The sequence below is a fragment of the Astyanax mexicanus genome, chromosome 2, assembly GCF_023375975.1.
Source record: "Astyanax mexicanus isolate ESR-SI-001 chromosome 2, AstMex3_surface, whole genome shotgun sequence".
Classification (NCBI taxonomy): domain Eukaryota; kingdom Metazoa; phylum Chordata; class Actinopteri; order Characiformes; family Acestrorhamphidae; genus Astyanax; species Astyanax mexicanus.
The window spans coordinates 24,379,077-24,955,792 of record NC_064409.1 but is presented as its reverse complement, the minus strand read 5'-3'; the positions used below and the strand labels follow the sequence as shown (position 1 = coordinate 24,955,792).

The 576,716-nt window shown below is 39.3% G+C and overlaps 9 protein-coding genes and 3 long non-coding RNA genes across 44 annotated transcripts; 7 read left to right on the top strand and 5 right to left on the bottom strand.

Moving 5' to 3' along the window:
• The first annotated feature begins 32,570 nt into the window (after nt 1-32,570).
• myf6 (myogenic factor 6) lies at nt 32,571-36,096 on the top strand. Its single transcript, XM_007232806.4, has 4 exons — nt 32,571-32,761; nt 34,150-34,529; nt 35,225-35,315; nt 35,720-36,096. The coding sequence occupies exons 1-4, from the start codon at nt 32,617-32,619 to the stop codon at nt 35,830-35,832; spliced, it is 729 nt and encodes a 242-aa protein (XP_007232868.2). The 5' UTR covers nt 32,571-32,616; the 3' UTR covers nt 35,833-36,096.
• A 10,102-nt stretch (nt 36,097-46,198) lies between these two features.
• Nucleotides 46,199-52,928, top strand: myf5 (myogenic factor 5). Its single transcript, XM_007232807.4, has 3 exons — nt 46,199-46,790; nt 51,131-51,206; nt 52,321-52,928. The coding sequence occupies exons 1-3, from the start codon at nt 46,347-46,349 to the stop codon at nt 52,512-52,514; spliced, it is 714 nt and encodes a 237-aa protein (XP_007232869.2). The 5' UTR covers nt 46,199-46,346; the 3' UTR covers nt 52,515-52,928.
• Nucleotides 52,929-60,830: 7,902 nt separating this feature from the next.
• Nucleotides 60,831-131,648, bottom strand: lin7a (lin-7 homolog A (C. elegans)). The gene is made up of 6 exons (XM_049473910.1): nt 131,516-131,648; nt 97,494-97,612; nt 82,150-82,221; nt 73,069-73,278; nt 68,834-69,049; nt 60,831-64,027 (listed from the first exon to the last, which is right to left on the bottom strand). The coding sequence occupies exons 1-5, from the start codon at nt 131,550-131,552 to the stop codon at nt 68,834-68,836; spliced, it is 654 nt and encodes a 217-aa protein (XP_049329867.1). The 5' UTR covers nt 131,553-131,648; the 3' UTR covers nt 60,831-64,027.
• LOC125797130 (uncharacterized) lies at nt 84,393-93,915 on the bottom strand. Of its 20 annotated transcripts, none has more exons than XR_007435973.1 (5): nt 88,682-93,915; nt 87,566-88,639; nt 86,525-87,313; nt 85,700-86,395; nt 84,393-85,657 (listed from the first exon to the last, which is right to left on the bottom strand). It is a non-coding gene; the product is annotated as an uncharacterized LOC125797130 (long non-coding RNA). The 20 variants fall into 20 exon arrangements; XR_007436021.1 differs by having other exon boundaries at nt 84,393-86,395; nt 87,566-88,282; nt 88,328-88,639; nt 88,682-92,254; XR_007436015.1 differs by having other exon boundaries at nt 84,393-86,395; nt 87,566-87,649; nt 87,695-88,639; nt 88,682-92,251.
• Nucleotides 131,649-160,438: 28,790 nt separating the features above from the next.
• acss3 (acyl-CoA synthetase short chain family member 3) lies at nt 160,439-191,224 on the top strand. Its single transcript, XM_049473909.1, has 16 exons — nt 160,439-161,021; nt 163,299-163,443; nt 164,473-164,661; nt 164,799-164,933; nt 167,961-168,101; nt 170,178-170,258; nt 171,452-171,547; nt 177,487-177,638; nt 181,788-181,891; nt 184,451-184,546; nt 184,668-184,731; nt 186,426-186,507; nt 188,517-188,639; nt 188,732-188,831; nt 189,365-189,540; nt 191,050-191,224. Exons 1-16 carry the CDS (start codon nt 160,672-160,674, stop codon nt 191,116-191,118), a joined length of 2,103 nt encoding a protein of 700 aa, XP_049329866.1. The 5' UTR covers nt 160,439-160,671; the 3' UTR covers nt 191,119-191,224.
• A 1,090-nt stretch (nt 191,225-192,314) lies between these two features.
• Nucleotides 192,315-420,173, bottom strand: ppfia2 (PTPRF interacting protein alpha 2). Of its 12 annotated transcripts, XM_049473904.1 has the most exons (34): nt 419,956-420,173; nt 417,971-418,334; nt 410,662-410,850; nt 400,756-401,010; nt 269,909-270,010; nt 261,003-261,167; nt 257,944-258,018; nt 247,425-247,526; nt 232,518-232,739; nt 231,683-231,829; nt 230,059-230,193; nt 229,197-229,280; nt 228,839-228,970; nt 227,997-228,059; nt 227,293-227,384; nt 227,067-227,205; nt 226,702-226,919; nt 223,430-223,670; nt 221,004-221,033; nt 220,729-220,856; nt 219,618-219,796; nt 219,137-219,227; nt 211,479-211,560; nt 208,712-208,912; nt 205,240-205,302; nt 204,660-204,692; nt 204,185-204,360; nt 203,259-203,356; nt 202,247-202,422; nt 202,073-202,141; nt 201,181-201,325; nt 200,196-200,252; nt 196,376-196,460; nt 192,315-194,751 (listed from the first exon to the last, which is right to left on the bottom strand). In XM_049473904.1, exons 4-33 carry the CDS (start codon nt 401,002-401,004, stop codon nt 196,402-196,404), a joined length of 3,753 nt encoding a protein of 1,250 aa, XP_049329861.1. In that variant the 5' UTR covers nt 401,005-401,010; nt 410,662-410,850; nt 417,971-418,334; nt 419,956-420,173; the 3' UTR covers nt 192,315-194,751; nt 196,376-196,401. The 12 variants fall into 12 exon arrangements, with proteins under 12 accessions (XP_049329861.1, XP_049329860.1, XP_049329859.1 ...); XM_049473903.1 differs by lacking the exon at nt 410,662-410,850 and having other exon boundaries at nt 417,971-418,337; XM_049473902.1 differs by lacking the exon at nt 410,662-410,850.
• Nucleotides 312,939-317,063, top strand: LOC111197411 (uncharacterized). Its single transcript, XR_007435935.1, has 2 exons — nt 312,939-313,828; nt 315,461-317,063. It is a non-coding gene; the product is annotated as an uncharacterized LOC111197411 (long non-coding RNA).
• A 33,710-nt stretch (nt 420,174-453,883) lies between the features above and the next one.
• llph (LLP homolog, long-term synaptic facilitation factor) lies at nt 453,884-458,603 on the top strand. The gene is made up of 3 exons (XM_015601150.3): nt 453,884-453,987; nt 455,437-455,669; nt 457,606-458,603. The coding sequence occupies exons 2-3, from the start codon at nt 455,456-455,458 to the stop codon at nt 457,770-457,772; spliced, it is 381 nt and encodes a 126-aa protein (XP_015456636.1). The 5' UTR covers nt 453,884-453,987; nt 455,437-455,455; the 3' UTR covers nt 457,773-458,603.
• A 497-nt stretch (nt 458,604-459,100) lies between these two features.
• hcls1 (hematopoietic cell-specific Lyn substrate 1) lies at nt 459,101-472,803 on the bottom strand. Of its 2 annotated transcripts, XM_015601151.3 has the most exons (16): nt 472,683-472,803; nt 471,428-471,511; nt 468,775-468,848; nt 467,856-467,985; nt 467,441-467,551; nt 467,281-467,335; nt 466,488-466,598; nt 466,201-466,311; nt 465,584-465,694; nt 464,258-464,313; nt 464,108-464,177; nt 463,176-463,324; nt 461,770-461,904; nt 460,479-460,695; nt 460,326-460,394; nt 459,101-459,874 (listed from the first exon to the last, which is right to left on the bottom strand). In XM_015601151.3, the coding sequence occupies exons 2-16, from the start codon at nt 471,509-471,511 to the stop codon at nt 459,738-459,740; spliced, it is 1,620 nt and encodes a 539-aa protein (XP_015456637.1). In that variant the 5' UTR covers nt 472,683-472,803; the 3' UTR covers nt 459,101-459,737. The 2 variants fall into 2 exon arrangements, with proteins under 2 accessions (XP_015456637.1, XP_049329858.1); XM_049473901.1 differs by lacking the exon at nt 466,201-466,311.
• Nucleotides 472,804-473,990: 1,187 nt separating this feature from the next.
• On the bottom strand, nt 473,991-561,981 carry golgb1 (golgin B1). 2 transcript variants are annotated; one of them, XM_022671465.2, is made up of 20 exons: nt 561,883-561,981; nt 558,602-558,689; nt 557,705-557,878; nt 557,249-557,371; nt 556,054-556,215; nt 495,624-495,746; nt 494,956-495,069; nt 493,539-494,292; nt 492,695-492,777; nt 491,320-491,389; nt 485,419-490,489; nt 484,892-485,315; nt 483,608-483,841; nt 481,494-482,309; nt 480,472-480,656; nt 479,513-479,672; nt 479,104-479,189; nt 477,818-477,889; nt 477,396-477,486; nt 473,991-476,559 (listed from the first exon to the last, which is right to left on the bottom strand). In XM_022671465.2, the coding sequence occupies exons 2-20, from the start codon at nt 558,680-558,682 to the stop codon at nt 476,422-476,424; spliced, it is 8,961 nt and encodes a 2,986-aa protein (XP_022527186.2). In that variant the 5' UTR covers nt 558,683-558,689; nt 561,883-561,981; the 3' UTR covers nt 473,991-476,421. The 2 variants fall into 2 exon arrangements, with proteins under 2 accessions (XP_022527186.2, XP_022527187.2); XM_022671466.2 differs by having other exon boundaries at nt 557,705-557,875.
• A 41-nt stretch (nt 561,982-562,022) lies between these two features.
• On the top strand, nt 562,023-568,069 carry LOC125796914 (uncharacterized). Its single transcript, XR_007435825.1, has 2 exons — nt 562,023-562,151; nt 563,984-568,069. It is a non-coding gene; the product is annotated as an uncharacterized LOC125796914 (long non-coding RNA).
• A 3,131-nt stretch (nt 568,070-571,200) lies between these two features.
• guca1a (guanylate cyclase activator 1A) lies at nt 571,201-576,006 on the top strand. The gene is made up of 4 exons (XM_007232707.4): nt 571,201-571,570; nt 574,684-574,833; nt 575,029-575,122; nt 575,689-576,006. The coding sequence occupies exons 1-4, from the start codon at nt 571,373-571,375 to the stop codon at nt 575,814-575,816; spliced, it is 570 nt and encodes a 189-aa protein (XP_007232769.1). The 5' UTR covers nt 571,201-571,372; the 3' UTR covers nt 575,817-576,006.
• Nucleotides 576,007-576,716: the final 710 nt, after the last annotated feature.

Sequence of the window (576,716 nt, the reverse complement as noted above, 5' to 3'; positions counted from 1 at the left end):
TAATACCACTCACAACTTTACTGTACAGAACACAAGCTCTACAATACAGAGTTACTATATTCACTAATACCACTCACAACTTTACTGTACAGAACACAAACTCTACAATACAGAGTCACTATATTCACTAATACCACTCACAACTTTACTGTACAGAACAGAAGTCTTATGTTCACCATGCACCAAGCACCATCCAGACCTACAAACTTTATGGGGTTTCTGACAGAAATACGGATCAACCAAGTGATGTCACAAGTGTTTTGGTTAAAGGTTAACTCATTAAAATCCCCAGAGAAGGACTGTCGCTGGTAATGAAATCAGAGATGCTGTTCATTTTCCACAAGAACTACATGAGATCCAATAACACTGCTGATGTTTTCAGTGAATATTTTCATGAAGAGGAATTTGTGACTATTTTTTATGTGCTCAGGTGATGTATGGCACCCTAACCATGGGATAGGGCACATTCCGAAGATAGCTGGTTATAGTGTTGCCATAAATATTAGTTTTAAACAAATGCGTCAGGTTTCTGGAGCTGAATTTATGTCGTGCCAGCTCCGGTATTTGTCCTTCTTGGCCCAGCTGTTTTCCTCAGCGAGGTAAATTCCTATTAATCACAGAGAGTTAATCTGCTGAGAGAAGTGGCCGCGGGGCCAGCAAGGGCCAAACGTCACCTCCATTGGTTACAGAGCATGAATCAAACTCTCAACTGAAGATCACCGCGGGCACAGTTTCAGACAACTGCTTGTCTGAGTACTGTAGTCTGTAGCGACTAAACTATGTTCCAGAGTATCATAATAAGTTTAATGACAATAAAGGTAGTTACAGGCCGAGGCTAAGGCTAAGGCTAAACATAAATGTGTTTCCAGGGGTTTAATTTAGCCATAGTTGACGATTGTATAAAATATCTGTAGACACCAGACAAACCAAGTCTCCCTGAAGCTGCGGGAGTCTCCTGCATTTCGGTAGTAGCTCCCTGATGCCTGCGAGTAACATATAATCTCCCGGAATTCAGAACGAGTGCCCCAAGAGTGCACTGCACACAAACGCCAACAATAGCTATCCCGAAAACTGGCATAATTTCTGCCCTGCTAGAGCTGCCCCAGACAACAGTAAATGCTGTCACAGCCTGGCCACTATTAGGCAGATGGCTGTAATGTTATGGCTGATACAAGATAATAGATTGATTTAACATTTTATTTTCCAACACTTTTTTTTAGGAATACAGCTTAAAGGTATATTATATAACAACATGTACAAATGTTTTAGAACACCACTTTTATCCCTCTTTTGTTGGACCCAGGGAGTATTAAGATTAGACTCAGAAGCAATGAAAGAAAGTAATGTGGTCCGATGAGTCATGATTTACCCTTTTCCAGAGTGATGGAGCATCAGGGTAAGAAGAGAGGCAGGTGAAGTGATTCACTCATCATGCCTAGAGTCTACTGTACGAGCCTGTGGGGGCGGAGCTATGATCTGGGGTTGCTGCAATTGGTCCGGTCAGCTGACTACCTGAATATACTGAATATAGACCAGGTTATTCCATCAATGGATTTTTCTTTCACTACCATATTTCAAGCAATCCCAGGATTCATGGGGCTGGAATTGTGAAAGAGGGATTCAGGCAGCATGAGATCATCATCATCTTCACACATGGATGTTCACCACAGAGTTCAGACCTAAACCGCATTGAGAATCTTTAGGAGTTCTGGAGAAGACATTGCACAGTGGTCCAGATCTTCCATTATCAATACAAGATCTCGGGGTAAAATGAGTACTCTGTAAAGCACTAAATGTTGGGAGATTGTATAAGCTTGTGTGTGCAATGCCACAGCAAATGACCTTATTTGGGGCAGGCAGTGTATTAAAAAAATACAATCTGAAAGTGACCACAAACTTTCGGTTACCAGTCTGTTCTCATTCCCCTGACAGCATATATCATGGTCAGTATCGGCGGGTTGGTGAAATGTTGATATGGATTTGACCTTGTGGGACTGCCCCGGCCATTTGATAGCCCGGCGGGGTCAGTGTGGGGTGTGTGGGGAGCTTTGAGAGGGGGTGGGGGGTTGTAGGTGACTGCAGGAGTTAGCCGAAGGTTCCAGAGACTGACCTCACCATGACCTCTGTTTATTTACACAGATTGGTGAGACTCTCTTTGAAAATGACCCACCCAGACCCCTCCACCCCCCACCCCCTCTTCAGGCCACTCAGAAACCCACTGTGACTCAAATATGGGTCAAGCGCCGGGGCAAGGGCCGCCACGACCTGGGATATTCCAGATGATCTACGTAGAAAAACAGCTACATTTCACTATGTTGTCCAAGTGTTTGTAATGAATGCTACATATTCAGCTACTTTAAGTTGCACCCACTGCTGATTAAGGTGTGTAAACAAATAAACATACAGAGCTTTTCTAGTTTCTGTAGAAGAGAAGCACTGTCATTAGAATACGACTCTCTGAAGCATGTAAATAGATAAAAATGAAGCTGTTTCCTCCATGGCTAGAGCCAGGAATGGACTAGAGGGGTATAAAGCCTTCATCATTTAGCTGCGGAGCAGTGGAACTGGTTTGGCATAAAACATTGGGCCATTGCAGTAGCAATGTTGGAGGAGGCTGGTAGCTGGCATGCTAACACTGCAGTAGCCACGTAGGACCAGTATGGTAGTGATATGGGGCGAGGCCCAAAGTCAGCAGGTGAACACTTTGATAGTGATATTGATAGTGTACCCTTCTTCCCAACACCACATCAGCAAAGTGGCCAAAATACTAACACTGTGGTATTGATGTATAATGAGGCCTGTAGCCGTCTTCCTAACACCACATTAGCAAAGTAGCCAGAATACTAACACTGTTTTGGTGATGTATGATGAGGCCTGTAGCCATTTTCCTTAACGCTGTGACCGTCATGCTAACACTGTTGTTTTGTTTTAGCATGAGGCCTGTAGCTGACTTCCAAACACCACATTTGGGAAGTGTCCAGCATGTCAACACTGTGGTAGTGAAATAGGACGATGCTTATAGCAGGCTTTCTAAGAACACCACATTAACTATGTGGCCGCCATGTCAACACTGTGGTAGTAATATAAGATGAGGCCTAAAGCAATCTTCCCAACACCACATTAAAGATGTGACTGTCATGCTAACACATTGGTAGTGATGTAGGATGAGGCCTGTAGATGTTTTTTAACAACAACTCATTAAAAAGTGGCCAGCATGCTACCACTGTGGTAATGACGTAGGATGAGGCTTGTAGCCTTCTTTCTAACATCACATTAGCAAAGTAGCCAGAATACTAACACTGTGGTAGTGATGTAGGATAAGGCTTGTAGCCTTTTTCCTAACACCATATTAACGCTGTGACGTGCATGCTAATACTGTGGTTTTGATGTAGATGAGGGCTGTAGCTGACTTCCAAACACATTTGGGAAGTGGCCAGCATGTCAATACTGTGGTAGTAATATAGGATGAGGCCTGTAGCAGGCATCCTAACAACACCACATTTACGATGTGGCCAGCATGCTAACATCATGATAGTAAGGAGTAGGAGGAGGCCTGTAGCTGACTTCCTAACACCACGTTAGAAAAATCGCTAGCATGTTACTGTGGCAATGATGACAAGTAGGCCAGGGCTGGTGTGCAAACACCATGTAAGAGATGTGACCAGCATACTATCACTGAGGTAGGAATGGCTACACTTGTTTCTGACCGTGCTAACACTGTAGTAGTGATGTCAGATAAGGCCCATAGCCAGTTTGCTAACACTGCATTCAGTAATGTAGGACAAGGCAGTGGCAATGTTAGACAAGGCCCTTAGCCTAGCCATGTAGCCAGTGTTCAAACGTCACAGTAACACAGTATGGTATGACACAGCATCAGTAACCATTTAGGCATACCATGGAAAAGAGGCCTGTAATCTCTGGAATGATGAAGCTCCAAACAATACCTTTGGGATGAATTGGTCAGTTGGGGATGAGTTAGGGTTGTAATCATGAAACATCCTTTGATCTTGACCTCATTGATACACTTGTTAATTGATGAAGGCATCTAATCCTTAAGGTAATGCTCCAAAACCTAAATAATAGTCTTATCTGGGCAGTTATTCCAACAAAAGTCAGATAAACTCTTTTTAATATTATAATACTAAATACTAATACTAATACTATACATAAGCAGGTGTGCCAATACTTTTGTCCACACACTATATGTTTTAAACACACAGATCAGTGTGTGATTGTTTCTTTAAGGTCTGGTTATTTGGCGTCGTCTTCTCAAAGGCCTGTCCTCCTGACCGCAGTAATAATATGAGCTGTTTCACGGGTCATGCATCACCAGTAAATAAAGTTGCAGAAAGGTGAGTTGGGCTCCCTGAGCTCCGCCCCTGCTGTGTGTCTCCTCTGACCTGGATCAGTATCAGACTCCACTCAGACACGACCCCACAGGGCAAGAGGGCACAGAGGGGGCACAGCTCCATTATACCAAAGGAGAGAGAGAGACTTCAGTTATAATCTATTTATCTGTCTGTGTGTCTATATCTTTGTCTGCCTATAGATAGATAGATAGAGTATGCATTGCAATATATAATCAATTTGAACAAATTTGCACATGTATCAGGATAATGATCACACTATACTACTATAATGAACTGTGTTTATATATGTATACATATGTGTTAATTTAAGTTAGTTAAATTGTCTGTCAGTAATCAGGCCTGTTGTGGTTAGTAAAACTGAACTCAGCTTTCTAAAAAGTGTATTCATTTAATTTATGTTTTATGATATTAAAGTTTGTTTGATAATATGAAAAAAAATCTGTAGTGGGCAAATACATTTTCACATATATAATCCAGTAACTGTTTATCAGTCCTGCACACTGGTTTGGAGGAATTTTAGCCCATTCAACTTCAACGCTGGAATGTTGGTAGGTTTCCTCACATTAGCTGCTCGCTTTGACTTGGCCAAACCAAAACATTAACTTTATTGTTCTTTAACCATTTTGGTAGAATGACTCAGGTGCTTAGGGTCATTGTCTTGATGAATCATCCACCTTCTCTTCAATTCAGTGACATTTTCTTATGCCGCAGTCCTATTCTGGAATGCAGCATTTTTCTTTCTTCAAACATATATTTTCATTCAAATATGGGGGCGGGGGTGGGGGTGGGGGTGGGGGGTTATGTGTGTGTGTGTGATCAGGCAGAAGTAGCACACTGATTCCTGGGTGTTAAAGCAACAGAAAGGCTCTGCTAATCACTGTGGGTGGGACAAGGATAAAATACTACAGACTGTGGGGCTTGTTTTTGCTGCTACTGGTTTACACACACACACACACACACACACACACACACACACACACTGGTTTTGATGGAAGACATAAAAAATTGTATTTGTTTTTTTACGTGAAAATTTTTTGTAAGTGAGGTTGACTAAACACTGCTCAGTTTGCTCAAGCGAGGTAAATGAACCTCTTGCACAATGCAGCATGATGTATATCCACCTTCCAAACGACATGTCTGATTACTTCTGTCCTGCACCTCCCTTCTATTCTTCTACTCTCATCTCCGCTCAACTGTTCAACTACATGTTTTAGTTTTGTATATAGTGTTATTTATATTTATTGCTCAGTTATTGTTTGCATAGCACTGGTTGTTTTATATAGTGCTAGTGATTTTGTTGTTCGATTGTTCACTTGTATGTTTTATCCTCTTAAGCTATGTTAGCCAAGAGTCTATTATGGGAGTTGGAGTGAGGTCTGATAGTGGGAGCAGGTGAATTATGGGAGTTGGAGTGAGGTCTGATAGTGGGTGCAGGTGAATTATGGGAGTTGGAGTGAGGTCTGATAGTGGGTGCAGGTGAATTATGGGAGTTGGAGTGAGGTCTGATAGTGGGTGCAGTTGAATTATGGGAGTTGGAGTGAGGTCTGATAGTGGGTGCAGGTGAATTATGGGAGTTGGAGTGAGGTCTGATAGTGGGTGCAGGTGAATTATGGGAGTTGGAGTGAGGTCTGATAGTGGGAGCAGGTGAATTATGGGAGTTGGAGTGAGGTCTGATAGTGGGAGCAGGTGAATTATGGGAGTTGGAGTGAGGTCTGATAGTGGGAGCAGGTGAATTATGGGAGTTGGAGTAAGGTCTGATAATGGGAGCAGGTGAATTATGGGAGTTGGAGTGAGGTCTGATAGTGGGAGCAGGTGAATTATGGGAGTTGGAGTGAGATCTGATAGTGGAAGCAGGTGAATTATGGGAGTTGGAGTGAGGTCTGATAGTGGGAGCAGGTGAATTATGGGAGTTGGAGTGAGGTCTGATAGTGGGTGCAGGTGAATTATGGGAGTTGGAGTGAGGTTTGATAGTGGAAGCAGGTGAATTATGGGAGTTGGAGAGAGGTCTGATAGTGGGTGCAGGCGAATTATGGGAGTTGGAGTGAGGTCTGATAGTGGGAGCAGGTGAATTATGGGAGTTGGGGTGAGGTCTGATAGTGGGTGCAGGTGAATTATGGGAGTTGGAGTGAGAGCTGATAGTGGGTGCAGGTGAATTATGGGAGTTGGAGTGAGGTCTGATAGTGGGTGCAGGTGAATTATGGGAGTTGGAGTGAGAGCTGATAGTGGGTGCAGGTGAATTATGGGAGTTGGAGTGAGGTTTGATAGTGGGTGCAGGTGAATTATGGGAGTTGGAGTGAGGTTTGATAGTGGGTGCAGGTGAATTATGGGAGTTGGAGTGAGGTCTGATAGTGGGAGCAGGTGAATTATGGGAGTTGGAGTGAGGTCCGATAGTGGGAACAGGTGAATTATGGGAGTTGGAGTGAGGTCCGATAGTGGGTGCAGGTGAATTATGGGAGTTGGAGTAAGGTCTGATAGTGGGAGCAGGTGAATTATAGGAGTTGGAATGAGGTCTGATAGTGGGAGCAGGTGAATTATAGGAGTTGGAGTGAGGTCTGACAGTGGGTGCAGGTGAATTATGGGAGTTGGAGTGAGGTCTGACAGTGGGTGCAGGTGAATTATGGGAGTTGGAGATGTTTGAGGTGTGTTCCAGCTAACAATTATAGGTTAGTAGAATGCTTTCTGAATCTTACAGTTATGTTCTTCGAATGATCTAGTTTTCTGGATATTTTTAGATTTTTTAAATTTAATATTTTTATACGTTTGGGTAACATTGCTGCAATGCTGGAATGTTACCTTTAACGTTGCATAACATTTGTGATGCAAACCATTATTATGTCACAGATTTTCAGAACATTCCTGGAACATTATTTCTGTAATGTTGCTGGCTAACCGTTCTGGAAGATTTTCAAAACATTGCTAAATGTTTTTCTAATGTTCTCCGTTAGCGTGTGTGATTGTGTATTTGTATGTTTTACAGAATCATCCATGTCTTCGTGTGTGGCGTGGTGCCACCTGTCTGGTTGCCCTGAGCAGAGAGGGTCAGAGGAGGTCCAGTAGGAGGCCAGTGCTGTCCACACACTCACACACACCCACCCACACACACCGTTACACACAGTGTGAAACAACAAATTAACCAGTTACCCTCCAAATGACACCCAAAACCCCAAAACCTGCCGGCGCTCTCTGTGTGGTCTGCTGGTAAAGACCAGAGCATGGTGGGTCAGAGTGGGCACACCATCACACACACTGCCACACCATCAGCCCCACAGAACACAGGCAAAATACCAGGACATTTGTTGGTAATTTGTTGCCTTAAATTTTTAAGTAATTAGACTTGAAACTTTTATTGTAATTAATAATAATGTTGGTAATATGAGTTTCTTTGCACAGTTACTCTACTTTGAATGTTATAGTCTGGTTATGAAACAGATTTGCCTTTAGTCTTTTTTTGATTTATATAAGCAAAACATAAACTTAAAATACTTATAGAAAATTAGGAGAAAGGAAGAAAATGCTATAGAGTGAACAGTATAGAGCACACAGCCAATACAGAGTTAGCAGCTCAAAAAAGGATGCTTGCTCTTATAGTCTACAACACCAAGATCAGACAGTTAACCATAATGTATTAAATACATGCATTAGTATGTATTTGGATCATTTAGATCTGTATATATTTACAGGTTTGAAAAAAATATGAGACCGCCTAAAAATTATGAGTTTCTTTCATTTTACCAAATTAAAAACCTCTGGAATATAATCAAGAGAAAGATGGATGATCACAAGCCATCAAACCAAACTGAACTGCTTGAATTTTTGCACCAGGAGTGGCATAAATTTATCCAAAAGCAGTGTGTAAGACTGGTGGAGGAGAACATGCCAAGATGTATGAAAACTTTGACAAAAATCAGGGTTATTCCACCCAATATTGATTTCTGAACTCTTAAAACATTATGAATATAAATTTGTTTTCTTTGCATTATTTGAGGTCTGAAAGCTCTGCATCTTATTTGTTATGTAAGCCATTTCTCATTTTCTGCAACAAATAAATGATCTAAAAATGTACACATATTGTATGTAATACATTTGAGATATATTATCATGTATAGGCAGTAGCATTTTCCTTTTCCTTTGGGGAGATTTTATTATTACATATAGATTGTTATATATAAATATATAATACACTTGGGGCATATTACTATTACATAAAGTTGTGTATATACTGTACGGGACTATCATTAGATACAGGTGCTTACTCACAGTATATATATATATATATATATATATATATATATATATATATTACATATGAAGCATATGGACATGTGTTAGAGTCACATCCTGAGGTATAACACTATTGTGTGTGTGTGTGTGTGTGTGTGTGTGTTGCTACTCTTCCCCACATAAATCAATGTAGCATGACTAAACTCTCCGGTAACAGGAGCCCCCCAGAGCCCCCAGAGCCCCCAGAGCCCGCTGAGCGAATCAGTGTGTCAACACACTACACTCCCAACCCAACACACACACACACTGTTAACACAAACACCAGGGTCTCTCTCTCTCACACACACACACACACACTGAGACCAATGGCCTACTGGAGCTGAGAGTAAGACATTAGTGTAATTAGAGACACACATCTTCTGAAGTCCACACTCGGGACGCAGCACAACAACCAGAACCATGGGTTTCATCATCTTCTGTTCAAAAAGCCTCATATATACACCAAGCAAGCATAACATTATGAACACTTCCTGGTTTGTATATCAATCATCCATTTTTTATAGATCATATAGGACACTTTGTAGCTCTATAATTACGTATTGATGTAGCTCTATAATTACAGATTGTGCTGAGAATAATGACCCACCACCTAAATAATTATATCTTCTCTGTCCAAGTAAACTAACAGTTTTCTAACATTTCTGCACCTGACTGATAATATAAGGTCATTCCAGCAGCTGGAAGAGTTTCAGAGGGCTTATATCATAGAGTACAGGAAACAGAATTGCCTTATTGGTGTATTGCACTCCATACTAATCTTGCAGAGTGAACCAACAGCCATGGTTGCAGACATTTATCAAGCAGTGATGCCCTCTATGAGTCATCCTTTTAGTGCCAGTACCATTGGCAGACGGCTGCAGTATGCAGAACTACATGCACAAAGACTATGTCAACATCGCCAAAGCCTGCAATCATGTTGTGTCCCTATTGGGTGTGTTGTCTTTTGTCACACATCCAGAAAGACTGGTCTCATGGTGTGGGATGCAATTTTGTACAATGGCAGATCACCTTTGTTTTTCATTTCAGGCACTTTAACAGCCCAACGTCACATTAATGACTGCAATCAGTCCCTACCTTTTCTGCATACACACTTCAGTGCTCTATTTTAACATAACAATGCTCGTCTACACACTGCTGCCATCTCAGGAGCTTGTCTTGAAGACATTACAGATACTACACCATGTTCAGCTGCATCTCCAGACCTATCACTGATTGGAATCTTTGTGGAATTCTATTGAATGCGATATTCACAATGCACCTCCACCGTAAAATCTGCAAGAACTGTGTTAAAATATTGGAGCTGCATGGGATGGATTATTACAAGACTCCATTAGGAATCTCTACAACTTTTTACATGCTGAGTCGTCTGAAATGTTGCAGCTTTACCCATGCCTTACACATTACTTCTGTATGTATAGCTAAATAAAGTATGGTTCCTGGTGGCTTCCTTATGAATATCATTTCAATCACACACTTGTAAGGAGAGTAAACAGCAGAAATGAGAAAGAGTTTGATAGCTAGTAGACTTGAGAAGAAGGTTCAGACCAACAACAGCCAGCGGATTCTTGTCTGAGCAGGGCAATGCAGCTGGAACATGGCCCACCAAGGAGGACCCTCGTAAACACACAGAAAACACATAGTAAATGTGGGACTAGTCAAACGTGATCAGCTGTTACTGCTTTCACTCACACACACATACACATGCGCTTGAAGTGTCCTTTAAGGGTTTTTAAGAAAATGGCAGTGGTTCTGAACAGAGATCACACATATTGAACTGTAATATACAGTATATAATACATGAGATATATTATAGAAACCTACACATGAACAGATTCAGCTCTACTAATCATGTAGGACACTTTGTAGTTCTATAATAACAGACTGTAGTCCTGTATCTGTTTCTCTGTTATCCTCCCTTCACCCTGTTCTTTAGCGCTCAGGACCCCACAGGATAGACCACTACAAAGCAGCTGTTATTTTTTGGATGGTGGGTCATTATTCTCAGCATTGCAGTGATTAGCATTGAGGTGGTGGTGTATAAGCTGTTAGTGTGTGTTGTGCTGGTACAGCAGTGCTGCTGGAGTTCTTGAACACCTCAGTGTCACTGCTGACCTGAGAATAATCCACCAACAACACCATGTGACCACTGATGAGCAACAGATGAGCTTCCAGCTTTGACTTTATATCTACAAGGTGGAGCATTTACAGTAGGTAGGAGTGTCTAATATAGTGAACATTGAGTGAACAGTGTTTAGAAACTCCAGCAGCACTGCTGTATCTGATTCACTCATCATTTATAGTAATAATGTAATGCTTGCCCATCAGAATATACATGCACATAATACATATGCATTTTATTATATGTAGGACATGCTGTTTTATTGTTGCATATAAAAAACACCAGGTTGTGAAGTGCAGAGTTATACAGGGGTTTAAGTTTAGTTCTCCAGCAAAGAGACTTGAGACAGAAGCAGTATTATCATTGGCCACTAGCCCCGCTAAGCTCTTTCGCTGTTCTTAGGGAGTATTATCAGCCTGTTGCCTGCTGCTAACCCCAGCTAGCACTGCTGGAGCAGCATTAACGTTCCTTGTTAACCGTGCTAAACTCAAGCTTTCGCCGTTCAGAGGTGAGTATATCAGACTGTACCCTGCTCGTTTACAAGCTAGGTGGGACGAACTGCTCGATATTGCTCAATATTGCTCTGGCTTATCGGAACACTCAGGGTTCCTCAGTATATCGTTATTGGGCGGCAATTAGCCATTAACCACGGCTAGCTTTAGTGGAAATCTAAGCTTACTGTAAACAAACAGAAGCTTTACTACCTCAAATAAACAGTTTTCAGGGGAGAAATCTGTGTAGATTAACATCCAGTGCTCATTTGACTTTAAAAGAAAATGTTTCTTTTTAAGATTTACAGTTTTGTTTACTTAACTTAGCATAGCTTTACATGTCTCGCCGCTGGGTGGGTTAGAATTTAGAGAAAACTGAGTTATAAGAAAAAAAGACAGCAGCCTTGTTCCTTACTAGTGTCACATAATCTGCCTTGTATTCCAGTGCACTTTACGTATAAAAGTAGACAATTATTGATAGTGTGCCTTTTGTTCTGTTGCGAAAAATACAGTATAAATAACAAGTCGAGCGTCACAAAATAATTTGAGCCATTAAAATTAAAAATGCACTTAAAACTATAACATTAGGGTTACTTTAATAAACTACCATTTGAAGAAACTCCGTCACACAAACACACACACATCATCATCACTATCCTCCTGCCCTGTCCTGTGATAGTAAAATTAATTCCTAAAGCTCTTCAGGGTAATAAAACTGTTTAAAATAATTCACTGAATGTCAGACTAAAGCCCTGGATACTCTTCCACTCCAGGATCCTCCACAGGCTGGATGAGGTTTACGAACGCTGCTATCTGTCACCATTATAAAGATCTGCTGTAACTCAGATTTCATTTATTGCCTCAGCCAGACTCATCCATTCCTGCAGAGAGAGAGAGACGCAACACAATACCAGACACTACCAGCGTCCATCAAAACATCAGAGCTCACTGCAGACAACAGTCCATCTGCAACAGCACCCACAGACCCAATAGACCACCTCACTTCATTCAAATAGAAAATATTAAAATAAATATTATATTTACATAATTTTTCACTCTATTGAGTCAGCTATAACTGACTGTAATACAACAGAGCTAACAGCCTAATGTAGCTCACAAGGATGTGTATAGACCTTTTTCACACATAAAATAGCAATGTTTCCAGTTGTTGTTTAATCAATAAAGCTACTGCCCATTCCTAAATACACCAATAATAAGTTTAATTTAAACAGGAAACCAATAAAATCTGAATAAAACTAAACTGAAATGACAGACCATTTAGCCAAGTATTCACTCTGGATCTGTTTAGAATTGAACTAAAATTAAAATAGTGAATAAAAATCCAAAATTCATCATCAACATTAATTCATTTAGCATTTATTCAGACTATTATCAGTGAGGACTGAGTAAACGTTATTATTTACAGACGTATGAAAAAGTTTGGGCACCCCTAATCATTTTCATGATTTTCCTTCATAAATTATTGGTTGTTCAGATCAGCAATTTCAGTTAAATATATCATATAGCAGATGAACACAGTGATATTTGAGAAGTGAAATTAAGTTTTGAAGGATGAAAGAATTACAGAAAGTGTGCAAATTTTTTTACAACTAAATTAGGCAGGTGCATAATTTGGGCACCCTTGTCGTTTTATTGATTTGAATACCTAAATATTAAAACAATTTTTTTTTTTTTGCTAAACTTATTGACCCTTGACCCACATACACAAGTGAATCCAGTACTGAGAAAGGGTTAAGTTGACTAATTGCAAATTTTTCTTCACTTTGCATCTTTTCTGAAGAGTGGCAACATGGAAGCCTCAAAACACAACTAACTATAAAATGACCTGAACAGAAAGATTTTTCAACATCATGGTTTAGGGGAAGGATATAAAAAGCTATCAGAGATTTTAGCTTTCAGTTTTCACTCTGAGGAACATAGTGAGAAAATGGAAGTACACAGACACAGTTCTAGTTAAGAGCTGAAGTGGCAGAACAAGAAAAATCTCAGATAATCAGAGGAGAAGAATGGTGAGAACAGTCATAGTTAACCTACAGACCAGCTCCAAAGACCTACAACATTATCTTACTGCTGATGAAGTCACTGTGCATCATTCAACTATTCAGCGCACTTTACACAAGGACAGGCTGTATGTGAGAGAAATGCAGAAGAAGCCTGTTCTGAGCACACGCCACAAACAGAGTCGCTTGAGGTATGCTAAAGCTAAAGCACATTTGGACAAGCCAGCTTCATTTTGGAATAAGGTTCTGTGGACTGATGAAACTAAAATTGAGTTATTTGGAGGGCGGTATTCATGGTGTAAAACGCATCTAACACAGACAAACTGTCACGTGGTCCCTGTCTGTTCTCGTGTTTCTGTGGTTATTTACCTTTTCTGTGCCCCTCTCTGCTTGTACCTGTGAGTGTGTCTCCCACGTGATCCGTGTTCCTCAGTGTTTCTTGCCCTCACCTGTGTTCATTTGTTACTCCGCTCCTTAGCCCCAGGTGTTTTCTGTTTCCCGTGTGTGTGTTCCACTATTTATAGTCTGTGCTCCCTTTCCCTCGTGTCGGTTCTTGTGCTTTGTTAGCCTGTTATGGTTGCGTCTCTGTTCCCTGTGTTTCTTGTTTTCAGTTTCGTTCCAATTTATTTGTTTATTTTTGTCTTTTGTTTATTGTTTAATAAAAACCCTCGCATTTGCGTCTGCTCTCCTCGTCCTTCCGTCCCGCACCCTGACACAAACACTCACAGTAAAATTTTTGGTGGTTCCATCATGCTGTGGTGCTGTGTGATCAGTGCAGGTACTGGGAATCTTGTTAAAGTTTAGGGGCGCACGGATTTCAGTCAATATCAGCATATTTATAAGAACAATGTTTAAGAATCAGTGAGAAAGTTGAAGTTGAGCCAGGGCTGGATACTTTAACAAGACAACAACCATAAATACTAAACACCGGTCAACATCTACTAAAGCTTTCATGCAGAGGAACAAGTACAACATTCTGTAATAATCATCTCAGTCCCCAGACCTGAATATTATTGAAAATCTGTGGTGTGATTTAAAGCAGGCTGTTCATGATCAGAAACCACCAAACCTGACTGAACTGGAGATGTTTTGTAAAGAAGAATGGTCCAAAATACCTTCAACCAGAAGCCAGACTCTCATTGGAAGCTATAGGAAGAGTTTAGAGGCTGGTATTTCTGCAAAAGGAGGATCTACTAAATATTGATGTAATTTTTCTGTTGAGGTGCCCAAATTTATGCACCTGCCTAATTTTGAATTATTGCACACTTTCTGTAAATCCTATAAACTTTATTTCACTTCTTAAATATCACTGTGTTCATCTGCTATATGATATATTTAACTGAAATGGCTGATCCAAACAACCAATTATTTATAAAGGAAAATCATGAAAATTATCAGGGGTGCCCAAACTTTTTCATACCACTGTATTTTATTTGTACTAGCTCCTACACAGTAGTTACACCATAAGTAGAAGGAACTTATACTTAAACGTGGGCTGTGTTACAAAGTGTTTCTGATTTTTCAGGCAGTAAACAAAAGAAAGCAGCTGTAAATCAGATCCAGCAGCAGATCTGAGTGTTGTTGTTTCTGTTCTGTAGTCTTTAAAGCGATTTCTCTCAGTGTGACTGTGACATAATGAGAACTCATCGTCCCTCTCTGCAGATCAAACCCCGGCCTTGTGTTTTTATTCAATTTTCACACTGCATGTTTTAGCCAGCACTGTTTCTCTACCCACTGGGGCTTTATGGAGATCACATTCTCCTCAGAGCGTCAGAACTTCATCTGTGTTGTCTTTAAAGCTGCGTAAAGCAGACAGACATAATTATGCACGCCGATGGTGGCTAATGCAGCGCTGCTAACACCCACATTCATCAATATCCTGTTAGTTTCTTTTGGAAGAGATCAATGAAGCTCTGAGAGGCTGCTGTTGTTTCTTTTTTGTTCTTTGAATCTGTTAATGGTTATTATAACACAGGTTTAATGTGTCAGCTTGTGCCCACTCTGCTAATACAGGCAGTTCGGCTCTCGCTTTGTTGGTATAGTAACTGTGGCACAGCGCTGTGTTCAGGCTTTAATGGGGTTTATTGTGTGCTATCAGTGGCTGAATCACGACTTCCCCTGGGAGAAGGGTATTAATAACACAATCATCGCAATGACTCACCACACACTGGCCACTTTATTAGAAACACTAAATCACAGATCTGCTTCATTGGTGCACAGTGCAAGATACAGCAGTTAGAGTTGAGCATCTCATTTTTTAATGTACAGTTGCTAATCCTGATAAATGGACGTCATTAGAACTTCATTCTGGATCATTAAATGATTAAATGATAAGGTCATTTCATTATTTTTTTATTGCCAACATCTTTAAATCCAAAAAAGTGGAGAAGCAGTGTAAAATGTGAATAAATCTAAACTAAAAACAGAATGCAATCATTTGCAAAACTCATAGACACATATTATTTCCAATGAAACATACATCAACATATGTCAACATATATGTAAAAAATTAAACATTTGACCATTTTATGAAAAACATTAACTGATGGCTGGAAAACATTTTAAAATATCTAAATGACCTTTTCATTCCATTATGCTGCAATTTTTTCCTCAGTTGTTATATGCATTTTTGACAGATTTGTGAATCTTTGCACACTTTTTCTTTTGAGAGACTCTGTATTTCTTCATACTAATCAAGTTTTTTTCAAACAACATTTGACTTGACTCAAGTATTGTGGGTACAATACTGCTCTTAAAGCCAACAACTGCATACAACCTGGCAGCTGGACAATATATATAAAATACTAATACTCTTCCAGGTGTCCTTTGGGCAGCAGACAACAAACTGGTGGTGAGCAAAGGGGAGGACATGCCCAATATGCGTATATATGAGCAGAATAGCACAAGTTTTTGTTGAGTTGTACTGGCTGGTAAGTTCACTCAACTTGATTATGTTAGTTCATCTGACTAAAACATCAAATCACGTTTTAGAATGTGCAAATTGTTCCTATTGTAACTGTTTTTTATTGATAACTTTTGTTTGGTTTATTGCATGTTACACCCAAAACACACCCATGATTAATTAAAAGAATTAGTATATCGTCGCTGTCCAATGAAAAACACTTATCTCCATTTTGGTCGATTTTTAGTTTACTACATAATTTGAACAGATAAACTGTTCATTACAGTGTGCCAAAATTTCTTGATGAATGGACCAATAGAAACTCTCTAAAATTACCTTAAATAAACTATTTTTACATTGACTTTCATTGAAAGTTTACAAGGTTTTTTCTCTCTCCTGTAAAGTTCCTGTTTTGGAGATGAGTGTTTTTCATTGGACAGCGACGATATGTTTTTGCGTGATTTAAGAAGCACAAAAGGACATGCCCTTATTTAAGCTGCATGGTGCGTGGTAGACCAATTGTGTAAAGGTTACTAAAATAAGGTCCAATGTTTTTTTATTAAATTGTAAAAATGTGTCACTTTCAAAAATCTAATATGTGTTCTATGTTCTGTCATGAATAAATATGTGTCCATGAGATTTACAAATCATGGAATTCTCCTTTTATTAACATTTTACAGAGCAGACTGAGATTGTATTTGTATGGAAACTGTGTTGAGTAGCAGTAGTACAACATGTCCAGACTGTGTGTCGGTCAGAAGTAGTGTAACAGTGCCCTCAGATAATGTTTCTGTAGAGGGTATCAGAGGGCAGCCCGGGCTTTCAGTCTGACCCGTCTGCCTCTGCTCCCCTCTAAAGCCTAAGCTACACAAACACGGCCCTGCTGCCCTCGCCAGAACCCGAGCCCCCGGCCTGTTCCCCGGCTCCAGCTCCCTGTGTGATAGCATCTCAGCTCTAACACGCTTTATTAACATGACCAGATTACATTACAACACAGCCTCACAAAACTTCTAACCCTGTTTATCACACTGTTTATTCTGTCAACACTCTGCCAGGCCTGCTCAGGCTGTTCAAACTGGTTGCCAGTTTAGCTCTTGACCAGTATGGGCTATGTTTGTATTGAACAAACCTGACCAAGCTAAATAACCAGTATGACCTAGCTTGAGCATACTAGTTCACCAGCAAGACTTGATTAAGCTAATGATAATGACCAGTCAGACCAACCCAGGTAACAATTGTTGGTTAGTAGAACATTTTCTTAATGTTACAATGAATGTTCTTAGAACATTTAATCGGTCCAGTTTTTAGAGTTTGTTTGTAGAAGTTTTTTTTTATGTTTATAAAATGTTCTGGTCACTTGTGTAATGTTTCCATGATGTTTGTGTTTGTCTAGCTGGGAACGTAATGTGAGAAACGTTCTAATAATTTTATGATGCAAATTACTATGTCACAGATTTTCATACATATTATTAAAATAATGTAGAGATATACGATACAGGGTGTAGTACAGCGAAATATTGTGCCTAAAACTGTATTAGTTTAGATGTTCCAGTATTTTACCATAATTATCACTATCATTATCTTCATCATCATCATCATTATCTCACTCTGAATAAATTAATTTCAAGCATTGTAAAATAAGCTAGGAATATAAACTATAGGGACAAAAGTATTGGGAGACCTGCTTATTCATTCATTCATTACGTTTTTCTTTAATCTAGGGTATTAAAAACAGCAACTTTCTCTACTGCCCAGAAAGGACATTTTACCAGATTCTGGAACATGACTGTGAGGATTTGATTGCAACCTGCTCAACTCCTCATTCCATCTGTGGGAAATCTTACGAAGAAACCCTGTTTTACCTTGAATGTATTGACAAACATCTCACAATCATGATTACTTATCTTGGTATCTAAAATTACATAATCATCGTGTGAAACCTTGTATTTTATATGCATTAACCAATACTTACACCATATTTGATCATTTTATTACTCACAATGTATTTTACACGCATTTATATAAAAGATTAATCAATAATCACAATATATCCTTTACACATATAGTAAAACATTGTTTGATCAGACCTTATTATGACAAATTAACCAACATGATATATAAGGCGTATATTAACACATAGGATCTATTATATGGCGGACTAACCACACGCTGCTAACACAGTAACAAATAACATATAGAACCAATTGTTGGGCACATACAGCTTATGCCTGAAGCATTTAGTTTACTGCATGTTTCTGACTGACAATCAATCATCAGCCAAGTTAATATACGCCTTATATATCATGTTGGTTAATTTGTCATAATAAGGTCTGTGTTAGTCACATGCCAGATCAAACAATGTTTTACTATATGTGTAAAGGATATATTGTGATTATTGATTAATCTTTTATATAAATGCGTGTAAAATACATTGTGAGTAATAAAATGATCAAATATGGTGTAAGTATTGGTTAATGCATATAAAATACAAGGTTTCACACGATGATTATGTAATTTTAGATACCAAGATAAGTAATCATGATTGTGAGATGTTTGTCAATACATTCAAGGTAAAACAGGGTTTCTTCGTAAGATTTCCCACACATCCAAAAGTTTTGGATGGAGCCCCATCATTGTAGAGAACACAGTTCCATTGATACTTAAAGAAGTCGAATCTCACATTAAAAAGGTTGACTGCAAACATTTGGATACTGTAGGGAAGCTTTGATAATAAACAGCATAAAGGCACACAGTGATCAGGACCATTGAGGTTCCTTATGCTTTCTTGTGTGTTTGACCACATGACCTTAATGTTGTTCAGACCCACAATTATACTCTTTTAAGGGCATTTTTGTACACCTGTAGTTGGTATATTGGATAATTGGGTCTGATCAAGGTCGGATCACATTGTCACCACAATCGGAACTGCTCCAGAGTTTGTTTGTATTTTAACTTTACAGTTTTCCTGGTTATGCTTTAAAAATAATGAGGTGAGAAAGGGAGCAAATTTGTCAAAACTGAGTTGATTTAATAAAAAGTAATACAAATCACTTGAGAGGGCCTGGAGCACCTCTCCGGCTCGTTCAATGGTACTGAAGTGTGGATTTTAGCATAACTAGCTAACTCTCCTGCTGCCCCTCTCTCCCCCTTCTCCGCCCTCCTCCAGCTGTTGATAGTAGGCGGTCCGTCACAAACCCTGGAGATATCAGCCAATAGCATTCTCTAATGGAGGTGACCCAGAGCCCACGCCCAAACTGTCAAAACCACCCCTTTAAACACTCGCATGCAAAAGCATCATTCGAGCGAAAAGAGCAGCCGGGGGTAATTCGTACAGAGTGTAAGGATGACTGAATTCAAGAAGGAAAAAACACAAGAGAGGGAGAAAAATAAAGCTTGAGAGCAATATTTTGTTAAGTATATTTACACACACAAAATGGTAAAACATGCAGTTTAATTTTTTTGCACCTGGTATTTTTTTGCGCCCCTGACTTTTGACATTGATGTGACATCATACATTCTGGCTGTAAGGCAGAATTCAGCACAACATCCAGAAAATTGTAAACTGGCAACATGCTAAAAAAAATTCAGTGTGAAGTATGGGGAGACTCCACCCACCAGTGATGTAGTATAAATACAGAAAATTGTTTACTGCATTTAGTCACTAAATAAGCTACAGTGTGAAACTGAAACTGGACTAAAAACAGTACAGAATATAATTTAACTCACATGAGACTCTGGCCCTTAGTCTACAGTACTGTTATAATTTCTTATAATAAAAAAGCAAGTATGCAGTCAGTGCATATTTCAATTCTTGATAGTTTGCTCTTACAAGGTAACTTGTTAAGAATGTTCTTTCCAAGGACACAAGAACATTCTTTGTGTTTTGGTATTGAGAAACATCACAGATACTTTCAGTTCTGCAAGAACCAGTGCACTAATGCTAAGCAAACAGATGCCATCTCTCGCTGTCATCACGGGTTAGCCGTTAGCCGCGGATCAAAGACAAAGCCAGTTTGAGTTTCAAAGCCAATGGGGGGAAATGATGATGGCATCGCCGTTCTCCTGGGTGCTCTGCAAATGTGTGTGTGTGTGTGTGTTTAAGGGGCAGATTCAAAGGCCCAGCGGCTGAGCCATATCATTTAGCACTGGCACGAGGTTAGCGCTCGCTAGCCAGCTAATAATGACCTCAGCTCTGATTAAACAGGCAGGAATGGGCCAGATCAGGCTCAGATTTGCGCAGCAGGGAAAGATCAGGGGTTATTGATGGGTCATTTCCTTCCAGTCAGTAATTAGGAATCTGAGTATTGAGGTTATTGAAAGGCTAATTCCACACGCTTTCTGTACGATCTAGCGTAGATTAATTTAGCGTGTCATTTCAGTCAATTCTCTTCACTCTGATAGACTGTCCACTCAATAGAAGTGGCAATTTTCTAATGCCATCGTTAGTCACTGTCTTGTAGTCATTCACATTAAGTAGATTGATCATATTTGTAAGTATCTCTGAGTTTCCATACTTTATTATGTATCTCCAAAATTACAAATATATCAATTAACATTAATTCAAGAACAATTACTAATTTATGAAAAGTAATAAATAATATTAATAGCCTAGATGGGTAAATAACACCCTTTCATTCCAACTCAAGTTTTTCACAAACAAAATGATTAAATAAGCAGATCCAGATGATAAAATCAAACTGATTGATGTTTCTTTACATTTACATTGAGGCATTCTTACAATCTTTGACTGGTTAGTATACTGATGCAGGTACAGCTACAGGATACATAATTATAGTCTGATTAGTTAAAGGCTAATCAATTACAGAATAATCTATTGAGTCAGACACATTTTTATTAAAATTTTATCACCATTACTTTACTGTTTTCCAAACAAAATAGACAGAAATACTTGGTTCATACCACAGGTAAAGTGGACCAAATCCAGTCATGCACTAAAGAGCAGCGCTTCACGTGAAGTTTCGGTTTCATCTTCTCCAGCATCACAGGAGCTATCAAACAGTTCCAGTGTCTGCAGCTTATCATGGAGAATGTGTTTGGTTATTCAGCCACACCCACTTCTTTTGTTTGGGTGTCTAGTTTCTTTAAACTTAGAGTTTTTTAAGCTTTTTATTTTTCTTTGATGCTGGAGCAGAGCCTCTCATATAAGACATGTTCAGCCATTCATTTAGAAACATGGTTCAGTAGTGATGTGAGCCTTTTAATTTAGTTTTACACATTCAGTGTGTTTTTGCCGTTTACATTTCCACACAGATAACAGGTCATATATGTCTGAAGAGATCGGATTTTGATAATTTTTCATCAGGTGTGGAAAGACTTTGTTTAGCTATTTTTGTCTTTTGTTGCTTAGCGACATCTGTTGCTTGGTAATTTTGTTTCCCCAGCTACACTTGTTTCCAGTTGCCGTAGCGTTTTCTTTAGATGCCAAAGCTTATAGACCTCAGTTTTAGGGTGGTGGTTTGTTTCCAGCATAGCAGTGACGATAAGATGGTAATTTTGATGGTAGTGTGTGTGGTGCTGGTACCAGCATGTCAGGTACAGTGGTGCTTCTTGGTTAAGAGTGGATGCACCACTAATTTTAGGCCCCCAAAAAAAAACAGGCAAAAGTGGCACAAACACAAACAGCTGAGCTAAAATCTTTAAACACCAGCAATATGGAGATATACAACCTCCAGCCTTCTATAGAATTTATTAAGTCTTTTAGTATGTAAAATAAAAATGCATATAATATAAACTCAGTTGGGAAGCTACCAGCTACACTGTTATTCTGGATATGTTGAACTTACTTAATAATTTAAGATCAGTTCATTGTTTTTTAAAGTAATGTTTCTTGAGTTAATTAGACTTAAAACCTTTACTTATGATGCCTACATTGTAAGTTGATTAATTTATTTTTTTGTGTTATATTAATTGCTTTGCACAATAACTTTACTTAAAATGTGTATGGTCAGGTAATCAAATAGATTTGAATAGTATCCTTTTTGATTTATTTAAGTAAAATATAGCTTTAAAATTGTCAGGAAGTGCAGGCAGGAGGTGGACATAAATGCAGGTTTGATGTATGTATTCATATATAAAATAAAAATATTTGGTTCCCAGATTGTTCTAAAACCATTATTTTTAAGTTTTTTAAAGCAAACAGATTACCTTTAGTAAATCTTTAAGTAATGTTCTTTGTTAGTTCTCATAAAGCCAGAATGTAATGTTACAGAAATTAAATAGAATGTTGCTAAAACGTTATATTCTCCGTAACTTTAACAGGCTATTCATTATTACAAAAAACAAGGGAAGCCAACAACACCATGGGCTCTATTTTTTCAATATATTGGCGAGCTTCACAGCTTAATTTTAGTGAGTGTGGCTTTGCTATCTTAACGACAGGAAAAGTATGCCTTGAAATGTGCAATGGACCTTATAAAAGGACCTACCTGCCTTCACCTATAAAGGTTGGGTGCACTCTGACTTTGGAGGATTGCTATTATAACAGAGGAAACTGACCTGTACATTCAAGCTGTGAAGGTGTGTGAGCAGGTTAGTCACGGTTACAGCAATGCTATTCTATGCTGATTTCTGTGTATTGCTGATGTAAACGTTGGGTGTGTGCACTGCTGCATGTCCTTGTGTGTGTATAATAAGTTGAGGTGTACGTGCACTGAGCCCATACGGTGTACGTGCATATTCAAATTAGCAATAAACATCTGACTGTTCACTGTTGTCAGAGCTGAGCACATTTGTTTTAAATTTGCTATGACACCAGAATCTGAACACACCTAAACATTCATGTTTAGTTTCGGTTTCACCTTCTCCAGCATCACAGGAGCTATCAAGCAGTATCAGTGTCTGCAGCTGGACTTATCATGGAGAATGCGTTTCAGCTCACTGTGAAACGTCAGTTTTATTCAGCCATGCCCACTTCTTTGGTTTGGGTCATTGGTTTCTTCATTTTTACTTTTATATACTTTTTTACTGTTTAAAGGAGAACTTGTCAGGGCCAGAGAAGGATGAGACTTGTGCAGATACACATCAACAGTTTTATTAAATAAGCTAGATCTTACAGGGATAGTCAAGACGAATAGGTTCAGTACCAGCGAGACGTAGCAGAGAGAAACCATATCATAAACAGGTAACAGTCCAGAGTTCATACATGGGCAGGCAGTATCACAGAGAAGGCAAAAATCCAAAAACTAATACACAGTCCAGGTCATACACAGTAATCCAATACACAGTTGCAGGCAAAAATACACAAAAACAAGATCATATACAGGATATCAAACAGAATAGAACTAGAAACGCTTTGGAATGCAGGATAAACCAAACAGATACTCGGCGAAGTGTGAGCGTGAGCATGGTCCTTATATAGTGAGGGGAATCAGAACTGGGGACTTCCTGGAGGTGCCATGTGGTGTGTCATGTGATCGGGAGTAAGCGTGATGTCGTGGTCTGGTGCGTTGTGGGTATTGTAGTTGGAAGCTTGGAAATCACAGATAGAGCTGGGTATGGGAGACAGCGCTTTCAGCGCCTGACATGCCAGTACTCTAATGTAGAAACATTATAATGAGTATTTTTGTCAAACAGCTCACCTCTGTTTTCCCTCAGCATTGCAAAATACAACACTTTTTCCCAAAAAGCTTACAATGCTAGTGATTAGGGCATAACATGATGCATTAAAAAAAGTCACTATTTTTATACCATAGCTTAAAGTATATTCACACTTCATTGGTGAATTCTGAGGGCCCTGACATTTAAAACACAGTACCTTCAGGTAGTTTAATAAAAACACTCTTTATACACACAGTACCTTCCAGTAGTCCTCCAGGCGATGCTATCTTAAAATTAAGTCACGATAATTTGACTGATTAACACAAATGATTAGGTGGGACAGGGGATAAAATGTTTGTTGGGTTTGTGACGCTGTTTCAGATAAGTAGCCTGGTGACTAACACTGTTTCCACTACATCTCAGTAGACCACCTGACCTCTGACCTTAACGTGTGAGGAGTTTACCCCCAGGTGGGGCGCTCTGATTATGGCTGCCCGCCCTCCTGCAGGCGGAGTGGAAATCCAGGTGTGGAGTGAGATATACGGCATGTCCGTCATGCTGAAAGGAGCTTCCTCCCAGCCGGGACGATGATGTTGTAGATTTGAGGAAGGTACTGGGATTGACCTTGGGGGTCACGCTGCTGAGTGTGAACAGGGTTCAGAGTTCAGGTTCTCTCAAAGCCTGTTTATTAAGCGTGTAAACGAGCAAAACGCCATCAATCTGAAAGATGTCATTCATTCACACTCACTGAGTTTGGAACACTGTATTAAGTCCTTTTCTCATAATTGATCTTGATCATAGATTCTGTATAAACATGCATAGTGGTGTAAAAACGTACTTTCCCCGTACAGATTATTAAACAAACTTAAATATCAGAAAAAAAATTAAATGAGTTTTAAATGATAATTTTATTTATTAAAGAAAAATATAATTAAAGAAAGTGTTTGCCCCTAAACCTAATAACTTTTGCTACCCTTGGCGGCGACAACTGCAATCAAGCTTAACCAATAACTGGCAATGAGTGTTTCACATGGTCCTTTTGGAATAGATTCTGTTGGCTGACCACTATGAAGGTTCACCAGTGTTCCATGTTTTCTTCATTTGTGAATATTAGATCTCACTGTGGTCCACTGGAGTCCCAAAACCTCAAAAATTAATCTGTAACCTTTTCCAGACTGATAGATGATCAATGACTTTGTTTTCTGATCTGTTTTTTTTTTATTTCTTCATAATGTGTTGCTTTTTGAGATCTTTTATCTGCTTCATGTTGTCAGACAGGTTATATTGAAGTGATTTCTTGATTGTACAGGTCTTGCAGTAATTAGACCTGTTTGTGGGTAGTGAAACTGAACTCAGCTTTCCAAAAAGTCCACTTCACTGAATACTTAATAGAATGAGGCATAATGAATCATCACACAGTGGAAACACAGTGTATTGTGGTTAGACCAATCAGTATTCCTGAACTAGAAATGGATGCTGTGAGCTCTGGACAAAAGACAAAAATGAAGAGGCAGGACCTGTCATGGTATGAGGGAATGTCAGTATACTTCTGTGATGCCGTTTTAGTGGAGAAATTATATTGATATCTTATAAATCTCAAATGCTGCATGTCCACATTTTTTACAGGGATGTTCATGCATTTTTCAACAAGACAATGGTGAACCACAAGCTGCACACAAGTAAAAGTACTGGATTGACCTGCTTGCAGTCCTGACCTGTCTCCAGTAGACATTAACATGCTAGAAAAACCCTGTACTGTTACTCCTTAAGAGGTGTTTGTAGGAAGAATGGGACAAAATGTATTTTTAGTGTTGTGAATAGGAATTGCAACATTACGTGGGAAAGAAAGTGGTAAATGCTTTCCGTCCAAACTTTGTTTGGAATGTGCAGCAGGTCTGAATTTAAGAACGGACGTAATTAATTAATGAAAGTTGAAGCAGATAAAACATGAAATCATACTATATGCAATCAAATAACAATCAAAGTTATATGTATAATAATATAGGAAACTATGTGTTGATTTTATTTCTTTTTAAGTTATTTTAACACTGTCCTAAGCTTTTGGAAGGGCCCCTAAGAAAGAGAAAGTGAGAGAAATAGAGAGAGAGAGAGAAAGAAAGAGAGAGAGGATGGAAAAGTGGGCTGCTGACCTCTCTGTAGATTCCTCGTAAATTTCCACATTAGTGTGAGTGTGTGTTGCCCTTGCCGTGGTATTGTTGTGTATATTTATAACTCCATGTAATCTCCAGTGTAAGGGGGCGGAGGGGGCGTGGCCAAGCAGAGCACTAGCGCTTAGCTAATGAACTGAGTTACATAAACTCAGGTCAGCAGGAGGGTAATCTTTCCACCACTGACCACAATCAGATCCCTCCTCTGACCACCGGTCACTGAAGAGAAACCCACCGTCTCTGATTTCTCTACACTGGTGGTGAATTGAAGAAGGCGTGTGTCACATGACTGAACACCAATATAGTCAATACTTTATTTACTGTCTAAATCCTGCAGTGACCCTACTCCAGTCTTCTGAGTTTATACAGAAGGATGATGATGATGATGATGATGATGATGATGATGATAATGATGATGGTTAAATTGTTGGACATCTTAACTAATACAGTTCTCTATAGGGACTGTTTTTGCCAAACAACACTCTGCATATTTAATACATATCCCACCAATTTTAATGACGTATGTTGTTATAAAACATGTTTTAGAGCTGAAACCTTCTCAAAATTCTTCTATTGAAACTTTGGCCAGTTTCAGTCTTTTACATCGTCCTCATCTAGCTTGAATTTTTAGTTTTGAATGTTTCATTTGGGTGGTGGGAGGTGTTACTGTGTGTTGTGCTGGAGTCTAATACAGCAGTGCTGCTGAAGTTTTTAAACACTGTATTACTGTTCACTCTATTGCACCATGTTCCAAATTATTATACAAGTAATATTTTTCTCTCGATTTTCCTTAATGCAATGCAAATGTCATGACCGGTTAAGTATAAATTCAATTGTATTAAACTTAGTTTCCAGTAATAACAGTAATTGTTTTTTTACATAAAAAATGCACTGTTCCGCATTATTAAGCAGGCCACAGGTTTCAAGCTATATGGGAAGAAAACTGATGTCTCTTCTGAAAAGTCTTAAAAACGCAATGCCTTGGACAAGGTATGACAACATTAAATATTTCACGAAAACTTAAGTGTGATCATCGTACTGTGAAGAGATTTGTGACTGATTCAGGGCAGACGGGTTTGACCAGATTAAGGCAAAATTAGGAAAATTTCTGTTGGAAAAATAATTGGATTAAGAGAGCAGCTGCTAAAATGCCATTACAAACCAGCAAACAGGTATTTGAAGCTGCTGTTGCCTCTGGAGTCCCGTAAACCTCAAGGTGTAGGATCCTTCAATGGCTTGCTGTGGTGCATAAGCCTACTAATCGACCACCCCTAACCAGAGCTCACAAGCAGAAACAATTGCAGACATACATGAAAACTAATTTCCAAACAATCTTGTTTACTTATGAATGCTGTGCAACTCTGCATGGTCCAGATGGATGGAGTAGTGGATGGTTGGTAGATGGCCACTATGTCCCAACAAGGTTGTGACATCAGGAAAGAGGGGGCGGAGTCATGTTTAGGGCCGAAATCATGGGGTCAATGCACCATCTAATGCTGCAAAGAATACCTCTTTGTCATTGGCTGCTATAGGCATAAAAGTAGAGAAACTCATGGTGTGACCACCATTCTCCCCTGACCTTAACCCTATAGAGAACCTTTGGGAGGCTATTCTGACATCCTGCAAAGTATTGTGCAGGTGATATTAAAGAAGGGTTCCTATGTTAACATGTAACTTTGCCTGTTAAGAAGTTTTTATTTAAAATAGCTTTTGATTTTATTAATTATGACACTGAATGCTGCAAATGAAAAAAAATAGCATTTGCAGATTTAGGAAAATCTGAAAAAAATTCACTTACATAATAAATTGGAACACGGTGTACTAAATGTACATTTATTTTCTATATTTTTTATTTGATTTCTGAATGTTACAGTGGAACTCATGCTACAGGCTGAGCAACATTGAAGCTCACCAGACAGAACTGGACAGGATATTGCAAAATACTGAATCTCCTCCCCCCAGACACGTGATCCATTACCGGAGATCCCCATTTCAACTATTGCCAGGGCCTGAACTTAAAGAGCAGAAAACATGTCAGCAGGAACATCACATGACAGTAAACAAACAGAGCAATTTCACTGAAGAGCATTTCACAACTACATGTGCAACATGCGCAACATACAGTGTTTACACCACTTGGCCTGTTTATGATTAATAAACATGATTATTATTATTATTATTATTATTATTATTATTAATTTTTACTGATACAGTGCAAGTTTATCTTCAATCTTGGAATTGATTTATTTTTGTACATCAGTATTTTACTGAGTTGATTCAGCGTTATGGTTTCATATGAATGTTCGAATTAGACTTCATTAAATATTTAAATGAATACTGAAGTCATGCAGACTATAAATAAATACAAAAGCAATCATGTAGTAACTTAAAAGTGTTTAACAAACCAAAACACTCACAATAGAGCATTTAGGTGATATTATCTGGGGTGCTGTTAACTTGTGGTTTCTGAGGCTGGTAACTCTGATGAACCTATCCTGTGCAACAGAGGGAACTCTTGCTCTTCCTTTCCTGGGATGGTGCTGATCAGGGCCAGTTTCATCATAACGATTTTGATCGTCTCTGCGACTGCACTTGAAGCAAAGTTCTAAAAAATTTTCAGCTTAAATAATCTTCATTTTTTAAAATATATATATTTTTTACTTGATTGAGTAGTTCTATAATATGTATTAGAACATTACTCAAATAGAGCTATTCACTGTTTACTGACTCTACCTTTTCACCACACAACTGACTGAGAAAATGCCAAGATGTGCAAAGCTGTCCTCTAAGCAAGAAGTGCTACTTTGAAGAATCTAAAATATAAAATATATTGTGGTTTAACATTTTTTAAATAAATAATTCCATATGATTTTCTTCATAGTTTTGAAGAAAATATTGAAAAAACACAGATTTTTAGGTGTGTCCAAACATTTGACTGGTACTGTATATCTTGTTTGTATTCTTTTCTGATTGCCTGTACCTTTAAATGAATGTCAATTCAATGTTACAATTTAAACATTAACCAATGCCTATTAGGCAATATTGAATAAAGGTTGTTTTATGGTTGTTTTTCTATCATCAACATTAAAATATGTATGCAACCAAAGAATTAACTTTTAATCAATGGATGATAAAAACATTCAGGCTAAAACAGTTAAATAAAGCACTGTCCTTTATGTAGAAGTTTGCATATCATATGCTTTATCATACTGTAACTTTTTTTATATCAATCTTACTGTAATATATACTCATATTGTAAAATATACTCATATTTTGTTTTAATTAAAAAAATCATAAGTGATTTTTATCTGTTTATACAACTGTTAGTTCGAACCTCACAATCTGATTGGTTGAGAAGTGTTCTAGCCATTCTGATGTTTGTGATAACAGCACAGCCTTCTCAAACTAAGTCTGTATCACCCCGTTCCGAGTAACGGCATATATACACACAGGACATTTTTTAATCATCACCTCCACCAGCAGCAGCAGCAGCATCATTATCTTAGCACAGGCTAGCACCCAGCCAAGGCACGCTTCCCCACAGCCCACAGTTCGGGCTCACCTTTGTGGAAAAAAGAAAAAGAAAATCCATCAGTCACCTCGGCCGCAGTCTAACCAGCCAGGCTAGGCTAAGCTAATGCTAAGCTAAAGCAAGCTATGGTAATCTAAGCACAGTCCTTCAGGCACAGCTAGCCTGCTGGCTAGCTAAACAACAACACCCAGCAAACAGGCAGAAATGCTCACAAACACGCAGCTTTCACATGAAGACGACTCCACGGAGTCAACCCCCTTTACCCCCAATTTTGATTTCAAGCTAATGTATAAACCATACACTGTTTTTTTGTTACAGTTTACTTGTTGTGGAACTACTTTTGGTGGAAGGCACAGTCCGTATTAAAGCATATTCATTATAATTTTTAAGGGTCTTTTATTTTCTTGATTCATTTTGTTAAAAAAAACTGTTCAAAATCAATAGAACACAAGAGGGAATGTGTTTCTTGTGAATAACATAACGACTGTGATGATCTACATCAGTCGCCTTCTGCTCTTGCCTACAACCAACTCACAACTAACAGTTATTCACAAAAACATTCTATTGCTTAATAATGTTCTATTGCTTAAATAATGATTTTTTTTATTTTGCTATTAAAATAAAACAAAAAATACAAATTTGAGTCTGTCTTTTGTAGACCAACAGTAAATATTTTTATTTTTAAAATGTAATTTTAGAGTAGAGTATTATTTTTTAGTAAATTAAACAAAAATGTGTATTTTTGCAAATGGTACATTTTCCATTATTTACAACTCAGATACTAGTTTTTATATCATGCAGACCTAATCTTTATATCCTCCATAATTTAGGAAAAGTGGAAAGTGTTAAAAGTGGAGTCAAAAGCTTTATTTTGTTCTGCTTATGAGAGTAGAGTTTATAAATGAACTGTAATTTGGTGTTTATGGCTCCCTGCTGTGTTTCTGTTGTACTGCTCTGTTAGCTATATGGCTAATGCTAGCTACACTGCTGTGGGAGAGAGAAATGCTGGAGAGGAAAAAACTTCCTTAGCTGGTAACAAATCATTACCAAAATAAACTATCTGTACAGTATTTATAAAAGATTTTGTTATCTGGTGACATTTAGTTGATACTGTGAACAGTTTGGTGTAGAAGAAACATTACTGAGTAAAGTGTTTGTGTGTGTGTTTGTGTGTGAAACTGGTTATATTGCTTATGTAGCTTTAGCTCTGTTTGATGAAACTCAACTCATTTTAATCTTGCTTTACAAAATATAAAAGGTTTACAAAAAAACACGTATGCATTTGTACTAAAATGCCAAAAACCATGGGATGCCAGTTTGTAATAAGAAGTATGAATAAGTGATTTTTTTATTTGTTCCAGCATAACCACAATCAAACACTGATTCTGCAAATGTATCATGTATATTTGAATAAACTTAACTTTTCCATTTTTATCTATGCTACACACTGCACACTTTATCTATCTACGGACACACTATAACACTATTTTATTAGTTCTACCCTATTTTGCACTATCTATCTATCTATCTATCTATCTATCTATCTATCTATCTATCTATCTATCTATCTATCTATCTATCTATCTATCTATCTATCTATCTATCTATCTATCTATCTATCTATCTATCTATCTATCTATCTATCTACCCCTTGTATTGTGTATATTGATCCGGTAGCGATTAGCAGCAGGCTGTAGTTAAGCTATTTCTACTCTTAGTGTTTTTAACAGGTCTTTACTCTGTTCTATTTCTGAGCAGGTATGCCTAAACAAAACACTGGCCTCAGTTCTCTTCAACATGGGTATTTACCAGCTTTTCAACAACAAGTATGACTTTACTTTAAAGTATTTTTAACAGCTATAAACCACTGCTGAAAATCCACTGTGAATTATTTAGCATTTACTACAAGTTATTCAGTTTCTACTGTGGAATTACTCTGTGTCTTTTGCAAATTGCGCTTTCACTATGAATTATTCTGTATTCAGTCTGTAAGTTACTAGGTTTTCCTACAAACGGCTCTGTATCCACTATGACTTATTTAAAATAATGAAAATAATATCAATAATAATATATATTATGATTTAGTATCCACTGTCACTTTTCTAATATCCACTATGATTTGTTCAGTACATACTTTGCAGGTTTCAGTTTCCATTTTAAACTACTCAGTATGAATATTTAAAATAAATATCTAAAAAAGTAAATGTTTGTTTAGTATCCCTTATAGATGATTCAGTTAGTATTATTAATTATTCAGTATCTGTAATGAATAAATCAGTATCCACTATGTATTGTTTAGTTTCCACTCTCAATTATTTAGTACCCACCATGCCTTTCAGTATTAATTATTATTTAGTAACTGCTATGCGTTATTCAGTTTTCACTAGTAATTATGAATATACTGTGAATTATTCAAAATCTAGTGCTTTTGAAGTTAATAAGTTAAGTGCTTTTGAAAAACAATTAAAGGAGCTGTATCATTAGTTTGTGTTTAAATTTAAACTTGTAGTAAATGTCAGTGTCACAATTTGTACAATTTTAACAATAACAAACAGTGTTTTTTAACTACAAGTGTGACTTTACTTTAAAGTATTTTAAACAACTATAAACCACTGCTGAATTATTCAGTATCTGTTGTAAATAAATCAGTATCCACTATGTATTGTTTATTATCCACTCTCAATTATTTAGTACCCACCATGCATTTCAGTATTAATTATTATGTACTAACTGCTATAGATTTTTAATTTTCTCTATTAATTTTGAATATACTATGAATTATTCAATATCCATTATGAGGATTCCCACATGGCCTGCACACTGGACGGCTATACACTGGTCAGTCGTGCAGTCTGAGATAACAGCAGTGGTATATAAAGTGAATGTTGGATGGTGGAGCCGATATTTACAGCAGCTGTCAGAAGTCTGAGGTGACGTTTCAGCTTTCATCGAGAGGCGTGAAGGCGTATGTATTTTTTCACAGATCCGCTGCTGTAGCTGCTAGTAAAGACCCATTGAACAGTGTGTGATGCTCTGCGACAGCTAGCCGAGCGGGTCGAGTTTCAGATGCTATATTTAAGTGGGTAACTTGTGTCACTGCGCTATTTAAATACCAAAGACAAAGTCTTACTAACTCTCAGTCAGCGGGACAGTTCAGAGCCCAGCCAAGCCCAACATGATGGACCTGTTTGAGACCAGCACTTATTTCTTTAATGATCTGCGCTACATAGAGGCGGACCAGAACTCACTGCAGAACCTGGATATAGCAGAAGTGTCTCCACTGTACCAAAGCAGCGAGAGCCCATTGTCTCCTGCCAGAGGTAGGGAGCAACTGGTCCCAGTTAGGACTGTACTTCGCTTAGTGCTTTAGTAAAACGTACTGTAACTTTAATTAACTCACTATTACTATACCTGTATCTAAACTAATATGGTTATATTTAAAGAGGTATATCATTATTTTGTGTTTAATTTGAAACCTGTAGTGCATGTCAGTGTCACAATTTTAGCCATTTTGTCTGTTTTGAACATAAGTAAAATTGTTAAAAATGAGTTACAAATGTTTAATTTAACACCAACAAACCAACAAGTATATTTCTAATCAAGATGTTCCTCAACTAAATTCTAGTTATTAACAATATAGAGCTTGATTCTCTTCTCTGGGTTTGATGGTGTTATGTTGGTTCAGCTCCTGGAGTACTTTACTGTAGATCACTCCTCTTACTCTGGAGCAAATGTGTTTTGTTTGACACCAAAGGAGAGAGAAGAAGTAATCAGATAAGCATACACACTTCACATTAACATACTAAAAGTCTCCACCTCGCACCATAATTCTTCATCAAACACCATTATTCTCCACCAAACGCCATCATTCTCCATCATTCTTAAATGAACATACACCATCATTTTTCCTTAAACACCATCATTGTCCAATAATCACCATCATTCTCTATCAAACACCATCATTCTTCAATTAACAATCATTCTCCACCAAACACCATCATTCTCAACAAAAAACACTCTCATTCTTTAATGAACATACACCATCATTCTTCCTCAAACACCATTATTGTCCAATAATCACCATCATTCTCCATAAAACACCATCATTCTCCATAAAACACCATCATTCTCCATCACAGGTACACCGCTGACATAATGAACCTAGACAACAGTCAATCGTCAGACGTCCACCCCTGCTCATTAAACACACACACAGACGTGCTGCAGAGCACAAACGCAACTTTTAACTCAACAATAAAGAATAAAATAGCATTGCTGTTTTGTTAAATAAGCTGCTGGTGCACCTTCACAGTGTGAACACGCAGGCCAGTACCCTCTATTGAGATGCACAAAGAGCTGCACTGATAAGATACAAACGTACCAAAGTCAGAACACGTCTGGCTCTTAAAGAATGCCAAGTGACACACTGATTTATTGGTTTATTTCACATTCCGGCCAAAATACACCCATGAATAATTAAGAGAATTAGTAGATGCCTTTTGCGTGCTGACAAAACCAAAAACACACTGACACTGCCTAAATCAAGCTGCATGATCCGCAATTAAATGGTGATAAAATAGGGCCCAATAATTCTCCACCAGAGAGCATTATATTCAAGTTCCAAATTTGTTACTAGGTTATTACTTAGTTTTTTTTTTACTATTTTACTGAAAATTGAAATATTTGTTTGCCCATCTCTGTTTTTTAGGCCAAGATCCCATTCCCAGTGAGCCGGGCTGTGATAGCAGCGGAGAAGAGCATGTTCCCGCCCCTCCTGGTCTCCAAGCACACTGTGAAGGCCACTGCCTGATCTGGGCCTGTAAAATCTGCAAAAGAAAGTGCGCCCCTAATGACCGGAGAAAGGCTGCCACGCTACGGGAGCGACGGCGGCTCAAAAAAATTAACGAAGCTTTTGAGGCTCTGAAGAAGAAAACTGTTCCAAATCCCAACCAGCGGCTGCCCAAGGTGGAGATCTTACGCAGTGCTATTAACTACATTGAGAAGCTTCAGGACCTGCTGCACAGCCTGGACGAGCAGGACAAACTGTCCGACAGGACCACTTACAGCTACAGTGGCAAAGATCACAATGTAAGAACCTGAGGAGCTGAGAAGATCCATCATAACATATTCAGTATTAACTACATATTGCTATTATTGAATGAATTATTTAGTATTTATCATGAATTACTCAGTATGAATTACTGCATTCAGTATGTTCAATAAATTATTTAGTATCTACTATCAATTACTCACTATGAACATTTTAGTACTTTTACTATGAATTAGTACTATGAATAATTCAGTACACAATACTTACTGTCTATAAATCATTTAGTATGTACTGCATATCCACGAATTACTCATTACTCACTAACCATTATTTGTTATTCTATATAAATTATTTACAATATACTGCATATCCATCAGTATGAATTACTCATTACTCACTATCCATTATTTATTATTCAGTATGAATTATTTACAATGTACTGCATATCCGTCAGTATGAATTACTCATTACTCACTATCCATTATTAATTATTCAATTTGAATTATTTAGTATGTACTGCATATTCATCAGTATGAATTACTCATTACTTACTATCCATTATTTATAATTATTCAGTATCTACTATTAAGTACTCAGTATTGGTTACGTAGCATCTACTATGATTTACTCAGTATAAATTATTCTGTATAATTTAAGTACAATACGTATGACACAGAGCAGTAATCATTTGAACTTAATGGATATATGATGAGGTGTTATCATGTGTCTGTAGGTTAACGGTGGATATCAGTGGAAGAAATCGTGTCAGAGCTGGCAGGAAAATGTGGATCATTCCAACGACAGTCCATCTCATCCTAGAGAAGGTGTGTAGAATATGCTTTCAGTATCCACCATGATTTATACTGTGATTGCTATGTATTATACAGTATCTACTTATTACAGCATCTATTTATTACAGTATCTACTTATTACAGTATCTACTGATAGTTATTTATTATCTTCATAAGAAATACTTGTTTATTATGTAATACTATTACTAGGAATTACTTTTACCAATTATTTACTATTAACTTTTAATGAATATTTAATTATTCAGAATCTACAGTGTCTTCTATGAATTACTTTGCATCTACTGTGGATTATATAGTATTTATTATTAACTATGTAGTAAATCAAATGCATCTATTATGTGTTATTCTAATAAGAATAAAAAATGATTCTGCTGTCCGGTCGCTGAACCTGACGTGTGGAATATTCTGGTATTTAGAGTGTCCCGTGGAGTCGTCAGCGTCCAGCCTGCGACACCTGTCTTCCATCGTTAACAGCATTTCCACAGAGGACACTAAAGCGCCCTGTCCCGAGGAGAGCGCAGAGAAATGAAGAGCGATAAACCAGAAGAAATCCCACAATTCCACAGTTCTGTCGCATCTCAGTTCTGCTGTTTTATATTCATATTTATGTACATTTATTTGTGAATTTAAGGCCAGTATACTGTAGAACTGCACGTGATTCCAACTTTCTAACAGTCATAATAATCGACAGAGTGATTCCGGGCAATTCTTTATAATGTGTACATAGATTTTAATATTTATTATTACTTATTAACTTATTTTGTATTTATGAATAAAAGAGAATGGAAACACATTTAGTGTAAGAGCAGTCCATTACACACTAAAAAAAGACCACTAAAAAATAAATACAAATAACTATTGTAAATTCATTACAGTAAACTTGGGGAATGTGAGATAATACATACCTGTCAAGTCTCCCGTTTTGGCAGGGAAACTACCGTATTTTACCCCTCTTTCCCGCTGTCCTCCCGTATTAGTATTTTCCCGTAAATTTCGTGTATTATAAAAAAAATAAAAAAACGTATTAATGAGAGGTTATTAAATCTCATAAGGCCAATCATGGTGCCAGTTGAAGGAGAAAGTCCCGCCTTTCAGGAGAAATCAGCTTGCTGGTTTTGCGGAGCGCAGAGGAGGGTCAGTGTGGGGAAGCCCTGCCCCCCTCCTCATTGTTCAGGCAGCGAGTCGGAGCAGCTGACGTTAAAACAGATCTGGATATACAGCGATTTTTCTAAAAGAAAGATAACAGAGCTAACCATGTAAACTGTGAATACACTGTTTCTGGAGCTCTTTCTGCAGGTTAAAAAGACTCATCTCCCAATCAAAACAGACAGATCAAACCCATATATATAATGTTTAAACTGCCCTGATGTACCTGATCAGCCAGTAACTAATTATTTGTTTCTATTTGTATTTACTAATTTAGGTTTGCAGGACTTACTGTAAGCTATAATAAACGAAAATTCATTTATCTAACTAGTTTGTTAGAAGTTGGATGTAGAGGATGGTGGATCTCAGGTAGTTATTTTAGATTTCTTGTAAACCTGTCTTAAAATGTAAGGGATACTGAACCTCAGTTCGGCGGGTGGGACGGCTCAAAGCGGGTGGCGGAAAATTTCCCTTATTTTTTAATTCAAAACTTGACAGGTATGGGATAATATCAGATTTGTTGTGTTGGCAAATCATTTTATAAATCAGTTATTGACTGTTGAAACATATTGATGACTTGCAGAATGATGGTCTCTGGGTGACGAAGCCATTTGATGGAGAATGATGGTGTTTGATGTAGAGAATGATTCTTTTTGGTGGAGAATGGTGGTGTTTGATGTAGAGAATGATTCTTTTTGGTGGAGTATGATGGCGTTTGATGTAGAGAATGATTCTTTTTGGTGGAGAATGGTGGTGTTTGATGTAGAGAATGATTCTTTTTGGTGGAGAATGGTGGTGTTTGATGTAGAGAATGATTCTTTTTGGTGGAGTATGGTGGTGTTTGATGTAGAGAATGATTCTTTTTGGTGGAGTATGGTGGTGTTTGATGTAGAGAATGATTCTTTTTGGTGGAGAATGGTGGTGTTTGATGTAGAGAATGATTCTTTTTGGTGGAGTATGGTGGTGTTTGATGTAGAGAATGATTCTTTTTGGTGGAGTATGATGGTGCTTGATGTAGAGAATTATTCTTTTGGTGGAGAATGATGGTGCTTGATGTAGAGAATGATTCTTTTTGGTGGAGAATGGTGGTGTTTGATGTAGAGAATTATTCTTTTTGGTGGAGATTGACGGTGTTTGATGTGGAGAATGATTCTTTTGGGTGGAGTATGATGGTGTTTGATGTAGAGAATTATTCTTTTTGGTGGAGAATGATGGTGTTTGATGTGGAGAATGATGCTTTTTGATTTAGAGAATGATGGTTTTTGATTTAGAGAATGATGGTTTTTGATGTAGAGAATGCTGGTTTTTGATGTAGAGAATGATTGGTTTTGATGAAGAAAGATGGTGCTTGATGGAGGATGATTATGTTTGGTGGAGAATGATTGTGTTTGTTTCAGAAAATGATGGTGTTTGATGGTGAATTATGGTGTTTGATGGGAAGTTGCGGTGTTGGACAGAGAATTGTGGAGTTTGTTAAAGAATGATTGAGACGTTTAATACATAGTATTGAGTGTGATTTGCAGTTATATTTATAGTCATAATGTTGTCAAGCCTTATTATATTTGTTAACTAATTAGCACAAAAATGACCAAATGAATATGTTTTTCAATAATCAATGTTAGTAAGCTTAACAAATGTCCTCATTAACTCCTGAATAAATGGCCTTCAGCATGTTGTTACCAGAGCTATATGCCCTTACCCCTGAGATTTACGAGTATCAGAGCAGTGCCCATCACCACTGGCCCTGAAATCCAGCTGGCAGGATTGAACTCCGGCTCTGTGAGCTACATTTAGTAACAGGGTTGAGTTTAGTGCATGATGTGCTCACAGGAAAACGTTGCAAAGCCTCGGGCAACTGTTAATTTTATTTAGTGTACAATTAGAGAGTGTAATTACTTTCCATGTGGGGAACGCTGGCATGTCTAATAGTGAAGACATTAAATCTGTAAAGTAATAGAACAGGAATTACATAAAAGAATGTATAAGGTAATGACAGCAAGCACTGGCATCAATTTTTATATTAATATTTGTTTTCTTAACAAATTTCAAGCATTTAAAGGGTAATTTAACTGGTTTTACTGTATAAAATGAAGTCACCTTGACCTAACTACTTAAACTACCTAACTTATCACCCATCCACTTCACTGGTTCAGTGAGATTTGATTCAGTTGACTCCTATCCACTTTACATTACTTAGACTGGCTCTACTTGTTTTAATTTGTTTTGACTTAACTTGACTCCACTACACTCTACTGTTTTTGATTTGGCTTGATTTGAGTGTCTCAGCTCAACTCTACTTAACTACTCCACTTAACTTAACCTGACTTGCCTTAAGTCCACTTAACTTGTTTGAAGGTTAACTTCTTGACTTAACTCGATTTGCCCTGAGTCCACTTTACTTGACTAATGCCAAGCTCAGACTACACAATTTTTTTGTCCCTCACAATGTTCACTATGTCAGATTAAGCAGTTATCTTTGTTTTGTTTCGTTCCTGGGGGAATGGCAAAACTATACCTTGGTCACCGACCAATCATCGTCCGCGTACTCATAGGTGAGTTCATAGGTCATCGCGGGGGGGAAGCATAGAATCTGACTATCACGGCTACAGAAGCTCTTTGCATGATGGAAGCGCTTTTGTGCTGAAGAAACTAAAAAAAGGGGGAAAAACAAAAAAAACGCAACTGTGGGCTCATTCCTGGGTGACCCAAATGGACATTACATGCTTTTTGTACTCCAGAGAGAACTTAAGGTATGGTAAAGATACTTTCAGTTTCAGTTAATGTAAACTGAATATTTCATGCATGAATTATTAGATGATTATTATATTATTCTTCTGTTTCTCTGGTCCAGTGAACTGCAGGAGCACCGTCCTGCTTTCTCTCCCATGTTAACATCTGAGCGCTACAGAAAGCTCTGTCTTCCTATTGGTCAGAGTCAGGGAACAGGTCGTGGAGCATGTCAAACTAGGCGATAAAATAAAAAAAATCTAACATGCTAGTCTTTCCGTCGGACGCTCCGACGGCATCGCTCACGTCAAATTACTGATTTTTGACTGTGTCACACTACGCCGATCTTTGTGTCGGCGCCGACAAAATCAGGTCAAAATCGGGCTAAAATCGCGTAGTCTGATCAGGGCATAAACTTGACTATTCTTGAATCAATTTGACTTGACTTAACACAATTTGAATTATCTTAAATTGATTCAGCTCAACCCATTTTTGATTTAACTTGACTCTACTTATTTGTCTAAGGCAAGGATGAGCAATACATTTTACCAGGGGCCACATATAACACTGGGAGTATTTTGGAGGGCCAGTCTAACAGATTCTGTTCAGTGTTAATACTGTTAAAAAGGCAATAAAAATGTGAAGCAGGTATAGTAAATAACACCACTATTATATCAGTATACTGTATCATCAACTATCACATAAACAATTACAAACAAAATATATTTGCAGTAAAAAACAGTGTTTATGGATACACTGCCTGTTTTATGATTAAAATGGTGGAAGGATACATATGCAATATGCAGGTTGTTGTCAGTCAGAAAGTAGTTTCTGAAAAAGATGACTTCAGATTTTCCACTTTTTTTTTAAACTTGATGGTGATGGTGATGCATGTCTAAAGGTAGAAAGTCACGACTCTTTTAATACACTGTTTCCTTCTTTAGCAATGGCATTGTGAGTACTTGTATGGAGTTGAAAGAGTGGGCTGATTATATTTTGATTGGTGGAATAACATTTGCTGATAGCTGGTGTCAGATGGTATAACATTGTCAACTGATGGTCAAAGTAGATGAAAAGTTGGTCTTTCAGGCAAAATCATACCCTATACTGATAAAACTGATGTTGATCGTTAGCTCTCAATTTATGACAAGCATTATGTGTTTTCACCACTTCAGCTGCATTTACACAGCATTTAAATGTAGCCCAAATCCGATCTTTTACATTACAAGTGATACAGGTGTGTAGAAAAATGCATTAAATCAGATATTTTCCATTACGATTGGGCCCACTTCAATATGTGTTGAAACTGAAACTTCATGAGAAGCATTGTTGGTGTGTGCATGCGTGTCATTTACACAGTGCAAACCATTCAGACAGATGTCCAATATAGGTCACATTAAAAATATTGTGTGCACAGCCTGAAATAAATATTGGATTTGGGCCACTTTTACCTGCTGAGTTGAATGGACTGGTTGTCCTATCATTATAACCAACTTGACCAAGCTATTTAACCATTTTAAAATAGCTTAGCTCTTGACCAGCATAGTGTATGTTTGAGTTTGATAGAGTGGCTGGTCTATCAGCATCATCAAGTTGGCCAAGCTGGTTGGCAGGTTGGTCATACTGAACAAACATGTTCATAATTGTCATGGTGGTGCTCTAACTTGAAACATCCTGGTCAATTAGCTTGAATCATGGTGGTCAACCAAAGCAGTTCGAATTCTGCTGGCCGTGTTTGTACAACTCAACTCTTGCTTAACCACTGATCATTGAGCTTTTTTAGGTGACTCATTTAAGGTGGAATGGTAAATTTGAACATCTAACATCTTCATGTGAGTGATTTACTGAAGGCAATAAAGTCTAATAAAGGAAGCTAGATAGCAGGTACACAGGTTGTTCAGGTGCTACGTTAATGAAGACACAAAGCATGTGACTAATAAGAGGTTCTGTCTGTCTAACTATTCATTTATCAGTCTCATCTAGTCTCATCTAGACTGAATAGCTAGACATTGGCCGGTTTAAATTATCCATGGTGAAATGAATCTGGGGCTGGCTGAAATTTTTGAGTGTAGTGTAGCAAATGGTCATGGTGATTGGAGTAAATTGTTGGCTAATAAAATCTCCATAGTCTCATAAACTTTTCTTTTCTGCCAGGTTTCAGTTTTAGTCATTGTGTGAGCTTAGAAAATAGATCAAAATGCTCCAAAATGACTTGGAATAAAAAAATAAAAAAATAAATTTACACTGATTTCCATTCAAAAGGAAGAAAATAACAAATGGCCCAACTCTCACTAGTGGCAGATCTCTGCACATCTCTTGATATAGTGTCTCGAGACTTTTGAAGAAAGTGACTGGGCCATATGAAGAAATCGTCAGGCTGATGCTTGATAAGCTAGACCAGATTCAGGCTGCAGAACTTCAAAGCAAGCTCTGATCTGTGTGTTGTGATGGTGGAGCTGGAGATCAGACTGTAATCAGATAGCACTCTCTGTGCAGGGATGAGGGGGTGGGGTTTAATGGGCTGGGTGTGATTTTATGGAGCAGGATCTCAGTCACAAATACCACGATTCCAGACGCTTTGCAGGGTGTAGATATACTCAGGCGGGGGAGAAACACTTTCTTTACAGGCCTGGAGAGTAACACTGGTCTTCAGTACTGGATTTGTTCTGTACTAGAACACCAGACTGAAACCTGCTAACAATGTTTAGTTAGTAGAACATGTTCTGAATGTTATAAAGAACTGGATGTGCTTATAATGGTTTTATTTAATGTTTTTAAATATTCTTTTATTGTCGCTGCAACATCAGAACCACATATCATACTGTATATATACCATAGGTCATTCTTTAGCTTCCACGGGAAATAGGACCATGTTTGTACATTCAAGTCTTGAACATTAACTTGCATTATGTCCCCCTGACATTTAAAATGCAAATGTACAAACATGGTTCTTTTGGGTTTAGAGCAAATGTTATCTTGAAAAGAGTAGCATTATTATTAGCATGTTTTATTAAGAAAAAGGTTCAATGCTAATTAAAGATGTTTCCAGGAACTGTTTTCTGGAATGGTTCTAATGATTTAGAACCATTAGGAACCTACTATTTTAAAGACTGAGACATAAATTCTGGCAAGGTTTAGTATATTAATCTGACTGATAACTGGAACTGATCTCTGACTGGTGTAATCACTAATGGTTCAGTAATGAGGTTCTGTAATCAGGTGGAACCGAGGTCAGATAGTGTAGAACCAGCCTGATGAATAGGAATAGGAACAGGAATAGAAAAAAGCTGAACTCTTACACTCTATAACTTAAAGTGTGTGTGTGTGTGTTTGAGTGTGAGGTGATTCTTTGCTGAACTGTAGTTGGCAGGACGATTCCTCTCTGTGCCAGACAAATGCTGCTGCCAATCATCCAATCAGGTCACGTGATCTAATATGATCCTGTTATTGCAGAGAGAAAAATGCAGCCAATAGCAGCTCTTATTGAGAAGAAGCTTTAGAGATATAGATAGAAAGCCTTAAGAAGTGAGAAGTTGTGAACATTAAAGAGGCCCCTGCTGCCCTGCACTTAACCCAGTTCCTGACCCCTAACTGCGGTTCTCCAGCGTCCAGCGAGAAAACCCACCCCCCGCCGCTCCCAGGAGACCCCAGCTCCCCTCCCCGGGCCGGCCCGAGCCCCAGAGGAACGGAGTTCCCCCACATGTGCTTATCCACTCTCGGCTAGACCCGCTCGTCCGCCTGCCAGGTTTTCTCGTTGTGCGTGTCGTCGGCAGTCGGCGGCCTTTGATCCTGGTCTGAGTTAAAGAGTGCTATCCCCCATCCACGTCTTCTTCAGCGCTGGACTCGGCCTTTGTTTGTTTAGCTGCACAGCACAAACGTTTTTACCACACCGGGAGAACCAACAGCCACACTGTATCCTTATTAGCTGTCATCACCGCTCACCAGCACTGACCTCCAGTGCAGACATTAACTCACACCAGATTCACATCTCATCAATAATGTCTTCTGTACCAGTATTTATAGAGATACCATTAAAATTCCTCCACCTTAAATACTCCACAGCTGTCTGTTACACTGTTAGCTCAGATTTTATATCTAACCACACATTCAAAATTATTTCATAAAAAATGCTAACACTTCCTATGAATCCTGTATGCATAAGGCATTATGGTCATGAATGCATTTATATTAAATTATGCAAAATACCCTATAATGATTGCCATGAGCTTGTACAATAACATGTACTAACAGCACAAATACACAACATGCTATCACAAATATAAGTATATGACTTTAGAGTTTTAGGTTTATAGACTTTATAGAAGTTTAATAATGTGTTTATAGATACAATACCAGTTTGGCACATTTTAAATAAGTACTGAACTTATCCAGACTATAAAGGAACACATAAGGGATCATGTAGTAATTTAAAAGTGTTAAACAAACCCAAAAAATATAATACTCAGTGAAGCACTTAGGTTAACTTGTGGTTACTGAGGCTGGCAACTCTGATTAACTTATTCTGTGAAACAGAGGTAACTCTTGTTCTTCCTTTTCTGGGGCAGTCCTGATGAGAGCCAGTTTCATCATATCGTTTTAATGGTCTTTGCAGCTGCACTTATGGATCCTTGAATTTTTCCGGATTGACTAAACTTGCATTCTACAGTATTTCTTAAAGTATTAAAGTAAGTATTAATGTAAAACATTAAAGTATTAAAGTAACATATTTTAGTCATTTACTGGATAAGGATTAGCAAAGTAAGAATTTTATTGTATAGTGTAACTGCCTGTTTACTGCACACATGACAATAAATATCCTGAATGCTGACTAATGGAAAAGACAAATATCAGTATCCAAAAAGATCTGAGGTTTGACATTATAAATTAATATGGCACTTTCAATGGATTTGTTATACCTGTTTATTTATGGATTTTGAAATATTTACAACCTTTTTAATAACTATAAATAAAGCCATGTTTTAACTACTTATAAACCTTTTATAAATAAGCCTTATTTTAACGTGGCACCAACAAATATTTTGAAAACATTTCTATAGAAATTTAAAAAGAACCAAAAACGCTATAAAAAAAAAAGCTGTAATACTCTGTCATCTTTTAACAGTAAATAACTATTTTTATTATACAGTAATTTTGTTCCACTGTGATTTACTATAATTTAATAATTCCTTTATTGGCAGCTTGTTTGCTGTTAACTTTGTACAGTGTATGTATAACAAAATGAATACGTTAATTTTAAAATTCTAATGTCAGTATGATCTATTACTATCCTTGTCCTTTTACTATGTGTTATGTTCTTGTTTATTCACCTTAAAATTTGTCAAACCACAGATGTTTCTTTTTTGTAATAACATGGTCACACATCACACAGGACTGTTAATTACCTGTTACATAACCTTACTGAGCTTTCAGTAACACCCCATTGTCATTCAATCTGAATAACCACTTGGAATTAAATCTAACTTAAAATCATTTTTGTTATGCACAAATGTAATAGTATTATTTTTTAATGGAAAAAATGATCCATGATGCATTGTACCAGTCTTCCTACTTCTTCAAGTTTTCCCAGTGTTTCCAGTGTTCCCAGAGCTCCACAGCTGCTTGTGTACTCAGCAGTGTTTTATGTCACACATGATTGTTAATGGTCTATTAAGGGTTTAATGAGGTTTCAGTAACAGTGCTACAGACACTCTCTACACACCTCCAGCTCAGCTCAGCTCCTCCAGCCCTGCAGCTCTATAGCGCCACCCTGCAGCCGGGCCCGCCTCTACAGCACTGCGGCCTGACACATTACAGGCATCAGGCAGGGTATTCATAATCATATAGTGTAATAACTGTCTGTGGTCGGCTGGGCCTAGAGTTTCAGACATACTATCTCCATTCACCATCACTGTACACTATTCTTACTGGGTAAGACTATCTAGAACACAGTGATCAACACCAAACCAAGCCTTTAATTAGACAGAAATCAGAAAATATGTGTAAATATCTGTAAATGTCCCTTTTAAGATATTGTTCCAAATTCCACTAATCGTTTTTTCAGAACTTTGATGTGCAGACAATTTATCCAGTCAGTTATTAAAACTTTTTTAATACAAAAATACTTGTGATTTATTATACAAAAAAAATGAAAAATGAGATGAGCAAAGGATAATAAAAAAAATATATTTTTAATCTACTTTTGGAATATTAAACATAGATAAACACTGGACAGTCTGACCTGGGAACATTGTTAATGTTTCTTACAGCTGAATGTAAAAGGAGTGTTAAAATAAGCTAAAACTAAAAATATACTAAATTTCACATTTAAAACATCATGTTAATAGTGTTAATTGAGTTTTTAAAATGTGAATATTCCAATTTTTCCAATATTCTGATGTTCAGACTGTCGCTGTCCAATGAAACACAAATTTCTTCATTTTTGTAAATGTTTTGTTCACTACACAGTTTGAACACATAAACTATCCTTTGCATTGTGTTCAAATATCTTGATTAATAGACCAACAACGATTCTCCAAAATGACCTGAAATAACTTTTTTTTTACATTGACTTTTATTAAAAGTTAAGAAGTTTCTCTCCTGTAAAGTTGCTGTTTTAGAGATACCTGTTTTATAATCAGACAGCAGCGAATGGTCTGTAATTGTATATAATTTGGTCAAATTTGAACTTTACAATTAATAAATATGTAAAAACACATCAGAAAACAAGCATCTCTCCAGTTTTTACTGGTATGGCTGGTAATTCGCTGTGGCGAGACCCGTCACACCAGCAGCAGGCAGCTTGAGCTGAACGAGAAACCACCCCTTCATACAGATGTGGGAAACTCTGCAGGGTGTAGAGGGGCTGGGGGGTGATGTGGGTGGGGTGGAGGAGTGTTGGTGTTGGTGAGGGGGGTGCTGTGAGTGCTGATTTCACCCTTTGCTCTGGGCCAATGGGCTCTGGTCATCCCAGCTGGCCAATGTGGTCCCGGGCCTGCGGGACAGGCGGCTATAAGAAGAGGTCGAGTGGCAGCAGCCACTACACATCACTCTGAGGCTGCCAGCTGCCAGCTACCACAGCCACGTCTCGTTTCCTCCCATCAGCCCGAGTTTCACCACCTTCACTCACCCACCGGTCTTCAGTCCAGACACTTACCAGCCCAAAGCCAAAGCATGGAGATGTTCTGTCCGACCCAAGCCTTCTGCACCTCCTCCCCCGAGGACCTGGACTTCGGGCCCTCAGGAGAACTCACCGGGTCAGAGGAGGACGAGCACATCCGGGCCCCTGACGGCCTCCACCAGCCCGGCCACTGCCTCCAGTGGGCCTGCAAGGCCTGCAAGCGCAAAGCCAGCACTGTGGACCGGCGGAGGGCCGCCACCATGCGGGAGCGGCGCCGGCTCAAGAAGGTCAACCACGCCTTTGAAGCGCTACGAAGATGCACCTCGGCCAACCCCAGCCAGCGGCTGCCCAAGGTGGAGATCCTGAGGAACGCCATCCAGTACATCGAAAGCCTGCAGGATCTGCTGAGGGAACAGGTGGAGGAATACTACAGCCTGCCCACAGAGAGCAGCTCCGAACCTGCAAGCCCATCATCATCCACCTGCTCAGACAGCATGGTAAATATGTCCTCCTTTACCACTTTCAGTAGGGTATCACTACTAGTGTCCTTTCACTACTGTTGGCTGTGCATAAAGAATGTGGTGAATAAAGAATAAAAATGGTGGTCTGCTTTGTGTAAATCTGACCAGACACACTATATTTCCAAACACTTGGTCTATACGGTTGGCTTATCAAATGGTCTTGAAGTTAAGTGTCCACTGGTTTCTGAACCCTGCAGAGATGCATAACTGGTCTGTAGGCCATGCTTTCTCATGCTTACACAATATTAAGCATTAGCGTTCTGCGCAAATGACACTGCATTTTCAGAGTACAAAAACTTTGTGGAACAATAAGTTGTGTTTCACCTGACTGTAAACAAGTGCAAATTAGTGAATAAATCCTGTATAGGATACAATCTAATCAAGAACTATCTATTTACTTAATATTTACATTTTACATATTTATCATGTGCCATTGCTTTTGCACACAGTAAATTTTGTGTTTTTCATATTTACAGTTTACAGTCTGTTGAAATAAGTACATAATCAGTAATTGTGTATTATAAAGTGTCTCTATGGAGGAAGTTTTAGGATAGCCCATCTATGTCAGGAAGCTAGTTTACTGTGATCGGCTGTCTAGATGAATATAACCCCCCCCCCCCCCCCCCCCCCCCAGCATTGAGTGTAGAGCGATATGGTTGGGGACTTTGAGATAATTGTAATCACTAATACTCTTGTTGGTTTTTGAATGCAATCAAAGCTTTACAGCAATGCTCCTATTCCTAAATCTAGTAGAAAGCCATCTGTCTTGGACAGTAGAGAGAGTTAATGCAACAAAATCCAGATAAACTCTTTTCTATATCCTTGATTTTATTATTTTAAAATAAATAACAAATGAGAAGGTGTCCCAATACTTTTTGCCATATAGTGTACGTAAGACACACATCACTCAGCCTTTTTTCTTTTGTTGATTGACTAAATCAATAATAAGCTCTTACTGATTTGCACTTTGATGCAGTAAGGGCAAAAATACAGCGCATCCAACAAGACAATTGGTTACTGTATGTAGGACTGTAGGATATAGGATCTAAAAAACGTTTTAGTGTCCACTAATTTCTAAACCCTGCAGAGATGCCTTTAAGGTGATCTGCAGGCCAGGCTTTTACACTTTATTTACCCTCCTAAACCTAATCTAAATACTGTACAGTATACAGTGAAAACTTTTTTTATTTTATTCAGACCTTCTCCTGAATGCCTTTATAAATGTTTGGATGCAGAGTTTGAGTGTTAGAGCCAGCATTTTGAAGATACATGTTTTTAATTTGACAGAAACTATATAAAATATACTGTAATTTTTTGCAGGTTTGAATGGAGTGAACAAATACTCAACTGTAAACTTAAACAGGATATTTTTTTGTACATTTAACATTTTAATTCTATTTATTTTTAAACAGGAAATGTGCCATAAAATGTGCCAAAACTTTAGGAATTAACATAGCAATAAATTATATTTTATAGAAATGAACAATGTTTTTGCATATTTCTAAACCATATAGTCATATTTTAAGGAAAGGGTTGAACAACTCTGCTCAAATGTTATTTACTGAGTGTAAATATGTTGACATATCTTCTTGAGGAAACAAACTTTATGCAGACAACTTAATTACAATAAATGTTAAAAATCCTTTTAAACATGTATTTATTATTGTGTTATTTTATTTGCACACAATTTTTTTGTTTGCAATATGTTAATAAGCTCTTATGTAATAAAACAGAAGTTGCAGAGGTTGAAATTTGTAGTATTTACCCATACATCATCTATACGTGAAGTTACCGTGAACACGGTTATCCAAACCTCTGCATAAGACTGTGTAGGTTATTGGCTTTTAAACATTATTTGCTCCAATGAAAACATATTTTGACCCAAAATACATATTATATTAATGTAATATACATTAATAAGACTGTGTGGGTTATTGGCTTTTACACATTATTTACTGCAATGAAAACATATTTAAACGCAAAATACTATATTATATTAATGTAATAGACCTGGTTTCTTTGAAAATGTTTGAATCAGTAAAATTTCAGGACTGCAATTAGGGACCTTTTAACTTTACATTTAGAAACATCATAATACAAAAACTCTCTTTCTCTCTCTCTCTCTATCTCTCAGTATAATAAATCAGGGGAAACATCTGTGTGGTTGTATCCGGGGTGTATTATCTTACTGCTCTGTCTCTAAGGGCTGAGGTGGGTTTATTAGCGTGACGGCCAAATTGTCTTTATTCCTGCAATTTTTCTTTACGGGGGTGGGAGAGCGTCCAGAGCCTGCCCAACCTTTTGATCACTAGCCAACATGTAATATAGATGATTACATTTATAGAAACGTTCTTATTATTTATTTTATCATAAGAATAATTGCAGTCAATTACAGGCTCAGTAGCCAGCATTAGTAAAACTCTCTACTGTTATTATAATATAATGTAATATAATATTATATACTTGATGGCATTAGTCAGTAATAACAAATACATTCCATAGTTTATATATGGAATATTTTTGATTATTTAGATTTTCATGCTTGAAAGAAATTATAATAAATCTTGTTCTTGACTTTTAGTGCTAGAATGTTTTCACGTGCAACTTTATATTACATTAATTTGACTGTAATAGTTATATTTTTAATGTTAATACAATAGCTAGATAACAATTAGCAATAATTCATAGTAGAAACAAAACAATTCTTCTTCATAAAAAAAGCTTATAAAGTTTCTTTATAGTTCTTAGTAGACGCATGATAATTCATGACGGATACTGAATATGTCATGTGGTTACTAAATAACACACAGTAGATACTGAATAACTCATAGAAGTTACTGAATAATTAAATGCAGACAATGAGTAATTTATAATATATATATTTTTTAAGATGTAATAATTCTTAGTGGATACCCGGTAATTCATAGTATTGTCTGAATAATAAGTAAACATCAGAAAATGGAAAGTGCATGCTAAGTAATTCATAGCGGATACTGAATAATTCATAGTGAATAGAACTCAGTATGCCTGCACTTTACAGTGTTAAAAGTGTTCTCTTTGTGTTGGTTTCTGGATACACTGGATCATGGTTTAGTCCTAATCTGACTAATTTAGGCGTGTATTGGCTCCGGCGCTCTCCAACATGTAGCCTTTGGGGATGTTAGTGATTTAAGATGTTTTGAGACGAGGGACGACGGCTGGCTTTTCCCACTCAGCTCTTTACGGCCTAATAAAGCCCGGGCTAATCCGGGCCGGGCAGCCGGATCGGACCTGCATTCCTCCGTGAGCTCACTGGCCGAGTTTTGTTCCTGCCAGGATTTTCTGCACATTTACTGCAGCCAGAACGTCGTCTCGCCCGGGCCGGTGTCCGTTTCACTCGCCCGATCGATTCGGCACGCCTGGAGCCCAGCGTAGCGTGGGAGTTCCTTACGAGGGGCGGGGGGGCACATGAAACAGAGAACCCAACAACCCATCCCATGAGGAACATAAGAAATGGGCCAGTGACTGTAGAGCAGCATAGAATCAGACATGGGTTTGGGTCAGCCTGATTAAGCATGTTTCAGACTCAAAACTTTCAGTAAATAAAAAAAAAATACTATTGTTTATATATAAGCTCATTTAAAAACAACAGTTAAGAAATGTTTGGAAAAGTTTATAATTGCTGCATTACATTTCCCTGGCAAGTTGTGTGTTGGAGCTGGGAATCTGACACAAATTGACAGCATTAAACAATAATTTTACAATACAATTTAGAATAAATTATTATTACAAAACATTTCCACAAAACTTACTGACTGACAATCATTTACTAGTGATTTATGGCAAATCCAACCAAAATATGTCCCGCTTTTCACGTCCTAGATTTTTATTACTAATAGTATATTCCCAGGTTATTATTGTTAGCAACTGAAACCACTTGATAACAACTCATAACACAGTATTTTATGATCTATACAACATAAAAAACCCACATCACCACAGATACAGGTTGGACAATATTGTGTACAGATGATTTAATTAGTTCAATTAATTTATACTTTTATTTCAAAACATTTTTAAAGTACACTTAGCCAAAGAGTTGCCAAAGCTGTGCCAAAATTATGCCAAATCTAATCTATTTTTTGCCATGTTTTATGTACCAATTTAGCATAAGCTAGCATAGGCTAGCATACTTAAACTTGTTAGCAATACAAGTTAATAACAATGTATTGTACACTATATTTTTATCTTCCAAATAGCATGTAAACATGTCCACAGTCCTCAGTATTGTTGAAAAATTAAAAACTGACCGATATGTTTTATTGTTTTCTCCACAGACAGACTGCAGCAGTCCCGCTTGGTCTCAGATGACATTAACCCCCAGCAGCTCCTACAGCTACAACCTCCAGACTGGTAAGTTTAATAAAGTTTGCTTTAAAAGTAAAACACAGCACATATTGATACAATTTCACACCTTACCTAAGTTTTGTTTCCTTAGTAATAGTAGTAGTAGCTAGTACACTTTTAGTACACTGTAGCTAAAAAGCTAATTTAGCAGGCAATGGAAGCAAGGGCACTGTAGCCAGTCTCAAATCACATTCAGTTATTATGATATCTTAGCTAGCTAATGCTTCCATAGCTCACGTTTCACAAAGTGAATAGCATTCCAAACATTAACAGTCTGTTTTAGATTGTACTGTAGATATCTTACTGCTGATAATGCTAATAATGCCTCGTAAAGCTGCATTAGCATTCTCTTTACCATTAGATTCAGCTACAAGTGTTTACAAAAATAGATATGAGTTGAACAAATATCAGAACATTATATACTTTACTATTATATACTGCTGCTTTTTAGTTTTGTGTGTGTCTTGTGTCTTAAACAGTAACAAGTAAAAACAAATAAATAAATAAAATAAAATAAAATAAAATAATAATAATAATAATAATAATAATAATAATAATAATAATAATCTGATAAATAATGAGCTGATGTGATTGTTAGTATATATTTTTTTATAATTAAGAAAATACCCAGTAGTATAATATAGCACTGCTAGCAGTAAAAAAAAGGTCCAATATAATGTAAATATAATGTATAGTATAGTATACCACATATTTACTATTTATCGCAGTTCATAATTATAACTCATACTAAATAATAATAAATAATTTAAAGGAGGTATTGAATAATTAGTAGTAGATGAAAACAAAATAGTGATTAGTAGTAACTAAACAATTCATAGTGAATATTGATAATACATGCTGAATACCAAATACAGCAGTGCACAAAATATATTAAATATCTTAAAGTAGATACTGAATAATTCATAGTAGATAGGGTCTGTCTGTCTGGTTCATAGTGGATACTGAATCATAACTATTGAATATTAAATAATACATTGTGAATGTTGAATAATTCATAATATGTAATGAAACATAGCATATAGTGGATGTAGATTTTCTTGCATATATTATGTCTCTTTTCCCGCTGACCTTTGACCTCTTTTCTCTCTTGATTCTCCAGTTAGCGGAGTGGACAGGGCTGTGGGAGCATCCAGTCTGCAGTGCTTGTCCAGTATTGTGGACAGGCTGTCCTCGGTGGACGCTGGGATTACTGTGGGGAGGAGGAACATGGAGGCTCTGTCACCGGCACACAGCGACTCCCAGTCCAGCACTCCGGACAGTCCCGGCAACCGGCCCATCTATCACATCCTGTGAGGAGGGGGGCACTCCGGACCTCCAGGACACTTGGTCACATGATCCGAACAACCAGCATGCTAATCAAGCTAAATCTCAGCTTCCATGTTATGTACACATTTTCTGTACCGGCTTTTCACCGACAGATCCTTTCTGTGTCATTACCTTTTATGTTCCAGTGATATTTTATATTAATTAAGTATTCAAACAATAACATGAACTTTGTTCTGTGCTGGTGGTAACTCCTGTACTTCCTTTTTATTGTAAATATGATTTGTAAATACTGTATGTATTTTAAATTGCCATTACTGTACGCAGTTAATGCCGTTGTATTGTATTTAAATGCTTTCTTATGTCAAGTATGAGTAGTCAACTTATTGTATTTAATAATCAACTTAAATAATGAATAAATAAATAAATGATTTTTTTTTTAAACCTGTTTCTCGTCTTTCATGATTGGGTGGGTCCAAGCTCAACTCACCAGCTTCTGCAGTCACATGCCATTTGTCATCACCTGGTAGCTGTGTAAGTGTGTGTGTCCGTGTGTGTGTGTGTGTAAGGGGGTGTAAGGTGATGGGGTGATGAGTTGGGGTGTTGAAGGGAAAGCGAGGGAGGAAATGAGGTGTGTATGAGAGAGAGGGTAATGTAACAAATGCTGAGCTTCATTCACACCTCTTTAAATCCATTGTCATGACCAAATGGCTGTGTGCTGACACTTCAAGGTGCTGTGTGTGTGTGTGTGTTTGTGTGTGTCTCTTGCACTGGGTTAAATCTCAGAGGTACAGCAGTACAACATCAGCTGTTCGATTGTATCAGTTAGTTGTCCTGCTCTAACCCCGCCCCCTGCCCCACCCCAGCCCCCAAGTGTATTAGATGGATTTCAGACAGTAAATAAAGGCACTGCAGTGAAGGCTGTCTTTAATTAGATGCATACAGTTAAACTAGTACAAATGAATGAGAGGAATGAGATAAAAGTGACCCATTTGACTTAAATAAAAAATATACTTTGTCCTATTAGTTAGCTTTTGCTTCATAATTGTCTCAAAATCTATAAAATATCAGCACTATTACAGCAACATACACTGTAGGTTTGGTTGTACTATAGATACTGAATATAGCACCACTTTCTTGTAGAACATCCTGCCATATGTAGGCCATTGTGATGTCATTTATGGGCCACTGTGTTGTCACCAGAACTGACTGTTATTCATGGGCCATGGGGCATAGAGTAGTCAGTCCCTATTGGGCTATTGTGATGTCATTAGAGTGGTCTGTCACGACTGGGCTCATGGCACTTTTTACAATAGCCTTTTTTTCCACACCCGGGTGCATTTTCTCCAAGGGTTTGATACTTTTGGTGTGAAAGCTGCTTTCCAGAGTACTGATTCCAGGTCCTCCTGAAATCTGTGATCTCCGGTTCGCTTCAAGCAGACTCGCATGTGCTGGACTGCATGGAGATAAATCTTCTCATATGCGAACTGTTCCTTACCGCTTGGGAATTGATTGCAATAAAAATATTAAAAAGCAACCACCAGTCAAACCGTTTATGAAACTACACACAGAGAAAAGTGACATGTAGGATTCCGCAATAGATCCACTGTTCGTTAAAGGTCTCATTCCATTGTTTTTTAATTCATTTTAAAATGTCTAGTGGTGCTCTCTAGTATTAATGAATGAATGCCATGTGAGCATTTTTTGGTGAAAAAAATGCATATGTGTTTCTATTTAGCCCTGTTTTAGATCACTGAATTACTGGTCTCTGAAGAAAGACAGGATTTGGGCTCTTACTGATGAATATTCATACAAGCACTGCGGCAGAAAACGTACCTTCCCCACACAGTACATTTTACAGCTCTAAAACTCAAAATGTTTTCAGAGATACAGCCTTAGTTAAAGATATAGCACTATAACGCTCAGTCACGGACGAGAAATGTTATCGATGCCACAGGGTGAGTGGGTGCTGCCAGCCACGGTGCCACTCTCCCCGCAATCAGTTTCATGTGCAGCATGCATATACAACTCAGAGACCTTAACTGTATTTAACAAAGAACATGAAAATGGGATTTTAGCAGAAGGAGACCCATTAAATGTCTTTTGTAAAAGTGTGAAAACACTAATGTGGAAACAAGTGTGAAAACGCTGGTCAGTTTTGATGTAAACAGCAAGCCTGTGTTATTCAAGGACTACTATGATGTCACCAAAGCAGTCACTACCTGGTCATTGTGATGTTATTAGTGTGGTCTGCTGCATACAGGGTATTGTGATATTACCAGCACAGTCTGACTATTTTGTTATGATATCACCAGAGTAGTCCATCAATGATCGTCCTTTGATATATTAGAGGTGCAGCTTCTAAGTTATGAGTGGTTGTAATGTCACCAGAGCAGTCTGTCACTTATGGGCTATTGTGACATCACCAGAGCAGTCTGTCACTAATAAGCTATTATGATGACACCAGGGTAGTTGTATGCTAATGGACTTTTGTAACATCACCAGGGTAGTGTGTAAATGTTGGGCTATTGTGACATCACCAGGGCAGTGTGTCAATGTTGGGCTATTGTGACATCACCAGGGCAGTGTGTCAATGTTGGGCTATTGTGACATCACTAGGGCAGTGTGTCCATGTTGGGCTATTGTGACATCACTAGGGCAGTGTGTCCATGTTGGGCTATTGTGATGTCACCAGGGCAGTGTGTCAATGTTGGGGTATTGTGATGTCACCAGGGCAGTGTGTCCATGTTGGGCTATTGTGATGTCATCAGGGCAGTGTGTCCATGTTGGTCTATTGTGATGTCACCAGGGCAGTGTGTCCATGTTGGTCTATTGTGATGTCACCAGGGCAGTGTGTCCATGTTGGTCTATTGTGATGTCACCAGGGCAGTGTGTCCATTGTGGTCTATTGTGACATCACCAGGGCAGTGTGTCCATGTCGGGCTATTGTGATGTCACCAGGGCAGTGTGTCCATGTTGGTCTATTGTGATGTCACCAGGGCAGTGTGTCCATGTTGGTCTATTGTGATGTCACCAGGGCAGTGTGTCCATTGTGGTCTATTGTGACATCACCAGGGCAGTGTGTCCATGTCGGGCTATTGTGATGTCACCAGGGCAGTGTGTCCATTGTAGTCTATTGTGATGTCACCAGGGCAGTGTGTCAATGTTGGGCTATTTTGACGTCACCAGGGCAGTGTGTCCATGTTGGGCTATTGTGATGTCACTAGGGCGGTCTGACACTAATGGGTGAAGCACTTCTGGGGCATTGTGATTTTCAGCATGCCTCTGTATATGCCTCTTACCCTTTAATTCACACTCTTCTGCCTTTCTGAATTACACTCATCCAGCCTGGTTGAGAATTTAACTGCTCACTGAAGGTTCACAATTGCAGTTCATCCACTACTTTCACATCATTACCTATCTGTCCTTTAGCGTAGCGCTACGTCAGCAACAGCCATTATTGCTTTCAGGCTCTGAAACACACTGGCTGCGTAAGTGGAAACGGTCTTAATTACACACTTTCATGCTTAGTCAAGTTACCTAATTGCTACTGACAGCAGCCGACACATTATTCACTACACACATCTGCAGTGATAGAGTTCAGCCACCAGGGGGACTCAGCCTGTCCTTCTACTGTATACACACTGATCACTCACCTCACTGAACTTTACCTGTGTTCATCCAACCTGATAACGAACATGAGAGGAATTATTAGGGTTAGACCAATAATAAACAAACTGAGCTGAACCGGGTTCATCTGAGAAGTTTAGAACAGTCTTACTGTTTTAATTTCTTTATTTTCAGTGTGAGTAAAGATCCAGAACTGATATGAGTGCTGCAGTTAGATCATTAGATCAAATGAAATTGGATTGAAATGGCCTCTGCACTGTAATGCCTACTGGGATGTTCAGCTCATATCAGAAAATGAATCAAGAGGAAGAATAATGAACACTGATTCTTCTGATAGCAAAGCTGTGGGACTGGATCTGTAAAGGGCTGTATTTTTCAGAGAACACCTAAACGAAGACCAGGAACTCCTGGAACACTGTGCTTTTGTCTCTTTCTGATTTTCAATGCTTTACTTTATTATCAGCTGTGGACGGAGCTAAATGTAGGTCCTGTGATGATATATTAGGATTATTGGAGACTCTGTTCACATCTTTATGGTCTGATCTTTGGCTAAAATTGTTATCACGGTCAGATCTGGTCATGATGGTCAGTCTTTTTTCTAGTAAAGAACTTTACTACATCCTGTCATCATTATCTATGATGGTGGAGTCTCCCTATACTCAACAGTGAATTTCATCATGGAACCGTGATAGGATACCACCTGTGCAAGTCCCGTTGTGAAATTTCCTCACTACTACATATTCCACAGCAACTCACTCTATCAGCGTGAAATAAAAGAACAGGGTCAGCGAAAGCTAAGAAGCATACATCTATAACTATAAGGCCAGTCTGTCGTGATTTTGAGTTTGGTGATCATAAAATCTTTCTGAAGATATTCAGGGTTTTCCTGCGTGTTCTTGAAGATTTTGGAGAAAACCATATTGTCTCTAATGCTTTGTGTTGGTAAATCCAGGATTGGAGAATTAAACTGATTTTATAATCTTTCTGATGAGGGCTCTGAATTTTCTCCACAAAGTCAAACTAAAACACTAACTAAACACTACAGAGTTCAGTTCAACTTTATAGCTCCTGGGCATGCTATTAGCTACAAAATGTGTACAAAAAAACATGTTATACAGTCTCATAAATCCAGAATTATTAAAGCAGATAATGATTTAGGCTTGCATTTGAACCATGCTAATTGCTCTACATAAGCTTCAATTACTTCTTACCTAACTATTGCTATAATATATGAGCTAAACATAACACATTTTCAAAATAGGCCTTAGTGTCCACTTTATTACTGCTACATTGTGCATCCACTCACTAACTACTTTAATAGAAAAAAAACTACTTCAGGCTAACCATTTCATTAACACCCATCTTCTACTTTTCTTTATTAGAAACATTCACCACCTCCTGCCTCAACTTAACTGGTCTCTTTCTTAGAAACACCGACCTTGAGCTTCTATTTTCTAGCCACTTTTTAGAAACACCTACCTCAAACTGGCTCTTTATTAGAAACACCTACCTCAAACTGGCTCTTTATTAGAAACACCTACCTCAAACTGGCCCTTTATTAGAAACACCTACCTCAAACTGGCCCTTTATTAGAAACACATTTCTCAAACAGGGCCTTTATTATGAACACCTACCTCAAACTGGCCCATTATTATGAACACCTACTACAAACTGGGCCTTTATTAGAAACATCTACCTCAAATTGGCCCATTATTAGAAACACCTACTTCAAACTGGCCCTTTATTAGAAACACCTACCTCAAACTGGGCCTTTATTAGAAATACCTACCTCAAACTGGCTCTTTATTAGAAACACCTACCTCAAACTGGGCCTTTATTAGAAATACCTACCTCAAACTGGCTCTTTATTAAAAAACACCTACCTCAAACTGTGCCTTTATTAGAAACACCTACCTCAAACTGTCCCTTTATTAGAAACACCTATCTCACACTGGCTCTTTATTAGAAACATCTACCTCAAACTGGCCCATTAATAATAATATCTAACTCAAACTGGCTCTTTATTAGAAACATCTACCTCAAACTGGCCATTTAATAATAATATCTAACTCAAACTGGCTCTTTATTAGAAACATCTACACTACCGTTCAAAAGTTTGGGGTCACTCAAACAATTTTGTGTTTTCCATGAAAAGTCACACTTATTCACCACCATACGTTGTGAAATGAATAGAAAATCAAGACATTGTCAAAGTCAAGACATTGACAAGGTTAGAAATAATGATTTGTATTTGAAATAACATTGTTTTTACATCAAACTTTGCTTTCATCAAAGAATCCTCCATTTGCAGCAATTATAACATTGCACACCTTTGGCATTCTAGCTGTTAATTTGTTGAGGTAAGCTGGAGAAATTGCACCCCACGCTTCTAGAAGCAGCTCCCACAAGTTGGATTGGTTGGATGGGCACTTCTGGTGTACCATACGGTCAAGCTGCTCCCACAACAGCTCAATGGGGTTCAGATCTGGTGACTGCGCTGGCCACTCCATTACCAATAGAATACCAGCTGCCTGCCTCTGCTGTAAATAGTTCTTGCACAATTTGGAGGTGTGTTTAGGGTCATTGTCCTGTTGTAGGACGAAATTGGCTCCGGTCAGGCACTGTCCACTGGGTATGGCATGGCGTTGCAAAATGGAGTGATAGCCTTCCTTATTCAGAATCCCTTTTACCCTGTACAAATCTCCCACCTTACCAGCACCAAAGCAACCCCAGACCATCACATTACCTCCACCATGCTTAACAGATGGCGTCAGGCATTCTTCCAGCATCTTTTCATTTGTTCTGCGTCTCACAAACGTTCTTCTTTGTGATCCAAACACCTCAAACTTGGATTCATCCGTCCACAACACTTTTTTCCAGTCTTCCTCTGTCCAATGTCTGTGTTCTTTTGCCCATCTTAATCTTTTTCTTTTATTAGCCAGTCTCAGATATGGCTTTTTCTTTGCCACTCTGCCCTGAAGCCCAAAATCCCGCAGCCACCTCTTCACTGTAGATGTTGACACTGGTGTTTTGCGGGTACTATTTAATGAAGATGCCAGTTGGGGACCTGTGAAGCGTCTGTTTCTCAAACTAGAGACTCTAATGTACTTATATTCTTGCTTAGTTGTGCAACGCGGCCTCCCACTTCTTTTTCTACTCTGGTTAGAGCCTGTTTGTGCTGTCCTCTGAAGGGAGTAGTACACACCGTTGTAGGAAATCTTCAATTTCTTAGCAATTTCTAAGAACAAGAATAGACTGTCGAGTTTCAGATGAAAGTTCTCTTTTTCTGGCCATTTTGAGCGTTTAATTGACCCCACAAATGTGATGCTCCAGAAACTCAATCTGCTCAAAGGAAGGTCAGTTTTGTAGCTTCTGTAATGAGCTAGACTGTTTTCAGGTGTGTGAACATGATTGCACAAGGGTTTTCTAATCATCAATTAGCCTTCTGAGCCAATGAGCAAACACATTGTACCATTAGAACACTGGAGTGATAGTTGCTGGAAATGGGCCTCTATACACCTATGTAGATATTGCACCAAAACCAGACATTTGCAGCTAGAATAGTCATTTACCACATTAGCAATGTACAGAGTGTATTTGTTTAAAGTTAGGACTAGTTTAAAGTTATCTTCATTGAAAAGTACAGTGCTTTTCCTTCAAAAATAAGGACGTTTCAATGTGACCCCAAACTTTTGAACGGCAGTGTATCTCAAACTGGCCCTTTATTAGAAACATCTACCTCAAACTGGCTCTTTATTAAAAACACCTACCTCAAACTCGCCCTTTATTAGAAACACCTACCTCAAACTGGCCCTTTATTAGAAACACCTACCTCAAACTGGCTCTTTATTAAAAACACCTACCTCAAACTCGCCCTTTATTAGAAACACCTACCTCAAACTGGCCCTTTATTAGAAACACCTACCTCAAACTGGGCCTTTATTAGAAACACCTACCTCAAACTGGCCCTTTATTAGAAACACCTACCTCAAACTGGGCCTTTATTAGAAACACCTACCTCAAACTGGGCCTTTATTAGAAACATCTACCTCAAACTCGCCCTTTATTAGAAACACCTACCTCAAACTGGGCCTTTATTAGAAACATCTACCTCAAACTCGCCCTTTATTAGAAACACCTACCTCAAACTGGGCCTTTATTAGAAACATCTACCTCAAACTGGTCCTTTATTAGAAATACCTACCTCAAACTGGCCCTTTATTAGAAACAACTACCTCAAACTGGCCCTTTATTAGAAACAACTACCTCAAACTGGCTCTTTATTAAAAACACTTACCTCAAACTGGCCCTTTATTAGAAACATCTACCTCAAACTCGCCCTTTATTAGAAACACCTACCTCAAACTGGGCCTTTATTAGAAATACCTACCTCAAACTGGCCCTTTATTAGAAACAACTACCTCAAACTCGCCCTTTATTAGAAACACCTACCTCAAACTGGGCCTTTATTAGAAATACCTACCTCAAACTGGTCCTTTATTAGAAACATCTACCTCAAACTCGCCCTTTATTAGAAACACCTACCTCAAACTGGCCCTTTATTAGAAACACCTACCTCAAACTGGCCCTTTATTAAAAACATCTACCTCAAACTGGCCCTTTATTAGAAACCTCTACATTAAACTGGCCCTTTATTAAAATACCTACCTCAAACTGGCGAACTTACAAATAATAAAAAAAACACAACAAAGGGTAGACACGGACATATATATTTATTTATACAAATATAATATGTATAACAATTGCATATCACTGGTATTTGTTTTTGTCTCTCTGTAGAACTACAGTTTAACCAGTCTTGAAAATGCAAGTCGTCTGTAAGAAAAAGAGTATAAGTGAACATATAAAACGGGAGAACGGTCAGTAGATGTACGGCAGATCAAAGAAGGGACAAAAACAAAACGCCACAGCATCGCCTGCTTCCACACAGCACACCTGCACCTACTGCACTACCAGCTCTTTCAGGAACGATATCGAAACTCTCCCGGAAATCCAGATCCAGGAAACTAAACAAACGGAATAACAGGAATATAGATACAACACTACCTTCCACTACCACAGTTGGTCATTAACTGGTTAACTCATTGATCTGTGGGGCTGTCTGTTATATTGGACTTAGTATAGATGTACAGACCCTGATAGCAACATTATTGTGGCCTGAGGTGGTATGTGGGCCACAATTTACCTTTACACATACCAGAAGTGGGCCAGATGCTGTTATAGAAACCCATATGTGTTTTTTCATCCCTTTGATTACTAAAAACACAGTTGTGAGAAATATTATTTATCAGCAAACTTGTGTTTTTGGGTCAGCAATAATATCACTTTATGACACTGCCACCCAGTGGATATCATTAAACACCTCTTACTCAATGAGGGCAGAAAGATCAATCAGCCGAAGATGGGATTTGCCAAGATTTTAATCCAACACTTAGCCACTAGTTTAACAAAGTAAGAGCTAGTTTAACATTTCTGGCAACCACATCTGGCTCAGTATTAGTAAATGTTTAATGTAGATTAGAGCTGCACAATATAAAAAAATATATTAAAAACATAGGAATTAAGACCAACTTTAGCTAGAAGTCAATCATAACATGTTATGATTTTAATATACCAGCTTACACCTGATATACAGATACCATCTGTACATATTGTTAGAAAACATGAACATTATTAATCAATTTTTCATTGTGTCAAGCAGCAAATCAGCCTATATTGTGCAGCCCTACTCAGGACCAGGGGCCACACTCATATTGCTATGAGGACAGTGACAGGCTGTCTATCACTGTGTCTAATTTAGCGGTTTGTAATAATTGTTATAATTATAATAATAATTAAAATGAAAAGAAATCACTCTTATAAACTCCAATGATTGTCAAAAGTGGACGGCATACAGAAGGCGGCGATCTGGATTAGATGAAATGGTCAGATATTAGCTGCGGTTATGTTTAATACAGAAACACAATAATAGCCTGTTTAAAACTCTACAAAATCTAACTTTTTTATAAATAACAAAAATAGTATGTTATGACCCCCCAACACCACTTAAACCACAGTATATCATTTCTGTATATCTGTATTTGACATTCTGCTTGTCCTCAAATAAATAACTTTTTTACTTTTTTTATATTATATCTTAACATTAGCATAAATAGAACATATTTTTATTATATTTATTGGTTTGTTGTGTAAAACTGCCTCAGAACTGTGGCAAAAAACAATGTTTATACAATGTAATTAACTTTTTTACACCAGTACATCTAATCGCTTCAGCTGATTAGCTGATGTTGTAGCTAGTTCATACATTAAGGACATTCTGTGCAAATGGAAGAATTTAACAGCTTGGCTAAAAATGATAACATGGCTAACAACAAGTGAAATATGACAGAGCAAGAGAGCTAGATGTTAGCTAGCACCTACATAAATAACGCCTAGCTGCTACCATGTTTTTTTCTACTAGCTTCGCTAACATCCATCAGCTATCACGTACACAGCTAATATTCTAGCTACTGCCCTCTGTTCTTCTTTGTGTTAGCTTGGTTTAAAATGTTAACATAGATAACAGCAAGTGAAATCTATTGGAGCACAGCAGCGAGACATTAGCTCTCACATATATATCTAGCATGCTAGGTAATGCCATTTAATCTCCTTTAATGATTAAAATGCTAACATGGATAACAACAATTAAAATCTACCAATATTAGTGTAACTAGCTTTGGCGCTGCTTTCTGATACCTCTAAAAATGTTAGCATGGCTAACAACACGTGAAATTAATGTTAGCTAGCACATACATTACCAGCATTGTAGCTGCTGTCCTTTGTTCCTCTTTGTGTTAGCTTGGTCAAAATTGCTAATATGGCTAACAACTTATTAAATCACGCAAAAGTAGTGTAACTAGCATTTGCTCTCTTTTTGTTTGAATATATTTTTAACATGGCAAACAACAAATTAAATATAGCAGAGTACAGGAGATAGACATTAGCATTTATAACTAGATGGCTAGCTACTGCTTTTTTCACTCTTCTTACTGTTAGCTTAAGAAAATGCTAACATGGCTAACAACAACTGAAATCTAGCAAAGCTAGATTTAGATGTGCTGTCCTTTCTGCTAGCTCCTCTCTGCTGTTAAGCGTGCTAGCTAGCTCTAGTTAGCATTTCTAGACAAGCGGCCCTTCAAAGCGCACTGCTGTTATAATCTTCCATATAGGTACGTAATATTCCTTTAACTGTTCTCCAAAAATTTGACAATGACAATGCAAAACCAACAAAAGTGTGTTATTGCTAAATCTACCTGTTTATACAAAATATTCCTTGCTACAATATGGTATAAAATACCTCACTTTATCCGATCGAGGACACATTTGACACTGAAAAAGAGCGAGTTTTCTTTCACACGGACACAAAGCACCAGAAGAATCCGTTGAGAGGTTATTGTACAAAGCTGTGGAGAAACCGAACAAACGAACAAAAGGGAGTAAAAAGACCAGTCAACACATTCAGCTTCAGAACGCGTCAGTATTACAAGTAAATACGGAACCACAAACTACGAGAACGGGACTTTCTTTGGAGAGGGTCACAACTTGCAACTGGTTGAGGCGGACAACTAAAAGATCAACAACGAAAAAGTATTAAAACAACTGCTTTCTCTCTCTCTTCTTATCGTCTTTTCTGCAGCCATTCGATTCCCAAGCACAGAAGTTAACGTTCCAGGACAGATCATAGAGGTTGGTGGGCCGTGTAAAGCTGTAGGTAGTACACTGAACGAGGGGTGGTGTTCGTTGAAAAACAGCCAGGCCCTCCTTTCGCGTCTGCTGGATGGCTGCAGGTCGCCGGATTAGAGTTCTAGCAGAGCTCGCTCCCGATCCTCTATTTCTTCTTCTTCTGGAACAACCTAAAAAACAGTGAAAGAACAAATGCTGAGAGGCTACACAGAAACCCGATTCCATCAGTGCGTTTGTACATAGTATAAGGAGTGTAGGCCCTTTTACACATGCATGGTAAACGCAAATGTCTGTGTCAGTTGCACCGAACAATACCTGGACTTTATCCCCAATTAAACGTCCAGGTAATGTTAAAGTGAGCCTAGTGAACAGATGTGCTCTGCAGGCACGTAACAGTATTAGACATTATTATCACATAAATTTTTTGTCAACATACCAACATTCAACCTGAAATGAATGTCTATTGACATAAACATGGCACAAACATTTTTTATATGTTGGTTTATATTCTTTTTATATTTTGGTTTATATTTCTTTATATTTTGGTTTATATTTCTTTATATTTTGGTTTATATTAGGGTTTATATTTTATTATATTTGGGTTACATTGAATTTCTTTTTGTGTGTGGCCTTGATACGCAGTATATAGATGCACCAATCTGATAGCATTAGGCTGCTTTCCATCAGCAGTTGAGGGTTTAGTCAGTGAGAGAGGGTTCTCCTGATTACCTTCAGCATCGCTTCCCCTCAGCTGGATGTGACTGAGAGGAGCAGTATCTGCACTCATCACACACACACACACACACACAAACGGAGGCTGTGGTTATGCAGAGGTGTACGAGTGTGCTTCTGTTTGAGTGATCTGAAGTAAGAGGCGTGTGTTGTTCTCTGTATGAGTGTGTGTGTGTGTGTGTGTGTTCTATATTCTCAGTGTGTTATATAATCTCTCCCAACCGGCAGTGTGTGAGTGTGTGTGTGTGGATCAGCCTGTAGCAGTATCAGAGGATTACAGCTCACACTGAGAGAGGCCGAGCCGCCCGGGGCCCAGCGTCTACTGGGAGATACTGCTGAAACTGGGAATCCCTCACACACACACACACCCACACACACACTCTCTCTCTCTCTGAAGCTGCAGGGGAGGACAGTGTTGTTGTTTGTGTTTGGAGAGTAGAAGTTCTAAATTGTAGGTGATGCACATTATATACAGCAGAATCTGCTTTCTATATTAACTGTAACTTTCCCACAGTGTTGAGTTCAGCATCTCAGTCGTCTGTCTTTTACACCATCTCTACAGCCCTCATCTTAATGATTTGTTTATGGTTACTGTAGAATAATCATTCTGGAATAGGGTCAATTTAGAATTAGGAGTACATATCAGCAGAGACCTTATTAATACAGTGACAGGCCACTGAACACATGACTGTATCAATGGGGGTTCTTTTAATGCTAATCATGGCTCCCATTCCAGATAAAGTCACGCCCTTGCTGCTTGCGCCGAGTGTGAAAACAAAATATCATGTTACTAAGGAAGCCCCCAACCCCCTCCCCCCTCCCCATTCACAGTGGAGATGTGCGCAGGTGCAGTAGAGATAACAATAATTAAAATCACGTGATTGTGGTGTTTTTAAATCGAACACTATAAACTGTTCATGATATTTTTTTTTTTATCAGATTATATCAGTGATTCAAAATATGTTGATAAAATGGCAATTAAATGTTTGGTTTTCAGTATTTTGGTCTCTCCCTTCAAACACATTGAAGGCTGATCTTACATGATTGGAAATGAATGCTGTATTGCAATGATGGCCACCAAGTGAACTGACTTTCCTATAAGGACTTTGATATTGATCCTCTGAGATAAACCTTCTGTTATTTTATCTGTTTTAAGTAAGTGTTTATTAGGATGCCAGTTTCTAATAATTAGTATGCATGAAATTATTACCAATTAATATAATTACTAAAACAGAAAAGCAAAAATCTCATCTACATTTAGTGCAGGAGGCCCCACACATATATCCCACAGGTCAGTGTAACATCATTTAGCTTACACCTGATGTGGCAAAACGGAACAGGAAATAGGTATTATTTGGCTTCTCATTGTAGGTCCTCTCTAAACTCCCCTGTTTAAGTCACAGGTGTTGTTGATGTTGATAAGTATCTAATTTCAATTTATTTACTGAATTGAACAGATTGATAAAATATATAAAAAAAACTATCCATGACTTTTGCATGTGACATCTTTTTTCTGTAATTCTGTTTTATATCTGTTATTTATAATAAATAAGATGTAATCATCTAGCTCATTTTAATTAACTGTAATTGTGACTTATGTACACGTGCAAAATCAACAATTCATAAACAAGTATGGCACATATTATTTATTTGCTATATTTGTTGCAAATTTATTACATATTTGACCTATATTTAGTGTTGAGTTTGCCTTTGAGAATTGAACTTTCTTAATATACAATAACACAACTACTGTAAGGCTGAGTTGTCTAACCATGATCATCATCATCATTATCATCTTAATAATAGTTTAAATACAGTAAAATTTTCATCTGCTATGTTATCAATACCACAATGCTGAGTACACCCTACAATTCAGCCATTATTATAAAGTGTGAAGTACAAACTCTACACTGAACACAACCATGGTCTGTTTTCTAGACACTGTCCCCTCACATCACGCCAGTAACAGGCAGCGTCACTCCAGCACTCTGTTGCCCTCTCCTGGCAATGAGAAGAAGGGCTCAGGGGGGGGTATTAAAGCAATAGTTTAGCCAAAAAAAAATCTCATTTACACAACCCTCACCCTCTTATACCTCACCAACAGTGATGTCAGTAACGCGTTACTTTAATCTGACCCTTTTTTCAGTAACGAGTAATCTAACGCGTTACTATTTACATTCCAGTAATCAGATTAAAGTTACTTATTTAAGTCACTGTGCGTTACTCTCTCTCTCTCTCCACCTCATCTCCTCCACACACACACAAACACACACACACACTCACCGCTCCCTTACCCATTACCCCTCCGCTCTTCCCCAATCACACGCGTCTCGCTTTCTCCCCTGCCTCTGTCTCTCGCGCTCGGCGTGTCTTTAGTTTCCGCCCGTTTTCGTTTTTCGCCAGTTCTCGACGCCCTTTTTATCTCTTTATTAAAGCGTTTTTTTGCGGCCGCGTCCCAATTCACTAGCCAGGGCAGCGGTCTGCCACAAATTTGATTGGCAGAGGAGAGCGTTTAAAGATTTTACACCACACGTGATTGGAAGTTCACTGTGGGGCAGAGCGCACATACCGTAAAGACAAGAAAAGTTCCGGTGCTTTAAATGAACACTGTCAGAATTAAATCCTTCTCAGTAGTTGGGTCCGGTTTGGGTCCGTATTGGACAACGTCTGGGTCCGGACCCGGATCGCAGTCTGCAAATATGTGATCCCTGGTCTAGACCATATACACGGTTCTGTTTTATAAAACCACTCCCTGCTGCCCTGCAGAGAACAACAGGTTCAATGTTCAGTTTTACAGTGTTAAATATGTCAGGTCAAGAAAGACTTTCTTTATTTTATATATTTTTTATAAAAACAAGTATTTATGTTTAGTAAAATCAAGAAAGACCCTATTTTATTTTTTATTAAAAAAATATTATGTTAAGTTAATTTTTTTATTTTTATAAAAAAAAAACTTATTTTTTTAGGAAATAGTTCGACTTAATAGAGATAAATTGTTGCTGTTAAAAATGCATTTTCCAATAAAGGGAGTATTGGCAAAACTGGTTATAATGTTTATGTTAAGGCGGCGGGAGGTGGTGTCTGAAGCTGCTGAAAGTAACTAATAAAGTAACTTGTAAAGTAACTAAGTTACTTTTAAAATCAAGTAATCCATAAAGTAACTAAGTTACTTTTTAAAGGAGTAATCAGTAATCGGATTACTTTTTCAAAGTAACTATACCATCACTGCTCACCAACTAGCATGATGCTAATTGCAAACCAACTCTCCTTACACTGTGCGATGTTGGAGCTCTTCTGCACCTGATAATGCAAGTTTCATAGTATAACCAACAATAAATCATTTTAAAAATGTAACAGTTATTTGGCTATAAACAACAATTTAAACATGTAACAACACATTTAAGCATATTTAAGTCAATAAGTAAAGGTTCATCTGCTCCAGAGAGTCCAATTCTATTGGTACTTCTTCTCTACAGGCACAAGACAAGCTGTGCATTTGCACATCTGTTTCAACAATGGTGTGTGAGACCAGTGTTTGAGTTGAATCAGTGTTTAAAGTGAGACTGGTGTTTGATGTAAGGCAAGTGTTTGAGGTGAGGCTAGTGTATGAGATAAGGCTGAAGTTTGAAATACGGTTGGTGTTTGAGGTAAGGTCAGTGTTTGATGTAAGGTTGGTGTTTGAGGTAAGGTCAGTGTTTGAGGTAAGGTCAGGGCTTGACGTAAGGTTGATGTATGAGGTGAGGCTGGTGTTTGATGTAAGGTTGGTGTTTGTTGTAAGACTTGTGTTTGTTCTAAGGCTGGTGTTTGAGCTGGACTAGTGTTTGAGATAAGGCTTGTGTCTGAGGTAAGGTCACTGTTTGAGGTAAGGCTGGTGTTTGAGGTGAGGCTAGTGTTTGAGGTAAGGTCAGTGTTTGATGTAAGGTTGGTGCATGAGGTAAGGCAGGTGTTTGAGGTAAGGCTGGTGTTTGGAGTAAGGCTAGTGTTTGATGTAAGGCAAGTGTTTGAGGTGAGGCTAGTGTATGAGGTAAGGCTGGTGTTTGAAATAAGGTTGGTGTTTGAGGTAAGGTCAGTGATTGACGTAAGGTTGATGTATGAGGTAAGGCTGGTGTTTGAGGTTAGGCTGGTGTTTGAGGTAAGGTCAGTGTTTGAGGGTAAGATCAGTGTTTGAGGTAAGATCGGTGGGCTTGGCTTTGTAAACGTGCCATTTGGCTGAACTATTGCTTTAAAGCAGTGAAAAGCCTCACCTACGACATGTGGTTCTGCTGAGCGTTGAGGTTCTGCTGCTGTTGCTGCTGCATCAGTAGCTGCTGCTGTTGGCGCCGGCGGGCTGTGCGGAGCTTTTCAAAGCGAGCCTCCATCTCCTCCAGAACCTTCGGCGTGTAGCGGACCACCAGCTTCACGCTGTCCTTTGCTGCTTTCAGAAGCTCTACTGCCTTCTCATGGTGCTCCCCCTCCACACTCTGCAGCAGACAGAAAGAATGTTAAACAATTAACAGACACAATAAAACTAACATTCAAATTACAAAATCGTTCTAAGAACATCCAAAAAAACGTTTTAAGTAACTATAACCTCATTTGCACATTAACCCTGTGGGTCTGTAGGTTCATTGGGTGAAGGTGGTTGAAGCTGTATTAGTTCTGTAGTTAAACTGGAACAAGATGAACGTCCAATTAAATTCAGCAACAAAAGGTCATTAATTACTACTTAACTCAGAATCCAGTGGATGTTTGGCTTAATGACAACTTCCTCCTCAAATATAATGAGACGTTTTCTCATTACGAACACTGTGAGTGAGGGAATCGGTGCTGTGTGCCAGGGCCGGCGGCAGCGTTTGATCAGCGAGTGTGAACAGGATTATATTCTGAAGTGTGTGACACAGTGGCTGACGATTTCTGATGGCAAAATAAAGCAGAGTCTGAAGGTCTGGAGGTCTGGTGGAGAGTGACAGTCAGAACCTGGTTCTCTCACAGTGACTAGACAGCTTTTACAGCTCCAGCCTGAGAATGTGCTCTCGCGCATTTTAAACAGGCAGGCTGGATTTACAGTCTTCTGCTTGAGTTTAAATTCACACACTGTGGCAGCGAACCTAGTAGACTAACCTGTTAATATAGGTAGCATGGACAAAGCAATGAACCTGTATATATTGGACTATATGAACTATGGCTAAAGGAACCAAACTGTAAATATAATACTACCTGTACTATTGGCAAACTTGTAAGACTATATATACTATAGGAAACATGACTAACCTGTCCTTTAAGACAATAATTAGGGCTGTGTGATATATCATTTAAGCATCATGACTGTGATGTGCGCATGTGCACTAGTCACATTGCAGTACGTGCAATGTCACCTAGGGCAATTAAATTAAGCACGTCATGTTGCAATGTTTTGATTTTTGACACAAGAAGTAGATACACAGCGTTGTAATTTTCTGAGTGAGCAGGAATGTCTCTGCAGTTTTTCTGAGAAGGGTAATGCTGCAGACCAGAGCCCCAGTGGGCGTGGCTAAAGGGCGGAGCATGTGTCAATCATTTTCGACTGCAGCCAATCAGATGCTACACTTTCGTTGTCAATCACTTTTTATTAAGCCAATCAACAGACAGATCAAGCTGTCCATCATTTTTTACTGCAGCCAATCACCTTAACAGATATGTCAAAAGAAGGCGGAAACTTCGGTGCTACTGGTTAAACGTAGCGCGATTGCGTGTTTTTTTTCCCTTTATTGCAATAATTGCATTAAATCGTGTATAATGCAATTACTGCAATAAAGGAAAAAAAAAACACGAAAGTGCCATTCCAGAAAAACAAGTATTTTAATCTTTGATATAAAAATATCTAAAGTCAGGGCTTTTCTAAAGTTTTCATTCAGTTACTTCTGTTTAAGAGCGGCATATAGGCAGGCCTAACTACAATAGCACATACATGTGTTTAAACTGTTAATGTAGTATTTTGTTAAATACTTATACACATTCAGCTTCACCGCTGTTCAGAAGTTTAAATCGCGCTACGTTTAACCGGTAGCAACGCAGTTTCCGCCTTCTTTAGACAGATCTGTTAAGGTGATTGGCTGCAGTAAAAAATGATGGACAGCTTGGTCTGTCTGATGATTGGCTTAATAAAAAGTGATTGACAACGAAAGTGTAGTATCTGATTGGCTGCAGTCGAAAATGATTGTTACATGCTCCGCCCTTTAGCCACGCCCACTGGGGGGCTCAGGTCTGCAGCATTACATAGATGGTTTTCCTTGGGTTTAGAGTGCTCGGCTGACTCTGAAGAACGGACTCAGCTCCTGTTGGTCTGTATCTCTGATGTGTGCACGGGCAGGGGCGGGGCTGGTGACATCACGGGTCATGCATTGTTTAATATTGCAATATATATTGTCAGAAAAAATATTGCAATATGATTTTTTTTCAATATCAGGCAGTCCTAGTAATAATACCACTTTTTTTCTTATCTAAAAACACCAAATGAATGTGTGAAAACTTTTAAGGTCTTTTCATGAATTTAATTTACAAGCATTCTAATAAACTTAATGTTTAGCTAAAGATAAATAGAAGAAAAACTTTTGTGAATCTGGCTCAAGGTGTATAAACAGCTAATACCCAAAAGAGCTTCACTCAGATCATAATAAAGAAGATGAAGACACTCTGATGAAGCTGAGAGTTGAAGATCAATAAACCCGAAACATCAAAACACAGCAGCTCTATCAGCGATACACCACCACAGGGAGTCAATTGTGTCTCGTACAGCTTGATGTAGGGCGAGTCTTTGGTATAGTGAGGGTGCATAAATATGCCTTGCTCAGCTCAAAATGAGCAAAAGGCATGGACAAATTCTCTTAATTATTCATGGTTGTGTTTTGGAAAAATGTGAATAAAAACACGCCAGATATTTACCTGAACACATTTCACTTCCAGACCACCTCACCCATCAGTGTAGATACATTCCTTAACCTTGATGCTATTTTAATGATGCAGATACAAGGTATACAGGGTGTTGACAGGGAGTAAGATAGCAACATGCATTGCCACGCGCCTTGCGCAGGGTGTACAATAGGGCCCTTACAGTATCAGTATATATATATATATCAGTTACAGTAACAATCAGACACGCTAACAGATACCAAACGACCCTGTGATCATTCCCGTATCTCTTCTTCACCTCATTCACCTGCAGATTTATATATTAATAACATAGACAGATCTGCTGGAATGATTTGTTCCGTGTTATCTCTGTAACAGTGCAGTAAAGTTGCTAAGAAATGTTTACACACTGAAATCAATGTGAAATTACTCTGTAGACGATGATCCGGCGCTGCGTCAGGGCCGGACCGGGCTGATCCGTATTGATTACGCTGTCAGAGCGGGCCAGATCACGGACGGCGAGAGGGCAATACTGTGACACATCGAGGTAAACAGCGAATTAAACGCCTGAGCACACCTGCAATCTGTCTCTCAGCTCAACCTAGAATTGCTCCTGATCACCACGCAGGCCCTCGTCCACTTCTGTACAGATTCAATCAAAAGCCCTTCAGACTAACCAATCGTTCACACCAAACAACAGAGCAAATGCACTGACAAGTACATACAAGCAAATATATCCAATAATGTGCATTCCAGATTAAAATCTTCACACAACTTCACCACCAACCAGAATAAGTCATAGTACATATTAAGAATAATTTATAGAAGATATATATGGTATATAACTTAGAAGAGTTAAAGGACAATTTATAAACTGTAATCAATACAGTTACTAAATTGTACATATTGGTTCTAAATTATTTTTTATTCATGAGTTAATTAATAATTAATAGTAAACACAGAAAAAATCATAGTGAACACCGAATATTTTATAATAGGTATTGGGTAATAAATAATTGATAGGAAACAACTCTGTAGACACTGATTAATACATACTGGCTATTGAACAATGCATTCCTGATTATTGTACTTTTATACTAATTTCCAATGATAACCATTATACTACTTACTAAGTAATACTTAATGATAACCAAATAGTTCATAGTGGATACTTTACAGGTATTTGGTGTTACTGAACAAATCACAGTATATACAGCACTATCTAATTTATTGCAGATACTGAATAATTTTATAATACATACTGAAACTTTTATTATATATATTGGTAGTACATCGTGGATACTAAAAAAGTCACATTAGTTATTTAGTAAAATAATTGTATAGTGTGTAACAGATATTTAACAAATCATAATAGTTACTGAACAATGCATAGTGGACACTGAATAATTTATAGTGTATTCTACTACTTTTACATTAGATACCTAATAATTACTTAACTTATTCTTAATTTATAGTCGTTCCTAAATACTGAGAAATAGAATAGAGTTATAAACATGTTAATATAATTTATAAATAAGCTGTGTTATAATAAGTTACTAATAAATCCCTCATCTGTTTAATGGAAGTGTACAGTATCAGTACTGGTACTCACCACACCGTTGACAGACAGGAGCTGGTCTCCTCGCTTCAGTCCACCGTGTCGCTCGGCCACGCCCCCGGGGATGATGCGGGAGATGTAGATGGGTGAGTTTTGCTCTTTCCCGCCCATCACGTTAAAGCCCAGCCCTTCGTCTGTCTTCGGCAGCTCCACCACCCGCGGGTGGGAGTGACCTTCGCTGGCCGCGAAGGCCGCCACTGTGGCCTGATGGGAAACAGCGGGGGTGGAGGAGGAAAAAGGAACGGAATGAAGGTTAAGAACTCGCTGAGAACAACACAGGAAACTAGCAGAGCTTAAAAACATTATTTATTTAACTACATTTTGGAAATGGAGTCTATCAGAATTAACAGTGTTTACCAATGAGAGTAACCAAAGATACTCTGCTCCAGTTTAACCCCATAATTGCTTCGAGAGAGTCAGCACACATCGATGACCATTAAAGTGGCAGTCTATATTATTTTTATTTCTAAACTGAATGTAGAAGCATTTCTGAGTGGAGAAGGGACAAAATATTGTGTTTGATGGTACCAGTGTGCTGGAACGACCATCCCTGCTAAGCCTAATATATTCATTAAAAAAATGGGGTGTCGGGTCGCTTTTCATGGGACTTCCTCTGGCCACATTACGCGTCTTTACGTACTAACGTCACACATGTACAGCCTCTAAAAGAGGATCCGGATCAGTTTTACTGAACGCGAGCGGCTGGTGGAGCTATGGAGACTTCAGAAGGAGGACCTCAGACCTCAGTAGCTTATTTATTTACACTGACAAAACTGACAACTGTATATAATAACTCTCTTACATCCTCTGAAGACATTACCCTTAGCATTTACTGACTGAGCGCCCTCTCTTTCTCTCTGTATGAAAACATGGAATAGGATTCATCCGCTCTGAAAGGAGACCGCATCACACCCGCCCAGTTTAAAATGATTCTTCCACATGCTCGGTGCAATTACCCATTCTCACCAGAGAGGGCCCTCAAAACTTACAGAAATCAGCTTTAAAAGAAGATTAATGTTTTAAACCTGCTGTGACATGCAGTGTGTTAGTGTTTTTATGTATATGTTTTATATTTCAGACCAATCAGAACAAGGTCTTTTTCATTTCAATCTAAGCTAACTGTACTTAGATGATACTTAGGGGTTAATTTAGCAGTCTGGGTTGAGGTCAGTACTTTCACTATAGGTAACTCTAGCTAAAGTTCTGGGTTTATCTGTGGATCGTCCAAATGTGCTTGTCTGTCTTGCACAAATGGACTGAAGTTTCAGGTAGTTGCTGTATTTTGTTAACAGTCGAGTAGTAATGATGGTGACTGGTGGTGTCTGGCTAAAACTGTCTATATGAACAGACAAGCAAGTCAATCCAGATATCAAGATATCACATTAACATTCAATGAAGAAGACTCCACCCACAAATCCCACAGCTTAGTATGAAATCCTTTACCTCACTGACATGGCAAAAGTCATAGGACACTAGTATAAAATTCTGTGTAGTGTATTCGCTCATGAAAGTCAATGAAGACGTTCTCCTCAGTCTGTAACAGTCCCTGTATGAGGCCTGTTCTTGGCCTAAACTTGGCTAAAATTGAAATCTGCAGCTACTGGAGCTCATTATTCCATCCAAAGCCTCAAGCAGCAGAAACAGTGAAAAATAGTGAGGAGACCAAAGCTGAACTTCATCTGCTCTGGCTCCAGCCACAGGTACTCTCTGTCAGGTACAGTTGGTGATGAATGAGTTCATGCTGAGGGTTCTCACAGCCGTTAGATTCTGCAGATCCCCGCCAGCCAAAGACCTGAGTTGCTCTGATCTCTCAGATTCAGAACGTCTCAGTGCAGCTGCATCACAGCGCGCAGTAAAGCTGACGGAGTGAGTGGTGTATGTGTGAGGCAGATCCACACACTCCCAGCAGATCTTCACCACTATCTTCACAGCTTTGTCGACTCACTTGCGTGGAAGGCGACAACAGGAAGCATATAGTAACAATGTTCCTAATGCCAGTGATCCTCTCACAGCTTCAGCAATGCCCTAAAAACCTTCAGTACAAAGTATTAATGAACCATACGGCTGGAAAAGGATGGGTAGAAATTGATGGAAAAAGGAATGGAAGGGGATTGGTAAGAATGCAAAGGGTGGATTGGGTATTACTGGGATGGATAGGTGTGGATGGGTACTGATCGGGATACATATTTATGGAAATTGATGTGCTGTCTGGGATATATAGGTGTGGATGGGTACTGATCGGGATATATATATATAGGTGTGGATGGCTACTGATCGGGATATATATATATAGGGGTGGATAGCTACTGATCAGGATGTATATGGGGATTGGTGGGAATGATCAGTTTTTTTGGATAGAATGCAGAATAATTGCTGTGAATATAGATGTGGATGTATGGGGATGAATGGGTATGAACTGGTATTGGTGGGGATGGATAGATATTTATTGGAATTTAAATTAATGCAGATTTATGAGTATGAGTAAAAAGACATATAGGGAAGGGTGAAGATGGACTGGGATTGGTAAAAAGACATATAGGGAAGGGTGAAGATGGACTGGGATTGGTTGGAGATAAAAATGTATGAATATTGATGGGTGTGGATAAGTATTAATAGGGATTGATTGGGATGGTGGAGATTGGTAGTAATAAATAGGTATGAGATTGATGTGGATTTAAGAGCTATGATTGGTATGTATAGGGGTGGGTAGGGTTTGGGGATTGGGGTTGATGTGGATTTGTAGGTGAAGATGAGTATGAATGGGCATTGATGGAGTTTGATTTGTATGCATGAATATAGGTATAGTTTGTGAATGGAGGAGTACTGATTGGCATGTATAGGGATGGGTGGGGATTTGTGGTAATAGACAGACATGGATAGAAATTGATTGGTGGACATGAATGGTTGAATATTGTTTGGCATTGATGGGTATTAATGGGGATTGATAGGGCTGCATAGGGAAAGGTGTGAATGGGTGTGAATTTAACAGTAATGATGGGTATTGATTGGAATGTATAGGGATGGATGGGAACTGAATGGGGTTAATATGAATTTGTTGGTGTTAAAAGGTGGGTATTGATGGAGATTACTTTCTATGCAATAATATAAGTATAAATTGGGGATAAAGTGGCATTGATTGGGATGGATGGGTATGGATGTGGATGTATAATAATTGAGGCGCATGGATAATATGATGATGGTATTGACTAATGTTGAATATGGGTATAGATTGGGAATGGATGGGTATTGATTGGGATAGATGGGTATGGGTATGGATGTGGATGTATGAGATTATTGACTGACATGGATGAATATGGGTAAAGTCTGGGAATGGATGGGTATTGATTGGGATGCACAGGGAGAGGTCGTAATTGGGTTTAGGTATGGAAGTGATGATGTAATGATGGGTATAGCATGGACGAATATGGGAATAGATTGAGGATAAGTGGGGATTAGTAGATCTAAATACACATGGAAAGGGGATGACTGGGATTAATAGGGAGTGGTTGAGTATGTATGAATTGTGGTTATATATGAGTATAGGGAATGATAAAAATGTATTAAAATGTAGGGGATTGGATTGATGGGTGTGGAAAGGTATGGACATGTTAGGGGGCTGATATAAGTGGAAAATTCTTGATGGTATCTCAAATATGTCCTGGGTTTCTATCACTTCTTTTATTGTTGGATGCACATGAACACAGAATCGAGAAGTCTCACATTCACAGCACTGATGTCAGAGACCAGTCTGAGCTCAGTAATGAATTGTGATACAGTTTAAATGCAGTGATACGTGCGGATGATGAGCTCTATCAGAGAGCAGTGCAGTTCAATAGCAGTCTCAAGCTGGGTTCCCACAGGACTATGAAATCCTTTTAAAGCGACGCTCCAGTCCGGTTCTGTGCTATCGACTGAAAGCGGTCTCTGAGGTGCGCTGGCTGCGTCTTCTCCATGTTAATTACCCCACACTGCCGCCAGTGCTGTTTATGTTACAGCACTGAACTAATACTAATGCAGAAACTGATGTTTCTTCTTTAAGAACAACAACGCTTTGAAGTGAGCTTTTCTTACTGGATGTTTTTGTCTTACAATTATCTTTTTAAAGTAGGGTCTCATGCTACAACATTACACAAGAAATCTCACAGCAAGAAACACACAGTTAATTATATAAAATCATACAGATAAGTTACATTATCCAATCCAGAATTTGATTGACCAATCAATCCCTATACACCAATACCTGTCTAAACATTCCCATCAACACCCATCCTTTCATATACATCAACAAAAATCCAGAATCTACACCAGTTTATTCTTATTAATACCCATAATCCACATCAATGCCCATTAGTTTCCATCCATAACTATTTATACCCGTTAATCCCACCAACTTTTTAGACAGACTGACCTTCTAACATTTCTCAAAGTTTTTTTTCTTCACTTAGTTGAGTAGTTCTCTCAATATATGGATTAGAACATTACTCATGTAGAGCTATTCACTGTATAATAACTCTGCCTCTTCACAACTTTACAACTGATGCTCTCAAACACATTAAGAGACAAGAAATTCAAGTAATTAACTCTTTAAAAGTTCAGCACAGCTGTTAACTGAGAGCTATTCCAGGTGACTCTACCTCATAAAGCTGACTAATGATTACATTGTAATCAGTTCTAATTGAGTCCTATCATTCACACCAATCTCTACATAACCAGATCTATCCTTACCAACCTTTATTCACACCAATTCCTATGTATCCCAATCAATCGTCATCAATACAAAACCTATCCACATATATACCCTCCAATGTCATTCCCATTTAATTCCCCTGCATATATCCCAATCAGTATCAGCAATTCCTGTCCATTTCCATCAATGCCTATAAGTCCACATTTCCCATTCAATTCCATCCATCCCAATCAATTCCTCTTCATACCCATGCATTCCTGTAAATCCATACCCATATCCATCCATTCTGTCACCACCCTCAGTGCCCCCTCATGCCCATAAATCCCAATCAATCCCCAACACAATATATACTTATGTGTTTCCCATATATCCCAACACATCCCAATTCAAGATCCTTCCCATCCAAATCTTTAAATCCACATTAATCTCAATTCAGACTCATTCATAGATTCTCATATGTTTCAATACCCATCCATAAACATCAGTCCATAAATTGTTCATATAATTGCTTTAAATTATTGAGCTCACCATTAAAACAGTATAGATTTTTTGTATTAGCCAAGTAAACACACAACAGCAACAAAGCTTAGTGACTGCAGATTGCTTTGAATTAGACACACTGCTGATACATAAACACTGTAAATTATTGTGCTCAAACCCACCTAAATCAGCATTACAAAATAGGCTCATTTTATAATAATAATAACCATTTTCTGCTGGTAATAGTGGTAACTGATGCCTTTTGTTCAGCTCTTTGATATGTAAATATGAAAAGAGCATGATCTAACAAAGCTGAACATTCATTAACTTATATATTGTTATGTATGTAGAATGAATTAAATGAAGTGCGAAGATTTAGCTTTGGGTCTAAATGCAGATTTGGCTGGACGATGGTGTGAAAGGAGCTGTAATTATTGCCCTTTCTCTGGACGGGGCGACAAGGACACTGCCTCATCAAAATTCAAACAGCGCCTCGCCTAAACGAATTACTGCCTTATCCTGAATACATGAGACAGCGCATCCTCAGCTACCTCCAAATACACCCTACACACTGTCTTCACTACACAGAGTCACTGGATATTTCTGTACTAGACGCTTATATGCACATTATAATCCACTATACAGTGCCTGTGTACAGCGTATGTACACTATATACAGCTCTGGAAAAAAAATAAGAGACCATTTAAAAATTATGAGTTTCTTTAATTTTACCCATAGACTGTATATAAAGATGGACGCCGTGTCGCCGTTCCCATTCATTCAATGAAAATGAAGCCAAAATCTTCCGCCATTATGGCGATTCAGAGACCAGAGTCTGCGCAGTAGAGACCAGAGGAGGGAGAAAGGCTGTGGAGAGACCGCCTACTCATTTAAATAACCCCGCCCCTGAGGGCTGCCTCGCGGTCACAGACTGCAGAGCGGGGCGGAGCGCAGCTGACAGTCTGTTATTGGTCCCGCCCATAAGCAGCCCTTTTACCATAACCACACCTTTTTTGAATAGAGCCAAATAAAGTTTTAAAAACCGAATTCTGTGGGGATATAAAAATTTGACAATATAAGCAGAGGTTATACTAGCTGCTGCATTTAAATAATAGAGGTAGAATTACAGTATATTAGAAGAAAACGTGATTGAAAGTTGTCTGTTTTGCCATTGAAACCTATGGGGATGGGTGGGGTTACACAGCTTTCTGCAGCCGAACAGCAGGGGGCGCCCGACCTGTGGTGGCTTCACTTTTAAGAGACGATGCTCTGTCCAGCTATATACAGTCTATGATTTTACCAAACTGAAAACCTCTGGATTGTAATCAAAAAGCCACAAAAACAAACTGAATTGCTTGAACTTTTGCACCAGGAGTGGCATAACATTATCCAAAAGCAGTGTGTAAGACTGGTGGAGGAGAACATGCCAAGATGCATGAAAACAAACATAAACTAATTATTGGCACCAAACGAGCCCAGTACATGCTAACACCACAGTAGTGATGTTGAATGAGGTCGGTAGCCAGCATGCTAATGCTACTGTTTTGATGTGCGACAAAGCAGTTACAGGCCTATACCCATAAAGTATTAGAATACTGGCTACTAGATACGATCTGCATGTGGTACCTGGCTCTCCAGACTATCAAACATTAATCTAGATAAAATGTATATATTATTTTTACGATTGCATTATAATGTTATTGTCGCTGAATGCAATTGCATCCTCACAGCAATATTCTCTAAACTTTACTAGAAAACCTTCCCAGGACAGTAGAGACAGTTATTCAACAAAAGCAGGATTTACTATTTTTGCTCTTGATTTGTGAAGAAACTGTTAATATACATTGTGTCCCAAAACTTTTGAGCAGGGGTCCCAATATATTTGTTGATACAATGTATGAACACAAAATACCTCTGTCCTGTATAGTCCTGGCCACCGTGTAGAGAATGCCCTTCGCCTGTTAACACCTCCTGTTTTCCCCAGTCGTTCTATTGTTAATGGGCTATTACACAGAGCTGCAGTATAATTGAGTTCAAAAGCACAATCAGTCCAAAACCCGGCAGACCCCGCCTTTCAACAGCGCCGGCGGTACTAGAGGACACAGCCCTGTACGCTCTGTTCAGGCCGCTGCTGCTTTGTGTCGGTCCTCTTTCAGTCTGCTCACGTCCTCTATCTGAGTACTGGCTTCTTTACATAGTACGCCAAAAGTCACGGGCCATCTAAAGCCCTCAAACACACCTGTAATACGTCTGAACGGGTGAAATCTGTAGACACTAAGAAACCTAGCACTTCTGTTCTGCAGTAACAAACTATTGTTCTAGCAAAACATTACCCTAGATGTTGGAACATTGCTTTTAGGAGGATTTGATTGCATTCAGCCTCACAAAAATAAGAGTGTCAGTGAGATCAGGCTCTCAACTCATCCCATAGATAATGAATGGGCCAAGTATAATTAACTGATGGTATTTGGTGGATAACTATGGTATTTGGTGGAGAATTATGTTTTTAAGAGGAAAATGATGGTGTTTAGTGGAGAAAGGTGGTGCTTGGTTCTTGGTGGAAAATATTGGTGTTGGTGAAGAAATATGGTGTTTGCTGGAGAATGTTGGTGTTTAGTGGAGAATGTTGGCGTTTGCTGGAGAATGATGGTGTTTGGTGGAGAAATATGGTGTTTGCTGAAGAATAATGGTGTTTGGTGGAGAAATATGGTGTTTGCTGGAGAAGGATGGTGTTTGGTGGAGAATTTTGGTGTTTGGTGGAGAATTATATTGTTTGCTGGAGAATGTTGGTGTTTGCTGAAGAATAATGGTGTTTGGTGGAGAAATATGGTGTTTGCTGGAGAAGGATGGTGTTTGCTGGAGAATGTTGGTGTTTTGTGGAGAATTATGGTGTTTGCTGGAGAATGAGGGTGTTTGCTGGAGAATAATGGTGTTTGGTGGAGAATTTTGGTGTTTGGTGGAGAATTATATTGTTTGCTGGAGAATGTTGGTGTTTGCTGGATAATGTTGGTGTTTGGTTGAGAATGTTGGTGTTTGGTGGAGAATTATGGCGTTTGGTGGAGAATTATATTGTTTGCTGGAGAATGTTGGTATTGGTGGAGAAATATGGTGTTTGCTGGAGAAATATGGTGTTTGCTGGAGAATGATGGTGTTTGCTGGAGAATGTTGTTGTTTAGTACAGAATGATGGTGTTTGCTGGAGAATGTTGGTGTTTGGTGGAGAATGTTAGTGTTTGGTGGAGAATTATGGTGTTTGTCAAGAAAAAAAATTGTAGCACAACACTGATAATGGTAATGGTGATCATTTCTATCAGAATTAGGTTCTCTAATTTTAGGAACAGTTCAATTAAAATATAGTTATCTATTTGAGAACACTGTCATTGTTGGGGATTGTTTTGTACAGTATTAAAATTAAAGAATTCAGATTTTAAAGAGTGAAAGGAGTCAGCGATCTTTCGGCAGGGAGTGTATTTGAGCAGCAGCAGAGCGAGATGTGGGAAATCGACTCTTATATCAGGAGCGTCACCTCCACTCATCCCACCTGTCCTTCACTGTCATCACCAACCAGCATCCTTCCCTATGTCTCTCTCTCTCTGTCTGTCTGTCTCTCTCTTTCTCTCTTTTATCTCAACCTCCAGCTCCCTCTTTTCCCCTCAGCAGGTGAAGTGGAGGAGTGGAGGAGTGTTTCGAGTCAGTGCTAGGCAGGCTAATTACTGCTGGAACTGTTTGTAAAATCAGCTCACGCTCCTGCTGGATTCAGGTGGGGAATAAAAGCTCATTTAAAAGTATAATTCAGTTTATTTTCACCTGAATATCGAACACAGCTACAGTTAAAACAGTGGAGGAGCAGAACACAACAAACACACACAGACAGGAAAACAGACCAGTACACTATGAGGATTGTCTTACTTTCGCTGTGGCACGAGCCTGGTACTCCGGACAGCCATTCACTGTTATTGTCTCATGCATGTACTGGTAGACCTGAGAAACAAAAGAGAGACAAAGTAAACTAGTCTTAAATTTAGGATACACAGACAAATCATCAAATCCAAACCCTGATAAAATGGAGATAATAAATGATGGTGTTGAATCAGGAGAATATGATGGAGATTAATGTAAATGAAAGGTGTGGAATTATTGTGTTTAATAAAGAATGATGGTGTTTGCTGAAGAAGCTTCATTTTTTTATAATGATCAAATGATGTAATAAGTATGTGTTTGATGGTGAACGATGGTGTTTTGTTGAAAATTACGCTGTTTGTTGTAGAAAGACTGACTGGTGGAGAATTGATCTTGAGAGTTGATATTTGATGAAGAGAATTAACATTTATTAGTTTTATTGGAAAAACAGTGTTTGTTGAAGGAAGACGGTGTTTGTTGGACAATAATGGTGTTTGTTTGAAGGAAAATGGTGGTGACTGCTAGAGAAATAATTATTTTATGGCTGTGTTTATGTAGAAGGATGAAATTGTGAGAAATCATTTTATGTTTGTTAAAGATAAATGGTGTTCGATTGAGAAAGATGGTGTTTGTAGGAGAAAGGCAGTGATTGGTAAGGACATTGATCATTAATGATATTATTATTTTTTTACAATAATGGTGTTTGTTTACAAAAAAGATGGTGCTAAATGAAGGTGTTTAAGGAAGAGATTGATGGCCTATAGTGGAAAATATTGCTTATCTACTGAGAGGGTTAAGAGTTCACTGGAAAATGTTTGTGAATATGGAGGAATGTTGGAAAATGTTGGACATATTATAAGTCTAAGGACAGCAATGGTAATCATTACAGTACATCAGAAGTGGGTTATATCGAGGGTCCCTCAAATGATCATTTTAAAATGAGGGTATTAAAATCTCTTATCAACAGTTCAATTAAAAAGAAAATATCTGTTTGACCGCAGTGTCCTCCAGACTGCTCATCTGCCACCGCTGGGCTGTTTGAAGGACTGGCAGCGTGGATCTCATTAGCTGAAGTCGGTGAGCCGGCTGGCGACGGCAGCACTTTCCCTGCTTTGATCTGTGATCCAGCTCCAATCAAACACAGCAGATCTGGAGCATCCGCTCAGACTGGCCATCAGCCAAAACAACACACATACCCATCTTCACCCAGAATAAGAGGTAATAACTGGTAATAACTGACTGGTGCTGTATCTATTAACCTGTAATAGCTTTATTCAACAACATACATTAAATAGACAACAAGTATTGGGACAGCAACTCATTAATTCATAGTTTCATCTGAAATTCAGGGTTTTAAAAATAGTTCATCCAGTTTTTTTTTGAGTAACTGTCTCTACTCAGATTGCTGTGAGGATTTGATTGCATTCAAAAACAAAAAAAACTTGTCAGTGAGATCAGGATGCTGAGTAAACATCACCCCACCTCATCCCCAACTCCCATACTCATCCCATCCAGAAGTATTGGATGGAGCTCCATCATTACAGAGAACACAGTTCCACTGCTCCACAGCTCAATACTGTTGCTTTATACCCTCTCTAGTTCTGCCCTTAGACATGGTGTCAACTGTAAGCTGTGTATTGACAAGAACTTGGAAATATGATATGTATAAAACACTATAGAATTTATAATATCTAAAAGGATTACTTTTTAACCACTCAGAACAGAAGGATTTAACAAGTGCTACACTGCTATCTAGTGAGTGGGGTTTAAACACTAAATGAATCACGTCTGCCAGTCTCCAATAACTATTATGTGACTTCTACTGCTTGTTGCTAGTCGCTGTTCACATAGACAATTATGGCCAGATGTAAACAGTCACCATCATTACCCTCACTGCACTGTCCACTGTGAGTGGTAATTTTAGTTCCTCTATGTTCTACACATTTGACACTGTGCATGGAGGAATGTTAAATACCCACAAAAATTAAACATACCATCTATCAGACCTCACTACAACTCCCATAATTCACCTGCTCCCACTATCAAACCTCACTATAACTCCCACATCTAATAATTAAACATCAATACTATGTTGTTTGTTAATATTAATATTTTGATAGTTTGATACTTCAATATCACACTCCTAATGTTGACTGTTTCTGTTTTTTTATGTTAATTTTATTTTTGCACATGTAAACATGTTTGATTACTCCATTCAACTTGCTAGTCTTAAATATTAATTGTTTGTCTTATTAAGCTATTAAAATAATGTTATATCAGTGATACAAAATTGAAAAATACTACAGTTTATCACAATAAGTGTCACGGTGCAGCAAGGAAGGATGTGCAGAGCGGACGCACATGCAAGTAGGATTTATTAAATACAAGAAACAAGGAAACAATAAACCATAAACAAGAAAACTAGAACAAACAGAAACAGACACGCAGCTAAAACAGACGCAAACACGTAAAAGAACCGAAAAACTAACACTGAAGACACAGGAAATTAAATACACACCCAAGGCGGGAAAGGGAACAGGTAACACCTGGAGACTGATAATGAGGGGGCAGAGCTACAAATGATCACAGGTAAAAACAGTTAAAGGAAAACAACAGGGAAACAAGGCAAGGACGTGACAATAAGGTCTGGAAAAATATACTGTCCAGTCAATTGCTTCCCATAAGAGACTTATCCTCAAGCACGGTTTAGACGTGGCTGTACGAACTAAACATTCAGTCAAAACATGAACAGGCTGGATAAATGAGGGTTTAGGTGCACAAGTGTGTGTGTTTATGTGGGAGAGTGTGTACGTGAGAGAGAGTGTGTGTAATTGTGTCCAGGAAATACATGAATATAAATAAAGGTCAGGCTATTTTGGTTGGAAATGTTTTTGTAAGAGAAGTGTCTAAAGGCTCAGGCTGGATTTATGTCCTGCTGTTCAAACACCAATAAACAACATCGCTCAGGCTTTTACAGCAATACACCCATATTCTACATTTATCTTAGGTTTTATTTCTCCTTAGAGGTCTACACAGAATTCCACTAAAATGCCAAAAGTTATAGGAACTAGTATCATGTCCCAAAGCGTTTGGCATGCCCCATGGAAGCTAAAGAACGTTGCACTGACTTGTGGAATGTGTGCTCCTACTATAAGACCTCACTCCAACTCCCATGATTCACCTGCACCCACTATCAGACCTCACTCCAACTCCCATAATTAACCTGTTCCCACTATCAGACCTCACTACAACTCCCATAATTCACCTGCTCCCACTATCAGACCTCACTCCAACTCCCATAATTCATCTGCTCCCACTATCAGACCTCACTCCAACTCCCATAATTCACCTGCACTCACTATCAGACCTCACTCCAACTCCCATAATTCACCTGCACCTACTATCAGACCTCACCCCAACTCCCATAATTCACCTGCACCCACTATCAGACCTCACTCCAACTCCCATAATTCACCTGCACCCACTATCAGACCACACTCCAACTCCCATAATTCACCTGCACCCACTATCAGACCTCACTCCAACTCCCATAATTCACCTGCACCTACTATCAGACCTCACTCCAACTCCCATAATTCACCTGTTCCCACTATCAGACCTCACTACAACTCCCCTAATTCACCTGTTCCCACTATCAGACCTCACTACAACTCCCATAATTCACCTGCACCCACACGGGAAATTTGGCAATGTTAAATCAACACTGTTAGTGTTAAATCAATACTGTTAGTGTTAAATCAATACTGTTAGTGTTAAATTAACACTTATTAGTGTTAAACTTTACACTATCAGTGTTAATTTAACACTAATTCTGTTGATTTAACACTGCCAAATTTCCTGTGCACTATCAGACCTCACTCCAACTCCCATAATTCACCTGCACCCCCTATCAGACCTCACTCCAACTCCCATAATACACCTGCACCTACTATCAGACCTCACTCCAACTCCCATAATTCACCTGCACCCACTATCAGACCACACTCCAACTCCCATGATTCACCTGCACCCACTATCAGACCTCACTTCAACTCCCATAATTCACCTGCTCCCACTATCAGACCTCACTCCAACTCCCATAATTCACCTGCTCCCACTATCAGACCTCACTCCAACTCCCATAAATCACCTGCTCCCACTATCAGACCTCACTCCAACTCCCATAATTCACCTGCACCCACTATCAGACCACACTCCAACTCCCATAATTCACCTGCACCCACTACTATCAGACCTCACTCCAACTCCCATGACTCACCTGCACCCACTATCAGACCTCACTTCAACTCCCATAATTCACCTGCACCCACTACTATCAGACCTCACTCCAACTCCCATAATTCACCTGCACCCACTATCAGACCTCACTCCAACTCCCATGATTCACCTGCACCCACTATCAGACCTCACTTCAACTCCCATAATTCACCTGCACCCACTATCAGACCACACTCCAACTCCCATAATTCACCTGCACCCACTACTATCAGACCTCACTCCAACTCCCATGATTCACCTGCACCCACTATCAGACCTCACTTCAACTCCCATAATTCACCTGCACCCACTATCAGACCACACTCCAACTCCCATAATTCACCTGCACCCACTATCAGACCTCACTCCAACTCCCATGATTCACCTGCACCCACTATCAGACCTCACTTCAACTCCCATAATTCACCTGCACCCACTACTATCAGACCTCACTCCAACTCCCATAATTCACCTGCACCCACTATCAGCCCTCACTCCAACTCCCATAATTCACCTGCACCCACTATCAGCACTCACTCCAACTCCCATAATTCACCTGCTCCCACTATCAGACCTCACTCCAACTCCCATAATTCACCTGCACCCACTATCAGACCTCACTCCAACTCCCATAATTCACTTGCACCCACTATCAGACCTCACTCCAACTCCCATAATTCACCTGCACCCACTATCAGCCCTCACTCCAACTCTCATAATTCACCTGCACCCACTACCAGACCTCACTCCAACTCCCATAATTCACCTGCACCCACTACTATCAGACCTCACTCCAACTCCCATAATTCACCTGCACCCACTATCAGCCCTCACTCCAACTCCCATAATTCACCTGCACCCACTATCAGCCCTCACTCCAACTCCCATAATTCACCTGCTCCCACTATCAGACCTCACTCCAACTCCCATAATTCACCTGCACCCACTATCAGACCTCACTCCAACTCCCATAATTCACCTGCACCTATTATCAGACCTCCCCCCAACTCCCATAATTCACCTGCACCCACTATCAGACCACACTCCAACTCCCATAATTCACCTGCACCCACTATCAGACCTCACTCCAACTCCCATAATTCACCTGCACCCACTATCAGACCTCACTCCAACTCCCATAATTCACCTGCACCCACTATCAGCCCTCACTCCAACTCTCATAATTCACCTGCACCCACTACCAGACCTCACTCCAACTCCCATAATTCACCTGCACCCACTACTATCAGACCTCACTCCAACTCCCATAATTCACCTGCACCCACTATCAGCCCTCACTCCAACTCCCATAATTCACCTGCACCCACTATCAGCCCTCACTCCAACTCCCATAATTCACCTGCTCCCACTATCAGACCTCACTCCAACTCCCATAATTCACCTGCACCCACTATCAGACCTCACTCCAACTCCCATAATTCACCTGCACCTACTATCAGACCTCCCCCCAACTCCCATAATTCACCTGCACCCACTATCAGACCACACTCCAACTCCCATAATTCACCTGCACCCACTATCAGACCTCACTCCAACTCCCATAATTCACCTGCACCCACTATCAGACCTCACTCCAACTCCCATAATTCACCTGCACCCACTATCAGACCTCAATCCAACTCCCATAATTCACCTGCACCCACTATCAGACCACACTCCAACTCCCATAATTCACCTGCACCCACTATCAGACCTCACTCCAACTCCCATAATTCACCTGCACCCACTATCAGACCTCACTCCAACTCCCATAATTCACCTGCACCCACTATCAGCCCTCACTCCAACTCTCATAATTCACCTGCACCCACTACCAGACCTCACTCCAACTCCCATAATTCACCTGCACCCACTACTATCAGACCTCACTCCAACTCCCATAATTCACCTGCACCCACTATCAGCCCTCACTCCAACTCCCATAATTCACCTGCACCCACTATCAGCCCTCACTCCAACTCCCATAATTCACCTGCTCCCACTATCAGACCTCACTCCAACTCCCATAATTCACCTGCACCCACTATCAGACCTCACTCCAACTCCCATAATTCACCTGCACCTACTATCAGACCTCCCCCCAACTCCCATAATTCACCTGCACCCACTATCAGACCACACTCCAACTCCCATAATTCACCTGCACCCACTATCAGACCTCACTCCAACTCCCATAATTCACCTGCACCCACTATCAGACCTCACTCCAACTACCATAATTCACCTGCACCCACTATCAGACCTCAATCCAACTCCCATAATTCACCTGCACCCACTATCAGACCACACTCCAACTCCCATAATTCACCTGCACCCACTATCAGACCTCACTCCAACTCCCATAATTCACCTGCACCCACTATCAGACCTCACTTCAACTCCCATAATTCACCTGCTCCCACTATCAGACCTCACTCCAACTCCCATAATTCACCTGCTCCCACTATCAGACCTCACTCCAACTCCCATAAATCACCTGCTCCCACTATCAGACCTCACTCCAACTCCCATAATTCACCTGCACTCACTATCAGACCTCACTACAACTCCCATAATTCACCTGCACCCACTATCAGACCTCACGCCAACTCCCATAATTCACCTGCACCCACTATCAGACCTCACTCCAACTACCATAATTCACCTGCACTCACTATCAGACCTCACTACAACTCCCATAATTCACCTGCTCCCACTATCAGACCTCACTCCAACTCCCATAAATCACCTGCACCCACTATCAGCCCTCACTCCAACTCTCATAATTCACCTGCACCCACTATCAGCCCTCACTCCAACTCCCATAATTCACCTGCACCCACTATCAGACCTCATTCCAACTCCCATAATTCACCTGTTCCCACTATCAGACCTCACTACGACTCCCATAATTCACCTGTTCCCACTATCAGACCTCACTACAACTCCCATAATTCACCTGTTCCCACTATCAGACCTCACTACAACTCCCATAATTCACCTGCACCCACACAGGAAATTTGGCAGTGTTAAATCAATACTGTTAGTGTTAAATTAACACTTATTAGTGTTAAACTTTACACTATCAGTGTTAATTCAACACTAATTCTGTTGATTTAACACTGCCAAATTTCCTGTGCACTATCAGACCTCACTCCAACTCCCATAATTCACCTGCACCCACTATCAGACCTCACTCCAACTCCCATAATTCACCTGCACCCACTATCAGATCTTACGGTTAGGTTGAGCACCTCATCACTTTCCACTACTTGTTAAAGTGATTGTGGACTTGCCTTGTAATAGATGCTACTTTCAGTTACTTTAAGATGTGCAAATCCACACAGACAGCTAGTTCCTGATTTCAATAAGAAAGAATGAATGAGAAGCTGTCCCAATAATTTTTGTCCATATAGTGTAATAAACACTTTCAGCTGTCACTCTGAGTAACAGCGTCAGTAGAGCAGTGGAGTGATGCCAGCTGAGCAGCTGTTGTTTAGAGCGATGTGAGGGATTAGATAAATCGCAGGTTGTGTCGTGGGGTGTGATAACTCTGTACTGAAACCTTCAATCTCAGTTAATTACAATTAATAAGCACAATCAGAACAACAGCCTGATCACGTCACGGCACTGCTGGCTCCTGTCCCACTGCTGCACAGATCATACTGCGATTTAAACCCACTATAAATCACACAGCATCAGATATAATCCTGCTGTGATTTAATATTAAGTGTTTCTCACTAAAACTAGAGCAGAAGTAACTTATTTATTTCTCATTTTACCACTTTTTGTGCTATGATTAAATATTAAATATTGTTATGAGCAGACACTTTACCCTGTTCATACAAAATTTAAACCTGATGTAAAGGTAATTTATTTAGTTGCATAATGAGTATTCAAGCCCTAGTAACATCCAATCACATCGGGTATCACAGAAGTACCACTTTTCTTGGCATCTCCCTAGCACCCTTAACCCATTAAAATAACTTGTCCTGTATACAGGCTACAGATGTAAGTGATACAAAACCCTAATTTTCTGAGGTAAAATAACTTCTGAAAACTACATTCTGAAAATTTGAGGGCTTTGAAATCTCCTACAGGACTGCCTGTTTACTCTCTACTCCACTTCATAATTTCAGATCAGTAACAGGAATCAACCCAAATTCTGCATGCTTGAAAATAGATGTAAAAACTAGACAAACACAATGAAACTAAAGGTTTGGAGGACATGAACTGTTTGATTTGTATTCTGGAAAATAGTAATTTTAAAATGAAGTTCAGAAAATAGCTAGTTTTACGATTTTATTCATTATATTTTAACATTAGCAGATTTACTTAAATATATTGTATTTTATTTTCTATTACAATTACAATTATGCTTTTTAGTAAAGTTCCTTATCAAACAGAAAAGCTTTTTATGTAATGCTTAAATATAAATTCTCAAGATTTAGTGGTTTAATGTCAGGCAGAAAATTTACAAAAATCCTAGCCTGTGCAACACCATCGCAAATACCCTAATATTTTGCAACACTCATCCATTAACTACTGCTTTGGTTACCACATCAACCACATGGCAAGACCCGAGGAACCCTCTGAGTCACCACAACGACCACCTGACTAACTACAGCAACCAGTAAGCAACATCATATGGCATCCATTAAGAACGCCATGGCAACCACCTACCAAGGCCATAGCAAAACCATCATCACTAAAACAGCATCATACACTCCTAGCATCACCACAGCAATTACATGTGACACAACAGCAACCACCCAACATTTCAAATTATTTTTGAATTTCAGGTAAATGTATTTCTCATACTGACGTGTTATAGGTGGTGAGGTTTTATCACCTTTAGTCTAAAATATTTATTTTTAACACATTTTTGTCCTGTTCTCTCAGTTTGAATCTGTCTGTAGATGTTCTGTTTTTCTCTGTTTCTTCACTACGCTGGATCTCTGCCTCGGCCTGGTTTCACTAACCCAGATCTGTTTCTCATATGTGGGAATATGCCTACACACACATACACACACACACACACACACACACACACACACACATATACACGTACACACAGAAGGGACAGACTGGCAATTGGGACTAGCAGGGGAATTACCAGTGGGCTCCTCTGTAGGTGCACCTGCTAGCATCTGCGCGGGTAACTGGAGTTACAGAACCAACCAGAATCTTTATTTCAGCTAGGGGTGTGGCAACACTCGGCTTATTTATTAATGTAGTAATAATGCCCACATTTCAGTCCAGACAATTTGGGATTGTGGATTTTTGCAATAAAGCAACCACCCACCAATGCCACTGTACAACCATAGAAGCTACCTGTACCACAGAAGATACCGCAGAAGGATCCTATATACCACATATACATCACATACTGCAACACAATAAGAAGAATGAGTGAAAACAAAACAACCACCTACTAATGCCAAAGCAAAACCGTAGCAACCCCCTATGAGTCCCAGAGCAAAACTGTAACAACTACCTGCAATGTCAATAAAATAATAAATAATAATAAAACCGTAGCAGGCACCTACCAATACCATAGCAAAACCTTAGCAACTACCTATGATACAGAAGAAATACAATTGTAACCACATAACAATGCCATAGCAAACACCTTAAATGCAACCACATAGTAACACCACAGCAACCGCCTGAAGTCCAATAGTAAGCACATATCTAAACACATTTCAGAGATAGCAAGAGACAGAGTTAAGAGTTAAGTACAAAGAGAGAGAGGTAGAGAGAGAGATAGGGTGAGAGAAAGAAAGAAAGAGAGAGACAGAGAGAGGTACAGAGAGAAAGACAGAGAGAGGGAATAAGTAAAAGGGAGTGAGGAAGACAGAGAGAGGGAATAAGTAAAAGGGAGTGAGGAAGACAGAGAGAGGGAATAAGTGAAAGGGTGTAAGAGGTAGAAAGAGAACAGAGAGTTACAGAGAGAGAGACAGAGAGAAAGAGAGAATGTGAGAGAGAAGAGAGAGAGAAAAAGAGAGGTTGCTATGTCCACACACTCTCAAACACAGAAACAAAGGCACTCTGTCTTACAGTATCTGCCCTTGAGCAGGAGTGATGTGTGTGTGTGTGTGTGTGTGTGTGGACATAAGGTTGAGGGGCCTTCAGTTCTCTTATGGAGGGCTCTCTCTCTCTGGTACGGACTGTGAGACAGGGCTGTATTACCCTCCCTCATACAAAGAGTCTGGCACAATCCTCCTATTATACACACACACACACCATACTTAAACAATACACAATACGGGATTCATGCCTGCCCTCAGTGGCTGACATGGTGCTGACCAGTCTGAGAGTCTGTAATAACCAGGCCGCTCTGTGTGGGCGCTGCCAGTCAGAGTTCTGCTGACTGACCCGGCGCAGATCCAGTCCGACCCACCAGGGCTTCACTTGTTGTGGAATAAAATGCCAGAATTCTGAGCAAAATGTCTACATATTTTTATTAATATAGGCGGTGTTAACAGAAATATCTGATACACTGTACACTATTTGATAACTGTGTTCTCTGGATGAGTGTTACTTCCATGTACAGAGTTGTTACAGAGTTTCACTGTTCCACAGCTCAATACTGGGGGCTTTATACACCTCTAGCCCACGTCTGGCATGATGCCAATAGATTAGTGTTTATTATCTGCTTTAGTTGTGTTCTATTGGTAGTGCTTCTCTATTACAGGGACTTGACAAGCTGTGTGTGTATATCTGCGTCATCACTTTAACTGGTTTAATGGTGATTCTGGTGTTTCTCCTGCCGAACTGGACTGCCTATTGTCCCATCTTTAGCTAAAATGAAGATTCAGTTTGGTTATGCCACTAAATTGGCCTGCCTGTTGTTTTGCCCCCTGATGAAATGCAGATTCTGACTGGATATACTTTTAGTTTGACAATCTTCTGTTCACACCTAGCTGTAATTAACATTCTCATCACACTGTGTCTTGGCTTTTCTAGACTAATGTCCCCAGGGCCAGGACAAGGTGAGACAAGTGCTGATTATAAAACATAGTTTTTTTTATTATATTTAAAGAACCAGGGACAACAATGTACAACTAGTGAACAACAGGCAGCAATAAATAACAACATACCAGAACGTAGTGAGCCAGAAGCAGGGTCGGTACACGGTAAAACAGTCAGGAGTACAGGAATAAGTGAAGAGCAACAGCAGGACAAAAGGGTTAAACAAGAGAGTAAACAAAAAGCAGAAAAGGGTCGGTAACAATAAGGCAAGAAAACAAGGAAAACGCATTGTAACAGAGCTAGAAAACTAGATAATACTCGGCAGAGAACCAAGGGAACAAAGGGATATTTATACAAACACAAACAGGTGTGGGAAATGAGCAATCAGAAGGAGGGAGAAGCTGAACGCTGCAGTCACATGTTTAGCCTAGTCATTGTAGTTCATGGGCTGAGGATACTGGGAAATGGAGTTTGTTTGTGAGCAGGCACACTGACAGTGTCAGGTCTGACAACTAATATATCTCCAAACAAACCAACAGCTATTTTCACTAGCTAGCCGAAGCTAATGAAGGTTTGTTAGTTAGATAACTGCTGCTGCTCTCTCACAGAAACCTCTGTAGGTGCTGATTAAACTGATTAAAATATATAAACTATAAAATACAGTGCACTTCCAGCTCTCAGCACACTGGCTTTACTCGCATTACAAGTAACTGTCTTTCTTTTCTGCGTTTCTACACTAAAATATCTCCAAACAAACAACTTTTTAGTCAAAGGAACGGCTACAGTAGTTATGCTGTAGGAACTGTGGAACTGGAATCTGAATTGGTGATGAGTCTGAAGTGTATGTTATGGTGGGTTTATGGTCCAGAGCAAACTGTGGACTGGATTCTGGATGAGCAAGAAGATCGACCTGGTCTGTCTGATATCTGATAAGTTAATTACATCAATATCGGTCTCATAACTAATGTTGGATGGAATCAGGGCCATCTCTAACTAACATGAATTTTAACGTAGGCTGTAAAGCTCCAGAGATTCACTGATTCAGTAGAACTAGGGTCCTCAGGATAAAGAATGGTTGGGGTAAAAATTAGTAACGCGAGAGGGTACAGTACTTTATCACAGCACTCTGTCCCTAAGCCACCATAGTTCTTCTTCAGCGCCAAGTACTCCTGATTTACCAGCTCAGCAGAAACTGTACCCACTGTACCAACACTTACCCCCAGAGGATACAGACTGAACACAGGCTGAACCCAGCAGCTGCTGTGATACTGAACGAATCTACACTTCCTTCATTTGTTTCAATATATGTCCAAATATTTCTGAACACATTGCAGACACAGATGTGCAAATGCACATACACACATCTTGTCTGGGCTTGTCTAGTCCCTGCAGAAATAAAATATCTGACAATAGAATCTGTTCTCTAAAAAGAGATAAACTAGTAAATCTTTACTTGGATGGTCCATTTGATGATGCTCAACTGACGTTCAACTAACGTTCAACTGCATGGCTATTAAATGCAATTAAACTGAAAGGTGAAAATAAAAGATTCTCTATTGAATGTAACCCTACATCCAACTCTAACCCAAACTCCAATCTTAACATAGCATTGGGGTTAGGATTAGATTTAAAGTTTAGATTAGGGTTAGAGTTATCTTTAAGTGTAGGGTTAGATTTTAGGGTTGATTAAGGGTTAAGGTTAGGGTTAAGTGTAGGGTTAGATTTTAGGGTTGATTAAGGGTTAAGGTTAGGGTTAAGTGTAGGGTTAGATTTTAGGGTTGATTAAGGGTTAAGGTTAGGGTTAGGTGTAGGGTTAGATTTTAGGGTTGATTAAGGGTTAAGGTTAGGTGTAGGGTTAGATTTTAGGGTTGATTAAGGGATAAGGTTAAGGTAAGATGTAGGGTTGGATTTAAGGATTGATTAACCCTTGTGTGGTGTTCGGGTCTGTGGGACCCGTTTTTTATTTTTCATCAAATGATACTAAAAAAATATTTTTTCTAACTCAAACTCATTGGCATTGGCTCATTTTTTGTGAAAAACATATATCAAAACACATTTTCGATAAACACACACTGTACACCCCCCCCCCCCTCTTTTACATTTTATTAAAAAACTAATATAAAACAGAGTAGCACTTTTTGAAAGAAATGTGTAGGGTTAGATTTTAGGATTGATAAATGATTAGGGTTAGGTGTAGGGTTAGATTTTAGGGTTGATTAAGGGTTAAGGTTAGGGTTAGGTGTAGGGTCATGTTCTATTTTGAATCATTTACATTCAACATATGGTTGAATGTAAATGATTCAAACATATGGCATATTACTGTCTGTTTTGTGGTCTAGCTGTGGTCTAGAGAGGTATAAAGCCCCCAGTATTGAGCTGTGGAGCATTAGAACTGTGTTCTCTGGAATAATTAAGCTCCATGCAACATTTTTGGATGGGATGAGTTGGGGAGTTGGGGGTGGTGACCTGACATGACTAATGGGCTTGTTTCTGAATGCAATGTCCCACAATCTAGTGAAACGTCTTTTCTGGAAAGTAGAGACATTTATTTAAAAACACAAATGATAAAATATTGTTATACCTTTGATTTCAGAAAAAAATAAATAAGGTAATTAACAAATTAAGAAGAAACAAATGAGCAAGTGTCCCAATACTTTTGTCCACGTAGTGCCACACTGCCCACCCTGTCTGTAAGTGAAGCTGGCACGCTGTCAGTGACCCGCTGGTAATTGGAATACAAGTGATATGATAGTGTGTGTGTTCACTGGAGCATGAAATAAGAAGTCACAGCCAAATGAGACTGCAACACACACACACACACACATACACACACACACATATATACACACACACATACACACACATATTTATACACACACAGGTGTGAATTAAGATCCACGCCTTACTGAGAACATCAACAAGAGAAAAGAGCCTGCAGCAAAAATGTGAGTATATTTTGATCTCCAGCATATTCACACACACACACACACACACACACAAACACAGCAGGCACAACAATAACAAAATCTCTTGTTGAGTGTCCTGTTATCTCTCAAATAAACAGCCTCTCCAGTGTTGGGTCAGCAGAATAGTGACACAGATGTGTCAGCAGAGTACACACACAACTCCTTACTAACAGCATAATAATACAAAAGTGTTGGGACAGCTGCTCATTCATAGTTTTCAACGGTCTTAAAAAAAGTTTGTCCAGCTTTTGATGGAGTAACTGTCTTTACTGTCCAGAGAATAAATGTACTATATTTTGGAACATTGCATTCTGCCACAAGGGTGTTTAGGGTCCAAAAAATGCGGAAATTGATTACCATCCCACCTCGTTATTATTTAACGTTTTAAACGTTTGGGTAACATCCCTGCAACGTAGTGCTGGTCAGTATACCGGTTCATATGGTATACCGTGGGGGAAAATCAAACCGTTATGCGTCACATGGGATTAGACACCAACCCCCTATTAACTCCACGTCAACCACCTGAGATAACATAGCATTAGCAACATCCCAGTAGCCAACTTAGATGCCACTCCAACAACCTATCACCTATAGCAACCCTCTGGGATACTATAGCAACCACTTAGCATCCACCTAGAAATACCATAGTGCCTGAGATAATGTTACAACTACCTTTGATGCCACAGCAACTGCCTTGCAACTACCTAGCAACATCATAGCCAGCACATGGGACAAAGGAAAAGCAATCAGATGTCAGACACCTAGCTATGACTAGTTACACCATTACATCCAGCTAGCTACACCATGGAAAACACCTGGAACACTATTGCAACCACATGACAACAGTTTAAAAACTGCCTTTGTATTGGAATCTATATTAGCTATGCAACCATTCAGTGATTCACCAAAAGACTATGCAGTTATTAAAACCAATGTCAGTAATGGAGTTCCTCAGGGCTCAGTTCTATGGCCTCTACTATTTGGCTTATACAAGCTTCCATCTGGACTTCAGTTTAACTCTGCTGGTGTTCAAATTTACAAATGTACTGTATAGAGTCTGATATTCCCACTAATATACTGTTTTTACAGGTTAAATATGTTCATTTCTGACTTTTGGGGGTGGAGATAACTGACCTCTCTGATGGCCGTGCAGAACTCACTCTGAAGAACCTTCTTCAGGGACTGGAGCTTGTGGCCAGGAACATCTCCTGACTCCTGCAGCTTCTCCAGTAGCTCTATCGCCCGCGCCACATCTGAAAAAGAGGAAGAGAGAGGACTGGTTGTAAGATCACATTATTACAGGACACAATCAATTACAATAATCTTTATTAATAACAAAATAAAACAACTACAATTGATTCATATTTATTAAATCATTCCCTAATTAACTGTTATTAAATCACAGAGAGAGCAAAGCATACCTAATTGGACTGAGAGAAGCAGGCTGGTTATTTTGAACACGTGCCTGCCAGCTAGGCCATCCGTCAGTCAGCCAACATCACCACTGTATGCAGTGGTGTTATTAATAAAAGAAATCTTTTAACGTCTTTAGTTACAAATCCAGGACGTATGGAGGTCTTGTGGTGAGCACTTCAATCCTTTTCTGTGAAACAGCACACTGCCCCAACTGCAAGTGTGTCTTGCAATCTTGTGATCTTGGGAGCATCACATACGACAGTCAATCACCCATAGTGATATGAGGGTGATATGAGCAACTGGTATTTTTTAGCATGACTATGTTCACCCACACACAGCAAGGGTTTCCCAGGGATGTTTCTGAATTACAACACCTCCTTGTTCTGCCAGGTTCTCAGATTTATCAAAGCATAATTCTTAAGTTCAAAGCTAAAGGTAGAAATGCTACCGGGGTGTAGCAAAAAGGAGGAGGATGCTGTCGGAGACTGCTGTCCAGTACCTGAGGAAAAGCTGGAAAAAAATCGCCGACTGACAGCTGAGGAACTGTGACAGGACTTGTCAGAAAGAGGTACTTAGGTCTAGGCTCAGACAATAAGGCGCACACTGGGAGATAAAGGCCTCTATGCTACAACTCCCAGGCGCACTCTCCTGCTGACTCCAAAATATAAGTAGAGCTGACTTTATATGCCAAAAATACATGTGAACAAACCCAGCAAGGTTTAGGGATACCGTTCTCTGGAGTGACGAGACATAATTGGAACTTGTTGTGCCTATAGCTCAGCAATATGTCAGAAGGAAGAAAAATGAGGCTCATACAAAGAAGAACACCTTGCCTACTATGAAGCATGGTGATGGGTCAGTCATGCCCTGGGGCTGTTTCGCTAATTCAGGTACAGGGAATCTCCAATGTGTGGAAAATACCATAAATTCATTTAATTAGCAAGAGATCTTGGATGGGAGTGGCATGCAGTCAGTGACAAAGCTAAAGCTTAGGAGACGTTAGACCTTCCAACAGGAGAACCATTCCAAGTATACCTTCAGTACTACCATGGCTTGGTTGCGGAGGAAGAGCAGAAAGATTCTGGAGTGGCCATTGCAGTTGCACAAATTAAATCCCATAGGAAATCTCTGGTGGGACTTGAAGAAGGCAGCTGCAACATGCAAGCCTATATGTATCAAAAAACTGAAGGACTTTGCTCATGAGGAATGGACTAAGATACCTGTTGTTCGCTGAAAGAAACTTGTGTCAAGCTATTTTTCATGTCTGAAGGATGTTATTACTGCCAAAGGGAGTTGTACTAAGTACTAATGTTTTATGTGACTAAGGGGTTTAATAATTTTGTTAATAAGGAAATCACAAATAGGACATTTGTTGGTAAATTAGAAAAAATATTGTTGTCATTTATTTAAGATGCATTTGTCTATTATACAAGTCTGTATTCAATTTGGTTGCAATAAAAGATAAAAAATAAAAAAGAAAGAGAGAAATAGAGAGGGTAAATCACAGTAAAACCCTTCAGCACTTCCATACTATAAGAGTTCGCTTCATTAATCCACCAGCGCTCCCTGACCCAACACACTAAATCAGATACAGCCCTGCACCACTCTGTGTGTGTGCATGAGGCCCTGAAGCCTCTATTTACAGTCCCTCAGTGTGGCCTTAAAACCCACTGCAGTGCTTAAAACCATCAGTGTTACAGATCTGACTGAGAGATGATTCACTGAACAACACACACACACACACACAAATGTACTAAAAACAATACAGCTGCACAACGTGACTCACACCAAACCCGAGGACACAGTGAGTGACTTTGTGGACACAGTGTATTGTGGTCAGAAAGCTCAGTATTGCAAATCTTATTCAGAAGAAGTGAACACAGTGAGCACCTGACAAAAGACAAAAAGGAACATCTAAACAATCCAAAAAAAACAAGGGGGTGTGTTAGTACATGTCTGTGAATGAGATCTTAAGGCAACAAGACAATGCAAAACCACACGCTGCTGTCCTGTGGTGCTGGATCAGATACAGCAGTGCTGCTGGAGTTTTTAAACACTGTTTAATCATCACTGTCCTCCACTCTATTAGACACTCCTACCTCTAGCTGCTCCACCTTGTAGAAGTAAGGTCAGAGACAGAAGCTCTAAATCTGTTGCTGCACAGTTTGTGTTGGTGATGCTCTAGTTCTTCATGAGAGGACACAGGATGCTGCCACAAGACATTGTGCACACAGGATGCTGCACAGTACGCTTCTGGTGAACTAGCCTCTAAGTCCAGCATTGAGAAATGGGGTGTTTAAAAACTCCAGCAGCACTGCTGTATCTGATCCACTCATACCAGCAAAACACACACTAACACCTCATACACCACCACCATGATAATCAGAGTCACTACAGTGCTGAGAATAATGACCCACCACCCAAATAATATTAGCTGCTCTGTGGTGATCTATCCTGTGGGGTCTTGAGCACTAAAGAACAAGGAAAAATGTAAATAATTTTCTAAGTGCAAAGAAGCAGATACAGGACTAGAGACTGTACTTATATAACTACACAGTGACCTATATGATTAGTGTAGCTGATAAAATATGGATAATGGGTGTCATAATGTTGTGCTTGATCTGTGTGTATGTAGTTAGTATAACGCATTAGTGCGTAATTGGGACGCACGTTTAAACACTTTGATGGTTAAGTTGCACTAAAGCTCTGTTATTATTAATAGTCTCTAATGGCTGCAGTCGCAAACTGCCGCTATCGCTAACGAGCGCTGGGTTTGTCTTGTATATGGCAGCGATGATCTGCACTAATAAGGTGCTTTAATGTTCCGGTATGAATCAGCCTGTACAGGTACCAGCCTGGAGCCTCGGTCCACTTTTAGCTCTCATTATCGAGAGGTCGGGCGAGGAGGGTTTGAGCTCGCTCTCTATTTTTTGCTCTCTCTCTTTTAATGCCTCTCTCGCATTCTCCCTCTTTCAACAGATCTCCCTTTGTGACTCATTTCCTCCCTCCCGCCTCACTTCCCTCATTTTCCTCACTTTCCCATTCCCTTGCTCTCTCCGCTGCTTAGCATAACAGCGCTAGTTTCCAGCAGGCCCGCGGTGAAGGCTAACTAAGCAAGCTATTTCAGACATCAGCTCTGAGCTTCAAAGTCTGCGACAGAGACCGAGTTGTAACGTAGCAGCTCTTTGTTCCACCATGAAACACTGGCAGCCCCCAGGCCTGCACTTTTACTCTGAGTTACTCAGAGTAAGCATGCTAGCAGCAGCGGAGAACGTTAAACTCACGCTAACTTTTTAGTCTGAGGCTCCATTAGCGTTCAGAAGATGTTAGGAAATTGCCTTTATCAAGATAATTGATTAACTTCAGTTGGATGGAGAGGCTTCTAAGAAAATACTAATCAATGGGGGTGTAACAGTATAGAAAATTCACGGCTCGGTTCACACCTCGTAATAAACCCTGCGGTTCAGTACGTTTTTAGTATGTTTTCGGTATGGTTGGTGGAAAAAAATAAAGAGGCTTGGCATTATATATATAGCCTTTCCTTTATTCACTTCATAATAACAATGAATCTTCATTATAATCATGTTTTGATTTTTGGGATGAAATGTTGTAACAGTACTCGAGTTCTTTTCTTAAATGCTTGAAACCAGGGTTCTCTCTTACTGTCATCATGAGAGGCTCCATCTTTTGGATCTTGTTAGAACAAACAACCAATGAGCCTCATTGTAGTGTTTTATCAAGAACAAAAACAACATTATTTTAACTGCTTAAACCACACATATGTTTTCCTAAACATATTACTAGATACATTCAGTTTGAGTTCTTTTTAAGAAACATCAGCATTAGATCATCAAAATTATATATATATTATGGTGGGATAGTGTAGTGTGGTTTAGGTCTGGCAGACTAGATCAATTTGTGCTGTATTATAATATGACAGAGAGAGAGAGAGAAAAAAAGAGAGAGCATGCGAGTGAGTGAGCGAGAGAGAGACAGTATGAGCGCAAAAGAGAGAAAAAGTACGAGTGAATTTCCAGTCAGAGCTAAACTTCTCAGGGCGGACTATGGGCTAAGACAGCAGCAAGTTGCTAATAGCAACAGTGCTACAGCTACACTTTACGGGTGCAACACTCCATTAGTTCTACAAGTCTCCTACAGACTCCCTGTACCTGTGTATTTTAGCGTGCATGACCCCCATACCGTGGCGGTTCAAAAAGAATACATGTACCGTTACACCCCTACTAATCAATGTATTATTTGTATTATTTTGCTAAAATGACTATTCTTAAATTTAACATAAAAACAGAAGTACCTTGAGGAGAACTGTAGCAATAACAGCACTTGATATGTACACTTTATGTCTAAATGTTTGTGGACAACACAAACGAATGACAACACAAACAACCACACTAATGAATGCATTCACACACACAGCTTGCCTATAATAAAGAAGGCATTATTGGCAAAAGAAAAAAATCTCTGGAGCATATATATCTTAAACTCTTATACTGTTTGTGGTGTATGCAAACGTAGTATCTTGTACGTTGTCAAATTCTCAGCTGTGCCCACCGCGCTCCGCAAAACCAGCAAGCTGATTGGCTGTTTCTCCTGAAAGGAAATGTTTTGGGGCTTTGATTTGGTGCCCCCTCTAGTGCAGTTCCCCTATGTGTTGCATAGGCTGCATATCCCCCTTTTTGCTCCACTGCATGCACCTATTGTAACCATGACTATTTCCAGGCATAGGCTAGAGGGGTATACAGCTATTAAAACTGTTCTAGTCTGAATAAGTGGCCCAAATTGTAACCTGAGTAGGTTTGGCTAAGCTACTGTAGGCTGAATCTAAATGGGTGGGACTAAGCTGCTGTAGGCTGAATCTGAATGGGTGGGACTTAACTGCTGTAGGCTGAATTTGAATGGGTGGGGCTAAACTGCTGTAGACTGAATGGGTGGGTTAAACTTCTCCAAGGTCAATGGGTAGGATTAAACTGCTGTAGGCTGAATCTGAATGGGTGGAACTAAGCTGCTGAAGTCTCAGTGGGTAGGGCTAAACTGCTGTAGGCTGAATGGGTGGGGTTAAACTTCTCTAAGCTGAATGACTGTGGCTAAACCACTGTAGGCTGAATGGGTGTGGCTAAGCTGCTGTAGGTTAAATCAGTGGGGCTAAACTCAGCCTGAAGTGGATATAGTGCCAGAAGTCTGACTACAAAATTTGCAGCGTTATTACAGATATGATGATAATGATGATGAGGATGACCCAGATGAATATGTCAGAGCTGTCCTGCTATACAAAGCTCATCCCCTCGTCCCCTCTGTCCTGGCATTATTGCACAGGAAATGAGCCACAGTCAGACACAGACTGATGCATCTACTCAGAGTGTTTACTCAACACGGTTTCAATTTGTTTCTAAAGCCTCCCACCTGCTGACACACACACACACACAAACTGTGCGGTGAGATATAAGGCATATGAACCATATTTGCATGCAAGAATGCAGTATATTTACTCTTCGATAAAATAAACAACGCACCCTGAATTGCTGCAAAACTAGGTATCTGTTTCAGGCAGATATGCAAATGATTACAAGTATGCTCTGATGGTGCTGGGTCTTACCAAAGAGGACATAAAAGTGCTGCCCTGCCCTATAAAAATATACTTAGAGACTACTTTTGAATAATGTACTTCCAGGACTTTTGCCCACTGGTCAGACTTTAAGAGGGGGGGCATCATTGGACTGAGAGAAGCAGAATGGTTGTTTCGACAAATGGCCCACCATATAGATGTATATAGGGTTGCAACGGTATGAGATTTTCACGGTATGATAACCGTCTCAGAAAATACCGCGGTATCACGGTTATCACGGTATCACAGTTTGTTACATATATTATTAAACTGACCCTTAAAGAAATTACAACAAAGGTTTTTTGTTCAATTAACTATTTATTGTAGAAACCTGGAACAATTATATAGATAATGTCTCCTTAAAAAAAATAAACTGTACACCATTAGGTGAAGGAAACCAGATTTTTCCACTACTCTTAAGGTCATTAAGGGTGTATATAATTATATATATATATATATATATATATATATATATATATATATATATATATATACACACACACACACACACACACACACACACACACACACACGTGTCACACATTACATGTCCTCTAAGAAGTAAAGATCCTGTGTTTAAACTATTCAGTACAATTATTTAAGTTTAAATTATTTAATATCTGATAAACTGAGCCTGGGTCAGTGTCTGATCAACAACTGTTGTAAACGTCCGTTTTACTGCCAAGTTGGTATATAACCAGATAGAGGGGATTTATTTCTGAGTCTGGTTTTAACACATGAAAAACAGGCACGTCAGAATTTGAAAATTAACGCATGTAAATGAATGGCGTCTTTCACATCCAGTCCGGCGAGCACCTTTACACGGACACGTGAATCCATCGTAGCACGCACTTCACGCCTGTACCTGCGTGCCCAAATTTCGGATAACTCGGCGCTTTTGCGGGCGCTTACCGCATGGGTTGTGCACGACTACAAAGAGGTTTTATTTATGTTCAGATTAAAATTATAAACTAAACACATACTTTGCGCTGCACGGCGGGGTGGTGTTCTTGGAGATGGGGGAACAGGTTTGACGTATGTCCACCTTTAGCTGTGACTTTACGGCCACATTGATTATAAATCGGATAACCATCCTCGAGTGCGTTCGGCGGGTCTCTGAAATAGTCCCACACTGCTGATTTTAGTTTAGCCTTTTTTTAGGCGGACGGAGATTTGTTTATTCTGATGCACTTTCTGCTGTTCTCACCGCTGTGTGCTGAGCAGCTGAAGCGGAGCAGAGTTGCGCATGCGCGGGTGAGTTTCTCCGCTGGCTTGCGTTTTACCGGTAATAAGCAAACACACACGGTATGATAACCGTGCATTTTAATACCATGGTATACCGTGAAACCGGTTACCGCTGCAACCCTAGATGTATAGATGGGTTATAAACCCTCCACCTTAATTTCTGCTTGCAGTGGTGTCATAAACAAGAAACCTGGACTGCTACAAAAATATCATCTTTAACAACAAATCCAGGTATAGATTATTTTTAGCACTATAAGGCTAAAATTGATAGTGCGCCTTTTAATCTGGTGTGTCTTACGTATGAATTTTACCAGTCAGGTTGTAAGGAACAGTAGTAATTAAGTCACTTTGCTGAAGCACAGCGTTATACAGGGTTTTCAGTTTAGTTCTCCAGAACCAGGGCTGGAGTGGCATTAGCATTACCCGATAATTCAATCCGGGTTAGCACCCGAACATCCCTTTCCACAGTTAATCCTGTTGGATGTGGTTGGTCCTTCTTGGTGGTATGCTGGCATTACCCTGGATACCGTGGCTCTTGATGCATCACAAAGACTTGATGTCTTGGTCACAGATGCTCCAGCAAGACGTGCACCAACAATTTGTCCTCTTTTGAACTGTGTCACCCATAATGTTGTGTGCATTGCAATATTTTGAGCAAAATTGTGCTCTTACCCTAATTGAACCTTCACACTCTGCTCTTACTGCTGCAATGTGCAATTAATGAAGATTGGCCACCAGGCTGCTCCAATTTAGCCATGAAACCTCCCACACTAAAATGACAGGTGTTTCAGTTTCATTATCCAAACCCTGTATATATATATACTGTAAATATATGTATACATAATGCTAAATTCGGTAATCTAAGCTTACTGTAAATAAACAGAAGCGCTTTACTCACCCAAATAAATAGTTATCAGGAGAGAAATCCGTGTAGATTAGCATCCAGAGTATGTTTTACTTATTTATCAACAATCTAGAAGTTATGGGAGAAGCTGGGACTGCTGTTTTAGCAACCTTTAGGTGTAGAGCAGGACCTAAATTTTTCCAAAATAAATGAATCCTTTCACTCTGCTGTGAGGAAATTCTCCTGCATTTAGCCAAACCTAAGTGAGAGCATGTTCAGTAAGGACATTTACATACAAGCTGAACAGCCTAATTCAGCCAATATCAGCCATTAAACCTGAAGGCCTGTCTGAATACCTTTGGACATAGTAGAGTTTAGGCAAGTTAATGATGAATTCAGGCCCAGGAAAGAGTAGCTAGATCAGCATGCAGTTACATCACCACCACCACTGCCACTCACATATAGGACACATGCCTCATTCCCAGTCCACATTACTAACTGCTACATTAAACACGTCACCATGGAAACCAGTTAGAAGCTCCACGGCCATTATCTCTTTCAAAATATCAGAATATAAACAGGAACTGTGGGTCAAACGGGATTATATAATCTCTTATCTCACCATAAACACAAACAGCCCACACAGAGTTACCTGCCAGCATAGTGGTACCTGCCTACACACTACACAGAGAGAGAGGGAGAGAGAATCAGTTAATCAATAATTAAAAATAAAAGCCTGAATGAAAGTATTAATTTTAAATAGAACAGAGGGACCTAAATAATGCAGTATGTCTTTATGTTTTATTTTTGTTATACATAAACTGGTAGGTAAACTAAAATGAAATGTTTTATTATGTATGTAGCAGCATCAGAAGTCTGGGTCACAGGGCGGGGTCATTCATGCTACAGCACCCCCTTTGAACTTGTGAAATTCTCTTGGTATTTGGCTGTAGGGGTGGGCGATATGGCCCTAAAATAATATCACGATAGTTCATGGTATATTTGCGATAAAGATACTCTTGGCGATATGACAAAACATACACTATACACTGCAAGAAAATAAAAAATACTTTATTATTACATACAATTCAATATTGCACACCCTAAGTGAGATATTAAAAAATACAATAATTTTACCTGATTTCTAACAGAAGTCAATGATCCAGAATGTCATGATACTTATATTAATGCTAATAATGCACTCCAAATATCTCCATATATCCAGGATTAAAGTAAAATAATACTGGATATATATAATCTGTCTCTAGTAGATATATAATGGAAAATGGGATAGGTGATATGGCACAATATTGTTGGGCATAATATCGTTCACGATATTTAAAATTTTTAACAATATTAACGTGTATGATACGATATGGCACACCCCTATTTGGCAGCAATAATCTTCAAACATATGTGATGGAATAGTCACTACCTTGAATGAAGGTGGCGGACAGTTGATTTGTTGGAGATGCCACATCAAAACAGGAAGTGAACACATCTTGGTGGTGAGATGTGTTTTGAGGAGGTTAGAATGGATTAAACTCATGAAACTTGAAACATGCATGAGTTCAAGGACATCCTTTGGTCTGACATCAAAATTCTGTATTGAGGTTTAACAGTGGCTCTATAGCACCACCTATACTTAAAATGTAAATTTGATGCCTACATGTTGTATATGATTTAAACACTGTTTGTCATTGCCCTCGTCCAATGCTTACTAATTGTGGTAAAAACATTGTCTTCACCCAGACAACCCATTGGGTTGTACTAAATCCACCCTACATGAAATCACAAAGTGGCATTTGTGCCTTATATAAAGTTGTTTACTTCATAATGAGAAATGCATTACATGAGTTTTTGCGTTTGTTAAAAGGTAAATGTGATTAACTTCATGTTTCATTTAAAAATACATCTGGTCCAACTTTCACCAGTTTTTATGATTTGGTACAAAAGCAGTATACTCCCTCTACAGCACATATTATAATTAAACCATTTAAGAAATCAGGAGGAATTTCAGTGTGTAAAGAGTAAGAGCGCAAGCCTAAGCTAAGCACCTGTGATCTCCGGTCCCTCAGACACACTGCATCAAGAACCATCATTTAACAACATCTGATAGAACCACTTGAACCACAGATTACTTTATTAACATTTATCAATAACAAGCTCTTACAACTTTACTGTACAGAACAGAAGCCTTCTTTTCACCATGTCCAGAAGCAGCTCAACCTCTCTGAAGAAATCTGGGATAATGAAGCATTACACAGTGGAAACGACGCAGAACTCTGGAGCAGATAACTCTCCCATCACTAAACTCTATTTTCTCTGTCTCTGACTGACTCTACTTGTCTCAGCCGACCGGCCCCAGTCCCGTGCCATCTCCGCCGGGACTACAGCATCCAGATGTGTCCAACATCTGTTCTGACTTGTCACAGGGCGACCCTGGAGCTTCTCTAAAGCCTCAGGAGCTGTGCACTAACTACAAACTAAAAACTCTTCATATCTCAGACTTTCCCCACTGACCGGAGTTTCTATCAGAACTGCCGAACCACGGCAGAATTAAAGCGATACAATGGATTTTTATAATACAATCAATCACGGACTACACAGCATTTTAAATGCAGATTTTCCATTAAAAGGAAAATATAGTCTAGGACTAGTTATAATCCCTGTCCAGAAAACTGGCTGACACAGTTTACCCCAATTAAACCACAAGTGTAGACGTCTGAATGTAGGACTGGCTAAAAATAGTAGCAATGGCCAACCCTGAGGCTGAACTTTCCATTCATGCAGTAGAGTATGTTATGATTAAGCCAGGCAGTTAGCACCATGGTCATTAGTTTGCATTATTTTTTAGCTAAAGTAGCCTCATAATTACAGTATAACACTGTAGAAGTAAACTTTACAGCCCAACTTTACAAGAACAAGTTCCTACAACCAGTGGTCCTACCTTTTTTTGATCAATGCTTGTTCACATACTGCTGTTCACTATACTGTGTCCAGCATCTCCAGATCTATGCCTGATTCGAACTGCATGGAATGCTATTGGACGTGCTATCCACCCCTACCTCACAATCTGCAGGAACTGTTTAAAAATATTGGTGCTGGGATGGATTTTCACAGGACTCCATTAGGAACCTCTACAACTCCATGCTGATTCATTTGGCATGTTGCAGCATTACACATGCATTACACACTACTTCTGTGTGTGTAGCTCAATTAATATTACCCATATCAGTCTAAATGTATTACCATTTAGTCTTTCTTCTCAATAGCATTACAATCCCACATTTTCCTCTGGGTGCATATACAGCTATACAGCTCTGGAAAAAAAAACAAAGAGACCACTTTATAATGATAAGTTTGTTTGATTTTATCAAATTGAAAACTTCAGGAATAAATTAAAGAGGAAGATGGATGATTACAAGCCATCAAAACAAGCTGAACTGCTTGAATTTTTATACCAGGAGTGGCATAAAGTTATCCAAAAGAAGTGTGTAAGACTGGTGGAGGAGAACATTCCAAGATGCATGAAAACTGTAATTGAAAAACTTTTAAAACAAACTTTTAAAATATGAATTTGTTTTCTTTGCATTATTTGAGGTCTGAAAGCTCTGCATCTTTTTTGTTATTTCAGACGTTTATATTTTTCTGCAAATAAATGCTCTAAATGACAATATTTTTATTTGGAATTTTGGAGAATGTTGTCTGTAGTTTATTGAATTAAACAACAATGTTCATTTTACTCAAACATAAACCTATAAATAGCAAAATCAGAGAAACTGATTCAGAAACTGAAGTGGTCTCTTCATTTTTTTCAGAGCTGTACATTTTGATGATAAAGTTCTGAGTTTATACTGGTAATAAAGCTAGTGAAACTGTTCACAGGCGTTGAACATCCAACACGCTCTCACTCAAGTCACTGCAAGCATCTTTAGAAAAAAAGCACACCAGCAGACACAATACAGAAATACAGCATCAAATATTTACAGCAGTGTGAAGTCTGACAGAGCTCCTCAAAGGTGGCAAGGACATCCATCGTCTGAGTGTGTTTAAACAGTGGTGCATTTATTATTGATAAGGTGTGATTAATTACGCAGCATTCGCTGCAGATAGGTGTCTAACCGAGCCGCTTGACTCTGCAGCTCCTTCTGCTTCATTAAATACAATATCTCATCCCAAAGAACTCAGCCGAGAGAACCTCGCTTAACCTTGTAAATGGCCAGAACACGCCAGCAGGATCAGACATGCAGTTTTTTTATTAAATAAGATTTTGGAAGAGCTAAGACTGGAAAATAATCAGAAAGCAACCTACAGAGCTTCTTAGTCAATAAAAAAAAAATAGTGAAAATTTTCATTTTCTGTTAATTTCAGAATTATGCTGTATTTAGCTTTTTTTGAGTGCTGTAGTAATGTGCTCATTTTACTGTTAAAGTTTTAGTTGGATAGAAAATGGAAAATGTCTTGAAATGTAAATGATCCAATCAGGATTTCCCCTCACAGTATCCAGGCAGAAGCAACCAAGCAAGCTCTCTTACTGACCAGTCCTCCACTTATAATTTACTTATCATTCACTCATCAAAACAGTTTTGAAACATGTTTAACATTCCAGCACATACATTACCAACAATGCACACAATTACTTAAATTACTTACATTTCGAATTGTTCAGTATAAACTACATTGTACTACATTGACTTAATGTCATATTGAGACCACAGTAAACCAGAATGCTAAGGCTAATTTAGCTCAGCTAACATTACTATTCTAGACCTGTACAGCTTGTATCTTTCAGGTCGAAAGATAAGTGTGATAAGTGATGCTGACTGCTTTAATTCTTTTAATTTATCCAAATAGAGAGTAAAAACAAACTAGCACTTCTTAGGGTTGCCAGATTGCTACAGTGTTTTCTAGCCATAATGTTTTCTAGCTATAGCCATGTGGGCCTGCCACCTTTGCTGAAATTAATCCCAGAGGAATCTATGGATGAACTCATAGAGTCCAGACTCCATTCATCTCAATCAGACAGAGAAGAGCCGATGTTTACAGAAGGCTGATGGTGACTGAGCTTCATCCAAACCCCTGAAAAAGGAAAACTCAGGAACTGCAGATAAACACAAACTACCACAGGTCAGAGACAGACAAAATTGAATCCAAAGCCTGGTAAAGCCAGGGGAACCAGCGCTCAGGGTTAGTGTGGGTGAGGATGTGCCCGCTGTGGCGTACCAGTCCCTCTACATTACTGAGCAGATTGGAAATCACATCCCGCAGCTCCATTTCACACAGATTTAATAACAACCACATCACTCAGAGACAAGTGTCAGAACTGAGCAGCTACACACACTTTCACACACACACACACACACACACACAACCGTTTCACTAGCGTAGCCTGTATTAGGGAAAACTGAACAATTGAAAGGAAGCTCTAGTTCCCTGTTGAAGCCTCTAGCCTAGATATAGGATGAGATACGGTTAGATATGGAGGTATACAGGTTCAATATGACATCCTGCAGCACATTTACCCACAGATGTTGCAGCTGGACCTGTAGATCCTGCCCTACACTTGTAGGTTGAAGCTGAAGCTGCCATCCCAGCTGCTCCCATAAATGATAGATTGATGATAAATCTTGAGATCGAGCAGAACAAGGAAGTATTGGCACCTGGTGGAGACATTCCTGAGCAATCCTTGCGGCAGGATGTCCTGCACATATCACTGGGCAGTTAGTGTCCTTGTATCACTACTAGGGGTGACTGACAGTCGCATGCAATCCTCCCCAGATCATCACAACAGCAGTTGGGGCAGTGTGTCGCTCCACAGCAAAGGCAGGATTGAAGCTCTCACCATGAGACCCCTATACTTTAACCAGACTTTCGTTATGTACCAAACTGAACCTGGCTTCATCGCTAAAGACTTTACAGTTCTAATCTGTAGCAGTTCAGGTTTCTCATTCAAGTGGCTAACTTGATTTAGCAGCTTAGATTGCGCCAGTCTGTAGAGTTTAAAAGTTGTTTAATGCTTTTGTACATTAGATTAAGCATGTCTCAAACAATATCGCTATGATCTCTACATAAGCAAGACAAAGCTGAAATAAGCCAGCCGGTTTGTGCCAAGCCTCTCCCGGAGCTGAGGTTGATCTGTGATTTGGAGAAAGCCGGGTTAGTTCAGACACAGGCAGAGTCAATAGTGCACCACCCGCATCAAACAGCAAAATTCAGAGGATGATACAGTGAGCAGAGATAAGGGAATTACAGCACAGCAACAATACAGCTTTAATACTTCATCCTAACAGCAGTACAGACAGCCTCAGTGTTTATATACCCATCCGCTAAAGAACAGAATATATCTGTCCCCAGTCGCGTCCTCTAAACTCAGAACATGCTCAGAATGAGGAGTTACTGCTACAGCAGAGATGCAGGGAAAACTGTTTTAAACATATAGTGGTGTGAAAAAGTATTTTCCCCCTTACAGATTTTTTATTTTTTTTGCACTTTTGTAATACTTACATTTTTTAGATTATCAAACAAACTTTAATATCAGCCAAATATAACCTGAGTAAAAAAAAAATCCATACCAATCTAGCTCTTTGTTTGCCAGAATTTCCAAGTACAACATTTTAACTGGAGCACTCCTACAGGTCTTATTTCATAGTAGGACAGTCGGGAGTGCCTCACCAAACTCTGGGTTCGAATAAAAGCAGTAGTATTATACAGTTTATTAACACTTTTATCTATTAGTCTCATTAAATGTGTCCTACACACAGTACTGTCCCACTTCTATCTGTGGAAATGTTTCCATGCTGTATTTTGTGTGTGCAAAATACTGTACAATGTGTTATCAACTGATATCGCTAGCATTGATAGCCTAGGACAATGATAACAATGTCAGTCTGTATCTGTTAGTAAATTAGGTGTCAAGACATTACCTGCTCTGATATCATTTAAGAGAAATAGAGGAAACTATAAGCTACTGTGTTGAAAACACTAATTAAACTAATTAAATATAAGCAAATTAAAGGCTAGTGCACTAAATTGTATAAGCTAAATAACTAGCTAACTGTGAGCTAGTGGAGTAAACATGAATTAAAGAGCTAACCATTAGCTAATGTGGTATACTGTATGCAATTTTACTTGCTAACCATACTTACTAATACATCCTTCATTAATAAATGGATAAAAGTAATGAGACACATGCTAATTATGTCTTCCCTGATAGATTTTGGAGCATTGCTATGAGGATTTAATTGTATTCAGTGATTTAACCCATCCAGAAGTATTAAATGGAGCTCCATCATTCCAGAGAATACAGTTCCACTGCTCCACAGCTCAATACTGGCAGCTTTATACCCCTTTAGCCAACACCTGTGTTAGACATGGTGCCAATAGCTTTATGCTTATCTGCATTTGCACATCTGTGTCGGCTATTGGTACATTGATTAGAAAGGATTTTGGACAGAAGAGTGTATGTAAGGAGCTAAAACTGTGAGATGAGAGGAGGAAGCTAAGAGGTTTACATAAAGCTTTACATAAAGTTTACATCGCTGACCTTATCATGGACCAGAGCAGCGTGAGGTCATCAGTGTAGCGCTCCCACGGATCCTGGCGGGAGTCTTTTGATTTATCGGTGTAGTGTGTGCCCTCTGCTGTTCCGAATGTCACGACTGGACCAATTAGCAGCAATTGGGGATTTGATAAAGTGGGCTGGCATGGGTTTAAAAGAAACCCCCTGAGGTAAACTTGGCCTGGGCATTCTTGGCGAGCCTGAGGTCTACAAAAAAGGTGTTTTTTTGGAAGCGCACAAACCATTACAGAAAAAAAAATGACAGCGCGTATGGCAGATGGTTCATTCCCCCATCTTTCTCTCTCCACGGCGATTCGCTCGAGTGTGAGAAATTCTGGGGAGACAATGAATTCTGAAGTACTATTTCTTCTGCTCCAGAAGACCTCACTCTAAAGTAGGCTGACACAGTATGGACGAAGTGAAGGGTAGGCGATAGGACAGAAATACATCACGTCTTAAGGTTTCTATTTCTTCTGAAGTCAAGCGTATTAGCCTGCAGTCTGTTTCGCCTATACTGTTCTGAAAAGGCTACAGAGTAAACACTGATACTGGGAATGTAATGATTTTATATGATGATGATATTAGATGACTCTATTAAGTATGTGTGTATGTAAGGATAATATTTCTACTGTAAGTGATTACATTCAGTATTTAATTTAAAGGACAATGTTTATTGGTGAAACTGTACAATTAAAAGGAGGCTCTAGTACCTTGTTGGAGCCTCTAACCTGGAAACAAGATGAAATACTGTTAAGCCTGGACGAATACAGGTTCCATATGGCCTTTAGTCATTTCTCCACAGATGTTGCAGCTAGGCATGTAGACCCTGCACTGCTGTCTCAGCTGCTCCCATAAATGCTGGAGTAGTGATACATGGGGTCATTGGACAGAACAAGGAAGTGAGAATTTCTGGGAAACCTTGCTGTGCGTGGGTGAGCATTATCCTGCTGAAAAATGCCAGTTGGAAATCCTGCCATGAGAAACACCAACACGTGTGTCTGTAGGATGTTCTTCACATATCTCTGAGCTGTCCCTCGTATTACTACTAGGGGTGACTGACTGTCAAATGTGATGCACCCCACATTATTCATCACACCAGCAGAACTGATACCAAACAGAACTAGGATTTGTCGCTGAAGACGATTGAGATGATACAGACACTTTTTCTGTAGGTACTGACCACCTTATACTGGGAACACCCCACAAGACCTGCCTGATATTCTGGAGATGTTCTGACTGAGTAATAGTCTAAAACATAACAGTTTGGTTCTTGTCAAAGATGTTTCGAATCGAATCGAATCGAATCGCCTTTATTGTCATTATAATTTGCATTACAATGAAATTGGATTTGCTTCTCCAAAATGCCTTTGTTGTATAAATTAAACAGAAAAATAATTTAAGTTAAAAGCAACAAATTTAAAATAGACAGAAATTAAATGTAATAAAAACAAGATATACACTGTACAATCTATCCACAAAATATTGCACTTCAAATATATTGCACACGTTATATTACTCCTGGGGTTTAAAATTGTACGTTTTTGTTTGCCATTGTTTTTTTATTGTTCAGTGCAGTGATGGCTCTTGGGAAAAAACTGTCCCTGAGCCTACTTGTCCGAATTTTATGTGACCTGTACCGCCGGCCTGAGGGTAGCAGGTCAAACAAATAGTTGCTGGGGTGGGATGTATCCTTGGTGATACTGTCAGCTCTGCTAATGTAACGAGAGGTAGCAATATCCTCAAGGCTGGGCAGGGAACAGCCAGTGATCCTTTGGGCCGTGCTGATCACCCTCTGCAGCGCCCTTTTGTCTGCTGCTGAGCACCCCCCGTACCATGCCGTGATGCCGTATGCAAGGATGCTCTCAATGGTAGCTCTATAGAACAGCACCAGCAGCTTCTCCTCCAGCTTGTTCCTCTTTAAGACCCTCAGGAAGTGGAGTCTCTGCAGAGCTTTCTTCACCACTATATTTGTATTTGCAGACCAGGAGAGGCTATCGGTGATCTGCACACCCAGGAACCTGATAGAACTGACCCTTTCCACACAGACCCCATTTATGTGAAGCGGGGCTGGATCAGCCCTGCCCTTTCTGAAGTCCAGAATTATTTCTTTTGTTTTTGTAATGTTCAGTGGCAAGTTGTTTGCAGAGCACCACCCTGTCAGCCGATCTATCTCATCTCTGTAATCAGACTCATCTACCCCTGAGATGAGCCCAACCACAGTGGTGTCATCTGCAAACTTTATGATGGTGTTTGAGAGATGGATCGGGGAGCAGTCATAGGTGTAGAGGGTGAACAGGAGAGGGCTCAGTACACAACCTTGAGGGGAGCCTGTGCTAAGTGTGATAGTGGAAGAAAGATGGGGACCCAATTTCACAGACTGTGGGCGGTCTGTGAGGAAGTTCTGTATCCACTGGCAGATGGATGTGGAGATGCCCAGAATTTTAAGTTTCTGTACCAAAATCTCCGGAATAATGTTATTGAACGCTGAGCTGAAGTCTAAGAAGAGCATTCTTACGTAACTCCCCCTGTGCTCCAAATGACTCAGCGCTGTATGAAGTGCAATGTTGATGGCATCTTCTGTGGAGCGGTTTGCCCTGTAAGCAAACTGGTGGGGGTCCAAAGTGGGAGGTAGACAGACTTTGAGATGTTGGAAGACCAATCTTTCGAAGCACTTCATGATCACTGGCGTTAGTGCAACAGGCCTGTAGTCATTTATGCTCTCCACTGCAGACTTTTTTGGGACTGGAATGATGGTGGAAGATTTGAGGCAGGATGGAATAATGGCCTGTGACAGGGACAGATTAAATATACAGGTGAAGACCCCTGCCAATTGATCAGCACACACTTTTAGTACTTTACCAGGTACTCCGTCGGGGCCTGCTGCCTTCCTGGGATTCACCGCCTTCAAAACACGTCTCACTTCATGTTCCTGAAGCGTTAACGTGCTAGTACTAGAAGGTGGTGGATATGGAGTTGTTTTTGTTCCGTCTGCTTCAAAACGGGCAAAGAAGCGGTTTAGCTCCTCTGCCAGTGAAGCATCAGAACTGACATTGTCCGAATTTCTGCATCTATAGTTTGTAATATGGTTTATACCCTGCCACATCCTTCTGGGGTCGTTCACAGCGAAATGGTCCTCTATCTTTCTTTTATACGCTGCCTTGGCCTCCCTGATGCCTCTTCTCAGGTCAGCTCTGGCTGCGCTGTACCCGGCCCTGTCCCCTAATTTAAAGGCCATGTTGCGGCTTTTTAACAGGGACTGGACTTCGCTGGTCATCCAGGGCTTCTGGTTAGGAAACACCCTGACCTTTTTGCAGATAGTGACAGTGTCAATGCAGTATTTAATATAACAGAGTACAGTGTCCGTGTACTCCTGCAGATTATGGCTGAAAAATAGATCCCAATTAGTATGAGAGAAGCAGGCCTGTAACTGTGTAAGGGCTCCCTCGGGCCAGGTCTGTATGGTTTTCTGATGTGGTTTTATCTGTCTCAAGAGGGGGGTGTAGGTGGGGGTAAGAAACAGGCAGAGGTGGTCAGATCCAGCAAGGTGGGGGAGTGGGGTAACCCTGTACGCATGTTTTAGATTTGAATAAACATGGTCCAAGGTATTTTGCCCTCTGGTTGCACACCTCACAGATTTGTATACATGTTAATTTATCCTGCTTCAACATGTCAACTTTAAGGACCGACTACAGGTGCCACTGGAAGCCGATCATCAGTGTTGGTTACTTTACGTGGTAGTAGTTTCAATGCTATGGTTGATTGGTTGGTGTGTAATAAATTCTGTGTTTATCAGTATAAGCTTAATACCAGTGAATATATCATTCAGTCCCGGTGCTGCTCTGCGTTCAGCATTCCCGGGAGACTCCCTGTCAGTTCTGACTGAGTTTCTGACTAGGGTTCTGTCACAGCGTTGTATTGATTAATGCCTGGAGAATATCTGCTGTCTGTATGTGTGCTACATCTCCATTAGCTCTTATTAGAAAAGACTCAGAGCCATATTTCCCCACTCGCTGAGCGCTGGGAGAATGATAAAGGTCAGAGGTTAATTTGAAGTGATTATGATATCTGAAATAATGAAGAAGAGCGCTTTTATTCATCTCTTTTTATTCAACTCTTTTTAATGGACAATAAATTATCCCAGGATTCATCGCACTAAACGTATATATATATATATATATATATATATATATATATTGTGGTAGGCCCCTGGGGTTAGGGGCGTGACCACTGTGACCCAGAAGGAGGAAGCACACAGAGAACACAGACACGGTAAATTAACTCAAATCATACCTTTATTAGCTCGACAATGCCCTCCACCACACCCAGAATAAACTTAAACAAACATAGCTCGCCCAATGGGGCTCTAGAGTCTGTAGAATTACTTAGTTTCACTTTAAAGGCTAAATACGAGTCCGTCCAGCCTCAGCCCTCAGCTCCCCAGTCAAAGTCCACCCAAATGATGGCGGAGGCTGAGTATATATGCCTGTCTCAACTGGCGGCTCAATCAGCCCTCATGCGGGCCAGCTGAGACAGGCATGGCCATAGGCGTAGGAACCGGGGGGGAATATTAGAAACAGGTGGATTTGTCCCCCCCAAAAATGACATCTTTTCGCTCAGATCAGGTGTACTATTAATGAGAAGACAGACCGGACCAATCACGAAGCCGGTTCAGGTATTAAGTCCCGCCTCTCAGTAGAAACAGCCAATCAGCTTGCTGGTTTTGCGGCGCGCGGAGCAGAGGCAGTTTGCTGTTTGGAAGCCCCTCCCCCTCGCTGTGAGATTTAGATCGGGACGCAGCAGCTTTAGCTGATTTTAAAACAGATCTGGATATACGGAGATTTTTCTAAAAGAAAGGTAACGATAGGCTAACCACTTCAACTGTGATGATATGTTTCTGATAGCTGGTTAAAAATACACGTCTCTGAATTAGCCCACAGATTAAACACACTGTGATTAATAAACTGCAGCTGTGTTAGTGAATTAGCTTAACTTTGGAATGAGCTAGATTGGGAGTCAAGGTTAAAGAAAAAAAAACTATATATGTAATGTTCAACTTGCCCTGTACCTGATCAGCTAATCACTGTTTCATTTTCAATTAATTTAGGATTACAGGACTTACTGTGAGCTATAATGAACGAATATTCATTTAGCTAACTAGTTATCTAGAAGCCAGATGTAGTGGATAGCCAGAATTTAGTACAGTACTTTGTGTTTGTAGTTTAAAGCAGTTTCTTAACCCCGATCACTGCCCCAAAAATTTTCCACCTGATCCAGCTGATCAGCTAATAAACAGTAATTTACTGAGTTTACCTGTAAACTCAAGTCAAACTTTTAAACTGTAAACTTTTAAGTCAAAGTCAAAGTGTTTTTTATTGTCATTTCAGCTATATACAGAGTACACAGTGAAACGAAACAACGTTCCTCCAGGGACCATGGTGCACATAAACACAGTGTAGACAGAACAATAGTGCAACAGTACAAAAGTGCAGACAGACAATACAACACAATACAGACAAAAAATTATAAATAACAAGACAGTGTGCAAATTTAGCCCCCTATGGAGCCTAAATTAATCATTATGTATATCCAGCAGTGTATTAGACACATCATACCACCACTTACTTTATTAAATGCCTTTAAACAGAGGAAGCTGTAGAATATGCAGAACAGTGTTAATATGCAGTAGAATATGTAAGAACAGGATTGATAAACACTGCTGTAACGTGACTTCTGTTCATTAGTTCACAGTAAGACCACATGTCCTGATGTTTATAAAAATCTCTATGAAACTTAAAGTTACATTCTTTTACAAAAAAGGACACCATCTTAAGAAGAGCTCTCAGTAAAAAAAAAAAGAGCAGGAGAAAATGTAAATATACAACAGAATTGACATAATAATAATAATAATAATAATAATAAACAAATCTGTTATATTATTTTAAATATTAGGTGATAACTGATTATTTTTGTCGTATGTATATTATTCAGACATTGCATGCATAATTTTTTCTAACAACAGTAAATGTAACGTGGAGTAACATGTTTAGGTTGTTAAATCACCTTATAATAATAATTTTGTTTTAGAGTGGGCTTGGGTTCATATTGGCAAATGTGTCCCCCCCAATATCAAGTCCGCTCCTACGCCCTTGGGCATGGCTTTGCGCTCTGGCATGGGGCGGACCCACAACTCCCCCGCCTCCTCACGCCACAGTCCCTCCCCCTAAGCTTCCAGCCACCAGGGTCGAAGGTGAGGCGTGACCTGTTGACTGGAGCGAACAAAGAGAAGCGGGGTGAGGAGAGCGGGGGATGCAGTTCGTTCGCTTGGGCCCTCCCCTCCAGAGAGAGACCTGTGGAGATGGCAGCCCACCTCCCAGCCTCCGTCCCCCAGCCTCGCGCAGCGGCGGCTCTCAGTAGCGCCGTGGCGGCTCTCGGCAGCGCCGTGGCGGGAGGTGCGGCGGCCCTCGGCACCGGGTGCTCGGGGCACCGGGACAGGTGGAGCGGCTGCTCGGGGCACCGGGACAGGTGGAGCGGCTGCTCTCGGCACCGGGATAGGTGGAGCGGCTGCTCTCGGCACCGGGATAGGTGGAGCGGCTGCTCTCAGCACCGGGACAGGAAAAAAAAAAGGCAAAACGAAACTGAGGTGTGGCTTTGGGCAGCCAAACAAAGGCACGATTTGAGTCCGCCACAGCCCCATATATATATATCAAATCAAGTCAAGAGGCTTTTATTGTCATTACATCTGAATACAGGTACACAGTGTAATGAAATTACGTTCCTCCGGAACCATGGTGCAACATAGAACAACAAGCAATAGACAACATAAAGTGCAGGAGTGACGACAGTGCAACATAAAATTATAAAATTATAACACTAAATAACAATAAATACAATAAATACAAAGGACGAGACAATTTAAAGACAGTGACAGGACAGTGCAGTACCAATACGGTATAATAAAGTGTGTAGTGGGGATAAGGTGCAGAGATGTGTGACATACTGTGACATATAGAACATATATAATCACAGCAGTTACTGAGGTAGAGTTTATAGTTTTTAAGAGTACAGCAAATATTGCTGAAGGGAATAAAGTCATGTCAGCCTCTGTGTGCTGACTGGGTGTGTGTGTGTGGGTGAAGTTCAGTTCTTTGTGTGTTAAAGGGGGGGGGGGGGAGGGGGGTAAAGTAGTTTTGTGTGAGTGTGTTGGGTGAGTGGTGGGTGGGGTGGGGGTTCAGTTCTGTCTCTGTGCGTTGAGAAGTCTGACTGCCTGGTGGATGAAGCTGTTGCAGAGTCTAGTAGTGGAGGCTCGGATGCTCCTGTATCTTCTGCCGGACGGCATCAGAGCGAAGAGTCCGTGTGAGGGATGGGTGGGGTCATTCACAAAGCTGGTGGCTTTGCGGATGCAGCGTGTGGTGTAGATCTCAGTGATGGAGGGAAGAGAGACTCCGATGATTTTCTCAGCTGTCCGCACTATCCGCTGTAGGGTCTTGCGGTCTGAGGTGTTGCAGTTCCCAAACCAGACTGTAATGCAGGTGCTCAGGATGCTTTCTACAGTGCCTCTGTAGAACATGGTGAGGATGGGAGGTGGGAGATGTGCTTTCCTCAGTCTCCGCAGGAAGTAGACGCGCTGCTGGGCTTTCTTGGTTATGGAGCTGGTGTTGAGGGACCAGGTAAGGTTCTCTGCAATGTGAACACCGAGGAACTTGGTGTTTTCCACAATTTCCACAGCAGAGCCGTTGATGTTCAGCGGGTGGTGGACACCTGGAGCTCTCCTGAAGTCAACAACCATCTCCTTGGTTTTATCCACATTAAGAGATTGTTGGTTCTGCACCAGTCCCTCAGCCACTGCACCTCCTCTCTATATGCTGACTCGTCGTTCTTGCTGATGAGGCCAACTACAGTTGTGTCATCAGCGAACTTGATGATGTGGTTTGAGCTGTACTTTGCAGTACAGTCATGAGTCAGCAGAGTGAACAGCAGTGGGCTGAGCACACAGCCCTGGGGGGCACCGGTGCTCAGTATGGTGGTACTGGAGGTGTTGTTTCCAATCCTGACTGATTGTGGTCTCTCAGTCAGGAAGTCTAAAACCCAGTTGCAGAGGGAGGAGTTCAGGCCTAGCAAGCTCAGTTTTCCGATCAGATGCTGAGGGATGATGGTGTTGAATGCTGAACTGAAGTCGATGAACAGCATTCGAACATAGCAGTCTTTGTTGTCCAGGTGGGTGAGAGCCAGGTGGAGCGCAGTAGAGATGGCATCGTCCGTTGATCTGTTTGGACGATACGCAAACTGCAGAGGGTCCAGTGAGGACGGGAGCTGGTTTTTGATGTGCCTCATGACCAGTTTCTCAAAGCACTTCATGATGATGGGAGTAAGTGCAATGGGACAGTAGTCATTAAGGCAGGACACTTGAGACTTCTTCGGCACAGGGACGATGGTGGTCATCTTGAAGCACGTCGGAACGATTGCAGTACTCAAGAGAGATGTTGAAAATGTCCGTGAGAACATCCGTGAGTTGTTCTGCACATCCTCTGAGCACTCTGCCAGGTATGCTGTCTGGTCCTGGGGCTTTCCGTGGGTTGACTCTGAGTAGAGTTTTCCGCACATCAGCTGAGGACAGGCACAGTACCTGATCGTTTGGAAGAGGTGTGGTCTTCCTTGCTGTCGTGTAGTTCTGTGCTTCGAACCTTGCGTAGAAGGAGTTCAGTGCATCTGGAAGGGAGGCATCACTGTTACAAGCAGGGGGAGGTGACTTGTAGTTGGTGATGGTCTGGATGCCCTGCCACATTTGCCGAGTGTCAGTAGTGTCCTGAAAGTGGGCGTGGATTTTCTTTGCGTAGGTGCGCTTTGCCTCTCTGATCCCCCGGGAGAGCTTGGCTCTAGCTGTTCGGAGGCCAGCCTTGTCCCCTGACTTGTAGGCCTTGTCTCGGGGTCTCAGCAGCATACGCACCTCTGCAGTCATCCACGGCTTCTGGTTGGGGCGGGTTGTGATGGTTTTGGAGACAGTAACATCCTCAATGCACTTGCTGATGTAGCCAGTCACTGAGTCTGTGTACTCCTCCAGGTTGATGGAGTCATCAGAAGTAGCAGCTTCTCTGAACATGTCCCAGTCAGTGTGCTCAAAACAGTCCTGAAGAGCAGAGATGGCTCCTGGAGGTCAGGTTGTTACTTGCTTCTTCTCTGATTTGGCACGTCTGATGAGCTGTCTGTATGCTGGGATGAGCATGACAGAGATATGATCAGAGTAGCCGTAGTGGGGGCGGGGCTCTGCTCTGTACGCACCGGGAATGTTAGTATACACACAATCGAGCAGGTTAGCTCCACGGGTTGGAAAATCCACATGTTGGTGAAAGCTGGGCAGCAGAGCCTTCAGATTACTGTGATTGAAATCACCAGCAACAATAAACAGTCCGTCGGGGTGTGAGTTCTGGAGTTTGGAGATAACAGTGTACAGTTCTTGCAGAGCGTTAGCATTAGCACCGTTAGCATTAGCATTAGCACTGGGTGCTACATACACTGCTATTATGTACACCCTGCTAAGCTCTCTGGGCAGGTAGAATGGCCTGCCTCTGACTACAGCAAACTCCACCAGCGGCGAGCAGTAGCTGGAGATCAGCGCAGCGTTGTTACACCATGCTGTGTTGATGTAAACACACACTCCACCTCCACGAACCTGCCTGAGAGGCCGAGTTCAGTTTTTTGTTGATTTTGCAGGTCTAGCAGGGTCTGTCAGTCGTAAGTTGTTCCCATAGCGAACTTTTGCATGATTGCGAGTTCAGATCGGATTATTTACACAGAAAAACAAACAAAAGCACCGTGTTTTGCCTCCGGAGTAGCCGCTGCGACTGCTCGCGCCGCCGACAGGAAGAACTCCTATATATATAAATATATATATATATATATATATATATATATATATATATATATATATATATATATTAGGGGTGTCACGATTCTCTAAATCCTCGATTCGATTTCATTTTCGATTTGAGGGTCACGATTCGATTCGATTCTCGATTTTCTTGTTTTTTTTTCTTGTTATTATTTTATGCCTCATAAAATTTAAATAATATATTTATTATTATTATTATTATTATAAATATTATAAATATTATTATTATTATTTATTAAGATATATATGGTAATGCCATCTAGTGACTTTTTTGGTAGCAACAGTGTGCACTATTAAAACAAGCAGTTTATCAGAGCTGTGTGTGGATGGCTGGTGAAACTGCTCATTACATGAAGCTACAGTTCTTCATCCAACCACTAGCAGCAGCAGCACAAGCCCCGCTCTCTTCACTCAGTCACTACTTCAGTACAGCCCAGCCACGGGCTACAGAGCTCAGCCAGTCCGTTTTTACTGTTTCTGTAAACAAATAAAGGTTTTAACCCCACTAACCGGATAATACAGCTCACTACAGTTCATCTTTCAGCCCAAGCAGCTAACAGCAGCAGGTTAGAACAGCCGACACGGAGGCACTGCTCGGATTACATTATAAACAGGTCAGTTAGCGCGCTGCTAACCTCAGGATGTTTATAACTACGGAGTTTAGTGGACACACCACGGCCGCCAGGTAAGTCTTTTAAAGGCTACTGAAGACTATTAAAGGCTATTAGAGTGTAACCCCTGGCTCCCAGGGGTTACAAGAGGTTATTGAAAGCATTATTGGGGGGCAGAAATCAGTACAGGCTGGTTAGATAAGTGATGTGGGTATTGTCTTATAAATATTTACACATAACTTATATCTCTCCTGAAAAGCTTTTATTTTAGTCAGAAACACGCTTGTGTTTACTTTATCTGAGAGAAAGATGTTTTTTTAATTCAATGGAAAGCAACAGGTGTAGTCAATTATAAGTTTAAGATTTTTAATCCACCTCACTGTGATCTATAGTCAGTGTTCTCAAGTCACACTGACACACGCATTTCAGCGAGTTCACACGCTCTCACCTGCGCGCACCCACCCCTCCGTTAGATACAGATACAAAACCTGCGCGCCCAACCCCCGCCCCCCCTCCCCCGTTGGACAGATAAAAACAGTGATCACACTCCCGCCGACTGCGCTCATGCAGTGGCTATCTCTATTTAAATGAATAGGATGCGCTGTGTTGGTGCCGCGCCATTTGCGTAGCGCGCTGCGCTATTTGCGTAGCGCGCGCGGGAGGGATCGTCGATCCTCTTTTTGACTTCGATACTCGAGATCGTGACCTCATTTCGATTCGATTTCGATAAAATATCGAGATCGTGACACCCCTAATATATATATATATATATATACATATATATATACAGTCTAGTTTTTATGTCTAGTTTTTATGTCTATCAAAGTTTTCAGAACTGCAATCAAGCTTCACCGATAACTGGCAACAGTCTTTCACATCTCTATGGAGAATTTTTTTCCACTCTTCTTCCAAATTGTTTTAATTTAGACACATTAGAGGGTTTTCCAGCATGTTTCTCCTGTTTAAGATCATCCACAGCATCTCAATCAGACTTTGACTAGGCCACTCCAAAACCTTAGCTTTGTTTTTTTTAAGCCATTTAGAGGTGGACTTGTTTGTCTGCTTTGGAGCATTGTCCTGCTGCAGAACCCAAGTACATCTGAAATTGAGGTCATGAACAGATGGCTGGACAAGTTAGTTTAACTTCAGATGTAACGGGACACACACCTCCCAAAAAGTTCCACATCAGGTCACATCAGTCCAAAGAACATTTACCCAAAGTCCTGGGAATCATCAAGATGTTTTTTTGGTAAATGTCAGACGGGCCGTTGTGTTCTGTTGTGTTTTGTTCAGCAGTGTTTTTGCCTTGGAACTCTTGGAGACCATTTTTACCAGTCTCTTTCTTATTATTAAATCATTAACACTGACCTTAACTGAGGCGAGTGAGACCTGCAGTTCTTTAAACATTGTTCTGGGTTCTTTGTAACCTCCTGGATGAGTTGTTCTTACCCTTTTGGAATCATTTTGGTAGGCCGATCACTCCTGGGAATGTTCTCCAGTGTTCCATGTTTTCTCCATTTGTAAATAATAGCTCTCACTGTGGTCTGCTGCAGTCCCAAAGCCTTAGAAATGATTTTGTAACCTTTTTCAGTCTGATAGATGATCAATGAGATGTTTTTGAATTTTTTAAGTCAGGGCATGATATGTTGCTTTTTGAGATCTTTTAGCTGTTACAGACAGGCTCTACTTAAGTGATTTCTTGATTCTACATGTTTGGTAGTAATCAGGCCTGGTTTGTAATTAGTAGTGAATTTGAACTCACAGTTTATTTATGGGGGAAAACACTTTTTCACATAGGGCTAGAGCAGTTTGCATGTTTTTTTCGCTTAAGAAATGAAATCTTTTGAAAAGTGCTTTTTTATATTTAGTCAGGTTATAATTGTTTAATAATACAATTTGTTTAATAATATGAAAATAGCACTACAAAAATGCAAAAACATTAGAAATCTGTAAGGGGCAAATACTTCTTCACCCCACTGTATATGCGAGTATGTGCATGTAAATAAGCAAAGGCAAGCACAATGGAAATATCAAGGCCTCAGACACTATTAAACTACTAACACTATTATACATTCTCATATATGCTCATATAGACAAAATAACTACATTTACATAGGCTGATGAACGACCCATACAAATTACAGCCAGTTTAGCAGCACAATGAGGGCCTACACAAATTTACATCATCATAGGTCATAATGTTATGGCTGAAATTCTGAAAACAGAATTTTCAGATTATTAAACAAAAAGTAAAATATGACCAACACATTTACTGCCAAATAATGAAATGTAAAGTTAACATTTGTGCTGATATAATAATTCAGAGTGCATTTAGTGTTAAAATGTGTTTTACAGTGTTATTTATTAACAGCAGCGAGTCTCCACTCAGATCTAACACACTATATCACCCAATGCGAGCTTTATTAGATTACTTATTTTATTACAGAGTGCCAACAGAGAAATCTATAGCCCACTCCTGTGCTACAGCTTTAATATCACACTGATCTACACCACAAATTACCACAATTTGCTCATTTAACAGTATTTACATGAAACATTCAAAATATTTAATCACTTAAATATTTAGTTGGAGAGTACTATCCAAAGCTGATTCAACTAACCAGTTTATTTCCAGCTTAAACGCAATATCTCAGTCCAATCAGGGCTGAACAATTGTTAAATAATGATATATATAACAATAAAAAAATTCCAATAGTTCAATATACAGGGGTTGCAAAATGAAACTGAAACACCTGGTTTTAGATCACAATAATTTATTGTCCAGACGGACAGTTCTGGTGGAAACAGGAGAGTTGAGGATCACATTGAATTCTGCTGTGATTTGGGCAGCCGTGATTTTATGTTTTTGGATACAATCCGGGTTAGCACCCGAACATCCCTTTCAGACAGCTTTTCTTGCGTCCACAGTTAATCCTGTTGGATATGGTTCGTCCTTCTTGGTGGTATGCTGACATTACCCTGGATACCGTGGCCTCTTTTGAACTCTGGTATGTCACCCATACTGTTGTGTAGATTGCAATATTTTGAGCAAAACTGTGCTCTTACCCAGCTAATTGAAACTTCACACTCTGCTCTTACAGGTGCAATAATGTGCAATTAATGAAGATTGGCCACCAGGCTGCTCCAATTTAGCCATAAAACCTCCCACACTAAAATGACAGGTGTTTCAGTTTCATTGTCCAACCCCTGTATATTATTCTGTGTTTATATCTGTATTATAATATTTCAGCCAATCAAGTATATTGTTATTTAAATGTATCATAGATTTCATAGCCTAAACGTACCAATAGCTACAGTCCAGTGTAACCCCCTGAGATGCAGCACAAACCAATGATGAGTAGAATCAAAATTAATCTTAGAAAAAATGTCTTTGAGTGTATCATAGAAGCATATCTAGAAGTAAATGATCTTTCACCAGGAGGGACACTACCCAAAAGTATTTACAATATCCAAGTATTTACAGTATTTATAATACTGTTTAAAAAGTAATTAGATCACTTTAGACATTCTGTACTAACATCAATCCGATCTGTACAGAGTGTACAAAGTAACTGGTAATGCAATCACACCACATGATCATAATACTGTTAGCGATTAAGTAGCTACTCAGCTATCTGACAGCTAGACTATAACTCAGCTACTCCACATAATGCAGACAGTCTGTTCCAGGCATGACTGCCTGTTAAAACTAACTGTAGAAATTGTAGACACTGGAGATGGAAAGACAGTTTAGCTGAGAAAATGAGATGGAAAATGGGCGGGGCTGTTTTGTAATTTAAACATACAGAGATAGGTGGTGCTACACGTCATACTGCAACCAGTCAGCAGAGGCATTGCACCTGTGGTAGCTTCACTATGAAAGACATTATGCTGTCCATGTTTTTATATACTCAGTGATTAGACACTCAATTAGCATCATGCTGACTGCTGTACACAAGGTACCTCAGATTTGTTAGCTACATTAGCCTCGTAGCTCCGGTGTAAAACTAGAGAAGCTAACCTTCTGACACTGAACATATATTACTGTATGGAATGGACTACACTTGGAGTAAAGTAGAATCAGTTTAAACATGTAAAAGCTTTTAAAACTCAATTCAAGCTAAATCACGGTGCTGTTCATCCCTGCGCCGTCCTATTAGCACCTCTGCAGCCCTGATTTACATTCTCTTCATTTACACAAAACTCTGACCCTCGCTAATGCATCCATTAGCCCCGCTGGGATGCTAATGCTCAAAACTAGCCACACTTTACACATAATAACCATAATTCATTTTAAACTGTACATTCAGAAACAGCAATCTACATTTATTATTAAAGGACCTGTAGCATTAGAAATAGCAACAACACTGTCCTAAACAGCTGGTTTCAGATAGTCTCTTGATGGTCAAGGTAGTTGAAAAACTGGTCATCCAGGTAAAAACATACTTTGTACAATCTATAAATCAGCTAACTAAATTGGTTTCCAATCTGAAGACGCCAGAAAAAAACACATATGTATTTATATACAGTATCGCACAAAAGTGAGTACACCTTTCACATTTTTGTAAATACTGTTTTATATCTTTTCATTGGACAACACTGAAGATATGACACATTGATACAATGTAACTTAGTCAGTATACAACAGTGTACATTTTCTGTACCCTCAAAAAACTTAACACAATCCATTATTGTCTAAACCACTGGCAAAAATATGAGTACACCTCTAAGTTAAAATGGGCAAATTGTGCCCAAATACACATATTCCGTTCCTCGTATCATGTGACTCCTTAGTATTACAAGGATGTAAATGGGCAGCAGGCCATTTAAACGTGGACATTTATTATGGCACTTCATAGCGTAGGCTAAAAGACGTTTGGTAACACCCTAAAACTGAGATACAGCATGATGGCCAAGGTCATAAAGCAGTTTTCCAGGACCGGTTCCACCCAAGCCCCCCAGGGTTGACCAAAGAAGTTGAGTCCACATGTACAGCATTATATCCAGAGGTTGGCTTTAAAAAAAGTGGCATATACTGCATGAACTCAGTCTGCATGGCACTGACCTAGAAGGACATCTCTTCTAAAGCTGATGCACAAGAAAGCCAACAAACAGTTTGCTGAAGACAAGCAGTCCAAGAACATGGGATACATGCATGGCCTGGTGCTGCCAACACTGGAAAGCTGAATTCAATGTACTGTGACATTCTGAAGCAGAGCATGATTTCCTCCCTTTGAAAACTGGGCCACATGGCAGATTTCCAACACAATAACAATCTCAAACACAACTCCAAGATGACAACTGTCTCGCTGAGGAAGCTGAAGAAAAAGGTAATGGACTGGCCAAGTATGTCTCAAGACCTAAACTCAATTGAGCACATCTGGGGCATCCTTAAATTAAAGGTGGAGGATTGCAAGGTCTCTAAAGGCTAGATTTATGATTTCGTCATGGAGGAGTGGAAGAGGATTGCAGTGGCGATCTGGGAAGCTCTGAGGAATGCGATGACCAAGAGGATTAAGGAGGTGCTGGGAAATATTGGTGGCCACATAAAATGTTGGTGCTTTAGGCACAATTTTGCTATTTTGACTTAGAGATATACTCACTTTTGTTTCTAGTGGTTCAGACTATTGAATTAAGTTACAGCAAATTTACACTGTTATACACAGTGTTCTCAAGTCTCACGCTTTGAGCACCTCAGCGAGTTCACACGCTCACACACCACACATGGTATTTCTCACGCTTACCAATCCATCGGCTGTATATTATAATGTACTCTTGTTGAGCCAATCAGAATAAAAATCACTCTGTTGTTTGGCAGACCTAGTCAAAGAGGGTGGTGCGAAGAACTGTCCAATTCAAAAGTTCTGAAACACTCGGTGAACAACTGAAGGAGAACGGCGGCAAACCTGCCCACACTTGCACATCCACCAATCCCACCCAGCTCCCCCCGTTGTACAACTGAAGAAGAACAGCGCGCATCCACAACTTCGTACAACTGAAGAAGACCTGCGAACACTACCACCACTTTAAAACTTGAGAGCCCTGGTTATACAAGCTGTACACTGACTACTTTACATTGTTTTAAAATATCATATCTTCAGTGTTGTCCCATAAAAAATATAAGAAAATATCTACTAAAATGTGAGGGGTGTACTGTACTGTATAATTGTAAAGCCTATATTAGCTTTATGCAGTTTTTTCAAAAAAATAATACAGCTTCAGTGTCATATTTGATATTTTTGCCCTATATTAAATTCAGTAAATTGTGTAAAGTCTTCACATAAACATAAAGTCTGTGTGTTGTGTAAATGTGAATTGTGACTGAGTACATGTTATAAAAAGATCAGAAATACTCAAGTAGAGAAATGTAGGGTACAGGCCATTAAAGCAGTATAATAAAATCAGGGCTGCAGCACTCTAACCTACTGAGCCACTCACTTCAGTGTGTGCTAACAGCACATTATACCATCCATCACTAACCCAGACAGCCTTAAAACACCATAACCCAGCATACCTCTCATACCAGGGCAAGGGCTACTGCCATACCAGTTATACCATGGGCCAGTGCTATCCCATTACTCTATTAATATCCCAGCCTTGCTCAGCCTAGCCTGCTGACCACATCACTACCACCAGTTACACAGTATACACTAGGAATGGACAATAATTGAATATCAATATTTATTATTATATGAATTATTATAAAATAACAGTCAAATAATTTTTACCCGTCTGAGGCCCGCATTAAGCCCCAAACTTATAACCTATTAACTTATTAAGCTTCATAACTGAACAACCGTGCATCATACAGATATAATCTACATATCAGATATCCATCAAATCAGTGAATAATCCAGCTCAGAATAACAATGAGAATCACCAGTTAGCCGGGACACTACAATAACTACAATTAGCATGAACTATAGCCATAATCAGTGTGACCGTCTTCTACTAATTATCAATAATTTTTAGTTGAATAAAGGTAAATCAAAATATAAAATACTGGTCTAGGATTGTGAGAGACATACAGTATTTTACATCTGTCTCTGACTGATGTCCATAACAGGGAGCTGCTGTCAGTTCACTGAATTCAAGCTGAGCACAAAGGGCAGAACACTACAGAGTACTGTAGCCTGGCAGTGTCACTGAGTGATGAGCACCACAGGTGGAGGCTTTTTACTGTTCATATTCATATAATAATTATATCATATCGACCGGAATTAATCGTGGAAGATTTTGACTACACACTATTATGGCCATTTAAAGATTATGGCAATTAGAGATCGGCCTGAGGAACACCAGTACAACCAGAAACACAGCACACTCACACCATCGTACCCATTCTGGCTTAACTCCCAGTTAGGGGCTATAGTGCATGCACAGTGCACACACACACAAAACACACAAACACACACGCGCGCGCGCGCATCCCATAATACTCCACTGAAACACATAGTCAGCAGCCCCTTTAGAGAATTGTACGCAAAACAACATAAAACATAAAACAGAAGCACGAGCTCAGATCTCATCATTACTCCAGTGATGCTGTGCAACGTCTGCGTGCACGCGCAGCTCGCGCATGATGACAGGGGGGTCTGGGAGCTCGTGCGCGGCAGAAGCACCTGCCTGTACCCCCCTCCCTCCATTGTTTGGACCCGAACTTCAGGTACAGGAGTAAACAGAAACAGCGGAGAGTAAAGGACGCGCGTGCACGCGAGTAAAGCGCGCGCGGGTGTGTGCACAGGTGGGAGTAATTCAGCCTGGTTTACTGACAGATAGACTACACACACCACACCGAGCGAGCGAGCGAGCGCGAGCACGGCGGCTCGAGCCGGAGCGCGCGGCGCAACACACTCCATAAAAAACGCCGTTCATACGAACTATACGGGAATTAAAGCGTTTACACGGGAGATAAAATAAACCGAATCTAAGCGAATTAGAGCCCGGATCTAGCGGATCCATCGCGCGCTTACCTCGCTCCAGAGTCAGCGGCTGGACCACCGTCGCCATGTCTGCCTTCTATTACTGCACACACTGAGAGAGAGAGAGAGAGAGAGAGAGAGAGAGAGAGAGAGAGAGAGAGAGAGAGAGAGAGAGAGAGAGTAAGGGGATGGGAGGGGGAGTGAAGAGAGTGAGAGAAGGATAAACAGAGCGAGGAGTAGTGAGTGAGAGGAAGAGTAGGAGAAGAGAGGGGTTATTATAGAGAGAGAGAGCAAGGAAGAATGAACTGAAGAGAGAGAGATGAAGAGAGAGAGAGAGAGATAGGAAGAATGAACTAAAGAGAGAGAGGTGAGAAATAGAAAGAATGAACTGAAGAGAGAGTGATGAGAGAGAGATAGTGAGAATTAACTGAAGATAGAGAGAGAGAGTGATGGAGAGAACAAGTAGCAGAGAGATAGTGTGAGGAAGGGGTGAGGGGAAAAAGAGGTACAGAGTGAGAGAGAGTGATAGTGAGAGACGGGTGTACAAAAACAGTGGGAAATATAGACGGAAGAGGAGAGAGAATGGGAGAGAGATTAATAAAGAGTTAAAAGATGGAGATAGGGAGGAGAGAGTAAGTGAGAGAGACTAAGAAAGAGAATAAGCAGTAAAAAAAACAAGAGCGAGGCAGGGAGGTACAGAAAAAGAGTGAGAGACAGAGGGGATGAGTGGGAGAGTTAGTGAGAGAGTGCGTTAGGAATTAAGAGATGTATGAGAAAGAGATAGGAATAAGTGAAATGGAATACACAAGAAAGTGTGAGGGGTGCAGAATGAGAGAGAAAGGGAGAGAAATAAGGATGAGAGATAGGAAGAAAGCGTTAAGAGAGCGATAGTAATGATGATTATAGAGTGAGAGGGAAGCGATGAGAAAGAGGTAATAAGATAAAAGAGAATGAAATGATAGTAAGAAAGGGGTGTAGAGAAAGAAAAAATAGTGTGAGAATGTGCGAGAGTGAGAGAACACCAGAAAGGTAGTGTGAGATAGGGAGAGATTATGTGAGAGAGGGAGAGTTGACTGAGAGAGAGATAGATAGAGAGAGAGAGAGAGAGAGAGAGAGATAGCAATTATGAGTAAAAGAGAGAAAGGTTGATGAGAAAAAGGCAGTAAGAGAAAAAGAAAAATAGGGATGAGTGATAGGAAGAAAGAATTGATTAGAGAGGTACTGTTTATAGGAATAAAGAGAATAAAAGAGGCTGTGAGAAAAGGATTATGAAGAATAGAGAATTAAGATAAAAATAAGAGAATTAATGAGAATAGTGGATTAAGGATAGTGATTAAGAGAGAAAGTGGGAGAGAGAAATATTGTAAGGTTAAGAGAGAAAGGGTAAAGGAGAGATGGGGATCATAAAGAGAAAGAAAAATAGATATAGTATGAGAGAGTAAAAGAGTAAAGGTGTAAAAGAGATGGAGAAAGTAAGAAAAAGAGAGAGGGGTGGAAGAGACAAGATGGGGATAACAAGAAAAGGGAGAATAAAATAGTAAAAGAGAAAGAGATGGGGTTAATGAGAAAAAGAGGTATAGACAGAGAAGGGGTAGTATGAGAGATAAATGTAATGATAGAGAGAATGGGTACAGTAGTACAGTAATACAGAAGTACAATATATATGAGTGGGATAAAGGTTGAGAAAAAGACAGAATAATTAAAGAGAGTGGGCAACTGCCCCTTTGGTGACCCCATGGTAAAAAAGTGTCACTAAAGTGCCATCTAAAGTGGAAAAGGAGACAAATAACCCTATTGTCTGCCCATCTAGTCGGGACAAACAGTGATTGAGTGCCCATTAGGTGCCCCTTCTTAGAATAAATGATGTTGCTGTGCTGTTAGATCAAGAAATGTTAATAATTTGTCTTAAAGAGTGCCATCTGTGAGTGCCCGTCTGCCGTTTCAGTAGTAGTAGGGGTGCCATTATAACGTGTCCCAAAGAGTGCCCTTTCCAGTAGAGTGAATGAATGGTGTTCTCCTACAGTTGAAAGAACATGATGATGTGCTCAGTTAGGTGCCCCTCTAATTGAGAAGTGCCACCAGTGTATTAAATGTGATGTGGTGCCATACAGGTGCCTTCACAATTTCATAAACTGTATTTAATGGTACTAGACTAGAAAGTACAGGCCCTATGTCATGCAGTCATCCAGAGTGAATAAATGAGAGAGAGAGCTCAAGAAAGAGAAAGAGATAGGGATGATGAGGAAGAGAACGAGAAAGAAAGAGGGTGTGTAAGACAGAGAGATATATGGATGATGCATTTATTGTGAGGCTGTTGGTTTATATTGACTGTTAATGATCTGAGGATGTCCACTGCTCCTGTTCAGTATGAGTGATGGTTTTGGCAATTCTTGTCCAGGCAGTCCTGGTGTAATCTGTGGGTTTATATGGAGTGGAACAGCAGCAGCCCCAGAGCAGGGTTCTGTTTGGGACATCCAGCTGAGGTTTAATGGGCTGGAGCACTGCAGGTAAGCTGGAAGAGGATAAAATGCTGCTATCTACGAGCCCAGCTATTTACAAGTTCTTCATGGGTCACTTGCTGGATGTAATGTACAGCCAAAACAGTGCAGACTGCTAAAACAGCCTGGCCAGCTTAACCAATTTGGTTAAACTGGTTGACTAACTTACAATATATTGCCAAAAATATTTGCTCTTTTTTAACCCATAGAGGTTTGAATGATGTGAGCTTACCCTCTGCAGCTATAACACTTTTATTTCTTCTGGAAAGGCTTTCCACAAGGTTTGGGAGTGTGTTTATAAGTTTTTTTTGACACATTTGTGAGGCCAGGTACTGATAATGGATGAGAAAGCCTGGCTCTTGTCTCCACTCTAATTCATTCCAAAGGTGTTCTATTGGGTTTGAGGTCAAAACAGTCAAGTTCTTCCAAAACAGACATGCTTATCCATGTTTTTAAATACTTTTTTTGAGCACTGGTGTGCAGACAGGTTGGATTAGGAAAGGGCATCCCCAAACTGTTGCTGCAGAGTTAGGAGCATGACATTTTCCAAAGTCTCTTGGTGTGCTGAAACATGAGGAGTCTCTTTCACTGGAAGTGGCCAAGCCCAACTCCTGGAAAAAAAACCTTAATCCCCCTCCACCAAACTTTACACTTGGCACAATGCAGCCAGACAAAATTAGCATGATTGGTCTCTCCAGAGAACATGTCACAACTGTTCTACAGTCCAGTGGCCGCTGGTAATGAGAACACCTGAAGTAAATTTTTTTTTGAATGGGTGAATTAATATATTTGGCAATAAAGCTCTATATATAGTTCTTGACCAGTATAAGCTATTTGTTTTATCTGGGTTTGACAGTTTAGCCCAACCAGTCAGGTCAACCAGTATAAACAAATTTGCTATACAGTACTGATTGTAACATTAAAATCAATGCCATGTGAAATGAACAGCATTGGTGATCTAGGTCTAATGGCACCTGTGTAAGGGGTGGATTCATAGACCTGCCACATGTTTTGGTCGAGCTAGTCGCCATCTCGGTCAGGCATTGTCATGGAACCAATTTGGTGGTGATTTTTATGCCTATTATATCTGGGGCCAAGTGTCACAGTTTTCTCCATAGGACACATTAGTCCATGTTTGGCCCAAATACAGTCACTTTGGTGCATTTCTCAAATCTGAATTAATATTTGCAACACAGTGTGGGCACTTCTCAGAACAGCTTGTACAAACAGCATCACATAAATTATCAGCAGCAAATGCACACACTGCAATCAAATTCCTTTACCCATGACCCAAACGTATGTATACATGTAAGTGAACATGTCAGTCACCAGAATAAAAAGTTATTTATTCATCGATTATGAACAAGACAGTCAAAATGATTAGTCATGTGGTCATGTATCAGTATACTCAGTGAGGAATTTCATAATGCATAATTTATCTTTATGATTTTACTGTTTGTATAAATGGCAGATCATGTTGTTGTACCACAGAACAGACAAGAATATCAGTAATACAGTATTTTCATCAGGTTAAAGCCAGCTACATCCAGGTGTATGATTTACTTTATTCCAGTTCCATTAGGTTACATTCCAGAATATGCAACATGACTTATGAATTACATTCATTGTTATTTTGTACTGTATATATTATACACCTATCAAGCATAACATTGTGACTAACTACTTGTTTCTACATCCATAATCTATGTTTTAGCTCCACTGTGCATATAGGAGCACTTTATAGTTATATAATAGTTGATTGTTGTTTAATATGCGGTGGGATTTAAACACTTTGTCCACTCTATTAGACACTTTTAACTAGTTTCTCTACATTGTAGATGTGAAGTCATCTGTGGCACGTTTTGTGTTGGTCATCCTCTAGACCTTCATCAATGCCCACAGGATGCTGCCCATGAGATGCTGGTTGGTGGACTACTCTCAGTCCAGCAGTGACACTGAGGTGTTTAAAAAATCCAGCAGCACTGCTGTACCAGCACTACACACACTAACACCTCATACACCACCACCACCATGATAATCAAAGCTGATCACTGCAGTGCTGAGAATAATGACCCACCACCCAAACAATAATCCCAGCTCTGTGGTGGTCCTGTGGTGCATGTAATACAGTACATCTGTGTCATTCTCAGCTGGAACATTTTCGGCACCCTGTCAGTGATTAAAATATATAAAATCTGCTTTACAGGCTCTGATAACTAATTTAAATAATTTGAATGTAAGGACATGTGCAGTGAACTAATAGCTAGCTGTATCTGTCAGTTCTGCAGCGTAACAAATAATATATTGTGATCTGCATGATAGGAGCAATTGATAATTTGGGAAACAGCAGACAGTTGTATGAAATAATTGGCTGCTTCTTTAAAATGAAAGAGAAATGATTTCTGTGATCTGCATAAGTGATGAGATGATGTGCAGACCGAACAACTGGTTTTGAGAAATTCAATTCTGATGTGAAAAATGCTCCAAAGCGAAAAATGTAAATCCTGGTCCGATTCCAGCTTGAATCATAAACCCACAGTTTGAACTGCAATCAATGAAAACACCCAGAAATCCACACACAGCACACACTCTGGAGCTGCACTCAATCACGCTGCTGTGGAATAAAGCAGCTAAAACAGCATCGGCCGCTCTTTCCCCGTTAGCTGTGGAGTGGAGATTTGATTGATTACGGGCCGGTATGGTGGGTACATAGCTGCTTAGCCTCAGGACAAGCTGCATCAATACTGTTCTCTCTCTTTCTTTCTCTTTCTCTCTCTCTCTCTCTTTCTCTCTCTCTCTTAGTTTTGCAGACAGATGTGGAGTGCTGGAGTAGAGCGAGGGATGAAGGGGGCCGGGCCTAAAGCCTGATAGAACGAGGCCACAGGGAGATTATGTTCTCGCGACCATATGGGGCACAGTGCAAGCCTCTGGAAAACATTTCAGCTTTCAGTAAAATGGAGTGGGATTAAAGAGAGAAGAGAGCAGGCTTAATGGATGCGTGGCTTAGAGAGAGAGAAAGAGTGAGCTAGAGAGAAAAAAAGAAAGGAAGAGAGCGCTTAAAGAGCATATACTGTATGTCCAAATATTTGTGGACACATCTTCTAATGAATGCATTATTCAGCTACTTTAGGTTGCACCCATGGCTGCAAAGGCAAACATTAACATCTAGTCTAGTCCAATATAATAGGACTCTCTGGAGCAGCTAAATAAAAATAAGCCTATTGGCTTCATGCCTAATGCCAGGCATGGACTAGAGGGGTATAAAGCCCCCAGTATTGAGCTGTGGAGCAGTGAAACTGGAATGATGGAGCTCCATCCAATATTTTTGGTTTGGATGAGTTTGGGAGTTGGGGATGAGGTGGGTTGATGATCATCCAGCATCCTTTCATCATGACCTCAATAATACACTTGTTGCCGAATGCAAACAAATCCTCACACCAATGCTTTCAGTGAAAATCTTGTGGAAAGTCTACAAAAACAGCTGCTCCAACAGAAGCAGGATAAAAGGACTTCCAGAATGACTCTCGAGACAAAAGGTCGAAAGATGTTTTGAACTCAATAAAATTATGCTGGTGCCTCAGGTCTGGTCGTATCTGAACCCATACAGATCCTACTACGCTTCAAATGCAGGGGGCGGATCCTCCCCCCTTGGAAACGCAATGTCACATTTGAAAGCAGCAAAAGAGAAGGAGTGAACGAGCTGGTAACTGGTAATTGGTTGAGAGATGAATTGTAGCATGACATAGCATTCTACTGGTAGAACTTTTGCGAACTTTCATTTCTGACCTGTCGGGGTCTGGACTCCACAAGACCTCTGAAGATGTTCTCTGGTATCTAGCACCAGGGCCGTGCAGAGACCTTTGGAGGGGCAGGTGCTCAAAGTCTAAAGGGGGCACATCGAGCACAAATTTGAAACACTATACAGAAACATTCACAGAATGAACGGAAGTCAGGTTAGAGCAGTGTTTCTTAATCCTGGTCCTGCATATTCCCACTGTTCTGCATATTCTACAGCTTTCTCTGCTTAAAAAAGGCACTTAATGAAGTAAGTGGTGGTATGATGTGTCTAATACACTGCTGGATATACATAGTGATTGATTTATGATCCATAGGGGGCTAAGAGATTTTAACAGGTAAACTCAGTAAAAGACTGTTAATCAGTTGGATCTGGTGGAAGGTGACAAGTGTTAAGAAACTGCTTTAAACTACCAACAGTACGCTTTTGGTAGGTATTGACCACTGCATACAAGCAACACCCCACAAGACCTGCCTGATGTTCTGATCCAGTCATTATCTAGAACATCACAGTTTAGTTTTGGTTAAAGTGCCTCTGATTCTTACACTTGTGTATTTTACTGGTTCAGCACATCATCTTCAATAACTTAATGTTCACTTGCTGCCTGACATATTAATATTCCACCCCATTACAGGAGGCACTGGAAACACATCTTCAATGGTTTTAATGTTATGGCTGATTGGTATAAATTGTGATATAATTTACATAACAATGTTTGTTATTAACTCAGAACGGCAGAGGATGAATATGAGCTCCAAAGTGGTCAATATGTCCGTATTCCAGACCACAGGACCAAAGCAAGAGGACCCTGAGGATCATATCCGTCACCGTCCAATCGCATCTCACAGCAGCAGCAGGAGGTTGAGCCTGCAGGCCGGTTTACAGACCATTCATCACTGTCATCCTTTAGCAGCTCCTTGCTTCAATGCTGACTGCAGACCTGCTGCACTCACCCTGCTAACTGCAAAATGTGATTGAGCTGTTCATCAGGGCTGACTGCCTGCTGAGAACCACGGTTCCACCAATAAACCACATTCACTGATCTCACTATCACCCTGTACACATGTGCAGTGCTTTTTAAGCTTTACATTGGAGCTAACAGGCTATTTTAGCAACCAAACAATGGAAAATAAAGCCGCTTTTTCACTGCAGGGCCGAGCTGTTCTGAGCATGGAGGGTAATCATTCTGATGGCTGTTCACAAGTCTGGTCAGTGGCATTGCTAACGTGGCATTAGTGACGTAATGTAGGATGAGGCTGGTAACTGCAAAAAACATGCTGTTAACGCTGATTAAGCAGTGTTCCCACATAGAACAGTTTGAAACCACTATAGTAACCATTTGGTCCCTACATTAAAAAAACAATTGGGACAAAATTATTTAAGGCCCAATTTTTTAAGTCATTTGCTGTTTTTGGATAATTGGTCAGAGCCAATTTTTTGTTCGTTTACATGTGTAGCCAGGTGGTGAATTGAGAATACACATTTAAAATGTGTGTCTGTAACTTTAAGAAACACAATCAGAAGTGTTGTCACCCTGAGAGAGGAAAGGGAGGAGCTAAGAGCATGGTAGAGAAGGAGGCTCAAGCTGCAGTGAATGGTGGTGCTCCATTTTAGGATCCATCCAGAGCCATCCTAATGAAATAAGAGGTAAAAATCAGGAAATACTGAACAATATAAGGTTTAGTTGGCCTATAACAGTAGTAGATGCCTATATTGCCTTTCTAAACATGTATTTTGAATTAATCACAACCAGATGCGGGCAGATGGCATTGTTTTAGTGGGGTAGTGTGCTCCTCGTGTTCAAGCCTTGTATTTTTCTGGGTTACAGAAGCTGTTTGTCCAAGTTCCCTTGATGAAATGCTCAAATCTTGTTGAGTAAAGCTGAGTAAATCGAGGTGAGCTTAAAAACAAATATAAAAAGAGCTCTGTTAATGGTATTAAGGTGGTATTAATGTTATTTATCTATTTTCTGTAATTAGTGCCACTACCAAATACTGTACTGTGTTCTAAGTTGGGGTTTTTACAGTGTATTCATTTTTATTTTTATTGTTTTATATTTCAATTTAATTCAGAATAAAATACCCGGAAAAAAAGAAGTTCTTTTGTCATTTGGTGTGCGTCCTTTCCCCGGTGACACATGCCATTGGATTAGGAACTTTGTATGAATTGCCAAACTTCACAGTACTCACAATACTTTACATTGATTTGTTTGTAGAATGTTGTCAGTGAGTTGCCATTCCAGGTGTTGTGCCGAATTCTGCCTCCCTGCAAGAATGCAACTTCCTTCGGGTGCAGGAGCGCCCTGCAGCAGAACGAGCGTAACAGATTTTATTTCTGTTTATGAATAAGGGTAAATCTACAGTTACAGTTATAGGAATCACCATTTGGCACAATCACTGCTACTACCTTTAATTGGTCTGAACTCCATGGTTCCGTAGAACAGAAAAATTTTCTGTTCTTTGGTTTGTGGGTAATCTGTAGGTAATCTTATATGTTCTAGCTGGTAGCTGTGCTGCTCTATTGATGTCCTTTACAACGAGTGAGGTAAAACTCTCTGTGGATTTGGGTATTAATTTATAAAATACAAAACAATTATGTAAGTTGAAAAATATAATGTGTGGCGTGAGGAGGCGGGGGAGCTGTGGGTCCGCCCCATGCCAGAACGCCCAGCCCTGTTTGTCCCAGCTGAATGACATCAGGACTGTTTAAGCCACCAGCTGGGACAGGCATAAATGAGATAACCTGAGAGACAAACTTTAAGTTATATATTGAACTCTAGAGCCCCACTGGGCCGTATTTATGTTCATTTAAGTTCTTTTGGGTATGGTGGAGGGCATTTAAAAGCCAATAAAGGTACGTTTTGAGTTCATTTACTCCCCGTGTCTGTGTATCTCTGTACTTCTTACTACCGGGTCACAGTGGCCACGCCACTATCCCCAGGGGCCAGTCACAAATGTAAAAAAAACAGTACATATTTTCATTTCACATGTTTATGGAGCCAAAATAACCAAAAGGGTGACATAAAAAAAAATTGATTTTATGTTGTTTTTTGTGACGCTAATGTATTGGGTCAATTAATGTGTAAATGTTTGGTTGCAGCTGAGGTTGCTTTTGAGAGTGACTGTGTTTTGGTACTACCTCTGAATGAAATACATTTTTGCAAGGTCTGAAAAATGAAAATGTTTAAGATTTAAAGCAGCTGAATGCACTAATTAGAGGCCTATCTGGATAGTTTTGGGCAGGGTACAGTATGTCTCTGCTACCTGGACGGTGTGATGAAGTTGTTTATGAACCTGGGCCGGCTGCTGGAGGCTGATGTGATTTGCAAATTGCCGGAGCGCTGTTTTCCATTACTGAGCGATCAATGCAGTGCCTCGTTCCACGAGTGCAGCCCAACTCAGCCTCTTCTGAGAGTGAGCTGCTTCATGTTTAATGGGGCTGAATAAGATAAATACATCTTCAGGCATGGCATGCTTTGGTGGGTAGGTACTGTTCCCTGCTTTGCTTGTGAAAGTGCTGCTGTAATCAATTTCATGTAGCATCACAAACAGCCTCAGGCACTGATGTTATACACTCTACACTGACTGTTCTACTGTCTGATACCTGGATTTTGTGTTAAATTGGACAAATTAAACAGAAATGACAGACTGGCACATTTGTTTCTTGTTATTAAATAATGCCTGAGGAATCTTGATAGAAAACATTTAGAATTCTACAAAGTCAGAGAGTCTGAAGCTACTCTCAGAAAGTTATTACTCTAAGACATTTATTAGGTGACTGCCTTAAGCCTGACTCACTCAGAGTCCTGAGAACAGTTAGTCTCTGTTTTTAGAATTGTATATTATTAACAGTGAGGAGAAATACATATGCAGTATGCAGGGCAATGTGCGACAAAAAAATCACCAACATTCCACGTACAATCACTGATTGTTAGAGGCTCTAGCCTGGATACAAGATGAGATATGGTTGGGTATGGAGGAATACTGGTTTAGTACAGCATCCTGCAGCACATTTACCCACATACAGTTGAGGACGATATTATTAGCCCCCTTACAAAATAGTCCTTGTTTTCTAAGGATTTTCCAAGTGATATTAACCAGAGCAAAATAAACTAAACACAGCTTTTTTAGACATCGTAGTTTTATTTTGGATGCTTACACTATATTGTATTCCACTCAGAAATGAAGATATTACACAAAACACAAAAACTATCAGGGTCAAAATTATTAGCCCCCCACATCCTAATAGTTAATTGTGTATCCTTTTTGCTGGATTACTTCCTGCAGACGTTTGTTGTAGTTTACAACAAGTCTCTCACACTTCATTTGAGGAATCCTGGCCCATTCTTCTTTGGCAAATCTCTCAAGTTCCTCTAGATTCGATGGTTGTCTTGCATGGACATTTTTCTTTAGGTCACCCCACAGATTTTCTATTGGATTTAAGTCAGGGCTTTGTGCAGGCCATTCAATGACATTCACTTTGGTCATCTGGAGATAGTTCTTCACCAGGAGGGATGTGTGTTTAGGATCATTGTCATGTTGGAAAATGAAGTGACGTCTCAGACCCAGTTTCACAGCTGACTGCTTAAGGTTCTCTTTCAAAACAGTCACATATTTTTCTTTATTCATGATTCCATCCACCTTGATAAGATTTCCAGTTCCAGATGCACTGAAGCATCCCCATAGCATAATACTCCCACCACCATGCTTCACTGTGGGGATGGTGTTCTTTGGGTTGAATGCCTGTCCTTTTTTTCTCCAAACATAAGCAGTGTCCCTGTGGCCAAAGAGCTCTAGTTTAGTCTCATCAGACCATAAGACACGCTTCCAGTATGAATAATGTTTCTCCAGGTTGTCCCGAGCATACTTAAGTCTTGCTTGAAGGTGCCTCTTCCTCAAAAGTGGAGTTTTTCTTGGTCTGCACGCTCGCAGGTCATTCCTGTGCAGAGCTCTAGTGATGGTCTTCTTAGAGACTATGATTCCCGATGTGGCCAAGTCATTTGCCAGTGCCTTGGAAGTTAATCTGGGGTCTCTAGACACATTTCTCACTAGTATTCTTTCCAGTCTCTCTGAAATCTTTCTCTTTCTACCTCTGCCAGGCTTGTTCTGCACTGTGTTGCTGTCTTTGAATCTCTGAATGATGCCTCTCACTCCAGTTCTTGACACTTGGAAACGCTTGGATATCTGTGTTTATCCCTCTCCTGCTTTGTGTGCATCAATAATTCTTTTTCTCAGGTCCAAACTGATTTCCTTTGTTTTTGGCATGTTGCTTCCTCAACTGCCAGCTCCATAATGAGGCTTTATACCATGTTTTAACTTAAATGAGTTAATTAACTTAACTTAATTGAGTGCAGTCATCTGTTTCACCTGATCACCTTTATGCACATCACCTGAGAAGGTAAAGCACATCACTGCACAAAAGTGGCTTGTGTGATGACTTAATAAATGTTAATTTCTTAAAGGGGGCTAATAATAATGTCCCTGGTCATTTTGGCTTATTCTTACATAATAATATTTTGGTGCACAAATATAAATATTTTGGTCCTTCTAATGAAAAATTGTATGTTCAGAAATGCTCTGTTAGAACTGCCTTGCTCTGCTAAAAAGGATCTTGCCAGAATCTTGAGGAGACTTAAAATTTCATAGGGGGGCTAATAATATCGTCCTCAACTGTATGTTGCAGCTGGACCTGTAGATCCTGCTCTACACTCGTAGGTTTCTGAAGCTGCCGTTCCAGCTGCTCCCATAAATGCTGGATTGGTGATATGTTGAATGTTTTACGCAATGCACCCCAGATCATCACACCAGCAGTTGGGGCAGTGTGTTGTTCCACAGCAAAAGCAGGACTGAGGAGGTCACCATGAGACCTCAATACATGAAACAGGGCTTTGTCGATCCAACCCGGAGATCCTGGGTTTATTGCTAAAGAAATAAAAATTTCAGTCCAGATTAGTCCAGGTTTCTCCTTTATGACAATACTGCCAATGAAGGCAGCCGTGGTTAGCTGACAGACGGCCTAGATGGTGAACAACTGTCAAAACAACAGTCTCATAATGTAACCCATCTCAAAGTAAAAAAAAAAAACAACTGGGCAAAATGTAGGTTTTTGAGTGCATCATTGTAGCGACATGTCTAGCAGTCAACAATGTTTTACCAAGAGGTACACTACCCAAAAGGAGGCTATGGGATCCTTTTATAGGGTATCAGGGGAAGCAGTTTTGCACCGTCTTGTGGTAAGACTCTTCTGGAATCATGTAAATTTCTATCTGAGACAGATCTAAAAAGTGAATATTGCAACAATCTGGGTGGTGCCTTATTTGTTCCATGATTTAAAACGAAAAAAGAGAAGTTAAGAAAATCTCTCTCTTTCTGTCTCTCTCTCTCTCTCTCTCTCTCTCTCTCGCTCTTTCTCTTCCTCTCCCTCTCTCTCCCCTGTAGTTGCTGATTTGATGAGAGGGAATTAAAGCTGCAGTGGAAGCTGATAGACTCTCAATTAAACTCAGTGTGGAGCTGAAACAGAGAGAGAGGGAGGGAGAATCAGATTAATGATTAATGGGGAGATGATTATGGGGGGAATAAATACACTCTGGATCCTGCGGGGGGCTCTGCGTTAATTCTATTGATAAGTGCATCATCACCAGGTTTTACACTTTAATACAAAATCCCACCAGCTGTTTACCCAGGCGCCTACAGAGCAGCGGACCGCTCAATGGCCACCTACTACAACTTGTGCTATCACTTACAGGCCACTTTATTAGAAACACCTACCTACTTTGTGCTTCCACTTACTGTACTGTCCACTTTATAAGGTAAGTGGTTCTGATAAAGTGGCCATGCAGTGAGTGTAGTATGTAAGGTGTAGGTGTAGTATGTGAGATGCAGTAAGGTGTAATAGGTTGGTGTTTCTATAGTCGGGGGGCCAAAACTGACATTGTAACTGATGCGGACATCTCAGGGTACAAGCTGACAACCTATATAATATTATTATTTGACCCCTAGGGATGTAATCTAGTCTGGTTGTCAGAGATTTTGTCCATTTTATGACTGTATCTTTAAAAGTGGCAAAATCGGAATTTTTTCCTAAGTGTTTCCTCTTCTTCTTAACCCCTGCTGTACTCTTGAACATACTTCCAATATAATCCATCTTATGTGCAAATATAACCTTTGATAAAATTAATAATAAGCATGCCAAAGGAGTATTGCTCCACAGGGGCACTGTTTTGTTATCACATCTGTGCTATGAAGCTTGAAGAAAAAGATTTCATGGAGATCATCGCAGAAGGTGTTTTCACAAGAATTCATTGATTAGTTTCACTCATTTCTAATTGTCTACAACAACAACATCTCACTTATTTCCAATTGTCTACAACAATTGGGTGGATTTCATGTGCAGATGATCTCAAAGCTTATTGGTCAGCACCTCTCCGAATCATGAAGTGGAAAGGATGGAATCGTGTAGCCTGTGCACACAAACAAGCCCTTTGGAGAATGCTGTGGCCAACTTTTCTGCAATCTCAAAACACATACAATGTGATGAAATTAAAACTGCTGCAGTATGCTATGAAGAGCTTGTGCTGAAAGCAGAAAAGGTTCAAGATCTCCTTGCAGAGTTTGACAAAACAATTGAGCACAATGAGTGTTAACCATGTGGTATCCATGGACAACGGTAAAGAGGTCAACATTAATTAGCTCCTTCAAAAAGAACTGTGTGCAGTACCTCTCTCTCTTGCCACAGCAGATCTGTTGCTCAGACCAACCAGCAAAGCTGACCTTGCCACCATACTACAAGCTGGTGCAATGGTAACCGACCATACTTCATCTCCTGTGAGCACGTGCACTATAATTGATGGGATGGCCCTGGTGAGAGCATTAGGAAAACTTCCTGATGCATCAACATTTGGAGAGTACGTTGACATTTTCATGCATAAAGTCAGTGGTCATCTACATGGTGGGATCACAAGAGTTGACCTATTGTTCGATCAATACAAACAAAACTCAATAAAGAATAGAGCTAGAGCAAAACGCAGCATGACACAACTAAAGATTTGGACCATTGTCAGAAGGAATGTGAAGGTACCTGCTGACTGGAATACTTTTATTGACCTGGATGAAAACAAAGCCAACCTGACCCATTTCCTGTCAGAGGAGCTTGAGATTCATCAGTATGGTTGGGAAATTGTGATTAGTGGGGGATTTCCTGACCCTAAAAAAGTGGCATCTACAGCTGACTTTGATGTTTCCCAACTGCAGGCTGTTCATGAGGAAGCAGATACACGCATTCTGCTACATGCAGTTGATGCAAAAGTCAAGGGGATTAGCGGCTCATCGATCAGTGCAGAGACACAGATGTTCTGGTGTTCCTGCTTGCCTTTGCGCAACATTTGAGTCCTGAGGTTTGGATGAAGGCAGGAACAGCCAAGAAACCCTGCTTCATTAAAGTGCATGACATCAAATTACCACATAATATTAGTAATGGTTTATTGGCATTTTATGCCATCACCGGATGTGATACAACTAGCCAGTTCACTGGTATAGGAAAGTGTTCCAGCAGTATCCTCATCTTCTTCAAAACTTTGGTGAGGAAGAAATGCCAAATCCAGACACTCCAGGCATGGCAGAACAATTTGTATGCAAATTGTATGACCCAAAATCAAGCAGTGAATCAATCCATGAGGTTCGATGTGCCCTGTTTCGGAAGGTGAAAGCCAATGTGGATACTTTACCTCCAACAAAGGATGCCTTGTCTCTGCACCTCATGAAGGCACACTATCAAACAAAGATTTGGAAACAATCACTAGTGTCTCATCCACAGCTTCCCTCACCAACTAGTTGTTGGCATATGTGTGCTGGTACTCAAGCTTTTAACCAAAGAACCATTACAGGTAAGATCTTTGGAGCTGTCAACCTGTGCATGCAAGGAGAGTGGAACGCAGTGCAGCACTAGGCAGTGCTGATGTTGAAGAGGTGGGATGTTTTGCTGTGGGGCATGTGGTTGTGGTTCAGCAGCTTGGTGCAAGAATACTCAGGTAACCACATCACATTATCATATGTATCATATTATGTTCAAAATAATAATTTTCCTGTTCATGTGATGCATCTTTTAACAAAATTAAACCACAAACTCCTCTGTTAAATCCCTGTTCAGGACTTTGACTGAAAATGTGGACAATGCTTGTAGGTGTTTTCTGATGGCAATATTCAATTTCTACTTTATTCGGAGTACAAGAAATCAATGTAATTCTACCAGCAGGCTTTGATGGACATTACTATACATCATCTTGCTGCAGAAGGTGTCACTGTGCATCGGTCAACAATACAGCGCACTTTACACAAGGAGAAGCTGTATGGGAGAGTGATGCAAAAGAAGCCATTTCTGCAAACAGAGTCGCCTGAGGTATGCAAAAGCACAGTTCTTTCGCATCACTCTCCCATACAGTTTCTCCTTGTGCAAAGTGCGCTGTATTGTTGACCGATGCGCAGTGACACCATCTGCAGCAAGATGATGCTGCAGCTCTTTGGAGGTGGTCTGTGGATTGTCCTTGACTGTTCTCACCATTCTTCTTCTCTGCCTTTCTGATATTTTTCTTGGCCTGCAACTTCTGGGCTTAACAAGAACTGTCCCTGTGCTCTTCCATTTCCTTACTATGTTCCTCACAGTGGAAACTGACAGGTTAAATCTCTGAGACAACTTTGTATCCTTCCCCTGAACAACTATGTTGAACAATCTTTGTTTTTGTAAGGGGCCGCCCGCAACGTGGTCTTCCCACCACTAGAGGGAGGCCACGCTCTAAGCCAGGTGGTAATCAGCGCGATTAACAACAGCTGGTGTCACTACCTTATAAGGGCTTCCTTCCGGTTCCTCGGCGCAGAGTCTTGAGTATTCCCATCAGAAAGCAAGACCACGCCGGTTTTTCTTACGATCTCTTCAGAGTTGCCAAGTGGCTCTCTATCTTTAACCTCTATGGGAACAGTGTATACTGGGCTCAGTTCAGAGAGGTTCTCTTTCATTCTTCTAGAGCTACCTGTGTCGCTCTAACCCCTTCACCTCGCTGGTCGTGTCACCACGAGGCTGTCTGTCTCTCTTTCTTTTTGCACTTTCGTCAAAAAAAAAAAAAAAAAAAAAACTTTCTTTCGTTTCTAGCGACCAGAGGGGGATACTTCTTCCCTTCTAACTTCGCTTACTTTTTCTCTCTAGTCCTTATTGTTTTTTCCCACAGTTTCCAAATCACTATTCCTGCTTGGATTATTTTTATTTCGATTCGTTTATTTAGCTCTCCTTCTCCCGCTTGCAAGCCACTTAGTTCTTCCTTGCGCTGACGTCATCGGCTCGTCCCCGGTGGCGCAGCGTGTAGGTTGCATTCACTCCGCTTCAGAGCCTGTGCTCGCGGATGTTCAAACCCCGCTCCGAGCGATTTTTATTTTATTATTATTATTTTTTTTAAATATCTTTCCACTGCTCTATATCTGTATTCCTTTCATTTCTCAGCAGTAAAGTGGTCCTTTCTACACTTCCACACTCAATTTTGTGTATTTCTTTCAGTGTTCTAAACCCTGCCCCCAGTGTTAAAACACCTACAGTCACCAATCACTCACACTCCCCAATAGTGTTGTGGTCTATTCATTGGCCTTTCACTCCAACACTCTTGGTTCGAACCCAGCTCACTGCAATTCCCTTATATCTGCTTTTGAGTTCGTCCTGGTGCTTTATTCCACTAGGATAAATAAAAATTCTGAGACAGCTCTCTGGATCTTCCCTTCGGGGCAGCTGTCTCATTACAGCAAGACTCTGCCAAATATGGACTCAGCAGATAAGGCAGCAATGCAGCAAGCCATAACATCTCAGGGTGCTCGTCTGGGCAAGCATGAGGAGGCATTAAATCAGCTAGCTCAGCGTATGCAGGAGTTAACCATGGCTGTCCAACAGTTAACTGTTCCACCCAAGGAGGAAGCCCCACCTGCTGCTGAGCAGGCCCCGTCTCTCACTGCGTCCTCTGCAGATATAATGCTACCAGCCCCCATGAGATTTAGTGGTGAGCCAGGAGGATGTCGGGGCTTCCTGCTCCAATGCTCTTTGGCTTTTAAGCAGGCCCCTAATCGGTTCCCCACTGAGGAGGCGGACATTTGATAGCTCCGGCAGGGGCAGTGATGCTGCTACTGCCCTCCTTAATGCACGTCAGGGTACTCGGTCTATTGCAGATTATAACATTGCTTTCCGAACCCTGGCTGCTGAGAGTGGGTGGGACTCACTGGCCCTGATGGCTGTTTACCAACAAGGCCTTAATGACGAGCTAAAAGATCTAATGTCAGTCCGTGATCCTCCTAATTCCTTGGAGGACCTGTATGACCTGACTCTTAGGCTTGACAACCGTCTCTGTGAACGTCGTCGGTCCAGCAAAAAGGGGTCTCGCACTTCTCAACCTCGAGAACTTTCTCCTCATTCCCGGCCACAGTCTAGGGCTGATGGTACCGAACCCATGCAACTCGGTCGCACCCACCTCACCCCCTGAAACACGTCGCCGTCAGGGCAGATGTATGTATTGTGGTGGAGATGATCACAAAATTGAAAAATGCCCTGTTAGGCCAGTAAAAGGCCAAGCCTACCCCCGGTAGGGGACCCCAGGGTAGGCTCTCTCCTCAGTCCCCAGTCAAGTGGGCTGTTTCTCCCAGTCACTCTGATATGGGAACACCATCTAAGGAGGGACGCCTGACTGCCTTTGTTGACTCCGGGGCAGCAGGCGATTTCATGGACATCTCCACAGCTAGCCAACTAGGTTTACCCCTGGAGTCCCTTACCACTCCTTTACCAGTGTCGGCTATTGATGGCTCCCCATTAAGATCAGGAGCAATTAACCAACAGACCAAACCCATCATTATGAAAGTGGGCCAACATACTGAACGTATGTCTTTTTTTTTGACTCGGGCACCAAACCTACCTGTCATCCTGGGGTATTCTTGGCTGCAAAGACACAACCCCCATATAGACTGGCTCTCAAAAAGCATTCGACAGTGGGGGTCCCATTGTAGGGCTTCATGTTTACGCCCTGGTCTCCTGGAGAGTCATAATACACCTTACCAAAAGCCTGTTGACCTGAGTAAAGTACCTAAAGGTTACCATGACCTTAAGGAGGTCTTCAGCAAGCAGAAGACTGAGGTCCTACCACCCCATCGCACCTTCGATTGTGCCATTGAACTAATGCCGGGCACTGTTCCTCCTAGGGGGCGCCTCTTTTCTCTATCAGGGCCTGAGAAAGAGTCTATGGAGGAATATATCCAAGACGCCCTGGCACAGGGGTTCATCCGTCCTTCAACATCTCCAGCTGGGGCAGGTTTTTTCTTTGTTGGCAAGAAGGACGGGGGTCTGCGGCCGTGTATTGACTACAGAGGCCTCAACAAAATCACGGTCAAAGACCGCTACCCTTTGCCTTTAATGACAACAGCCTTTGAGGCACTCCAACAGGCCTCTGTTTTTACTAAATTGGACCTTCGGAGTGCCTACAACCTGGTACGGATCCGCCCAGGGGATGAATGGAAGACAGCTTTTGTCACCCCTACAGGCCACTACGAATACCTAGTAATGCTGTTTGGGCTTATGAACGCACCAGCTGTCTTTCAAAGGCTTATCCACGAGGTCTTGCATGAGACCCTCGGCCTCTATGCTTTCGTTTACCTGGACGACATCCTCATATTCAGCAAAGATCTGAAGGAGCACATTGTTCATGTCCGCCGGGTGTTACAGCTGCTCCTTGAGAACCACCTGTTTGTAAAACTGGAGAAGTCCGAATTCCATGTTGCTACGGTGCGTTTCCTGGGCTTTGTGGTTTCCAAGGGTAGTTTGGCTATGGATCCAGTAAAACTGAAAGCAGTGGCCGAGTGGCCTCGCCCCACCTCCCTCCGCCTGGTCCAACGTTTTTTGGGCTTCGCCAACTTTTACCGCCGGTTTGTCAGGAACTTTGGCTCGGTCGCTGCACCACTCACTGCTCTGACCCGCAAGCAACCAGGCCCATTCCAATGGACCGACGAGGCCCAGAAAGCATTTGAGGAGCTCAAACATCGTTTGATCAGCGCCCCTGTCTTACGCCTCCCAGATCCTGACCTCCCATTTTTAGTGGAAGTTGATGCCTTGGACATTGGGGTTGGTGCTGTACTTTCCCAGCGCTCAGGTGAAAACAACAAGCTCCATCCGTGTGCGTATTTCTCTCACCGTTTGACTCCCACTGAAAGAAATTATGACGTGGGAGACCGGGAACTCTTGGCCGTTAAGATGGCCCTTGAAGAATGGAGACACTGGTTAGAGGGTTCCAAACACCCGTTCTTGGTCTGGACGGATCACAAAAACCTCTCATACATCCAGAGCGCCAAGCGGCTGAATCCTAGACAGGCACGTTGGGCCCTGTTTTTCAGCCGCTTTGCCTTCACTCTGTCTTACCGTCCAGGATCCAAAAACATTAAGCCTGATGCTCTATCCAGGCAGTGGGAGGAACCCTCTGTACCACAGCTCTCGCCCATTCTTCCCCCAGAATGCATACTTGCACCCCTGCAGTGGGAAATTGAGGGAGTGGTCCGGACAGCCTTGCAAACAGAGCCAGATCCAGGTGGAGGCCCCACCAACAGGCTGTATGTCCCCACATCTGCTCGGGCTCAGGTTATGCACTGGGGACACACCAGTCCAGTTTCAGGCCATCCAGGGGTTAAACGCACACTGGAATTCCTGAGCAGGCGGTTCTGGTGGCCTAGGATGGCAAGAGAGGTTCGGCAGTTTGTGGCTTCCTGCGATGTATGTGCTCGCAACAAGGAGCCCAGGGCTAAGCCCTCTGGACTGCTACACCCTTTACCGGTTCCACATCGCCCCTGGTCCCATCTGTCCCTGGATTTTATCACCGGATTACCCAAATCCAGAGGCAACACGGTCATTTTGGCGATTGTGGACAGGTTTTCAAAAGCAGCTCGGTTTGTCGCCCTGCCAAAACTCCCATCATCGCAAGAGACAGCTCAACTCATTCTGCACCAAGTAGTACGGTACCACGGGATCCCTGTTGACCTGGTATCGGATAGGGGCCCCCAGTTTTCCAGTCGGTTCTGGAAAGCCTTCTGTACTTCTCTAGGGGCTTCCGTTAGTCTGTCCTCAGGGTACCACCCCCAGTCTAACGGGCAGACCGAGAGGGTGAACCAGGACCTTGAGCAGTCTCTCCGGTGTCTGGCGTCCACCTGCCCTTCCACCTGGGCGGATCACTTGTTGTGGGCTGAATACGCTCACAACACTCTTTGGCACTCCTCATTGGGAATGTCTCCCTTTGAGTGCCAGTTTGGTTATCCGCCCCCCTTGTTCTCAGCGCAGGAAGCCAATACGGCCATTCCCTCTGCAGCCAGTATGGTGAGGCGTTGCAAAAAAGCGTGGCGACGCGCGCGTGCCACTTTGCTAGCACAGACCGCATCGCGCAAAGCCACTGCAGATCGAAGGCGTATGCTGGGGCCGTCTCTACGTCCCGGTCAGCGTGTGTGGTTGGCAGCCAAAGACCTTCCGCTCAAAGTGGTTAACAAAAAATTGGCGCCTCGTTACATCGGGCCCTTCAAAGTCGTCCGCCGAGTCAACCCTGTGTCATACAGGTTGCAACTGCCTCTGTCTCTTAGGATCAATCCCACGTTCCACGTTTCGCATCTTAAACCCTACCTGTGTTCAACTGGGGCCGAGCCGGTGGACCCGCCGCTCCCTCGCATGGTGGCTGGCTCACCGGCCTATACAGTGAATAAAATACTCGATTCCCGTAGGGTAAGGGGCCAGTATCTGGTGGATTGGGAAGGTTATGGTCCTGAAGAGCGTTCTTGGGTTCCAGCTGCTCGGATTCTTGATCCGGATCTCATTCTAGCCTTTCGGCGTGATCAGGCGGCCGGTCTTGGGACTTCTGGAGCCGCCCCTCGGGGAGGGGGTCCTGTAAGGGGCCGCCCGCAACGTGGTCTTCCCACCACTAGAGGGAGGCCACGCTCTAAGCCAGGTGGTAATCAGCGCGATTAACAACAGCTGGTGTCACTACCTTATAAGGGCTTCCTTCCGGTTCCTCGGCGCAGAGTCTTGAGTATTCCCGTCAGAAAGCAAGACCACGCCGGTTTTTCTTACGATCTCTTCAGAGTTGCCAAGTGGCTCTCTATCTTTAACCTCTATGGGAACAGTGTATACTGGGCTCAGTTCAGAGAGGTTCTCTTTCATTCTTCTAGAGCTACCTGTGTCGCTCTAACCCCTTCACCTCGCTGGTCGTGTCACCACGAGGCTGTCTGTCTCTCTTTCTTTTTGCACTTTCGTCAAAAAAAAAAAAAAAAAAAAAAAAAACTTTCTTTCGTTTCTAGCGACCAGAGGGGGATACTTCTTCCCTTCTAACTTCGCTTACTTTTTCTCTCTAGTCCTTATTGTTTTTTCCCACAGTTTCCAAATCACTATTCCTGCTTGGATTATTTTTATTTCGATTCGTTTATTTAGCTCTCCTTCTCCCGCTTGCAAGCCACTTAGTTCTTCCTTGCGCTGACGTCATCGGCTCGTCCCCGGTGGCGCAGCGTGTAGGTTGCATTCACTCCGCTTCAGAGCCTGTGCTCGCGGATGTTCAAACCCCGCTCCGAGCGATTTTTATTTCATTATTATTTTTTTTAAATATCTTTCCACTGCTCTATATCTGTATTCCTTTCATTTCTCAGCAGTAAAGTGGTCCTTTCTACACTTCCACACTCAATTTTGTGTATTTCTTTCAGTGTTCTAAACCCTGCCCCCAGTGTTAAAACACCTACAGTCACCAATCACTCACACTCCCCAATGGCCGTACCTTCCAGTAAACGGACAGCTTTAACAAGTCCTAACAAAGACCTAACAAAGTCCTAACAAGACCTAACAAAGTCCTAACGAGACCCAGCAAAGTCCTAACGAGACCCAGCAAAGTCCTAACAACTCCTAACAAAGTCCTAACAACTCCTAACAAAAGTCCTAACAACTCCTAACAGCTTCTAATTAAGTCCTAACAAATTCTACCAGAATCCTAACAACTCCTAACAACAGCAGGGGCAAAAGAACCAATCACATGCTTTGAAACAGTGGCCGCTCCCAGGGGCAAAGGAACCAATCAAGATTGAGTGTTTTGCCTGCGAGGTGATACCGTTTATCAGTCTATTTATCTGTGGCAAATTTCTCTTGTCATTACAAGTCATTCTTACAAGTAAAACTTACTAAAATTAATTAAATCACTAAGTGAAAGTTATGAAAAATTATGTGGTGTGTTTGTAAACACTTCTGCTTTGGCATAGGCTACATTGAATGTGTTTCGTGAAGTTTGACGTTACGTTTCTTTTGTTGCTGGTAATATCGTCATTTGTCTAAATTGAGCATGTATTACTACGTATTCATATTAATACCCATAATTATTTATAGCCATTCTGTACACACTCAAACTGTGCTTTTGAATATGATCACTAAGGTATGTTGAGGCTGCCTAGGTTGTGGTGTGTAGACTTCAGCCGGAGAGCTTCAAATAACAGCGTTCGGTTGCCATGGCGATGATTCCAGAAAAAAAGAGAAAAATATAGTAAAATACTGTATGATAGTTTCCCCAGCTCCAGCTCACACTGAAGGCTGGTTCACCTGTCAGGCACCCCTGGCACACTCCCATGTTTGGTCCTCCACCCACTCACCACCCTCAGCATCCTCATTAGAAAATTTGCAACGAAAAAAAAAAAAAAAAAGAAAAATTTGCTGTTGCAAAGAAAAAAAATGTTGTTGCAACTATTTGCATTAAAACTTGGGAAAAAAACAAACAAACAACAAAAACACAACTCTCATGGTGTAATAGTAACATGTCCATCCATTGGTTGGGAGATTTCAGGTGCAAATCCTGGCAAGAGTGTGCATACAAATACACAGCAAACAACACACTAATACACAATAAATAGTGTATAAATTAGGCAGGTATAGGTATCCTATATCCATAATTGGCTGATTGAGGAAAAACACTGTTGGGCTAGTACATTAAAAGACATGGTGGTGGGATAGAAAAAAGCGAGTAATGAGGAAAAAAGACAGTAAAAGGTCATGAGGGCAGCAGGTAAAAAAGGTAAGATGCAGAGTGGGAGCTGTCCTTTACTGAGGCCCTGCACAGGCAGAAAGAGGTGTAAATATGTGTCAGGGGAGAGGAGAGGGCCGCCTTGACCACTTTTTGGAACATCTTGTTGGTCAAAACAATAAATCACTCAAAAACAGCAATTATTAGCGTTATCCTAATGTCAATCATTTTCCCTTTTTTCCTTTCTCTTCTTCCCTCTTTCCCCCTTTCCTCTTTCCTCATTTTTTTTCTTTCCCCCTTCAAGCTGGCCCTTTTGCCCCTTTTCTAGTGTTGTGGTCTATTCATTGGCCTTTCACTCCAACACTCTTGGTTCGAACCCAGCTCACTGCAATTCCCTTATATCTGCTTTTGAGTTCGTCCTGGTGCTTTATTCCACTAGGATAAATAAAAATTCTGAGACAGCTCTCTGGATCTTCCCTTCGGGGCAGCTGTCTCATTACAGTTTTTAGATCATTTGAGAGTTGTTTTGATGAGCCCATGATGCCACTCTTCAGAGGAGATTCAAATAGGAGAACAACTTGCAATTGGCCACCTTAAATACCTTTTCTCATGATTGGATACACCTGGCTATGAAGTTCAAAGCTCAATGAGGTTACTAAACCAATTTTGTGCTTCAGTAAGTCAGTAAAAAGTAGTTAGGAGTATTCAAATCAATAAAATGATAAGGGTGCCCATACTTTTGGTTTAATGCATATTGCACATTTTCTGTTAGTACAATAAACCTCATTTCAATCCTGAAATATTACTGTGTCCATCAGTTGTTAGATGTATCAAACTGAAATGGCTGTTGCAAACACCCAAATATTTAGAACTACAAATTATTAAGATTAATATGGGTGCCCAAACCTTTTCATATGACTGTATATGAATTAAGTCAAATAGGACCAAATTGTATGGGTTTAATTAGAATTCTAAATTTCCGCCTAGTCATTGGATGTTAAAAACCTATGCAATGTTGTCCCATTTCACAATACATGCCTTACACTTGGCACACCTCTTTCCCCCAGATGGGGGTATTGATTTGTAGAGGTTTTTAATTTGTATCTTGTGTTTTCAAGCTGATATTAACTTTATAAAGTGGTACACTTTAGGCGGATATTGATTTTTACATGTTCAAGCTCCATTATCTCCCAGAGTGTAATAGGTATGTACATGGTTCATACTTCTACTGACATCCCAGAAGTGTCAGCTTTCATTTAGTACCAAGTTTTTGTCTGTGGTCCTTGCGGTTCCTGAGATAATCACCATTTTCTGTAGTTATGTTGTGTTACACAAAATAATTTTTTCCCACATAAAATAGCTCATAAAAGTCATACAAATATTTTTTCAGCCTGACAACCACTGTAGAATTTTACCTGTGTGTCCCTTCTGACTAAAAAAATAGGTTGTCATCTTGTACCCTGACATGTCCGCAAAAGTCTTAACGGAAGCACTTTTCAGAAATGGCCCCCTGACTACTAATAAAGTGGCCAGTGAGTGGATGCACATGGTATAATAGGTGTTTCTAATATAGTAGACACTATGTGTAATGGGTGGGTGGAGTTGAAGCACAAAGTGAAAAGGTGGGTGTTTCTAATAAAGTGTCTGTGATAGGGTTAGCGAGTCTACCCATCACCAGGACTGTGTAAAGACACTGGGACTTGTAAAGTTGTGTAAAAGCCTAGGAACAGAGGTATTGGTAATTGGTGCATATGTGTACTTACCTGTGGGTGTGATCTTTGTGCTGATTCTATGGGGAATGGGGAAAATGGGGAAAGTCCCGGAACCTGTGGAGAAGACAAAGAAAAGGGTTAGTGGTGGAAAAACATTGTATATACTTACCGGTAAATTAACTAGTGTATTGTATGTGTTATGTGTTTATTGTCTATTGAGTTAATGTTTTGTTTGTTTGTTTGGTTCTTATGTAGCCCTACCCGCCAGAAGATTAGTCTGGTCTGACTGATTGGGGCGGGGCTTGGTGTATAAATCTGCAGGGGGGATTCATTGAGGGGTCTCTCATTGAATGTGGGTGGTGTCTATGCGGCCCTGCGGCCTCAGACACTCGCTGGCAGATGCAATGCCAGAATAGGGACTGAGTAATCTGGGCAGAGAATGTATGATAGTCCCTAAATATTTTCATTGCGTTTATTTTCTCTTTTTACAGTTTTTCTTTTCTCTTTTTCTATTCACTTGTATAATACGAAATAAACAATCACTGAAAGTGTGCAACTTACATCTGGAGTCAGACCTGATCCATGCGGGGAAAAATCTACCCCTCTTTCCGTTTTCCAAACCTGAGCACTTCGTCACATCTTCACAGTGTCCAATAACGTAAGCACAAGATTTAATGGCCTCACAATGCTTTAGGTATTTCTAATGAGTGGATAGTGGAAGTAGTACCAGTAAGTGTTCCTAATGAAGTGGCTATGCAGTAAGTAGAAGCACATAATGTAATAGGATAGTGTTTCTAATGAAGTGCCTCTAGCCACCTTCAGACAGCCTGCCACTGTTTTAGCTGATTTTAGTTTTTTTTTTTTTTGTTAGTTTTATTATCTTTGATTTTTTTAACATATGATTTTATGGTTCCTTTCCTTAAATTCTTTTTTACCTTATCTGTTTTATAACTTTTTTATAATAACTATAAATAATATAAATATAATATAAATATTAATCTAATTAAAATGCTGTTTTTTATTATTTATTTATTTTATAAAAAAAAAAAAAATGTCAATCCATCCCTATGAAATTGCTCGGCTACATTGTAAATGAGGGCCACCCTCAATGTACTCAGAGTTTAAATAAAGGTGGATTGATTGATTGATTGATTGATTGATGTGGCCATGCAGTGAGTGTAAACACAAGGTGCAGTAAGTGTTTCTAATAAAGTGGCCAGTTAGTGGTAGCACTAGGTATAATATCAGTGGTGTTAGGTGTAGTTTATAATGTATGTGTTTCTAAAGCCTGCCTGGAGGGAAGCGCACACCTGTACCACTGTGCCCTCAGGGCAGAGTGTAGGTGTAGAGGCTGACTCCAGGCCTCAAAGGCTTCACATCAATGCCAGACAATCCACACAGCCTGTCCAACATCCTGCTTCAGCACTTTTCTCTTTTCAGACATAAAAATCCTTCCGATTTTACATCCCAGCTCATCAGGTATGAGAATCCCGTCAGTTTTGAACCCTGAGGAAGCTCCTGCGGCGGTGTGCAGTACACTCAGAGCGCTCTGCAGGGGATCAGCTGAGCAGGAATGAGATTGTAATTGGTTTCTTTTGCACGCTCTACTTCGAGGCCTCGATTTATAATAACCTTGTCCACACCGCCGGGTCCTGCAAGCTTTTGGGACAGAGCGAATGCATCCGGCCCAATAGAACCACCGGATGAGGCTAGTTAGTATTGTAGACCACAGCTCTCTCACTCAGGGGACTGAGATACTAAAGTGGAGTACAATCATTATCCTTTATAAGTCGTTTTTTCCCTTAACCTTAAAATGGAAAATACAGATTAGATTCAAACTTAGATTTCAGGCAACAGCTACTACACTATATAGACAAAAGTCCTTGATTTCTCCAATATCAAATCTTTGGAGTAGACACTAGGTCTTGCCACAAGGGGGCTTAAAGTGCTCCCCCCACTGCTCTATAAGAAACCTCTAAAAAGCTACCTTTGTAATGTGGTAGTGTACCTGGTGAGAGATCATTGACTGCTAGACATGCCTCTACAATGCACTCGAAACTTTGCTCAATTCACAGACTTTGAGAGGAGAAGTATCACTGAACAAAGAGCAGCAGATGAGCTGTAAGAATACTGACCAGCATTCAGCAACAAGAATGTTAGTGAGGTCACGATCAAAGTGTGTTGGAGGATGACCACCACCCTACTTCATCCCCAACCTCCCAACACACAGTACGTGTCTGATCAGAAGAACCTCAACTAACCGTGTTATTATCATGGTGGATCAACAGCAGTGTGTGTGTGTGTGTGTAGTACAATAAGTGTGTGGAATGAAGAGAGTGTGGCTGAAAGCTATGAGACTCACAGTGAGTGATGAAAGAGTGTGAGAGATGGAGGAAGACTGTTAGAGAGAGAGAGTGTGTGTGTGTATGTGTGTGTGTATGTCAGTGAATGACAACCTGCTTTTGTTATTCTCTCTACCACACAACACACACACATACACACAGAATAACATTGTAATATTCTAATACACTATATGGCCAAAAGTAATGGGACAGCACCTCATTTATAGTTTTTTTTCTGAAATCAAGTTTATTAAAAGAGTTTACCCTTCTTTTTCTGGAGTAACAACTGTCTCTACTGTCGAGACAGTAAATCCTGTAAGGAATCCTGTAAGAATTTGCGTGAACATTTGCGGAGAATTTGCATTCAGCAACAAATGTGTTTTTGAGGTCAGGGTCAAATGATGTTGAATGATTCCCCCAAATTAGTCCCATTTAAAAGTATTGGATGGAGCTCCATAATTTCAGAAAACACAGTTGCACTGCTTCACAGCTCAATACTGCAGGATTTATACCCCTCTAGCCCATGCCTGGCATTAGGCATGGTGCCCGCAGCGTCATTTATATTTATCAATCTGCTTAAGAGAGCCCTAATCTATTGGCAGTACCTGTTTATCTACAGGGCCTAGACAAGCTGCATGTGTACATTTGGACATCTGTGTCAATGGGAGCAACTATTTTAAGTAGCTGAATGTAGCCTTCATTAAAGGTGGTATTCACAATCACTTAGACAAATAGTGTAATGTTTTAATGATGCTGCTGGTGTTTCTGATAAAGGGGCCACACAGTGTTGTATGCATTTCTAATAAAGTGGCCAGTACAAGGGGTAATCAATGTTTCTAATAAAATGGCCATGCATTGTTGTAGGTATTTCTAATAAAGTGGCCAGTGAATGGAAGCACAAGGTGTAGCAGGTTTTCAATAAATTGGCCATGCAGTGTTGTAGGTGTTTCTGATAAAGTGTCCATGCAGTGTTGAAGGTGTTTCTAATAAAGTGGCCAGTGAATGTAAGCACAAGGTGTAGCAGGTTTTCAATAAATTGGCCATGCAGTGTTGTAGGTGTTTCTGATAAAGTGTCCATGCAGTGTTGAAGGTGTTTCTAATAAAGTGGCCAGTACAAGGGGTGATCAATGTTTCTAATAAAGTGGCCAGTACAAGGGGTGATCAATGTTTCTGATAAAGTGGCCATGCAGTGTTGTAGGTCTTTCTAATAAAGTGGCCAGTACAAGGGGTAATCAATGTTTCTGATAAAATGGCCATGCAGTGTTGTAGGTGTTTCTATTAAAATGGCCATGCAGTGTTGTAGGTGTTTCTAATAAAGGTGCCATGTAGTGTTATGTGTTTCTAATAAAATGGCCAGTACAAGGGGTGATCAATGTTTCTGATAAAGTGGCCGTGTTGTAGGTGTTTCTATTAAAATGGCCATGCAGTGTTGTAGGTGTTTCTAATAATGGGGCCAGGCAGTGTTGTATTGTAGGTGTTTCTAATAAAGTGGCCAGTGTGCGTGGAAGTGCAAGGTGTAGCAGGCCAGTTCAAGGGTAATCAGTGTTTCTGATGAAGTGGCCGCTGAAGGTCTACAGGCCGTGTGAAACTGACCCAGGGTCCAGAGTCCTGGGCTGTGATCAGCACAGGTCTGCAACAGTGGCCTCTGGCTGTGTTCTCGGGAACTGTAGATCAGACTGTGTTTTTGAGGAAACTCTGGAGTTGGAGGAACCGCCTCCTAAAGTGTTGGGACAGCCGCTCGCGCGCTCCAGCTGCTCTAAAGTTCTGAACAGAACCGGACCCTGGCCTGCAGGACTGCTGTGTGCAGAGCGCGGGATCAGCGCGAGGATGTATAAAGCGCGCGTGCTCAGAACTTTGCTCAGCAGAGCCGCAGCGCGCGCGGGTACTAACAGTACTAACTATGCTACTGCGTGCCTGTGTGTGCGCCCGCTGCAGGACTGCAGGTCACGTGACTGGGGGCAGTTTGGGGTAACAGTGCGGGACGGGGGCAGATGGACGCGAGCTGGGGACAGGAGGTGGGGCAGCTCGGGGGCAGCGCGAGCCCAGGTGTATGAGGGGGCGTTCCGGGGGGCGCGAGACGAGCCGGAGCGGTTCTGGGGGGAGGCGGCGCGCGGGGTCAGCTGGTTCACGAGCTGGGAGAAGACCCTGGACTGCTCACACCCCGCGTTCCCCAGATGGTAAGATAGAGAGAGAGAGTAGAGCTCACTGTCGCTTCTAAACAAGACGAGCACAACCTAGAGCCGAGCGTGTGTGAAACCATAGACATGCATACATGTGTATGTGAGAAACCTATTAAATGTTTAATATATACATTAGCGCCCCCCAGCGGCGTGGTGCCAATAACCAGCGTCTTGTTGGTTGCTTGGGTGGTTGCCAAGGTATTTAAATATTTCGCTAATATGTTTTCTGGTGGTTCTTAAGGTATTTAAGTTCTTTGCTAAAGTGTTTCTTGTTGGCTGTTAGGGTGATTGCTAGAGCATTTAGGTTCTTTGCTAAGAAGTCTCTTGGTAGTTGCTTGGACATTGAATTTCTTTGAAAATGTGTTTTATTGGTGATTGCTAGGGTATTTAAGTTCTTTGTAAGACGATTCTTGGTGGTTGCTAGGGTAGTTGCTAAGGTATTTAAGTTTTTTGCTAAGGTGCTCCAGGTTATTGTTTTGGCAGTTGCGTGTTTGCTAAGATGTTCTGAGTGGCTGCAAAGATGTTTTACCTGGTTGCTATGGCATTTGCCTTGTGGTTGCTGTGGTACCCCATGTTGTTGTTAGTCTTACTAGTGTATTTGTATCAGCATGATATTTGGGATCTATATGGTCTGCTCTGATTGGCTACTTTATATTTTTTATATTATACTTTATATAAATATGATTTATATCACAATTCAGGAGTTACAACACAAGATACAGTGGCTAACAAAAGATTCATACCCCTTGAACCTTTCCATATTTTGTCACATTACAACCACAAATATAAATATATTTAATTAAAACCTGTTGGAGTCTGCAAAAGACATGAGACTGAGGTGGGACAACAACCCTGAACATACAGCCAGGGCACAGTGGAATGGTTTAAAACAAAACATATTCATGTGTTAGAATGGCCCAGTCAAAGTCCAGACCAATCGAGGACTTGTGGCAAGATTTGAAAACTGCTGTTCACAAACGCTCTCCAACTAATCCGACTGAGCTTGAGCTGTTTTGTAAAGAATGTGCAAAGTTGGTAAAGACATACCCTAAAAGACTTGCAGCTGTAATTGGAGTAGAACTTAGATTGGGCCCAAAAAAATCCAGCCCAACCTGGCCCGAGGATTAAAACTAAGCTTTTTCTAATTATTTTTGGGCTGTTTAAATGAGCAAAATCTATTCAGAATTATGTTAATTAACAATGCAACACTGAAAAAGCATAGACCTATTATATAAGAACCATGTTTATTAACTTAACCGATCTCCCCAACTACTCTAATATAATTAACAATGTTTAAGAATATAAAAAAACTTTTTGAACAAACAAATCTTTTAAAAACATATAGCCTATAGCAAAACACAAAAAACAACAATGGCTATGCACTGCACAATCATTAAACTTAAACAGATCAAGAACAATAACATAATTTACAATTAATTTCGTCTACTCTAATGTAATTTTTTTTAAATATAAAATACGTTCTGAACACATTTTTTTTTATTTTAAGAATACAGCCTATGCGGAGAACATGAAATCAGCAATACGGCTACGCGCCTTCTTTTTGCTGTGGAATGCTAGGAGTGTGCTGAATCAACACACTCTACAAAGCCGACACACGTGTTGTTACTATCAACAACTAACTTGAAGTAGCTCCATACCTCTGACTTTTCTTCACATTGGGCCAAAATTAGCTCACCTGATATAATTTTTCTCCTCACCTCAGAAGACTCCATTTTGTTAGCCTGGCTATACAAAGCGCTGCAAGTCAAGTGCATAATGCGGTCCAGCTGATGTGTGCGCAGTACTCGCTGCAGTTCCAGAGCTGCGTGATTATAAAAGTCTAACCTGGCCCTGACTGGGGCCTCGGGTCGGGTTCACCAAGAGAATGTAAGCTTTAAAATGCAGCAAAAGGTGGTTCCATAAAGTTTTGACTCAGGGGTTCAAATACTTTTGCACACAACACTTTTCAGTTTTTGTATTTGGAAAAAATGTTTTTAATCATGCATAATTTCCTTTCCACTTTACAATTGTATACCTCTTTGTGTCGGTCTTTCACATTAAACTCCAGTGAAATATATTTATGTTTATGGTTGTAATGTGACAAAATATGGAAAAGGTCAAGGGGTATGAATACTATGTGTTGGTATAAATTGTATTTTAAATTATTCTAAATGTTGTAATGGGATACAATGTCAATATTTTCTTACACCCCCATCACTGGTATCACTGCTCTGTGTACACACTATTCTTTACCGGTTCTGTGTTCTGTTGCAGGTTTGTCGGGGGAGAACTGAACATGTGCTATAATGCTGTGGACCGTCACGTGGAGTCCGGTCGAGGGGAGCAGCCGGCCATCATCCACGACAGCCCCGTTACTGGATCCAAACAGATCTTCACCTACAGAGAGGTTCAGGATGAGGTAATATTAAAACATATTTTTATACCAAAAATTGAATAAAGGATGCCTTTTTTTCATCTGTGCAGTTCAAAGCAGATTATAGCAACTACATAGCAATACTATTCTAGCAACCAAGGAGTATTTCAGTGCAAGACCTTAGCAACCACCTAGCAACAACTTAACATCACTATTACAACATCGCAGCAACCACTTGTTATACAACTTGTTAAACTAGCAATTAGTTATCAACACTATAACAACCACATAGCAACCAATTAGAGACACTATAGAAACCACCTGGTATACTAGAGCAACCACCTAGAAGCACCATAACCCTTGCAACCATTTAACAGCTCCACAGCAATCACCTTGCAACATCATATCAACACTTAACATATGCCTAGGAACACTATATCAACCACCTGGGATACCAGAGCGACCACCATAGCAGCTGCCTAGCAGCCACTAAATGACACCGTTGGCAATAGCAACCACTTAGCAGACTCATAAGCAATTTCATAGCAATCTACACTACACCACAGAAACTTCACAGAATACATCATTTCAACCAACTGATACATCATTAAAACCACCTAGAACATCAGTGCAACCTCCTGGAACATCTTTGCAACTACCAGAACATCATCGCAACCACCTAAAATATCATTGAAACCATCTAGAATACCATAGCAACCACCTAGAATACCAGAGCATCCACATTTAATGCATTTCCTCTGCATTCTGGTTCCTTCTTGCATCTTTGCAAACCCGTCTCATTTAGCTCTTAGTAAGTTGTAGGACCTGCAACCTGTGATATTGCTTGCTGTACCTGTTGGCTGCTCACCTGTTATGACTGTAGCACAGCAAATTTAATCTTGCCTGCTGAGGATTTTGCAGATCACACCTCTACACCACACTGATAACTCCCTCTACAGGTCTTGTATTAAAAAAAAATTCAGTTGAAGTTTGACACGCCCATATTTAATCAAAACCACACCCAATGCTCATCCTGGGTCTTCTGTTTGTGTGTGTGTGTGTGTGTGTGTGTAGGTTTCAAGGCTGGCGTGGGTGCTGGTGAAGCATGGGGTGAGGAAAGGTGACCTTGTGGTGATCTACATGCCCATGGTACCCCAGGCCATGTTCACCATGCTGGCTTGCGCCCGCATCGGAGCCCCCCACAGCCTGATCTTCGGGGGCTTTGCTTCCAAAGAGCTGTCCGTCCGAATTGACCACGCCAAGGTCAGCACCACCTCACAACAACACAGGAAACACCGGACCTGTGTTAAACTCAGTTTATAACAGTGTAAATGTAATGTAACAGTGTAATATTTTGTTCACCTCTGATGGTATTCTGATGTTGATGTTTTGTTGTGCAGCCCAAGCTGCTGGTTACAGCATCGTTTGGCGTAGAGCCAGGCCGGAGGGTGGAGTATATCCCTCTAGTGGAGAAAGCTCTGGAGCTCAGCAGCCACAAACCTCACAAAGTCCTCATCTACAACCGACCTGGCATGGTGAGACCTTGCCAACACTTCATCTCTTATAATTATGTGTATTTATAGTCATTTTATTTTATTTTAGATGCTAAAAAAAGAAATAATAGTAAATAAATAAATAAATAAATAAATATATATATATATATATATATATATATATATATATATATATATCATATGTGTTGTGAATAATTATAAATAATAAGTATTAGGAAATACTGAATAACCCGCTGTAGATTCTGAACTTTTAGTACAATAAATATTAATAGATAATTATTTGTTATATCAATAATTTGAAGTAGATAAGGAATACGTCATAGTAGATACAGAATATTTATTTTATACTTGATATTGAAAGATTCATTGTAAATACTGGAGAATGTATATTAGACACTGAATAATTAGTTGTAAGTAGATTGACAGTTTCTCTTAGATTACAGAGTAGTTAGTATTCAGTTCGAAATAACTTGCTGCAGATACTGAATATATATAAATACTAGTAGAGACTCATTAATTGGTAGCAGATAAGGAATGATTCATGGTTGATACTAAATAATTCGCATTAGATATTGAATAATTTACAGAAAATCCTGAATAGTTAGCTGTAGATACTGAGTAGATTAATTTTTTTGTAGATTACTGATTAATTGTGAGAGATTTCTGAATTACTTTCTGTAAATCCCGCATAGTCAATGTTAGATATTAAATATTATTTTATAAATACTAAATAATTAGTAGAGTACTTGCGTAGTAAGTAATAATGAATAGCTTGCAATATATACTGAATAACTTGCAGTAGATAATGACTGTGTAATTGTACTTTTAGTAATTAGAAAACTTCAAGTTTATACAAAAGAATACATACTATTTAGTTATCCTAGTAATTTATAGTATTTATTATTAGTACTGATTATTGACACATATGTACTGAATAATTAATAGTGGAGAGTATGCTGTACTGATACAGTGAGGGAACTGGAGTGTGTGTATTATTTTCTGGGTCTGGTGGTTAAGTGCTGGATCTGAGGCTGACAAACACATATCTGGTATGAAGGGGACATTCAGTTTCCCCTGCCCGGCCCACCAATTACCTTAATAACCCTGCACTTCACCCTGACACAGCTTTACCCACTCAACTGCCACTAATACACTTCTCTAAAACACACACACACACACACAAACACACTGCTATTCTCAGTTAATTAGGCAAACTACATAAATCTATAAATCTAATATCTATTTATATACATGTATAGGGACCTGTATCTTATGTTATAAATGTTTATAAATATATATTCTTATTTATTGTGCATTGCCTTGCACTGTCTCTGCATCCCTCTGACTACCTGTCCATCTATTCATTTATTCATGTATCTATCTGCCTGTCTATCTATCCATCCCACTATCTACCTGTGTGTCTGCCAGTCTGTCTGCCTGCCTGCCTATCCTTCCAACGATCTGCCTGCTGTCTAACTGTCTGTCTAACCATCTGCCTCCAATACCAAGGCATGTGTATTTTTCTGTCTGTATGTCTGCCTGTCTTATCTATTGCAGCTATAGAGTAAAAGAAGCATATGTACACCAAGCATGATGCTAACTGCATGTCTGCTTAATCCTCTCACACTCTGCTCAGACTGTATGTTCAGTACTGTCTAATACACTGATTTTATGGTTTCTCCAATACTGTATCATTCTGTTATTTAGAGCAGGACCTAAAGAACAGACCTGTTGTAGTTGTACAGTTAACTGAGTTTAGGTCGTAACACTTTAATTCGGTTAATTAACTGGAGCCGCTGTGTGCTTTTGTTACAAAGGTTACGCAATTCGGGAGAAAATAACACAGATACAGCTGTTTCCTGTGTTGTCATGGAAACTATTGGCAAGAAATTCTGTAAAGAGGACACTGGGGAAAAGTGTGTGTATGTGTGAAAAGAACATCACTATATTGCAATATGTTGCACTTTAGTTATTATTTTTAACTAGTGTGAGTGCAGTATGCAGGTAAACTGTTGTTCTTATATTCGATGACTGTTCACACAGACAATTGTAACCAGATGCCATCGATCACCATCACAACCCCCCATTGCTCTGTCCACTGTAGGTGGTTATATTTGTCTTCTATGGTGTATTTGCCAGTACATACGTTACACTGTGGTTGGAGTAATGTTAAATACCTATACAATTTAAGAAATAGAATGTCCCATCCATTTACACCTGGATCCCACTTTACCTGCCCCCATTATCATACCTCACTCCAACTCCCATAATTCACCTGTTACCACTATCAGACCTCACTCCAACTCCCATAATTCACCTGTTACCATTATCATACCTCACTCCAACTCCCATAATTCACCTGTTACCACTATCAGACCTCACTCCAACTCCCATAATTCACCTGTTACCACTATCAGACCTCACTCCAACTCCCATAATTCACCTTCCCCCCCTTATCAGACCTCACTCCAACTCCCATAATTCACCTGTTACCACTATCAGACCTCACTCCAACTCCCATAATTCACCTGTTACCACTATCAGACCTCACTCCAACTCCCATAATTCACCTGTTACCACTATCAGACCTCAGTCCAACTCCCATAATTCACCTGCACCCACTATCAGACCTCAGTCCAACACTCATAATTCACCTGCTCCCACTATCAGACCTCACTCCAACTCCCATAATTCACCTGCACCCACTATCAGACCTCACTCCAACTCCCATAATTCACCTGTTACCAATATCAGACCTCACTCCAACTCCCATAATTCACCTGCACCCACTATCAGACCTCACTCCAACTCCCATAATTCACCTGCTCCCACTATCAGACCTCACGTCAGCTCCCATAATTCACCTGGCTTTACCATTAGCACACTGACAAGTTTGCTAACCTCCAACTTCACTTACAAGATAGCACCTCACAACGTATACAATGTGGACAGGTTTTCCTAAGTTGTACACTACTTCAAGTTCAGTGTACATTCTGTCTTGTGACCTTTGGCGTTTGTCGTTCGTGTGTGTGTGTGCGTGTTATTTAGGAGAGGGTTGCCATGTCCTCAGGTTTAGGACTGGACTGGGATGAGGAGATGGCCACGGCTCGTCCTCAGGACTGTGTGGGTGTTCCATCTGATCACCCTTTGTACGTGCTCTACACCTCCGGCACCACCGGTACACCTAAGGTACACACACACACACACACACTCACACTCACACTCACACACACACATACACACACACACACACACACACGTCAAACGTGGTCAAAGCAAATAGAACACACATGAACATAAAACACACATCACATCAGAGAGATCAATCTGTGTACCACATAAACAAACTCAGAAACCCAATAAACTCTACAGATTTCACTCATTTTCACCAAAATTATCATGAAGGAGTGAGTGAGTGAGTGAGTGAGTGAGGGAGGGAGGGAGGGAGGGAGGGAGGGAGAGAGAGAGAGAGATTTATCAGTTCATCCTCCCGCGTGGGGTGTTCTGGTGCATGAGTAACACAGCTGTGTGGAGATTATTTCACTGTATCTCCTGTTTCACTACAAACACATTCTGTCATTATTTTGCTGCTAGTGTGAGCACTGTAAACAAGAAGTTACATCCTTGACCGCGAGGTGTTGTGCGCTGCATTATTGTGCCTAAATCCGACTCCCCGCAGAATCCGACTCCCCTTTGCGAGCAGGATATCGGCACAACACCGCCCACTTTAAAACTGCTTGAGTTGAAACATATTGCTTATAAATAAAGGGTATTCTATCAGTAATTTCAGTTCGTTTTAGTTAGTTTTATAAACACACAATACAGTTCCAGTTAGTTACCTTTTTTCTTTTAATTAACAGTTTTTTTTTGTTTCAGTTAACAAAAGTTTTTTTCACTTTCCGTTTTCATTATTTAACTTTTTTTTTCGTTAACGATAATACTTGGTTACTTAGCTATATTGTGATTATCACACCACAGCTTTTATATAGGCCTGGTGCAATAACTATGTTATCGACTTATCGTAATCGCGATCGCTTTTTTTAATCGCGATCATTTTTTTTTGAGCCGGTATGTTTAATTTGTTTCACAAGAGTGGCAACAAAAGCTGGCAGTACTACCTGAGATCTTATTCAAAGCACAGCCATCCAGCCCAATTCATCCAGCTGAATATTAAATATGAATATTGTTACCCCAGAGAGATCCTGCCTGAAGTCCCACCCAGTAAACATGCTTGTGTTTCTTGCTCAGAATATGTCTGACAGTTACATTAAAAAAATACATTTATAGAAAGAGCTCTGGCCTGCTGAGCTATCTGTGTCTTCAATCATATGGACACTTGTGTTTTGAGCTAATGAGTGTTTACCGCATATACATATATAATCAGAAAAAGGAATCTGCAAGTGCCTTTGTGTCCAGAGTTTAAAAAAATAAGTAATGCAAATGTTACTTTAATCTATTTGTTGTTACTTTATTTTTTATATAAAGGTCTGTTTAATATTTAGTGCAGATTCCTCAGAACCCACAGAGTCCCAGCCCTGCAGGCACTGAACAATATTAGACATTATCCTGGTGTAAAACCTTTGTCATTTGACGTCATGACCACCATTTAACCTGGTTGGTGGTTGTACTTTATTTGTTTTAGTTATTTAGGATATTAAAATATTTGTATATTGGAAGCCCAATGTATGTTCTTAATAATAAAAAGTTACTGTAAAATGGTGTAATAGTATTATTATGCTAGTATATTATTACTGTGGCACATTGTCTTAAAGCACCTTTGGGAGCCCAGAAGCAGGAAAAAGCTTTTTCTATAGTGGTGCTTTAAAATGACAATATTATTGTTTATTGCAATAATTTCTGTGACAATATATTGTCCTGAAAATTTTATCTTGACAGGCCTAGCTTTGTGTATGATAAAAATTGCATTAAAAACAGATCACTACATCTACTATTTTCTGGAGTTCCAAATCTTTTTTGAGTTCAGGTTGAGTCTCGGGTTGGGTCAGGTTCGGGCAGAGAATCTAAGCTCTAACACAAACACACACACACACACAGCAACTACAATATAAATTGCCAAATATTTACGCACAGTCCTTAGAATATATTCATTATTCAGCTGGAGTAGATAAACAGAGGAACATAAAGCTATTGGCACCATGTCAAATGCCAGGCATGAGCTACAGGGTTATATAGCCCCCAGTAGTCAGCCCCCTCCACTGTTCTCTCTCTTTCTCTTTCTTTCTTTCTCTCTCTCTCTCTGTGCAGGGGGTGGTGAGGGATACAGGTGGGTATGCGGTGATATTGAACTGGACGATGAATAGCGTGTATGGACTAAATCCTGGTGAGGTGAGTGCATCTGTTTGATCTAATTTACCTGACCCATCTTTGTGCCCACACCTCTGCTGTATTGCATTACTATACCTCACAAATCACCAGTTATTTTTATTTCCCTTCATGCAATGCAATGCACCCTGTTATGGCAAGCTGCACAGGTGGACAGTGACTGTGTTGAAAGTGACTGGGTGGACACTGACAGGGTGGACACTGACAGGGTAGACAGTGACGGGGTGGACCGTGACGGGGTGGACAATGATGGGATAGACAGTGACGGGGTGGACACTGACAGGGTAGATAGTGACTGGATGGACAATGATGGGGTAGACAGTGATGGGGTGGACCGTGACGGGGTGGACAATGATGGGATGGACAGTGACGGGGTGGACCGTGACGGGGTGGACAATGATGGGGTGGACCGTGATGGGGTGGACCGTGACGGGGTGGACACTGATGGGGTGGACAGTGATGGGGTGGACAGTGATGGGGTGGACAGTGACGGGGTGGACAGGGATGGGGTGGACAGGGATGGGGTGGACAGTGACGGGGTGGACAGTGATGGGGTGGACCGTGACGGGGTGGACAGTGACGGGGTGGACCGTGACGGGGTGGACAATGATGGGGTGGACAGTGATGGGGTGGACAGTAACGGGGTGGACAATGATGGGGTGGACAGTGACGGGGTGGACAATGATGGGGTGGACAGTGATGGGGTGGACAGTAACGGGGTGGACAATGATGGGGTGGACAGTGACGGGATGGACCGTGACGGGGTGGACAGTTTTATCAAAACATGGTTGACCTAGGGTTTCAGGCATGTTGAATTGTTCACAATAACATTGTTTTGTTTCAAACATTTACTTAGATTTTCTACAATTATTTTATTGACCATGATCTGTAAGGATGGACAGATTACACTTTAGAAACAATAAGTGAAATAATGTTAATATTTGCTGAACATACAGCAATAAGTGTCTTCAGTCCTTGAAAATAAAACACTGTGAATGTTGTGGTGTCACTGATTAATAATGTCAAAGGTTACTTTCTCAAAGGGACGGGATCCCAAGTTGACAGGGTGGGCAGATAATTCTTGCACACCTTTAAATAGCTTGATATTTTTTTTTATAAAAATAGGTAAATGAATGAATTATGTAAAAATCTTGTAAATGTTAAAATCAGTCTCTCTCTCTCTCTCTCTCTCTCAGGTGTGGTGGGCAGCATCTGATCTGGGTTGGGTTGTTGGACACTCCTACATCTGTTACGCTCCCCTGCTCCATGGCAACACCACGGTGCTGTACGAGGTGTGTGTGTGTGTGTGGTTGAGGTGTGTGTGACTGAGCTTGAGGTGTGTGTGACTGAGCTTGAGGTGTGTGTCTGTGTGTGGATATGTGGTTAAGATTGAGGTATGTGTGTGTGTGTGTGAGGTGTTAATATGCCAGGTGGTCATGTTATCAGTGGATCATGTGATGTATTGGCGAGCTGGGTGCCCTCAGGGTGACCTTCACTCTCCTGTACTGAGGGAGTCTGGACAGTCTGTCCACTCACACCTACAGCACGGCCTCTGCTGTACTCAGACTGTAATAAAAATTAACTACAGCTGTTAAATTAGATTAAATTTGTTTATAACATATGATTAAAAAATGCTACACAAAAATGTGATTATGCTGTATGCTGTATACAATATAGAGTACTACACTTTGAAATAAAAACAAAATAATACTTATATATAAAATGTAGGTTTCTAGGTTTCCCACACTCAGTCACTCCCAAAAATGATTTTTACTCATTGTGTAATTGTGTAATGTAAAAATTTCCTTAAAAATGCAGTAGTAATCTACTGTGGTTGGCAAAGGCAGACGGTATTGTGCTTGTTTAGTGGTTGCTATTGTGTTTTTATGGTGGTTGCTATGGTAATTAAAGTTGAAGTAGCATTTTTTGAAGTAGTATTTTTTATGTAAAACACCAATTCCAGTGATGATGATGTAACATTTAAATAAATGTGATTTTTTCCTTAATGTAAAAATTGTGAATACTTAGGATATCCTACCATATACAACCCATACTAACAAGACTCCTCCTCTCTCTTCCCTGTTCATTTTATTCCCAGTCATGTGTGTTAGAAATATAAACACTCCTACTTGCCTAATAAATATTATTTTAATCTGCTCTCGTGTAGAAGATAAAATTGAATAAAACAGGAGTACTGCATGCTCTCTGGTCTGACTCGTGATTACTGCAGCCTCTTAGACCAGGAGGAGAATTCTCTGTGTGAAGAATTTAGATTATTTGCTCTCGGTGGGAGATGATTTGGTTCGACCTTTGTCTTCAGTCATAGAGAAACTACCGGCGGCTTCTTCTCATTAAAGCCTCTCTCTCTCTTGCGGGCTCTCTCTCTCTTTTTTTTCTCTCTCTCTCACTCTGTAGGGTGGAGCAGCAGGTATTGGTAGAATTTATTAGCTGTTGGTTAATCTAAGGCGTTCTCTCAGGAAGTCTCAGCTCATCACTCCTGGCTAACGTTGCTGCTGCTGCTTGAGTTTGTTTACACCAATGATTTATAATAAACCTGATCATGTGTTTTTTTTTTGACACTGTATGACGAATTATTATCTATTAACATGAGCTGTCTATTAACATAGCAAACAACTAACATAGCAAACACCTTGGGACATAATTTGTATCATATGAATACCATTACTAACTAAATAAATACCATAGCAACCACTATCGAAATAACATTGCAACCCTACAGCAACTACTATAACCAACTCCCTGAATTATCATAGTATCATAGTATAGAATTATCATATCTTCTAGCTACAATATCATCTAGCTACAATAGCAACCACCTTGCAACACCATTGCTACCTCTAAACTTTAGCAACCAACTAAATACCCTTAACATCTACCATTATAAACCATCTAGCACAGGGGTGTCCAAACTTTTTTTGTTGGGGTCCAGAAGGAGAAATATATTTGAAGTCACCAGCCACACTCTGTAATAAAACAAATAATGAAACATACCACTTTAAATATTACATTTTTCCTGATTATTTCATTTACACACCATTTTACTTGACTATTTTATCCTCTTTATCTTTGACAGTGTTGTGTAAACTAAGATTTTTCAAATTGATGTTTAATTTCATGATGTCCCTTAATATTAAACTCCTTAATTATGGCAACTTTTAGACTCTTTGGCCCGTTTTTCTGCGCTAAAAATGCGCACCCGCTCCGCTTTTAGACTCTTTGGCCCATTTTACTGCGCTAGAAATGCGCACCCTCTCCGCTTTTAGACTCTTTGGCCCATTTTTCTGCGCTAGAAATGGGCACCCTCTCCGCTTTTAGACTCTTTGCCCCATTTTCTGCGCTAGAAATGCGCACCCTCTCCGCTTTTAGACTCTTTTGCCCCGATTTTCTGCGCTAGAAATGCGCAATCTCTGCGCTTTTAGACTCTTTGCCCCATTTTCTGCGCTAGAAATGCGCACCCTCTCCGCTTTTAGACTCTTTGGCCGTTTTTTTCTGCGCTAGAAATGCGCACTCCCTCTCTGCTTTTAGACTCTTTTGACCTGTTTTTCTGCTCTAGAAATGCGCACCCGCTCCGCTTTTAGACTCTTTGGCCCATTTTACTGCGCTAGAAATGCGCACCCTCTCCGCTTTTAGACTCTTTGGCCCGTTTTTCTGCGCTAGAAATGCGCACCCTCTCCGCTTTTAGACTCTTTGCCCCATTTTCTGCGCTAGAAATGCGCACCCTCTCCGCTTTTAGACTCTTTGCCTCATTTTCTGCGCTAGAAATGCGCACCCTCTCCGCTTTTAGACTCTTTGCCTCATTTTCTGCGCTAGAAATGCGCACCCTCTCCGCTTTTAGACTCTTTGCCCCATTTTCTGCGCTAGAAATGCACACCCTCTCCGCTTTTAGACTCTTTTGCCCCGATTTTCTGCGCTAGAAATGCGCAATCTCTGCGCTTTTAGACTCTTTGCCCCATTTTCTGCGCTAGAAATGCGCACCCTCTCCGCTTTTAGACTCTTTGGCCCGTTTTTCTGCGCTAGAAATGCGCACCCGCTCCGCTTTTAGACTCTTTGGCCCATTTTACTGCGCTAGAAATGCGCACCCTCTCCGCTTTTAGACTCTTTGGCCCATTTTTCTGCGCTAGAAATGGGCACCCTCTCCGCTTTTAGACTCTTTGCCCCATTTTCTGCGCTAGAAATGCGCACCCTCTCCGCTTTTAGACTCTTTTGCCCCGATTTTCTGCGCTAGAAATGCGCAATCTCTGCGCTTTTAGACTCTTTGCCCCATTTTCTGCGCTAGAAATGCGCACCCTCTCCGCTTTTAGACTCTTTGGCCGTTTTTTTCTGCGCTAGAAATGCGCACTCCCTCTCTGCTTTTAGACTCTTTTGACCCGTTTTTCTGCTCTAGAAATGCGCACCCGCTCCGCTTTTAGACTCTTTGGCCCATTTTACTGCGCTAGAAATGCGCACCCTCTCCGCTTTTAGACTCTTTGGCCCGTTTTTCTGCGCTAGAAATGCGCACCCTCTCCGCTTTTAGACTCTTTGCCCCATTTTCTGCGCTAGAAATGCGCACCCTCTCCGCTTTTAGACTCTTTGCCTCATTTTCTGCGCTAGAAATGCGCACCCTCTCCGCTTTTAGACTCTTTGCCTCATTTTCTGCGCTAGAAATGCGCACCCTCTCCGCTTTTAGACTCTTTGCCCCATTTTCTGCGCTAGAAATGCGCACCCTCTCCGCTTTTAGACTCTTTTGCCCCGATTTTCTGCGCTAGAAATGCGCAATCTCTGCGCTTTTAGACTCTTTGCCCCATTTTCTGCGCTAGAAATGCGCACCCTCTCCGCTTTTAGACTCTTTGGCCGTTTTTTTCTGCGCTAGAAATGCGCACTCCCTCTCTGCTTTTAGACTCTTTTGACCCGTTTTTCTGCTCTAGAAATGCGCACCCGCTCCGCTTTTAGACTCTTTGGCCCATTTTACTGCGCTAGAAATGCGCACCCTCTCCGCTTTTAGACTCTTTGGCCCGTTTTTCTGCGCTAGAAATGCGCACCCTCTCCGCTTTTAGACTCTTTGCCCCATTTTCTGCGCTAGAAATGCGCACCCTCTCCGCTTTTAGACTCTTTGCCTCATTTTCTGCGCTAGAAATGCGCACCCTCTCCGCTTTTAGACTCTTTGCCTCATTTTCTGCGCTAGAAATGCGCACCCTCTCCGCTTTTAGACTCTTTGCCTCATTTTCTGCGCTAGAAATGCGCACCCTCTCCGCTTTTAGACTCTTTGGCCCGTTTTTCTGCGCTAGAAATGCGCACTCCCTCTCTGCTTTTAGACTCTTTGGCCGGTTTTTCTGCGCTAGAAATGCGCACTCCCTCTCTGCTTTTAGACTCTTTTGACCCGTTTTTCTGCACTAGAAATGCGCACCCGCTCCGCTTTTAGACTCTTTGGCCCATTTTACTGCGCTAGAAATGTGCACCCTCTCCGCTTTTAGACTCTTTGGCCCGTTTTTCTGCGCTAGAAATGCGCACCCTCTCCGCTTTTAGACTCTTTGCCCCATTTTCTGCGCTAGAAATGCGCACCCTCTCAGCTTTTAGACTCTTTGCCCCATTTTCTGCGCTAGAAATGCGCACCCTCTCTGCTTTTAGACTCTTTTGCCCCGATTTTCTGCGCTAGAAATGCGCAATCTCTACGCTTTTAGACTCTTTGCCCCATTTTCTGTGCTAGAAATGCGCACCCTCTCCACTTTTAGACTCTTTGGCCGGTTTTTCTGCGCTAGAAATGCGCACTCCCTCTCTGCTTTTAGACTCTTTTGACCCATTTTTCTGCGCTAGAAATGCGCACCCTCTCCGCTTTTAGACTCTTTGGCCGGTTTTTCTGCGCTAGAAATGTGCACTCCCTCTCTGCTTTTAGACTCTTTTGCCCCGATTTTCTGCGCTAGAAATGCGCACTCTCTCCGACTCTTTGGCCCGTTTCTGACACCTAGCGTTCAAACTTTGAATGTCACATTATAAAAACCTGCTTAACAGCGGGCCAACTTTCATTCCATTTCTAAAATACCTCGTGGGCCGCTCCAAAAAAGGAAACGGGCCTCAAATGGCCCGCGGGCCGTAGTTTGGACACCCCTGATCTAGCAGCAGCATAACAAAACAACTACCTCAAACACACTGGTAACCACCTAAATGATCCTACTTTTTATCATCACCTGCTTTGCAGTTTAGCTCAGCTGTTTGCGTGGTATCTTCAGGAGATGCTCAGTTGTGCTCAGTGAGGTGTAAATCTGGAGATTCAGTATCAGTCCCATCAACTCACAAACATTCAGCCCACATCAATTAACACATCAATCCACATTCATCCATATTCAACCAACCAGCCAGCCTGACACCTCCACCAGAACCTCTCTCCGCCAGCCCAACCCAGGTTCACTCTGTTCTGAATGAATAATGCAGGAGGATATGCTGAAAATCTGCTGTTTACTTTACTGTCGGTGACAGAAGTTTCATATTATACCTGCAAAATATATATTCCAAGTGAGAAAACATTAATAATTAATAATTCATTCAGATTTTAAATTTTATTAAATTACTATTACTATATTATTTGACACTTTTTCATATGTATTTGGATACACAATGTTAACCATTATATAAATATAAAATATAAATGATACATTTATAGTTGATAATAATTATAATTAAAAATGAATAATACAATAAAATAATAAAGGGAAAAAAAGTACTAAACAAGAGTGATTGTGCGAAATGGATGAAGAAGCCTAATTTCTAACACTGGGCAGAGTTGTCTGCCATCCCACCCCTTTGAGGATGAAAACTCCCTAAATGCACACGCACACAGATTTCCTGACTGACACAAAGTGGCTTGGTTAACAAACCTTACTTAGTGATTCAGGAGAAAAAGGAGCCAGTTTGCTCATTTGCATGTCTGCAGCACTCTGTTTTCCTGCTACTGTGTTTAATACTAGGCAACCCGGGGTGTGAAATTGAGTCTACAACCTATTAATATCCGATGATGTATCCTGATCATGTTATGAGTTCGAATAATTATAATATTGCTGTAATATTTTTTTGTTTAGTTTTTTTACAAAAATTACTGTGATTTTTTTTGACACATTATTTCAGCAGAGAGTGAGCTAATAACGACCTCATGACCTCTTCTGTCCCACGTGGATTGCCATTGTGAGTGTGTGTCCACGTATGTGTTTTTTCAGCAGTGTGTGTGTGTTTGTCTCTGTAGGGAAAGCCCGTGGGGACTCCGGATCCTGGAGCTTTTTTTCGTGTGATGTCTGAACACGGAACAGCCTCTGTGTTTACGGGTCCCTCTGCCATCAGAGCCATCCGCCAACAGGACCCGCAGGCAACCCACGGGAAACGCTTCCCACTCAACAGGTAAACACACACCTGCTGTCACCAGGTAACCCATTCCCCAACCTACCCTCACCAGGTAACCCCTCCCCCACCGCAACTTACCAGGTAACCCCTCCTCCACTTGCCCTGACCTGTAGAGCATGTTCACATGATTCCCACAGTTATTCTGACACAGTTAAATCATATTTTTTTGAAATACCATGTTAATACATCATACTTCTCCATTCAGTTATTATACACCTTTATGTTCTCATTACATCAATCTACTTTTCACCATTTCACCATTCCTTATCCTGTATAAACACTATCAAACGCCATCATTTTTCATATAAACACCATCATTCTTCATACAAACACCATCATTCTCCATATCAAACAGCATCATGCTCCGTACCAAACACTATCATGCTCCTTATCAAACACCATCATTCTACAAACTGTCTACAACTGTCAAAACACATTAAAACACCACCATTCTGCACCTAATACTATAATTTATACACCAAACACCATCATCTTATTCTTCCTAAAAAGACCATAATCTTCCACCAAACAATAATTCTTCCACAAACTCCACAAATCTCCTGTAAAAACACTATTATTATTCTGCAACACCTTAATAGACCATAATCATCAAAGACCATTACTGCCCAGTAAACACCACCCAACATCAAATCAAATCACATTAATTCTGCAATAAACACCATCAAACTCCAAAATTCTAGTTCCGCCATCTCATTAGCTCAGTAGGGGTGGCAGTGATTTACTGCATGTTAAAATGAATATTAATTAAATTGTCATGGTTATAAAGTGAGGTAAAATCAGAGGTTTCTGTATTTAATTCTGTATTGTTAATTGGACTATTTTTTTACAGTGTCAGTGTAATTAAAGCAGTTAAAGTGCGACATGTTCAGAGTGTGTCTGGGTTACAGTGATTGGTTTTAGATAATTGGGCGAGCACAGAGAGGAAATTACGCCTCACCTCCGCTGCCTGCCGTTTAAAATCATCTCAATAACGCTGCTCCTGAAACCGGAGATTGCGGTCAGCGGGAGGCCGATGCTTTTCTTGCTCAAATAAGAAAAATGTCAGGTTGATTCAGTGTGACTTTTGTTTTGCTTTTGCCCCTAAAAGGCCTTTATATCAACCTATCCCATAATTGCGCCATGAATAAATGGAGTTTAGCTGCTGGGAGAAAGGTCAAAGGTCATGATATAAAACCCAGAAGCTGCTGCTGTTGTGAAATTAGGTAATCTGTCTGCAACAGCTTTGACATGCAACAGCTTCTGAGTGAGTAAGCAGTTCTATTCATTACCAGTTAAAAGTTTGGACACACCCTAAATTCAATGCTTTCTCATTATTTTAAAAAGTCTTCCAAAATATGAAGCAAAAAAAAAAACAGAAATTATTTAGGAAACAAATAGGTATTAAACAAACCATGATTTTTTTTATTTTAGATTATTTAGAATAATAACTCTTGATAACAGTTTTGCACATCTTGGCTTTCAGTTAACAGCTGTTCTGAACTTGTTAAGAGTTAATTACTTAAATTTCTTGTCTCTTAATGTGTTTGAGAGCATCAGTTGTAAAGTTGTGAAGAGGTAGAGTTTATATACAGTGAATAGTCCTAAGTTCATTCGAGTTACCAGCCTTAGAAACAGCAAGTATCCCAGCACAACACCTCAGAAAAGGGCCACCTAAATACTTCACAGAGTATTTTAGTTTGTTTGACATTTTTAAGTTACTACATGATTTCTTATGTGATCCTTTATATTCTGGATGACTTCAGTATTCATTTACAATTTAGAAAAAAAAGAAAAAAACACTGAATGAGAAGGTGTGGCCAAACTTTTAACTGGTACTGTATTTACAATCGCGTGAGTAAAAGTAAAAAAATTTCAGTCAAGCAAGCTTCAAAAAAATCCAGATTAAAGTTCTAATACCAATATTATCTACTTTCAATCTCAGCTAAATCATCAAAATCATCAAAAGGTCAGTGTTTTGTGGTCACATGTTACATGTCCAGAAGGGGTGGTGTCATGGTGTGGGGTGTAATTTGGTTTGATGCCAGATCTTCAGCTTTAGTCTTCATCACAGGAACTTTAACACCCCAATGTTCAATAAAGCTCTATCTTTACTGAACACACACTCTGGTGCTATATTCCAGCAGGACAATGCTCGTCCACACACTGCTGCTGTCTGAAGAGCTTGTATTAAAGACTGTATAGATACTACTTACTGGAAATGTGTGGGAAGCTACTGGACGCTCTATTAACACTCCACCACTACCACAGCAAAATCTGCAGAAACTGTGTGAGAACTTTGGAGCTACATAGAATTTTGGATTAATACAAGACTCCATTAGGAACCTCTACAGCTGGAACGTCTGGCATGTTGCAGCATTACCCATGCATTACACACTTTTTTGTTGTCTGTGTAACTCAATAAATATTGCCCATATCAGTCTAAATGCAGTCAGTCAGAACCTGATCTCTGCTCACTTATTCCCCTAAAGTACATTATAATACTCTGTATCACCGCCTTCTTCACTAACCGGAGTAATAACTCCACAGTCTGGGAACAGGCAGGGGAATAAAGTCAAGCAGGGTGGGAGAGGGATGTGAAATAAAGCCACAGGAGGCGAGAGGAGCGTGACTGTACCACAAAAGAGCCGGACCGAGCCAAGCCGACGCCCCCCGGCTGTCCTGGCTTTTAGGTCACATTTAAATGGGAACAGGAGGTCGCAACCTCACTCAGCCCAGCTCTCCAGTTGAGCCCGGGGAGCCGGACACTGAGCGAGTGGACCGGGTAACGGGAATGATTTGATGGAAAAATCTAATTTACACATTTTTCACTTTTACGCTTGGTGTACACTATACAGCCAAAAGAACAGGAACACCTGCTCATTCATTGATGCTTCTGATAACAAATTGCTGTGAGGACTTGATTGTATGTGCAGGTCAAGAGCAGTGTTCTTATAAAATGGTATCTCATAAAAAATTTAACTTTAAAGAGTAATACAATTAAAATTCCCTAGTCCCACCCTGATTACTTCAAAAGTATTTTTGGCCAGTATGGACGTTTTAGGTGTTTTAAGTTTTGTGTTGTTAGTTTCAAGGCTAATGTAGCTTATACATAATAAAAGCCTTACTATCACTATTTAGACTCCATTAAAAGTTAAGATTTGTTTGAGGTTGATTTGAAGAGTCTACACTACTGTATATTGACAAAAGTATTGGAACACCTGCTCTTTGTTTCTATTTGACTGCATTTTACCACAAAAGCATTAGTTTAGCTGAAATGTGTGAGATTACTTTCTCCCTGTTTCTCTCACTCTTTACTAACAATGTGCTATATCACTACTTGTTTACTATTTATTTGCTGTTTTATTACTGTCAGCCTATGTGCAAAAGGTAGACACACTGAGGAACCATGCTTATATATATATGTTTTTATATATAAAAAAAATCAGAGGCCACTTAAAATGATGAGTTTCTTTGATTTTACCAAATTAAAAACCTCTGGAATCAAAAGGAAAATGGATGATCACAAGCCATCAAATCAAGCTGAACTTCTTGAATTTTTGGCATAAAGTTATCCAAAAGCAGTGTGTAAGACTGGTGGAGGATGCCAAGATGCATAAAACTGTGATTAAAAACCAGGGTTATTCCGCCAAATATTGATTTCTGAACTCTTTATGAATATGAACTTTATGAATATAAACTTGTTTTATTTGCATTATTTGAGGACTGAAAGCTCTGCATCTTTTTTGTTATTTCAGTAATTTCTAATTTTCTGCAACTAAATTCTTTAAATTACAATATTTTTGTTTGGAATTTGGGGTAAATGTCATGTGTACTTTATGAAAAAAACAACAATGTTCATTTTACTCAAACATATACCTATAAATAGTAAAATTAGAGAAAAGGATTCAGAAAATGAAGGGGTCTTTTAATTTTTTTCAGGGCTGTATATATAGATGTATATTTTCCAGAGCTATATATATCTAGATATTAAAATATTTTAATATTGTTCTCTGTTTGTTCTTGTATATATTTTGACTTTTATTTTGATCTTATATTGTTTGTATATTTCCTGACACTTTTATTTTGTGTGTCATCCTGCACTGATGTAACAATGCAAATGAATGAAGGCTTATCTTTGTATCTCAGTCTGAGGACGCTGTTCGTGGCTGGGGAACGGTGTGATGCGGAGACGCTGGAATGGGCCAAAAAGAACTTCAGAGTTCCAGTTTTGGATCACTGGTGGCAGACTGGTGAGCGAGAGACACTCACATTTTATCTGTGTAAATTTTAGCTACGAGACAACTGTGAGAGTGTGTGTCTGTGTGTGTGGGTGTCTGTGTGTGTGTGTGTGTGTGTGTGTGTCGAGGCTGATCAGCAGTAAAGAAAGCTGATGAAATGTTCTGTAATCAGGCTGTGCTGATGAGAAGAGGGTTCACAGGGTTCATAGTTTAGAGGGTTTACATAGAAATGTATAAATGTTTAAATGCTGGTTTAAATAGGTTTAGATGAGTTCAGAGATTGGAGCTGGTTTAGAGGATTTACATGGTTTTGCTGGTTTGGATGTTTTGGGTGGTTTATGTGGACTAGATGATGTAGAAGATTTAGACTCTTTAGATGGATTTAGATGGTTTCTGTTTTCCCAGTGGTTGAGTTGTGGTTAATTGTCCCTATATTCGTAAACACTTACACAGTTTTTATATTACTCACAGTACCCCTACACACACATACATTGCCATATACAGATACTTACACATCAGTCTCCCAGTATGCCCTCTTGATCACTCATATTTACAGTGTATTTACACACATACAGCGTGGCTGAGCGAGTGTTAGATGGTTGATGTTTTGAAGCTGATAATAATCTGTTGGCTATTTTAAGCTGTGAGGAGATGAGGGGGTGATGCTGATGTCATCACTGTTCCCTAGCAACTGCCGTGTTTCCATCCGGGAGCGTGTGTATCCACAAAGCAGCTGCACCAGTGACCTCGCTGCATGTATGTGTGTGTGCGCATATTTCTGTAGCAATAGTTATAAAGTAGTAAACATACGCATTATCTGTGATAATTTAAGTAAGTGGTGTATATAAGCATCCTCTGGCATACTGTGTAGCATATTCATAGCAAAAGCATATCAACCACATAACATTTACATAGAGTTCCATAGTGCAGAAGCAGCGTTCCTGCATGGAGTGGGACTGCATCAAAGCTGAGCACAAAGAGCAGAACATTATAGATTGCTGTAACCAGGAAGTGTCAGTGTGTGATGATATACACCACAGATAGGGTCTTTTATCATTTTCATACCCAAATCAGAATTATATGTTACCAACTGGAATTAAAAAATATATTGGGATATAAATTTGGCCAATATCGTTCATCACTAACACAAAACTGATAGAGAAAGATGACAGTACTTCTCACTCCTGCACACCTGAAGTGTGTACTGGGTTTGTGTGTGTGTGTGTGTAGTGTGATTTATTCAGTCTCCTGTGTGTCTCCCATATGGCGGCTCGGCAGTCTAATTAAAGTGTCTGCTCTCTCTTTCTCTCTCTTTTTCTCTCTTTTTTTTCTTTTTTCTCTTTGATGTAACTTAGAGCAATCAGTGTGTAGCACTGTAGATCTACGACTGGATGTATTTGTCTTGGTCTTCAGTTTCAGGGTGTTAATAGTCATCTCTATTCCTCGTTACCAACAATTCCTCTATTCCTCACATCCGCAGAAAGTTCTTTGACATGAGGTGCCATGTTGAATATCCAGTGTACAGTATGAGAAAATTGAGCCAAAAACAATTTAACAACATTTAACAGCCTGCTTGCCTTTCACACCTGGAACCATGTAACTCTAATGAGGAGCAACAACACATTTGGGCACAATTTGGTCATGTTCTCTGTAAGGTTTACTAATTGCTGTGTGTTGTGTTATTATCAGAAAATATTAAATCTTTACTGTTATCTGGCTGAACACTGACTATTTTAAGTTATCATCTCATTGTCAACCGCTTAATCCGTGAAGGGTCGCGGGGGGCGCTGGAGCCTATCCCAGCAGGCATCGGGCAGAAGGCAGGATACACCCTGGATAGGCCGCCAATCCATCGCAGGGCAGACGGACACAGACAGACAAACAGACACATTCACTCACACACTCACACCTAAGGGGCAATTTCAATCAAGTTCCAATTAGCCTGAACGTGCCGTCTTTGGACTGTGGGAGGAAACCGGAGGAACCTGGAGGAAACCCACGCAGACACAGGGAGAACGTGCAAACTCCACACAGAAAGACCCGGGTTGCCCCAGCCGGGAATCGAACCCAGGCCGTCTTGCTGTGAGGCGGAAGTGCTACCCACTGCGCCACTGTGTACTATTTGTACTATTAAATATGTACTATTTTAAGTTATATTCAAGTTTAATTTTATAATGGTGTCCCACCAAAAGAAATAATAAAATATGTACTAAAACGTGAGGCATGTGCTCACATTTGGGAGATACTGTATATATGTAAAATGTAATGATCTTAAAGTCAATGAAAGGAATAAGACATAATAATAGTACTGTAAATGGTGTGGGTGGGGTAAAGGTGTAATTTTATAGGGGTGGGTGAGGTTTAGCTGTGTTTCTCACTGTGTCGAGCTGCTTTCACTGGGGAAACATTTGTAATAGTTAAACTTGGGTGAGAAACTATAGATCTAGGTGAAATGGTTTTGTGCTTCATCACTGTGCCCTTTATTACTTATCTTATTTTCTTCACTGTGAGTGTGTGTAAGTGTGTGTGAGAGTTTGTGTGTTTTGTAACTTTTACTTGTTTGTTCTCCAGAAACCGGTTCTCCTATAACTGCCTCCTGCATCGGTCTGGGAAACTCGTTGGCGCCCCCTGTTGGAACTACAGGGAAACCTGTCCCAGGATATAATAGTAAATGGCCATTTTATTAAAAACAGCTACCACCTTGTGGTTCCTTTCACTGGCCAGATTATTGGAAACCCCTTTTACACCTTGTGCTTCCACTCAATGTGTGTTTGTGTTGTTTGTACAGTTACTGTGATTGATGATGAAATGCAGCCTGTGAAGCCGAGGTCTTTGGGAAATATTGTGGTAAAGTAAGGTTCACACACACACACACACACACACATTAGACTGCCTAAAAGTTTAATGCTTAGTTCAAATGGAATTCAACATAAGGGACCCATACCCATGGAAATGCCCACACTGAAGTTTTTAGGTGTGTTTCAGCACACTGCTTATTGAATGATGCACACATTAGTATTACTTATTAGTTTTTCTAATTTTACTCTTTTTTAAAGTAAAATGAACATTGTTCTTTTATTCTATAAACTGCTGACAACATGTCTTTGAAATTCCCAACAAAAAGCATTTATTTGCAGAAAATAAGAAATGATCAAAATAATAAAAAAAGATGCAGAGCTTTCAAACCTTAAACATTGCAAAGAAAACAAGTTCATATTCATTTGGAAACAACAGTCCTTTTATAACTCAGGAATAGTTCAGAAATCAATAATTGGTGCAATAACCCATATTTTTAATCAGTTTTCATGCATCTTGGCATGTTTTAATCCATCAGTCTTATACACTGTTTTTGGGTGACCTTTTGCCACTCCTGGCTTGTGACCATACATCATCCTCTTGATTACATTCAATAGGTTTTCAATGAGGTGCAGGTCTGGAGATTGTGCTGGCCATGACACTGTCTTGATCCGGTGGTCTTTCATCCACACATTGATTGATCTAGCTGTGTGGAATTGAGCATTGTCCTGCTGAAAAAAAAAAACTGTTCTCAGAGTTGGGGGAACATTTCCAGTGCAGAAGGAAGCAAGTGTTTTTCCAGGATATCCTCGTATGCAGCTTGATTTATACGTCATTCACAAATATCAAACTGCCCAATTCCAGCCTTGCTGAAGCATCCCCAAATCATCACCACTCCTCCACCAAATTTCACAGTGGGTGCAGTCTCTGTCTAACCATTAGTCGACCAGGTGTTGGGAGAAGCTGAAAAAATGGAATCATCAGAGAAGATGACCTTACTCCAGTCCTCCATGGTCCAATTCTTATGGTCTTTTGCAAACTTCAGCCTGGCTCTTCTTTGCTTCTCATTGATAAAAGGCTTTTTTCTAGATTTACATGACTTGAGCTCTGTCTCTAGGAGTCTGTTATGAACTGTTATTGCTGTGCACTTCACCCCAGCTGCCATTTGCCATTTCTTTTGTAGGTCACTTGAAGTCACATTTGAATAAGATGACGGTCATCCCAGTCAGTAGATAGTCAATTTCGCTCTCTGCCGGTCTGTAGCTTCGCTGTCCCCAATGTCTGCTCCTTGTTGTAATGAACTGCCGTCTTAAAGATTTGAAGGATGGAAGCAACATGATGCTTAGAACTGAGCCCTTCTTTTCCTCACTCAAGACTTTTCTTCTCAACTCCTTTGGCGTGGTTAAAAGTTATTTTTTTATTCCAATTACTTTTCAGCAATTCCTAGTGCTTGTTTTGCCATCCAGCTTGTCCTGTTGCAAGAAGATTCAGGGTCAGGTTATCACTTAATCAGAAGCACAATAAGTAGAATGAGGTGTACTTGGGTTGCAATTCAAATGAAACTGAAATTAAATGACTGTCATACATATAGAGATGCTGATTTAAAAAAAATTGCAGTAGTCTCTTAATTTTTATATATAAATATAGGTTGGAAAACAGAACAAAAATAGGCTTTCTTTTTCTCTCCCTCCCTCTACCTTTTTCTCTCTATGTCTCTCTTTCAATCTCTCTCTCTCTCTCTCTCTCTCAGGCTCCCTCTCCCTCCTGGTAATGCACTCTCTCTTTGGCAGAACCCAGAGCTGTTTGAGGAACTATACTTCACTAAGTTTCCTGTAAGTTATAAACATGATTGGCCTGTTCATGCTCCGCCCACAGATGTGCTAGATAGCTACATAGCTACATAGCTAGAAGGTGTTTCTATTTAAAACCAAGTGTACTTCATTACACTTTTGATTATTTGTGTTGATTATGATATTGTTTTATTGTCATATACTATATATTGTAACCCCATACAGGCCACATACATGTTAGTGGCTAGAGCAACAAGTTACCAATTAAAGGGTTGTGTGTTGGGCCTGCTCTGATGCTTGTGTTGTATAGTCCCCTCCTAAATTATTGGAACAGTGAGGTCAATCTATTAATTTCTACTTTAGACTGAAAACATTTGGGCTTGATATTTCAAGACTATATGGGTCAAAAGATCAGCATTTATTTCCAGGTATTTACATCTGGATCTAAAGATGCACCTTCTGACTTACTAATTTTTTTTATGAACAAAAGTATTGAAACATGTGACTGTAAGGTGTTTTTGTCCAGGTTTGTCCTGTTCTATTGTTTAACAATAAATAGCAGATATGGGTTTTATCTGTGCAGACTGTGCATTTAACATGACAAACCAGAAAGCTGACTATGGGTATCAGAGTCAATCAGAGCCATTGCTCAAATATTGTCCGCAGCCAGTACAACCGTATGGAATGTTCTGAAGAAGAAAGTCGTCACTGGTGTACTAAATAACAGATATTAAACAGGTAGACCAAGGGAAACCACAGCAGATGATGGCAGAAACATTGTGAATGCTGTAAGAAAAACCCTAAAATAACTGTTAATGTCATCAGCAACAACCTCTACAGCAACATTTTATCTGTGAATTTAAAGAAAGATTCAACCAAAATAATTAGGAGATCCTTCATTTTGCAGCAAGATAATGACCCAAAACCCACTACCTGGAAAACATCACATGCAGAAGAAGAATGCAGATGTTTAGTGATGTCAGTGACTTACAGATCTAATGCAGTTATTACAAGTAAAGCATCTGCAACTAAAGATTAGGTCTTATTCACTTTAATCTAAGTTTATCTGTTCCAATACGTTTGCTTACAGAAAAATGGTTGGGTTCAGATAAAAGATTCTACCTTCTGAACTTCTGAACATGTTTTAATGTCAACCCCAAATGTTTTCAGTCTACTGCAGAAATACAAGTATCAGCCTCACTGTTCCAATAGTTTTGCAGGGAAATCTATATACACTAGTCAAACTTAACATTACCTGCTTGTTTCTAAACCCATTATACATCTTTTTAGTCCCACTGATCATATAGGAGACGTTGTAGTTCTATAATTACAGACTGTAGTCCTGTATCTGTTTCTCTGTATACTTTATTATTATCCTCCTTCTTTCACCCTGTTCTTCAATACTCAGGACCCCACAGGAGAGAACACCACAGAGCAGCTTTATAATATTTGGGTGGTGGGTGATTATTCTCAGCACTGCAGTGATTAGCACTGATTATCATGGTGGTGGTGTATGGGGTGTTAGTGTGTGTTGTACTGAAGGTATGAGTGGGTCAGATACAGCAGTGCTGCTGCAGTTTTTAAACACTGTTTAATCACTTACTGTCCTCCACTCTATTACACACTCCTGACTCTAGCTGCTCCACCTTTGGAGATAAAGTAAAGTCAGAGACAGAAGCTCTTAATCTGTTGCTGCACAGTTTATGTCTAGAGTCATCCTCATAGTTCTTTATAAGTGTCTACAAGATGCTGATCACAGGACGCTGTTGGTGGTCTATTCTCAGTCCGGCAGTGACTTGATGAGATGTTTAAAAACTCCAGCAGCACTGCTGTATCTGATCCACTCATACCAGCAGAGCTCACACCAACACCTCATACACCCCCACTATGATAATGTCTCTGCAGGAGGTGCTAATAATAATTGTATGTTTGATCTGTATATGTACATGTCTATATGTCACAATATGTGTGTGGAGGCCATCCGTGTCCAACACAATTATGGTGAATATGGTTGTCCTAAAGTTTAATAACTGCATCTCTTTCTGGTTAAGGGATACTACGATACTATGGATGCTGGTTACATTGATGAGGAGGGATTTGTGTACATCATGTCGCGCTCTGATGATGTCATCAACGTGTCCGGCCACAGGTTGTCATCTGGAGCTCTAGAAGAGGTGGGAAAAGATGAGCGAGAACTCAAAATAAAATCAGTTTATTAAGGAACATGTGTTTTAATAAGTGTGTGTGTGTGTGTGTGTGTCTGCAGTCAGTGTTGCAGCACCCCGTGGTGGTGGACTGTGCCGTCGTGGGTCTGGAGGACTCTCTGAAAGGACACGTCCCGCTCGCCCTGTGTGTGCTCCGAAACGGTGAGAGAGAAAGACACACTACATATTCAAATATTTGCGGACATCCCTTCAAATTAAGGCCTTATTCAGCTTCTTTAAGTTGCACCAATTAGAGATATATAAACATGAATCTGCACCATGCAGATCATGCACCATCACGCAACATGAACTGTGTTCTCTGAAGTGATGGAGCTCCGTCCAATATTATTGGTTTTCCGGATGAATTGGGGATAAGGTGTGGTGGTGATTATCAACATCCTGTGATCCTAACATCACTAAGGGACTTGTTGAATACTGAATGCAATCAATTCCTCACAGCAGTGTGAGTCCAGAATCTAGCAGAAAGTCTTCTGTGGACAGTAGAAACAGTTACTCCAAAAAAAGCAGGACAAACTCTTTAGAACAGCCTTGATTTCAGAGGAAACAAACAGAAACAAGTGAACTTATGTCCCAATACATTTCTTCGTAAAATATATCGTATGTTTGTTTGAACTGCATGTTATCGTTAGTTGTGTTTTGCTCTTTGTGTGTGTGTTTGTGTGTGTGTGTGTTAGACTGTCAGCAGAGTAAGGATGTAGTGGTGAAGGAGCTGGTCGGTCTGGTGAGGGACAGTATTGGACCTGTTGCTGCTTTCCGGAAGGTTCTGTTTGTCAGAGCTCTTCCCAAAACCCGCTCTGGAAAAATCCCTCGCTCCACTCTCGCCAAACTGGTCAACGGCAAATCTTACAAGGTACCAAGTTTCACATTAACTTAATCCCTTAGCATGGGAAAACCTAGCTGTACAATATATTTTTCCCTTTAATAGAAAATCTATTAAATTTAAATTTCTGTGTAGCACAATATTAGGCTTAATCCCCTTTTGGGAAACTTGTCATGGGTGATTATTGTGTTGTCTTGTGAAATTGGCCTTATAAGATTGATGTATACACTCTTGACCATGTTTATTAACCCTCTGTGGTCCATAAACTGAGTGTGACATGAATGTCACACTCAGATTAGATTGTAATTTGTAATCAAATAAAAAAAAACATTCAGCCCCCTTAACCTAAATAAAATCCAGTGCAATCTTTGCAATAATACTTATATGGGAAATAACAATTATATGCATATTTGACACCATGTACTGATAATGTATTGCAAATCAGTAAATTTGTCCCACCCCAGTAAAGGTCAAGATTTTCACCAAAACACCTGATTCGCCTATTGTTTTAGAAAATGTTTAACTGGATTTCCTAAGTGATTTACAGAGTGCCTATGGGTCATTTTCAGACAAAACAAATACAAATGCACGAATCCACCAATTGCAGTGGCTTTGAAATGTATTAATAAACCTTTTCACATTTTGTCACCTTACAACTGCAAACTTAAATGTATTTTATTGAGATTTAAAGTGATAGACCAACACAAAATAGCACATGAGTGTGATTTGTAATCAAATAAAAAAAGTAATTATTGTTCAAAAAGTAAAAGTAATCATTGTTGAATGAAAGACATTTCATATAGGGGACACAGCATATGTGGAAGAAGGTGCCGTGGTCAGATGGCCTAAATGCATACTGCTGTGTGTGGCAAAAAAGTAACAATGCTCATCACCCTGAAATTATCATCCCCACTGTGAATCATGGTGGTGGTAACATATTGCTGTGGAGATACTTATCTTCAGTAGAGACAGGGAAGCTGGTCAGAGTTAAAAGAAATATGGATGGAGCTAAATACAGGGCAATCCAGGAAAAAAAAAACATGTTGGAGGCTGCAAAAGACTTGAGATTGGGAAAGCGATTCACCTTCCAGCAAGACAATGATTTTAAACATACAGCCGGAGCTACAGTAGATTAGTTTAGATCAAAGAATATTCATGTGTTAGAATGGATCAGTCAAAGTCCTGACCTAAGTCCCATTGATCATCTGTGGCAAGACATGAAAATTGCTGTTCACAGACGCTCTCCATCCAACTTGGCTGAGCTTTAGCTGTCTTACAAAGAAGAATGGGGCAAAAATCTCAGTCTCTAGATGCACAAAGCTGGTAGAGACAAACCCCAAAAGACTTTAAGGTGCTTTACTAAGTATTAATTAAGCAGGGCTGAATAGTTTTGCACATCACACTTTTCAGATTTTATTTGATTAAATACTTCTACTTTGTGTTGATCTATCAATACATCGAGAAAGAAACATTACATTTGAAGCATCGCCATGTTTATTAATGCCAAAGGGTTAATGATTCATTTTCACTGTTTTACAGATCACTCCAACTATTGAGGATCCTGCAGTGTTTAAGGAAATTGAGAAGACTGTGAACGAGAATCTATGAAAAACTGTCTAATCTCACACACACACACACTAGTGGGTGGGTTACAGATGCTTGATGCTTGTCATTCCTGTAAATAACTTTAATGCAATCAATTACCAGAAAGTTATTAAGGTTTTTCTTGTTTCACTCATATCTCAATGTCCTATTCCTATATGCCAACCAGCCAGAACATTAAATCACACACCTAATATTGCATAGATCCTCCTTATTCTGCCAAAACTGCCATTTTTGCTACTTTAACACATCAACCTAATGAACTGACTGTTAATTAAGTCTTGATCACCAGTGTTATTCACTTCCCTATGGCAGTGGTTTTAATTTTATGGCTGATTGGAGTATGTTATTGTATTGTTAGAAGCACAACACAGCAAATACAGAGTAAAAGATATAAATCTGTCCTGAAGTTACCAGTCAGCAGTATTTTATCATCACTGTCAAGCAAAAACCTCTGTTTGAGACATTCCAGGAAAACCCTTGCTGTGTGTGTGGGTGAGCATTATCCTGCTGAAAAATGCCAGTTGTATCACGTGTCTGCAGGATGTTCTGCACAAATCAAAGAACTGTTGGTGCCCCTCTTATCACTACTAGGGGTAACAGACTGTTGTATGTGATGCTCCACAGATCATCACACTTCCAGAAGATAACAGTGCAAGTTTCTTGTTCATCACAACAGTGAAAATGTAGACAACGATGGCTGGCTGAGGGATGGCCTAGATTCAATTAATTAAATTGACCATCCTGCTTCTCTCAGTACAGTGATGCTCCCCCTTTCAGAGTTTGACAACTGGGATAAATGTCTTTAAGACATGCCCCTATGATGTACTTCATGGTCTTTCACCAAGAAGTTCTCTAAGCTCTCTGGGCAGTGGAGGGAGCACACAAGTTTTGCAGCTATTTAGGGTCAATTTCATTTTTGCAAATGAGTGTATTTTGGAGCATTTGTATTGGTTAATTCTTTATAAAATTCTAATATATAGAAGGCTGCCAGATTCACATTTTGATAAAGAAGTGAAAACATGAAAATTGGTGATACAAGGTTTTTGTCTGACAGTGCTGATATTCTGTATCTGTATATTTAGGATGGGTTTAAAAATGTATGTTCAGTTGAACATCCCTGCAGTGTATCCATTCCAGTCAAAAGTGTGTGTTACAGATGCATTCCTGCAAAGAGAAGATGGACGTTTTTTAGGCAAATGTTTGACGTTACTTTTTATTGACAATGAAAATTCTCTTTGATCACCACATAGTTTTGACCAAAATACAATCAGTAATAAATAAAAAAAATGGACACAAAATAAAATGATTTCTCTGTACGTGCAAAACGAGGATGTATAAACTCTGCAGATCCGCATTGCGGCAGAAATAACTCGAAGACAGGAAGGAGGTTCTGTACAAGAGGTTACCCCGCAACTTCTACAGAAAATAGTTCAACAGTTTTACACCAAAATAAGTCACAGAAAGCAACAGGTTCGTCTTTTAAAAGTTTAGTCTGGACTTCGACAATTGATATACACTCTACGTTCACTAGGAGCTACGCCTGTCTTGTAGTTATTTCTCCTACCAGTGTTGAAGAGGGGGTGTGGCTGTTATCGAGGTGAAGCCGGTGGGGTGGTTGGTGGTGGTCTGCGGTGCTGTTTGTAGAGTAATGAGTTTCTGAAACTGAAATTGAGTTCAGTCTTATATCGAATAACCCCATATTTGGCAAAACCTGTGCACTACATAGGGCACTAGCCTTTGTATTGGTTCTTAGGGAGGTTCTTTGGCAGAGTTTCCTGTGCGACCTTGTGATGTCAAACCAAAATGTACAATACAAAGAAATGTACACATATATTTTATCTTTTGTTTAGTAGATTTATTCATTATTCATTCTGCAATGTTTAATCAGATATACTTCTATATACGTTAAGTTTAGTAAAATAACGTTCAGTAAAGATGGTGGGGTATAGTTTTTTTTTTATCATCGTTTTAACTGCACTCTGATGAGCTTTAAGAGTTCCAGTCACATACAGCGTGCAGCATCACCCTCACCATCCCCCAGGGAGGGTGTCACATCCCCAGGTTAAGAACCCCTGCATTTAACCAATTTGTCCATGTTCAGATTGCAGTGGGTCCAGAGCTTACCTGGAATAATTGGGCTCAAGGAATTCTGCCAGTCCATCACAGGGTACACACAAGCATTCACTCATGCCTAGGGGCATTTAATCATAGCTAATTTGCTGAGAACACACCCAACTGAAGACAATGACCTGTGTGGGAATTAACCCCACAACTGCAGGCCCTTGGACTTTTTAAACCCTATATTTAATAGTTGGTTATTATATCCCCTTGCTGGAACCGAAAATGATTTGTAAGCTGTTTTATGTTAGCATATTATGTGGCATCCCACAAGACCTTAAGAGCAATGAAGTAAAGAAATTATACATATTTGTGCACTGCATTGTTTAGAGTTCCAAAGGGTTTGGAAAATGTTTAATTGTTAAAATAAAGGCATTCTCACTAGGTCCCTATATAGTGCCAAACGAACCATTCAGAACAGTGCCCATCTTGAACCTGTAAATTGCTTGCAATAGCGTTGAAGTACAGGGAGAACAGTGGTGTAGGCCACTTGTAGCAGCGCCAAACCCTGGCTCAAATATTTAACCCTTTCATCAGTGACACGACTGTCGTGCCAGACGACGGGAATGTTGCATCAAGAGAGTCTCTATGTATGATGTCACAATGGCATCTAAGACGAAGTTCTACCACATTCTACATTCTAGAACCACTTTCAAAATTCTTGAACTGCACAATCCCAACAAAAACAGTCTGAAACAGCCTTCAGAGGGTTTCACTCCGGAGTGTGTGATGGGTAAGGTGTTTGCCTGTGTTCGACGGGAACCAGCAGAGCATGAAGGACCTCAACACACTCGTCCACACGATGGCGAGAAAACCAAAGAAAAACGAAACGAAAAAACAAAACGAAACAGCATGTAGTCCTCTCTCCGTTTAAAGAGCAGCACTGTTTAAACCAGTGGTTCTCCACTCCAGTCCTGCGATGCCTTTACTGTACCGTTCATGTTTCCCCTCCTCCAACATCCACTCCATACTGAAGCTTACGGCTAATTAGACGCCGGGTCGGTCGTGTCGGAGCAGAAGGAAGCTCTAACTGTACGGCGCAGGCTTCCCGCCAAACCAGAGGTGAATTACAAATTACATTAAGGGACAAAATCTGCACAAAGTTTGAATATATTCTCATATTATTATTTTTTCTTTTTCTTCTTCTTTTATACAGACATGTTTTATAGATATATATTTATATAAAAAACAGCGTATTTATAGTCATTTACAGCTAAACCTGCACGTCCCATGTAGAATAGTGGCACTGCAGGTGCACGGAGGGACGAGGGTCGTGTAAAAGGTAGAAAGGGCAGGAGTGAATTAGCACCTCGACAAGGTGCCTGGGTTGTGGCCTTGGCTTATTTTTACGTAGACATTGGGGGGCAGGAGGGGAAACTGGCAATCCCCTGCCCCCTTCTGCCCCTCTCCCTTGGAGCAACATTTGTTCTCTTGGCAGTGTGACTCTGAAGAATTCTCCGTCCAGGCCCGGGGACCTTTTCCCACAACAATACGATAAGACTCATCTAGAAAATACATCTGAAACACAGAGAAATGTTCAAGTTAAAGCAAGAGCTTGAGCAAATATCAGATTTAAAGTTCTCTCCTACCCCAAATGTGTTAAACAACAAAAGTATGTCTAATAAATATGGCTGATTTAGGTACATAGTTAACACTAGAGGTCTGCACTGGTATGCAACTGAAGCTCAACCAGACCCATACCTGTGAGTTTGAGAACAAATCACATCAGGCCTGACAATACCTGCACGTTTTAGAACCTGCTCGATCATGCTCAACACTTACCTGGACCTTACCTTCTTTGTAGAGTACTATTGCATACTGAAAGGTCTAAAACAATCTGGTGCAAAAATGTGCATAAACACTCCAAATGCGGCGAGCGTGCGAGGTAAACGTTAGGGCTGCCTTGCGTTAACCCGCACCGTGTCTCACTAACTTGCGCTTTCTTTCTCTTACTCGCTCTCACGTCGCTGCCCCCCGCTCTCTGCTGAGATATTATAATACAGTAAAAAAAGCTCTAGTCTGTCTGATCTAAACCACACTACACTATTATTACTACCTCCTTCTCAAAAATCTGGGGAACTAGCAGGATAAAAAAATACTGATTATAATTTATTTTTAAGTAATTAACAATACTATAATTTAATTGAATTCTGTCAAATATAATGATGATATTTTTTAAAAAGCATGCATTACGCAATATGAGTAGGAAAAATATTTATAGCTTATGCGCAAGCAATGATTTTTATTTTTAATCATGTGCCACAAACATTCTCAATGTTTATTCCAACAAGATCCAGACAGATGAAGTCTCTCATGGTGACAGTATGTCGGCTGTTAAATAAATACACTGTGTGAGAATAATTTATTGTTTTTTTGTATTTTTTTGGTTACAATTTATAAAAAAGGTATCAAAAATATGTATCTGTCATGGTATCAAAAAATAAAAATAATACCCAGCCCTACTTACCTGCAAGTTTAAGAAAAACAACCTGATCAGGTCCAAACTGTGTCCACAGGTTTGGGACTTATTTAGATTAGGCCTGACCCGTACCTGCAAGTTGACTAGAGACTGGTACATGCAAGGTTAAGACCCAACCTAATTAGATCCCACTGGTGCAGATTTGCAACGCAAAGTTTGAGAACCCTACCTGATCAATGCCTGCAAGTTTCAGACCCAAACCCTACCTAAAATCAAATGTTATGTTGAGCCCAGTCAAGTTATTGTGGGGTAGCAGACCTCTAGTTACGTCTACTTACACTGCGCCGATTGGTGTGGCACGGATCAGATCAGAACAGCTGTAAAACATAAAGTCTTTTGTTCCAGGTGGATATAATATGTAGAAAAAAAGACTAAACAAAAATTTAACAATACTGATACAATGAATTATTTAACCAAATAAAAGTTGTAATTAAATTGTTTTGGATGATGTCAAATGCAATCATTTTACAGGTTATTTAGCTTAGTAAAAAAAAAAATTAAAGTTATTATTATTATCCACCTGGAAACAGGTTCTTTCCTCGGCTGATCCACTATGCATGTTTGGGGTAAGAGGTAAACTGGGTAAACCAGGGAAACTGGGACATTTGGATTTGATGGAGCTACCAGTTTAGGTGTGGGTGGGTGTGAGAGAGAGAGACTCACAGTTCAGTGAGTGGGTCCTCCCTCTCTCAGCAGGAGTAGGTCCTCACAGTGGAACTGTCCAGCCGCTGCACTGCTGATGGCCCAACTGCAGGGGGCGACAGAGACACACACTGAGTATCCACTCGCTGCACCACAGGAGCAGGGATGGGTGGGCTTATTCGAATATATAGGGGTTTAAACTCATCCACAGCTGTGTAGCTTCAATAAAATAAAATTCATTTTCTTTCATAATTGTCATGATAAGCCATGTCTGGAAATACATGAAACAAAAAAGATAAAATCACTCACTCTAAAAACACAAACAATGCTAAAAACCAGCCTGAGTGATCAGGTACGGGTCAGCTCTTACACCAATCTGCCATTACATTAAAATCACTCTGACAAGAACTAGACTGTGATTTTTTTAGATGACTGGGTCAGAACATCAGGAAAGTCTTGTGGGTCCTCGGTTATACAGTGTAATGGGCGTAAACACGAAGTAACCGCATGACCTCCACATGGCTGATTTAAACGCAGCACAGACAGCCTGTCCAAAGCTGTGCACCTCAGTTCCGCACAGTTTTGCACAGATATTTCTAGTTACAGCTGAATTCACGCTTTTAATCCCAGAAAAATGCTTATAATTACCTTTTTAAAAGGCAATTTAAATGCTTGATTATGGTTGTTTTGCTGGTTTCCTTGGGTTTTGAGTGCTTGACTGACTGTAAAGCACTGACTCAGCTCTTGGTTGGTCTGAAGTGAGTCTGTCGTGAGACAGCGTGCGCGTGGGGGCAGGGTGGTGCTGCCACAGGTCCTGCATTGTTTAATATCGCGATATATTGGCGAAAACAAAAACAATGTGCTGTAAAATTTTTCCGATATCATCCAGCCTCAGTACAGAGAACCCATCACATCTGCTATTATGGTTCAGATCGAACGAGGTTGGTAAAAAAGCAGTTTTGGTGTGGACCGGGCACAGTGGTGACCTACACAATATTAGGCATGTGGTTTTAATGTTATGGCTGATAAATAAGAAACAATAAACAAATAAAAAGTTGGACCATTTTACTCTTTAAAATATGGGATGCTAGTTAAAGAAATGTACAGATATTCGAATAGGATACATGGTTAAAATGCCCATCCCTACTTTGGGGTCAGATATAGGGACGGCATCTGTCATTATGTCACTCTGAAGAAAACAGACACACACACACACACGTTTTTGTAGAGTGAGCACACAAACACGTGGTTAGTCCGAACATCACGAAACCAGTAAAAACCAGTAAAAGCAGAGAGACGTGATTCTTCAGTCAGAATCCAGAGACACTGGGGCGTCCTGCTGACGGACACCAGTCTCCAAACAGGGGCTACAGAATCAGCACAGGAGGTCTAGTTTCACTGGGGTCAACATTAAAGGGGAACACTGGATAAGACCTGCCTGCTTATACAGTATACACTGACCATCAGGAGTTTGGAGACACCAGGGTTCTCAAAGATTTTTAATATACATATTTTTGTTGGGTTTTAATCCTTACCCTATTAAAGATTGATTAAATATGAAATATCAAAGTGACAGGATTGAGTCCAAATGATTGATTAAAGCACAGATTGATGCCTTTTTCAATGTTTTTTTGTGTGCCAATGGATGTGAACATCAAATGAGATAAAATGACTCCAAAGCAAACAATGTTTTTTCTACTAAATATTGATGTAATTTTTCTTTAGGGGTGACCAAATTTATGCTCCTGCTTCTGTAAATCCTATAAACTTCATTTCACTCGTCAAATATCACTGTGTTTCATCTGCTGTATAATATATTTAACTGAAATTACTGATCCAAACAACCAATGATTTATAAAGACAAAATCATGGAAATTATCAGGGGTGGCCAAACTTTTTCGTACCAGTGTACAACAGAAAACGCTTAGCAACACCATAACACTGACCTAAGATACCACAGGAACCATTTAGCAACATTAGAGTGTCCAGTTAAAAAAACACACATCATACCAATTACCCATTTGTGAGTCTAATTTTTCAACTGAACATGATGTTAGCACTCATCATAATTCAGTTTAAATGATTAAAAACTTTACAAACATCTGTGCTTTTAACAATAGTTGAAACTATAATTTTAAAGATCAACATAAACAAATCATCAAAACCCAGAGTTTTTAGATGTGCATGATTCTCCACAAGGGGGCGCTATTAGTACTGAAACAGATTTTGGTGCTTCGTTGCAGAAACACTGCATAGTTTCTTAATTAATAAGTAATAGTGACGTGAATTCGTCATTGATGGCAAAGTGTCCCCAAACTTTTGATAGGTGGTGCATTTATATAACGTATATTTAACAAAGCTGCTTCTGTTTAAGAAATAAACAATTCTCTCTCTGCTAGTGGCAGGTTTTACCCAGAGTACTCTTTTAACGTGGGAAAGGGGGCACGCTTATGTCACGTGACATCACATATAAACACATGTAGTTTAGTTTAGATTATATACAGTATCTCCAACCTGGTTCCTCAGAGAGCAGGAGGGAATGGCTGTGTCCCATTTGTCTACTACACACTAGTACTGTAAGGTGTATAATATACTGTACTGTACTGTATACAATAATATACAGTAACTATTAAAGGTTTGGACACACCCCTTTTTTTCTCATTCAATGTGTTTTCTCTTTATTTTTATGATTTTTTACATTGTAAATTTATTATTGACTACATTAAAGCTATACAGGAACATAATGTGGAATTATTCTGTAAACAAAATGTTAAACAATCCAGAATATCATTAAGTACCAAATTTATCTTTGAGGACAGATCTGCACAGTCTTGTTATTTTAATATCAGTGTCTTCATCAGGTAGAATCACCTGGAATAGTTTTCTCAGAGTCTTGAGCTGCTTTTTCTTCATTCTGTGCTCTTGCTCATCCCAAATCACCTTAAATCACCACCTCAGATGGGTTGAAGTTAGGGAATTGTGAAGGACAAACACATTTTTTTACTGTTTACTACATAATTCCACATATGTCCCTTAATCGTTTTCATGTCTTTAATAAAAACCTACAATGTAGAAAATACATTAAATAAAAAATAAAGAAAAACACTAAATGAAAAAGTGTGTCCAAATTTTTGACTGGTACTGTACAGTCTTACCTACATATATTGATCCAAACAACCTGTCTAAAATATTTACTTGTCTAACATGTATTTACTTATTTTTGTTTGCACGTTGGAGTCTGGAAAACACTATGCACTCCTTGCTGTATAGTCTAAATGACAATAAAGTTCACTTTGACTTTTTGACTTTGATTACTAATAAATATCCACAGTACTAATTAACACGCTAACACAATATTAACTGTACTGCAGGCTAAGCTCTCTATAGGAGCCGTGTTGGAGATTAAGTCTGGTTTAGGCTGATTTGAGAACAGCACTGTCTCAGAGTCATATCTGTTGCGGTTGTGTACAGTATGCTGGTAAGGCCTCTGTTTATGGACTAATACCTAACATTAGCTGGATAAGTGTTGGGGAGATACTGTACTCTGTCCAATCCGTTAATTTAAGTTATATGTTATAGTAACTACAGACTTTATTTAAAATCTTAAAAGCTTATTGTAATCAATGCACTACTTTAGCTATTACTGGGGTTAGACTTTTTTTGTGATTTAACATCTGGATTTTACAATAACGTTTTACTAAAGTAATTGAAATGTGCAGAATCTGATTGGACAGGCTTAGTCTGACGGTCAGTGTGGACAGTGAGACTGGGTAACGGGGGGATTTACAGTATGGGGGGTTCAGAAATGCCACACGGTTCTGAGGGCTGCGTTATAGCTGACCTTGAAACCAGTCCAAATACATGTCGTCTGGACTGTCATCCGTCACTTCATACAGAACTACAGAGCAGCGGCCCAGAGAGAACAGAAACACTGTCAGCCCTGTGAGTGTGTGTTTTCTTGTGTGTAGATGAGTGTATGTTCATGTAGATGTGTGTGTTTGTTTCCAATAAGATATTTGCAATTGTGTGTGTGTGAGTGTATAGATATATGTGTATGTATATGCACAAGTGTATGTGTGTCCAGTTAGACATTTCAAATTGTATGGTTGTATGTGTGTTTATTACACTCCTGAAAAAAAAATAGTGCTACAAAAGGTTCCATAAAGATTAGTTAAAGTGTTAGCTCAATTGGCTGATTGATAACAATCAAGAATGTGGCTAGATGCCACACTATTCTTTCCAGGTAAACCTATTAGTAGGTTTATACTGATGCAGGGCTTTTATTACATACAGTATTTTAGCTTTTGCACATTAAAAACGCTGTGTAACTCTGGCTGAGCTTCAGCTGAGAGAGCTGTGAATTCCTGTACTGTGTAGTTCTGAGTGGAAACAGCTGCTGCTGTGCTTATGGTGGTCATTTAATGTGGTTAATCTGCAGTGTTCTCGGGTTTGCAAGGTTAGTGATGTTTGTTAGCTCTGATGTGTTGCTATGCTAATAGCAACTCACTGTATGGGCTAAAAGATGCACTTTAGAGAGGCATCAGAGTGCTCAGAAAAAAATGATCACATATTTTGGCTGAAAATCAGCCAATCCTGATATATAGCTTATTGGTCATTCAATGTATAGGGACCATACTTATCTAAAAGAGAATTTATGTAAAGGTTCCTTACACTAAAAGAAACAAGAGATGTTCTTCTTTGGCGTTACTCAAAGAACCCTTTATAGCACTTCTATTTTTAAAAGTGTACCCGTGTTTGCAGGACTATGTGTGTATGTGGTATTCCTTAAGAGTGGTCTGTGTGTGTGGTCTGTGTGTGTGTAGTACCCTCTGGTGGTAGTCTGCGGGAGTGTGCTGATGTGGCTGTAAGGCGGAATCCTGCTGGCAGCGTCTCGGCTGATCCGGGCATCATGCTGATCCCGTGGATGTCCCGGGGAGGAAACTGCCGTCTCCACGAGGGTCCCCGAAACTCCTGATTATGAAAAGGACAAACCCACACATACACACTTAAATAACTACATTGTTTAACAGCTACACACAATCCACACAATGGATCCAGATATTTGCGGACACCCGTCTTGACTTGACTTGATTGACTTTCTTACAAATGAATGTATTTACCTACTAAAGTTACTTTATGTTGCACCCACACACACACACACAACTTGTTCAAAAGAGAAGTACTACCAACAGAATAGGACTGGATATAAATCCCCCAGTATTGAGCTGAGAAGCAGTGAAACTATGTTCTCTGGAATGACAGAGCTCCATACAGTGCATTTCGATAGGATGAGCTGGGGTGATGAACTTTGTTTGATCCTGACCTCTAATTAACGGTCTTGTTGCTGAATGCAATTATACAAATTATCTTAGATGAAATGGCTTAAAGCACTCTGGAGAGGGGTATCTGCTCTGTACAGCTAAACTCTTTGTTTTCTTTCCTCCACCAGAAGTGCTAATCTTACCCATTCTACACAGATATAAGTTTACATAAAAAATATTGTCTGATCACCATTCATGTATTTTGGTTGATCGGCCTATCCTGATATATAGCCGATTGCTCATTCAATGTATAAGGGCCATTCCTATCTAAATGAGAATTCATTTAAAAGGTTCTTCACACCTACACTAATAAGAGTCAGGCAAGAGGGGAAAGTGCATGCCATTATGTGGCAAATCATAATCAGATTAACATACATGAGAATACGGATAAACGCACCTCATCTAGACGTCTCTCAGTTCCCAGCGCCAACAGGTTATTATACTCTCTCTCTAGGATCTGACGGGCCTGTAGAGAAAGACGGTTTATTGCTTTTGATATCTGATTAATCTGGAAACTTTAATGTGTTAAACGCATGGTGCTTCACAGCTGGAACTGTGTGTGTGTAGGTACCTGAGTGTTTTGGTTGGGGATCTGCAGCAGCAGTGCCAGGCTGCTGTAGTCGAAGTTGTCGTCGAGGGCTATCAGCGCTCCGTGCACACCGCTCTCCAGGAGGATGTTTGCGTAGTCCCGAAGACCAATGCTCTGAACCCAGCGAATCACCCGCTCATTACTCCACACCAGAACATCTGTACACACACACACACACACACACACACACAGACAAGCATCTTAGAGGCACATCTTATGCCAATCTGAGACTACACAACATTTTTGTCTCTCACAATGTTCACTATGTCAGATTAAGCAGTTATTTTCGCTTTGTGTTGTTCTCGGGGGACTGGCAACAATACACGTTAGTCACTGACCAATCATCGTCCACGTCCTTGCGTGAGTGCATAGGTCATTGCGTGGGAGAAGCACAGAATCTGAGAATCATGGCTACAGAAGCCGTTCGTGCAATGGTAGTGCTTTTGTGCTCAGAAAATCTGTGGGTCACTGGGTGACCCAGATGGACATTACATGCTTTTTGTACTCCAGAGAGAACTTGAGGTATGGTAAATATGTAACTACTTAGGTTTCAGTGAATGTAAACAGAATATTTCATGGATGAAGTAGATTATTAGATTATTTTTCTGTTTCTTTGGTCCAGAGAACTGTGCCACTTTCTTTTCCCATTTTTACATCTGTGCGCCACAGAACGCTCTGTCTTCCTATTGGTCAACATCAGGGAGCATGTTGCGGAGCATGTCAAACTAGGCGATAAAATACCAAAAATTCTAACTGCTAGTTTTTCGTCCTCACGTCAAACAACTGCTTTTTGACTGTGTCACACTACACGGACCTTTGACCGTTTGGAGTTTGGTGGCGCCGACAAAATCGGGCTAAAAGCGTGTAGTCTGGTCCGGGCATTAAAGACACTACCCAAAACTAGCCTCTCAGAGTCTTTTCATCGAGCAGCGGGGGAAGCATTTTACGCCCACTTGTAGCCAGTTTACTATACATATAATAGAAACACACCCACCTCTCATCTCGTGTTGGCTGGTCTCTCTCCGTCTCTCCAGCTCCTTGCGGTCGTAGTTCAACTTCTTTAGACACATTATTCCATACTGTAGACTGGTTCTGTTTAAACAGCCCATAATCAATCGATAACACAATGAAACACTGAAAACCATCATACACACTCACTGCTGTACAAACACGACGTGTTTAAGTCATAATATAATATTTAGGGTGGTGGTTCAGACAAAAACTTAAATATCTCTATTAAACATTCCCCTTAGGTCATTATGGTATGCAGATTTAAAAATATATATTTATAATTTAAATAAGTTTATCCCATTTTCTCCCCAATTTGGAAGGCCAACACTACCACCCATTCATTAGGACTCCTCCTATCACTAGTAATGCTCCTGACACTAAGAGGGTGAGGAAAAGTAAAACTTCGCCTCTTTTCCAGCTGCCACCAATCAATGCAGCATCACTAGCCAGCATCACAGTGTACTCAAAAGAAAGCGCCAGATCACCAGCTCTGATACATCAGCTGACAGACACATATACAGACCAGCATCACAATGTAAGTGATGAGGGGAGAGAGTGACACCTATTATAACCACACAGGGAGAAACAGAATGACCTACTGTATTCTCTCGGACTCCGGCTGCTGACGGAGAAGCAGTATGACCTTGGAATTGATGTTCATATAACTATGGTCATCTACAATTATTTCTTTAGCTTTTGGATGATTTTGTTAAAGCTGGTATTTAGAACTGTATCTAGTTCACCAGTTCAGATGTGGAATTATTTAGTTTTGGGCAGATTGTGGGATTTACCTGTTGCAATGCTTTACAATATGTAATGTTCTACCGTTATGTTATATGTAATGTTCTACCATTTCTACCATGTTTAAAATAACTTTCAACTAAAAAGGCCTGGAAATCAGCTGTGTACCTGTGAAAACTGTCCACCATCTTCAGGTGCACTCTGAGGTCCTTCTTGGTCAGGTGATCGAGCATACGCGCATCCACCAGGCATTCCATGAAGTAGCTGCGATACTGAGGTAGGCCGAGACTGGGCAACCACTCGTTTCCAATCCACTCATGATTCATATCCCCATATGCCAGAGTCTGCCACATACAGAATATAATTTATTTTACATTAAATATATATATATATATATATATATATATATATATATATATATATATATATATATATATATATATATATATATATATATAGAAACATGACAAAAATGTATAGAATATTTCATAGAATATACACTATTTCAAGGCAATTTGAAAACATCTTTTTTAATACAAATATTAAACTGCAATTATCTATTGATATTAACAGGTATGTCCAGTTCTTTTACACAAATATAGGATAAGCAATACACATATATATATATATACATATATCTTACTTGAGCCCAGCTTCCCTCCTCTGACTCGGATTTCTGTGAGGATCAACAACAATCCCAGAATTACAACACGACCCAGCACATATACTCTCAGATAACACGAATCTACTACTAAAAAGATGTTTCTTTAACTCATATCGATAATAATGTGTTTCATTATGATTTCAGTTTGATCAAAAATGCTTGAATTGTATCACATTGTGGAATGTAATAACAAAGGAAAGAATATGACAGTAAATGCAGAAAAAAAGAATCTGGAGAAGAATCTTCAAAAGCTCCAGATTTCTGAAAAGTAAAATCTTCCTCACAAAATTCCATCCATCTATGCATCTATGCATCTACCCATCCATTCATCCATCCATCCATCTCTTTATCCATACTGTATGTACATTCAACCATGTCTGTATGTGTCTGTGTCAACCATGTCCAGAACTGTAAAATGTACTAAATATAGATGGAAATGAAAGACAGACAGTGAAGATGAGTTTATATTTGTGCAGTTAAATGTGAAAAAGACGGATGGAGAGAGAGTAAGTGGAAGAGTGATTGACGGAGACGTAAGAGAGTTAAAGGAAGAACTGACCGTTTTAGAGGGGGCTGCAAGCGTCTCCATTTCCTCGTGGGTCACCCACACATTGCCTGAAGGCTGTGTGGGCAGAGCCCAGAGAGAGAAGCCATCCAATGGGAAGGGCAAGCAGTGTTAAAGAAGAAGAGCAGCACCACTGTAAGCCAATAGTGTTACAGCAACACGGTCAGATAACGAGCAAAGCCCCGCCCGGTGTGGCAAAGAGCCCAGATCGTACATGCTCGGGGTGAGCGATTTGGCAAACTTGTAACATTGTAATAGTTTCTATTTATTTTCTATGCAAAATGACAAAGAAAATAATATGCATGTTCATATTAAAAAGATAAGTTTACCATACATACATACACTCAGAAAAGTATATGATATGTACACTCTTTGACAAAACAATTTAGCAACTGGGCATGCCTATATATTACAGTATGTTAGATATCTCTGCAGTTTATCCTCACCACACATTTAGACTGTACCATGTCGGTACTGCACTGTCCTGTCTGTTAAACTGTCTCATATCTGCTGTATTTATTGTATTTATTGCTGTGTTCTAGTTCTATGTTGCACAATATGTTGCATTTTTGCACTTTATGCTGTCTATTGTATTTTTGTTGCATGTTGCACCATGGATCCAGAGGAATGTAATTTCTTTACAATATGTACTTGTATGTACACTACCCAAAGGTTAATATTAAGAACCGATTTAAAGGGTAGTGGGGAAAGTACTTTTACAACCACACCTGTAATTATTTATATCTGTCTGTTGTGCAACAATCTGAATAGGATATGTTTTGTCAGTGAGTGTATATAAGCATTCCCTTTATATCTAAACCATATAGACATTATTCATCATATCATACAGTGGTATGAAAAAGTTTAGGCTCCCCTGATTAATTTTATGTTTTTCCTTTATAAATCATTGGTTGTTTTGATCAGCAATATAACAGATGAACACAGAGATATTTGAGAGGTGTATAAATGTGGGCACCCAACAAAAATGACATTAATTTTCAGGAGATCCTCCTTTTGCAGAAATAATAGCCTATAAATGCTTCTGGCTTCTGGATGAAGTTATTTTGGTTCAGTCAGGTTTGATGGTTTCTGATCATGAACAACCTGCTTTAAATCACACCACAAATTTTCAATAATATTCAGGTTTGGGGACTGAGATGATCATTCCAGAATGTTGTACTTGTTCCTCTACATAATAATGATTTAGTAGATTTTGAGCAGAGTTTAGGGTTGTTGTCTTGTTGAAGTGTCCAGCCCCGACGCAACTTCAACTTTTGTCACTGATTCTTGATGTTGTAGGTTTTTGGAGATGGTCTGTGGGTTGAGTATGACTGTTCTCACCATCCTTCTCCTCTGCTTATCTAAGATTTTTCTTGTTCTGCCACTTCGAGCCTTAACTAGAACTGTTCCTGTGGTCTTCCATTTCCTCACCATGTTTCTCACAGAATTTTCCATCCTTCCCATAAACCATGATGTTGAACAATCTTTGTTTTCAGGTCATTTGAGAGTAGTTTTGAGGCTCTAACTTTGCTGCTCTTCAGAGAAGATGCAAAGAGAAGAAAAAACTTGCAATTGGCGCCTTAACCCTTTCTCATAATTGGATTTACCTGTGTCTGTAGATCAAGGGTCAATGAACTTATTAAACTAGTTTTGTGTTCCAATAATTAGTGCTAAAATTATTTCAATTAATAAAACGACAAGAGTGCCCAAATGTATGCACATGCTTTATTTAGTTTAAATAATTATTGCACACTTTCTATTAATCCTATAAACTTCATTTTACTTCTCAAATATTAGTGTTCCTCTGCTATATGATATATTTAACTGAAATTGTTGATCTGACCAATTAATGATTTATAAAGGAAAATCACACAAATTACCAACTGTTCCTAAACCTTTTCATACCACTGTATATATTATTGCTCACCCCAAAACACAAACAGGTTAAGTACAAACATTAAACATTAAACTCATACTGTAAAACAGCTGTTATGGGGAAGAACTGGACATGCATGTATAAGCAGGTTAGTGATCCATATTAATATAAATTATAGCTCTTACACAACATTAAGTATGTGTGTGTCTGTGTGTCTGTGTGTGTGTGTGTGGCGTGTATGCAGATTGAATTTGAGTGTACCAAAATATTGGTCATGGCTCAGCTGTCACTGTGAAGGCAACACAGTGTTACCATGGCAACAGAATGTACTGGGAGGGGTGGAAACTGCTGTAAGGGAACGAAGAGTTGATGCATGCATGCACACACACACACACACACGCACACACACGTACACACATGCACTCATGGTTCTGCTTGTGGACGGGGCTGAGGGGCTCATGTGTTAATGTTAGTGTGTGTACTCATAGTTCTGGATGTGGGCGGAGCTGAAGGACTCATGTGTTAATGTAAGTGTGTGTGTTTACTCAGAGTTCTGGTTGTGGCCAGAGCTAAGAATCTGGTGTGTTAATGTTAGTGTGTGTGTACTCACGGTTCTAGTTGTGGGCGGAGCTGAAGGGCTCATGTGTGATCCTGTGTGTGTGTGTGTGTGTGAGCGTGTACTGACGGTTCTGATTGTGGGCGGAGCTGAGGGGCTCATGTGTGATTGTGTGCGTGTGTGTGTACTCACGGTTCTGTTTGTGGGCGGAGCTGAGTGGCTCATGTGTGATTGTGTGTGTGTGTGTACTCACGGTTCTGGTTGTTGGTGGAGCTGAAGGGCTCATGTGTGATTGTGTGTGTGTACGTGTACTGACGGTTCTGGTTGTGGGCGGAGCTGAGGGGCTCATGTGTGATTGAGTGTGTGTGTGTGTACTCATGGTTTTGGTTGTGGGCGGAGCTGAAGGGCTGGTGTGTTAATGTAAGTGTGCGTGTGTATGTACTCATGGTTTTGGGTGGAGCTGAGGATCTGGTGTGTTAATGTTAGTGTTTGTGTGTGTACTCATGGTTCTGGTAGTGGGCAGTGCTAAGGGGCTGGTGTGTTAATGTTAGTGTGTGTGTGTACTCATGGTTCTGGTAGTGGGCAGTGCTAAGGGGCTGGTGTGTTAATGTTAGTGTGTGTGTGTGTGTACTTATGGTTCTGGTAGTGGGCAGTGCTAAGGGGCTGGTGAGTTAATGTTAGTGTGTGTGTGTGTGTACTCATGGTTCTGGTTGTGAGCAGGGCTACGGGGCTGGTGTATTACTGTTAGTGTGTGTGTGATCAAGGTTCTAGTTGTGAGAGGAGCTGAGGGGCTCGTGTATGAGTGTGTGTGTGTAATCAAGGTTTAATTGTGAGCAGAGCCGAGGGGCTAATGTGTGAACTTATGTTTATATGTGTGTGTGCATACTCACGGTTCTGGTTGTGGGTGGGGCTGAGTGGCTCATGTGTGATTGTGTGTGTGTGTGGTATGTGTGTGTACTTACGGTTCTGGTTGTGGGTGGGGCTGAGTGGCTCATGTGTGATTGTGTGTGTGTGTGGTATGTGTGTGTACTTACGGTTCTGGTTGTGGGTGGGGCTGAGGGGCTGGTCAGTGAGACCATCTCCTGAATGGCCAGTCTGAGTTTGAGGCGATGCAGGGGGTTACTGATCCCGATCTCTCGCTGGATCTCCGTGTCCGACAGTGCTGACATGATCGCCCCGCTCTTCACGTTTGCACGACACGCTGCCACATACCACGCTGGCATCCCCAACCACAGCTGCAACACACACATATAAAATATTCTAAACTAGAAAATGTATAAAATATGCTTGTGAACAGTGAAAAGTTCCTGCTAGTGGTGACTGTGGTATTTATACGGGATGCTGTGATATTCCTTGTCAAGAGGTTGCTAGACCAGTGTTGAAAGAGTTTGCTGGACAGGTGATTTAGTGTTATATGATACGATATTTCAGGTGGAAACTAGTTTTCTTCAGCCTGAAGTCATGAGGCTTTCATACCACTAGATGGCACCAGTGCATAGCTTGTGTGTGAAAGCCTGACAGACTGTAATGTGAAAGTGACTGTACTGCACTGTGACTTGACGAACAATTACTTCTAATCAAAGGCTGATTCATCATGTCATTTATAAACAGTGATGTCAATCATAACTTATGAATCATAACAGATAATTAATTAACTTAGCTTGATCTGTACCATCTAGTAAGTAAACATTCTCAAAACATAGCAGAAAAAAATACATTTAAGAAGTACTTATTGCATTCCCTATGTACTGTACTGCACTAGACTGCAATGTACTGTACTGCACTGGTCTGTATTGTACTGGACTGTACTGCACTCTATAGTACAGTACTATATTACACATTACTGTATTGCACTTTATTTCGTTGGACTGTATTTTAAAGTATTGGTCTTCACTGTATTGTACTGACCTGTACTGCCTTGCACTCTTGTACTGTACTGACCTTTACTGCACTACATTGTAAAGTACTGGTCTGTACTGTATTGTATTGTACTATATCGTAGTAAACTGCTCCATATTGTATCTTACTATACTGCACAGCATTGCACTGCACTGAACTGTATAATACAGTATCGTATTGTACTGTACCCTTCAACATACTATACTGCACGGTATTGTACTGCACTTCACTATTATTTACGTGAGCATTCAGCGCGCACTCCTAACACACACACACACTCATAAAACACCCATGAGTGCTATAATGGAGAATTGATTAGCGCAGATGGCTGAAAGAACGGTTTAGGGTTTGTGTGTGTGTATGAATGTGTTTGTGTGTTTCAGAAGTACAGTAATGTGCTGATCTATACACATCTGTCATGAACGTGCTGCTGTATGATTATGCAAGCACACACTGTTTCTGACACATGCTAACTGTTAGCTAGCGTGTGCAGAAAGTGCCAGGCTGGCGTTTCACAGCGGCGCGGGTGAAAGGCAGGGCTTGATTCGGTGCCAGGAGAGCTGGATCTGACTCAGCATGATTTATTTTAAAAATTTATGGAACAAACTGTTCTAAGAGATCTGAACAGTTGATGAGTCTATACTTCAGCCTCATTATGTACCAGTTTTTAGAGATGAGAATGGCTGTGTTCTGCAGTCCCAGAACATTTGCTCCAATGATTGTCTCTATCCAGAAGGTCAGGAGGTCAGTGTGGACTTCCATAGAGCTCATTATTTCATGTTTTACAATTTAAATACATAATTGCAATTATTTTGTTTCTAAACTGAAAGCAGAATCATTTCTGAGTGGAGAAGGGATAAAATATTGTGTTTAATGGTATCAGTGTGCTGGAACACCATCCCTGCTAAGCCTTATATATTCATTCTAAAAACTGGGGTGTCGGTCGCTTTTCGCGAGAGTTCTTCTGGCCACGTCAAGCATCTTTACGTACTTTCGTCACAGCTCTAAAAAAAGGAAATGGCTTAGTTTTACCAAATGCAAGTGGCTGGTGGGGCAATGGAGACTTCAGAAGGACTCATTTACCCATAGTAAAAACAAATAAAGGAAGAAGTGAAGCAAGCTCTGAAGCCAAAAAGGAACGCGATAGAGTCCGCACTAAAACCAGGATTAATATTAATGGTGGAGAGCTCTATGACAGCGCTCTCTCTCTGATTGAACATAAACTGGAATAGGATTCATCCACTCTCAAAGGAGACTGCATCACACCTGCCGAGTTTAAAATGATTCTCCCGCATGCTCGGTGCAATTACCCATTCTCACCAGAGAGGGCCCTCAATCCTCCAAACTCCAAAACTTATGGACATCAGCTTTAAAGGGGGTTGTTATACTGTTACTAAATATTTACACAGTTTTCTAGGCAGCTGCTATGCTTTTCTGAATTATTGCTGTGTTGTTGCTAGGCAGCTGAAACTGCAGTTCCTAGGTACAGTAGCTATGTTTTTTCAGGTGGTTGCTACATTGTTGCAAGGGTTTTGCTTGAATGTCCGTGTCTATATTGCTATACTGTATATTGCAAATAGTCACTATGCTGAGCTAAGTTGATTCTGTGGGTTTTCTTTGTTGCTTTGGGTGTTCTCACGTGGTTGTGGTGCTGTGGCTAAGTGGCCAATTATGTTGCTAAACAGATGCTGGGAGGTTGTTAGGGTGTTGCTATAAGGATACTGGTGGTTGTAATGTTCCACGTGTTTGCTATACTGTTGCTAGGCAGATCCTTTATAGTACAAGGTGTTTATTATCCCAGGGGTATGCAAGGCACTTGCTATTGTGTTCAAAGTAGTTGAGACCTGGTGAGGATACCACCGATACCACCTTTAGAGATCTTGCAGAAAGATGTGTACCCACCTCCAGCCAAGCTACTACAGTTGGGCCGTCCCACTGAGCGAAGGGCAGCCCTTTCCTCCTTGCCTCCTCCAGCAACTCGTGCCTGCAGAGTGAGTGAGAGAGAGAAAGAATACAGAGAGGCAAAGAGTGAAAAAGACAGAGAGAGAGGGAGAGAGAGAGAGAGAGGAAAATAAGGAGAGAAAGGAAAAGAGAGAGGGAGTGAAAGAGACAGAGACATACAGTCAGAATAGGCCTACATCAAATAGACTCAGCTGGACAGATTGAGAGAGAGAGAGAAAGAGAAAAAGAGAAAGAGAGGGAGTGTCAGAGAGATGTAGACAGAGAGAGGAAGCAGTTTATCTGTGTGGGAGGAGCCAGTTTGTCCCTTCCCTTCATGTGCACTCGGCCGGAGTGTGAGATAAGAGAGAGCACATCTTTCATCTTAGCACGTTTTACAGTTTATTTTCTAAATGCCTCTCATTCGACTCCTGATAACATTTCCCAGGGTGCTTTAGTTCTGCTGTTTCCACTCTGAATGTATTAAATCCCTGAGAGCGTGAGGATATGCCGCTATCTACACTGTCCTGTATCATCTTATCATGTGACACAGCCTCGCTCTCTCACAAATAGCTCTCGATTCTCTCTCATAGCTCTATCAGACTTTTGCAACTGTATCTGTGTCCAGGTACTTTTGGTGTGTGGTGTTAAACGGTGCCACATGTTGGGAAAAAAGGCCCGCAACTAAACTTGGAACTAATATGTTAAGACTTCGAAAAATTCCTGTATTTATGTCATTATTCTAAATGTTTTATTGGCATGTCACACGTCCAGAAGCCCTGGTGTCATGGTGTGGGGTGTAATTTGGTACGATGCCAGATCAACCTTTCGTCTTCATTAAAGGAACTTACAGCCCGATGTTTTCTTAACAAGTCCTTGCAACTGCTGGTTCTACCTTTACTGATCACACAATCCAGTGCACTATTCCAGCACTGCTGCTGCTGTCTCAAGAGCTTGCCTTGAAGAAACAAACACTATACCCTGTCGGCTGCATCTCGAGACCTATCTTTGAAAATGCGAGGGAAGTAAGCCTATTACTTCATGAGTTGCATTTTACTATATATGATCTCAGAGTGCCACATTGTTATCATTTACTGTATGCATTTCAGCGATACCGATTCTTAATCAGATTAATATTTAGCAGTAATTATGTTTAGGGGAAGTGTGGTAGGAATGAGAATGGCCGTGTTCTGCTGTTACCAGAACATTTGCTCCAGTGACTGTCTATGTCCAGAAGGTCAGGAGTTCAGTGTGGACTCCCGCAGAGCTCAGTCTGTAGTGGGGCAGTACCGGGCCATGATCAGACCTTCTGTGCCTCCACTGAGCAGCCTGTGACATTTCTGACTGAGCTTGGTTCTGGCCAGTACGACCCGTCTCAGCTTCTGGAGGCTTTGTTTTACTGGTTGAATTGTTTCAAAAGTTTTATACTGGTATCATTATTTTTTAAATAACTGCTATCAACTTTCTCCATGTCATATATATTAAAATTTCCAAATGAGTTCAGTCAAATGAGCCTAAATTAAAATCTAATAAAGAAAACTCTTGCCTGTGTTTATTATTATTAATTAGACAATCTTGATTTTTAAATAGCATAAAGTAAGTAAAAATATTTTTGGTAATTACCTAATTTATTATAATTAAAATTTGGCCTAATCTTTTATATCCAAGTGTACAACAATATTACTGTATTATCCACATCATTGTGATAATTTAATCTAAAACATAATGACAAGAGTATGTACTTAATTCAATAAACAATAAATAATCTACATATACATCTATATTTTAGATCTACATTTTATCTGTGTATCAGAATACATGGTAAAGTATTATTTTTTTAATAATACATAAATATATTTTTAAGCAAATGGTAAGAATTTCCAATAAACTGTGCTGTTTTAAAGAATTTTATTTTCATTTTTTTTTATTACATTTTTTGCAAGTATTGTTTACAGTATTTTTTGCATTTTCTACTTTAATAACTCTAATAACTGGTTACATTGATCATTTTGACCTTTCAGAATACCATATTGTTCGAAATATTGATTAGCATAAATAATAGATAGAAATATTATATATATATATTTCCAGCAAAAGATGGAATTCATGCATTAATTAATTTCAAAATCTGTTACCCTATCCTACCTACTCAGTGCATCGTTTTAATTGTCTGGGCCTTCGGAAGCTACTTTGTGCTTGTAAATGGTGTTAGAACAGCAATTTATTTGCATGGCCAAAGCTATGCCCCTATCACTATCATTCAAAGCCTGTTTTGTCCAAAATTTCACACTGGATATTCTCCTTTTAGATGTCTGAGATAAATGATGACACGCTACAGATGCAGCAGTCTGAGATTAGGCTAAAAAAATAAAGAGATTTTCTATAATGAGAGCTATTTGTTTTTAAATGAATGCCAATTCTGAGCTAGCACTGTATATATAGCACTGTTAGCGAGGCAGCTGTGTTACCTATATGAATCCTGATCAAAGTTCTCAGGAGCTCCTGTTTCAGTACTGTGTTTCTAAATGCTGACTCCACAAGGCGCCTGAGAGACTGATATTTAGCAGAGAAAAGGGCAGAAATTACTGAAAATTGAGCTTAATATCACATTAGCACTCTCATAAACTCACTCTCATAAATGCACATTCTGAAACTGAGGAAACGCCACCCCTAAAATCTGATTACACAACCCACGAGTTAGCCAAACAACACAGATCTGACAATGGAAAACTGGTGGAGCATCTGCAGGCACTTGGCTAATGAACAAATAACACACATTAAAATACAGTCCTTAAAGGGATAGTAAAGGAAAAATGCTATTGTGGATAACAATGCATAGAGGCTAGTCATGACAGCAGGTAGCATGGTAGCATGATTAAAGCCCCATTTTGATGGGGTGAGTTTTACCTGGGCATGTGGAATAAAGTTAATTAATATTATCTCACATCCTCAGTGGGTTTACCTTTGAACAAGTGCGCTATATCAGTCATTTGTACAAACTGATATCATTAAAGGCTCCATGTTTTTTTCTGTTAAAATGAGCTGTATATTAATTTATACTAGTGTATACTAACCTGTAAAGTACTGTGGAAAAAAGGCTAAAGCACATTTCACAGCAGCAGGGCTTCTGCAGCTTATGCTGAATAAGTCATTATGTAGCGTAGCCTATCATCCATGTTTGTTTAATTTGTGTTGGATCTTCTGCAGCAGCGGATCACTGATACAGGTTACACCCACAGAGATAATAAACATACAAAATAAGTAATATAATATACTCAGTTAGCTACAGGGTGACACACTAATTAAAAAATGGGGAGAATTTAGCTTGAACAACAATATTCTGTAGTTGACAGGGCTTAATTTCACATATTCAACCAAACACCCATACATCTGCTCATACTATACACATAGAGGAATGTTGAGAGCAGACATGTGAAAGTTTGAGTGGATGTGCTAAATATAGCTCCTTTAACCTCAGATGCAGCTCCTCTTCTCTGGAAGGCAGTGAATATAAGTAAGCTAGGCTAGCTAGTGAGCTAGCTCCGCACAGAACTCTTATGTTTCTGTGTGTTGTTTTTGAAAGCTGGTTATGCTGTAAATAGCTATAAATAAGGTTAAATAGTCTGTTGGAATGCTGAGTTAGCATAGCAAGCTGCTTTATGATATTGTCCACAGCAGACAACATTTACTTTAAACCAAAAAAATGCACAAATGCTGAAGAAACATACACTTGAGAGTGGGTGTTGCAGAATAAGGTGGATAGCCTACATACATTTTATATACGTAGCTGCTAAAATTTAATTACTATCACACACATAGGTTATACACTGCAAAAAAAGAATATGCAGTATTGCAGTGTAATATCATTTTGGTGGTGACGTAATTGTGTAAATCAAGCAGCTATTCTCACCTGAGCCATTTATCCTCCTGAGTTCTTGTGAACTGGCCATAAATTGTACAGACATCCTGTAGTAAAATTACATTACTCCACTTTCCCAAGTAAAACAAATCCCGTCCAAATAAGGCATGCTAATTTTGCCCTGCTTGCTTCTATACACAGTTAGCTACGTTAGCATTTCTGCCTGACTAGCCCAGTAAGTGTTGTGTGGTACAGTAAGGCAGCATTAGGTGGACAGTGATAGTGTGCTGGATGTTCCTCCCTCAGAAGATGAGTTAATAATGCAGAAACACATTTCAGTGCAAAGTAAGGATACTTGAATACAGTGCTGGATGCTACCTGTAGCCAGATTTACTACCGAATTTGAAAACAAATGCAGTAATGTGAGGAAAACAACACTTCATCAGCCATTGTTTGGTTCTAGAAGAGATTATTCACTGGTATAGGCTAATTTAAGATGGTCACAACACTGCAGAGTTTTTAAAAATAGATTTAAACATTTTTAAAACCAACACTAATTGGGTTTACTTACATATACAAAATAATAGCATGAGACAATAGACAATCGATGTGAACATTATACAGTTAAATATTGATATGTATGTAAAAAATATTATTGTTTATAAATTGTTCATTATTGTTTATTTCAATTTACTACATCTGTATAACTGTGGTACCTCAATAAAGTAAAAAAATGGTGTTCTTAGAAATCTTGTGTCTGTAGATAACTTGAATGATCATTCTGACTAGACAAAGAGCAACAGATTTACATAGCACAAACCATCTTTGCCTGCATATCTTTGCCAGTTTAACTTAGCTTAGCCAGGGTTTATTTCTACTAACCAAGCTAAGCTTTCCATTCAGAGCTGTGCCCAGTTTGTGTTAGTGCTAACTAACTAGCTAGCCAGTCCATAATTAGGTCCTCAAAATAGCAGGGACTATATATTATGATCATGTGAAACTCAAGAACACACTCTAAACATAAAGTGTCATATTCTGCTGTATTAAACTATAACATTATGCAAATAGCCATTCACAATAGGTTTTCCTTGTATGTATTTATAATATTAATGATTAAAGCATTTACAGGCTGTTTGGGCACTGTCAGGGTTCTGTAACTGCCTAAAGCATTGCCTTTACTTTGCCAACACCCTTTTTAAGAGTGTATATTAACGGTATGGTAATTTTGCTGTTAAAGAAGCAAACTTGACTGGATGTTCTGAGTGGAAAAACACCAAACACTGCAGTGCTGTAACCCGCCAGGACCAGCATTAGCAGATCCAGAACTTGGCTAATTGGGCCCCTGAGGTGTATTCAAGTGCAGTGGTGCTGTCACCTGCTCCTTATCTTTACATGGTGATGTGATATATGTTCAGGTTGACTGTAATATGCATGACTGACATCCTCTGAACATACTGACGCTGGGAGGGAGAGAACCGATTATGACCATTAAAAAAAGAAAGAAACAGAGAACAAAACGAATCCGAAGAGCTGACCATCCATAACCAGAGATCGGACCTGGTTATTGCAGTACAGAACACAATGCACTGACAGAAACACACATAAACACATAAACAAACACACACACACAAATACATAAACACAGGGCTGCCACTATAAATTTGTTTTTTGTTTTTTATATTTTTTTTTTCTGAGGTAAAAATATGACTAAAATTACACTACTGAGGTGAATCTATAATTAAAATGGCACTACTGAGGTTATTGTATGACAAATGGCACTTCTGAGGTAAATCTACGACTAAAATTTGCACAACTTAGATATGTTTATGAATAGAATGACACTAATAATCTATCACTAAAATTACACTGTTAAGGTACATTTATAATTAAAATGGGACTGCGGAGGTAAATATATGACTAAAATTGCAATGCCGTTGGAAATTTATGATTGGAATAGCACTACTGAGGTAAGGCTTAATAATCTTTGCTGGTTTGTACATAAAATGTGTTAAAATATATTTAATTTATTCAACCGTGAAAATTTGGCTTTGTCTACTTATTGTTGCAGCCCACACCCACACCCACACCCAGACACACCCACACACCCAGAAACACACACCAGGAGAAAGGCCTCAACAGAGCAGTTAAAGAGCAGGCAGTTTTGAAGGCACACACAGAGCTCTGTCTCTGTTCCAGGCAGAGATGCTCCCTCTACAGAACTGCAGAAGGGAAGAGTCACACCGACACTCGAGCGAAAGAGGAGACGGAGGGGAGGGATGAAGAGATAGAAAACACTTCTAACCCTTAGAAATAGACACACAAACACACAATGACAGAGCAAACAGACACACACACACACTCACACACATACACAAAAACATGTACATGAACATGGCGTCAACAATGTGGAAAAATGCAGCAAGTCGCAGCAACACAAACCAAACTTACCCGCTGATACAGAATCAGATGAGGAAAGGAGAGGTAAAGTGAGGTAGAGAGAGGTAGAGGGAGAGAGAAAGAGGGAGAGAGAAAAAGATAAAAAGAAAGAAATGATGGGAGACAAAAATTAAACGTTTGTTATTGAGCATACTGTATGTACAGTCTTTTTAATTCAAATCTTTCATTTACTGTAATCCACTAAACGTGCACTATAGCATCTCAAAGCCCTGCGTTATTAAAGGCACTTGGGTGCAGATCTCTGGCTCTGTTTCTGTTATTACGTCTGATATATCCATAGCCCTCAGTTTACATGGCAGTAGTTCTGATCATACAGCATGCAGAAACGATGGATATGCAATGGCACAGTGGAGACAGGTCTTCCGCCAGCAAACAGCACCATACAACGAAACACAAACCCAGAACAGCAAGTCATTTCACTCCATTACACACACACACAAACACACACCAACACACACTGAACACCACGCAGGTCATCAGGCAGATCAGAACACATGCTCTGAAGGCATCAACACTGCAACCCATGAAGCAACAAGCACTCAGGCTGTTCTTCTGCTGTGGAGAGAAAACAAATCTCCAGGGTTATTACAGCATTCACGCAACATTCACAAACCAACACCTTGCAGTGTAAAGTGTAAAATGGCACCAGATAGACAGATCTAGAACAATGCAGCATATAGATACATTTGTACAACTAATGCAAATGTAGATGCTCCTCACCATAATCTGCTACTACTACACGCAAATGTACATGCCTTGAAATATGCAGTTACATGTAAGATTAAGAATAAGCTGGTATCTGTTTTTTTGTTTTGTTTAGCCCTTTTCAAATTAAAAAAATAAATGTGATGCAAATATTCATTAAAACATTTAATATGAAATTAAATTATATATGTATGTAATGTATTAAATTATATATATATATATATATATATATATATATATATATATATATATATATATATATATATATATATAGGTTTGCTGTTGATTATCCACATTTCTCAATTAATTGCCTGGTGTGTGGTAAGCTTCTTTGGAATTCCACAGTTAAAAATAGAGGTGCACCAGCTTGAGGTTTTCCCTGATTCATTTAGATTGGATCTTGAGTTAGGCTGGGTATGCAGATCTGATTTAATGGGGGGATGGGGAACGTACTGAAAGTAGGTTTAGTTTCCTCCAGGCTAAACGTTTTACTGCACTGTGTACACTGTAACTGCACTTGGTAACTGTATGTGTATTAAACATTCGTTCTTCGTGTGTCAGAGATGTGTGTTATTTGTAGTGTTTGTTGAGTAGAACTCACTTTTTCTTCAGCCTGCGGTCTTTCTCTGCCTGAGTGCCCAGTTTACTCACACCGATCTCCTGACCCAGTAACTCCGGGTCAGACACGTTTCCTAAAGGAACAGGGGAATCAACACTTAGTACACAATCAAACGCAACATCAGGATGAACCAAATCCACCTAAATAAACTTAGCTAGACAATAAATGAATAGTCATTATCAGACAAAGAGTAAAAATCATTTTACATTGGAAGGCAATGTAAAATGATCCACTTATTTTGGAACATTTCTATTGGTCAATCATTAAATTCTGACATAATATAAAGATCAAGTGCCAGACTCACATCATGTATAAAAGTAAGGAAAAAGTTATTTGTCCAATAGTTATAAGATACTGTAGATATAGTGTGTACACTGTTTTATTTATTTACTCAAACTTTGTATTACCCAAATTGCATAAGTAAATGTCAGAGAGAGAGAGATAAGGATGTGTAGAACTGTACCTTGTCCTGGTCCCATTATATCTTTTCCCAGCTGTCCCAGTCTGCCTTTCTCTTTTTTCCCAAACAGCCGGCCGATAGAGGACTTTATTCCTTTTTTCTTCGGCTGTTTGTGGAGCGAGTCCTGGCTGCTAGCTACACTGCTCAGCGCACTGGCTTCTGTCTCTAATGTAGCAGCCAGCCTGCACACACACAAATACACAAAAGTACAGAGAATATTCAGGCTTCAATCCATTTCCCATCCATTGGTGCCATAGTTAGATTTGGTGCAAACTGCATACTGTCCAAACCATCACACACTTTCCTTAAACTGTAAGTAAGTACAGATGATGTGGGTTCTGACACTGTATAACTTACTGTTATCTAGAACATGGATTGGATTATTGAGAATTATGTAAGAACCTGTATGTTTAGCACCTCTGCTTCCTTGCAGGATCCCTTTTTTTCACTGCAGTAAATACAGATCAGGCTTTGAGCGCCAACTCACAGACAGATGTACAGAAGAGGTCGAGTAATATTACAGTGTTTTAAACTAATATGACTGATGTTATGCAGCGTTACACAGTTCTCTAGAGAGGAATTGTGTAGCTTCATCAAATTTTCATAGCACAGTAGCAGCATCAGCATCCCCATCCTCCCACAAAAATCAAGATAATCAGTGCACCATGGTGCATCTCTACTTTTTAAACTGTGGATGAAGAGCAGCATCAAGTGTCAACATCAGTCAATAAATAGAGAAATGTAGCTTCCCAACTAATAAAGTGCTAATAAAAATAGCACTGTTGAATCCTTGTAAACATGTATGTGATCCTTTCCAGCGAAGACAACGCAGACTGACACACATACAGTAAGTCAACTCATCATTTGATTTTTTTATTTTCTTATTGAAATTAGTGCTAACATCATAAAAAATAATAATTTAAACTACTTACATTACACAACACCAATCGTATACATTTTTTGGAAACAATTTTTAAATATTCAAAATGTTTAAGACAAATTATCATCCTTTTAGAAAGACACAGGAAATAGTTGTACTGTACAACCCTGTATCAATATAATTACAATAAAGTGAAACGCTAAGTGAATGTAATGGTGCCGGTGTGTAACTCACCGTGCGTCATTGTGTGAGGATGCTGGGAGTGTGTGTGTCATGCGGACTTGGCGTGGCGTGGGTGGAGGAGATGTTTCACACTTTATAGTGGCTTTATCCTCCCGACCGTCCTCATCTACTGCTGCAATCTACACACACAAACACACACACAAACACACACACACACACACACACACACACACACACACACACAAGCACACACACATATAGACCAGTCACATGCAGGTCGCTCTGCAGTGCAGTGATATGAACTCCGTGCCGTGGAGCTGCTGTACCTTTCTCCTGTGCTTCCTCAGGTCACTGGGCTGAAACACACACAACAGTGAGGTTTATATATTACAGAGAGATTTCATTAAATAACACATCATATATCCATTATAAATCATCGGAATTGTCTTATGAGGTACAGCAGCAGATCTGTGACCAGCTGGCAATTATACTGAAACTAACAGCGTGATCTCATGATAGATTTTACATATATACAGTATTGTACAGACGTTTTTTAAATACATAATCACATAACTGAAAACAGCAGTCATTAAGGCCTTTGTTTTATTTGACATCAATAATAACTTCTATGAGACAGTGCTCAAAGTGTAATTTGCTCCAAACAAGCATGACATTATGACCATTATGATGATCCATTGTTTTAGCACTACTGAACATAGGATACTAGTTCTATAGTTCTTTCATTTCAGACTGTACTATCTGTTTTTCTACGTACTTTATTGTTATCCTTCTTTCACCCTGTTCTTCAATACTCAGGACCCCATAGGAGAGACCACCACAGAGAAGCTATTATTATTTGGGAGGGTCATTATCTGCTGCTGGAGAGGAATTATTGAACTACAAAGTGTCCTAAATGATCAGTGGAGCTTAACAAAATGTAGTCTAGAGACAAAGAGTGGTGTAGAAACAAGAAGGTGGTCATAATATTATGTTTGATCAGGGCAAATCACCCTAATTCTGCTATAAGCTTGATAAATACAATTCCAGATTGTAAAATTCTGCACACAGGCTGAGGAGAGGTATCTAATGCTTGCACAGTACTGTATATATACAAATGTTTAGACACCCACATCTTATACACAAATACTGATACACTAACACTGTTTATTTACAGAATTTAACACATTGGGAAAAATAAAACATAAAATGTGAAGTGCGCAAAGATTATAGCTCATTTTATGTTGTCTTATTTATTTCCAGTCTGTTAAATTCAGAAAAGTACATTTTATTTATTTTTCTTCATCCTGTAGAGGATCTGTTCAATTTGAACGAGGTGTCTTAACAATTGCATAAGACTGTATCTATAAAAAGCAGAAATATCATAGGATATGATATATAGAATTATAAAAAAAAGAAATAATAATAAAAAAAAACTAGACAGCAGCAATGAGCTATTTTTGAAGCTGTGTCCACACTTTGGGTCAAAGTGTGTGTTTGGTTTGAGTCCTTCTGTATCAGAGCCTGACCGATACCAAGGAATTGACAATATTGATCAATAATGATTTTTGGCATCAGTATATTATGTGCAGTATTTAAAGTCACAATCTATACTCCCAACTTCAGATACCCTAAATATATCGAAATATATCCTAATTCAACTGATATCCTGTTTTATATAATTATAATTATATGATGGTAATATATTAATAAAACTGGTGAAAAATAAATCATACTTTATAAAATAATCTTACTTTAAACATCCGAATAACAAATTTATAAACAGGTCACTCTGTCTATGATAAAATAAAAGATAATAAAAATAAACCAATGTTTTCTAAATTTCAAAAAATTCTGGTGTTCTGGTGTGACCCACGAAAACAGACCATAAAATCAGCCAGTAAAAAGAAACTAAACTAAAACTACCAGAGCATTAAATTAAATAATAAAATAAAATATATTACATTTTTATAGTACCTGACTAGTCTTCTTCCTGCATGCTACAGCTGTGTATAAATATAGTATAGGATGTATAATATATACTATATCTAAAAGGTGTAGATTTGGTAGGTTAGTGCACTAAATATGCATGTAGGTGCAAAAAGCCAGTATTAGCATCAGTCACAGAATGATTATCAGTCAGGCTCTACTGTATACTGTGTATTTGTGTAAGCTTTAGTGTGTATATTGGCCTGTCTCAATGATTATGTTATTAACTTATTGTACAATGTTTCAACATAATCTCAATCAAGTCCTTAAATGCAAGTCAGTTCACTTGGTGGACATGTTTGCAACACCACCAGTCAGTTACATTTACAGTACATGCTACACCTGCTTCCTATCTGTTTGAATAGGGAGAGACTAAAATACTCGAAAGTAAAGGTTGGCTTACTGTTTCAGAAACATGTTTTACATCACTTATAAAATCTGATATAAACCTCATAAACAGTTTGTAGCATTTCTGCAAGTAATGCACAAAAATAGTGCTTTTTTTGGCTTGTTCTAGCTACTGCACCTGCTCAGATCTCCACAGCATGGGTGTTTGGGGGGGGTGACAGGTGTGGATTGGGTAGGCTGGGGTTTCCAGACTAGCAAGCTGACACTTCTCTGCAAGCTGATCTTTGCACTAATTACTTAGACCAAATATAAGAACTAAAAAACAGTCATTGTGACAGGCCTATGTGTATGAGTCTGTATTGTATATGTGTGTACGTGTGTTTATTGTATATGTGTACATATGTGTGTGAGCGTGTACCAAGGTCATGACCCCCATGCGCTCCATGTCGCGTGCGGGGCTGCGGGGGGTGAGTTTGGGGGTAGAATGGCCGCTGGGTGGTGATGAGGAGGCCAGTGATGAAGCTGTAGCAGAGGCGGTGATGGAGGCTGCGGGGTGATGAGCTCGAGCCAGGTTTAATCCCTCCAAACTCACACTGGCTACACGGTTCTCGATCTCCTCCGCCCGCAGCTCCGTTGACTCCTTCTCCTCCTGGATCAGCCTGGATACACACACAACACCCACACCCACACAGAACATACGCATCACAACTAACTTCATAAGTTCGAGTTTAAAGTATGAGATTATAATAGCTGTTCTTTATAAACATGTAACATGCAGCAAAGAAAAAATAGTTCATGAAAACACAGGCAGAAAATGAGCTGGGAAAATACATATAAAGAAAATATGAAAGGAGAATATGATAAAATAGAAAAGAAAAGAAAAAAATCTTAATAATTACAATGTACAAAAAATAATTATTATTAAAAAAAAAAAAATTACGAGGCATCCTCTGTATTCCTGTGAATCTGCAGGTTAAATGCTGTAGTTTTATTTATTAAACTCAGACTGAGCCCCAGGCTCCCTCACAATAATCTGTGAGGTATGAAGGGTACGCTAACATCCATTGATGAAGATTAATGTAAAACCTCTGACAGGTGATTTTAATATGAAGTGCAAAGGCATCTATTTTTCATTAATCTGTAAAAGAAAATCACTTTCAGACAAAAGTTAGAGGACACCTTGCATTTCTGTTCCTACACCCACCCTTTACTTGCTTTACTATGCAGATCTGCTTATTCTAATGATAGATAGATAGATAGATAGATAGATAGATAGATAGATAGATAGATAGATAGATAGATAGATAGATAATAATAATAATAATAATAATAATAAATACATATTTAATTGAATAAATATATGTAAATAAACACATTACTATTAAACTATTATTACTATTATTATTTTTCTTATCACAATAAACTGCAACATTTACCTTTTTGCAATAGAGACCAAAGCGGAGCCAGTCTCACCTAATCGTTTGTGAGGCCCGTCCTCTCTCTCTGACCAGGTCAAATAGTTTTAAACACTATTTGGATTCGGTCCAGAGCAGAAAATAAATATTACAGTCCAGCATATCTATCTACACTAATGTTAACTGACTGGCTAACTACTAATTAACTAGATCACATATCGTCAATTGATTTACCAAATGAAACTTTAAAAAAAAGCTAAAATATGCGTATAGTTATGCATTGTCTACAGAAATGTATCTGTACACAATTTTTAGGTAAGTTACACATACAGACAGTTACACAATTGACAGTTTAGGTGAGATAAATGAGACGGAAACCTGGTTGGGCTGTTTTTTACTGAAACATACAGAGATGAGTGGAGTTATCCATATATATATATATATTAGGGGTGTCACGATCTCGATATTTTATCGAAATCGAATCGAAATGAGGTCACGATCTCGAGTATCGAAGTCAAAAAGAGGATCGACGATCCCTCCCGCGCGCGCTACGCAAATAGCGCAGCGCGCTACGCAAATGGCGCGGCACCAACACAGCGCATCCTATTCATTTAAATAGAGATAGCCACTGCATGAGCGCAGTCGGCGGGAGTGTGATCACTGTTTTTATCTGTCCAACGGGGGAGGGGGGGCGGGCGTTGGGCGCGCAGGTTTTGTATCTGTATCTGACGGAGGGGTGGGTGCGCGCAGGTGAGAGCGTGTGAACTCGCTGAAATGCGTGTGTCAGTGTGACTTGAGAACACTGACTATAGATCACAGTGAGGTGGATTAAAAATCTTAAACTTATAATTGACTACACCTGTTGCTTTCCATTGAATTAAAAAAACATCTTTCTCTCAGATAAAGTAAACACAAGCGTGTTTCTGACTAAAATAAAAGCTTTTCAGGAGAGATATAAGTTATGTGTAAATATTTATAAGACAATACCCACATCACTTATCTAACCAGCCTGTACTGATTTCTGCCCCCCAATAATGCTTTCAATAACCTCTTGTAACCCCTGGGAGCCAGGGGTTACACTCTAATAGCCTTTAATAGTCTTCAGTAGCCTTTAAAAGACTTACCTGGCGGCCGTGGTGTGTCCACTAAACTCCGTAGTGCCTCCGTGTCGGCTGTTCTAACCTGCTGCTGTTAGCTGCTTGGGCTGAAAGATGAACTGTAGTGAGCTGTATTACCCGGTTAGTGGGGTTAAAACCTTTATTTGTTTACAGAAACAGTAAAAACGGACTGGCTGAGCTCTGTAGCCCGTGGCTGGGCTGTACTGAAGTAGTGACTGAGTGAAGAGAGCGGGGCTTGTGCTGCTGCAGCTCCGACTAGTGGTTTGATGAAGAACTGCAGCTTCATGTAATGAGCAGTTTCACCAGCCATCCACACACAGCTCTGATAAACTGCTTGTTTTAATAGTGCACACTGTTGCTACCAAAAAAAGTCACTAGATGGCATTACCATATATATCTTAATAAATAATAATAATAATATTTATAATATTTATAATAATAATAATAATAATAATAATAATAAATATATTATTTAAATTTTATGAGGCATAAAATAATAACAAGAAAAAAAAACAAGAAAATCGAGAATCGAATCGAATCGTGACCCTCAAATCGAAAATGAAATCGAATCGAGGATTTAGAGAATCGTGACACCCCTAATATATATATATATATATATATATATATATATATATATATATATATAAAACCCATCACTGCTGGTAATGCCACAACACCAGGAGGGTGAAGACTAGCGCATGCCTCCTCCAATACATGTGAAGTCAGCCACCGACTCTTTTTCAACTGCTGCTAATGTAGCATTGCCTGTGTTCTGATACATCAGCTCACAGACGCCTTGTGCTAATCGATATCACCCTAAGAATGCTGAAGAAAAAAAAGAGATCCATCTACCCACCCAGACAGAGCAAGGCCAATTGTGCTCTCTCAGGGCTCCAGCAGCTGATGGCAAGTTGCATGACTGAGTTTCAAACCAGCGATCTCCCGATCATAACTGCTGGATCACTCTGCGCCACCTCAGGGAAGTTTTAATGCTTTTAAATTCATAATATTTTAATGTGTTGAGTTACTGATTAGAACTGAGAACTTTAATGGAGGAAATAAACACTAGTCAATTTTCCACACTCAATAACCTGGAATGTGTCAGAGAGAGAAAAGTGCAATATGAAGGCTTTATGCAGAATGGCCATAGCACTGACCGTATTTCCTTGTTAATGGCATCTAGCTGTTCCTGCAGCATCATGGCGAGTGTCTGAGCATCCGAGTGACCACCGGGGGACAGGAGGTCCATCGAGCTGAAAAGTGTCTCCCTGTCGTCGTCATCTATGTCCGACATTTCTGTATCACTTTCAAATGGATGGCCACCCAGTATGCCCAGCTGCTGCGACCTCCATTCCTGCTCACCCAGAGACTTTGCCTGCAGAGAAAGACCACATAGCATTATCACACCATTATAAGGCATCATACAGCACCCCCTACACTCCCTGTAGTGTATTACAGTCTGTCAGAAGGAGATTGTGGATCATATGAACATTATAGAGCATTATAGAGTGCCGTTGCTGACCTTCTGCTCGTCTCTCCGGAGCCCCAGGCGGCCTCTTCGCGGTCGGCGGATGACCTTGGCTGAGCGGTAGTGGTCAGACTGAGTCTCTGCCAGAGAGCCCAGAGAGTAACGCAGCTCTGTTGATGCATCCAGATGAGACCTGCGATACACACACACACACTCAAGTGTATTAACAGAAATGTTTTTTCTTTATTTCTTTCTATTTCACTCTCTCTCTCTCTCTTACCGTGATAGCGTTGGCTCCGTTAGTGACCCTGCCCTCAGGCGGAATTGGTCGAGCTCTGACCTGAGCTTTTCAATTTCCTCCGCCAGTTGACCCTTATAGAGGTCAAACACAAACATGCTTAATATTCTAATTAATCTAGAATTGATAAAATTTAACCCATTCAACCCTCAAATTCATTTAGTTACAATTTAATTAGTCTTGCACCTATAGGGCACCACATCACATTTAATCCACTGGAGGAACCTTCTCAATAAGAGAAGCAGGTACCTAACTGGGAACTTCATCATGTTCTCTCACTTTTTGGACAGTACTGCATCTCTCTGCATTTACTACACTGGAAGGGCACATATGACATCATAATAATTTATTGCAGTTAAGGGCACCCTATGGGGACTTGAGTTTTTTCACAATAATTGTTGCCAATAGAGAACTTTGTCTCTTTTTGCCACTCTAAAAGGTACTTTAGTAACACCTATTTCACCACGGGGCACCAGGGGGGTGGTTGCCCCCCCTTTCAGTCTACCAGTGATGATTCACTCTCAATCAGGCATCGCAAAACACAGCTCAGTATTTCTCAAATTTACACATTTTATTTTTTGATCTCTCATTAGGCACATATTTGATATTTTTAATTGTTCTGCAGACTGACATAAGGAAATATATACCAATCAGAGGACTAATGGAATACAACCAAAATCTGTTACCTTTTCATGAATGGAGTCCTCCAGCTGTTTTCTGTAACTATCTGAGTCCTGTATTAAAACATTCTGTGCACAGAAAGAAACACAAAATAAACTTAAAGAAAGGTTACTTTGATATCTCATTATTAAAACTGTAGGGTCGTCATTATTACAGACATAAATAATAGATAAGGCAGCTCTAACACGGTATGATGCAAGAGTAAGAATTCTACAATTGTGTCCTTCTTGTCTGAAACTAATATAAAGGACACTCAGTTAAGAACCAGCACAGAATTAAAAAGATATTTTCACCATGACAGTGAGTGTCCTTGAGAATACTGGGTATGCAACTGCACTTTAGGACACTTTTAAAGTTCTTGACATTATTTTGGATTGACTGACCTTCATTTTTTAAAGTCATTTTTTTCTTTATTTAGTTGAGTAATTCTTGTCATAATATGGATTAAAACATTACGCAGATAGAGCTATTCACTGTACACCAACTCTACCTCTTCACAACTTTACAACTGATGCCCTCAAACACATTAAAGGGCAAGAAATTCAAGTAATTAACTCTTGATAAGCCACAGCTGATGATTTTAGTATTAACCAACATTTTAAAATAAAGAAAAAACTATGAATTTTGACTGTAAGTTGGGTGAAAGGTTTTTCAAATAAAGGTAGGTTGTGTCTGTGTACCTCTGTTGCTTCCTGACAGCTAGAGTGCCTTTCCCCAGGGACGTGGCACAATATGTAATTTATCTGCAATCTAAAAGTACTATAATTTTATAAAAAAAAATATTTGGATAATTCAGCATTTATCATTATTGTTTTATCAGCCGGGTGTTTTTTGAGTTTGACCATACCTTCTCCTCTAGTGCTGCCATCCTTTCCTTCAGATGTAGCTGGAGCCGCTCATTAGACTCTGTTAGCAGGCGGTCCACTGTATCCGACAAACGCTTATTGTGCTCCTCATTCATCTTCTCCCTCTGACGAGCCTGAATACAACACACATGTTAACTTTAAAATACATAGTGGATACTGAATAATTCCAAGTATAAAATGAATAATTCATATTGAACACTGAATAATTCAAAGTAGTTACTGAAAAAATCATATTTAAATTTAAATTATTTATAGTAGATACAATTCTTACTATATACTAAATAATTAAAAATGGATACTGAAAAAAAGTAGTGAAATAATTGAAATAATTGGTATTACCCTCAAAAGTTCCTGATTCTTCTCCTCCAGCTGCCCTTCTAACTGTCGCATTCGCTCCTCAATACTGCCATGCCTTTCCTCTGCCTGCAGGACACACACACAAATACACACACACACACACCATTTAATACAGATTAATACGTTATTTGTGTATCCTATTTAATAATGATTTACCATAATAATTAAATGCACTCATTGTCAAAAATACTTGCGACCAACAGGAATGAAACTTGGTGGATGGTCGTTCCAGACTAAAGTGCCTCAAAATGACAGTGGGTCATCTTCAATGACAAATCTTGCTTTTGTATTGTTGGAGATGACCAACAAATCCCTGTCTTAAGGCACCATGTTCAACAACAAGATTAATGGGCTGACCACCATGACCAGAAGGTCTGGTGTCATGGTGTGGGGTGTAATTTGGTACAATGCCAGATCTTCATTACAGGCACTTTAACAGCCCAACATTACATTAATGAGGTTCTGCAACCAGTGGCTCTACCTTTACGGAACACACACTTCGGTGCTCTATTCCAGCAGGAGCTTGTCTTGAATAGACTACAGCTACTATACCATGTCCAGTTACATTTCCAGACCCATCACTGATTAAAAATGTCTGTGGGATGCTATTGGACGCTCTTGGAACAACACTTCACCTCCAGCGCAAAATCTGCAGGAACTGCATGGGGTGGCATGTTGCAGTGTTACACATGTGTCATAGATGTGTTAAACACCACTTCTGTATGTGTAGCTCAATATATTACATTTATATATGTCTAAATTTATAGTAATTTATTGTTCCTAGTAAGTTTTATCTTCATTCTGAATAGAATAGGGTTAAACCTGTTAGGGATGTGAACGTTACCTTAGTAAGAGCAGCTATCCTCTGAGCGAGTTCAGCCTCCACCTCCGGCAGCGTCTCTGCTTTCCTTATAGTCTGCTGCAGCTTCTGCTCAGCTAACTCCAACCGCTCCTGCAGCTGCCTGTTCTTCTCCTCCATCTAATACACACACACATTCATATTCCAGGTGGTTGTTATAGGGTTGCTCATAGGGTTGAATATTGTTGCTCCTCAAAGAAAAAAAATGTTAACTCAAAATAGTCATTACAAAGGAAAACAAATAACTTTCTTAGATGTTAATGCTAATCAATGTTAAAGATTTATTCTTAGACATTCTGGATAATTTCCATTGTTCTATTCATATATAAAACAATATAAAATATATACAATTCTAAAGAGGAATTAGACCAGCTGTTTGTGTGCATTTGCATATATGTGTCAGCAGCAATAAGTGGAACTTGAGGACGCTGAATGCTGCATTCATTAGAAGGGGTGTCTACAAATATTTGGATATTTAGTTATTTATTTTTATGGTATTATTTATTGTGGGTTCCAGCTGGTTTAATGATGTGGTTGGACAGGGACCAATCTGTTTGATTGTATGGGTTAAAAAAACTGCACTCATAGTTAATGCAGGTTTAATCTGAACTTCCTTCCTGCTCCAGGTAAACACAGGAAAATGGGAACATTCCAGTCAGATCATCAGAACACTCATTATTTGGGCAGTTTATGTCATTTTAACTAATATGTAAGCGGAAAACATCATTATCTACTTGCCAACAAATACAAAATAACAGTAATAATCAAAATGCTGTGCTGGGGAGTGTTTGACATTTAAGGCAGAGAACAGAAAGCCCAATAATAAAAATATGCTAAAGGTAAAGTTGCCCATGAGCACAGCAGAACTTATATTGCTAAGCACTAAATAATCTAATCAAAACCTTAAATGAAAGCATTTATGAGAAACTTTTCCAGCCTGCCAATGACAAGAGAATCAACATAGATGTGGGCAATGTATTGTAAATGTTTTGTAAATATCTATATATTCGAAACTGTTTTTAAAAAGATTTAAAAAATGACCATATCTTGTTATCACAGGTTTCTATCTGTGTGTAATTTACAGTATTTCCTAAAAAGATTGTACAGGGCTTGTTTGTATGTAAATGGTTTGGTTTCTGGAGGGACACTAAACACAAGTATAGTACTGTGTACATTATGCATAGAAACACTAATTAAATCATGAGGGATTTATTTCACTATTCCATATGCCATAATCCAGTGCAATTCACTGAGCCAGAGAAACATCACCAAATGTGATGAATGTTTTTTTTAATTATTACAATCATAAGTATGTACAATTCTTAAAAACAGATAATTTATTTTCAAATATCCAGCATGCTATATCTGATGTGTTTCTGTTGTAATAAATATACTTTATTAAGGTTTTATGCACACCATATCTGTATATCTGTAGCTTGTCATCCTTTTCTGTGAAAAGCAAGTACTTTACTAAAGATTCAAAGAGTAGTTTCTTTTCCAATTGTAAGGGAGCCTGAGAGCAGCTGAAAGAAATTTCTTGGTACTTAAAGAGAAGACCTACTGATTTCTAAAGACTAAAAGGTAAAAAAAAAAAAATCAGTGGACTGACCTGTCTGAGGAAAGCTTCCTTATTGGCCAGTTCGTTCTCCAGTTTATCGCTGATGTCGTGCAGTGAGGTGGACTCTCGCTGGGCACTGAGGTAACGTTTCTCCAGAGTTACAATCCGCTCCTCCATATCCTCCTTCTGACACATGGCCTACATACACACACATCATTATCACCATCATAATCATAACTATGATTATTAAGACTATGGCAAATGTTAGTAAATGGTCCTATACACCTGTAAATAGCAATGTAAATGTGTCAATGTGTAAAGCATAGGTTGAGTGTATATTCTCTATTTTTATTTTACTGGGATCATGCACTCAGGTTTTTCACTCCCCTGTACACCTGTACTTGTGATGTGATGGGACAGTAAACCTCATTTGATTTTAATTGTTAGATTTCTGACTGATTCAATCCAATATCTGTATTGGGACTGATAATGACGTAATCAACATATTGTATAAAGATTGAACGCAGCCGATCTAGATTCCAGTTCACAGGTTGTGATGGTGCATTAGAGGTTGATTTGAGTACTGTTTGTTTGGAGATATTTTAGTGTAGAAATGCCAAAGTGCAGTTACAGGTAGGGTAAGTAAAGCCAGTGTGCTAAGAGATGGTAATACATCCACATCATTAAGTTTAATCAATTTAATTCATTTTCTTAAACATATGCAGAGGATTCACGTGCACCAGGATGCTAGCCAGCAAGCTAGCCTGCTGCATTCTCAGGCTGTCACAGTGTCAGTGAATAAGCGTTATTGGTTTGCTTGTTTGAAGATATTTTAGATTTAAAACGCTTTACATTAATTCTTTAACACACACACACACACACAGACCTCTTTGATGTCTCTCTGGTACTTGTTGTTCATCTCCTCGCTCTTGATTAGGTCTTTGCGGGCTGTCTCTAGCTCCTGCTCCACCTCACACACTCTGGAGGACAGTGAGGACATCCGGTCCTTCATCTGGGCCAGCTCAAAGTTCTGCTTCTCCAGCAGCTCTTGCAGCTCCACCACCTGACCCGCTTCATCCCCGGACTCCAGAGAGCCGTTCGACATACGCTGCAATACATATACACAGCATGTATCAATACACTGAATTTCGTAACATTTTTGATAATATTTTTTTTTTCTCTGTGTATATATATAAATATATATATATATATATATATATATATATATATATATATATATAGATAGATAGATATGTATATGTGTGTAAATATACATACATGAGTAATTACCTGGATGTAACTAAGCAAATAGATAAGAGCCTCCTATTGCATAATTACTGCATGGGTGATTATGTTTCAACTGGCAACAAGTTCTTTAACTATAACTGATGCAATGAATAGCTTCTCATTTGTTAAACATGGAGAGACTCATCCTAAGATTGTGGAAATTCTGTTTTAGAGGGTCACGTTATTGGAATGCATCAAGCAGAGAAAACATCAAAGGAGATTAATGAAATTATAAACAACACTAGAACTTAAGGGAAATGTTTAATAGTGAAAGTAAGAACATTTCCATACACACACAGTGAAGAGAACTCAAGGGATTATGACTAAACAGTAAGAAATTTACACTAACTGCTAAAAACAGCTTTCATTTGCTAGGGAGCATAAAGATTGGACTCTGGAACAATGGAACAAGGTCATGTGGTCTGGTGAGTCCAGTTTTACCCTGTTCCAGAGTGATGGAACATCAGGGTAAGAAGGTTGCAGCTGAAGTGATGCATCCATCATGCCTAGTGTCTACATTACATTACATTTGGCAGACACTTTTGTAGAAAAAAGCGACTTACAATAGTGAAGTACAAAAGTAATAGAAGTTAAAGGTAAAAACCAGGTTATTCCATCAATGGATTTTTTTTCCTTTAATGCACAGACATTTTTGCAATTCCAGTATTTATGGGGTTCAGATTTTGAAAGAGCGGTTCAGAGAGCATGAGATCATCATTTTCACATATGAATTGTCCACCTCAAAGTCCAGACCTCAACTCTATTGAGAATATTTAGGATGCTTCAAATCAGCCATTATTTTCTTGGGAATTATGAAATAAATGAAAGTTGTCACAGTGCAGAAGCTTATGGGAATTATGCTATAGCTAAAAGAACCTCAACCAAATATTAGAGTGTGCATATTTTAGATGGGCAGTTTATATACATAACATATAGGAGGAGAAATCCTTTCGTTTATTATGAAGTATATGATTGTTTACCCTTTTAGACCTTGCGTCCATTACAATGGACAGCATGTATTTTTGTTAATTGAGACCTGTTGTCCCTTAGAATAGAACATGAGCCATTAGCCACGCCCACTGCAGGTCAGACATTAGGACATGAGGCAAAGTAATAAGAGCTCATTTTTACTATACTTTATGTGATTTAGACACTTTAATCTAAAAATGTTTATTTTACTGTTTAGGAATGGTTTGTAAAGTGAAAAAGCCAAACTAAATCCAAACTTGCATTTGAAAAATATACATTAAAAAAAATATTTTAGCTAATTGGATATAAATTTATATAGGGTTTATATTTGAAAAAAAGGGTTTATATTAGAATATTATATTCTTCTTTTGTGTGTATTACAGATGGATTACAGCATTTTTTGCCGTCATTTCCCAATGCCCTCTCTGATCCTTTGCTGAAAATTGCTTCAACACAGTTTTGAACACAGTTGGGTGTTACCACTACATATAAACTCACATGATCATGCCTCAGTTCTTTTATAGGCTTTATAAGCTAAACAGTCTATCACTATTAATATCTGCAATCAGACATATACTCGTTTATGCAGTTCTGATCACGACGCATATTCAGACTGCAGATCTAACAGCAGTGTTCCAGCTGCAGATCTGTTCTTCACACCCTCACACTGAAAACATCAGCACATCAACACAGCGCTAAAATTAGCCCTTCTCTCCAGCCAGCTTCACAACAGCAGAACACTGAGCTAAAAAAACTTCCCCAACTGTGGCATACAGATTACTGTACTGGAGAATTATAATATTTAATGGTGCATTATGGGATTTTATAGGGAATAATTAAGTGTGAAGGAGAATCAAAGATTTCAAAGTAAATGTATGGTGTTTGCAGAAAAATGGTGGAATTTGAGGGAGAATGATGGTGTTTATTGGAGAATGATGCTGTTTGAAGGAAAATGTTGGTGTTTAGAGGAGAGTGATGGCGTTTGGTGGAGAATGATGTTTGGTGAAGAATGAAGATATTTGGTGAAGAATGATGGTGTTTGGTGAATAATGATGGTATTTGCTGGAGATTGGTAGAGTTTGATAATGTTTGGAGGAGAATAATGGTGTTTAGAAGAGAGTGGTGGTTTTTGGAGGAAAATGCTGGTGTTTGGAGGAGTATAATGGTGTTTAGAGGAGGGCGATGGTGTTTGGGGGAGAATGAAGATGTTTGGTGAAGAATGAAGATATTTGGTGGAAAATGATGGTGTTTGGTGAAGAATGATGGTGTTTGGTGGAGATTGGTGTAGTTTGATGGAAAACGATAATGTTTGGAGGAGAATAATGATGTTTAGAGGAGAGTGATGGTGTTTGGGGGAGAATGCTAGTGTTTGGAGGAGTATAATGGTGTTTAGAGGAGGGCGATGGTGTTTGGGGGAGAATGAAGATGTTTGGTGAAGAATAAAGATATTTGGTGGAACATGATGGTGTTTGGTGAAGAATGATGGTGTTTGGTGAAGAATGATGGAGTTTGATGGACATTGATAATGTTTGGAGGAGAATAATGGTGTTTAGAGGAGCGTGATGGTGTTTAGAGGAGAATGCTGGTGTTTGGTGGCTGATATGTCTTTGGAGTAAAATTACATGTTTGATAGAAAATGTTATTTGGTAAAGAATAATAGTATCTAAAGTGAGTGACTGGAAAATTAATTGTTAATAGTTAATTAAAGAAAAGCAGAAGCAGAAGAACGTGTAAATGTGTCTAAAGCACACTCGTTCTTTGCTCGCTCGTTCTCTCTTTTTATTTTCGGAGTGTGAGGGCAGATGCTCATCCATAGCAACCATCTGTGTAGACTGCACTAATTGCTTGTCTCTCTCTCTTCTTCTTCATATCTTCTCTTAACTCCACTCAACTTTTGATCTTTTGAAGTCCCTTAAGAAAACTTTACAAACACAAACATCCTCACTCACAAGATAACACCACACATCTTATACTGCTGTGTGGGGAACTTATTTTGGAATTCTACATTTGGTATTAACATTATTTTTTTTCAGAATCTGCTACAGTACAATCCCCAGCATGCACTAAAACATAATGTGTGCTCTGACTCCAGCGGTTTCATGCAGCGTTGCCAACTTAGTGATTTTGTTGCTAAATTTATTGATTTTTTCAGAGCCCTTTAGAGAACAATTTCTAAACGTAACAACACATGTACTGTACAAATCTACAGCTAGACCCCATAGAGGAGAATCACCCAAACTGCCCAGTGCTCTCTCTCCCCACAGAAATTGTTCCATTAAATTAACGAACTTGCAGCAAAGAAAAGTTAGTTAAAATACCTCCTGAGTAGATTTTAACATGTTTCTGTAGCTTCAAGCATATTGTAATACTATTAATATGCATTTTGTAATTGTTATTAAAAATTATATTAATGTACAGTATTGTGCAAAAGTTTTAGGCACCTGTAGGAATTTCAGTAAAAAAAGGTTCTTATCTGTGAAGTAAGTGTTTATTAGCTCAGTAAAACACTAACATTACCATAAATACAAACAGCAATTTTACAAAAAGCAGAGCTTTTACAGCCCTGTTTTTACAGCTTTTACATCTCCTAATCTCTCCTCATCTGAGTTTAATAGAGTTATTTCTAGTTCTCATCATATCAACACCTGGTTTGGTAAATTGGTAAATGTGGTAAATCAGGTAAGCTGCTGACGGAACTGAACATAGACACAGACTTAGACATAATGTTCAAAGTCTATTGCATGTGTCTATAATTTGCCATTTAAATTTTGGGAGATTTTAGTTTATGTAGCAAAAATGTACACACTTTTAAATGTTATAATATATAACATATAAAATTAAGTCTGCAGGCCTGCTCGAGAAGGCAGTAGGAGGGTTCAGTAGCCAGTTCCCACTGAGTTCTGCAGTATATCAGTGCAGAGGGCAGAGTCTGAGTGCAAACTCAGTCCCCTCTCTTGCCCAGAACTTTCGCCTCACTATCGCTAGATTTGCTCCTAATCTCTTCTGAGAGAAACCTCTTCCTTCAGCTAAAGATAAAGCCAGATAATGCTGTCGTCTCCTCTTGCTCTTTATCTGCAGAGGAAAAGAGCGAGGGATTATTTAGCTAGCCTGGCATTACTGAGGACTTATCCAGCATCACTTACTCTATCACCAGAGACAGAGAGGGAGAAAAAGGGAGAGAGAGAGAGAGAGAGAGAGTTTTTAGACAGAGTGGAATAGGTGGATGTCAGTGTTTCAGGGTGAGTTTGTGTCTATGTTACCTTCTGGCTCTGTCCCTTTAGTTAGACTGTTATAGTCAGATCTGCGGGAGTCATCAGCCACACTCCTACAGTCTGCTTACGGTCCAGCTTTTGCCACCTGTCTTAAATTAGCTCCCCACCTTCCACTACCAACTATATAGACGTTTACATAAACTCTAACTAGTAATTTTGTAATTGCTGTTATTGTTGCTGTTGCTATAATTATTAATATTACTTTAATCACTGTTAACCATTTTAACGTTTAAAAAACTTGTTCTCTATGATCAGGAGATAACGGTTCGAATTCTGTTCATGCAGCTTGCCATCAGCTAACGGAGCCCTGAAAGAGCACATTTGTTCAGGTGGGTAGATGGCGCTCTCTCTCCCCATATCACTCCAAAGGGTGATGTCACTCAGCAGAAGGCATCTGTGAGCTGATGTATCGGAACCGAGTCGCTGCGTGCTGCGCGCTATGCTGTGATGCTACTCAGCAATGCTGCATCAGCAGCAGTAAAAAAAAAAAGAAGCAGTGGCTGACTTCACATGTATTGGAGGAAGCATGTGTTAGTCTTCACCCTCCTGGTGTGTTGGGGCATCACTAGTGATAGGGGGAGTCCTAATTTGGGGAGAAAATAGGAAAAAAAATAGAAATAAAATGATAAAAAATGTATTCTAACCATCACTATTACAATTAGTTCAGTACAAAAGAATATATTAGATCTAAGATGCTTTGCGACAACATCAGTTGTAAAAAGTCCTATGTCAATAAATTATTTGATGATTTGTGCAAAAGTATTGGGACACCAGCTCATTCTTCATATATATATATATATCTCACATTGTGCTTTTTTAAATTAAATTATATTGACCATGCATGACTATGAACAATAAACCTTTGCGATTTTATTTAATTATCATTTGCGTAAAAAAAAACAAAAAAACAGAGTGTTCAGCTACTAATGATCCACACTGTTAAATTTCCATTTTTTTCACTTAGAAATAAGCTGAGGATAAACTGTACAGCCTTTAACCTTCTGCACAGAATCAATTCCAGCCTGACTACCACATTTTCAGAAGCTCTGCTACTCCTCTGTTCTGGATCTGAAGACGAAGTGAGGAATCGGCAGCTGCTGGTGAGGCCTGGTACTCAGTATGTGGGTGTTCAACTCTCAGGAGCAGCAGTTATTATTTCTCACTTACAGCTTTTAAAGAAGTGGAGAAACTGTGTGGAGATGATTATCTTTTATTACTGTCTGCACAAAGTATATATAGAATAGATATTTCATTAATTTATTAGATATTTTATATGTTTGCATTTGTATTATCCATTTTGACATTGAAATTATGATAAAACTGTTGAATATGGACCATCATAACAAATACAATTCATTATGTACTGATGTAATTCTGTAATTGCAATAATTAGTGGTATAGATGTGGTAAGAACTACATAATATGGACAAAAAGTGTTGAGACTAGGAGTGTTTGATATTGGGAAAAAAATAGATACCGATATCTTCTATAATTTTGCCGATACCAATATTAAACAATATTTTGCATTAGTTATAAATGTGTTTGTAAAAAGCCTTATATTGTACTAGCTTGAACTAAAATTATATTAAAATAATTATTTACACATTATATTATTGTAAACAATTTATTTACCTGACACAAATAAAAAAATAAAATATAGAATCTGACTATTTAAATCGTAATAAACTTATCAATGTGTTTGCTGTTTGGTGATTTCTGCAGCATACATAGATAAACTATAAACAATAGGTATTGCACATTCACAAAAAATATAAAATTTTATTGCATTTGTCAATAACCCACAATATGAATTGTGTAATTTGTGACTGCATTATCTCTAGCAATCTGCTGCCTTTTTTGTCGTACTGCACTTTTCTATTGAGTGACTCCATTAAAGTTTGCGGAGTTTGTTTTGAGTACCTTAGGTGGCTGTCTTGGGCAGCGGGCTCCGAAAGCTTTTCATACTCCTCATACTCTGTGCGCTGTTTTGATGAAACAGGTTAGTTGTCGAGCTATCTTTAATGACAACCGCCTTCTTACAGAGTTTACATAGTTGTTTGAGTAATGTCCGCCCTTTCGAATCCAAACCACCTCCACGCGAGTGAAGATTATCCTTGTCTGGGAAATTAAAGCCAGGGTAGTAGACTGAGAGGCTGGCGGTGTCTGAACTTTTTCCTCTAAGACAGCGTATTTGCTCATTTTCAGCGTTGTTTTAGCCAGCTAAACTAGCGCTAGCTTTAGCCTATGCTAGTACAATGTATGGGCACACTCAATGCGCACGCGCAGCAAGCTATTCTAAAGCTAGACGCGTGGAGTCAATGTGCTCTGACTGATTTTTTTCCTCAGTGATTAACATTCTAGCTTTCTAACTTTCTAGAAAACAACTGTCAATAGAATATAATTACCATAAAGCTACTGACACCATGCCGAATGCAGGTACTGGGGTATAAAGCCCAAGTATTGAGCCGTGGAGCCATGGAACTGTGCTCTCTCTGTCCAATACTATTGGGGTGATGATCATCCAACATCCTTTGATCCTGACCTCACTAACACTTATCACTGAATGCAATCAAATCCTCACAGCAATGCTCCAAAATTTGGTAAAAGTCACACAAAGATGTTTAGTATATTTGAAAACGGAAGTATGTTTACATGGGATGTCCTAAATTTAGTTACCTGACTGTAGCATTTTAAATGTTTGGAGGAGGTGTTCGGTGTGAATTACAGGATTACGCCTTTTAGTCTAGATGGAAACAGGGGTCCACGAGCACATAGTGGATTTTTTTTCGCCACCTGTTTTTTCTTAATCTTTAAAGTGTCTATTTTAAGATTCTGACAGGTAACAGGATGAAATAATGTCCCATGATATTTATTTTTAACCCTTTAATGCATCTATGCTAATTCCGAACCGGAAAAAAAAATATGAAGAAAATGGCATAGCTCCTTGAGTTAACAACCTATACAGACAAATGAGCACACTTTTCCATACAATTCTGGGCCAAGGAATTTAACTGAATGGTTATTTTTAAGTTTTTTACACATTTTGACTTGATTTTGGGACAAAAATATAAAAAAAATAGCAAAAAATGTAAATTTGCCTGTATGTTTTCACATTACACTAAAATCATGTGCATTAAATAAAAACATCTTGGGGGTTTTCTTAAACGTTGAAGTGTCTACTTTAAGATTATGACAAGTAATAGGACAAAAAATGTCCTGTGGGGCTTATTTTTAACCCTTTACTTCACCTATCCCAATTTCGAACCTGAAAAAAATATTTAATTATTTGCCATAGCTCTTTAAGTTAACAGCCTATACAGACAAATGAGCACACTTTTCCATACAATTCTGGACCAAGGAATTTAACGGAATGGTTATTTTTAAGTTTTTTACACATTTTGACTTAATTCTGGGACAAAAATATCAAAAATTAGCAGAAAATGTTAATTTGCCTGTATGTTTTCACATTATACTAAATTCCTGCGCACTAAATAAAAACATCCTGAGATTTTTCTTAATCCTTGAAGTGTCTACTTTAAGATTCTGACAGGTAACAGGACAAAAAATGTCCTGTGGGGCTTATTTTTAACCCTTTACTACACCTATCCCAAATCCGAACCTAAAAAAAAAAGTAGAAATTGGCATAGCTCCTTCAGTTAAAAACCTATACAGTCAAATGAGCACACTTTTCCATACAATTCTGGGCCAATGAATTCCATAGAATGGTTATTTTGAAGTTTTTGACACACTTTGACTCAATTTTGGGACAAAAAGATAAAAAAATTGCAGAAAATGTTATGGTCGCTTGTATGTTTTTTACATTATACATTATATTCACATTATGAAAAGTCTACTTTTAGATCCTGACAGGTACTAGGATGAAAAATGTAATAAGCTGCAGAACTAATTGATGATAAAAATCCAACAATGTACTAAAATAAAGTTTTAGTATAGTGTGGTACTAATAATTTTAATCCTCATTATCACCATTGAAGAGATCATCAAAGTCTATCTTTTAAATCTCTGTCCCTTCCTCCTGATCATCTGTCCCCTCTCCAATCAATCCTGTCTCTTCTGCTCTTGCAAAAATGTCAAGAGAAAGAGGGAAGATGGGGCAAACTGACCAGACCGGCTCCAACACCCCCTCCTCCATTGTCTTCTCCCTACCTATACCCTGATCGTAAGGGTTTGGCCTTTCAGATTTTGGCTGATCTGTCCTTTTTTAGCAGGAAACCCTGTAGTTTACTCTGTCTACTTTAAAACTTGCATCCAGGGCTCTGTTAACACCCACCATCTTTTGCAGCATCTTGGTTCTCACAGCATCAATGAAGGTCAGTTGGCCAATGGACATACATAACATCATCTCCTGTTGGAGCTCATTGCTGTCCTGCCACAATGTACCAAGCTGCAGCTTCTTCAAGGGAGCTACTTCGCCTTTGCTCTTAAAAGAACACTGGTGCAGCGTAGTATCCCAGAAGCGTGCTCCAGTGTTTAGATCCCAGAGATTCAGCTAGCTCAGACACATTAACTAGCTTACTATGCAAGCCAGTTCCGTGGTCAAGAAACATGGTTGGCACTGCTGACATGGTAAAGGAGGTTCAGTAATATGTTGATGTTCGGGGTCCTCATCACACTGGACTTGTACCACCACTTTACAGCTTGGTGGAGGTACAGGACAACACAGTTGTCTGTCTCCTCCTGGTTTGACTGCAGGGCGTGGATCTCTGAACCCTTAACAAAATGTACAATTTTTAACACATACCTGTATATTAAAGACTCTACAATTCTAGCATTCCATTCAAATGTTTTTATAGCATTGGATATGTGATGAAAGCTAATGTTAAGCACCGATAACTATGGTCTGAGCCTTTTTCAACTTACTTGGACATTTGTTGAAGTTAGGCAATTGGATCTCATATACCCATACCACTGCCCTCACTTCTCTAGCCCAGATGCTGCCTTAATGGTGGCCTTGATTGCTTAGTGCCAGAAGACTTCACAAACTTCATGAAAGTTTCCAGCATCAAAGGAGGTCAGTTGACCATGGACATAAATAATATTATCTCCTGTTGGAGCTCATTGCTGACCTGCCACTATGTAAAGCTGGCTTAAAGCCATATCCATACAGATGGTTTGCGGCATTTCTTGCCAACATTGACCTCTCCCACCTACATCAAGCTAGGGGCTATCTTTAATTCCAGGGGCTCCAGGGGCTCTCTCAGTACTGGACAAGATCATGGAGGAAACTTTCATGAAGTTTTCTGAAGTATTTTGGCACTAATGTGTGCGCACAAAGCAATCAAGGCCACTGTCTCCTTCAAGATAGAGATGAGGAGGTCACCTACCCTAAGGATTACTTACTCTTCATACTAGATGTCAATGTTCTTTTACATATGATGACTAACCTTCAACCAACCTGTGGAGAGATTTGTATGGAGCTCTTAAACCATTTGATTCTCAAGCAGGACTTAATCTCCACGGATTGCTACCAGCCAGACTCTGTTAAAGCCCAGGAGAGGGTCAGATGAGGCGCCACTGAGAAAGTCATAATTGGTGGCCCATACACCCACACATCTTGTGACTTTAAATGCTTTCTTAATAATGAGGTAAATAAGAAGCAGCTATGTGATCTGCTTCTCAAGGTCTGGGGGGAGCAATGAGGCAGCATCTGGGCTAGAGAAGTGAGGGCAGTGGTATGGGTATATGAGATCCAATTGCCTAACTTTAACAAATGTCCAAGTAAGTTGACTATATTTATCTGTGCTTAACATTAGTCATCACATATCCAATGCTATAAAAACATTTGAATGGAGCGCTAGAATTGTAGAGTCTTTAATATACAGGTATGTGTTAAAAATTGTACATTTTGTTAAGGGTTCAGGGTTCAGAGATCCACGCCCTGCAGTCAAACCAGGAGGAGACAGACACCCGTGTTGTCCTGTACCTCCACCAAGCTCGTGGTACAAGGGGTACAAGTCCAGTGTGATGAGGACCCCGAACATCAACATATTACTGAACCTCCTTTACCATGTCAGCAGTGTCAACCTTACCATGTTTCTTGACCACGGAACTGGCTTGCATAGTAAGCTAGTGAATGTGTCTGAGCTAGCTGGAGCTCCGGGATCTAAACACTGGAGCACGCTTCTGGGATACTATGCTGCACCAGTGTTCTTTTAAGAGCAAAGTAGCTCCCTTGAAGAAGCTGCAGCTTGGTACATTGTGGCAGGACAGCAATGAGCTCCAACAGGAGATGATGTTATGTATGTCCATTGGCCAACTGACCTCCATTGATGCTGTGAGAACCAAGATGCTGCAAAAGATGGTGGGTGTTAACAGAGTCCTGGATGCAAGTTTTAAAGTAGACAGAGTAAACTACAGGGTTTCCTGCTAAAAAAGGACAGATCAGCCAAAATCTGAAAGGCCAAACCCTTACGATCAGGGTATAGGTTGGGAGAAGACAATGGAGGAGGGGGTGTTGGAGCCGGTCTGGTCAGTTTGCCCCATCTTCCCTCTTTCTCTTGACATTTTTGCAAGAGCAGAAGAGACAGGATTGATTGGAGAGGGGACAGATGATCAGGAGGAAGGGACAGAGATTTAAAAGATAGACTTTGATGATCTCTTCAATGGTGATAATGAGGATTAAAATTATTAGTACCACACTATACTAAAACTTTATTTTAGTACATTGTTGGATTTTTATCATCAATTAGTTCTGCAGCTTATTACATTTTTCATCCTAGTACCTGTCAGGATCTAAAAGTAGACTTTTCATAATGTGAATATAATGTATAATGTAAAAAACATACAAGCGACCATAACATTTTCTGCTATTTTTTTTATCTTTTTGTCCCAGAATTGAGTCAAAGTGTGTCAAAAACTTCAAAATAACCATTCTATGGAATTCATTGTATTGTATGGAAAAGTGTGCTCATTTGTCTTTATAGGTTTTAACTGAAGGATCTATGCCAATTTCTACATATTTTTTTAGGTTCGGATTTGGGATAGGTGTAGTAAAGGGTTACAAATAAGCCCCACAGGACATTTTTTGTCCTGTTACCTGTCAGAATCTTAAAGTAGACACTTCAAGGATTAAGAAAAATCTCAAGATGTTTTTATCCAGTGCACAGAATTTTAGTATAATGTGAAAACATACAGGCGACCTTAACATTTTCTGCTATTTTTTAAAATCTCTTTGTCCATGAATTATGTCAAAATGTGTCAAAAACTTAAAAAATAACCATTTTATTGAATTCCTTGGCCCAGAATTGTATGGAAAAGTGTGCTCATTTATCTGTATAGGTTTTTAACTGAAGGAGCTATGCCAATTTCTTGATTATTTTTCAGGTTCGGCATTGGGATAGATGTAGTAAAAAGTTAAAAATAAGCCCCACAGGACATTTTTTTTGTCCTGTTACCTGTCCGAATCTTAAAGAAGACACTTTAAGGATTAAGAAAAATCTTTAGTGTGCAGGAATTTAGTATAATGTGAAAACATACAGGCAAATTAACATTTTCTGCTAATTTTTGATATTTTTGTCCCAGAATTAAGTCAAAATGTGTAAAAAAATTAAAAATAACCATTCCGTTAAATTCCTTGGTCCAGAATTGTATGGAAAAGTGTGCTCATTTGTCTGTATAGGTTGTTAACTTAAAGAGCTATGGCAAATAATAAATTTTTTTTTCAGGTTCGAAATTGGGATAGGTGAAGTAAAGGGTTAAAAATAAGCCTCACAGGACATTTTTTGTCCTATTACTTGTCATAATCTTAAAGTAGACACTTCAACGTTTAAGAAAACCCCCAAGATGTTTTTATTTAATGCACATGATTTTAGTGTAATGTGAAAACATACAGGCAAATTTACATTTTTTGCTATTTTTTTATATTTTTGTCCCAAAATCAAGTCAAAATGTGTAAAAAACTTAAAAATAACCATTCAGTTAAATTCCTTGGCCCAGAATTGTATGGAAAAGTGTGCTCATTTGTCTGTATAGGCTGTTAACTTAAAGAGCTATGGCAAATAATTAAATATTTTTTTCAGGTTCGAAATTGGGATAGGTGAAGTAAAGGGTTAAAAATAAGCCCCACAGGACATTTTTTGTCCTATTACTTGTCATAATCTTAAAGTAGACACTTCAACGTTTAAGAAAACCCCCAAGATGTTTTTATTTAATGCACATGATTTTAGTGTAATGTGAAAACATACAGGCAAATTTACATTTTTTGCTATTTTTTTTATATTTTTGTCCCAAAATCAAGTCAAAATGTGTAAAAAACTTAAAAATAACCATTCAGTTAAATTCCTTGGCCCAGAATTGTATGGAAAAGTGTGCTCATTTGTCTGTATAGGTTGTTAACTCAAGGAGCTATGCCATTTTCTTCATATTTTTTTTTCCGGTTCGGAATTAGCATAGATGCATTAAAGGGTTAAAAATAAATATCATGGGACATTATTTCATCCTGTTACCTGTCAGAATCTTAAAATAGACACTTTAAAGATTAAGAAAAAACAGGTGGCGAAAAAAAATCCACTATGTGCTCGTGGACCCCTGTTTCCATCTAGACTATTTATCTTCAGATAAGACACACCCACACCATTCCCAACACCACCGTCACCATGCCAACAGAGCCTCAGTGCACTGAGCTCTGTGTGTGTGTGTGAATAGTTTAATGTACCCACAGTAGCAGTAAAATGGAAACTCTGGTTTTGCAGCTATGTATTATGAGGGTAAAGCAGTATTTATCTGCAATCTGCAGTAAAAGCAACAGCAGCATTTATACACTGTGTGTGTAAGAATGTGGTAAATAGGTCACACATATATACAAAAATACATGTGATGCTAAATGCTAAGTCACCCAAAAGTTCAGCAAACTACAGTAAATGTTTATTTTTCACTGTATCATTACTATTATTTAACACTACTGTGAACACATATGCTTACTAAAGTTAGGTTAGCACACAGCGTAATTTTAAAACTAACTTAACTTTAAATGTATATGTCAGTGTGTGTGTGATAACAGACCTTTTCCACAATTCATTCTTCAATACACACTAGCCTTTAATCTGTGCTAGAGGAACGTACAAACATGTTAGCTGTGCTGCTGTTAGCTGTGCTGAAGCTCAGTAAGGATGATTGATGGAATGTGAAAACCAGCAAGCGCTCTGCTAGTCAGAAGTGGACGTGACGACACAGCCACTGTGAAAAAGGCTAAACCAGTAAAGTGGATATTATGGTTTTGCAGCTATGTAGTAACATGTGAGTGAAGCAATTTAACTGCTAAAGCAATATTTACAGCCTATGCAAATAGTTTGTATACATATGTATATTTATATGTATATATACAATACCAGTCAAAAGGTTAAACACACCTCTTCAGATTTTAAACATTGTAAATGTAATACTGCAAAGTTCACCTAAATTGTGGTGACCCCTCACATGTGGGTGACATCTACTGACTAAACACTGAAACAGCATATCTCTACATTCAGCAGAAAGGGTGGTCCTAACATGTTTGGCTCAGTTTCCAGGTCTTCACTTCGGGGCCAACTCAAGAATATGTGAGAATACAGTTATTATATTACTGAGAGGACTGTTGGGGGTCTCTGGATATAGAAGTGTGAGAAGGGTTATAATTAGAGCTGTGAGAGTGTGCTAATTAAGCCTGTTTAATCACAGAGCTGGACACGATAATTAATAATAGTATTTAATGCACTTGTCTAGCACTTACACTCTAACACTTTTGATTGGCTGTTTTTATTGGATCCCTTTTGTAAGTTGTGTGTTGGTATTTGATGGAGAATAAGGATCATTTTGGTGTTGAGTGTATTTAATGGAAAATAATGACCATTCTGTTGTTGAGTGATGGTGTTTGATAGAGAATAATGATCATTTTGGTGTTGAGTGATGGTATTTGAGGGAGAATAATTATCATTCTGGTGTTGAATGATAGTGTATAATGAAGAATAATTATCATTTTGGTGGAGAATGATGGTATTTGATTGAGAATAATGATCATTCTGGTGTCGAATGACAGTGTTTAATGAATAATAATGATAATTTTGGTGTTGAATGATGGTATTTGAGGGAGAATAATGATCATTCTCGTGTTGAATGTATTTTATGGAGAATAATAATGATTATTGTGGTGGAGAAAGATGGTATTTGATAGGTAATAATGTTCATTTTGGTGTTGAGTGATAGTGTTGAATGAAGAATAATGATAATTTTGGTGCTGAATGATGGTGTTCAGTGATGTAGTAGACTACCTTGCCATGGACTTTCTGATCAGCAGTCTCCAGAAGGTCCTCTCCCTCTCCTGATGCCACCTTCCTCTGAATGTGGGCATTCTGTTCCCGTAAGGCAACAATCTGTACAAAGGGAAATAAAAGGACATGAATTATTCTTATAGTTATTTGACAGATTTTTGGTACTTTCATTTATAATTAAGCACATGGACATATAAAAAATGATGGACATGTGCTGCTCCAGTATTTCCTTTGAAATGAAGGCTATATCTTCTGAAAACGTTTTACAGTAGATGTTAGAACTACATCTTACAAAAATAACAACAACCAGTTCTAGATTCCATATTGTAATACTAGTGTTCCTGAAATTAAAATAGTAGAATTTAAAGAATTTCAAGAACAGAAATCTTACTGCAGTTTTATGTGTATTGCTATGATTGCAGAATTCTCACAATTTTTTTTCTGGCTATTACTGTTCTATAATCTTAACTTTAGTTCTAGATCTCCTCTCATTACATTTCCTGTGGCTCTGAAATACAGACTGTACTAGAATAAAGAAAAATAATCCTGTATTAGCACTGTGGTTCTAAAATGTGTATTGTAGTACCATAATTTCTTATGCAGTTCTTTGTGCCTTGCTGTAGTTACAGAACAGAAAGGACAAGTGAGTGTGAATTATTGTAGCTCTTTCACAGATGTACAGTCAAAACTGTCAAAAATGTGGACACACCTCTTCTCACTAAAAGTGTTTTTTACTTGTAGATTTAATATTGAAGACTATATTAAAGCTATACAGGAACATATGTTTTTTTTTTTTTTTGTAAACAACAAGAGAGAACCAGAATATATTTTATACTTTGGATTATTTTAAGTACCACATTTAGCTTTGAGGACAGATCTGCACAGGCTTGTGTTTTTATCTCATTGTCTTCATGAGGTAGAGTCACCTGACATAGTTTTCTCAGCATCTTCACTTTAATATTTATATACAATGTAATAAATAAATTAAATAAAAAATAAGACAAACATTGCATGGGTGAAGAGGTGTCCAAATGTTTGACTGGTACTATATATATATTTTTTTACTGCTGTTTTTAGTGCTAGTTCTCCACTCCTCATACCCTCCATCCACTACTTTCTAAGACTCCACTGGACTGCAGAGGTTGGAACATAGCTGTAAGGACGGTTTAATAGAAAAAACAAAAACAGCTCTAGAGTGGGAATTGGACCAACTGCCACTTTCACTTATAATAACAACAAACTATTCCCCCTCCCCTACAATCCTGCTGGAGTGTTGGGGTTTCCCCTCCTCAGAAGCGAGTATGCTGCATGTCAGACACATTGCTGCTGCTGTTGTTGTTGATTGAACGCGTGCCGGCGTTTGAGTGATTTCAGTAATTACACAGTTTAGTGAAGGCCCTATCACCTGCAGCTCGGCGGTACCGGCGCCGTGGCCACGGGCTACACACTGACTGTAATTAGAGTGTGAAGACGACAGCGACGCGCTATTATCCTTTTCATCCACAGACCAAAAAAGCAGCCCATTGCTATAATCACAGCAGAGGAAGCCCGGACTTCCCCGCTTCCTGCCGAGTGGGTGGGTTCTGTTACTGCGTGCTGCTGCTGCTGTTTTCCTTGAAGGCCCGTCGGTTCTGAGTGCTGTTGGCTCTGCGATCGGCGCGGGATCGTTACGCTGTAAATGAGTTTCTCCAGAGTTTACACTCAGCACTGATTGCGTTTTCCCTCCGAGTCTCGCATTAAACCCGCCGGCAGAGACTGTAGAGACTGAGCGGCACCACAGTAATAATTCAGCAGGTTCTTCAGAAAAAAAACGACGGGGTGGAAAAACCAGCAACTCCATAAATCAACATCAGAGAGAGAGAATTAGAGGAACACAAACACTGCATTAGCAGCTTAGCGCAATTTACTGCACACTTTCCAACTAAAAAATGCTCAGAGATAACTCAGAGAACAAAAAAGATGATGAATATTTGTGTTCAGATTGGAAAATGAGTTTCTTCCCTGCACTGAGACTTCTCTACTACAATAAACTACAGTAGCCAAAAAAATACAAATAAACAAACATAAAACTAGGAAAGAAGCAAACAAGCAAACAAAAGCCACGGTGAAACCTTTAAATGCACATACAGTCCAGCATTGTAGCACTGCTCTCAGATATAAATGATCAATTTGTCATTCTTCAACTTTTATTATGGTTATGGAATCCTTTTTAGACTTCTGAATAAATAAATAAAAAAATAAAATGTTTACTGTAAAGAATACATTCCGAGACTGTTGTTCAAATATCATGCATAAAAGGGTCCAGAAAAAATACGAGTACGAGTACCAGTACCAGTACGAGAACAACAGATACTGGTGCTTCCTGTATTTACTGTAACTGTAGACCCTTTAACTGTAGAAACTTTAACCCTTATTTATACACAGAAATAAAAAGAATCTGTTAAGCTGCAGGATGCACCAGCACTTGAAAGGAGGAAAAATTCACCACAAAACCTGGAAAAGGCAACTTTCCAAGTTCCACAAAAAAGTGATTGTACAATACTGAATACTGAAGTCTTATAATTTTTTTTTAGAATTCTTGAAAAAGGTCCACAAGTCTTATTATAGTTCTAGAATTTGTGAAGTAGTTCTAGAATTCTGGAAGAGTTGTGGAAGTACTAGTTCTAGAATGTTGAAAATAATTCTAGAAGTATTTAGTTCTGGTCATTCGGTTCTAGAATTTGTGAAATGGCTCTAAAAGTCTTACAAAGTGCTTACATTCTTTGAATGATTGGAATGGATCAATTAGCCTTATTATAGTTGTAGAAGTCTGAGAAGTTGTATTCTAATTGTAAAATCTTGTCAATAGTTAGAGAAGTTTTAAGTAGTTCTGGAATTCTAGAAATGGAACTGGAATTCTAATTCTAGAAATCTGGAAATAGTTCTAGACATCTTCCAGAAATCTTGGTAGTAATCTTACGGTCCCACAATTCTGAAAAATCCTAGCAGTCTTATTCTAGTTCTAGAATTCTTGAAATGGCACTAGTTCTAGTTATGGGCGACCCAAGACTTATTGATGCTTGTGGAAGCTCTGCTGACCTCCCAATTTACAGGACTGTAATGTTAGTCTTGGTACAGAAACCACGGAGTCTCAATGTGTGGTGGCTGTTCTGGTGTCATGACTGGGATGTCCACAGTATTAGGCAGGTGGTTTTAATGTTAAGGCTGAGTACTGTAGTGTACTGAAGCTCACAGTGGCAGGTCTGTTCTCTTATTGGAGACTTTACTTGTTTCTAAAAATACTACCCATGACTTCTGACCAGTAAAGCCGTGCTAAATACAGCCCAGTCTGAGACAGCACAGATGGACAGCAGTGGACTGGAACACAAACACACACACACACACACACACACACTAGAAGACACTTACACACAGTGCTGAGAATGCCAGTGCGAGTGTTATAAGTGGGCTCAAGACTGGCAGGACTGGCATTCAGCAGGGGGTGGGATATGGTGATGTAATCAGGCAGTGGTGTGGGGCATTAAAGTGCCCAGTGTGTGTTTCTGCATGAATCCCCCCACGATTCCAGACGACACACCGCCTCATCATCCGTCTGCAGATACTGACTGATCCACCCTCCCAGACTAACAGGTAGGAATCTGTGAGTCATGCTTCCTGCCAGGCCGGAGGAGGAACTGAGCTGTGGCTATTTAGGGAAAAGTATGTTTTATAATCTCAGATTAAACTGGCTGTTAAATATTACAATTAACTGCATTTTAAAATAGAGAAAGGAAAAAAAATCCTCCCACAAATGGAGCTTATAGACACTGACAACCTTCAATGCATGGCCAAGGATTATTTTTTTACAAATGCTGTCTGGCCGAAGATACAGGAACTTCAAGGCCAATATTGACAAATTCTGCAATACCCCGCACAAGCAGTTGTGTTGTGATGTGTTGCACAATGTTGCACCATGATGCTGGAGAAACATCATTAATCATTGTTACACCTATAAAGTAACAATTTCTATGAATGTCACATCCATAGGGTTCTATGAACACATTCATAAAATGTTATAATGCATTCATAACACATTATAAACAACCATATCGTCCCTGTCCACTTTTTACAATGTCTTCCATTGAAAGTTAGGACGTTTTTTCTTTCTCCTGTAAAGTTGCTGTATTGAAGATACTTGTTTTTTTTATTGGACAGCAACAATATTTATTATTTATTAAAAAGAAAAACACATTACAGCCATGTTCACTATGCATTTTGAATGTTGATCATACTGCATCATAAGCTGTGTTTATAACATGAAATCTATGATTAAGAAGACATTCTCATAAAGAAAGTCTGTCATTTTACAAAGACGTAGAGCTAAACGACTATAAGCTATTATAATTTCCAGGATAAGTATAATTCATGTGTGGTTAAAAGTAATTATAGTATTGCTCAGTGTGTGTTCATAAGCTGGCAACTGTGTATTGACAAACAGTTCTGGAAAAAAATAAGAGACCACTTACAATGATGATTCTTTAATTTTACCAAATGTAAAACCTCTGGAATATAATCAAGAGGAAGATGGATGATCACAAGCCATCAAACCAAACTGAACTGCTTGCATTTTTGCACCAGTAGTGGCAGAAAGTTATCCAAAAGCAGTGTGTAAGACTGGTGGAGGAGAACATGCCAAGATGCATAAAAACTGTGGTTTTAAAAACCAGGGCTATTCCACCAAATATTGATATCTGAACTCTTAAAACTTTATGAATATGAACTTGTTTTCCTTGCATTATTTGAGCTCTCCATCTTTTTTGATATTTCAACTGTTTCTGACTTTCTGCAAATAAATGCTCTAAAAGACAATATTTTTATTTGGAATCTGGGAGAAATGTTGTTTGTTGTTCTGTAGTTTATAGAATAAAAGAACAATGCCTATTTTAGTCAAACATATACCTATAAATAGCTAAATCAGAAGCTATTTTAGAACTTAATTTTTTTCAGAACTGTATATCGAATTATAAGCCCAGCTAATGATGCATTATTACAACAATCAACAATGCTTAATAAATGAGAGTTTGATGTGTATAATGTACCTCCTTATGAATATTTATTGCCATATTTATAATACCTTATGACTGCATTATAGTGTGTTACAAATGTGTTCATAAATTCTGGCATTTAAAGTGTTCACATACATAACTTTTATTAGCTTCACTGATCCTACAGGACAATGTGTAGTTGTATAATTACAGACTGTAGTTCTGTATCTGTTTTTTTTACATACTTTATTATTATCCTCCTTATTTCACTCTGTTCTTTAATACTCAGGACCCCACAGGATAGAAAACCACCACAGAGTAGCTAATATTATTTGGGTGGGTGATTATTCTCAGCACTGCAGTGACAGTGATTATCATGGTGGTGGTGTATGAGGTGTTAGCAGTTACAGCAGTGCTGCTAAAGTTTTTAAACACTGTTCACTCTGTTGGACACTCATTTCTAAAAAGAGAACCTTGTAAAATAAAGATGAGAAAACTATGACATTGCAGTCAATTCCAGTTCATAAGACTGAATTTTTTTCAAATAATTCTAGCATGCAGGACACACACACACAGACACACTGCATCCTCTCTCCAGGCTAAAGGGCAGGGAGGGATTATTCTGATGCCATGTTGAGTCTCACTGTCCAACGAGCTCAGGTACAACATCAGATAGAGGACAGAGAGGAGAATGAGAAGCAAAAAATGCGGGAGAGGGATGGTGACATCTCTTCAATTTGGCCACACGATTAATAAGGGGGCAAGAATAAATATTGTCAGACTGTTATATCCCATGGAAGAGAGACATTTGTTTACTTTGTGTTGGAATGTAAAAGTAAAGTGCATTTGAGTATATTTCTAAAAAGTATACTTAACATGGAACCTTTTAAAATTAAAATATGTACATAAATACATACTAAATGTACTATTTTGGAACAACTTATGGTAACTTATGTATATTTCAATTGTAAATAAGCTATATTTAAACACAATATCAAAGCATTTAATTGTGCTTTTGAGTGTTTTTTTGGTACAACTTCCGCAAACTTGAGTAGATTTAAGTATGTGCTTTAAAACACCTTTTTTAATATACATGAAGTAAATTGTCAATATCTTACTTTGCATATTGATGCACATATTGTGTACATCTTAATGCTATTGGAAATAAAAAAAAAAACTCTTTTAGCAGTTTTAATGCCACTATATATAATTTTTTCTCTCAACATGCAATGTATTATGTAAAGCATACTGCTTAAAAATACATTTTATGGAAATACAGAATAAGTATATTTAATGTGTATTTTCATAAAATATATAACATTGAAAATGCAATTTTAGTATACTTTACCTAATCTGAACATACTTTTAATGCCCTTAAGTATACTTCCTTTTCACAAGGGACAGGTCACACCAACAGTGACAATAAACATACAGAGTGAGTAGTAAAAGATACTCATTGCTATCTTACACCCAGCAAACAGTCTATTGTCAAGTCTTTCACCTGCACCTTCTACCTGAATATATCTACGCTGATGGGCATGGCAATCTGGAATTGGGTGTGCTCAGCTAAATTTTCGTCAAAAAAAAGTACATGTGGGTCTTAAAGGGAATGGTAAGTGACATGCTGACTGATTTATTGCACATTACGCCCAAAACACACCCATGATTAATAAAACAAAATGAGTACATGGATTTTGCATGTTTTGAGTCAAGCAAGGTGTACTTTTCTCACTCTATATCAAGCTACAGTCCTATTCTATTGTAAGTATTTCTTTTTTACCGGGACTAGATATGCACATCTAGCGCATGAGATTCAATGGATACAATTTACAGTAGCTGAATTCAATGCATTCATTAGAAGGGGTGTTCACAAACTTTTGGACATATATTGATTGTATTTCTGTGCTTTATCTCAATGCATTCCTTTAATGAGGCTGCAATTAAGCTGCTTTCCGTTTCTGAAAGCAGGGAAAGAGGATTGTGGGTGATATTTTCTGGATCAGAGATCAAACAACGCCTGCACACCTCCTGACTCCACAAAGAGCCGGGATGCCCCGCCCACTCTCAAATCAGGAGCTTCTAGCAGCCCAAATGAAGGTAAAGCGTGTCTCCCTTTGATGTTGTTCACTTTGCCTCATCAAAGTGGAGCTGAGAGCTGGAGTGTGTGTGTGTGTGTGTGCGCATGCTGCTCTTAATGGAAAGTGCCTGGCTATGAGAATGAATAAACTTATTTATTTCACTAAGAATGAAGAGGATGCTTACACACTCATATACTATATGTCCATATATTTATGCACACCCCTTTAATTACATTACATTTAGCTACTTTAAGTTGCACCCATTGCTGACACAGATGCAGTGAAAAAGCACACAGAGCTTGTCTACTCCCTGCAGAAGTAGAAGTACTGCCAATAGAATCGGACTCATTGTATCAGTTGAATAAAAATAAACCTACTGACACCATGTCTAATGCCTTGCGGCTGGATGCAATCAAATCCTCATAGTGATTCCTCAAAATATGGACAGTAGAGACAACAAGAGTGCCTCATACATCATCATAATTTATTCAGCCGCCAATTTGTGGACCAATTAAGGGACTGGTTAGCTAGCTAGTTAACACTATCACAACCTGTGCACAGTTCTGAAAGGAAAGCTTGGCTTAGAATCCCTCCTTAACAATTAGCTTGAGGTAGCTAAGCTACCCATCCTACACATTAGTGCCAGTTCCACCAGGAAAAAACTATATAGAAAAGAATAGAATACTATATAGAATATACTGATTAGTAGATTAGTAAATATGATGCTTTATGACTATTCATCTATCTACTAGGGGTGTGACAAGATCTCGTGGCACGAGATCTCGCAATATTAATACGTGATTTCTCGTCAAGCTTTAACCTGTCTCACGGGAAAAAAAATAGTTTAGTGTGGACTTTTTAAAGCTCACCTTCCGTCGTTTTTTCTTTCATTTTAAAATGTCTAGTTGTGGTCTCTAGTATGAATGAATGACATGTGAGCCGTTTTTGTAAAAAAAAGTGCTCAGGTGTCTCTGTATAGCTCTTTTTTAATGGACTGTTTTAGGGGTGTGTCCAAAATGACCGGATTCCAGCTTTGCTCATGAATATTCATACATGCAAACAGCATGCAAATATCTCTCCTCTGATTGGCTAGGAGCACTGCGACGCCCCTCCACCGCTCTGCCGCTCACTGCCTCCCACCTCCTAACTGATGAGCGGTGATGTTGCGTCGCTTCAGCTCCGCCTCTGGGAGTTTCTCGAGCCAAGGTGGGCTGGTCTGTGAGTTTCTGCCTACGTAGGCAGAAAGATAATTCAAAATTCACCCGTTTTTCGGAGGGGGGGAGGGGGGATTTCTTTGCTTAGCTCCTGCAGACAATGGGGGCTGCAAAACAGTTTAATGTGCAGGTGTACACATTCAACTCGGAGAGACCTACTGTATTCCACAAAAAACAAGAAAAATCGGATTTTCGCGGAAGGTGAGCTTTAAGCGGGATCTGGCAACACAGCAGGAGTGCAACTAGTATTAGCGCCCCCGTGGGGGAGGGGGTGGAGGAGATCCACCGCGCTAGTAATGACAGAACCAGCAAGCTGATTGGCTGTTTCTCCTGCGAGAAAATTTATTTATGGCTTTCATTTGGCGCCCCCTTTAGTGCAGCGCCCCTATGCATTGTAGGCAGTTGTACTAATCCCTTAGCTCTGTACTGTTTTTAAAAAAAAAAAAAGTTCTGTCACTTTTTGCACTTCAAGCATAGTCTTAATATGACTGGTTATGGTTACGCATAGTTAAATTAAGTTAAATAGTTAAAGAGATTTAGGAGAAAAAAACACAAACCATAGGCTTAATATGACTGGTTATATATATATATATATATATATATATATATATATATATATATATATATATATATATATATATATATATATATATATATCTTTTTCTTATTTCTATTTCTTATAGAATCAATGTGTGAGAGAAAGCAGACTGTTAAGTTTGCGTTATATGATTGTCAAATAAAAGCCATTTTTCATTTTTGACATTTTCTTTACATTTTTTTTTAAATATCGGCTCGTCTCGTTATCGTGAACCCAGTATCGTGTCTTGTCTCGTGATATTAGTGTCTCGTCACACCCCTACTATCTACCAACACAAGATATCCACACACACTTATTTATGGACTTTCTCCAGGTACTGGAGTTTTTCTTCTAAAGATAAATGGACAATTTTAGTCATCTTTCACCACTCACCACTTGCAAAGCCAGAAATTAGGCCCCAAAAATAGGCGGACACAACAAAACGCATGATGTGACTGAAACCTTAAAATAGTGTAACTGCACTCATGCACTGCAGAACCTTTTTAATACAAACAGCAGCTTTATCTGCTTCTCCAGCGAGACTGCAGAGCACAAGACTGCCCTGAAGGAGGCTGGTACACACACACACACACACACACACGCTACAAAACCAAATATCCTGCAGCTGAATCATCCTTCCTCACTAGAGAGAATCAAAACACACACTAACACATGCTTCCATCTGCATTCCAAGTGTGTGTGTTTGTACAAGCTGTCCTATACTGCCCTGGGGTTGTCTGGAGTTCAGCAGGCTGTGATTGACACCTCAGTGGGCTGCAGTGTTTAACACACCATCACACCCAGCACACTGCACACCAGTGACAGAGAGTGTGACCTTGACTGAGATTTTCTCTCTCTTAGTCTGTCTGTCTCTCTCTCCCTCTATGTCTCTCTCTCTCTCTTCCGTGTTTAGTATTTCTGAGCAGTTCTAATAGGTCCTGAAAGATCTAGTACCATGTTGGAGGTACCTAGTCTGGATACAAGATGAGATACAGCTGAACATAGGTAAGTATGCAGGTTCTGTATGGAACCCTGCAGCACATTTACCCACAGATATTGCAGCTGTACCTGTAGATCCTGCTCTACACTCCTCTTCACGGCTGCTGAAGCTACAGCCCCAGCTGCTCCTATAAATGCTGGACTGGTGATAAATCTGAAGACCGGACAGGACAAGAATGTCTTACCATATCTGGCGGACATATTCTTACACAGCCCTTGCTGTGTGTGGGTGAGCATGAAAGCTGGAAGTCTTTCCATAAGAGGCAGCAACACATGTGTCTTAGCTGAGCTGTTAGCTGTTACCACTACTAGAGGTAACCGACTCGCACGTGATGATCCCTAGGTCATCAAAAACACCATTAGTTGGGACAGTGTGTCGCTCCACAGCAAAGACAGGATTGAAGAACTCACCTTAAGACCTCTATACTCAAACCTCACTGTCACCAGATCCAAAACAAAACCTGAATTGTGAGTGCAAAGTTTATATCAGTCAGCAATCTCTCAACAAGAGGTACCCCCATTCTTATAGTTAATGTGAATGTTAGCGGACGATGCTGATCCATATATGTATGATTTTTTGCATTGCACTGCTGTCATATATTTGGCTTAATAGATAGCGTTATTTACCTCCTGATTGGCAGCAGTCAGCTCCTCCTCCAAGGCGGATACTCTTTCTAGTGAAACACGCAGTCTCTCCCTCACCTGTAAAAAGCAGATGAACCTTATTACCTAAAATACAACAATAATGAACTCTTATAGAGTTGCATTTAACAGTGACCCACTCACTACAGTGTCAAAAAATATATTTTAGAATTAATTTAAAACTGTTTGGAAAATTATTAAATAAAATAAAAAGGCAGATACAAGAGGCATATGTGAAAAATGTAGAACAGGAGAGACCCAAACAAGCAGTGGTTCTCTAATAAAATGTCAACTCTCTGATGGAGACCCTTATCCACCCACCAATCCAACACCAGCAGGGTAAATAACATCCTACCTGTTGAATCATCACACTAGATAAAATCCCAGTAATCTAAACACACAGCTAACCCCCACAAACAACAAAAAATGCATGAATAAAGGCGGCCATAGAGAATGTTGGGAGCACAGCAAAATCAGGAGGCGGAGCCTGTGAGAGAGAATACACTGTGTGGAGTTTTAATGTAACTGAGAAATAGGCCCAACTGTGTGGACTGTTGAGCACTGAATGTAGTTTACACTGTAATTTTAATACTGAGGATTTTACTGTGCACTCCATGTCTGATACTCACCAGTCTCCCTTATTTTATCTTCCTCTCTTTTCTCTCCATCTCTCTTTAGCTCTATCTTTCTTTCTATTGTCGTAACCTCTCTCTCTCTCTCTCTCTCTCTCTCTCACTAACTTTCCTTTTTTTTTACCTCTTTTTTAAGCCTTTTCTGTCATATCTCATCACTCATTCCTTCTCTCGCTCCTTTCTTACTTTTCCCTTCTTGTTCTGTGTTTTGTGACTCATTCTCCCTCGACACTGTTCTCTCACTAATCCTCAACATGTCATTCAGAAGACTGAATATCAATCACACTGTACCTGTTTCTCTCCATCCCTTGCTCACTCTCTTGCCCTATCTGTGTCTGTCTCTCTCTCACCCTTCCTCTCACTCTCTTATTGTATCTTTCTCACTCTGTCTGTCTCACTTTCTCTCTGTCTGTCTCTTTAACTCTCACTGTCTCCCTGTATCTCTCTCTCTCTCTCTCTTTCTCTCTCTCTTTATCTCTCTCTCTAGGTGTGAAGCTGATGGATCCAGAGAATTGAACTCCCTGTCTGTTGGTAATTCGCTGCTGGGTGGCTGATAGCTGAACCCCTGCCGCTATGAATCATGGGGCTTTTATTTGCACCTCCGTTCCCAACACACTCGCCTCATAAACGTCCCTGTCTGCAGATCGCTGCAGAATGGATTACTGCTGGAGTAATGGCCTCCGAGGGACCGCGGCTATCAATCTGCTGGCCAGAGCAAGAACGACAGACTGTGGGACAAAAGACCTCACATAGAGACCTATTAAACACTGACCATCTTAAACACTGACCTGCTTAAACAATAACCAACTTAAACACTGACCGGCTTAAACACTGACCAGATTAAACACTGACCATCTTAAACACTGACCATCTTAAACACTGACCAGATTAAACACTGACCAGCTTAAACAATTACCAGCTTAAACACTGACCATCTTAAACAACAAGGAGACACTTAAACACTGACCATTTTAAACAATGAGAGACTTAAACACTGACCATCTTAAACACTGACCAGCTTAAACACTTATTTTATTTTTAAACACATTATTTTAAACACTTAGTAATTTAAGACACTAAGTAACTTAAAGACTGACCATCTTAAACACTGACCAGCTTACACCATGACAACTTAAACACTGACCAGCTTACACCCTGACAACTTAAACACTGACCAGCTTAAACAATGAGAGACTTACACACTGACCAGCTTAAACAATGAGAGACTTACACACTGACCAGCTTACACCCTGACAACTTAAACACTGACCAGCTTACACCCTGACCATCTTACAACCTGATCAGCTTAAACACTGGCCATCTTAAACAATGAGAGACTTACACACTGACCTGCTTACACATTGACCAGCTTAAACAATGACCACATTACACACTGACCAGCTTAAATACTGACCAGCTTAAACAACGAGAGACCTACACACTGACCACCTTACACACTGACCAGCTTAAACAATGACCACATTACACACTGACCAGCTTAAACACTGACCAGCTTAAACAATGACCACATTACACACTGACCAGCTTAAACACTGACCAGCTTACACCCTGACCAGCTTAAACACTGACCAGTTTACACACTGACCAGCTTACACACTGACCACCTTACACACTGACTAGCTTACACCCTGACCAGTTTACACACTGACCAGCTTACACACTGACCAGCTTAAACACTGACCAGCTTACACACTGACCACCTTACACACTGACCAGCTTAAACACTGACCATCTTAAACACTGACCAGCTTAAACACCAACCAGCTTACACACTGACCAGCTTACACACTGACTGACAAACACCGACCAGCTTACACACTGACCAGCTTACACACTGACTGACAAACACTGACCAACTCAAACACTGACCAACTCAAACACTGACCAACTCAAACACTGACCAACTTAAACACTGACCAGCTTAAACACTGACTGACTTAAACACTGACCAGCTTACAACCTTTCAACTCTCTATTTTTAACTTTTAACTTTTTTTTTTTCAAAGATTTTTTTACACTGTCCATTTAATATTAAAGACATTAAAGATATACAGTAACATATGAAATTTTGCTTTTATGATAGAGTGTCATTATGAGTTAGTGTCATCTGGAATAGTTTTCTCAGAATCTTGAAGGATGTCCTGGAGGTTGTGAACAATAGCTGCTGTTTTTCTTTCATGCTGTGAAGCTCCAGCTCATCTCAAATCACTATCTCTGTTGGGTTTATGCCAGTAATTTCATAATTGTCCTTTAATTGTTTTCATGTCTTTAATATCAATCTACAATATAAAAAATAAAATAAAATAAATAAATAAATAAAAATGCTGTATGAGGCGTGTTTTGACGGGTACTGTATGTGTGCAGCATATTATTTCTGTATCACAGGACTCACCTTCTCGTCCAGGGCCTTGTGGTGCTCGAACAGTGACTTTAAGGCCTTAAGGACCTCCACCTCACTGGACACTCCTGAGGGGGACTGGGCCTGACGTTTCACCACCGTCATACGGAGCGATCGCTCGTGCCTCGACACCAAACACTCCAGATGCTCCAGTAGCAGCTGAGGAACACAGACACAAAACACAGTTAATGCACACTGTATGTCCAAATGTTTGTGGACACCCCTTCTAATAAATGCATTCAGCTATTTAGCTAAATATCCTAAACATATATTCTGTACCTTTAAACACTAAATATATGTTCACACAATATAAAAGGGTGGAAAAGTTTGATCTGAGAAGAAAGTTCTATTAATACTCTCTATAATATAAATATTCCCTAAATGCCGATACTGCTCTAGGTCATTGTGAAACCATCCAGGTTATTAAATTATTAACTGCGGTAATGCATCAGAGTGTCAGCTTCCTCCAGGAATGACATCAGATCAGCTCTGATTAAGGGGAGAGATGAATGAAAATGAAGGAGGTACTTCATACTCATTCTCTTTAGATGTGTCTCATTCTGGGAAAGACGTGTTAAATATAACTACATTAGACTTGAGCAAATCTATTACATAACCATAAACAATACTAGGAACTGGGAACCCATTGAAAGCTGCTGGACAGAGAGAATTTGGGAGATAATGGTAATGTGGTTACTGCTGGGGATGGGTCACAGCATACCAGACCATTTCACCCCAGAGTTTAATGAAAGGAGACAGGAAACTACAGGAACCTCTAGCACAAGGTTCGAAACACAATTCAGAGCAGAAACTATCTGAGAGTGTCTCTGGATTTTTCTTATTATTTCGAAATTGTTTGAATGTAGTCAAACATTAAAAACATTCAAAACAATCTTAGACGACTGGGTCAGAACATCTCTTAACCATTAGTAGAGTATTGTGGGGTGTTCCTGATATGCAGTAGTTAGTACTGACCAAAAGTGTCTAAACAGTGTTGGACAATTTATAATCAATATAATTCTGATATGGATATGAACAGTATAAAGCCACAGCCTGTGGTGTTCATCATCACACACTGACACTGCCACTCTACAGTAGTCTATAGTGTTCTGCCCTTTTGTGCTTAGCACATGCCGGAGATTCTAGGCTACTCAAATAAGTCTTGTGTAAATACACTATTTTGTAACCCTAATAGCTGATATATGTTGCTCTGTATAAATAAAATATATAATATATTTATACCCTGCTCAAAATGCTTAAAAATGAGATGGGAATGTTACCAGATTTTAGATTAATGATGTAGGGTCTGGCTTAAATAATTAAATTCAGCTTGTTCTGTCTCCACATAGAGGGACTCTCCTTTGCTCTTTGCACAAGCTGCAATCTGATTGGCTCTTTGTGAATGGGAAATCCCATTCCTACAGTGGTCAGTGGCCTGTCTACACATTAATAGGATCTATGGCACAATTTTACATGTGTTTATGAACAAAATCACTGTTATTTAAATATTTTCTATTATGATAAATGTCAATATCAAATTATTGTCCAGACAAGACAACTGATCAGGCTCTCTGATGCTCTTGGAGGTCCACCCACCTCAAAACTATATACTGGACGTACCAGACACCCCAAAACACCATTGATGGTCTTGTAAAATCATGAAGGTGGTTTTAATGTTATGACTGACTAGAATAAATGTATAATATAGAGTACTAAGGGCGTTTCCACACCTGCACTGTTTGTTTGGTCTGGTTAAAACGGACTCTGGTTCGTTTGTACCTTTAGTGCGGTTTGATTGAGCAGGTGTGAAAACAGTAATCGCAATCGGATGTGGAACAAAACAACCGGACCGAGACCTGCTAAAGGAGGTGGTCTCGGTCTGGTCCAAGCTATCAAATATAGGCCTTTTATTTGAGCTAAACTGCTGATAAGGCGCAGTTTAATCTAATATATTAACCAGATAACGCTGATAACCACAGCTATGAACAAATGCTGTGTTCATGCACACATGGTCTGTGCTGTGTTCACTACTCGCAGCCGTGGAATTCCGTTTACTATGTGTACATCTGCGCTGCATGTAAAACACTGTGTTTAGGAGCACAGCATTTCAGCATTCAGTTTTGTGTTAAACAAGGATATTCATGCTGGAACACAGAATCTTCTCGCTGGATTTACTTTCTTGTATATTTATATTAACTCCCACGCCAGAGAGCTCTAACCAATTAGAGGTCACAGCCTGCTTGCCTGGTTTATTGGTGCGCATTTTGGTGCGTTTAGTTTTATGCCTGTGTGAATTTAAACCAAACAGAGGGAGAAAACGCTCCAACTAAACAAACTTATCAACTGATCTGGACCAAAGAAACGAACTACAGGTGTGGAAATTTCCTATGACAGCCTTAATAGGACACATGTGTAAGTGTTTCATGTTGTGTAAAGAATTAAATAAAGGCACTAATGTACAGTATAAGCCAAATCAGAATAAACCTGAAGCAGGGAGTCAGGCTCCCTGCCCAGACCATAAACAAAGCAGAGTCTGAGTCAGTGCCGAGTCACAGTCTGATCTAGTAGGTTTTATAACAGCCATATGCCCCCACGCCACTGCTAACACTCTTCAGCATTACTGTACTGTGTGCTCCCTTCTACATTATTATTGATATTCTGGGAAAGTAATGTCAATAGGCTGCATTTTATTAGGCATGCTGACTGTAATTAAGGGAAGCTCTGTGTAAACTGTACCTGCATACATTCCTTATCTGTGAAAAACAGATCAATAGTTCGTATCTGCCCAAAACATATTCGTATATTGATATTCATATAGTGTGTAGAGTCCAACCAGTTCCAGTTAGATGACAGATATGCAAGGTAGCAAAATTTGACTTTATGTGAAGGGCCCATATAAAAGTAGACTGAAACATGTGCTAAACCAGTGGTCTTATTGAATGCTGGAAGGGAGAGCCAATATACAGCAGTTTATGTGGTTCTGTGAAACAAAACAAACTGTTCACCATCACTTATCACACTCTCTCTGTTCACTTCCTTTCATTAACCTGCTGTTTTCCAGCTGAAAGATACCATCTGTACAGAACCATGATAGTATCTTAGTTAACTTGGGCCCAATCCCATTTCACCCCTTGTCCCTACCCCTTTCTTTTGTGCATGCATGCCAAGGGGTAGGGGTTAGGGTAAGGGATAGAACTGGTTAGCCCTTTATACAGAGATTTTTCAGAGGCACACTTCAAACTGAAGTGAGAATCATTGGTTAGATGGCTACACAAAGTGATGCTTAGCAGTTTTTTTTTACATTTTACCAGAGTTTAATGTGTAGTTTCATTGTTTTATGGTCAAGTTCTTCATAGCAAGCATAAAAAGGTCGCTAATAGTTTGTCTCAGTAGCTAGCTAGCTAACTAACTTTCCCATTCCACCTTAAATGGTGCAACAGGTGGCAGAATCTTTAGCATTTAAGGCAGATAATTTCAGCTCCCCTTCACAGAGGAATTAAGGAATGGACAATAATAATTCATTTCTACACCATCTCCCCCCTTTCTGAAGACATACAATAAAGCCCTAAAGTTAACTAGCTAACCAGCAGCAGCTAGATTACTGAACTTTAGCACTCTGATGACGTATCGGGCGCTTGAAGGGTTGTCCCAATTCTTAGGGTGGAGGATTTCACCCCTTCCCATTGTAACTCTGTTCCAAGGGGAAGGATTTCACTCAAAAAAGAAAAGGGCAGGGGTAAGTGGTAGGGCCAAGGGGTAAAATGGGATTGGGCCATGTTTATCATATGTCTGGCTGCATTTCTATGTGTAAACTTGTTAATTTGACTAAAACATGACCTACTGTGGCTATGTCTCTTTGTAAAAATGTAACAAAACAATGATCCCGTATCTGTGAGAAAGTAGAAGTTACAAGACCTGGTGCAATGTCCAACTGCAATACTGAGATTGACATTAAAAGATGAATATGAGATAAAATTTACATCTGGATCTGATAAACAGTTTAGAAGATATCACCTTTTGTCTGAACCCACCCATCGGTCTTATGAGCAAAAGTACTGGAACAAATCCTCAAGCCTGTGACCCACTGATATTACTATACTTCTACTTCCTTTGTCTTGTGAGTTTTTTTCAGGCAGTGTGTTTTGGGTCATCATTTTGCTGGTGAAGCCTCTGTACTTTTGCTCATGGAGTGAGGAGTAGATTGTGACATCTTCAGTTTTGTCCTCTGGGGGTTGTTGCTGATGTTACTAACAGTATGTTAGTTTTCTTTACAGCACTCACAATGCTCCTGTTACTGTACTTTTGCTCATGAGACAAATGGGTGGGTTCAGACAAAACTGTTTAAATGATCCAGATGTAAACACCTGAAAAAAAACTAAAATGTTGATATGTTGTCTCATATTCTTTTTTAAATATTAAACACAAATTTAGAAGTTAAACATTGCACTGGGTCTTGTTACATCTACGCTGAGTTATTAATCAGAGGATTTGAGTATGATCGCTTGTTTAGCAGTGATTAGCGTGCTTGCTGTATTATCTTGTTCTAGAAGATTCCTTTCATCATTATTGTGCTCCATCTTTAATAACATCCACCGTTCTGCTCTTATTAAAGCTGTGGATAATGATGCTGGATTACATCTGTTAATGAGCAAACAGCTTAATTAGATCGACTGGATGGAAGTGCTTTAATGATTAGAAAAACAGAGATCAATGTGCAATAAAAAAGTGTAAGACATATTTTCCTCCTACACAATATGTTCCAATTTACTTTAACATTGTAGCTTAGTGCTAAACTGTAGATCCTAAATTTAAACTTGGCTGCATACTTGTACTACACACTATAATGCTATAATAATAATTCATGACCAATGGTGATTAATTCTTTATTTATCGAAACCTGCTGACTCTAGACTTTTACAATAAAACTTTATGAGCAAAGGTATTGAGACATGTTTTCATTGTTGGAGTAACTGCCTCTACTGTCTGGGGAAACCTTTCTACTAAATTTTGAAACATTACTGTGAGGATTTTACTGCATTCAACGTTTAATAAGACTGTTGATCATTTCAGAGAACACACTTTCACTGCTCCACAGCTCAGTAGCAGGGGCTTTATACTCCTCTATCTCTAGATATTATTGTAACTGTGTGAACCGTAGGTCATGCTGCTTCTCCATCAGCAGCCAGAGTCTGAGAGAGTGCAGTAGGGTCTGGCATTTTATGCTGAGAACGTTGTAATGCCGCCAAATGCTCAACTCTCTTCCCAAACGAGTCCTGAATGAGTCAGTAATATGAATACGTAATGGGAATCGACCCAAATCACATGTGCTAACACCCCGGTTGCTGAGTATACTATGGGAATTGGCCCCGAGCGGACGCGGAGGCTGCGTGTGACGTCATACATGCGACCATCGCTAGGCTCCAGACACAACACCCGGATGCTTTTGTCGCTCTCTCTGGTGACTTCAACCACATCACGCTGGACTCCACACTGACTTCTTTTACCCAGTATGTGGACTGTCCCACCAGAAAAAACAGGACAATTGACCTCCTGTATGCTAACATCAGTGATGCGTACACCGCCATCCCACTGCCCCCACTTGGAAAATCTGATCACAACCTGGTTTTCCTGAAGCCTCATTACAAACCCTGTGTGATGAGGCAACCAACCACAACACGCTCCTTCAGGAAGTGGTCTCAGGAGGCAGAGGAGACCCTGAAGGACTGCTTTGCATCCACAGACTGGAGTGTGCTTCAGGACTCTCACGGTGAGGACATTGAGGGGGTAGCAGACTGCACAACTGACTATCTGAACTTTTGCATGGACATTGTGGTTCCTGTAAGAACTGTTCGCTGCTTTGCCAACAACAAGCCCTGGATTACAAGCGACGTAAAGGACCTCTTAAACAAAAAGAAGAGGGCCTTTAAAGACAAGAACCAGGAGGAGTTGAAGAATATTCAGCGTGAACTCAAGTCCTGCTTAAAGGAGGCTAAGGAGACCTACAGGAAGAAGGTTGAGCAGAAGTTACAAGTTAACAACATGAAGGAAGTTTGGGACGGTATGAGGACAATCACAGGGTGCAAGCCAAAGAGTGAACTCAATCTCTTCTATAACCGGTTTGATTGCCCTGTTTCATCCTCACCTGCTTCTGTCTGTCCTGCTATCTCAGCAACCTCAGCCTCTGCCACACTGGACACCTCCCTACCTCTTCTGAGTGCTGCTCAGGTCTCCCTCTCACAGACTGTCAGCACATCCAGTCCACCCCCCTCACCTCCCCCCTCCACCTCTCTGCAGACCAGGTCACAGGGGCGCTGAGGAGACTCCGCTCAAGGAAATCAGCTGGACCTGACGAGGTGAGCCCGAGACTTCTTAAGGCTTGCGCCTTTGAACTTGGGTTACCCTTGTCGAATATCTTCAACATGAGCCTGCAGTTGGGGAGGGTTCCTACGCTGTGGAAAACGTCATGCCTGGTCCCTGTTCCCAAGAAACCTCGCCCCAGTGAGCTCAATGACTTCAGGCCGGTAGCTTTGACCTCGCACATTATGAAGACCATGGAACGACTGCTTCTCCCACTCCTCAGACCCCAGGTACAGCATGCACTGGACCCTCTCCAGTTTGCATATCGCGAGAAGATTGGTGTTGAGGATGCAGTCATCTACCTCCTCCACCGAACCTACTCTCATCTTGACAAGGGGAGTAGTGCTGTGAGAATCATGTTTTTTGATTTCTCCAGTGCTTTTAACACCATCCAGCCTCCACTTCTCAGAGACAAGCTGGTGAAGATGAATGTGGATCCTCACCTGGTGTCCTGGATCACAGACTACCTCACCTGCAGACCACAGTACGTGAGGCTCACTGACGGCACATCGGAGACTGTGGTCAGTAGCACTGGAGCACCACAGGGGACTGTGCTCTCCCCCTTCCTCTTCACTCTCTACACATCAGACTTCCAGTACAACTCTGAGATGTGCCACCTGCAGAAATTCTCGGATGACACTGCCATCGTTGGGTGTGTGAAGGGTGGTCAGGAGGAGGAGTACAAGAGACAGGTGGATGACTTTGTTGATTGGTGCCGACTGAACCAACTGCAGTTGAACATATCCAAGACCAAGGAGATGGTGGTGGACTTCCGTAGGTCTGGAATACCCTTGCAGCCAGTCTCCATCGAGGGGGTTGATGTGGAGACAGTAAAGACCTACAAGTACCTTGGTCTGCAGCTGGACAACAAACTGGATTGGTCAACAAATACAGACACCCTGTACAGGAAGGGACAGAGCCGGCTCTATTTCTTGAGGAGACTGTGGTCCTTTAACATCTGTAAGAAGCTTCTGCAGATGTTCTACCAATCAATCGTGGCCAGCACTCTCTTCTACGCTGTGGTGTGCTGGGGAGGCAACATGAAGAGGAGAGATGCATCACGGCTGGACAAGCTGGTCAGGAGGGCCGGGGCAGTGGTTGGAATGGAGCTGGACTCTCTGGTTACAATAGCTGAGAGAAGGACTTTGGATAAACTGCTTTCTATCATGAACAATGATAGTCACCCACTTCACACCACCATCATGAAGCAGAGGAGTGTGTTCAGTGGCAGACTGCTGTCACAGAGCTGCACAACAGACAGACTCAGAAAATCCTTCATTCCGAGAGCCATCAGACTCTTTAACTCCTCCCATCGGGGACGGGATGCTGCTGACGACTGAGTTTAATCCAGGCACACCACTTGGACATTATTCAACAACTTAATTATCTATATTAACACTTCCCCAACCTCGCTTACATTTAAGTATACCTTACTCATGATTGGGTATTCACATTTTCACATTCTCTTTTTAGAACTGTCTTGTAACGTATGCATACTTATATTATATTATATTTCTATGTCACATCAGTCACTTTCGTAATCGATGTCATTGCACTTTACTCTGTTAATTATTTTTTAATAAATCACTGTAAGGTGTATAGATCCTCTTGTCCAAAGTTTCTTCTTTCAACTCCATGTACCACAACCCTCTGCTGCACTGATTCTCGCTGAAGGTTAAACACTTTTGGCTCGTTAAACCAGCGCTTTGCGCTGATCCTCCTCCTCCTCCGCTAGCTCTCTCTCGTCTCATTAAAGTCTGCAGCTTTGATATCGCCAGCATTCTTCAAATATGTAGCTCCAATATCCTCCGTTTCATCACGGCCCTCAGAGCACTCGGCCGGGGAATCGCTGCTTAATTGAATTGTTGTGGAAAGGTTATGGTGCTGTGTTCCATCAGCCACCCGACTCACCAGGGCCCTGACGGGAACGCTGCGGTCCTGGAGGTGAAAATGATGTGAGAATCTCTCTCTCACTGTTCCTCTCTGTGAATGTCTCTCTCTTTTTCTTTCTCTCTATCTCTCCTGAGACGGAGGTGAGAACCCTCGATCAGCCCTGACAGACAGCGTGGCGTCCGATGTGCGTCCAGGCATTTCTGATTCTGTGAAAAAGTGCCACCTGTCATCAGACTGTCCGCATATTTTTAGCACGTACTTTGTCCAGTCAGCCATGATTGATTACATTACTGATTACTCATCCACCAAAGAGTGCATATATATAACCTTCTTGGAACAAGATGTGTCATCTTGGAGGATCTGGACAAGCTGCACAATACGTGATAATAAAAGGTAATAATAAGGATAAGAGAGAGTATTTGTATGTGGCTCCACCTACTAAAATATTCCCTTTTTTGGGTTGTGTTGCTGTTGCCTCTACAGTTAACCTGTTCTCACTTTTATTTGCACCAAAGCAGGTGAATGCATGCAAAGCATCTGTTTTTCTGAGCTGGATTCCCCACTGATAGTTGGTGACAGTTTCATCACAAAAGTCATCTTCATGTAAATGCCTGTATAAAGTGTATTGTATGAGAGAAGCTTCAACTCACCCTGGTGTTGTTCCTCTCGGCCTTCAGCTCTGAAATCTCCTCCTCTTTCTCCAGCAGCTGCTCCCGGCAGGCGTTCAGCTCCTTCGTCAGGGCTGCAAATTCCTGCAAAAATAACAGAACAAAATCTTTAGCAACAAACTAACACTCAGCTGGGTTATCTTTACCAAACGCCACCATTCTAAATCAAACACCACTACTTTAAAACAAATACTGCCATTTTAAATCAGACTTAATAATTTCTGATCAAATATAGCCATAAATCAAAAAGACTATTCTAGATCAAATACCTACGTTTTGAATCAAACACCAAAACTGTGATCGAATACTGGCTGGTTAACATTTAGTGAATCCCTAGTTAGCATGTTTTTCTTCACTATGAAAACAGACGTTCAAGACTGCACGCTGCATTGTCTGAGGCATCACTGCCTGAGCTAAAATAAAAACTAGCTTTCTCCTCATTCTTCATCCATGTTCTTTGCCTGCTAATATCTGTTGCATCAAAACTTGCAGAACAGAGAAGCTGATTGGCTGAGAGAATACAGAGCCTGGAACAAATTGTGGAGTCGATTCACTATTCAGTCACTAAACTGCCCAACACATGCACACAGCCACACTCACACACACATATATACACTCAAATCCACACACACATATACTCACACACACACCCCCACACACACACACGCTCTGCTCGGTCTCTCAGCAGATGGGTAATTGATAGAAGCTGATCTAAATGCCACAGAGTCACAGTCAGGCCAATTACAGCAGCAGGCTGGTTGTGGACGATCCGTACGGTGCGGCGTGTTCCGCTCTGAGCCCTGGGGTCGGCAGATCGGCCTTACTGTGCATTCTACAGTCTTATCAATCCACACACACACACATACACTTTGGCAGTGCTCATTTAGCTTTGCGCGTGTTAGCGCTGGCCTTCATTAATCCAAGTACAGTGTTCGATTGTAAAAAGGTCAGATCCGAGCAGATTTACCAAATCACACTATAGTACACATGAACTTATTCAAAAATACACATACAGAGAAAGTGTGATTCAGCTTTGGTGGTGAGAAAGTGCATGAGCAGAAAGGTCAGCACACCTGAGAGTGAAGAACAGATGTAATAGTGCTAAATTCAATATGTTAAACATTAAGCAGTAAACAGCTTATTTTTGTGTACAGATGTAGAGAAGTTAATGCCCCCAGTGCAGAGAATGAAGCCATGCCCCCTCTGTGCATGTGTGAGTGAAAGATGAATAGTTCAGGTAAAAGCAATTATCCTAATATTTTTCACCACAAAATGTAGAAATTTCATAATATGTTAACACAATAAACTGTTTTAAAAACTTTGGAAGTCTGCAGTAGGATAGATGTGATGTTTGAGGGGAGTTAGCTATGATGCTAACAGCTCTGCTTAACAGGGTTGGAGCTGTGATGCTAACAGACACAGCAGCTGGGTTTGCCTAAGGTTAGCCACAATGCAAATTTTGTAGGCCTAGCAGTGTTAGAACTGCAATGTTACAAATTATCTGTGATGCCAGGCCAGGCATGGTTGAGGTGGGTTATCCACAGTGCTAACATCTGGGCTCATCAATGTTGGAGGTACGATGCTACAGCCAGTCTCAGCAGCAATGCTAACAGTCAGGCTTGAAATGCTTGAAGTTGATATGCTAACAAACACAACAGCCAAGAACAGAGGGCAATAGTCTGGAATGCTAACAGTAAGGTCTGAAATGGGAGAAGCTGCAATGCTAACAGTCAGGCTTGAAAGGGTTGAAGCTGCTATGCTAACAAACACAACAGCCAAGCTCAGTGGGGTCAGAGCACATTATCTGAAACAGCCAGCATGGTTAAGATGGGTTATTTCATTGTTTTACAGTCTTCGTTGTTGTATATAGTGTTAGTTAGGGAATTTTAGAAATTTAAAATTGAAACAATTAGTCTTGTCAGGTGTTATTAGATAAAATATATCTTTATTAGATGTTCAGACACACCCAAACCCTGTACATCAGATAATGACGTGGCCTTTAAGTGACAGGTCAAATCAGAACAGGGCTTTTATACAGCAGGAGAAGAACTTAATCAGAACCAGCTGCTGGTCTCTCCATGGGTAAACACGTTTCTGGCTGCAGGCGGGACACTCTCTCCCCGAGGAGGAACCAGGATCAGGTACAGCTCCCAGCGACAGACCGATCCCTGCAATAACACACATATTGATCCCAGCCTCGCCAGCCTGCCTTAATTAGAGCCAGTAATTGGACAGAGATCTCAGCAGCTGAACACCCTGCAGCCCACAACCATGATGGATCTGGAGCAGAGATGACACGGCACTGGTGTTACTGGGCAGGGCTTGGCTGTTTTCCCCTGCTGTAACATGAAATACCAACCTTCATTCTCCAATAAACACCATCATTTTCCACCAACCAAAATAATTCTCCATTAAACACCAAAATTCTCCACCAAACATCATCATTCTCCACTAAACACCAAAATTCTCCACCAAACATCATCATTCTTCACCGAACACCATAATTCCCCATCAAACACCACTATTCTCCACCAAGCACCATTATTACCCATCAAACACCACTATTCTCCACCAAGCACCATTATTACCCATCAAACACCAACATTCTCTGCCAAGAACCATCATTCTTCACCAAACACCATCTTGCTACACCAAATACCATAATTCCCAATCAAACACCACCATTCTCCACCAAGCACCATCATTCTTTATCGAACACCATTATTCTCCAAACATCATCATTCTCCATCAAACACCATCATTCTCTATCAAACATCATCATTCTCTACCAAACACCATCATTTTCCAACAACACCAAAAACCATTGTTTTTCAGTAAACACCATCATTGTCTATCAAACATCATCATTATCCACCAAACACCATCATTATCCACTTACCACCATCATTCTCTGTCAAACATCATTTTCCACTTAACACCATCATTCTCCAGGTAACATCATTCTCCACCAAACACCATCATTCTCCACTTAACACCATCATTCTCTTTCAAACACCATCATTCTTTATCAAACACCGTCATTTTCTATTAAACACCATCATTTTCTATCAAACACCTTAATTCTCCACCAAACACCTTCCTTCTCCATCAAACACCATTATTCCCCATCAAACATCATCATTCTCCACTAAACACCATCATTCTCCATCAAACACCATCATTATCCACTTACCACCATCATTCTCTGTCAAACATCATTATTTTCCACTTAACACCATCATTCTCCAGGTAACATCATTCTCCACCAAACACCATCATTCTCCACTTAACACCATCATTCTCTGTCAAACACCATCATTCTTTATCAAACACCGTCATTTTCTATTAAACACCATTTTCTATCAAACACCTTAATTCTCCATCAAACACCTTCCTTCTCCATCAAACACCATTATTCCCCATCAAACATCATCATTTACCATCAAACATCATCATTCTCCACTAAATACCATCATTTTCTACTAAACACCATCATTTTCTATCAAACATCATCATTCTCCACTAAACACCATCATTCTCCACTATACACCATCATTCTCCAGGTAACAACATCATTCTCCACCGAACAGGAGCAAGATTATGGATAATGGTGATACAATGAGAAGCACAATCATACCATAGACCCCTGCAACACAAACAACACCCCACCAGCACCAGCAGTACCAGCAGCAGTGCTTCTCCAGCAATGTGCTAAAGCACTCAGTGTTTCACACTGCTTCCTCTCTGCAGGTTATCGCAGGTCAAAGGTCTAACACCCTATCATACTACATCACAGCGTTGTGACTCCGCCCTCCCCAGGAGTGCTGTAGTGAAGGTGGGAGGCGGCTGCAGGCTTGTGGATCATCATTAGTGTATTTCTGTGTGTAGGAGCATCTCCCTGTTTTTTCTCCTGCAGGCCTGAGCTTATTATCACCACACTGCCTGAGGCCTGCAGCCGCCTGACACACCACCAGGATGCACACACACACACTCTGAACTGCAGTATGCCGGCATGGTGAAGGAAGAGTTGTGTAGTTGTGCAGTGAATATGGAGACAGACGGGTCAGTTTTGAGATTATGTAACTGGTTCTGATTTTAGGATCTAAAAGCAGCTATCAGTTCTCAGTTCAGAGGATGCTGTATGTGGGATGGAACCGACCCGAGCCAGCAGAACCAGAGCCAAAAAACTTCTAAACATTCCAAAACAAGTCCTAAAGTTATGGCATCCACAAGCTTCACACAGCCCTGCATCAGTACCAGCACTCTACTGCAACCGCCTACGTATCAAATAGTTCTCTAAATCATATGGTTTTACAATTATTCAAATAATCTTCTTATAATCTTATAATAATGTTGTTCTAAAAGTCTTATTACTGTTGCCCTACAATTCCTATGCTGGTTCTTGGATTCCTTTAGTTTTAGTTGTTTTAAAATGCCTTCTGCTCAGGAAAGCCCACTGCTGTACTAGAATTATTAAATTAGTTATATAAGTCTTATTGTTGCTAGTCTTCTCTCTGTATTTCTAGAATTTGTACTTGTTCTAGAAATATTCCTGCAGTTCTAGAATTATTGCTTCTGTTGCAGAATTTCTACTAGTTCTAGAATTACTGCAGATGATCTAAATTCCCTACTGTAGAAACCCTACAACCCCACATTGTTCTAGAGTTCCTAATCTAGTTTCTAGATGTCCTACTGTAGTTCTAGATTTTTGTAGTTCTAGAGTTCCTGCTATAGTTCAAGAATCTCTATGTGTTCTAGAATTCTAAAAGGTTGTGGTTCTACTGGTGTTCCAGAATTTGTACCATTGTTCTTCATTTTGTTGTTCTAGAACTTCTGTGGTATTTTAAGTCTTATGGGGGACCCAAAATTCTTACGTTGATTCAGAAAATCACCAATCTAAAAGTCTTAATGATGTTCTGTTCAGTGGTTTAAAAGCCTCATTGTTGCACTCCAATGCTGTTCTAAAATGTATTTTCTAAAATTCCTACAGTTGTCCTAGACTGATTGTGTTCGATCTAGAAGTCTTACAGTTGTTGTAGAATTATTACTATTATTTTAGAAGCATTCTGTGGTCCTAGAAATATTATTGTGCATCTTATATTTCTTATTGTAGATCTTGAACCCCTTCCTCTGATTTTGGAGTGACTATTATGGTTTAGAAATAGAATTATTTAGCCTTATCACAATTAAAATGAGTGTTTCTGTCAGGAATACCCAGGCAGGGTGACGAGGAAAGCGGACACAAGTGCAGGTAGGGTGAAATCAATAAATAATAATTTAATAAATAAATAACAAGTAACAAAGAAACAAGAAACAAGTAAACACTTAAATACGGAACAGGGAGATATATACAAGGAACAAGGGAGTGAACCAAATAAATGAAACTAGATAAACAAATAACCAATAACCAAAACAAACCAGTAAGACTAGAGAACATAAACTAAGTAAAACAAGAAGTACTAATGAATAAACAAACAGGGAGTAAATAAACAAAGAAACAAACGAGGTAAGAACACAAAGAAACTAGAAACTACCAAGAATAACCAAGAAGATAAACAAAACTAAACAGGGCAGGGATATATATTTACAAGGGAAAACAAACAAGAAGCTAATACTAGACAGGGAAAAACTAGGCTAGACAATAATAAATAAACTAAGCAGAAAGGAACTAAACACTAAGCAGGGAACTGGGGAAACGAGGAAGAAACAAGAAACTAGAAAACTAAACAAGAAATAAACACGGAGCAAGAACTAGGGCTATGAAACGCAGAGAAACACAGAGAGACAAAACAACAGGGGAAGGTGCAAAGACCAACAGAGACAAAGTGGCAGTGGAGGGCTATTTAAAGAAACAGGAAACGCACTATAATTGGAAACACCTGGGGAAGGGGTGGAGCTACAAATGAGACAAGTGGTGGAAAGGTACTGAGAAGGGAGACACAGGGGAGCATAGGTCACGTGGGGAAGACACACAGAGACACGAGACGAGACCAGGATGTGACAGTTTCTGGAATTCACAGTGAGGTTCCAGAACACATGCTGTGATTGTAGAGATCTTTTTTGTTAATAAAAAATATATATATAATAGAAATAATACATTACATAAAATTCCTGATAAAACTAATACGAAATATACAGCAAAGTTGTAGGTAAAAGAAATAGGTGTGATCTGGGACAGAGGATTTTTTTAGTTCTTGGAAGGAGCGCATGTCATTATAATCAAACAGAACACCAAGGGTTCTTACACCCTTGGAAAACCAGACACCATTCCACAAGGACTGACTCCCCAATAACAGTTCTGAGTTGTGCCATAAAGGAGAGGATGAGGTAAATGAAGTAACTTTAATATATTTAGATCTAATTTTCTGCCAGACCCATAAAAAGTGGCTAATAATATGGTCAAATTTTATAGATGCTAATCTAAAATCCTTAAAGGAAAACGGAATAGATATTGGTAAACCTTCAATAGTGCACAAAGGAATTTTAGACTCTTTACATAACCAAATTTGAATAGCTTGCATTTGAAAGGATAGATAAGAAAGTTTAAAATCCGGTAGTGCTGGGTGGCCTAATTTCTTAGGACTTTGCCATGTAGAAAAACGAATACTGTGTCCAAATAAAATGCCAGTCCAAAACAAAGTTGTGAGAATAGATGAAAGGGATTTTAAAAAGTCTGAAGGGGGGAACTAGGGGATTACTGTAAATAAAAAATGAACATGGGGGATAGATATGGATATTTGTTCTTGGAGTGAGTGATTGTAAAGAATCTGCTGTTGTTCATTAGTCTCACTATGATTCCAGAACCTGTGAGTAGTGAGAACTGAAACACTGCTGGCTGTGATCTGCAGGGGGCAGTCAGAGCTGTTAGTGAGGGGTGTTGTGAGGAGAGATTGGTTGGGGGTGTGACTCCCTCTCTCTGTTTACGATGTTTTCTTTGATATATCCCTGTATTCCAATACAATTGGTGCAATCTCAGTCTGGTTAAGCTGCACTCATTGCTTCAGACACAGATGTGCAAGTGAACACACGCAGCTTGTCTAGTCCCTGTAGAAGAGAAGTACTGCCAAAAGAATAGGACTCTTTGGAGCAGATAAATAAACATGAACCTATTGTCTCTATGCCCAATGCTAGGTGTAGGCTAGTGGGGTATAAAGCTCCCAGTATTGAGCTGTGAAGCAGTGGGACTGTGGTCTTTGGAATGATGGAGCTTCACCCAATACTTTTGCATGGCATGAGGAGTTGGTGATAAGTCGGGGTGCTAATAATTGATCATGCTTTGATCCTGACTTAAAATAATGATCTTACTGAACACTGAATGCAAATAAATTCCGAAATTCTACAATCCAAAGTCTTCTATTCTGGACAGTAAAGACAGTTGCTCCAACAAAAACAGAATAAACAATATTTATTACTCTTGATTTCAGAAGAAACAAATAATAATGTCCCAAAATGTTTGTCTATATATTGTAAAATTATGTATATAGTGTTTTCCTCTCCTCAAAACATGTAGAAGTGTTCATTAGTCTCTAATTTGCTATGGCCTGAGTTTTTGGTCCTGCTTGGTGCAGAACATTTGCCATCTTTCTTCCTTCATAATATTCAAACCAGGTGCATGTGGTTTTATTGACTGTATAATGCATAATAATGCCCATAAACCTAAATCCCACAGGTGAGTCTGACACAAATACCAAGGAAAAAACTGAAAAATCTACTATATTTTAATATGAGAGTCTCAGTTTGACAGATTTGCACTGTTGAGTAGAAGCTCAGAGACAGTCTCACTGCCTCTTGTGAATTCTGCAAATCACAGACTAGAGAAGAGAGGAAATACAGCAGACTGAGCACTGAAATCTCACAGAGGAAGCTGAGGAACTGCAGCTTAGGCCAAGCTGAGTGGGATTCAGGCTTTTCACATGTGACAAACAGAGTGTAATAAAGGGCATTGTCTAAATGTGAGACAAATACAATTTTAGATACATTTTATTGTCATTTTTCTTCATTTTCAGTATTTTAGATACTAATCCAGGCCAAATATATTTCAAATTCATCTGACCACAGAACAATTTTCCTATTTGCCTCAGCCCATTTTAAATTAGTTTGGCCCAGAGAAGACAGCAGACTCCCTGGATAGTGTGGACATAAAGCTTATTCTGTGAATGATCCAGCTTTAATCTGCATGTATGGAGCAATGTGCATTATGTTCACAGACAGTGATTTCTGGAGTGTTCCTAAACAGATTCCAGTACAGCCTTTTTTTTAATATAGTGCTGCCTGAGGGCCCAAAGATCCCTAGCACTGAGGACTGACTGTCTGCCACAGGGATTTTTCCAGATGGTAGGATATACAGTGTCTATACAATTTTCATCTTTTTTTTTTAAGATTCCACCTCTATAAAATCTATTTTTATACCCAATTATGTACAATAAGTAACTTTTAAATAGCTTCCATAGCAGATGTTTTTAATAGTAACACTAATAAAATACCCACCCCAACTTGTTTTAGTATAATTAGTTTTTTGGTGGTTGAGTTGTATTAAATTATTCAATTTCCCTGGTAAAGCAGCATAATTACAGTAATTCAATTGATGGAAAATACATATTGTGAACCTCAAACACTGCTGTTCCTGCTTGGCTCTCATCTGTATTAAACACTGAATCCCAGGGGTCCCCAAACTTTTGCAGTGTATGACCACTCACATACCACTGCAGCATCAAACACACACACACACACACACACACACACACATACACACTGATAAGTGTAGGAGAGTGTAGCGTGAAGGAGGATGGAGAATCAGCACATCTCATTTCCTCAGCTTTAAATATTCAAGAAGGTCATCTCTAAACGTCCCAACATTTCCGAAATGTCCCACTGTGGACAGGAAGCGGGAAACAGAGCGTGTGCAGAGGGTCCACATGTTTGACTTACTTTAACACATATACAGCAGATACAAAACAATAGTGGAACCTAAATAATGTATTTTAGATAGAGGTGGGCGATATGACCCTAAAATAATATCACAATATTTTGTGGTATTTTTGCGCTAACGATACTCTTGACAAAACACAGAATTACAAAAATTATTTTAAGAATACACTAATGCAGGTCAATTAATATGTTATTATTGCCTACAATTTAATATGGCACACCCCTAACTGAAAAATTAAAAATGACAAGAATTTTGTCAGATTTGTAACAGAAGTTAATGATCCAGAATGTCATGATATAATAATGCACTCCATATATCTCCTAATATTCAGGATTAAAATAAACAAATGAAACTGGACAGATATAATCTGTATCTAGTAGATATATAATGGGAAACAGTGTGAATTTTGTTAAAAACAGCAACAATATAGTACCCTAATGTGATAATTAGGGGTGGAGGATATAGCATAATACTTTAGGGTATAATGTCGTTCAGGATATTTAATTTTTTTTTAATTGAAAGCACTAGTATTTCTGAGTTGGGAGGGAAGGTTTGTTGGATGTAATTACCCCCTACATTGTGACAGTAGGGGTGGGCACTATAATATCGTATACAATATATCGTGATACAGAAATATTGTGATATTAAAAATCCATATTGTTATAATAGAGATGTTCTGTCTTAAAAGTAGTCTATTATTTGCTGTGAAGCTTTAGGTGTATTTATTGTATAATTGTTTTAGTTTGCAGTTTATATGCATGCACTAAATATTCTGCAATATTTTTTGCTGCATTATATTATTTTATGCTATATTATTTATTTTGCCACATTATGGTCATGCTGTTAAACTCTTATACTACATTCCTGAAATTAATTTATTATTTTTCTCTTTTCCTATATCGGCAAGAATATCGTTATCGCAAAAATACCCTGAAATATCATGATATTATTTTAGAGCCATATCGCCCACCCCTATGTGACAGCATTTCATATATTAACAAAATAAATGAAAATATACTCAAAAACATAGAATTTCACACACCAATGTGTTTACATAAACTTGCTTCAAAACAAAAAACTAAAAAATCACCAAATTCCCAAAACCACAAAAATGACGGACCTTCGCTTTAATAAAGCAATGAAATACTTCTATGGCAAACTGATGGTGTTGTAAATGCCTGAATACATAAAACCTGTAGTTATAAATTATTCTATCATTATATAATTGTGAATAATGAACAGGTCTAATATGACTCAATGTCATTAATAAAACACACACGTGCAGAAATGCAGCCTGATATCACTGATACTCTCTCTCTCTCTCTCTCTGTTTGTGGGTCAGTGTGTGAGTGGGGTAGAGCCGGGTGTGTGATTTAGTCTGACCCCGGTCGGCTGCAGTGAGAGGGGTCAGTACTCGTCCCCGAGGGAGTGTAAAGCTCTACACACTGAGAGTAAAACAGTCTGTACACTAGAACTCTACAGCTCAGCCCAACCCGATACCTCAGAACCACACACCAGAACAACTCAGAACAACACAGCTCCTCCAGTCCCACTGAACACACCATCACTCACACTCACCGCTCACATCATTACACACACCATACCTCATCTGACCACAGCTCAGGTCAGTCTTCATCTCAGAGATGATTCATGTTCTGCACTGCTGGCACTGGGAAGCAGTCCAGCCAATAATTGTCTATATAACAGGGTTCATATTCTTTTTAACCATTACATTTCTATGAATTTGCCATGAGTTTTTCATGCTTTTAAGGCACATTTTCATGACCATACAATTTTTAAAACAGCGCAGACATGGACAATAAAACCAAAAATCTACTAAAAATATAATAGAAATTAATTATCATAGGCCTAACATGAACCTGACACACAATCGTTAATAATAAGATGCGTCAGATACTGAGAGCTTCTTTGTGTAGGACTAAATTACTGAATTAACTCTGAGCTGTCTTATTTGTAGCTCAAAATAGATTTCCTCCATCAATAAACATAAACACAATAATTAGTACACCAAATTTCCATAACTTTTCCAAAACATTCCCTGTATTTTTATTTTTCCAAAGCTTATCCAAGCCCAAAAATTTCTATTTTTAAATTCCATAACTTTTCCAGATTTTTCATGACCGTATAAACCCCGATATAAGCATTGACACTGTTGTGCCATTACCTAATACCATTCTATAAAAATTAAGCCAAACTTGCTCGCCATGTTGTCAAATTTAAAACCACAGTCTGCTGAATAGAGACCAGTGGTAGAGCCAAAATCATATAGAAACTCATATAGTAGATCCACCCTTTTCTCCTAGATCAAGCAAGTGTCTCAGACTGCCTTCACTGAGTTTACAGTGCAACTTAAGAACTACAAGTAGAGCAGATTTTTTCCCCCAGTACACTTACTCAGTCTATCCAGTAAGTGTAATGTCCCAAAAGTAATGGTGCAGTTTGTGTATTTTATTACCAAACCATTTACATTTACATCTAATTACAGTACGGTACAGCTAAGCTCTGATTGCTCTGTTTAGCTCTGAGACTAGCCAAAGCTACTACGCTCCAGTTTAACTCCAGAGATTCAGCACACACCGGTGAACATTAAAATAACATAAAATAATGTTATAAATGCTATTTGGACCTGATCCAGAGCAGAATATTAATGAGTCAAGAGAACACCAGCTCAACAAGCCATTCCATGTAATCAATTTGTTCCAACCAAGACTGCCTGTCAATCACTTAATTCCTAAGTGTAGCCCCATCAGCTTACAACAGAACAAAATAAAAAAAATGTATTAACTGACTTCTAGGAGAAAATAAAACCATGTCATCATTAGCATATGGAAAACTAGCTGTTGAAACATATTGTGAAGGTCAGAGATACACGTTATACTTCAACCAGCCAGATGGCACTGTACTTTTTGATGTTGCACCATCCATGCTTGTATAAAATCATGTACAGACAATATACACACATTGGGCCCACTCCAGTCCAACTGATACCATGTGTTGATACTTTATAAATGTCAAGTCAAGCCAAGAGGCTTAGTGGTTTATACTGTATTGGCAAATGAAAGTGAAGATAATTGACGTCTATTTGGTTGCTGAAGATGCACACTCAGAATCAGCTGATAATGAAGCAAACACTTAAACAGCTGAGTCACTGTCACTAACTAATCAGGAGGATTTGTGTTGCTAGCTCTGCCGTAAGTGCTGCAATGTGAGCAGCATACACTGACATGCCACATTTTATAGGACAGGAACAAGTATCGTGTCCCTTGACTTTTGTCTTGTCCAACGGAAGCTAAAGAACGCAGCGCTGACCTATGGAATATGTGGGAGGGGTCTCCTGCATTAAATGTGGAGTCGCTCGTCTGTTCTCACAGACAATTCAATCCAGACCCTGTGATGGATGTAAAACTAAGCTCTTCATCTTTCTCTCCGTTCCTCTGTCCAGCCAACTGTCCCTTTCTGAGTGATTGGAAAATGATTGGAGAGGTTGACCTCTGATCTTTCATTATTCCATCTCTCAGAGGGTTTCTTCAACGGTCACTCACATTATTGTGGTCCAGTTTGCATGACCAGTCAAAGACGTATTAAACTGCAATTTGGAACTAAACACAATTTAAAAAAGACAGCAGAAGACCCGGGACATAAGAATCTTTTGACATAAGAATAGGCAGAATGTCAGTCCAGCTCTGATATTATTCCAAAATAACCTATATAAACATTCCTATAAACTAAAATAGAGATATTAGTCTACAGACACAATAAACACTCCTATACACTAAAATATTAGATATTAGTTCATAAACACCATCAATAACCACTCCTATAAACGACAATAGGAGATAAACACACTCAATAAACACATTCACCAAACACTGCTACAGAATAAAATTGGAGATGTTCGTCAATAAACAGTGCTAATAAACACTCTTAGACATAATAATAGGAGATATTAGACCATAACCCAACAAATACTCTGTACACTAGAATAAAGATTTTATTCCCTAACCATTCTCAATAAACACTCCTATACACTACAATAAGAGATAGTCCTGTAGCTAGAATTGGAGGTATTAGTCCATAAACACCCCCAATAATCACTCATATACATTAGAATAAGAGATATTAGTCAATAAACATATCCATAAACACTCCTATACACTAGAATGGGAGACATCAATCCATAAAAACCCTAATAATCATTCTTATACAATAGAATAGGAGATATTAGTCCATAAACACCCTCAAAAACACTCTTATACACTAGAATGGGAGATATGAGTCTATAAACATTCTCCATAAACACTGATATACACTAGAATGTGAAATATTAGTCCATAAACACCCTTAAAATCACTCCTATACACTAGAATGGAAGATATTAGTCCATAAACATTCTCCATAAACACTGATATACACTAGAATAGGGGATATTAGTCCATAAACACTCAATAATCACTCCTATAAACTAGAATAGGAGGTATCAGTCCATAAACACCCTCAATAAACACTGCTATACACAATAATGGGGAATGGGGATTGGCGGGCGCGGTGGCGGGAGGGCGCTCTTAAAATGACAAGCAGACATTCAAGTGGGCTGATGTGGGTGAAATCTGTGGACTGACCATTGGGGGCGCTATTAATGATATACCTGTTTGTTAAATAAAAAAAAAATAAACGAATAAAAAAAAAAATAACAGAATAAAGAAGCTAGCAGTTATCTAACAGCCCGTGGCTCTATCAAAAAATCTTTAATAAATTTTTCTGTTTTGGAAAATTAAGTTTCTAAATAAAGAGCATTTTTGAGACGGACAGTCCGATTTTTTTTTTCATTATAGTTCAACCTCACGGGTTCAGCCGCATCTGGCCCGCGGGCCGCCTATTGCCGACCTATGCACTAGAATATTAGATATGAACAAATAAACACCTTCAATAAACACTCCTATACAATACAATAGGAGATAATGTTTTGCAAACACTATCCAAAAACACTCCTATACTCTGGAATAGGAGCAATTAGGGCAAAAACAGTTAATCCAGCTGATTCATTGAAGCTATGGGACAGAACTGGTTTAGCACAGTGTAAGATGCTAAATGGTATGGTGAAAGTAACAGGGCTAATACGTTTATAATTTATGATGAAATGTTATGTTGTCAGACAGTGAAGGCTGCAGGAGGACGGGCTGGGGGAAGCCGATAAGACCCTCAGGGGATGGGGGCTGTTTGTAGTGGTGAATAAAGATGGAAAGAGAGAGAGAGAAATGCAGATATCAGAGCGTAAGCGTCCTAGTGCTCATCTGTGTCTAATATCTGCATTAACTCGCTTCACACAGACTTATCAAATATATCAAAACAACAGAGACACCACACCTGAAAAAAAAAGAAAAAAGAAATCTCCTCTTGATCATTCTTTATGGAACTAAATTGAGAAACACTTTCATAGTACTATCTATAGTATGAAAATCAGTAAAAATGTAATGTAACTTGTATTTGATTGTAGTAAAAGTATTGAATATAGTAACTCTGTATTGTAGAGCTTGTGTTCTGTACAGTAAAGTTGTGAGTGGTATTAGTGAATATAGTAACTCTATATTGTAGAGCTTGTGTTCTGTACAGTAAAGTTGTGAGTGGTATTAGTGAATATAGTGACTCTGTATTGTAGAGCTTGTGTTCTGTACAGTAAAGTTGTGAGTGGTATTAGTGAATATAGTAACTCTGTATTGTAGAGCTTGTGTTCTGTACAGTAAAGTTGTGAGTGGTATTAGTGAATATAGTAACTCTGTATTGTAGAGCTTGTGTTCTGTACAGTAAAGTTGTGAGTGGTATTAGTGAATATAGTAACTCTGTATTGTAGAGCTTGTTGTTAATAAAGGTTAGTACAGTAATCTCTTGTTCATGTGGTTCTATCAGCTATTGTTAAATGAGTGTGTCAAATGCAGGAACATCGTTATACTGTCTGCACTCAAATAAAAGTAAAAGGAAAGGTAAGAAACACTGTGCTCTTTATTTTTCCCAATTTCCACACCGTCATAACTTGTTTTGGTTCCCTGTGCATTTCTGCTGCTTGTCTTTTAGATCTGACAGCAAATAAAGAAAATGCCTTTGTTCTACTGAACAATCCACAGTCAGTCAGTGTTTAAAGGTCAGTGTGGACAGGCCAAATGCCAAACAGAGTTACTGCTGTTATTACAGAAAGTATTGCTGTGCTACATCAGACAGAAGAGAACAGAAACACACACATACACACACACACACACACACACTAAAATTCTAAAATATAGTACATCTGAAAATGTATATGCATATGTATTTTACTTCATTTATAGAACTTTGTACAGAGTGTCTGTTAATGTAGTCAAAAGTAAAATAACACCACATGATCAATAGTAGTATGATTATCTAGCTACACTATATTGGACAAATAGTTAACTTACCCATCCAAATTAATGCTGCCTGTAAATCCCTTCATTCCTAAGTGTAGCCATGACTTCTCATGATATAGTAGAATAATCTTTATACAAGTTCTTGGGGAAAATAAAATTGTTAAAAAAAATATGCATGGGGAAAACTAACTATAGGGATGGGCGGAGCTACAGATCATAAAATCATACTGCAACCAGCCAGCGGAGGCGCTAGAACTGAGGTGAATTCTCTTTTGAGAGACGTTAACAGTGTCCATTATTTCTACAGTAACTGGTTTTGACAGACAGCACTCCTAAAAACACCCACCCCCGAATCATGTACACATGCACATACACCAAGGAAAACAAAGGACAGACACACCCAAACACACACACACACACACACACACACACACACACACACACAGGCATCAGTAACAGTGTGCCCGGCAGCTCTGTTCAGATTGCATTAGTGTAAGGAGTCTGAATCTCTGGCATTTTCCTAAAGGTCTTCAGATCAGAACATGAAGCCACACACACACACACACTACAGCCTGGCAATCCACACAATATGAACAAAATATGTGATGTGTCATAATGCTGTTGGCTATCCTGATATCAATCTCAAACACATAAAATTACATTTGTAAATTACTTTAATCTTCTTCAAGGTTTTCAGCAGTTTTTTGGCTTGGCTAAAGTCGTTTTTCCCAGAATAAAAGTAGATTGGTTGATCACTGTGGACTGCTACCTCACTATAACTCACTCTACCTCACACTACCTCACTCTACCACACTGTACATCTCTCTACCACACTCTACCCTCACACTACCTAACTGTACCACACAATCTACCTCACTCTACCACACTCTACTATACTCTACCTTACTTAACCCTCACTTAACCTCGCCTTATCTTCACTCTACCACATTCTACCTTACTCTACCCTCACTCTTCATAACTCATATCTACCTCACCCTATCCTCACTCTACCACACTCACCATACCTCACCATACTCTCTACCATAATCTACCACATTCTACCACACAATCTACCTCACTCTACCACACACTACTATACTCTCCTTTAACCTTCAATTAACCTCCCCCTATCTTCACTCTACCACATTCTACCTCATTCTACTCTCACTTTTTATAACTCTATTCACACTAACTCACCTCTGACTTGCTCTACTGCACTCTACCCTCATCTCTACCTCACCCTATCCTCACTCTACCATACTCTACCTTACTTGACCCTCACCTCAACCATGCTATACCTTATTCTACTCTCACTCTTTAACACTATCCACACTCTACCTCACCTCTACCATGCTCTACCTCACCCTATCCTCACTCTACCATACTCTACCATACTTACTTGACCCTCACTTCTCCTTATCCTCACTCTACCACATTCTACCTCACTCTAATGTCACTCTTCATTACACTATCCACACTCTACCTCAACTCTGCCATGCTCTACCTCACTCTACCCTCACCTCAACCATGCTATACCTTATTCTACTCTCACTCTTTAACACTATCTACACTCTACCTCACTTCTGCCATGCTCTGCCTCAGTCTACCCTCACCTCTGCCATGCTCTACCTCACCTCTACAGTGCTGTACCTTATTCTACCCTCAGTCTATTACTCCATCTACACTCTACCTCACCTCTACCATGCTCTACCTCACTCTAGCCTCACCTCCACCGTGCTATACTGAACTCTACCCTCACTTTTTATAACTCTATCCACACTCTACCTCACCTCTGCCATGCTCTACCTCACCCTACCCCCACCTCTACAGTGCTGTATCTCATTCTACCCTCACTTTAACCCTCTATCCACATTCTACCTTACCTCTGCCATGCTCTACCTCACCCTGTCCTCACTCTACCACATTTTACCTCACTCTACCTCCCTTTTCCTTTTTGCGTGCTCTTTATCTCCGCCCATTATTTCACAAAAGTTTGGACAGGAAGACTGCATGGATGGAGGCTAAATTTTATACACCTAAGGCAAATCCCAAATTTCAATAATTAAGATGTTTGACAATACATTTGTTAATATATGGGTGTGCATATGTTGAATATAAAAAACTTTATCCTGTATCTGACTGCTGCTCACAGCAGTAATAAATTTGTAGCATCAGTGCTTATTGTTTTAATAATGGCTAAATAATAACTTGGCATGGCTGTAATGTTGGTGAATATGAGTGGGCGCTCGTAAACTGTGTACGGTAATGAACACTGTACAAGAACGCTGCGCTCAGAGGAACAGCTGTTCATTAAAACCATCCACACACACACACACACACACACACAAACACGGTGCAGCACCAGAATGATAAGAGCATTTTAGTTCCACTGTGAGTCTGTAGGAAGTTCCTCAGTAGGGGCTCAGTTCTTTTCCTGTCTCCCATCAAACCAAACCAAAAGGAATTTCTGCTTTCTGATTTTGGATTTAAACTGTGAGAAAAATCCCTTCGGCTGATTTCATGGACACAGTCGACCGCATGTAGTGAAACACGATCAAATACAGTCTGATGCAGCGTTGCACAGAAACCCCATCCAGCCTGAACCTCTGACCCAACCATGACCGGCTCTGTGACGGTTAGGAAAAATCCAATGTAATTGAATTTAGTGTAGCGACGAAGCTAATGTAGCTAACGTGTAATAGATTAGCATGAGGCTATGGTGCTAACTGTGAGCCTAGGTCTTCACACACTCTCCTTACACTGTGTGGAGGGGTTTAATAATCTCTATTACTACACCTAACCTAGAGTAACCCCCTAAACCTAATAACTTTGTTGTGCCATTCTCGGCGACAACAACTGCAATCAAGCTTTACCGATAACTGGCAATGAGTCTTTCACATCTCTGTGGAGGAATTTTGGCCTACTCTTCTTTACCACATTGTACTGCTCCTCAGCTCAATACTGGAGGCTTTATGCTCCTCCAGCACACACCTGTCATTTGTCATTTTGCCAATATGTTCATCTTTATTTATGTACAGCATTACTTCTTTATCTACAGGAGACAAGCTGTGTGCATGCAATTACACATCAGTAAAGCAATGGGTGCAACCAAAAGTAGCTGAGTGCTGCATTCATTAGAAGAGGTGATAACAAGCATATAGACATACAGTGAATGTCTTAATGTCTGATACTTATAAGGTATCAAAAGAAGAGCAATACTAAAAATATCTTAAAACCACAATAGAGGATTTCAGGAAGGGCACAAATAAGAGTTAGCAGAGGGGAGGGGTTTAGAGCTATTGTTTGGCAGTAAACAGAGGACTATATGGGTGATGTAATATCTTGTAATATGAGAAATAAACATGTAACAGTATGTTTTTTTATATATTTTTGAATTTATTTGCAATAATTTGCTACTTTAAGTTGCACTCATTGCTGATACAGATGTGCAACTGTACACACACAGCTTGTCAAATCTCTGCCCCTCTGGAGCAGATAAACAGCTGGCCGGAGGAATACCATGCTTAATACGTGGTGTGGGCTAAAGGGGTAATGATCAATCAACATCTTGATTCCACCAATGCTTTATGCAATCAAATCCTCAAAGCAATTGTTTTTCAAAATCAAGTAGAAAGAGACAGTTACTTCAGGATAAAAGCAGGAAAAACTCTTTTTATTACCTCAGATTCCAGAGGAAACGAATGAGCAGGTGTCCCAAAACTTCTGTCCATATAGTGTACTACAATTGTATCGTCTTTACAAACAGCTTTAACCTGTTCTGACCTGTTCTGTGGTATCTGTACCAAAACTAATATTACAGTCGATCCTTTAAATCCCATTAATTTTGAGATGTGCGGAGCCTCTAGGAGCATAAGAATTAGAATCTTGGGCACACATGCTTCTGTTGTCATCGGTTAATAGGTCATCCTTTCTTGGGCACTTTTTGTACAGTAGATACTAAGCACAATACCTGTCTGATGTTTTGGAGATGTTCTGACCCAGTCATTGTCTAGAATATAATAGTTTGTTTATGGTTAAAGTGCCTCAGATTCTTACACTTGTACTTTTATCTTACTTTAACACATTAGCTTTAAAAACTGACTGTTCACTTCCTGCCTAATATACAGTAGCAATCAAATATTTGGACACACATTCTCCTTCAATGTTTTTCTATATTTCTTTATTTAATTTCTTTTCTACAATGTTGATTAATGTTGTGGAGCTTCACAGCTTGAAGAAAAAGCAGCAACTATTATTCAGTACCTCCAGGAACGCCTTCAAGATGCTGAGAAAACTATTCCAGGTGACTCTCCCTCATAAAGACATTGAGAAAAGGTCAAGAGTGTTCAGATCTGTCCTCAAAACTGAATGTGCTACTTAGAAGAATCTAAAGTATAAAACATATTCTATATGTTTAACACTTTTTGTTTATAAAATAATCATGCATGTGTTCCTGTACAGCTTTAATATCTTAAATATTAAATTAACAATGTAAAAAATCATAAAAGAAAGAAAACCCATTGAATGAGAAAAATTGTGTCCACACTTCTGACTGGTACTATATATGCCAACACAGTGATGATCAGTCAATAGCTGATATAAGAAGGTAGTGTGGGCTTAAATTGTTGCCTGCGTGTGTTAGTGTGTGTGTGTGTTGATGACAGGAGTGTGTGTGGGTGAGGGAATCTGTCAAGGCCAATTTGGAGAGAAGTGAGACAGATCTGGTTGATGGGACACGTGGTGCTCATGTTCAAACATGACGACGGTCATTTCTGATTAAGCTTCAGCCTGCAGTCTGAGCGTGAGGTAATTACTGTTTTTTGACTACAGCAGGAGAGGGAACGCTGTGGCAGATGATAAAAAAGATGCCGTTTTTCAAAGTCAAAGAACTCACAAATACTCCTAAATATCAGAAAAACAGATTTTCCTAGTGTTTAACCATAAAATATTTGTGTAAGCTTTATAACACAGGGAGGAAAAGAGAGATGATATTGATATTGATTTGTTAAAGTATTTCAGCAAGATTAATACTATAACTTTTAAGCACATAAGTATCTGTACTAGGGCTGAACCAAAATTGATGTAACTCTAAATTGTTGACTTAAAATTTCTGTCTTTAAAAGGGCATGTTATACCACTGCTTAAATAGCCATCTCTCAACTATGTCCAGGTTGATAAAAACAGACTGGTCTCACTACTACCTTTTCTTTCTAAAACTACAGAAAGAGCAGCCTTCAATCAGGTCTCTGGTTTCCTCTCCCAGAATGACCTCCTGGAACAGAACCAATCCGGTTTAAAAAAGGACACTCCAATGAGACAGCATTGTTACCTGTGACAAGCACTAAAAACTGCCAGAGCTGCAGGACAGTCCTCAGTACTTATTTTGCTGGACCTTTTAGTCGTCTTCGACAAAGTCAACTATGACTTTCTCCTATCTATACTCTCAATATCTCGCACAGTGCGCTATCATGGTTTAAATCATACCTCACTTGGCGTTCATTTAAAGTGTCATGGCTTGGACAGCTTTCCTCAGTTCACTTGCTATCTGCTGGGGTTCCCCAAGGCTCAGTACTGGGACCCATTCTCTTCTCCATATACACACCTCTCAGTCAGGTTATCCACTCACATGGCTTCTCTTACCATTGCTTTGTTGATGACACCCAGCTCTATTAGTCATTTCCGCCTGATGACTCTTTGATCTCTTTCTGGTATCACAGTGCCTCTCAGGCATATCCGCATGGATGAAGGAACACCACATTTAACTAAACATTTCCAAGACTGAGAACTACTAGTTCTACCAGCAAAACAAGCATCGATCTTCATACCTATCAATTATATTCATCCCCAACCATACCTGCCAATCCCCGTCAATTTCCAACCATATCTGTCAATCCAGTCAACACAACACCACCATAACCATAGACTTATTATCCCTCTCCCCGACAACGGTTGCCAGGAACCTGGGTGTTATGGTTGATAACCAACTTTCTTTTACACACCATGTGGCCTCAGTTAATCAGTCTTGAAAGAGCAGGCTCCCTCAAACTAGCACTTTCTCCTAAAGTCCACCACTAAATGCAATGTAATGTAATGTAATTTTTTTTAAGATGAAACTACCTCCACCATGTTTGGAAGCTGTACTTTATTCTGGCTAGCTCTCACTGTGATTTGTACATGAAACTACCCCCACCATGTATGGTAGCTGTGATTTATCCTGGCAAGCTCTAACTGTGAGGTACAGTTGATCTGCTTTAAAACAGTGCTTTATTACACTGTCAAATGAAGATTCTAAGAATACAGGAGGGAATTCTTGGACTACAACACACACTGTACCTTACTATGAATTCAACACAATTGTGATGTCACTGATCTGCCAGGCCTACGCACTTTGCTGCATTTGAAAGATTTATGCATGCTCCCTATGAGAGAAACTGTGTAAAAGGGAAAGATGACCCAGTTTCAGTTTCAGTGATTGGTGGCATGATTTATACCTGTACAGCTCTATATATGATTTATATGCTGCACTTTACCACGGTCGCTGTATTCCTGTGAGGTTGTGCTGTTTTAAGAGCTTTTCTACTGAACACGGTCTGATCTCTGCTTTAGAGGTCAGAGAAAGCCTGAGCTCAGCTCTTATATACACTATATACAGTATATATGCAGTTTACTGCAGTGACTCCAACTCATAGTAGCCTGCTTTTGTGTAAAGGCCACCGCAAACTAAGAGGTAAACATTGGCCAAAACATTAAAACCACCTGCCTAACAGTGTTTAGGTCCTCTTGTGTCATATATAGGGGTATAAGATCCCCATTATTGAGGTTTTGAGCTGTGGAACAGTAGATATGTGTTCACTAGAATGATGGAGCTCCATCCAATACTTTAGATAGAATGAGTTGGGAAGTTGACATCACTATCGCTCTTGTTGAATGCTGAATGCAATCAAATCCTTAGAGAAATGCTTACAAATGTACAGTACAGGCAGTTACTCCAACAAAAGCAGAATAAACAAAGAGCAGGTATCCCAATGCTTTTGTCGAAATAATAAGTAGTGCCCACAATGTAAATAATTATTTATTGTCTCAACTTAACTCAATCAAGTCATAATTTTGCTTTGACCCAATTATAACATTTTAGGTTCATTCAACTTAGCTGAGCCAAAGCTAGATGATAACTTGAATCAGTTAAGTTTATTCAACTCAACTGATTTTTTATCACACAACAGTTTATATTTAATATATATTTAATGTATACTCAAAATATTTAGCATATTTTTATAGAACTGCCAATACTGACAGTATAACACTGGGGCAGTATAAGAGGGAACTCTGTAAAGTTGGTAAAGATAAAAATGGTGCCAGAAGCCTTATGGGAAAGCTGTATGATTCAACACTGTGGAAAGAGCATTGACATGTGCAGTATACTAAAAGTTGGTTCAAATCACATTTTTTCATTGGCTTAAAAAGCATTTTTCACTCAACTTGATAATATTAGTTCTCCTGACTAAAACACAAAATCACTTTTTAAAGTACAATTATTGGCATTAAAATTAAAGCCAAGCTATTAACCAGTATTAAAACAGCCTATATAATATCAGTGTATAATTGTGTTATACATTGTATTCTGTACATTTAGTCCTGTTAGTTCTGGTTTCATACTGCAGTTTAGTGACTGAGTGCACTAAACAACTAAAATGTTGTTAGTTCAGTGAGTTGCTTTTACAGGGGTTGTGCCGAATTCTGACTAGCTGCTGGAATCTGCCTTCCCTTCGAGTGCAGCTGCATCACGCAGCAAAATTTGTGTATCAGATTCCTGTTCATAAATAAGGGTTCATCTACAGTTACAAAAGATACAGAAATCACCAGCGTAATTTGTTGTACTCACACTGCTGCGTGAAACGCCTGCACGCGAATGAGAGACAGGTTTTTAGCCACTTCTTTTTCTTCTTTCATTGTTTCAAGAGTGACAAAAGTCTGACTCAACTTCCTGTAATTGAACTAAAAGTCTGAACCGTCCAAAAAAGTGTTTCCACACAGCAGATGTAAGAAGCTGGCAAATAAATAAGAGTATGTTCTAATTAAATCATGCTTTGTGAATGCTCATCAGTGACACTCATGACGCTGTACCTGTGCTCAGACATGATTAAACACTCCAGAGAGCAATCAAAAATAATCACTTCATCACCAACCATCAACAGCCCCGAGCATACACTCAACTTTACCCACACACCCAACATAAAGAGCAGGCTGACGGAGTCTAAGCCGGGTTCAGTCCGATCATCTTCATATCAATAACATTCCTGCAGCCCAATTAGCCTTTAATTAGCACCAGAGTTTACGGGAATGTCCCGGAATATTAACTGAGCTTCTGTGATGGATTCCTCCGTCTGAAAGTGGAACATGGGCTCAGGGGCAGCTTAAATGACTAAGACCCAGAGGCCATATTTGCCTTAAAATTAATCACTAAATCATATGACTTAGGCGGCGTTTAAATTGTACCACCTCACAATCTCACAGCTAATTGGATTTTAGGTTGAGTCAGCAAAGACCAGCTCATTCACTGAGATAAGAATAAGTTCTGGAGTAAAAAGTTCCTATAACTTTACTTCTAATTTATAATTTCTATATGAATAGAATATATGACATCTAGAGCTGGCACTGAAATCTTAAGTTCTTGTTGATAAAACTACAATCCCAAACCATAACAATCAATCCCTACCAATCATACCTGTCAATTACAATTACTCCCCAACCACACATGCCAATCCCCATCAATCCCCAACCCTACCTGTCAATCCCCACCAATCATACCTGTCAATTACAATTACTCCCCAAACATATCTGCCAATCCTTATCAATCCCCAGCCATATCCGCCAATTCCCACCAATCCATAACCCTACCTGTCAATTACCATTCATCTCCAACCATACCTGCCAATCCCCATCAATCCCCAACCATACCTACCAATCCCCAACCATGCCTATTTAGATTCTTAATTACCCACTCATACTAATTACTCTCAAGCCATACCTATAAATCCTCATTAATCCACAACCATAGCTGTCAATTCCCACCAATTCTCAACTATACCTGCCATTTAGCATTAAGCCCCAACCATAACTCTCAATTACCGTCAACCATTGCTGTCAATTACATGCGATCTCCAATTAATCTTGTCAATCCTCATAATTCCACAACAATGACAATCAATTATCATCAATATACTGTCATACTCATCCATACCATACTCATTCCCATCCATACCTCTAACCATCCATACCCACTCCTTCCATACCCACACCCATTCCTACCAACAACTTAACTGACAGAAATCCAGTGATCAGGAACTAAGCAGTACTGAATGCAGTAGAGTGGGCGTAATAAACCACAGTAACAGGTGGAGCTACAGTCTGTAACTGTACGCATTAGAGTGGAGTTATTCTGCCTATAAGGTGAAATAATGTAGTGTAATACTATGTGATGTTATTTTATGTGATGTAATGTTATGTTATGTTATGTAAGGTGAAAGGAGCATCATTAGCAGATCAGTAAAGAGCATGAATGTTTGCTACTTCAGGGTGTATAACAGGATCATTACGATCTCAAGGACATTGTCCTTCTTCTCCTTATTCTCATTCATCCACACCAACAGTACCAGTACAAGGAATTTCATACGTACTGTGTTCTTTATGCACTGTTGCTATGGTGACCCATGTGACCTGTCCCTCTGTGTATGTACATGCCATGTAACATCAACTTCAACCAACAGCAGTGGTTTTACACAGGACTACTATCAATCATTACTCTATAGAAGTACTGCCAACCAATTAGCACTTCATAGCAGGAATGCCAATCATTAGGCATTCAGTAGCAGTGACTCAGTAATCCAGTCCAAAACAACAAGCAATCAATAATGCCAATCAATCAGCTGTCAGAAGCAATAATGCCAACCAATCAGCTCTCAGAAGCAGTAATACCAACCAATCAGCTCTCAGAAGAAGTAATGCCAACCTGTCAGCTCTCAGAAACAGTACAAATAGCAGCCAGTCAGGGCTTAATTACTGTAATGAGAATTAATCAACACTAACAGATCAGAATCTCACTAACCAATCAGAAATCAGCAACACCCCTATATCAAACAATCAGCACTCGATAGCAGTGATGTAATGAAATCAACACTCAGCAGCAAGTCAGCAGTTACTGCTAGTAATGACAATCATCACTTACCAGCAGTTATTCAGTAATTTAATGCCAAATAATTAGTAGTTTTTAGAACCAATGCCAACCATTCAGCATTCAGTAGTAGTAATGGCAATCAGCACTCACTAGCAGTAATATTAATAAGTCAGAGCTTAACAGTAATATCACTGGTCAGCACTTAGTAGAAGTAATCAGCACACGGTAAAAGTACTGTTTACCAATCAGCACCCAGTAGTTGTAATACCGGTCAGAAAACAATAGCAATATGCCAACCAATCAGCATTCAGTAGCTGTAATGCCAGTCAGAACTCAATAGTAGTATTGCCAACCAATCAGCCTTCAGTAGTTTCTTTTTTAAATTATAATTGTTTTACTTATATTTCAGTAAGTGATTCGACCATTATTGCTTTTGGGAAAATAAATCCTGTAATATGTGTTTATGAACAGTGGGTGTTTCTGATATTAAGGCCCCTGTTTGAGGAGAGCATACAGTCCTGTTTCTGTACTGAATCCACTTTTGCTGAGAGTGTGAACACTAAGGAAGGCAAGTCCATCCCCACTGATCCACACACATCTCAGCACATCCACTGTCCTCTAATCCCTCCAAAACGAGCAGCACACGCCCCCCAGCTCATTATCCCACCAATCACATTTGTTTGTTTCCATGGTGACTGCGTTTATTACCCACCCACGCGTGGTGTCATCTTCAGTCTTTATCCTTTACTTTCTTTTCTGTCGCTTCAAACAAAAACCCAACAAGTTCAAAGCGAGCTGATTCATGACGCTTCCGGACGGAGGAGATGCATTAATTATGCGGACAGATGAAAGCGATCCTGACACTCTGAGAATAATGAAGCTGATTGGCTGCTTCTGCTTCACATGGAAAAAATAATTAAATCACAAGCATTTATTTATAGTTACACTAACAAACTGTTACTACAGAACATACACAATTATTTCACAGTAGGGACAGAATAATTAAAAGTTAATACTTACATGATACTTAATAGTAGTTAATAATGAATATCAAATTACTCAAAGTAAAAAAATAATTGTTACTTAATTCTTTGTGTATAGGGAATATTTCAGATTGGATATCAGTAATTTATAGTAGATAAATAATAATTCATAGCAGTTACTGAATCATTCACAATGGACATTGGACGATTCATAGTGGATATTGAAAAATACATAATAGAGGTCAATAGGTCAAATAGTAGATACTGTTTAACTCATTGTGTACATCAGACAATTGGTAGTTATATAATTAATAGTATGAGCTAAATAATACATACTGGATGTCAAATTTATAGTGGACATTGGGCAATTTATTACAATTTATAGTGGAAACAGAACAATTCATATTTGTTATAGAACGATTTCTATTTTTATTTTTAATAATTGACCCTGGACACTAAACTCATTGTGGATTTTGAATATGATATATTGAAATATGACTACTTTGTAATAAACACAGAGCAGTTTATGGTTCAGATCAGATATATTTTATGGAGTTCTAAAGGGCTGAATATCCGAGGAGAGCTGGTCTGTCTCCTACTGCTATGTCTGATCAGCTGATTGGATGCAGACGACACCACTGTCTTTATTTCTCACAGCTAGACTCATCCGGTTAACAACACACACAGTTCAATTGACTGCACACATAAACAGACACACAGATTCGAGCTCAAGACATTCATGTGACACGCTGGTCATCTTCTAGTCCTTCATCAGTGGGCACAGGATGCTGCCCATAAGAAGCTGCCCACAGGACATCACACACAGGACGCAGCCCACAGGTTGCTGTTGGTGAACTATTCTCTTTCCAGAAATGACTTGGTAAGATGTTTAAAAACTCTAGCAGTACTGCTGTATCTGATCCACTCATACCAGCACTACACACACTAACACCTCATACACCAACACCATGGTAATCAGTGCTAATCACTGCAGTGCTGACCCACCACCCACATAATAATAGCTGCTCTGTGGTGGTCTATCTTGTGGGGTCCTGATGATTAAAGAACAGGGTGAAAAAAGGAAAATAATAAAGAATGTACAGAAACAGATACATAACTACAATCTGTAATTATAGCACTATAAAGTGTCACTGCACAACCACGCATTACTAAGTTTACCTGGAACATTAATCTAGCACTAATCTAGCCGTGCCCTTGATCAGTATCGGCTGCACAAACATTGATCAGTCTATCTTTAGCTTCAAGTGAAATAATGAACTTAAGGAAATGTGTGCACAGTGTCTATGAAGTCACAAACGACTAAGAATTCATAATTAAAATTGGTTAATAACCAGCATAAATGTGGAACACAATTGTAAATGCTGTTAACAGTCACTACGAATTCAGCGCACCAGCCCAGCATCTGGGTTTACTGATGTTCGTTATGGAATTTAGGATTGTTCTAGGTCACAAGACACTACATATCACACAGAAAGAACCAAGTAAGGTACAGAACATGAGGAACTATGATAATGATTTTTTTTTCTGGTGCATGGATCATCAGCAAATAAAAGACACCTACTGTTTTCAGATTATGGAAATTAAACGGTAAGTATAAATTGTTGTGAAATGACGGATATGAAGTGTAAACCTGACAGTGAATTCATAAAGCTTCTGCTCAACCACATCAACCATCAACAAACATTCAACTCACATTACTGCATTATGGAAATCATATTCATTTATTCCAATCTAATTTACTCTCATTTCTCAAACCACCACTCCTGCAGCGGGTATGTGTGTGTGTGTGTGTGTGGTAATATATCACAATTGTAGGGGAAGTAGACACTGATTGGCATTCCCGAGGGGGTAAACATTAAATATATTCTGGAAGGCTGTGACCCCTGTGTGTGTGTGTGTGTTTATGTTAACTGATAGAGATGATGATCTGCAATAGGAAAAGTCTTCCACATATCAAATTATTTTGAGTGACAGCAACAGCTCACACATCCAGAACCTTTTGGTAACAGTTTGGCTCAATATATCTTGTGGAGACTTATATGGTTCTATTTTAGGGCCGAGGTAACTGATGTTAATTATGACAGAACTGTAGTTACTAGAGTAACAAACTGAAGTGTGGGCTTACATACAATGTCTTAAAGGACAAGGGCTTTAAAATGAGATGGAAATTGATTGGGTATGTATTGGCATTAGACTGATTTCCAGGTAAAATATGCATCCAGCAGCCAGACAATATTTATCCAATTTAGTCAATCCTGAGAGTCAATTAGCTCATTTGTAGGATTTAAGGGTTACAACAGCTCTTTGCAAAGCTCTGTATGAGCTCCTTTAGCACAGGGAACTACAGTTCCCCATTTAATCACTAGATGAAACTCTGCAGCTCATAAGTAGCCGTCTCTGCTGTTCATGCTTGTAAAATATGTAAGACTAACATGCCTGTTGGGGAAAAGAAAATAAAGAGGAAAGAATAAAGACCCCTCTCCTCAGCCTATACAGTGAGCAGCTATTAGCACAGCAACACTGCACAGCTAACAAACACCACTAACCACACAAACCAGCAAACACTGCAGATTAACAACATTTAACCACTGCATATCACAGAAGAAGAAGGAGTGAGGTAGAGAACATGAACTCAAGTGAAATGCAAACGTTTCTGTACTGTATATACAGTATTAACACAAACCTCAATCAGTTAAAGGGATGGACATTCAGAATTTACATAAAATAAAAAGTAAGCTTTTTGAACTGGTGGGCACAGGTCAGATTAGATACGTTGAGATACATCGGATTAGATATATAATGATACATTGCCAGTGATAAAAATGATATCACAACACAGTGATTCTGTGATACCTTATACATATCACAAGAAAATTTTCTATGATACTTACACACGTACATGCTATCTGTGTTACTGAAGGGGATGAAAAACAAAATAGGAATTATGTATTTATTGGTGCCAGCTTCACAGAATTTATTATTATTATTATTAATTTAACAACCATTATTCTTCAATGCAGTTTTACCCTATTTATTTGATTAGCACCACTATGTGGAGCAATATAGCAGTAACTTTAGTAAGTCAGATTGTGGGGTGAGTTTTTGGGAGTTTAGAGCACCTATGTTTCAGCATTAATATACAAATATCTATACTGTATTTCTAACAACTTACTTGATCCATCTTATAAGGTGTATTTGAAGTACAAGAGCCTCAATATATTTGTAAAATAAATCATGTCCATTAATTGCAGCACTTCAGTGACAGTAAGTGATCTGGATAAGACGTTCTGAGAGCTTTTGTTTTTCTATGAGAATCAGATTTAAGATAGAGATAGAGATAACTAATTAAATTGTCAGCTACACATCTGAAATGTTTTTTCTCGAGTTCTCTTAAGGATTGAGAGAGCTTTTAATTTCACTATTATTCCATATTTTTCCATCTGAAAGCCAGCATAATCAGCACAATCTGGGGGAAAAAAATGTCCCATCATTTCTGTCTGCCGGCTCCTAGAAGACGGCCTGTTGGAAGTCAGGGAGAGTGAATAATTGATGAGGAGACATATAGAGCACATGCTAAGTGGATAACACGCTAGCCAGAGGCGAACCCTGGCTAATTACATCCTGAACGCTCTGACATGAACTATATACATCTGTTCATCCAGGTTAAAAGCGATAGTTAAAAAAAAAACAAGCTTACACATTTATATAGTTTCCCACAGGCTGATGCAATGAGCAGGTAACAGAAGCAGCACATGCTCCAACAATTAGTATGGTGCTAACGGAATTGCTAATGGAAAACCGCATGGCTAAATCACTACAGACTCTCCAACAAACTGTGTGAAGATGTTAATTAATATCTAATTATAATCTAAGACTTGCTTATATGGTTTCTGACACTGTACACCAATCAGCCACAGCATTAGAACCACCTAATATCACCTATTATTATTGTGTGAATTCCATTTTTATCACTAGAATAATTCTGACCTATTGAGTTAAAAACTCCATATGCAATGATTGCACAATTAAAACAAGACACAATTTAGCCATTTTTTTTGTTTTGAATCTGCTAATACTTTTCTCACTGTGTGTCCTTGTCCCTTCCTATTCAGTGCACTTTGCACAAGGAGAGGCTGCATGGGAGAGTAATGCAGAAGAAGACTTTTCTGAGCACACGCCACAAACAGAGTCGCTTGAGGTATGCTAAAGTACATTTGGAGAAGCCGACTTCATTTTGGAATAAGGTGAAACTAACACTGAGTTAGTTTCTGGAGGGCGGTATGCATGGTGAAAAAAGGACACAGCATTCCAAGACAAACACTTAAAGCTCCCCACAGTAAAATATGGTGGTGGTTCCATCATGCTGTGGGGCTGTGTGATCAGTGCAAATACTGGAAATCATGTTAAAGTTGAGGATCACATGAATTCCAGTCAATATTTGCAGATTCTTGAGAACAATCTTCAAGAATCAGTGAGAAAGTTGAAGTTGTGTCGGGCTGGATACTTTAACAAGACACCGACTCTAAACACTAAACATTGCTCAAAATATACTAAGGCATTCATTTAGAGGAACAAGTACAACGTTCTGGAATGATCATCTCAGTCCCCAGTCCTGAATATTATTATAAATCTGTGGTGTGATTTAAAGTGGGCTGTTGATGCTCAGAAACCATCAAACCAAAACCTGACTGAACTGGAGATGTTTTGTAAAGAAGAATGCTCCAAAAGCCAGACTCTCATTCTCACTGAGTACTAGTCTGTTATTTCTGCAAAAGGAGGATAAAATACTAAATATTGATGTAATTAGCCTTCTATTGTGTATTCCCGGTACACACTTCACATTAAGATAGAGGAATGTTAAATACCCTAACTTTAGAAATGGAACGTACTGAATCTACACCCATGGTCGGACCTCAATACAACTCCCATAATTCACCTAGCCTTACCATGAGCACACAGGACAGTGCCTAATCAACCTTATCTACAAGATACCACATCACAACTTATACAGATGTGGGTGTTCACGAGCTAATCCCTGCTTATCTGTACAATTTTATGTTCAACTGTCAATTTATCGCTGTATTATGACTTTTGTTTTTAGGTTGTTTACACTACTGTCTCTTCAAATTAACAACGGATTCAGTACAGTTCATTAAAAACCTTAACAGACACAAACTGGAGTCCACCAGTTATTTTAAAAGGGGGTTAAAAGGATTTCAGAGGACAATGCACAAAAAAACCTTTCTTAATGCCGTCATCCTGGAACAGCAGGCAAGATACTATCCCATCTGCAGCAGCAGCGCATGCAAAAAGAAGAAAAAACAAAAAGAAACAAAACATACAACATGAGCATTCCAACTGAAACACATAAACACAAGAATATGATAAAACAAATACAAAAAATAAAATGAAAATGAACAGAGATGAACTGAATAACTGGCAATGGGATTTTTTTTGGCCAAAATGATACAAAAAAAGCCAATAAAGTGAAAGTGAAATACAGACCAATTTACGCAGAACAATACATAATTCAAAGCTATATTGTAGATTTTATTTTTCGGAGGCAGTAGCAGGCATACACTTGTGCTGTATACAATGCAGGGAGTGAGGGAGAGAGCCAGTGAGAGATAACAAAGGGCAGGTTTAAGTTCATTTTTACTCTCTACTCACAAACACTAAGTGGTCAGCATCACTGATCCCACTCATCACCTTTACAGGGCTAGAATAGTAATGTTAAAGTAATTAACTTGGCATAAGTATTTGTTTGTTTACCGAAAGACTTTCACACACATGTGACTTGAGTAACACTCATGAGGTTAATGTACTGTGCTTTGCAGCTTTGTCTGCTGAAATGTAAAAAAAAGAAAAGTTAACGAAAACAAAACAAAATGAATGAAATCCTACATAAAATAAGTACTTGGCAGTTTATTTGGTTTGGTAAAAATAGTTCATTTCAGTGCAACTTTAGTATTTATAGTAAGATGTAGTCAGAAGTCACATTATCTGTAGATATAAGCTGAGTGGATAATGAGCTCAGTGGAGAGCTGTAATCTGTCAGGGAAGAGCTGGGGTGAGAGGGAGTGTGTTAAGGGGAGTGATCACTCTTTAAGGGTATCTGTTGGTATGGAAAGAATAATAATTAAGATCACTTTTACAATAACAAAATACCAGGAATTATGGATTTATTGGTGTCAGTTTCCATGAATTTACCAACCAAAGGTTTACCCTATTAAATTGATTAGTGTCACCATGTGAAGTAATAAAGCAACAACTTTAGTAAGTTTATTTAGGGGCGTGTCTAAGGGAGTTTAGTGCGCTTACATTTCAGTATTAATATCCATATATAATTCCATGTATTGATGATGTATTGCAAACAAAAAGTCTATGATATATCGCTAAATCAATATTTTGAGCCACTGCAGTGCAAAATGTGGGTTATCTAAGCCCATACCTAAAGTAGCATCTGTACAAGCTAAAAGTAAGTATTCAATCTGTGTGGCATTTTTACAACCTTTGAGAGATGGATTTAAGCATTTTCAGTAAAAATAAAGCATTTTTTCGACATAAAAGAATTTTAGACTTTTTAAGGATCTGCATATATCATATGTTTAAAGAGTTTAAGCAATATCAATCAGTATGTAGTGCACTATTGCTCTGAAAGTACCTAAAATCCACACAATCCACAAACAGAAACGTGCACATCCACTGCAATAAATACAACACTAAACCAGCAGAACACGCCCGAGAACACGATCCAGAGGAATGGCAGATACTCTACTCTATTTCCAGATGAAAACAGTAAAAGAGAATACAATAGCTCTGGCGTTTGTTGTGAAAACCACACAGAGTCAGCGCTGCATGAAGCACAGACAAAAGCTCTGTGGGGAGATCCAGATCATCCAGCAGAACATCACACGTTCCACAGACCAGCAGCTTCACCACAGTAGATACAGCATCACCCCCACTGTACAACTACAGCTTTAATCTACAGCTACTGATGCATACACACTACCAACAATAATATATCACAACACTTTTGGTGTGCAGCTCAAATCCCTAATTACCAACATAAATAATAAAATACATAATTCTCTATCAAACACCATAATTTCCTACCAAATACCATCTAGATGGATGCAGACACCTATTACTAGCTTGTGTTGTACAGGTCTGCAGGTTTAGTTCAGGAATGTTTTGGACCGTTTCTGCCATTCATTTGTGTAGAATGTGTAGGACTAACATGTCTTGTGGAGGAAAAGAAATACAAAGACATTTGACTAAATACCACTCTTCAGAACATTCAGTGAGTATATACAGTGGTATCAAAAAGTGTTTGGCCCCTTCATGGTTTCTTATATTTTTGCATGTTGGTCACTCTTAAATGTTTTTGATTATCAAACAAATGTAAATATTAATCAAAGACAGCACAAGTAAACACAAAATTAAGTTTTCAAATGAAGGTTTTTATTTTTAAGAAAAAAAAAATCCAAACCTGTTTAAAAAAACTATTTTTTAAACTGTTTGGGCCGCCCTTAGCAGCAACAAGTGCAATCAAGCGTTTGCAGTATAAATAAGTCTTTCACAGAGCTGTAGAGGAAATTTGGTCGACTCTTCTTTACAGAATTGTTGAAATTCCACCATATTGAAGACCAAAAGTCAAACTGATGACTTTTAGTCTTCTTTGCTTTGTCAGGCAGGTCCTATTTAAGTGATTTCTTGATTAAGGACAAGTGTCGCTGTAATCAGGCCTGGATTTGGTTAGAGAAATTGAACTTGTGATAAACCACATTTTTTTATGTTTTAACTGAAGGAGAAATACTCTTTCTATTCAGGGCCATGTAGGTTTGAACTTAATAATGAAAACCTTTATTTTAAAACTGCAGTTTGTGTTTACTTGTGTTTTCTTTGGGTAATACCTAAATTGTTTGATGTTCTGAAACATTTAATAGTGAAAACATGCAAAAAAAAATCATGAAGAGGGCAAACACTTTTTCACACAACTGTATTAGCACAGCAACACAGCAGAGCTAACAAACACCACTAACCACACAAACCAGCAAACACTACAGATTATCCTCGTTTAACTTCCACAGAAATGCAGCAGCAGCAACAGTAGTTTAGTATAGTATAGGAATCATACAATTTTTAGTGCTGAATAAGCCGCATGTTTGGGACGTGTTTCCACTCTGAGCTCCACAGTGTGGTTCTGTACAGGAATTAACGGTTTTCTCAGCTGGAGTTGAGACTTACACTATGTTTTAATGTGGTTAATTCTAAAATGCAAAGAACACTTCATCATGTGTGAGTGACAGATTGATAGACTGTAAACTATACATAAAAATATCTCACTTAATGCAACAAACCTAAAATGTACACATATCACTGTGAATGATTAACGGAAAATCTTTGAAAATATGCATTCGAATCAGATAAAAAGAGGCATGGGTAATAGAACAGATAAAAAGGCAGTGCAATGATGAATAAAACATAGTGCAAGATATGCAGGTATAGATAAGCAGATAATGACAGTACTGAATAAACATGTGCATATATAGGTATTTAGTAAAGTGGTTAGTGTACAGGAGTGCAGATGTACAGTAAAATCAGATCAAGCTGAAAGCCGATTGGTGAAAACAAAAAACACTGATCAAATACGCTATCCACCAAACATCATTTTCCATCAAGCACCGTCACCGGCAGAGAAAAATTGTGGAGAATGGAGACAGAATGACACACAATGATACAGCTTTTACACTTGTTTTATCAAACTAACACAATAATACAATTTAATTACATATACCCTACAGAGTCCATATGAAAAAAGGATGGTGTTTACTGAAGTGTGGAGGTCTGGGTCAGAGAGGAACAGATAATATTTGTATTCAGTTGAATGCTCCAGAGCCACCAGTAATAACCAGTCCATCCAGTCAAGCCATCACGCCCCTCCCCTCCCACTCTCTATAGTGTCCTTTCAGATGGGCAGATATAGACTCACTCTCTCACTGCAGCTCTGTCATTTCCAGCCTAATGCCCCCGTTCTTCCGTTCTCTCCATCTCAGCACTATTCTCTCTCCACCTCACATCTGTACTGATCCTCACGCCTGCAGAACCTCACATCTCTCAGAACCGCAAACATTCAGAGAGTGCAAAAACATGTGGATTAGTGGTGGGCTTTAAAATAATATCACAATATTTCAAGGTATTTTCACAATAACGATACTTTTGGCGATATGACAAAACACTGAATTAGAAAAATGATTTCGAATTTTATTTTTGCATGCAATATGATATGGCTAACTGAGATATTTAAAAAAATATTTTATCAGATTTGTAACAGAAGTCAATGATCCAGAATGTCATGACACTAATAATGCACTACAAATTTCTCCATATATCCATGATTAAAGTAAAATAAATTATACTGGACAGATATAATATGTCTCTAGTAGATATATAATGGTAAATGAGAACAGTGTGAATTTTTCTTTTGCTAAAAACAGTAAAAAAGTAGTACCCTGATGTAATAATAAGGGGTGGGTGATATGGCACGATATATCTGGGTATAATATCATTCACGATACTCAAAATGTTTGGCAATGTTATCACGTTTGATACGATATGGCACACCCCTAATGTGGATATTCCGTCTTATGAAAGGTTTATTAAGTTTAGGGATGCGCTGATACCACTTTTTCCTTACCGATATCAGCTTTTCTGGTATCAGCCGATACCGAGTACCGATACCGATACCAACTGTCTTATCCTGAATAAGATATAATAACCTGATTGGCTGCTCCGCAGTTTCCGCCTTTTTTGAAGGATCTGTTAAGATGATTGGCTGCAGTAGATAATGACTGACAAGGAGATCTTGTTGTCGACTTAAAATTATTCAATTGAACATATAATGATTAAAATATGGTAAAAAACAGGAAAATCTTTAGGCACTTTTCAGATTTTCTCTTATTTTTTGTTACAAGATATATGTGCTGTGTTCCTTTAAAAGCCCCCTCTCCTCCTCCGGCAGATTTCTCTGCTCTCTCAGAGTCTCAGGTTACAGACCACCTTATTTTTAGTTTGCACCCAACTAAAACGAACAACCAAGCAAACAACCAACAAACCAATTAACCAACCACCAACCAAACAGCCAACCAAGCAACCTACCATCCAAGAGACCACACAATCAAACCATCCAATGAAACATCATGCCCACCATCCAACCAGCAAACCAGTCAAACAAATAAACAACCAACCAACGATCCAAACAATCAACCAACCATGGTTCCAATCATCTAACCAACCAACAAACAAACCAACCAAAGATCCAAACATCAACTAAGCAACAAGCAACCAATCGATTAACCAACAAAGCTTTCACACAAACAACCAACCAACTGGTCAACTATAATCAACCAACCATCCAATTAAAAATCCAAACAAACAACCAAATACACAACCAACCAACGAACCAACTAACGAATCAACTGACTAAAAAAAACATATGAACAAAAAATGAATGGCCTTTGCTCCATTGACCACTGGTCCATGTCCCAGTCTGGCACTGTGCTTCCCCCATTACTGCACACATGTAACACACTGCTGAATAATGCAGATCGCTCCAAGCAACAAGCACTGTAGATTCAAATTATCCCATTGGAATACAGACACACACAAACACACACAAACACACACACAAACACATTGAAACACACTCACTCCCAATCCCGATAATACATTGTTCATATTATTTATTATCTGTGGATGACCTTATCTTGCATTAGCCTTCACTGTGGCTGGACTCCATAAGGAAGATAAGGTCACACACATAATAATAAACAATGCAGACAATATACAATATACTGTGAGCGGGAATTTCCTAAAGGAACATATATAGATAGATAGACAGACAGATAGATTAGATGACACAGGACAAACCAAGATAACACTTATTACATTTATCAATTTACTGTCTGGTGAGAAATGCATTACCAATCAAGCATCAAGAGTAACGTTATGACCACTTCCTTGTTTCCAAACCATTATCTATTGATCATGTAGGACACTTTGTAGTTCTATAATTACACGCTCAGACCCCCCGGGGCAGCTGATTTCATGGCATGAGGGATCTTATACAGTATTAGGCAGGCTGGTGAACAACTTGAGACTAAGAGAAAAGTGAAAATGAACTTATGATGTCTGTGTGTGAGTTTCCATACAGAAAACCCTAAAATCAGCATTTTTAGGCAAAAGTACTCTTTACTTACAAGGGTAAATGCGAGGAGCTTCCCTCCTGGATGCTGAATGAGTGAATGTACCTATATAAGAGTGATATACCTATATAACAGTGCTTTCTGGCTGATACTGGGGACCCGGTCCTTCTTCAATAAAAGAAGAAAAAGAAGCAGTGCTGTGCCGAAATAGGACTCTGTGTGCAGACACATCATGCAGCAGTATGGCTACAACAGATTACACTGGTGATTCTTGTATTTATTGTAACACCTGTATTCAAAGGGAGTCAGATTCTGGCAAGGACGCAGAAATCGTCATAAAAACAGGCACTGGCCAAACATTATACCAATCAGGTTTGACTCCGCCCACGTAGGTAATGATGACAGGATGTATTAAAGTAAACTTCAGTGTGAAACCAAAACTAACTGGACTAAATGGACAGAACACAATGTAACACATGTGTAGCCTGCTGCAGACCCTGGTCTGGATTTTACGTATGAAAATGCTCTTAGGCTCCATTTACAGGTTAGTTTGCACTTATTGACAGTTAGGACTAAGAAGTAAACACAACGGTATAGGCTCCATAGCAGATCCATCATTACCCTGAGTGCACCCTGTGAGCCTTGTTCTCCTCTCAATCACTGCGCTCTGATGTCAGTATTGAACCTCATCACAGCAGAGGGAATTTCCTCAGTGAAGGCCAGAACACATCAACCACCGTATTGACGTTGCTCAGTCCCTCAAAGCCTCAGCTGCTGGGTCACACACACACACACACACACACACACACACACACACACACACACACACACACACACACACACACACACTCAAAAAGCGGATCAAATCTACTCACTCTAATACAGAATGTAGAACAGGGGAAATCTCCGCCCACGTCAATACAGCTGCATGTTCAGCTCTCACTCACTGAATTACACACTCGCTCTCTGAGCACAGCAGCTCATTCAGCATTTAGCACCTTCACCTATAAAGTTCTAACAGTAATCATCAGTATAGAAATATTTAGTATATTTCTACAGTTTTAAACCTGTTAAAAAATCTGAAATTTGACTGACTGATTGAAATAACCCAGAATGTATCATTTTTGATTTCATATAGTACAGTTAGGCCCATAAATAGGTGGACAGTGACACAGTCTTTATGATTTGGGCTCTACAAACCACCACACTGGATTTGAAATGAAAAAAATTAGATGCAACTAAAGTGTAGACTGTCAAGGTTTAATTCAAGTGGATGAACAAAAATATGATATGAAGTCTCCTTCAATTTCTACAAAGTCTCCCCATTACAGGGGATCAAAAGTAATTGGACTTCACTATAAATAAATTGTTCCTTTTTAATACTTTGTGAAGATGACTTCCTTAAGTCTGGAACCCATTGACGTCACCAAACACTGGGTTTCCTCCTTTATGTTCTGTCTTCAGTTCTACGTCTTTAGTTTTTGCTGTTTTGTGGGTCTTTCTGCCCTGAGTTTTGTCTGAAGTGAGTGAAATGCAGGTTGAATCTGAAGTAAATCCCTGTACACTTCAGAACTTATCCTTCTGTGTGTAGTGTAATCTGACTTTTCTGTTAATGATTTGTACCTTACAGTGAACCCTCTGTATTTGTTCTCATGAAGTATTCTCTTTATGGTAGACTGAGACACATATCCACCTTGAGATACAGCTTTTTCTTCACCATGGAAAGGATTTTGTAATCATCCACCACTGTGGTGTTCTGTGGAGGGGGGGAAGAAGACAGCCTCCACGTGGCCTCCCCCGCAAGTAGCTGAAGAGTAGTTGCAAGGTTGCATGCCCTTCAAGCGAAACAAATGTCTTCGCATCGTCCACAGACCAAAGCCTCAGCGCTATCGCTGCTCCAGCTTAATATCGAAGGTCTCACCACTGCCAAGGTTGACATCCTTGCGCAAATAGCCATTAAAAACCACGTGACTGTGATCACCCTGCAGGAGACCCATGTGGAAAACAAGAAAATCCTGAAGGTTCCTGGGTACACCTTGGCTGGTCATATTGCTAGCAAACACCATGGCATAGCAACATTCGTCTGCAAAGGCATGGCCTGGTCAGCTGCCGGACAATCTCCAGAGGGTGCAGCGATAAAATGGCTATCAACAAAAGTGCATGATACCACAATCATCAACATCTACAAACCACCAACCAGCAGACTGGTCCCATCATCCCTGCCAGATACCCCAGCCCCTGCTGTATACGCTGGTGACTTCAATAGCCACCACACAGACTGGGGTTACAGCAAATCCAACAGTGATGGTGACGTCCTGGTAAACTGGGCCTCAGCTGTGGATGCAACACTTCTATATGACCCAAAGGAGCCATGCACATTCTATTCTGCCCGATGGAACAGTACCACCAATCCTGACCTGGCATTTGTGAAATGGAACAACATCCAGCCACTTCCTGTAAGACGCACCCTGGATATATTTCCCCGGTCACACCACCGACCATCACTCATCACAATTCCATCTATGGTCCAGGGTACGCAAGGAAAGGATGTCAAGAGGTGGAACTTTCGGAAGGCAAACTGGGCAGGCTTCACCGAACAAGTCAGCAAAGCAGCTGCTAGTCTACTACCCCCATGTTCCAACAACTTAAACGATGCCTATGACTCGTACTGTAAGATGCTGCTGGCTGCCGCCAAGAATAACATCCCCCGCGGTGTGCGCAAGGCCTATGTCCCCTGCTGGGACAGGGGACATGGGGGTGGCAGATCTCGAACAAGCTGACTGGTATGTCAACAACTCCCGCACAGTGTCCTATCACTGCAAACTCAATCGCGTCACTCCTGTTGAGTAATGGCCGTTCCCCCAATGCAGACAAGGACTTCGCTCGACAGACATCAGTAAGAGTCCATGAGCTGCTTAGGGCCCCAGGATGCGATTCCAACCTATCTAACAACTTCACAACGCAAGAACTTGAACTGGTAATCCAATGCCTGAAGACTGGCAAGGCACCAGGCATAGACGGCATCCATTCTGAGTACATAAAACACCAAGGCAAGAAAGCAACTGACTGGCTCTGTTCCTTTCTCTCTGCATGCCTCCGGTACTTAAAGCTGCCCAAGATCTGGCGTCGTGCAAAGGTGATAGCCCTCCCGAAACCGAACAAGCCAAGCGATGACCCAAAGGGATACCGGCCCATCTCACTTCTGTGTGCTCCTTACAAGCTTCTTGAGCGTCTCATCCTGGCACGCCTCACCCCAGTGATTGACCCCCAGTTGCCCAAAGAACAAGCTGGTTTCCGAAGTGGCAGATCAACAACAGATCAGGTGACCCTCCTGTGCCACGACATAGAGGAAAGCTTCCAGGCAGGTGAGAAAGCTGGTGCTGTTTTCCTGGACCTCACAGCTGCATATGACACGGTCTGGCTGCGTGGGCTACATATGAAGCTTCTGGATACCATCCCAGACAAGCACATGGTGAGCTTCATCATGGAGATGCTAAGCAACCGCAGCTTCCGACTACACACCAGCAATGGCCAAAGCAGTAGGATGAGAAGGCTCAGGAACGGCGTCCCACAGGGTTCAGTGCTGGCCCCAATGCTGTTTAACATCTACATCCATGACCTCCCCTTAACAACATCCCGGAAGTACAGCTATGCAGATGACCTGGCCATCTTATTCAGCAATCGATCCTGGGAAGCAGTAGAGGAGGACCTCTCCAAGGACATGGAGATCTTGTGCTCCTACTTCAAGAACTGGCGCCTCAAGCTCAGTGTCGATAAGACTGTCACAACAATGTTCCACCTCTACAACAAGGATGCAACCCGCAAGATCAACATCACAGCTGATAATGTGCAGCTACAATCCGAATCCTCCCGATGTACCTCGGAGTGAAGCTAGACAGAACACTGTCCTTTAAGCAACACCTGGACTGCGTCAAGGCAAAAACCACCGCCCGTGCTGCACTGATACGGCGTCTCGCTGGCACTACGTGGGGAGCTGACACAAAGACATTGCGCATCTCCACTGAGGCCCTGGTTTTCCCCACCGCTGAGTACTGCGCCCCAGTCTGGTGCCGCAGCCCCCATGTAAAGAAGCTGGATGCAGCCCTTAACACTGCCCTGCGGACCATCTCTGGATGCCTACGAGCCACTCCAACCTATCAACTGCCTGTCCTCGCTGGTATTGCCCCAGCAGAGCTCAGAAGAGAAGCAGCCATGCTGGTTCTAGCTCGGAAGGCACAGATGAGTGAATCCCACCTCCTCCACAAGACCGTCACAAAGTCTTCACAGCGCATGCGCCTCAAGTCCCGACGCCCCTTTGCCACACATGCCCAGGAACTGCTCTGCACAACACCAGTTGACATCTCCAAGGCCTCCTGGGTGAGGGCAAGATGGAAGGACCAGTGGAAGGCAGCAGGACCATCTACACTGCATCAGTTTATCAAAGATCCGACGGATGTACCTGGCCAGCATCTTACCCGTAGGCAGTGGACAACCCTAAACCGCCTGAGAACAGGAGTAGGGCGCTTTGGTGCAGTGATGCAGAGGTGGGGTCTTACAGACAGTGCCCACTGTGAATGTGGGGACCCATCACAAACTCTGGAACACGTGATGACTACCTGCCCCAAATTCCGGCCACCAAATGGCACTCAAGGTCTAATAGACCTGGACAACGAAACACTGGACTGGCTTGCAGCAACAGAACTGAGGGTCTAAGGACATACGCCAGAGAGAGAGAGAGAGAGAGAGAGAGAGAGAGAGAGAGTGTTCTGTGGAGATCCATGGCTTTTGAATTACCGAGCGCACCATTTCTTCTGTCGCTGTGATAGATTTATTTTTTTCAGTTTAATGATGGTCTGTTTCACTTCCATTGAGCGCACCTTCAACCAAAAGTTATGGGTTCACAGCAACAGCTTCCAAATGCAAATTCCAAACCTTGAACCATCTTCAGATCTTTTACCAGCTTAACTGATGATGGACTAATGAGGAAATAGCTCAGACAGCCTATAAAAGCACTGAGATAATTTGTCCAAATACTTTTGAGCCGCTGGAATGAGGAGGCTTTGAAGAAAAATGGTTGTAATTCCTAAAAGCTTCATTGGATATTTTTGTTCAACCCCTTTAAATAATAATGAAAGTTTAAACTTCAGCTACATCATTTTGGTGTTGTTAAGAATTAACAGAGTTTTGGGATATGAACCACGCCTCAAGTTCCCTAGCTCCTCCCCCTGGTCCTATATATATACCTCCCAGGTGCTCCTCACCTACGTGACTTTCGACCTCGCACGACAGCACCTGCTGATCTTGCCGCCCTGGGCCTTGATCTGGTTGCCTCGGATTTCGAGCTGTTCTCTGACCGCTCATCCTCTGCCGCTCTCATCTCACTCCAGGCTGCGCTCCGTGGTCTCCTCGACTCGGCTCACCTGATACCCTGCCCAGCACGTTGCCTGCCCGACTCGTCACGCTGATTCCACGCCTCAGCACTGGCGCAAGCTAAAGCTACGAGTCAGTTCCCGGTTCGGAGCATCGGATCTTTTGATTCAGCGCAAGCTAAAAGCTACTCGATCCAGCTCGTCAGACGCCCGGCCCAGCACGTTACCTGCCCAACTCGACACGCCGATTCCACGCCTCAGCACCGGCGCTAACTACAGCTGCGAGTCAGTTCCCGGTTCGGAGCATCGGATCTTTCGATTCAGCGCAAGCTAAAGCTACTCGACGCAGCGAGTCGGTTCCCGGTTCGGAGAATCGGATCTTCGATTCAGCGCAAGCTAAAGCTACTCGACCCAGCAAGTCGGTTCCCGGTTCGGAGCATCGGATCTTTCGATTCAGCGCAAGCTAAAGCTACTCGACCCAGCGAGTCGGTTCCCGGTTCGGGGCATCGGATCTTTTGATTCAGCGCAAGCTAAAGCTACTCGACCCAGCGAGTCGGCTCCCGGCTCGGAGCACCGGATCTTTTGATTCAGCGCAAGCTAAAGCTACTCGACCTAGCGAGTCGGTTCCCGGCTCGGAGCACCGGATCTTTTGATTCAGCGCAAGCTAAACTACTCGATCCAGCTCGTCTGATGCCCGGCCCAGAACGTAACCTGCCTGACTCGCTGATTCTACGCCTCAGCACCAGCGCCAGCTATTCTGCTCGACACAGCGAATCAGTTCCCGGACAGCGCGACCACCCTCCCTCCCTCCCTCCCTGCCGGTGAGGCTGATCTAATATCTCGACTTAATACATGGTTTCCTCAGTTTGATCTATTGTTCTCGATTTACTCGATTGTTCCCTCTATTTATATCGGTTTCCTCTATTTTATTATTTTCTCTATTCATTGTTCCCTTAATTCATTCAATGTTCCCTATAATTAATTCACTGTTCCTTCGTTCAATCAATTTATTGTTCCCTCTATTTAATTATTGTTCTCTCTAGCATTCCGTCGAACTGTTTGCCTGTTCAGCATTATGTATTATTCCCTCTATGTAATTTACTGTTCCCTCTATTTATTTAATTGTTCCCTTAATCCATTTCACCATTCCCTATATCTATTTTACTGTTAGATTTAAGTTATTGTTCCCTCTTTTATTCATCGCTCCCTCGATTTATTGACCTTTCCCGATTTACTAATCATTCCCTCGATCTGCTTCTCAGCTAGATTTAAGTTGTTGTTCCCTCTATTTACTCATCGTTCCCTCAATTTATTAATCATTTCCTCGATTTATTTATCATTCCCTCAATCCATTTCATCACTGGATTTTATTTATTGTTCCCTCTTCATTGTCCCCTCGATTTATTAATCATTCCCTCAATCCATTTCCCTGCTAGTTTAATTGTGTTCCCTCTATTTATTCACCGTTCCCTCAATTTATTAATCATTCCCTCGATCTATTTTACAGTTCGATTCAATTTGTTTCCTCTATTTAATTAATCATTTCACTCTATTCATTGTTCCCTCGATCCTTTTCACCATTTCCCTTGGTCTATTTCACTGTTCCTTCGTTCCGTTTCCCCGTTCTAGTTCCCTCGTTCCCTGGTTCCCCTTGTTCCCTGGTTCCCTCGTTCCCCCGTTCCCTCATTCCCCTGTTCCTTCGTTCCCCTGTTCCCTGGTTCCCTCGTTCCCCTTGTTCCTTGGTTCCCTAGTTCCCTTATTCCCCTGTTCCCTCGTTCCCCTCTTCCCTAGTTCCCTCGTTACGTTCCCTAGTTCCCTCGTTACGTTCCCTAGTTCCCTCGTTACGTTCCCTAGTTCCCTCGTTACGTTCCCCTGTTCCCTCGTTCCCCTGTTCCCTCTTCCCTAGTTCCCTCGTTACGTTCCCCTGTTCCCTCGTTACGTTCCCTCGTCCCCCAGTTTCCGAGTCCCCCAGTTTCCGAGTCCCCCAGTTTCCGAGTCCCCCAGTTTCCGAGTCCCCCAGTTTCCGAGTCCCCCAGTTTCCGAGTCCCCCAGTTTCCGAGTCCCCCAGTTTCCGAGTCCCCCAGTTTCCGAGTCCCCCAGTTTCCGTTTCCGAGTCCCCCAGTTTCCGTTTCCGAGTCCCCCAGTTTCCGTTTCCGAGTCCCCCAGTTTCCGTTTCCGAGTCCCCCAGTTTCCGTTTCCGAGTCCCCCAGTTTCCGTTTCCGAGTCCCCCAGTTTCCGTTTCCGAGTCCCCCAGTTTCCGTTTACGAGTCCCCCAGTTTCCGTTTCCGAGTCCCCCAGTTTCCGTTTCCGAGTCCCCCAGTTTCCGTTTCCGAGTCCCCCAGTTTCCGTTTCCGAGTCCCCCAGTTCCCCTGTTCCCTCGATCCATTCCCCTGTTCCCTCGATCCATTCCGCGACGGCTCCTTTCTAATTCCTCGATTCTGTTGTTTCCTCAGTTCTCTTTCTGTTCCCTCAATCCCTGCAAGCGAGGCGGACCCCTGCACCCGGCCATACTAACGCGCTGAATTCTTCAGTCGTCACTTCTCTCCGCCTGCTGGTTGAAGTCCCTCTAGCGTCCGCGTTCTTCGTCCAGGCGCCCCTGTCTGCTGTGATGACCTTCGGTCCTGCCTGTTGCTCTTTTGGGGACTAAGCTGGACTCTCTCTACTTCAGGCTTCTCTTCTTTGATTTCAGAACAATCCTGTCTTCCAAGCTGCACGCGACATCATGCAGGACCCATCATCAGTTGCAGGCCCATTATTGGTTCCCACGTAATGAAATGTGGAAGTGTGGAAATCCAGGGAACTAACTCTTCAAACAAGATCAGACTGTTTAACTCTGTCAAATCAGTACTGCTGTACGGAGCAGAAATTTGAAGGACAACAGTGCCAACAATGAAGAGAGTGCAGTCATTCATTAATTCATGTCTGCACAATATTCTCCAGATCCACTGGCCAAACATCATCAGCAATCAGGATCTGTGGTAGAAACAAACCAACTTCCTACAAGAAGAAGAGTTCCAGAAAGGTGTTGGAGATGGATCGGACTCAGTCTTCGGAAGCCTGCCTCCAAGCACTGACCTGGAACCCAGGGAGAAAGAAGTAGAGGAAGGCCCAGAAACATGTCGCGTAGGGATCTGGATGCGGACTTAAGCGGATGTGGTACACCTGGAGTCAAGTAGGACAAAGGCCCAGGATCGGGATGCCTGGCGAAATCTTGTTGAGGGCGTATGCCCCAGAAGGGGCGAACGGACCTGACAAAGTAAAGAACAGACTTCAGGCCAAAGGGACAATCAGTCCACCTTAAACTTCATGAGATCAACCCCTATTCTCAGCCGATTGGCCTTCAACCCAGTTGGGAGCAAGTGTCATACCCTAGACGTTGATTTAGTTTTTCATGGTTGTCACATTCCCTTGTCAAGAGAAGATAACTCACCCGGCCACAAACCTGTCGAACTCCCCATTCAGTCAAACATTATACTGGTTTTCAAATCGTATCACGAGGACGATGCTAACTCTGCATGCCATCTACTATTAAGACTTTTCACTCAAACCACCCGAATCGCCGTTCAAGATCTTATGAAGTTCTGCCGAAGACCCCAGACTCTCACTTTCGCTTACCTCACTTTCAGTTCAGATTCGGCTGCCGGTCCTCACACTTCGTCTTTTTGGGGGGATTTGGCTTGAGAACCGTCCCAAGCTGTTCTGAACTGTACCCCAAGTATCATCATCACAGTTCCCCTCCCCGCATGGTGTAGGCGGGGTTCATTATAGCAAAGTGTTGTTAAGAATTAACAGAGTTTTGGGATATGAACCACGCCTCAAGTTCCCTAGCTCCTCCCCCTGGTCCTATATATATACCTCCCAGGTGCTCCTCACCTACGTGACTTTCGACCTCGCACCCGCCTCCACCCCATCACCACCCTCATCTTAATCTCTTACCTAGCTGCGGGGGGGATTTGGCTTGAGAACCGTCCCAAGCTGTTCTGAACTGTACCCCAAGTATCATCATCACAGTTCCCCTCCCCGCATGGTGTAGGCGGGGTTCATTATAGCAAATTTCATTTTAAGTCCAGTTTAGTGGCATACAGAGCCCAAATCATGAACTTTGTGTCACTGTTCAAATACTTATGGACCTAACTGTATATCACCCACCTCACAGGGTTGAGGTCAGGGGATTGTGGAGGTCCAAGAGTTTTTTTACTGTTTACTACGAAATTCCATGCCCTTAATTGTTTTTATGTCTTTAATATTAATACATTTAATAAAATAAATTAAATAAAGAAATAAAGAAAACAGTGAATGAGAAGGTGTGTCCAAACTTTTTGACTGGTACTGATACTGCAACCTGCGCAGCATGAAAGATGCTACAATACCTTGTATAAAAGAGTTTGTGGTAGCAGCAGTTAGCGGTGGGTCAGCAGGTATATTACAGTTTTTTCCAATTGCTAAAACACAATTTTGTAAACTAGGCTTGTTTTATCAAATATTTAACACAATTCACGAAACCACACACTCAAACTGCAAAACAACTTATATATCCTGCAAAATGAAGCACTGCAAGCAAAACTAAATACAGCATTATCAAAATCAAACTTTTGCACCAAATAAGACACACTTCCTTCAGGTTACCAGATTTTTGTCTAACCATCTACACACTGCTGGGTATAATGAAAAGCACTGTCACCTTCAGTAAGCTTAACCATAATACAAAAACAGTTCAAATTGTAGAAAATTCTTCAGATTGTTCACATGCACAGAAATATATGCAGACACACACAGATGCTGCCGAATATTTTATTGTTCAGTAAAACAAGTCAATGCAATGCAGCAGAAATACATTGGAACAAACAAAAATATGCTCATAAAAAACAATAAACTGAAAAAAAAAATACAAAAGAAATCTGCAAGAAAAAAAAATAGAAAAAAGAGGCAAGAAAAATAATTAGACAGCTTCTTGCCGTACAGCTGGGTCTGGCCACAATGCCACGTCCACATCACAGGCAATATTGTCCTTTGCCAGACATTGAGGGAAGAAGCGTCTTGAGTGCCTTATCCATCCCTGAATTGCACCCACATCAATTTCATCACATGCCTCTTCCATAGCCTGCAGAAGAGGCATGCGCACAAAGGGCTGCCGGTCATATACCTTCCACCGCCATGCTGAAAAGAACTCTTCTATGGGGTTCAGAAATGGTGAGTATGGTGGGAGGTATTGCACGAGAAATGGTGGGTGGTCAGCAAACCAGTTTTGGACTGTGACTGCACGATGAAAGCTCACGTTGTCCCATACTACAACGTACCTGTTTCTGTGACGGTCTGCGTCATTCATTCGCTCTGGTATGAGAATGTTGTGGAGTCTACCCAGAAATGTGAGAATATGGGCTGTGTTGTATGGTCCAAGGTTGGCATGGCGGTGGAGGACACCATTGTTTCATTCTGATTTGGTTTTGCTTGAGAATGCGAGCCAATGTAGAAAGACTGACTTGTTGAATGTTGCTGAATATTGTGTTTTCTTGGATGATGTGGCTTTGAATTTCTCGTAATCTGATTTCATTATTTGCCCTAACCAAGTTTACTATGGCAGCTTCTTGTACCGCGGTGAACATTTGGCCCCTTCCTCCATCATGGTGGCTTCTCTAAGTCCTTTAGAAAAAAGAAACAAAAAAAATCTATATACATACAGGGCTTGGACAATGCTGCCTAAAAGGTATTTCCACACACAGTACAGGAAAATAATCAGGAAATTTGTACAATTAGTGCATGACATCAGCCATAGTAGCCAAAAAAAAAACAGGTGTCACTCAACTGATACCCCCAACTAAGACATGTGGTGTACCACATAATGTGAAATAAATTTTGGTTACATACCTGTTCTCCAGTCTAAACGTCCGGATGACAGAGGCGACCGTAAAGCGGCTCAAGTTGGGCTGAACTCTCTGTCCAGCTTCTCTCATTGTCAGCCCATGGTTGATGACATGATCAACTAAGGTTGCTCTGATTTCATTTGAAAGTTGTCTTCTTTGGCCTTGAATTCCTCTAGCAGCTCTACCCCTACCTCTAAATCTTCCTCCACCTCTCATTCTTCCCTCTGCAGCAGCTTCCATTGTTGTTATAAAAGAAAGGCTCACCTGTGGGCTTTTTATAGTGCTTACCTCCTGATTGAAGTGCCAACAATTAACCAATGAGGTGTTTGGCCAGGTGGCACATATATTGTCCAATTAGCTCATGTTTTGTCATATTGAATGGCAGTGTTTTGACATGGCAAACATGTGACTTTATCTCAGATTGTTGTGTGTTATGTAGAGAATCGTGTTCAGTGCAGTTAAAAAGTGCCATTCTGAATTGTAAAATGTGTGTAAAGCAGAAAACGTGTTTAGAGTTTTGGATACTTGAGAAGAGGTTATACTCTCTGTGTGTCAGTTTAAAAAAATGTGCTATTCGTGTCATTATAGTGTCTTAGCAATGGGAAAAAACTGTAGTAGTGGAACTGGCAGTGCTCCTGCGTTTATAAATAATAAATCATCAGACAGGCCGCTGCTGTAATCAGTCCTGGCCTGGGAATTTGTTGGGCTGTTTATGTGAGTTTATTTTAGGCTGGGGGAAATCGGCGCAATGTTACACAATCCAGCAGCATCACTCTATCCTCACTGATGAAGACTGCTTCTGGGTCAGAGTCCAATCTCTGCATGGCGAGGTGCCATATCACAGGGGTAAATCACACAAGGCCCCAGCCACACTGCTTCTGTTTTTCTGTGTTTGCTTGTATTGCCCTGTGTTTGGCTGTATTACCCTGTGTTTGTCCTGTATTGCCCTGTGTTTGCCTGTATTGCCCTGTGTTTGCCTGCATTACCCTGTGTTTGTCCTGTATTGCCCTGTGTTTGAGTGTATTACCCTGTGTTTGCCTACATTACCTTGTGTTTTTCCTGTATTGCCCTGTGTTTGCCTGCATTACCCTGTGTTTGAGTGTATTACCCTGTGTTTGCCTACATTACCCTGTGTTTTCCTGTATTGCCCTGTGTTTGCCTGCATTACCCTGTGTTTGAGTGTATTACCCTGTGTTTGCCTACATTACCCTGTGTTTTTCCTGTATTGCCCTGTGTTTGCCTGCATTACCCTGTGTCTGCATGTATTACCCTGTGTTTGCCTGTATTACCCTGTGTTTGCCTGTATTACCCTGTGTTTGAGTGTACTGCCCTGTGTTTGCCTGTATTACCCTGTGTTTGAGTGTATTGCCCTGTGTTTGAGTGTATTGCCCTGTGTTTGAGTGTATTGCCCTGTGTTTGCCTGCATTACCCTGTGTTTGCCTGCATTACCCTGTGTTTGTCCTGTATTGCCCTGTGTTTGAGTGTATTACCCTGTGTTTGCCTACATTACCTTGTGTTTTTCCTGTATTGCCCTGTGTTTGCCTGCATTACCCTGTGTTTGAGTGTATTACCCTGTGTTTGCCTACATTACCCTGTGTTTTTCCTGTATTGCCCTGTGTTTGCCTGCATTACCCTGTGTTTGCCTGCATTACCCTGTGTTTGAGTGTTTTGCCCTGTGTTTGCCTGTATTACCCTGTGTTTGAGTGTTTTGCCCTTTGTTTGCCTGCATTACCCTGTGTTTGAGTGTATTACCCTGTGTTTGCCTACATTACCCTGTGTTTTTCCTGTATTGCCCTGTGTTTGCCTGCATTACCCTGTGTTTGCCTGCATTACCCTGTGTTTGAGTGTATTACCCTGTGTTTGCCTGTATTGCCCTGTGTTTGTCCTGTATTGCCCTGTGTTTGAGTGTATTACCCTGTGTTTGCCTGTATTGCCCTGTGTTTGCCTGTATTGCCCCATGTTAACCTGTAGTGCCCTGCGTTTGCCTGTGTTGCCTTGTGTTTGAGTGTATTGCCCCATGTTTGCCTGTAGTGCCCTGTGTTTGAGTGTATTGCCCTGTATTTGCCTGTATTGCCCTGTATTTGCCTGTATTACCCTGTGTTTGCATGTATTACCCTGTGTTTGAGTGTATTGCCCTGTGTTTGCCTGTAAAGCCCCATGTTTGCCTATAGTGCCCTGTGTTTGCCTGTGTTATTTGAGTGTCATTTACAGAGGTGTCAAGTAATAAAGAAGAAATACTTAAATACAGTACTTAAGTATCTATACTTTAGTAGAGTATTTTGCATTTTTTAGACAAGTTTTTTACTTCTACTCCTTATTTTTTATGCAGTTATCTGTACTTTTTACTCCTTACATTTTAAAAATCCTCTCATTAGTCATATTTCATTATAGGTCTTTTGATTCCGACTGGTCAACATAAAAAAAACCCAGATAAATCGTGCCATCCGGAAAACTTTTGGTTGGATAACAAGTATAAACATACCAATCAGACCCTCTATTGGTTTGTATTTGATCTATCCCACCTGCACATCACGTCAAACTCCAGCAAGAACACAACAGATGCATGTAGCCTTGTGGAAGAGACTCGAGAGAAGTGGAGCGAGATGTCGCACTCTGAACTTAGCACCAGTGAGAAAGCTGGTAGGAAGACCCCAATTATGCGTCTCCAGCTGTAGCGAGTGGCTTCGGAATGTTTGGATGCAAAAACAACTTTTTCGGATGCGCTGCTCTGCACCCCTCCCAAGCACCACGAGCTAAAGCCTAATATCACCATCTAATTTAAAAAAGGCATATTGAGGTAAACTGAATGTTTCCTACAGTCAATTGTTGACAAGATACTATAGTAACCTAGTAATGCACTAATGGTGAATTAGCGATGTTTGCAATGGCTTGGAACATGCCAAGGTTTGCTTGCTAGGTGTAGGCTGTGATTCAATAGATAGATAGATAGATAGATAGATACTTTATTTATCCCGAAGGAAATTTAGGCAATACTGCAAGTTTGTTTGGAGAGTTTGGGTGTAGAGAAGGGTAATCCAGGTGCAAAAAGTAGAAAATCATCACAGCATTTCGCTCCAATTGCCTGGCTGGTTCTGAAGCTAATTTAACCTAATCACTGGAATGTATTTTTATATTTCTGGACCTGGAGTACCCACCTTTAGCTACGTGTGAGTTTTCTTCAAGAACCATTCTAGGTTCCAAGCTGGCTAAGAGAACGTTGAGAGTAGGCAACACTGGCATCAACGCAAAAGCAATTTTCAAAGAAAAGCAATTTTCTGTTTTGTTTACTGCATAACTCTTTAAATTCATATGCCATAGATTTGGCAGCTTGAAAAAAAAATAGATTTGAAGGTGTTGAAGGTGCACTTTTGACTGATACTTTATATTACTGCTATATGCAGTATTTGTAAGTTCATTGTGCAAAGCTTCAGTCTACAGCCGGTTGGTAAAGCATGTAGTAGGCACAGGTATGATGTCTGTAAAATATTTTTATAACTCTCTGAAGTCTCTGAAGACTATATTTAGCACCATTTCAGTTCTTATAGTTAACTAGTCATTAGGGGTAGTGTGTTTATAAGGTCATTTTTCCCCTTAAATTACTTTTACTTTTATATTAACTAGTTTTAAAAGCAGTATTTTTATACTTTTACTTAAGTAAAAAGTTTGAGTTGATACTTCAACTTCTACAGAAGTTCACTCTATCTGTCCATTACATGGAGTAGCCGAGCTGCAGCAGAACTGACATGAACTGCAATTTTACTGCTGGGACGTTAAATGGTAAACTAGGAATAAGCCGCTCTGCTTCTTGTTCAGGCTGTGTTGTAAATTCAATGAAGGTGGTCTGAGACTTGGTCTGGAGGAGGGGAGGGTCTAACAAATGAGTAGGTGAGTCTTGCTCTGCCTCTAGTGTTTCCCATGTTGTAAATCTAAGATCATGGTGAATATTTTTGGCCTCATTTCTATCAATTTTTTCTGCTACGCCCACCTTCACTTTCACATTTCTATTTATGGATTATGATTGCATGTAATGTAATTAAAGTAAATGCAGTATAAAGTAGGTACTGCTGTGGACGCTGATCAAAGTAGCTACCTATTCTAACCCCACACTGCATCAGTGGTTAAAGGAGCTAAATTTAAAATGTCTGCTCTAATCATTCTGTGGAGGGAACTGGCTGAAAAGACTAAAACTGTTATAAATGCTGATGCTGTAGTAGAACTGATGGTACAGATCCATTAACTGCTCCGCTGGGCTCAGGTAAAGCCTGTACTAATTACCCCTCTCTCACTCTCTGGCAGGGTAAAGGGGGTACAGGCGAGGCAGTGGGAGCTGATAATTAATGATGGATTAATGTAAGTCGGTAGAAGATCCGGTTCTGCCATACTCAGTTCAGTTAGGCTCAGCTCAGCTCTGTTCCTGTACTGATCTTATATCTACAGTACAACAGGCGGAGTTCGATCTGAGTGAATATAGAACAAAAACAGGGTCAAAACTACAAGGTCAAACCTGCTGGTCATTTTATTGATTTATTTTTCATGAATTAATAATAAGTTACGCAGTGGTCAGGTTCTGTTTTCCTGGATTTGTTTCTGTGTAACATTTCATACAGACTGTAAACATATATGCCACTGTCCTTTTCACTTCTATTTTAAAAGCTTTTTACCATGAACTAATACAAATAAACCACTAACCCCATGAGAGGAGGACAAAAACAAAAACACCAAGGCTATTTTCATTTAACAAACAATCCAAAACTACACACTTTTCTTTTAGCCACCTTATTTATAAGGACATGTAGACTAAATCATTCCCACATCATCTTCACACAGAGCACTAACTATTTTTCACTCACAGAAAAGAGAAAAACTAGATCTGTGTATTGACAGGAACTTACAAAGACAATAAAAGTGTTACAATTACGATATTTTGCAATATACAGTGATACTTTTTAACAACAAATTTTAGAATAAAGACTCGTTTTGTATATAAATACACTACAATGTTTATACAATCTGAATTAATATCCAATGAGAACAGTGGGATCTAACGAAAAAGATTACAACACTGCTCAGATCTAGTGGCTGGGTTTAAACACAAGACTAAATGAGCCACTTCTGACACCAATCTTTAAATCTAAACAAATAATTTGATTTTATGACTTTATGAATCAATACAGTACTGCAAAACTGTTCTTTAAATAAAACAGGCTCCATCCACTCACACTTGATTGTCATCCCATTGAGTGAAAACACCTGATACTAATTTCACCTTTAAGCTAACTGCTAATCCTACAGGTTTACATATTTCTGACACTCACAAATATGTAATATGGGATAATTTTCTTCAATAAACAAATTACCAAATATAATATTCTGATGCATTTGTAGTGATGTTTTAGGTCATATTTATGCAGAAATATTGAAAATTCAAAAGGGCTCACAACCTTTAAAAGTATCTGCTCGCCTGCATCGAGTTTGGTGATGTGACACTTTGATTAAGTTGCTCGGCCATGGAGACCTATTCCATGAAGTAAAATGAACATAGTTTTTTTTTATTCTATAAACTACAGACAACATTTTCGCAAATTCTAAATAAAAATATTGTCATTTATTTGCAGAAAATGAGAAATGGCTGAAATAACAAAAAAGTTGCAAAGCTTTCAGACCTCAAATTATGCAAAGAAAACAAGTTAATATTCATAAAGGTTTAAGAGTTCAGAAATCAATATTTGGTGTAATAACCCTGGTTTTTAATCACAGTTTTTATTCATCTTGTCATGTTTTCCTCCACCAGTCTTACACACTGCTTTTGGATACATTTATGCCACTACTGGTGCAAAGATTCAAGCAGTTCAGTTTGGTTTGATGGCTTGTGATCATCCATCTTCCTCTTGATTATATTCCAGAGTTTTTCAATTTAGTAAATCAAATAAACTCATCATTTTTAAGTGATGTCTTATTTTTTTTCCAGAGTATACACAGCACATGTTGTGATATAGCTGACTTATTAGTTAAATATAGCCCCCAGCAGTCCTGAATGAAAAAGCTTGCTGACAATCAGGAAATGTTTGTGACAAACCACATATAAATCAAAATGAATAGTTTTGATTTAGAAATCTATGGATATCCACTACAAAATCTTTCCTGAGAAAATAAACCAAATATATGAGAGCACCAGGCAAGATGGTCACACACCAAATTTGACACCCACCAGACTCAAAACTGAGCTACATTCGGTATACAGACAAGGTGCAGTATTTCTTCCCTCCTGACACTCAGGACTGACACTGGCAGCTCGTCAGTTACTGGCAGGTCTAGCTAGGAACCGAGGGCACTGGCAGAGCAGGAGATCACGTGGCAGGTCTTTGCCATTGAATTCAGTGTGAAGTGAAGCTCCAGCAGAGCACAGCGATGATCCCACTTCACACCCGTCAGCTAATACTGAGATGCCATTATATGCCATCCTGTCCTGCCACTGAGCCTCACTGACAGCCTCTCACCTTCCCAAACCTGCATCACACATCACAAGTACACTACAGACAAAAGTATATATTATTTCAAAGAATTTCTGTAATTAAAAAGTTTTTCTTAGCTCAGTACCAATAACTGAAATTTATAAAATATCAGCATTCTGACAGTGCCACAAAAAATTAAAGCCATATGGAGACACATATGAGTGAAACAGACACAGTGAAAGGCAGCCAGTCTTTTGGTAAACAAACCATAATGTTAAAACACTCTGGTAATTTTTTTTCACCTGGTATTTTTGCGCCCTCTACTTTTTACACTGATGTGATGCCATATTCTTGCCCTGTCCCTTATCAGCCTCCATGTTTTTCCCTTCCTTTGTTTTTTTCCAAAGCTATGTGCTCAGAGCACATGGTTCTCCCCTTGTCTCAGCCCATGTCTTTAGTGCTCCCACCTGTTTCAATTTGTAGCTCTGCCCCCTTATCGGTGATCCCAGGTGTTTCCCAATTACCTTGTGTGTATTTAAGCTCCTGTGTTTGAGCATGTGGTTGGCTGTTCTTGTGTGTGTTTTACAGTGTCAGATTGCTGGTCCTTTGTCTTCTGTTTTGTAGATTATTCAAAGTCAATTCCAGTAGTCTTATCTCTTAATGTATCTTGTTTTGAGTTTAGTTTGTTTGTTTACTTGTAAATAAATATTACCTGCGCTTACTTCCGCCTCACATCCTCCCTGCTGCTGCAAAACCTGACAGCAGAACATTTTTTGCATAAGTAAATACATAGCTGCATTCTTTGTACATAATGAATAGATTAACGCATATGCTTCAAAATGACTACAGAGAAATTGAGTCTAAAATATGCAGAACATGTTATAGCAATATTTATATTCAATATTTCTGTAAAAATACTAAATGAATTTCTATTTTTTAATGAATGAATCGTTTTACTTTGGATTCAATTAAAAGATTCTCATATATAGTCTTATATATACATATATTATATATCCAGAGTTTTTCACTTGTCACTTTAATTCAAATAGAGGGTCTAGTGGGGCATCCCTGGACCCTTTTAGAGAATGCTAATTGTCTTCCAGACGGCGTCTGGGATTCCCCTGAGTGGACGTGTGGACGGGAAGCACCACTCTTTTCAGGAATCATCTCCATAAGGCCCTGAAGGCAGGCTATAATGACTGTCCTACACATTCAAAACACATCGCACAGGTAGCGGACTGCATCTGAGTGATTCCAGCACAGAAATATCCAGAACGCTGACAGGCCGGGAGCTGCAGAGACACGCCGGCCGCCCCCCGAGACCCCCAGGACACCCGAGACAGGACAGATTCTCTAAAGTTCCAGCAGAGTGATAATTTCAGTTTTGGAGCAGAATAAAGAGCTGATAGTGGAAAGTGGTGAAGAACGAGTGAAGAACGATGCAGACGTATAAAGAGTGTTAATCCAATCTATGTGCATGCTAATTGCTTTTTCCTGCAGTGAGACCGAGCCCAACATCCCTCGAGCCCTAGAGCTAAACCAATCAAAATCTAGAACAGGGTGATACTGATCATATATTTAATATCGCAATGAAGTCGAGTCATTTTAAAATCAATCATATCCATTGTTTTTTACTACAGGTTTGAATATAGTTGGAATATCCAGTATCTGCAGAGAAATTCTTTCCATTTTACTCTATTTATGACATAATAATAACAATAGGAATTTACACTGAGCGTACGCTATGTGCCTCAATGACGCAACACAGAAGTAAAAAACAGTCTTAACAAAATGTGATACACCATAGCAAGTGTATGGTGTATAGATTTACATAGTTTGCATTGCTAATGCTTCATGTCTATGTCTGTGTATGTCTAGTGCCTTTTCCTTTTTGGGGTCCTTTCTGCTTCTGCCCTCTCTTTTCATGTCTTGTGTCAATAGCCATGTGCTTTTTTGAGCACATGGTACTGTTTTGGTTATTGTCCTGTCTCCGCCTTAGCCCTGCCCTGTCATCTGTAATCCCTCCTGTCTCATTTGTAGTCCCGCCCCCTTGTTCATTCCACAGGTGTCCCTTGTGTGTGCCTGTATATAAATACCCTATGTGCTCCTTTGTTCTCTGTCATGCTTTTTGTTTGACTTTGTCCTTTTACTCTGTCCGGATCTTGTTTATCTGTTTTGTTTAACCTCAGACCTGCTGTGGTTTTTGTCTTCGGTGTTCCAAGTTTGCTTTATGTAGTTTGGTGGTTTGTTATTTTTGCCAGTCTTTTAGTTTATCCTCTGTTTCATAGTGTTTTGTTTTAGTTTCCTTTTCTTTATATTTCTCCTAAGTGTTTTGTTCTTTGTTTGTTTCTAAATGTCTAATAAAACTGACTTGCATTTGCATCCGGCCTCCTTCTCTGTGTTACACCAACTGAATCAGCTTATTGCGTCTGTGATTAAAAGCATCAAATCTATAATTTCACAATTCAGATCAACTACATTGTTATCTGATTTATATTTTTACATTTTTGCTTATATCACATGCTTCAAGATATCAATGCTTCAGGTTGCTCATTTTCCTGCTGTACTTGTTTTCATCTCTTTATTTTCAATAGGATCAATTTTTTTTTTCCATGTATGGTCTACTGTACATCTGTTAGGAACAACCACCATATCAACCACACAGAAACACTTCAGCAACGAATAGCTGCAGTATAGCAACAGCCTAGCAACCACCTAGCAACACCTCAGAAACACTTAGACTGCGATTACTTTAGGAAATACAATGTTCTGTTTTATAGTTAATATCATATCAGCTTAATTATGGTATTTCAGGTGGGCTGCTGATTGAATCACACATATGCACTGGGGCGCTGTATGGGGCGGAGCCTCCAGGTGAAATCCACAACTGAGCTTTGTTTAAAGACATGGTCTATCGATATTCTATATATGGGCTTTAAGAACAGCAGAGGAAGCACAGGTGGAGGAATAGTTAAATTAATCAACACACTGATTAATAATCAATAGGTTAAGCAAACAGTATCTGCTCTCTGCACACAGCTCTTCCTCACACAGCATCTTCATCATCAGTGCTCTGCCCAGTGAGTACAGGTTGATTTCCTGCCTGAACGGCTGATGCAACACCGGATCAGCACCGTATGGCTGGGCCAAAACGGGCCGACGGCACCAGAGGCATTTAAAGCAGTTCAGAGCCAGACGGGTATTGATCTGTGCCGAGTCGTTTGGCTGAATGTCAGCTCATCCTGAAGTGATTCTATTAACTCTGAGCTTTCCCAGACACCACTGACCGACAGGGACTGGCTGCCCATCTGCATTCCCATCACACATCACCACCACTCAGATCAGAACCTACACACAGTACCTGCTGTACCATCTGCATGTATACGTACTGTATGTGTTAACACATTTTATACTGCACAATGTGCTGAGAATGCTGATTACCAGGACCGGAGAAATGCAGAGAATTAAACATTTAAACCAGTAAAATGATTAATAACCAGTTAAAGAACCGTACAACTGAGTACAAAATCACTTACCCAGAGAAAGAACCATTTAAATCAGTGAAATGATAATTTAACCAGTGAATGACCCATATAAACAAGTACAGAATCATTTAGCCTGCCAAATAAACATTTAACTATTGAAATAATTATATTACCACAGACAGAATTATTAAAACCTGATAAAAATTTAATCAGACTAAAAATTAGTTATACACAAAGAGAATAATATTTACAATCATAGAATCAATTAACCAGAAGAAGAAGAATTTATCAAGAGAAAGATTATATTAAAAACAAACCCAGCCAAATAATAATTTAACAATTGAAAGAATCATGTAGCCAAGCACAGAATCAGTCAACCAGAGAAAAAAAAATATTTAAACCAGACAAAGGCACAATTAAAGTAGGCAAAGATCCAATTTAATCAGGCAAATAATTATGTAAAACAGAAAAATAATTAATTAACCACGTACAGAATCCTTTAACTAGAAACATAATCATTGAAACCAGGTAAAAAAAAACAATTTAATCAAGCAAAGAATCATGTAACCAGAGAAAGAATAATTTAACCAGTGAACAATCCATTTAACCAGTAAACTATCCATTTAACCAGTGAACAATCAATAAAACATGTACATAATTATTTAATCAGACAAAGGATTGTTTAACAAATGAAGGAATCATTTATCCAGGTAAGAATCATTTAACCAGTGAACAAACGCACCTGCATACCCATCATACACTGCCTCGTCTCAGATCAGAACTTACCCACAGTACCAGCTAAAGAGTAAGGTCTGATTACATACATACTGTACATGTTTAATGTAATTCATACTGCGTGATGTGGAGAGACTGCTGATTCATCAGTCTCAGTCAGAGGAGATTCAGTCCAGGCTTCAGTCCAGCTCAGAGAGCAGGTCAGCAGATCAGCAGACTCGCCTGTAAGTCTATACGGGTCAGGGTGAGAATTACCCCCGCTGGGATCTCCCACTCTCACTACACACTGAGGGACCGTCAGGAACTCTAAAACGCCTGACTGAACATATTTCCATAGAAAAGATTAGATTTATTATTTTTCTGTTCAAGTTTATAATCATGTGTCACATATATAATTTTATTTTACATGCAGTGTAGAGCTAAATATTTCCAGTGACCGTTTAGTTTTTAAAATATTTTTAAATACAAGATTAGAATATGATCGATTAATCATATATTGTATTTCTTTGTTTACCAAAAACAATTATTCCAAGCACAAAGAAAGAATAAACCATATGCCATATCAAGAACTATATACAGCTTTTAATTAAAAAAAACCTTGGTAAACAAACAATTAGAGTAAAACCAATCAGGCAAAAGTGTCATGTATCATGGCAACCAAGAACCAATTTATCCAAAGAATTAACTAAACCAGGTATTCAAAAACAGAATAATTTAATCAGTGAAAAAAAAATTATTTAACCAAGTAAACAACCAATTTAAATAATGCAAATAATAATATGATCATGTCAGTAACCAAATAAACCAGATAAAGAATTATTAAACCTAAAGAATAATTTAACCATGAAGTGTAAACTTATAATAACTGAGTTTAGTCTGTTGCTATTGGCAGCTTCTTTTCCATTGGCTTCTGTCACAATCTATTTGCATATTGGGTGAACAGTTTCTGACTAACCCTCACCAGCAGTGTGAAGTGATTCCACCTGGGCTACCTTACAAATAAATCAACTTCCCCTTTATCTGTAATAACTTAATGTTTTAATTTATGCTAACTCAATTTTTTTAAGTAAATTGAACTTCTGGGCTTACAGTGTAATCACTAAACCAAGCATGGCAGAATCCTTTAACCCTGCAAGAATTATATAATCATTATAAAAACAATTAAATATGATCATTTACTTTGTAAGAAATCATTCAACAGGTAAAGAATCATTTAATGACTAAATCAAGCATAGTTGTAGTGAGAACAATAGAGAGATGGCACACTGTTGTACCTCATTACATACAGTAATAAGAAGGTTTTTCTTGGCTGCTAAAACTTCTGTTTGTAGACCTTCTTTATACACTTGCAGCACAGCAGCCAGTGCTTTTAATCAGTTTTTCCTGTTCACTCAGAGCTTCAGTATGTGTTAATCAGAGCTTCAGCATTTCACTGCTCTTCAGACCTCGGCAAAGTAGGCGCCTGGGCACACAAGGAGCTGAATTGTGGGCCAAACACGTGGGACCCTCTTGACCCCTGTATTAACCGCAATGTGGCTGACGAGTGTTGATAAACAGCCTCTTTCTCCGTGCGTGTTAACGGGTCAGTGTCTGACTGAGCGCTGATTTACGAGAAGAATGAAAGCAGATTCGCCGTATCCAACACACTTTACGAGCCCGCCACTCTCTAACTGCTGTCTTATAAACAGAGAAAAGGAGGAGTTTTACTGCATCTCTGTAATTCACAGCCAGAGCAAACAAGCTGGAGGGAGAGAGTCCACACTTACACAACTGTAGCAGACTGAAGGGGGCGCTGCAACAGCATCTAAACAGTTATTTATATAACAGTTATTTATATAAAGTCTGGCAAATCCATACAAACACTATACATTCAGTGTCTAAAGTGTAATGCTGCAACACTGTTAATTTAGTTTACACCACGAAGTATAACAGCAAGTATCACTAATCTACAATACAATTCTGATCCACCAGGGTCTCTCATTGAGTTTTTAGTCTTGGTCACAGAAACAGCATGTGAAACTACCTACACCATGTTTGGAGGCTGCACTTTATCTGTTTGTAGAGTGAGATAGAGTAAGGTAGATTTAGGTAGAGTATGGTAGTGTGGGGTAAAGCAAGGTATAGTGATTCTTCTTATTCTGGAGAAAATGAGTGCAGCCAAATGCTGCACTGAGAGGATTAAACTAAATTAGGGTATTCATTTATCGTGTTTCACATCAATATTGGAATATCCAACAGTGTTATCACACAACAAAATTATTATTCATATCGTAGACACCAAAACTACACTATGTCTCTCTCTCTCTTTCTCTTTTCCTCCTTGTCTTACTCCCTTACTACTTTTTTTGCTGTTTTTAGCAAAATAAAATTCAGACTGTTCTTATTTCCCATTTTATATCTATTAGAGACAGATTATATCTGTCCAGTATCATTTATTTTACTTTAATCCTGGATATATGGGGATATTTTGAGTGTATTTTTAGTATCATGATTAGTAGTGTATTTTTAAAATATATTTTTTTAATTCAGTGTTTTGTCATATCGCCTAGAGTATCGTTATCACAAACATACCGTGAAATATTGTGATATTGTTTTAGGGCCAAATTGCCCACCCCTAATACACATTTATATACACTGTATGTCCAAATGCTTGTGGACCCCCCTTCTAATGAATGTGTCATTCAGCTACTTTAAGCTGCACTCACCCTCTGATTTCAGAGAAAAAAACGAAAGCAGATGTGTCAATACTTTTGTCCATATAATGTACAAAAACACACAATGGCAGTTATGGTCCTAAATCTAGTAAAAAGCTGAATGAGCAAGTGTCCCAATACATTCGTCCATATATATATATATATATAGTATACACAAACCACACACACACACACACACACACACAAACACACATACACACACACAATGACGCTGAGGTTCCCCTTACTTTGGAAATCTCTCTCATCCCTTTAATCGGTGCAGAATCCATCAAAGTGGGTCAAAACTCCCCGCCATCTGCCCCACAGAGAGTTTAATGCATGAAGCCTGATTAAAACACACACACACACACACACGCACACACACATGTATACACACTGAGGAAAATAGGCCAAACACGTTGCACGCTGCCGGACCCAGGAGGCGCAGTGTGATTTCACATTTTCATAAAGGACGATGCAGAGAATCTGGACACAGGACACCGTCACAGTGGGACACGGAGAATGGACTGCGGGACAATTTCTTGTCAGGACATCAGAGGGCGGGATGATCAGGAATTCTGCAGCACTGAAGTTTTGCTCAAACACACTGACAACCACTGCACTCCCCTCTTCCCCCTTTTTTTAATCCTTTATTTTTCCCATTCATTCCAATTAAAGTTTCAGTCTGTAAATTTTAGGGATGTGGGGATTTAGGGACATCTCTGGTGAAAATGTGTAATTGCACAGAGCATGTGGAAGAGTACTTTTAATGCAGGTTAATAAAAATACACATTGTTTTGAAATATTCATTTTTAAAATACTGTCAAAATGTAGTGAGAATCCAACAAACCTACATATACCTAAATACATAATACTTTCATTTATCAGACACTGCAGGAATGCTCATGTCACAACGCTGGTACTATTAATATACAGTAAATATTTTGCCCCCTCTCAACTATACTAAAACTACTGCTTTCAATTCAAAATAAAAACCAATCACTAAACACCTGGGCAACCAACTCTTTTCCACAGCAACAACTAAGCAACACCTGAGCAAACAAATGCTAACCAGAGCAAACTTATAGCAACACTACAACTTAGCAATTTATAGCTATATTATAGTATTACATTACATTACATTACATTTGGCAGACGCTTTTGTCCAAAGCAAATTACAATAGTCAAGTAAAAAAGTAATAGAAGTTTAAAGGTAAAACATGTTTTAGATAGGGCCTAAAGGAGGTCAAAGGGAAATAATGGGATAGAGGAGTAGAGAAGGGGAAGAGGAAAATGAGGTTAGAAGCAGTTAGTGTGTTAGAGGTGTTAGGAGAGTACTCTTTGAAGAGCTCTGTCTTCAGGAGTTTATTAAAGATAGTGAGAGATTCTCCTGATCTGGTAGTGGAAGGTAGTTAGTTAGAGGTGTTAGGAGAGTAAGGGCTCTTTGAAGAGCTCTGTCTTCAGGAGTTTATTAAAGATAGTGAGAGAGTCTCCTGATCTGGTAGTGGAAGGTAGTTTGTTCCACCATTGGGGAACTCTGTATGAGAACAGTCTGGATTGCTTTGTGTGAATGTTTGGTAAAGCGAGGCGACGTTCATTGGAGGAGCGCAGCGGCCGGGAGGTGGCGTAAGGTAGGAAGGAGCCTGTTCTGTCATCACCTTGTAGGCGATTGTAAGAGCTTTGAATTTGATGTGAGCATCAACTGGTAGCCAATGGAGCTCAATGAGCAGCGGGGAATAGCAATAGAATTGTAACACCTCAGCATCAAACAATTACACCATACCAACATCTATTGTAGCATTTACCTTAGTAACCACCTAGTAATACTTTAGGAATCATTTGGCAACACCATAGCAACCAGCTATTAATCACTTAGCAACACTATAGCAGTCACCTTGGATACCCTAGCAAAAAAATGCACATTTCTAGTTCATGTTAAAATATCTTTAACCATTCACCCTACAGAAATTTATCTTGTGTGTGTGTGTCCCACTGAATATGCAGCATGGGGCCATTCTCTAGCACAAGGTGCGAGCAATGCAGTTCACACTTTTTTTTCTCTTTCCCACACTTCTCTCTCTCTCTCTCTCTCTCCCTCCCTCGATAAATAATGCAGTCTATCACTAGGCAGACTGGTTGTGTCTAAATGATCACACACACACACACACACACACACACATAAAACTGAGTGTAAAACACTCCAGCTTGTGCATCTGTGATCTGTGTGTGTGTATGAGAGAGAGAGAGAGAGAGAGAGAGAGAGAGAGATGAATCATGATGCTGTCACTGAATTCTACTGAAATAGTAATAATGATAATAATAGCAATAATACTAATAATAGTAGTAGTAGAACAGTGTTTATATTTAGTACATGAATGCCTGTATCACTCCCTGTAACACTCTCTATAACAATTACTGTAACACTATTTATAACATTTACTGTATCACTCCATGTAACACTTCCAAAACATTCCTTGCATTACTCCCTGTAATAATCCATGTAATCCTCTCTGTAACAATTTCTATAACATTCTCTATAATAATCACTGTAGCACTACTTATAACACTCTCATCACTCTATTTTCTGTATCACTCCCCATAACATATTATGCAACACTCCCTGTATTACTCCCTGTAACACGTCCAGTAACATTCCCTGTAACACTTCCTGTAACACTTCCTGCATTTCCGTTGTAAAACTCCATGTAACACACTCTATAACACTTACCGTTTCACTCGTAACGCTCCCCATAACATTCTATGCATCACGCCCAGCATCACCCTAGAACACTCTCTATAACACTCTTGGGTAATAGACATGATCTAATTTACTGTTACCTAATTTGTTTAATGAGAATAGTACTGTCACCATGATGGCTGAGCGGAGGCGGGTGAGTGACAGGGCTTTTCTGGCCTTTATTAACACTTACCAGCATTGCGTAACCACACACACACACACACAAACACTCACACTCCTTCAGCTAACACACCGTACAGAGCGGAGATGTTGAGACAATGGTGTATTATGTTCCTGTGAAGTGATGAGATGACAGTGTGTGTGTGTGTGCGTGTTTGAGTTACAGGTTTGCGTGGGTATGCAAATTCTATGAGTGTGTGAGGCAGAAATATTTTGCCTTCTCAAACATCTGCCATTCTCAAGCAAGATTTTCCTTACATGGTTAAACATGTTAAGTTATAGGGCCTTATTTTTTAGATCTATGGGTGAGCAGCCAACCACGCAGCTTGTAAATGTAAAAGTTAGGTTTGTGCTCTGCTGTGTGTCCCGGTGTGTGTGTGTGTGTGTAATGAGCAGGGGTGTACACAGTGAGTGCGCACAATGCACCTGCTAAGCTAAGATAAAAATGAACGTCTGCAAGTTGACTGTTCTCAGGGTCCTAATCAGTCAGTGGCGCGCACGTGTGTTTTTCGCTGCCAAGATAGCAACACACCAGACATTTACCTAAACACACACCTCACTTACAGAGCACCACGCGCATTAATTTAGATATATTTACAAGCATCTTTGCTGTTTTTATCTCCTATTCTAATTTATAGGAGTATTTATTGAAGGTGTTTATAGATTAATATATCATATTCTATTTTAAATGAGCATTCATAGAGAGAGTTTATGGACCAATATCTCCTATTTTCAACGTTTATATTATGCATGTATTTGAATCTAATTAATTAGTCAGTGTTTTGGAGCGCAGTTTGTTTAGTTACAGAGAGCAAGCAGGGAAGTCATTAGGCCCAAAAGATGCACAAACAAAACATCTGATTACAGAGGCTTACAAACTATAATAACCAGCCTAATAACTGAACTTCAAAAAACAAAGAGGAAACTATCTACAAGACTGAACATGCAAACCTGGTGGTGTTTATGCCTTGAAATTGCTCGTTAGCTCTATAAATTATTTTTGACTCAAGTTTTACTGAAATGAGACTAGAGGGGCCAGTTTTATTAAAGGCTTTTTAATCAAATCTTAACTAAGAACGTTTTGCCTTTTTAATGCAATTGCCTATAAAAAGCAAAAAGAGATGTAAGAAAATATAAACAATTTAAAAAAAACATTAATTTAAAATACAGTACAATTTATAAGAAACCATACTGATTAATAATGTTAAAACATATAAAAAAAAAGATGGCACTTACTTTCGGAGATGGCACATCATATTTTTAAAAATATCTTCCCTTTAATCCTGTAAAATTTTACGTTAAATATGTAATTCAGCTGATTACACTGATCATTTTAGAGGCTGACACTCCTCAGACCACTCTGAGGCCATCATATCATTCAGAACATACTTAGAAACATACACTCAAGATCAGCCATTACATTAGCACCACCTGCCTCATATAACGTAGTGTCTACATTTTATGGTCTATGGGTTTTAAAATGAGATGGTGTCCCAACACTTTTGTCCATATAGTAAAGCTGCAAAGAAACACTAGATCTATATTAATGACTATGGGTATAGAATACGACACTGTTTTGATGCTCCTGTAGGTGTAATGTGTAATTGCCCTAATACTTATGCCCATATCTTTGTAAGGATTTTCTCAAACTTGTTCTTGAGAAAAGTATGTAAGATTTAAAAGGTACAAGTGGTTGGTGAGCAAGGCCCACTTATTTGACTTCTCGTCAATTTGCCATTTTTAAACAATATAACAGACACACACACACACACACACACAGAATCAGCCCTCTGCCAGGGCTAAGCACAGTTTGTGCTCGGCCAGCTCTAATATTGACTCTGAGACTGTTTGGCCAGACTAGCGAAGACTGCTGCAGGAACAGACCAGATCTCTCTCGTGCACACACACACACACACAAGGATCAAAGTGCCACTTCAGGTCGACAGCAGGTGTCAAACCCTGTCAGAAACCATCATCAGTCTATTAGAGATTACTGACCACCTCCACACAGTTTGAGAAGAGTGTGTGATGATTTAGACCTGCAGTTAACATCATGCCAGTTGATGGGATGTAAGCTTCTGTTACTTTTTAGCTACATTAACTTCTGCTCAGGGGAAAGTGCTGGATCCCCAGCTCCAATACATCAGCAACTGCGCTGACCAGCAACACAATGGAAATGATAAAGGGAAAACGAACCACCTACTGTACCCACACAGAGAGTGTATGACTTGCCACAATGTCAGACTTTTTTTTCCAGTTTATTGCAATAAATTACACGTTTGCATTAAGTGTGTCCCCTTAATGGTTGTGTCAGGTCTTTCTGTAACTCTGTCTTTATTGATAATGAAATAAGGAAAATATTTTTTATCCCTGTTAAAAAGTTAGAAGCAGATGACTGGGCAGTTCCACAGTGACGAATGCTCAAGTAGGAAAGCCTCTAATTGGCTGCTTTTCACTTTGCATACTCCTTACTAACGGCCTTCACATATTCCTGCAAAACAATATTTGTACCTGTTGCAAGAAGGGTAATGCACCTCAGCAAATAGACAAGCTAGCATAGTTTCTGTGGTTTCATTTGGTTGTCATCAACATTCCTTAACTTCTGTATGCACAACATGTCAAGCAAAGCCCCTGTGCGACGTCTAGGGCTGTTCACTTTCTCTAAAAATATTATGCTGTAGCCTGAGGGTGTGGCTACTCCTTACACGAAAAAAAAGTCTGGAAAAGCTAGGTGTTCCAGAACCTCCAAGGAGCAGTGAGAAGATGCAAAGTAGAGGAACTAGTTTGTTTGGGTTTATTCAGCTGAGTCACTCAGATGGTTTTGGATGTGACTGAAACCTGTAAATACGATCTGTTCTGTGACTGGTGAATTTCCATTCCAATCTCATTCACATCACATTGTAAACAGGGGCATACCTGCTTAAGCACGCACACACAAACCGACTCTGATATTCCGCTTTCTGATGTATTTTCGATGCATATCAGAGCCAGCATTCATGGTAATAAAGTTACCAGTGTTGCATCATCTCTGAACGTCATAAACAGAAAATAAGCACTAGCTAACTAATCTGAGCTAAACAGACACTGACTGTGTCCCATTTGTGCATACAATTCCCACAATTCACCTGCACACACTATCAGACCTCACTCCAACTCCCATAATTCACCTGCACCCACTATCAGACCTCATTTTAACTCCCATAATTCACCTGCTCCCACTATCAGACCTCACTCCAACTCCCATAATTCACCTGCACCCACTATCAGACCTCACTCCATTTCCCATAATTCACCTGCACCAACTATCAGACCTCACTCCAACTACCATAATTCACCTGCACCCACTATCAGACCTTACTCCAACTACCATAATTCACCTGCACCCACTATCAGACCTCACTCCAACTCCCATAATTCACCTGCACCCACTATCAGACCTCACTCCAACTCCCATAATTCACCTGCACCCACTATCAGACCTCACTCCAACTCCCATAATTCACCTGCACTCACTATCAGACCTCACTCCAATTCCCATAATTCACCTGCTAGCACTATTAGACCTCACTCCAACTTCCATAATTCACCTGCACCCACTATCAGACCTCACTCCAACTCCCATAATTCACCTGCACCCACTATCAGACCTCACTCCAACTCCCATAATTCACCTGCACCCACTATCAGACCTCACTCCAACTCCCATAATTCACTTGCTCCCACTATCAGACCTCACTCCATTTCCCATAATTCACCTGGCCTTCCATAAGCATTAGTCAGTGTTCAAGCAACCTCACTTACAATGTAACACCTCAAAACAATACTAGTTTCTGTTCCAGGACTTCTGGCATGTAATTCTGTAATTTCTATTGGTCAAAACTAGGACCAAAACAGGTTCTCTACAGGTGGTTCAACAGTTTGATCAAATACAATCAGCAGACACAAGTACACTTGCTAATCCAAAACAATCTGGTCAAACCCAAACCCACATTTAGTGCAGCACCTACCCAAAGTGCCACACAGCCAGAAGCAACAATAGTAGGTACACAGTGGAGGGCAGCTCATCTACAGCTCTGTTCTACACAAATTAAACTGACTGTCTTTGTTAGCGTAGCGCGCCCCACCACAGATCAATACCCAGTGGCACCAGCTTCATTTCAATGCATGTGTTTAGGGGCCAGAGGAGTTTAGGCTATTCTGCATGAGGAAAGAGAAATCAATACTGTGTGTGGCTAAATTAATAATCAAAGACCTCATGCTGTCCTTGGAGGGCTTTACTAAGAAGTAGGGCTACACGATACTAGAAAAAAACTGTCACTGAAACAGATTTTCTCTTTGTAATATATTTTAATATATTACATATATGTATGCACTAAATATGCTGCACTTTAATTTTGTGCTAGATTTTTGTTGTTACATTACTATATAGACAAAGATTTTGGACTGAATGTATTCAACTTTAATATTTATTTGTTGCATTCGTATATTCTTGAAATAAAAAAAAAGTGTTATATGGCCAAATGGCCAAAAACATAGTAATTCCAAAAGCACAGTGATATTATTTTAGGGCCATATTGCTCATAACCAATCACAGTATAAGACATTTTCATGATAAACAGTATTTATTGCAATGTTTTTACATGCAAACAAATACATAAGCAGTGACAGATTCTTCATAACTGCTATTCAAATATTCCCTCATGCATAGTTCACTTTTTAATTTATTTATTTAATTAAACAGGATTTTTGATATCCTCAATATGTTTATTTAAGTATATCATAAACATAATAAAAGAATTCAATACAATACAATCACAATCACAATCACAATACTATAAAATACCGTCACAGTGCAAACACTGGCAAAAATAAATGATATTGGGTCGTTTCCACATGTCTACTCTGTATGTATAGTCTCCAGATGAGCTCTGAAGATATATGGTGATATTGCAGATGGACATCTTATTAGTAGTGTTATACATCCTCCTCTATGATTGGCTATTGGACTCCTGCATCTTATCCTAGGGCTGAGTAGCGAAGTCCTGCATTCTGCACTAGGTCTATCTATGACTCCAGCATCTTACTCTAGGAGTCCAGCATCCTGCTCTAGGTCTGGCTATTAGAGTCCAGCATCCTGCTCTATGATTGGCTTTTGGACTCCTGCATCTTATCCTAGGGCTGAGTACTGAAGTCCTGCATCCTGCATTAGGGATGGCTGTGACTCCAGCATCTTACTCTAGGAGTCCAGCATCCTGCTCTAGGTCTGGCTATTAGAGTCCAGCATCCTGCTCTACGTCTGGCTATTAGAGTCCAGCATCCTGCTTTAGGACTGGCTATTAGAGTCCAGCATCTTACTCTTTGAATGGCTACTTAAGTCCTGCAACCTGCTCTAGGTCTGGCTATTAGAGTCCAGCATCTTACTCTTAGAATGGCTAGTGGAGTCCTGCATCCTGCTCTAGGTCTGGCTATTAGAGTCCAGCATCATACTGTAGGCATGGCTATTGGAGTCCAGTATCTTACTGTTGAAATGACTCATGAAGGCTTGCATCCTTCTCAAGGTCTGGCTATTAGAGTCCAGCATCATTGTCTATGACAGAATAGTGGAGTCTTGCATCCTGCACTAGGTATGGCTATTGGAGTTTTGCATCTTACTCTAGGAATGTCTAGTGAAGTCCTGCATCCTGTACTAGGACTGGCTATAGGACTCCTGCATCTTATTCTAGGACTGACTAGTAGAGTCCTGCATCCTGTACTAGGACTGGCTATAGGACTCCTGCATCTTATTCTAGGACTGACTAGTAGAGTCCTGCATCCTGTACTAGGACTGGCTATAGGACTCCTGCATCTTATTCTAGGACTGACTAGTAGAGTCCTGCATCCTGTACTAGGACTGGCTATAGGACTCCTGCATCTTATTCTAGGACTGACTAGTAGAGCCCTGCATCCTAGTATGTAGTCTAGGATTGGCTAGTGTCCCCTATCAGATCTGAAATTGGCTAGAAATGTCTCCCCCTTGTATAGGGATTGGCTAGTAGTGCATCTTTCAGTAAAATTAGTTAGTACTGCCATATTTCTTGCAAAGCAATTGGCTAATACAGCTTATGTCCTAGTCCAGGATTGGCTAGTTGTGTCTTCCTCTTGCACCTGGATTGGATAGCATCGTTGTATAGACTCCATTGGGATTAGTTAGTAGTACAATATTTCTTGCAAAGCGATTGGCTAATACTGTTCATGTCCTAGTCCAGGTTGGCTAGTATTGTCTTTCTCTTGCACCGGGATTGGCTAGCATCGTTGTATAGACTCCATTGGGATTAGTTAGTAGTACCCTATTTCTTGCAAAGCGATTGGTTACTACTATCTTCATCCTGATATAAGATTGGCTGGTGTCCCCCAAATGATCTTTAATTGGCTAGAAGTATCTTCCTTTTTTTAACAGAGAATGGCTAGAACACGTCCTATTAGCCCCACTGGGATTAGTAGTGCCCTATTTCTTGCAAAGCAATTGGCTAGTAGCGTCCACGTCGTGATCTAGGATTGGTGATTGGCTAGTGAAACCTCCCTCTTCCTAAGAGACCTAAGGATTAATTATGTATCAATTACTTGAACTTACCAGCTAAGACAATGCAAAGAAACTGTAAGCGGCAAGTAATCAACTCTGCACAACAAACACAGTCAGAAACCACTGTACACAATCATACACAGAATTTCCATTTGGGACAAACCATAACAAACAGCCAGAGACCAGCTCTGCAGCAAGACTGCAAGACACTGTGTGTCCCCTGACAGAAATCTGCCTGTTCCAATGCCCAGGGCTTTACGTGCATCTACCCAGCGCTCCTGTAAAGATGGTAAAGGTAACAGTACTCGCCTGGTAGGTGTAAAAGCGCGTTCCGTTGGGCGGGTGCATCTTCGGGGAACTGCTCCCCGTACTCATGTCTGCAAAAATCATGCTTCCTCCTCCAGGAAAAGTGCTCACACTTTAGAGCAGAAAACAACACGCCTTTTGAGCGCGAGTTAAAGAGGATTACAATCCTGCCTGTGCTCAGCTGCTCCAAAAAGAGAGAAAGAGAGAGTGACAGAAAGAGTGACAGAGAGAGAGAGGTAAAGAGAGAAGGATGAAGCCAAGGATGATAAAATCTCTGCTACAGCTTCCTTCTCCTTCTTCTCCTTCTTGCTTTCCTCAGCTTTTTATCTCCAGGTTGTTACCAGGCAGCGAGCAGAACGCGCAGAGACAATCGCGCCCACTCCATGGTGTGTTTCTCCGGGCTGCTCTCGCGCACACTGGCAGCTCGGATCACGCTCGTGCGTCTCTCCCTTTCTCTCCCTCTCCCTCTCTCTCTCTCTCTCTCTCCCTGTCTCTCTCGCTCTCTCTCCCATTGAGTGTGTGTGAGAGCCCCCGGGATGACCAATCACGCACCTACACTGCATGCTCTCGCGCCGCTTGACTTATTCACACGCGACCTGCCGAAGGATGGCCTGGCGAACCGGAACGGTCTGCTTGTCACATGCAAATCAGGGAGGGGTGGCGTACTTCAGGCATGCATGTTCTGCTTGTTGTGTGTATAACATTGTCACCTATGGCAGGATGGTTAGAGGTGTTACTGGTGCTAATAATAGAAGCACAGACAGAGAGAAATGAGTGTAACACGCACATGATGCATTATCCCACTCAATACAAAAATCACATGCCTTGTTATTTTTAAACATGTATAATACACTACAGCTGTGATAGCATTTATACATGCAGGATGTTAAGGTATGTGTACTCGTATTGACCATATTGATTATAGAAAGAATGTCACAGTTCAGTGCATGCACACGTAGTGACTTAAAAAATATATATATAAAATATAAAAAAAAATTATTCTTAGTGCATGGCACCAAAACAATTACATTCCTCAACATACTACATTTCTCAGTGCAGTAAATATATCAATATATTTGTATATACACAGGCCACCTTATTTTACCGATGAGCAACGTCACCACTGACTCTATTCTTCCACCGTTGCTCTTGTGTTTTTAATAAAAATGAGCGAAGAACTGATCAAGATGTTCCTCTGCTGAACAAAGAAAAGCTCTTTCAGTTTATCTCCTGCAGCCCAACGCCCAGCCTGCCCGTCTGCCTCCACTGCTGGGCTTTGCTTTTCTCAGAATACAAACAGTCATTGTTGGGGAAGGTAATCAAATCTGCACAGAACAAGGTACCCAGAGTTAATTTGGTGCACTTTATTAAATCAAAAATGTCTGCTTGATCGGCCTTTCCGTACTCACTACTCTTCTTAAAAGTACCTGACGCTCTGCTTCTCTAAAACAGCAGCAGGCAAGGCCAGAATTCAGCTGTTCTTTACGAACCAAAATAGAATGTAGAATCAGAAAAGTGTGAAACCTGGTTAAAATGAACTGCCAAGTATGGTGTAAAATACATCATTCTGCTGTAGGGAAGTAGAGGACCCAATCTATAACATTAAAACCACCTGCCTAACATTATAAATGTGTTCTTTAGTATCTGAAACCAAGACTAATGTTACAGAAAATCCTTTACTTCCTGCAATTTGTGCGGTGGGCGAAGCCTCCATGAGCATGCACTTTGGTGATGTTGCTTTGTGGTTGCTATGGTGTTTCAGTGACTTTTTTTTCCTACACTTCCAATAGCTGTTGGTTGTTATGGTGTTGCTAAATGTTGTTTGTTACAAAATCCCATGTAGTTGCTATGTTTTTCCAAATGATTGATGTGGGGTTGCAATGGTGTTCTCATGGTGTTGTTAGAGTAGGTAAACATTATGTATTCCAGAAGTGGTGCTAAAAGGTTGCTAATTGGCGACAATGCTTTCCAAGGTGGTAGCTATTGTGCAACTAAACGGTTTCTATAGTGTTGCTAGGTGGTTGCTATGGTATTGCTAAGTAGTTACTGGGGTGCTTGCTATGGTATCCCAGGATGTTGGTGTGTTGTTGCTAAGTTAAGCACTAGATGATTGCTAGGTGGTTGCTATGGTATTGCTCATTAGTTACTGGGGGGGGTTCTAAGTGCTTGATATGGAATCCCAGGATCTCGGTGTGGTGTTGCTAAATTAAGTAGCTACTAGGTGATTGCTAGGTGGTTGCTATGGTATTTCTAAATAGTTACAAGGGGGTTGCTAAGTGCTTGTTATGGTATCCCAGGATGTTGGTGTGGTGCTGCTATGTAAAGTAGTTACTAGGTGATTGCTAGGTGGTTGCTATGGTATTTCTAAGTAGTTACTGGGTGGTTGCTAAGTGTTTGCTATAGGATGGCAGAATGTTGGGGTGGTGTTGCTAGGTGATTGCTATTGCATGCCAGGTGATTTCTATGGTGTTTCAGGTATTGCCAGGTGGTTGCTTTTTAGAATATTGCCATACACAACCGTAATAAACACTGACAAGAGTTTAAAATGCAATGCATATATCAGCTAAATTTTTTGCAGATATTAGGCAGATTCGGGTCTGTTTACTTATATTTTGCCACCAGTGGTTTCTGAAGAGCTGATCCCTTAGACACTCACTAAATGCTATAAAAATAGCCAATAATAATGCTATTGTCCAATTAACGCTGTGCTGTGTGTACGGAAGCAGGCGGTAATTGGGAAAGTATTGCTGCAGAGCGCCACACTGGCTCACAGCGGTGGCAGGAACGCGACAGACTCGTAATAACAAGAAAAATAACACAGATTAAACCGAGAAGAAACTGAGCTCGATTTCCTCTACAGCTCAGCACTGTCCTAATACTAAAGGTGAGCCAAGAGGGAGACACACAGCAGATGGAGCTGGAGTACAACCTGAAAATCGTGCATACACACACACACTCACAGACACACACACACACACACACACACACTTCTTTCCCTTGGGACGGGCTGGGAGGTTTGGCCTGCTATATTAAAATGCGTCTCTCACCAAAATACAGAAAAACATTGGACACTTAGTGCGCAGATGTGCGCGCGAGTATGTGTGTGTGTGTTTCTGACTAAAGACGCTAAATGATGCTTTGCATTTATGCAAACTACATGGACAAAAGTATTGGGACTCAATACTTCACAGCTCAATACTGGGGGCTTTATATTTGGAATGTGCCATATCATATCATTAACAATAAGAGGTTTGAAACGGTTAATCTAGTAATTAGACTTAGGGTGCTTTCACACCTGAAAGTCCGGACTGTGGTCCGAACCAAAATTCATGTGTTCGCTACATTGTATATATTTGGTCCATTTGGTCTGGTATATTTGGCAGTTTAGGGAGCGCACCAAAGACTTTTGTGTGATTCTCCTACATCCTTTCATCATCACTTACGTATCAATGCGTTTTCCTTAACTTGACGCTGATTGTTTTTAGAAGGACATGCGTCTGACTTTGGCGTGTTGACAACTCGGCGGGTGGTTCATTCGGAGGGAAACGTTTCCAGGATAAGGATAAAATGAATGAACAGATTTGTTTCGTCTCTATAGTTGTGCTGCTATTGTGTTTTTTATACCAGCAGCAGCACCCTCAGGCACAGTACTCTAGGTTAGTTTAAATTCACCAAACGAACGTGCTTGTCCTGAAGCAGCTGTATCCACTGCTCATTTTTCCTGCTTTTCTGGTTATTTTAAAAGGGGACTGACCGCCCTTTTTGTCAGCATCATGTCTTAGCTCCGCCTCTGAAAGGAAGTAAACAATGTACAGGGCAGTTAGCGGATTTTAAATATAATGTGCCGCGTCGTCCGGCTTAAATACTGTGTATACACTACAAGCTTGCGAGACTGACAAGGCGTGGGGTGAACAAAGTGGGTGGGACTGGATGCGCTGGATGTCTAACTCCGCCTTCCCGCAGGCTGCAGTCAGTAGTAGATGGTTATTTTTCTTTATCTGCTGCCGTTGCTGAGGAACGCCTGCTCAGCTTCCTGTAATTGGTCAGAAAGTTCGAACCATCCAGAAAAGCGCTTTCACACTGCAGGCGAACCGGACCATGGTTCAGAAGATCTGGACCGAGACCACCTCTCTTGGTCGGACCAAAATCTGGTCCTTTGGTCGGGACCTTGCTACTATGGTTCGGACAAAACTGAAAAGTCCGAAAGTCCAGATCAAACGAGGCAGGTGTGAAAGCACCCTTACTCAATAAAAAAAATTATGATCAAGTAATTTTCTGAGTAATCGCTTATTTAATTTAAAAACTCAGAGTGCAGTATTTTGCGCTGACTTTTAATGTGTCAACACACTTAGCACAGGAAGAAGGAGGAGGCAACGGAAGTTTTTAGTTGAGAAGCGGGAATATGGAAGCGGCGAAGGAAAACAGGGCAATAATAACGGAGCATTTTAGGCTAAAACAGCACAGTGATGTATTCGGTGCAGCGTGGCTCTTGCCTCCCACAACAGCACGTCTTAATGCTGTACCATGTCCGCCGAAGGAATGAAACAGAATGGAGCCAAAACAAGGTAAGTCTATGAGCACATTTGACCAGTGAGACAAAAAGATAATTTCAGACACTTTGTGTGATGGACCAAGGAAGTGTATGTCTCTGGGTAAATGGATAAAATATCAATTTACTACTATCTTAGAGTTCATAAACGCACGGCCATGAACTTACTGTATTATGTCATTTAGTCTTAGTAGTGTCAATTAATCAGACCTGAGAAGTGCAAAACATAAATAAACATAAAAGCAACATTTTTGTTACTTTTGTTCTTACAATTATTCCGCAGGTCTTAATGTATTTGGACATGTAGTCTGTATTTATATATTTATATGCATTCTGTAGCAGAAGACAATAGAGATAAAAAGTGTGTGTGTGTGTGTGTGTGTGTGTTATAAAGTGAGACAGAGTGGGTCAGTATGTTGGGTCTCGAAGGGGCCGTCTGGACACACTGTGTGTGTATGTGTGTGTGTGTGTGTGTTTGTGTGATGCAGCAGCTGCGCATTCTGACTGGCTGCAGGCCACAACAGCCCTTCACACTGATTGGCTGGGGAGCAGCAGCAGTGCAATCCCAGAATGCCATGCGTCACTGCTCCTAATCAGTGTGTTCCTCAGTCCAGCTCAACCTCTCTAACATCTGAATCACATACACCCGTAAAAACAACTGCAGAGCCTTTATTACTGAAAAACAAGAGGACATTATAATGCTGTATAATGTTAATATGATCCACACACTCATTCTGACAGAGTGTAATATACTACAGGAGCACTAGGAGGTGCTGTACAATGCTGTATAATGTGATTCATTCATATGATTCATATTTTCACTCTGACAGACTGTAATATACTATAGAAACTCTAGGGGGTGATGTATAATGTTCATATGATCAACACACTCATTATGACAGATTATAATACACTACAGGAAGTGTAGGGGGATCTGAACTTCTATCTGAACTTTTTCTGTCCTGCTATCTCAGCAACCTCAGCCTCTGCCCCACTGGACACCTACCTACCTCTTCTGAGTGCTGCTCAGGTCTCCCTCTCACAGACTGTCAGCACATCCAGTCCGCCCCCCTCACCTCCCCCCTCAACCTCTCTGCAGACCAGGTCACAGGGGCGCTGAGGAGACTCCGCTCAAGGAAATCAGCTGGACCTGACGAGGTGAGCCCGAGACTTCTTAAGGCTTGCGCCTTTGAACTTGGGTTACCCTTGTCGAATATCTTCAACATGAGCCTGCAGTTGGGGAGGGTTCCTACGCTGTGGAAAACTTCATGCCTGGTCCCTGTTCCCAAGAAACCTCGCCCCAGTGAGCTCAATGACTTCAGGCTGGTAGCTTTGACCTCGCACATTATGAAGACCATGGAACGACTGCTTCTCCCACTCCTCAGACCCCAGGTACAGCATGCACTGGACCCTCTCCAGTTTGCATATCGCGAGAAGATTGGTGTTGAGGATGCAGTCATCTACCTCCTCCACCGAACCTACTCTCATCTTGACAAGGGGAGTAGTGCTGTGAGAATCATGTTTTTTGATTTCTCCAGTGCTTTTAACACCATCCAGCCTCCACTTCTCAGAGACAAGCTGGTGAAGATGAATGTGGATCCTCACCTGGTGTCCTGGATCACAGACTACCTCACCTGCAGGCCACAGTACGTGAGGCTCACTGACGGCACATCGGAGACTGTGGTCAGTAGCACTGGAGCACCACAGGGGACTGTGCTCTCCCCCTTCCTCTTCACTCTCTACACATCAGACTTCCAGTACAACTCTGAGATGTGCCACCTGCAGAAATTCTCGGATGACACTGCCATCGTTGGGTGTGTGAAGGGTGGTCAGGAGGAGGAGTACAGGAGACAGGTGGATGACTTTGTTGCTTGGTGCCGACTGAACCAACTGCAATTGAACATATCCAAGACCAAGGAGATGGTGGTGGACTTCCGTAGGTCTGGACCACCCATGCAGCCAGTCTCCATCGAGGGGGTTGATGTGGAGACAGTAAAGACCTACAAGTACCTTGGTCTGCAGCTGGACAACAAATTGGATTGGTCAACAAATACAGACACCCTGTACAGGAAGGGACAAAGCCGGCTCTATTTCTTGAGGAGACTGCGGTCCTTTAACATCTGTAAGAAGCTTCTGCAGATGTTCTACCAATCAATCGTGGCCAGGAGGGCCGGGGCAGTGGTTGGAATGGAGCTGGACTCTCTGGTTACAATAGCTGAGAGAAGGACTTTGGATAAACTGCTTTCTATCATGAACAATGATAGTCACCCACTTCACACCACCATCATGAAACAGAGGAGTGTGTTCAGTGGCAGACTGCTGTCACAGAGCTGCACAACAGACAGACTCAGAAAATCCTTCATTCCGAGAGCCATCAGACTCTTTAACTCCTCCCATCGGGGACGGGATGCTGCTGACGACTGAGTTTAATCCAGGCACACCACTTGGACATTATTCAACAACTTAATTATTTATATTAACACTTCCCCAACCTTGCTTACATTAAAGTATACCTTACTCATGATTGGGTATTCACATTTTCACATTCTCTTTTTAGAACTGTCTTGTAACGTATGCATACTTATATTATATTATATTTCTATGTCACATCAGTCTCTTTCGTAATCGATGTCATTGCACTTTACTCTGTTAATTATTTAATTATTTATGACCATTAGCAACATCTACTGCACTGCTCCGTTTACAGATAGATCCTTACCTTGTATAGTTAGTTTGTTTTTTTTATATAGCCTTATATATTTTCTAATCTTCTGTGTTTTGATTTGTCTGAGTATGTTTCTTATTGTATTGTGTTGTTGCTGCTGGATGCCTATATTCTATCTATCTATCTATCTATCTATCTATCTATCTATCTATCTATCTATCTATCTATCTATCTATCTATCTATCTATCTATCTATCTATCTATCTATCTATCTATCTACACAAGAACCATCATTCTTCACCAAACACAGGAGTAGAGCAGCATGTCACCCACATACCACCCATTTCCATACTATACACACAGTATCACACACCCACCGCAGCTCATGCATATAAACATGTATAGGTATGAATTTCAATACAGAGATCAAGCAACAAACAAATGAGGACTTTGGTTTATGCATACATGTAGTATGTGTGGCCTCAACCCCCTGTGGAACTGGGTAAACTGGAGTATACAGTTGCATTTTCACCATGAGCTCTGCATGATCTGCAGCTAAGGAGTCTAAAACCCAGTACAAAACATAGTAGATCATCATTTATTATTATTGCCCCATTTAATTATTAATGAATTAGTGTAGTAGCTGACTATAAATGGTATTATATTGTCTCAGCACTGTGCCTGTACTCAATCACTGGCTTGTGTAAAAGAATGTGTTTGTGTAAAATTACGAGACTGTAACTGTCTCTTGTAAGAGTTTACTACGCTGTAATCTTCTGTAAGTGTTTAAAACACTGAATTCTTCTGCAGTGTATCATTTTGTAATTTTGTTGTTGTATCTAAAGACAAAAAAACGTACATTCAAGTATGTACTGCAATACAACCAGAAAACCAGCTTTGGCCTCCTATATTCTTTTAAATGCACTGACTTTGGGAGAAAAGTCACATTTGCTATCTGAGAGCAACCAAAGAATCCTCCAACAACTTCTGTAGTGCATTTTGATTCTTTTAACTTCTCCAAAACCAGGTGACATAAACTATTAAACTAAATCCCCATTAAGTCTGCATTTTTCTATAAATAGACACAATAGACAAAGTCAGGATAACTGGCGGCATACTACAAACAAAGCACAATCAACTCCCTGAAAAATGAATAGCTAGCTATAAATCAAGTGACTGCATCTCTCTCTCCACAGCAACACTTTTTGTGAAAAAAAACGTCTCTGAGGTAATAGGGTGCCTATGGCTGGGCTCCCATCCAAACAGTGTCTCTTTCAGGGACAGCTTGCATATTTCAGAAAAACAATGCTAAACCCCAGGCTGCATCCATCACACCAGCGCTGATCACGCCTCAGACCTTTACAGACTGCTGTTAAAACAAGAGGGGATGCTACACAATAACCCAACAAGGTCCCAACTGGAATTGCCATGTCAAATGTCACAGGACTGAAACTAGTATTGTGTTCCATGATTTTTGCCAGGTCCCATGGAGGCAAAAAAACACTGCACTACATTGTGGGATATATACAGTGTGTTAGGCCTTCTGTACCAGAACAGTCTGGTTCTAGCTGTGTATTGTGTATTAGTGTGAGTATTTGAGTATATGAAGGATATTAGACTGTCAGTTGTATTAGAAGGTAGAGCTGGTTATCTTGTGTGGAGAGTGAGGGATGGAGATACAGACTGTTCTCCTGCTGACACTCACAGGAGCCCTGGTGTGTGTGTGTGTGTTGGATCCTGCATATATCAAACAGAAAAACAGCCAGAGCAACACAACAGCAACCTTAACCGGAGTTTACACACACACAAACAGGCACTGATGGGGTTTTGAGGAATGTGGTGTTCTCTGGCCTGCTGAAACTCAGAGCTCCTCATTCTGATCATGATTATAATCTTTAATCTGATCATGATTCTGAATTCTGATCCTAACTGCAATTATGATCATGATCCTGATTTTGCTTCTAATTCTGATAGTGATTGTCACGTCTTAGCCCTGTCTCATGTCTCTGTGTGTCTTCCCCACGTGACCTGTGCCTCTCTGTGTCTCCTGTCAGTAGATTTCCACCATGTGTTTCTCATTTGTAGCTCCGCCCCTTCCCCAGGTGTTTCCAATTCTAGTGTGTTTTATGTTACTATAAATAGCCCTCCTCTGCCACCTTGTCCTCCATCGGTCTTTGCACCTTCCCATGTCGTTTTGTCTCTCAGCGGTTCTCAGTGTTTTCATATCCCGTTTCCTAGTTCAGTGTTTATCCCGTTTTACTTCTAGCTCCTTGTTTATTTTGCTTCTTTTCTCCCTTGCCCAGTTTAGTTAATCCTGTCTTGTTTTAGTTCCTTGTTTGTTAGTATTTGGTTTATTTTATTATTTGGTTATCCTTGTTCTGTTTAGTTATTTTAGTCTTGTTTCAGTTACTCGTTTGTTTCTTTAGTCTCCCTGTTTTGTTATCGTTAACCCCTTATTTGTTTTGTTTTGGTTATTGGTTATTTGTGTATCTTTGTTTCATGTTACTTGTTCCTTGTTTTCTTGTTATTTATTTATTAAATTATTATTTATTTTCACCCTACCTGCACTTGTGTCCACCTCCTCGTCTCCCTGCCTGGGTCATCCGTGACAGTGATTTTGATTCTCACACTTGTTATGATTAACATGCTCCTGATTCTAATGCATACCTTAATCCTGATCCAGAATTTTAAATCTGATTGTAATTATAATAGTGATCCTGATCCTGATTTTCCTTTTTATTTCTGCTCCTGAGTCTGATTATAATCCGATTTTGATCCTAATGCTGGTCCTGATTATGATCTTTAATCTGATCACACTGATTTTGTTCCTCACTGCAATTAAGATAATGATTCTCATTCTGATCCTGATTTCAATCTTTAATCTGATCATGATCCTGAATTAATATATTGATTCTAATTGTGATCCTTGATTGAAATTCTAACTGTAATGATCCTGACCCTGAATCTGATTCCAGTCCTGAACTCAATCCTAATTCTGATTCTGTGACTAATTCCAGTCCTGATGCTGGACTGGTCTGATCCTGATTGTGGTTTTAATGTCTAAATGCACAAACTGAATCCAAATGAACCATATATTTCCTAGACAGGTGTGAACTCGATTGTAACCTACTTATAAAGATAAAAATCATAAGGATTTTGTGGTAATATCTGCACTGAAGTAGAGTTTGGTTCTTTATTAGGTTATTAAATTATGCCTTTAAATTCACCATGTGTGAATTACCACAGTTTGTTCCGTTGAAACATGACACATGACACATTTTAGTTTATTCTAAAAGCTGCCATAACTTAATAAACTACAGATTCATTGTCTGAAGACATTGTGTCGATTAATGTTTGAGTTCTGGTGATTGTGGCGGTCAGTGTGGGATCTGGCAGATCTTATTACACCAATCCACATAGTGAGTGATTCACAAACTCATCTCACACACACATACTCACACACACACTCATCTCACAGATGTGTATACCCACCATACTACCATCACACACACATACATTCACAGCTCCAACTCTGACAATCCACATACAGAATCAGAACACACACACTCATACTGCATAATCCACTGCCCACTTTATCAGAAACACCCACCTCCTTCCTCCACTCACTGGTCACTTTATTAGAAACACATACAATACAATAGAAACAGACTGAGGCTATGAGTGGTCCAATGGAGAATTGCTGGTTTGAATCCCAGCTCATTCAGCTTCTTCATCAGCAGCCAGAGTCTGAGAGAGTACAGTAGGTCATGCTGTTTCTTTCTGGGTGGGTACAGTAGGTGGCGCTCTCTCCCCTTATCACTCCTATTGTGATGCTGGTTGGTACAGGTGTCTGCCTAAGAATACTGCAATTGATAGGTGGCAGCTGGAAAAGAGGCGGAGTCTGTGTTGTATTGGAGGAGGAGTGTGCTGGTCATCATCCTGTGTTGGGGGTAACTGACCTTCCAAATTGGTGAGGAAATGGGGTAAATTGAATGCTTTGATTCACTGGCCACTTTATTTTATGTTAGAAACACCTATATATTGTGCTTCCATGCAGGCCAACCACAATATAAACTGGTATCAGGGGAGAAAAAGCCAGTTTGGACGCCATGCAGTTCTATTGGGAGATCAGTTGGAAATATGATCTGAGCAGTGGTTGATAGTGCCGTTCTGATGGGATAAACCCTACAAAGTGGTACTTTCAGCTTTTCCAGAACTCCAGGAGCTTTATGAAGAAATGAGGAGGCAGTTTATACGAAGCAAACTCGCAGTAAATTGACGCCATCCGTCTTCACTAGTGTACCAACACTTCTGTTTCCATGGCAGCCTCGCCCGCTCGCTGTTTCTTTCTTTAGCGAGAGAAGATGATCAGTCGGGTCCCGACGCCAAGGAGCAACCAACTCATAACTTCCTCATTAACACCCTCACAGCCATGATGAACGATCCAGCGCTTGGATCAGCGCTCCCAGATCGAGAGCCCAGAGGTTTTCCTTTTCTTTCAAATCTCTCCAAAAGCAGGTTAGACCATCACACACATCGCTCGGAGGTCGCTCCCAGTCAATCCACCACTTCCTACAACAGCAGTATCTTGAGAAGTGTTTGTCTCTGTAACTCAGGGTAACCTTTTAAATTAAAAGTTTCCAAAGTTACAAAGTTTAGCTTCAAACTTAACAAAAAAAGTTCGTGGTGAAAAAAAAACACTTTAAAAACACATTATTAAAATCTTTAACTTTTTGAACTCACTGGCTACTTTATTAGAAACATCTGGTTTGAGTTTGGCAGCTTTTCCTTCTTCTAAATCTCTCCAAAAGCAATTTAAACATTCAGATGGCTTCTCTAAAGCATTAGAGGCATCGTGGGAAGTGTTGTCTCTGTAAATTCAGCTAACCTATAAATGTATGACTTTACAACGATTTAGATTCAATTAAAAACTTCTCAAGAATGATCAGAAAACCCTAAAACCCCCCATGTGCTTCTACTCATTAGACATTATTAGAAACAATCATTCTGAGTTCGGGACCCCAGTGGCTTTTCTATGCCCAAATCTCTCCGAAGTTAGGTTAGACCATCAGACGTGTGATCCCAGTCAACCTACCACATGCTAGATCATTGGAATCATGGGAAGCATTTGTCTTACAGTAACCTTTTAAAATTAAAACTATCCAAAGTTTTAGAGTTGAGCTTTAAAATCCATAAAAGTGTAAAAGTATGTCCAACACAAAAAAAACACATTATTATCATCTTTAACTTGTTTTCAACTCACTGTTTGGAAGCTTTCCCTTTTTTTTAAATCTCTCCAAAAGCAGTTTAAACGTTCAGAGGGTAAGTCTGAAACATTAGAGGTGTTGTGGGAAGTGTTTGTCCTAATATCGATCCCAGTCACCCTACCACTTTCTTCACTAGCGGCATCATGGGAAGTGTTTGTCTCGGTAACTCACAGAAAACTTTTAAATAAAACTTTACAAAGATTTTGAATCCGACTTCAAACTACAAATTATATATCCCACACCTAAACAACTTGTAATGATTTTAGAAACAATACTAACACTGTTAAGCTGTGCTTCTACTCACTGATCATTTTATAAAAGAGTTCAGGATGCCAGCAGGTTTTCGTTTTTTAACTTGTGTTTTTTGAATTCGACTTCAAACTCAACAGGAAAGTTTGCTTACAAAACAAAAATATCCAACACGTGAACTAAATTAAATCAGGCTTTCTCTTACTATATGGCCACTGTATTAGAAACACCTACTATACCTTGTGCTCTACTCCCTGCACTTTATTAGAAACACATACCAATATACTCTATATTTTTACTAAATGGCCACAGCATTATGAAAATTGTGAGATTATTAATGTAATAATAAATTTGATTGCAGTCTCAAAGACTGAAAAGGATGGCCATTCAGAGACTAGTTTTAACAGAATCAGTGGTTTGGTGGATAGAGATACCGTACATTTAAAGGCTCATACTGCCCTCTGCTGGACACATCTCTGATAATACAATACAAATGGGTACTACAATAAAAGCTCTTTTTTTAGTCTCAGAATCAGTCTTAAAATTCAGGCAGTCTATATGCATTATGGACTGCACTATAATTTCACAAGTAATTCATATATATTCACATATACATTCAATTATTTTTGCATTGTATCTTGTGAAATTCTGTGTCAAATGACACTGTTCTGCACAGACCAAATTATCACTACCTGGAAATATACTTTACTTATTTGTAGCTACTTTACTACTCCAACATATAGTACTATCAAAAAAGCAGCAGGTATCTTTAGTCACAGCTAAAGTCAAGGTTAATGAGGCAAAATTGGATTCTTTCTAGATCAGCAAAAAGGCAAAATTTTAACCATATGAAACTCTAAAGCACTTTTTCAATTTTGATAAAACTATCCTTGTAAAGAAATTTTCTTTTTATGCAGTCCTCTCAAAAATTACAGGAACAGTTAGGCCAATCCTTTAATATGTGCTGTAGACTAAAAACATTTCAGTTTGACATTAAAATAACATTCTGTCTGAACTCACCCTTTTTTCTTGTAAGCTAAAACGATGTAAAATATAAAAAAATTCAAGTGTATAAGACTTAATATTTAGATGCAAATCATTTGCTTGCAATAACTGCATCATGTCTGTGACCCACTGACATCACTAAACTTGTGCATTCATCTCTGTTGATGCTTTTCCAGAGCTCCACAGCCACAGCCTCTTTCGGCTGATGTTTGTACTTTCCTCAGTCTCATCTTTGGCAGGCAAAACGCATGCTCTATAAGAGTCTGGAGATTGACTAGGTCAGTTAAACTATCCACTTCTTGCCTGTAATGAACTCCTTTGTTGTTTTTGCAGAGTGTTTTCCAATATTTTCACTCACAAGGTACTCTCCTGAACTGTGCATCAGATCAGATCCAGATTTACCTGGTATTAAGAGCTAAAATATTATTATTTTGTCTTCTATTCATATTTTAATGTAAAACTCAATTGTATTCAGTCTACAGCAGAACTAAAGTAATTGGCCTCAGTGCTCCAATACTTTTGGAGGGGAATGTACATATTAATTATTTCTATCTTGCTTCTTACACTTATGCTTTATTAAAGGAACTATGTTTTTTATTTTGTAATAGTTTAGAGCTTATGCTAAAATAATGTGTCGTAAATGATGCTCTAACTTTGTGATATTAATTTGCGAGACAGAAAGCTAACTGAAAATACCATAGGTCATTTTATCATAAAGCCTGTTTATGATACATAATATACAACACATATCTCTGTATATCTGCCCTAAAACATTTAAGAAATATTTAAATATGATGGAGGTAGTGCAGTGGTGTGGAGAGGCTTAGCTGCTCTGAACCAGGTTAACATGATACTATTAAAGGAATGCTGAATTATGTTCTGTAACTCATAGTTCCTAAGTAGACTATTTGATGGTCAGGGTCTATAGTTGAAACCATACTGCAACCATACAACCATAAACAACTGAAAATATATCTGAGCAGAAACAGCGACATTAGTAGAAGACAGACACTGACCGCAGTATGAATGGGATTATTGTAACGCTAACCAACAATTGCTAAAGTCCCACCCATCAAAAAAGAGCCAATCAGCTTGCTGCTTGTGCAGGGATAGAAAGAGACAGCATACTGGTGAGAAAGCACAATCTCGCTATGGATATTTTTTGGCCATAACAAGTCAAAAAAAAAAAAATTGAGCTTAACATTAAGAATTGTTCATGCAGTTTGTATCACTTATATGTAAAATAGGTTGTTTAAATGGCAATTAGACCTTTTAGAGTATTTTACTAGCTAGGCATTCAAACAGATAGGAGGCTGGTCTTGTATGAGGGGATATAAGTGCTCGACTGATTTGACAAGATAACAGACAAGTTAGATAACTAAGTAAAATAACTGACTGAACCTAGTAGAACTGCTGAAAACATACTTCTTAAAGCTGAATTAAAGTACAACTGCAAAAACACCCCTCCACAAACAATCATGTAAACAGCATTAGATTGGATTAAGGCATAGTAATCTGATTTAGAAATCTGATAAAGAGAGCTGGATTTAGTTCTTAAAAATATTTTCTAGCTGTGCAGTAATATAGAAAAAGCTGTAAGAAATGCAGCATTGTGTATTAAAACATAAAAACAAACATAAATAACAAAAATCCATGTTTTATGTGAAGTAAGTTCATGTTCACAAAAGGCTGAAATTCTGCGACATTAGCGTTTGATTTATATCAAAGTAGAGGTCTGATGATCACCTGACCCATTTAAACCCAAAGATGTTCCATTATATGATTCCCACAGTAAAAATTAATGTACTAAGTCAGATTTTTTAAAATATATTGGGTTATAAAGTGCATGTAAACTCACTTAAAGTAAAGAGCTGCAAAACATCACACAACAGGTGATTCAGAGCAATTAAACCATATATATATACACTCTAAGAAACAGAGGTACGCTATGAGTACTTTTTTGTACTCAAAGGTACATTCTTTGTAATTGTACCCTCAAAGGTACAATATTGGTCTTTACAGGGTCAGATTTGTTCCCTTTGAAGTACAAAGTGTTTTCTAACAGCAATAAGTACAGATTTGTACCATTTAACCAGCCAAAGGGTACATACTGTATTCTGTATCACTGTAATAATAAACAATATATATATATTTTAATTGCACATTTTTATTTGAAAGCCAGACACTTTTGGATCATCAAGTTTTTGAGCCATATTTAGTTGATGATAATGTTTATAATGTTTATAATCTTTACTGGCACAAAAACATGGGTACAAAAAAAGGTACAAAAAAAGGTACTTTTTTTGTACCTTAATATAAGGTACAGCCCCAGCGACAAGCTTTGTACCCTTTTAAGTACAAATGTGTACTTACTTTTCTTAGTATATATATATATATATATATATATATATATATATATATATATATATATATATATATATATATATATTATTTTTTTTTATAAAGGCTGAAATGTGTTCCTCTTAAGTAATGAAACATACCACAAGAACACAGGCCTAACCTGATCCACTAAATTCATTTATGTGCATTCCTGTTTGGCCACAAGGGGGCAGAGCATTATTACTGAATAAGAGAAAAACACATTACAGAGAAGCAGTGCTGAGAATTACTCACAACTTTTTTTAGAAACTCAAGCAACACCATATCCTCTTTAAAGCTGACAAACATACAAACACACCATATCCACACACCCATATAACTCTGCTGTCCATACAAAAACAAACTTTTTTGTACAAAAAGATTTCATAGTAAGCTCATAGTAAGTCATTTGAAACATTTCTATTGGTCCCTTTATCAAAACACTAAGTAAAATAACTGACTGAACCTAGTAGAAATGCTGAAAACATACTTCTTAAAGCTATATTAAAGTAGAACTGCAAAAACACCCCTCCACAAACAATCATGTAAACAAACAGCATTAGATTGGATTAAGGCATAGTAATTTTTGATTTAGAAATATGATAAAGAGAGCTGGATTTAGTTATTATACTGTTACTCAGATGTAAAAAAAACTATATATTTTTAACTGTGCAGTAATATAGAAAAAGCTGTAAGAAATGCAGCATTGTGTATTAAAACATAAAAACAATCAAATAACAAAAATCCATGTTTTATGTGACGTAAGTTCATATTCAAAAAAAGCTGCTGCAGGAAATTTGAAGCTTCTGTGACATTAGTGTTTGATTAATATCAGAGTTGTGTGGGTATTTAAAGGTCTTAGTCCAGTTATAACAGTAGTATTTATAAGAGTAATATTTTAATTATTGATAGTGTTATTTGTAATCTCTGGTTTAATATCAGAACGGCCATTTTGGCTTATTACTGATACAATAAACCAACTTTGTTAGTAGATTTAGACATAAAACATTATGTCCATACAATGAGATGTAGTGTAAAACACTTTCATCTGTTATTAATCTTTATAATAAATATGTGTCTCATCAGTGATTCAGTTTTTTCACTGGTGGTGCCTATTCAGCACAGCTGCAGAATCAGCAAAAAAGTACATAACACTATCTTTGAAAACTAAGAGGGTTTTTGGGAAAATTAAGTTCTTAAAGTTACATCATCCATTAAGTCGCAAAGATCATTCATTTTCAAGAAAATCTGATCCAGAAAATAAACCTTTCACAAGAAACCTCCACAACATCAGATCTGATCCAGTAAACAGTTCAGAAACACCTCTATCACAGGCTGCACACCTGCATCAGCACTACCGTTCACACACTGCACACCCTCTCTACACACAACTATAGACTCTGACATATCCATTTATAAGTGTGTGTGTGTGTGTGTGTGTGCGAGAGAGAGAGAGTCTCCTTGCTCCAGTTCCAGCACAGTAAGTAGGTCTGTCTCTTACCTGAGAAAGAGGAAGAGTGAGGAGTGACATCATCACAGGACCGTCCATCCAGAGGAGATGAGCACATAAAGAGAAAGGTGAGAAGAACAGTTAGACTAAAAAATCTTTAAAGAGATCAAACATCTAAAATACACATAATCAACAATAAGCGATCAGTCGAGGACTGGCGGTGGTTACTGAGACTGTAAAGGGAATCTCCACTGAAAGATCAGATAGTAAATAAATGTGATAAAATATGAGCACTAAGGGTGTTAACATTATATATTTATATAATATATATAACAATATATATTTGTATGTCTTGTATTAATTCATGAGGGAAGTGTCTTGTTATAATTTTACATGTTTCTTCAGTGGTTAAACTTTCACAGAGCAGTAATCCACAGATTCAAAGAGGATATTACTAGATCTTATTTTAGTTGAGGATGAGGTTAAGTTCCAACAACAATCAAATTTAATTTAAGTTTTTAAAAGAGGATATTACTAGATCTTATTTTAGTTGAGGATGAGGATTTAATTTAAGTTTTTAAAAGTTTTAATTTTATGCTCTATTGCGTAGACTATGCACACACTATGGTGTAGGTTAACAATAGCACACTCGTCTCTCGCTCCATCCTGCCTGAGAACAGCACTTTTACCCACAGACGAGCCCAGGAACAGTCCTGAGTACAAAATCATTGATTCAGCAACTCGATGATACGAGGTGAGCAGTAACTATAGCCCTTTTAAATATATTTATACTATAGCTTGAAGGATAATATTAATACACACTGAACTGAATGTATTTGTTAACTGGAGAAAGAAGGGAATTGTGCCTGATCTTAACTCTGTAATGCCTCTAATAGCTTGAACTATTTATTAAAATATTTAGTTATGCAGAAAGCAGTGTTAAAGTTGTTGGCGTATCTCTTTTTAAGGTCTATTTTGTTTACATTCTTCAGCTGTTTTTATGCGAATGAAATCTGATTTCTTCATATATTGTGTAATTTTGTGGGATAAAATAAACCCAAATAAAATCAAAGCCTTAATTTAAAGCCTTAGTGTTTTATATCGTATGTACTCCTAAAAGTACAGTAAGGCACAGACCCATATAAAAGCCCAGTCATGCAAAGAAATACAAATAGTTAATAATAAAAATTCTGTGATATACCGTGAAACTGTCAGAATCTTGAAAAATATATTACATATACATACATATACTAGCACTAGCTATCTGCAATGCTTCCACTCCAATTTGCAATTCAGAAAGTTTGTGTTTTTTGACATTCCGTAAGCTTTTGTTCTAGACCTGATTCATGTTGCAACACGTTTTTTGTTCTAATCCAGATTGGGGTTCATGGATTCTAAAAGTATTTATTGTGGATTAGTTATATTTTGAGACACTTTATGCACAGGAGAAGCATGTAAATACAGTACAGCCCGTACCAAAATCCTTTTTTTATACAGTGCAAGGTGAAATAAGTCTAAAAAATTACCAGATGATTCTGTTTTAAAAAGAAAGTGAACGAGTAAAGTGAGAAGAAAGAGAGAGACATAGATGTGGTGTGTAAAAAGACAAAATATAATCTACAGCAGGTTCCTCTGTTCCAGCACTGGGGCGGTTGGTTTGCTGATTCAATTTGGTTGTTATTTGACAGGTGCTGTAGCTTCTGGTTTAACACAGGAATTCACTGAACTGTCCTGTTCAATGTTCCTCCAGAACTGAAAGTAAAGAAACCCTGATCTACACTTTCCACAGCTTCTGCACTGCACTGCTCTCATTTAGCCTCAACAGGAAGTTCCCTTTTACACAATAATCCATATTTCTACATGTGCTGATGACAGAAAAGTCAAGCATTCTACCGCCATATCGTCATGAGGTATAGATCACTACTGCACTTTAAACTGGAGGAGAGGATCTGTCACACCAATCAGGCAAGGCTTTGGTTTAATCAATTGTGTTGCCCAAAAATCAATATTCTGCCCATCATCATTCTAGATAAACTCCATTCTCCTGGGTTTAGTAACCATTTCACACTAGTCTGTATATTACTGTACTACTATTAAGCTTCTACTTCTATTAAAACAGAAAGTGACAATGTGATAGCTTCAAAATTCACAACATGCACAGAAGTATTGAGACACCAGCTCATTTATATATATATTTATTTACAATCAAGAGTATTAAAATCAAGAAGAGTTTATCCTGCGTTTGTTGGAGTAACTGTCTTTACTGTCTGGAGAAGAACCTCTACTAGATGCATTTATAGTGCTGCTGTGAGGATTTAATTGCATTCTGCATTTAACAAAGGCCTTAATAATGTTAGCATCAAAGGATGTTGGATAATGATGAGCATCCCACTTCATCCCCAACTCTCCAACTCATCCCATTCAAAAGTACTAGACTGAGCTCCATCATTCCAGAGAACAAACCTGGCATGGTACCAAATGATCCATGTAAACCCTAGAACGCTAACGCCGGGTGATTTTCACTCACACAATGTTTTAATTTAATTTCATTGTGCTGTTGTGCTGCTTTTTCGTGCTGCTGTCTGAGTTGCATGGGACTTTGGCTAGCTTCAGGACGCTCACTGATGTCATTAATGTTATGGTTGTTTCCCTCCTCCAATCTGTTTCTTTTTAAGAGGCATGCATTCAGGTGATTTTCATTTGATGTTAGTGATAGAGAGATAGAGAGTAACATATTTTATTGGTGTATTTTACCTGATTTAGCTTGCGTGTTTGGTTAGGACATTACCTGTTAAGGTACCTGATTTTCCAATAATTGTATTTCTAATTTTTCCCATTTTTTCCTAATTTACCCGGTCAATTACCCAACCCACTTACTAGGACTTCCCCATCACTAGTAATGCTCCAACACACCAGGAGGGTGAAGACTAACACAAATGCTTCCTCTGATACATGTAAGGTCAGCCACCGCTTCTTTTCGAGCTGATGCAGCATTGCCAAGCAGCATCACAGCGCACTGGGGATAAAGCGCAGCGACTCTGTTCCGATACATCAGACACAGACACATCACATACGATACATCACAGACACGCTGCGGACATCAGCGTAGAAGTGATGTGGGGAGGAGAGCGCCATCTACCCACCCGGAGGGAGCAGGGCCAATTGTGCTCCCGCCGGCAGCTTGATGGCAAGACTGCACGAGCTGGGGCTCAAACCTGCGACCTCCTGCTTATAGTGGCAGCCCCTCGGCGCTTCCTTTTTGCTTTTTTATAGGGTCATCCATGGTACCTTTTTATTTTATTTTTATTTTATTAATACTATTTATCTTATTCTATTGGCAGTACTTCTTTACTATTGGGACTAGACATCTTGTGCATTTGCACATCTGTGTCAACTACTTATTAAAGTAGTCAAATGCATGTATTAGTGTACTAAGTGTCGATATCGCAATGTCACATTATATCTTTTTTTGTTTGAGATACATGGAATTATCAATATGTGGTGTCAAATATGGATATAATTGAAGCACAGGCACTCTAAACTCCCTCACCGCAATTTAGACTCCATGTGGTGCAGTGAAGAATATTGGTTGTGAAATTTTGTGAACTGACACAAATAAATCCATAATTCTTGGTATTTGTTTATTTAGAAGTATTTAATCCTATTCAGTAACACAGATGTATTGTGATAATATCATATTGTGACATGCCCTGTGACTCCCAGCCCTACTGATAACGACATCGCTTGCCCTTACAGAGTGGCAGTAATCTTGGAACAGTTTCAGCTGCATATTTTAAAATAATTTGTATTAAACGTGTGTTTTAGCACCCACTGTGTATTTGGTTGCAGTATCAGCAGTTTGCGTATGGTGTTGGTGAATCTCTAAGAATAGCAGATAAACAGTTACTCATTATCACCCACTCGCTGTCTCCGGCCCAGGCACTCCCTCACCAACATCACTGCACATTCAACAGCATGCCAACCATCCACAGCGCCCACACACACTCACACGCCAGCTCAACACACACTGTTAGTATTAGTATGTAGAGGGCTGGGGGTCCTTTCCTGCTTTTTTAGTGTATGTGATAAAACTTTAAACTCCAATACTCCTAATACAGCAGTTATAGATAACTTTATACAACAAAAATTCTGCATCTGTCCAACATTATAGCATGATCTCAACCTTGGCTTGTGACCCAAAATTCCAAATTGAAACTTTATCTAACTTGAGCTTAATGTTATACAAATGTTCATATTTGCTGGACGTGACTTTGAATATAGCCTTGCAGTTTGATGCCAACCAAATGTTAGTTCTGGATGAATTTGTGACTTTGATTTACAATCAATCATCAACATCTGTCCAACTTTGGAGCTTGATGTCAATCAAATGTTAAGTTTGGACGAATTTGTGCTTTTAATTTACAAACAAAACTTAACACCTGTCCAAAGTTGGACCATAAGTCAACTCATAGTTTTTTGCCTGATGTGACCTTGATTTCCAAAGAAAAGTCAACAACTGTCCAATGTGGTCCTTAATGTGATGTGAATTTCCACTGGAAAGTCAAAGTCTGTCCAATATTGGACTTCAAGCCAGTGTGGTTTTTAACAAAATACTGTTTGATGTTGGACCTCAATATGACTGACATTTCCAACCAAAATTAAATATATGTCTAATTCTGGAGCACGATATCAGCCCAGTGTTGTTTTTCATAAATGTAACCTTGACTTCCAGCCAATTGTTTTTATTTTATTTACAATAACAATTCAAATTCAACAAGAATCAGGACTTGGCTAATCAACTACAGGTGGGGTACTCTGATTCCAGGCATTGTGAGTAACTGCTTGCCAGTATCCCAGTAAACACACAAAAAGTCCCTGTCAAATCAGTGAGGGTAATAAGAGCCAATTCAGCATTTTAACCTGTCCCAGTTTCGTTGTGATGTTGGGCACGGTGGACACAGTGGCAGAGGAACAGTAGTGATTCTTTGCTTCTCCCTCGTGTAGAATACACCGGAGGGGGGGGCTGCAGAATCATCCAGCGTGAGGGAATCTGGGCTGATTCTCCTCGTGGGCAAAGTCACTGGTACACTCTCAGCTGGCATGTGTCACGCAAGCCTGCTGCAGCGCCGGCGCAGGAGGAACCGGATCGTCCCGGTGGGGACATTAGCTTTCACTGAATCACAGTGAGGTGAACGAGGGCACAATACATCACATCAGCAGCCATATAACACAACATACACTCCAACACCCACTTCATTACACACTCACACATTACAGAGGCAAGGTACAGGTGGCCAATTACAGACTGCAGGCCATCTGTTGCCGAGAATTTATCAAAACCTTCTGATAACCTGAGAAGAGCAAATGTAAAATAACAATACAACTAAAAACTAGTGGTGTCTGTCAATAAATTAAATAAACACATTATTCACAGCAGAATTCTCATCATTAGTCACGATTTTTCTACTTATTAAGTGTACGCTTTTATACTAAGTATTTTTTTATCCTTTTTTGTGATAAATAATTTATTTATTTATTTTCATTACTATCCACATTATAAGCAATAATATACATTACAATATATATAAAATATATATATAAACAAGAACCAATGTATTGACGGTCTGTGTGAAGATTATTAGGAAACTATGTTGTGATGCTGCAGGGATGCTGACAGTAACAGACAGTGTATTCAGTGGTAAAGCTAATGTATCGCTGTGGAATTGGTGTGAAAGTGAAGGTTCTGACCCCTGCGTTTGAGGAGATGGCGTGTCTGGGAGAAAATGTCATGCTCTGTGAAAAATGCCCACAAATCAAAAGGCTTGATATCATGGGTTCAGCCACGAGGTTCACAGCAGCAGCAGCTGATCACCAGATCACCACTCTCTACACAATAGACCTGCTGTCATACAGATAGTCTGGGTTAGATAGAATATATATACAGTATGAATAAACAGGGGTATAGAAGACATACCCTTCCAGTGAAAGAAAAAGAAAGAGAGATGAATGAATGAATGAATGAATGAATGAATGATCAGAAAACCAACTGGGCTAAGAGGAAGTAGCTGGGTCAGACTAAGCTTATATAATTTGCAGGTCACGGTTGTGCAATGACACTGGGCTGATGTACCCATGTGTACCCCTCAATCTCTCTCTGTCTCTCTCTCTGTTACACACATATACACACACACATTGCCAGTCCACTGTCCTCCTCTGATAAATGCTGAAGCTACATCCTAATGCTTCAATTTTTTTGTTACAAAAGATATGATTTTTGATTATAATCTTTTTTTTTCCACCCCTACTAAAAATCAAAATACTGATGACAAAGAAATAGTTAAAAAATAGGTTTACCTGTAAAATATTTACATATATATATATATATATAAATTTAGTATTCAAAAACTTTGGTTTGAGTCGACTCATTGAGTTAATCAGTGATTTAAAACATTGTTTCTGTGTTCTCTCTCCTGTAGCGTCTCTGCAGACTCAGGGCTGAGGTTGAGTCTTTATGCCGGTATCAGCTGACTGCTGATTCAGACCAGCTGGGACAGGCAGGGGCTGCGTGTCACGGTGTGGGGCGGACCCACGGCTCTCCCGCCGCCGCACGCACATTATGTAAAATCGCAATTAATCCATTTTGAAAATAGCATTAAAACTGTAATTTGTAATTAACCGAATTATTCGTGAAAATCACCCAGCACCAGGGTGTGTCACATTGTATTGTATTTAATAATACTGCAAAATATTTTAAATATCGTTATTACAAAAATATGAAAATATCTAGAAATATCTTGATAAGATTTAGGGCCATATGGGACATCTAAGTAAATTTTTTTCTTGTTTGTAGCAAAAGGAGAATTCAAACTTATCTCATTCCCCATTAAATATCCATTAGAGACAGATTATATCTTCCCAGTATCATTTACTTTTACGTCAATCATGGATATACAGAGTGCATTATTACTATATATTTTTTTATTCAATGTTTTGTCATATTGCCACAAATATTGTTACCGCAAAAATACCCTGAATGTCATGATTATGATTATTTTAGGGTCTAGACTCCACACAAACAGACATTTTACACAGATTTTTCTGTCTTCAATCATTGGTGGTTATCAGTCCCCCCACACTGCACCATCTGCCCTCAATAAAACACTTACTTTAAGATTTAATTGATGTCTTGATTAAGCACAGGTGTGGCAATAATCAGGCCTGGGTGTGGCTAGAGACAGTGTACTCAGGTGTCAGAAACCACAGTGACGGTATGTTTTAACAAAGGGGAAATCACTTTTTCACACAGGGAAATGTAGGTTTGATTTTTTTTTTGGGATATTTGGATAATAGAGAAAAGAAAATCAGTGTTGGTTTTTGACCAAATATGTATTTTACTTGAGTTAGATGTAAAACAAATGTTCATATTTGCAGGATACATGACTGATTTTCAACCAACAACCATTGTGTCTCTAATATTGCTTTTTGGTGTGGACCAAATAAAAAAAACTCTGATATTGGACCTTAATATGACTAAATATGACTAATATTTCCCACAAAAATGAAACAAAAACAGGACTTAAATAATCAACTACAGGTGGGGTACTCTGATTCCAGGTATTTGTGAGAAACTGCTTGCCAGTATCCCAGTAAACATTTGAAAATCTGTTCTTCATTTGTATTATTTAATACAATGTAAGTTAATATTGAAGTCATCAAAATAAAAAACTACAAAAAAACACATTTGCAATTAGGAAGTAGACAAAAAAAAGTTTGGCTTCATTAGGAACACTAATATAAAAAAATATATATAAAAATATATTAGCTCTTATAAAATCAGATTTATCTGCAATTAGTAACATAGCCAAACACCATAAAATACTCTCAGGTAATGAGTGTGAATGTGTGAGTGTGTGTAAAAGAGAGAGAGAATTAGAGAAAAGCTTTTGAGAGAGAGAGAAAGAGAAAGAGGAAAGAGAGAGACAAAGGAAGAGACAAAGGGAGAGAAAGGACAGATGGTTTGTGGGTAATTGAGGGCACATCAGACAGTGAGAGTGTGTCCTTGACCTTCAGAGCTGCTGCTGGTGCGTCTGAGCAAACACACACACACACACACACACACATACACACACACACACACACTCTCTCTCTCTCTCACATACACACACACACTCTCTCTCTCACATACACACACACACACACACACACACACTCTCACACATACACACATACTCTTTCTCTCTCACACACACACACACACACACACAGTCTCTCTGTCTGCTATAGGGAAGATGCTCTTTTATTAGCTGTTCTGCAGTTTAAACCACATTAATACTCCTTATCCATGGTCCGTTTTGTTTGCAGTGTGATCACTTCTCTAGCTGGTTCGGACTTAGTTCAGATCAATTATAGTAAGTTGAATCAGGCTATCGTCACCCATTAAACAATCAAACAAGAAAAAGAAAAAGAAGAGACGTTGTCCCGAAATCCAACCCCCTTTGTCGTGCAGGCGCATCATGCAGCAGTATGAGCACAACAGATTACGCTGGTGTTTCTGTATCTACTGTAACTGTAGATGAACTCTTATTTATAAACAGAAATAAAAGGAATCCGAGGGAAAGTCTGCCCTCACCAATACATTCATTCTGCAAAGGGACACTCCTGAAGCTTCTGCAAAGAGAGACGCATTCTAGCATAGAGGCAGAATTCGGCACAACACCTGGAACAACAATTCAAAGAACTGGCAATATTGTACAAAACAATCAGTGTGAAGAGGAGAGAACCTTCACCCACGAAGGGGGAACTGGACAAAACTAACCAGACTAAATGTACAGAACAGCTTGGTTCGGACGTTCAGACGTGAAAAAAACCTTACACTCAATATTTAGGACCTTAATTACAGCATCAGTCTCTGTGAAAGCTCATGGTTTTCCATTTCTTATCACTGAAACAAGCCGAAAACGGAAGCGAGTCGGAAGTGCAGAATCAGGACTGTCAATACAAAATGCTTAAATAAACATCCTTCACCAGAAAAGTCAGTTAATGCAGGCTTGAGTGAGTGTGTGTGTGTGTGTCGAGCAGCTCGTTCTCCGCCTCTTGGCTGTTTTATCAGCTTGGCCTGAATAGCAGTCTGTTCTAATGAGGCTCATTTAAAGCGCGTTAGCTCCAGCGCTAACTGCGGCCAGGCGCTGATCAAAGGAACCATGCGCATTTATTATTTTACAGCTGAATTAAAAACGCCCTGAGAGGGAAATTCCTCCTCCATTCAGAGCTGCAGCCAGAAAACCACGTCAGGGTGGGTGCAGCCACTGCAGGGATGACTATAGGTGACGTGACGTTGGAATGGAGAAGAATCTTGATTAATAATAAGTGATTCTTTTTGGTGGAAAAAATGAAATTACACCAACAAGTAATCAAGCAATCAGCCAAGATATGTTTGGTGTCGGAGGCCTAATCTGGTACCAGGACAAGACTAACATTGCATCAGATTTATTAAGTCCTGTTGACTGTGAGGTGGGCGGAGTGAGTTTTGGTCACCAATGAGAGTTACTCATTTCACTTGACAGTTTGGTTTTAATGGTATGTGATTAATTTACTATACAAAACCTGATTATATATCGTGAAAGCTAGTTTAAAAATATGTTGATTAAATTCTTAAAATGTGATGGGCTCTTCTCTTTAAAAAAGAATCAGCTATAACATTACAACCACACACATATTAAAGTGAAATACTTTGTTTATCTAGTTCCACAACACCTTGTAAGGGGTCAGGCTGCACCGCCAGCTGCCAGCAGAGGGCGGCAGCGGCGTGGCACTGTTCCCCAGGGAGACTCCAAATCCCAGAGTTCCAGGAGGTAATCAGGTCCAACCATCCACACCTGCTGGTTCCTCTATATAAGGCTGAACTTTCTGCTTGCCTTTGTCACACCTTTTTTGCGTGCTGACCGGTATGGTATTCTTCTGACAATGGCAAAGACAAAGACAAAGACAAAGGCAAAGACCACTCCCAAGGCAAAGGCAAAGACAAAGGCAAAGACTACTGCAAAGGCAAAGACAAAGGCAAAGCAAAGTCCAGTCAAGTCAAGTCCAGTAAAGTCAAGTCAAGTCAAGTCAAGTGAAGTCCAGCCAAGTTCAGTCAAGTAAAGTAAAGTCAAGTCAAGTCAAGTCAAGTCAAGTCAAGTCCAGCCAAGTTCAGTCAAGTAAAGCCCAATCAAGTCAAGACCAGCCAAGGCAAAACAAACAGCCTCCTAAGCCTTAGACAAAGGGCTGGCAATAAGATTGGTAGAGTGGAATTGTTCACCACCTACCTGAAAAGAAATAAAGGGAATTTAAGTTTATTTGGTTTTTGGGAAGAGTTTTTTAGTTTGAGCCACACCGCATGGTGTCTCCTTTGTTTGTTTTCCCGCCTTTTTCTTGTATTGCTTTAAAGGGCATAATTCCAGCCCTCACCTGCACTCTCCTGGTGGCGCAGTGATAGAGTGTTGGACTAGTAACCCAGAGACTGCTGGTTCGAACCCAGGTCTGGGCAGTTGCAAAATCACTTGCCAAAACACATAAAAGTAATACAATACATACATAATAATATACAGATAAATAAATATACATACATAAATAAATATATAAATAATTAAATGTAAATAAATAAAACCCTGTTTTCACGGGTTTTCCTCTCTGCGCTTGGGTCCGATCCCTGACCGTCCTGTTACAGAAAGGTGTGACCAACTATGGACCCAGCAGAGATGGAACAAATTAAGCTAGCCCTGCAAAACCAGGGGGCTGCTCTAGGGCGCCATGACCAGCTACTGCAGGAGATGGCCCAGCAGCTGACGGCCATAGGTGAAACCTTGCGCCCTAGCACTGGGGCACCTCCTGTCCAGCCTAGCGGGGCGCCTCCCCCCACAGAACCCATCCCTGTACAAGCAAATACTCAACTGGCTAATCCCGAAAGGTACGCTGGGGATCCAGATGGATGTAGGGGGTTCTTGCTCCAATGCTCATTGGTTTTTGAGCAACAGCCATCCCGTTTCCCAACAGAGAGATCCAAGGTGGCTTACGTGATCTCTCTGCTAAGTGGACGGGCGTTGGCTTGGGCTACAGCCTTGTGGGAGCAGAACTCCCCAGACTGTGCAACAGCTGTGGGATTTGCGACGGCCCTGCATCAGACATTTTACAACCCTGTTGGAGGCAAGGAAGCGGCCACCCGTTTGTTGGCCCTTTCCCAGGGCTCTGGCTCAGTGGCAGATTATGCCATTGAGTTTCGTACTCTGGCCGCAGAGAGTGGCTGGAACGAGGAGGCACTTAAGGCTGTGTTCCAGCAAGGGCTCAGCCACAGGTTGAAGGATGAGCTTGCCACCCAAGAGCTACCATCTACACTTTCAGGTCTCTATGACGCATGCATTAGTCTTGACAACCGCCTGCGTCAGAGGGACCTGGATCGGAAAGGCACTTCTAGGGCCTCATCCTTTCACCCTCCCTGGCGCCCAGCGAAGGAGCAGCCAGAGCCTATGCAATTGGGAGGTGCCTGCCTCCCTGCCCAGACACCACCCTCCCACTGTGTAGCTGCCCGGCGGCCCCGCAGCAGGGCTCGGCCATCGGGAAATGCTCCGGCCCTTCCCGGTTCATCCTCCATTGCCCTGGGGCTCCAAGTAAAAGTCAATCTGGCATGGAACCCCCACCATCAAACCACCCTGCTTGCCTTTGTGGACTCAGGGGCTGCAGGGTGCTTTCTTGATGCCTCATTGGCAACTAGCCTGGGTGTTCCCTTGGAACCCCTAGAACGGCCCCTGCCTATCATGGCCATAGATGGTCGTTCCCTGGGTACCGGCCATATTACTCACCGTACTGTACCAATCACCATGCGGTTGGGTTCTCATTGCGAGAGCATTGTGCTCTACATAACCCAAGCCCCCCAACTACAATTAGTACTGGGGTTTCCTTGGCTGGAACAGCACAATCCACATATTGATTGGTCCACTCGGTCGGTGTATGGCTGGGGTCCACGGTGCAGGGGCCACTGTCTGGGCAATGTGGGGTCTACTCCCAAGGCATCTGTCACCCTAGGTACAGAGACACTGGACCTCAAAGGGGTCCCAGAGAAATATTGGGATCTCAAGGAGGTCTTCAGTAGAGCCAAGGCCAACATCTTACCACCCCACAGGGAGTTTGACTGTGCAATCAACCTCCACCCAGGTACCACACCTCCTCGGGGGCACTTGTTTGCACTCTCACCTCCTGAGCGAACAGCCTTAGATGAGTATATTAAGGAGGCATTGGAGATGGGCTTTATCCGTCCATCTTCCTCTCCTGCCGGAGCCAGCTTCTTTTTTGTGGGAAAGAAAGATGGGGGCCTACGCCCGTGCATTGACTATAGGGGCCTCAACTCTATCACCATCAAAGACCGCCACCCCCTGCCTCTTATGTCTTCTGCATTTGAGGCACTGCAGCAGGCCACTATATTCACCAAACTGGACCTGCGCAGTGCCTACAATTTGATACGCATTAGGCAGGGGGATGAATGGAAAACAGCTTTCATCACCCCCACAGGGCATTACGAGTACCGCGTAATGCCCTTTAGTCTCATGAACGCCCCTTCGGTCTTCCAGCGCTTCATTAATGAGGTGTTGAGGGAGGCCCTCGGTCGTTTTGCATATGTCTACCTTGACGACATACTTATTTACAGCCAGTCCCTCAAGGAGCATATTGGGCATGTCAGACGGATTCTCCAGCTGCTTCTGGAAAACCGTCTGTACGTAAAGCTGGAGAAGTCAGAGTTCCATGTCTCCTCTGTGTCCTTTCTAGGCTTTGTGGTGTCCAAGGGCACCATCCGCATGGACTCAGCCAAAATAAGAGCTGTGGCGGACTGGCCTTGTCCTACCTCTCTCCGTTTGGTGCAGCGGTTCCTGGGGTTTGCCAATTTCTTCCGCCGCTTTGTGCGAAATTTCAGTTCTGTGGCAGCCCCTCTCACTGCCCTAACCCGGAAGACCCCAGGTCCATTCCGTTGGACCACCGAGGCTCAAGAGGCCTTTGAGGAGGTAAAGGCCAGGTTGACGTCTTCCCCTGTCCTCCAGCTGCCCGATCCTGAGGAACCATTCGTCGTTGAGGTAGATGCCTCTGAAGTTGGTGTGGGAGCGGTACTCTCCCAACGCCTGGGTCCATCCAAGAAGCTCCATCCATGTGCGTTTTATTCGCACCGGCTCACCCCAGCCGAGCGCAATTATGATGTTGGGGACAGGGAGCTTCTGGCAGTCAAGCTTGCCCTTGAGGAGTGGAGGCACTGGCTTGAGGGGGCCAAACACCCCTTTGTGGTATGGACAGACCACAAAAACCTGGCCTATATCCAGCAGGCCAAGCGGCTGAACCCCCGGCAAGCTCGGTGGGCATTGTTTTTTAGTCGCTTTGATTTCCTGCTGTCTTATAGGCCAGGGAGCAAGAACCTCAAGCCAGATGCCCTATCCAGACTATGGGCACCTCCGGAGTCTGATCCTGCTCCAGAACCCATCATCCCACCGCCTCGAATCCTGGCTCCTCTTCGATGGGAATTGGAGGGTATCATACAAGATGCCCTCCAGCAAGAGCCAGATCCTGGAGGTGGACCGCCTGGTAGGGCTTACATTCCTCAAGCTGTCAGGAACCAGGTCATGTCCTGGGGACATGCATCTCCCTTTTCAGGGCACCCAGGGGTGACCAAGACCTTGGAATTCCTGCGCAGGCGATTTTGGTGGCCTAGTATGGAAAGAGACCTTCGGGCCTTTATAGCCTCATGCGACGTATGCGCACGAAATAAGACTCCTAGGTCTCGACCACAGGGTCTTCTCCATCCTCTGCCTGTCCCCACACGTCCATGGTCCCATGTCTCTCTGGATTTTGTTACTGGGCTGCCCCCCTCCAGAGGTAACACCGTTATCCTGGTCCTTGTAGACCGCTTCTCCAAGGCCTGCAAGTTTGTGGCGCTACCCAAACTCCCATCGGCCAAGGAGACTGCGGAACTCCTTCTACATCATGTGGTCAGAGTGCATGGGATGCCTAGTGATCTGGTGTCTGACCGAGGACCCCAGTTCACCAGTCGTTTCTGGAAGGCCTTTTGCCGGCTTATGGGAGCCTCAGTAAGTCTCTCTTCTGGCTTTCACCCTGAGTCCAATGGCCAGACTGAAAGGGTCAATCAGGACCTGGGAAGGACCCTACGGTGTCTGAGCTCCTCCAATTCAACTTCTTGGGCTGACCATCTACCTTGGGCGGAATACGCTCATAATACCCTCTGGCACTCGTCCCTGGGCATGTCACCCTTTGAGTGCCAGTTTGGGTACCCACCGCCCATGTTTGCTGACCAAGAACGAGAGGTTGGGGTACCTGCTGCGGAACACTTTGTGCGCCGGTGCCGAAGGGCATGGCAGAAAGCCCGTGCATCCCTCCTGACCGTGACTGAGGCCAGGAAACGTGTAGCTGATCGCAAGAGGCGTGGTGCACCGACTTTCCGTCCAGGCCAGCGGGTCTGGCTGTCTGCCAAAGACCTTCCTCTTTGGGTGGAGTCTAAAAAGTTGGCTCCACGGTTTGTGGGACCGTTCAAGGTGGAGAGACGCATAAACCCGGTCACCTATCGGTTGCGTCTCCCACCGTCCATGCGGATTCATCCCACTTTCCTTGTCTCTCGCCTTAGACCCTTTGTTTGTGGAACGGGACCCCCTCCGGCCCGACCTCCTGCGCCTCGACTTGTTGATGGCTCCCCGGCGTACACTGTCCGCCGCATTCTGGACTGTCGCCGGGTGCAGGGCGGCATCCAGTACCTGGTTGACTGGGAGGGGTACGGGCCAGAGGAGCGGTATTGGGTTCCGACACGCCATATTTTGGATCCTGAACTCATTCGGGAGTTCCGCAGGGACCGTGCGGCTGGTTTGGGGACTTCTGGGGCCGTCCCTAGGAGGGGGGGTCCTGTAAGGGGTCAGGCTGCACCGCCAGCTGCCAGCAGAGGGCGGCAGCGGCGTGGCACTGTTCCCCAGGGAGACTCCAAATCCCAGAGTTCCAGGAGGTAATCAGGTCCAACCATCCACACCTGCTGGTTCCTCTATATAAGGCTGAACTTTCTGCTTGCCTTTGTCACACCTTTTTTGCGTGCTGACCGGTATGGTATTCTTCTGACAACGGCAAAGACAAAGACAAAGACAAAGGCAAAGACCACTCCCAAGGCAAAGGCAAAGACAAAGGCAAAGACTACTGCAAAGGCAAAGGCAAAGCAAAGTCCAGTCAAGTCAAGTCAAGTCAAGTCAAGTCAAGTCAAGTCAAGTGAAGTCCAGCCAAGTTCAGTCAAGTAAAGTAAAGTCAAGTCAAGTCAAGTCAAGTCAAGTCAAGTCAAGTCAAGTCAAGTCAAGTGAAGTCCAGCCAAGTTCAGTCAAGTAAAGCCCAATCAAGTCAAGACCAGCCAAGGCAAAACAAACAGCCTCCTAAGCCTTAGACAAAGGGCTGGCAATAAGATTGGTAGAGTGGAATTGTTCACCACCTACCTGAAAAGAAATAAAGGGAATTTAAGTTTATTTGGTTTTTGGGAAGAGTTTTTTAGTTTGAGCCACACCGCATGGTGTCTCCTTTGTTTGTTTTCCCGCCTTTTTCTTGTATTGCTTTAAAGGGCGTAATTCCAGCCCTCACCTGCACTCTCCTGGTGGCGCAGTGATAGAGTGTTGGACTAGTAACCCAGAGACTGCTGGTTTGAACCCAGGTCTGGGCAGTTGCAAAATCACTTGCCAAAACACATAAAAGTAATACAATACATACATAATAATATACAGATAAATAAATATACATACATAAATAAATATATAAATAATTAAATGTAAATAAATAAAACCCTCTTTTCACGGGTTTTCCTCTCTGCGCTTGGGTCCGATCCCTGACCGTCCCGTTACACACCTGTATACAAAAGTACTGAGACAGTGTCTCAAGTTCAACTTCAAGAACTGACTTTACTCACTGCCTAATATATCCACAAAATATATATATTGCACTATATCAATTTCACATGCGATACATTATCTGTATCTGTCATGAAATAGATTTGTATTGAAAATATAGACACTGTATACTCCCTAAGACACACCCCTTACTAAAGTTACTGCTTCATTTCCCATGTGTTAGTGCTAATCAAATAAATAGGGTAATCCTGCAGTTAAGAGTATTGGTTGTTAAATTTTGTGAAACTGAAACACCAATAAATTCATAATTCCTGGTATTATTTACGTATTGTAATTATTGCTGTGTTCAATATTGTAGAGAATTGTCTTGCGATATTTCGAATATCGTAAAATCACAGTATCGTGATCTCATCAATATTGTGCGCAATGTATCGTGATAATATCATAATGTTAGATGGCCTGTGATTCCCGCCATTATTAATTAATCGTTTGGACATTAATATTTCAGTACATTTTGTTATGTGTTGTTTTGTGTACACAGAACAGTGTAAGTGCTCGCAGCTGTTTTTAGGTCTGAATCACTTCATTAATCTGTAGCTCTCCTGTTAGCATCTCTATGTCTATAGCCACGGGCTAAAGCAGCAAAAATCATGATTACTGTACACTAATCAGAATAACTGTCTCTACTGCCCAGAGAACACTCTCTACTAGATTCTGGACTATTATTGACTATTATATATTGTGAAGATCTGACTGCAGAAGGTTAGAATATTGAATGATCACCATATCAACTAATGCAATAGTATTGGATGGAGCTCCATCATTCCAGAGAACACAGTTCCACTGCTCAACAGCTCAATACTGGGGGCTTTATACCCCTCTTGCCCCAACCTGGCTGTAGACATAGTGCCAACAGCTTCATGTTTGTTTATCTGCTCCAGAGAGTCCAATTCTATTGGTAGTAATTTTCTTCTACAGGGAAAAGACAAGCTGTGTGCATGTATTTGCATATCTGTGTCAGCAATGATTGGAGCTCAAAGCAGCTAAATGCACTCCTTACTCACTCTCTCCCTCTCTTTCACTCTCTCTCGTGGCCTAGTTAGCAGTCTTCAGTCATGTGGGTGTGTGTCATTGTACTGAACAAGACTCTTCCTTCAGACCAACACACACAAAAAACACTCTCATGTCCTTGTGTCCAAAAGTTTTCTTTTCTGCAGGTTTCTAAGGAAACGCTCACATTGCACCAATGTTTTATATCTGAATGACTGTTTAAATGTGTTAGATCTGTGTAGAAGTGTGTGTGAGTGTGTATATGTGTGTATAAATGAGTGTGTCTGTAAGAAGACTGATGGTGTGTGTGTGGGGGGTGGAGTATCTCTGTAAGATGACTGTGTAAGACGAGTGTGCCTATAAGATGACTGATGGTATTTTTTTAAATGTGTGTGTGTGTGTGTGTGTGTGTTTGTGTCTATAAGATGCCTATATGAGTGTGCTTATAACATGGTGCGTGGTGTGTGTTTATATGTGTATGTCCGTATATAAGTATCTGTATGTGTGTGTGTGTGTGTGTGCGTCTATAGAAAGACTGATTCTGTGTGTGTGTGGGGGGGGGGCATCTCTGTAAGATGACTGTGTAATGAGTGTGTCCATAAGATGACTGATGGTATTTGTATAAATGTGTGCGTGTGTGTTTGTGTGTGTGTGTGTGTGTGTGTGTGTGTGTGTGTGTGTGTGTGCGTGTGTTTAAGATGACTGATGGTGTGTTTAAATGTTTGTGTGTGTGTGTGTGTGTAAGTGTGTGTATAACTGTGTTTGTGTCTATTAGAAGACTGGGGTTGTGTGTGTGTATGTGTGTACACGTATATAAACGGGTGTGTATAAGAAAGGATGTTTGTATAATAATGTGTGTGTCAATGAATGCATGTGTGTATTAATGTTTGTGTGTGTCAGTAAGTGTGTTTTGAGTGTGTGTGTTTGTGTGTGTGTGTGTGTGTGTAAGAGGGAGTGTGTGTGTGAAGGTGACAGTGTGGGTGACTCATCCCGTGTGTCCGGTTCCTCTGCACTGACTCACAGCTCAGTTCAGCCCAGTAAGCTCAACCATCCCATTTCTCCTGGATCTGCTGCTGCTGGACAGGAAGTGCAGTACCAGCTGCACCACCACCACTGCACCTGATTAAGCACTCCCAAATACAAAAGGTTAACACAGTCACCAAGAGTGCTTGGATGCATTTTATAATCTGATTATTATCAGTAATCACACTGAAGTGTTTATATGCACTTTATCAGATAATGGGAAAACATAACGTATAACATCACGCAAATCTAAACTTCACACCGCAGCTTTTAACACATCAAGCCGCAATATGATCAAACATCAGCTAGAAGATGAGGGTTATTTAAATTCATTAGTTTCAAAGTCACTCTCAAAGTGTTTGGACGGCATCTTGCGGGTGCTCGCTTATTCCCTCTACCACAGTCTGTTTTATTTCTTGCACAGACTGAGACATCCCAGAATACTCCAGATAAGAGTATACCTGTAATTAACTCTAAATAACATTAGAATAAAATCAAATAAACAAAAGGTCAGTATTCACAGAAAGAGATTACCTGTAATTAACTCTATAAAACATTAGAATAAACCCAAATAAACATAAAGTCAGTGTTCAGTGAGAGTATCTACCTTTAATTAACTATATATAACAATAAAATAAACACAAATAACCATAAAATCAATGATCAGTGAGAGTATCTACCTGTAATTCACTTTATACAACATTAGAATAAACCAAAATAAACATAATAAAGTCAGTGATCAGTGAAAGTGTCTACCTGTAATTAACTCTATATAACATTACAATAAACCCAAATACACATAAAGTCAGTGATCAGTGAAAGTGTCTACCTGTAATTAACTCTATATAACATTAGAATAAACCCAAATAAACGTAAAATCTGTGGTCAGTAAGAGTATCTACCTGTAATTCACTTTATACAACATTAGAATAAACCAAAATAAACATAATAAAGTCAGTGATCAGTGAAAGTGTCTACCTGTAATTAACTCTATATAACATTACAATAAACCCAAATACACATAAAGTCAGTATTCAGTGAGAGGGTCTACCTGTAATTAACTCTATATAACATTACAATAAACCCAAATAAACATAAAGTTATTGTTCAATGAGAGCGTCTACCTGTAATTTACTCTATATAACATTAGAATAAACCCAGATATACATAAAGTCAGTGTTCAGTGAGAGCATCTACCTGTAATTAAGTCTATATAGCATTAGAATAACCCTAAAATAATATCAGTATGAGCAATATACACTGGTTCAGCTGTTTCTTGTCCCTGGGCCAAACTCTTAATAGAAGCTGTATGTTGGCACCTCGCTGTTGTTAGGACACATATACTCTCAGAAACACATGTAATTGTACACGCTTTAGTGACTCATAAGCAGAGAGAAGCGAGTGGATCATTAAAGCCTGAGGCTAATTATTAGCACTGATGCTATTCCTCCTGCCTCCTCCATCAGAATAAATCTGGAGGCTAATGCAGGCCGTCTGCTCTTAACATGCATTTGGGTCAATCAATTTGATCCAGCTCATTCCTGTTTAAGAAGGTGAATGGTGGTGTCTTTATACCAGCAGGATCCAGACGGCTGACTAATGCCACCATTTATAACAGTATAATAAATCCTGGATAAATCTGTTTGCTTTGTTTGGTTCATAACAATACTTTTTGATACGGAGTGTTAATACAAGGTCTTTCAACATTTAATGTCTACTACTGAAATGTTCATCAGATGTAACTAAACAACTAAACAGTGGATAAAAGCAGAACTTTCTTTAATGCACATTGTATAAATGACTTAAATGACTTTTTGACGTTGTTTATGACAGTTTATGACCAAAATGTTATAGAAACAATTGCAAAATACAACCATATTAAACATATGTCTTAATTGTGCAATAGAGCTTTTGAGCAATATCTATAATATATATCATCATTTAAATATAAAAATATGTAAAAAATAGTTGCTAGCGTATCCCTCTGTAAGGTTTATTGTTTACATTCTTCAGCTGTTTTTCTGTTAATTAGGTCTGATTTCTTCATTTATAGTGATTTTTTTTAGGACAAAGTAAACCCAACAGTAACCAAAGCCTTAATTTAAAGCCTTAGTGTTTTATATCATATGTATTCCTAACAGGAAGTCAAAAACCTATATTTAAGCCGATTCGTGAAACTGCCTGAATCTTGCAAAATACCTTGATATGCATTTTTGGTCATGTCAATCAGCACTACATACCACTGTACGTAGGATTTCGCCAAGTTCTTATCAATACACAGCCCTACTTAATATGACCCACACACTCATTCTGACAGACTGTAATTTACTACAAGAAGCATAAGAGACACTCTATAATGCTCTATAACATTCATATGATCCACACACTCATTCTGACAGACTGTAATTTACTACAAGAAGCATAAGAGACACTCTATAATGCTCTATAACATTCATATGATCCACACACTCATTCTGACAGACTGTAATTTACTACAGGAAGCATAAGAGGCCCTCTATAATGCTCTATAACATTCATATGATCCACACACTCATTCTGACAGACTGTAATTTACTACAAGAAGCATAAGATACACTCTATAATGCTCTATAACATTCATATGATCCACACACTCATTCTGACAGACTGTAATTTACTACAGGAAGCATAAGAGGCCCTCTATAATGCTCTATAACATTCATATGATCCACACACTCATTCTTTCAGACTGTGATTTACTACAGGAAGCATAAGAGGCACTCTATAATGCTCTATAACATTCATAAGATCCACACACTCATTCTGACAGACTGTAATTTACTACAGGAAGTGTAGGGGGCACCCTATAATGCTCTATAATGTTCATATGATCCAGTTAAAGAATAAGATCAGTCTAACTGAATAAAAGCACAGAGATTTATTGATTACAGTGAATGAAAATACATTTAGGTTCACATGCGAGTGGATCAATGTGTAATCCAATCTGGTAGTGAAACTGGGGAAATCCTGCCAGTATCTATAGCCCTGAGCTGCACACACACACACACACACACACACACATCAGTGAGCAGTAGGTCCGGCAGGCGTTTATTTATACACTCAGTCTGTGTTCTGAAAGCAAGTGTGGACGGTGTTCCTCCGGCTGCCTCGTCCTGCCACTCTCCCTGACAGCAGAACGCAGTCACACACAGCGCCAGCTGCCGCTGATCTAAATACAGCCAGTGTGTGGGATGTGGAGGATAATGATTCCTATTGGCAGAGGAATCACTGATTCAGTATCAGTGTAGAATACTCACACAGACACATAGACTCATCCATCCCCAGCAGATTCACCACCATCACAGCTTTAAATCATAATAGTGTGTGGCTAATACAGACACCACAGCTATTATTATATTAGGGCTGTCACAGAATTCAGAATTTACCATAGTATCTCGATTCCATATATTTGTTTTTATATTGGCATTAAACATAGTCCTGTAAAAGATTACATTTATATATTATAATACTTTTAAAAGTACAAACATATATTAATGGTCAAAAAAGAAATGAAACTTCCAAGATCAACTGTTTGTTGTCACATGTCCAGAAGGCCTGGTGTCATGGTGTGGAGTGTAATTTGTATGATGGCAGATCACCATTGTTCTTCATTACAGGCACTTTAACAGCCATGTAACATAACGTTAATGTCATGCAACCCTTGCTTCTACCATTTCTGAACACATTCAGGTGCACTATTCCAGCAGGACAATGCTCGTCCACACACTGCTGCTGTCTCAAGAGCTTGTCTTTAAGACAATACAGATACTATACTATGTCCATCTGCATTTCCAGACTTTTCACTTACTGGAAATATTTGGGAAGCTATTGGACGCTTTAACACTCTAACACTCCATCCCTGCTGCAAAATCTGCAGGAACTTTGTGAGAATGTTGGAGCTGCATGTGATAGATTATCACAGGACTAGAGTTGCAAGATACACCAAACGTTTTTATGCTTTTTAATAGTATGCAATCACAAATAATTTGGTTCTTAAGCGTTCAATGTTTTCAGCATTGTATAAAGCCCAGTTACTAGCTGTAAAGGAGTTAAATTAATAGGCGCAATTTGATTCACTTCAAAAGAAAACAGATTCATACTGTGCCAGGAGTGGCAGGATTAAGGTAAACCTAGTATTCTGAACAAATAAATCAGTTCGCTTTTACTTATTTGACTCAGTTGAGCGACACACGCACACACAAGCCAGCAGCAAAGGGCTGCAGTGAGAGAGCAGCAGCGTACGTAGAATGGCGCTGGCTAAAATAATAGACCTTATCTCTTGTCCACGACTTGTGGACAAAACTGGGCTCGAGGAGTGGAGTGTGGGCATGCTTTGCTTATATTGCTAATAAAGACAGGAACCTAACCAAGAACACTACATACTTTTGCATGTGTAGCTAAATAAATGTTTTATTTATTGTTCCTGGTAACTTTTTCCCTCCTTCTAAATAGCATTACAATCCCACACTTCCTTCTGTGTGCAGATATAATTGTATAATGTTTTTTTGATGATATGTTTATACTATCAGAAACAAAAGTGATTGGCTCAAATCAGTGACTATATATAATTATAGACAGTGCATTGTCTCCTAAAAGGGAATTATGTGTAGCTTCGCACATCCTTATATATTTTAATGGTAAATCAGCCCCAGCCATTTTTCCATCTCTAATACGTCGTTCCATCTCCAGTTTCTAATTCCGACAGTTCATTTCCCATAATAATAATAAACACATTTTTATTTTACCTACATTTTTAAACCTTATTCTTATATATTGTAAGAAGGTGGAGTCAAATTTTGCAATGAAGTTAAAAGCCTTGGCTGGAACAGACTGGAACAAAAGTAGGAAATAAAAGAAGATGTGTTTAAACTCAGATAAGCCTCTGGTTTATTTGTTTGGAGACCCAGCTCTCCCCGAGGCTCAGAACAGCTGGTCTGTAACACTCCAAGCTTCTAGGGATGGATAATTATTAGTCTAACAGAATTGTAGTACACTGAAGTTCCTCTTGGACAGTTCGTCTCATTATTTAAAAATAAAAAAAGTGCAATATATGTTCATACAACGGACAAAAAACATACATCAAACAGGTACATATATCCACCTATTCAACCTACCACAGTTTAGCCCTACCCTCATATTGCAGCTTTTAAAAGTGTTTCAGCTCTAAGTGCTTCTTGAATAAGGTACAGAAAGTATAATAAGTAAGTATAAGTATAAGTATAATAAGTATTAATGAATAAAAAAATGTTGGAAAGTTGCTGAACAAAAACAGGTTACAGGTATTAAATCCTGTATTAATAATAAATTAAAGACCTCATAGCCTTGTATAATAATTTATAATTACTTAGAGCTACATACATACAAGTATGTCTCTTCATTTTTGCCTGGCCCAAAACAGATCACCACCTAGATTTAACTAAGCAAATAGGTAAGAGTCTCCCAATGGATAATTACCGAATCAGTAATTATGTTTCAGCTGGCAACAAGCTAATTAACCCTATCTGATGCACAAATTAGTATATTCTTATTTGTTAAACTACCATGTGGAAAGACTCATCCAGTGATCATGGAAAAGATAAGTTAATCTATTCCAGAAGAGTCAAATTATTAGTATTTATGAAGCAGAGAAAACATTTAGGGAGATTGTAGCTAAAACGAATAAAATGGGCTTGAGAACTGTCCAATGCATTCTTAAAAAGTGGAAGGACAGAGGGGAAACATCATCTTCCAGGACGGAATGTGGTAAAAAAATCATCAATGATCAGTGATCACTTAAACGTTTGTTTAAAAAACAAATAACAAAAACCAACAGTAAAAAAAGGGATATGTTTAATAGTGAAAGTAAGAGCATTCATTCCCACAAACACAATAATTGAGCTTTAGAAAACCACTTATCAGGGCTCCGAGTGGTCCAGCAGGCTAAGCGCTGCCACTATGTTCAGGAGATTGCAGGATTCATATGGCTCAGATTGTGAAAGAGTGCAGGGTTCAGGGAGTTCATCATTTTCGCAAATGCCATAGCAAACGTGTGCCATAACCGATTACATTAGACTGAGTAACAGATATAAGGCATTATGAAACATCTCTTTATAGACACATACTTTACATATTTTATAATGTGTTATGAATGGTATTGTTAGGACACAAATTATCATGCAAACTTATGATGTTCCTTATAAGGTATGTATTTTGGATGTCATACAATGCATTATGGATACAGGATGGATACAAGTGTTACCAAAACCCTTAATGAAAAATCTATATTTTTCCCAGGTTGGGGGTTTGGTGATAAGTCTTGCTGACAGTGGATGTTAAGGTTCTTTACTAGTATGAAGTGGTTCTAATAATAAAAAAAGTAATGTAATGGAAATCAGCTTTTCTATAGCATCACTTACAGAACCCGTGGGAGTACATTTATTTTTAAGCCTATATTTATAGAATAATGTATCCAAGTGTATGCAATATCCTGGTGCTGTGTGGAATACTCATACTTGCCATATGTCGAACATATACATCTGAATAATTGCATAAAACACACACTGCACTCCTTTTTAGGCTTCAGGAAAGCTGAGCGATTCTCACTGCTCCTCAGTAATGGTAACATTTTAGATTAGCGACACCAGTACAGTACAATTTTGCATACAGAAGGAAATCACAATCCTTTGAAATAAAAACAGCACCCTGTCAGAACTGCGGCTATAAAAAGCTGAAGATCACAGCATTCTCAGCAGCTTTTTCTTCTAAAGCTAAGTAACAGTAGTCTACAGAAGGACTATGGGAGGAGCTAAAGTGACATCTGATGTGCGCAAGTCTCAGGAGACTGAATTTTCTCTCTACACACAGAGATCGATCAGAAATAACCACAGAACTGTTCTTAGCCCACACTACAAAACCCTGCTGTCACCAGGAGCCTCGCCGACCTGCTGGGCATTGATTATCACTCAGCTGCGGAAGCTCTGCAGTAACACCAGAGACGGTATTAATGAGAAGTCCAGCCTCTGGTAGAAATATGACTGCTTCTAGTACTCCTAATGCTTAACCCAGCATCTGTTCAAGGATAAAAAGGAGCAAACAGCTTGCTGCTTACACTGTGAATGGCGGAGGGTTAGCATACTAGTGGGAAAGCCCTGCCTCGCTGTAGAGATGTGCATAAGCGCAGTAGCCGTAACAGGCCAAAACATCACGTTTTTGTGCATCCGAAAATCCGAAAGCCACAAACCGTTGATGAAGGTTTGTTTTTTTTATCACATTTTATCAGTGATGTAAAATATTTTGTTGAAATTGTAATTAGACCCTCAGTTAGTAAATTATTTTGGTCTCTTCCCATTTAAACAGATAGGAGGCTGGTCTTGTTGTAACAGAATATATAACTGCCTGCTATGCATTTAACATCAACCGAGCACCCACCTAAATACCACAGCAACCACTTAGCAACTCAACGGAAACCAACAAACTAGCAATTCCACAGAAAATACTTGGAATACTAGAACCCACAAACTGCAAATCTCAGGACTTGGGAACCACTTCAGCTGTGCTCCCATTCTACACTTTCTCCAGGAAATCCACATTCCAAGTTCTGGACTGTAGCTTATCTGCAGCCACGTTTCCTTCCAGTCCCACTTGACATCATCTGGTAATCTTCAGACAACAAAACTGCAGCTGTGAAGGTATTATTTGGGTGGTTGGCCATTATCAGCTCAGCAGTGACACTCACCACAATATTAGACACCTCTACCCTGTAGCTCCACCTGAAGCTCATCCACACAGTGTGTGTTAGCCACCCTGCATGCTGTTTTAATTAAGCCAATAGATTAAGACCATTTGAGAGAGTTATTAGAGCATTAATAAATATTTATTACTACATAGATTCTATATTAGGTTTTATTTACCCTAACCACAATATAACATTAAAACTACAGACTTTTGATATCAATATCAACACTCTTGATAACAAAATCTAGTATAAAGTCTTCTCTGGACAGTAGAGACAGACACTTCAACAAAAGCAAGAAAACTCTTTTTAAACTCTTAATACCCTTGATTCCAAAAGAAACAATGCATGAGGCTGTTTCAGTTTAAGACTAGCTGGAGATTTCAGTAGTACAGTTCTATAACCGAGAACTTTTGACTTTTATCCAGAACGCATCACTCGCCGAGCCCCGGCTTCATGACATCATCAGCCTATTTACAGAGCTGGAGTGATGCATTCAGGAGTTAAAAGGCGGCCATTAACGACCAGCTGTGAGCACAAAATACCACATTTATTCATGCATCCCATAATACTCAACTATTCCCAGAGCTGCACCGGATGAATTTGATTCACACATACACTCAAGAACTAAAAAGAAAAAAATGTCTATATGGTGTTTTGTTTTAGAAATCAATAATGCTCATTATTTTTATCACACAGCAATCAAGCAAATATATTGTGAGTATATAATTTATTATATAACTATAAAAAATAATTACATTTTAGCATGTATTATAGTGATCTCAAACAACAATAATAATTGCAGCTTACAATATTCACGTTCCACATAAAGACTTTGTTAAACTGACTAAATCATGATTATAATAAAGCTTTTATGTACCAACACCAAGTACCAATGAGCCATAATATTAAAACCACTTCCTTAAAATTGAGTAAGACACCCTCATTCCTCTAAGGGATGGTCCAGACAATATCAGTTTCTCCTTGGTGTGCAGGTGCACCATGTAGCAGTATGAGTACAACAGATTACGCTGGTGATTTCTGTATCTACTTTAACTGTAGATTAACTCTTATTTAAAAACAGCAATAAAAGGAATCTTTCTACAGCAGAGCGCACAACTGCACTCGAAGGGAGTCCGATTCTGACGGAGAGGCAGAATTTGACACAACACCTGTAAAGGCAATCAGTGAACTGACAACATTTTACACACCAATTAGTGTGCAGTACAGGAAGACGCAGTTGATGATGACAGGATGAAGTAAAGTTGTTTAGTGAACTCAGTCACTAAACTGTAGTGTGAAACTAGACATAAATAACTGGACTAAAGGCAACATAGAATACAATGTAACAAACACATTAATATTGTTCCATTTTTCCTGCTACAACACATCAACTTAAGAACTGACTGTTCACTCAGTGTATATGTAAAGACCACCACATTACAGGAGCCATTGCAAATATTCCATTGGCAAAAACTAGACAAAATATAAGTAAACTGAGGCGGCGTGTGGTCCAGAGGTCTAAAGCGGGAGGTCACAGGTTGGAACCCGCAATCATGCAGCTTTGGCATCAAGCTGCCGGCGCTCAGAGGGAGCACAATTGGCCCTGCTCCCTCCGGGTGGGTAGATGGCGCTCTCTTTCCACATAACTCCTACGGTGATGTCTGCAGCACAGGGCATCTGTGAGCTGATGTATCGGAACCGAGTCGCTGCGCTTTTCTTCAAGTGCGCTGGCTGCTCGGCAATGCTGCATCAGCAGCAGCTCAAAAAGAAGCGGTGGCTGACTTCACATGTATTGGAGGAGGCATGTGTTAGTCTTCACCCTCCTGGTGTGTTGGGGCATTACTAATGATAGGGGGGTCCTAGTAAGTGGGTTGGGTAATTGGCCCTGTAAATTGGGGAGAAAATGGGAAAAAATGTAAATAAAATGATAAAAAAAAAAAAATATATATATATATATATATATATATATATATATATATATATATATATATATATATATATATATATATAAAGTTTAAATATTTGGAGCCAGATCATTAATTTTGGCAGTAGTTTTTATGTTATGGCTGATCAGTGTATGATTAACCACACAGCGCATAGAGCATCCTACAATATTCTCAGGAACAGAAAATGCCCCTGGCCATATCAATCAGGATCTGATATCTGTCGTAAGCATGTGGTCAGTTCAGCTGTCAGTCCGAGAGAAGATAACTGGATGTGATCGTTTAGAGTGGTCAGTGGGAAGCAGAGCTGATTTGAGCTTCAGGTTAGCTGCTATTTACAACCAGCCGAACCCTACAATACAGCACATATACTGAAACACTACAGAGGAATCCGTTTAAATAAAATTGTTCTAGAAAGCTACATTCCTTTCTCTAAATCAAATCTCAAAAAAATCAGGTAATCAAAATTATCAGTCAATTGTTGAAAAACAAGAAAGCAAAGACCAAACTAAAAACAAAGATTGTTTACAATCCTGGTTTAAGGTCTCAGAGAGAGAGAGAGAGAGAGAGAGAGAGAGAGAGAGAGAGTAATGTGTAAATGTTTTAGGCAGCTGAGAAAACTTTAAACAATTGTAAAATCTCCTTATTTCGGTATTATCAATTTTGGTCAGTAAATCACGTATAGCAGAATAAATACAAAAGTCGTGATTTTAAATGACTGTATTCATCTCCAAGCATCTCTGAAGCTATCATTGTATCAAGTCTAGCAGTAATTAAAGTTATCATCATATCAACACCTGGTTTGTTAATAATGTTAAATGAGGTGTGATGGTGGAATTAAATACAGACACTGGGGAGTTAGCTAGGGGGCATGCAGGAGAAATTTGGAACCCACCACTATGCTACAGACTAGCTTACAGGATATTAATTAGTATTAGTAATGCTTCTTACTTAGTACTGTTTTTATGTTTATTACAAGTATGTTACATACATATGTATGTTTATTAATAATAATAATAATAATAATAATAATAATAATAATAATAATGTGTTGTTTCAGACAGTAACAATCATTGCTGAGATAAACGGTTTAGACTAATGTGCTTAGGTTCCTAAAACGTTTGCACAGTAGTGTGTGTGTGTATATATATATATATATATATATATATATATAATAGGCATCAAAGATGTATGATGTATGAGTTCAGAGGATGTCAGACAGGTCAGATATTCGTCACTGGTTGGAAATCATTTATGAACTTTCAGAAGAGCGATCTGCAGCACTTTACTGCACATTTACTCTACACTCAGAGCCTGACATGAAGACAATGATTAGACAATGATAAGAATATCTGCAAAGCCTATGTTTAGTAGTATAACTATTTATGCTGTGTTTGCACTACATTTAAATGCTGTTACTTCACCTATACAAAAACCTTAGCCATTTGAATATACATCAAGGAATACTTACACGGACAAATGTATTGGGACAGCTGTTATTTACTGTTTCTTCTAAAATAAAGAGTATTAAAAATAGTTCATCCTGCTTTTGTTGGAGTAACTGTCTCTACTGTCCAGACAGATCTGTCTGCTAGATTTTTAAGCATTGCTTTGAAAATTTGATTGCATTCAGAGTCAAAAGTATTAGTGAGATCGGCCACAATTTCCCAACTCCAAAGGTTTTTGGACACCCATCTAATGAATGCATTATTCAGCTACTTTAAGTTGCATCCATTGCTGAAACAGCTTCGTCCAATACATCTGGATGGGATGACTTGGGGAGTTGGGAATGACATGAAGTACTAAACACGAAAGTACGGAAGGTTCCCTTGGACAGCAGAGACAGTTACTCCAATGAAATTTTCCCAGAGAGGGCAGCATGTCTTGTGGTTAGCTCAGCTAATGTTACTAGTTCTAATGTCTTAGTCCTGTACAACTCATATCTCATATCTGTATACTGACTAAAATATGAAGTGTGATAAATGATGAGTGTTGATACTGATCGATTGTCTATTGAATCAACATTAAAAAAAATATATTGATTTTGACATATCTCATCGTAGCAAGTAGTTAAAAAAAAAAAATATATATATATATATTTTTTTTTTTTTTTTAACTACTTGCTACGATGAGATATGTCATATATATATATATATATATATATATATATATATATATATATATATATATATATATATATATATATGTCCATCACTACAGAGATGTTCACAAAAGTTCAGAATCAACACCATACAACAATCCAGCAGTGCTTAGATCATGGACAGTCACTGGTGTGTTTATAATTTCATGTTATTTTCTTCCTTTTTCTTTTTCTGTCTTATTCTTTCTTCCTTTTACTCATTCCTCCCCTTTCTCTTCTGCACAAATCAATGGTTAATCTGGCCCCAGGGCCGAGTGAAGTAGGGCACGGACAATAAGAGAAAATCATACAGAATCATGTGCTGCTGTACTGGAACCAGCTGACTGTACCAGCCCAGAGGGCGAAAGAGAGAGAGAGAGAGAGAGAAAGAAAGAAAGGGCAAGAGACAAAGAAAGAGAGTAAGAAAGAGTAAGATACTTATAGAGAAAAAGAGTGAAAGACAGACAGAGAGAGAAAGAATAAGACAGAGGAAGAGAGAGTGTGCGAGTGAGAGAGAAAGAGAGAGACAGAGAGTGAGAGAATAAGACAGAGGAAGAGAGAGTGTGAGAGTGAGAGAGAGAGGAAGAGAAAGAGAGAGACAGAGAGTGGGAGAATGAGATATAATCTGCTCATCCCTCTTTCTCTCAGTCATCTGATGTTCTGTGATATTCATCATATTCTGAACTCGTGTTGTAAGAGTATCTTGCCGCCCCTGTAACGGGGCTGTAATGGTACGCTCCAGCACACTGTAATCCTATTGGTTCCATCAGCACTGGACCTGAAGATCTGGAGCTGTCTGGTAGCCAGTAGACGATGGAAACTTGTGATGTGGAGCAGATGGATGCGAGCTCAGTGCGCTGATACAGATTGTCCCGTCTGATGATTCTTGCTACTAATGAGCTGCTGCTGAAGCCACATCTGCTCTCACACACTGTTTTACTACAGTCCCATACCGCTGCTGTCATTCCGTACACAACGTTTCTTTAGAAACTGCATTGCTCAACACCAGAAAGATCCAGATTGACTAAGCCATCACTACAACACAACATTATGAAGTACAAATAAGAGTACCAGTAAGACAGACGCCAACCAACACTTATATACCCAACAAATCCAACTTTACCTCATTACCAAAAAAACATTTACCTCAACTTTAGCCATTATTCATCACTACCTAATTTTGTCCAACAAACTTAAAGTTGCCTAACAAACACCACAACACCAACTTACCAATCAAACCCCACATTATTCCCTTTTATGATTAAATCTGACATGCAGGTGTGTCACAAGGCAGTATGGATACGACAGATTAATCTGGTTTGTATCTACTCCAACTGTAGATTAACGCTTATTTCTACCAAAAAAAAAAAATCTGTTTCACTTAATCTGCTGCAGGATGCATCTGCTCTCAAATTCAGCACAACACAAATGGCAACATGCTAATATCAAACAAACTACATTCTATAAGCCAATCAGTGTGAAGCACTGAAAGACTTGTAAGATGTAAGAAAGTTCTTTATTGCTCTCTGTCAAAACTGCAGTAATAACTTGATTAAAGCTAACCGGATAAAATACAGCACAGAAAATAATTTAAAACACATGAAGCTCAGTTCAGACTATAATCCTCTGGATTTGTATGTGGTAAAACCCCTTACAAACACAGTTAAATAATTGTTAATAAAATATACAAAATGCTGTGTTTGATGTTTTATGAGCTTTTAATCTAAAACATTTTCAGCGATGATTTAACGTGTGAGAGAGAAAGCACTCAGAACAGCTGAGCAGCGCTGTGTTAGTAAACAGCCCCACTGGGCCCCCGGGGGCCTTCACCTCAGCAGACAAGCCTTCACCTTTCTCCATCTGTGTGGCAAGATCTGTTTCCAAACATGCTGACCCACACACCGGAGCAGAACTCGGAAGTGTGTGTGTCTGTGTCTGTGTGTGTGTCTGTGCAGTCGTTGAGATGGTGAGTAAGCAAACTGAAACACTGAAACACGTGCTGAAGAGTGGATGTGTGGTGGTGGAAGAATGAAAGAACAGAGAAAGAGAGCAGAATTAGGTCAGCCCAGAACCCACAGCCAACATTTTCAATATCTACCACACCTTCAGCTGTAATATAGTGATGATCAGCCAAGAAACTGAAGCTGAAGCTCAGTTCTGCAGAGTCCATCCCTAATATTTAACCCTCACAGAGCTCAGATTATTCTTAATTCACCTTACATTATACAACTCATATTACTGACTTAATCTCACAAATGTGTAGAATGTGGGAGATTATTACGTCTCGGGGAAGAAAAAAAAGAAAGGAAACCAGATACCCCTCTCCAGAGTGCATCATTCAGCCGATTCAATAAGTAGCTATTAGCAAAGCAGAGCTAATAAACAGTGCTAACCACACAGACCACCACACACTGCATTAAATCCCACTAAAACACGTAAAGTAATTTTCATCTTTCAGCTAAAAAACAGTTGTGGAAAAGATAGTATACTGATTTGAAATCAGTTTGTGGAAAGATAGTAAACTGATAGTGAGCATGAGAAGTGATGCTGGGAAATGTATTTTGTTTACTTTATGTCAGAGTACCTGCCAATGTTAATCTGCTCTCCCTTATATCATTTAATATAGCAGTAGGGAGAAATATAATGTTTATAATGTAATGTTAACTTTACACTATATACATAATTTGAATAAGTAATGGACTAATAAAAATGCTCAAAAATTACATATTTTTAATTCCATTGACAAATTTCAGTATCCAGTACAGATACAATTTTGGAGGTTTACAGTTTTTACACGGCGTTAGGAACAGCATGCTGTATAAGAAAGTTTGATCCCTAAGGACTCTTAGCTCTGCTGTAGAGCGCTGGGTTTAGGGTGTTTATTATGTGGTGAGTCATGGTACAGAATCAGGATTAAGCAGAAGGAGGTAGGCTTGGTTTGCAGGTAATGAGGAACAGAACTGAATGACTCACATTACATTTTCCTTGAATTTTATTTCTCTGCATAATAACACTGGTTTGTTTATGGTACAAACACATACGGGTATCACTGAGCATGAGGCTGAGTGGTCTAGGGAGCTAACACATGCTCTATGCACATGTTATGGAGTATGATGGTGTTTGGTGGGTAGATGGTGTTTGATAAAGAATTATGGTGTTTGATGTAGGATAATTGTGTTTAATAAAGAATGTGTTTGGTGGAGAATGATAGTGTTTGGTGGAGAATGATGGTGTTTTAAAGATAATTATTGTGTTTGGTGGAGAATGATGGTGTTTGATGAATATTGATTGTATTTGATGGAGAATGAGTGTTGTTTGGTGGAGAATTATGGTGTTTGTTGGAGAATGATGGGGGTTGGTGGAGAATGATAGTGATTGGTGGTGAATGTTAGTGTTTGGTAAAGAATTATGGTGTTTGGTGGAGAATGATGGTGTTTGGTGGAGAATGAAGGTGTTTGGTGGAAAATTATGGTGTTTGGAGGAGAATTATTGCTTTTGATGAAGAATAATGGTGTTTGGTGGAGATTACTGGTGTTTGATAAAGAATTATGGTGTTTGGTAGAAAATTATGGTGTTTGGGGAAAAATTATGGTATTTGGTGTAAAATGTTTGTGTTGTTTGTTGGAGAATTATGGTGTTTGGAGAAGAACTATGGTGTTTGGTGGAGAATTATAATGTTTGTGAAGTTATGTGAAGGCATACTTGGATGATAAACAACTCACATTCTGATTTACATTTTCCTTTTTCTTTGACAGTCATTCACACACACACACACACACACACACACACACACACACACACACACACACACACACACACTCTCTCTCTCTCTCTCTCTACAGAATGCAGGAGCCCCATTGCTATGCATGCCTCAGTCATGCCGTAACCCGCAGGCTCTGTGGGGATGGAGGCCGTCAGTCTGATCTGTCCGACACACGCTGACGTGACACGTCAGAGAAATCAGATTTAGGGAAGGAGAGAGAGAGAAATTGAGAGAGGGATGAAGAGAAAGGGAGAAAGAGATATAGAGGTTGCAAAGGGTTTGTGTATTTATATACGTCTCAGTAATTGATGAAAAAGATAACTTTCAAGATTTTTCTTTATAAATCATTGATTGTACAGATCAGAAATTTCAGTTAAATATATCACAGAGCAGACTAGCATACTGCTATTTGAGAAGTGGAATTAAGTTTATAGGATTTACCGAAAGAGTGCAATTACATAAAAATTACAGTAATATGTAGTAGTTCCTCCTATTGCAGAAATAACAGTCTTGAGACGCTTCCTATAGCTTCCAATGAGAGTCTGGCTTCTGGTTGAAGGTATTTTGGGTCATTCTTCTTTGCAAAACATCTCCAGTTTAATCATGTTTGATGATTTCTGATCATGAACAGCCTGCTTTAAATCACACCATAGATTTTCAGTAATATTCAGGTCTGAGGACTGTGATGATTATTCCAGAACGTTGTTCTTGTTCCTCTGCATAAATGCCTTAGTAGCTTTTGAGCAGTGTTTAGGGTCTTTGTCTTGTTGAAGTATCCAGCCCCAACGCAACTTCAACTTTCTCACTGATTCTTAAACATTGTTCTCAAGAGTGGAATACTTCAAGCGACTCTGTTTGTGGCGTGTGCTCAGAAAAGGCTTCTTCTGCATTTCTCTCCCACACAGTCTCTCCTTGTACAAAGTGTGCTGAATATGCACAGTGACTCCATCTGCAATACCATCTGTAAGATGGTATTGTAGGTCTTTGGAGCTGCTCTGTGGATTAAGTATGACTGTTCTCACCATCCTTCTTCTCTGCTTATCTGAGCTTTTTCTTGTTCTGCCACTTTGAGCCTTAACTAGAACTTTTCCTGTGGTCTTCCATTTCCTGACACATTTTGTGTTCCAAAAAATATCATGAAAATGATCAGTGGTGCCCAAATGTTTTCATACCACTGTAGATTATGGCAGGTGCAATGGATAATGTGGATATGAGATGGTATGGTAATGTGATTAGTATATATGTTTGGCATTTACACTACAATAAGAATGTGGCCATATGCATCTCTAACACACTGTATCCCATTCACACCAGTACTTTCTACTGCAGACATATGATCAGATTACTCAGGAAGCAAGTTAATACCATGTGAACAGAATCACGGTGTCAGAAACCACATGCTGGGAATTACTTAATATGGTTTTCAGATGTACAGTTCCACCATGCACCATGCTAACTGTTGTACATTAGCTTCTGTTTCTTCTCACCTATTTCAGCCTCATAGCTTAGGTATAAAACCGTAGAAGCACCAAACATCAGACAGTACCTTCAACACCGTTTTGATACACGTTTCATTCTATCTCATCTGTGTAAAGGCAAATCTCTCTCTACAAACCAGGCCACTTCCATTCCTCATCTCTCCATCTTCCCCTCCTCCCTCCCTCTCTCTCAGCCACCCTGCAGCCATCATTCAGCCTAGTTCTCATCTCTCTGATTATCTGTGCCCAGATTTAACACTGAACACTGCAGCACTGAAAGACGCAGCTGAACCAGGCCTGACTTTCAGTTCTATTAAAAAAACAAATCCAGCCTGTTCCACAGAACCAGAGACTAACTGAATGATACCACTCCTGAAGAACAGCCATAGCAGAAACATGGACTATCATATTATAAGTGCTGATAAGTCATCTATCAGATATGCAAAACATTATGCACCATCCAGCCATGTCTCTAACTCACCTACGGTGGTGTTCAATAGAGAAAATGGTGTTTGTCCTAGAAAATGATGGTGCTTGGTGGAGAATGATGGAGAACGGTGGATAATGATGGTGATTTATGGAAAAAGATGGTGTTTAGAACATAATTATTGGGACTGATGGAGAATGATGGTGGTTCATTAAGAATGATGCTGTTTGATGGAGAATGAGGTGGATGGGGGTTGATGGAGAATGAAGTTGTTTGGTGGATGATGGTGTTTGGTGGAGAATGATGGCGTTTGGTGGTGAATGGTGGGGTTTGGTGGAGAATGATGGTGTTTAATGTGGTGAATAATGGTGTTTGGTGGAAAATTATGGTGTTTGATGAAAAAAATTATGGTGTTTGGTGGAGAATGATGATGTTTGTAGGATAATGATTATGTTTATTGGAGAATGATGGTATTTGGTTTTGAATATTGGTGTTTGGCGGAAAATTATGGTGTTTGGTGGAGAAAGATGGCGTTTGTTGGAGAATGTTGGTGTTTGGTGGAGAATGATGGTGTTTGTTGGAGAATGTTGGTGTTTGGTGGAGAATTATGGTGTTTGTTGGAGAATGATGGTGTTTGGTGGAGAATGATGGTGTTTGATGGATAATAACAGTGTTTGGTGGAGAATGATGGTGTTTGTTGGAGAATGATGGTGGTTGGTGGAAAATGATGGTGATTGGTGGTGAATGTTAGTGTTTGGTAAAAAATATGCTGTTTGGTGGAGAATGATGGTGTTTGGTGGAGAATGATGTTGTTTGGTGGTGAATTATGGTGTTTGGTAGAAAATGATCATGTTTGGTGGAGAAAGATGTTGGTTGGTTGTGAATGTTGGTATGTAGCAGACAATTATGGCGTTTGGTGAAGAATGTTGGTGTTTGGTGGAAAATTATGTTGTTTGTGAAAGCATTATGGTGTTTGTGAAAGAATTATGGTGTTTGGGGAGAATGATGGTGTTTGTTGGAGAATGATGGTGTTTGGTGGAGAATGATGGTGTTTGGTGAAGAATGATGTTGTTTGGTGGTGAATTATGGTGTCTGGTAGAAAATTATCATGTTTGGTGGAGAAAGATGTTGTTTGGTTGTGAATGTTGGTATGTAGCAGACAATTATGGCGTTTGGTGAAGAATGTTGGTGTTTGGTGGAAAATTATGTTGTTTGTGAAAGCATTATGGTGTTTGTGAAAGAATTATGGTGTTTGGGGAGAATGATGGTGTTTGTTGGAGAATGATGGTGTTTGGTGGAGAATGATGGTGTTTGGTGAAGAATGATGTTGTTTGGTGGTGAATTATGGTGTCTGGTAGAAAATTATCATGTTTGGTGGAGAAAGATGTTTGGTTGTGAATTTTCATGTTTAGCAGAAAATGATGGTGGTTGGTGGAAAATGATGGTGTTTTTGAAAGCATTATGGTGTTTGTAAAATAATTATAGTGTTTGGCGGAGAATGATGGTGTTTGTTGGAGAATGATGGTGTTTGGTGGAGAATGATGGTGTTTGGTGAAGAATGATGTTGTTTGGTGGTGAATTATGGTGTCTGGTAGAAAATTATCATGTTTGGTGGAGAAAGATGTTGTTTGGTTGTGAATTTTCATGTTTAGCAGAAAATGATGGTGGTTGGTGGAAAATGATGGTGACTGGTGGTGAATGTTAATGTTTGGTAAAAAATATGCTGTTTGGTGGAGAATGTTGGTGTTTGGTGGAAAATTATGGTTTTTTTGAAAGCATTATGGTGTTTGTAAAAGAATTATAGTGTTTGGCGGAGAAGGATGGTGTTTGTTGAAGAATGATGGTGTTTGTTAAAGAATGATGGTGTTTGGTGGTGAATGATGGTGTTTGTTTAGAAATTATGGTATTTTTAAAGGAGAATAATGGTGGTTGGTAGAGAATGATGGTGATCATTGAGAAAATATGGTATTTGTAAATGAGAATAATGGGGGTTGGTGGAGAATAATATATATGATAGTGAAAAGCTGCAACAAACTAATTGAGTCAGACCTTGTTAAACATATTCATCCCATTTAGATTTATAATCTTCAACATTCTGTGTTAAACTAGAGAATCTAAGCTCTCTTATCAGTTTTGAAAGTTGCTATTTGTGACCATCCTTGGGACATACCAGACTCAATATAACACTGCGAATATAATACCTGCAGATCGTCTGGTCTGGCTCACCACTGCTGAAGGCAATACACATAATGTAACAAGTTTTTATTACACCTTTCTAGATCTACAGAATTTCAGTTTAAATACAGTGTATTCAATGTTATATTCTCTCTTTGAACAGATCCTCAGCAGAGCTGTGCTAATCGGCCTCGTTAGTCTAAAGCTGAAGTTCGAGGAGGAAACTAAACCCTGGCCGTTTAATTAATGGAGCCATTTGTGGCTGAGGAATGTCTGGAGAAAGAAACCACAGGATGAAAAGTAACATCTCATTTAGGTGTACAGCCTCAGAACTGCATGACAACACACTGTCATCACATACAACAGAATACAAGCTTTAGACTTGGTGTAAACAACAATCAAATCAGTATGTGTGAAGGCACCGTGATCAGCATCAAGATTAACGGTTTGTAGTCACACATCCAGAAGGGCTAGTGTCATAGTGTGGGGTGTAATTTGGTTTGATGCCAGATCATGTTTAATCTTCATTACAGGCAATTTAACAGGCCAGTATTACAATAATGATGTCTTGCAACCAATGGCCCTTTTTTCTAAACACACACTATTCCACCAGGACAACGCTCGTCCACATACAGATACTATACCATGTCCAGCTGCATCAACAAAACTATCACTGATTGAAAATGTGTGGGATGCTGTTGGAAGCGCTATCAGCACTCCACCCCTACCAGAGAATCTGCAAGATCTGTGTGAGAATATTGGAGCTGCATGCGATAGATTATCACAGAACTCCATTAGGAAACCTCTACAATTCTATGTTGAGTCATATAGCATGTTACAGCGTTACTAATGCATAACACACTGCTTCTGTATGTGTAGCTCAATAAATAAATACCCATTTATTTTCTTTCTGAGTAGCATTACAATCCAACATTTCTGGGTGCAGCTATTTAACTCAACCAGTTCTTTAACGATGAGTGTATAAGGCCAGACATGCTGCTTGTCACATCTACTTATCATACACTGAAACAAAGAAGAGATAATATTAAGACATATACTGTACATACAGTACTAATAATAACTAATCCAAACATAGCCTGATCTCCTTGAAGAATTTCCAAGACAAGTTTCCAAGACAACCTGCAGGCTTCAGATGCAGCAGGAACAGATAAATTCATGTGTGACACTCAATGCCTGAAGACAGCTTCTACTTCAGATTAAAGTCCAGAGAAAGTAGGACAGTGAATAACACTCCGGTTCCTCTCATCTTCAACTTACAACCACAGCAGGAGGAACATGTTACAACACCAGTGGTGAAGTTTTCTAATCTACCAAGCAAGGAAGAGTCTGACCAAAATGCTAACAAGGCTGATGGTGGGAATGAGCAACCATCAAGTTAGTTTAATTCTAAGGCCTGAGATATACTTGCTGTTTGGCAATGTCTTCAGATAGATATCCAGGTGCATTCTTAAGATAACTGTTCATACACTTGCCTGTGTGTGATGTGTTACTGGAGGGTTCCACTAGAGGCCTCCACGTGTGACAGTGGCGCATACACATCATACTACGTGCTGTAGATTGCAGATAATCTCAAGAAAGGGGAATACCCACAAAGGAATCACTTTCAGGTTTTAGAGCACTCCCAAATAAATCCAAAATGAAAAGGTTTACATGGAGCAATTGTTCATAAATGTTTAATAATTTTTAAGAAAAAAAAAGTTCTCATTTCCTAACACACAATAATATCACATTTCAGTACAGCAGACAAAATTTGAAACATTTTAAACTCCAATTACAATATATCTATATATATGAACTCATTCACTAAACTGCAGTGTAAAACCTAATTAAAAGTAACCGGAAAAGTTGTACAGAATACAGTGTAACACACACATCAACCTCGGTTGTGACTGTGGCCTGGTCATATAGCTGTGAAACCCTGTTACTGTAGCTCTCAGTGTGATCACTCTGTCCTTGCAGAAAAGAAACAGCTCCCCAAAAAAGTGCTAGAACTGAAAACAGCAGGATTATGTGGAGGAAGAGAAAGCCGCCATGACCAAAGTGCTCTTTTCTCCTTCACGGCCGAGACGCCGGAGACTTCTAGAAGCAGAGCCGTGAGGACTGGTGAATTACTGACACACTTTCGCAGCGAGTGAAGAGCTAAGCTGGCTTCAGGAGAGATTACGTAAGCCTTCACTTTTCCCACGTCTCTGGGCAACAGAAATCGCAGCAAAAACACTGTGTTCTGATTTTAACGCCACATGACAATATGTAAAACAGTCCGACATGCAGTTACAACCGAATGCAGCCAGTGTGAGAACAGGGCCAGCCAGAAACCCATCAGACTGGAGATACAGTATATACACAAAATAAGTTTCATGATCACACTACATTAATGTACTCTTCTTTTGTTCTCACAAAATGATATCACAGTATGTTTCCCATGATAATATTACAATATTGGGATTCTGCGAAACTCGATATTTCACAGGACAATTCTATTTCAAAACAATACTTCACACCATATGTGTTGCTAAAGATAATATAATTAGGGATTTATTTATTTTAGTTTTACAGGATTTCACAACCAATATTCTTTACTGCAGGGTTACCCTATTCATTTGATTAGCGCCACCATGTAGTAAGTCAAATTATGGGGGAGAGTCTTATGGAGTTTAGAGAGCCTATTCATATGATCAAATCTCCATATTGGATGCCATGCATAAATACAATACGATACGATTGAAACAAAACTGACATATTGTTCCACCCCTTGTTCTGATGTGAGTATGTACCAACTGCTCATGTAACAAACATACACTGTAGTTTGTAAAATAGGGGTGGGCAATAGGGCTGGTTATCAACATCGATTTCCAGCAATGATTTGATTTCAGTCTAATATAAAATCATATAACCATTACTGAAACATTTTCTACAGCAATATACACTGATATTGAATTATTTCCCATCCCTATTTTTGTTCTAGCCAACTCCAGCCTGAGTAGTCACTAGCCTAGTCATAGTTACCTTTCAAAGACACTCCACAGAGCATAGACATTTAATGTAGAATATTCAAAAGACATCCAGATTTAATCAAGAATAAAAGTTTTTCCCCCACCCTTTTAAAAAAAATGTATACATCACTAACATAAATAATGCCTATAAATAAATAAGATCTATTTTTAATGTCTGCCAAATTTCTATTATTGTCATCAAAAACGTTCACTCGTTCTTTAATAAAGACCCTGTGGATGTCAAAATGACATCATTTTTTTCATGTCACTTATTTGTTTAAGAGAGTTTGAAATAAAAAAATCTTACAATGTAATTTTAGATATTTCAGCTTTTGTTACAGGCTTCCAAATATCAAAATCACACAGTTGTTTTTAAGAAGCTACAAAAGATTTTTTAAAAGGTTTCAGATCTTTTTATTTGCTATTGATTTACTATTAGTAAAAAGATACCATGTTCACACAGCTGCCATCAATACCCAAGTAAAATCCATCACTACTACACGCTGAGTCTTACCTGTGGCAGTGCGGAGCTGAGCTGGCGCTGTAGGGAGTCTCTGTCGTAGATGACGTCCTGCAGGTGCTGCTGGGCGAGTGCCAGGCTCTCCTGAGTCTCTCTCAGAGTGTCCAGCAGACGGTCCCGCTCGTCCAGCATGTTCACCATCAGCTGCTCGAAGTGCGAGTCCGGATCCGAGGCGCTGCTCTGAGACCCTCGCTGGCTCATGGCCGTGTCCTCGCTTATCGTGGGCATCACCTCACACATCATCTTCACCTGTACAAACACAGCAACACAAATACTTGCATTCTTAATATTCTAATATGATTAACACCATCATTCTCCACCACACAATTACCATAATTTACCAAATAAACACCGTTACTCTCCACCGAATCCCATCATTCTCCATGAAACACTATCATTCTCAACCAAACACATCATTCTCCATCAAACACTATTATTCTCAACCAAACACTATCATTCTCAATTAAACACATCATTCTCCATCAAACACCATCATTATCCATAAAACACCATCATTCTCCATCACACACCATCATTATCCATCAAACACCATCGTTCTCCATCACACACCATCATTATCCATCAAACACCATCGTTCTCCATCACACACTATCATTCTCCACTAAACACCATAATTCTACAACAAATACAATCATTCTCCATCCAACACCATAATTCTCTATTAAACACCATCCTTCTCAACCAAACACCATCATACTCCACCAAACACCATCATTCTTCATCAAACACTATAATTTCCCTTAAAACATTATCATTCCCCACTAAACACTATTACTTAACATCCAACATAATCATTCAACAACATAAACCATTACTTTCCACCAAACACCATCACTCTACATCAAACATCATCACTCTACATAAAACAAACGCCATCATTCTACATCAAATACTATAATTCTCCACCAAATACCACCATTCTACATAAAACCCTGTCATTCTTCACCAAACACCATCATTCTCCATCAAACCTTATCATTCCCCACCAAACACCATAATTCAGAATTCCTCCTGTGACCAAATTTATTTGATTATTTAGTATATTTTGTACTAGCCACTGATATAACTGTAATATAACAGGATAATTATGCAATTAGGCATTTTTATTTTACTTATTTATTATTTTTTTTCATGTTATTTATTAAGAATATTAATACAAATTGGAATATATATATATATATAGCTGGAATAGATATAATAGCTAAATAAATAAATAAAAAACAAAAGAGAAACAGATTTTACACAGAGCATGGAAGAATTTGAGAACATGTATTTTTTTAAACCATAAAGTAAAATCTGTGTGCAGCGTAAAAGAGGGCACTTATAAACAGAGTGTTTTAGACTCACTGGCTCAGTGTGTGATTAACCGCAGTGAACAGGCTTGTGTCGGCTGCATGTACACTGTATGTGACTGTACATCTACAGAGTGGACGGCTGTCTGACACAGTTAGCCTCAGCGCTCAGTGTGTTTATCAGAATACACTGCTTGGCCTTGTGTAGAGACAGTGTTTCTACTACATATGGTCCACAGCTGCAAAATTATTGGCAGAATTTTATGAAATGTCATGAAACAGCACATATAGAACTGTGCAGTGGGCTTTTAATTTGAAATGAGGGATACAGGAAGTGTGACACAAGGCTGAAAAAAATAACAACGAGTAAGAGGAGTTTAAAGGAAAGAGATGAATGGAAGTAGAATAAATGACCTAAAATTAAGTTAAAACTACTTATTAAAAAAAACATTCAAAACTAACATAAAGCTTGTCACAAAGATGCAGTGGCACAATGGGTTGACTTACACAGGCACTTTATGACACAGAGCACTGTCCAATTTCATAGTGTGCCAAAGTGTCTAAAGCAGCATTCTGACACGACTGCACAAAGTGCACAAAAATCTACACAGAGAAGGACACCATGCTAAGACTGCATTAGCTCAGGTAATGTACACCTCATATCTTTCTGCTGAAAAACAGTCTGTTTTTTTAAGCATTGATAGGAGAGTGGGATAGGTGAGGTCGATACTCAATGCTAAGATATAAGACAGACACCAAAAAAAAGATTGTAAAAGGGGCCGTGAACCAAAATCTGGTCCGACCAGAGAAATTATGGTCCGGTTCATTAGCAGTGTGAATTACTTCTTTGGATGTTTCAAACTTTCAGAACAATTACACAAAGTTAAGTCAGGCCATCATTAGGGGTTTCACGATTCTCTAAATCCTCTATTCGATTTTTATTTCCGATTTTAGGGTCACGATTCGATTCAATTCTCGATTTTCTTTTTTCTTTTTTTACAGCAGAGAGGCCTATGCCAAATTTAGATTAATCTATGGTCAGTCATTGGTTTGATTCATCAAATTTAAAATATCTTATTTCAAAAGGTGGGCTTGATCTGTAATCTGTAATACACCACATTAGGCACTAATGGTCAAAATTAAATAATTTAATTAAGATATATATGTAATGCCATGTACAACAATGTACAACACAACAAAATAAATAATAAAAAAATACAAGAACAGTCATGTACAAAATAATAGAACAATTAGAGCCTTAATGAACTGAACTCCTACTTTATCGTACTATAACAGTTAAACATGAAAAATAAGACTCGGTCCCTGAGACTGACAAGTTTTTTCTTTGACAAAGATATATTATTAACTTTATCTGAGAGAAAGGTGCTCCTTTAGGTACCAAAACTATTAACATATTTGAGGCTAGACAAAACAACTGTTATTTTTATATTTTCAAGTTTTTCTTTAAGAAGATGGGAATGTCCACATTCTCTGGAGAAAGGGCTGCTCTTTGAGCAGTCATAATGTCCACGGCATCGGCTTCAGCCTGCTGCGCCATTTGCGTAGCGTGCTTCGCCATTTGCATAGCGCATGCGTGTGCTTGCGTAGCTTAGAGGAAGGGATCGTCAATCCTCTTTTTGACTTCGAGGCTCGAGACCATCACATAATTTCGATCAATTTCGATGAAATATGAAAATCGTGACACCCCTAGCTATCATCACCCAATAAATAACAGAAGAAGAAAAAGAAGAGGTGTTGTGCCACAATTCGATTGCCCTTGGTGTTAGGCTTGGGCGATAATGTAAATTCAGACAAACGATTATCGTCACCAGAATTATCGCGATAAACGATAATATCGTTAAAAATGAAAGAAAAAAGTACCCCACGCGACCGGATTTGCCCCTCCAGTACAACGACGTTTTCTCGCCATATAATCTAGCAGCCAGTAAATATGTTAATTTTTTTTTATTTAATTACCGACACATCCTGACAGGTAAGCATGCAAGTTATGCTTAAAAATAGTGCTTACAGATTATCGCGATATTCGATAATATCGTTTATCGGCCCAAGGCTACTTGGCGTAGGCTGTGTCATAGGTACAACAGTTTACGCTGATGATTCCTATATCTACTGTAACTGTAGACTGACCCTATATTTATAATGCACTTGCACATGAAGGGAGTCAGATTCCAGCAGGGAGGCAGAATTTGGCACATCACCTAAAAAGGCAACTTAAAGCTAAATTAAGAGAATGCTGCCATCTGGCTTTCAAGGTGGACTTCTTTTTGCTTGAACGATCCAATAAAAAAATAAAAGTCTGGACGATTCTTTTGGCAAGAATGTGATTTGACTCTGTGTTTAACAATCTGTGTTTCCGATTGAAGCAAACACATGAGTGGCATAGCGTTGTGACTTTTTTCTGTGTGTGTGTGTGTGTGTTAGAGAAGTCATGTCTTCGGTAGCTAAGCACTTGGTGCTCTAGATTTCACGCATCTCCTGTTTAGTGGGCCAGGCTAAATGCCCTGCTCTGTGTGCTTATATAACTCAGCAGCTACAAGGCAATTCCTACTTCCTGTGTGAGCAAGACCACCTGGAGTACTACATCAGCCCAACCATGACCACCACTACCGAACCTACATCACCACAACAGCCCAAAAGCAACCAACACTGCACAGCCTGGACCACCACTGTACAACCTAGAACACCACTATCCAGAATAGACTTGCACCTTCCAACCAGACCACCAGTACATCCCAACTTAGATAACCACTATCCAACATAGACCACTATACTGTTGTCTGTATTGTATTGTTTGTTCCACGTTGCACTGTGTTGGTTTCAGAGAATTGTTATTCTGTTGCACTTTAATGGAGTGACAATAAAAGCCTCTTCACTTGACGTGACATTACAACTTAGATCACCACTGCAAATCAACCTAGATTATTACTGTACTAACACAATGTATCCATTTGAACATTACATATCTTGTCTTTGTTGTGTATTTAATTAAATATAGGTTGAAAAAATCATGTTTTGTTTTATTTATGTTTTATACTACACCCTAACTTTATTAAAAACCTAGACTATCAATACTAACAAACAAGGGCCACTATGCTCCAACCAGACCCTCTCTGGTTTGTTTATATTAATTCTGGACCACTATTATTTAATAGTAGTATCCATCATTATATTTAGAGTGTTAAAAACCCAGATCTAGACCATTCTTGACGACAACTAACCAACCATATCACCATGTCAGGCAATCATGTAAACCTCACTATTTAATCTGAAGTATGCAGGAGTAGTGGATTTGCAGTGGTTAACCCCCCCCCCCCAGGGTTTTAATAACAGGATTGTGGTTTCAATAACTGGGCTATTGAAGGAATTGTTAGAACCCATGTCCTAGGCTGCTGTATTATAAAAGTACCAATATAACATTTGTAACATGTAGCTTCTTCTCAATAGTATCTTTTAGATATTACCTTAAGGGATGAAAAAATATAGAAATATATATCGTATATCGCAATTAAAAAACAAATATTGAGATATAGTTTTTGATCCATGTCGCCCAGCCCTAAGTGCGATGTTTTTTAATGATTCTAAATTAAAACCTTGCTATTGCAGAAAGATAGACATTTAAAGTCTGATTCCAAATTGTTCACATTACTAAAATGACATTCATCAATCCATATAGGAGACAAGAATATGAACATGAGTCAGGGCAATATATTCACATATGCACACTTGTGAGAAGTAACAGATGAGAACCTCTCTCTGGCTCATTCTGCCATCATATGAGCCAGACACCTATGGGTGCTCCTAGCTAGTCACTAATCACTAACATTTCATTCCTAAAACCCTCTGGGCAAGAGCCATCTATCTCTTTCTCTATTTTAAGGAAAAGAAGGAGATTCTCCTCCAGTGAAGAAAGAGATAATGAAGGCAATACATCCAGAAATTTGGCACAGTCTCAGACTTCTGGGTTTAGTTGATTCATTTTTACTGCCATATTAAAGTCTTGTAACTAAGTAATATGAGCTCCAGAAATTATTAACAATATTTCAGAATAAAGGTTTATAACACATATTTGTAATACATTTTCCAGTGTTAAATCAACACTGCTACTGTTAAATGAACACTGTGAGAAAGTACCATTTCACTGCTTTTATTTTCTAGGTACTGACTAATATTGGAAACATGCTTACTATCACCACACATAATATGCCAAAAGTCACAGTATAGGAACTAGTATTGTGTTCCATGACTTTTGCCATGTCCCACCGAAGCTAACAAACACTGCACTGACCTGTGGGATAGATGGACAGGGTCCCATTACCATCATCATTATTATCACCGCCGCTTTATTTTATTAATATTTTATTTGTTTAAAGGATATACTACTGCAACAAAACAAAAAAGGTTTATTTAGTATAAATATTGGATACAGTTTAAAACAATCCAAAAACAGTAGTAACAATGTAACATAATAAATAAGAAAACAAATTAAAATATAAAATAAAATAACTAAAACATAACACAATACAGTATACCAATATTATTGTGAACAATATGACATGGCACACCCTTAATGTGACACACTGTAGCACTGCTAGGACTGCATTTGCAGAACATTACACCAGACAGAGGGATATACTGAGCATCAGTACTGATTGTAAAATGAACGGCTGCGTAATGGCAGTATATATCCATAAATCAGCTCAGTCCCACCTTCAGCAGGATAAATCAGAGCGACAGACAGAGATGACACACAGCAGATATCTCACACACTGTGAGTAAATGTGGGTAAGGATGGAGCGGAAGAGTGTGAGCGGGGGAAGGAGGGATGTAGAAATGAATGAATGCAGAGGAGGACGAGTGTGCCATATGCCAATCAATGAATTATTCACAACAAAAGAGTCTGGGTTTCCCTCTCAATCACCACACACTTTCACTGAGCCTTACCCCATCTCTCTCTCTACCTCTCTCTCTCTACCTCTTTACCTACTTCTCCCTTTCTATCTCTCTACTTTTCTCTCTCTCCCTCTCTCTACCCCTTTCAGTCTCTGCCTTTCTCTCTATCTCTCTCTATTTTATTTACTTTCTCTCTTTCTCTCTCTGTCTCTCTTCACCCCTCTCTCTACTTTTCTCTCTACCTCTCCTTTTACCCCTCTCAGTCTCTATCTCTCTATATTTCTCTTTCAAACTCTCTACTTCTCTTTCTCTCTCTACCTTTCTCTACCTTATCTTTGTCTACCTCTCTCTACGGCATATTAGTAACATTTACCTCAATTAAAAGAACATATGTTGCTCAATAGTTTATTCTACCTTATAATTCCCCATACTTTATATACTACCCTATACTTCTTATACTGTCATACTATACTACTGCATACTGTGTATACTACTCCATACCCTCTATATCCTTTACTACACAATATACAGAATACCACCATATACTGTTTATACTCCCTATACTAACTATATTACACTATACACTATACAGACTACATTATATTCGTTATACTGCTCTATACTACCCTATAATACTCTGCACCAGCTTATACAAAGCAATATCAATTCTCTCATCTGTTGTATGGATGGCTAGTGACAGCAAACTGACGTTGCTCAGATGGCATGGAAATATCAGTCCATGTTGGGAAACTCATAAAAAAGTTTGCAAAAAACTGTAAAGAGTTTTTTTAATCTCAATCTTTATCAAAATCTCTTTATTTTCTTAGTTTTGCGGCCAGTCCTAACAGTTGGATGGAAATCTGGCCTTACTCCTTCATATTTAATGTTGATATTTACATGGAACAACACAATACACAAAACACACAAATACATCTCTGCATATTCTCTGGCTTACATTCCCCCCAGTGCCATCATACACACACACAGACGTGTGCAAACAGTAATCAAACAACGTCCAGCACATGTTGCACAGAATAAACTATGAGCAAAAAAATCCACTGAGCTCTAACATATACTTACTCTTTCTTTCCCTCTCTCTCTCTCTCTCGTTCTCTCTCTCTCACACTCACAAACACACTCCCACACACACACACACACTATGACGTCAAAGGCAGGCACCTGCTGAAGAGCCTAGCACCAACTCCCACAGCAGCCTGCAAAACATCACACCGCTTACATCATTATTACACACAGATACACACACACACACCTACACAAACACTAATTTATTGAATTGTTCTTTATCTGGTCAAGATGTGGGTCATGCCAAATATCAAATGTAACTTTTGATTGCTATACTGATACTTTTACTTTAACTTTAATTTACTTTTACTTTAAATAAGAAATTGTCTTTTCTTATTTTCTTCCTGAGAAGTAAAGTTTATTATTAAATTATTATTAAGTTATTTATTAAATTAAACTATTAGGAAATATATAAAACATAAAAAAAAAGATATTGATATTGAAGAAACTGTATATAATATAGTAAAATACTAATATAGTAGAACTAAATGTATAAATAAATTGTTTATGAAATAAGGATGCCGAGATTGCTGCAAAGTCTTAAGCAAATATATAAATGATTAAAGATGTAATCTGATTACACACTTGATTTTGCCACAAAAAGATGTAAGGCAAGGCAAGGCAAGGCAAGTTTATTTATATAGCACCTTTCATACACAACGGTCATTCAAAGTGCTTTACAAATTAGAAAATACACAGAGAAATCAAATAAAAAAAAAAACATGTAAAAGATTAACAGTAAAAATGGAAATAAAAACTAAAATAAGAATAAAGCATGATTGATTAAAACATGATTAAAACAAAGAGGATTAAATTAAAAACATGTAAAAGAACAACAAGGAATTAATAAGAATAAAGCATGACTAAAACATAATATAAAAGTGCCGTTACAGAATAAAAGTGTGTGGAGCTGCAGTGTTTTAAGCTGAGCTGAAAGCCTGATCAAACATGTAGGTTTTCAGTCTAGATTTAAACATGTTTAGTGTTGGAGCTCTTCTAATGCTCTCTGTTAACTGGTTCCATTTAAGAGCAGCGTAGTAGCTAAACGCTGCCTCTCCGTGTTTAGTTTTTACTTTAGGCGGCTCTAACTGAGCAGTTCCTGATTATCTGAGAGTTCTGCTTGGCTCATACTGCTGGAGCACATCAGATAAATATGCTGGTCCTGCACCATTAACACATTTATACACCAGTAACAGTACCTTAAAGTCTATTCTGTAACATACTGGTATCCAGTGCAGGGATTTAAGGATGGGGGTGATGTGCTCCCTTCTTTTACTCCTAGTCAGAACTCTGGCTGCTGAATTCTGAATCAGCTGAAGCTGTTTGATGGTCTTTTTTGGGAGTCCAGTTAGGAGTCCATTACAGTAATCAATCCTACTAGAAATAAAGGCGTGGATGAGTTTCTCCAGGTCTGATTTAGACAGAAAATCTCTGATCTTATTGATGTTCTTGAGGTGATAAAATGCTGATTTGGTGACTGCTTTGACATGACTGTTAAAAGTGAGATCAGAGTCTATTTGTACACCAAGATTACGCACTAGTTCTTTAGATTTCAGGCTTTTTGAATCCAGATAGGCAGCTAGTCTGTGCCTCTCATTACTATTCCCAAATAAAATAATCTCTGTTTTATCTTTATTTAATTGCAGAAAGTTCTGTCCCATCCATTTATTTATCTGCTCAAGGCATTTACACAGTGAGTCAATGGGACCATAGTTGTTTGGGCAGAGGGCCATGTAGATCTGAGTGTCATCTGCATAGCTGTGGTAAGATATCCCATAGTCACGCATGATTTCCCCCAGCGGAATCATATATAAAATAAATAAGAGTGGCCCAAGAATTGAACCCTGGGGTACACCATAGGTCACTGGCACAGTCTCAGAAACATTATTTTCCATTTCCACAAAGTATTTCCTTCCTTGAAGGTATGAACTGAACCATTTTAGGACAGTTCCAGAAATTCCAACCCGGTTCTCAAGTCTATCTATGAGAATGTTGTGGTCAATGGTATCAAAAGCAGCACTGAGATCAAGCAGTAGTAGAATAGACATTTTTCCTGAGTCTGTGTTTAAGCGAATGTCATTGATAACCTTAATTAGCGCAGTCTCAGTACTATGATTGGGCCGGAAACCTGACTGAAATTGGTCTAGACAGTTATTTATGGACAGGAAGTGCATAACTTGCTTGAAGACAATTTTTTCAATTATTTTTCCAATGAATGGTAGATTAGAGATTGGTCTGTAATTGTTCAATATATGTAAGCAGTTTCCAACTAGCATTTTTCAGTAGGATAATGCTCACCCACACCAAGGATTTCCCAGGGATGTCTCTACTAGACTGTAACAGTTCCTTGTCTCCAGATTTATCACAAATCCAGCATTTATGGGAGCAGCTGGGACTGCAGCTTCAACAATCTACCAGTGTAGAGCAGGATCTACTTACATTCTAACTTCCTAGTGCATTATTTTTTCATTAAAACTGAAACTTTACCTTGGAATTGAGGCATTTACTGAAACTAAACATATGTGTATCACTGAAGTTTTGCTTTTTAAGAGTTTGAATACTTTTAGAAGGCACTCTATTTGCCCCCATTTACCCTCAGGGGCTGGTGGGTAAAAGCCTACGCTGGAAGAATGACGCAGCAGTATTGTGAACGAAGGCAGAGAGGAAGCATCCAGGCTATGATGTAGGACGCCATCCATATTTCATATTTCATAAAGCCAAACACTGCTTCCATCCTCCATCAGCACTGCAGGCCTGCAGAGACTGCTGCATCATCCAGAACCTACGGGTACAGCAGCAAATAACTCAATCCATTTAAGCCCAAATACAGAACCTTCAAACCTGTGCAACTTCAAGACTGGTCCACAAACACCTTAGAATAGATGGGTGATGGTCACATGGGTCCTACAAGTGGATGTATCTAATGGATATTTCTGTGCAGTAAATGTTGCTAATAGATTAGCAATATATAAAATTTGTAGTTAATTACATAATTTAAAAAAAAAAAAATTTACAGTTTAAGCCTGTCTTTAATGCCCAAAGTGCATGAAAAGCTGTTTATCAGCTCTTTGCCATCACTGCCCCTCACTTTCTCCGCTGTCTACATTTTTTTACTATAGTATTAGCGAGTAGTACGCAATTGGGACGCAGTCATTGTGTTAGACTGTCCTAAACTGCTGGAGCTCCAGAGTAATATGAGCCCCGGTGGGGAACGTGATGGAGTCAGTATTGACAGCTTTGATAAATGTACCGCTTTTAACTAAACCTACTTTAAGTGGAGTCAGGAGTCCACAGTGAACTGTGATAACAGCAGCTTTCTACACCGTCCTCCAGCCAATAACATTCTCTATCAGAATACACAGATTCACTAATGTTTGTGGACACCCTGCTTTTAATGAATGTCTTGAATGTATAAATGCACACATACAGTCCCATGTCTCGACCCTGCATAAAAGTATTGCCAATAGATTAGGATTCTCTAGAGAAGATAAATATACAGGAACCTTTTGGCACCATGCTTAATGCCAGGCGTGTGCTAGCAGGTATAAAGCCCCCAGTATTGTGCTGTGGAGCAGTGGAGCTGTGTTCTCTGCAATGATGGGGCTCCATTCAAGACTTTAGGGACTAGTTTGGGTTGAGTTGTGGTAGTGATCATCATCCAACATACAGACCTTCTAACCTGAACCTCAAATCTAGTAAGAGTCTTCTGTGGACAGTAGAGACAGTTACTTCAACAAAAGCAGGATAAAAAAATGTAATACCCTTGATTTCAAAAGAAACAACAAATACACTGTCCTAATACTTTTGCCTATACACTTTATCTGTCTATAACATTGACAACCTTTTAAATGCTGCCATTTAATTTAAGAAGATTTGGCACATAAATACTAGAGGCAGAATACAAATGTCCAATTTTATTTATTTTATTCCAATCTTGGATACTCATAGTGCATTATACACACATGGTGAAAATTAATTATATTCCATTAAAAATATTACCTGTTTCAAGTGTTTTTGTAATTCTTATTATATGATTATATTTGTATTTTCCTCTAGAGTTTGTTACTTATATATATAATTATATATTATAATTATTTTTATGCACCATTATCTTAGACATTTCCATCCATCTAAATACTACAGTTACTCAAGTAAAGTGAATTTTTCAAAATGCACTTATTACATTCTGTAATAAATATGCTGGCCACTGTTCTTTAAGTACAGATACTACGTATTATTATCACAGTGCCAAATCAAATGTATCACAATGTGATCAAATATTTACATTTTGACCAGTGCTAATCCATATTACAAATATTATGATGTAATACTAAATATAATACAGAACACAAACACAACCTATAATAAAAAAGACCTCTATTTTACCACGTCTGTCCCTGCAACCACCCAACAAATGCTAATATTAATGGAGTGTTAATATTAATAACACAAGATTTCAGAAGATCTCTGCAAAATCTCTTTCGAGACAAGGCTGCTAATTGGTTGACAAGCTAAGTCAGTCAATTACTCCAATTGTGCACCAAACCAAGTGTCCCTGGGGAGCGGGGGGAGGGTATTTACTGGCAAGACAGCACCATTTGAAGCTGGCTGACGAGTTCAAGGGCACTGTGAAAAACATCAGGCCCAGAATTAATGCACTGAAACTGTAGGCAGGCGGGCCAGCGGCCAAAACAGAGAGAAACAGCCCAAATTCTGCATCTCCATCTCCAGGTCAGGTACCGAACCGGCAGCAAAGACAGCAGCCCAGTTAAAGCCCCTCTGATGAGCACTGGAGGATCAGATTACACCCAGCCAGGATGAATGAGCAGAAGAAGGAGGCGGGGTGAACAGGGTCAGTACAGATAGTATTGTAGAGCTACTTTAACACATCATTACAGACAGGATAACAACACTAATTTAACAAGGTCAATCCAGATAGTACTGTAGTACTTATTCAACCACATAAATCTGTAAATGGGTTCTGAATCGCACAATGATTACTTAGCCCAATGCATTCACCAGAATCAAAACTTGTTCAATTAATAAACCAACATTTTATATGGGTTAGTGTGTTTAATCTATTTGGGACTGTAGCAATAATATAACAAAGTATAGTATGAATGTAACAGGTTTAGTCAACATAGTATTACAGGTCTACTGTAACAGGGTTTATCTAAATAGTTCTCAAGTTCTAATGTACCAGGGTTTATTACATATTACTGAAATACTGATGTAAAAGTAAACTCTGCTACCAATGCAATAAGTACTGTAGTACTAATATATCAGGGTTAATCTACATAGCACTGAAGTACTAATGTAACAGGGTAAAGCTACACAGTATTATAGTACTAATATACAGGAATAATCTACATAGTACTGGATTACTAAGGCAAGGCAAGGCAAGTGTAGTACTTGTGTAACAATACAGTAAATCTACAAAGTACTGTAATATAAAAATAATAATATAAATATATTAGGAGATTCAAATAGGAGAACAACTTGCAATTGGCCAACTTAAATACCTTTTCTCATGATTGGATACACCTGGCTATGAAGTTCAAAGCTCAATGAGGTTACCAAACCAATTTTGTGCTTCAGTAAGTCAGTAAAAAGTAGTTAGGACTATTCAAATCAACAAAATGATAAGGGTGCCCATACTTTTGCACCGGTCAAATTTTAGTTTAATGCATATTGCACATTTTCTGTTAGTACAATAAACCTCAGTCCATCAGTTATTATATATATCAAACAGAAATGGCTGTTGCAAACACCCAAATATTTAGAATTAAAAATGATTAAGATTAATAGGGGTGCCCTATTATCATATTTTTCATATGACTGTATGTAACAGGAGTACTCTATATAGCATTGTAGTCCTAATGTAACAGGGTAAATCTACACAGTAATGAAGTACTTATGTATGAGGGTAAATCTACACAGTACTGTAGTACTCATGTAACAGGGTTAATCTACACCATACTGTAGTACTCATGTATCAGGGTAAATCTACACAGTACTGTAGTACTAATGTAACAGGGTAAATCTACACAGTAATGAAGTACTTATGTATGAGGGTAAATCTACACAGTAATGTAGTACTCATGTAACAGGGTTAATCTACACCATACTGTAGTACTCATGTATCAGGGTAAATCTACACAGTACTGTAGTACTAATGTAACAGGGTAAATCTACACAGTAATGAAGTACTTATGTATGAGGGTAAATCTACACAGTAATGTAGTACTCATGTATCAGGGTTAATCTACACAGTAATGTAGTACTCATGTATCAGGGTAAATCTACACAGTACTGTAGTACTAATGTAACAGGGTAAATCTACACAGTACTATAGTATTAATGTAACAGGGTAACTCTACACAGTAATGTAGTACTAATGTAACAGGGTAAATCTACACAGTACTGTAGTGCTCAGGTATATCAGGGTTAATCTACATAGCACTGAAGTACTAATGTAACAGGGTAAAGCTACACAGTACTATAGTACTAATATACAGGAATAAACTCATGTATCAGGTAGGGGTGAGCGATATGGCTCTAAAATAATATCACGATATTTCAAGGTATTTTTGCGATAACGATATACTTGGCGATATAGGAAAACTAAAATAATTCATTCATTTCAGGAATATAGTATAATAGTATAACAGTATAATCATAATGTGGTAAAATAAATAATATAGCGTAAAATAATATCATGCAGCAAATAAAATTGCAGAATATTTAGTGCATGCATATAAACTGCAAACTAAAACAATTATACAATAAATACACCTAAAACTTCACAGTAAATAATAAACTACTTTTAAGACAGAGCAGCCCTATTATCACGATATGGATTTTTAATATCATGATATTTCTGTGTCACGATATATTGTATACGATATAATATTGCCCACCCCTAGTATCAGGGTAAATGTACACAGTACTGTAGTACTAATGTAACAGGGTAAATCTACACAGTACTGTAGTATTTATGTAACAGGGTAAATCTACACAGTAATGTAGTACTAATGTAACAGGGTAAATCTACACAGTACTGTAGTGCTCAGGTAACAGAGTAAATCTACACAGTAATGTAGTACTCATGTATCAGGGTAAATCTACACAGTAATGTAGTACTAATGTAACAGGATAAATCTACACAGTACTGTAGTACTAATGTAACAGGGTAAATCTACACAGTACTGTAGTGCTCAGGTAACAGAGTAAATCTACACCTTACTGTAGTACTAATGTAACAGAGGAAATCTACACAGTACTGTAGTATTAATGTAACAGGGTAAATCTACACAATACAGTAGTACTAATGTAACAGGGTAAATCTACATAGTACTGTAATACTCATGTAACAAGGTAAATTTACACAGTACTGCAGTACTAATGTAATTAATAATCTACATGGTACTATAGTAATAATGTAACAGTGAATATACACAGTACTACAGCACTGTGCAAATGCACATAATACTGTAGTTTTACAGTTTATCTTTACAATACCAAAGTATTTATGTAAAAAGAAAGGTCTAAACTGTGGAACTAATGTAGGATAGTTGGTTTAATCTGCATAGTACTAAAGTACTAATCAAACAGATTTCATTTATAAAGTACTGTAGTACTAATCTAACAGGTTCTGGTATTGTATTGGTATTGTAGTACTAGGTTTAATTTACATAGTATTGTCATATTAATGTATCATGTTAGTATGGTAATACTTATCTAACAGGAGTAATCAACACAGCACTGTATGTTACACAGTCCTGTAGCATTAATTCTGTATAATACATTTGTATATGTAGCTATAAATATAACTATAATGAATTTAATCTACATAGTAGTACATGCGCAAACAAACAAACGCAAACATTCTTAAAAATAAACGCAAACATCACCCTCATCTACAAACACACACACACTGCTACTTGAAATATTAAATAATCAGCATATAAGGTTTAATATTATTATTATTATTATTATTATTATTATTATTATTATTATTATTATTGCATAAATTAAAGCATGCACACACTCCACAGTAGGGTGACAGGGATGCTGTTTTTTGGTAAGCCTTAGCTTAGCACAGTAATGCAGCATCAGTACCTCAGTACACTAGCTGGCCGGTAATGGTTGAGTGAGCAGCATGACCTCATCACACCATTCCAACATACACATTAAACACATCAGCAGTTAAAAATTAATGACGGATGTGTGGTAATAATCACACGCCGGTCAGCGTGGGGGCACTGCATGTGTGCATGCTGCTGCTGCTTTTTATAGCCTGACCGGCGTTCTGAAACAAAGCCCAGCCGAATGCATCCGAACAGCACAGCAGACTGTCAGCTGATTATTAATTAATGCATTAATGCTTTATAATGCTTTATAGTGGACCTGAGCTCAGCACTGCACTGAGTGTCGGTGCATGTGTGTAGAACTGTTCTGAAAATTATCAATATCTTGATTATAGAGAATTAACGTATGTTACAATATACAGACACAATCTCTATTATTGTAGCTGAACTCAATAATCCCCCATGCTTTTCTATCAGGTTAAATCCACATAGTACTGAAATACTTTCACAGTATTCATTTACTGTACATGCAACAGTATGCAGAAACAACAGTACTAATTGTAACAGCAAACAGGAAACTTCTTTATACAGTACTGTAGTAACAATGTCGATTAATCAATTAATCTACATAGTACTGTAGCACTAATAAAATAGGGCAAATCAGCACAGTATTGTAGTAGTAATGTAAAATGACTAATCTAGATAATAATGTAGTAATAATGCAACAGGGGTAATTTACAAAGAATAGTAGTACTAAAGTAACAGGACAAATCTAGATTGTATTGCAGTACTAACGTAACATGCTTTATCTACATAGTATGGCAGTACTAATGCAATAGAGAATCTACATAGTATTGTAACACGGTTAATCTACATGATATTGTAGTCCTTATGTTACAGTTAATGTACATAGTATTGTAGGACTAATGCAACAGGGGTAATGTTACATAGTATTGTAGTACTAGCAAGTAGAGCACATCAATGTAAATATAATGGTATGTCGATTTTGTGTTTAAAAACAGTCGATTCATCTTAATTATTTTACTTATTTAGGTATATACATACCTAACATATAAGTATATACATATTTCAACTGGAATTTCTACATTTTCCTAATTTTTAAATGTTTATTGTTCTTTAAATCGTTGTCACTGCATTATCATTATATAAGTCACATAACATGATCTTAAAGTATAAAATATAGTAATTTAATTTATTTATGGGACAATACATTGGCCATACAAATACAATACAATAGTTATGGGCTTAAAATGTCTATGTAGTAGAGCAGCAGTCAGCAATGTGGTGCTAATGCACAGGTTCTATACAGACTGGCTTCTTTATGTGATGTGCCATCCTATATGTATACATATGTGTACATATGTGTCTGTTTTTTCACTTCATGCTTTTGCCCTTTATTAACCTCAGCCCTCACACACACACACAAGGCCTTTAGAGCTGCTGTGTGTGGCTAATTGAGGAGAATCCTCAGCCATTGTCTGAAGTGCATTACATCATGCCTCAATCTCAGTGTGTGTGCTATTTTCATTCACTGCACCGTGTATTAACACACAAAACACTAACACACCGTGCATGAAATGTCATTCACACACATATATGCATGCATTCACTCGTTCATTTTTGCATGCATGCACTCCCTCACGCTCTCATGACTGCCGCTCACCACTCTGACGTTACCACATCATCACGAGAACATCTGGAGGGGGGGCAACTTTATGTCATAAAAACAAATGACACACACACTCACATGCACGCGCGCACACAGACACTCACTCACATGCACCTACTCACCTCTCTTTAGATTGCAGCAGCAAAAGCAGAAACAGCAGAAGCTACAGGATCAGGTGCACCAATGCACCGAGCAGCACACAGCTGGAGCGCGCGCACGAGCACGGGCACGAGCACGAGCCTTCTGCCTGCTCGCTCCTTCTTCTAAGCGCGAGAGCGGGCGCGAGCCTCCGGGTCCTGCACGAGTGGCGGCGGGAGCAGCTGTAGCAGCCGCGGCGCGAGAAATCCCCCGTAACCGCAGCGCGCGAACACCGCTGGCATCCTGCTCACGTCCCGGCGCGCGAGGCCGTTCCCGCTCCTCCTCCTCCCCCGCGTGGACTCTCCCACCGACCGCCGCACGGAGGCTGTACGGCGCGGAGCCGCGGACCTGCTGGGAAAGACCATTAGAGAGGGGAGAGGGGGAGGAGCCACCGCTGCTTAAAGCTGCAGCTGTGCACTTTATAGACTGGGTTTTTACTATTACTATGCAGGGATTTAATATTTTTACTTATCAACAAATATTTCACAATATAACATGTACTATAACGCAAACATATTCGCTCCGATTCAAATCATTGAACATGCAGACTGCTTACACTAACATTAGTGAAAGAATGGGTATTTCTCTGGAGCTCAGTGAACTTCAGTGTGGTAATGTGATAGGCTGCAGTACAGTTCAATCTTGAAATTTCCTAACTACTAAATATTCCACAGTCAACTGTCAAGGTTATTATAACAACGTGGAAGCGACTGGGAATTAAAGTGACTCGCTCTGTTAGTGTAAAATAACATAGCAGGGTCAGCGGATGCTGGGGAGCATAGTGCATGGAAGTCTCCAACCTTCTCCTCCAAACTTCATGTAGTCTCCCAGATTAGTTTAAGAACAGTAGAGCAGAGACAGCTTTTTGGAATGGGTGTCCACGGCCCAGGAGCTCAAGCCAAGTCAAACTTTTGGCAATATACTGAATATTTACTAAAATGCATTCAATATAATACAGTTTAGATTTTTTGTAATAAATATATATATTTTTTTTACCGTGGACGAAAAATCCCAACACTGCAAAATGAAAAGAGCTGCAAAAGCCCAAAACACATCAATCAAAATGACAACACATGCGCTGCAAATAGACAAATGTGCTGCAAATACCGAAATACACTGCAAATACAAAAACAGGGTCCATATGCCAAAGCTTTGTGAATTTTTAAAAGCACTTGTCGTAATTGTAAGAGTATTTTCTGACACTAGATTGGGATGTAAAAAACACAATGGATAATATATTGAAATGTTCGGAATTTGTTTGACAGAAATTATTCAGTCGAAAAGACCTATGAATGTATACTAAACAAAATAAAATATATATAGCAAAATGAATGTGAACCTGTAAAAATTGACAATGTCCAAATGTTTAATTTTATTCAGTTTTCTTCTCAGATAATACGAAAGTCAGCAAAAGTTTCTAAGGTCGTGTGGATATATAGCAGAAGTCAATAATGTAAATATTGTAACAGGCCTAATTAAATGCATGACATATCAAAGAAAAACGTCAATGTTTAAATCCCTTGGGGGGGGGGAAAGCATATTACTTTTATTTACTAATTCAAGCTACTTTGTTTAATACGAAGCTTGGGTGTTATGTTAAGCATTCAGCAAAGATTAAACAAGAAAAAAAGTCGAAATATGTTAAAACACTCCTCAAAAACCACCAAAATGCACTCCTCAGACCTCTCTGAGATCTGTGTGGGTGTAGTTATAATATTTTAATGGACATGTGCAAGCGAGCAAGATTTTGTACCAGCTTCTGTTTTATGCAGCTCATTGTAAAATGCTGTTTCTGTTCGTTGTTTAGTTTGTCTGTGACCAAAACACCTACTATTTAGATACATTATATTTTATATTGTATATTTGGGCATTCCTTGGGAAACCACAGAGACAGAGAAAAGAAATGCACACATACTTAACTTAGGTAAGCTAACGTTAGCTGACTAACCTAGCTAATTAACTATCTAACCTGCTTCAGCAGCGTCCGAGTAAACTCCACCAGCCAAAACATTATATTCAGCAGTGTCCTAACAGGTCAGTCTCCTCCAAAAGCGTCCAGTACTGTAGCTCCTTTACTACGGAGTGTAAATCCTTTAAACACATGGGTTTAGGGTTTTTTTTTACTCTTTGATGGAGTAAAACCCCATGTTATACCGAGCTATTTCAAAAGCATAATCCCAACGGTCACCGCAGATTCAAACCAGCGTCTCGCGCTCTTCCTGATTGGCTGTTACATAACGCTCAGTCTCCACACGCTGCTATAAAAGCGGCTGATAACCAAGCATAAGCTAGGAGCTTCTAATAAAATGACTAGTTTGAAGTAAGTGTTTCCAAAATAGTAGCCAATTAGGACTAGGTGTTCCTAATAAAGTGTCTAGTGAGTGGAAACACAAGAAAGTTGTGTATTTCTAATAAACTGGCCAGGTAGATGTAGGTGTTTCTAAAAAAAAAAGTCCAGAAAGTGGAAACACAAGAAAGTGGATGTTTCTAATAAACTGGCCAGGTAGGTGTAAGTGTTTCTAATAAAACGGCCAGAAAGTGGAAACACAAGAAAGTGGGTGTTTCTAATAAACTGGCCAGGTAGGTGTCGGTGTTTCTAATAAAAAGGCCAATAAGTGGAAACAAAATAAAGTGGGTGTTTCTTATAAACTGGCAAGTTGGGAGTAAGTGTTTCTAATAAAGTGATCGGTAAGTGGAAGCACAAGGTAGCAAGTGTTTCTAATAAAGTGGGCAGTTATGAGTAGGTGTTTCTAATGAAGTGGCCAGTGAGTGGACGCACAAGGTAGTAGGTGTTTCTAATAAGGTAGCCAGGTAGGAGTAGGTGTTTCTAATAAAGTGGGCAGTTAGGAAGAGCCAGTGAGTGGAAATAGAAAGTTATTGGTGTTTCCATTAAAGTGGCCAGTTAGGAGTAGGTCTTTCTAATGAAGTGGCCAGTGAGTGGAAGCACAAGGTAGGTGTTTCTAATAAGATAGCCAGGCAGGAGTAGATGTTTCTAATAAAGTGGCCACACTGGCCAGTGAGTGAAAGTGAGTTTCTAATAAAATGACCAGTAAGTGGAAGCACAATGTATCATAGGTTTTTTTTAAGTGGCCAGTGAGTTGAAATAGCGAGTTAGAAATAAGCATTTCTAACAACGTGGATTAAAAGCACAGGGTAGGTATTTCTAATAAAGTGGCCATTGAATCTACCCAAGAATGCCTCTTTTCCACCTATAGGTTGCTAATCTTAAACCTTGAGGGTTATGGTGCTTACCTGTAAGTCCGGCAGCGTTCCCAGCCAGACTGAAGGACCGAGGTCTGGACTCTGACCTGCTGATTACATTGCCAGTACACACACAGTTAGTCCACTGGTTCCACCATGTTCACTACAAACTATTAAGAGTTAATAAGAGAGCGAATTAGCCACACAGATGGTGGTCAAAAAAGATAACATGCAGCAGATGCTGAAGCCAGTGGACCATTTCTTAGCTCTACTTTTTTCTGAAATGATGACTTTATTACAGGAGAAAAAAACAAAAACAGTTTTAACATTTACTGAATAATTTAAGAAATAATATGTGCTCAATGACATCAAGCATGTAAAATGGCTACTGCAGTCCAATTTCAAACAGAAAAACCAAAAAGAGGGGTCTGCTCATGCAGGTTGAGGACAACAAAATCTACACATATAAGAACAAAGCATGTTCAAAAACATCTGCAATGACATTTGTATCTAAATTGAGTCAATATATGGTCAATAGTTTGTTTTTTGCTGTATATTTCTGTCATGCTGGTTCTTGATGGGGTTATAAACAGATGTGAGTCTGATCCTCCACTGTGATAGATATTAGCATGTTGTTGTAATCTGATGGCATAAGCCTTGATAACCCAGCTGCGTGCAAAGCATTGAGTATGAATGTGGGACACTTAACTTACTAAAATACCTAACCAGGGCACTTAACAAATAATTATATATAGAACATACTGACTGAAGCTCTGTGATCAAAATATGTCAGATATGCATGTTTCCCTTAATATCAGATCACACATGCACATCATACAAACTGCACCTTTAAGTGGTTGTTTATTATACAGTATACCAGTCAAAGTTTGGACACACCTGATTTTTTATTATATTAAAAAAATCTGCATTAGATTAGATTAATACTAAAGTCAAATACTATGAAGAAAACATATGGAATTATTGAGTAAACAAAAATGTTAAACAAACCAGAATAAGTTTTATGTTTTAGATTCTTCAAAGTAGCACATCTTGCTTAGATGTCAGCTTTGCACGTCTTGGCATTTTCTTAGTCACCTGGAATGGCTTTCAGTTAACAGCTGTTCTGAACTTGTCAAGAGTTAATTACTTGAGTTACAATAGGTTATATACAGTGAATAGCCCTATTTGAGTAATGTTCTAATACATATTATGACAAGAACTACTTATCTAAGCCAAGATAAGAAGGTTATGATTAAACAGGCTCAGGATTTGTTCTTCAGGGTTACCAGACTCAGAAATCACAAGTTAACAGCACCCCAGATAAGAGCCCACCTATATGCTTCACAGAGTATTTTGGTTTGTTTAAAAACTTTTAAGTTTTCTACATGACTTTGTATGCCTTCATAGTCTGGATGACTAATTACTAGTTTACAGCGTAGGAAAGAAAAAAAGAAAACACTAAATAAGAAGGTGTGTTCATACTTTTGGCTGGTGCTGTATAATTACTAAGCGACTTTTGTCAGAGTGTAAAATGATAAGATGCTGTTTAACAAATTGTTTTTCGCCCTAGCTGAACAGATAATGTTAAGCGACATTTTTAAATGATTCCAAGAATGTGAGCCTGTAACATTACAAAAATAATGTTCAAAGAATGTTCTGAAAACGTGTGATATTGCATCACAAATTTATTAGAACTTTCTCACATAATGTTTCCAGCTAAATGAATACTAACATTATGAAAACATTTAACAAAAGTAAAAATTAAAACATTGACCCAAGTGACAAAAACACACAGAAAAAATGACAATGTTATTTTGGAGACACAATATTTATTTCATATTATAGAAATATGAAATGAATAACTCTACAGATGAGCTGACTCTCTGTGATTTCAGTGAGAAATAATTTTAATGTAATGTGCTGAGTGTATGGAGTGTCTGGGGAAATACAGCCAGGTCTAAAACTCTATATTTACATCTGCTCTCTGTCAGAGAGCTACAATAGAAAATCAATACAGAGCAAAAACTCCAGATATTATACCCACAATCCCATGGGCTCTGTCTGCTCACTCCACTGCATTAAAAATACATGCATTTAAATATAAGGACAAAAGTATTGGGACAACTGATCATTTATTGTTTATTCTGAAATCAAGTCTGTTATAAAGATCTTATCTTGTTTTTGTTGGAGCAACTGTTTCTACTGTTTCTGCTATTTTCTACTGAATGTCTACTATATTCTGATTCTCACATCCCCAACTCACCACATCTAAAAGTAATGGAGGGCGCTACATCATTCTAGTGAACACAGTTCTAATTGTATTAAACCCCAGCCTTTGTTTACTGGCCCATGTGTCTTATCCTCAGTGACCACATATATACCAACCTAGAAAGCCACGGCCCCATGGAACGTAGGCCCCATATAACACACCATCTATGTCTAATTAACATCAGCCAACTTCAAAAACTCTCAGTTTACTATATTACAGGAGCTCTCCCATGAGCCTCAGCAGCTGACAGAGACTCGCAGTCCACTGCAGCTTATTATAAACACATTACCGTTTAGGCTAATAAGTCACATGAACAGTCCAGGTGTAAAGAGAATCTTTAATGATGAATAATACCAGCTAAACCACCCGGAAAGAAATACCTGTAGGACGCATTAGAGATTTATAGACTCACTGCTGCACAGATCTGCTGCAGGCACCAAAATCTGGTATAACTAAAGCAGTCTTTGTGTGGATCAACTGATCTGTGGTCAGATTTGTTTGTAGTGAGAAAACACTTTTTTTGATAGTTCTGACTTGGTTTGAATCAATTATAGGAAGTTGAATCAGGTTTTCATCACCCATTAAACAATAGAAGAAGAAAAAGGAGCATGATTACGCTGGTGGTTTCTTGTTTATAAACAGAAAAAATATCCATCTCATTCTGCTGCACTCAAATGGAATCAGATTCTGACATTTTTTTTATTACTATATTTGTCATTAATGTCTATTATGTGAATGTGTATAAATAGCCAGTTAAATTATTTAATTGAATAGATATATTAATATTAGAGACAGCTCATACATTTTGCAGAGCAAAATAATTTTATGATTATAAAAAACATACCATATCAGGTTTGTACAAACTTTTGACTTGTTGTGAATGTACTGGTATGTTGTCTGAAATTGCAGTTTTAAATCCCCGTACAGTGATCTGATGCTAATTTACAGGTTGTGTATAAAAGTAACAGTTGACAGGTGTGTTGTCCGGGTCGCTGATTAACAGCCCACCTGTAGCTGCTGCAGCTCCGGTATAAATTATGAATGCTGAGTGGAGCTCTGGGGCAGTGGGACAGTGTGTAACACTCCTCAGAAATGAACTGGGCTGAAATAAACCGGATTGAATTACAGCTCCCACTGGGCCAACTCTGGCCGGGTCCACGCTGGACGCTGTCCGCTGTCCGCGGTGCTGAAGCTGGGATATGAAGAGCGCTACTGCTGCCACAGGCCAACACTCAGCACTGCAATGGGTTATATTTTACTCTACATTGCCATATTATACTAAAATGTGCTACAGTGTACTTCACTATTTTACATTATGCTTCAGTATACTTCAGTATGTCCCAGACTGTCTGGGGCAATGGACCATCACACAGTGGAAACAGTGTAATGTGGTGAGACCAATCTGTATTCCTATCCTGGGAGTGCTCAGTGCTATGTTCTGTTCAGTGTCTGTTCAAAGATAGTCCCACCCTTCAACAAAAAGCATAGCATATGCTATGAGTGGAGGGGCAGCGTCCTAGTGGGAAAACTTCGTCCACATCACGCCCCACCCAACATCTTCTGTATAAGGAGATATATACAAGCGCAGTAGCCATACCAAATCACAATTTTTTTTTTGTGCATTATTGAGCCAAAGGCTACAAATGGTCCATGTGTTTTTGCCAGTGATTTAAATTTGTTGTTGAAAAGAGTATTTTGGTCTTTCCCCTTTTAAACAGATAGGAGGCTTGGTGGTGTAGCAAAGATGGTCACTGAGTAAACTGATTTACCTTGAAAGACTTACGGTCATACATGCAAGGACGTTCTACAGCCACGTGTTCCCTTTCGGTAGGACAGTGCTTACCCACACACAGCAAGAGTTTTCAAGGAATGTCTCCACCAGATTGTAACATTATTACCAATCCAGCATTTATGGAATCAGCTTGGACATTGAGCAGGATCTATAGGCCCTGCAGCTGTAACATATGTGGGTAAATGTGCTGCAGGGTGCCATTTAGAACCTGTATACCTCCATATTCAAATGTATTACATCCTGTATCCATGCTAGAAGCTCTAACTACTAGAGCCTCCTTTCCTAGTACAGTTACCCCCAATAAACCTATCCTTTACTCTAATATTGTAATCACTCTAATATATCATCATTACATTACAACATTCATCAACTTTATGTCTAATTATTTTTCTTTTTAGGGGTGTCCTGGTGTTTCCCACTTTCCCAGGGTGAGCTTTTCCTCTGAGATCAAAGGGGATGTGTTTTAGCAGGTCTGACATTTTCTAGCACTGCACTGCTGCTCTGCTTTCAAGTTTGAAGCTGCATTATATGCTTTATCAGCTGATTCCCACAGCCAGACAAATCCTCCAGCAGCTGGACTCCAGCGTCTCTCCACTGCAGGAGACCAGCATATTACAGGTGTACATCTCAGGCCCCAGCCTGATTACCATTCTTTAGGGAACAATTCGGTTTATCATTGAATCTCACTTTTCATTAAGTTTTCGTATTCCACTAGATTTCTGTACATTTGAATTTGACAAGAACAATAGCGAACTCACAATGTTAACTAGGAAACATATATTGCTGTCAAACATGCCAGATCTTTTTTGGAACTAAGAAAGGAGCATCAGGACTGTTCTTCTTAGCAACAAATCCAAAAGTCAAGTTCTGTCATGGTACAGGGGTAAGTATATGTATGTACATGTGTGTGCTGTGCTGTACATTAAGATTTCAGGGTAACATATACAACATATGCTCTGCTTGAATTATATTACGTCGGGATAAGGTGTAGTTTAATGGTGTTAGGTAAGTGTATGGTGAGGTTGAGTAGTATTAGGTAGGGATACAGTTTGGTTTAATGGTGTTAGGTAAGGTTAAAGTGTGGTTTATTGGTGCTAGATAGTGTAAGGTGTGGTTTAGTAGGGATTAGATGGGTAAGGTGTGGTTTGTGGTTGGTCCCATGTTTTGGCCCATGTTTCTGGGCTGCGGCTCTGGGCTATAGTTCTGGGTATTGGTTTTGGGCTATGGTTCTGGGCTGTGGCTCTGAGCTATAGTTCTGGGCTATGGTTCTGGGCTGTGGCTCTGGGTATTGGTTCTGGGCTATGGTTCTGGGCTGTGGTTCTGGGCTATAGTTCTGGGTATTGGTTCTGGGCTCTAGTTCTGGGTATCTTGGTTCTGAGCTGTGGTGGTAGTGATCTCTGGCGGGTCTGAGCTTTTGTATGTGTGGGGAGTCCTGATACACACATGCTGATTGGCCGCGTAGGGTTTCAGTTGCCAGGCAACCATCCAGCGGTGACCGGGGCGTCGCTGATAGACAGCTGCTGATGCTGCATGGCCCAAAGAGATGGGACTGGGTAGCGCCACGGCAACAGTAACATGGCAACACAGCATCACTGCAACATGGTAACACGGCTACCCTGCTTTAATCACTCCTTATACCCAATACACAATCTCCTCTCTGTCATTCTCTCCCTCCCTCCCTCCCTCTCTCTCTCTCTCTCTCTCTCTCTCTCTGTATATATATATATATATATATATATATATATATATATATTTTACACTCTCCTTTTGTCCTATGCACCCCTCATCTTTTTCTCTACCCCATCAACAATTTTCTCTCTGTCTATCTCTCTCTCTGTGATATTGTATCACTAAAGAAAATCCCCCACTTCCATAAGTAATATTTAGTGGGTCGTCTCGCCCGCGTATGAAATTACTCAGACCTTCAGCCGATTCAGCCTAGAGAGTGAAGTATGAATCTGTTCCTAAGAGCTCCTGATTCAACACATTGATCCAATGAACTGAGTCATTTCTCTAGGTCAGTATGTTCTGGTCATGGTTTCTCTTCCATGGAATGAGAAGAGTAGATTGGTTGGATGTTTAAAATGTAAATTACAGTGGTATGAAAAAGTTGGGCACCCCTGATAATTTTTGCTTAATAAATCATTGGTTTTTTTTTTTCGGAATTTCAGTTAAGTATATCATATTGCAGATAAACAATGTAATATTTGAAAAGTGAAATGAAGTTTATAGGATTTACAGAAAGCATGTTATAATTATTTAAACTAAATTAGGCAGGTACATGAATTTGGGCACCCCAACATAAAATTACATCAATGTTAAGCATATCCTCCTTTTGCAGATATAACAGCCTCTAAACACTTCCTATAGCTTCCAATGAGGGTCTGGCCTCTGGTTGTAGGTTTTTTGGATCATTCTTTACAAAACATCTCCTGTTCAGTCAAGTTACTGAGCATTAACAGCCTGCTTTAAATCACACCACAGATTTTCAATAATATTCAGGTCTGGGTACTGAGATGATCATTACAAAATGTTGTACTTGTTCCTCTACATTAATGCTTTAGTAGATGTTGAGCAGCGTTTATGGTCGTTGTCTTGTTAAAGTATCCAGCCCCAGACACATTTCTTACTGATTCTTGAACATTATCCAAGAATCTGCTGATATTGACTGGAATCCATGTGACCCTCAACTTTAACAAGATTCCCAGTACCTGCAGCTGATCACACCATGCATACCATCCTCAAAATAACTACATTTTAGTTTCATCTTATTTCAAAATTTAGCTTCAGCATACCTCAAGCGACTCTGTTTGTGGCGTGTGCTCAGAATCGTCTTCATCTGCATTTCTCTCCCATACAGCCTCTCCTTGTGTAAAGTGCGCTGAATAGTTGAACGATGCACAGTGACTTCATCTGCAGTAAGATGATGATGTAGATCTTTGGAGCTGCTCTGTGGATTAAGTATGACTGTTCTCACCATCCTTCTCCTCTGCTTATCTGAAAATTTTCTTGTTCTGCCACTTCAGGTCTTAATTAGAACTGTGTCTGTGGTTCTCCATTTCCTCACTATGTTCCTCACAGTGGAAACAGACAGCTGAAATCTCTGAGATAGCTTTTTGTATTCTTCTCCTAAATCATGATGTTGAATAATCTTTGTTTTCAGGTTATTTGAGAGTTGTGTTTTGAGGCTCCCATTTTGCCGCTCTTCAGAGAGAATGCAAAGATGAGAAAAACCTGCAATTGACCCTTTCTCATAATGACTTTTGCCATGTCCCATCTAAAGTTTTACATGATGTATTCCCGATACACACATCACACTGTGGATGGAGGAATGTTAAATTCCCACACATCTTGAGAAATGGAACATCCCACCCACCTGCACCCACTATCAGACCTCACTCCAACTCTCATAATTCCCCTGCACCCTTTATCAGACCAAGTTTAAAGAAATTATTGCACATTTTCTGTAAACCCTTCACATTTAATTTCACTTTTTAAATATCAATGTGTTCGTTTGATATATGATATATACTAATGATTTATAAAGGAAAATCATAAATAGTATCAGGGGTGCCCAAACTTTTTCATACCATCTGTATATGGAGCTCCACATTATTCCTGACTTTTTGTGTTGTGATGATAACTCTATTGTTAAAAAATATTTATCATCTCATTTTAATGAATGGGACTTCCTGTAACTGTTCATATTATACTACTTATTCTGCATGTTTACTAGTCACAAAATAATCCAAAATATTTGCACCCCAAAGGAAGTGTGGGATTGTAATGCTATTCAGAAGGAAGATAAAAGTTACCAGGAAAAAAAATGATTAAATATGTAGACTTTTATTGGCTAAATATTTATGAAGCTACACTTACAGAAGTAACTTGTAATGCATGTGTAACGCTTTAACAAGCCAGACGTCATAGCATGTAGAAATTTGTAGAGGTTCCTAATTCAGCCCTTTGATATCCTGCAAATTTTGAGGTAGGGGTGTTGTTTTGATAGTTTGTCCAAAACCATCCCATAAATTATGTAATCAGGGATCGGTGTGGAGATGCAGCTAGACATGGTATAGTATCTATTTCTTCAAGGCAAGCTCTTTGAGCAGCAGTTTGTGGACGAGGATTGTCCTGTTGAAACCAGAGCACCAGAGTACATGTTTAGAAAAGATAGAGCTAGTGGTTGTGTGACTTTATTTATGTAAAATGGGGTTGTTAAAGTGCCTGTAATTACACCCAAACCATGACATAGGGCCTTTTGGATGTGTGACGCATAACGAAAAACATTGATCAGAACCGACCACATGCCCCAAATTCATTGCTCGTCTCATTCGTCGCTTTTTTTCTCCCTTATTGTCTTAAAAAATTATGTGGATTAAACCAGTGTAAATTTAACTTACAGACAGAGAGAGAAAGAGAGAGAGAGAGAGAGACAGAGAGAGAGAGAAAGAAATATAGAAAAGGTGAAAAAGTAAAAGAGAGTAAGAGTGATGCATTGAAGCTTCCTCTGGAGGTCTCTCGCTTCTCTCGGTAAGTGGCAGGTGATTTATGGGGGTGTGTGAGATTGTGGTGGAGCTGCTGTGATCAAACCTTGATCTAGTTTTTATTCTGAAGCAATTTCATCCGTCCAAAAAAAGCAACCGTACAGGTATTTTAAACTGAAGATGATCTTAACTACAATATTCTTTAAATCTACAGTGACATGTACAATATACCATGTACATTACACAATACATGTGCATACCATATACATTCAAACAAATAGACAATGTCATGCTGCATGTCATAAGACAGGAACTAGAGTGTCTCCCATGACTTTTGCCATGTCTTATAAAATCTTAAGTTTTAGACCTGGCAGACCTCACTCCAACTCCCATAATTCACCTGCACCCACTATCAGACCTCACTCCAACCCCCATAATTCCCCTACACCCACTATCAGACCTTACTCTAACTCCCATAATTCACCTGCACCCACTATCAGACCTCACTCCAACTCCCATAATTCACCTGCTCCCACTACTATCAGACCTCACTCAAACTCCCATAATTCCCCTGCACCCACTATCAGACCTCACTCCAACTCCCATAATTCCCCTGCACCCACTATCAGACCTCACTCCAACCCCATAATTCCCCTACACCCACTATCAGACCTTACTCCAACTCCCATAATTCCCCTGCACCCACTATAAGACCTCACTCCAACTCCCATAATTCACCTGCACTCACTATCAGAACTCACTCCAACTCCCATAATTCACCTGCACCCACTATCAGAACTCATTTCAACTTCCATAATTCCCCTGCACCCACTATCAGACCTCACTCCAACTCCCATAATTCACCTGCACCCACTATCAGACCTCACTCCAACTCCCATAATTCACCTGCACCCACTATCAGACCTCACTCCAACTCCCATAATTCACCAGGCCTTAACATTAGCAAACTCACAAGCATTCAATCAACCTCATTCACTCGATAACACCTTCAGGTGTAGCCATCCATAGGCCAAGTTATTCCATGAGGTAGCATTTTATTCCTATGATTTTTTTACATTGATGTCAAATTCAAATTATTAAAATACTTTTCTTCTCTCTCTCACTTGCACTCACTTCCTCTCTTCCTGCAGGAAGTTGGTGGTCTGTGAAGAGTGAGAAAGGGGGATGAATAATTAAAGATGTGTTCGTAAGGGTATCCGGTGGTTCCTGGGAGACTCCAAGAGTGTGGATCAGGCCAGCAGCAGGATGGAGGGATGTAGATATGGAGGGGTTTGGAATTGAAGGATGGAGGGATGGAAGGAGGGAGGAAGGGCGGGTGAAGGTAGGGATGAATAGTAGGAGGAATGGATAAAGGGATTGAAGGATGGAGGGATGGAACAACAGAAGAATGAAGAGATTGTGGAATAGAATAGAGAAATAGATAGATTGAATGAAATAAGAAGGAAAAAAAGGGAAGGATGGATGGCTTGGATGATGCAAGGATGGAAGGACAGTGGGATAGAAGGATATAGAGAGGGAAGAAAGGAAGGGTGGATGGCCAGGGGAATGCAAGTATGAAGGGATAAAAGGATATAAAAATGGAAGCATGGAAGTGTGGGTTGTTGTAGTGTCTGCGTGGGTTGTTGTAGTATCTGCGTGGGTTGTTGTAGTATCTCTGTGGGTTACTGTGCTATCTGTTGGGGTTTTTGTAGTATCTGCATGTAGAGTCGCCTGAGGTGTGCTTTTGTGCTTTTGCATACCTCAGGCGACTCTGTTTGTGGCGTGCTTGCAGAAATGGCTTCTTTCGCATCACTCTCCCATACAGCTTCTCCTTGTTCAAAGTGCGCTGTATTGTTGACCGATGCACAGTGACACCATTTGCAGCTCTTTGGAGGTGGTCTGTGGATTGTCCTTTACTGTTCTCACCATTCTTCTTCTCTGCCTTTCTGATATTTTTCTTGGCCTGCCACTTCTGGGCTTAACAAGAACTGTCCCTGTGGTCTTCCATTTCCTTACTATGTTCCTCACAGTGGAAACTGACAGGTTAAATCTCAGAGACAACTTTTTGTATCCTTCCCCTGAACAACTATGTTGAACAGTCTTTGTTTTTAGATCATTTGAGAGTTGTTTTGATGAGCCCATGATGCCACTCTTCAGAGGAGATTCAAATAGGAGAACAACTTGCAATTGGCCACCTTAAATACCTTTTCTCATGATTGGATACACCTGGCTATGAAGTTCAAAGCTCAATGAGGTTACCAAACCAATTTTGTGTAAAGTCAGTAAAGTCAATAAAATGATAAGGGTGCCCATACTTTTGCATCGGTCAAATTTTGGTTTAATGCATATTGCACATTTTCTGTTAGTACAATAAACCTCATTTCAATCCTGAAATATCACTGTGTCAAGAGACATGTTAGCTAGAAGAAAATCAAGTGAAAAATACTCTAAATACATGAATACATTTTTAAAAAGTAAGTAACAAACGTTTCCTGCATCAAACCTGTGCTAAAAGTATTAAGCCTGACAGAGGCCACAGCAGTGAGGTCATTACAAAGCAGCTCCACATCTTTTAAACAAGCTGTAGTGAAAAAGGGTAGAAATAAAAGAAAAGTTTAAAAAGAAATAAAGATGGAAAAGTGCTGTCAGGGTTTTCCCTCAAATCTCTGAATGTTTGAACGCTCCATGCTCCACCAGTCACACACAATCATTTCCTCACAGCAAGTTAAATTTATCCCACTCTGCTGCTCTAAAAATAACCGGCGGCACTTTGGAATATACAGAGATCGCAGAAGTTGGGAATTAATGAAAAACTATGCTAATTAATAACGGCCCTGAAGCTTAGAGAGAGACAGGACTCTTGCTACATTGTGACTCAGGGAACGTGTGCAATCAGACACAAATAGCATCATGCTAAATACAGACATCAACTGCTTGCAAATATTACTGCAGATAACAGGGGACTGGGGTTTATGAGTCTAAAAGATTTATTGAGTTATTTATAAAATATTTACAAATAAAAATGCTCTGACAATTCAAATACAATCTCCAGAAGTCTAAATATAACCAAGCTACAATACCTCTACACAGTGGCGCAAAAAGGGGGTATGCAGCATATGGGACGCATAGGGGCGCTGCACTAGAGGGGACGCTGAATCGATGCCAGAAAATTATTTCTAGACGCATTTTCTGTAAGAGCTGTTTGATCATGTATAATAATACACAGGGGCGTCACCTGGCCTGGGCTTCCGGGGCTTTAGCCCCAAACAAATTTCCAGTAGCCCCAAATCGTAGCTTGCGGGTTTTGCGGAGCACAGTGGGCTAGTAGGTTAGATTCTTCTCCACTAAACACCCCAACTCTCCACTAACTACTGTCATTTCCCACTAAAGAAAACATTATTGTGCTCAATAAAACACTCTTATTCTCCATCAAACACCATAATTTCCACAAAAAAACACCATCATTCTTCACCAAACACTTTCATCTTCCACCATCATTCTCCAGTAACCACCATCACTCTACCACCAGCATTGTGGACGACCCCATCCACCCCTCGCACGGACAACTCTGATGCCATCCGGCAGTAGATACAGGAGCATCCAAGCGTCCACTACCAGACTCTGCAACAGCTTCATCCACCAGGCAGTCAGATTCCTTAACACACAGAGACTGAGCTGAACCCCACCCCACCCAACACACTCACACAAAACTGAACTGAACCTCCCCCCCACCACCCCTTACACACACAAAGACTGTACTTCACACACACACACAAACCCACACACACACACTCACTCTCACTCAGCACACAGAGACTGAAATGTCTTTATCTCTATCAGCAAGATTTGCTGCTACTCCCAAAAACTATAAACTCTCTACCTCAGTAACTGCTGTGATTATGTATGTTCTATATGTTACATTATACAACCGTTAGTTCCGACCTCACAATCTGATTGGTTGAGAAGTGTTCTTGTTTGGCAGTGTTAAATCAACACTGTTAGTGTTAAATAAACACTGAGAAGGTAAAGTTTAACACTAATAAGTGTTGATTTAACACTAACAGTGTTGATTTAACACTGCCAAATTTCCTGTGTAGCTGTGATGATATTCGTGATAACATCATTGCCTTCTCACACTAAATCTGTATCACTGCGCCAACGGGTTGCCGAGTAACGGCGTATACACACACAGTTTTGAATCATCACCTCCAGCTGCACCAGCAGCAGCATTAGCTTAGCACAGGCTAGCGCTCATCCACAGCATGCTCGCCCACAGTGCTGGCTTGTCTTTTGTGCAAAAAAGGGAAGCAAAATCGCTCGGATAATGCCGCCTGAGAGCCAGAGCGGTAATCAGTCAGGCTAGCCTAAACTTAGTTAATGCTGAGCTAAAGCAAGCTACGCTAACCTAACCACAGTCCAGCCGGCTAGCTAACCAGCACCACCCAGCAAAATAGGCAGAAATGCTCGCAAACGCCCAGCTTTCACCTGAAGACTCTGCGCAGGGGAGGAGAGTTTTAGCGTTATTTCACGGTCCAAACGTTTACCGTCTTCGCTTATTCCCACTTTTAATTTTAAGCTAACGTTCGTGGTGTTGGTCAGTATAAACTATGCGCTTTGTTGTTACAGTTCTGTTACAGTTGTTGTGGAACTACTTTTTGGCGGAAGGAACAGTCCATATTAAAGCATTTTCATTCTGGATTTCTTAAGGTTCTTCGAATTTATTTTCTTTATTTATTTTGTAAAAAAACTGTTGTATAAAAGCAATAGAATTTGATAGAGGTCGCGTGTTATCGCAAATAACATCACGGCTGTGATTTGGTCATAGGCACGAGCCAAAGGCAAGTATGTTACATATCTCTGTACCACTTTAAAATACGACTATTATAAATGGTTTATAAATGAGTTTATTAATTATTATTGATTAGGTTTGTAAATGCTTTAAAAACCATTGATTAACAGTTACAACACATCAATTGAAAAGGCAACAGTGATCCGTTTGCTTAGTCATTTAATTCAACTTAGTAATTTAATTTACAGTAAATAATTAAACATACTTACAAATATATTCATTTGACAGGTTTATGGAAAACACAAAGTAGGAAGATCTGAGCTTTGACAGTATAAATAAGTGTGAAATCAAATTTGCAAATTTTCAGCTCACTGTTGACATTTCTATTAATGTCCTGTTATATATTTATTAACTGCATATTTGCACCAAACACCATTATTCTTTACTGAACAAACACCATCATTCTCCATCCAACACATCATTCTTTACCAAACACTACATTCATTCTCCAAAAAGCACCATTTTTCTAGACTTATTATTTATGCAGCTTTATAGAATCACTTTAATTAAAAGCTGAGAAATTTCAGACTTTACAAACTTTACTGAAATGTTGTTTTAAATTGGACTGTATCCAGTGGAACTGGTGTGCCTTTGAGACTGTATTTGTTGAGAACCACAGCGTAGGCTATAAAACAGCTCATCCAGCTGCTAATCTCAGCCTGTTTGAAGTTCTACCATCCATGGTTCTGAGTGGAGGTGGAGTACAGATACCTCCACCCTGTCCAGACCCCTCATGAATAATTCAGCAGAGCTGTGGCAGGGCGAGTGGGGAAATCAATGCAGATCCAGACCAGGGAAACCCAGCTCCTGCACTTTACACTGCTCTACTGTGATAAGCTGATGATCCACCTCAGTCCCAGAACAACAGTCACATGACTACACTCACACTGCAGCTCATACCACAGTGCATACTATTATACTGTACTATTGTATATACAGTACTCCTATTACTTCACCATACAATAATTACACGATTATGATTGTATATTCGGATTATATTCTTCTTATTTGAGTTATTGGCACTGTTCCAACTCCAGATTGTTTAGTGAGGTTGTATCATTTGCTGTTATTTTATTCCTCGTTACTCCCATCTTTTTCACACATGCCACCTACAAAGTCCCAGGCTTCCTTTTGCCCAACAGCCACCAAACTGCATGTACCTCTTCAGATTAGGTCCCCAAACTCAGATCCACAGTCATACTGACCCAAAGGTGAACAATTTGATTATTAAAAGACATGGGGATGGGTGGATTTACACATCTAACTGCAACCAGCCAGCAGAGGCACTACATCTGTGGTGGCTTCACTTTTAAGAGATGTTGCACTGCTCAATAGAGAACCTAAAGGTAAAAGAAAGCATGAATCAGATACATTACTACAGTCCCAGCTCACAGAGAAATTTATACAAATGTTTATCCATGTTTTAAAAAAGGTTCCAGGAAGGTTAGCATGTAATGCTACAGCAATAATATTCCAGAAACGTTCTGAAAACATGTGGCGTAATAATGGTTTTCATTAAAACGATATTAGAAAACTTTCCCAGCTAGACAAATACTAACATTATGGAAGTCTTAAAAGTAACATTCCTAAAACTAAAAACTAAAACACTGACTTTGAGATGACAAAGCAAAACAATTGAAAATGTTAAATAAAAACATTCAAAAGCATCCAGAAAACTTAAGAGACTGAACGTTCTAAAAATGATAATTGCATGTTAAGCTGAGTTTGTATCTGTACTAAAATGTACTGCACATTATCAAAAAATAGAAAGAAAACGGCCTGTTTAGGAATTCTTCCTCCATTCTAGACCTTATCACTCGCCCAACAAGTTCACTTGCTTTACACCTCCCTCCACAATTTCATCAATTATTTGTCGCTTTCAGTCTTTTTCAGAATCCATTTACTTTTTGGAGAGAGGGCACTTGTTCTACAAAAGCTGTTGCCTAAGATGTAATGCACAGAAGATCTCATAAAAAGCCAAAAAATAAAACGAGACAACCTGCATGTTATACAGACATGAATTCATCACCGGTATCCAGGGGGTTCGGAATAAAAATCTTTAAAAAGTCAAAGCGTCTCACAAATCGAGTATTAGCGATAAGCCTGGGGAGGACACCATTAGGAAAATCAATATCCATTTCACGTGAAATGTCAGAAATGTCCTAAAGACACAGCACTGCAGAAACATTACAAACTTCAGCAAACTTTTCCTACTGTGTGTATTCCTGCAGGGAGAGAGAAATAATCTAAATGTGGTGCTCTACAATGCTTTACTCATTCTGACAGACTGTTATACACTACAGGAGGTATAGGGGGTGCTCTATAGTGCTGTGTAATGTTCATTTGGTTCACACACTTATTCTGACAGACTGTAATACACTACAGAAAGCGAAGGGGTGCTCTATAATGCTCTATAATGTTGCTATGATCCACACACTCATTCTGACAGACTGTAAATCGCTACTGGAAGTATAGGGAGTGATATATGATGTGCTAAAATGTTCATATGATCCACACGCTCATTCTGACAAACTGTAATTCACTACAGGAAGCGAAGGGGTGCTCTACAATGCTCTATAATGTTCATATGGTCCACACGCTCATTCTAACAGACTTTAATTCACTACAGGAAGCGTAGGGGTGCTCTATAATGCCCTATAATGTTCATATGATCCACACGCTCATTCTGACAGACTGTAATACACTACAGGAAGCGTAGGGGTGCTCTATAATGCTCTATAATGTTTATATGGTCCACACTCTCATTCTGACAGACTGTAATACACTACAGGAAGCGTAGGGCTGCTCTATAATGCTCTATAATGTTTATATGGTCCACACTCTCATTCTGACAGACTGTAATACACTACAGGAAGTGTAGGGGTGCTCTATAATGCTCTATAATGTTTATATGGTCCACACGCTCATTCTGACAGACTGTAATACACTACAGGAAGTGTAGGGGTGCTCTATAATGCTCTTTAATGTTCATATGGTCCACACGCTCATTCTGACAGACTGTAAATCACTACTGGAAGTGTAGGGGTGCTCTATAATGCTTTAATGTTCATACGGTCCACACACTCATTCTGACAGACTGTAATACACTACAGGAAGCGTAGGGCTGCTCTATAATGCCCTATAATGTTCAAATGATCCAGACGCTCATTCTGACAGACTGTAATACACTACAGGAAGCGTAGGGCTGCTCTATAATGCCCTATAATGTTCAAATGATCCAGACGCTCATTCTAACAGACTGTAATACACTACAGGAAGCGTAGGGGTGCTCTATAATGCTCTATATTGTCCATATGATCAACACACTCATTCTGACAGACTGTAATACACTACAGGAAGCGTAGGGGTGCTCTATAATGTTGAAAAATGTTCATATAATCCACACGCTCATTCTAACAGACTGTAATACACTACAGGAAGCGTAGGGGTGCTCTATAATGCTCTATATTGTCCATATGATCAACACACTCATTCTGACAGACTGTAATACTCTACAGGAAGCGTAGGGGTGCTCTATAATGCTCTATAATGTTCATATGATCCACACGCTCATTCTGACAGACTGTAATACAATACAGGAAGCGTAGGGCTGCTCTATAATGCCCTATAATGTTAAAATGATCCAGACGCTCATTCTGACAGACTGTAACACACTACAGGAAGTGTAGGGGTGCTCTATAATGCTCTATAATGTTTATATGGTCCACACGCTCATTCTGACAGACTGTAATACACTACAGGAAGTGTAGGGGTGCTCTATAATGCTCTTTAATGTTCATATGGTCCACACGCTCATTCTGACAGACTGTAAATCACTACTGGAAGCGTAGGGGTGCTCTATAATGCTTTAATGTTCATACGGTCCACACACTCATTCTGACAGACTGTAATACACTACAGGAAGCGTAGGGCTGCTCTATAATGCCCTATAATGTTCAAATGATCCAGACGCTCATTCTGACAGACTGTAATACACTACAGGAAGCGTAGGGGTGCTCTATAATGTTGAAAAATGTTCATATAATCCACACGCTCATTCTAACAGACTGTAATACACTACAGGAAGCGTAGGGGTGCTCTATAATGCTCTATATTGTCCATATGATCAACACACTCATTCTGACAGACTGTAATAGACTACAGGAAGCGTAGGGGTGCTCTATAATGCTCTATAATGTTCATATGATCCACACGCTCATTCTGACAGACTGTAATACAATACAGGAAGCGTAGGGCTGCTCTATAATGCCCTATAATGTTCAAATGATCCAGACGCTCATTCTGACAGACTGTAACACACTACAGGAAGCGTAGGGGTGCTCTATAATGCTCTATAATGTTCATATGATCCAGACGCTCATTCTGACAGACTGTAACACACTACAGGAAGCGTAGGGGTGCTCTATAATGCTCTATAATGTTCATATGGTCCACACGCTCATTCTGACAGACTGTAAATCACTAATGGAAGCGTAGGGGTGCTCTATAATGTTTATATGGTCCACACGCTCATTCTGACAGACTGTAATACACAACAGAAAGTGTAGAGGATGCTCTATAATGCTCTATAATGTTCATATGATCCAGACGCTCATTCTGACAGACTGTACTACACTACAGGAAGCGTAAGGGTGCTCTATAATGCTCTATAGTGTTCATATGGTCCACACACTCATTCTGACAGACTGTAATACACTAAAGGAAGTGTAGGGGTGCTCTATAATGCTCTTTAATGTTCATACGGTCAACACGCTCATTCTGACAGACTGTAATACACTACAGGAAGCGTAGGGGTGCTCTATAATGCTCTTTAATGTTCATATGATCCACACGCTCATTCTGACAGACTGTAATACACTACAGGAAGCGTAGGGCTGCTCTATAATGCCCTATAATGTTCATATGGTCCACATGCTCATTATAACAGACAGTAATACACTACAGGAAGCTTAGGGGTGCTCTATAATGCTCTTTAATGTTCATACGGTCAACACCCTCATTCTGACAGACTGTAAATCGCTACTGGAAGTGTAGGGGGTGCTCAATGATGTGCTATAATGTTCATATGATCCACACACTCATTCTGATTAATGTAAAAAAACGATTACTTAATCAAATTATTCATATTCAAGTCTATTAGAAATGCTCTTGCTGAATGGTTCAGATGGTCAGTCAGAGATTCTTACAGTACCTGAATGAATCCTGAGTGCAAGGAACACACACACACACACACACACATACCTTGGTTAGGACAGTGTAATAGTAGCTTGGGCAGGGAGACGGTGTTGCCTGGCAACAGATGCTGAGTGCTAAAGCCCAGGTGTGTAAAGGTGTGTTTATTAACACAAAGAAACACAAGGAAACTGAAAGAGCACTGCAGCACCAGCATACACTCTGCTGGGATTGCTTTATACTAGCTGTTACAGCATTGCTGTGAGGAGGATTTGATTGCATTCAGCCTCACACGAGCATCAAAGAGGTCAGGTACTGATGTAGGAGGTTAAGTTCTGGCTTGCCAATTTATCCAAAAGATGATAAATACAGCTTTATCATTATTTAAAGGTCTCATTCTATTGTTTAACTGTGGTCTATAGAATGAATGAAAGACGTGAGCTGTTTTTTTGTGAAAAAAAGTGCTCTGGTGATTCGGAATAACGCTGCTTTATTCTGGTGGATGAGGAGGGGGGAGAAATGATAGGATTTCGTCTCTTGCTTATGAATATTCATACATGCAAGCATATAGCCATATTGGCTAACAGCACTGCGAGGCAGCAAGACGGACAACATTTTAAAGTAAAGACATTTTTACACTAATAACAATTTTACACTAATAATGTCATATGTTACTTTACAACATGTGTAACTCCAAATCCATCGGAGATCCTATGTTAACCTAGTTTTACCTAGTCCAGGTCCAAAAAGTAAAAATCCTTTTAACTAGTGTAAACAGAACTGTTCTTAACACACAACTACCTAGCTCAATTGTACTTTGCTGATGGTGTTCCATAGACAAATTCTTACCATTTGTTCCTTAGCTCTGAATTACAGGGCAAAGCATACACCACTGATGTGTTATTTCCACACATAACACAGGAACAACCTGCCATGCTGTTCCAAGCGCTGTTAGCTCCTATCTGATGAGATGTCTTCAGCTCTGCCTCTGGGCGCTTGTGAGCCAAGGTGGGCGAGGCCATGAATACTAATTCACAGGTTGACGCAGACACTGTGCTTTTCCTGATCTACTTGTTTTTCTGAATATTTGTTTTACTAGTTACTGAAGACAATGGAGGTTGAGGAATAGTTTCATGTGCAGCTTGTATATACAACTCAGAGAGACCTACTGTATTTCACAAACAACAAGAAAAAGTGGATTGTAGCGAAAGGACATCTTTAAGAGCACCAAACAGGGTATGCTAACCCTCAAGGTCATGTGCAGCATTGAGCATACCACTCTGCGATACCGGCTATGCTGAGTGTGTACGGAAGACATCAGCATCACCTTATCTGTCCACACTGGGTGGTTGCAAAAGCTATTATTATATTATTCTTACATGAGTGTTTCCATGGTGTTTCTTTGTGGTTGTTATGGAGGTTACATGGTGTTGTCTCCGGTGGTTGGTTGGGTGTTGCTTAGTGGTTGCTGTGGGGCACTATTGACCTACTAAGGTGTTTCTTGGTGGATACTAGTGTGATTACTATAGTGTTTCTGTGGGTTCTGAGATGTCAAATAAGTGTTATAGTTTTCCTAGCCTTCCTAGTATTTTAGACATATTCTATGACGGGTGGGATGGTTGGTTGTGTTGCCAAGTGGTTGCTGAGGTACTGGTAGTATTTTTTTGTGGTTTATGTGGTTATGTGGTTTATAAAACGTTCCCAGTGGTTGCTATGGCAGTTCCATTGGTATTTCAAGTGGTTGTTACTGGTTGTTAGTGTGCTCCCAAGTGGTAGCTGTGGTACCCCATATGGTTGGTTGGGTGTTGCTAGTTATGTTTGTGCATTACATATCAAAAAAATCCTAGTCTTCCTTTTGCACAACAGCAACCAAAATGCATGCACTTCCAAGCTAGGATCCATAGTCATGCTGAACCGCACTCATCTATTTCTTGTCTTTTCATTGTTCATTCCTCCCATTCACTCCCATGTGTTTTTTCATATGCTCAAAAATTTGAGTTTCTGAATCCTGACAGCCACCATAATTAATGTACTTTATCAGGGCAGGTAACTGGAACTACCTAGAAACCGATAAACAACATCATAGCAACCAACATGGATATTATAGCAACACATTACCAACCACCTAGCAAACACTTAGAATGACCTGGGATACCTTAGTTATCGGTGTGAGCCATGTCAGCTGAGCAAACATCCTGCGTTCCTTCATTAATTTAATTTATCTAGTTTAGTTGTATCCTGTTTGTCGGTCTTAGTAATAAAGAAAGCATACAGTAAATTGTAAACCAGGTCCAAACTTCTACTCAGAATTTATGCAGGAGGTTAAAAGGAAGCATTCTGAAAGTATCGGGACAGCACTCTGACAGGGTAAAGAGTGTTCAGATGATTCACTCTGTTGTGAAATACCCCAGCAGCACATCACACTGCCACCCTGCTTTACAGCTACATCAACCGGACGTGATGACCCCAATCAATCCAGCACAGCCGATCAATACACACCGTAAGTGTTGGACAGCAGCCAGCAGACCACACTACGTCCTTCAGACATCTTCAGCAGGAGGAGCTGGACACTGAAAGTGTATTACATCACACACAAAACAGGCCTTGCCCACTTACAACATTGATTCTGTCCATCACAACCCACTCGCCAACAATGGGATCGAATACGACAAGAAAGTGTCATTTGATTTTGTTCTCACCTGACATGTTAGATTCAATTTAAATGAATTCAGTGCATTAGAGCAAGTGTGAACACTGCAAAACATCACACTGAATCCCTATTCAAAAAATAGATCCTTGCTAATGAATGTACTTTAAGTTACACTCATTGTTGACACAGATTCTGCATATTCCAATCAACATGTTTATTTGAGGTTACATAAATCAGACAATAATCCGATTATTACATTGCAACCAGCCACATCACCTAAACCCCAAAAGTCACAAGGTGGCTTTTTTAAAACATTGAGTCACAATATGATCATACGTCAGCTAGAAGTTGAAGATCAATTAACTTCAGCATCGCTCCAAATATGTTTGAATGTATTTCGCCGGTTTATTTCTCTCATGCACCGACTAAGAAATCCCAGAATACTTCAGTTGAGTACACATGCACTGAAAAATCCAGTTAAGAGTACTCCAGTTAAGAGTATGCATGCACTGAAACATCCCAGAATACTCCAGGTAAGAGTATACACACACTAAGCCATCCCATAATACTCCAGTTAAGAGTATATACATGCACTGAGCCATCCCAAAATACTTGAGTTAAGAGTATACATGCACTGAGAAATTCCTGAATTCTCCAGTGAAGAGTATACATGCACTAAAACATCCCAAAATACTCCAGTTAATAGTATATGCACGCACAGAGAAATTCCAGAATACTCCAGTTAAGAGTATTTACACGCACTGAGACATTTCAGAATACAGCGGTTACGAGTATACATGCACTGAGAAATTCCAGAATACTCCAGGTAAGAGTATACTCCTGTTAAGAGTATACATCCACTGAGACAGAGAATACACAGAATACTGTGTATTAATGTCTTGCTCTCTCTCCTCATACAGTAGAAGGAGAGGGAAGTGAGGGATAATTATGAAAGTGGACAAAGACAGGACAAGTGTGAGCACAAGCTGATATGAATTGTAGGAGCATTTAAATATCATTCTCTAATATATAACATTGTGAGAAAACTGGCCTATAAATATTAATTAATTGTTCATCTGTATTCAGCCATGAGCAGGGTCTATGGAGTTCAGATTATGTTTATGTTTATATTAGATAGAATATAACAGCACATGCTGCTAATCATAAAAAACTTACAGCCCCTCTTCAGCTCTATGCATTAACCATGTGTAACACATCAAGGCTGAACCATAAAATGCTCAGCTAGCTTCATAATCAGCACATCTGTGTGCAAGACCAGAGTCTGAGCAGAGCTCTAAGGCATAGATTTATATGGAGAATCCTAGCTAGTGTAGTTAATCTGTTTTATGCATAGTCCCATATGTATTATATATATCTGGTGTAATAATAAATCTCAATTTATTTGGATTCAATTTCCATCATTTGGATGGAAAGCTGCTCTTTATAATGTGTTACATTTTTTTTTACCGTAAATTTACCAATTAAAATGCTCCAGGGCTGTGCAGAATGCAATCTTATTATATTTACTAACATTTATAACATTTTCCTTCTCCTAAGAAAAGTAACAGTACTACAGTAGTATAAACCTAAAAATGTTGGGACAGTATAAAAAATGTGCATGTCAGTACACGTCTGTGATGCAGCATTAACGCAGAAAGGTATAAACTGAGATCTTAGAGCAGCATATGCTGCATTCACCACCACATCCTTTCCAGGGACCTCAATGCATTTTTCTTCAAGACAATGCAAAACCACATGCTGCACACACTGCAGTCCTGACCTGTCCCCAATAGAGAATGAGTGGAGAAGAAACGTAATAATGACACTGTTACCCACCTTAAGATGTGTTTGCAGGAAGAATGGGACAAAATGAATAACACCTGAAACATTTCATCACTTGGTATCATCAGTGCCAACATGTAATAAGATTGGATGTGTTGGTTAAAGCTGCCCTGCCCTATAAAAGAACATACACCCGTTTGCTGTTCTTTAGAAGCATTGCTTGATGTGATCTACAATAAGGAGATCTACAATAAGGAACACATTAAACAAGAATGGAGGTCATGGGAGGACACCACGGAGGAAGCCACTGCTGTTAAAAAAAAATTGCTGCAAGTTTGAAGTTTGAAAAAGAGCACCTGGATGTTCCACAGCAATACTGGCACTACTGTGAAATATGGTGGAGGGGGCATCATGGTTTGGGGCTGCTTTGCTGCCTTAGGGTCTAGACAAATTGCTGTCATCAACAGAAAAGTAAATTCCCAAGTTAAACAAGACATTTTGCAAGAAAACTTAAGATCATCTGTCCACCGCCTGTGTGTTATGTGTGTTACTCAATTTATACGTTTTCACATCGACAATAATAAGAATGCTAATCTCTGTGCTTTTCTGATTAGCATATTTGTCACTGTTACAACACATGCACTTCTCGTTAATTTCTGAAGGACGTGCACAACCAATACCCCCCACAGATACAGAATACATGAATGCATAGTTAACAGTTAGTAAATGTCTACTCTTAGTTTCACACTACTGTCTGCAGTGTAGCCATCAGGCGTCCAAGCACTCAGACGTCTGCTGTATGTTGTCCAGGCAACAGAGTGAACAGTTGGCATGGCTGAAATGGATGGCACTATATCAGACTGTGACACATTAATACCAAGTGGAATATGAACAATCCCATTCATATTTAATACAGCTTTGGCACACTGCATACATTTTAATACTCCATCCCACTGCAGTTCATATCTGAACCTGATTACTGCTGGAGACGTTTCCACAAATGCATACTGAACCTAATCAATAATAAATTACTCCCATAATATTAATATACACCATCAGCACTACCTTAACTCACTGAACCCCCCGCCAGCAGAACACACTACAACCCGACCTTAAATTAATATTATTACACACAATTATTTATTAATGAGATTTTTTGCAGTTATTACCCACAATGTGAAGAATATGACTGCCTGTGTTATTATACATGAAACTTTAAACCCACTAACTGAGGTCAATCTGAATTATAACCACAGCCATTTGAAATAAACATGCAATACAAATGAATTCAACTTTAAATCTGAATTTAAACCACTTTAGAGTAAAAGACTGAAACTATACCAGAACAGATATTTAAAGAAAAATTAAACCAAATCACAAATAGATTTCTTAAAACTCTATTTGTAATTCAATAAATAATTTTACTTTAGCAATGGAGACAATGGAGAACTTGCATCATTCTCTACAAAATCCATTCCCTACATCAAACACCATAATTTCCTACCAAACACCATCATTCTCCACCTAACACTATCATTCTCCATCAGACACCAACATCATTTTTGTCCACCAAATATAATTCTCCATCAAACACCATCATTCTCCATCAAACACCACCATTCTCCGTCCAACACTATCATTCTGCATCAAACATCACTTTCCTTCAAACACCATCATTCTTTAACAAACACCATTATTCTCCATTAAGAACCACCACATTCCTACAAACACCATCATTCTTCACCAAACACCATTATTCTCCATTAAGAACCACCACATTCCCTCAAAAACCATCGTTCTTGACCAAACACCATTATTCTCTACTAAACATTATAATTCTCCATCAAACACCATTATTTTCCGTTAAAACCATCACATTCCCTCAAACACCATCGTTCTTCACCAAACACCATTATTCTCTACTAAACATCATCATTCTTTATCAAACACCATTATTTTTCACTAAACAGCATCATGCTTTATTAATAATCACCATATTCCACCAAACACAATCATTCTTTACCAGTCACCATTATTTTCTACCAAATATCATCATTCTTAAAAATCACCATTCTCTTTCAAACACCATTATTGTCCACCAAACACCATAAGTCTCCACTGAACACCATCATTCTCCAACAAACACCATCTCTACCAACCACTGTAATTGTAAAGGTAAGGCCATGAACACAAATGTACCACACCCCTCCTGAGTTGGGTTGTGTTGGTGTTTACTGGGTTGTTGTACTCTGAGTTTAAAGATTCATGCTGGATCAAACAGCTTTCTAATGTTCGTCTCAGCAGAGCCCAGCACGCTAAAACACCCCCTAATGAATATTAATGAGGCGAGAAGAGAACACGCTTCCTGAAGGCAGTTCGATATCCCGCTGGATGCAGTCGATATGGAGATGTTCGCACTGCTTATGACACATTCCTCCTTTCAGTAAACCTTCAGCACCAGCAGGACTCAGTCATCTCCGTATATACAGTGCGCAGCGTTCCAACTGAGACACAATACACAAGGCAGTCAATCAGCTGAATAGCTCATTTACAAACAGCAGTTATAAAAAGCCAGGAACTGAAATAGTTTGTTCATTGCTATGAAATGAAGACGGACAAAAATGTACCATATTTTAAAGTGGTATGTTCTGTTTTTCTATCAACTATGAGTTATTCAGTATCTACTAAACATTGGTCCATATCTCAGTGTTCAGTCTACATTTTTAGTATCTGCTGTGAAGTAATCTTCTATTAATCTGAATCTACACTAAATTATTTACAGTCTGCATGGATGTATTCAGAATCTACTATCACTTATTCAGTATTTACTATGAATCTTTTAGTGTCTACTAATATGTTTTGGATTACTCATGACAGCAATATTTCATTCAAACCTGAAGATCCATTACATTACATTACATTACATTACATTTGGCAGACGCTTTTGTCCAAAGCAACTTACAATACTGAAGTACAAAAGTAATAGTAGTTTAAAGGTAAAACATCTTTAGATAGGGTCTAAAGGAGGTCAAAGGGAAATAATGAAACAGAGGAGTGAAGGAGGGGAAGAAGGAAATGAGGTTGGAAGTAGTTAGTGTGTTAGAGGTGTTAGGAGAGTAAGTGCTCTTTGACGAGCTCTGTCTTCAGGAGTTTATTAAAGATAGCGAAAGATTCTCCTGATCTGGTAGTGGAAGGTAGTTTGTTCCACCATTGGGGAACTCTTTATGAGAACAGAGATCCGATACCTAACGGTTAGGTTGCTTCGGCCGGTTATGATCTGATTGGCAACATTTGACCTAACCTTCACAAATATATCAATCATCCAATATGCCACAAGCTCTTCACAGAGGAGATCAGGTAAGTACCTCCCGTTGTGTTTGGCAGAATTAGGCCCACAACACTTCCAGAAGGCTCAGGAGTGACTTGCTTCATTCCAAGCTCACAAGATTAAAAGATTACCCACAACCTTTGTACCACTATCTGAACATCACACACACCAAACAGCCTATGCCTACACTCTTAACCACACTGCGACTAGATCACAGATCTGACTAGATCTTTCAGCTTCTTAATGACTCAGCACACGATGGATGGATGGATGGATGGATGGATGGATGGAGTTTTTTGTGTGGTCGGGCAGTGGGCAGGAATTTCCTCTTCTGGATGGAATGCGTTTAGGAGCATCATGGCTCCCATCAAAACTCATTTCACCTTTAGCTATTCTCTAAAGTATATCCATGTCTGGTAAACGTAAAAAAAAAAAACAATGAAGGTTGCTGTACAGTTTGTAATAGTTATTGTAGCATTGCTCACAGAGGACTAAATAAGTGCAAAAGGCAGGTTGAGGTTAGTTAATTTGACTATATTTAGGGGTTGGCATACTGCCTCTCATCCCACCAACAAATCTGCATAATTCAACCTTTTCCTTCCATAAGCTCCATCAACTCTCTGCTTGCTCTCTTAGTAAAATACAATATCTGGCCTTAGAGTAGTTACAACAATGCAGTGTTGAACCTGTAGTTTCTTGCCATATCTGCCAACAACCTTCAATATTGTACATTAACCGATTTATCAAGATTTGACGCCTGCACTTGTTCAACATTACACTTTCCCTCACAAACAAACCTGACCTCTTTCCAACAACAACAGGAAAACTATTAACCTCTATGTTTTTCTATCTTAGGGCACATGCTCAAAACCTAAGCACCTGTTTAATTAGTAATTACTACGAATTATCGATTACTATCCACTATTAATTGTTCGGTGTGCACTACTAATTATTCAGCACCCACTATGATTTTTTCAGTATCTTTTTTATGATTTGTTCAGTTTTCACTGTTAGGTATGTCATATGCACTATGAGTTATTCACATGTGTTGAGTACCTGCTGTTATATAAAACGTTTAGGGGCAACTACAAATTATGAATAGTCTATAATGAATTATTTCGTATCATCTATGAATTATGAATATTTTACCATTTCTTTTCAGGATGCTACATCCATGCATTGATATTGGTGTAGTCTGGTGGAGAGTAAACCACTGAGGGTTCCAGTGTGAGGCTCTCCGTGGGCTAACATTCACCACAGCTCAGAAACACAGGAAAAATGGGGGAAACGGGGGAAAGACAGAGAACGAGAGGGGGGGGGGGGGTGTATGACCTTGCCTAACGCTGCCTGAGGGGAATTAAATCTCATTTATTTCAGAAGCTCGGTCTTGCAGGACGGCTGGTCTGAGAACAGATTCGCTTTCTCCATAAGGTCACAGAAACAACAGTGTCCAAAACAAATAGATGCTTCCTAACAAAAACAAATCTCACATTTCTGTTCTTGAGGGTTACCAGTGGGCTGTATCTTCAAGTTGCTAGATCTGACATTTTATACGTTATTATATGAATATGCAGTAAACAGCATGTTTCTAAATAAAGACGTCTTGAGCAGAGAATAAAGCCACTAACGGCACCAAGAGCTCAGCAATATTTGAAGGACATCCAGCAACCACATGTTTTGCTGCTTCTCAAGGCAGGACGTCCAAATGGCAATTTTTAGCAGGATAATTCTCACCCACACACAGCAAGGGTTTCCCAGGGATTAAATATTATTAAATATTATAACAGTTCCTTGTCCTGCCTGGTCTCTAGATTAATCACCAATACAGCAATTAACCTACGAGTATGCCTCCATTTAGAACCGTATCTCATCTTATATCCAGGCTTAAGGCTAGAAGGCCAAAGTCCTTCTATTTCTTAGCAGTGCTGCTGGAGTTTTTAAACACTGTGTTTAATATCTCACTGTCCTCCTCTCTATTATATACTCCTACCTCTAGCTGCTCCACCTTGTAGATAAAATAAAGTCAGAGATAGAAGCTCAGAATCTGTTGCTGCACAGTTTGTGTTTTTTATTCTCTAGTCCTTCATCAGTGGGCACAGGATGTTGCCCACATGACACGGTTGTCTGGATATTTCTGATTGGTGAATTACTCTCAGTCCAGCAGTGACACTGAGGTGTTTAAAAGCTCCAGCAGCACTGCTGTATCTGATCCACCAGAACAACAAACACTAACACCCCTCATACACCACCACCACGATAATCAGTGCTAATCACTGCAGTGCTGAGAATACTGACCCATCACCCAAATAATAATAATAATAATAGCTGCTCTGTGGTGGTTTTCTATCCTGTGGGGTTCTGAGAATTGAAGAACGGGGTGAAAGAAGGAGGATAATAATAATAAAGTATACAGAGAAACAGATACAGGACTACAGTCTGTAATAATAGAACTACAAAGTGTCCTATATGATCAGTAAAGTTGAATAGGATGGAATAGCATGGGAATTGTGTGTAGAAATAAGGAGGTGATCATAATGTTATGCTTGATCATATAATACGTATATATAATATATATATATATACGTGTATATAATACGTATATTTATATCCGGTCCATCTTGGGGCATAATGTCCTGGGACTTAATTATTCCTCTCACAGACGTTTTACACTTGCTAACAGAGGCTCAATTGGGAAAATCAAAACACACACACACACACACACACAAACACACTCAGACACATTTGCACTTTATAAAGGGACCTCAGCTGCCTGCCAAGGGTGAACTCACCGGGACAGCCCGGCATATGGCTGTGTGTGTGTGTGTGTGTGTCTGTGTGTGTGTGTGTGTGTGTGTGTGTGTGTGTGTATGTGTGTGTGTGTGTGTGTGTGTGTGTGTGTGTATGTGTGTGTGTGTGTGTGTGTGTGTGTGTGTGTGTGTGTGTGTGTGTGTGTGTGTGTGTGTGTGTGTCGGTAGGCAGAGTGCTGACCGCTCCAGGTGTCTCCCTCCTCCACACCAGTGCTGTTGCAGATTTAACTCCTCTCAACTAAACCAGCTGAAAATTACTTTATTACTAAACATCCCACAGATACAGATAATCAATCTGGACATATATGATGTCTTCAGTGTGCCTGCTTAGTTAGTTAGTAGTTGTTAGTTGTTACATTTACATTTACGGTATTTAGCAGACGCCCTTATCCAGAGCGACTTACAACAGTGCTTCGATGTTTCTTCAGATATCCAAAGTTAGTTTGTAGACTAGGATCAAGAGATACACAAAGCTTGATCATGTTTAGAATCCTAGGAACCTTTTTATATATATATATATATATATATATATATATATATATATATATATATATATATATATATATATATATATATGTTAGTCTAGGAACTCTTTGAAAAGATGTGTCTTCAGTCGACGTTTGAAGACCGCGAGTGACTCTGCTGTTCTGACAACCAGTGGAAGTTCATTCCACCACCTTGGTGCCAGCACAGAGAAGAGTCTGGATGTCTATTTTCTGTGTGTTTTGAGGGATGGAGGTTCGAGCCGAGCCATACTGGAAGCTCTAAGAGCTCTTGGTGCAGATCTGGCTTTGACCATTGCCATCAAGTATGAAGGAGCTGGTCCGTTTTTTGCCTTGTAGGCCAGAGTTAGGGTTTTGAATCGGATGCGGGCGGCAACAGGGAGCCAGTGGAGGGAATGCAGCAAAGGAGTCACATGACTGAACTTCAGAAGATTGAAGACAAGTCGTGCTGCCGCGTTCTGAATTAATTGTAGTGGTTTGGTGGCTCGCAGTGGAAGACCAGCCAGTAGAGAGTTGCAGTAGTCAAGTCTTGAGATGACAAGAGACTGCACAAGCACCTGTTAGTTTATTAAGGAAAGGGGCTTAGTTTTACAGTAACAGTAAGTGTGTAACTCCACCATGTTTGGAAGCTGTACTTTACTGTACTTGCCTGACTTAATTGTAACAAGTGTAAAGTTTGGTGGAGGGGGGATAATGGTATGGGGTTGTTTTTTTAGAAGTTGGGCTCAATCCCTTAGTTCCAGTGAAGGAAACTCTTAATGCTTTAGCAAGAGATTTTTATAAAATGCTTCCAGCCCCTATTGAATGCTACAGCCCCTTCCTATTCCAGCATGATCACTGTAATTAAATGGCTCTGTGGCTTTAAGAGCTATAGGAGTAGTTTCACACAGTCTGAACCTCCACTGGGAGATGATGTGGTGACGTCAGATGTGAGTAACCATGCTGGGGAGTTAAACTGAACACTGCGCTGTTATAAACTCATATCCAGCTTTACATGTAATCATGTTACAGCCTCTCGCCTGGCCTGGGTATCAATATGAAGCTGTAGTGTGTGTGTCAAAATATAAAGCTGTGGATTTATTAATCATACCGGGAGCGCAACGCTTATATAATATATATAATTTACTTTTTGCTGCTGATTCTGTAACTAGTCCTTTAGAAGAGTCTTAAAGCAAGGAGAAATTTCACAATTTACATCAATGTCCACCACTCCTCACAGCCTTTAACTGGGTTTAAGTTCAAATACAGCTTACTGAAACTTTTGTAGGACAATGAACAGAGCTGTATCTGGGCCATATACTCTGTAAGCTGATCAGCGAATGTTTACAGTTCCAGTGTTTTTATTGTTTGCTCAATATAAAATAAATAAATGAATAACTCTGTTAAGTTGATGCACCACAGGTCCATTGTCCTGAAAAAGCCCAGTGCTCTGAAAATACACACTATGGAGTTGGTGTTACAACTCAATAAAGAGACTAACTTTGGGTTTCTGACATATAGCTGAAGCTTAGAGCTTAAAGAGCTTCCTTCAAAGAGCCAGACTGTCTTGTGTGAATATTTCTTATTGCACATCACAGTATTAACAAATAAGGTAATATACCAGGTTTAATACGGACTGATGAATAACACATAAGTATCAGTAAGATCAGTATTTAGAACAGATCAGAGGTTTAAAAATATAAGTGAATGTGGGATCACTATTAGACAAATGACAGATAATTATTGCTCTTTCTTTTTTCATATACAGTACCTGTCAAAAGTTTGGACACACCTCTTCTCATTCAACGTGTTTTTTACGTTGTAAATTTACTCTTTTGAAGACATTAAACTTATAACGAAACACGTTCAGAATTATTTTGTAAATAAAAAGTGTTACAAAATACAGAATATGTTTTATGTTTTAGCTTCTTCTAAGTAGCTCATTTATATTTAAGGACAGATCTGCACACTCTCGGTATTTAAATCTCACTGTTTTCTTGAGGGAGAGTCACCTGGAATAGTTTTCTCAGCATTTCTGGAGGTGCTGAACAATAGCTTCTGCTTTTCCTTCATGCTGTGAAGCTCCAGCTCATCCCATATCACCGTCTCAGTTGATCAGGTTGAGGTCAGGGGACTCACCTTTTTTTCTGTTAATAACATAATATTTAATAATTGTTCATGTCTTTGATATAAATCTATAATGTAGAAAATAAATTTAAAAAGAAATAAAGAAAAACTCTAAATTAAAAGGTCTGTTTAAACATTTGACTGATACTACATTTAAATTTGTGATGATGTTTAGTTGCAGTGATATTTATTTATTTAAAAAGTTTAACATCTTTTTAAACCCTTGAGTTCAGCGCCCCCTGCTGGAGCCCCTGATCAGCACAACCTGCTGTAGGGAGTTTCATTTGAATTAAATCGCCTCGTTTGCTGTGTTTCACTCTTTGTACTTGTGTAAGCCTATTTATTTAGATGCTTATTTCTGTTTTGGTTGCTTGCTTGTTTGTATCTATTTTTTCTACGTCTATATATTACGTGATATGTTCACATGTTCATTTTGAAAAAAAAAAAACAGTGTTTTTTGTTCTTTTTCAGGATTTTAACAGCTTGATGTATTGTGTATTGTTTTAGATAAATTATTTTCTGTTCTGGTCTAAATTAAACTTTGATCTTCTTTCGGTGTTTTTCCTTTTTTCCTGAGCGTTTCTACAGCGTTGTTTCTAAATGTTGCTTTTAACTGTTAAAATCCGCCATCTACAGGCGGCCGATTGTAACTGCAGCACGCACTTAAAGTGCGTTATGCCGATTTGTGTTGCTTTGCCAAACCATGCTACCCTTGTCCATGAAAAAAAAAAAAAAATTATTAATAATTGGCAACTATATATTTCTATAACACGAAGCAAATGATAAGTGCTCGGATTGTTTAAAGAAGGACATCAGAATTTTCATTAAAAACAAATGAAAACATAAAAACCATGTGATCAGCGCATGCGCAGTGCATGTCGGATGTACATATCGACGGGTCGCAGAACTCGACAGAACACCACAGGCGTCTAAGCGCTGTCGCAACTAGCGTTGTCGCAAAATCACTAACCCAGGGTTCAGTTTCCGGCACAGAGGAACACGTGTGTGTTTGTGTGTGTGTTCTCTTTAATAAGGTAAGTGAAAACGGTATTCATCTCTATTAATATGTGATAATTCTACTTTCTCAGAGTGAATCAGAGCGTAAGTGAGAGAGAGGCAGAGTTACAGCTGCATGTGGCCGGTTTATACAGCTGTATTGTGTTATATTGATCTCTAGCTCCCGCTGCTGATGATTTAGAAACACATAAACTCAAGTTTGACCGATTTAATCTTTAATTTATCTCATTATAAACAACCTGATTGTAGCAGAGTTAACTCTAATGGGTTTAAAGTTTACATTAATCATATATTTTTTTATAGTTAATTGTTTTTGTTAATATTTAGTGGTTAGCTACCAGTCAAAAGTTTGGACACTCCTACTAATTCAATGTTTTTCTTTATATCTTTATTTAATTTGTTTTATACATTGTATATTCATATTAAAAACGTGAAAACGATTAAGGGACACATTTAATTATTTATTAAACAGTAAAAAAAAGTGTTTGGCTTTCACAATTCCCTGATCTTTGGAATTTGGGATGAGCTGCATCTTCTCAGTGTGAAGGAACAACTATTGTTTAGCACCTCCAGGAACTCCTTCAAGACGCTGAGAAAACTATTCCAGTTGACTCTCCCTCATGAAGACACTGATATTAAAATACCAAGAGGGCAGATCTGTCCTCAAGGATAAATGTGCAACCTAGAAAAATCTAAGGATATAAAACATATTCTGGTTTGTTTTACACTTTTTGTTGACAAATTATGTAAAAAATATGTAAGACAGGAAACGCATTAAATAAAAAGACACATGTCCAAACTATTGACTGGTACTGTACATAAAGTATGAATCAATCTAGTTTAGCTTGAGTAAATAAAGAGAATCACTAAAGTTAATAGCTCAATAAACAAGTTTGTTCACAATATGTTCTAATTCTGATAGAAAAGCATGTTAAACAAAGTTTTTTTTTTCTTTTAATGTTAATGATGGAAAAACAACCTTAATACAACCTAATGGGCTACCTTTGTTAATGTTAAAATTCTGACATGAAATTAATGTTCATTTAAAGGTGTTAAATGGCTGAATCTACACTCAATGCTTTCAGAAGAAAAGTGCATTTTCACTTATAATAATATTAATAATTATTATTTAAGTGCTTCTTTCTGCACTGGAAGACCACAGTACAGGGTATAGGAATATAATACAAACAACATAAACATTTTTATTGTAAGTAAAGTTTGATACAAATCATACATATAAAACCAAAATCTTGAATTGTGCACAAATTAATCAGTTCTGACATTGGAGATTAGCGTTTTTTCAATGCATCATAGTTGCTGGTTATATAGTGGTTATATATTTTTGTATGTAGCTTTTTACAAATAGATTTAATGTGGCATAAGTACATTTAAAATAAACAATTCAAGTTAATTAGTTAACTAGTAATTTTCATGACAGTAATGCAAACTGAATCTTCGCTCCACAGCGAGCAGATATTCAGAGCGATGGCAAAGAGTTTGCGCAGTAAGTGGAGGAGGAAGATGAGAGCGGAGAAGAGGAAGAAGGTCGCTCCGAAGGAACTGGCTCGACTCAAATCCACTCTGGGTCAGGGAGAAAACGGAGAGATCACCATGAAGGACATGGCCGAGATCGCGACTGTGGTTCCTGTTCATAAACTGAAGCAGAAATCAGAAGACGTGGAGATGAAGACAGAGGAAGGCGAGTATACCCAGACACACACACACACACTATTAACAGGGACATGAACATGAACCTTCTGCTCCAATTCACTTAAAACATTCATTTTAAATTAACAGTGTTTTGTAAAGTCTTTAAAAAATTAACATGCAGAACAATTTTTGGAAGGTTAATCAAATGTATTTGATTAATTGAATCACAGATTTAATATGATTACTGAGATTGTAAATCTTTACATATAGACTCTGAGTAGATCTCAGTAGATTGTGCTTCTGTTAGAATGTTTTAAAGAACTTTTATGTGGCAGTGATCTTCATGCTTTAACATTTTGCACCTTGTTCAGGAAAAAAGCTGTAGGGCTAATGGAGTTACTTGCTACTCTTCACAGGGGATTTAATTTATAAATAGCAATTCCATGTCAAGTCATGGACATTTGGTCCTAATACGTCAGCTCTGATTTAATTCAGTAATTTAGCCCTACATAATGGAGCTGACACACATTTTATCATTAAAGATTGTGTGTGTCAGTTTTATCTGATTCATTTTAGGCCAATTTCGATTATAGTTCTAATTGATTTTTGGCTTTATTGTCTTTATGTGTCTGCACTGATGTTTTAAAAAAATGTTATGGTCATGAAAATTAGCCTTGAAGGCATGGAAACATCATAAAAAATAATGGAAATGTATTAGTCAAAACGTGTATGAACCCTGTCTTTATAAACCAGCTAAATTGAGCCTTTGTTTTTTCTCATAAAAAAAAAATTGGATAAGACTTTTTAGCTGTTTAGTCAGAACTACAACATTTTTAATTGTAATTAAGAATAAATTATATATTAAAAATATATCGAGAATCTTATTTTTTATTTTTTTATAATATTGCCCAGCTCTATGCAGAACTGTAGTAATGTATATTAATATGTATGCAGATGTGGAAAATAGCAATGTATAAAAAGATAATGTATTAACTAATTTATGTATTTGCTCATTTGGATGTGTGAACAAATGAGAGACTGTAAAGTGCTGATTTTAGTGCTTATTTTAGAGCCATGGCAGTAAAAAGCTGAGAATTATTGTTTAAATATTAAAAATAAGATAAACACGTTTTAATTCAGGTTTTGTGTGGAGAAAGAAAGTTCATTGCTGAAAATTATTGCTGCTGCTGTTCAAGCTAGGAGTTTTACAAAAGGTTGTGAAGTATGATAAGGGAACCTCAATATAATATCTTCAAATCTACAAGCAATTCTTTAATATGATTTCGATATTTTAAATTCTTACATAACAACTGAAAAAAATTTTTGGCTGAGTTATATTTCTGCGTAAAATCTGTGGTGTAGACTGTGAGAGTCACCTACTCCACTGTGTGCATTAAAACCTCAGAGTTTATGTGTCTTTATCGCTCTTCAGTTCACTCCTGAGGGTGGGAATTTGTAGGCAGGAACAGGAGGCTCAGCAGACCAATCAAAGCTGCTGCTGTCTGTGTTGTGTAGTAACATTCTATCCTATCATCCCCCACTGCCCCCTCAACACTCCTCCACTGGAGTGAAGCAGCGTTATACCAAATCACCAGAGCACTTTTTTTCCCCAAAAACCTGCTCACATGCGATTCACAACTACACATTTTAAAATGAATGAAAAAATATATATATATGGAATGAGACCTTTAAGAAGCTTAAGAAGCTTTTATATTTAAAATAGTGCAAAAATCACTGGAGCATAAAATATAAGTACAGGTTCTGACAGAGTCACTCTACACCTTCTGCATAGAAATATTTGTAATCTCAATTAACCTGCTTCAGAATCACAGTAAAACACTGATTGGACTAAGTTGTGAAACTCACCCAGTGCTAGTGATGAATAAAACATTTAACATTGTTTTACCTGTAGAACACAATGCAGATGTGCTGAACTGATTTAGCCGTTTAGGGCTTTAGTTAAAAGTTTCTGCTTGTTGTTTCAGACGGACCGAGTAAAATGGAGATGGACAGTAAGCGCAGTAAGAAGACGATGCTGGATGAGCACGGACAGTACCCCAAGTGGATGAACCAGCGGCAGGCCAAGAAGCTGAAGAGCAAACGCAAGGCAGTCAAAGGAAAACACAAGCTGAAGAAGGGCGTGGCCTGGTAGACCCGCCCTCTACCTCCGGACTTTATCTTCACTGAGTTCTGATTCAGCTAGTTTTAACTCACAGGGTTTGGCCACACCCTCTGAATCTGCTGGCAGGGGGGCGGTGCTTGATTTTGGATAAATGGAGAAGGCGGATCCTAATGCTGTAGGGTTCTGCTGGCTGAGATTATTGTATCTGATGTACAGTAACTGTGTGTGAACTGCTGGGTTAATGTCTTGTTGGATGATTGAGAATGATCTGTATTGTAATGATGTGCATCCTGATAGAGAGATGGACAGTGATACTGCATTTCTCTGCAGTAGAATCAGAGATATAATAATCTGTAATATTAAAAAACTACAGGAATAGTCCAGTACTGTCCAAACTTAAATCTTCATCTGCAACAATAACCATTCAAAATATTTTTTTTTTTAACGGCATGAATAATGTCATGTTAGGTGATTACCTTAAACTATGTCATTTTGTTGATTTACCATAAATAAAATCACTTTTGGTCAATGGATACAAACAATGCATTTTTGGTTGATTATTATACGTGATACCTAAAGATATGTAATTTCCACAAATGACAAAAATGTAATTTTTGGTTGTTAATTATAAATAATAGATTTTGATTAAATACTATATTCTTTTTGTCAGTGTAGTTTTGCTTAATTACTGTAATAAATACAGTATAGCTTTGATCCATAAATACTATAAATACTGTAATTGGTTGATTACCTTAAACAATTTACACAGTTGTTTAAAAGTACATGTGGAAACCTGAGCTGTGCTGTTTTTTGGCTTCTTCTTAAAATCCTCAGTTTAATTAAAGTTTTGCATACTGTAAATGTTTTTGTATTTTATGTTTCTGTGTTAAACTATCAGTGGTTCTGGCAATACTACAAGTATGGTGGTGTCAGGTTCAAGCCTAAATCAGAGGAAAGTTTTTGTAAATTATAACATTGCAGGTCATAGTGACTTTAATATTATTCCTATGTTTTGTGTTTTATACAGCTAAAACGGATCCTGTATACCGGATATTTAAAATATATTTATATTATATCTATATTAAAAATGTTAATTTTATGTTTAGTTAGATGCTTTTTATTAAATTCTAAAAAATCATTAAACGTGACGCACAAAGTATTTTACATAATTTTTAAAAACTTAAAACATTGAAATTACTTGTTGGCAATTAACTGTATATTACAGATGCAGCAGACAGAAATAAGTTTAAAAACAAACTGGAAATTTGCCTTATACAGCGATATCTGCTTATCCTCACTCTGGTATTATTATTGGAACTGATAGATTCTGGTGAATTATTAAGACTTTGTGTCATTAGTCATGTCAAATATAAACAGTTTATTGTTTATTAAGTTCTTTTCATGACATTAAAACATCATTTTCCAGGAAAGAATTCAGTTTATTATGAAAAATCTGTTTTAAAACACTGTACCATTCCATTGCACATTATATTCTGTTTAAATATTTGCATTTTGTAACTTTGCAACACTGTGGATAAAACACTGATTTGCAAGTTCAGACCATGATCTCAGTGCATGATATTGAGTTGAGTGACAGGGTTGAAGTGGGATTGGAACTCTAGACATGTTCGTAACCATTTCAGTCATTACATAAATCCAACTATACTGATTAAAAAATATGAAAACAAATCATAATACATATTTCAAAATATTATATGAAACAGATTTAACGGACCAAATAATCAGTCTTAAACCAAATCTGCAGTAAATAATACATTTGTAAGCAGCGACAGTTTGATACTAGTTTGGCGTTCTGACGATGATTTTCTTTTAAAAAAAATTAATAAAAGCAGTAAACAATATTTATTACTATAATAATTATTTTGTTTTATTGTTCCAAACAATGGTGGATTTTTGTCAGGCAAATTTGGCAACCCTTCAGGCTACAGCTAGCGAGAATGAGATGACTTTAAAAGTGGGCGGAGCTTCAGCACTTTACTGCATGAGCTCCACAAAGCTTGATGGGAAAAGACCAGTTCGACCATGGCAGGTTCCCTTCCACCAGCCCTCGTCCACCATCTCTATGTTAGTGATGATGTCATCAGGCATGAAGGAGATCTCGTCATCCGCTCCTGAAAACAGAGGAGAAACTAAAGGGTTAAAAGTCTGGACTCATAACTAAATGAAACATAGTTCTAGTTTTAAAAGAGATTATAACCAGTGATGTCAGGATGTAGGCCTGGGTTTAGTTCAGTTAACTTTTAAGTTGCCATTTGCTTTAAAAAACAATTAATTTTCTGTAAAAAAAAAAAAACAGCTAAAAACCTAAAAATCGAAAATCTGACAAAAAATAAGTAAACAAAAAAACAAATTTCATAGGGCCCTAAAGGTTGGAGCGGGTTAGCCACAATGGTAATAGCCAGCCTTGATAGGGTTAGAGCTGCAGTGCTGCATAGCAAAATTATAATATATTATATTAAATATTTTGGGAATATTCTATTTTGCCAAAAAAATGAGTGCATGCTTTATTTATTTATTTGTAGAAAAAGACTATCATACTAATTCATGCTAAGTGATACTCACCGCCCTCATAGTCATAAATAGCTCTGGCTGCCTGACCACTGCCAAGGTCCTCGTATTCGTTATCTGCAGCTAAGACAAAGACAAATCAGGTCAGACATTTACAAATCAGCACAAATCAAGGTGTGTGTGTGTGTCTTTGTTTGTGTCTATTACTAGTGCATTTAGCCGCTGCTATTTCCTCATATCCTCCCTCATTCTGATTTTCTTCTACATCCTCATACTCTCCCTCAGCCTCACATCCTCCCACATCTATGTCCCGGTGAGGAAGAGGAGGAGGGGCGTCTTCATCCTTTGGCTCCTCCTCATGAAACATGTCAGCAGATCGAGGGGGCAGGGAGGGGGGCTCATCATAATCAGGCTGATCATCTTCCTGTAAATAAACACACACACGTTTTATAAGCCTGATAGAATGTAGTCATAGTCACATATACAGTATGTACATTCATCAAATTGATCATTCATCTTCTCTTAGTCTAATGATGCATCCCCTCTTAAAGTCTTTCATCTGGGCAAAGTCCATTTTAGCCACATGTCCAGCATTTAATTACTTTGAAATATTGCTAATAATTCATGTTTGTGTCTGTACTTCCATTTGGAAGAAAAAAATATGTTAAAAGTATCACATTCTAACAGATATGTGATAAGAATGAATTTCTCTAAATTGCAATGATTTTAATTCCACTTTCTGCAATTTCAATTCAAATTCAATTTAACAATTTTTCACTGAGGGGTACACCACCCAAAGACTGCCTCTCATGTTGCACCATGCATCCAGAGGAATGTAATTTCTTTGCACTGTATACTTGTACTCAGATGGAATGACAATTAAAGCCTCTTGACTTCACTTAACTTGAATGTCAGGACTGTGCAAAATTAAAATCATTGCAATTCATACTTTTAACATACATTTTTCTTCCAAATGGAAGTACAGACACTAACATTAAGCATGTTAATGTTTAATTCCCTTAATGTTAAATAATATCTTAAATATCTTCATTTCAAAATAATTAAATATAAAATAGATAAAGTTATCATTTATGAAAGTGCTTTAGACGGTAACTTTGTTGCATGTGATGGTCAACAGTTGCACAAATGGCCTAAATGTCTGCAAAATCATTTTAAAGACTTGGATAAACAAGGTATCCAGGGAAATTAAGTGTTTTCATTTAATTTCACACAGTTTAAAAGTTAGTACACTTTTAACATCTTTTTAATAGAGTTTTTAATTCATTGTTAAACATGTTATGTATCATGAATTTATCTGTATTTCCTGTAATTAGAATTCGAATTGCAATTCTGCTTCATGTTTGCAATCTCAATTCAAATTCATAATCTAAATCGAGAATTTACTTGGAATTCAGGGGTCATTCTCAACTCAGTTATGAATTTTGTACAACCCTGGTAAAGCTGGCATGTAGTTGCATAATGTAAGCTGTAGTTTTACCTGAGCTACAGGTTCAGGTTCAGGTTCGTCTCTGGGTGTTTCAGGCAGTGGTCTGAATGCCTGTTGAGGGGTCTCGGCGGCCGCTGGGACAGGCGGGAGTCTCCTCTCCTTCACCTCCTCTTTACTGCTCTGCACCTTTACACACACAGTTACATCATCTGTGTTAGGGGTATTAGGTTGCTCTAAACCAAATCTTAAAGATAAATGTGTTGCAGAAAAAGCCTTGAAAAAGTGTTTTCTAGTGTTCTCTAAGGGCTTTCCTGAGATAATCCTTAAACATCTAGAGTTGGTTTTCCTGGACAGGAATTAAGCATAGTCCGGGACTATACAGCATTGTGAACGAAGTTTCTCTATTTAAAGAAAAATAGCCCACGACTAGGCTTAATCCCTATCCAAAAAGTGTTTTTTTATATGTAATGCTCTATTCCTTTAGATTTACTTATAGGACACAAACCTTAAGTAAACCAAAACAAGAAAAGTAAGAGTTTGAAGTCATTTTTTACGATGAGAAGATAAGATTAGAGTACAGATCTGACTGTTATTTAATAAAGTTATTGAGCTAAACATTCTACAAAAGTCTACAGAAAGTTGCTAGATTTATCGCTACTAACTCAAGAATTTGTTACAGGGGTGTGAAGTCTCTATGTAAGCAACACTTGCAGTGACGTTTAGTGAATTAATTTTCTTACAGGTACCATAAAACTTTATTGCAGAAAATCTTTTACAATAAATCTCTTACCATCTTTTCTTAGTTAAATAAAACTCATAAGGAATTTTATGAAACAACCTTGAAGGAATTGTTCTCGGTAAGGTAAAATCTTTCTCTAAGTATTATTTTAAAGGTCTCATTCCATAATTTTTTTCTTCCATTTTAAAATGTCTAGTTGTGGTCTCTAGTATGAATGAATGCCATGTGAGCTGTTTTTTGTCACAAAAAAGGTGCTCTGGTGATCCGGTATAACGCTGCTTAGTCCACTGGAGAAGTGGGGGGGTGGAACCATAGGATTTTGACTCTTGCTCATGAATATTCATACATGCAAACATATCGCCTCTGATTGGCTAACTGAGACACCAGAAGGCGGACAACTGTTGGAAACGTTTTAAAATAAAGATATTTTTACACTAATAACAGTCTTTGCAATGTCATATGTTACTTTACAACAGGTATAATTCCCACTGACCTAGTCTTAGAGTCTCTGTAAAACACCAAATCCACCGGAGATCCTATTTAAACCTATGTAATCATGGGTGGATTTTTACATTTAACTAGCATAAACAGAGCTGTTTTAAACATACACCTACCTCTCTCAATTGTACTTCGCTGGTGGTGTTCCATAGTTCTGAACTACTGGGCCAAGCATACAACACTAATGTGTTATTTGCACAAAGTGTGTGTCTGTGTGTACCTGCTGTCTATTTTGTGCCTCCTCTCTCTCTCTTTTCTCTCGGGCTTGTCGTCTCGCCCGCTCCTCCTCTGCCTTTTTACGGTTCTCATCCTCGGACGCTTTGGCCATATTCTCAAACCGGGCCTTTAGATTACCAGCACCAGCACTTGCTAAACACACACACACACACCAGAAAATTACTGAGAGTTACAATCATCTAACATACACTATGTGGGCAAAAGTATTGGAACAACTGCTCATTCATAATTTCCTCTGAAATCAGAAATATTAAAAAAGTGTATGCTTCTTTTGTTGGAATAACTGGAGTAAGTAGCTGATTAATGCATTCATATAAAGCAGCTTTTACAAACATTGGACATACAGCATACCAAAAGCTGTGCTTTACAATGAGACTGTGTAATGTTTTAGCAACAGGCTAATATGCTAGCCACAAGCTTATCTCAATACAATGTCCTTATACAGAATAGCACTTTGAGAATAATCAATATTTTGATTATTATTATAATTGAGGCTCTGACCCAGATAGATCCATATATGGGCAAATGTACTATATTGCGACAGTAGTGTGTTTTTTTCTGGCACCCTATAAAAGTATTTAGACATCATTGTATCACCATTTATATTATTCAGAAAATTCCTGAGAAAAGGTGGAAATTTCCAGCATCCAGAAACTCGTAACTATCACTGCTGACATGTCCCCAGTTTCCACTATCTGTTGCTTTGTAACAAGACCTAAAATGCATTCTAGTTCACCTTTATACTATGTAGTTAGTCACAATGTTTACTATACTATTAATTACCAGTGCATGGGACTTTACAGTGCCCTTAAAATTACATTCAAATTCCACTGGACGATTGAGACACTCAAAGCCAGCAGCCTACAACTGTAAATCTGATTTTAAATGAAATCTATCAGAATGTCTGTCACTTACAGGTCTCGAGTGGCAGAGTCTTCTCATAAGACGAGGTCGGTGACTCCATTTCACTGAACGATGCTGCACTCTGTGAACAGAAAAGCATAAAACACACATTGTATTCTTTAAAATAACATACCATCTGCTATTGATCATGTCCAAATTTACCTTATCCATACGGTCTTCCTGCACACCGTACCGTCCTCCAAATCCCTTTGCATAATCTATAGGAGAAAAAAATATCAATAATATGTTATTCTTACAGTAAGGTATAAAATATGGCTTTTTAAACAGGACAATGCTCTTCCACATACTGCTGACTTCTTAAGAGCTCGCCTTAAAGATACAGAAACTATACTACGTGCAGCTGCATCACCAGAACTATCCCTGATTGAAAATATGTGGGATGCTGTTGGATGCGCTATTAACACCCCTAACCCTGCAAAATCTACAGGAACTGAGTAAGAATATTGGAGCTGCATGGAATGGATTAAGAGAGGAACCTCTACAACTCTCTGCATGGTGAGACATCTGGCATGTTGCAGTGTTACACATGCATTACACACTACTTCTGTATGTGTAGCTCAATAAATGTTACCCATATCAGTCTAGATTTTTTATAATTTATTGATCTTTGTTAATTGTTGCTTTGAATAGCACCACAATCCCACATTTGTTTACAAAATATACTTATATACTGTATACTTACAAATTTATACTTACAACTGTATACCTACAACTTAATTTTTTTTAAATAATCTATTAGTCAGGTAAATACAGTTACTGATACTGGCAGTAGTATTTATGAATGCAGGGGGATGTGTAGTTAATCAGAGGTGGGTAGTAACATGCTACATTTACTTTGTTACGTTTAATTAAATAACTAGATAACTTCAAACAAATGGGTACTTTTTAGTACTTTTACTTGAGTAAATTTGTGATGTTAAAAAGATACTTTTACTCAGCTATGTTCATCTCCATTTCTCCTGTTACATTTGTAAGCACTTTTTAATCAAATGCAGATTTGTTTGGTGCTTTATTCATACACACATTTAATAGGTCCCCTAAAGCCTGAACTGAGTAAACATGGCTAATGAAATGGTGAAGCAGGTAAACAGTGGTGGTTAGCAGGTAAAGAGTGGCAGGTAATCTGGGAGGTAACTACTGATAAAAGTTGTTTTGCTGTGGCTCTAATATGAGTAAAGTTGAAAATAAATGCTTAATATGATTTAATCATGTATCGTTCTTGATCTAATGTTGCCAATGCTTTTCTAAGCTTTTTTTATTTTGTATTTCTATTTTTTCCTATTTTGATTATTAAATAAGATTGAGAGAATAACTCACAATTTAAATATTGTTTTTATTGAATATTTTCTTACTTTTACTCAAGTATAATTCAAATGACCACTTTTACTTGAGTTCTGTTTTTGTCTTCTCTACCCAGTTCTGGTAATATTATTAGTGTATAATATGATAGAACTGCAGGTATGTTACCTTTCTGGGACTCGTGTTTCTCAGTTTCTCCTTTATAATCGTAACCAAGAGCCGCTTTATCCACCTTCTCTTTCTCCACTCCAAACTTCCCTCCAAAACCCTTTGAGTAATCTAAAATAAAGGATAGAATAAAACAGTGTTTACCAGAACTACAACAATTAACACCAATTAACACTCTTAATGCAATGTCATATAACTGCAAAATCATAAAAAAATTAATGATGGCTAATGATATGGTGAAGGAGCTAAAAAGTGGTGGTTAGCAGGTAAACAGTGGCAGGTAACTTCTGATAAAAGTTGTTTTGCTGTAGCTGTAATATATGAGTAAAGTTATAAGTAAATGCTCAGTATGCTTAAATCATGTATCGTTCTTGAGCAAATTTTCTCAATGCTTTTCTAAGCTGGCAAGTTTTTATTTTATTTTGTATTTCTATTTTTTCCTATTTTGATTATAAAATAAGATTGAGAAAATAACTCACTATTTGAATATTGTTTTTACTGAATATTTTCTTACTTTTACTCAAGTAATAATTCAAATTGAGTTCTGTTTTTGTCTTTTCTACCCAGTTCTGGTAATATTATTAGTGTATAATATGAAAGAACTTCAGGTATGTTACCTTTCTGGGACTGGTGTTTCTCAGTTTCTCCTTTATAATCGTAACCATGAGCCGCTTTATCCACCTTCTCTTTCTCCACTCCAAACTTCCCTCCAAAACCCTTTGAGTAATCTTAAATAAAGGATAGAATAAAACAGTGTTTACCAGAACTACAACAAAATCATATAACTCAAATATAAATCATATAAACCATTTTCTTTCATATATTTTCTTCATTTATTTCACACACTTCATATATCACACACAAAATAATATATCACAAATTATTTATCTCTCATTTACATTACCTTTCTGGGATTGGTGTTTCTCAGTTTCTCCTTTGTAGTCGTAACCCAGAGCAGCTTTATCCACTCTCTCCTTCTGCACTCCGTACTTTCCACCAAACCCTTTGGCGTAGTCTGATAAGCAGTGAACAGGAATTTCATTTAAAACACTTAAAATTATTATTTTTGTTATGCTTCATTTATTCTGTTTTATTATATCCTATGTTTTTTCAGTTGATGTTTTTTAACTGACTTTTAGTTATATTCTTATTTTATATTGATGATATGATGTTTTTTTCCTGTTTATTTTTATTTAATTTTTCAAGTTAAAGACAATTTACACACCCACTCACTAATACTCCTTCATCAATACAGTGCCCCCAACACTAGGAGGGTGAAGACCAGCACATGCCTCCTCTGATAAATGTGAAGTCAGACTCTGTCTCTTTTTCTACTGTCACACATCAATGTAGCATCACTAGGCAACATCACAGCATGCTCAGAGCTAAGTGCCGGATCCCCAGCTCTGAAACATCAGCTAACAGACGTCTGTACTGACCAGCCTTACAAAGGGAGTGATGTACTCTCAAGAGTCTGTTCTCTCTCTGACTCTGGCTGCTGATGGAAACTCTATTGAATATTACTGAAGAGTGTGTGATGATCTAGGCCTTTTGTTAGCACCAAGCTAATAAGTGTACTTAAGGCTCCATTTCTTGTTACATGTATTGGCTGTTTCACTGAGTTTAAAGTAAGGGAGAAACTATTAAACTTTGAAATTATTTTTTTGGTTTAAAGCGATAGGTAGGAGCAATGGTACCTTTCTGAGATGCATGCTGGTCAACTTCTCCCTTATATTCATAATTCATGGCAGACTGGAGAAGATAAAGAAAATAGATCAATAAAAAGAGTAAAAGATGAGACATATTATAAGACATAAGAAATGTTTTGGTAATGTAGTTAGTGACCAGCTTCCTCACCTTATCTACACGATCCTTCTGCACCCCGAATTTCCCTCCAAAACCCTTTGCTGCATCCGTCTGGGAAGAGTGCTGATCTACCTGAGCCACATAGGAATGTCCCACTGCACCCTGGGGAGATTCCACAAAACATGGTACAATACCAAATACACTGAGCAGAAATAAAGATTAAAAAAAGGTCAGTGAGTGGAAGTACAGTTGGGAAAATTATTATTTTGATCCCCTGCTAATTTTTTAAATTAACAGAAGATCAAATAATTATTTACCTTACTGTACATGGTAGGAAGGTGTTTTTAATAAATTTCCAGGGAATGGAAGCTCAAGTAGCTGTTTCCAATACAGTGGCCCGTGAGTGTAACCTCAAGATAGATGTAGATGTTTAATTAAAATGTGTGTGGTAAAGTACTTCTCCCACCTTATCCATTCTGTCTTTCTCCACCCCAAATTTTCCTCCATATCCATAAGATGCCTTTGGGCCCGAATCCAGCTCCTTCTTCTTCACCACCTCATGCTCATGAGACACCTTTTGCCTCAGATCTGCAACACTGTAGAAACACACACAAACACCAGGTCAAATGTACTGTCCTCTCACTCAGAATTTAGATCCATTTTAGCAATTTGGCTTCTTCTTCTTCTTTAGGCTTTTGTTTAATTCTGTTGTGTTGGTTTGGAGTGTTATGTAACGGCCTGTGTCCTGGTATCTCCTCTGTGCTCCTGAGACTGTGCTGGGAGACACAGCAATCGTTCTTATCATCCTGGGGGAATCAGAGTATATGTGCAACCTGAAAGAGCTGCACTACTGCTACCAGTAGTGAAAAGGCTTCAACAAAACTCCAAATGAGAGAAGAATCAGTCAGAAAGGACAATTAGACACTAATTGTCTGTGCCACAACCTGCAAACCCATTCTCTTTTTTGAGGTTGTGTTTGTGGTGCCTCTCCAGTAAACCTGATGTGCACACTCATTTCCACCAAAGCAGGTGAAGATGGTTAACAAAAGCTTATTTTAGCTGACTGGTCAGACTGATATTGCTGAAGTTTAACTGACTTTGTGTTGTACTTTGCTGATGAAATGCTTCCTTATTTTTTTGAGCAGTGTTTATAACTATCATGTCTTATGAACCTTTAGTCAGTAAAGCCTTCATTCAGCTCTCCATATTTGGCAAAGATTCAGTACCGCTGTAGCGCTGCTACTTCCTCCTGCTTCTGCAAATGTAGTGAGTGACAGTGTTTCCGTTCCACAGTGGTTAGAACCACAGCAGTGTCTAATCTTACACTTATCTGACAGTTTTAGCTCTTACTGAGGTCAGGCCCTGCCCCCTGACTTAGCCGGTACCTGATGTGCTCCTTCCGGCCGGACCCTTCTATTGTTTTGGACCCCCACCTCTGCTCCTGCTCCGAGACGTCATTCTAAAGCACAATTGCACAGCACAGTTAGTTCAGTTTAGTATAAGTATAAGACTCTTAAAACATGGTTGCTAAATAAAAGAACATTAAATAAAATGTATCATATGCAGTTAGCTAAATAATTACATAACATTATTGTCAATTTTGTTAATTTGTAAGCCTGCTAGACAATTTTGTTTGCCATTTAAAAGTTGTATGTTTATATGTGCAATATAGAATCTTTAAAAGGCTATTGCTGCTCAGTTTAGTTCATTGTTAATCATCAGAATATTCAAAAGGTTTTGTAGAATGATCTAAAATGACTAGTTTAATGCTTATAATATTGCAAATTCTAGTAATGTTAATACTTACTAGCCTAAGTCTAAGGCTAATTAAATGCATTCCTATTGCAAATCCCAGCCTAGTGACAAACATTCCTAATCTAATTCCTAAAATTTGTAGGTGTCTACAATTCTAACATAACACTAAAAATTCTTGGTCTAATACTAAAAACTCTAGGGTAACGCCAAAAATTCTCAGTCTAAAATAAAAATATTATCAGTCTAATACTAACATTTCTCAGTCTAATGTTAAAATATCTAGCATAAAGACCTAGCCTAAATATTCTCGTATAATGCTAAACAATCTCGGTCTAATACTAAAAATTCTCAGTCTAATACAAAAATTTCTCAGTCTAATACAAAAATTTCTCAGTATAATACAAAAACCTCTCAGTCTAATGCTAAAAAGTCTAGCCTAATGCTAAATAGTCTAGTATAATACCAGAAATTCTCAGTCTAATACTAAAAATTCTCAGTTTAATATTAAAATTTCTCAGTCTAACGCTAAAAAGTCTAGCCTAACAGTAAACAGTTTAGTCTAATACTAAAAATTCTCAGTTTAATATTAAAATTTCTCAGTCTAACGCTAAAAAGTCTAGCCTAACAGTAAATAGTTTAGTCTAATACTAAAAATTCTCAGTCTAATATAAAAAATTCTGATGATAAAAACTCCTGCATAATGATAAATATTTTAGTATAATGCTAAATGTTCTCTGTTTAATATAAAAAAATCTCAGTCTAATACTAAAAATTCTCAGTCTAGTATTAAAAATTGTCAGTCTAATTCTAAAATATCTCTGTCTAATGCTAAAAACCTAGCCTAACGCTAAATATTCTAGTATAAAGCTACATTTCTAGTCTAACACAAAAAATCCCAGACATCAGTCTAACTTGGCTATGTGGTTATAAAGCATTTAGCATTGTTTGTTTACATATATATTTCATGTATATTATAGAATATGTTTTGCATTGCTAATCACTGCTTCATTTATTACATTATTATAGTTAATTATCAACATATTCAGAAGATTATTAGAGATTACAATGCAACTCATAGTATTGTATCACATTAGCTTTATTGATGTCTTATGACTAGCATGTTAGCTTGTGGCTAGAACATTTAGGAGTGTTGGTTTATTATAGAATCTCTAAAATGTTTTGCACAGTTTATCACTGCTCGGTTTTTGCATTTTCAGCATTAATCACTATCATATTCAAAAGATTACAGACGTTACAATGCAACTCAAAATATTTCATTACAGGATATTGTTGTACTTTGACTAGCATGCTAACTTGTTTCTAGTAACGTTATGCTATATTTTCACTAGCATTTAACTTGTGTCTAGTGTGCTACATTTTGACTAGCATTTTAACTTGTGTCTATTGTGTTACATTTGGACTAGCATGCTAACTTGTAGCTAGTGTGCTACATTTTGACTAGCATTCTAACTTTTGGCTAGTTTGTTAGCTTGTGGCTAAGGAGCATTCAGTACTGCTTGTTTACTTGTGTATTAAATATATCTATAAGCCTTTGCCTGGTTTTGCTAAGTCTAGCATATTCATAGATATACATAGATATTACAAATTGTAATTGTAATTATAATTTACACTGCAACTCAAAAGTATTTTATTACATTAGCTATATTGTTGTCCTGTGACTAGCTTAATAAATTGTGCTAACATCTGGCTTTTGTGTTAGCTTGTGGTTGTACAGCATTCAGCTCAGATTGTACAGATTGTAGTCCTGTAGCTTTTTCTCTGCACACTTCATTATTATCCTCCATTTTTCACCCTGGTCTTCAATCCTCAGGACCCCACAGGATAGACCACCATAGATCAGCTAATATTTGGGTGGTGGGTCATTATTCTAAGCACTGCAGTGATTAGCACTGATTATCATGGTGGTGGAGTATGGGGTATTAGTGTGTTTTGTGATGGTATGAGTGGTTCAGATTCAGCAGTGCTGCTGGAGTTTTTAAACTCTGTGTTTAATCACTTACTGTCCTCCACTCTATCCGACACTCTATCTTTAGCTGCTCCACCTTGTAGATGTAGAGTCAGAAGCTCTAAATCTGTTGCTGCACAGTTTGTGTTGGTCATCATCTAGTCCTTTATTAGTGCCCACATAATATTGCCCACAGATTGCGGCCCACAGGACACTGGCTGGATATTTCTGGTTGGTGGTCCATGCACAAGTGACCGTGAAGTGTTTAAAAACTCCTGCAGAACTGCTGTGTCTGATCTAGCTGTGCAGTGTTTTACCTCAAAATCTGGATCCGTCTCCCAGTCGTCTCCCTCTGATGCCACCTTCACATTTACATCATGGCCCACCACAGACTTCCACATCTGTACAGTGTATAAGTGAATTAATCCTCGACAGAAACTTAAATAAGCTTAAGCAATAATACAAAAGAGGGAGTGCTAGAGCATGTAATATTGGCACTACTATGCTGCAGTCGTAGACACAAGGCCACAGGCCATTATCGTTGTTTATTGAAAGATTTTGAGTTAAAGAGGACAAGAAAATAGGATCTGTTTGGTTCTAAAAACTCTTAAAATATTTCCATTGCTGTTCTGTTTGTAGCTGCACTGTTTGGCTTGTAAGTGTTTCACTGTTGCCAGGTTACCTGTATGTGGCGAAGTAATACATAAAGATCTTCAGTTACAGTACATTACCGGCTGATAATGGCACTCAAAGAATGCCTCTCAGCCAATCACATTGCAGGGACGGAACTAACTGTAGTATAATATTATATAAATATTTTCCTGACAGAAAGAATAAAATCATAATACAATAATGTCAAATTTGTGTTTTATTTATGCAATTTGTTAAATTACAGAAATAAACAGTATTTTTCATTAAAACATGTAGAGGATGTGACTTATTTGTACTGACAGCATTTATTATACAGTTGAAGAAAAACGGTGTTCAGTCTTTGACTGTAGAAAGATTTATAGCATGATATAACTTATCAGTGATTTTATATGTTTTGTGCTGATTATTTATTGATATTTTAGTTTTTGCAGAGGTACTAATGCATCTATACGTATGTAACATATGATTTGAGGACATTACACTGCTAATTACGCCAATAATCATTATTTAATCAATATAAAAGACTAAATATCATGGTGTTAATGTGCTTTATTATTATTCACTCAGGGCTAATCATGATAGTCTGACACGATCAGTACTGTGTTTTTCCATGACACTTTTTGCTAGTTCCTCAATTTCACTAATGCACCATACAAATACAGATTTAAAGGAGAAAATACAGGTAAAATAAGTGAAATACAGGTGAGCAGTGAGCAGAAATTGGTCAGTCGGTTATAGCTGTCTATAAAAGGTATTTAAAGCATTTAGAACAGAAAAGAACTCCCAAAACACAGCAGGTCTCAACAAGTAGCAAAGCTGACACTTCCTGTTAAACTAAAACTCTCTTTATATATCTGATAAATATAATACTTCAGAGATCATACAGTGAAAATAGGCTGCCAGAAAGCGCTGTGTACTTACTGTATCGCTGAGATTTATTAAAATAAGATGTTAATTATTAAAATATCCTTTAACTTGCTCCTGGTATTCAACTCCTCAGTGCTCAGCCTGCGCACACCTCAACTGTGCGCTCACCGTCAATTTCTTTTCACACCCATCTTCCGGCCGGCCCCGCCCTTCTGCGCTGTGATTGGCTGAGCAGGGGACCCGTTAGTTTAGAAGTACCAGTTAGACACCAATTCATTCATCCAGATTACGAAAGAACACACAAGGACTCATGTAGTAATTTAAAAGTGTTAAACGAACCAAAATACTCTTGTTTACTTGCGGTTTCTGAGGCTGGTAACTCTGATGAATTATCCTGCGCAACACAGATAAGCTTGTTAATTTTGGTCTTCCTTTCCTGGAAGTTCTGATGAGAGACAGTTTTATCACTGTATCTGAGGTGCATCCAAATTTTCTTTTGACTGGTTAATTAATGGCAAATAAAGTAACATATTTTCAAAAAGTACATACATGTGATCATTAATAAATGAGTTAATAGAGCTAGCATGGTTAATAATTATTTGAGACTTTTAACCATGTTTATGACTATTGTAGTAAGTCTTAATTTCTAATATTAAATATAAAATAGTCTAATTTTAAACATACACTCGCCACTGGAGCAGTGGTGCAATGTCAAATGTCATTGTGGCACTGCTAGGAGGTGGCTGGTTATCAAAAATATTGATAAAAAAAAAAAAAAAAAAGAAAATAAACTCAACATATCAAGAATGAGCTCATTTACTGTTTTGTCATAGAATTGACATGACCTACAGCTATTTTCTGGTTTAGTAAACTAGTTACATGAATTATGGGAATTATGGTACAATTATTTTCTGTTTTGCAAAGTCATCTTTTATATAAAGATTTCAACAAACATTATTTAAAAAATAAATATTTGCTAAATAAAGTATATACATATACATTGAGCTAATTTACTTGTCTTTCACAGTACACTCACATGATCAACAAAGCTAGGTTCTAGATTAGCAAGTTAATATTAGTGCAATATTTAACATCCATCATGGATAAATGGATTTATCCATCATGGATAAATGGTAAAAACAGAAGATTTCCCAATAAAACATCCTGCACTAATTCAAACATGTCAATCAATCTTATGGGTAACATTGATTTTGTGTGATGTATTTGTTTAGATTAATTAAACATTTCTGTTAGTTCAATAGAACTTTTTTCATGGAGAATAGCAAACTTTAGTTTAATTAATACATTAGCGTTTAGCTAATTTTAAGCTAACAAATTTAGCAAAAGATAAAGAGACACATCTTCCCTTAAATAAACTTTATTTCCAAAAAATATCCCTTACAAAGAAACACAGAGGAGAACAGGTGTCATTTACATTGATTATACAGGTAGAATAGAACAGGAAGCCCACAGCAGGCTGTGCTTATCATCTCTTCATCATTAACCACGCCCACATCCACACCAGACCAGACCAGACCAGACCCAGCACACTCAGCAGCAGAGGGAGGAGGAGAAGATCAGCATTAGAATAAGCTGAACACAGTAACTCAGTCATTAGTGTTTACAATATTAACATTATTACAGAAATCACAGATCTGACCCAAAAGTCCGTTTTCATAGCAGAACCAGAAACTAAGCCCACTTACTGGAATGTGCATCAGCTGTAGTGAGTTACAGCGTTACAGAAAGAGTAACAACTAAGATATTCTTCATCTCAGAAGGATCTACACACACACACACACACACACACACACACACTTATAGTATGACGGTATTGCACCAGGTTAGCGGATAAGTCCGCTGTAAAACAGTCGTGATAATGAGGATTGGTCAGGTGTGGGACAAAATATACATTTTTGAAATATCGTATAATTTTAATTTGTGATACATTATTGATACATGACATCCAATAGCTCTCTAAGACTCGCCACCCAATTTAGACTTACTACAGTTACTGCTTCATTGCTCCACGTGGTGGCGCTAATTAAATGAATAGGGTAAACCTGCAGAGAAGAATATTGGTTGTGAAGTTTTGTAAAACTGACACCAATAAATCCATACTTCCCAGTATGTACATTTTAGAAGTATTTTAACCTCTTCAGTAACACAGATGCCGTGAAGTATCACAGAATCACAGTATCGTGATCTTAACATTATCACAGGCAATTTATCCTGATATTGTGTCACGTAATGCCCTCTGATTACCATTCCTAATAATGGCTTCTGGCATGTTCGTGTATAAGCTAATACACTTATTGCAGGGATAGAGTTTTAAAAGTGGCCAAGACTTTTGCACAGTACTGTTAATTAATCATTAATACAGTTTATTAGATTTAATTTGCTTTTTTAATGCAGAAAAAGACCCATGATTAGCTGGGATTGGTTAAAATCTCATTTAGATCTACTTTTACATCACATTAAGACATCATCTGACTTAAATAAACTAAAATAAATTGAAAATATGAAATTTATTCCACATTTATAGTATAATAACCTTTTAAAGCTGGGTAGCTTTCCCTTTAGTCACTAGCACACCCTTGTGGTTGCTCTGATGTAGTGCAGTTGGGTGTTTTTTTTTTTTTGTTAGGCTGGGTACAGCTGATGTTGGCAGTGACTATTATGGCCTTATGAAGAAACTGTGTGAACAAGACTTTGGCAAAATAGCAGAATAAAGAAACAAATTATACATTTATTTTAAAAGAAAAAAAAATCTAAATGTTTGTTGGTCAGTAAATCTGTTATTGTCTGCTATTTGTCTGCCTCTCCCTTTGACTATGTTGTTAGCACACCTACCTTATATCTACATCTACTGGCCACTTTATTAGAAACAGGTACACTTTGTAAATGTACAATTGCAGACACAGTCTAAATCAAAATAGGTAAAAGGTGCAGTGACACACAGTCCAGAACAAAGAACCAAAACTTCCTTTCTCTAAAAGTGGTGGTCTCTGTCCAGATCTACTAAACCATGGTCCAGTTTGTTTGCAGTGTAAAACACTTTCTTGATCGGTTCTGACCTGGTTCAAATAAATTACAGGAAGTTGAGGCAGGCTAACATCACCCATTAACCAATAGAAGAAGAAAAAGAAGCACTGTTGTTTTAAAATCTGTCTCCCCTTGGCATGTAGCTGTGCAGCAGTATGGGTACAACAGATTATGCTGGTGATTCTGTATCTACTGTAACTGTAGATTAACCCTTTTATATAAACAGAAATAAAATTAATCTGATGGGTATCTGTTACTCATTCTGCTGTAGAAGGCATCAGTAACCGAAGGGAGTAAAGATTCTTGCAGGAAGACAGAATTCAGCACAACACTTGAAAAAGCAGCTTGCAGAACTATAAATCAGTATGGAGTATAGGGAGACTTTGCCCATGTAGTTAATGATGACAGGATGTAGTCACTAAACTGAACTAAATGTACAAAATACAATATATCAAACACATAAAAGTTGGTCCCTTAAGGATTAGAGCAAAAAGCCATCCCCACAATATCTGGTTAGTGGTAGTCCTACGGTGGTCTGATAAAGTGGCCAAAAAGTGTAGGATCAAGGTAGGTGGTGCTACTAAACTGAAAAATAGGTGTGCAGTATAAACACCTATATATACTTACACACACATACTCAGCTTCCCTCTCTCTTTCAAAACCCCATAGATACATCATCACACACTCGCCTCCCATTCACATACTGTCTCTGTCTCTCTCTCTTTTTCTTGCCCTCTCTCTTCTCTTTTTACAGGTATCCTCCCATACAGAGCAGCAGCAGGATGTGTACAGTCAGTAGGTAGACAGATACTAGTAGCGGGGTTCGCTGACGGGAACAGAAAGCTCCTCTCAGAATCCGCAGCAGACCAGGACCACCACTCCGGGTCTGACAAACACACAACATGCACACAATTAGATCAATCTCATACACTAAGGTAAAATGCTGTAATATATGCTGAGTTAGAGATGCTATAGTCTTTTAAACACAACACACAGCTACTGACAGTATTTTCTAATACTATTATTGATAATATTTCATAATTATTATCATATTATAGTAACTTACCTTCCTAAAATATTTTTGGCAAAATTGGCGTTTTTTCAGTTTACTCCTATATCCAGAGTGTAAATAATTCTATAAATCTAGTTAGAAAAGATCTACAATTTGTCAATGTTAAAATGCACACATGCATACACATTTTTGAATAAGGATTTTTTTATTTTTTATTTTACCACTCGACTATGTAAAACATTTTTAAATAGCAATAACAACTGTGTTTTTTATATTTTCTATAAAGGTTAAAAATGAGTTAAGACTATTATTTTGGGAAGGTGTCGATATGTTATTATAATATGGTATGATCAATATATTATAACTCCAGACTCTGATTTATTAGTGTTAATGGTTTTTCAACTTCAGAACAAAGCACTACTCGTATTACACCTTAAAACTATCAGTATATTATTATATATCTGAGATATCAGTATAATACTGTGAGATTTTATAGCATTCTAACTAAAAACACATATTTATTATAATTATATAAAAATATTAAATTATTGTTATATATTATTATAATTATATTATAACTAACTTACTATATATACACACACACACAACTACACACAACTATAAGAAATTTCTATTTTTTTCATTAAAAATCAAAATTCTGCTCTACTCTATATAATGACAAAAAATGTCATTATACACGCTGTACATACTCGAGTAACAGTGCCCTCTGGTGGTTCAATGAGGACAGACGTCTCAGATGTGTTCCCCTGCAGTCCTGAGTGCCACTCGTCCTGTGTGAACCTGCAGAGGGAGCCAGTTTAAACACAGTCAGTATGAAATTCGTACAGCCTTTAAATTTATACAAAAGGTTACAGGATGACTAACAGTATAAAAATGATGCTGCTTTTTTATTTCACACTATACTATACAGATCTCTCGTTTCACTGTATTGTAATTTTGAATTGTACTGAAAACTGTAGATTTGTATTTATTGTACTGAATAACTGAAGCTGAATCTGAATGTATAATGTGTGAATGTAATTCTATTGCTATTCAAACTGTATGTCAGTGTCAGGTCAGGCTCCTGTAGGGCAGACAGCAAGTGTGTGGTAATCAGGTATTAGGGTCAGACCGTGTGAGGTGATCTCTCGCTGCAGAGAGCTGCTCCTCCACCCTCAGCCTCAGCTCCACCTCCTCGTCCAGTCTGACCGGGACACACAGAGACACAGACAGTTATTAAGAAAAAGGGCGACATTAATTACCAGCAGGACACCCAGAGTACCTTCACCCAGTTAACGACTGGCAACGTGTCACCGTTAATATGATAATTATGCAACTGCAAACAGTATAGCTATAATCATACGGCTATATAGTCATATCATAATATTATACCCATCTTCTAGTTCCTACACACATTGTCTATTATTTCAGCTCTACTGATTATACAGGCCACATTGTATTTGTATAATTAAAAACTGTAGTCCTGTATCGGTTTCTCTGCATATTTTATTATTATCCTACTTCTTTCACCCTGTTCTTTAATACTTAGGACCCATCAGGAGAGAAAACCACAGAACAGCTATTATTATTTGGGTGGTGGGTGATTATTCTCAGCACTACAGTGACACTGATTATCATGGTGTTGGTGTATGATGAGTTAGTGTGTGTTATGATGGTATGAATGGATCAGATACAGCAGTGCTGCTGGAGTTTTTAAACACTGTGTTTACTAACTGTCCTCCTCTCTATTACACACTCTTACCTCTAGCTGCCCCAATTTGTAGATGTAAAGTCAGAGATACTAGCTCTGAATCTATTGCTGCACAGTTTGTTTTGATCATCCTTTTCCTTCAATAGTGTCCACAAGATGCTGTCTATTGACTCTGAGGTGTTTAAAAACTCCAGCAGCACTGCTGAATCTGATCCACTCTTACCAGCACAACATACACTAACACCTCATACACCACCACAATGATAATAAGTGCTGATCACTGTAGTGCTGAGAATAATGATCCACCACCCAAATAATAATAACTGCTCTATGGTGGTCTATTCTGTGTGGTCCTGAGTACTGAGGAACAGGGTAAAAGAAAGAGGATAATAATAAATTATGCAAGAAACAGAAGGTCTATAAAGTGCTCCTATATGATCAGTGGAGCACATCCGATGGACAGTGAATGTAAAAACAAGAATGTTGTCATAATATTCAGGTATAAATGTGTATATGCTAAATAGCAGTACAACTACAACATTTAAGCTATAAACTCCAAAATAAAGATATATGTTTATAGTTACTATGTACTTATCATTATAACACAATCTGTGATACTATGTGTCTCACTTTGTTTGACAGCTGTGATATGGCAGAAAAATTAGGCAAAGTTCAGTATTATTACTGGTGTTAATTGAGGGTAATACCTTCTCTGGAGAAGAAAGCACTCAGCCTTATAGTCCTCGCTGTGCTCCATGGGTCCTCCGGGGGCACTGTCCACTTTAATTGTTCCCTGATAGACAACACAACATACAGAGTATTAATCTGTGCTTTTAGTCAGTTTATAGTTACAATTTCAACACATTTAACGATAATTTGATTTAACTAAGGGTGCTGGAAAAAGTATGGTATTATGCATAGTGACAACAGGTTCACATTTGTTTACCTGCTCCTTATCTTCTACTGGGACTACACAAGCTACACAAGCTGTGGTTTGTGTTTGCAACAAGTGCACCCTAAAGTAGCTGAACACAGCATTTTTTTTTAGAAGTGGGTGTCCTAAAGATGCACTTCACAGGTAAAGAAAGGTAATTTCTCAGATGTGCTCCTTCTCACCTGTCTGTGTGCATGCTCCTGCAGCCGTTTGGGTCCAGTTGCCCGGGCTTCTTCCAGCATGGCGCTGAGTTGGCGAACCTGCTGGTCACGCTCTGAGAGCGATGCCAGAGTCTGCTGCTTCAGGAGCTCCGCCTGGGCCTGCCAGTCACTGCGCTCCAGCCTACAGGGGGTGACACAGAGAGAAGCATTCAGAAATCAATTTAAAAATAGGCACATACTGTACCAGCCAAAAAATTGCTTTTCTTTTTTTGTCCTACATTGTAAATGAATACTAAAGTCTTCTATGCTTTGAAGGAACACATAATGAATTATAGTTAACTTAAAAGTGTTAAACAAAAATACTTCTACAAAATACATGTGGTTTCTAAGACTGGTAACTCTGAACTTAAATGTACATTACATTACATTACATTACATTACATTACATTTGGCAGACGCTTTTGTCCAAAGCGACTTACAATATTGAAGTGCAAAGTGCAAATGTACATGTAATACATGTATTTATGTAAAAAAAAAAAAATACTTTAAGAAATGAAAGTCAATCAGAAACAAATCAAGAACTCTAAAAGTATCCTCAAGTGCAGTCGCAAAGACCATCAAAAGCATTATGATGAAACTGGCTCTCATCATGACCACCCCAGGAATGGAAGAACAAAAGTTGCCTCTTGGAAGACCTCTGTTGCACAGATAAAATCTGTATCTTTTAAAAAACAAATGTGCGAAAAAAATGCAAATGAATGGAAGAAAAATGTTTTTTGTTGGAAAGGCTCAATTCAGAAAATGGTCATGGTCTGTGGTTTTCCCCCCTGTAGGCTGCAGAGGTGATGCAAGGGGACAATAAACCAAAGCAAACAACATTTTCCCCCATCTTGCAAAATGAAGAACACACCGCAGTGAGTACTTAGCCCTAGGCAGCAGATAAAACACTAACAGAAAAATAAACTAACAAATTCCCTTACTTGAGGTTCTCCAGCTCCTGTGTGTCCCTCTTGAGTTGGTTATCTCTCTCCTTCAACTGTTCCTTCATCTTCTTCTCAGTCTCTCCTGCTTTCCTCCTTTCCTTCTCCAGGGTTTCAGTGAGCCGGGCCAGCTCTCCCGATCCCAGCCTGTCCAGCTCAACCCGCTGGATCTGCAGCTGCTCCACCTAAACACACGAAGATCAGGCTGCTAGTATGTGTCAAGTCTTATAAAGCAGTTTTAAAGGTATTGATTAATAACATAACCAAACTATGTATATATTAGTTACCAGGCAACTACTAAAAGTAAATACTATAAAACACAATACTGATAAACTATTTACCACAACTGGGCATGTGGCAGGCAAACAAAAACATTCTACTATTCTCTATAATGTTTATAGGAAGAGTTGGTATGCAGTGAATAGGTCTATTGGATTATGTAATAGTAAGAACTAAAGGTTCTTGAAGGTCATAAAATAAAGGTCAGTTAATCTGAAACATTTCAAGGACTTTGTAAGTATCCTGAAACTATCAAATGTTATTATGCAACTGGCATAAAAGGAAGACCATGAGTTTCCTCTGTCGCACAGGATAAGTTTATCAGAGTTACCAGCCTCAGAAAACACAAGTTAACAGAACCCCAGATAAGAGCACCTAAATGCTTCACACAGTGTTTTGGTTTGTTTAACACCTTTAAATATATGATTTCTTATTTGTTCTTTCATAGTCTGAATGACCTCAGAATTAATTAAAAATGTTTTCTGTGTAAATGTATACAAGACACATAAGGTTTGGTGGTTGGTGTAGTGTAGTGGGCAATAACAGCGCCTAAACTTATAATACTGACATGACAGTGACTACAGAATTTTGTTGTTTTGTGGAAGCACAAAAGCAACATTCAGTTTTTATACAGACAACATCTAATAGTATCAGTGCCTTATAATTAATGAGAATAGTTGATGGGGAAATTATACGGTAATCAGTGCTAATAAATTTTATTATTCTATATTAAAGTAAAGTACCATTCTCTCCCTGTCATTCTGAAGAGCAGAAAGTGCATTTTTCAGGCTCCACACTTCCCCAACGGAGCTGCTAGAGGGCGCTGCTGAGTGTCCTGTCTTTTGGCTTTCTTCCAGGTGGAGGCGGAGCTCTTTGGCTTCACTGATGGCTTGATCCCTCGAGTCCTGTAGAGAGGCCATGGCTTGACCGAAGGCCTGGTTCTGAGATTTGAGCTGGACTGCCTCTTCCCTCTCCGCCAGCAGCTTCTGTTCCATTTCCACCAAGTCTCTCGCCAGTTCAGCTACTCGTTCCTCAGCCGTTTCGGTCTCGGTCCGTAGAATGCCACCTTCCCAGCGTAGCTCCTTTAGCTCTTTGCTGTGGGCTGCTTGGGCATCCCGCTCAGACTCCAACGTTTCCTCCAGGGTGCTGATTTGCTTCCTGGCTGCTTGAAGCTGCTCCCTCAGCTTCTCCACCTCCGCACCTGGAGCATCATGCACCATGCCTTGTCCGGCCTGGCTCAGAACCTCACGCTCCACCACAGGCCCCTTTCTAACCGAAGCCTCCTTTTCCAGAACTTCAATCCTGGCCTGGAACTCGGTCCTCTCCTTTTCTAAGACACTAATGCGTTCCAGCTGAGCAGAAAGCAGCTGCTTCTGCTGGGATTCCTTCATGGTGAGAACCTGCTTCAGCTCGTCCCTGTAGCCGTGGAGCTGGGCAGCTAGCTTGGCGTTTTCAGCATGGAGGTCGTCCCGCTGAGCCAGAAGACCACGGAGCTCCTCCTTCAGGCCGTTATTCTCAGCAGCTGCCTCTTGAATGAGGCTGTCCTTCTCAATCATCACCTGAAACACAAAAAATGTATTAAAGAAGTATTGGATGGAGCTCCATCATTCCCGAGAACACCAGAGCTCAGTACTCCTCTAGCCCAAGCCTGGCATTAGGCATGCTGACAATAGATTCTTGCTTATCTGTTCCAAAGAGTCCTATTCTTTTGGCAGAATTTCTCTACTAGCTAAGCTGTGTGCATGTGTGTATTTGCACATCTGCCAGTAATAGGTTTAACTAACAAATAAGCTGGATACCTTTATTAAAATTAGGGATGAACAATTTTGGAAAAAAACTGACATGAGAAAGAACATCATCAGATTTCTCCAGATGTCAGTGATTCTATGATCTTATTTAATGCACTCCACATATCATAGAGTAATAGAGTATACTCTCCCTGTGATAGATATTTCACAAAAATTTAAATGATGCTAAAATACTTTTTGGATCAAAATGTTTTGGCATGATATGCATGGTTACGGTTTCCTTATATGACCTTGCTGTGGCCGTATAAAAAATATACAGATCTGGAAAAAAAAAAACGACTACGAGTTTCTTTGATTTTACCAAACTGAAAACCTCTGGAATATAATCAAGAGGAAGACGGATGATCACAAACCATTAAACCAAGCTGAACTGCTTGAATTGTTGCACCAGAAGTGGCATAAAGTTATCCAAAAGCAGTGTGTAAGACTGGTGGAGGAGAACATGCCAAGATAACATGTGCATAGACACTGCTACACCAAAACAACAAACAATGATTAAATACCATGGTTATTCCACAAAATATTGATTTCTAAACTCTTAAAACTTTATGAATATGAACTTGTTTTCTTTGCATTATTTGAGGTCTGAATGCTCTGCATCTTTTTGTTATTTTAGCCATTTCTTATTTTCTGCAAATAAATGCTTTAAATTACAATATTTTTATTTGGAATTTGGGAGAAATGCTGTAGTTTAAAGAATAAAACAACATGTTTATAGCAAAATCAGATAAACTGATTCAGAAACTGAAGTGGTCTCTTAATTTTTTTTCAGAGCTGTATATATTTTTTTCCCCACATCTCATCCAGATACAGATACAGATTTTATTGACCCTATATCTAAAATAAAGCCCCAGTCTTGTGACTCATCATAGGGTGCTACACTGCATGCCTTGCAATGTGACTATTGAGCTTGTAAATACTGGTGATGATCACTATTCTTAAAACAATATAGTAATTGGAATGGGTCCAAATATTTAGACCTACATTGCAATTACTGCTTAAAAATGTATTGTAAACAGTTCTTTAAAATACTTTAAATTATATCGTACCTGTAGGTGTCGCTCCTCCAACTGTTTGTACTGGCCCAGCACCCTGTCCCGATCATCCTGCAGGGATCCCATAGCCTTGGTGAATGAGTCCAGTCGGGCCTTGCTATGGCTGGCGTCCTCTTGAGCTTTATGAAGCCTCTCCTCAAGATCTCGCATGGCTGATCTTCTCTCCTCCAGCTGCTTCTCTGCCTCCTCTGCCCTGCCGTCTGCATCCTTCCTGGCTTCCTCAACAGCCTGCAGGTGGAATAAAGTGTCAAAAAAAGATATGGTTACACTGAAGCAACACAAAAGTCAAAGAAAAAAGTATTGGTTTCTCTTAATGTTGTGATAGTCTCAAGTCTTGATCTAGTATTTCCAGCCAATATAAGTACTATGGATAAATTATCTAGGCCAGGGGTGCACAGGTGTGCACACTTATTCTGAAGTTAAAAATAATTAGTTTAAACATCATTTTGGCTATAGTGAGCTGCTCATGGAACAATGGCTAACTGATGAACTGAGAAATTGACTAACTGATCAACATTGACCTTCACCTCTACATACTCTACAGTAATGGTGCTAGCTAACATTTCTGGGGAAAACCAGGCCTTGTTTTATTGAGGTAGCTGTAAAAAAAATACAACTGATGCTACCATTGTTTTGTAATTAATCACCATAATGAAAACAGTCTTCTATTAAATACTTTAAAGCATTTAATAATGGAATAAGCTCTGTTTTCTCATCTGACCTAGGTAATGACATAGGACCTTCTCTGCATCATCAAGATGGTCGTTGGCAAATTTCAAATGGGCATGGACATGGGCTGGCCTGAGCAGGGGGACATTGCATCCAGGACTGTGTAGTATGTTACTAACAGTAATTTTGTAAATAAAACAATTAATCTTTGTGAATAAAATATAGTAGTGGTGTCAGTAATTAAAAAAAATATTAATCAGGAATCTATTTAGTGATTAACTTAAAATATAATATTATAATACTTTATTATAATATGGGTAATATGGGTAGTTTGGATACTTCTAAATTATAAACTTTTAATGTGCAGAGTAAAACTTTAACGGGAGACAAAATATTAGAAATTAGAGATAGTTCAGATACTGAGATATTGACATAAAGAGTAATCTACAGAACATTTGCCAGATTAAATAAACTACAGAGTTCACTGTTTTGGTGCACTGTCACCTTTTCTTTACTGAAATCAAGATTCCGATATGTTTGACACCCTATTTTTCCCTATTCAAAATATTTAAAAGACTGATAATTGAACATGGTTCACTTGAAAAATACCTGAGTCACAGCTTCTTCTTTCTCTCCAAGGAGATCCACTTCCCTCTTCTCCTTCTCAGCCAGCTCAGCCTGAAGTATTTCTGTAAGATTCTTACATAAACGCAAATCTGTTTCCAGTTGCTCCAGACTCAAACACATCCTCCTCTCCTCAGTTTCCCTCTCCTTGATTTCAGCTCTTGCCTGGTTGGCTTCACCCTGAAGTTTGCCTACTGCTTCTTCCAGGGCTTTAGCTCTGTGACGTAGTCCTTCTGTTTCTGCTTCCAGAGAGTCACACTGGGAGCGTGTCTGAGCAAGGGAGCTTTCTGTCTGAGTCAGTCTCTCTTGCAATTCAGCTCTTTCTTTCTCCAGAGCAGCAAGAGATTCACTGTGCTTCTTTTCTGCCTCACTCATCTCAAGCTGCCATTGTTGCTCTGCCTTCTCCAACCTGTAAATTGAAAAAATTGGAAAATAAATTATATCGTAGGTATTAACATTAGAAACTATATTAATTTGTACATCTAATGCCTGGTGTCAGACAAGTAACAAACCTTTCAAGTGAACTCTGTAGTTTCTCTTTTTGCGTGCTCTCTCTCTGAAGTTGTTCAGATAAGTCCTTAGCTCTGCTTTCAGCTTCTCGCAATTCAGCCTCCTTCCCCTGGAGGGCGCTGTGGAAACGATTCTCCCACTGCTTAGCTTCGTCCAGCACTCTGTCACGATCATCTTGCAGGGAAGACATAGAACGTGAAAAGGCAGCCAGTCGTGCCAGCGATTCATCCAAGCGTGCCTGCATATCCTGGGCATATCGATCCGCTTTGTCTGCAACTTTCCTAGCTTCCAGAGTTGCCTCCTCTTCCCGTTCCCGATCACTGTAGGCCTGTTCCAGCCTCAGTTCCATCTGCTTTAGCTCGGCCCCCAAACGATACCTTACTTCATCAAGGGTACGCTCGGCTTCCGCTTTCAATTCAGCCTCACATTTTTGTGCCAATTGTTCAGAGGCTGCTTTGTCTGCAAGAGCCTGGCTAGCTTGTCCCTGAGCCATGTCTAGCTTCGCTTTCAATGTTGTCACCTCTGATTCAAGCTTCTTCCTCTCTTCTGAGATATTTGCTATCTCCTGACGAGCTGTTTCAAGCTCACCACCCACTTCATCTTTGCCCAGCAAGAGTGCCTTGACTTCTTTGTCCAGCTCACTGATCCTCTCCTGGTACTTGATGCAGTCTTTCTGCATCTGTCTGACCTCCAATTGCTTCTCCCTAAGAAGTTCCTCAAGTTGGCGAGCCCGGCTCTGGCTACCCTCCTTGACTCTCTGTGCAGACTTCAGCTTCTGCTCCAGCTCCCTCTGTTTGCCAGCCTCTGCCTCAGCTTCAGCTCTTTCTCGAAGAGCCTGCCTTCTATCTTCTTCAAGTCTTGCTGCTCGGTCCCTTTCACTTGCTACTGCAGCCTCTAATTCGGCTCGCTCCCTCTCCGTTTTCTCCAGTTCTCGTTTTAGGTCCGCAAGACGATCCCTGCTGTCAGCTGCCTCCTGCTGATAACCAGCAATGCTGCCATTGACCTGGGCTAACTGGTTCATGAGCTGTTCCTCAAGGTCATCCTTTTCAGCTTCTAGCCTTGCATGAAGCTCCTGAAGCTGGGTTTCCCGTTTTATACATTCCTCTTTCAGGTTTTCCTCTCTTTCTGTGGACTCTTGAAGGTGATGCTTTAGAGACGACAACTCAACATTAAGTAACGATTCCTGCTCAGCTCTTGTTGCCTTTTCATTTGTAAGAGCTTCCAGGAGTTCTTTCAGATTGTTCTCTGCGACCTTCAGAGCTGTTTCAAGTTGTTTTAGCTGTTCCTCTCTTTCCTCTCTGACCACCATGGCCTCCTCCAAATGAGATGTTTGGGACTGACTATTAGATGAATCTTCTTGGTGTTGAGTGAAAACATGGCTTGACTGCTGTGCTACCACTTCTTCCTCAACAACAACTCCAGAAGTTTCACTGCTCTTTCTTTCCATTTCTTTAGCCAAATTCTGTTTCAGGTCATTGCATTCCTGTCCCAGGGACTTCCGTTTAGCGTCCACAATGTCAAAATTGGCTTTTAACGCTTCCAGATCACTTGTGACTTTTTCAAGCTGTTGCTTCAACACCAGGTCCTCTTCTTTGTTGCCTTTCTTCTCCTTCTTCTCGATTTGTTCTCTGAGCTTCTCATTTTCCTCCTCTAGTTCCATAATCTTCTGCTGCTTTGCCTTGGCAAACTTTCGCATCTTGTCTTTCACAGAATCAACTTCCTTCTGAGCCTCCTCTGCTAACCTTTCTGACTCCAGTTTGGCTGCCTCATGAGCCCTTGCCTTGGTGGCTGACTCCTGCCTCTCTTGTCTTGCAGCCTCAAGCACTTTCCGAACACGCTCTGCCTCATCACTTACATTCTCATATGACTTCAGTAGGGTTTCATACTCATCCTTCATGCCTTGCACCTTTTCCTCCATTTGCCTATATGCCAGTTTGGCTTCTTCTTTGGCACTCTCAGCCTGGCGTTGGCACTGGTCTTTTTCATTTAGAAGACCATCCATGGCAAGTTTAAGGCTCTCACAGGTGGCACCAAGACTTTGGTTCTCCAGCAAGGCCCGATCGACCTCTTCAATAAGCTTGTCCTTCTCTGCTCTCAGTTTATTCAGCTCTGCCTCTCCATTCTCAAGCTTTGATCGGAGCTCTGATCGCATTTTCTCAACAGCAGCGAGCTCTTCTTTCAGAGATTGGTTCTCTTTAAGAGCTTCTTTTCGTGATACTAGAGCAGCCTGCAACTTGCGCTGAAGTTGCTGTAGTTTGGCACTGTTGTCTTTATCTTCCTCCTGCTTTTGTGGGATCTCTGACTCCATTTTTTGGCTCCTCTCTTGCTCAGCCTTCAGTCCCTCTTTCAAGGAAGCAATCTGGTGGTCTTTCTCCAAAACAGTCTCTTGCATCTTCTGTAGAAGGACACTCTGCTCACTCAGTTGCTGGCTCAGGTCAACAATCTCATCATTTTTGCTTTGTAAAAACTGTTTAAACTCATCCACCTCTTGCTGAAGAGTTGCAACTGGAGACTCTGCGTTACTCATGCTTGCCCTAGCCACAGCTGCAGCCTCCTCTACTTCTGCTTTCAGCACCTCTGCATGGGCTTCTGCTTGTTGGCACTTTTCCCTCAGATAGTTCAATTCTTCTGAAAGAGCATCTATTTGCTTCTCCTTTACCCTCAATGCATTCAATTCTTCACTGAGCTCAAGGAATACACTCTCCTTCACTGTCAGAGAGGCCTGACTCTCTTGCAGACGTATCTCCAGATCCACACGGGCAGCTTGCTCAGCCTTTAACTCTTCCTGAAGAGAATTTAGTGAAGCCCTGTAATCTTCAGGTGTACCCTGTAGAGGCAATACCTCCTCAGCATGTACCCTCTGTGGTTTATTTTCACTCTCAGGTGCAGCAAAATCCACCCAGTCCTCCTGAACCCAATCGCCTGCCCCTGGTTTTTCCAGATTTTCTGAAGCAGTTGTAGGTTCTTCTTTCACACTGAGAAGCTTTTCTTTGTCCAGTTGCTCTTTTGAATCCAAAAGACTTTCAAGATCTTTCAATCTGTTTAGCAGCTCTGCTTTCTCTTCATCTCCAGCTTCAAAACGTTGTTGCAGGTCATTGTACTCCTCTTTCTGCTGCCTAAGCTGTTCACGGTGGTGCCGGTCCTTCTCTTTTGCCTTGCGGAGGGTGTCTTTGCGGGAATCAACAGCTTCCTGGAGTTTTCTCTGCAATGTTTCAAGCTCAGACTCCATGCTGGCAACCTGTGACTGGAGTCTAATATTATCTTCAACTTGCAGCATTTGTTGCTCTTTGTGGCTCACAGATTGAGCTTCTTCAATCAATCTTTTGATTTCAGCCTGTGCCTCAGCCAGGGCTTGATCTTGATTCAAGATTTTCTGCTCCAGAATAGTCAAAGATTCTTCTTTAGAAACTAAGACCTGCCTGGTTTCTTGCAGTGATGCTTCAAGTTTCTGTACTTCCAGTTGATTGCTCTCCTCTGTATGATAAGAGGTACTATCTCCCACCATGTCTTTTTGTTTTCCAACCTCTGCTGCCTTCTCAAACCCTGCAATCTTCTTCAGCAGTTCCTTGCGCTGCACCAAAGCTGCCTGCAACTTTCGCCTTACATGTTCACCATCCTTTTTCATGGTGGCTATTTCAGAGGCCAAGCTTTCATTCTCCTTGCGTAAATTAATGACCTCATTTTCTTCATCTATTTTGTCTGCCTTCACTTTCTGCTGATCATCCCAAGTTTTCTCAAGTTCTAACATCTGCTCCTTTAGCTGTTTGACTTCATTAGATATGGCAAACTTCTCTTCACCTGCTTGAAGCAGTTTGGCCGTCATGGTATCACTAAGGTCCATCATCTCCTGCTCTTTCATAGAAAGACGCTCCTGCAAGTCCTCTACCTCTGTCGCCTTGTCAATGAGAGCAGCTTTAGCAAAGTCAGCCTCCTGAGACACTTGCTGAATTTTTGCCTCCAAATCAATGAGCTTTTCCTCCAGTTCAGATGAAGCTTGTTCTCTCTCCTCCATATGGGCACCCAGCATCCTGGCTTGGCCTTCTTTCTCAGCAAGTTTTTGCTGGAGTTCTTCCAGATCTGCCTGCAGAGTTTGGATCTCCTGATCTTTGGAGGAAGTCTTCATTTGCAAGTCCTCGATCTTTTTTTCAAGGACCTTTGTTGCATTGCTCTGTTGATCTCTTTCAGAAGTCAAGTGATCTGCCTCTTGTTGAAGCTCTGCCTTCGCTTCCATCAAGTCTTGTTCATACCTTTGTGCCCTTGCCACTGCCTCATCCTTAATGGCTGTCAGTGACTTTAGCTCCTCCTCCAGTAGGTGTACTTTCTCCTCACCTTCAGATGCTGTATCTTTTAGCTGCTGAAGTTCAGCCAGAAGTTCACTGTATCGTTTCTGGAGCTCCTCAGCCAGGACATGTGCAAAAGCCTGACCAGAGCTTGAATCTGTACTCAGCAAGTTTGCCTCCTGCTGGCTAATGTGTACTTGTACTGTTTCACGTATAACCACAGACGAGGACTCTACCGCAACCATAGAGCATGTTGATGTGACCTGCTCTTCCGTAGTTTCCTCCCAAGACTGTGTGGAAAGCTGGAGTGCATCAAGATTTTGAACCTGTGGAGGCCACTCTTGGCCTCCATCTTGATTAATGGCCTCCAGAAGAGTCCAACTACTATGAGCAACATCTGAATCACTGCTGGTTACCATCTCATCTGAGGACGTTCCTTTCAATTCTCCAGGAGACTCTGGCTGTGGTCCAATAATCTCGGGACTACTCTCATTCTCAGCAGTTGATGACAAGACAGAGGTGGACATTCCGGAAGTCTCTATAGCAATCAATGTTGTCTCTTCCTCTGGAGCATCATCATCAGGACTAGGTAGTGCTTTAGGACTGTCAGTTACTCCCATAATGTTTTCAGCATTTCCTTCAGTTGAAATTTGTAAGCCTTGCTGCTCAGCTGATTCTAGCTTCTCCCTGAGAGCAGAAAGTTCTCTCTCTCGCTCAATCAGCTGTTGCTCCAGAGTCAGAACTTTCTCACTGTGTGTTGTAGCCCCTGACCTGTAGTCATCTACAGCTTCAGCTGGAAAAATAAAGAAATGAAATCACATGAGAACCGTAACATTGCATTAGAAATGCTTACTTTATATTCACTATATTGACAAAATTATTGGGACACCCACTGTGTGTTCATTGTTTTTTCTGTTATTTCTTTATCCTCAACTTATCCTTTCAATCATTCCAGAGAACACAGTTCCACTGCTCCACAGCTTAATACTGTTTTTTTTCCCTCTGGCCCACACTTGGCATCAGGCATGGTGCCAATGTTTTCAGGTATATCTGTGTTCTTTTGGTAATACTACTCTTCTACAGGGAATACACAATCTGCGTGGATGCATTTGCATGGGTGCAGCTTATTAGATTAGAACATTTGGACATGTAGTGTACCAGTTTCCTGCAGGACATTACTCTTACTGTGCTAAATTATTACCTAAATATTTTGACTAATTTGTTTATCTAAGTTCATTAAAACAACCCATTCTGTTACTTTTGTTTAATATGTTTAGACTAAAGTGCAATACAGAAAATTAATACTAATACTACAGTGGAAAACCAGTGTCCATCACAATGATTCTGTTATCAAGTTACAGTATGATTCATTACATGGACATGAACTCAGTTCTTTTTGCTGAGCATTGTGTTTACTTAGCAAGGTGAGCTGGTATGTTGACTCTTTAAAAATGTATGTATTATTTTTCTTGTACGTTATCATTTTAAGACTAGAATAAAATGGTCTTAAAATGACCATATGAAAATTCTTTATCACAATTATTTCTTGGGCCAAAGGGTCAAAGTCTGCTTGGTTAACTTGCAACGTATAAAGACAAACACAGGAGCGCCCAGTGCCCTCACCTCTGTCTGCCCCATCCAAATCCCTCACAGACAGGTCAGTCACCTGATCACCCAGTGACTCATCGGGAACCTGGGAAACACAAGCACTTACAACTTACAACACATGGTACCCTCAGAAATACCAGCATCCCAGTTATGATTAGACAATATATAAAATTATATATAACCGTTGAATATATATATTATATGCTCATCATATATAATGATAATCAGCATATTTGTGGGAGAGATCAGTCAGGGAAAGAAAAAAATTGCAGCCATAACCGCTGAGGACAGGATTACAGACTCTCTGACCTTTCAGGCTAAAGAGTGACCAGTCTGCCCGGTGGACCAGAGACAGTCGCTGGCATTTCATTAACCTTGACTTGGGGAAAAGTGGCAGACATACAGACATGCTGCCCGAGCATATACTACAAATCCACCACATAGTATAGCATAGACATAAAAATAGGGTATTAGGCCTTTCAAACATATTTAAAGATCTGGACATATTCATCTAATTTGATATTGAGAATATATGTAAACTAAATGCACATTTAACTTAAAACAATATAAAACTGAATGGTTAATTGGATGATAAATAGCAACCCTCTGCATTCACACTCTTCTTCTGAAGGATCAGAGAAGTTTGTAGACCTGGTCATGGTGATTCGTTCACGTCAACAATTATAATTAAACCAAACTAATGTCTGAGGTTTAAAGAATACAGACTCTGCCCATGTTCTAATAATCTGCAGCTGATGTGCTGCACCTCAAATTCTAATTTTAACCATTTTGGGGCAGTTTTCTAGACAGGGATTAAACCCAGTATTTGACTTCAAGGAAGTTCGAGTGGAGATTTTCTATTAAAAGGAAAATATAGCCTATGACTAGGTTTAATCTGCGTCTGGAAAAGTTATTCTTTAAAGGCTGGTTTATACTTCTCTGTCAAGTCAATGTGTTGTCTACAGTGTATCCTCTCTAAGTGACCGATACTGCTATAAGCGTTTATACTTCTGCATTCGTGGTTTATACTAGCCTACGCGGCTATGCGTAGGCTATGCATAGGCTACAGCATAGGGTACATAGCTATGCGTAGGGTATGCATAGGCTGTGAGATAGGGAACATGGCTATGCATTGAGTATGCATAGGCTATATTATAGGGAAAATGGCTGTGTGAAATGTATGCATTGGCTACACTGTAGATTTAAAGCAGAGTTATAAACTGGCCTTAAGCAGGAATATACACAAAAAAAAAACATTTCTGACTTTTCAGTTTGGTCCGAACCCAAATTGTTGATGTGAAAATTGTCACGAACTCCTGAATAAATGCCCAAAATTACGTAAACATTACTAACTAACTAACTCAACAATGAGTGTGGTGGATACACTTACCTGTAGCCTGGTGAGTTGTTGCTCTAGTTGCTGTATCCTGCTGACTGCCTCCTCTCCTTCTGCAGTGCTTTTATCTAGTTGTACTTAAAAGAAATAACTGACCATTACAATCTGAGTACAATACATCCACACTTGTACATACAGGTGTGTTATGTCTTATAATATTCTGAACATTAACTATAACTGTCACAGTAATTTCTTGCAAAAAAACATTGATGCTAATAACTGGTGAGAAAAAAGTTAATTTATGTTTAAACTCTGTTATTTGCAAAGTAAATGCACACTACATTCCCGTATTCCACCCTGGGGATGGCCTAGCTTATTTTGTTTGGGCAATATTTAATTTAGGGTCATACAATTTTTTTCAGCAAATTTTGGATTTTTAGGTTTTTAAATAGTCCTATCAGGCGATTAAAAAAAACAAAAAAACTTATTGATTACATTACAGGTTTACTTAATAATTTCCCCCCAAAAAATATTTATTATTTTAGACAATAAAGTCAATGGTTTTAGTATACAACTTTTCACTTATATGTTCTGCCCTGGGGCATTTATAATAAAGTTAAAATGGCGAATTAGCCATGGCTAACAATTAGGTGGCGATGCTAACTGTTTTCTGAGATTAACTAATGGCTGATTTCCGATATCAGTATGATGTTACTTTGCTGGTTAGGTATGGTAAGTTCTGCTGTTTGATGTCTGTACATTACTCTGCTCTTCAGCTATTAAGGTTAAAAGCAGCACCAGGCAACCGTAGCAGTTACTGCTTGTTTAAATTTTCTAATTTGTGTATGCCGTATTCCACATTTACTCTCCAATCCCATCTATTAACTGACTGTTTTACCTTGCAGGGTCTCCAGGGTGAGTGTGATCTGAGACATGCGACCCTCTCTCTCCTGCAGTTCTTCTCTCAGGTGGTCCAGTCGGGCTTCTAAAACAGGAAGTACCTGTGCAGGGTCCACAGGAATGGACCCTTCTTCCTCTCCATCACTTCCAGTCAAAGAGTGAAGCCCTCTCCACAGCTTCTCCAGAGCCTGCTTGGCCTTCATTCCAGCTTCCTGCTCTTCTCTGCCAGCGTCCAGACGTTCTCTCATAGATTTCATCTCCACCTGCAGACGGGTTATCTCCTCCCTCTCGACCTGCCATGCCTCCTCCCTCTCTCTATCCACCGTGTCCAGCTTCTCCTGTAGGTGGTTCAGCTCGGCTACGCGCCTCTCCACCTCCACCTCCAGCGTCCTGGTCACCTCCTCTCTCTGTGTCTCAGAAGCCTCCAAACTCGTTCTGAGGCTGGCCAGCTCAGCCTCCATACCAGCCTTGATGCCCTCCTCTGCTTCCTTCTCGCTCTCCGCACTCTCGCTCTGCTCCTTTTCCACTCTCTCCAGTCTTGCCCTCACTTCCTCCAGCTCGGAGCTCCTCCTGACCAGTTCTGCTTCCACAGAGGAGACTGCCTGCTCTCGTTCATTCTCTAAAGCTTCCAGACTGGCTCTGAGGGTCTCCAGCTGTTGCTCAGAACTGACCAGCTGCTTTCTGTCCTCTTCTCTGAGCCTGTGGGATTCTGTCAGCTCCAGCTCCATCTCCCGGAACTGAGTGGTCAAGATCTGCTCAAAGGAAAGATACAGACAGTCCACATATTCAGTTATGAACATATGGACTTTTGCTCTTTATTTGAACAATAAATATTAAATCTCTAAATATATTGACAGTAATGGTACAGAAATGTATACTGAACAGTTCAATGCATGCAGTCAGACAGATAATACAGGATACATGCTCTTAGGGTAAATATGGAAATTTCACAAGTGTACATGCCACTGTAAGCTGTTGGATGGGGGAACTACAATGGTTTAGATATACTGCTGTGTTTTCTTCCTGTTGCACCACAATGCTAACAAACCCTGTGGTCCAAACAGTGGTGTGAATCAAACCATTACTTTTCTCTACTATTACACCCCCATTTAATGCTGGTCAAACAAAGACAATATTTTAACAATATTTTCATGGGTTGTACTAATTTGGGGTAAACTAACTAACATGCAAGCTAGAACAAGTCTTGTAAATGTATGTAAAATATTAAAATATAAATACATTAATAAATACATTCATAAATATAAATTTATAACAGTATATATTGTAATATTCTGTAGTATAATTGTGTGTCAATAAATTAATTTCAGCTGTTTTGTTACACCTTATTAATGACTAGTGTGGTTATGAAGAGAGTAGGGTAGAGAAAGGTTTTACTGAAGAAGATCTATTTGTACCTGTTTCTGCTGGTCTGCGCTGTTTAGCTCCTGCTGTAACATCTCCAGAACTTCAGAGCGAGAACGCAGCGATTCTTCCAGCTCCTCGATCCGCCTCTGTGATGCTCGCAGAGCCTGCAGAAGCACAGACACAGATTTACAGCTTTACACAAGGAGAACTAATACTGCACCTCATCATGTATAACAGGAGGTACAAAAACACATATTAGTCATTTTCTGTGTTTGTGTGATTTAATGGAGCACAATGATGAAGTGATTTTATGGAGATCTTTTTCTCTTCTCTCTTAATCCTTTTTAATTTTATACATGCTGTTTGTGTTACTGTGCCTTTAAGACTGATATATGTAAATGACCTCTGCTTTGCAAATGAGGCTGCCCTGTAGTGAGCCTTATTCAAAACAAAGCCTGGCACAACTGTCCCAAAAAAAACTTTGGTAGGAAGATAATTACAGACTGAACCATCATATTTAAATGTCATTTTTTTTTGGTTTCTTTTTTTGATACATCTAGCCTTATAACATGTATGTATATGTTTTAGGCCACCCAGGTGTCCACCTGGAGACAGACCTTGTGTTCTATGATAAAAGCTATTTTAAGGAGTCTTGTATGTACTTTTCGTTTTGAAAAGCAATTTATTAGCTATGCTTTACCTACTAACTGAATGTTACCTGCTGTAGTTCCCCTTCATTTGAGGCCTGGCTGGACAGCTGGACAAGCTCTTCTTCATGCTTTAGAATCTGCTCCTGAAACCGCACATCTTTATCCTTAACTACCGCCTGCAAAATTCGCACCTGAGACAAAAACATCACAGCACAACACAAAAGATCATGAATCAGAGGGAAAACACACAGAACTGCAGTATTTTACCACTTAAATCTATACTAAACTTCAATGGAGAACACTATAATAGAGTAAAAGTGAAAATAAAGAAAAAATATAGCCGCAAGCGGCAATCATCGGGTTCAAGCACCAACTTGCACAATGGTGCCTACTGGAGCATTGAATGGTGATGTGTAAGAAGGTCTAATATGATTGGAGATGCCCTGTCACATTTAGAAATTATCAAGTTTTTCACCTGTTATTAATGTTGAGCAGAGGCCTTTCAACCTGATCAGTGCTTAAATTCACATGTAAATCTAGTGAACTTTGTAGGATATTCATTAAGTGAGTTAGAACTAGTCAAAAGGTGTCTACATGTTATTGGTATTGATCAGGTGGCTTCAACCAGAATGTTCACAAAGTGGTATTCAGATTGACCTTTGAACCTTTGCAGAACAAGCTGAAATGTTTGACCAAACAAGTTTAAATTAACACAAAGGAGTGAATGTTCTGATATGACATGTAATTACGAAGTTATTATAAATCTAGTTCTGAATTAAATGGCGCTTCATCAAGCACCAACTAGCACAATGGTGCCTACTAGAGCATAGGATGGTGATGTGTAAGAAGGTCTAACACAATTGGAGACATTCTGTCACATTTAAAATGATCAAAAGTCTTTCACCTGTTATTAATGTTGAGAAGAGGCACAAAGGAGTGAATGTTCTGATATGACATGTAATGTCAAGTTATTCTTAATCTAGTTCTGTATTAAATGGCGCTTCATCAGAGTGATATTGTACAGAGGTCTTTAACATTGTGAGATTACAGCAAATACTGCAGAGTTACAGCAATTTAGGTTAGAAATTCCAAGGACGCACAGATTGCTTGATGCCTGGAGAGTATTGTATGTGAAAGTTTCACAAATGTTTTTAATGAACATTTACCTAGAGACTCTACAGTGTGCAGCAAGACTGAAATGGAGGTGATAGGCCAAATATCCAGAGAGTAGTTTCAATATAGCTATTTTCAAACAATTAGCAATTATGAATGAACAAAGCACTTTTTAAACATAGTTGTATTGAGAAATTTGTCAGAGCCACTGTACTAAATATGGCAAAAACAATTAGATGTCAAAATAGTACAGCATGATTGACATATACTCGTTTTTTTGGAACAGCGCCCCCCAGTGGGCGGATTGTTTCAGCACTTTGCAGGTCACTACAGTGTCTCCACCTGAACATGACTGCCAAATATCATCCAGATTGGGCAACATTCAGCCTGCCAAAATGTCTGCTGAATGCTGATTGGCTGATGGTGTTCAGCCATGTTGATTGATTAAGTTGCCCTTTGAACATCCTTTAGAGGCTGTATGATAGATTCTGCATGCAAAGTTTCAACTTGCTAGGTTGCACGGTTGCTGAGAAACAGTGCTCCAAATTTACCTCTTGAAGTGAACGGGGCATATATCCGGAAGGACTAATTTGCATATGGTGGCCATATTGTTTACATATTTCAACTTTTTCTTAATGAATATTGAAGCGCATGCTCTCACGAGTGTTTTGATACCAAACATGCCAGGATTGGTCAAAATTCCTAGGACTAGTTTGCAAAAGTAGGTTTTGCATATTATGCAAATTAGCACAAAATCTATATAGACGGAAGTGCATGGTCCAAATTGGAAAGTTGTTGGTATTGACCCAAGGAATCCATCAAAAAAAGAATTTTGAATGTAGGTCTTATGGTTTTTGAGTTATTGAGAAAATTGTGAAAAATGAATTTCCTTGTTTATAGCGCCACCACTTGACCAATCGGTGCCATTTTTGTTGTCCACCGAGATGCACTGATCCTACATCTACCTACCAAGTTTCATTTCTCTATGACTTACGGTTTAGGCTGCACAACTGTTTTTACAGGAGAAAAAGAATAATAATAATAATAAATATAGCCGCAAGCGGCGATTTACGGGGTTCGAGCGTTACAGACAAAGAGGCCCCTGGAGGCCAGTTAGGCTTAAAACATGTTGCTGGTTGACTGGCATCACCAAACTGGATGACCAGCATGGCAAAGGTGTTTGGCCAGTATGACCAAGCTGGATGACCAGCATTGCTATGATGACAAAGCTGAATGACCAGCAGGACCATAATGACCAATGTGAATGACCAGAATGACCTAGCTGGATGGGCAGCATAACCAAGTTAGGTGACCAGCGTGACCATAAAGACCATAATGACAATGCTAGATGAGTGGTGTGAGTAAACTAGTTGAAAAGCATTGATAAATTGAGCTGTAGTGTTCATCAGGTTTTATGTGGTGTCTTGCTGCACTCTAGTGGGCATTTGGTGAAACAACTTCAGTTCTTAAATAAAAAAAAACACAAGGCATAAAAAAGGCATATAAATAACCCATATATAGTGTATAAGTTTTGACCTGATAAACATTCTGCCTGTCAACAGCTTGCTGGAATGTGATTGGCTAATAGTGACCACAAAAGTGTCCATATCAAATTTTCATTTGGTGTACCATTAGTGCATGGGCCATAGATGATAATTGGCTAGGATGACCTTGATAGCTTGTATGGTTCTAGAGAAACAGCTATCGAGCATTGGCCCCGCCCCCTGGGGGGGTGTATGTCTACTTAAACTGACAGGGTATCTGAGAATCATGTAATGATCAAAGGACTGAAGTGGTATTAGTGTCAGGTTAAGCATTCAAAAGTTATAAGTGTTAAAGACATTTTACTGCACCATGGTAGAACTCATTTGCATATGGCGGCCATATTGTTTATAAATGTAAAGATTTTTTAAATAATTATTGAGGAGTAAGCTCTGCTGAACTGTTTGACACCAAACATGTCATGATTGGTCAAGGATCCAAGGACAAGATCTCAAAAGTAGGTTTTGCATATTCTGCAAATTTAAAAAAAAAATAAGTGGGTGGAGCATAAACAAGAATGACCCAGGCGGCTGACCAGCATGAACAAGAAGGATAAATATGTTCAATTAAGCAAGACAAGCAAGATTGAATAAGTTCAGCAGAGCTTTAATTTAGAATAATTCACCTGTAGCTGTTTCACCAAATGACCACCAGAGCGCAGCAAGAGACCACATATAACCTGCTGGAAATCTATCACTCTATCAGAAAGACAGAACATTCCCTATCAGTGTGTTTCTATTTATTAAAAAGAGAAGAAAAGTCCAATTGGGCTCCAAATTGGTACTCATGATCAAGTGGTCTGTATATACATGTATGTAAATTTGTGTGTTGATAGGGTCAAAGGTTCCTGACTTCTGACCATTTAGGTTTGAAAAAAGTGATAATACAGGCTTATGGCCTACAAAATGGCTGTTGCTCTTTGGCCATATTAGAGGCAAAAAATATCTGATTTGGCTCAAAATTTGCAATCAGGATCACAATATCAGTCTATATACGTATGTCAATTTCTGTGTCGATAGGGTCAAAGGTTCCTGACTTCTGTCCATTTCGATTTGAAAAAAGCGATAATACAGGCTTGAGGCCTACAAAATCGCTGTAGTTTTCCAGCCGTTGTAGAGGCAAAACATGTCCGATTTGGCTGAAAATTTGCAATCAAGATCAGATTATCAGTCTATATATGTGTATAAATTTGTGTGTTGATAGGGTGAAAGGTTCCTGTCTTCTGTCCATTTAGGTTGGAAAATAGCGATAAATAGAATAAATTGAAAATAGTTATTTTTTCACTGTAGAGCCTACTGAAGACTTATTTGGCTCATACTTGGCACATGTACTTCAAATGTCATTGTTAATTAGTAGCTTCAACAGTTTTGGCATGTTTTAAACTTTGACAGAGTTTTGGCCAAATAACTCTGAAAAGGCTTTCACGTACATGTTTGATCAAGGTTTATGGGCCTCAAATAGTTAAAATGTCAAGATTTTTTTGATAATTATTTACCTACAGGGTCTCAAGATTGCATCAAGACCAAATTTCTTTTGATTGATTAAGGACTTAAAGACAAGTTCGAAAAGAGCAATTTTTACTCTTTTGGCCACTGATGAAAATCGTTGCATTGTTGGTAAACATATGTAATTACAAAGTTGTAAAGGCTACAGCAAAGTATAAAACTAAAAAAGAATAACAAGCCTAGGCCACTTGTACCTTTAGATATAACTGATTTTCTGCTATAGCGCCCCCTTGAGGCCAATCAACGCCATATTTTAATGGATGATAGAAGGCCCTGAGATACATGAAGGGTATAAGTATCGTCCTGATTGGTCATTGTTTAGCCTGTCAAAAGCTTGCTGGAATCTGATTGGCTAATAACGATTGCAAAAATTTGCATATCAAATTTTCCTTCTGTAAAACATTAGGACATAGGCCATAGATGATACATGTCAAAGGAGAGCTTCATAGCTTGTACGGTTCCTGAGAAACAGATTTTTAGCTTTGGCTCCGCCCCCTGGGGGCGTATGTCTACACAGATTGACGGGCTACCTCAGAATCATGTTGGCATCAAAGTTGTAAAGTGGCATTAGTGTAGGTTTAAGCATTCAAAAGTTACAGCTGTTAGAGTAAATTTGGGTGTGCCACGGTAAGATTAATTTGCATATGGCGGCCATATTGTTTACAAATTTCACAATTTTTTCGATAATTTTTGAGGTTGGGACTCTGCTGAGTTGTTTGACACCAAATATGACAGGATTGGTCAATGACCCTAGGACAAGTTCTCAAAAGTAGGTTTTGCATATTATGCTAAATAGCAAAAAATCTAAGTGGGCGGAGCTTAGTGTTTCTATTGACCTTTTTGATTTGCCATTAACCAAGGAATCATATAATGCAAGAATTTTTGCTCTAGCTATCAGGGCGTAGGAGTTACGAGGCCAAACGCGTTGACCTTCGCCATAGCGCCCCCTTGAGGCCGATTGGGCTCATCTTTTGAATCTGAGTAGCGGTGAGAAGTACTACCATATGACCAAGTCTCAGCCCCGTAGGCCTTACGGTTTCTTCTGCCCAATCACTTCTATGGCAGAAAAAGAATAAGAACTATAATAATAATAAATATAGCCGCAAGCGGCGATTTACGGGGTTCGAGCGTTACAGGCAAAGAGACCCCTGGAGGCCAGTTAGGCTTAAAACATGTTGCCGGTTGACCGGCATCGCCAAACTGGATGAGGATGACCAGCATGACCGTGAAGACCAAGCTAGATTACCAGCATGACTAATCTGGATGACAAACTTGTTGACCATATTGACCAAGCTGGAAGACCATAATGACCAAACTGGATGACCAGCATGGCAAAGGTGGTTGGCCAGTATGACCAAGCTGGAAGACCACCATTACTATGAGGACAAAGCTGAATGACCAGCAGGACCATAATGACCAATGTGAATGGCCAGCATGACCAAGCTGGATGGCCAGCATAACCAAGCTGGGTGACCAGCGTGACCATAAAGACCATAATGGCAATGCTAGATGAGTGGTGTGAGTAAACTAGTTGAAAAGCATTGATAAATTGAGCTGTAGTGTTCATCAGGTTTTATGTGGTGTCTTACTGCACTCTAGTGGGCATTTGGTGAAACAAATTCAGTTCTTAAATTGAAAAAACACAAGGCATAAAAAGGGCATATAAATAACCCGTATATAGTATATAAGTTTTGACCTGATTAACATTCCGCCTGTTAAAAGCTTGCTGGAATGTGATTGGCTAATAGTGACCACAAAAGTGTCCATATCAAATTTTCATTTGGTGTACCATTAGTGCATGGGCCATAGATGATAATTGGCTAGGATGACCTTGATAGCTTGTATGGTTCTAGAGAAACAGCTATCGAGCATTGGCCCCGCCCCCTGGGGGGGTGTATGTCTACTTATACTGACAGGGTATCTGAGAATCATGTAATGATCAAAGGACTGAAGTGGTATTAGTTTCAGGTTAAGCATTCAAAAGTTATAAGTGTTAAAGACATTTTACTGCACCATGGTAGAACTCATTTGCATATGGCGGCCATATTGTTTATAAATGTAAAGATTTTTTTAATAATTATTGAGGAGTAAGCTCTGCTGAACTGTTTGACACCAAACATGTCATGATTGGTCAAGGATCCAAGGACAAGATCTCAAAAGTATTTTTTGCATATTATGCAAATTTATAAAAAAAAATAAGTGGGTGGAGCATAAACAAGAATGACCCAGGGGGCTGACCAGCATGAACAAGAAGGATAAATATGTTCAATTAAGCAAGACAAGCAAGATTAAATAAGTTCAGCAGAGCTTTAATTTAGAATAATTCACCTGTAGCTGTTTCACCAAATGACCACCAGAGCGCAGCAAGAGACCACATATAACCTGCTGGAAATCTATCACTGTATAAGTAAGACAGAACATTCCCTATCAGTGTGTTTCTATTTATTAAAAAGAGAAGAAAAGTCCGATTGGGCTCCAAATTGGTACTCATGATCAAGTGGTCTGTATATACATGTATGTAAATTTGTGTGTTGATAGGGTCAAAGGTTCCTGACTTCTGACCATTTAGGTTTGAAAAAAGTGATAATACATGCTTATGGCCTACAAAATGGCTGTTGCTCTTTGGCCATATTAGAGGCTAAAAATATCTGATTTGGCTCAAAATTTGCAATCAGGATCACAATATCAGTCTATATATGTATGTCAATTTCTGTGTCAATAGGGTCAAAGGTTCCTGACTTCTGTCCATTTCGATTTGAAAAAAGCGATAATACAGGCGTGAGGCCTACAAAATCGCTGTAGTTTTCCAGCCGTTGTAGAGGCAAAACATGTCCGATTTGGCTGAAAATGTGCAATCAAGATCAGATTATCAGTCTATATATGTGTATAAATTTATGTGTTGATAGGGTGAAAGGTTCCTGTCTTCTGTCCATTTAGGTTGGAAAATAGCGATAAATAGAATAAATTGAAAATAGTTATTTTTTCACTGTAGAGCCTACTGAAGACTTATTTGGCTCATACTTGGCACATGTACTTCAAATGTCATTGTTAATTAGTAGCTTCAACAGTTTTGGCATTTTTTAAACTTTGACAGAGTTTTGGCCAAATAACTCTGAAAAGGCTTTCACGTACATGTTTGATCAAGGTTTATGGGCCTCAAATAGTTAAAATGTCAAGATTTTTTTGATAATTATTTACCTACAGGGTCTCAAGATTGCATCAAGACCAAATTTGTTTTGATTGATTAAGGACTTAAAGACAAGTTCGAAAAGAGAAACTTTTACTCTTTTGGCCACTGATGAAAATCTTTGCATTTTTGGTAAACATATGTAATTACAAAGTTGTAAAGGCTACAGCAATGTATACAACTAAAAAAGAATAACAAGCTTAGGCCACTTTTACCTTTAGATATAACTGATTTTCTGCTATAGCGCCCCCTTGAGGCCAATCAACGCCATATTTTAATGGATGATAGAAGGCCCTGAGATACATGTAGGGTATAAGTATCGTCCTGATTGGTCATTGTTTAGCCTGTCAAAAGCTTGCTGGAAACTGATTGGCTAATAACGATCGCAAAAATTTGCATATCAAATTTTCCTTCTGTAAAACATTAGGACATAGGCCATAGATGATACATGCCAAAGGAGAGCTTCATAGCTTGTACGGTTCCTGAGAAACAGATTTTTAGTTTTGGCTCCGCCCCCTGGGGGCGTATGTCTACACAGATTGACGGGCTACCTCAGAATCATGTTGGCATCAAAGTTGTAAAGTGGCATTAGTGTAGGTTTAAGCATTCAAAAGTTACAGCTGTTAGAGTAAATTTGGGTGTGCCACGGTAAGATTAATTTGCATATGGCGGCCATATTGTTTAAAAATTTCTCAATTTTTTCGATAATTATTGAGGTTGGGACTCTGCTGAGTTGTTTGACACCAAACATGTCAGGATTGGTCAATGACCCTAGGACAAGTTCTCAAAAGTAGGTTTTGCATATTATGCTAAATAGCAAAAAATCTAAGTGGGCGGAGCTTAGTGGTTCTATTGACCTTTTTGATTTGCCATTAACCAAGGAATCATATAATGCAAGAATTTTTGCTCTAGCTATCAGGGCGTAGGAGTTACGAGGCCAAACGCGTTGACCTTCGCCATAGCGCCCCCTTGAGGCCGATCGGGCTCATCTTTTGAATCTGAGTAGCGGTGAGAAGTACTACCATATGACCAAGTCTCAGCCCTGTAGGCCTTACGGTTTCTTCTGCCCAATCACTTCTATGGCAGAAAAAGAATAAGAACTATAATAAATATAGCCGCAAGCGGCGATTTACGGGGTTCGAGCGTTACGGGCAAAGAGACCCCTGGAGGCCAGTTAGGCTTAAAACATGTTGCCGGTTGACCGGCATCGCCAAACTGGATGAGGATGACCAGCATGACCGTGAAGACCAAGCTAGATTACCAGCATGACTAATCTGGATGACAAACTTGTTGACCATATTGACCAAGCTGGAAGACCATAATGACCAAACTGGATGACCAGCATGGCAAAGGTGGTTGGCCAGTATGACCAAGCTGGAAGACCACCATTACTATGAGGACAAAGCTGAATGACCAGCAGGACCATAATGACCAATGTGAATGGCCAGCATGACCAAGCTGGATGGCCAGCATAACCAAGCTGGGTGACCAGCGTGACCATAAAGACCATAAAGGCAATGCTAGATGAGTGGTGTGAGTAAACTAGTTGAAAAGCATTGATAAATTGAGCTGTAGTGTTCATCAGGTTTTATGTGGTGTCTTACTGCACTCTAGTGCGCATTTGGTGAAACAAATTCAGTTCTTAAATTGAAAAAACACAAGGCATAAAAAGGGCATATAAATAACCCGTATATAGTATATAAGTTTTAACCTGATTAACATTCCGCCTGTTAAAAGCTTGCTGGAATGTGATTGGCTAATAGTGACCACAAAAGTGTCCGTATCAAATTTTCATTTGGTGTACCATTAGTGCATGGGCCATAGATGATAATTGGCTAGGATGACCTTGATAGCTTGTATGGTTCTAGAGAAACAGCTATCGAGCATTGGCCTCGCCCCCTGGGGGGGTGTATGTCTACTTAAACTGACAGGGTATCTGAGAATCATGTAATGATCAAAGGACTGAAGTGGTATTAGTGTCAGGTTAAGCATTCAAAAGTTATAAGTGTTAAAGACATTTTACTGCACCATGGTTGAACTCATTTGCATATGGCGGCCATATTGTTTATAAATGTAAAGATTTTTTTAATAATTATTGAGGAGTAAGCTCTGCTGAACTGTTTGACACCAAACATGTCATGATTGGTCAAGGATCCAAGGACAAGATCTCAAAAGTAAGTTTTGCATATTATGCAAATAAAAAAAAAATTAAGTGGGTGGAACATAAACAAGAATGACCCAGGTGGCTGAGTAGCATGACCAAGAAGGATAAATATGTTCAATTAAGCAAGACAAGCAAGATTAAATAAGTTCAGCAGAGCTTTAATTTAGAATAATTCACCTGTAGCTGTTTCACCAAATGACCACCAGAGCGCAGCAAGAGACCACATATAACCTGCTGGAAATCTATCACTCTATAAGTAAGACAGAACATTCCCTATCAGTGTGTTTCTATTTATTACAAAGAGAGGAAAAGTCCGATTGGGCTCAAAATTGGTTCTCATGATCAAGTCGTCTGTATATATATGTGTGTAAATTTGTGTGTTGATAGGGTCAAAGGTTCCTGACTTCTGTCCATTTAGGCTTGAAAAAAGCGATAATACAGGCTTATGGCCTACAAAATGGCTGTTGCTCTTTGGCCATATTAGAGGCAAAAAATATCTGATTTGGCTCAAAATTTGCAATCAAGATCACAATATCAGTCTATATATGTATGTCAATTTCTGTGTCAATAGGGTCAAAGGTTCCTGACTTCTGTCCATTTAGGTTTGAAAAAAGCGATAATACAGGCTTGAGGCCTACAAAATCGCTGTAGTTTTCCAGCCGTTGTAGAGGCAAAACATGTCCGATTTGGCTGAAAATTTGCAATCAAGATCAGATTATCAGTCTATATATGTGTATAAATTTGTGTGTTGATAGGGTGAAAGTTTCCTGTCTTCTGTCCATTTAGGTTGGAAAATAGCGATAAATAGAATAAATTGAAAATAGTTATTTTTTCACTGTAGAGCCTACTGAAGACTTATTTGGCTCATACTTGGCACATGTACTTCAAATGTCATTGTTAATTAGTAGCTTCAACAGTTTTGGCATGTTTTAAACTTTGACAGAGTTTTGGCCAAATAACTCTGAAAAGGCTTTCACGTACATGTTTGATCAAGGTTTATGGGCCTCAAATAGTTAAAATGTCAAGATTTTTTTGATAATTATTTACCTACAGGGTCTCAAGATTGCATCAAGACCAAATTTGTTTTGATTGATTAAGGACTTAAAGACAAGTTCGAAAAGAGCAATTTTTACTCTTTTGGCCACTGATGAAAATCTTTGCATTTTTGGTAAAAATATGTAATTACAAAGTTGTAAAGGCTACAGCACAGTATGCAACTAAAAAAGAATAACAAGCCTAGGCCACTTGTACCTTTAGATATAACTGATTTTCTGCTATAGCGCCCCCTTGAGGCCAATCAACGCCATATTTTAATGCATGATAGAAGGCCCTGAGATACATGTAGGGTATAAGTATCGTCCTGGTTGGTCATTGTTTAGCCTGGCAAAAGCTTGCTGGAATCTGATTGGCTAATAACGATCGCAAAAATTTGCATATCAAATTTTCCTTCTGTAAAACATTAGGACATAGGCCATAGATGATACATGCCAAAGGAGAGCTTCATAGCTTGTACGGTTCCTGAGAAACAGATTTTTAGCTTTGGCTCCGCCCCCTGGGGGCGTATGTCTACACAGATTGAGGTGGTACCTCAGAATCATGTTGCCATCAAATTCGTAAAGTGGCATTAGTGTAGGTTTAAGCATTCAAAAGTTACAGCTGTTAGAGTAAATTTAGGTGTGCCACGGTAAGGTTAATTTGCATATGGTGGCCATATTGTTTACAAATTTCACAATTTTTTCGATAATTATTGAGTTTGGGACTCTGCTGAGTTGTTTGACACCAAATATGACAGGATTGGTCAATGACCCTAGGACAAGTTCTCAAAAGTAGGTTTTGCATATTATGCTAAATAGCAAAAAATCTAAGTGGGCGGAGCGTAGTGGTTCTATTGACCTTTTTGATTTGCCATTAACCAAGGAATCATATAATGCAAGAATTTTTGCTTTAGCTATCAGGGCGTGGGAGTTACGAGGCCAAACGCGTTGACCTTCGCCATAGCGCCCCCTTGAGGCCGATCGGGCTCATCTTTTGAAACTGAGTAGCGGTGAGAAGTACTACCATATGACCAAGTCTCAGCCCTGTAGGCCTTACGGTTTCTTCTGCCCAATCACTTCTATGGCAGAAAAAGAATAAGAACTATAATAATAATAATAAATATAGCCGCAAGCGGCGATTTACGGGGTTCGAGCGTTACAGGCAAAGAGACCCCTGGAGGCCAGTTAGGCTTAAAACATGTTGCCGGTTGACCGGTATCGCCAAACTGGATGAGGATGACCAGCATGACCGTGAAGATTACCAGCATGACTAATCTGGATGACAAACTTGTTGACCATATTGACCAAGCTGGAAGACCATAATGACCAAACTGGATGACCAGCATAGCAAAGGTGGTTGGCCAGTATGACCAAGCTGGAAGACCACCATTACTATGAGGACAAAGCTGAATGACCAGCAGGACCATAATGACCAATGTGAATGGCCAGCATGACCAAGCTGGATGGCCAGCATAACCAAGCTGGGTGACCAGCGTGACCATAAAGACCATAATGGCAATGCTAGATGAGTGGTGTGAGTAAACTAGTTGAAAAGCATTGATAAATTGAGCTGTAGTGTTCATCAGGTTTTATGTGGTGTCTTACTGCACTCTAGTGGGCATTTGGTGAAACAAATTCAGTTCTTAAATTGAAAAAACACAAGGCATAAAAAGGGCATATAAATAACCCGTATATAGTATATAAGTTTTGACCTGATTAACATTCCACCTGTTAAAAGCTTGCTGGAATGTGATTGGCTAATAGTGACCACAAAAGTGTCCATATCAAATTTTCATTTGGTGTACCATTAGTGCATGGGCCATAGATGATAATTGGCTAGGATGACCTTGATAGCTTGTATGGTTCTAGAGAAACAGCTATCGAGCATTGGCCCCGCCCCCTGGGGGGGGGGTGTATGTCTACTTGAACTGACAGGGTATCTGAGAATCATGTAATGATCAAAGGACTGAAGTGGTATTAGTGTCAGGTTAAGCATTCAAAAGTTATAAGTGTTAAAGACATTTTACTGCACCATGGTAGAACTCATTTGCATATGGCGGCCATATTGTTTATAAATGTAAAGATTTTTTTTTATAATTATTGAGGAGTAAGCTCTGCTGAACTGTTTGACACCAAACATGTCATGATTGGTCAAGGATCCAAGGACAAGATCTCAAAAGTAGGTTTTGCATATTATGCAAATTTAAAAAAAAATTAAGTGGGTGGAGCATAAACAAGAATGACCCAGGCGGCTGACCAGCATGAACAAGAAGGATAAATATGTTCAATTAAGCAAGACAAGCAAGATTGAATAAGTTCAGCAGAGCTTTAATTTAGAATAATTCACCTGTAGCTGTTTCACCAAATGACCACCAGAGCGCAGCAAGAGACCACATATAACCTGCTGGAAATCTATCACTCTATCAAAAAGACAGAACATTCCCTATCAGTGTGTTTCTATTTATTAAAAAGAGAAGAAAAGTCCGATTGGGCTCCAAATTGGTACTCATGATCAAGTTGTCTGTATATACATGTATGTAAATTTGTGTGTTGATAGGGTCAAAGGTTCCTGACTTCTGACCATTTAGGTTTGAAAAAAGTGATGATACAGGCTTATGGCCTACAAAATGGCTGTTGCTCTTTGGCCATATTAGAGGCAAAAAATATCTGATTTGGCTCAAAATTTGCAATCAGGATCACAATATCAGTCTATACATGTATGTAAATTTCTGTGTCAATAGGGTCTAAGGTTCCTGACTTCTGTCCATTTAGATTTGAAAAAAGCGATAATACAGGCTTGAGGCCTACAAAATCGCTGTAGTTTTCCAGCCGTTGTAGAGGCAAAACATGTCCGATTTGGCTGAAACTTTGCAATCAAGATCAGATTATCAGTCTATATATGTGTATAAATTTGTGTGTTGATAGGGTGAAAGGTTCCTGTCTTCTGTCCATTTAGGTTGGAAAATGGCGATAAATAGAATAAATTGAAAATAGTTATTTTTTCACTGTAGAGCCTACTCAAGACTTATTTGGCTCATACTTGGCACATGTACTTCAAATGTCATTGTTAATTAGTAGCTTCAACAGTTTTGGCATGTTTTAAACTTTGACAGAGTTTTGGCCAAATAACTCTGAAAAGGCTTTCACGTACATGTTTGATCAAGGTTTATGGGCCTCAAGTAGTTAAATTGTCAAGATTTTTTTGATAATTATTTACCTACAGGGTCTCAAGATTGCATCAAGACCAAATTTGTTTTGATTGATTAAGGAGTTAAAGACAAGTTCGAAAAGAGCAATTTTTACTCTTTTGGCCACTGATGAAAATCTTTACATTTTTGGTAAATACATGTAATTACAAAGTTGTAAAGGCTACAGCAAAGTATACAACTAAAAAAGAATAACAAGCCTAGGCCACTTGTACCTTTAGATATAACTGATTTCCTGCTATAGCGCCCCCTTGAGGCCAATCAACGCCATATTTTAATGGATGATAGAAGGCCCTGAGATACATGTAGGGTATAAGTATCGTCCTGATTGGTCATTGTTTAGCATGTCAAAAGCTTGCTGGAATCTTATTGGCTAATAACGATCGCAAAAATTTGCATATCAAATTTTCCTTCTGTGAAACATTAGGACATAGGCCATAGATGATACATGTCAAAGGAGAGCTTCATAGCTTGTATGGTTCCTGAGAAAAAGATTTTTAGCTTTGGCTCCGCCCCCTGGAGGCGTATGTCTACACAGATTGACGGGCTACCTCAGAATCATGTAGGCATCAAAGCTCTAAAGTGGCATTAGTGTAGGTTTAAGCATTCAAAAGTTACAGCTGTTAGAGTAAATTTGGGTGTGCCACGGTAAGATTAATTTGCATATGGCGGCCATATTGTTTACAAATTTCACAATTTTTTTGATAATTATTGAGGTTGGGACTCTGCTGAGTTGTTTGACACCAAATATGACAGGATTGCTCAATGACCCTAGGACAAGTTCTCAAAAGTAGGTTTTGCATATTATGCTAAATAGCAAAAAATCTAAGTGGGCGGAGCTTAGTGGTTCTATTGACCTTTTTGATTTGCCATTAACCAAGGAATCATATAATGCAAGAATTTTTGCTCTAGCTATCAGGGCGTGGCAGTTACGAGGCCTAACGCGTTGACCTTCGCCATAGCGCCCCCTTGAGGCCGATTTGGCTCATCTTTTGAATCTGAGTAGCGGTGAGAAGTACTACCATATGACCAAGTCTCAGCCCTGTAGGCCTTACGGTTTCTTCTGCCCGATCACTTCTATGGCAGAAAAAGAATAAGAATAATAATAAGAATAATAATAATAATAATAATAATAATAATAATAATCAGAACAATTACAATAGGGTTTCTAGCACTACGTGCTCGAACCCCTAATAATCAGAACAATTACAATAGGGTTTCTAGCACTACGTGCTCGAACCCCTAATAATAATAATAATAATCAGAACAATTACAATAGGGTTTCTAGCACTACGTGCTCGAACCCCTAATAATAAATATAGCCGCAAGCGGCGATTTACGGGGTTCGAGCGTTACAGGCAAAGAGACCCCTGGAGGCCAGTTAGGCTTAAAACATGTTGCCGGTTGACCGGCATCGCCAAAGTGGATGAGGATGACCAGCATGACCGTGAAGACCAAGCTAGATTACCAGCATGACTAATCTGGATGACAAACTTGTTGACCATATTGACCAAGCTGGAGGACCATAATGACCAAACTGGATGACCAGCATGGCAAAGGTGGTTGGCCAGTATGACGAAGCTGGAAGACCACCATTACTATGAGGACAAAGCTGAATGACCAGCAGGACCATAATGACCAATGTGAATGGCCAGCATGACCAAGCTGGATGGCCAGCATAACCAAGCTGGGTGACCAGCGTGACCATAAAGACCATAATGGCAATGCTAGATGAGTGGTGTGAGTAAACTAGTTGAAAAGCATTGATAAATTGAGCTGTAGTGTTCATCAGGTTTTATGTGGTGTCTTACTGCACTCTAGTGGGCATTTGGTGAAACAAATTAAGTTCTTCAATTGAAAAATCACAAGGCATAAAAAGGGCATATAAATAACCCGTATATAGTATATAAGTTTTGACCTGATTAACATTCCGCCTGTTAAAAGCTTCCTGGAATGTGTTTGGCTAATAGTGACCACAAAAGTGTCCATATCAAATTTTCATTTGGTGTACCATTAGTGCATGGGCCATAGATGATAATTGGCAAGGATGACCTTGATAGCTTGTATGGTTGTAGAGAAACAGCTATCGAGCATTGGCCCCGCCCCCTGGGGGTGTGTATGTCTACTTAAACTCACAGGGTATCTGAGAATCATGTAATGATCAAAGGACTGAAGTGGTATTAGTGTCAGGTTAAGCATTCAAAAGTTATAAGTGTTAAAGACATTTTACTGCACCATGGTAAAACTAATTTGCATATGGCGGCCATATTGTTTATAAATGTAAAGATTTGTTTTTATAATTATTGAGGAGTAAGCTCTGCTGAACTGTTTGACACCAAACATGTCATGATTGGTCAAGGAGGCAAAGACAAGATCTCAAAAGTAGGTTTTGCATATTATGCAAATTAAAAAAAAATTAAGTGGGTGGAGCATAAATAAGAATGACCCAGGTGGCTGACTAGCATGACCAAGAAGGATAAATATGTTCAATTAAGCAAGACAAAAATGATTAAATAAGTTCAGCAGAGCTTTAATTTAGAATAATTCAAATGTAGCTGTTTCACCAAATGACCACCAGAGCGCAGCAAGAGACCACATATAACCTGCTGGAAATCTATCACTCTATAAGTAAGACAGAACATTCCCTATCAGTGTGTTTCTAATTATTAAAAAGAGAAGAAAAGTCCAATTGGGCTCCAAATTGGTACTCATGATTAAGTGGTCTGCATATATATGTGTGTAAATTTGTGTGTTGATAGGGTCAAAGGTTCCTGACTTCTGTCCATTTAGGTTTGAAAAAAGCGATAATACAGGCTTATGGCCTACAAACTGGCTGTTGCTCTTTGGCCATATTAGAGGCAAAAAATATCTGTTTTGGCTCAAAATTTGCAATCAAGATCACAATATCAGTCTATATATGTATGTCAATTTCTGTGTCGATAGGGTCAAAGGTTCCTGACTTATGTCCATTTAGGTTTGAAAAAAGCGATAATACAGGCTTGAGGCCTACAAAATCGCTGTAGTTTTCCAGCCGTTGTAGAGGCAAAACATGTCCGATTTGGCTGAAAATTTGCAATCAAGATCAGATTATCAGTCTATATATGTGTATAAATTTGTGTGTTGATAGGGTGAAAGGTCCCTGTCTTCTGTCCATTTAGGTTGGAAAATAGCGATAAATAGAATAAATTGAAAATAGTTATTTTTTCACTGTAGAGCCTACTGAAGACTTATTTGGCTCATACTTGGCAAATGTGCTTCAAATGTCATTGTTAATTAGTAGCTTCAACAGTTTTGGCATGTTTTAAACTTTGACAGAGTTTTGGCCAAATAACTCTGAAAAGGCTTTCACGTACATGTTTGATCAAGGTTTATGGGCCTCAAATAGTTAAAATGTCAAGATTTTTTTGATAATTATTTACCTACAGGGTCTCAAGATTGCATCAAGACCAAATTTGTTTTGATTGATTAAGGACTTAAAGACAAGTTCGAAACGAGCAATTTTTACTCTTTTGGCCACTGATGAAAATCTTTCCATTTTTGGTAAATACATGTAATTACAAAGTTGTAAAGGCTACAGCAAAGTATACAACTAAAAAAGAATAACAAGCCTAGGCCACTTGTACCTTTAGTTATAACTGATTTTCTGCTATAGCGCCCCCTTGAGGCCAATCAACGCCATATTTTAATGGATGATAGAAGGCCCTGAGATACATGTAGGGTATAAGTATCGTCCTGATTGGTCATTGTTTAGCATGTCAAAAGCTTGCTGGAAACTGATTGGCTAATAACGATCGCAAAAATTTGCATATCAAATTTTCCTTCTGTAAAACATTAGGACATAGGCCATAGATGATACATGCCAAAGGAGAGCTTCATAGCTTGTACGGTTCCTGAGAAACAGATTTTTAGCTTTGGCTCCGCCCCCTGGGGGCGTATGTCTACACAGATTGACGGGCTACCTCAGAATCATGTTGGCATCAAAGTTGTAAAGTGGCATTAGTGTAGGTTTAAGCATTCAAAAGTTACAGCTGTTAGAGTAAATTTGGGTGTGCCACGGTAAGATTAATTTGCATATGGCGGCCATATTGTTTACAAATTTCACAATTTTTTTGATAATTATTGAGGTTTGGACTCTGCTGAGTTGTTTGACACCAAATATGACAGGATTGGTCAATGACCCTAGGACAAGTTCTCAAAAGTAGGTTTTGCATATTATGCTAAATAGCAAAAAATCTAAGTGGGTGGAGCTTAGTGGTTCTATTGACCTTTTTGATTTGCCATTAACCAAGGAATCATATAATGCAAGAATTTTTGCTCTAGCTATCAGGGCGTGGCAGTTACGAGGCCTCACGCGTTGACCTTCGCCATAGCGCCCCCTTGAGGCCGATCGGGCTCATCTTTTGAATCTGAGTAGCGGTGAGAAGTACTACCATATGACCAAGTCTCAGCCCTGTAGGCCTTACGGTTTCTTCTGCCCGATCACTTCTATGGCAGAAAAAGAATAAGAATAATAATAATAATAATAATAAATATAGCCGCAAGCGGCGATTTACGGGGTTCGAGCGTTACAGGCAAAGAGACCCCTGGAGGCCAGTTAGGCTTAAAACATGTTGCCGGTTGACCGGCATCGCCAAACTGGATGAGGATGACCAGCATGACCGTGAAGACCAAGCTAGATTACCAGCATGACTAATCTGGATGACAAACTTGTTGACCATATTGACCAAGCTGGAAGACCATAATGACCAAACTGGATGACCAGCATGGCAAAGGTGGTTGGCCAGTATGACCAAGCTGGAAGACCACCATTACTATGAGGACAAAGCTGAATGACCAGCAGGACCATAATGACCAATGTGAATGGCCAGCATGACCAAGCTGGATGGCCAGCATAACCAAGCTGGGTGACCAGCGTGACCATAAAGACCATAATGGCAATGCTAGATGAGTGGTGTGAGTAAACTAGTTGAAAAGCATTGATAAATTGAGCTGTAGTGTTCATCAGGTTTTATGTGGTGTCTTACTGCACTCTAGTGGGCATTTGGTGAAACAAATTCAGTTCTTAAATTGAAAAAACACAAGGCATAAAAGGGGCATATAAATAACCCGTATATAGTAAATAAGTTTTGACCTGATTAACATTCCGCCTGTTAAAAGCTTGCTGGAATGTGATTGGCTAATAGTGACCACAAAAGTGTCCATATCAAATTTTCATTTGGTGTACCATTAGTGCATGGGCCATAGATGATAATTGGCTAGGATGACCTTGATAGCTTGTATGGTTCTAGAGAAACAGCTATCGAGCATTGGCCCCGCCCCCTGGGGGGGTGTATGTCTACTTAAACTGACAGGGTATCTGAGAATCATGTAATGATCAAAGGACTGAAGTGGTATTAGTGTCAGGTTAAGCATTCAAAAGTTATAAGTGTTAAAGACATTTTACTGCACCATGGTAGAACTCATTTGCATATGGCGGCCATATTGTTTATAAATGTAAAGATTTTTTAAATAATTATTGAGGAGTAAGCTCTGCTGAACTGTTTGACACCAAACATGTCATGATTGGTCAAGGATCCAAGGACAAGATCTCAAAAGTAGGTTTTGCATATTATGCAAATTTAAAAAAAAATAAGTGGGTGGAGCATAAACAAGAATGACCCAGGCGGCTGACCAGCATGAACAAGAAGGATAAATATGTTCAATTAAGCAAGACAAGCAAGATTGAATAAGTTCAGCAGAGCTTTAATTTAGAATAATTCACCTGTAGCTGTTTCACCAAATGACCACCAGAGCGCAGCAAGAGACTACATATAACCTGCTGGAAATCTATCACTCTATCAGAAAGACAGAACATTCCCTATCAGTGTGTTTCTATTTATTAAAAAGAGACGAAAAGTCCGATTGGGCTCCAAATTGGTACTCATGATCAAGTGGTCTGTATATACATGTATGTAAATTTGTGTGTTGATAGGGTCAAAGGTTCCTGACTTCTGACCATTTAGGTTTGAAAAAAGTGATAATACAGGCTTATGGCCTACAAAATGGCTGTTGCTCTTTGGCCATATTAGAGGCAAAAAATATCTGATTTGGCTCAAAATTTGCAATCAGGATCACAATATCAGTCTATATATGTATGTCAATTTCTGTGTCAATAGGGTCAAAGGTTCCTGACTTCTGTCCATTTAGATTTGAAAAAAGCGATAATACAGGCTTGAGGCCTACAAAATCGCTGTAGTTTTCCAGCCGTTGTAGAGGCAAAACAAGTCCGATTTGGCTGAAAATTTGCAATCAAGATCAGATTATCAGTCTATATATGTCTATAAATTTGTGTGTTGATAGGGTGAAAGGTTCCTGTCTTCTGTCCATTTAGGTTGGAAAATAGCGATAAATAGAATATATTGAAAATAGTTATTTTTGCACTGTAGAGCCTACTGAAGACTTATTTGGCTCATACTTGGCACATGTACTTCAAATGTCATTGTTAATTAGTAGCTTCAACAGTTTTGGCATGTTTTAAACTTTGACAGAGTTTTGGCCAAATAACTCTGAAAAGGCTTTCACGTACATGTTTGATCAAGGTTTATGGGCCTCAAATAGTTAAAATGTCAAGATTTTTTTGATAATTATTTACCTACAGGGTCTCAAGATTGCATCAAGACCAAATTTGTTTTGATTGATTAAAGACTTAAAGACAAGTTCGAAAAGAGCAATTTTTACTCTTTTGGCCACTGATGAAAATCTTTGCATTTTTGGTAAAAATATGTAATTACAAAGTTGTAAAGGCTACAGCAAAGTATACATCTAAAAAAGAATAACAAGCCTAGGCCACTTGTACCTTTAGATATAACTGATTTTCTGCTATAGCGCCCCCTTGAGGCCAATCAACGCCATATTTTAATGGATGATAGAAGGCCCTGAGATACATGTAGGGTATAAGTATCGTCCTGATTGGTCATTGTTTAGCATGTCAAAAGCTTGCTGGAAACTGATTGGCTAATAACGATCGCAAAAATTTGCATATCAAATTTTCCTTCTGTAAAACATTAGGACATAGGCCATAGATGATACATGCCAAAGGAGAGCTTCATAGCTTGTACGGTTCCTGAGAAACAGATTTTTAGCTTTGGCTCCGCCCCCTGGGGGCGTATGTCTACACAGATTGACGGGCTACCTCAGAATCATGTTGGCATCAAAGTTGTAAAGTGGCATTAGTGTAGGTTTAAGCATTCAAAAGTTACAGCTGTTAGAGTAAATTTGGGTGTGCCACGGTAAGATTAATTTGCATATGGCGGCCATATTGTTTACAAATTTCACAATTTTTTTGATAATTATTGAGGTTTGGACTCTGCTGAGTTGTTTGACACCAAATATGACAGGATTGGTCAATGACCCTAGGACAAGTTCTCAAAAGTAGGTTTTGCATATTATGCTAAATAGCAAAAAATCTAAGTGGGTGGAGCTTAGTGGTTCTATTGACCTTTTTGATTTGCCATTAACCAAGGAATCATATAATGCAAGAATTTTTGCTCTAGCTATCAGGGCGTGGCAGTTACGAGGCCTAACGCGTTGACCTTCGCCATAGCGCCCCCTTGAGGCCGATCGGGCTCATCTTTTGAATCTGAGTAGCGGTGAGAAGTACTACCATATGACCAAGTCTCAGCCCTGTAGGCCTTACGGTTTCTTCTGCCCGATCACTTCTATGGCAGAAAAAGAATAAGAATAATAATAATAATAAATATAGCCGCAAGCGGCGATTTACGGGGTTCGAGCGTCACAGGCAAAGAGGCCCCTGGAGGCCAGTTAGGCTTAAAACCTGTTGCTGGTTGACAGTCATCACCAAACTGGATAATCAAGCTGGGTAACCAGCGTGACCATAAAGACCAAAATGACAATGCTAGATGAGTGGTGTGAGTAAACTAGTTGAAAAGCATTGATAAATTGAGCTGTAGTGTTCATCAGGTTTTATGTGGTGTCTTGCTGCACTCTAGTGGGCATTTGGTGAAACAACTTCAGTTCTTAAATTCAAAAAACACAAGGCATAAAAAGGGCATATAAATAACCCATATATAGTGTATAAGTTTTGACCTGATAAACATTCTGCCTGTCAAAAGCTTGCTGGAATGTGATTGGCTAATAGTGACCACAAAAGTGTCCATATCAAATTTTCATTTGGTGTACCATTAGTGCATGGGCCATAGATGATAATTGGCAAGGATGACCTTGATAGCTTGTATGGTTGTAGAGAAACAGCTATTCAGCATTGGCTCTGCCCCCTGGGGGTGTATGTCTACTTGAACTGACAGGGTATCTGAGAATCATGTAATGATCAAAGGACTGAAGTGGTATTAATGTCAGGTTAAGCATTCAAAAGTTATAAGTGTTAGAAGACATTTTACTGCACCATGGTAGAACTAATTTGCATATGGCGGCCATATTGTTTATAAATGTAAAGATTTTTTTTAATAATTATTGAGGAGTAAGCTCTGCTGAACTGTTTGACACCAAACATGACATGATTGGTCAAGGAGGCAAAGACAAGATCTCAAAAGTAGGTTTTGCATATTATGCAAATTAAAAAAAAATTAAGTGGGTGGAGCATAAATAAGAATGACCCAGGTGGCTGACTAGCATGACCAAGAAGGATAAATATGTTCAATTAAGCAAGACAAAAAAGATTAAATAAGTTCAGCAGAGCTTTAATTTAGAACAATTCAAATGTAGCTGTTTCACCAAATGACCACCAGAGCGCAGCAAGAGACCACATATAACCTGCTGGAAATCTACCACTCTATAAGTAAGACAGAACATTCCCTATCAGTGTGTTTCTATTTATTAAAAAGAGAAGAAAAGTCCGATTGGGCTCCAAATTGGTATTCATGATCAAGTGGTCTGTATATACATGTATGTAAATTTGTGTGTTGATAGGGTCAAAGGTTCCTGACTTCTGACCATTTAGGTTTGAAAAAAGCGATAATACAGGCTTATGGCCTACAAAATGGCTGTTGCTCTTTGGCCATATTAGAGGCAAAAAATATCTGATTTGGCTCAAAATTTGCAATCAGGATCACAATATCAGTCTATATATGTATGTCAATTTCTGTGTCGATAGGGTCAAAGGTTCCTGACTTCTGTCCATTTAGGTTTGAAAAAAGCGATAATACAGGCTTGAGGCCTACAAAATCGCTGTAGTTTTCCAGCCGTTGTAGAGGCAAAACATGTCCGATTTGGCTGAAAATTTGCAATCAAGATCAGATTATCAGTCTATATATGTGTATAAATTTGTGTGTTGATAGGGTGAAAGGTTCCTGTCTTCTGTCCATTTAGGTTGGAAAATAGCGATAAATAGAATAAATTGAAAATAGTTATTTTTTCACTGTAGAGCCTACTGAAGACTTATTTGGCTCATACTTGGCAAATGTGCTTCAAATGTCATTGTTAATTAGTAGCTTCAACAGTTTTGGCATGTTTAAAACTTTGACAGAGTTTTGGCCAAATAACTCTGAAAAGGCTTTCACGTACATGTTTGATCAAGGTTTATGGGCCTGAAATAGTTAAATTGTCAAGATTTTTTTGATAATTATTTACCTACATGGTCTCAAGATTGCATCAAGACCAAAGTTATTTTTATTGATTAAGGACTTAAAGACAAGTTCGAAAAGAGCAATTTTTACTCTTTTGGCCACTGATGAAAATCTTTGCATTTTTGGTAAATACATGTAATTACAAAGTTGTAAAGGCTACAGCAAAGTATACAACTAAAAAAGAATAACAAGCCTAGGCCACTTGTACCTTTAGATATAACTGATTTTCTGCTATAGCGCCCCCTTGAGGCCAATCAACGCCATATTTTAATGGATGATAGAAGGCCCTGAGATACATGTAGGGTATAAGTATCGTCCTGATTGGTCATTGTTTAGCATGTCAAAAGCTTGCTGGAAACTAATTGGCTAATAACGATCGCAAAAATTTGCATATCAAATTTTCCTTCTGTAAAACATTAGGACATAGGCCATAGATGATACATGCCAAAGGAGAGCTTCATAGCTTGTACGGTTCCTGAGAAACAGATTTTTAGCTTTGGCTCCGCCCCCTGGGGGCGTATGTCTACACAGATTGACGGGCTACCTCAGAATCATGTTGGCATCAACGGTCTAAAGTGGCATTAGTGTAGGTTTAAGCATTCAAAAGTTACAGCTGTTAGAGTAAATTTGGGTGTGCCACGGTAAGATTAATTTGCATATGGCGGCCATATTGTTTACAAATTTCACAATTTTTTTGATAATTATTGAGGTTGGGACTCTGTTGAGTTGTTTGACACCAAAAATGACAGGATTGGTCAATGACCCTAGGACAAGTTCTCAAAAGTAGGTTTTGCATATTATGCTAAATAGCAAAAAATCTAAGTGGGCGGAGCTTAGTGGTTCTATTGACCTTTTTGATTTGCCATTAACCAAGGAATCATATAATGCAAGAATTTTTGCTCTAGCTATCAGGGCGTAGGAGTTACGGGGCCAAACGCGTTGACCTTCACCATAGCGCCCCCTTGAGGCCGATCGGGCTCATCTTTTGAATCTGAGTAGCGGTGAGAAGTACTACCATATGACCAAGTCTCAGCCCTGTAGGCCTTACGGTTTCTTCTGCCCAATCACTTCTATGGCAGAAAAAGAATAAGAACTATAATAATAATAATAATAATAATAATAAATATAGCCGCAAGCGGCGATTTACGGGGTTCGAGCGTCACAGGCAAAGAGGCCCCTGGAGGCCAGTTAGGCTTAAAACCCGTTGCTGGTTGACCGTCATCACCAAACTGGATAACCAAGCTGGGTAACCAGCGTGACCATAAAGACCAAAATGACAATGCTAGATGAGTGGTGTGAGTAAACTAGTTGAAAAGCATTGATAAATTGAGCTGTAGTGTTCATCAGGTTTTATGTGGTGTCTTGCTGCACTCTAGTGGGCATTTGGTGAAACAACTTCAGTTCTTAAATTCAAAAAACACAAGGCATAAAAAGGGCATATAAATAACCCATATATAGTGTATAAGTTTTGACCTGATAAACATTCTGCCTGTCAAAAGCTTGCTGGAATGTGATTGGCTAATAGTGACCACAAAAATGTCCATATCAAATTTTCATTTGGTGTACCATTAGTGCATGGGCCATAGATGATAATTGGCAAGGATGACCTTGATAGCTTGTATGGTTGTAGAGAAACAGCTATCGAGCATTGGCCCTGCCCCCTGGGGGGGTGTATGTCTACTTAAACTCACAGGGTATCTGAGAATCATGTAATGATCAAAGGACTGAAGTGGTATTAGTGTCAGGTTAAACATTCAAAAGTTATAAGTGTTAAAGACATTTTACTGCACCATGGTAAAACTAATTTGCATATGGCGGCCATATTGTTTATAAATGTAAAGATTTTTTTTTATAATTATTGAGGAGTAAGCTCTGCTGAACTGTTTGACACCAAACATGTCATGATTGGTCAAGGAGGCAAAGACAAGATCTCAAAAGTAGGTTTTGCATATTATGCAAATTAAAAAAAAATTAAGTGGGTGGAGCATAAATAAGAATGACCCAGGTGGCTGACTAGCATGACCAAGAAGGATAAATATGTTCAATTAAGCAAGAAAAAAATGATTAAATAAGTTCAGCAGAGCTTTAATTTAGAATAATTCAAATGTAGCTGTTTCACCAAATGACCACCAGAGCGCAGCAAGAGACCACATATAACCTGCTGGAAATCTATCACTCTATAAGTAAGACAGAACATTCCCTATCAGTGTGTTTCTATTTATTAAAAAGAGAAGAAAAGTCCGATTGGGCTCCAAATTGGTACTCATGATTAAGTGGTCTGCATATATATGTGTGTAAATTTGTGTGTTGATAGGGTCAAAGGTTCCTGACTTCTGTCCATTTAGGTTTGAAAAAAGCGATAATACAGGCTTATGGCCTACAAAATGTCTGTTGCTCTTTGGCCATATTAGAGGCAAAAAATATCTGTTTTGGCTCAAAATTTGCAATCAAGATCACAATATCAGTCTATATATGTATGTCAATTTCTGTGTTGATAGGGTCAAAGGTTCCTGACTTCTGTCCATTTAGGTTTGAAAAAAGCGATAATACAGGCTTATCGCCTACAAAATGTCTGTTGCTCTTTGGCCATATTAGAGGCAAAAAATATCTGTTTTGGCTCAAAATTTGCAATCAAGATCACAATATCAGTCTATACATGTATGTCAATTTCTGTGTCAATAGGGTCAAAGGTTCCTGACTTCTGTCCATTTAGGTTTGAAAAAAGCGATAATACAGGCTTGAGGCCTACAAAATCGCTGTAGTTTTCCAGCCGTTGTAGAGGCAAAACATGTCCGATTTGGCTGAAACTTTGCAATCAAGATCAGATTATCAGTCTATATATGTGTATAAATTTGTGTGTTGATAGGGTGAAAGGTCCCTGTCTTCTGTCCATTTAGGTTGGAAAATAGCGATAAATAGAATAAATTGAAAATAGTTATTTTTTCACTGTAGAGCCTACTCAAGACTTATTTGGCTCATACTTGGCACATGTACTTCAAATGTCATTGTTAATTAGTAGCTTCAACAGTTTTGGCATGTTTTAAACTTTGACAGAGTTTTGGCCAAATAACTCTGAAAAGGCTTTCACGTACATGTTTGATCAAGGTTTATGGGCCTCAAATAGTTAAAATGTCAAGATTTTTTTGATAATTATTTACCTACAGGGTCTCAAGATTGCATCAAGACCAAATTTGTTTTGATTGATTAAGGACTTAAAGACAAGTTCGAAAAGAGCAATTTTTACTCTTTTGGCCACTGATGAAAATCTTTACATTTTTGGTAAATACATGTAATTACAAAGTTGTAAAGGCTACAGCAAAGTATACAACTAAAAAAGAATAACAAGCCTAGGCCACTTGTACCTTTAGATATAACTGATTTCCTGCTATAGCGCCCCCTTGAGGCCAATCAACGCCATATTTTAATGGATGATAGAAGGCCCTGAGATACATGTAGGGTATAAGTATCGTCCTGATTGGTCATTGTTTAGCATGTCAAAAGCTTGCTGGAATCTGATTGGCTAATAACGATCGCAAAAATTTGCATATCAAATTTTCCTTCTGTGAAACATTAGGACATAGGCCATAGATGATACATGCCAAAGGAGAGCTTCATAGCTTGTATGGTTCCTGAGAAACAGATTTTTAGCTTTGGCTCCGCCCCCTGGAGGCGTATGTCTACACAGATTGACGGGCTACCTCAGAATCATGTAGGCATCAAAGCTCTAAAGTGGCATTAGTGTAGGTTTAAGCATTCAAAAGTTACAGCTGTTAGAGTAAATTTGGGTGTGCCACGGTAAGATTAATTTGCATATGGCGGCCATATTGTTTACAAATTTCACAATTTTTTTGATAATTATTGAGGTTGGGACTCTGCTGAGTTGTTTGACACCAAATATGACAGGATTGCTCAATGACCCTAGGACAAGTTCTCAAAAGTAGGTTTTGCATATTATGCTAAATAGCAAAAAATCTAAGTGGGCGGAGCTTAGTGGTTCTATTGACCTTTTTGATTTGCCATTAACCAAGGAATCATATAATGCAAGAATTTTTGCTCTAGCTATCAGGGCGTGGCAGTTACGAGGCCTAACGCGTTGACCTTCGCCATAGCGCCCCCTTGAGGCCGATTTGGCTCATCTTTTGAATCTGAGTAGCGGTGAGAAGTACTACCATATGACCAAGTCTCAGCCCTGTAGGCCTTACGGTTTCTTCTGCCCGATCACTTCTATGGCAGAAAAAGAATAAGAATAATAATAATAATAATAATAATAATAATAATAATCAGAACAATTACAATAGGGTTTCTAGCACTACGTGCTCGAACCCCTAATAATAATAAATATAGCCGCAAGCGGCGATTTACGGGGTTCGAGCGTTACAGGCAAAGAGACCCCTGGAGGCCAGTTAGGCTTAAAACATGTTGCCGGTTGACCGGCATCGCCAAACTGGATGAGGATGACCAGCATGACCGTGAAGACCAAGCTAGATTACCAGCATGACTAATCTGGATGACAAACTTGTTGACCATATTGACCAAGCTGGAAGACCATAGTGACCAAACTGGATGACCAGCATGGCAAAGGTGGTTGGCCAGTATGACCAAGCTGGAAGACCACCATTACTATGAGGACAAAGCTGAATGACCGGGAGGACCATAATGACCAATGAGAATGGCCAGCATGACCAAGCTGGATGGCCAGCATAACCAAGCTGGGTGACCAGCGTGACCATAAAGACCATAATGGCAATGCTAGATGAGTGGTGTGAGTAAACTAGTTGAAAAGCATTGATAAATTGAGCTGTAGTGTTCATCAGGTTTTATGTGGTGTCTTACTGCACTCTAGTGGGCATTTGGTGAAACAAATTCAGTTCTTAAATTGAAAAAACACAAGGCATAAAAAGGGCATATAAATAACCCGTATATAGTATATAAGTTTTGACCTGATTAACATTCCGCCTGTTAAAAGCTTGCTGGAATGTAATTGGCTAATAGTGACCTTGGCTAGGATGACCTGGATAGCTTGTATGGTTCTAGAGAAACAGCTATTGAGCATTGGCCCCGCCCCCTGGGGGTGTATGTCTACTTAAACTGACAGGGTATTTGAGAATCATGTAATAATCAAAGGGCTGAAGTGGTATTAGTGTCAGGTTAAGCATTCAAAAGTTATAAGTGTTAAAGACATTTTACTGCACCATGGTAGAACTCATTTGCATATGGCGGCCATATTGTTTATAAATGTAAAGATTTTTTAAATAATTATTGAGGAGTAAGCTCTGCTGAACTGTTTGACACCAAACATGTCATGATTGGTCAAGGATCCAAGGACAAGATCTCAAAAGTAGGTTTTGCATATTATGCAAATTTAAAAAAAATCTAAGTGGGTGGAGCATAAACAAGAATGACCCAGGCGGCTGACCAGCATGAACAAGAAGGATAAATATGTTCAATTAAGCAAGACAAGCAAGATTGAATAAGTTCAGCAGAGCTTTAATTTAGAATAATTCAAATGTAACTGTTTCACCAAATGACCACCAGAGCGCAGCAAGAGACCACATATAACCTGCTGGAAATCTACCACTCTATAAGTAAGACAGAACATTCCCTATCAGTGTGTTTCTATTTATTAAAAAGAGAAGAAAAGTCCGATTGGGCTCCAAATTGGTACTCATGATCAAGTGGTCTGTATATACATGTATGTAAATTTGTGTGTTGATAGAGTCAAAGGTTCCTGACTTCTGACCATTTAGGTTTGAAAAAAGTGATAATACAGGCTTATGGCCTACAAAATGGCTGTTGCTCTTTGGCCATATTAGAGGCAAAAAATATCTGATTTGGCTCAAAATTTGCAATCAAGATCACAATATCAGTCTATATATGTATGTCAATTTCTGTGTCAATAGGGTCAAAGGTTCCTGACTTCTGTCCATTTAGATTTGAAAAAAGCGATAATACAGGCTTGAGGCCTACAAAATCGCTGTAGTTTTCCAGCCGTTGTAGAGGCAAAACATGTCCGATTTGGCTGAAAATTTGCAATCAAGATCAGATTATCAGTCTATATATGTGTATAAATTTGTGTGTTGATAGGGTGAAAGGTTCCTGTCTTCTGTCCATTTAGGTTGGAAAATAGCGATAAATAGAATAAATTGAAAATAGTTATTTTTTCACTGTAGAGCCTACTGAAGACTTATTTGGCTCATACTTGGCACATGTACTTCAAATGTCATTGTTAATTAGTAGCTTCAACAGTTTTGGCACGTTTTAAACTTTGACAGAGTTTTGGCCAAATAACTCTGAAAAGGCTTTCACGTACATGTTTGATCAAGGTTTATGGGCCTCAAGTAGTTAAAATGTCAAGATTTTTTTGATAATTATTTACCTACAGGGTCTCAAGATTGCATCAAGACCAAATTTGTTTTGATTGATTAAGGACTTAAAGACAAGTTCGAAAAGAGCAATTTTTACTCTTTTGGCCACTGATGAAAATCTTTGCATTTTTGGTAAACACATGTAATTACAAAGTTGTAAAGGCTACAGCAAAGTATACAACTAAAAAAGAATAACAAGCCTAGGCTACTTGTACCTTTAGATATAACTGATTTTCTGCTATAGCGCCCCCTTGAGGCCAATCAACGCCATATTTTAATGGATGATAGAAGGCCCTGAGATACATGTAGTGTATAAGTATCGTCCTGATTGGTCATTGTTTAGCATGTCAAAAGCTTGCTGGAATCTGATTGGCTAATAACGATCGCAAAAATTTGCATATCAAATTTTCCTTCTGTAAAACATTAGGACATAGGCCATAGATGATATATGTCAAAGGAGAGCTTCATAGCTTGTACGATTCCTGAGAAACAGATTTTTAGCTTTGGCTCCGCCCCCTGGGGGCGTATGTCTACATAGATTGACGGGCTACCTCAGAATCATGTTGGCATCAAAGTTGTAAAGTGGCATTAGTGTAAGTTTAAGCATTCAAAAGTTACAGCTGTTAGAGTAAATTTGGGTGTGCCACGGTAAGATTAATTTGCATATGGCAGCCATATTGTTTACAAATTTCACAATTTTTTCGATAATTATTGAGGTTGGGACTCTGCTGAGTTGTTTGACACCAAATGTGACAGGATTGGTCAAAGACCCTAGGACAAGTTCTCAAAAGTAGGTTTTGCATATTATGCTAAATAGCAAAAAATCTAAGTGGGCGGAGCTTAGTGGTTCTATTGACCTTTTTGATTTGCCATTAACCAAGGAATCATATAATGCAAGAATTTTTGCTCTAGTTATCAGGGCGTAGGAGTTACGAGGCCAAACGCGTTGACCTTCGCCATAGCGCCCCCTTGAGGCCGATCGGGCTCATCTTTTGAATCTGAGTAGCGGTGAGAAGTACTACCATATGACCAAGTCTCAGCCCTGTAGGCCTTACGGTTTCTTCTGCCCAATCACTTCTATGGCAGAAAAAGAATAAGAACTATAATAATAATAATAATAATAATAATAATAATCAGAACAATTACAATAGGGTTTCTAGCACTACGTGCTCGAACCCCTAATAATAATCAGAACAATTACAATAGGGTTTCTAGCACTACGTGCTCGAACCCCTAATAATAATAATAAATATAGCCGCAAGCGGCGATTTACGGGGTTCGAGCGTTACAGGCAAAGAGACCCCTGGAGGCCAGTTAGGTTTAAAACATGTTGCCGGTTGACCGGTATCGCCAAACTGGATGAGGATGACCAGCATGACCGTGAAGATTACCAGCATGACTAATCTGGATGACAAACTTGTTGACCATATTGACCAAGCTGGAAGACCATAATGACCAAACTGGATGACCAGCATAGCAAAGGTGGTTGGCCAGTATGACCAAGCTGGAAGACCACCATTACTATGAGGACAAAGCTGAATGACCAGCAGGACCATAATGACCAATGTGAATGGCCAGCATGACCAAGCTGGATGGCCAGCATAACCAAGCTGGGTGACCAGCGTGACCATAAAGACCACAATGGCAATGCTAGATGAGTGGTGTGAGTAAACTAGTTGAAAAGCATTGATAAATTGAGCTGTAGTGTTCATCAGGTTTTATGTGGTGTCTTACTGCACTCTAGTGGGCATTTGGTGAAACAAATTCAGTTCTTAAATTGAAAAAACACAAGGCATAAAAAGGGCATATAAATAACCCGTATATAGTATATAAGTTTTGACCTGATTAACATTCCACCTGTTAAAAGCTTGCTGGAATGTGATTGGCTAATAGTGACCACAAAAGTGTCCATATCAAATTTTCATTTGGTGTACCATTAGTGCATGGGCCATAGATGATAATTGGCTAGGATGACCTTGATAGCTTGTATGGTTCTAGAGAAACAGCTATCGAGCATTGGCCCCGCCCCCTGGGGGGGGGTGTATGTCTACTTGAACTGACAGGGTATCTGAGAATCATGTAATGATCAAAGGACTGAAGTGGTATTAGTGTCAGGTTAAGCATTCAAAAGTTATAAGTGTTAAAGACATTTTACTGCACCATGGTAGAACTCATTTGCATATGGCGGCCATATTGTTTATAAATGTAAAGATTTTTTTTTATAATTATTGAGGAGTAAGCTCTGCTGAACTGTTTGACACCAAACATGTCATGATTGGTCAAGGATCCAAGGACAAGATCTCAAAAGTAGGTTTTGCATATTATGCAAATTTAAAAAAAAATTAAGTGGGTGGAGCATAAACAAGAATGACCCAGGCGGCTGACCAGCATGAACAAGAAGGATAAATATGTTCAATTAAGCAAGACAAGCAAGATTGAATAAGTTCAGCAGAGCTTTAATTTAGAATAATTCACCTGTAGCTGTTTCACCAAATGACCACCAGAGCGCAGCAAGAGACCACATATAACCTGCTGGAAATCTATCACTCTATCAAAAAGACAGAACATTCCCTATCAGTGTGTTTCTATTTATTAAAAAGAGAAGAAAAGTCCGATTGGGCTCCAAATTGGTACTCATGATCAAGTTGTCTGTATATACATGTATGTAAATTTGTGTGTTGATAGGGTCAAAGGTTCCTGACTTCTGACCATTTAGGTTTGAAAAAAGTGATGATACAGGCTTATGGCCTACAAAATGGCTGTTGCTCTTTGGCCATATTAGAGGCAAAAAATATCTGATTTGGCTCAAAATTTGCAATCAGGATCACAATATCAGTCTATACATGTATGTAAATTTCTGTGTCAATAGGGTCTAAGGTTCCTGACTTCTGTCCATTTAGATTTGAAAAAAGCGATAATACAGGCTTGAGGCCTACAAAATCGCTGTAGTTTTCCAGCCGTTGTAGAGGCAAAACATGTCCGATTTGGCTGAAACTTTGCAATCAAGATCAGATTATCAGTCTATATATGTGTATAAATTTGTGTGTTGATAGGGTGAAAGGTTCCTGTCTTCTGTCCATTTAGGTTGGAAAATAGCGATAAATAGAATAAATTGAAAATAGTTATTTTTTCACTGTAGAGCCTACTCAAGACTTATTTGGCTCATACTTGGCACATGTACTTCAAATGTCATTGTTAATTAGTAGCTTCAACAGTTTTGGCATGTTTTAAACTTTGACAGAGTTTTGGCCAAATAACTCTGAAAAGGCTTTCACGTACATGTTTGATCAAGGTTTATGGGCCTCAAGTAGTTAAATTGTCAAGATTTTTTTGATAATTATTTACCTACAGGGTCTCAAGATTGCATCAAGACCAAATTTGTTTTGATTGATTAAGGACTTAAAGACAAGTTCGAAAAGAGCAATTTTTACTCTTTTGGCCACTGATGAAAATCTTTACATTTTTGGTAAATACATGTAATTACAAAGTTGTAAAGGCTACAGCAAAGTATACAACTAAAAAAGAATAACAAGCCTAGGCCACTTGTACCTTTAGATATAACTGATTTCCTGCTATAGCGCCCCCTTGAGGCCAATCAACGCCATATTTTAATGGATGATAGAAGGCCCTGAGATACATGTAGGCTATAAGTATCGTCCTGATTGGTCATTGTTTAGCATGTCAAAAGCTTGCTGGAATCTGATTGGCTAATAACGATCGCAAAAATTTGCATATCAAATTTTCCTTCTGTGAAACATTAGGACATAGGCCATAGATGATACATGCCAAAGGAGAGCTTCATAGCTTGTATGGTTCCTGAGAAACAGATTTTTAGCTTTGGCTCCGCCCCCTGGAGGCGTATGTCTACACAGATTGACGGGCTACCTCAGAATCATGTAGGCATCAAAGCTCTAAAGTGGCATTAGTGTAGGTTTAAGCATTCAAAAGTTACAGCTGTTAGAGTAAATTTGGGTGTGCCACGGTAAGATTAATTTGCATATGGCGGCCATATTGTTTACAAATTTCACAATTTTTTTGATAATTATTGAGGTTGGGACTCTGCTGAGTTGTTTGACACCAAATATGACAGGATTGCTCAATGACCCTAGGACAAGTTCTCAAAAGTAGGTTTTGCATATTATGCTAAATAGCAAAAAATCTAAGTGGGCGGAGCTTAGTGGTTCTATTGACCTTTTTGATTTGCCATTAACCAAGGAATCATATAATGCAAGAATTTTTGCTCTAGCTATCAGGGCGTGGCAGTTACGAGGCCTAACGCGTTGACCTTCGCCATAGCGCCCCCTTGAGGCCGATTTGGCTCATCTTTTGAATCTGAGTAGCGGTGAGAAGTACTACCATATGACCAAGTCTCAGCCCTGTAGGCCTTACGGTTTCTTCTGCCCGATCACTTCTATGGCAGAAAAAGAATAAGAATAATAATAATAAATATAGCCGCAAGCGGCGATTTACGGGGTTCGAGCGTTACAGGCAAAGAGACCCCTGGAGGCCAGTTAGGCTTAAAACATGTTGCCGGTTGACCGGCATCGCCAAAGTGGATGAGGATGACCAGCATGACCGTGAAGACCAAGCTAGATTACCAGCATGACTAATCTGGATGACAAACTTGTTGACCATATTGACCAAGCTGGAGGACCATAATGACCAAACTGGATGACCAGCATGGCAAAGGTGGTTGGCCAGTATGACCAAGCTGGAAGACCATCATTACTATGAGGACAAAGCTGAATGACCAGCAGGACCATAATGACCAATGTGAATGGCCAGCATGACCAAGCTGGATGGCCAGCATAACCAAGCTGGGTGACCAGCGTGACCATAAAGACCATAATGGCAATGCTAGATGAGTGGTGTGAGTAAACTAGTTGAAAAGCATTGATAAATTGAGCTGTAGTGTTCATCAGGTTTTATGTGGTGTCTTACTGCACTCTAGTGGGCATTTGGTGAAACAAATTCAGTTCTTCAATTGAAAAATCACAAGGCATAAAAAGGGCATATAAATAACCCGTATATAGTATATAAGTTTTGACCTGATTAACATTCCGCCTGTTAAAAGCTTCCTGGAATGTGTTTGGCTAATAGTGACCACAAAAGTGTCCATATCAAATTTTCATTTGGTGTACCATTAGTGCATGGGCCATAGATGATAATTGTCAAGGATGACCTTGATAGCTTGTATGGTTGTAGAGAAACAGCTATCGAGCATTGGCCCCGCCCCCTGGGGGTGTGTATGTCTACTTAAACTCACAGGGTATCTGAGAATCATGTAATGATCAAAGGACTGAAGTGGTATTAGTGTCAGGTTAAGCATTCAAAAGTTATAAGTGTTAAAGACATTTTACTGCACCATGGTAAAACTAATTTGCATATGGCGGCCATATTGTTTATAAATGTAAAGATTTTTTTTTATAATTATTGAGGAGTAAGCTCTGCTGAACTGTTTGACACCAAACATGTCATGATTGGTCAAGGAGGCAAAGACAAGATCTCAAAAGTAGGTTTTGCATATTATGCAAATTAAAAAAAAAATAAGTGGGTGGAGCATAAATAAGAATGACCCAGGTGGCTGACTAGCATGACCAAGAAGGATAAATATGTTCAATTAAGCAAGACAAAAATGATTAAATAAGTTCAGCAGAGCTTTAATTTAGAATAATTCAAATGTAGCTGTTTCACCAAATGACCACCAGAGCGCAGCAAGAGACCACATATAACCTGCTGGAAATCTATCACTCTATAAGTAAGACAGAACATTCCCTATCAGTGTGTTTCTATTTATTAAAAAGAGAAGAAAAGTCCGATTGGGCTCCAAATTGGTACTCATGATTAAGTGGTCTGCATATATATGTGTGTAAATTTGTGTGTTGATAGGGTCAAAGGTTCCTGACTTCTGTCCATTTAGGTTTGAAAAAAGCGATAATACAGGCTTATGGCCTACAAACTGGCTGTTGCTCTTTGGCCATATTAGAGGCAAAAAATATCTGTTTTGGCTCAAAATTTGCAATCAAGATCACAATATCAGTCTATATATGTATGTCAATTTCTGTGTCGATAGGGTCAAAGGTTCCTGACTTATGTCCATTTAGGTTTGAAAAAAGCGATAATACAGGCTTGAGGCCTACAAAATCGCTGTAGTTTTCCAGCCGTTGTAGAGGCAAAACATGTCCGATTTGGCTGAAAATTTGCAATCAAGATCAGATTATCAGTCTATATATGTGTATAAATTTGTGTGTTGATAGGGTGAAAGGTTCCTGTCTTCTGTCCATTTAGGTTGGAAAATAGCGATAAATAGAATAAATTGAAAATAGTTATTTTTTCACTGTAGAGCCTACTGAAGACTTATTTGGCTCATACTTGGCAAATGTGCTTCAAATGTCATTGTTAATTAGTAGCTTCAACAGTTTTGGCATGTTTTAAACTTTGACAGAGTTTTGGCCAAATAACTCTGAAAAGGCTTTCACGTACATGTTTGATCAAGGTTTATGGGCCTCAAATAGTTAAAATGTCAAGATTTTTTTGATAATTATTTACCTACAGGGTCTCAAGATTGCATCAAGACCAAATTTGTTTTGATTGATTAAGGACTTAAAGACAAGTTCGAAAAGAGCAATTTTTACTCTTTTGGCCACTGATGAAAATCTTTCCATTTTTGGTAAATACATGTAATTACAAAGTTGTAAAGGCTACAGCAACGTATACAACTAAAAAAGAATAACAAGCCTAGGCCACTTGTACCTTTAGATATAACTGATTTTCTGCTATAGCGCCCCCTTGAGGCCAATCAACGCCATATTTTAATGGATGATAGAAGGCCCTGAGATACATGTAGGGTATAAGTATCGTCCTGATTGGTCATTGTTTAGCATGTCAAAAGCTTGCTGGAAACTGATTGGCTAATAACGATCGCAAAAATTTGCATATCAAATTTTCCTTCTGTAAAACATTAGGACATAGGCCATAGATGATACATGCCAAAGGAGAGCTTCATAGCTTGTACGGTTCCTGAGAAACAGATTTTTAGCTTTGGCTCCGCCCCCTGGGGGCGTATGTCTACACAGATTGACGGGCTACCTCAGAATCATGTTGGCATCAAAGTTGTAAAGTGGCATTAGTGTAGGTTTAAGCATTCAAAAGTTACAGCTGTTAGAGTAAATTTGGGTGTGCCACGGTAAGATTAATTTGCATATGGCGGCCATATTGTTTACAAATTTCACAATTTTTTTGATAATTATTGAGGTTGGGACTCTGCTGAGTTGTTTGACACCAAATATGACAGGATTGGTCAATGACCCTAGGACAAGTTCTCAAAAGTAGGTTTTGCATATTATGCTAAATAGCAAAAAATCTAAGTGGGCGGAGCTTAGTGGTTCTATTGACCTTTTTGATTTGCCATTAACCAAGGAATCATATAATGCAAGAACTTTTGCTCTAGCTATCAGGGCGTGGCAGTTACGAGGCCTAACGCGTTGACCTTCGCCATAGCGCCCCCTTGAGGCCGATCGGGCTCATCTTTTGAATCTGAGTAGCGGTGAGAAGTACTACCATATGACCAAGTCTCAGCCCTGTAGGCCTTACGGTTTCTTCTGCCCGATCACTTCTATGGCAGAAAAAGAATAATAATAATAATAATAATAATAATAATAATAATAATAATCAGAACAATTACAATAGGGTTTCTAGCACTACGTGCTCGAACCCCTAATAATAATAATAATAATAAATATAGCCGCAAGCGGCGATTTACGGGGTTCGAGCGTTACAGGCAAAGAGACCCCTGGAGGCCAGTTAGGCTTAAAACATGTTGCCGGTTGACCGGCATCGCCAAACTGGATGAGGATGACCAGCATGACCGTGAAGACCAAGCTAGATTACCAGCATGACTAATCTGGATGACAAACTTGTTGACCATATTGACCAAGCTGGAAGACCGTAATGACCAAACTGGATGACCAGCATGGCAAAGGTGGTTGGCCAGTATGACCAAGCTGGAAGACCACCATTACTATGAGGACAAAGCTGAATGACCAGCAGGACCATAATGACCAATGTGAATGGCCAGCATGACCAAGCTGGATGGCCAGCATAACCAAGCTGGGTGACCAGCGTGACCATAAAGACCATAATGGCAATGCTAGATGAGTGGTGTGAGTAAACTAGTTGAAAAGCATTGATAAATTGAGCTGTAGTGTTCATCAGGTTTTATGTGGTGTCTTGCTGCACTCTAGTGCGCATTTGGTGAAACAAATTCAGTTCTTAAATTGAAAAAACACAAGGCATAAAAAGGGCATATAAATAACCCGTATATAGTATATAAGTTTTGACCTGATTAACATTCAGCCTGTCAGAAGCTTGCTGGAATGTGATTGGCTAATAGTGACCACAAAAGTGTCCATATCAAATTTTCATTTGGTGTACCATTAGTGCATGGGCCATAGATGATAATTGGCAAGGACGACCTTGATAGCTTGTATGGTTCTAGAGAAACAGCTATCGAGCATTAGCTCTGCCCCCTGGGGGGGTGTATGTCTACTTAAACTGACAGGGTATCTGAGAATCATGTAATGATCAAAGGACTGAAGTGGTATTAGTGTCAGGTTAAGCATTCAAAAGTTATAAGTGTTAAAGACATTTTACTGCACCATGGTTGAACTCATTTGCATATGGCGGCCATATTGTTTATAAATGTAAAGATTTTTTTAATAATTATTGAGGAGTAAGGTCTGCTGAACTGTTTGATACCAAACATGTCATGATTGGTCAAGGAGCCAAGGACAAGATCTCAAAAGTAAGTTTTGCATATTATGCAAATAAAAAAAAAATTAAGTGGGTGGAACATAAACAAGAATGACCCAGGCGGCTGACCATCATGAACAAGAAGGATAAATATGTTCAATTAAGCAAGACAAGCAAGATTGAATAAGTTCAGCAGAGCTTTAATTTAGAATAATTCACCTGTAGCTGTTTCACCAAATGACCACCAGAGCGCAGCAAGAGACCACATATAACCTGCTGGAAATCTATCACTCTATCAGAAAGACAGAACATTCCCTATCAGTGTGTTTCTATTTATTGAAAAGAGAAGAAAAGTCCGATTGAGCTCCAAATTGGTACTCATGATCAAGTGGTCTGTATATACATGTATGTAAATTTTTGTGTTGATAGGGTCAAAGGTTCCTGACTTCTGACCATTTAGGTTTGAAAAAAGTGATAATACAGGCTTATGGCCTACAAAATGGCTGTTGCTCTTTGGCCATATTAGAGGCAAAAAATATCTGATTTGGCTCAAAATTTGCAATCAAGATCACAATATCAGTCTATATATGTATGTCAATTTCTGTGTCATTAGGGTCAAAGGTTCCTGACTTCTGTCCATTTAGATTTGAAAAAAGCGATAATACAGGCTTGAGGCCTACAAAATCGCTGTAGTTTTCCAGCCGTTGTAGAGGCAAAACATGTCCGATTTGGCTGAAAATTTGCAATCAAGATCAGATTATCAGTCTATATATGTGTATAAATTTGTGTGTTGATAGGGTGAAAGGTTCCTTTCTTCTGTCCATTTAGGTTGGAAAATAGCGATAAATAGAATACATTGAAAATAGTTATTTTTTCACTGTAGAGCCTACTGAAGACTAATTTGGCTCATACTTGGCACATGTACTTCAAATGTCATTGTTAATTAGTAGCTTCAACAGTTTTGGCATGTTTTAAACTTTGACAGAGTTTTGGCCAAATAACTCTGAAAAGGCTTTCACGTACATGTTTGATCAAGGTTTATGGGCCTCAAATAGTTAAAATGTCAAGATTTTTTTGATAATTATTTACCTACAGGGTCTCAAGATTGCATCAAGACCAAATTTGTTTTGATTGATTAAGGACTTAAAGACAAGTTCGAAAAGAGCAATTTTTACTCTTTTGGCCACTGATGAAAATCTTTGCATTTTTGGTAAACATATGTAATTACAAAGTTGTAAAGGCTATAGCAAAGTATACAACTAAAAAAGAATAACAAGCCTAGGCCACTTGTACCTTTAGATATAACTGATTTTCTGCTATAGCGCCCCCTTGAGGCCAATCAACGCCATATTTTAATGGATGATAGAAGGCCCTGAGATACATGTAGGGTATAAGTATCGTCCTGATTGGTCATTGTTTAGCCTGTCAAAAGCTTGCTGGAATCTGATTGGCTAATAACGATCGCAAAAATTTGCATATCAAATTTTCCTTTTGTAAAACATTAGGACATAGGCCATAGATGATACATGCCAAAGGAGAGCTTCATAGCTTGTACGGTTCCTGAGAAACAGATTTTTAGCTTTGGCTCCGCCCCCTGGGGGCGTATGTCTACACAGATTGACGGGCTACCTCAGAATCATGTTGGCATCAAAGTTGTAAAGTGGCATTAGTGTAGGTTTAAGCATTCAAAAGTTACAGCTGTTAGAGTAAATTTGGGTGTGCCACGGTAAGATTAATTTGCATATGGCGGCCATAATGTTTAAAAAATTCTCAATTTTTTCGATAATTATTGAGCTTGGGACTCTGCTGAGTTGTTTGACACCAAATATGACAGGATTGGTCAATGACCCTAGGACAAGTTCTCAAAAGTAGGTTTTGCATATTATGCTAAATAGCAAAAAATCTAAGTGGGCTGAGCTTAGTGGTTCTATTGACCTTTTTGATTTGCCATTAACCAAGGAATCATATAATGCAAGAATTTTTGCTCTAGCTATCAGGGCGTAGGAGTTACGAGGCCAAACGCGTTGACCTTCGCCATAGCGCCCCCTTGAGGCCGATCGGGCTCATCTTTTGAATCTGAGTAGCGGTGAGAAGTACTACCATATGACCAAGTCTCAGCCCTGTAGGCCTTACGGTTTCTTCTGCCCAATCACTTCTATGGCAGAAAAAGAATAAGAACTATAATAATAATAATAAATATAGCCGCAAGCGGCGATTTACGGGGTTCGAGCGTTACAGGCAAAGAGACCCCTGGAGGCCAGTTAGGCTTAAAACATGTTGCCGGTTGACCGGCATCGCCAAACTGGATGAGGATGACCAGCATGACCGTGAAGACCAAGCTAGATTACCAGCATGACTAATCTGGATGACAAACTTGTTGACCATATTGACCAAGCTGGAAGACCATAATGACCAAACTGGATGACCAGCATGGCAAAGGTGGTTGGCCAGTATGACCAAGCTGGAAGACCACCATTACTATGAGGACAAAGCTGAATGACCAGCAGGACCATAATGACCAATGTGAATGGCCAGCATGACCAAGCTGGATGGCCAGCATAACCAAGCTGGGTGACCAGCGTGACCATAAAGACCATAATGGCAATGCTAGATGAGTGGTGTGAGTAAACTAGTTGAAAAGCATTGATAAATTGAGCTGTAGTGTTCATCAGGTTTTATGTGGTGTCTTACTGCACTCTAGTGCGCATTTGGTGAAACAAATTCAGTTCTTAAACTGAAAAAACACAAGGCATAAAAAGGGCATATAAATAACCCGTATATAGTATATAAGTTTTGACCTGATTAACATTCCGCCTGTTAAAAGCTTGCTGGAATGTGATTGGCTAATAGTGACCACAAAAGTGTCCATATCAAATTTTCATTTGGTGTACCATTAGTGCATGGGCCATAGATGATAATTGGCTAGGATGACCTTGATAGCTTGTATGGTTCTAGAGAAACAGCTATCGAGCATTGGCCCCGCCCCCTGGGAGTGTATGTCTACTTAAACTGACAGGGTATCTGAGAATCATGTAATGATCAAAGGACTGAAGTGGTATTAGTGTCAGGTTAAGCATTCAAAAGTTATAAGTGTTAAAGACATTTTACTGCACCATGGTAGAACTCATTTGCATATGGCGGCCATATTGTTTATAAATGTAAAGGTTTTTTTAATAATTATTGAGGAGTAAGCTCTGCTGAACTGTTTGACACCAAACATGTCATGATTGGTCAAGGATCCAAGGACAAGATCTCAAAAGTAGGTTTTGCATATTATGCAAATTAAAAAAAAAATTAAGTGTGTGGAGCATAAACAAGAATGACCCAGGTGGCTGACCATCATGAACAAGAAGGATAAATATGTTCAATTAAGCAAGACAAGCAAGATTGAATAAGTTCAGCAGAGCTTTAATTTAGAATAATTCAAATGTAACTGTTTCACCAAATGACCACCAGAGCGCAGCAAGAGACCACATATAACCTGCTGGAAATCTATCACTCTATAAGTAAGACAGAACATTCCCTATCAGTGTGTTTCTATTTATTAAAAAGAGAAGAAAAGTCCGATTGGGCTCCAAATTGGTACTCATGATCAACTGGTCTGTATATACATGTATGTAAATTTGTGTGTTGATAGGGTCAAATGTTCCTGACTTCTGACCATTTAGGTTTGAAAAAAGTGATAATACAGGCTTATGGCCTACAAAATGGCTGTTGCTCTTTGGCCATATTAGAGGCAAAAAATATCTGATTTGGCTCAAAATTTGCAATCATGATCACAATATCAGTCTATATATGTATGTCAATTTCTGTGTCAATAGGGTCAAAGGTTCCTGACTTCTGTTAATTTAGATTTGAAAAAAGCGATAATACAGGCTTGAGGCCTACAAAATCGCTGTAGTTTTCCAGCCGTTGTAGAGGCAAAACATGTCCGATTTGGCTGAAAATTTGCAATCAAGATCAGATTATCAGTCTATATATGTGTATAAATTTGTGTGTTGATAGGGTGAAAGGTTCATGTCTTCTGTCCATTTAGGTTGGAAAATAGCGATAAATGGAATAAATTGAAAATAGTTATTTTTTCACTGTAGAGCCTACTGAAGACTTATTTGGCTCATACATGGCACATGTGCTTCAAATGTCATTGTTAATTAGTAGCTTCAACAGTTTTGGCATGTTTTAAACTTTGACAGAGTTTTGGCCAAATAACTCTGAAAAGGCTTTCACGTACATGTTTGATCAAGGTGTTGGGGCCATAAAAAGTTAAAATTCTAACATTTTTTTGATAATTATTTACCTACACGGTCTCAAGATTGTGAAAAGACCAAAGTTGATTTAATTGGTTGAATATCCAGGGACTAGTTCAAAAAGTGCAATTTTTACTCTACTGGCCACTGATGCAAAACAATACATTTTTGGTAAAGACATGTAATTACAAAGTTGTAAAGGTTACAGCAAAGCATAAAACTCAAAAAGAATAACAAGCCTAGGCCACTTGTACCTTTAGATATAACTGATTTTCTGCTATAGCGCCCCCTAGAGGCCAATCAACGCCATATTTTAATGGATGATAGAAGGCCCTCATATACATGTACAATATAAGTATCGTCCTGATTGGTGATTGTTTAGCCTGTCAAAAGCTTGCTGTAATCTGATTGGCTAATAGCGACCACAAAAATTCACACATCAAAATATCCTTCAGTAGTCCATTAGGACATAGGCCACAGAGGATACATGCCAAACGAGAGCTTGATAGCTTGTACGGTTCCTGAGAAACAGATTTTTAGCTTTGGCTCCGCCCCCTGGGGGCGTATGTCTACACAGATTGACGGGCTACCTCAGAATCATGTTGGCATCAAAGTTGTAAAGTGGCATTAGTGTAGGTTTAAGCATTCAAAAGTTACAGCTGTTAGAGTAAATTTGGGTGTGCCACGGTAAGATTAATTTGCATATGGCGGCCATATTGTTTACAAATTTCACAATTTTTTCGATAATTATTGAGGTTGGGACTCTGCTGAGTTGTTTGACACCAAATATGACAGGATTGGTCAATGACCCTAGGACAAGTTCTCAAAAGTAGGTTTTGCATATTATGCTAAATAGCAAAAAATCTAAGTGGGCGGAGCTTAGTGGTTCTATTGACCTTTTTGATTTGCCATTAACCAAGGAATCATATAATGCAAGAATATTTGCTCTAGCTATCAGGGCGTAGGAGTTACGGGGCCAAACGCGTTGACCTTCGCCATAGCGCCCCCTTGAGGCCGATCGGGCTCATCTTTTGAATCTGAGTAGCGGTGAGAAGTACTACCATATGACCAAGTCTCAGCCCTGTAGGCCTTACGGTTTCTTCTGCCCAATCACTTCTATGGCAGAAAAAGAATAAGAACTATAATAATAAATATAGCCGCAAGCGGCGATTTACGGGGTTCGAGCGTTACAGGCAAAGAGACCCCTGGAGGCCAGTTAGGCTTAAAACATGTTGCCGGTTGACCGGTATCGCCAAACTGGATGAGGATGACCAGCATGACCGTGAAGATTACCAGCATGACTAATCTGGATGACAAACTTGTTGACCATATTGACCAAGCTGGAAGACCATAATGACCAAACTGGATGACCAGCATAGCAAAGGTGGTTGGCCAGTATGACCAAGCTGGAAGACCACCATTACTATGAGGACAAAGCTGAATGACCAGCAGGACCATAATGACCAATGTGAATGGCCAGCATGACCAAGCTGGATGGCCAGCATAACCAAGCTGGGTGACCAGCGTGACCATAAAGACCATAATGGCAATGCTAGATGAGTGGTGTGAGTAAACTAGTTGAAAAGCATTGATAAATTGAGCTGTAGTGTTCATCAGGTTTTATGTGGTGTCTTACTGCACTCTAGTGGGCATTTGGTGAAACAAATTCAGTTCTTAAATTGAAAAAACACAAGGCATAAAAAGGGCATATAAATAACCCGTATATAGTATATAAGTTTTGACCTGATTAACATTCCACCTGTTAAAAGCTTGCTGGAATGTGATTGGCTAATAGTGACCACAAAAGTGTCCATATCAAATTTTCATTTGGTGTACCATTAGTGCATGGGCCATAGATGATAATTGGCTAGGATGACCTTGATAGCTTGTATGGTTCTAGAGAAACAGCTATCGAGCATTGGCCCCGCCCCCTGGGGGGGTGTATGTCTACTTGAACTGACAGGGTATCTGAGAATCATGTAATGATCAAAGGACTGAAGTGGTATTAGTGTCAGGTTAAGCATTCAAAAGTTATAAGTGTTAAAGACATTTTACTGCACCATGGTAGAACTCATTTGCATATGGCGGCCATATTGTTTATAAATGTAAAGATTTTTTTTTATAATTATTGAGGAGTAAGCTCTGCTGAACTGTTTGACACCAAACATGTCATGATTGGTCAAGGATCCAAGGACAAGATCTCAAAAGTAGGTTTTGCATATTATGCAAATTTTAAAAAAAATTAAGTGGGTGGAGCATAAACAAGAATGACCCAGGCGGCTGACCAGCATGAACAAGAAGGATAAATATGTTCAATTAAGCAAGACAAGCAAGATTGAATAAGTTCAGCAGAGCTTTAATTTAGAATAATTCACCTGTAGCTGTTTCACCAAATGACCACCAGAGCGCAGCAAGAGACCACATATAACCTGCTGGAAATCTATCACTCTATCAAAAAGACAGAACATTCCCTATCAGTGTGTTTCTATTTATTAAAAAGAGAAGAAAAGTCCGATTGGGCTCCAAATTGGTACTCATGATCAAGTTGTCTGTATATACATGTATGTAAATTTGTGTGTTGATAGGGTCAAAGGTTCCTGACTTCTGACCATTTAGGTTTGAAAAAAGTGATGATACAGGCTTATGGCCTACAAAATGGCTGTTGCTCTTTGGCCATATTAGAGGCAAAAAATATCTGATTTGGCTCAAAATTTGCAATCAGGATCACAATATCAGTCTATACATGTATGTAAATTTCTGTGTCAATAGGGTCTAAGGTTCCTGACTTCTGTCCATTTAGATTTGAAAAAAGCGATAATACAGGCTTGAGGCCTACAAAATCGCTGTAGTTTTCCAGCCGTTGTAGAGGCAAAACATGTCCGATTTGGCTGAAACTTTGCAATCAAGATCAGATTATCAGTCTATATATGTGTATAAATTTGTGTGTTGATAGGGTGAAAGGTTCCTGTCTTCTGTCCATTTAGGTTGGAAAATAGCGATAAATAGAATAAATTGAAAATAGTTATTTTTTCACTGTAGAGCCTACTCAAGACTTATTTGGCTCATACTTGGCACATGTACTTCAAATGTCATTGTTAAGTAGTAGCTTCAACAGTTTTGGCATGTTTTAAACTTTGACAGAGTTTTGGCCAAATAACTCTGAAAAGGCTTTCACGTACATGTTTGATCAAGGTTTATGGGCCTCAAGTAGTTAAATTGTCAAGATTTTTTTGATAATTATTTACCTACAGGGTCTCAAGATTGCATCAAGACCAAATTTGTTTTGATTGATTAAGGACTTAAAGACAAGTTCGAAAAGAGCAATTTTTACTCTTTTGGCCACTGATGAAAATCTTTACATTTTTGGTAAATACATGTAATTACAAAGTTGTAAAGGCTACAGCAAAGTATACATCTAAAAAAGAATAACAAGCCTAGGCCACTTGTACCTTTAGATATAACTGATTTCCTGCTATAGCGCCCCCTTGAGGCCAATCCACGCCATATTTTAATGGATGATAGAAGGCCCTGAGATACATGTAGGGTATAAGTATCGTCCTGATTGGTCATTGTTTAGCATGTCAAAAGCTTGCTGGAATCTGATTGGCTAATAACGATCGCAAAAATTTGCATATCAAATTTTCCTTCTGTGAAACATTAGGACATAGGCCATAGATGATACATGCCAAAGGAGAGCTTCATAGCTTGTATGGTTCCTGAGAAACAGATTTTTAGCTTTGGCTCCGCCCCCTGGAGGCGTATGTCTACACAGATTGACGGGCTACCTCAGAATCATGTTGGCATCAAAGCTCTAAAGTGGCATTAGTGTAGGTTTAAGCATTCAAAAGTTACAGCTGTTAGAGTAAATTTGGGTGTGCCACGGTAAGATTAATTTGCATATGGCGGCCATATTGTTTACAAATTTCACAATTTTTTTGATAATTATTGAGGTTGGGACTCTGCTGAGTTGTTTGACACCAAATATGACAGGATTGCTCAATGACCCTAGGACAAGTTCTCAAAAGTAGGTTTTGCATATTATGCTAAATAGCAAAAAATCTAAGTGGGCGGAGCTTAGTGGTTCTATTGACCTTTTTGATTTGCCATTAACCAAGGAATCATATAATGCAAGAATTTTTGCTCTAGCTATCAGGGCGTGGCAGTTACGAGGCCTAACGCGTTGACCTTCGCCATAGCGCCCCCTTGAGGCCGATTTGGCTCATCTTTTGAATCTGAGTAGCGGTGAGAAGTACTACCATATGACCAAGTCTCAGCCCTGTAGGCCTTACGGTTTCTTCTGCCCGATCACTTCTATGGCAGAAAAAGAATAATAATAATAATAATAATAATAATAATAATCAGAACAATTACAATAGGGTTTCTAGCACTACGTGCTCGAACCCCTAATAATAATAATAATCAGAACAATTACAATAGGGTTTCTAGCACTACGTGCTCGAACCCCTAATAATAATAATCAGAACAATTACAATAGGGTTTCTAGCACTACGTGCTCGAACCCCTAATAATAATAATCAGAACAATTACAATAGGGTTTCTAGCACTACGTGCTCGAACCCCTAATAATAATCAGAACAATTACAATAGGGTTTCTAGCACTACGTGCTCGAACCCCTAATAATAATAATAATAATCAGAACAATTACAATAGGGTTTCTAGCACTACGTGCTCGAACCCCTAAATATAGCCGCAAGCGGCGATTTACGGGGTTCGAGCGTTACAGGCAAAGAGACCCCTGGAGGCCAGTTAGGCTTAAAACATGTTGCCGGTTGACCGGCATCGCCAAACTGGATGAGGATGACCAGCATGACCGTGAAGACCAAGCTAGATTACCAGCATGACTAATCTGGATGACAAACTTGTTGACCATATTGACCAAGCTGGAAGACCATAATGACCAAACTGGATGACCAGCATGGCAAAGGTGGTTGGCCAGTATGACCAAGCTGGAAGACCACCATTACTATGAGGACAAAGCTGAATGACCAGCAGGACCATAATGACCAAGTGAATGGCCAGCATGACCAAGCTGGATGGCCAGCATAACCAAGCTGGGTGACCAGCGTGACCATAAAGACCATAATGGCAATGCTAGATGAGTGGTGTGAGTAAACTAGTTGAAAAGCATTGATAAATTGAGCTGTAGTGTTCATCAGGTTTTATGTGGTGTCTTACTGCACTCTAGTGGGCATTTGGTGAAACAAATTCAGTTCTTAAATTGAAAAAACACAAGGCATAAAAAGGGCATATAAATAACCCGTATATAGTATATAAGTTTTGACCTGATTAACATTCCGCCTGTTAAAAGCTTGCTGGAATGTGATTGGCTAATAGTGACCACAAAAGTGTCCATATCAAATTTTCATTTGGTGTACCATTAGTGCATGGGCCATAGATGATAATTGGCTAGGATGACCTTGATAGCTTGTATGGTTCTAGAGAAACAGCTATCGAGCATTGGCCCCGCCCCCTTGGGGGTGTATGTCTACTTGAACTGACAGGGTATCTGAGAATCATGTAATGATCAAAGGACTGAAGTGGTATTAGTGTCAGGTTAAGCATTCAAAAGTTATAAGTGTTAAAGACATTTTACTGCACCATGGTAGAACTCATTTGCATATGGCGGCCATATTGTTTATAAATGTAAAGATTTTTTTAATAATTATTGAGGAGTAAGCTCTGCTGAACTGTTTGACACCAAACATGTCATGATTGGTCAAGGATCCAAGGACAAGATCTCAAAAGTAGGTTTTGCATATTATGCAAATTTAAAAAAAATTAAGTGGGTGGATCATAAACAAGAATGACCCAGGCGGCTGACCAGCATGAACAAGAAGGATAAATATATTCAATTAAGCAAGACAAGCAAGATTGAATAAGTTCAGCAGAGCTTTAATTTAGAATAATTCACCTGTAGCTGTTTCACCAAATGACCACCAGAGCGCAGCAAGAGACCACATATAACCTGCTGGAAATCTATCACTCTATAAGTAAGACAGAACATTCCCTATCAGTGTGTTTCTATTTATTAAAAAGAGAAGAAAAGTCCGATTGGGCTCCAAATTGGTACTCATGATCAAGTGGTCTGTATATACATGTATGTAAATTTGTGTGTTGATAGGGTCAAAGGTTCCTGACTTCTGTAGTGGATTAACCAGAGGATTTCTTCATTGCTTGGACACAAACACACACTACCCCCACTTTACGGCCTATAAGGAAACTTCGAACCCAGAACACTCTAAAAAAAACCTTGGAGTAATCTTTTTTTCAAACAACCTTAAATTTCAAAATGACATTTACTGACTATTTCTTCACTCAGCCTCGCTCAAGAGCCCTAAATGCGAGTTTAGGGTAAAATTCTGTTTACATTCCTCCAAGTCATAAACCTCGGAGTTAATGTAAACATTTGGAACATTTGCAACACCATCACTAGGACGGGACTGCGGACTTAAGAGAGTGTCAAAACTTAATTAATGCCTTGGAAATTGTTAATTCACCAAATATTATACCAATTTAGGGGTTTGTGCCTAGTTATTTCTGCAATCACTTAGAAATAAGATTAATGAAATTAAGAGAAATGTTCTAAGCTTGGAAATTCCATTGACCGTTTGTAAGTGAGACTCTCTGCTCTCTGTTCACCAACCTCCCCCACCGTCGTAAATTCAGACAGGCAAGGACCAAGCCTTATCTGAACACTCAGCAAAGGGGAGGAATTTCCCACTCAGAAGATTTTGCTTAAAATACATATATATTGACTATATAAAAAAGGTGTTTTATAGAATGTTTACTAAATAATGGTATATGTGTCTGGTATATGGTATATGTGTTTGGATGTGTCCTGATTGAATTCTCCTACACATTCAAGTCTGAATCAACAAGGTTTAATTAGCATTTGATAATTTAGCTTTATTTGGTTATCAGTGGTTTAACCATGTATTATCTTTTAAGTGATTTAATTGGGTTTAAATAATAACATGACTCTTGATCTCTTTCTGACAGAGTACCATCCATCGTTGTATTTCTAAGATTATCTTGAATATTACATGTTTGTGGGCAATATATATATATATTACATTTATTGTGATTCAATTGTAAGATTGTTTGTTTCCTGAATTTATCCTCACAAACTGGTATGCTGAAGAATGTATTTTGATCCACTGTTTAGTTGAGTTTTCTTTTGGTTTGGTCTATTAGAAAAATAGACCACTAGCTGAAGCATGTTGACCATGTGAGGGGGGGGTTTATGGCCCTTTGTGAATCCCCACCAAAGTTTGAAATTGCTCCTAGACCAATCAAAACACAGACATTTGGGCCACAGGGCCAATCATAGCTCAGGGGCCAAACAGGCCACAGAGACTAATAGTAAAACTGGGCAGACACAGTTCAGTTGCGAGTTTTAGAGTTTCCAGTTCAGTTCGGAGGAGTTGGAGGAGAAGCAGTTGGAGTTAGAGAAGGAGTGGAAGAAGATGAGTTGAGGAAAACAGTTAGAGGAGAGAGGTTAGGGAGCCCAGAGATGGAGAAAGGATATACTATTAGTGTAGTCATCTTAAGTTAGTTTTCTTAGACTAGTGCATTTAATCTTCAAGTATATTAATATTAGCTATCCTAGTTTAAATAACTAGGCTATTTTATGATCTACAGAGTTCTCCTGCTTGCCAAGATAGTTAATATAGTTCAGTAAACCAACTAGACCAACCGACGGATCACCGAGAGGGTACGCCAGCCGAGCCAGCTCCAGGGAAGGCCTTCCCTGTGCAGAGACTAGAAGCGGGTGTCGTCCAGGTGCGCCGCTGGCCCACAGAGCACCATCTTTACCCTGCGGATGGGTCCACACCGGACCTTCTAGGGGTGTAGGATGTCAGCCGAACAAGAGGTTTAAACAGCGGACCGAACCGATGGGGACCCCCCTTTGTAGACGTCTCAGAGTAAGGCAGTTTGGGTATTTCTCTCAGCAATTGGTGTTTTGGTTGGTCAAGTCTAGTTTGGTTATTGTTCTTAACTCTCTTCGTAGTATAGATTAATTTTTAGTTATTTGGCGAAAGGGATGATCTTTGTAGGCCGTAAAATATCTTACTTATCTACTTATTTTAGTGTTCTCATTTGATTAGTTTGACCTCATTACATTTAGACCCTTATTTAGAAATATTCACTTAATAGTTCTATTAATCTTTATTCCTTTCATATCAGCATTATAACGTGTTTGTTGTTTATTTCTCATTTATCATTCTACACTATGATTTGATATCTAATGGCTACATTTATGACTTTTTAATGAATTATTTACTCATATATGTGTGATTTAATAAATACTTTTATTTTACAAAACCTGTCATTTCAGTGTGTTTTTCTGGATAACTTGGTTATGAAAATTTCTGTCACCTGTAGAAACCACACCCTGAGATGTCTTGTGTTATTAATTAATTTGATTAATTAATTAATTAATTAATTAATCTAATTAAATTAATTTAATAACTGGCGCCCAATTAAAAATATTTCAACATCTCAATTAGCACCAGGTATTAAACCACTGAGCCGCTACACTTCTGACCATTTAGGTTTGAAAAAAGTGATAATACAGGCTTATGGCCTACAAAATGGCTGTTGCTCTTTGGCCATATTAGAGGCAATAAATATCTGATTTGGCTCAAAATTTGCAATCAGGATTACAATATCAGTCTATATACGTACGTCAAATTCTGTGTCAATAGGGTCAAAGGTTCCTGACTTCTGTCCATTTAGATTTGAAAAAAGCGATAATACAGGCTTGAGGCCTACAAAATCGCTGTAGTTTTCCAGCCGTTGTAGAGGCAAAACATGTCCGATTTGGCTGAAAATTTGCAATCAAGATCAGATTATCAGTCTATATATGTGTATAAATTTGTGTGTTGATAGGGTGAAAGGTTCCTGTCTTTTGTCCATTTAGGTTGGAAAATAGCGATAAATAGAATAAATTGAAAATAGTTATTTTTTCACTGTAGAGCCTACTGAAGACTTATTTGGCTCATACTTGGCACATGTACTTCAAATGTCATTGTTAATTAGTAGCTTCAACAGTTTTGGCATGTTTTAAACTTTGACAGAGTTTTGGCCAAATAACTCTGAAAAGGCTTTCACGTACATGTTTGATCAAGGTTTATGGGCCTCAAATAGTTAAAATGTCAAGATTTTTTTGATAATTATTTACCTACAGGGTCTCAAGATTGCATCAAGACCAAATTTGTTTTGATTGATTAAGGACTTAAAGACAAGTTCGAAAAGAGCAATTTTTACTCTTTTGGCCACTGACGAAAATCTTTGCATTTTTGGTAAACACATGTAATTACAAAGTTGTAAAGGCTACAGCAAAGTATACAAGTAAAAAAGAATAACAAGCCTAGTCCACTTGTACCTTTAGATATAACTGATTTTCTGCTATAGCGCCCCCTTGAGGCCAATCAACGCCATATTTTAATGGATGATAGAAGGCCCTGAGATACATGTAGGGTATAAGTATCGTCCTGATTGGTCATTGTTTAGCCTGTCAAAAGCTTGCTGGAATCTGATTGGCTAATAACGATCGCAAAAATTTGCATATCAAATTTTCCTTCTGTAAAACATTAGGACATAGGCCATAGATGATACATGCCAAAGGAGAGCTTCATAGCTTGTACGGTTCCTGAGAAACAGATTTTTAGCTTTGGCTCCGCCCCCTGGGGGCGTATGTCTACACAGATTGACGGGCTACCTCAGAAACATGTTGGCATCAAAATTGTAAAGTGGCATTAGTGTCGGTTTAAGCATTCAAAAGTTACAGCTGTTAGAGTTAAATTGTGTGTGCCACGGTAAGATTAATTTGCATATGGCGGCCATATTTTTTGCAAATTTCAAGATTTTTTAAATAATTATTGAGGTTGGGACTCTCCTGAGTTGTTTGACACCAAACATGTCAGGATTGGTCAATGAGTTTAGGACAAGTTCTCAAAAGTAGGTTTTGCATATTATGCTAAATAGCAAAAAATCTAAGTGGGCGGAGCTTAGTGGTTCTGTCGACCTTTTTGATTTGCCATTAACCAAGGAATCATATAATGCAAGAATTTTTGCTCTAGCTCTCAGGGCGTAGGAGTTAAGGGGCCAAACGCGTTGACCTTCGCCATAGCGCCCCCTTGAGGCCGATCGGGCTCATCTTTTGAATCTGAGTAGCGGTGAGAAGTACTACCATATGACTAAGTCTCAGCCCTGTAGGCCTTACGGTTTCTTCTGCCCAATCACTTCTATGGCAGAAAAAGAATAAGAACTATAATAATAATAATAATAATAATAATAATCAGAACAATTACAATAGGGTTTCTAGCACTACGTGCTCGAACCCCTAAATATAGCCGCAAGCGGCGATTTACGGGGTTCGAGCGTTACAGGCAAAGAGACCCCTGGAGGCCAGTTAGGCTTAAAACATGTTGCCGGTTGACCGGCATCGCCAAACTGGATGAGGATGACCAGCATGACCGTGAAGACCAAGCTAGATTACCAGCATGACTAATCTGGATGACAAACTTGTTGACCATATTGACCAAGCTGGAAGACCATAGTGACCAAACTGGATGACCAGCATGGCAAAGGTGGTTGGCCAGTATGACCAAGCTGGAAGACCACCATTACTATGAGGACAAAGCTGAATGACCGGGAGGACCATAATGACCAATGAGAATGGCCAGCATGACCAAGCTGGATGGCCAGCATAACCAAGCTGGGTGACCAGCGTGACCATAAAGACCATAATGGCAATGCTAGATGAGTGGTGTGAGTAAACTAGTTGAAAAGCATTGATAAATTGAGCTGTAGTGTTCATCAGGTTTTATGTGGTGTCTTACTGCACTCTAGTGGGCATTTGGTGAAACAAATTCAGTTCTTAAATTGAAAAAACACAAGGCATAAAAAGGGCATATAAATAACCCGTATATAGTATATAAGTTTTGACCTGATTAACATTCCGCCTGTTAAAAGCTTGCTGGAATGTGATTGGCTAATAGTGACCTTGGCTAGGATGACCTTGATAGCTTGTATGGTTCTAGAGAAACAGCTATTGAGCATTGGCCCCGCCCCCTGGGGGTGTATGTCTACTTAAACTGACAGGGTATTTGAGAATCATGTAATAATCAAAGGGCTGAAGTGGTATTAGTGTCAGGTTAAGCATTCAAAAGTTATAAGTGTTAAAGACATTTTACTGCACCATGGTAGAACTCATTTGCATATGGCGGCCATATTGTTTATAAATGTAAAGATTTTTTAAATAATTATTGAGGAGTAAGCTCTGCTGAACTGTTTGACACCAAACATGTCATGATTGGTCAAGGATCCAAGGACAAGATCTCAAAAGTAGGTTTTGCATATTATGCAAATTTAAAAAAAAATTAAGTGGGTGGAGCATAAACAAGAATGACCCAGGCGGCTGACCAGCATGAACAAGAAGGATAAATATGTTCAATTAAGCAAGACAAGCAAGATTGAATAAGTTCAGCAGAGCTTTAATTTAGAATAATTCAAATGTAACTGTTTCACCAAATGACCACCAGAGCGCAGCAAGAGACCACATATAACCTGCTGGAAATCTATCACTCTATAAGTAAGACAGAACATTCCCTATCAGTGTGTTTCTATTTATTAAAAAGAGAAGAAAAGTCCGATTGGGCTCCAAATTGGTACTCATGATCAAGTGGTCTGTATATACATGTATGTAAATTTGTGTGTTGATAGGGTCAAAGGTTCCTGACTTCTGACCATTTAGGTTTGAAAAAAGTGATAATACAGGCTTATGGCCTACAAAATGGCTGTTGCTCTTTGGCCATATTAGAGGCAAAAAATATCTGATTTGGCTCAAAATTTGCAATCAAGATCACAATATCAGTCTATATATGTATGTCAATTTCTGTGTCAATAGGGTCAAAGGTTCCTGACTTCTGTCCATTTAGATTTGAAAAAAGCGATAATACAGGCTTGAGGCCTACAAAATCGCTGTAGTTTTCCAGCCGTTGTAGAGGCAAAACATGTCCGATGTGACTGAAAATTTGCAATCAAGATCAGATTATCAGTCTATATATGTGTATAAATTTGTGTGTTGATAGGGTGAAAGGTTCATGTCTTCTGTCCATTTAGGTTGGAAAATAGCAATAAATGGAATAAATTGAAAATAGTTATTTTTTCACTGTAGAGCCTACTGAAGACTTATTTGGCTCATACTTGGCACATGTACTTCAAATGTCATTGTTAATTAGTAGCTTCAACAGTTTTGGCACGTTTTAAACTTTGACAGAGTTTTGGCCAAATAACTCTGAAAAGGCTTTCACGTACATGTTTGATCAAGGTTTATGGGCCTCAAGTAGTTAAAATGTCAAGATTTTTTTGATAATTATTTACCTACAGGGTCTCAGGATTGCATCAAGACCAAATTTGTTTTGATTGATTAAGGACTTAAAGACAAGTTCGAAAAGAGCAATTTTTACTCTTTTGGCCACTGATGAAAATCTTTGCATTTTTGGTAAACACATGTAATTACAAAGTTGTAAAGGCTACAGCAAAGTATACAACTAAAAAAGAATAACAAGCCTAGGCCACTTGTACCTTTAGATATAACTGATTTTCTGCTATAGCGCCCCCTTGAGGCCAATCAACGCCATATTTTAATGGATGATAGAAGGCCCTGAGATACATGTAGTGTATAAGTATCGTCCTGATTGGTCATTGTTTAGCATGTCAAAAGCTTGCTGGAATCTGATTGGCTAATAACGATCGCAAAAATTTGCATATCAAATTTTCCTTCTGTAAAACATTAGGACATAGGCCATAGATGATATATGTCAAAGGAGAGCTTCATAGCTTGTACGATTCCTGAGAAACAGATTTTTAGCTTTGGCTCCGCCCCCTGGGGGCGTATGTCTACATAGATTGACGGGCTACCTCAGAATTATGTTGGTATCAAAGTTGTAAAGTGGCATTAGTGTAAGTTTAAGCATTCAAAAGTTACAGCTGTTAGAGTAAATTTGGGTGTGCCACGGTAAGATTAATTTGCATATGGCGGCCATATTGTTTACAAATTTCACAATTTTTTCGATAATTATTGAGGTTGGGACTCTGCTGAGTTGTTTGACACCAAATGTGACAGGATTGGTCAATGACCCTAGGACAAGTTCTCAAAAGTAGGTTTTGCATATTATGCTAAATAGCAAAAAATCTAAGTGGGCGGAGCTTAGTGGTTCTATTGACCTTTTTGATTTGCCATTAACCAAGGAATCATATAATGCAAGAATTTTTGCTCTAGTTCTCAGGGCGTAGGAGTTACGAGGCCAAACGCGTTGACCTTCGCCATAGCGCCCCCTTGAGGCCGATCGGGCTCATCTTTTGAATCTGAGTAGCGGTGAAAAGTACTACCATATGACCAAGTCTCAGCCCTGTAGGCCTTACGGTTTCTTCTGCCCAATCACTTCTATGGCAGAAAAAGAATAAGAACTATAATAATAATAAATATAGCCGCAAGCGGCGATTTACGGGGTTCGAGCGTCACAGGCAAAGAGGCCCCTGGAGGCCATTTAGGCTTAAAACCTGTTGCTGGTTGACCGTCATCACCAAACTGGATAACCAAGCTGGGTAACCAGCGTGACCATAAAGACCAAAATGACAATGCTAGATGAGTGGTGTGAGTAAACTAGTTGAAAAGCATTGATAAATTGAGCTGTAGTGTTCATCAGGTTTTATGTGGTGTCTTGCTGCACTCTAGTGGGCATTTGGTGAAACAACTTCAGTTCTTAAATTCAAAAAACACAAGGCATAAAAAGGGCATATAAATAACCCATATATAGTGTATAAGTTATGACCTGATAAACATTCTGCCTGTCAAAAGCTTGCTGGAATGTGATTGGCTAATAGTGACCACAAAAGTGTCCATATCAAATTTTCATTTGGTGTACCATTAGTGCATGGGCCATAGATGATAATTGGCTAGGATGACCTTGATAGCTTGTATGGTTGTAGAGAAACAGCTATCGAGCATTGGCCCCGCCCCCTGGGGGGGTGTATGTCTACTTAAACTCACAGGGTATCTGAGAATCATGTAATGATCAAAGGACTGAAGTGGTATTAATGTCAGGTTAAGCATTCAAAAGTTATAAGTGTTAGAAGACATTTTACTGCACCATGGTAAAACTAATTTGCATATGGCGGCCATATTGTTTATAAATGTAAAGATTTTTTTAAATAATTATTGAGGAGTAAGCTCTGCTGAACTGTTTGACACCAAACATGTCATGATTGGTCAAGGAGGCAAAGACAAGATCTCAAAAGTAGGTTTTGCATATTATGCAAATAAAAAAAAAAATTAAGTGGGTGGAGCATAAATAAGAATGACCCAGGTGGCTGACTAGCATGACCAAGAAGGATAAATATGTTCAATTAAGCAAGACAAAAAAGATTGAATAAGTTATGCAGAGCTTTAATTTAGAATAATTCAAATGTAGCTGTTTCACCAAATGACCACCAGAGCGCAGCAAGAGACCACATATAACCTGCTGGAAATCTATCACTCTATAAGTAAGACAGAACATTCCCTATCAGTGTGTTTCTATTTATTAAAAAGAGAAGAAAAGTCCGATTGGGCTCCAAATTGGTACTCATGATCAAGTGGTCTGCATATATATGTGTGTAAATTTGTGTGTTGATAGGGTCAAAGGTTCCTGACTTCTGTCCATTTAGGTTTGAAAAAAGCGATAATACAGGCTTATGGCCTACAAAATGGCTGTTGCTCTTTGGCCATATTAGAGGCAAAAAATATCTGATTTGGCTCAAAATTTGCAATCAAGATCACAATATCAGTCTATATATGTGTATAAATTTGTGTGTTGATAGGGTGAAAGGTTCCTGACTTCTGTCCATTTAGGTTTGAAAAAAGCGATAATACAGGCTTGAGGCCTACAAAATCGCTGTAGTTTTCCAGCCGTTGTAGAGGCAAAACATGTCCGATTTGGCTGAAAATTTGCAATCAAGATCAGATTATCAGTCTATATATGTGTATAAATTTGTGTGTTGATAGGGTGAAAGGTTCCTGTCTTCTGTCCATTTAGGTTGGAAAATAGCGATAAATAGAATAAATTGAAAATAGTTATTTTTTCACTGTAGAGCCTACTGAAGACTTATTTGGCTCATACTTGGCACATGTACTTCAAATGTCATTGTTAATTAGTAGCTTCAACAGTTTTGGCATGTTTTAAACTTTGACAGAGTTTTGGCCAAATAACTCTGAAAAGGCTTTCACGTACATGTTTGATCAAGGTTTATGGGCCTCAAATAGTTAAAATGTCAAGATTTTTTTGATAATTATTTACCTACAGGGTCTCAAGATTGCATCAAGACCAAAATTGTTTTGATTGATTAAGGACTTAAAGACAAGTTCGAAAAGAGCAATTTTTACTCTTTTGGCCACTGATGAAAATCTTTGCATTTTTGGTAAACACATGCAATTAGGAAGTTGTAAAGGCTACAGCAAAGTATACAACTAAAAAAGAATTACAAGCCTAGGCCACTTGTACCTTTAGATATAACTGATTTTCTGCTATAGCGCCCCCTTGAGGCCAATGAACGCCATATTTTAATGGATGATAGAAGGCCCTCATATACATGTAGGGTATAAGTATCGTCCTGATTGGTCATTGTTTAGCCTGTCAAAAGCTGGCTGGAAACTGATTGGCTAATAGCGATCGCAAAAATTTGCATATCAAATTTTCCTTCTGTAAAACATTAGGACATAGGCCATAGATGATACATGCCAAAGGAGAGCTTCGTAGCTTGTACGGTTCCTGAGAAACAGATTTTTAGCTTTGGCTCCGCCCCCTGGGGGCGTATGTCTACACAGATTGACGGGCTACCTCAGAATCATGTTGACATCATAGGTTTAAAGTGGCATTAGTGTAGGTTTAAGCATTCAAAAGTTACAGCTGTTAGAGTAAATTTGGGTGTGCCACGGTAAGATTAATTTGCATATGGCGGCCATACTGTTTGCAAATTTCACAGTTTTTTTGATAATTATTGAGGTTGGGACTCTGCTGAGTTGTTTGACACAAAATATGACAGGATTGGTCAATGACCCTAGGACAAGTTCTCAAAAGTATGTTTTGCATATTATGCTAAATAGCAAAAAATCTAAGTGGGCGGAGCTTAGTGGTTCTATTGACCTTTTTGATTTGCCATTAACCAAGGAATCATATAATGCAAGAATTTTTGCTCTAGCTATCAGGGCGTAGGAGTTACGAGGCCAAACGCGTTGACCTTCGCCATAGCGCCCCCTTGAGGCCGATCGGGCTCATCTTTTGAATCTGAGTAGCGGTGAGAAGTACTACCATATGACCAAGTCTCAGCCCTGTAGGCCTTACGGTTTCTTCTGCCCAATCACTTCTATGGCAGAAAAAGAATAAGAACTATAATAATAATAATAATAATAATAATAATAATCAGAACAATTACAATAGGGTTTCTAGCACTACGTGCTCGAACCCCTAATAATAATAATAATAATCAGAACAATTACAATAGGGTTTCTAGCACTACGTGCTCGAACCCCTAATAATCAGAACAATTACAATAGGGTTTCTAGCACTACGTGCTCGAACCCCTAATAATAATAAGAAGAAGAAGAAGAAGAAAAATCTTAGCAAAAACAATAGGGTTCTACGCACCTTCGGTGCTTGAACCCTAATAACTGTGGAATTAACTTCTTTCAGTAGGAAGCTGGAAAAACACTGGCTTGGCAAACTCAAGATGACAAATGGCTTCATGTATTTATAGCATCAGATCACACAACAGTGAACACACTGAAACTACGCACTTACAGAACCCTACTGGGGTGGACAAATACATGAAATTAAATGAAACAAAATTCAAATAACTGCACATAAGAGACCCACAGTATAACTAACAGTTATTATTGCAAACTATTCTAAATAGTTTCTCATTTTACTATAATTATTTTTCATTTTGAATATATGTTAATGCATAATCTGACCCTTGTAAATGAAAGATAAAACATGGGTAAAAACAAAAATAAAAATAAACTTTTCCATGATATTGTAAAAGCTGTTTCACTGTTTTTACTGTTTCACCTGCATCCACTATCAGACCTCGCTCCAACTCCCATAATTCACCTGCACCCACTATCACACCTTACTTACAAGTCCTATAATTCACCTGCACCCACTATCACCTGTCTTGGTCTAGCTTCCTTTCCAATGCAGTCCTGATTAGAGCTAGTTTCATCATAATGATTTGATGGTTACTGCGACTGCACTTATTTTTAAAGTTCTTCACATTTTTTACTTTCATTTCTTAAAGTATTTTTTCTTTACTTAGTTGAGTAGTTCATAATATGGATAAGTACTACTTTGAACAATGTGTGTACTAAATAATTTCATACATTTTTCTTTATAGTTTCAATAACTCATGTCAGCTAATTAAAACGACAATAATCTCTTCATTAGACACGCAAATTTTGTTGATAGCTCAACAGATCAAAGGCCTGAACTCATCAGTCATCATGTTTCACTAATTTATTAATTTTAGCCACACACATTAGACTGGAATGAGGTTGGACTGCATATGTATATGGAGTACTACTTTGAACAATGTGTGTACTAAATAATTTCATACATTTTTCTTTATAGTTTCAATAACTAGTGTTAAACTACAATGAAGAACTTTTTTAAATCATGAAAAACCACTAAAAGTGTCCAAATTTTCACTGGAACTGTAAGTTACACATCTTCCCACCTGTTCTGCATGGTCTTCCTCCTTCTCCATCAGATGCTGTTCCGCTACCCTCAACTGTTCCTGCAGATTCTGATTGGCTGATTCCTCCTGAATTAGCTTCTGCTTCAGCTGCAGGAGCTCCTCTTCCACTTCAGGGGGCGCTGTGAACGAGCTGTCAGGGGTCTGAACACAAACAAACACTTAGACATCGGACTCACTCATCCTGACATACTGCAAAAGCGGGGGTCACACTCATGTCAGCTAATTAAAACGACAATAATCTCTTCATTAGACACGCAAATTTTGTTGATAGCTCAACAGATCAAAGGCCTGAACTCATCAATCATCATGTTTCACTAATTTATTAATTTTAGCCACACACATTAGACTGGAATGAGGTTGGACTGCAGATGTATATGGATATACAGTTTCTCACAACAGTAAGTAAAAGATTTTATAATAGGTTTTCATGGGACAACACTATAGAAATGAAACTGGGATATAACTTAAAATAGCCAGTGTACAGCTTGAATAGCAGTATAGATTTACTGTTTGGTATTTTGAGTTTAACTCTTTCATACTGGCCACTGGATATTCATCATGGCACCTCATGTCAAAGAACTCTCTGAGGATGGGAGAAACATAATGGGCCTATGCTATAAGAAGATGGCAACACCCTGAAACTGAGCTACATCACAATGGGCAATGTTACACAGCAGTTGTCAAAGGCAGGTTCCGTTCAGAACAGCCTCAACCAGGGACGACCAAAGAAGTTGAGTCCACATGTTCGGATATTCATCCGTTTTCTTTACATGTTCTAACATTCTCCAACAACCATCAATATCTTATACCAAACATCATTGTTCTCTGTTAAACACCATTATTCTCTAGCAAACACTGTAATTCCCCAATGAACACCATCATTTTTCACCAGTCACCATCACTTCACATTCAACATTATAATTTTGCATCACACGCCACTATTCACCATCAGACACTGTAATTACTGTGACTTACCACCAGATCAATAATTCTACACCAAACACCACCACTGTTTCTTCACACACCATAATTCTCTACCAAATACCATTAATAATATTGCCCTTTGGCTTTACACTGACAATGTGAGCAAATGTCAATCCTATAAACAAATGTAACAGAAACAGAAACCACAATGAACACATCTAAAACACATTGCTGTTACAGTGGCATTTACCTGGCTGGTGTTCAGGCCCTCCTTTCCTTTCAGCTCAGAGATCTGTTTATTTAGAGCAGCCATCTTAGCTTTGGCCTGCAGCTTCAGTTTGGTGAATTTGGCCTCTCCCTGTTCCTTTTCATCCTGTTGAAATACACATAAAAATGTGTATTAATGCTTATTATTCTGTTATTTCATGGAACAAAGTGTAAATGTGATTTAGTGATACAACAAGAGGAATTTACAGTTCTAAGTTCTAGGGCTTTCAGCAGGGAGCAAAATCTCTATTTCATATTAGAACAGATGAACATAAATCAAGTAAAAAGAAAGATACATTTCTCATTCTGAAGAAAGTAATTGAGACCTTCTGATCTAGATTTCTCCTGGATGCCTCCAGCCTGTACGTGAGTATTAACCTCGAAAAACCCTATAACAGCCAGCATATTAATATGTAAAGTATAAATGCCCATTCCTCACCTTCATCTGTTTCTCAGCGCTGGCTAGCTGACTGTCCTTCTCCCTGATTAGCTCTTTCAGCTGGACCACCAGCTGCTCGGTCTGAGACAGTCTCTCCAGAACCTCCTCTGAAGGTCCCGGACCCTCCGAGAACGACTCTCCACCGGACAGTGGCTGAGGAACCAGCCCATCCTGCTAAGAGTACAAACACAATCAGCTATAATTACTATTTAATTACTAATACTCTCTGGAGCTTTTTCATTATTAGTGAGCTACTTTCATTAAGATTAAAATAAAAAAGTAGATTTTTACCCAGTGTGTAGTTTAGGGTTCATGAACGATTTTTAATAGTCAAATTTAATGCTTTTTTTGAAGAGCCTTTTTAGACTGCAATAAATATAATTTAAGACCCAAAAATGTAGTTAATCTAGCTAACTCACAGCCAACGTTACTATGTTATCTAGCTCACCACTAACCTTAGTTCTCTTCCCGGGAACATAGCTAACTTGCCGCTAATGTTATGTTAGCATGTTAGCTAGCTCTCCGCTAATGTTACTATGTTAGCTAGCCCTCCACTAACCTTAGTTCTCTCCCCAGTAATGTAACTAGATAACTTGCTACTAATGTTTCTATGTTAGCTAGCTCTGTGCTAACCTTACTTCTCTCCCCAGTAATGTAGCTAGATAACTCGCTGCTAATGTTGACTTGGCTCACCGCTAAGCTTAACTAGCTCTCCGTTAACCTTAGCATTCTTTCCGGTAAAGTTAGCTAACTCACCGCTAAAGTTAGCATGTGCTTTTCCACTGCCATTGAACACACCATCTAAAAAATTTAATACCTACAGCAAATGTACAGGTTGGGTTGGATGGGTAGATTTTTAAAATTTGACTGAATTAAGGATTCCTAATAGGAACTAACCTGTGGATCGCCGTCAGGCCGCTCCTCCCCAGATAACTCCTGCAGGACGGAGGTCACCCCTTGGGTCAGCCGGCTGAACATGACTGGCCTGCAAACAAAGTAATCACATGACCTAAAACTGTCTTTACTCCTGTATTTATAAACAGTGCTGTGAAAAAGTATATGCCACAATACAGATTACTTTTTTTATTTTTTTACTTTTTTCCTACTGATATTTTTACGATTATCAATAATATTATTTAATATCAGACAAAGATAACCTAAGTAAATATAAAAAAAACTTTTTTAAATGATCATTTTATTTACTAAAAGAAAAAAATCTATCCAAACCAATCTAGCCCTGTTGTGGCACCCTTAGCTGGAACAACTGCAATCAAGCTTTACCGATAACTGGCACTGAATCTTTCACATCTCTGTGGTGGAATTTTGTTTCACTCTTCTTTATGGAACTGTTTTAATTCAGCCACAATTGAGGATTTTCGAACGTGAAGGTCCTGTTTAAGACCATGCCACAGCATTTCAATCAGATTTGACAAGGCCATTTCAAAAGTTCTGTTTTTTAAGCCATTCAGAGGTGGATTTTGGATCATTATCCTTCTGCAGAACCCAAGTACGCCTGAGCTTGAGGTCAGATGGCTGGATATTCTCCTTCAGGATTGTCTGGTAAACAGCAGAATTCCAGGTTCCATCTATTACAGCAAGTTGTCCAGGACCTGAAGCAGCAAAACAGGCCCATACCATTAAACTATCAACACCATGTTTTACATTCAGTATGTTCTCTTTCTGAAAGTATGTGTTAGTTTTACATCAGATGCAAGGACAGACATCTTACAAAAAGTTCCACTTTCATCATGTCAGTCCAAACAATATTGACCCAAAGTCCTGGGGATTATCATGATGTTTTTAACAAATGTGAGATGGGCCGTTGTGTTCTTTTTGGTCAGCAGTGTTTGCCTCTCACATGAAGACCATTTTCAAATTGTGTCTTTCTTTTTATTAGATCATCATCATTGACCCTAAATGAGGCACTTGAGACCTGCAGTTCTTTAAATGTTGTTCTGGGTCCTTTTGTGACTTTTTCACAGGGATAAATTGGTTTGGAGGATAGTTTTTTCTCTTAATAAATGAAATCAGCATTTAAAAAGCGCTTTTTATGTTTACGCAGGTTAGATTTGTTTGATAATCTGAAAATTTACATACAGTAATTATAAATATTTATAATTACAAGCTACACAAAGGTGAAATCACTAATTGACTGATCAAAAAACCAAAAGTACCAAAATGTCTTTGCAAAAATACATTTTAAGTTAAGAGTCAGCAAAAAAACTTTTTTTTGTTATTGCGTAACCCAAAGGTTCTTTTACAGTGTAGTGAAATTTATTTCCTTGAGTCATTCAGCTGCGTAGTGTCTTGGGGAAAAATATACATTATATAAAACATGCTTAAAATAATTCTTATTTACATGTGTTTCTATATATTTGTTAAGTTAATTAAGTTAAAAACTTGATTATTTTTGTTGGCAGCTGGTTTTGGATGGTATAAGCTGGATTTTGACAGTCCTGATGGTTAAAAAGCTGGTCATCCAGTAGAAATCAGACCCTATAACGCTGTAAAGGTTAGCTGGTTAACAGGTTCTGCACATAACCAGTGTAGGGTAGCTCTTCACTTGATATTGACTAACTGGCTGTTTTTTTTCAACACAATCAACATGCCAAGCTGGTGGATCATACTGGTTGACCAGTTTGATCAAGCTGGTTGTCATACTAGTGGTAAATCAGCAGTCAGGTTTGTTGTGCTGGTCAACCAATTTGGTAGGGCTGGTAGTCATACTAATTAACCAGTGTGTTCTATATGGTTAAGATGTTTGGTCATACATGACTAGGCTGGTCAACAAGTTCGGACAAGTGGTTTCATTAAGCTAGTCAAACTGGTAAACCGGTGTTTAAAGGGATTAATAAGTTTGGTCATAGTTGTTGACTTGGGTCAAACAACTCTGGTGAACTAGCATGGTCATACTTGTTGACTAGGGCTGCAACGATTTGTAGATATAATGGACAATGTTGAAACATTTATCTCAACTAATGGTTTATTTTAAGTATCACACTACACAAAGTGGACTACATTGCATTCTGAATGGAGATTTGCCTGTCTGGGAAATGTACACTTTGTGTAGTGTGATACTTTTACAAATAAACCATTAGTTGAGATAAATATTTAGAATCAGAATTGATGGAGGTATGTCCAGATAAAACCCTGTATACATATAGCCCCTATTACAAACAAGGCCAGAGGCAAACCTGGACAGACAGAAAATGAACAGGTTGACTGATCAGTTTGGTCAAGCTAGCAAGCTAGTAGTCATAATAAATAAAACAGCGAATCAACAAGCACGTTTTTGTTTACTACGTAACATCAATTCTATGTAATGTAGAGAATAAGTTAAATACAGAAATAAAGAAAGTCGCTGAATAAGAAAGATATGTCAAAACGCTTAAATGGTACTTTAATGTATATAGTGTTTATTAGATTACAGTCATTTTTAGACCACACTGTCGACAACTGTCCAGATAAAGCCCCTGTATGTACAGCCCTCACCAGTTTGGTGAAGATACTGATAAACCAGCATGATCGAGCTTTTGGTCAAACTGCTCATATGAACACGGTAGACCAGCTAAATACTGATAATACTACCAGAAACAGAGAACACTGGCTGGCCACAGGTCCTGACCTCACAGATGTGGAAGGTTGACAGCAGCTGTTCTACAGGAGAACTCTCATGTACACGTGGAACTCTCACTCTTTTATACTGTATGCTGGTCTAAAGTAGCTAATTTCACTCACGCTTTCGCCACTACACCAAGTAAATAACTTTAATTACAGTGCATTTCAGACCACTCTGTCCAGATAAAGCCCCCTTTATGTTCAGCCCCCATTACAAACAACGCCAGAGCCGAGCCGCGGCGGAAACACCCGAAGCGCTGCCGAAAGGACTGCGCATGCGCCGCCGTCTCCTCCACAACAGCTAAAGATTATAGAGCTTCGCTTCTGATTCGCATCAAAACTGAATTCAGGCCGAACCTCGACCCGGTATCGGTCCGGATCCGGCACGGGACACAGGAGCGAAGAACCGCGACAGCTGGAGAAAGCGGGCGGGCTGGTGCGCGCTCTAGCGCAGCGTTGATTGTAAACACGGCGGGTAAACGGTGGGAATAGCGGGGCGGCAGCGCGCGGGCGGCCGTGGCAGGCCGAGCGGGTTAAAGAGCGCACGGGCGGACACTGACCTGCGCGAGTCCGCCGCGTGCACGAGCCGCCGTCTTCACTCTATCTCAACAATCCGCTCCTCAGGATCCGCGAGCGAGAGCCACATCACCAAACATCCCGGAAACCGAGGCGCAGCGCTGCGATTGGACCCGCCGACTCCTGCCGAGGGACCGTCCACAAAGTGCATGCGCGCAGGGGAAACGAAGTTCATCGACTCACACCGTGCCCGGGTAGTTTCGGTTTCGCACTGCAGTCACACCCGAGACTCCGGACCACAGCCCACACCAAGGTCCGTGTGTTTCTTAAAGTGTGTTTATTTGGTCTATTTATTTTTAGTTTCACACTGCAGTTTAGTGATTGGACTAAAGAACTTCACTATATCCTATCATCAGCTATGCGGCCTGAGTCTCTCAATACTTCATATTAACCTGCCAGGTAGTTGTGCCAAATCTACAGTAAATAAATTAGTTCCCAGTATATTCCCAGTATTGTTTCCATACTGCTGTTTGATGTGCTCTGGTCCTTTGGTCAAGGGGAAGGACCAAACTCTGGTTCTTCGGTCAAGAGGTCGGACCAAACTCTGGTTCTTCGGTCAAGGGGTCGGACCAAACTCTGGTTCTTTGGTCAAGGGGAAGGACCAAACTCTGGTCCTTTGGTCAAGGGGAAGGACCAAACTCTGGTTCTTCGGTCAAGGGGTCGGACCAAACTCTGGTTCTTCGGTCAAGAGGTCAGACCAAACTCTGGTTCTTCAGTCAAGGGGTCGGACCAAACTCTGGTTCTTCGGTCAAGGGGTCGGACCAAACTCTGGTTCTTTGGTCAAGGGGAAGGACCAAACTCTGGTCCTTTGGTCAAGGGGAAGGACCAAACTCTGGTTCTTCGGTCAAGGGGTCGGACCAAACTCTGGTTCTTCGGTCAAGAGGTCAGACCAAACTCTGGTTCTTCAGTCAAGGGGTCGGACCAAACTCTGGTTCTTCGGTCAAGGGGTCGAACGAAACTCTGGTTCTTCGGTCAAGAGGTCAGACCAAACTCTGGTTCTTCAGTCAAGGGGAAGGACCAAACTCTGGTTCTTTGGTCAAGGGGTCGGACCAAACTCTGGTTCTTCGGTCAAGAGGTCGGACCAAACTCTGGTTCTTCGGTCAAGCGGTCGGACCAAACTCTGGTTCTTTGGTCAAGGGGAAGGACCAAACTCTGGTCCTTTGGTCAAGGGGAAGGACCAAACTCTGGTTCTTCGGTCAAGGGGTCGGACCAAACTCTGGTTCTTCGGTCAAGGGGTCGGACCAAACTCTGGTTCTTCGGTCAAGAGGTCGGACCAAACTCTGGTTCTTCAGTCAAGGGGTCGGACCAAACTCTGGTTCTTTGGTCAAGGGGTCGGACCAAACTCTGGTACTTTCGTCCGGACTGTGGTTTGTGGTTAGCTTTCACACATACTGGTTTGATCCGGACCCAACCTGAAAAGTAAAAAAAATCAAACCACACAAGAGAGGTGTGAAAGCCAAATACAAACATTTGGCAATTAGCTATATAATAAACACCTTGTTTGGGCAGGTTTTCATAAATGTATCCCCTTTTGTCCACCATTGCGTTCTTTCTTTTTTTTTTATTGTTCGTTTTGGTTGCTGAATATTTCTGTGCATTACTCATACTGGATCAATCATGGAAAGTAAAATAGTTTTTAAATATTTAATTTGTTTTGTTTTAAGCAGCAAAAAAGTTGTAGTATGATGTTATTTTATGGTGTACATGATATTGCACACCTTGTGATGTAAATATTGCATATGCAAAATTGCATGGGCAATGCTAAGTTGATATATTGTGCGGTGCTAATCTGATGTGATCTGATTTAAACTGGTTTGCAAAAGAAAACTGTGTAAAACTTGAAAATTGTAAAAAATAAAAAAACAATTAACTAGGACTGTGCAAATAATTAAATAAATTACATTATATTTAAACAGCAGGCATTGGCATAATAAAATGGGGGGAATGGGCATTCCTCCCACCCAATATCAAAAGAGAAGGGTTGAGCTAGAGCCAGGGGCATTCCTGTTTTTCAACCTTTGTCTTGTTCTTATGTCAAATTTTATTGTTCAGTAAAAAAATATTCTGTCTTTTTACTTGTTGCAGAAAGAAGTGGCAGCCAATCACACAGAGCGTACTCTCAATCGGAAACAACCGTCTGCCTGGAGGACTGCATTGGGGGACTCACCCAGAGCAGAGTAACCAATTGACCTCATCTCCATATTTTTGGAATGTGGCATGAAACCAGAATTTGTGGAGGAAACCCACACAGACACAAGGAGAACATGGAGGCTCCACCCAGATAAGAACTGGAACCCAGAACTTTTGAGAAATTCTGAGAGGCAAACCTGCTAATCACCAAGCCAGCATGCACCTTGAATAACAGCAAACTCAAGTTGCATTACTCAATACATTCAAAAATTATTGGTGTTGTTTACGCTGCAGACTGTGCTTATGTGATCTTACAACATTGGAGGCAGAGCAAAGTTGATTGCAGCCAAGCATCAAAAAAGACCTTTAAGGATTTAAATTTTGGATCTTAATTTATCACGTTACACATTAGTTTTGGGATCTTTTTTGCACTTTTTAGGAACATTACCCCTCTAACAAATACCTAACAAGCCAACCTGTAAGCCAATGGGAGACTGTGCATGTCTACATATGTGTGTGTGTCCTAGTACGTGTGACCTTGAGATCTGAAGCCAGAATGGGTGGGAAGGACTTAAAAGTGAACATCTTCGTCAACTACTGGAAGCAACTGGCCCGCAGTTTTGCTCTGCTGGCCCACAGCTGCGTTCTGCTGGCCCATTACACCACACTGTTTTCTGGCTGTGTGTTCCGCTCTGTCCGCTGCTTCGTGGAAGTGGTGAGGTGGACGTCTGTTGTGGCACAGGGGACAGTCTCAGCCTTCGAATCCGTCCACCGGCACCTGTACAGGTGGACCTGGAGCGGAAGACGTGGAGGCAGTGTTGCCAAGGACACGCTCTCCAGCAGTGGGACGGAGTCGGACTGATGGCTGCTAAAATAAGATTTCAATCTGAATTCAAAATTGCATTCAGACATGTGGGTTCAAAGGTCATGGTTTTAAAGGAGTGATATATAGTAAATGCAGGGATAAATTTAACAGACATGTGCTGTATTAGTAGCAAAGTCTATATATAGGCTTATAAGGTGGTATTAATATAAAATGTGTATTTAGATTAAAGGCAAAACAACATAATGGATAATTAAGTAATATTAGTAAGAGTAATATAAATGCTATTGGGTGAAATTTGGGCCAAACAGTGGGTATAATAAAAAGTGTAATGCTGATACAGTTTAAAAGCGTGATATAAACACAATGCAGCACATAGGTTGTCAGATTGACACACTGTATATGGTAGATAAAAGAAAGAAAATAGCACTGTTAAGGAGGTTTTAATATGAGTTGTATATTTAACCTAATGAGAAAATATAATGTTTCAATATAAGAAATAATATAATGCTGATATTGTAAAAAAATGCTATAAGATAATTTGATACAGGGTGTCAGATGGATTCCTTAGAAAGGAAAAACAGACTTCTGAGGAGGTTTTAATGGATTATGTATTCAAACTAAAGAGAATAGATCCTAATGTTTGAATATAAAAAAATGTTGTAATGCTAAAAATGCAACAAAAAAAAGAGCATGGCGTGTCGGATCAACCATTTCTTCATTTATAGTTGAAGGCAAAAAATATATATAGACTTTTTAAAGGTGATTTTATATGAATTGTGTATTTAGATGAACAGTTAAAGGTCAGGCAGGTGAAAATATAACTAAAGGGTAAATGTTAAAGGGCCAGTTTCTCAGACATTGGAGTGTTTAAAGAAAAGGAAAATCATTTTTTAGGCCTTTTAACAGGTTTTTAATATGAATTCTATATTCAGACTGATGAGAAAAGGTCATTATAATATAATAAGTGAAGTAATGCTGATATAGTCTAAAAGAGTGATTTAAATACACAAAAAATGCCAGTTTATAGCATGAGTCTATAGCATGGGTTGACATATTAACTCCTTGTTTAATATGTAATACATGGAAGAAAGGAAAGTAAAGCTTTAAAGGAGGTTTTAATGGCCTTATGTACATTTTATTGCACAGCTTCCTGGATATCAAGTGTGTCTCACATCCACACTGTGTTCTATATATGCAGTAAATCCCAGCAGCATTCGACTGGACTGTGTTATATCTAATCAAGGGTGTTTTGTCAGTGATTAAGATAAATAACATAATATACACAGTTTAATACATAATGAATGGATGTTTAAATGATGCGAGTTCAGTGCATTTCTATTTGTTAGAGTGAATCTGATTGACCAGATTGCACAAATAACAAGTGTGCATGATCCTAACATTATAGTTATTTTATTACTAACTCTTCTTAGCTTGTTTTACCTAGCTTGTTTATAATTAAAAATCAAACTGCAGTATAGAAAACTATCAATTTTATTTACTATCAATGTCTTTTGAGTTTGTATGGAATGAAGGAATGATGATGTTGGTAAATTTATTTAAAATCTGAACAAATACAGTGTTAAATATTGTAATGCGACATATTATAAGTAATTAAATAGTTAACTTTTTTAGCTGAATCAGTCAAATCAGTTGAATTGCCTACATTTTATATAAAAACATTAAATGTGGGACTTCTGAGAAGCAGTATGAAGGACAGAAAAAGTGTGGCATTTTAAATTCAGAGTTTCCTATTTAATTTATTTTTGGATGCTCTTTTTTTTCAAAGGTTTGATGTACAGAGGTTATATAAAGATTTCCGGTCCAATGTTCAGCTGTGTAAATATCTGCTCCTGGTTGTGTTTAACCAAACTAACACTTGACTGTTATATATATATACGACGCAGGGCTAACACAGGGCTAAATAATTGTTCTTGCATCATGTTGATCTTTAGAAGTGGCAAAGGTAATCAGGGGAAATACTGTTGGATGTGCGCTTTTAAGACTGGCAGATGTGGACAGACTTTAGTGTGCCAGCAAAAAAAGATAAGACACAAAAACAAATGATGACATTATGGCAGCAGAAAAGTACACACCTAAATACAACAGTAATTTCAAAATGCTTAGCTCTGGGACGGTTGTGAAAAAAGCTAGTCTTGAGCCCTGTGTTGGCATTATTATACACTATATACAGTTAAACATGTTGAGTAAATATATGTTATAACTGTGATATAACTAGGTAACACAATACAGAATCATGCATTAAGAGCATTTTCATAACAACTGTGTTTAGATCTGATTTACTATCATTCATATTTTTTACTATTTTTATTGGTGTTTTTGCTTGTTTTGCATTTTTCTAATTACCATTTTTCTTTTATTACTGTCATTCTTGCTTTTATCGGCTATTTTATTAACTCTTATCTAATTATTTTACATATATATGTTTTTATTATAATGTATACTTACTATTTCCAGTCCCTTCCGTATAATGTTGATAATCTGCTAAATAGGTGAAAGAAAAGTAACGAATTTAAGATTTTTTTAGAACCACTCTCATCTTCTGTAGTATTGACAATCATACATATACATATACTTATTTTATCATCTGAAGTTATAAATGTAAAACCACTTCAAAATAAGCACTGTTTACAGTATGTTATTTGTACTTAATGAGAGTCTATGCAACATTTCTGATGATTTGCATGTTTTCTGCAGCTAATTTTTAATGTGTTGTTTATGCACTGCTCTGTTTCAACATATACTCTTCCAGTCAGTTTGACCCAGTAGGGACAATAAAGGTAAATGGTAAATATGTAGACAGTAACTGAAGCCATCCTTTAATAAATACAAATATTAGTTAATACAAATATATTATTGTAAATTATTACAAATCATTACAAAACCATGATCCGTGGTGGATTTCCCTAAATATTAATTTCATTTGTTTATGAGGCAAAGATCAATGGAATTTGGAATGGAATGGTTTATGGAAAGAATAATTTTTGTACCTACTTTACTGTCTGTGTGTGTGTGTGTGTGTGTGTTTAAACCCACCATTTACCCTGAGGGGAGGGAGTTTTATCATCTGACGATGTTCTGACTACAGATCCATGGATTAATCACTGTATTTATTGTAGTATATACTGTAGCATTGTATATTGTGAAAATGACTGAATGTGATAAAACTTCTAAATAAACTCATATGTGCATTAATATTTTCATTTATTTCTGGTGTTTATGTATATGTTTATATGTATATATTTTACTTTATTGTATATTATATTATTGACTTCTACACACCGCAATGCACCTTACTGTACTGTAATGTCCTTGATTTCAGAAGAAACTTGATTTCAGAAGATACTATTCAAAGGTCCCATGACTTTTGGTTCTGGGTCTTACTTAAAATAATATTACAGTAAGTCACACAAACAATAGCATGGGTAAGGCCCTGTATTAACTAATATTAGTGCTCATGAATTCAGCATCAGATGATGGTATACAGACATGGTGTATTGACACTTTTCATGAATTTACAGTTGCAAGAAAAACTGTGTGAACCCTTTGGGATTACTTGGATTTCTGCATAAATTGGTCATTAAATGTATTCTGATCTCAACAATAGACAAACACAGTCTACTTAAACTAATACCACACAAAAAATATTTGTTTTCGTGGTTTTATTGAACACAACATGTTAACATTCACAGTGAGGGTGGAAAAGGTATGTGAACCTTTGCTTTTAATAACTGGTTAACCCTCCTTTGGCACCAATGACCTCAACCAAATGTTTCCTGTAGTTGCAGATCAGACCTGCACAACAGTCAGGAGGAATTCTGGACCATTTCTCTTCACAAAACTGTTTCAGTTCAGCAATATTCTTGGGATATCTGGTGTGAATTAATCGCTCTCTTGAGGTCTTGAGGCCACAGCATCTCAATTGGGTTGAGATCAGGACTATTCTGTTGAAGTAATTCGGTTGTTGATTTACTTCTGTTTTGGGTCATTGTCCTGTTGCATCATCCATCATCTGTTGAGCTTTAGTTGGTTAGTTAGTTTTCCTGCAAAATGTCTTGGTGAACTTGGGAATTTATTTTTCCATTGATGACGGAATTCCGTCCAGACCCTGAGGCAGCAAAGCAGCCCAAAACCATGATGCTCCCTCCACCATGTTTCACAGTTAGGATGAAGTTTTGATGATTGTGTGCTGTGCCTTTTTTTCTCGACACATAGGGTTGTGTGTTCCTTCCACACAACTAAATTTTGGTTTCATCTATTCACAGTATATTTAGCCAGTAGTGCTGTGGAACATCCAGGTGCTCTTTTGCAAACTTAAAACGTGCAGCACTGTTTTTTTGGACAGCAGTGGCTTCCTCTGTGGTGTCCGCCCATGAACTCCTTTCTTGTTTAATGTTTTTCTTATTGTAAATTTGTCTACAAAAATGTTAATCAGCATTGTGGAAGGATCACACATAGGGCTCTGTGCAACAGTAATCAGCAGCTATGGCATGCAATATCACACACGTGTCTAAGTATTAAATATCTGTGCGTGAATTGAAGCTTAACTGTCAGTGGGTCATGCAGCAGGACAATGATCACAAGCACAGAAAATAAGAAAATAATCTTGGAATTCATCCAGTCTTTTTCTATGGACTTTTCCCTCAATAAATAATAATAATAATAATAATAATAAAAGAACAGCTAATTTGCATACATTAAAAAAATCAGAAACATGTGACAAAAGACTTATTAACTTGAGTCATTAAAGCTTCTGCATGTTTACTGAAGATTCTGTCACCTGTCTGCAAGACAGACTAAGCATTACAGGTGAAAGTGTTGGTCAGCATATCCTTACACACACACACACACACATTAGTGGCCGATGACACATCATGTTGAATGTTAAGAGGATTACAGATTCTATTTCTCCAGCCGTCATTCAAACACCATTACAACACCTGTTTAAACTTCAGTAATACAATAAAATAAAAAAAAATCACATGAACCTGCTGTTTTAAATGTTTAACATTCACAGTGCAGGGTGGAAAAAGTATGTAAACCCCTACGCTAATGACTTTTCTAAGAGCTAATTGCAGCCAGGAGTCCAATCAATGTGATCAGATTGGATGTATTGGTTAAAGCTGTCCTTCCATATAAAAACATACACCAGTTTAGAGTTTGCTGTTCTTAAGAAGCATTGCTTGATGTGAATCATGCCTTGCACAAAATAGCTCTCAGACCTACGTTCAAGAATTGTTGACTTGCATGAAGCTGGAAAGGGTTACAAAAGTAAATATCTAAAAGCCTTGATGTTTATGTGTCCACGGTAAGTCAGACAGTCTACAAATGGAGAAATATCAGCACTGTTGCTACTCTCTCTAGGCTCTCTCTAGACACGACGGAGGAAGCCACTGCTGTACTGCTGTACTGCCAACTGAAGCTCAACAGAGGATGGATGATGCATCAGGACAACGACCCAAAACATAGAAGTAAATCAACAACCGAATGACTTCAACGGAAGAAAATACACCTTCTGGAGAGTCCTGACCTTAACCCATTTGAGATGCTGTGGCATCATGACCTCAAGAGAGCGATTCACCTCAGATATCCCAAGAATATTATAGCTGAACTGAAACAGTTTTGTGAAGAGAAATGGTCCAGAATTTCTCCTTACTGTTGTGCAGGTCTGATCTGCAGGAAACGTTTGGTTGAGGTTTTTGCTGCCAAAGGAGGATCAACCAGTTATTAAATTCAAAGCTTCACATACTTTTTCAACCTCACTCTGAATGTCAACATGTTGTGTTCAATAAAACCATGCATATATATATATATATATTTGTGTCGTATTAGTTTAAGCAGACTGTGTTTGTCTATTGTTGTGACTTATAACTTAAAATAAGATTAAAACACATTTAATGACCAATTTATGCAGAAATCCAAGTATCCCAAAGAGTTCACATACTTTTTCATGCAACTGTAAATAGGCAGCTAGACACTATCATTGACCTTATTCTAATGTTATATAGAGTTTTTTTAGAGATTATTACAGGTAGATGGTCTCACTGACCCCTGACTTCAAGTTTATTTGGGTTTAATCTAATGTTATATAGATTCTATAATGTTATGTACAGTTCTATTATATTATACAGAGTTTCCAGATGAGTGGTTATCTGGGTCTAGGTGTGGTCAGTTATACTGATGGTCAGCATGTCTGCTGTCTCACTCTCATTAAGCCGCAGACAGGTCATCCTGGGCTGGTGTCTGTGGTGGTGGATTACTGCAGGTGATTTTCAGCAGGGAGGGTGCCAGAAGTGTTGGGACGGCTATAAAAGCCCCGTGGCCCCCCCGGATCCTCTCTATGCCCCAGTGTAACCCAGCTGTGAGACGCGAGCTCTTCGCCTGCACAGCAGAACCACTGGGCTTCCAGAGCTTCTACTGATCCATTCCTGATCAGATCAGATCAGATCCATACTCTTCAGTTCTCCTTCTGCTCACTCCTCCAGTCCTCAACTCCAGTGATGGGGAACTCTACCGGCTCCACCGTGGACGACCTGCAGGCTGTGGAAATGCACCTGTGGTATAAGAAGTTTATGACGGAGTGTCCGTCGGGTCAGCTCACGCTGCACGAGTTTAAGCAGTTTTTCGGGCTGAGGGGTTTGGACCCGGAGGCAAACGCATACATTGAACAGATGTTCCGAACCTTTGACATGAACAAGGTGAGTAAATTCATTTGCTAAAAAGATATTTGTATATATATTTATTTTGATCCAAAGTATATGCCATATATAAGTCAAAATTCTGTATTTTTAATGTTCTGCATTGTAGATTAATACTAAGGTAATCCAAACTATGAAGAAAAACATATAGAATTGTTTAGGAAACAAAAAAAGTGTTAGACAAACCAGAACCAGTTTAATATTTTAGATTCTTCAAAGTAGGCACCTCTTGCTTAGATTATTAGAACTTTACACATGTTTTAAAGAATGCATGTGTTCAATTTTAAGAAAAAATAAATCTACGCCTATATAATATAATATAAATATATTTTTTACATAATGTGCATCTGCTTTTCATATGGAAGAATCTCATATTTATATATGTCTTTATATTATCAACACATATACAATACATGTGACACCTTAGAACTGATATTGTAAATAAAGAAAACAGACAGAGAGACAGATTATTTAATTATTGAAATCTATTTACAGATGTTTACTATCTATCTGTCTATTTATCTAGATAGATAGACAGATAGATAGACAGACAGATAGATAGATAGATAGATAGATAGATAGATAGATAGATAGATAGATAGATAGATAGATAGATAGATAGATAGATAGATAGATTTCACATATATGATGCATGTGCACAGCATACAGTAATACATAATTAAAAAAAGAAAATATATATATTTTTTTGGAGAAATTATTGAAATGTATTTACAGATGTTTACAATACTGTCAGTGTGCAGCAATAGTCATGGCTTCTCCAACCTGAGGATCAGAGTCTATGACAATATATACAGAGCTATATACAGCACCTGCTGTCATCTCTAATTACACTGAGCCCTATTAACATATGAATTATGGGATTACCTGCAAGATTAACTCATCCAGACCGGATCATAGATTCATAAATAGTTAGTACAGAAGCATACGTCACTCTATTAATCTGATCCCGTCGCACGTGCTGGAGCAGGGGGATTGAACTGGTACCATACTGGTACCAAAGAAAGGCAACACTAGTGACTGTTTTTATAAGAAATGCATTTTAAAACTGACCACCAAACCACATGCTCTTAATAAAGATATACCTGCTAAAATATGATATTTATTCTTGAGGTATTCTTGTATTTTTTACAGTTCCCTAAGAATAAATTAGGTCACATCAGTAACTTCAGTTTAAAGCTTAGTATAAAATCATGAGGCAAATGAGAAAATTACAAAAAAACTGAAAATAGACAGTGAATTTACAGTCTGCTGTACAGGTATTCAGAAAGTATATTAACAGAATATACAGCTAATACCATTCACTATGTTTTCATTTGAAAATAAGAGACATTCTGCTATGTGGTAACACACGATTCTTAAGTACAATATACGGACATTATGAGGACATTATTTATATCTTTTAATAAAATGTATTTTCCATTAGTTATTTTGTATGGTAAGGGTAAAGGTTTTGAGTAAATAACATAAAAAAAATATGATTTATCTGAAAATATGGCACTTGGTGCTTGGAACACTATATAATTAATTAAAAACAAATGTTGCTAATTTGATGTCTCAAAAAGGTTTAACAGAGGAAATAACTTCTTGATTTACAGTAAAAGGTAAATTAATTTTGACCCTTACATGTTTTTGAAGTGCAAAAAAATGCAAAGGACAAGATGCTGCTAGTATGTTTGTTGTTAGCTATGCTAACATACAACAACAGTGTGTGAACAGTAATAAGTGCGAAAGCACATTTTCACAATTTAATTTATTTATTTTTATTTCAAAAGCATTAGACACTGATCTTAAAATTATGACAAATCATCTAAAATGTCAAGAAAACAAAATAACAGTACAACATTATCTAACATCATGATTAGCATAATATGAGAGTAAAAAAGTAACATCTTAGTATATATCTATAAATATATATATATATATATATATATATATATATATATATATATATGTATATAGCATATAAAATAGTGATTTAATATATCTAAATCATGACTAGCATCTCAAAATAATAATTTGGATCAATTTTTAAATAATGACTTAGCATATTCAAATATTGACAGAGCAATTCACCTAATATAATTTGTTTAAATAGTGTCAGTAGTTTGGCAAAGGTGTAAGTTTGAATTAATCTGATAAAAAAAAAACGTTTAATAATTTTATAAATTTGATCAAATATCAAATATCTTTAAAAATGCCTCATTATCAATCATAACAGGTATATTATTTTACTAATGTATTAATACGCTCTATAAACTGTGGCAGGCTGTTGTTCCTGGCTGGCAGCCTGATTAATGAAAGTGATTAATGCTGGTCTCAGTGGCTGATGAAGCTGATGACACTCTGAGCTGAATGTTAAGGAGATTACAGCCTCCTTCTCTGCAGCACTCGATCAAACGCCATTACAACACCAACACCAGGACTACTGTTAGCGTTCAGCATCTACAGAGCATCATATAAAACACAGCATTTTAATACAGATTCTAAGTGTAAGCAATGAATATATATTTCAGCTACAGTGTAGGCTGTTGAGTTAATGTCATCATTATTCTGTAGTCAGTACTACAGCTGAGCGATAAGTTACAGTATTACAGTAAATAGCAAAATTACAAAATACAAAATAAACTGCTCTCATTACAGAATACCTCTATTATCATATGATTGAAACCGTGGAGGAACTCCTAGGTGCTTTGAGGAACCCTCAAAAATATGTTTTAGAAGAAAATGTCCAAGAAGGGGTTCTTCCATTAAAAGTTTAAGATTGAAAACAGTTATTTTGATTAGTTAGCTATCTAGTAATTCATAGGAATGAGAGATGTTTGGTGTAAGAAGTATTGTAAGAAGTATGTTTACCACAGGGCAAAATAATGTGCATTTTAATCAACTGTGGAGCAGCTTAAGCTTTCTTGGAGGTTCTTTAAAGCACCTTAATGGATTCCTCAAGAAACTTGAGCAATATACATACACACAAAACCTAATCACTACCTGCTTCTGATAAGTTTGTCCTGCAGAGCAGGATTTCTTACTGTAAACAGTGTAAAAAGCTGGACCAGGCTGTTTAAACACCGTTCCCTGCTGTGTTTGCGTTGCAGGATGGGTACATAGACTTCATGGAGTACGTGGCAGCTCTGAGCCTGGTGATGAGAGGAAAGATGGAGCACAAGCTGCGCTGGTACTTCAGACTGTACGATGTTGATGGCAATGGCTGCATAGACAGACACGAGCTACTCAACATCATAAAGGTAAGAGTGAAGACAAGAAACAAGAAGTGCATGGCTTACAAGTTTATGTCTGTGTCCCAGTTGTGTACTAAATAGTAATACTAACTAATTGTATTAGACTAATTGTAGTACACTGTCTGTCACAGTCATTAAACATCTACACATGACTATAAATACAATAAACACACAAATGATAAAACATTGTTTGTTTGTTAGGCTATCCGAGCCATTAATGGCAGTGATGCACAGGAGCTCTCTGCAGAGGAGTTCACAAACCGTGTCTTCGACAAGATTGACGTTAATGGCGACGGTGAGTGTAATATTCAGTACATAATGTGATTAGATATACACCCACAGCCAATAGCTACAAAGAGATGAAGTTATGTTAAATCAGGTTGTTTTATTTCCCTATCAGCTTCAATTTTTATACATTGTTAATAATAATTATTTAAATTTATTTTTTAGATTTTCTAACAAAAAAAATATTAAGAAGTTAATTATTATTATTATATATATATATATATCTTTTAATCTAGAAGATCCCAACTAAACTATTTCAAAATGCTTAAAAAATATTTTTTAATGTAATTATGTATACATAATTCATTGGAAGTGTTACCAAATTAAAATAAATCATAAAATAAATTAAAAAATGATTAACTGCATTTTAGGAATTTCATTAATTAATTTATATCAAAATCCATATAAAAAATAGAGTTTTAGATTTTTGGGTTCATTTATTTATATTTATTTTCCATCAAATGGTGCAAGAAAATTTAAACAATGCTTTTTTTATTAGTTCAATACTTTTTTCTAAGATGTATGATGTATGAGCAGCAGAAAGTTAAACCGGGTTGGTGTGTGTTGTGTGAACAGGTGAGCTGAGTCTGGAAGAGTTTGTGGAGGGAGCTCGCAGTGATGACGAATTCATGGAGGTGATGGTGAAGAGTCTGGACCTCACTCACATCGTCGCCATGATCCACAACCGCAGACACAGCATATAAGCATTAAATACAACCTTTTCTCACTATAAGTACTGGCAGCAAGCTAAATGAGCCCAATAAGTGTAAATTACATTTCTTAGTAACTAAGAACAACATCCATTTAACTGCTGCCTAGATTACCAACTACAGAATGACTCAAAACAACATAAAAAAAGAACGATGTTTGGTTACTTAAGCAACAATGGTGCAAAAGACTTGGCTCATTGGTCAAGAGCAACAATCATTTGTTGCATAGCAAAAGATGCCCAGATAAAGTAGCTCACAACAAGCAGTTGGTTGTTGCTTAGCTTACAGGCCTCAGAATGAAAAAAAAAAAAAATTAAAAAACTTTCCTAGGTGACAACAATCCTGCCTGGAAATGGTCAAAAACAACAATTGTTTTTTCCAAGGTTACACCTCTCATTAACCTAGCCCAAAACAGAATGAACAAATTTACCAGTCAAGAGCAATAATGATCTCTGTTTATTTGTTTGTTTCAATAAAAAGGCTGGGATGAAAGTGAAGGGGTGCATTCAAGATCTGGAAATGGACCACATTAACATTACTGACTGTTTCCACGATATAGCCTGTTAGCAAGCCACATGCTAAAGCTGTGAGGGAAAAGAATCAGTAAGTTAATGTTAATGTCCATCTGCTTAAAAATCTAAACAGACTTAAACAGTCCACACTTTCGGCCAAATGTCTTCAATATTTATGTATATTTTTTATGCATTTAATTATTATTATATTAATACACTGTTACTTTACTCTAGCTTATTAAGTGAAAATAGCTTAAAATAAAAATGTTTCTACTGTTATTCAGGAAAAACAAAAGCTCAGGTCAAGAATGTTTACTTCTGTATAGTAGGTAGCCTCAACAGCTAAAGGCTAGAAATCATAATGTAAAGTGAAATGTTTTAA

Excerpts from the sequence above, each read along its gene's own strand:
- myf6 (XM_007232806.4), top strand. The coding sequence starts at position 32,617 with ATGATGGACCTGTTTGAGACCAGCACTTATTTCTTTAATGATCTGCGC. Across the intron at positions 32,762-34,149 it reads CCCATTGTCTCCTGCCAGAG|GCCAAGATCCCATTCCCAGT; the intron begins GTAGGGAGCAAC and ends TCTGTTTTTTAG. Across the intron at positions 35,316-35,719 it reads TCCATCTCATCCTAGAGAAG|AGTGTCCCGTGGAGTCGTCA; the intron begins GTGTGTAGAATA and ends TCTGGTATTTAG.
- myf5 (XM_007232807.4), top strand. The coding sequence starts at position 46,347 with ATGGAGATGTTCTGTCCGACCCAAGCCTTCTGCACCTCCTCCCCCGAG. Across the intron at positions 46,791-51,130 it reads CCACCTGCTCAGACAGCATG|ACAGACTGCAGCAGTCCCGC; the intron begins GTAAATATGTCC and ends TTTTCTCCACAG. Across the intron at positions 51,207-52,320 it reads CAGCTACAACCTCCAGACTG|TTAGCGGAGTGGACAGGGCT; the intron begins GTAAGTTTAATA and ends TTGATTCTCCAG.
- lin7a (XM_049473910.1), bottom strand. The coding sequence starts at position 131,552 with ATGGCGACGGTGGTCCAGCCGCTGACTCTGGAGCGAG. Across the intron at positions 73,279-82,149 it reads AGGCTCGTGCCACAGCGAAA|GCCACAGTGGCGGCCTTCGC; the intron begins GTAAGACAATCC and ends GTTTCCCATCAG. Across the intron at positions 69,050-73,068 it reads TCCTGTCTGTCAACGGTGTG|AGTGTGGAGGGGGAGCACCA; the intron begins GTGAGTACCAGT and ends TGTCTGCTGCAG.
- acss3 (XM_049473909.1), top strand. The coding sequence starts at position 160,672 with ATGTATAAAGCGCGCGTGCTCAGAACTTTGCTCAGCAGAGCCGCAGCG. Across the intron at positions 168,102-170,177 it reads GCACCACCGGTACACCTAAG|GGGGTGGTGAGGGATACAGG; the intron begins GTACACACACAC and ends CTCTCTGTGCAG. Across the intron at positions 186,508-188,516 it reads TATACTTCACTAAGTTTCCT|GGATACTACGATACTATGGA; the intron begins GTAAGTTATAAA and ends TTTCTGGTTAAG.
- ppfia2 (XM_022671468.2), bottom strand. The coding sequence starts at position 419,997 with ATGTTTTGGCTGGTGGAGTTTACTCGGACGCTGCTGAAGCAG. Across the intron at positions 258,019-261,002 it reads ACAAGGCCCTGGACGAGAAG|GTGAGGGAGAGACTGCGTGT; the intron begins GTGAGTCCTGTG and ends TGCTTTTTACAG. Across the intron at positions 196,461-200,195 it reads GTATTTGGACTGGTTTCAAG|TTGGGCCATCAGCAGTGCAG; the intron begins GTCAGCTATAAC and ends CGCCCCCTGCAG.
- llph (XM_015601150.3), top strand. The coding sequence starts at position 455,456 with ATGGCAAAGAGTTTGCGCAGTAAGTGGAGGAGGAAGATGAGAGCGGAG. Across the intron at positions 455,670-457,605 it reads GGAGATGAAGACAGAGGAAG|ACGGACCGAGTAAAATGGAG; the intron begins GCGAGTATACCC and ends TTGTTGTTTCAG.
- hcls1 (XM_015601151.3), bottom strand. The coding sequence starts at position 471,511 with ATGTGGAAGTCTGTGGTGGGCCATGATGTAAATGTGAAGGTGGCATCA. Across the intron at positions 463,325-464,107 it reads GACTCTGCCACTCGAGACCT|CAAGTGCTGGTGCTGGTAAT; the intron begins GTAAGTGACAGA and ends GTGTGTGTTTAG. Across the intron at positions 461,905-463,175 it reads AGGCACAAAATAGACAGCAG|GTGCAGAGCAGTAAAGAGGA; the intron begins GTACACACAGAC and ends GTGTGTGTAAAG.
- golgb1 (XM_022671465.2), bottom strand. The coding sequence starts at position 558,682 with ATGTTCAGCCGGCTGACCCAAGGGGTGACCTCCGTCCTGCAGGAGTTA. Across the intron at positions 557,879-558,601 it reads GGCCTGACGGCGATCCACAG|CAGGATGGGCTGGTTCCTCA; the intron begins GTTAGTTCCTAT and ends TTGTACTCTTAG. Across the intron at positions 480,657-481,493 it reads AGAATGACAGGGAGAGAATG|GTGGAGCAGCTGCAGATCCA; the intron begins GTACTTTACTTT and ends TCGTGTGTTTAG.
- guca1a (XM_007232707.4), top strand. The coding sequence starts at position 571,373 with ATGGGGAACTCTACCGGCTCCACCGTGGACGACCTGCAGGCTGTGGAA. Across the intron at positions 571,571-574,683 it reads GAACCTTTGACATGAACAAG|GATGGGTACATAGACTTCAT; the intron begins GTGAGTAAATTC and ends TTTGCGTTGCAG. Across the intron at positions 575,123-575,688 it reads GATTGACGTTAATGGCGACG|GTGAGCTGAGTCTGGAAGAG; the intron begins GTGAGTGTAATA and ends TTGTGTGAACAG.